Below are 519,383 nucleotides of genomic sequence, written 5' to 3' on the forward strand. Positions count from 1 at the left end.
CACTCAGCCTCCCCGTGTCCCCTGGGCTACAGCCCCTCCAACACAGCTACACTCAGCCTCCACGTGTCCCCTGGGCTACAGCTCCTCCACACAGCTACACTCAGCCTCCCCGTGTCCCGACAGCTACAGCTACCCCACACAGCTACACTCAGCCTCCCCGTGTCCCCTGGGCTACAGCCCCTCCACACAGCTACACTCAGCCTCCCCGTGTCCCCTGGGCTACAGCCCCTCCACACAGCTACACTCAGCCTCCACGTGTCCTGTCAGCTACAGCTACCCTACACAGCTACACTCAGCCTCCCCGTGTCACCAGGGCTACAGCTCCTCCACACAGCTACACTCAACCTCCCCGTGTCCACTGTAGCTACAGCCCCTCCACACAGCTACACTCAGCCTCCACGTGTCCTGTCAGCTACAGCTACCCTACACAGCTACACTCAGCCTCCCCGTGTCACCTGGGCTACAGCTCCTCCACACAGCTACACTCAGCCTCCCCGTGTCACCAGGGCTACAGCTCCTCCACACAGCTACACTCAGCCTCCCCGTGTCACCTGGGCTACAGCCCCTCCACACAGCTACAGTGTAAATAAAATCCGGAACTCCCAGAAAATAATCCACGCGACCACGGGGGGAGAGAGAGAGAGAGACACCGCAAACTCCAAATATACAGCAGCAGGCGTCAGGGTCGGGATCGAACCCACGACTTCCTGTAGACCAGGCGAGGCAGTTAACATCTCCTAGCCACCGTGTATGTCAAATGTAACAGGCAAAGTCGCGAGTGGTTTTCTTCACCGAGGAATCGGTGCTCACCTCTCGTTTACATCCCCGCAGAGCAAGTGGTGGAAATTCCACATTCACGTGGCCGGAGCAAAAGTTTTTTTTTCCAAAGTACAACAACCATCGTTGAGTCCCCCCACCCCCGCCCCCCGCAAGGCGGTAGCAATTTTACCGACCCCCTAAGGGAGGGACGATGTGATGAATCCATCCACCACCCCCTCCGTCCCTTCTAGATCGCGAGCCGCTGAGTCACCTGACCGGATCAGGTGACTCGAGCGAGAGACACGAAGCCACCAACTCCTGTACACCAGGCGAGGTAGTTAACATCTCACCAAAAAAAACCCGATCTGTTTTAAAATGGCTTTGTCTCTCTTTACTTATTTTCAAATGTGTTTATCCGTTTCGTCTTTCCTAGTATTAACGTTAAACTAATTTCACCGCCTCTCCGCGCATTGGGCCACTGAGAACGATCGCTTAAGATCGCCGCTTTAAACTTTTAAAATTGTTGTTGTTGTTACTATCACGTGACCCCCGTGACATTTTGAGTGGCAATGTTAAAAAAAAAATACCGGGGGGGGGAGGTGGGTGCGGATGGGTGGCCCAAAAGTCAGGACACATAAGGGTTGTTTCACTCATGTTGACGCTGGCATTGAAAGTTTTTTATGCATTTATTGTTGTTTCTTTAAGTTACTGTTGTGGGTCGTCTACCTGCGCGGGTTCAACCTCTAACGCGCCGTTGACTAAACGTCGGCCGACGAACCCGGTGAGCGAATTGAGTCGGCAAAAAAAACAAAAAACGCCGATGATAACCGATGAACGTCTCACCTGATGATGATGATTGCTTGTGTTGCAGTCGAAACGTCGTGAGAATGTTATTGTTTTATATTTTTATTATTTTATTGTTTCCCTTCCACGTGGTGACTTTACCGAAAGAACCAAGAATATGTCTCCGAGGTTACACGCCCCAGTGATTGCGCGATCTCAAATACACCGCGGACAGACGATCATCTTCACAACAACGACGACAACGACGACACATCCTGCGTTCGTTTCAAAAGAGCATTCATGCATCGTGCATTAATGTTCGCGGAAGTACGTTCTGAACATTCGTTGAAACGCATTAAGTAACCTCACGTCGTTGGTTAAAATAGCTCTGACCTACCCTGCGTGTCCCTGACTTTGTGTGATGTGTTTAGTTGGTTTCCACCGCCCCCCCCCCTCCACCAACGCACCTCCTATAATCACGGTTGGCGACGTACGGTGCGAAAGAAGTTCAACGCAACTGCAAATACAAGCGACTGTCAGTTCTAGATTTAAAGCTTTCGTGACTGCAAGAATCCATACTCTTTGGTTCTATTCGGTAAAGTCACGTAGGTAAAAAAATTAAACAACAAAAATCACGACGTTTTGTGTTGTGGCCGAAACGTCGTTATTTTTGTTATTTTATTTTTTTACCTACGTGACTTTACCGAATAGAACCAAAGAGTACGACTGTCAGTTCCCCAGAATCGGTTTGGGCAGACTGACGAACGCCGCTGATGAGCTGTCGAATGATGTTGACACGGGCCCGGGGGATCATTTGCTTTTGAACGAAAAATGCCGCTGAAACAGATGGTGCTTAGATTGAAAACTCATCTGTTTAGAACTTATTTTTCATCCTTTTAAATTTTTTTTGGCGTCCTCTGGTCTAACACCGTTTGAGACGAGGCTCAAAAGAAAGCTGTCTCTGGTGTGGACCAATCAGTTTCAAGGACAATGCATAAATTATCAGAGCGCGTTTTTGATTTGCATTCTGACCGCAAGCGTTGCGGTTAATGCAGACATGGTTCCTTGTAAAAGGTTTCAGTTTGGTGTTTTAACACCTTAACACAGCTGTTTTGTTGCGGGAAAAAAGGGGGGAAAACCCCCAATTATCGTATTTATTTTTGTTATCTTTAGTTTGCTGTCCTTCCCCGCCCGCCTGCCCGCCCGCACCTCCCGATAAGCGCGATTGGATACGTTCGTTACAAAAAAATATATGATGGCTTCTAGACTGAGACTGAAATGCACGCCATGTCAAGCGCATGAAATCAATCGATCGATCATTCAATCAATCAATCGATCAATCAATATATATTGATCAATCTATCGATCAATCGATCAATCAATCGACCGATCCACCTCTACGGCGTGACGAAGGAGACACCTCTATACAACAGAGGAAATATTTTTGCTGCCCACCCAACCCCCAGGCCCCCCCCCAGCCCCACCCCATAGCCCCCCCGGATGACAACACGAATTCACTTCTCTCTCGATCTAAATGCGACTCAGACAAAATGATTCATATTCCCGGAACATACACACACTTATTGTTAGTTCTTTCGGTAAAGTCACGTTGAAGGGAAACAACAAAATAATAAAATATATATAAAACAATAAAAATTCTCACGACGTTTCGACCATAACACAAACCAACACACCTGAAGACGACCGTTTGTGTTATGGTCGAAACGTCGTCAGAATTTTTATTGTTTATATATATTATTATTTTGTTGTTTCCCTTCAACGTGACTTTACCGAAAGAACTAAGAATATGAATTACTGCAGTCACGAAAGCTTTAAATCAAAAAATACACACACTTGTTTAAAAACGCAGCTATGCGGTTTCGATTCAGTTATTTAGAGACTCGGGGAGGTGGTGAGAGGGGCTTTCAGATCTTAAGGTTCGGGTAGATTAATCAGGAGGTAGATTATGGAGGTAGATATTATCAGAGCACGTGTGTTTGCATGTTCACCACAAGTATCCGTGCGTGGTTAATGCGGCAATTTGATCCCTTGCAAAAGGTGGCTTGCTTGGAGTCTGAACATCACGAACGCAAACCTCCCGTTTCGATGCCAGCAAACGGGGGGGGGGGGGGTGAAACGGACTCTTTATTTTTCACAATCACGGATAGTTTCAAGCAACAACTTAATTTTAAACGTTTTTTTCTAAATTTAATTACAACGAGTTAAACATTTCATGAATGTCCGAAACAAAGAGGTATAATAATAATAACTAATAACAACAAAATAATAATACTCTTTGTTTTTTTCGGTAAAGTCACGTAAAAAAAACACAAAGAGTATGAATCCTTGCAGTCACGAAAGCTTCAAATCGAGAACAAAAATAATATTAATAAAATCGTCGACATTATTTGTGGGGTCGACCTACACTCGGACCACACACTGACCACCGCTGCCCCTACACTCGCACCACACCACGTCTATTTATTTTTTTATTTAATTTTAATATTCCACGCTTTTCTCTATAATCAATGTGTTGTTTGTAAAATACGGTTCCAGCCGATGATATATGTCAATAAATTACAAATTTACTCCACGGTCGGGTCACCGTGGTTGTTGTTGTTGGTCGATGTTGTTCGTCTTTTACCCCCTCCCCCCCCACCTTACCCACCACCCCCTCATCTCACCCCCCCTCCCACCTTACCCACCCACCACCCCCTCATCTTACCCCCCCTACCTTACCCCCCCACCTTACCCCCCCCACCACCAGCCTCCCCCCCCCACCTTACCCCCCACAACCACCCTACCCCCCCCCACCTTACCCCCCACAACCACCCTACCCCCCCCCACCTTACCCCCACCACCACCTTACCCCCCACCACCACGCTACCCCCCCACCTTACCCCCCCACCACTCCCCCCCCACCCCTCCACCCGAACCTCACTGCCGGAGCCGCACCGTTGGGGACCGCAGGGCACGCGGACGGCCAAAGTGGGGGGCAGCGCAGGGCACGCGGACGGCCAAAGTGGGGGGCAGCGCAGGGCAAAGCGGCAGCCCCGAGACTGCCAGCACGCCGCCTCCTGCGAGCGGCAGCGCGAGGGAGTTCCCCTCGATTTGTCATCGCCGTCACGAGTCGCGGTCCCCCCCACCCCCCCCCCCCCACGTGTCGTGATTTCTTTCCACTTTCCCCTCCGCCTTGCTCAAGTAGTAGCACGTGATAGTTGTGTAGTGTATAGCGTAGTGTACAGCGGTGTACAGCGGTGTAGTGCGATTCTAAATGTGGAGGGGGGAAACCCCGGGAGGACCCGGAAAAAAATCCACACGAGCACGTGGCGAGAGACACCGCAAATTACAAATACACAGCAGCAGCAGGCGTCGGGGTCGTAATCAATCCTACGACCTCCTGCATACCAGGCGAGGTAGTTAACATCTCCTAGCTACCGTGATGATGAGAGAGAGAGACACCGCAAATTCCAAATATACAGCAGCAGCAGGCATCGAGGTCGTAATCAAATCTACGACCTCCTGCATACCAGGCGAGGTAGTTAACATCCCCTAGCCACCGTGATGATGATTATGGGAGACAGACACCGCAAACTCCAAATATACAGCAGCAGGCATGGTCAGGGTTGGGATTGAATCCACGACCTCTGACATACCGGGCGAGGAAGTTCAGTTTCCATGTAGGCTAGAATCTACACAATTGTAGTGACGTAAATGGTGTCACTAGGGTGTCCGCGCCAGCAGCTGTTACAGGAGTGCAACCATGCGTCTGGAGCCTCTCTCTAGCACCAGAGTAAGTACGGTATGTTGGCCAGCCAGCCCTAGGAGGCATAGTCCTGGTGATGGCCTCAGAGAGAGGGCAAGTGAGGACGTGGTAGCCCGAGTGGGACACGTGATGCTCGGTCAGGATCCTTCGGGAAAGGTCTCGAAGGGGGCGTGGCCGAAGGCAGAGCGAGGCCACGCCCAGGAGCATCAAGGGGCAGTCCCGTGAGTGTCCTTGGCTCGTCTGTGGAATCGTGTCCGGGTCTTCGTCTCGAGTTAACTCGCTACTCACGTAGTGAGCCACATCACCTACTAGAGAACCCGAGTTACGTTCAGTGTTATCCGCTGGGGAAGTTGTTAAATAAAAGTGTTGCCTCCCGGTCCAGAGTGTGTGCCTCCGTGTTGGTAAACAACACTACACAATTATCGGAGGTGTTCAACATCACCTCTATTTATGTGTGTCTGTATGTGTGGTGGTGGTATTGACACGCGCGCACACCAACGCAGGCTAACTCCCATTACTTTCCTGTGCGGGGCGGTTGTGACACACCCCTAGCCGGGGCCTCTCTCGAGGGGAGGGGGATGTGATGCTGGGATCCCACAGAACCCCCGCCCCTCGGTGGGAAATCGTATAAAAGACGGGAGCTCGAGAGCGAGAGGCAGTTGGGAACGAGTCAAGAAGAAGAACCAGTTGAAGACTGAAGACCAGCTAGCCAGACCCTGGGACTCCTCTGGATCGCTGCCTTTCTAAGAGCTGGACAGAGCAAGCCAGTGGTACGACCCCAGAGCCGCTAAGGCCGATGTCCTCCTGAGGGCCCAATTCGTGTGGCTGGTGGTCGGGACCTGTGCCTTGGCTGGGCCAGGTCAGGTAGTCTCCTTGAGAGGAAGGGTGTGAAGCTAGGTGGGAGCTAGCTTGGGAATACTTCCCTTGAGAGAACGGATGAAAGGGCCGCTTACCTCTTCGAGTATAAGCTGTATATCATTAAGTGTAAATATACGTGTGTTGCCTCAAGTCCGACCGTCCCTGTCGTCACTACATATGTATTTACGTTTGACTGGCTGGCTGCGATGTTCATTGCATAAATGTACGAGTTATAGATTTTGAATGTTGGTGTACTCGTCATTGAAGTACAAAGTCCACGTGAATGCCATGTTCCATCGCAGGGGATTTATTTTATTCTCCAGGTGGAATTCTTCAATTCTGCAAAAAAATCCCCCCCCCCCCCCCCCCAGTAATATAACGTCACGATAAAGTTCGGCGACACGCGATGCACTGCTGCTACCCACACCACACAGTGAGATGGTGGGACAAAGTGAGGTTACCGTACCATTCCGCGTACCGTATCATTGTACCGCTGGGCCGCGCAGCTCAGGAAAGTAGTCTCGCCCCCGACGAGACTCAGAATTCCACGTCATAACGGCGTGCACGTCCCACGTCATAACGGCGAGCGTCCCGCATCTTAACGGCGTGCGTTCCACGTCATAACGGTGTGCACGTCCCACGTCATAACGGCGTGCGTTCCACGTCATAACGGCGTGCGTTCCACGTCATAACGGTGTGCACGTCCCACGTCATAACGGCGTGCGTTCCACGTCATAACGGCGTGCGTTCCACGTCATAACGGTGAGCGTCCCGCATCATGACGTGCACGTCCCGCATCATAACGGCGAGCGTCCCGCGTCATAACGGCGTGCACATCCCGCGTCATAACGGCGTGCACGTCCCACGTCATAACGGCGAGCGTCCCACGTCATAACGGCGAGCGTCCTGTGTCATAACGGCGAGCATGTCCCACATCATAACGGCGTGCACATCCCGCGTCATAACGGCGTGCACGTCCTGCATCATAACGGCGCTCGTCCCACGTCATAACGGCGTGCGTCCCGCATTGCGCGAAAAGCGTTCCCCCCCGCGGAACAAGCCGCGTTGCAGCGAAGACGAGTCATAGCGTGAAAGGGCGTTAAGCGAGGACATTCTGCTGCCTTTTTGTTGTTGTTGTTGTGTGCCCAGCGGTGCCTCGACTCAAAACGGTTTCATTCCATCCACGCGGCACATCGAGCCCACGACCGCTGTGGTCATTTATTGCTGCTGCTATAAATTTCTTACACGACGGCCGTAAGCCCACTTCGTTGAGATGCCATCGTTTGAGGTCACCAGGTCATTTCCGAATGAGAGCTCCACAGCTTAGTGGGATTTACCTGGAAAAATAAAAAATAAAACATGTTAAGAGTGGGCCCCGGTGCATGTGTGCTTGTTTCAATATAAGCAACACAAATAACTTTAACAGTAAAGACACGTAGATAGGTTCAAAGAAAATAACAAAAAAAACTACGACGTTTCGATCGCAACACAAGCGGTTGTCATCAGGGAAAGGCGGTTTTCCTGAAAAGTCTCTGCTGCTAGACCACCCAGATTGTATGGCTTAACCAAAAATCCATAAAGAAGGGACACCCCTTCGTCCTATCGTCTCCACCATTGACTCACCCACCCACAAACTGGCCCGATTTCTGTCTGTGACCTGACAACCATTCACTGGTAAGACCACCTCAGCTGTACTTAACTCAGCTCACTTGATATCGTTAATGAAGGACATCTCACTATCTCCAGGTGATTTGCTCGTTAGTTTCGATGTGGTCTCTTTGTTTACCAAAGTTCCTGTGCCTGACACCATTGCAATAATTGAAGATTTGGTCCAACAAGGACTGAATGCTGATGTACCGGCCCTGGTGAGACACTGCCTCACCAACACTTACTTCACCTGGAATGTAACATTCTACAAACAAGTTGAAGGTACCCCAATGGGTTCTCCCTTATCTCCAGTTGTAGCCAATGTTTTCATGGAAAAATTTGAGACATGCCATCCAGGCATCCACTCTACGTCCGTCCTTGTGGAAGAGGTACGTTGATGACACGTTCGTCATCTGGCCATATGGCTGACCAGCTCTGAAGCAATTCCTCAACCACATCAATTCCATACACCCAGCCATCAAATTCACCATGGAGGTGGAAAAGGATGGCAAGTTACCATTCTTAGATGTTTTAATTGAAAAGAGACCAGATGGGTCAATGGGACACTGTCTACAGCAGCAGCAGCAGCAGGCGTCGGGGTCGTAATCAAACCTACGACCTCCTGCACACCAGGCGAGGTAGTTAACATCCCCTAGCCACCGTGATGATGAGAGAGAGACACCGCAAATTACAAATATACAGCAGCAGCAGGCGTCGGGGTCGTAATCAAACCTACGACCTCCTGCACACCAGGCGAGGTAGTTAACATCTCCTAGCCACTATGATGATGATGGGAGAGACACCGCAAACTCCAATTATACAGCAGCAGCAGGCGTCAGGGTCGTAATCAAACCTACGACCTCCTGCATACCAGGCGAGGTAGTTAACATCCCCTAGCCACCGTGATGATGATTATGGGAGACAGACGTTATTAACCAGTTTAAGTCGTAACTGGCTGTGATGTTCCCATCCTACCACCTTCCGATGACAGTTATTTTCGGCTCTGATTTTTTTACATTAACAGATTACATTTCTCACTAACACAGCTACCTCGCGCGCCATCCTCGAGGTTGCTGCTTCACGATCTCACATTAACATGCTCATCTCTCACATTAACATCGCCACCTTGGCACACTCACCGTGGAGGCCGCTCAACGATGTTACATTAACATGCTGATATTGACCTGGCAGCCCTCTGATTGGTGGAAAGCCCAACACCGCCGCAGTCGCTGCCCACCACTCACATTAACATTGGCTGGCTCACATTTGGGCTACGCCCACTTCAACCCTTGATAAGCAGTTGCCTTTAGAAGGTAACCCCCCTTTTCCTGATGACGACCGCTTGTGTTGCGATAGAAACGTCGTAGTTTTTTTTTTATTTTCTTTGAACCTATCTACGTGGCTTTACAATATTAATTCCTGCAGTCACGAAAGCTTTAAGTCAAGACTGTTGAGGCATAGGTGCTGCTAGCGAATGGCAACACCTACGAAGGCCGGCATGGCACACAAGGGGGTGGGTGGCCAGAACCACGCCCGGCCGCCTTTGTCTCCCCAGTGGCGATGTATACACACTGCACCGGGAACTCATTTGAGTCAGCCTGGGGGATACCCAGGACCGGTTCAGATAATCTTCACTCGTGTTGATGGCCGTGAGCAGGAATCGAACTCGGGTTGCCGGGTTCGTAGCGCAGTGCGCTAACTGCTACACTACCGCTCTCACACACAAATGTACACTGACACACACTGACACACAACCGCATTTGTATTCACGTTTGTCGATTCGATTTTTATTCAATCACGTTTCAAGTGGGCACTGCAGGTGTTCGCACACAAGGGTGCGTCGGTCGCCGACAAAACAGAATGTGTTTTTTGGCTTCGCGGCAAGAGGAAACATTCGAAGGAATCGCGTGCATTTTGGTTCTCGTTACTTTTAAAACTCCCCGACTAACTAACAAAAATGTATCAACAGATTCCCGGCTGACATCGACGGGGCCCCGATTGGCGTGTTGTGGGGCCCTCGGCGGTGGCGTGTTGTGGCCCGCGGAGGTGGCGTATTGGGGCCCACAGTGGTGGCGTGTTGGGGCCCGCGGAGGTGACGTGTTGTGGCCCGCGGCGGTGGCGTGTTGTGGCCCACAGTGGTGGCGTGTTGTGGCCCGCGGAGGTGACGTGTTGTGGCCCGCGGAGGTGAGGTGTTGTGGCCCGCGGCAGTGGCGAGTTGTGGCCCACAGTGGTGGCGTGTTGTGGCCCGCGGAGGTGGCATTTTGCGGCACCAGGGGGCGGCGTGTTGTGGCCCGCGGCGGTGGCGTGTTGTGGCCCACAGTGGTGGCGTATTGGGGCCCGCGGCGGTGGCGTATTTGGGGCCCGCGGCGGTGGCGTGTTGTGGCCCACGGCGGTGGCGTATTTGGGGCCCGCGGCTGCGGCGTGTTGGTTCAAGCCACTGCTGCTGCTACATTGTCTGCTGCATACAGGTTTCCCTCCCTCTCGCCCCATGCGGTCGTAGATGCGTTCTCAACAACAAAAACCAAGAGGGCGTCACGGACCGCAACGCCACCCAACCCACAATGCACCGCACGAGGAGGCAGCTGCGCACCTGCCGAGTAGCGCACATAGCACGAACACAGTAAACACAATGCTGTATCTATGTGTATCGCTGTGGTTGTACTTCTAGGCTCATATCTCTATATGTATCTCAGTGTGAGTAGCACACAGTACGTACACACACAGTAACACACACAACGTTGTCCCACGCCCGACCGCAGAGCCGCATGTGGAGTGAATTCAAATCGCATAGTAGAGCGAATTTTGGGTTCCTGATTTTCAGGCTTTCACACCACAAGTCTGCAATGCCTTCAGCCAACACACGAATGAGCTCCCCGCATACACACTGACCAGGAGTTGTGACGTATTGGCGAACAATCCCTACGATTTCGACACGGCACGGGAAGGCCATGGATCATCTCGGCAGTGGATTATTACTCCGCGCGTGAAATTTCGGCTCTTCAAAAAGTAAAAACAGCAGAAATACACACACACACACACATTGCTGTTTTACACGCAGTAGGTTTTCGCGAGCAATATTATCTATAATACAGGTTTTTTTATTTTCTCGGTTAGAGCACATAAATGTGTCGTTAAACCCGCCACCATCCGACATAGCCAATTAGTACATTTTTTCACGTTAACAGAACGTGCCAATTCGTTACCAGTACAATCCAGAACATTTACAACCTGAGTACGACATTTTGCCAACGATGGATGAAGCTGGTTGTCATTACCGGTGAAACGCCGTACTCCGATTGAAAATGTTGTGGATTCGCTCTCCAACACACAACCGGTGGTGCTGCGCTGGTAACGAATTGGCCACGTCCCGTTTACGTGACAAACCTTTGCTCAATTGGCTGTGCCGGGTGGTGGCGGATGTAACGACGCACGTTTATATTTACGCGATCTAACCCCCACCCCCCCCCCCCCCCAAATATAAAAAACAACAACCTGCGTTATGGACCACATTGCTCTATGGCGGGGCGTCTCTCAACGCTGTCGCCGAACGATCGACGCGCGTTTCTTTCGTCGCGGCACCCAGACGAGCGTGCGCAACGACGTGGCCAGCTCGGTCAGCTCGGCGGCGACGTCACGGTCGGCAACTCGCCAAGGACGCGCTCCCCCCCCATCCCCCCACCCCGACCGTAGCCCCGAGGCCCCGGCCCGGAGGGGATAGCTGCCGAAACACGTCGCGGGCCGAACGACGGCGCGCCCGCCACAAAACCGAACCAACGTTGCAGCAACGGGAGAAGTAACAAACAACGTCACCGGGGGCCCTTTTTTGTGTATCAAAGTGTGAAAAACAAAAGGTTTTCTGATCCTTTCTGGCAATAAGATGTTCGAACACCAGAGAGACAGCTCTTTGCGAGGCATCAAGTTCTGCATTAGCCACACACACACACACAGAGTGCCTGTGATGAACATGCAAACACAAGTTTAAGTGGTTTTTACACTACTCGAGTCCTTGCAAAAGGCATCAATTTGGCGTTCCAACATCTCAACACCTCCCGTTTTATTGCCGGAAAGGGTAAAAACTATTCTCAATTTTTGACGATGCGTTCGGCTTCTCGCTCTCGTAGAGAGCGAGAGAGAGATGGCGGCGTCGACTCAAGAGAGGCGCGAGCAGGACGAGGAGACGCCGCAGGCGAGCCGGGGAGGCAGCGATTGCCCAAGCTCTGCGGTCCTCGATGCACGAAGGCGTTACCGGCCAACTGTTCGTTACTTGCGGCGGGAAACTGGCGCGCTCGGGAGAAAACCCACGCGGGCGAGGGGGAAACGCTCTATCCCATGCAGTCGGAGCAGGTGGGAGGCCACATTTCCGTTGTCACCGCCTTTCTCCTGGCGAGCCAGGGGTGCACACACACACACGGCTCCTCCTCGACACCCACGGGAACGGAGTGCGGTGGATCCACCGACGTCGGTGCCGCGACGCACCGACGTCCGTCAAATTGGTGAACGAAGAAAATACATCTTAAACATGGGCTCGCTAAAAAAAAACTGCTTCAAGTCGCCAACATTTTTTTTTCTACATACCGAGACGAACTTTTTGGGGATTTAAAATTAAGGGGGGGGGGGGGAAAAAAAAAAACTCAACTCTACGAACACGAATGTGTGGCAATGCGATTCTCTATTCCTGGGGCGTGCTCTTAAAACAGGTTAGACCTTAGGCGGACCGCAAAGCTGTCGCGGTTTTTACGTTTGTTCATTGCCACGAACGATGGGTGGGATTAGACATTCATAAAAACGCACGCCCCAAAGGGGAAAACGACACATTTGAGGATTCACTCGGCAATTGCTCGACCGGACATACGCTGTACAAAAAAAGGCATTTGTGATCATTGATACCTACGTGAAGATGAGACTCGCGATGTCATTTTTTTTTTTTTAAACATTGTCCCGGTGCTTGTATTTTATTACTTAGATGGGAATGTTTTTTTTTTATTATCAAAGGATGCTCTTCGTCGTGTGCTTGTGATTTCAGCGGTTTGTTTACAAGGGTCGCTCGCAAACAAGAACAACAACAGCAAACCATTCGACAAGTGCAGCCACGAAATCCAGCCGAGCACTTTTCTCCCCAGCCCTCCCCCCTTAAAAAAAAATTAATTCTCAAGCGGCTGCCCTCTCGGGACGATTCCAAATTAATCCCAAACCAAAGCGAATTTCTCCAGTCGGCACCGACGGGAGCGTGAACACGTCCCACGCCGGGCGTTGTCTTTCTTCCCAAACGCGACTGAAGCGCGTGGATCCGGATCGTTTTTCCCCATCGGGAGACTTAAAAGGGTAATTGTAAAGCAAAAAACGTGCTCGCGATCGGACTTCGGAGGAGAGCGTAACGACGAGCCTCGTGCCGATAACCCGATGCCAGCCTAACTGCTCTCGCCGCGCGATCATCGGTAGCTGTGCGTGCACGTGTGTGCGCGTGTGTGCGTGCGTGCGTGCGTGCGCGTGTGTCGAGACGTTGAACTTCTTTCGCGCCGTACGTAGCCAACCGTGCTAATCGGAAGATGCGGTCTGTGTGTGTTGAACTTCTTTCGCGACCGTACGTAGCCAACCGTGCTTATCGGGGGGAAACCAAACAAAACGATTTCACACACACCCCCACCCCCCCCCTGTCCCCCCCCCCCTCCCCTCCCCAAAAAATAAATAACTTTACATCCTTCACCTCTATTGCACTGGCGGCAACGTTCACCGCCAGTAAACAAGACACAAGCACCCCGGCAGGCCTCCCCCCCCCCTGCCCATCCCCAACCCTTCAGCATCGACATCCTCCAGCGGTAAAAATTCCACTCGGCCTCATCATCACGTAAGCAACGGGAACCCCCCCCCCCACGACCACCCGCCCGCCCCCAAGCCATTCCGCCGGTACAATCGAGGGTCAGAGGAGGGGGCTTCCATATAAACGAAGACATTATCCCTGCACTTTAACTCAACTCCGCACGCACGCGCGCGCGAACGCGCAACCGACAAGCGACTCTTGTTGCGGCTTCATTATTTTCAAAGGCGTAAACCTCCCCGCGGCGTTCGTGAGAACGACCGGCGGCGGACGTTGCGCGTCGGGTAAAAAGTGCGAGCCCCGTTAACAGACCAAAAAAATTAAAAATAAATGGTTGTAAAAAGCGTTTCTCGAGGGGTCCGGACGCGTGACGACGTGGGTTCCCGCACCTTAAAAAAAAAAAAAATTCTCACGACGAGGGCGTCGGACTTGTGAGCGAACGCGGACGCCGCGAATCGGGACGCAAAGCGGAAGCGGTTCAAAGGAACCCGGATTCGCCTTTGAACGGCGCGACTGTAACAGAGCCCGACAACGCCACGCTAGAACACGTCCCCCCCCCCCCCACCCCACCTTCGCGATTCCACTGTTGCCCACATCGTTACGATTACACTCCCCCGTCCACATCGTCATGATTCCACTCGTCCACGTCGCCACGATTCCACTCTCGTCCACACCGACACGCGAGTTGGGACAACGCATCCGCCAACAACGTTCCATCCACGCCCAATGAAGAATCGCTTTGCATTCGCACCTTGCCATAAACGCTCGGCAGGGGCAACGCTTCGAAGGAACGCCCGCGGCCGACGTAACATCCACTTGGGGGTGCAGAGGGCCCGCTGGAGCCCAGCGAGACACCGACTCTTGCGCGCGAGCGATCGGCCGACGCGTGTGACGCGAGACTGAGAGTCAACGGGACTTGAATCGCAGCATCGCAAGCGCCCGAAATAAACATGGCACGCGACACAAAGTCCATCGCCAAGCGCCGCCGCCAAAAAACGTGAATGGCGAATCAAGTATCGCGGCCTTCACACGTTTGTCCCTCCGCATACAAAATAACAAAAATGTACACGACCCATCAGCTGCACAGGATACCTGGGAATGCACCGCATCAGCACAGAATTGGTACAACGCGAGCAACACCTCTGGATCGGTTGGGACATTCAGTGTCTCGTCAGCGGTCAGGCTTACTTTGAACCAATGCTGGTGAACTGCCAGATGGGTCCAATGTCTATTCATCCAGAGCCATACAAATCATTTTTATTAACACACACGCACACCAATACATTGCACACATGCACATTACTACATACACACACACATTACTACATCCATACACTCACACTACTACATACACACATTACAAAATGCACACACATTACTACATCGACACATACTACTACATCCACAAACGTTAATACATCCACACACACTACTTCATACACACACTACTAAATACACACACACATTACTACATCCACACACGTTAATACATCCACACACACTACTTCATACACACACTACTAAATACACACACACATTACTACATTCACACACATTACTACATCCACACATATTACTACATCCACACACACTACTTCATACACATACAATACTAAATACACTAACACATTACTACATCCACATGCACCAACATTACTTCACACACACACACATTACTACATACATACACACACATTACTACATCCATACACATACTGCACGCACACACACACATTCGTACATCCATACACAAACATTACTACATCCATACACAAACATTACTACAACCATACACAAACATTACTACATCCATACACAAACATTACTACATCCATACACACACACATTACTACACACATACATTACTACATACACACATACATTACTACATAAACAAAAACAAAGATTCCCCCCATAGTCTTAACAAACTGTTGTGGCAATGGCTATGAGTGAGCACCTATGAAGGCCAGCAAAGCACACGAGGGGGTGGATGGTCAGCACCACACCCTACCCACCTTTATCTCCCCGGTGACGATGTTTACACACCGCACCAGGGACTCATTTGAGGCCGAGTTCGCCTAGGGGAGGCCCTGGACCGGTTCAGATAATCTTCACTGGTGTTAGTCGTGAGCGGGAATCAAACCCGGGTCTCTGCCGGGTTCTTAGCGCATCGTAGCGCTAACCGCCGCACTAAAAAACTCCCCACTACAACCACACGCGTTACTGCAACCACAACGGGCGCACACGCACAAGTCGAGCGAGTGGTGAATGTAACCCGAGCTGTGGCACCTCACCGCTGCCTGTGGAGTGGCAGACGCTGCAGCGAGCGCAAGAGCAATTTTGTCTCTCGTGTACGCCCAAACGCCATGAAAAAATTCACCTGCCATTGCCGCATTTAAAATCGTCCGATAGGTGAGCGTTAGTTAACGCTGCCAACGTGTGGCCTGTTAAGTCGTCACCTTCAGCCAAACGTTTCGACACACGGCCTAACCGATGTGGAGCCGTGCCTTCGCGAGAGCGCAGGGGGGGCAACGGTGTGGGTAGCAAAGAGGTCATCTGAACCCCCTTAGCCTGTCTAGCGCCTCTCCCGGGGTCAACCCAGCCTCTAAAAACCTGCTACCAACGCAGCCTCTGTGGACATCAGCAGCGGGGAGACAAAGGCAGGCGAGGCGCGGCGGCGACAGGACCTGCCCCGCATGTGCGCCAGCCGTAATAATGGGTGCCCTCTGTGGGCTATGGAGGAGGTCACGTTCCTCTGTAGTCGACAAGGCCCAAGCGGGGGGGGAGAATCTGTGTCCGTGTGAACGTCGTTCCCTTAATGACAAAACACGAGCGGGACAGTGTCAACGCAATCGCGCTCCGTTTCCGACGCCGTCCCGCTCGCGACGCAAACAACGCGACATTGTCGGGTCGGATGTCCTATCGTAAAAGCAGCTATCGTGATCACGTGACGCGAGGTGGGGACGACGAGGGGCCCACGAGGCTGCGGGCCTGACGGGATGAACGGACGGATGAGGTCGGATTCTCATGCTCTCTCGCTCAAGCGCCGTCACTCTGCCACGACGTTTCACGTACTCGTCACCCTGTATCTGTCACGCGCTCTCGCGTTACACGCCCAGCTCTGGCACTTCTCCTCTCTCTCTCTCTCTCAATCTCCCACGCCCACCTCTTAACCTTCCCTCTGCAAAAAAACCCCTTCCCATCGCTGCCCTCCCACTCTCGCCGTTGCCCCTCGCTCGGCCCGTCAACACACTCTCTCTCTCTCTCTCCCTGTCTCGCACGCTCGCACTCCCGTCAGCCCAATCAACGTTCCACTCGCTCAGAAAATTGCTCTCTCCCTTGGCAAGACTCCTCGCTCTACATCCCCACCACCTCTCGCCGCCGCCACCGCTTTGCTCATCCCTTGAGAGGGGCCCACTTGAGGCAGGACGAGTCGATGGCCTTGTCGTTTGCCGGCTTGCGGGCTTCCTTGTCGAGCCAGTCGTCGATGATGTCCTAGCCGCGCGCGTGAGAGAGAGAGGAACGTCAAACGCGCAAGACTCACGTTGGGAAAATCTGCGACGCGCGTCCAATCGTCTCATTAAACCCTTTCCCGTTCCGATGACGTACGTGTATGGAACCGCAAAAAAACTCAAATAACTTCATCGGTACCGAGGCTCCCACAAGGCCATGGCGGGAGGGAGGGCGTGTGGCACAGTTTTGCGCCAGCTATAGTAGAGCGCGGTGGTGTCGCTCCGGTTCTCTGCAGTAACGTCTTTAAAAACAAGGACGCTACACCTCTATAAATAAAATTAACGCTGAACCACTCACGCGTTTCCGAGATTCAGCGGTGAACGGGACACCCAGCCCGTGACTTGCAGACATCTCGGAATGGGAAAGGGTTAATTAAATAGTTTGCATATTTCACACGTAAATTGGATCAAAATGTAGCTGCAGCAGAGTGTTTGGAACCACCGAGTTTCCTGCCTTGTCAATGTAACTTTACGAATTTCAATTTTTTTTCCATTTGTAATTGTGGACCGCTTTAGATGTTTCCTGCCAGCCAAGCCACCCCCCCCATTGAAAAAGAGCCTCTTAGCAAACTCGGCTTTACTCCATGCCCCAGGGGGGCGGGGACCACGTTGATAGTCCCCATATACCACAGGGGGAACCATGGGGACGGTCCATATCTCATCTCATGGGGGGGACTACGGCTACGGGGACGGTCCATGTCTCACAAGGGGGACCAAGGGGACAGTCCATGTACCAAGGGCGGGGGGGGCACAGGGATGGTCCATGTAACCACGGAGGCAACCACAAGGACAGTCCATGTACAACGAGGGGGGGACCACGGGGACATTAACAGGGATGGTGCGCCATTCATTTCTGGAGTTATTGTTTCATGAACTAAACCTAAACTTTGATTTAAAGCTTTCGTGACTGCAGGGATTCATATTCTTGGTTCTTTCGGTAAAGTCACGTAGAAGGGAAACAATAAAATAATACAAATATAAAACAATAAAATTCTCACGACGTTTCGACTGCAACACAAGCAGTCATCATCAGGTGTGAAAACCACAACAAGAAAATTTGTGGTTTTCACACCTGTGGTTTTCACACCTGATGATGACTGCTTGTGTTGCAGTCGAAACGTCGTGAGAATTGTTTTATATTTTTATTGTTTCCCTTCTACGTGACTTTAGCGAAAGAACCAAGAATATAAACCTAAACTATTTACATTTTATGAGGTATGGCCCACTGAGCCATTACGGCTCTTTTTAGGAACGACCTGGCCACAAATGATAGCTCAACAAAGTGGCTTATCACGTGGAAATGTATAGCAGCCAAATACTCTCAACGCGTGTTTCTAAATGTGGAGGGAAACACCGGAGAAACATCCAAAGCGAACACAGGGAGAACGGCAAAACTACAAATATACAGCAGGCGTCAGGGTCGGTATCAAACCCACGACCTCCTGCATACCAGGCGAGGGAGTTAACATCTCCTAGCCATCAGGGCGCATCAAGACGACGGGCAACGCGTCCGCGAACGTGACGGCCGTCTCTTTCGAATAAAAGCTCTCAACTGCGAATGGAGATCAGCTGTTCATCGTCAGCTAAGGGTCACCTCGTTGCCACTCGCGTCGGAGGGGGGGGGGGGGTGGGGGGCTTGTCTCAATTTGTGGAAAGTGCAACAGCGGGTGTCACGAGGCTAGACTTGATCCCTGCCAGAGGAACATGGAATTTCAGGCGCACTTCCCTTTCACAACGCGGGTAAAAGCCACCGAGGGCCAAGGCTTGTCGTGTCTCGCCAGCTGAGCCGGCTGAGCACACACACCTCACAGAGGTCAAGAGGTTAACAGTGAAATCCCTCGAGGGGTGGCGTAAAGAACGCTGCGTTATTCACAGCGGTCACTTTCTTCATCGCCGGCACATTCGTCCCGAGAACATGTTTTGCTGGGCTTTTTCCCCGCTTGTAATTACGTTGGTAATTTACCCAAACAACCAATTTACGAGCAGAAAAGGGCTGGCTCTCGCCAGACGCGGGGCCCAGTTTTAATTACTCCAGAAAGCCACTTAAGCTCACTGTCGCATTTCATTAGGGCGGCTGTAAAACATCGTTACGTGTCCCCTCCCAAAATGTTCTGCCCACCGTTTAGTTTAACTTGTCTTTGACCGCCTTGGCAGCACTGGTACGTTCGAGCTCAAAGACGTCAGTCCATACCGTGTCAACCCATCACGGTTTAACCCCGTATTCCTGTACAGGGAAATTGAGTTTTCAGGTCCATACGGCGAAACCAGCAGTTTCAATATGGGCAAAAAAAAATGTTTTCGTGATGGGATGAACGATGAGGTTTATAAGGACGCGAGGTGACCAATAAGGTCTGAAATTGTCTGTAATAAGGTAGGGACTGATAAGGGGTTGACAGGTAAGTCAATCTATGGGAGGTTATAATGTTTTACCATCATACTTCACCACGCTGATTTAAAAGGATTTTTGAAGAGGTGGAGTTGGGGGGGGAAGGCAGAAACGGTGCGGATTTCACTCACCACTCACGTTAGCCGTGGCCGGAAATCGAACTCTGGACAGCCGGGTTCATAGGGCAGTGGGCTAACCACTGTAACCATAACGCTCCCACCACCGGCCAGCCTTCATCGGGCTCACTAACAGCACTGGCCCCTACCCCCACCACTACTACTGTGTATCAGGATGGATAAGGATAGTTGCCGTAGCAGGCAAGATGTTAACTCCCTCGCCTGGTATACAAGGAGGTCGTGGGTTCGATTCGGACCCCGACACCTGTTGTATATTTGGAGTTTGCGGTGTCTCTCTCCCTCTCTGATCATCATCATCACGGTGGCTAGGAGATGTTAACTACCTCGCCTGGTGTACAGGAGGTCGTGGGTTCAATCCCGACCCTGACGCCTGCTATATATTTAGAGGTTTGCACGTTCTCCCCGTGGTCGAGTGGGTTATTCCGCCGGGTCCTCCAGTTTTTCCCTCCACATTTAGAATTAACGTATTCGGCTGCTATGAATTTCCACGTGACGATAAGCCACTTTGTTGAGCTATCATTTGTGACAGCCAGGTGGCCTCAGAAAAAAAAAAAAAAAGAGCTCTATAGCTTAGACGGCCTTACCTGATAAAATAAAAATAGTTACGTATATACGTTGAACTTCTTTCGCGCCGTACATAGCGAACCGTGCTAATCGGTGATGCTGAGTGATAGCGAGGTCTCCGTTTGTCTCCCCCCCCCCCCCCCCCACCCGCCTTCACCTGTCGCTTGAGTACCAGGTGCTTGCCCTTCCAGTACTTGAGCATCTGCAGGTACTGCAGCGTGCTCACGATGTCCGCGGGGTTGATGGCCGTCTCCTGGCTGATCTCTGTGCACAGCGAGAGAGCGAGCCACAACGGGTCACGAGTTTGACGGCGCAGAGGTCCACCTGCGCCGCATTTCGTTTGGATACAAACCCAGGGATGGCTTTCAAACGTTTTGGATTTTTGCAAGGGCAATTCAGATTTTCAACAAAAAAAAAAATTGAGATCGATGCAGAATAATTCAACGTGTCTTCATTCCTCACAAAAGGTGAAGTTGACTTCAGTAAGTGATGTAATACAAGCGGTGTCATATCCGCGAGCTCATACTTTCACGTCAATTGAAAACGGACACGCATGCCATCACCGTGCGCACGCTTCACGTGAAGCGCAGCCAAACGCAGCCCACAAATGTCCACGCGCGAACGACGAACACGCAAGCGCCGAGGGCATTCCACTGCACCTGGCTCCCCCTGACAACGCGACCACGGCGTTTCCAAGCCCTCGCTCGGCAGACACGGGGGCGAGCCTGCGGCACGATCGTCCGAGGAAGCTGCCCCGGGGGGGGGGGCGTGGTTATCACCGCGCGGTAACAAGCGCTCGGTGCGGGGCGACGCGGTGCGGCGGGCAGGGCGGAGCGACCTACGACCTTTGATGGAGATCTCCTTGCCGTGGAAGCCGTGCAGGTACCGCAGCACCACGCCCTTCCAGTAGCTGCGGTAGCTGATGAGGCCCAGGTCGGAGAGCGGTCGCTCGGGGGACCCGATCTTGTCCTCCATCTTCGACAGCAGGTAGCCTTCGGGAAGGAAGCGCGGCAAAAGGGGTCGCAGCGGGGGGCCAGGGCACGGGGGTGGGGTGGATGGGAGCGGAGGAGGAGGAGGGCGATGGGGTTCGTTAAATCGGTCGGGAAGGCGAGGGCTGGACGACGCGCTTACCGATTAGGTCGCACGGAACCTCGTTTGCAAAGCAGTGCCAGAGGGAAAGGCAATCGCGTGCGCGGAAGAGCTATCCGTTTACGCGAAACGAGACGTTGCGACGTGCAACGAGACGCCGTTAGGCAAACAACTCCCAACGCAACGATCCCGAAGCAAGCGGGACACCGGGTGGCTTTGATGTGCAGGGCTGGCAGCAAACGCTCGCATGCCGAGACGCAGCGGCGACGGCTGCGAGACGCGGAGCGCAAGACAAGCGGCGCGTGACCCTTCGGCAGGCCGAGCGGAGGATGGGCTCTCACAAGGACCGTTCGTCCCGAACGCTGTGAAGGCAGCACAGCAGTCTCCCCATGGTGCTCCCCCCCCCCGCCCCCGCCCCCCCCCCCACAGTGTGGATCTCCCTTCCCCCAGACGTCTGTGCTGTTGATTCCCTGCCACTGTTCAAGGTTCAAGTTGCACGGTCAAGACCTTCCAGTTACTATTTTTATTCATTTTATTTTCAGAATCAGAATCATTATGTATAACCGCAGGAAAAATCCGATGAGCTATGAAGATCTTTTTTTCACAGATGTACAGTGGGGGCGGATAAGAATGTTACAACAACATTCAAAGCTGGGGGGGGGGCAACGCTCTATCCCAGGGGTCAGCAAACTGCGGCCGCATGCAGGGCTCTTCACCGACTGCTTTGTGACGCTCTATCCCCTGCAGATGGAACAGGCGGAGTTCACCGCTCGCTGCGCCGCCTTCTCGGCTAAGCGACCTGGCCACACAAATGACAGCTCAACGGAGTCGGCTCACCATGTGTGGAAATTCACAGCGACCACTAAATCGGAGGACCCGGAGAAAAATCCACGCGACCATAAGGGGAACTGGCAAAACTCCCAAATATACAGGGGTCAGGGTTGGGATCGAACCCACAACCACATGCATACCAGGCGAGGAAGATAACGTCTTGCCACCGCAGCGCTTCAACACTTCCCAACACCGCTGACCATTAAATAAATATGCCTGCTATTCCTTGCACGACGTCGTGAGATGCGTTCCCATCTAGACGCTGTGAAAATCCACGTTGTTACCTGCTGCAATTAAACCTCAGCTCGTCTTTACATCCCCCTGTTTGTATCCACACGCGACAAAGACAAAGATCCCCCATGTAGCCTTTAACAGACTGTAGGGGCAAGTGCTGTTAGCGAGCACCTATGAAGGCCGGTACGGTACACGAAGGGGGTGGGTGGACAGCACCACGCCCGACCGCCTTTGTCTCCAGGTACTCATTCGAGGCTGAGTCGACCTAGGGGAGGCCCGGGACCGGTTCAAATAATCGCCACGAGTGCCGGCCCCCCGAGCGGGAATCGAACTCGGGTCGCCAGGTTCCGTAGACCGCTCACGGCTGGACTACCGCTCCCCACACGCACGCAAGCGCACCCACGTGCAACAAACACCGCAAGACACCTTTTATAGACGCGCGTGACTCATTGCTCGACGGCGGCGTAAATGTGTCGGTGCGCACGTCGCAAATGGACGGTTCAAGAAGACATGCGCGTCTCTCCCCGGGGCAGGTGGAGAGGCGGGGGGGGGGGGGGGCCTGAGCCTGTGATATTCGGTGACGTGGCCGGACGACGGAGGAGCGTCTTACCGCCGGCTTGTTGCAGAGGTCGGCGCTCCAAGCACCCCGACCCGACCCGGTTAACAACGGGAGCGTATCAACCGTAAAAACGAAAAGATGTTACGCACCCGGCGGCTTCGCCGTGGCCGTTCAAAAAATCCTGTGACATTGTACGTACGTATTTTGAACTTCCTTCATTGCGTATGCATGTACGTTGAGGATTATTCGAGCAAAGAAAACGGACGACATGTGCGTGCCGGCCCTCACGGTACACATTTGAAAAGTAGAAAACTAAAATCGCTGCCGCACGTCACTGCCACGGAATAAGCGAGAGGAGCATCGCTGCCCTCATTCCCCACCGATGCCACACACTTGAAGGCCGGTGCTGTGATCAGCTTGCGCCGCACAGGGACAAGCCGCCCTTATATGGGGGGGGGGGGGTCCCCCTAGGCTGACAAGCCGCGGCCACGACACACGTTTCATCACGTCACGAGCGCAAACGTAAGTGCGAGTCAGTCGGATTTATAAAATTCAGGATGGTTTTGTTATTCCTCGCGCAGGGCTGAGGTTTAAAAAAAAAAAAAACCTTCAACTTTGATTGCGGCCAAGGAAGGCCACGCGTTCCAAGCGACGCCCCGGGAGCTCGTAGCGCGGCGTGGATTTGAGGGCTGCGAGTCTGTCTCGCTTTCCCTCGGAGCTTTATTAGAGGGATATCTTTCGGTGCCAAGGAGAAGCTCGTGAAAACCCTAAGGGGCCAGCTGCAGGCTTCCCGGCTCACTGGGGTCACGTTGCGTGACCTGGCCCCCCCCCCCAAAACGCTCCATCAGCCGAGGCGCCTCAATTTGTCAAAGAGTCTTTTACTTCCGCTCGACGGCAAAAATATCAAGAAAGGTAATTCCGGCGAAATAAATTTACCGCCGTTGGAACTGCGCGCTAATGATTTCACCGAACGACGGAAGAGCAACGGGAAAAATATGATCGGCACGTTTTTATTTCTCCATAATGAAGCTTTTTGGTTTAGATCGCATAAGTATAAATATCAAATCGTAATTACCAGCGAAACGTTGTACTCAGATAGTAAATGTTGTGGATTCACTCTTCGACACACCCGTGGGCTGAAGTAGTGAACTATTTGGCGTTTACGTGACAAATCCCTTACTGATTGGCCGTGTCGGGTGGTGGAGGGCTTCGACACATTTATAAATAACGCGATCTAACCCAAAAAACCTTCAATATGAATAATACTGGTTGCGAAAGCCTACGTGTTTGTATTTTTATACGCAATTTCTTCGGCCGAACAACTCAAGCCGTCATTAGACAAACGTACGGCCGGCTCGCGCTGGGGACTGGTACCAGCAATGTCAAGATCGGCCTCTGTGGACGTGTCTGTGTGTGTCACGTGTGTGTGCGTTGTGCACGTCTGCGTGTATTTGTATGTCTGTGCGTGTTTGTGTACATGCCCTTGTATGCATGGAGGAGGTTCGTGCAGGACGCAGTTTGAGGCAATCGCCCTCCAGCAACAACGAAGGGCAGAGGAGTGACGCTCACAAACAACGAGCGGAGTGCCGGGCGGCTAAAATGCAGTGAGTTGACGCAGTGGGGAGCGCAGTTGGTGCATCTGCCAGTCATCTCAGTCAGTCAATCCACGACACCTGTATCTGTTCCGTGACCTCCTCCTGCCAGCGGGCCTTCGACACGTCACGTGGCCTCAAATTGCACCTAGCCTGGCACAACCACCGCGGTGACGTCACCGGCACTCCGTGGTGAACGGCGGTCGTTGTTGTGGCAATTAGCTTCAAATTACGGCGACAATTAACGACGTTCCGTGCTCACTCGGGAAAAGCTTCACGCCGGGCCTCAAGACCACGCCGAGCCTCAAGAGCGTCAGAGACGTCGCAAGTGGACGCGAGAGCAACTCCGTCACCAGCAGGGATGACGGCCGGTGGACGAGACGGAGAACAGAGCGGCGGGTCCAAAGCGGCAACACGCCCGGTGGGAGCAAGTCGCATGCTGTGGTGAAGCGAGCGCGGCCAGGTTGCGCGCGGGAGCCGGACGGGTCATCGCGCGATCGCGAGGGACGGCGGGACACCTCCGGGGAGGCCTTCGACCAGCGGTGGATGGGTCGTGGCCGTCGATGGCGATGGCGGGTGCGTGCGCGGGGGAGTTCGCGCGTAGGTGCGTTGTTGCGTGGGTACATGCGCCGGTGGGTTCGTGGGCGTGCGCGCGTGGGACTCACTGAATTCGATGAGCATCTTGCCGTAGCCCTGCCTCATGAACTGCGGCATGGTTAGGATGCACGACACGTTGTAGTTGAGGAACGAGTTCTTCTCCTGCGAAGGGGAAATACATCGGGGGGAGGGGGGGGGGGTAGAGAGGCTGCAGCGGCGCAGGCGAAACGGAGCGGCGTAGGCGAAACGGAGCGGCGGTCCTTAAGAAACAATGGGGGCGAGTGGCTGCGCCACCGCGAGCCAATTACGAGCCCTGGCATCGCTCGAGCACCACGGGACGCAGCCCAGGGAGGGCAACGCGGCCGGCGCATCACCGTCACCGTCACCGCCACAAAGGGAAGGCAATGAAACGTACGGTGGTCGCGAAAACAACAGCGTCCATCAAACCCTCATGCAGCAGCTCTTTGTTCGCTTTGTCGAGGCATCGATCGACGTGGATCAGCCATCCGCCGTTTCATTTTGCGCGCGGCTGTCGCTCAGGAACGCTCGCAGCGCCGCGAGTTTCAATTCGGCCGCGGTCTATTCACTGCCGGATGAAAGCCGCCGCAAGCCCTCGCCAACTTTCTCGTGGCTACGCTACGCGATGCCAATCGCATCGCTACCATCATCATCCCTCTGTGGTCGAGAGAGCAAATAGCGGTTGTCCCATGAATAGAACGATTCGTGCAATTGGAACGTGGAATTTACACCGCTCCGGGGTCGTGACATCCAACTGCAATGAGGCAATGAGCCATGCTGTTTGAGCAGGGAGACAATGAGCGGGAGCGAGGTCAGCAGGGGCGGCTAATCCCACGGCGGTCGGAGACACACAGAGTCAGCGACGCCGAGATGCTGGATTCGAATCGGCGTTTCAGTCGCCCACGGTTATACCGGGGTTTTCGAGTCGATTGGTCTTGGCCCAGTCACCATTGACCACACGGTAGCAGCTAAATAAAGCAACAAAAAAATTCCGAAAAAATACATTGGGGTTTGCACACTTTTGACGTGAAGCTTTCGTGACTGCAGGAATCCATGCTCTTTGGTTCTTTCGGTAAAGTCACGTGGGTAGAAATAAAATCGAATAAAACAAATCACCACGTTTCGATCGCAACACAAAGCGGTCGTCGCCTAACTACGTGACATTACCGAAAGAACCAAAGAGTATGGTTTTCATATTCTTGGTTCTTTCGGTAAAATCACCACGTAGAAGAGAAACAATAAAATGACAAAACAATAAAATTCTCACGACGTTTCGACTGCAACACGAGCGATCATCATCAGGTGTGAATACCACAGCAAGAACATTTGAAAAAAGTGGCGTTTTTTTCTTCAAATTTCCTTGCTGTGGTTTTCACACCTGATGATGACTGCTCGTGTTGCAGTCGAAACGTCGTGAGAATTTTATTGTTTTTATATTTTTATTATTTTATTGTTTCCGTTCTTCGTGGTGACTTTACCGAAAGAACCAAGAATATGAATCCCTGCAGTCACGAAAGCTTTAAATCAAAAGTATGGTTTTCACTTTGTTCGGTTCGCTCCAGCTTCTGGGACTCAAAGTGTACAATGTAATTGACATCGGCAGAACATCACTGATAAAAAAAAAGCCACGTAAATTCTGTTCCAAGAGTGTGGGAAGAGGAACTGCACCATGGGATGCAAAGCAGTGCCATCATATTGTTCGTGGAGGTGCAGCACTGCTCGCTGAAAATATCCAAAATTAAATTTGTCTTACACCTTGTGACGTGGTGCCCGCAGGCACTGCCGGAATATATTCTTGAATAAAATAAGTAAAAGGTTTTGAAGGATCTAATTGGGCGTCACGGTGGCTATGAGATGTTAACTACCTATCCTGGTATACAGGAGGTCGTGGGTTCAAATCCGACCCCGATGCCGATATATTACGCACCATCAAACCATCGTCATCCATTCCATGATGATGATACAATAAAAATACAAATTTCAGTTTTGTAGAGCGTCATAAACGCTAATTGCATCTCGCAACGCTGTACAATAATTACATTCATAATCACATTCAGGGCTAAATCCTAATTAAATCAATTATTAGTTTGCAAATGAAACCCTCACAAAATAAAAACGACAATAAATAAATCAAGAAATGGTATAAACAACCAGAAGTATGAACAATAAAAATGCTTATCAAAACGGGAGATTTCAGTTGAGATTACGGGTACAACCATGATTCGTCTTTTGTCTTCACAGCAGTGGACTGATTGTGGCTGCCGCTGCTGAAGATGGTGCTGCTGCTGCTCCTGCGCTCCTGCTGATGCTGCTGCTGCTCCTGCTGATGCTGCTGCTGCTCCTGCTGATGATGCTGCTGCTGCTGCTGCTCCTGCTGCTGCTGTTCCCGTTGATGATGATGCTGCTGCTGATGCTGCTACTGCTCCACCTGATGCTGCCACTGCTGATGCTAATGTTAATGCTACCACTGCGGCTACTGATGACGATAACGAATATGAGCAGCACCTCGCAGATGCGACACTGCACGGGAAGGTGGGGGGAGGGGGGTAACCTCACCTTGGAAAAGTAACCGACGAGGTGGCAGCCGGCATTGTCTCCCTCCGTCATGACGTAGAAGAGGAAGGGCTCCACGTCGTAATACAGCGTCTTGTGGTCCAGGAACAGTTTGGCCAGGAGGCACAGGTTCTGGCAGTACGTCTGCAGACAGACCGAGCGACGAATGTTAAACTGTTTAAACTAAACCATTTTTATTTTACCATTATTATTTTACCACTAAGCTTTACAGGAGAACCCCTCTGAACGACCACGTTAACGATTAATCGCTGAACGACGGGCCTCCATAGAGCCCAATGTGTAGTGTATAGTAGTGTAGTATACACTAGTGTAGTGTATAGTGTAGTCTATAGTAGTGTAGTCATAGTAGTGTAGTGCCTCCATAGAGCCCAATGTGTTCGCTTGCAGACCTGTTAACGATGGGCTGATGCAGATACAGTAAATATTACTTATTGCATTGAATAACCATGTTTCTTTTAATATTGTGTTTATAATGTTGTTAGTATCCTGATGTATTAATATCCATTGTCTAAATATTATAAAGTACGTTTTTTGGGTGAAAATGTTTATCTTTCGATGCTATCGGAATGAATTAAACATGTCTTTCCTTGACTCGCTTAACGACCAAATCACTTAAGGACCGGTTTCGTGGAACCGATTACCGTCGTTAAGAGGGGTTTCTACTGTATCGCTCGTTTTCAGAAGCGACCTGACTATCGCAAATTATCGCTCAAGTGGCTGACCATCGTGTGGAAATTTATAAGCAAGCCAAATACTCTCAGCGCGTGATGTTGATTCTAAATGTGGAGGGGAAAACCGGAGGACCCGGAGAAAAATCCACGCGAACCACGGGGAGAGAGAGTGAGACACGCAAACTCCAAATATACAGCAGGCGTCAGGGTCGGAATTGAATTGACGACCGCCTGCATACCAGGCGAGGTAGTTAACATCTCCTAGCCACCGTGATGATGATGAGAGATACGCAAACTCCAAATATACAGCAGGCGTCATGGTCGGAATTGAACCGACGACCACCTGCATACCAGGCGAGGTAGTCAACATCTCGCTCCTCCGACCAAACGTTTTCAAAGAGGTGGAAGCAACCGTCACTTTACCCCACCACACGCAACCTGCCTGTCAAGCTGAGAACCGCCACCACCAATTTACTCTGCTCGGTGGACCGGAGGGCCAGAGGGATTGAATAAACTCTTGTACGTTGAACTTCTTTCACACCGCACGTAGCCAACCGTGCTAATCGGAGGCGCAAACGCAAACGCACGCACGCGCGCGCGTGCGTGCGGCACGCCATTCACCGCGCAGCGTGTCACGTTTTTCGTTCGCACGCCGTCTCTCCAGAACTCACAAGTGGGGCAGATTTTTTTTTTGTTGAAAAATTGTATTGTGAACGATGTGGAGGAGTCGTATCGATTCACTCTCCGTCGCCGGCAGGGGTAATATTGCTCTGGGGGGGTGGGGGGGGTTCACACACAACAGACTGGTGGGGTCGTTCGACAAGAGACCAGTCTCTGATTGGGTCTCGGAGAAGATAAACAGACTCGATCCGATGGGGCCCTTTGGACATTATTCGGACCGATCTCTGACGGTGTTTTGATGAGGATGACGGAGCAGTTCCCATCAGGTTGGGGAAGGCAAAAGCTCGGAGTTCCAGCCCTTGAGGGTAGAAAGTGGAGAGGGCGGTGACCTCCCCCATCGAGTGGAGGGTTGACACGGTTGATTTAAGTTGTTGATTTTGGATTTTGCAATATTAGCAAGGGATTTGCCATTGCCTGCCTCTGTGAAATATATCTTAAATATCAGCCTGGTCAGACACTGACTTCTAAGGAGCAGATCCTGTTTGAGATTCCCAGCTTCAAGGTGCCTCTGGGGTATCCAGCAGACTGCAGAACCCACACTGTGATTGAGCTGAAATCAATGCGAAACCCCGAGACATTTAAAGGCGCTATTTAAAGCGCACTTACTCAGAGACGCTCCGATCCACTTCTCCAACAACGTACGCAGAGTTAAGACTCGCACAACTACAACTATACCTCCTAACGTATGTGCATACGTGCGATGAACTTCTTTCGCACCTTACGTAGCCAACCGTGCTAATGGGAGGTGCGGTGTGTGTACGCGTGTTCAACTTCTTTCGCACCGTACGAGTATTTGGCTTCATGAAATTTCCACACTATAAGCCACTTCTCATTGAGATATCATTTGTGATAGCCAGGCCGCTTCTGAAAAAGTGCCAAGTGGCTCGGTAGGCCTAACCTGGTAAAATAAAAATAGTTTCAACAGATTAAATCCGTTACCCGAGGGGATCAGGCGAGTTCGGGGCAATGTGGGCGCGTAAGGCAATTCGCTTAATGGCACCATCGCCACGGTGACCCCCAGCAACCTCCGTGGGTGGTTGGCCGCTACATCAAACGAAGCACCGCTCCCCACTCTTACCCATTCATCGCAACAGCCCATCCATGCACGTGGGGTGGGGGGGTGGGGGGTCGCTTTGAAGCTCTTGATGGCTCAGCAGTCACTAAGTGACCTAAATGCTGTTCAAGACTTGTGCCGCTGTGACTCATCGTCGCCCACGGACGGCTGCGGTATAAGACGCGGGGTCTCCTTAAATCGTACCCACGATAAGGGCATCGTCGGGGTCAGAAATTAAACAACAGTTCGAATAGACACCCGCTGATTCGCGCACATAGCCCACCGTTACCGTGCAGCATCTTGAGATGAGCTCGCACTTAGAACCCCTGTACGTGCGTTGAACTCATTTTGCACCGTATGCAGCCAACCGCGCCGATCGGAGGTGCGGTGCATGTATGGCTGAACTTCTTTTGCACCACATATTATCAGAGCATGTTTTTTTGTTGTTGTTGCATGTTCGCCACAAGTACTGTGTGTGGTTATTGCAGTACTTGATTCCTTGCAAAAGGTTTCTATTTGGTGTTTGAACACCTTAACACACCTGTCTCTCATTGCCAGAAAGGGTGAATGAAACCTATTCACATGTTTTTCATATGCCGAGTTAAAAAGTTCGCGACACTCATCCCCGTCCGTGCAAACCATGCACTATGGGAGGAAGGGGATGAAGGTCAATGCGCACGTGCAAAACATTTGTCGATACACTGCTGGATGAGGGCCTCCCCACGCCATGCGAATCTCGGGGGTTTATATGACCATACTTCACCACGCTGGTCAATGCGGGCTGGTGAAGGCATGGGGCATATACGTGGAAGCACAGCATTTCGTTGCAAATAAACGGATTTTGCTGGACTGCCCTCTTGCTACCCACAACAAAGGTCAACCCCTGAAGCCACCTCTGGCAACCTGGCACGCTGCGTGGTGGCGGCGGCGGCGGTCGCCCATCCAAGCACTATCCAGGCTCGATGCCGCTTAGCTTTCTAGATCTGATGAGATTTGGTGTGGCCCGGGTGGCACAGACATTAAAAAAAGCTGCAGCGTGTACAAAACTCTCTGGCACGTGTTGTGACGGGTACTGCAGGATCCGAACGTGTCCGTCCAAGTGCTCGCTGAGCTGCATTGGCTTCTGGTTGCCAAACGAAAACATTGTCAGGTCGGGCTCATAACACACAAAGTGCTTGCCACAAATGAACCACAATACCTTGGTGATCTCGTCAAGGAGCATAAAACATCGTCACGTGAACTCTGGTCATCATCGCAGCAGCGGCTTTTGGCTCGGCCATCGAACGAAGATGCGCTTCTGCGGCGGTCTGGAATGCTCTTCATTAAAATATTTGGAAGCCACTGGAGCTATGCACTTTTAAATCATCCAGATTGAAAACTTGTTGTGTTTAGTTTGTTGTCCTTCCCCCACACCTCCGATTAGCACGATTGGCTACGTACGGTGCGAAAGAAGTTCAACATACAATGCATTTGGTTATAGGTGTAGAGCTTACACTAAAATCGCTGACGCGCTGAGAATCAACAGGCTGATGAACTCTATCTGACACGGGCGGTGCGACAGGGGAGAAAAACAAAGAGGTCCCCGTGTGAGCTCTTGAAAATACTGCTGACGTCGGACCGATCCTCCAGGATTCTGACAAAAAAAAGCGAGACTCCGGGGACATGTTCTAATTTTTTTAAAACACAGATGTGCATTAAAAATTAAAGCAGCTCACGGAGTGGCTGAGTGACTCAGAGGTCAGAGCACTCATGGCCACCGTTGAGACCATGGGTTCGAATCCTGACAGCAGCCAGTGATGAAACTGGGACGAGAAAACGGGCCGGGAGTGGATGGTCTCAGCCCAGACACCACGGACTGCACAAAGAACTCCCCACCCCCCGCCCCCCCCCCATCAAGTTTGATTCTGCACTGGATGTGACCGTTTAACAGCAGTTCAGAATTACATCTTTAGAATCATGAAGGAGAGAAAAGGCCACCTGAAAATAGTTTTTTCAGAAGTCTCGTAAAATGTATGCATGTACGTACGTTGAACTTCTTTCGCACACCGTAGGTAGCCAACCGTGCTAATCGGAGGTGCGGGGGAAGGATCATTCACGTCCACTCCCCGACAAACACACAAACGCACAGCGCAACGCTCTTAATGGATCGCTGAATGGAATCTTCGTCACGGGCCACGACGCCAAAGAAAAGCACAACCGGAATAAATTGGGGGAGGCAAAATAAAAAAAAACTATTAAGATAAACGTTATCCACGCTTAACCTGCACCTCCGATTAGCACGGTCGGCCTCGTCCAGTGCGAAGGAAGTTCAACGCACGTACAACCCGCCCGTACAAACTACGCACTTGGGAGAAGGGGGGAGGAAGCCCAGTGCACGTGTTCAGCCCTTTTAGTCACTCCACTGCTGGATGAGGCTCATGGAGGAGTGGGGGGGGGGGGGTCCTGGGGGGTTATTTGACCGTACTGAGAGCCTTGAGACTCCGTTCCGCTTTGCTGGGTAAACGAGCGTAGCAGCGGTAGTAATCATGTATAAATAATCCACCACCTCCTCCAGGCGGTGGGTGCTGTGTGCCACCGACATCTGGGTGGTTGCTCTTCGAGCTGTTCCCCATACGCGGGTGTTTGGTTCGTGCGTAAACAATTTGGCGGGTGAAGAACAGCCAAGTGGGAAATGCCCCTAACTCGGTGTTCTTTATTGCAAAGCCCGCACGCCGCTGGCGGCCCCCTGGTGCCCTTTAATGCAGCCGCTGACGTGCGGCCCCCAACAATACATAAATGTGAAAACGCCCCATCATCATCATCATCGTGCTGCTGCTGTCGAACCGCTAATGGTTTCAAATGGTGTGACGACGGCCCTGACGCTGACGGTGTCTTATCGGCGAAAGTGGCCGGGCCCCTCTGAAAATGAGTGAAGGACACTGCCCTAACGGCTCCGAAATCTCCGCGCGTGCTCGCCTACGCCACCTTGTTCTTTTTGCCGTCCACTTCGAAGACGGACACGGTGCCGTTCCGGTAGATCTCATCCCCCGGCGGGTGCTTCCAAACGCACTTGGCCTGGCCAGAGACAAAGCGGAGAAAGAAAATAACATTTTACATTTAGAATGATAAACAGACCGATGCGCACGCCTACTTCGTACAGTGGGAAAATTAAAAGACAAAAGCCAAGGTGGTGCGATAGAGGCCATGCAACCCAAACTGTGGACCATAGAGTAAACACAGAGACCCATAGAGATTCATGAAAACCCATAAACAGCAAAACCTTGGATTGCGAGCATAATTCGTTCCGGAAACGTGTTTGTAATCCAAGGGCACTCGTATATCAAAGCACTCGTATATCAGTTGTGATCACGTGACGCTCGGCAGGCAAAGCGTCTATACGTACTGCTCGTATTGCAAGACCTCGCTCGTTTATCAAATTAATATTTACTTAAAATTCATGCTCGTCCTGCAAAACACTCGCAGACCAAGTTACTCGCAATCCAAGGGTTTTACTGTAGATGCATTTTACACAATGCACAGCCGCGCAATTGTGGCCATGCAACCAAAACTGTGGTCCAAAGAGTAAACAACTGTAGTTTGTGCGCAAATGTTGAAATTGGTCAAGTAATTAAAGAGATTCAATTATCGTACATCGCGGGAATAACTGATAAACTTGCCAGATTTTTTTTTTAAAACATCCGAGTGAGATTTGGCACGGCACATAAAAAAACAAAAACTAATATCTGGTACTATTGATGAATTACCGAAGCAAACAAACAGGTGTGTACCGGATTAATTGCTCCTGTGGCAAATGCTATGTTGGTCAGAGACTAAAAGAACACCAAACACAACTATCGGCAGTTGCAGAACACGCGTGCCAACAAGGACATCACATTTATTTTGATATTGTTGAAGTTTTGTGTAAAACTACTTACCACTGGCTAAGACTAATTAGATAATCTATTGTAATTGAGAGAAATAAAAAAAATACTGTGAACCCTTCTGATAGCTACAGGCTTAGCGCTGCTTGGAAGCATATTATCAAGTAATAGACTGTTTAAATTGCATGCCTTTACGTCGATTAACTACGACTTAACGTGCACATAGCTGCTGCCAAACTAAAAAAAATAAGCATTCCATTATACGTTGATGAACTGTGAGCAGCCAATAATGGGAACCGCATAGTCTCTGCATACTCTCAGATCAACATAATACACAAACATTATGTACGTTGACCAACTGTGAATGACCCAACCAATATGAGGCACGGCATATTCTCAGACTAGCTTCGCTACCCGGCTTCGCCCGGGACTTGGATTCTTGTCTTGGATTAACACACGGCCTACGCGGAAGGTGGGATGCGTGACGTCAGCAGGCACACTGCGTGACGCTGCCGCGTGCGGGTGACATGACAAAGATGTGACGTCACAGCTCACTTGCCGTGCAAAATATATGCAGCATTATTGCTCCCCCACCCCCCCCCAAAAAAAATATACAAAAGTCTATTTTTAGAATTTTTGCATGGTGTACAGTCTGGAAAGTACCCACATGGCAAATTTCATGTAGGGAAGTACGTTAAACATTTTGAACAGACACACACATTCACAGATTTCCCTTTTATATATACAGATGAACATGATCCACTGTAACTTACATGACTACATGTCCCCCTCTCTGGTCTTCGCACCCAACCGGCCCACAGTGATGACATCACCTTTACTCCCTCTATTTAAGACCGAAACAGGAGGAATTCTCCACAATTATGGATATCGCCTGATGATGCTGGTTGTTGTTGTAATCACCAGCGGAACGCCACGGTACTCGAATTGTAAATGTTCTATTGGGTTTACTCTCCAACACACCGGTGTGCTGAACGAATAACTAATTGGCACGTTTGTTTACGTGACAATCCTTGCTAATTGGCTGTGTTAGGTGGTGGCGGGTTTAGCGACACATTTATATTTATGCGATCTAACCAAAAAAAACAAGATTATGGATATTATTGGTCGCGAAAGCCTACGTGTTAAACTGCTCTTCCTTCTGATATTAGAATGCAACTGCAGCGATGCAATTTTAAATAATCTAGATTGAAAATTAATGGCTTGTGAATAGCTTTTCTGTGTTTAGTTTGTTGTCTAGACCCCCACACCTCCGAATATCACGGTTGGCTACTTATGGTACGATAGAAAGTTCAATATACAAGTAGTTCCTATAAATCAGTGGTTATTAACCTTTTTTGGCTCCTGTACCGCCCTTGTTAAAATGTGTTTCAACCGAGTAACCCCCTCGCCTGACCCAACATGGTTCTGAGAAATAAATGTATGAATAATGAACGTCAACATTTTAATCCAATTGTCCATTTTGCGAGGTATCCTACTAACGAGCTAAGTAACTGCAAGCGAATAAAAACATTTCAACGGACACTCGGCATGCATGACGTAAATTGCTCGTGCTTGCCGGTTACCCTTGGTAACCGCGCTGTTAACGATCAGCGAGTTCAGAAAGGCCTCTTATATATCGTTCAAGGTTACCACGTGGATTTACATTCAACCGTAGTCATTTCATATTGGCAGATTCATACAGTACGTAATCATTCACCAATGACTCTCACGCCTCCGATATGATTTCACACGTATAAATAAACTCGCGCAACCCCCCCTTGGACATTGCCACGGGACCGCCCCCCCCCCCCCCCCTCCCAGGGGTCCCGCCTGTCGAGCACCACTGCTGGGACTGGCTACGCCAACGACGCCGCCCGCTCACCATGTGCCTGCGCAGGATGGTGGGGCTCTTCATGTACTTGAGGCAGAACTCGCAGACGTAGAGCTTGCCCAGGCGCGTGTACTCCTCGGGGTAGGGCGAGTGGTACCACGTGTCGAGCTCGTAGCGCCCAAACACGATGGTGCGGATGCCGGCCTCGAGGCACGCCCCCACCACGGCCGCCCCCGGCAGCGCGCCGTCGCCGTCGCACGCGGCCCCGCGCAGGTGCATCTGCTCCTGCCGCGGGGTGGTAGCGGGGGGGGGGGGGGGGGGTGTGTGGGGGGTGTGAGAGGTAGCGGGGGGTTTGATGGCGGGGGGGGGAGGCAGAGGTTTAAACACGGCATCTTGAGATGCGCTCGCGTTTAAACGCGACAAAAATCCACGCTGTACCATAATGCAATAAAACCTCAGCTCGTCTTTACATCTCCCTGCTTGTATCCACACACACACACACACAAATAAAAAGATCCCCCGTAAAGCCTTCAGACTGTTGGGCCAAGTGCTGTTAGCGAGCAGAACCTATGAAGAACGGCACGGTACTCGAGGCGGTGGGTGGCCCAGCACCACGCCCGACCGCCTTTGTCTCCCGAGTGGCGATGTTCAAACACCCCTACACCAGGTACTCGATTGAGGCCGAGTCGACCTAGGGAAGGCCCAGAACTGGTTTAGATAATCGTCACCGCTGTTGGCCATGCGCGGGATTCGAACTCGGGCCGCCGGGTTCGTAGTGCGGCGCGCTAACCGTGACGCTGCCGCTCCCAGGCTGAGCTTCGCACACGCCGTAACACGACCGGGTGGTAGCGTGTTTGCCGCTTGTTGCAGTGCAGGTCTGCGGTTCAACTACAAGGGCTGCCCCGGTTAATGCCGCACAAACACACACACACACACACACGCACGTGAATACGTGCCATCTGCGTTGCAGTACAGGTTGAAGACCTCGCGCTTTTGCTCGAAAAAGAGTGCCAGCGTGATTGTCCACACATTTGAAAACTGTACTGAAATCTGCACAAAAGATCAAATCCCAACATAGCTCTGCTGGCTGGCAGACTATTGCCCACTTGTGGACCGGATGATGTATTGATTTTCTGCCGCACAGAGACAGGTACCATAACAATCCCGTTGGCTTAAAAAAATAAACTGCGCTCTGCGATGTTCCATGCTGCTATGGGTGTAAAACAAATACAATTATGCGTATATATAAATTTAAAGCAGTAGCGAACTAATATAAACCAGTGGTTCTTAACCTTTACTGAAGCCATGCACCTCTTTGGTTCTCAATCGTAAAATTTATTTATTAATTAATACATAGGGTTTGATGTAACAAAGTAGTTGTGCTTACGTGCACGTGCTTCATGCGTTTCGACGATTTAACCTTCTAAAAGAATCTGGCACGTCTCGTACCCCCGGTGAAGAACCACTGGTTTAAACGCACGTCGATTTCAAACATGGTGGAGAAAACCGGAGAACCCAGAGAAGAACACGTAAACTCCAAATATGCAGGTGTCCGTCGGGATTGAACCCACGACCTCCTGTATACCTGGCGAGGGATATAACATCTCACCACCATTGTGCTCCCGTGGTGGTTATTCACATACTGCAAAGCACACACAAGCAGTTGCAGACGCACGCACACTGCACACACACACAAGCAGGCATTACGTGTGTGCGTGCGTGCGTGCCCAACCATGTCCAGGCAGGCGCGTGTCTGCGCTCGCCGGAACAGCTCCAGGTCGTACGGCGACGTCAGCCCGTCGAGGAGCGGCTCTCGGCTCATGGCGTGCGTCTGCCGGTGCTCCTGGGACGCGGCACAGCGGGCACAGCGGGCACAGCGGGCACAGCGGGCACACGAACACAGTGGGCAGAGCGGGCAGAGCGGGCACAGCGGGCACAGCGGGCACAAAGGGCACACGGACACAGTGGGCACAGCGGACACAGTGGGCACAGCGGGCACACGGACACAGCGGGCACAGCGGGCACAGCGGGCACAGCGGACACACGGACACAGCGGGCACAGCGGGCACAGCGGACACAGCGGGCACAGCGGACACAGCGGGCACAGCGGGCACAGCGGGCACAGCGGACACACGGACACAGTGGGCACAGCGGGCACAGCGGACACAGCGGGCACAGCGGGCACAGCGGGCACAGCGGACACAGCGGGCACAGCGGGCAGAGCGGGCAGAGCGGGCAGAGCGGGCACAGCGGACACACGGGCACAGCGGACACAGCGGGCACAGCGGACACACGGACACAGTGGGCAGAGCGGGCACAGCGGGCACAGCAGGCACAGCAGACACACGGACAGAGCCACCCAGCAGCAGCAAAAACAATGACAAAGTTGATTTAGAAAGCGCCATACAAAAGACAAAGATACCCACGATAGCCTTAACAGACTCTTGGGGCAAGTGCCGTTAGCGAGCACCTATGAACGCCAAAACGGCACACGAGTAAACTAAAAAAAACGAAATAATGTTTTAACCAGGCAAGGCCCACTGAGCTATGTCGATGTTTTGCAGAAGTGACCTGCCCACAAATGAAGGAAGGGTGGTCATTACCACGCCCGGCCGCCTTTGTCTCCCCAGTACTGATGTTTATGCACTGCACCAGGTACTAATTTGAGGCCGAGTCGACCTCGGGAAGGCCCGGGACCGGTTCAGATAATCATCACTGGTGCTGGCCCTCAGCGGGAATCGAACTCGGGTCGCCGGCCTCGTAGCGTAGCACGCTGTTACGCTACCGCTCCCCACACAAAACACCGTTTGACATGCGCATCATGTACATAATAATAATAAGAGTACCTATATATACTGTACTAGAGAACTGATATTTAGTTACAAGTGGAGGACAAGAGGAAGATGTTGAGCCTGAGATTGAACACGCGCAGGGGAGGGAGTTCGCTATTGCAAGGGTAGCAGGGAAGAAGCCACACGCAGACAAACTGTTGCACGGAGAGAGAGAGCGAGAGAGTAACAATTGTGGAGACATACAGCCGCACACACAGAGAGACGCACAGAGGAGCCGGTCGTACAGACAAGAGACGAACAATCGCTACAGACAGGCGGGCGTTCAGACGGACGGTCACAGACACAGATAAAAACAGTTGCACACGCAGTAAGACAGTCACGCGGAGAGAAAGCCCGACAAGCCAATTGACAGACAGAGACACATTGCGACAGATGCCAGACATGCAGGCAGACAGACGGACAGACAGTCGTAGTGATAAGAAAGATGGTCAGAGACATCCATAGACAAATGACAGCAAAGTTGAACGGGGAGACAAAGGCGTCGACGGGCTGACGATATGCCTGCTGTGCGATAGCGCACGACTGCGCTGTAAGGGAGCCTCCTCTCCTAGGAACCCGGAACAAACAGGAGGGAAAAATGGATCCACTCACAATGTACTTCTGCTTCTGCTCCTCCGTTGGCCCCGCGTTCCGATTCTTGCGTAGCTCGGTGACTTTTTCTCGATAGCGCAGCTGTTTCTCCGTTGGGCCCTGCACATCAAAGAAGACAAAAGATTCCCCCCCCCCCGCCCCCCATAGCCTCAAAGAGATTTTCGCGGCAAGTGCTGTTGGCAAGTAGCGGCACATATAAAGTGCGGGGCGTGGCACACCAGGCGGGCGGTGGTGAGGGGGTGGCCAGCACAACGCCCGGCTGCCTTCGTCTCACCCAGTGGCGATGTTTTGGATACTGCACCGCGTACTCGTTTGAAGCCGAGCCGACCTAGGAAAGGCTCAGAAAGGGCTCAAATAATCGTCGCTGGTGTTGGGCGTGAGTTCGCCGGGTTTGTAGAGCAGCGTGCAAACCGCAGTGCCTCCCATATTACATGTGCGGACCCACATCACACACTGCACGCTGGCACAAGCACACACACACATACACAGGCAGGCAGGCGCATGCATGCACAGAAACACATACAAGCATACACACACACACACACAGATAATCACACAATGCACAAAGACACACACACAGAAACCCACACACACAAAGACAAGCACATAACAAAGATAAAGATCCCCCGTATAGCCTTAACTGTAGGGGCAAGTACTGCAAGCGAGCACTTATGAAGGCCAGAATGGTCAACGAGGGGGTGGGTGGCCAGCACCACGCCCGACCGCCTTTGTCTCCCCAGTGCAATGTTTACACACCGCACCAGGTATTCATTTGAGACTGAGTCGACCTAGGGGAGGCCCAGGACCGGTTCAGATAATCGTCACTGGGTGTTGGCCGTGAGCGTGAATCAAACCCGTGTAGCTGGGTTCATAGCGCAGCACGCTAACCGCTACACTACCGCTCCCCACTAGCACACAACACGCCCACAGTCACAAGACAAAGATCCCCCATATAGTCTAACATACTTTTGGGGAAAGTGCTGTTAGCGAGTAGCACCTATGAAGGCCGGCACTTTGGAACACGAGGAGGTGGGTGGATAGCACCACACCCGGCCATGCACACACACACACACACGCATATTCACAAACTCACACAAAAACATTGACCTCAGCTTCGTTTTAAAAGACTTGCTGGGACACGTGCTGTCAGCGAGCAACTATTATAGCCAGTTTAAGTCGAGCAGCTTCGTTACAGTGATGTGGGGCTGTTAGCGCAATGCCAAATAAGTCGCGCATGTTACACCGAAGCAACTATCAGATATTCTTGGTTCTTTCGGTAAAGTCACGTAGAAGTGAAACAATAAAACAATAAAAAAACATTTCGTGTCTTAATTGATTGTTCACGCTTACGGTGGCTTTCAGACCGCGCCCATTATTTTCATCTCCCCCCTCCTCTTTTCTGTCTGAATAACTGCCAAATCGCTCTCCGTGGTGCTAACGTTAAAAAAAACCGCCACTTTTTTCAAATTTTCTTGCTGTGGTTTTCACACCTGATGATTGCTTGTGTTGCAGTCGAAACGTCGTGAGAATTTTATTGTTTTATATTTTTATTATTTTGTTTCCCTTCTACGTGACTTTACCGAAAGAACCAAGAATATGAATCCCTGCAGTCACGAAAGCTTTAAATCAAAATTCAACTATCAGATGTTCAAGGCATTCCAAGCAGCATATATAAATATTAACTCCTAACCTCAAGAAAGTGTCACTTGACTCTTGATAAAACACTTTGTTGAGCTATCATTTGTGGCCAGGTCACTTCTGGAAAATAAATTAATGCCTCAGTGGGCTTTACCTGGAAGGATGGGGATGGTTTAGTTGTTGTTGTTTGTGTTTGGGTGATTTGTTGACCTTTCTTGTACTACAATCGTGTCGTTGTACTGTTTGTTGTTGTGACGTTCTTACCCCGTGCCCCTACTGAACATCTGTTAAAAAGAGCTTTATAGCTCATCAGATTCCTCCTGCATTATAAATAAATCATCTGAACTGACTTGAGAGCGGGGGATTTTTCAACCATATTTATCAGCGGTTCAAACACTGGCGCATGCTGGCCGGCCACGGCATGCCAGCCACGTGTTGTCACGTGGTGTGTGTGTGTGCAGACGTGGGGACCCCTCGCGTGGCATCGTGACGTAACAGGGCTTTAAACTGTTCCAGGTTGCCTCTGTTCGGGCTTCCTGTTGGATGACTGCTGCCATCTGCTGGCTCCAAGACGCTGCACAGCAACAAGAGGGCTCCGTTGATTTATTCGACGGAAAAAAAGCAGAAAAGCCGGCCCAGCCATAGGCAGAGAAAAAAGGTCCTGAGCCAAGACTTGAACCAGCTGCGAAGGGTTAGAAGCACGGACGGCTGGGGGTAAGGAGTTCCAGACTGTGGGGGGCAGCAGGGGAGAATGAGCGACTTCCCACCGAGCAAAGGATGACTGGAGGCTTCCATGGAAAAACTTCGTTGCCGGAGCGGAAAGAGCGCATGGAGGGGGGGGCAGTGCAATGATAGAGAGGTAGGAGAGTGCACGGAGTGGAGTGGTGATGAGAAGGGAGAGGTAGGAGAGTGCGTGGAGGGGGGTTAAAGTGCGATGATTTAGGAGAGCCCGCCACCACCCCACACAGCCAATTAGTAAGGTTTGTCACGTAAACAGAACGTGGCCAATTCGTCACGAGTACAGCACCACCAGTTGTGTGTTGGAGAGCAAAGCCACAACATGTACAATCTGAGTACGACGTTTTGCCAGTAATTAAAGCTAGCTTCATCAGGCGACAGACAGATTTGTTGAGAAATCCTCCTGTTTCGTTCCTTAAAAAGAGGGGTGGATGTGATGACATCACTTGTGTGCTCTTCTATTGAAGCAATCTAACCCGAAAAAACCTGTATTATGGATATTGGTCGCGAAAGCCTACGTGTTAAACTGATATAAGAGAGGTAGGAGCGTGCACGGAGTGGAGTAGTGATGAGAGGTAGGAGCGTGCACGGAGTGGAGTAGTGATGAGAGGTAGGAGCGTGCGCGGAGTGGAGTAGTGATGAGAGGTAGGAGCGTGCGCGGAGTGGAGTAGAGATGAGAGGTAGGAGCGTGCACGGAGTGGAGTAGTGATGAGAGGGGAGAGGTAGGAGAGTGCGCGGAGTGGAGTAGTGATGAGAGGTAGGAGAGTGCGCGGAGTGGAGTAGTGATGAGAGGTAGGAGCGTGCGCGGAGTGGAGTAGAGATGAGAGGTAGGAGCGTGCATGGAGTGGAGTAGTGATGAGAGGGGAGAGGTAGGAGAGTGCGCGGAGTGGAGTAGTGATGAGAGGTAGGAGAGTGCGCGGAGTGGAGTAGTGATGAGAGGTAGGAGAGTGCGCGGAGTGGAGTAGTGATGAGAGGTAGGAGAGTGCGCGGAGTGGAGTAGTGGTGAGAGGTAGGAGAGTGCGCGGAGTGGAGTAGTGATGAGAGGTAGGAGAGTGCGCGGAGTGGAGTAGTGATGAGAGGTAGGAGCGTGCGCGGAGTGGAGTAGTGATGAGAGGTAGGAGAGTGCGCGGAGGGGGGTCTGAGTGCGATGATAGAGGGCAGAGTGAGACAAGGGCCGAGCCCATGGAGGATCCTGAGGATGCCGAGCGCCGTCTTGAATTTGCTCCGGGATGGAATCGCGAGCCGGCGAACGGGATCAAGAGTACGGGGGACGTGGTCCCGTTTACGGGTGAGCAGCCTGACAGCGGCGGGTTTAAATCTGGAGAGGAGTGTTTGTGGGGAGGTCGCAAAGGGCAGAGTTGCGATCGTCAAGTCGGGTCGCCGCAAAACAGCTGGAGAAGCAAGGGAAACAATGGCAGATACGGGAAACGTGGCCATACAAAATATCTGAAGCATGCCACAATCTCCTTGGCATCGTCGCTGGCGTTGGCCATGAGCGTTGTCTTTTGTTTTTGTCACCTGCCACGACACTTCATCCACAGCAATGCTCCGTCTACACGGTGGACGTCTTGTCAGCCCAGTGTTGTCGGTTGGCTGCCGCTGTCATCGGGCGCCACGGTGGCGAGATGTTAACTACCTTTCCTGGTATGCAGGAGGTCGTGGGTTTGATCTCGAACCTGACGCTTGTAAGTTTGGAGTTTTGCTTGTCTCTCTCGTAGTGGTCGCGTTAATTTTCTCTCAGAGCCCTCCGGTTTTTCCCTCCACATTGAGAATCAACGTGTGTTTAAGAGTACTTGGCTACTGTTATAAATTTCCACGTAAACGATAAGCCACTTCGTTGAGCTATCACTTGCGGCCAGGTCGCGTCTGAAAAGGGGGTACACAGCTCGGTTGGAACTTTACCTCGTAAAATAAAATGTTTAGCTTTAGTTCATCATCCCCAACGCCTGTTTGTTCTGCTGCTGCCTCGACCGCCACTGCACGGGAGGTGGCGGGGGTACGAAAGAGTAAAAGATGACGGTGACGATGAGGATGGAGCAACGAACGCCCGCGAGCCCGCGGGGGGGTGGGGTGGGGGGGGGAGGCCGTGAACTCACTCCGTGCCGGGTCGTGTGTCGATTTTCGTCCTGCTGATCGGCCAGCTCCTGCTCCGCCAGCTCCTTCTCGTACCGCCCTGCTCGCAACTGACGGCACGAGTCACACGGCCACCAACCCCCCCCCCCAACGGTCAAAGGCGCGCAAACGTGGGTGGGAACCGACAATGTAGAGAGAGAGGCGACGTTCGTTCCGTCGCCGTCGAGAAGTAACATTTAGTCTCCATCCGCCCGCGGTAAGGGGAGGGCGGTCGGCAAACCTGCGGCTCTGGTGCTGAGCACGCCTCTTCAAGGAACCGTCTTCGGGACGTTATTTATTTAAGGCCCACCGTCTCGTACTCGCGCGCACTGCGGCTCTTGAAATATCAATTCTTTTTGTCACGCAATACCAAACAAAAAACGGCTCCCATGGTTCTTTGATTGCCGAGCCCTGGCCCGTGGGACTTCCTCCACATTTAGTGTTTATCGGGAAGCATTTGCCGAGTTAACGAGGCAACCCTGGGCTGCTTTTGACTTCACCGAGGAACACCGGCATGAGGCAAGTCGGCTGCGGGAACATACGCCGAGACAACGCGTGGCAGCACCCTCCCTCTGGCGCCAACCCTCTATCAAAGCTCCCTAGCGAAGCCCCCCTTCCGATGGGGTCCCTGCCGGCAGAGCCCCCCGAGCGAGCCCCCCTTCCTAGGCGTCCCTCGGAGCCCCACGCCCCCTGGCAACCACAATCCCTGTGACCGACCCCTCGGCCTCCTCCTGGGAGCCAGAAATCTTTCCGATTGAGAGGGGGTCAAATACTTATTTCCCTCATTAAAATGCAAATCAATTTATAACATTTTTGACATGCGTTTTTCTGGATTTTCTTGTTGTTATTCTGTCTCTCACTGTTCAAAAAAACCTACCATGAAAATTATAGACTGATCATTTCTTTGTCAGTGGGCAAACGGTACAAAATCAGCAGGGGATCAAATACTTTTTTTCCCTCACTGTAGCAGGCGTCAAGGGTCGGGATGGAACCCACAACCTCCTGTATACCAGGCGGGGTAGTAACATCTCCTAGCCACCATGGCAAGCAAAACAAACGGAATAAAAAAATAAACAGTGGTGGAGGGAGCCGTTGTCGAGATGACGGGTCGCTTACCCTGCACTCCTCGGCAGTCATGTTGTGGTAGAGGGGGCAGGCAACGGTTGAGAAATGCCGCTCGGACTTCCCCGCGAGGTGACCTGCCAAGGCGCGGCACCACCGAGTAAAACGTTCACACAAATCGCGAAGATTTTTTTTCGAAGGGTGCGTGTTGCAGTCAAAAACGCCGCACTTCGCCGTGATGACCAGGCGGCATCACCCGAGTGCAGGGTTCACGAGCGAGTTTGTTTTCACTTGCGCATCGGTTATTTGGAGCGGGTTCTCCCTTTTTCGAGAGCATTCTGCAATTGCTTTGTTTTTATTGAAGCATTCCATCACGACCGCTGCCACAGCTGTGGTCGGCATGACCTAGGAAAGCCAAACTACGTTGGAAAAAAGTGGAACTATGCAACACATCTGAGCCAAGAACAACACAACCCAGAAAACCACCCCTCACCACTCACACAAACAAGGGACTCCCAAAACCATCGCCCGCTCCCTCCCTAACCCTTACCTTGTCACGCCCTGAACACCTCACACCACTCATCCTCTCAGCCCTCACCACTCACGCCCCCACACCGTCACCGCTCACCCTCTAACCCCCTCGCCCTCCTGCCACTCACCAAGGGAGTCGCATCCCGGCGTTGGACAGCTGGCACGGGGAACGCGGGTCGCGCCCACGGCTGCATCCCCGCCACCGCCGCCGCCGTCGGGCTTAGCGGTCCCGTCCGCCATCCCGTCCTCTGCGCTCTGCCGCTGGTGGCCCTGCCGGCGCGCCCGCTTGCGGGGCGGCGGTCGCGCCGGCGTCGTCTTGACGGCGGGGGCGGCGTTGGCGGCGGCGGCGGCGGCCGAGGAGGAGGAAGACGAGGAGGAACCGGCGGCCTTTCCCGCGCCGCCCGCGGCAGAGCCGGAGCCGGCGCCGGCCCCGGCGTCGCCGCCGCCGCCGCCGCGCTCGCTGCCCGAGTCGGCGTCGCGGTCTCCGCTGGCGGCGCGCGACGCCGGGCCGCTCGACACGTCCAGCTCCGAGTCGGAGGACGGGGCGTTCCCCGTGGGGGTGCGCGGGGGAGACTCGTCTACGGCGGGGGGGGGAGACACGGGGAGGAGAGACGCGGGGGGAGAAACACGGGGGGAGACACGGGGAGCACGGCTCTTAGAGCACGCGAGTACGGTACGCCGCACTGCCCTCCGCTGCCTTCTAAACGCGACTGCATCACAAGACACAAAATGAGGGGACTTGCGAAAGGGGAAGTGGCAAAGCGACGGGGGATCAGGTGCGGGGAGGGACAATAATGAATTAACTCTTTGCGCAAGCTGTATAACGCGTTTGGGTGACTTAGCGAGTGCTTTTGCCCTGTGTGGACGTTTGTGTGTCACGAGCGTGGCTGTTAGGCGCGCGCCGTTTGCCCGATGTGCGCTCGTGCAAGTGGTTGCCCGAGAGCACGAGCTCGCGTGTTTGTGTGTTTATGTGTCGGTAAGCGCGCGTGTTTTTGCTGGTTTGTCCAGGCGAGCGCCTGCGTTTGTGCGCGATTGGGCACAAGTTTCTTGAGCGTGGTTTGTGTGTGGCCGTGTTTTTGTGTGTCGCACGTGTGTGTGTGTGTGTGTTGTGCACGTCCGCGTGTGTATGTGTGCGTTGCATGCTTGCGCTTGCACAGTAGGGGGCACAGGTGGTGCATCTGCCAGTCGTCTCAATCAGTCAACCCAAGGCATCCGGGTCTGTCCCGTGACCTTCTGTCGGCAATCCGTCGACACCTCACGTGGCCTCAAAGTGCTCCTAGCCAAGCAACAGGTGCCGCGGTGACATCGCTGTTGTTCTATTTGTATGTATGGAGGAGGATCATGAAGGACGCTACTACCGGGCGGTTGGAGGCAGTCACCCTCCAACAACAGCGGAGGGTGGAGGAGGAGCAACGCCTTCACAACAATCTGCTGGTCATCTCAATCAAAATCGGAACATTTATTTCTACCGGAGGAATCCTATCTAATAAATACAAGTCAATGTTTGTCTGTCTGTCTCTCTGTGTCTGTGTGTGTCTGCCTACTTGCAAGCTACAAAGCTATTTTTCACAGATCAACCTTGTGGTGGTACCCAGGGCTTCCATAAGCACCCGGCTCTCGCACAAACTGCGTTGCCAAGTCATTTTATGTCTGTTTAAGGCGAACGATGCGGCAATCTATTCCTCCCGACGAGCTCTACGCGATGCGCTAATCAAAGTTTTAAGAGAGTTTCTGTGTTTATGACCGCGGCAATTTTGGCAACGACGGGCGCTTGGTGAAGAACGAGAGGATCGGTTTCTGGTGGGTCGCGGCGTTGACGTGCGTGGTGAGACGGAATCGCCAAAAATAAATTAATTATCTTCTTTGGTTCTTTCTGGAGGACAGCGCTGTCCTCCAGACAGTCTCGTCCCTTCACCTGATGAAGGCCGCTTGGGTTGTGGCCGAAACGTCGTGAGAATTTTATTGCGTTATTTTATTTTATCAATTTATTTTATTCTCATTCTACGTGACTGTACCGAAAGAATCAAAGAAGATGAATCCTTGCAGTCACGAAAGCTTTAAACCGAAAAATAAATTAATCAATTGCAATTTTTGCTTCCGTTTATTCGGGCCCCGGGGGGGTCCCGCCATAAGGTTCAGACGTCCAGTCAGTCAACCCATGGCACCTGGGGTCTGTCCCGTGAACTCCCGTCAACAACGAGCCTTCAACACTTCACGTGGCCTCAAAGTGCACCTAGCCTGGTGACACCACCGCCACTTTGTGGGGAGCGGCGGCTGTTGTCGCCGTCATCGCCGCCGTCGTCCGTGCGTCCGTGCGTGCACGTGTGCACGAGTTCGCACCGCGGTCGGCGTGCTCCGTGGCCGTGTGCTCCGACTCGGAGCCAGAGGAGCGCGCGCGCCGCAGGCCGCCCGTCGCACGAGCGCCGTCGGTGAGGCCCGCGGTGCCGGCGGCAATGGCGAGCCGGCGCAGGGGGACGCCGTGGCCCCCCCTGCTCCTCGTGGGGTACGGCGCCGGTTCCCGCCCCGCTGCTCGCCACAGCCGCCACGCGCACACACACACACACACGCACGCACGCATGAGACGGCAGAGACAGGCAAGCGAGAGTCAATGTCAAGAAACACAACTTACCCCACTTTACCCCCCCCCCCCCGCTCTCCCTTAGTGTGCTGGTTATTGTTCTCCTCCCACTCCCAGTCTCTTCTCCCCCCCTCCCCCATTTTAATTGTCACCTTCGCCGCCCCCCACCCCCCCCCCCACGCGCCTTTTACGCGGTTCCGCCACGCCGTGATGAATGCTTGCGGATGTTTTTACGTATCTTGCTGTTGGAACTTCTCGGTCTGGCTTACGGCGCCCGCATGTTGTTGCAACAAACATTTATAAAAATCCGCTTTTATAGAAACGCAACCGAGGGTTACCCTGTCCGATCGTATCATCAACCACGGGCTCACATGCCCGTCACCTGTTCATGATATTACTAACGACGTTTTTTTTACGAATATATTTCCAACTCTTTCCTTCAACTTCATCCTGCTGTGCTGTCGGCATCGCGTAATGAGGCAGACTCCCCATTAAGGTCACCCACCGAGGATTCCACACCTTGCACGTGAAGACACATCGCGCGGAAGCGGACACCGCAGAACCATCTCTGAAATCCTTTCAGGTGACCTCTGGCTCACAGAGCTGGGGGCAGCCCTTTCCCACTTGCTGTGCAACTAATACTGCTCAACCCGAACGATAAATGCTCTGATACTTGCATTGCCTTTGTACTGTCCGCCTTTTGGCGTTCTCTGGTCTGACACTGGTGGTGAGACAAGGCCATAAAGAAGGCCGTCTCTGGTGGAGGCCAATCAGTTTCAAAGACAACGCAGAAATTATCGGAGCATGTTTGTTTGCACGCTTTACCACAAGTACGTGTGGTTAATGCGGACTTGCTTCCTTGCAAATGGTTTCGATTTGGTGCGTCAACATCTTAACACCATTTTTTTTATTGCCAGAAAGAGTAAAAAACTATTCCTATTTTTCATAATGTTCCTCACACGGAACCAACTTGACCACCGAGATCCCCGGCGAATCCTGCGGCTTCCCACGCGCTGCTGTCCTGTCCAAAGGCACCAGTGGACAAGCTGACCAAACAACGAGCTGGTCCGGAAACAAAACTACCCCCCCCGTCACATTGAGTCACCGACCGCGAACAACGGATCTAGCAACGCCCCACATGCTGCCGCTCAAGTTTGGGGGCAGCCCTCGGGAGCCACAAAGCCCAACATGGCACCGGAATTCGGTGGCCTGTGTCCTGGATTCCTAAAGAACCTGGAAAGGTAAAAATCCAAAAGAACGGGAAGCAAGCCAAAGTTATCGCCAATCCGAAACACGGATAGCCACAAGACTCGCCCGCCAGCTACCGGGCAATATCCCTTCTCCTCCAGGTTGAAGGAACGAGCCACACTTGCAGAGACTTTCACCCATCATCGATCCCCAACTGCCTCCCAAACGACCCGGATTCCGAACCGGTCATAGCTGCTGCGGACAGACTGTTGTTGCCTTCACCATCCTCATTGGCGCCGCGGTGGTGTAGATGTTAACTACCTCGCCTGGTATGCAAGAGGTCGTGGGTTCGATCCCAACCCTGACGCCTGCTGCTGTATATTTGAAGTTTGCAAGTTCTCCCCGTGGTCGCGTGCATTTTTCTCCGGGTCCTCTGGTTTTTCTCTCCACATTTAGAATGGACATGCGTTTAGAGTATTTGCCTACTATAAATTTCCACGTGATAAACCACTTCGTTGTCATTTGTGGCCAGGTCGCTTCTGAAAAAGAGCTACATAACTCAGTGGGCCCTACCTGGTAAAATAAAAAATATATAGTTTCCTTGAGTATGCGGTGGCTATCGATGTCACCCACTTACATAGCCGGACGAGTGGCTGCTGCCAGAGGTGGTGACGGCCATTCCATACTCGGGGGACGTGTTTCCAAAATGCGGCCACTCAGAAAATGAGGAAGCAGGACATAAACTCGAGGAATGGTCGTCGGCACGAGACACGTTCCCCTTCCGATACAATCCCCAACAGCCCTGCACATTCCACTCACCCTCGATGCGTTGTAACCAAAAAGTGCGCTATGGTCCCACTTCAGGATACCATAGAGCAGTGGTTCTTAACCTTTACGGCAGCCCTGCGCCCCTTCGGTTCTCAATCGTAAAAAAAAAAGTACAATGTTACTAAACACACAGGGTTTGATGAGACAAAGTAAGTTGTACTTTACGTGCCCGTGCCTAATTTGTGTTTCGATGATTTCCCTTCTAAAAAACATCTGGCCATGTTTCGCACCTCCAGAAAGGGCATCTCGCCGCTCCCCCCAAGGGGCGCGTGCACCCCGGGTTAAAAACCACTGCCCTCGGGGGTTATCACATGGGGAGAAGCCTGACCTTCAAGCCCCGCGTGAAACAGATCGGTGAAACTACCAAATCGAGAATCACCCTGCTGCAGAAACTTGCAGGTTAACGCCCTGGCGGGCGCCTCGGCCGATGCGCTGCCACCTGCCGCCCCTCTCACTGATCTACTCAGTGGCAGAGTCACCTGGTCCGGGGGAGCTCGTACACAGAACTGCCGGATGCACAATTAAATAACGCGACTAGCATCGTAACCGGAGCACTGAAACCGACGCCAATCCCCTGGGGATCCCTGTTCTGGTGAACATTATGCCACCAGATATCCGCAGAGACATTTGCGCAAAACTGCAGGGGAGTGGACACGTTTTCTTGCCAACGACCAGCACCTACTCATCAGACAAGACCTCAACAACGGTACTCGCCGCCAACTCAAGTTCCGATCCCCTTTCTGGGATCGCGCTGCTGCTGTCACCGCCCTAGATCGGGAAGAGAACGCCGCCGGCGAATAGAGGCGAATAGAATGGAACGCAGGAGCCCAGAATAATCCACCTCGTCCCAAGAGCCAAACATCACACCTCCTGGCTTACACATCCCAGAAAAGACTGGTTTAACCGTCGCCTGGAATCTCGAACATCGACGGGCTTAACGGAGGTGAAATATCAAAAACTACACAAACTCTCTCCTGAAGCCCTCTCGCGGCGAGTAGACTTCAACTTTGGCATCTAGCTCCTGATCGTGCAGCAGAACCCCTGCTCTTAACGACGGTAACTGGTTTCCACGAAACTGGTCATGAAGTGATTTGGTCACTAAGCTAATACACGTTAAAGGGTTACCCTTTTTCACCCAAAAAAATTACTTTATAATATTTAAACAATGTATATCAATGCATAAAGATACAAACAACGTTATAAACACATGATATTAAAAGAAATATGGTTAATAAATGCACTAATAAATATTTACTGTACCTACAATAGCCCGTCGTGAACAGGGGAATGGTCGGTAAGCGAACACACTGGGCTCTATGGAGGCACCACACTATTATACACTACAATAAACACTACACTATACACTACACACTACTATACACCACTATACACTACACTATACACTACTATACACGACACTATACACTCTACACTACTATACACTACACTATACACTACACTATACACTACTATACACTACACTATACACTACCATACACGACACTATACACTACTATACACTACACTATACACTACTATACACGACACTATACACTCTACACTACCATACACGACACTATACACTACTATACACTACACTATACACTACCATACACGACACTATACACTACTATACACTACACTATACACTACTATACACTACACTATACACTACACTATACACTCTACACTACTATACACTACACTATACACTACTATACACGACACTATATACTACTATAGACGACACTATACACTCTACACTACTATACACTACACACTGGGCTCTATGGAGGCACCACACTACTATACACTACACTATACACTCCACTACAATACACTACACACTGAGCTCTATGGAGGCCTGCCGTTAAGCGATTAGTTGTTAACAGTGGTGGTCGTGAAGACAGTTTCTACTCTACACTACTATACACAACACTATACACTGCCATACACTGCAATACATACTATACACGACTATACACCACACTACTATACGCTACACTATACACTACACACTGAGCTGTATGGAGGCCCGTCGTTAAGAGATTCAGTCGCTAACAGCGGTGGTCGTGAAGAGAGGTTCTACTTTACACTACTATACACAACACTACTATACACTGCCATACACTGCAATACAATACTATACACGACTATACACTCTACTACTATACACTACAGATTGGGCTCTATGGAGGTCCATCGCTAAGCGATTCAGTCGCTAACAGCGGTGGCCGTTCAGAGGGGTTCTTACGTATTGCCACACGCAAGAAAAGAATAGAATAATAAACACATCACGAATTAACTCCCTCAATGGTCTCCGTGACCCAAGCACAATTCCGGTTTTCTCCAAAGGCTATCCCGAATTAAACCGCTCCTCCTACGTGGCAAATGGGCTCCGTCCTATCTTCCGCTGCTCTCGCCACCGCAGACCACACCACCCTCCTTGAGTGCCTCCGTAACTCTGCGGGCACAGTTCGTCGGTGGAATGGAGACACCAGTCGTAACAATTCCGACTCTGTGACGCACCACAGCCTTTGCTCGCTCTCGTAGGCGAGGGAACGACTGGAGAGGCGCGAGAGAACGACGAGCCAGCGCCAACAATTTTCCCGAGCTCTGCGGTCCCCTATTAATTAAGGCGTTACCGGACAATTAACGAGCGTTTGCGCAGAGGAGGAAACGGCAGCATCTGCCAAAAGCGCGCTACGGGGAAACACTCTCTCATTGTCACAGAACATGTCGAGCCTACATTTTGGCTGTACTGCCGTTCTCCTGGCTAAAATAATAAACCTCACGGGTAAAATTGGCTTTGCTTTCCTGGCTTTTACATTATCACCCGCTCCCTATTTGGTTATATTATAATTGTACACGACTTCCTACCCTTGTTATCTCTCGCATTAAAAAAATTAACATAACAGACGTGGTAAATCAAATCAAATTGGGATGTTACATTTTTTTTTTTAAAAAGTGAAACTGCAACATTTTCTTTTGCTCACGATGAACGGTGATGCCGATGACGAAGGTGAACATGTACGCGTATGTTCAACCCCTCGCACCGTACGTAACCAAACGTGCTAATCGGAGGTTGGTGTGGGGGGGGTGTTGAGTTGAGGGACCCTCTCCATGGTCATCAGGGTCAGCTGGAGAGACCTCTGGGAGCATTTCAGCAGAGTGCTGAGACGGCAGACGAAAGAGCGAGCCGGCTGGAGAGCTGAAAGGTGTACGCGAGGCAGACTATGCGCACGGGATGTGTGTACGTACGTTGACAATTTTTTAATGCGCATCGGTGTTTTTCTTGATTAGAACATGTCCCCCGGAGTCTCACTTGTGTTTTTTTTTGTCGAAATCCTTGAGGATCGTTCCGACGTCAGCAGCATTTTTTCAAAAGCTCACAAAGGGACCTCTTTGTGTGAGAAAGAGTTCATCAGCCTGTTGATTCTCAGCGCATGAGCGATTTTAGTGTAAGCTCTACGCCTATGGCCAAAATGCATGTATGTTGAACTTCTTTCGCACCGTACGTAGCCAACCGTGCTAATCGGAGGTGCGGGGGAACGACAACAAACCAAACACAAAGAGCAGTTCGAAAAAAAAATGGAATTTGTCAATCTAGATAATATAATAGTGCATAGCTCCGGCAGCTTCCCAATTACGGTAGGAAGAACGTTCCAGACAGCCGCAGAAGCGCATCTGAACGCGCGCGATGCGGCTGTTCGATGGAGTTCGCGTGACGATGGTTCATGCTCCTTGACGAGATCAGCAAGGTATTGTGGTTCATTTGTGGCAAGCACTTGGTGCGTAATGAGTGCGACCTTATGCATTCGTTGAGGAACCCTGGTGCGAGGTTTGGCTCGATACCCGACATTAGCAGCGGTATGACGGGATGCTGGTGACGTGTGGAGTCTCGCACCGCATGAGAGTGACGGGGAGAAAATATGGCAACAACATATTGATCCGCAGAATCTACAAGCGGACCGCGCACTACTCGTCAACGCAGAGATGAGAATCTTAGCGGCGTCAAACCGCGTAGAACCAAAACATCACCCCCGTGTTCCGGAAGACAAAGCTCTTAATAAGCAAGCCGTGCACAGTTCGATAAAACAGCATTGGGCGAGGTGCGACTGCAGTTACTCAGAAAAATGAACAACGGACAAAAGCCGTTGATGCCACCGCCCCTCGCCAACGCTTTCTACCCTCCGCCAGATCCCGCAGCTGCTGCACAGCAGACACGGGACCTCCCCCCTACATCACTCCGTAACAGTTCCTCCAAGCGGCGGACATTCAGAATGGTACTGCCGGTGTCGGTGCTGCTGCTGCTGCTGCTGCTGCTTCGCACCTTCTCCCGGTGCGGCGCTGGTGGCGTTGCCGGTTGTGTTGGCGCTGTTGTTGGCGCTGGTGGCAGCGGCGGCGGCAGCGGCGGCTAGGGCCCGCGTGGAGCCGCGGGTTGAGCGTGCGAGCCTCCCCGAGCGACGTGGGCCTTGCCCGCCAGAGCTGCTATCGTCGCTCCCCTCCCCGGCCGAGTCCGTGGGCTCGGAGCCCTGCACCTCCATCTCCACCTCGTCGTCTTCCTCGTCCTCCTCCTCATCCTCCGCTTCGTCCTCCTCTTCCTCCTCGTCCTCCTCCTCTTCGTCCTCCTCGTCCCCCTCCGAGCTGCTGACGTGGCTCAGCTGACGTGAGCAGAGGGGGAGGAATTGAGAGTAAACATCTCCACGTGAGATTACTCTATATCAGTCATTCCAGGAGTCGCTCGGTTTTAACAGTGACATCGGTTAAGTGTCCAAAGAGCATCTCAAGACACTGTACAAGACAACCATATGAACATCAAAACTATAAACAAAAGTTCAAGTAACAAAAAAAATCATCATTCTGTTCTCCTGCTATCCCATTGTTGTTTATTGCAACCCAATTTGGTACTGCTTTGTCAGTGCTATTATCATCCTCTACTTTTTACTAAATATGACATATATTCCGACACAATTACCGTAGTTTCCTTCTTGATTTTATTTTATACCTACGTGACTTTACCGAAAGAACCAAAGAGTAGAATTAGTTTCCTGTTCTATGAATGTGAATTCCCTTGGTGCACTTCATTTCACAGAATGTATTTTGCAAACCTTAATGCATCTGATATTCATAGCAAATATATGCGAGCTTCTAATATATTACAGCAGAACTCGTCTTAACGACCAGCCCTGTTAACGACTAATCCGCTTAACGACAGGCCTCCATAGAGCCAAATGTGTAGTGTATAGTGTAGTGTATAGTAGTGTAGTGTATAGTGTAGTGGATAGTAGTGTATAGTAGTGTATAGTACTGTAGTGTACAGTAGTGTATAGTAGTGTAGTGTATAGTAGTGTAGTGTATAGTGGTGTATAGTGTAGTGTATAGTAGTGTAGTGTATAGTGTCGTGTATAGTAGCGTAGTGTGTAGTGTATACTACTGTGGTGTATAGTAGTGTATAGTGTAGTGTATAGGTGTGTAGTCCCTCCATAAACCTCAATGTGTTCGCTTACCGACCATTCCCCTGTTAACGACCGGCTGTTGTAGGTACAGTAAATATTAATTAACGCATTGAGTAACTACGTTTCTTTTAATATCATGTGTTTATAATGTTGTTAGTATCTTAATGTATTAATATCCATTGTTTAAATATTATAAAATACGTTTTTTGGGTGAAAAAGGATAATGTTCGATGCTATCGGAACGAATTAAACCCTTTAACGTGTATTTCCTATATTAGCTTAACGACCAAATCACTTCATGACCGTTTTCATGGAACCAATCACCGTCGTTAAGAGGGGTTCTACTATATTCATTTCATTAATCGTATATATTCAACAAATATTCATTCCCTGGAAGTCTTAAATCAAACACTGCTATCTCTGTACTGTTGGACATTCTGAGAGCACTGAGCTAACGCTTCAAACTTAAATGGTTCGTCAAATTGCTGGTAACATTGCGACATTGCAAAACGAACCCTGTGAGGATCCATCCTTGGGCATGCCAAACGAAAGCGTCGCACGCACGCACGCACAATTTCGAAACTGTTCGTAATGCTGAACGAATAAACCGACTTGTTGATGGCGCTGAACAGCCGCATTAGGGTCCGTCCATAAATGACGTCACGCGATTTTGGACTATTTTTGACCCCAAAAGGCGTCATCTGGTCGAGCACTATCTGGTCGAGCACCAATTGGGTCGAGGCTCAAAAGAAAGCCGTCCCTTGGTGTGGACCAATCAGTTTCAAGGACAATGCATATATTATCATAGTATGTTTTTTGTTTGCATTTTGACTGCAGGTATTGTGGTTAATGCAGACATGAATCCTTGTAAAAAGGTTTCAGTTTTGTTGCCAGAAAAAAGGGGGAAAACCCTATTATTACATTCTGGTACTGGCAAAGGAGGTCTAATAAGTAGAACGTGTTGTCTATATTTAAAGTTGCGCATTTTGATGTGATGTCACATTTCTCACACCCCCCCCTCGTCACACATCGTCACAAATGTCTGACCCCCGCCCCCCCTAGGTGCGTGACGTCATTTATGGACGGCCCCTTAGCGAGCGAGGAGACTCCATTTATCTGCGAATCGATTGCAAATAACTCGACGTCGATTGCTTATGAAACGCTGCGAGAGAGTCCAATTAGGTTGGTAATTTAAGGCAGAACAAGTACGTTGTTTATTAGCCGTTGAACCATTAATGTGAAAGTGCTCCGCTTAATTACTAAACTATTTACTATTTTTTTACTTTACCAGCTAAGGCCGAATATGAGCTATCTATATAGATTTTTTTTCAGAAGCGACCTGGCCACAAATGGTAGCTCAAGCAAGCGGCTCATCATGTTGTGGAAATTTATCAGCTGCAAAATACTCCCAACGGGTGATGTTGATTCTACACGTGGAGGGAAAACCCGGGGGGGGGGGGGGCGCCCGGAAAAAAATCCACGCGACCACGGGGAGAGAGAGACACCGCAAACTCCAAATATAAAGCAGCAGGCGTCAGGGTCGGGATCGAACCCACGACCTCCTGTATTCCACGCGAGGTAGTTAACATCTCCTAGCCACCGTGATGATGATGAGAGAGAGACACGCAAACTCCAAATATACAGCAGCAGGCGTCAGGGTCGGGATCGAACCCACGACCTCCTGTATACCACGCGAGGTAGTTAACATCTCATAGCCACTGTGATGATGAGAGACACCGCAAACTCCAAATATACAGCAGCAGCAGCAGACGTCAGGGTCGACATTGAACCCACGACCTCCTGTATACCACGCGAGGTAGTTAACATCTCATAGCCACTGTGATGATGAGAGAGAGACACGCAAACTCCAAATATACAGCACCAGGCGTCAGGGTCGAAATTGAACCCACGACCTCCTGTAGACCTGACGAGGTAGTTAACATCTCTGTGAATGATGACTGCATCTATGAATGTGAATGACCACTATGAGTACAAATGACTCTCTACGACTGTGACTCTCTACGACTGAGTGACTCTCTACGACTGTGACTCTCTACGACTGTGAGTGACTCTCTACGACTGTGACTCTACGACTGTGACTCTCTACGACTGTGAGCGACTCTCTACGACTGTGAGCGACTCTCTACGTCTGTGAATGACTCTCTACGACTGTGACTCTCTACGACTGTGACTCTCTACGACTGTGAGTGACTCTCTACGACTGCGACTCTCTACGACTGTGACTCTCTACGACTGTGACTCTCTACGACTGTGACTCTCTACGACTGTGAGTGACTCTCTACGACTGTGACTCTCTACAACTGTGACTCTCTACAACCGTGACTCTCTACGACTGTGACTCTCTACGACTGTGAGTGACCCTCTACGACTGTGACTCTCTACAACTGTGACTCTCTACGACTGTGACTCTCTACGACTGTGACTCTCTACGACTGTGAGTGACTATCTACGACTGTGAGTGACTATCTACGACTGTGAGTGACTATCTACGACTGTGACTCTCTACGACTGCGAATGACTGTCTACGACTGTGACTCTCTACGACTGTGACTCTCTACGACTGCGAGTGACTCTCTACGACTGTGACTCTCTACGACTGTGACTCTCTACGACTGTGACTCTCTACGACTGTGACTCTCTACGACTGTGAGTGACCCTCTACGACTGTGACTCTCTACAACTGTGACTCTCTACGACTGTGACTCTCTACGACTGTGACTCTCTACGACTGTGACTCTCTACGACTGTGACTCTCTACGACTGTAACGCTCTACGACTGTAACGCTCTACGACTGTGACTCTAACGACTGTGAGTGACTCTCTACGACTGTGACTCTCTACGACTGTGACTCTCTACGACTGCGAGTGACTCTCTACGACTGTGAGTGACTCTCTACGACTGAGTGACTCTCTACGACTGTGAGTGACTCTCTACGACTGTGACTCTCTACGACTGTGAGTGACTCTCTACGACTGTGACTCTCTACGACTGAGTGACTCTCTACGACTGTGACTCTCTACGACTGCGACTCTCTACGACTGTGACTCTCCACGGCTGTGACTCTCTACGACTGTGAGTGACTCTCTACGACTGAGTGACTCTCTACGACTGAGTGACTCTCTACGACTGTGAGTGACTCTCTACGACTGTGACTCTCTACGACTGTGAGTGACTCTCTACGACTGTGACTCTCTACGACTGCGACTCTCTACGACTGCGAGCGACTCTCTACGACTGCGAGCGACTCTCTACGACTGCGAGCGACTCTCTACGACTGCGAGCGACTCTCTACGACTGCGAGCGACTCTCTACGACTGCGAGCGACTCTCTACGACTGCGAGCGACTCTCTACGACTGCGAGCGACTCTCTACGACTGCGAGCGACTCTCTACGACTGCGAGCGACTCTCTACGACTGCGAGCGACTCTCTACGACTGCGAGCGACTCTCTACGACTGCGAGCGACTCTCTACGACTGAGTGACTCTCTACGACTGCGACTCTCTACGACTGTGAGTGACTCTCTACGACTGTGACTCTCTACGACTGTGACTCTCTACGGCTGTGACTCTCTACGACTGCGACTCTCTACGACTCCGAGCGACTCTCTACGACTGTGACTCTCTACGACTGCGACTGCCGTCAACACAAAGTGCACGGCGGAGGGAACCGAGGCCTCAAGGGCCTCCGTCAGCCGCTCCCGGGGCCCCACAACTTCACCGTCAAGACGCAGCGTTCCACCTTCCTGCGAGGCATTCCTCGTCAGCTCCGCGACGCCGTCGGTGGCGCGCCTTCGATCGGCAAGCGACAACAATCTCCAAAATCTATGAACTCCGATAAACTAATTAATCGAGTGCGAGCGTATAAAGATTAAAGGCCCGATTAACGTCAACGTTGTTTATTGGCGGCAACGCCACGGGAATACAAAAAATGAACTCCCACGGCCACCGTCCGTTACGTCGCCGCTGCCGCCCCCCCCCCACCACCATCATCCCACCGAGGGGGGGGGGGTCCTAACGGGGCACGCGATTGGTCAGTTGGAGGTCCCGTGAGCCGTTTTAAACCAATGGCGGCACGCGTCGCGAACGGCCACCGCACGCGTCGCGAACGGCCACCGTACACGCCGCTGATGGCGCGCGACGTCGACGGGAAAAACGCGATTCGTAATAACTCGCGAGCTAACGTATTATTTTTTTCGAAGCGCGTAATGGCTTTTAAAAGAAAAATAGGGGTTTTTTTGGTTTTTATTCGACTTGCAATGTTTAGCAAATATATATGGAAAAAAATAAGCTTTCGTACAACTTTGTGATCGCAATAATAAAAAAAAGATGTTACATAATCTCGTTGAGTTGCCATATGGGCCCAATAATCATTTGGCTGCGATCAGTGTCCACGTGATAAGCCGCTTTGTTGAGCTATCGTTTGTAATGGTCAGGGCGCTTCTGAAAAAAATAACGAATAGCTCAGTCGACTTTACCTGGTAAAATATATATAGTTTAGTTTTATCTTAATTTTTTTTTACTAATATGCTTACCTTACCTATACTTTGCATTCCTCTCGGGTTTTTAAAAAAATATATTATTTGTCGTAACTTTCTGATCCGACCCCGCTGGACGTCTGTGCAAAAGAGCTTTATAGCTCATCGTATTTCTCGAGGATAAATAAAAAATTCTAATTTTAAAACGCGTCCTGAGTGCATTATGCAAATGTGTGGCTCCCGTTGGTCTCAACGATCACGGGTTCTACCCATAATGCAATGTGCCCATCAGCATGATATAATTCACCCTTAAAACACAAAATAGTTTACTTCGTATTTGTCTGTCACTGAATAATAGCTACGAATAATGTAACTATTCATACGCCAATTGAAATAGACATGCTCGTCGGTAAACATTTCTTAGAAATGTCATTCTTATCCGGCTCCCATAGTGTAAATGTTCAGTCTCCAACTCTTATTATCCCCATGATGTCTCCAGCGGCATTGCGTTTTTGGTGAAACGTCGCTTAAATGGGTTTCCTCTGAAGGGCACAGCAGTGATATTGACGGCTGTAGCTCGATGCGCTATCCCTTTTACAGTAGGGTAACCACGGCCACCACAGAAGATAATTTTCAGTGTGGGATTTTTTTTGGCTTTTGTTATTTTCCATTCATTAATTTGTATTTTTATTATTTTGGTTTAATTTTTTCCATGACTTTACCGGAAGAACCAAGAATATGAATGTCTGCAGTCACGAACGTTTTAAGTCAGGAGATAATCCCTTTCATTTTATTTGTGTCGACCGCTTGAACATTTAAACCTCGCTGCTACTGCTGCTACTGTTGCACAATCACAACAGCGATGTTTGCTGATGCACATTCACATCGGCGATGCTGCTGCTGCTACGGTGACAGCGGTGCCTGCGCACCGCTGTAACCGTAACAAGCAATGCCAACAAAAAACGTGGACACGTTCATCTTATGAATGCGAACTTTAAATGAAATATGGAGAACAGGCGACGTTTCGGGCAATGACCCGTCTCACTCCACTCACTCACTCCACTCACTCCACTCACTCACTCCACTCACTCCACTCCACTCACTCCACTCACTCACTTCACTCACTCCACTCACTCACTCCACTCCCCCCCCTGCTGCTGGTCCGTTATGGTCCCCACCCGCTCCTGGTCCATCATGGCCCATGCACCTCCTACGTATATCGTGCTCATTTCTATGCTAATTCCTTTGTCAAGCGCTTTGCTTCCTCCCACACAGCTTAAAGGACACGATCTGGGCTTTGCTGTTTTCACTCCAACGCTGTCCTCATGACAGCACGGTCCCTTCACCTGATGAAGGCCACTTGTGTTGTGGCCGAATCGTCGTGAATTTTTTGTTGTTGTTTGTTACGTGACTTTACCGAATAGAACCAAAGAGTATGTGTGTGTTTGTGTTTTTTGGGGTGTGTAATGTCGCCCGCATGCCCAGTTACACATTTATAAATCATCTCACCGTGCCCCCAGGGGTCTGTGATGAGACCCACTGGTTTAATTACAGCATTGTCAACCTACCTACCCAACGACACAGTAGGGGGCACAGGTGGTGCATCGGAGATTCATCAGGGTCAGTCGACCCGTGGCACTTCGATCTGCCCTGTGACCTCCTGCCAGAGGGCCTTCGACACATTCACGTGGCCTCAACAGAGATAGAGTGAGCATCTAGCTGTGTGTGTGAGTGAGTGTGTGTGTGCTGTTGGTCAGTCAACCCATGGGCACCTGGGTCTGCCCCGTGACCTCCTGCCAGCGGGCCTTCGACACTTTCACGTGGCCTTAACGTGCACCTAGCCTGGCACAAGCGCCGTGGTGACGCCACTGACACTTAGTGGTTTAATGGCGGTTGTCGTTGGGTAGGTAGGTTGACAATGCAGTAATTAAACCGGTGGGTCTCAACCCAGACCCCTGGGGGTACGGTGAGACGATTTATAAACGCGAGAAATTATAACACGCGTGAGAGAGTCATTGGTGAACAATCACGTACGGTGTGAATCTGCCAATATAAAATAACTACGATAACATTAAATCCATATGGTAACCTAAAATGGTATTTAAAAAAAACATTCTAAACGCGTTGCTTGTTAACAATGGTGTTTCCAAGGGTAACCAGCGAGCGCGAACAATCTATTTCGCTTGCAGTTAGCTGTGTGCCTATGTGTGTGAGTCTCTCTCTCTCTCTCTGCTTGTGTGTCGGTCTGTGTGTCTCCGTGTCTGTGTTTTGTCTCTCTCTCAAATTTGAGCAATCTTTGGAAGAACGTAATCAACCAGGTGGGGTGTTGACTGTCGTGTTGGCCAACTCTCTGTGTTGTATTGCATTATATTTCCAAGTTTCCTATGTTTGTTTTCTCATTCATTTTGTACCTGATGATGGTTGCTTGTGTTGCAATCGAAACGTCGTATTTTATTATTTCATTTTATTTCTTTCCACGTGACTTTACCGAAAGAACCAAAGAGTAATTCCTGCAGTCACGAAAGCTTCAAAATCGAGTTTAGTTCGCAGTTATACTTTAACAAATTGTCCTCACAAAATGGACAATTTGTTAGAATGTTTAAGTTCATTATTCATACATCTATTGCTCAGAACCAAGTTGGGTCAGGCTAGGGGAGGGGGGTTACTCGGTTAACACAACAGTCAACAAGGGGGGTAAAGTAGCAGCTTGACAAGGTTGAGAACCACCGCCTTATTAGGTAGAGAGATGGAGATGATCTAAGTTAAGACACTATATGTTTGGAGAGATATATTTGTGTTATCGGATTTTGAAGGATTTTTTTCGGATCATTTATATTATTTAATGATTTAGCAATTTCAAAATTCGGATCGTCCAAACTGATTTTCAGATATTCTTGGTTCTTTCGGTAAAATCACTTAGAAGGGAAACAATAAAATAATACAAATATAAAACAATAAAATTTTCTTGCTGTGGTTTTCACACCTGATGATGATTGCTTGTGTTGCAGTCGAAACGTCGTGGAATTTTATTTTTTATATTTTTATTATTTTATTGTTTCCCTTCTACGTGACTTTACCGAAAGAACCGAGAATATGAATCCCTGCAGTCACGAAAGCTTTAAATCAAAATTAGATTTTCAGATATATATATATATTTTCACTTTAATTTTAACATTTGCAGAACATTCCCAGAAGACATGTTAGGTACGGATGGCGAGATGCGAACTCCCTCGCCTTGTCTACAGGATGTCGGGGGTTCGATCCCGACCCTGTGACGTCTGCTGTATATCTGGAGTCTGCAGACGCAAACTCCAAATATACAGAAGGCGTCATAGGGTCGGGATCGAACCCCAGTACTCCTGCATACCAGGCGAGAGAGTTAACATCTCACCACCGTTATGATGATGATAGAGAGACGCAAACTCCAAATATACAGCAGACGTCAGGGTCGGGATCGAACCCACGACCTCCTGCATACCAGGCGAGGTAGTTAACATCTCACCACCGTGATGATGATGAGAGAGACGCAAACTCCAAATATACAGCAGGCATCGTCAGGGTCAGGATCGAACCCACGACCTCCTGCATACCAGGCGAGGTAGTTAACATCTCCTAGCCACCGTGATGATAATGATGAGAGAGAGAGAGAGAGACGCAAACTCCAAATATACAGCAGGCGTCAGGATCGGGATCGAACCCACGACCTCCTGCATACCAGGTGAGGTAGTTAACATCTCCTAGCCACCATGATGTTGATGATGAGAGAGACGCAAACTCCAAATATACAGCAAGCGTCGTCAGGGTCAGGATCGAACCTACGACCTCCTGCATACCGGGCGAGGTAGTTAACATCTATCCACCGTTATGATGATGATAGAGAGACGCAAACTCCAAATATACAGCAGGCGTCATGGTCGGGATCGAACCCACGACCTCCTGCATATCAGGCGAGGTCGTTAACATCTCCTAGCCATCGAGGCACCACGCTCATACTTACATAAGCGTGTACCACCCTGAATGACGGCCTCTTCATTTCGTGTATGCCATGAAGGTTTGTTTGACCATACTTCACCAAACTGGTCAGTGTGAGTTGGTTCAACAGTGCAGTTCCATGACTGGGGCGGATGTCGTTCAGAGTGGCCGGGTTCAAAACTCAGCGCCCCAACCGCTGCGCCACCGCTCCACCTTGCTCTACCGCTTATGATTCGAGAAAAGTGAAATCAACATTTTGATCAACTGCACAGTTTTTTTATATATTGACACTCACTGCACGTGTGAAGGTCATACTTCGTGCGTACGCGCTCGGCAGCAACATCTCGACGCTGTGAACACTTGACAGAACCCTCCGAAAAGGGATTTGTTGGCCCAAAAAGCGTAAAAATATATTTTTTAAATAGTAACACATGCATTGCGTGCATGTGTGGCAAACGTGTCAGGGCTGTTCCATCCGCCTTGGCCCCGTGGGTGGGGGGGGGGGTTGTGGTTGTGCCCCCCCTGCCCCCCCCTTGCAATGGACTCGCCCGCTCCAAGAGAAGCGATGTGGAGACGTGGCACCACGAGGAGAGAGCAGGGGAACAGGGACACGCAGGAGGTCGAGGGGGGATGGAGCAAGAGAGAGAGGAACAATGGAGGTGGACCGTCGGGAGGCTGAGAAGAGAGGAACAACATTCGGAGCGGGAAGGGGGAGAACGGGAGGGGGAACAGAGGAAAAGGATCGGAGTCAGAATGTTAATTTAGACTGGAAGAATCCGATGAGCTGTGAAGCTCTTCTATCGCAGATGTTGAGTATGGACGGGTCAGCAATTTGGGACAGCAATCAATACACACAAAAAGCGTTTGGAGCGCAAAATAGAGAGAGAGAGAAAAAACGATTAGCAAGACACTCAATATCAATGCGTAATTCATGAATAACAGGAGGGAGGCATCAGCAGGAGTAACACAGAGCAATGGAATATGAACGAGAAAGAGAGGAACAGGGGGGAACAATCGGAACGGCGGAGGGTGGGGCAACGGAGGAGAACAGAGAGGGACAAGAGACACGGACCGTGGTATGAAATAACAGAGGTGGAAGAGGGACAGGGGAGACAGCGCAAGGGATGGAGAGAGGAGTAACGGGAGGAGGAACGTCACAGAGATAACGACAGCAAACAGCGGCGGTAGAGCAACAGGAGGGGGGACTGGCGGAACGATATTCGGGAACCAGCAGGATGATGAGACACAGCTGGATGAAGAGTTGCAGGAACTTTAGTGGGGGGAGGGGGCAGGATCAGCAGTTGTAGGAATAGGAGGAAGAAAGGAAGAATAGCAGAGGAACGGGAAATAGCGCTCCAGTGTGCGCGAGGAGGAACAGTCGGAGGAACAGGGAGACGGAGCACTTAGGACATTATTTTTTTGTTTAAACACAGTTGCTGAGCGTAGGGGGTCCAAAACGTCACGGGGCCAGTAACAAAGAGCACGATTTAAAATCTCTTCACAAATAAGGGGGTGCTGTAACACGTCGCTTTGAATGAAAGTTATTGTATAGGAGGGGCTTGGCAGTTCCGGACGATGGGAGGGGCTTCCAGGAGACGGAATTTAAGGGGCAACAGGAGAGAGCGAGAGGAACAGTTGGAACGATAGGAGGGGGAACGGACGGACGGCGGAACGTCTGGAGGAACGGGAGATTAGACGTCTGGAACAAGTCGAGAGGCTGGCAACAGTGGCGGGTATGATATAACCAATCGCAGTTCCGACACACGTGTCACTTTCCTCGCGAGCAAATGTACCAAATCGCAAAAGGGATCTCGTGAACGTCACCGCTGCTCTCGTTTCGCTTCTCGACTCGTCCGCGTTGGAACAAAAAAAAATCAAAATTTGCGAGCGCGCTCCGTCTGAATTCGGTTTTCACACGCGGGCGTTCCGTCGCACGCGACTTTATGGTTGCATGCAACCGCATGACTTATTGAACTCGGTCGCATGCAACTGGATGTAGTGCATCATAAGGCGATTGTGTTGCGGGCGATGTGCGCAACTAAGTCGCTCGGGACTTGGATCGAATTTGAAAGGCGCTGTACTGGTCGGGTTATCGCGATATGGAGATGCTGCTACGATATATATCGCACGATATTACACCCGCGATAATTGCATCGCCTTTGCCTTTTTTAAAATACCGTAATCGTCACATCTGCATACATCTGTGTGTGTGTGTGTGTGCATCTGTGTGTGTGTGTGTGCGCGTGTATCTGGGTGTGTATCTTTGAACGTGAAATTCAGTGTCTGTGTATGCACGTGTCTGTGTGCGTAGTGGGAGCGGCAGCCCGTAGTGGATAAACCCCAGTTCGATTCCCGCTCACGGTCACCAACAACCGGTGGCGATGATCTGATCCGGTCCCGGGCCACCCGCTAGGTCGACTCAGCCTTACACGAGTGCCTGGTGCGGTGTGCAGTGAACATCGCCACTTAGGGGGACAAAGGCGGTCCGGGCGGGGTGTTGGCCACCCACGGCCTCGTGTTGCCGTGCCGGCCTTCATAGTTTACTACTCGCGAGCAGCACTTGCCCTAACAAGTCTGTTCAGGGCTATATATGGAGGAGCTTTATCTTTTGTGTGTGTGTGACGCATGACCCTGTTGGGCGACTTTGTATGAAGTCTGGGCGCGGTTTTTCCCCGCGGGTAGCTCCGCGAGGTTGTGTTTGTGCGTGTGTCTGTATGTATCTGTGAGTGTGTACGTATCGATACGTGTACACGTGTCCACGTGTCTGTGTGGGGAGCGGTGGTGTAGCGGTTAGCGCGCTGCGCTATGAACCCGGCGACCCGGGTTCGGATTCCCGCTCACGGCCAACATCCAGTGACGATTATCTGAACCGGTCCTGGGCCTCCCCTAGGTCGACTCAGCCTCGAATGAGTACCTGGTGCGGTGTGTAAACATCGCCACTAGGGAGGCAAAGGCGGTCGGGCGTGGTGCTGGCCACCCACCTCCTCGTGTACCGTTGCGGCCTTTATAGGTGCTCGCTAACAGCACTTGCCCCTACAGTCTGCTAAGGCTATATAGGGGATATTTGTCTTTGTATGTTTCTGTGTACGTATCGATACGTGTACACGTGTCCGTATGTTTATTCCCTGTAATGAGGCGGTGGCGCACTGCGCTACGAACCCTTCGACCCGAGTTCGATTCTTGCTCCAGTGGCGAGTGATTGTCCGAAACGGTTCCTGGCCCGCCTCTGGGTCCACTCGGCCTTAAATTATTACGACCTGGATGCGGTGTCTAAACGTCTGCGCTGGGGAGACAAAGGCGGACGGGCGTGGTTACACCCCACCCCACCCCACCTCGTGTGTGTGACAGCCTGCGGACGCTATACGGGGGACCTTTTGCATGCGGTCCCGCGCGAGTTTGTTGCGGGGTAGCTGCGCGCGCGCGCGCGCGCGTCTTGCCCGGAATAAGTGCGGAGAGGAACGATGGTGGAGACGTCACGGCCCAGGATGAGAATGATTGCCTGATTAACCATGCTGTCATCAGCCATCCATTGTCTGAGGCCCAGACCAACCCCCCCCCCACCTCTCTGATGCACGTGTCATCATCATCAGCGTTATCAGCAGCAGCAATATCATCAGATATCAGCAGCATCGGCATTGCACGGCAGCATCGCCAGCAGAAGCGTGAGCCATGTACACGTGCTGTACGTGGAACTTCTTTCGCGCCGTACGCAGCCAACCTTTTCGCTTAGCAGTTGGAAAGAAATGCCACGGTCTATCCACTGCTGGATGAAGACCCCCCCACCCACCCCCCGCGTAGTCTCGCGATGCCGCGATGCCGCAATCCTTGTCGATCCTACCCAAGCGCTAGACTCGGTCGTCACATCGTCTGCACGTGCTGCACGTGCTGCACGTGCTCTCGGTCCACGCTGTCGCCTGCAACTATCATTCCATCACCAGGGCTTGCCCGGTAGCCACGGGGTCCCTTCGAGCCAGAGCGTGCCCCGACTAAGCCAAACTCACTTTTATTATTAACAGTCAATGCGATGTCTCCCCCCTCCCTCTCTCACCCACCCCCCTCCCTCCGTCACACCCCCCCCCCCTTCTCCTCTCTCCCTCCATCTCTCTCTGCTCCTCCTCGCAACCCTCCCCAGCTGCATCCCTCTTGGCCCTCATTTCTCGCTCCCTCCCATCACCCCATCTCCCTCCACCTCCTTCTCCCCTCTCCCCCACTCTCCTTTCCCCTCTCTCGCTCCCCATTCCCCCTCGCTCCATCCCTCCCCCCCACCCCATTTTCTCTCTCCCTCCTCTCTATTCCCCCCCCCGCCCCCCCCCCCCCCCAGAACGTCGTCAGCACAAGCCGCGCGCCGTGAGCTCAACAAAAAGTCCTCAATGCTTCATCGTCAGCCACGGTCTATCCACTGCTGGATGAACACCTCTCCCCAGCCCACCCTCCCCACCGACGCCCCCCCCCTCCCCAAAGCTCACGCGATGCGACAATTTGAGTGCGCGTGAGGAGCCGATCCCATCGCTCCATCTCCGCGGTGATCGTCGTCTGCGCCGTTAAGTTATTTTTCTACAACTCCCTCCTCCTCCTTTGACCGTCGCTCCGCCGTTAGTCTCGACCATGCATCGAGTCGCGTGCACGTCCTGCGGCCGAGCCGTGTTACATCCCCGCACCCGTGTGGGAATGCCGGCGGATTAGGGGAAGGCCTTCATCCAGCAGTTGATATATCACGGGTGGTGGTGCGTGATGATGATGATGAAATAAAGGATGCGTGTGCTTGTGTGTGATGCCCGACGTTTCACTCCACGTGCCGGGAACTTCTTCAGGAACTGATTTGAACAGATGCAATCTCTGTTACAAGGCATCGCCCTGAAATTAAAATGAATGTTCTGCGGAGGGCGAAGTACTCGGTTCACCGACGGTGATGACGACGACGATGTGGATCTCGCACACCTGCCAGAGTTTATCGTGAGCAGTGTGGAACTCTAGACCAAGTCCTGCCCTATATGAGAGACATTTACCAACACGTATGTATGTTGAACTCTTCTTTGGTTCTTTCGGTAAAGTCACGTGACTTTACCGAAAGAACCAAAGAAGATGAATCATTGCAGTCACGAAAGCTTTAAATCGAAATTTATGTTGAACTCATTGTGCGATGTACTGACGTCGCGGGCACCACGTGTATGTGGGTGCAGTACTGGCCATAGAGGGTCTCGGTGAGCGCTGACTGGCAGTCCTGGGTGGCACCACGCTCTGCGTGCAGTGCCGACCCCTACAGGACAGGGTGTGAGAATGCCGGCCATGTGGTTACAAAGGGCCATGGCACTCCGGTTGACCCCGAAGGACACGTGACCGTTAAAGTCTACACAGGGCCATCCCAGGTGGGTGCTAGGGGTGGTCACGTGTCAGGGTCGAGATCCTGCTGGAGGCTTCTAGAAGGTGGTCGTGGCTAAGGGCGCAGCCAGCCACGCCACGGAGGATATAAGCCGAGTCCCCGAGAGGGACCGGCTGCTGTTGTTTCATCCTGAAGAAACCATCGTCTACGTTCTACGTCCTACAGACTCTCCAACACGTGGAGCCGGACCCGAGCTGTGGTCCGGTCCGTATAGTAGCTGGTGGTCACCACCCGGTTAACTATACCAGTCACGTTGTAAGTAGCGCAGTTAGCCTGGTGGTCAGCACCATCGGTTGTTATCTGGTTAAGGGGCAGTTACCCCGTTGTGTTGGTATGAATAAATGTGCTGCCTCTAAAGAGTACGTCTGCGACTCAGTTGAATTCACTACATTATTTCGCACCGTACGTAGCCAACTAATCGGAGATGCGGGGGGACAACAAATTCAACGCAAAAAGCAGTTCGAAAGAAATGAGTTTGTCAGTCGGGATGATTTAACAGTGCATAGCTCCAGTGGCTTCCTAATATCGGAAGGAAGAGCGTTCCAGACGGCCGCATGCATACGCGCACCGCACCTCCGATTAGCACGGTTGGCTACGTACGGTGCGAAAGAAATTAAACACACGTACATATACCGCACCTCCGATTAGCACGTGTGGCTACGTACGGTGCGAAAGAAGTTCAACGCACGTACGCACTCCGCACCTCCGATGGGCACGGTTGACTACGTACGGTGTGAAAGAAGTTCAAAACACGTACATACACCGCACCTCCGATTGCCACGGTTGACTACGTACGGTGCGAAAGAAGTTCAACGCACGTACGCACACTGCACCTCCGATTGCCACGGTTGACTACGTACGGTGCGAAGGAAGTTCAACGCACGTACGTGCGCACGTTTAAAAATGTAGAATATCCGAGCACCTGGAGAAAGATCCGAGCAGTCTATATTCCCGTACATGCGGAGGTGACAGATGTTTCTCAATTTAGTGTACTGCCTTCTCCTGGCAAGCCAGGAGTGCGGCTCCTCTCGAACGCCGACAGAACCCAGAAGGAAAGATAAAAAACCGGGAGAAGACGCCACCCAACGCATACGCAGGTGAGTGACGCTAAACATTAAACTCCCCACAGACGGATTCAGGAATCCACAGCCGCATTTCCATCTCCTGGTCATCGCCAGCGTCTTTGTTTTTTTGGAGGTAACTGGGGAAAAAACGTGATGAAATATTTAATCATCTCGGGCCACAGGACTAGGACCAGCGGTATCGAACGGAGCAAGAGGGCCCTCGCCTCGAAACGTCTGGCACTTGGTTCAAGCAAAGCCTGACTGTGCTGCTGATGAGACGCTGAATGTGGAAACCGGTCACTGCCTTTAAACATCTGCAGGCAGCTCACCAGCACTGACTGGTTCAAGCAGAGCCTGACTGTGCTGCTGATGAGACGTTGAATGTCGAAGGCGTTCCAGAGTTTTGCTCGTGTTGAACCGATGCTGCTGATGCACCTGCCAGAAGATTGTGCGGCTCATGTGATGTGTTTTTTTTTTAAATGTTACATATTTATTTAACGTACGTTTTATGCAGACGGACAGATACGGGAAGGAGGGGCGGTGAAGTATGGTCGAACAACCACGCATGCCCGACACGGGCGTGGGGAGGCCTTCATCCAGCAGTAGATTGCCCAAGGGCTGTGATTTATCACTGCCGTCGCATTTCCCGGATTATAAGACGCACTTATAGGACGCGCTCCCCTGTGTTCGAAAGCAAAAGCTGGGAGTGCCTCCTGTCATCCGATAGGCGCGTGTGTGTGTTTGTGACGAGGGTTGTGTTGCTGCCACAACGTTATGGGTAGAGGTAGTGTAGTAGATTTTGATTTAAAGCTTTCGTGACTGCAGGGATTCATATTCTTGGTTCTGTCGGTAAAGTCACGCAGAAGGGAAACAATAAAATAATAAAAATATAAAACAATAAAATTATCACGACGTTCCGACTGCAACACGAGCAATCATCATCAGGTGTGAAAACCACAACACATTTTCTTGTTGTGGTTTGCACACAACAACTTTTCTTGCTGTGGTTTTCACACCTGATGATGATTGCTTGTGTTGCAGTCAAAACGTCGTGAGAATTTTATTGTTTTATATTTTTATTATTTTATTGTTTCCCTTCTATGTGGTGACTTTACCGAAAGAACCAAGGTAGTGTAGTCGTTGTAGCGGTCAGCGCGCTGCGCTACGAACCCGACCACCTGAGTTCGATTCGCCGCTCACGGCCAACACCAGCGACGATTATATGAATCGGTCCTGGGCCTCGCCTAGGTCGACTCAGTCTTAAACGAGTACCTGGTCCGGTGTGTAAATATCGCCACGAGATTAAACGAATGCGGCCGGGCGTGGAACCTTGCCACCCACGACCTCGTGTGCCGTGCCGGCCTTCACAGGTGCTACTCGCGAGCAGCACTTGCCCCAACAGTCTGTTACAGGCTATACGTGGGGGTCTTTGTCGATAACTTTTAAACTAAACTACATTGGTGGCTGATTTCCGATGGTGCGGTTGATTCTGCAAGTGGTGATGCCAGCTGCCAAGCAGCTTGAAGCTGCTGGTGAATGCTGCTGTTGCTGATGCTGCAGCCACTATTGCTGCTGCTACCACTGCTGAAGTTGCTGCTTCTCACTGTAACCTGGGGGTGCTGCAGATCTTGTCACCCATCTAAACTAAACACATCTTTCTATGTTACCAGGTAAGGCCCCACACTGAGCCATGTAGCTCTTTTTCAAAAGCGACCTGGCTATCACAAATGAAAGCTCAACGAAGTGGCTTCTCGTCACGTGGACATTTATAGCAGCCAAATGCTCTTAATTGCGTGATGTCGAATCTAATTGTGGAGGGAAAAACCGGAGGGCCCGGAGAGAAAATCCACGCGACCACAGGGAGAGGGAGAGAGAGACACCGCAAACTCCAAATATACAGCAGGCGTCGGGATCGAACCCACGATCTCCTGTAGACCAGGCGAGGCGGTTAACATCTCGCCAACCGGACACACACTAGCGATGCGTCTTATTATCCGGAGCGTCCTATACTCCTTCGAAGCTGTGATGAGTTTATACTAGTAGGAACCTCCTGGTTACACCAGCCCACACGGGATTATTGTGTCCGTCCGTCCGTCGTGCATCCAAAAATTGTGAGGGTGGGGCTGGGTGGAGAGGGGAGGGTGGGGAGGGGCTGGGTGGGGAGGGTGGGGAGGGGTGGGGCTGGGTGGAGAGGGGCTGGGTGGGGAGGGAGGGTGGGGAGGGGCTGGGTGAGGAGGGGCTGGGTGGGGAGGGTGGGGAGGGGTGGGGCTGGGTGGAGAGGGGAGGGTGGAGAGGGGCTGGGTGGAGAGGGAGGGGCTGGGTGGGGAGGGTGAGGAGGGGCTGGGTGGGGAGGATGGGGAGGGGCTGGGTGGGGGGTGGGAGGGGTGGGGCTGGGTGGGGAGAGGCAGGTCACCCCGTGGTGCCCTTATAAAACTCAACGTTTAACCTACTCACGCCGGCTTGTGCCCGCCCTCACAGTCGGGCATATTTGCGGAATACACCACGTGGTGCCGCCGTTGACCCTGGCCATTGACCGAGCAACCCGACGTTCCTACCAGCTCCCTCCGCAGGAGAATGTGTTTTTCATACCGACTCATTCGCAACAGACTCCGCTCCCCTCTGTCGGCAAGATACAGCAACTGCAGGTGTACGCATTGACATCTCCACAAATATCCCGAGACGCCTGGACCAGCGTGTGGAAGAGTAGGCCGAATACACTCTCAATATACTCCCGAGAGCCCCCGTCTAAGCGAAGGCCCAGGACATTGCAGGGCCGCGCCTTTACCTGCCACTCGAACGCACCCAGCCGCGGCATTGTGCGACCCCCCGATTAGCACGTGTGGCTACGTACGGTGCGAAAGAAGTTCAACGTACAGTGCATATATTGGGATAACATTTTTCAAAGTTACACGGATCGACCGTGGTGGAGCTTTGCCTGGTGTTGTGAGTCGACGGGGATGGCCTTGGGTCCATGTTGGCGTTGTTTTTTTTTTGTGCCAAGGTTAACTTGGTCTCTCCCCTATTCTATTTAGAATGTATATCCAGCGCCCTGCCCAGGGGGGGGGGGGGTACACAACGGGGCAAAAAAGGGGTGGGGGGGGAGCGGTTGGGGTGGAGCGGGAGAGGTGACGCAAGAGATGGAGTTGACAGGGGCCTGGGAATGGAGCTGCTGATGTCACAAGGGGTTAGCGAAGGAGGAAATCGGTGGAGCGTGACGGTGAATGGGGGGGGGGGTGACTGATGGGTGCAACGTGAGTGAGAGGCAGGGGGGGGGCGCATATTTCACCTAACCCCGACTCTAAAGCCAGTAGATAAAGCAAACTATGTTATCGAAAATAGAGAGGGGGGGAGGGGGGGTTTGGGTTAGATCTATTATGGATGATATTGGTCGCGAAAGCCTACACGTGTTAAACAAACGATTTTATTTTAGCCGGTAAGGCCACTCGGCTTTCACAAACGACAGCTGGGATGAGTGGTTGATCATCGCACGGAAATTTATAGCAGCATAAGCAGACCCTATAATACGGGGTGTTTCAAAAGATGGACCCAATTTCAAAGCAGTATATTTCACGATGGCAACATGTTACAACTACACAAAAAGTTACGAACGGTTTAATGAGTCATCAAGTTTTACTAACCATTTTATAAATGCTCTATGTGCCCTCCACCTGCTGTACGGAAAACATCGAGACGCTAGTTGAATTCGTCCCAAACACCTCTCAAAATGTCTTCTTCCACTGAAGTCACCGCTGCCGTGATTTTATTTTGAGGTCATTCAGCTTAGTCGCTAATGGTGGCACAAAAACACCACGGTCTTTTGTGCCACCGTGCTCTTTGAGATTGGCGGATCAATGCCAAAACGCCGTTGAAACGCACGCTGCACCAGCAATAACGGGTTCAGTCTTGCTGAACTGCAGAACGCAAAAGGCCCCTTGTGTTTGCGGGGTCACCGTCTTGCGCATGACTGAGGCTAGAGGCTGTTTGTGTGCTGGGAGAGGCATCGAGCGGTCATCATTTTAAACTCTGTGCTCCGCCCTCTCTATGCCCCGCCCTCTCTATGCTCCACCCTCAGAACCTCCACCTCTCTGTGCCCCTCTCTGTGCCCCACCCTCTCTATGCCCCGCCCTTTCAAGTGGTAAGAGTTACATTCATGGGCGGTTCGTGATTGCAAAGACATAGCGATTTCAAATCGGGTCCATCTCTTTGAAACACCCTGTTTTAGCCTTCATATATTGGTGCCTGCACGTAAACAGAATTCACCGTTACGTCTTACACGACCCATAATTTGAACAGCAGTTTAACACCTAGCGGGCTTTCGCGACTAATATTATTCATAATAAAGGTTTTTGGTTCAGGTCGCGTTGGTATGAATGTGTACTTAGGCGATCTAACCCAAAAACCTTTATTATGAATTTGAACAGCATTCATTCAAATACTTCTGGACCGGTTTCGACACAGGGCGTCTCATCAGCGGAGTCAGCCGCATGAAATCAACGCTGGCGAATATTCAGAATCAGAATGTTTGTTTCACACTGGGGGAATCCGATGAGCTACAAAGCTCTTTCGTCACAGATGTGCGGTAGGGGCGGGTCGTAAAGTTACAACAACAACTAGTAGAAAGAGACGATAGGAGTGCGGAGTATTTGAAAGGTAAAACAAAACACTTAAAAACAAAGAAAATAAAGAAAATAAAAAATATATTCGTGCAAATTGCAAAAGTGCAACAAATCCTGCCCATTGTTCAACACTAAATGCAAGCTTGGGCAAGGTCAGAAAAACAACAACAACAACAACAGTCACGAACCACACCAAGACAACAACAACAACAACGCACAGTCCCTGAATAACATTGCACATTCAAATTTTACGATCAGGATCAACGTTACAACTCAACTCTTGCCAATGTGCTTTAGTTGTGTTGTATGTGGAGAGACGGATACGTGAAGGAAATAGATTCTCAACTTCCCTGTTATGTCAAGATAGTTCATGCGATTCGCCCTAGCAGCTGTAGAACACCAGAGTCTGAAACCGAAGATTTCGGGGAGTCGACCCAGACCTGGGGACCCCCTCGTGAACGCCACTGCAGAGACCCCGACTTCACTGGAGCGAACTTCAAATGAGACTCGACCCCCGCCCCTCTTTCCCACTTCCTTCCCCGAAGAAAAGGGATCCGACGCACCACGTGCCGCATAAGGGGCCGTCCATAAATGACGTCACGCACCTAGGGGTGGGGGGGGGGGGTCAGACATTTGTGACGATGTGTGACGAGAGGGGGGGGGGGGTGTTGAGAAATGTGACGTCACGTAAACTTCAAATAAATATAGACAACACGTTCTACTTAATTAAGTAGACTTTTTAATAAATGTTTTCTCCTACAACATCAGAGTGCAGCGCCACATTAAATACGCACTACAATGACAATAGTTTGAAGCGATTTGAAGCATTTTTTGGGGGGGGGGCAGAGCTTTGTGACGTCATGTTTGAGGGGGGGGGTCTGACTTTTTGTGACGCCGTGTGACGAGGTGGGGGGGGGGGGTAAAAATCGTCCAAAATCGCGTGACGTCATTTATGGACGGACCCTAAGGCCAGAGTCCTACGCGTCCGCGTTTGGTGTCTGTCCGAGCCGCCTATCCCGCTATGCGCCACTCACATGTCGCGGACGTTGTACACCCCCCCCCCTCCCCCCCGTGGTTGGATCAGTAAAAACTCCCCAGGACTTAATTCAGGTATTCACGATTAAAGATCTTCACGTATAATTAGGCCTCGGCAAAGGTAAGGTAAAAGGTAAAAACAACGAGCCGACCTTTACCCTACCTTTTACCCTTACCACAATACAATCACTCTACCCTTACCTTTTACCCTCTAGCAAGGTAGGGTAAAAGGTCAAAAGCAACGAGCCGACCTTTACCCTACCTCTTACCTTTACCCCATACAAATTACCCTATTACAGGGTAATTACTGGGGTACTACACGTGAAAAAGGTTTGTAATAGGTAAATGCTAGGTAGAGCGCTTTATTCATATAGAACACTCTCAATGATTCCAATTTTAAATGGAGGCCACAGGCTATGCCACGGAGCTTTTAGCGAGCGGTAAACAGGTTATTTACCGGGTAATACTTCGCGCTACCTTTACCCTACCCTTTACCTTACCCCTTGGCATGTTGACAACTTTACCGTTTAACCTTTTACCCGGTACAAATGGTGAATAACTTTACCTTGCCGAGGCCTACGTATAATATATTCAAACTAAAAGATGGAACCATTTTTATGTTACCAGGTAAGGCCCACCGAGCTCTGTAGCGTTGTTTTTTTTCTTTCAGAAGCGACCTGGCCACAAGCGATAGCTCAACGAAGTTGGCTCATCACGTGGGAATTCATAGCAGCCAAATACTCTCAACGCGTGATGTCGAATCTAAGTGCGGAGGGAAAAACCCGGAGATCCTGCAGAAAAATCCACGCAACCACGGGGAGAACTTGCAAAACTCCAAATATACAGCAGGCGTCAGGGCCGGAATAATACCCACAACGTCCTGTAAACCCGGCGAGGCAGTTAACATCTCATAGCCACCGTGGGAAGCAGATAACCTACTTCACCAGATTAATTTGATTCGTGAAGAGTTTGTTTTACCAGTAGCCATTAAGAGTGGCATCATTCACATGCCGATTTTAAAACCGGTAATCAGTCAGCAAGTTTTAAAAATAAATTCGCATCATCAGGCCCCCATGTTGTCAGTCTATAAATCGTATTATCCACTCTGTATCTCTACTGGTCTCTCTATCCCTGCACTCTGAAGAAGGGCCATTGCCTAAAACGTCACCTATAATATATTTATTTTATTTGAATGCCGCAGCATTATTGATGAACGCGTTTGTTAATTGTGGCTGCGCATCACTCTTCTTTGTATGCGTATGGCAGTCATATGTGCCACGAGTCTCTGTGTAGTTCTATAAGTCTGTGTGCATCTCTATGTATCTGGACCTCCTTGCGTCTGGCAGTCTGCGTCAGGAGCTCGACGGCCCCAACGTGGCGGTCTGCTGCTGCTGCTGGCCACGACGAGAGGGCTTCAGCAGAGAGTTCGTGTCGTTTTGCTGTTGAAGGAGCCCAGACCACAGTGGGGTTACTGTGCGCTCCATAGTTTTGGTTTGCATGGCCACAGTCGCACTCCATTGGCTTGTCTTTCATGCATCTCTGTGAGTCTCTGTGTATCTCTCTGCATGTCTCTATGTATTTCTGTGTGTCTCTATGTGTTAACGCTACCGGAATTTGACCGGTAGCCAATGGAGAGATAGTGGGACATGTGTAATGTGCTCATGAAATTGTGTACGTGGTGTAAGCGCTCTAGCAACTGCATTCTAAACAAGTTGGAGTCCAAATTTTGATTGAAAGCTTTCGTGACTGCAGTGACTCATATTCTTGGTTCTTTCGGTAAAGTCACGTTGAAGGGAAACAATAAAATAATAAAATACATATAAAACAATACAATTCTCACGACGTTTCGACTGCAACACAAGCAGTCATCATCAGGTGTGAAAACCAACGCCACTTCTTTCAAATGTTCTTGCCGTTGGTTTTCACACCTGATGATGACTGCTTGTGTTGCAGTCAAAACGTCGTATAGAATTTTATTGTTTTATATATATTTTATTATTTTATTGTTTCCCTTCAACGTGACTTTACCGAAAGAACCAAGAATATGAATTGAAACATATTCTTGGTTCTTTCGGTAAAGTATCGGTAAACTGTTATTGTTTTATTTTTTTATTATTTCCCCTTCAACGTGACTTTACCGAAATAACCATTGGAGTCCGCCCAACACTTTTCTCGGTATCCCAACCGGTAAGGCTTTGCAGTAGTCGAAGTCGAGAAGACACAAAAGGCATGGACCAGTCTCTCCAAGTCAGCAGGTGACAGGAAGCGTTGCATTTTGGCAATATATCTTAGGTGAAATGAGGGACATTTTAACCACCTGAAATAAATGTGCCTGAAAAGATAATCACTGCTCAAACTGAATAGCAAGGTTTCTGACCTCCCGTGCGGGACTGACAATCGTGACCATCAATCAACAAACGAGGTGAACCAATTTGATCAAGATGCAAAGGGGAGCCGATGAATATGGCTTCGGTCTTGTCGGCATTTAGGAGCAGTCGGAGGTGCGGTGTACAGTGAGGGAAAAAAAGTATTTGATCCCCTGCTGATTTTGTACGTTTGCCCACTGACAAAGAAATGATCAGTCTATATTTTTAAAGGTAGGTTCATTTGAACAGTGAGAGACAGAATAACAACAAAACAATCCAGAAAAACGCATGTCAAAAATGTTAGAAATTGATTTGCATTTTAATGAGGGAAATAAGTATTTGACCCCCTCTCAATCAGAAAGATTTCTGGCTCCCAGGTGTCTTTTAAAATGCAAATCAATTTATAACATTTTTGACATGCGTTTTTCTGGATTTTTTTGTTGTTATTCTGTCTCTCACTGTTCAAATAAACATACCATTAAAATTATAGACTGATCATTTCTTTGTCAATGGGCAAACGTACAAAATCAGCAGGGGATCAAATACTTTTTTCCCTCACTGTATGCATGTACTGTTGAACTTCTTTCGCACTGTACGTAGCCAAACGTGCTAATCGGAGGTGCCTCTGTACCAAGCGTGTGTGTGTCAGTGTGTGTTCACCATGGTGTGGGGAGCGGGAGTGTAGCGGTTAGCGCGTTGCGCTACGAACCTTCCTACCCGAGTTCGATTCTCGCTCACGGCCCAAATCAGTGACGATTATCTGAACCGGTCCTGGGCCTCCCTTAGGTCGGCTCAGCCTCAAATGAGTACCTGGTGTGGTGTGTACAAACATCGCCTCTGGGGAGACAGAGGCGGCAGGGCGTGGTGCTGGCCACCCACCCCCTCGTGTGCCATTCTGGCCTTCATAGGTGCTCGCTAACAGCACTTGCCCCAACAGTCTGTTACAGGCTACAGGAGGGCGGGGGAGATTTTTATTGTCACCTGCCACGATACTTCATCCACAGCAATGCTCCGCATCCACGCTGGACGTCACGTCAGCCACGTGCTGTCCTTTGGCTGCCACTGTCACTGCTATTGACCACAGGCCACGATCCCTCCTATAACGGCGTGGTCCGCTCAAGTTTACACTTCAAGATCTATTTAAAGCTTTCGTGACTGCAGGGATTCATCTTCTGGGTTTTTTCGGTAAAGTCACGTAGAATGGAGATAAAATAATACAAATAATAACAGAATAAAATTCTCACGACGTTTCGGCCACAACACAAGTAGCCTTCCTCAGGTGAAGAAACAGGACTGTCCGGAAGACAGCGCTTGAGTGAACCCTGGCAAGCTTGGTAGCGTCTTTTAAGCTGTGTGGGAGGAACAGAGCGCCTTGACAAAGGAGTTTAAACTATACGACGGTCAATAGTATAGTTTATAGCATTTTGTATAATAATAAATAGTATAAAAGTGTAATGTTTAACATAATTCATAAGGCAATATATAGTACCGTAATTGTATAGTGAATATACAGCAGTGTGGTATACAGTAGGGTTGGTAGAATAATACACAGTGTAATACTACAAGTCTAATATTTTATAGTCTAAAGTATAGGGTAGTGTATAGTAACGCATTGTATAATTCAAGGGTGGGGTTTGTCTATGGATACGATATTATACAATGTAGTTTAGATTGGAAGGTATAATATTGTAATGTATAGTAGTCCAGTTTATAGCATAGTTATAACGCAACACAGGACAGAACAGTGCACCGTGGCTGTTTCCTCCCCCCCCCCCCCCCCTCCGTTCCGAACATAGATGGACTCGTCCGTCTGAACAAAGCTCGTCGCTCTCTGTGGTGCTTATCCCTCACACCAACATCATGTTAATCCCCCAGTTACATGCTAATTTATATGTAAACTCCTCTCCCCCCTCCTCCATTCCGAACATAGATGGACTCGTCCGTCTGAACAAAGCTCGTCGCTCTCCGTGGTGCTTATCCCTCACACCAACATCATGCTAATCCCCCAGTTGCATGCTAATTCATATGTAAACTCCTTTGTCAAGGCGCTCTGTTCCTCCCACACAGCTTAAAAGACGCTACTCAAGCGCTGTCTTCCGGACAGTCCTGTTTCTTCACCTGAGGAAGGCTACTTGTGTTGTGGCCAAAACGTCATGAGAATTGTATTCTGTTATTATTATTTTTATTATTTTATCTCCATTCTACGTGACTTTACCGAAAGAACCCAGAATACTTCAATTTCTCTTTTCGTATCTTCTCAGATCCGTGTGTTCCTCTTTTAAGTCTCAGTGTATTTCCAGCCACGTGTCTCTCCCCATGCTTCTCCCTGCACATGTTCAGCATTTATTCAATTTTCTTTGTCAATGCCCTAACCTTTCTTTCTTCTGATCACCGTCAAAGCACTTAATATAGCTCGTCGGTTCGCAACTCAGTCATGTATGTATGTGTGTGATTAACTTCTTTCGGAGGTGCGGGGGGGGGGACAACAAACTAAACACAATTGCTGTCGTGGCTCGGTTGGCCATTGCTGACTTCACTCTCTCTCTCGACACTTTTGTCCCACACTCTTAAGGCGCCGCGGCATCTAGGAGATGTTAATGCCCTCGCCTGGTGTGCAGGAGGTTCGTGGGTTCGATCCCGACCCTGACGTCTCGATATATTTGAAGTTTGCGCGTCTCTCTCTCCCCGTGGTTGCGTGAACATTTTCTTCTGATCCTCCGGGTTTTCCCCTCCGCATTTAAAGTCCACTTCATGCGTTTTAAAGTATTTGGCTACTATACATTGCCACGCGATGTATTTGTGATGGCCCGGTCGCTTCTGAGAACGAGCTAATGTAGCTCAGTGGGCCCTTATCTGGTAAGTCCAAACATGTTGTACGGCATGTACACTAAACACGGGGAATGACTTTACAAGTTGTATAATCTCCTGTAGATGTAGATGCCATTGATTTTTCACGTTCTGCAGATGTAGATGCCACTGGATTCTTCACGTTTTGTAGATGTAGATGCCACTGGTTCTTCACGTTCTACAGATCAAGATGCCACTGGTTCTTCACGTTCTGCAGATGTAGATGCCACTGGTTCTTCGCGTTCTGTAGATGTAGATGCCACTGGTTCTTCATGTTCTGCAGTTGTAGATGCTACTGGTTCTTCATGTTCTGCAGATGTAGATGCCACTGGTTCTTCACGTTCTGCAGATTTAGATGCCACTGGTTCTTCACGTTCTGCAGATGTAGATGCCACTGGTTCTTCACGTTCTACAGATGTAGATGCCACTGCTTCTTCACGTTGTGCAGATGTAAATGCCACTGGTTCTTCACGTTCTGCAGATGTAGATGCCACTGGATTCTTCACGTTTTGTAGATGTAGATGCCACTGGTTCTTCACGTTCTACAGATCAAGATGCCACTGGTTCTTCACGTTCTGCAGATGTAGATGCCACTGGTTCTTCACGTTCTGTAGATGTAGATGCCACTGGTTCTTCATGTTCTGCATTTGTAGATGCTACTGGTTCTTCATGTTCTGCAGATGTAGATGCCACTGGTTCTTCACGTTCTGCAGATTTAGATGCCACTGGTTCTTCACGTTCTGCAGATGTAGATGCCACTGGTTCTTCACGTTCTACAGATGTAGATGCCACTGGTTCTTTACGTTCTGCAGATGTAGATGCCACTGGTTCTTCACGTTCTGCAGATGTAGATGCCACTGGTTCTTCACGTTCTACAGATGTAGATGCCACTAGTTATTCACGTTCTGCAGATGTAGATGCCACTGCTTCTTCACGTTGTGCAGATGTAAATGCCACTGGTTCTTCACGTTCTACAGATGTAGATGCCACTGGTTCTTCACGTTCTGCAGATGTAGATGCCACTGGTTCTTCACGTTCTGCAGATGTAGATGCCACTGGTTCTTCGCGTTCTACAGATGTAGATGCCACTGGTTCTTCACGTTCTGTAGATCTAGATGCTACTGGTTCTTCACGTTCTGCAGATGTAGATGCCACTGGTTCTTCACGTTCTGCAGATGTAGATGCCACTGGTTCTTCACGTTCTGCAGATGTAGATGCTGCCACCGACATCTGTTGTGATGCAGTTGAACTTAGGACTCTCGATCCGAACAGGCGACTGGACATACGGACCAGGTTTTTTTTTCGTATCTCTGAAAGTTCGTAAGTCGAATATTCGTAAGTGGAGGAGTCCCTGTAAATTGTCGCCGTTGAAGATAGGAGAAAGTACTCTCCATAAGAGGGAGCCTCTCTCTCCCTGGACCGTGGTGGAGACCTCCAGCAGTGACGTGAGCAGGCAAAATTGCAGAAATGTCCCCATACCTGTGTCCAGGTTGTGCGAGATACTTTTCACCACTCTTAACTTTGCAACCTCACTTGAAGAAACCAAATATATAAATGGCTTGGAGCGTAGTTACAGATTTAAGACTCATCCTGTACAAGGGTATTGATCACTCCTTCGAACACATTTATATTTACAACAACAACAAAAGCACTGCGGTTGTCATACTTTCTTGAAATATTAAATTAAAACGTCTGGGCCAGCACGATAAGAGTAGGCCAAAAAAACATTCTCTAGAGGAGGCCGTTTCGCCAGCGGGTGTCTGAGCAAGCAAAATTGCAGGGCTGCGCCTTTAACCTACACCTTGCCTGGTGGTGCCCGGGTCGCAAGCGATAACCCACACCACCACCACCCCTAAACGTGTGCTGATAAACCCACCGTCAAAACAACAACAACCGCCATTCACCACTAAATGGCGGAGACGTGCCAGACTAGGTGCACGTTTTAGGCCACGTGTAAGTGTCGAAGGCTCGCCGCTGGCAGGAGGTCACGGAACAGACCCAGGAGCCATGGGTTGGCTGACCGAGATGACTGGCAAGGTTCGCCAACTGAGCTCGCCACTGTGCCAACTTTGCTGCATTTTATCCGCCCGGCGCTCTGCTCCGTCGTTGCTGTTGTTGCTGTTGTTGTGAGAGCGTCGCCGCTCTGACACTTGTTGCCGGAGGGCGACTGCCTCCAACTCCCCCGCTAGCGCCCCTTAACGAACCTCCCTCTCGCACAAACGCACCAACACCCAGCCATGAGCCACTAAGTGACGGTGACGTCACCGCGGTGCCTGTGCCAGGCCAGATGCACTTTGAGGCCACCACGTGAAGTGTCGAAGGCTCGATGGGTTGCCTGACAAACAGTGACAAAGATCCTCCTTCAGTGCCGGATTAAGCTAGTGCGGGGCCTGTAGCATACGTTATAAAGGGGTCCTAACTACAAAAAAACACGTAGATATTAAAACACGTAAAAGCTTTACTCGCATAATAAAGTTATTGTATTTTTTCATTTGCTATACAGTCAGATAATACGACAAATCGCTAACCTTAAAACACCCGGTCGTTCATAAAAGCCGAAGGCGGTATAGTACTATAGTCATAGACCAAGTGCAGAATCACTGAACCAGAATTGATCGCTTGAAAGCATTTAGCGCGGGGCCCTTGAAAGTGCGGGGCCCGTAGCATATGTAGCTACTTTTGCTACAACGATAATTATCTGGCTGTATAGCACTGTCCCCCGTATAGCCTTAACAGACTGTTAGGGCAAGTGCTGTTAGCGAGCAGCACCTATTAAGGCCAGAACGGCACACGAGGGGGCGGGTGGCCAGCACCACGCCCGGCCGCCTTTGTCTCCCCAGTGGCGATGTTTACGCACCGCACCAGGTACTTATTTGAGGCCGAGTCGACCTAGGGGAGACCCAGGCCCGGTTTAGATAATCGCCGCTGATGTTTGCCGTGAGCGGGAATCGAACTCGGGCCGCCAGGTTCGTAGCGCAGCGCGCTAAGCGCTACACCACCGCTCCCCAAACGCACGCACGGACACACCGGGGGTTAGCGTTGCCCCTACACAGTACACGCAGTGCAATGTATCCCAGGGTCCATCTGAACCGCACTCAGAGCCCCCCGAGGTATGTACAAGTCGCCGGGGGCTCTACAGTCCTCGCCCCCAGGCTAACCGTTAAAGGGGGGAGGAAGGTTGGTGGACTTCATCGTTTTACTGCCTGCAATTGACTTCAGGAGCCGCACCTGCCGTGTACGCCTTTAAACACCAAGGGGGGTGGGGGGGGGATCCATCTGCCGTAGAAGAGGTAGTCTACAGTGACGTCTGGTTTCTGTTATCCCCATCTATTATGTATGCCAGAGCTGTAAACTATATTAGCTGCAAACACAACAGCGTCTATATAACACACACAGTGTGATGCGAATGTGAAGCGCTGAACGCTGTGTTCCATAGATCGTAATGTCGTTATTATGTTAACCTTGAATGTGAAATAAATTTGTGCAGTTTTATGGTAACAAGCCGAGGACTTCAATGGGGTTTTTTTTATCCATGCGAAATGTCATTACCCGTACAATTGTAAGAGTACAGGGGATCATTGCCCCTTGTTTTTGGTTGCCGCGGTGACGAGATGTTAACTACATCGCCTGGTATGGAGGAGGTTGTGGGGTTCGACCCTGACTTCTGCTGTATATTTGGAGTTTGCACGTTCTCCCCGTGGTCGCGTGGATTTTTTCTCCGGATCCACGGTTTTCCCCTACACATTTAGAAACATCCATGAGTCTAAAGTATTTGGCTGCTACAAATGTTCAACAAAAGCCACTTCGTTGAGCTATCATCTGCGATTGCCAGTTCGCTTCTGAACAAGAGCTATTTAGCTCAGCGGGCCTTACCTGGTAAGGGGCCGTCCATAAATGATGTCACGCACCTAGAGGGGGGGGGGGGGTCAGACATTTGTGACGATGTGTGACGAGGGGGGGGGTTGAGAAATGTGACGTCACATTAAAATGCGCAACTTTTAATAAATATAGAATTGTTATAACAACACTAATTGTTATAACAACACTCCTACAACATTAGAGTGCAGCGCCACATTAAATACGCACTACGATGGCAATAGTTTAAAGCGATTTGAAGCATGTTTTATTTTCAAAATGGAAATATTTGGGGGGGGGGGGCAGAGCTTTGTGACGTCATACTTGAGAGGGGGGTCTGACTTTTCGTGACACCGTGTGACGAGGAGGGGGGGGGGGTCAAAATCGCGTGACGTCATTTATGGACGGCCCCTCAACAATCAACGTAAATACTGAATAATAAACATGATTGAACTTCAGTGGGTTCATAACCATCATACTGGTAGGAACCTCCTGGTTACACCAGCCCACAGGGGATTATTGTGTCCGTCCGTCCGTCGTACATCCAAAAATGGGAGGGGCGGGGCTGGGTGGAGAGGGGAGGGTGGGGAGGGCTGGGTGGGGAGGGTGGGCAGGGGCTAGGTGGGGAGGGTGGGGAGGGGCTGGGTTTGGGAGGGTGGGGCTGGGTGGGGAGGGGCTGGTCACCCCGTGGTGCCCTTATAAAACTCAACGTTTCACCTACTCACGCCGGCTTGTGCCCGCCCTCACAGTCGGGCATATTTGCGGAATACACCACGTGGTGCAGCCGTTGACCCTGGCCATTGACCGAGCAACCCAACGTTCCTACCAGCTCCCTCCGCAGGAATGTGTTTAAAATGGTCACCGCACCTCTCATAAATGCAACTCTACCACTTTCACCCTCACCGCTACAATTACTACCGTTCAATTACCATCATCATTGCACTACACTGCCAGCCAACCACTATGACCAACACTTGGACCAGTATCATCACCGCCATTGCTAGTCCCATCACAACCACGACCAACCACCACGATAATCACTCATCACCATCACCACGATCACCATCACCAAGTAGAATTCCTCGTATCATCACCATCATCGTCAGTACCATCACGAAGCATCATCACCACCACCACCACCCCTCGGCAATGAATACATTTCACGTGGATATTGACGCCAGGTCTTCCACACCACCACCAACCACGTGCTGTTTATCCACGTGACAGCGCGCTCTCAACCCCACCCCATCTCTCTCTTCTCAACGTACCAATCAACACGCGTCGCCGTACAGTCACGTGCAACACCGCCGCCCAATGAGTGCTAGCGGCAGCCCGAGTATAAGAGGCGCGGTCAGTGAGCCGCTCAGGCTTCATTCGGGCGCAGCGAGGCGCCCGGTAGGAAGTGGATCCTACGTTCGTCCTGATCCGGACCACCACCACCGCAGCAGCAGCAGCACGAGTCGCCCGTGCTGAGCAAATGCGCGATCACCCGACGCCACGGCGAACAAAGGACTCGCGCACACGGCAACCGACAAGATACGCGAACGTATCGAAGCGCACGGCGCATCGCGGTTCATAAAACGCCGAGCCTAACCCCGGTTAACGCCCGCAAAGTAGTAGGGAACTTTTTGTTTGTTTGCTTGTTTTGTCGAGGTCGCGTCCCACCACCCCCCCCGGTCGGCGTTTGCTCCCTCGAGGGGCACGCGCCGATGTCTTCCTCGCAAGTGTCCCGGGTCCGACGCAACGGCTCCCCCCCGCAGCCGGGCCGCAAGCACCAACCCCTGCGCGCGACCGTTCCCTTCCAGCTGCTCGGCGCGGCCGCCTCGACCGCTACCCGCGGCCCTGCCCCGGCCTCCAGCCCTGCTGCCCAGACGCAGCAGGGCTGCCCGCACAACAATGCGGGGGGGACAGCAGCAGCTGCTGCTGCTTCCTCCTCCGCGGCGGCGGCAGCGGCTACTACGCCGGCCACCATCGCCCCGGCTGTGGTGATGGTGGCGGCGGCGACGACGGGCAGCCCGGCGTCTTCCCCCGCAGCTCAGGCGGCCGCGCCTGGGTTCGGCCCCGGGCACGGCGGCGCGGCCCAGCCGGGCGACGCGGGCTCGGGGCCGGCTGCTGCTGCTGCTGCGAGCCCCGCGAGGCAGGCGGCCTCGCCTGAGCCGCGCAGCCCCGGGTCGCCCGGGTGCAAAGGTAATGAGGAGCTGGTGGGGGTGGTGGTGGTGGTTGATGGTGGTGGTGTTGGTGGTTGATGGTGGTGGTGTTGGTGTTGTTGCTTCGCTGCCCCACCTATAAACCCCCCTCGTGTACCGTGCGGGCCCTTCGGAGGCGTCAGCTGCCAACTCGCTCAGGGCACTACTCTCTCCCAACAAGCTGTACAGGATACACGGGTGATCTCTCTACGTGCACTGTGCGCTCAACTTCTTTCGCACCGTACGTAGCCAACCGTGCTGTAATAAGAGGTGTTGATGATGGTGGTGGTGGAAGAGGAGGGGTGGAGTTATTGCTGGTGGATGATGGTTATGGTGGTGGTGGAAGAGGAGGGGTGAAATTGTTGCTGGTGGATGATGGTGATTTTGATGGTGATTCTGGTGCTAGTGGTGATGCCAGCTGTAAAGCAGCTTTTAAAGCTGCTGGTTATTAATGTTGCTGATGCCGCAACCACTATTGCTGCTGCTGCCAATGTTGAAGTTGGTGGTGCTTGCGGATCTTGTCACAACATCTAAAACTAAAAACTAAACACAATTTTTTTAGTTTTTTGTTATTATTTCAACCAGGCAAACGGCCCAGTGAGCTTGTACTGTAACATAGAGATCCTTGTTCACAAGCGGGACCTGCCTGTCGCAAATGATAAAATCGCTCAACGAGAAGTCCTGTATCATCAACGCGTGGGAAATTACAGCAGCGGTCAAATAAAAGTTCCTCGAATTCGTCCGTCCGTGTGCTGCACAACGCGGTGTGCGGAACTCGCTACAAGAGTTGCGTGTCACAACTCCACTGCTGGATAGGAGCCAGGTCCCCGCCACATGGGGGTGGTTATTGGGCCAACCTTTAACCACGCAAGCCTGTGGTATAACGCGATGTTGTGTGCCGCGCTGCACATGTCCACGTGTGTCTCGCACGTTGCTTTAGCGCTGCACTTAAACAACACGCGCGCGTTCCAGCACTGCTAATGCAGCAACAACGCAGGACACGGTGCAGCCTTACAAGTACGGAAACCACCCACCCTCGGGTTTGCGATCTTGTACACGAGGTGGTGTGTGATTTGCGTGCTCAATACATGGCACGTGTGCTGATAACGCGAATGCTGGCGTGAGCAGTACGCAACCCACACATCGCCATCGGGTTTGCAATCTTGCAAGAGACGTTTGTGTGTGTGTGTGATTGTGTGAACTGCAGGACACGTGCGTGCACTATGCAACTAGGGCTGAACGATTAATCGATTTCGAATCGAAATCGCAATTTGAAACCATGCGATTAGCAAATCGCAAAGGCTGCGATTTTTTTTGCCATTTGAATAGACCGATTACTCTCTTATTGGGATTGTTTTATTTTTTTATTATTATAACTTTATTTAACTTAAGTGTTATATATTTGTTCTATTTTAATTAAAACATTTTAATAAATACATATTGGATGCAATTCATCTTTTACGTTCTCATCCTTGCATTAGTATATATAGAGCAGTTAATATGTTGATGGTATCACGTGGTAATGATCCATCACGCGTTTTAAATATTATACACTGAATATTGAACTGAAGCTTGACTTTAAAAAAATGTAATCGCAAATCAAATCGTAATATATCTGTCAGAAAAATCGCAATTAGATATTTTCCCGGCATCTTTCAGCCCCTATATACAAATCACCATCGGGTTTGCAATCTTGTAAGAGGCGTTGTGTGTGATTGTGTGCTCTAACAGCACTTGCCCCAACAGTCTGTTCAGGCTATACGGGGGATCTTTGTCTACAGGACACGTGCTGATAACGCGAATGTGTAGAGGCGGCAGTTCCGGGACTACGTTAACAGCGACAAATGTCGTGGCCCGTGTCACTGTAGTGGAGCATACCTGTGTCTAACGCCCTTATCAGTGCCCTACCTTATTACAGAACAATTCAAAACCTGACTGGTCACACCGTGCCCCTTTATAAATCTCAAAGTTCATCCTACAAAGTCCCAAACGCAAGGGCGAAACACAAAAAATAATGAGGCAATATTTATTTTTGCCCGTATTGAAACGACTGTATGCCATATGGATCTGAAAACTCTATTTCCCTGTACAAGAATACTGGGTAAACCGTATGGGTTGACCGGTGTGTAGTAGCGGTGTGTATAGTCGTGTAGTGTACGGTATTATATAATAGTGTGTATAGTAGTGTAGTGTATAGTAGCAAACCTATCAAACCCTTATGAGTGCCCTACCTTATTACAGACCAATTCAGACCTTATTGGTCACCCCCGTGCCCCTTATAAATCTCAACGTTCACCCTACAAAGTCCCATAACAAGGGGCGAAACACAAACAAATAGACAAAAAAATGTAAATATTTTGCCCGTATGGAAACGGCTGGCCTCCGTGTGGACCCTGAACTCAATTCCCCTGTACAGGAATACGGGGTTAATCGTATGGGTTGACAGGGTGTGTGGTGAAGGTTACAGTGTGAATGTTGCGGCAACGTGCAGCGGAAAAATCCCGCAATGTGACTTTAGTTTTTAACAAGCAATCCCGTGCCCGCGCATCCATTGCAGGTTGCGTGGTTGGTAACGTGCTCATTATTAGCGATGCGAATTAGTAATTTCTCGCGCTCTATGCTGTTGTAAACAGAATAACGAGCAGTGTCACAACAACAACCTGAGTCTCTGTCCAGAACACGAGCAAACGGTACGTGAGCACTGCACGTGTGGTATGTGTGTGTGTGTTAAACACTGAACAGTATAGTTTGGTGCACGTTAGAGGAAGTTTTTTTGGCTGTTGCGTAGCGGACTTCGGGGATTATTCACCGACGAGAGGAAACGTGGCATGGATGTCCGGAGAACTTCTGCCTAAGACGATAGGCCGCCAACAACCTTGTTAACGCCATGTGGCAAAAAAAAATAAGAATGGTGTTAATAAAGAATTAAAGCTTTCGTGACTGCATAAGAGAATAGTGTTTTCACCCTTTCTGGCAAATAAAGCAGAAGTTGTGTTGAGACGTTCCACACCAAAGAGAAATCTCTTGCAAGCAATCAAGTTCTGCACTGACTACACCACTGGTACTTGTGGTGAACATGCAAACAAACGTGGCTGTGATAATTTATGGCATTAGCTTTGAAACGGATTGGCATACACCAGAGACGGCGGCCTTCTTTCATGGCCTAGTCTCGCCACCAGTGTCAGACCAGAGACTTAACGCCAAAAGGCGGACGGTACAATGACAATGCCACACGTGGCAGAGCATTTCTAGCTCGGGATGAGGCGCTGTGTTCTATATCCACTGACCCCGCGCCCATACAGGGCATCCGTGAAAAAGAGCTTCACAGCTCAGTGGATTTCTCCAGTATAAAATTATATTCTCAGTCTTACTTGCCCCAATCGTCTTGTTGTAGGCTAGGCGGAGGGGGGGACCTTTTGTCTTTGGACTTTTAGGCACACGCGAAACTAAAACAAAAACTATATTTGTCCAAGGTCCAAAAATACAAACTCCCATTGCAGGAACCACGTGGATGACCGAAATCCCCTCCATCTGCAATATTGTGATTTAAATAGAGCGCACCGGACCACACTTTGCGGGATTTAAAACGCCACACATCACACTCGCCTGCAAGAGTTTAAACAAGGTACGACACTGCTGGTAAGGACCAAATAAGTCAAAACTAGTGTTGCCAGAGTGCTTGGGGATAGGGTGGGGGGCGGGGTAGTTGTGCGTGGGAGTAGTACAGTTAAAGACTTGAATGTTATTATTACGTCAAACAAAAATCCAGACCCTTGCTCGTAGATTATCGTTGCAGTGGGGAGGCCTGCGTATTGTGGTGGGTAGATCGTGGCTGATTGAGGATGATGAAGTGGCAGGTACAGAAAGTAGGAGGCATTAACTCCCTCGCCTGGCATGCAGGAGGATCATGGGTTCGATCCCGACCCTGACGATGCCTGCTGTATATTTGGAGTTTGCGTGTCTCTCATCATCATCACGGTGGTGAGATGTTAACTACCTCGCCTGGTGTATCCAGGTCATGAGTTCGTTCCCGACCCTGACGATGCCTGCTGTATATTTGGAGTTTGCGTGTCTCTCATCATCATCATCACAGGAGTTGTGTTAAAGATGTTCAAATACCAAATATAAACTTTTGCAAGGAATCAAGTACTGCATTAACCACCACACGGTAAATGTGGTGAACATGGCTCTCATAATTAGAAATGCATTACTTTGAAACTGATTGGCCTATACCAGAGACATCTTTGCATGTTCACCGCAAGGACGTGTGGTTAATGCGAACTTGATATTTCCTTGCAAAAAGGTCCTCTTATTTGGTGTTTGAACATCTTAACACAACTGTTGTATTGCCAGAAAGGGGTAAAACCCATTTTTATTTTTTACACTTTGAAACTGGCAAAAAGGGTCCCCATCATACAGCTGCTCACCCCGAGCTCTCAATTCTCTGCTACGTGTGGCATTGTCTTTGTACTGTCCGCCTTTAGGCGTTGTCTTCTGGTCTGACACTGGTGGTGAGACTGGGCCACTAAAGAAGGCCGCTGTCTCTGGTGTAGGCCAATGAGTTTCAAAGATAATGCCATCAATAATTATCAGGGCGTGTTTGTTTGCATGTTCGCCACAAGTGCCGCGTGCGGTTAATGCAGTCGCTCGATATTCCTTCTTGATTTGAAGCTTTCGTGACTGCAGGAATCCATAGTCTCTGGTTCTTTCGGTAAAGTCACGTAGATAGAAAAATAATGAAAGAAAACGCTAAAAAAAATTCTATCCTACGTGACTTTACCGAAAGAACCCCCATAGAGTATTGATATTCCTTGCAAAATGTATCTATCTGGTGTTTGAACATCTTAACGCAACTCCTATTTTATTGCCATAGTGCTGTGAATGAACACCTGTGAAAGCCGGTATGGCATACAAAGGAGGGGTGGGGTGAGGAGCCAACACCACCCCCGGCCGCCTTTGTCTCCCCGGTGCTGATGCTGACAAACGCCGCACCGGGGGGGGGGGGTAGGTTCCAGGACAGGTTCCAATTCGTCACCGTTGTTTATTCGCCTGCGAGTGGGTTGTGAATCGAACTTGGGTTAGTCGGGATTCATTGCCCCAGTGCGCTAACCGCTGCGCCACCGCTCCCCCCGTGTGTCTTGTCCAGTTGAACCAACGTAGGCTTTCGCGACCACTATTGTTACGGCTTCACTCCCCCAACACACAACCGGTGTGCTGACGTAGTAACGAATTGGCACGTTTTGTTTGTGACAAACCTTTACGACGTGTCTCGTCCACTCGCTCGCTCACATAATGGGCGATGATGGTGGTTGCGGAGGTTGGCTCGTGAAGGACGCTGCTTACTGGGCAGTCGGAGGCCAGTTGCCCTCTGGCAGAGGAGCGATGCTCTCTCAACAACGAGCGGAGTGCCGGGTGGCTTAAACGCAGCAAGTTGGCACAGTAGGGGGGGGGGGCACAGGTGGTGCATCGGTCAATCATCTCGGTAAGTAGTCGACTCGTGGCACCTGGGTCTGCCCAGTGACTCCTGCCAGCGGGCGTTCGACACTTCAGGTGGCCTTAATGTGCACCGAGCCTGGCACAAGCGCCTTGGTGACGTCACCGTCACTTAGTAGCGAATGGTGTGTCGTTGTTGGTGATGGCTGTGTGGTGTAGCGGTATTGTCGCGGTTATCGTGCCGCTCTACGAACCCGGCCACCTGAGTTCTATTCTCGCTCACGGCCAACACTGGTGACGATTATCTGAACCTGTCCTGAGCCTCCTCCCCTAGGTCGACTCGGCCTCAAATGAGCACCTGGTGCGGTGTGTAAAAACATCGCCACTGGGGAGACGGAGGCGGCCAGGCGTGGTGCTGGCCACCCCCACCCCCTCGTGTGCGGTGCCGGCCTTCACCGTTGGCTACTCGCTAACAGCACTTGCCCCCAACAAGTCTGTTCGGGCTACACGGGGGAACTTTTCCTTTGTTCGGTGGCGGCTGTCGTCGTGTAAGCCCCAGTGTTCATGCATGCATGCATGCACACACACAGGACTCTTCATCATCGATATCATCGTAGCCACGGCCTTTCCACTGCTGGATGAAGGGGCCTTCCCATTATCATCATCCTAATCATGAGCCATGGACTATCCGGTGTTGGATGAAAGTCAACATAATGCACCATGGTCGAGCCACTGCTGGGTGAAAGTCTACATCGTGATACATGTGTTGAGGAGACGGCTTGGGAGGTAAGGGCTTTCGCCAAGGGTTTATTCAAGATATTACGATACACAAAGGGTGACAACTCCCAGGGTTTAGGTGGTCCTACACTAAGTCCTGGTCCAGCCCGGCTAGCTCCGGTCTCTCTCTCTCGAGTCGGATGGGGGAATTTTCCAACCCCACCGACCGGGAAGAGCAGCACCTCCTACGGCTACCACCGGGCTTCACTCCAGACTCTCCACTCGATCCCTCTCTACCCCTGGTTCCCTCTCCACCCTTCTCACTCTACCCGTTCCCACAGTGACCCCGCTTTTGTCACGGGGGTCCCCCTTAAATACGAGAGGAGACATGATGTCATCGAGCCGCCCAGCGCGCATGACGTCACGTTTCGTGACGTCATCGATCCGCCCGGCACACATGACGCCACGTCCCCATTTTACTCCTCCACGTGGTTTATCCACTGCTGGATGAAAGCCTCTACATCATCCTGAGCCATGGTGTTAACCACTGTTGCACGAATGCCCTCCCCATCATTATCGCCATCATGATCCCTGCTCTCTCCACTGTTGGAGCGAAAGCCTCCCCGCCGTCATCACTGTCATCACAACATCGTTGCGAGCCGTGGTCTATCTACTGCTGGAGGAAGGATTCTCCCCCCCCCCCCCCATCATAATTTTCGTCAGTCGCGAGTAGCGTTCGAGTCATTGCCCCCTGTTGCAAGGCATCCACAATCGTGAACGTTTCACACCCCCCCCCACCTATCATGTTCATTATCATGATATAGTTTTACCACGTGCCATTGACTATCCACTGCTGGATGCAGACCTGCCCATCATCGCCGCCGTGTCTCACCATCGTCGCCCTCCTCCAACATCACGCCGTGGTCTATCCACTGCTGGATGCAGGCCTCTGCCCATCATCGCCACGGTCTCTCATCATCGTCACCATCCATCATTCTTCCGTTTGGAACTTGAACGGCTGTTCGGAACAGACGCTGGAATGCGATCGTGGCTCGTGGCGCTTTGTGCCGTCATCAACCCCGGTGGTGGAGTAGGAGGGCGGCCGCTCCTCTTGCGTGGCGTTGTTATTGTCTATCAAAACCTCGTGTACGTACGCGCGTTTGCGTGCGTGTTGGGGTTCATGGTGGTGTAGCGGTTGGCGCGCTGCACTACCACGAACCCCGGCGATTCCGAGTTCGATTCCCGCTCATGGTCAACACCGGTGGTGGTTATTTGAGCCGGTCCTGGGCCTCCCCTAGCTCTGCTCTGCCTCAAATGAGTACCTGGTGGGGGTGTGTAAAAACGTCGCCCCGAGGGAGACAAAGGCGGCCGGGCGTAGTGTTGGCCACCCATCCCCTCGTGTGCTGTGCCGGCCTTCAGAGGTGCTTTCCTAACAGCCCTTGCCCCAACATTCTGTGAAAGCTGTATGGGGGATCTTTGCCTTTGCGACCTCACTCTACTCCCCTCCACTCACTCTCCTGCCTCTCCCTTCTCACTCTAACCCGTCAGCCAAGACTTTACGTGAGGCAGGGAAGGAAGATGGAGTGCTGCAGGGAAGGAGGGGAGTGAGGCAGGGAGGTTCCCACAAATTCTTTTCACTTTCACGGACTGGCCCACGTGGCTCTGCGACAGCGAGTTAAAATCCTGGTCAGGGGTCGTCTAAGCCTACACCGTGCCTCCCCAGGGTCCGACTAAACTAGTTCCGTTTTTGTGGGAAGCGGGGGGAGCGGAAGTCAACAGCAGTTGTCTTATGGGACATTCCCGTCCCTCGCCATATCAATGTGGAATCTCTGCCACTGGCGGAATGTGGATTGGTAGGCCACTCCTGGTTAATGCGCCGTGGTGGACGTCACATAAGGACCCCCCCCTCTGCCCCCACCCTTAGCCCCCCCCCCCTTAGCCCCCCCCCCCCTGCTTCTCTCTCGTGGGTAGTGTCGGTCCGGGGGAAGAGCCGAGCTGCTCTGTTGCGTGCCGGCGTCGCGGTCCGCATTGTTTCTGCCAAAACGACTCGCAAAACGGCGCTTTCGGGGACAAACGGCGGTGGAGTTGGCAAGGTGCCGCCGCTTGTCGGTGATGTTGTCAATGACGTTGGCCGTGGCCGGCAGTGGTTTTCAGGTTCGCCGGATTCGGCGCGTGGTGCCGCTAATCGCTGCGTCCACCGCTCTCCCCACCTCCCCACCCTGACTGATTGACTGACTGACTAACTTCATTGAACCAGGTTTGAACGCTGAGTAGTGATGCAGTGCAATGCAGGGGACTGACTTACACAGGAGGCAAACCCAGTAAACGGAGGAGGAAAAAAAAGTGTGAAAAATAAGAATCTGTGTTTCATATTCTTGGTTCTTTCGGTAAAGTCATGTAGAAGGGAAATAATAAAATAATAAAAATAAACCGATACAATTTATAAAAAAGTGACTTTTAAAAAAAATATTCCTGTGGTTTTCACACCTGATGATGATTGCTTGTGTTGCAGTCGAAACGTCGTGAGAATTTTATTGTTTTATATTTTTATTATTTTGTTTCCCTTCTACGTGACTTTACCGAAAGAACCAAGAATATGAATCCCTGCAGTCACGAAAGCTTTAAATCGAAAAAAATCAAACTGTAAATGTTGTGGATTCACTCTTCAACACACCGGTGGGCTAAAGTGGTGAATTTTTTGTCTTTTGTCAACGTGACACTTTTTTTGCTGATTGGCCGTGTCGGGTGGTGGAGGGTTTACGACACATTTATAAATAACGCGATCTAACCCAAAAACCTTTATTATGAACGAAAAAAATCAAACATACATGCTCTGATTATAATAATACATGCAATGTCTTTAAAACCGATTGGCCTACACCAGAGACGGCAGCCTACCTTATGGCCTAGTCTCACCACCAGTGTCAGACCAGAGAATAACGCCAAAATGTGAACAGCACAAGGACAATGCATCTTACACGCAACAAAGGTAATGCTGAAACGAGCGAGGGAGCAAATCCGAGCTGTTGCCGTCGATACGAATAATAATAATACCCCCTCGAGTGGAGTCATGGTCAAGCACGCTGTACTTGTACTCCAGAGGTCAAAGGGTGCCCATTTCTCAATCCTCCGCCACCACCACCACCACGCGGCACCTCTTTTATCCACACGGCGTTGTAAACGGCCGACTATCGGCAGGTCACGTGCGGTGGGGGTAGTATCGATACCACCACCCCCCCCCCCCTTCACATCTTCCAAGATGTCTGGTCAACGTGGAAGAGTAGACCAAATACCCTCGTGGTGTGGGGGGGGGTGTAGTGAGGTGGGACCCCAGGGCCCATGCGGACCCCCTCCTAGGGGGAGGGGGGGGGGGTGTGCTCTCCTACAGAGGGCCCTTCCACCAGCAGTGGGACAGGGAGAGGAATTGCAGGGCTGCGCCTTTTTTTACTTTGTACGTGCGTGCTACGTTTGGCCGATTTGAGTCCTCGTTGAGAATGTATTTTTGTTTAACTTGGGAGGAAACCCGCAGTGCCCAGAGATAACCCTCGCTCGGAAGAGATAAGGAGATGGGGGCACGACTGTGCGCACACACGTGGTCGGCAACCGTCTTGCTCTACCGCCTCGTGCGTGCTTCTCGTTTTGCGTCTCGTGCACGCCCGAGGCTCTGTCTCCCAACCTTGTCTGGAGAACCCATCGGAGACCTGTCAGTCTATTGTCTGGAGACCCCATCAGAGACCGGTCTATCAGTCTATTGTCTAGAGAACCCATCAGAGACCTGTCAGTCTATTGTCTCGAGACCCCATCAGAGACCGGTCTATCAGTCTATTGTCTAGAGACCGGTCTATCAGTCTATTGTCTAGAGACCCCATCAGAGACCGGCCTGCCAGTCTATTGTCTAGGGACACCATCAGAGACCGGTCTATCAGTCTATTGTCTAGAGACCCCATCAGAGACCGGCCTGCCAGTCTATTGTCTAGGGACGCCATCAGAGACCGGTCTATCAGTCTATTGTCTAGAGACCCCATCAGAGACCGGCCTGCCAGTCTATTGTCTAGAGACCCCATCAGAGACCGGCCTGCCAGTCTATTGTCTGGAGACCCCATCAGAGACCGGTCTGTCAGTCTATTGTCTAGAGACCCCATCAGAGACTGGTCTGTCAGTCTATTGTCTGGAGACCCCATCAGAGACCTGACAGTCTATTGTCTGGAGACCCCATCAGAGACCGGTCTATCAGTCTATTGTCTAGAGACCCCATCAGAGACCGGCCTGCCAGTCTATTGTCTAGAGACACCATCAGAGACCGGCCTGCCAGTCTATTGTCTAGGGACGCCATCAGAGACCGGCCTGCCAGTCTATTGTCTGGAGACCCCATCAGAGACCGGTCTATCAGTCTATTGTCTAGAGACCCCATCAGAGACCGGCCTGCCAGTCTATTGTCTAGGGACGCCATCAGAGACCGGGCTGTCAGTCTATTGTCTAGAGACCCCATCAGAGACCGGCCTGTCAGTCTTATCTGGAGACACCATCAGAGACCGGCCTGCCAGTCTATTGTCTAGGGACGCCATCAGAGACCGGTCTGCCAGTCTATTGTCTAGAGACCCCATTAGAGACCGGCCTGCCAGTCTATTGTCTGGAGACCCCATCAGAGACCGGCCTGCCAGTCTATTGTCTGGAGACCCCATCAGAGACCGGCCTGCCAGTCTATTGTCTGGAGACCCCATCAGAGACCGGCCTGCCAGTCTATTGTCTGGAGACCCCATCAGAGACCGGTCTGCCAGTCTATTGTCTAGAGACCCCATTAGAGACCGGCCTGCCAGTCTATTGTCTGGAGACCCCATCAGAGACCGGTCTGCCAGTCTATTGTCTAGGGACGCCATCAGAGACCGGTCTGCCAGTCTATTGTCTGGAGACCCCATCACTCTGCCAGTCTATTGTCTGGAGACCCCATCACTCTGCCAGTCTCATACCCGAGCTGCCCGACAGTTAAAGTCCAGACGATGACGCCTCCGCGTGAAATGTTTACGAAAGACCGCTGCCGGTAAGCGATGCTCACGGACACAGCCCCCTTGAGGCCGAGTCCATGAGACTCTGGCCTCAGTGCTTTGGTGCGAGCCCTCTGTTGAACTTGCATAGCGCTGTGTCCTCTTCCCCACAGTGCCGCGTGTGGCGAATACTTCTCGTCCCGGTGTTTATTATCTCGCGCTGCGCTCTCGCTTTTGCCGTTGGCTTTGGCATTCCGCGTGGACTGCGAGCAGACATTCCTCGCGACTCGGTGAGGTGCATTTCGTTTGCCCGTGTGCCGCTCTGAAATAAATCGTGGAACCTTGTCCCCTCTGCGCGTGCGCGCGCTTGTGCCGTCTCGGCCTCAAGTGATCAGTGTGTGCAAACTTTGCCACTGGGGACGACGAAGGCAGTCGTGCGTGGCGCCGGCCACCCACCCTCTCGCGTGCTGGCCACCCACCCCCTCGTGTTGCTGCGCCGGCCTTCATAGGTGCTGCCCGCTGACAGGACTTGCCCCAACAGTCTACGAAGGTCATGCGGCGGATCTTTGGCTTTGTTGCACCGCGCCGTGAACCCCGGCGACCCGAGTTCGGTCCCGCCCTCGACCAATCTCCGTATGGCTGCCCGATGGCGGTGTCGAGCGGCAGCTGTACTTGAACATCGAGGTGGCCGATGAGCCGGGTGGTTGCGGAGTCGGGAGTGGCGGGAGTGGGTTTCTGTCTCGGGCACAGAGTTTGCGTTTTCGTGGCCCCCCCCCCGTGGTTTCTGCTCTGGGCGGTGACCGCAGTCGCCGCACACTGCCCGGGGAGAGGTTTTTAATATCCTGTGTGTGAATCGAGTATCCACGTGGCCCATTAACTGTGGTAAATATTTGAACTGGTCCTAGGCCTCCCCTAGGTCATTGGGCGGCTGAAGTGCCACGTGGAGGTGGGAGGGTGGCGGCAGCGGTGGTGGTGGTAGCGGTAGTGGCGGCGGCGGCCAACACCGGTGACGATTATCTGAACCGGTCATGGGCCTCCCTTAGGTCAACTCGGCCTCAAATGAGTACCTGGTGCGGTGTGTAAACATCGCCACAGGGGAGACAAATGCGGCCGGGCGTGGTGCTGGCCACCCCACCCCCCTCGTGTGCCGTTCCGGTCTTCATCGGTGCTCGCTTAACAGCACTTGCTCCCTACAGTCTGTTGAGGCTACACGGGGGTTCTTTGTCTTGTCTATGTGAGTGATGTGCGGCCTGTGTGTGAGAAACCTGTGTCAGTGTTGCGTACCTTTGTGTGCGTACCTTTGTGTGCGTACCTTTGTGTGCGTACCTTTGTGTGCGTACCTTTGTGTGCGTACCTTTGTGTGCGTACCTTTGTGTGCGTACCTTTGTGTGCGTACCTTTGTGTGCGTACCTTTGTGTGCGTACCTTTGTCTGTGTGCATACCTGTGTTTTGAGACCCGCATGTGTGGGATGCGTCTGTGTTTGCGCGCCTGGTGCTGGCCACCTCACCCCGTCGTGTGCCGTGACGGCCTTCGTAGGTGCTCGCCTTAACAGCACTTGCCCCAACAGTCTGTTCAGGCTATACGGGGGGATCTTTGGCGTTGGCGGCGGCTGTGGTGGCGATGGTTTGGTTGGCGGGGAGGCTGTGGGTGGTGGTTGTCCTGGCTTGGGGTTGCCGGCTCGGCAGCGGGAAAGGAATTTGGACGGGCGGTTGGTTCCAGCAAGAAGGGGGCAGCGCCTCCCAATCTGGGGTGGGTGGGGTGAGGGGGCGGAGTGCCGAGGAAGGGAGAGATGGCGCGGGGGATTTTGGGGGGAGATGCGATGGGGGCGAGGGGGGCGAAGGGGGCGATGGGGAGATGGGGTGGGGGGGGAATGATGGGGTGCGGGGGGCGGGGCAGCTGGCAGAGGAGGTCTCGGGGCAGACCCAGGTGCCATGGGTTGCCTGACTGAGATGACTGGCTGATGCACCAATTGTGCCAACTTTCACAGTCTCATCATCCCCATCAAAGGCAAAGATCTACCATATAGCCTTAACAGACTGTTGGGACAAGTGCTGTTAGCGAGTAGCACCTATGAAGGCCGGCACGGCACACGGGGGAGGCTGGCCAACACCGCGCCCGGCCGCCTTTGTCTCCCTCGCGGCGATATTTACTACACACCGCACCGAGTGCTCATTTGAGGCTGAGTTGACCTCGGGGAGGCCCAGCACCGCTGCAGCAGATGATCGTGAACCGGCGTTGGCCGTGAGTGGGAATCGAACTCTGGCCGCCGTGTTCATAGCGCAGTGCGCCAAACGCTCGCTACCCTTCCGCTCCCCACATCATCACCGGCAAACCTCGGTGGGCCTTGCGTGGTCAAATGTCACGAACGATAGCGCAACGAAGCGGCTCATCACTTGGACATTTATAGCGGCCAAATACTGTAAAAGCATGACGTCGATTCTAAATGTGGGGGGGGGGGGGAAACGGATGACCCAGAAAAATCCACGCGGCCATGGGGAGAGATGCAGGCAAGCTCCAAATATACGACGGGCGTGTGAGGGTCAGGATCGAACCCACGACCTCCTGTAGACCAGGCGAGGTAGTTGAGATCTCCTAGCCACCGTGATGATGATGAGAGAGAGACATGCAAACTCCAAATATGCAGCAGCAGGCATGGTTAGGGTCGGGAACGAACCTACGTCCTCCTGTATACCAGGCGATGTAATTAACATCTCACCACGGGAAGACGGACACCGCAAACTCCAAATGTATACAGCAGGTGACAGGGTCGGGATCGAACCCACGAACTCCTGCATACCAGGCGCGGTAGTTAACATCGCCTAGCCACCGTGATGCCAATGAGAGAGAGAGAAATGCAAACTCCAAATACATAATGTATGCGAGGGTCAGAATCGAACCCCCGACCTCCTGCATACCAGGCGAGGTTGTTAACATCTCGGTTTTTGCCGAGCCTGCGGCGACCTCTTGGGGAAGCGAGACGATGGCTGCCAAGAGGGCCGCGCCGCGCTCGCTCGGACGCCACTCCTGCCGCTGGAGAGCGAGAGTGCGAGAGTCGCCACCAAAACCTGGCTGTTACGGCAAACCCGAAATCAACTTGGGCTTGAAGTTTGGAAGCCCCTTGTGTTTTGAGAGCTTCGCGATGGAAATCGCCGTTGTGATCTACACATCGTCCGTGCCTTTCCTTTTAAACGCTTATGTGTGCGTGTTGAAAATATAAACATTTCTAAGTGTGTGTGTGTGGCTTGGTGCGGGGAGCGGTGGGGAGCGGGTTCGCGCACAGTGCTATGAACGCAGCAACCCCAGCACCGATTATCATCGGAACCGGTCTAGAGGCCCCCCCTCCCCTAGATCGACCCGGCCTCAAATGAGTACCCGGGTGTGGTGTGTTAACATCGCCACGAGGGAGACAAAGGCGGCCGGGTTTGGTGTTGGCCACCCCGCACCCGCTCGTGTGCCACAGTGCCGGCCTTCATAGGTGCTACTCGCCAAACAGCACTTGCCCCCGACTGTGTTTGTGGCTACACTGTTGATCTTTGTCTGTTTCTTTATCGGCTGTGGTGTCGTGGTTATGGCACTTAGAAGCCGGTGGCTTGCATCATTGCCAAGTGGAATATAAACCTGGCTCTGAGCTGTTACCAAGGTCGGCCGTGTCTTAAATGCGTACCTGGTGCAATGTATTAAAAAAAAAGCATCGCCACTCGGGACGCAAGGCCCCGTGGCGCTGACAGAAAGTCTACACGATCCGGAGAAAAGTGCGCCGTGTCACGCGGCGTTTGCCGGAGGGGGGGACCGGCTTAAAGGCTGCAATCGGTCCGGCGATTTGCCAAATAAAGACGTTGAAACAAGAGCGGCGTGGTGCTACGTAACGCCACCGCACCACGCAGAGTCTTCGACATTTGTAGTGGCAAGGACGGTACGGTAAAACACGGTGGCTTTTTACAGCGGGACATTAATTTTTTTGCCTCCTTTGTACGTTTCTTTATGGCAATTTCACATCGTAAACACATTAAAAACACACGAAAGAAAACCGCGCACACACACACACGCACAATACCCACAAACATTATGCTATACTAAAATGTGCAACAACAAAAAAAAGCCAATTTTTAAACGACGATGATTATCTTGCGTTTTGAAAATTCCGGCACCCCCCTTCCTTTCCCTCTACCCCCTAAGTCACCACGCACCCCCTTCGTATAACACCTTAACAGCCGATTTACCACCAGCACTTTCCACGAGCGGTGCATCTCGGCTACACGCGGAGGGGGGATCTTCGTGTCTCTGCGCCGTGTGTATGGTCAGCGAAGGCTCCGGTGGGTCACGGCGTGCGCTATAAACCTACACGACCTTGAGTTCAATTCCCCGGCCGCAACCACCCCCCCACCCCCCCCCCACAGTTGATCGAAGATGAATCCGGTGGCTTAGGGGGAGAGGGAAGGAAAGGGGAGTGCCGGAATTTTCAAAACGCAAGATAATTATCGTTTTTTTTTTAAAATAGGCTTTTTTGTTGTTGCAAATGTTTTAGTATAGCATAATGTTTGTGGGTATTGTGCGCGTGTGTGTGTGTGCGGTTTTCTTTTGTGTGTGTGTTTTTAATGCGTTTACGATGTGAAATTGCCATAAATAAACGTACAAAGGAGGCAAAAAAATTAATGTCCCGCTGTAAAAAGTCACCGTGTTTTACCGTACCGTACTTGCCACTACAAATGTCGAAGACTCTGCGTGGTGCGGTGGCGTTACGTAGCACCACGACGCTCTTGTTTCAACGTCTTTATTTGGCAAATCGCCGGACCGATTGCAGCCTTTAAGCCGGTCCCTCCGGCAAACGCCGCGTGACACGGCGCACTTTTCTCCGGATCGTGTATACTTTCTGTCTTTATTGCTGCAGCTATTAGTCATGACAAATGTATACACGCGTGCAGTATTTTCATTGTTTAAGTTGCATGTAGTGTATAATGTACCGTATGTAATATTTGACACTGAATTCCCCAGTTCGGTCCCGGGACCGCTGGATAAGCGATGATCAACTGTATCATCATTGTCAAGTTGTGTGTGTATATGAAGTAGGCTCGTGAAGGACGCTGCTACTGGGTTAGTTGGAGGCAGTCGCCCTCCATGCAACAACGGGAGGCAGAGGAGCGACGCTCACAACAACGAGTGGAGCGTCGGGCGGATAAAATACAGCAAGTTGGCACAGTAGGGGGGGGGGTTACAGCTGGTGGTGCATCTACCGGTCATCTCAGTCAGCCAACCCATGGCACCTGCAGGGTCTGTCTCGAGACCTCCTCCTGCACCTAGCCTGGCACAGTCGGGGGGTACAGCTGGTAGTGCATCTACCGGTCATCTCAGTCAGCCAACCCATGGCACCTGCAGGGTCTGTCCCGAGACCTCCTCATGCACCTAGCCTGGCACAGTAGGGGGTACAGCTGGTGGTGCATCTACCGGTCATCTCACTCAGGCAACCCATGGCACCTGCGGGGTCTGTCCCGTGACCTCCTGTCAGTGAGCCTTTAAAATTCACTTGCTAGTCTCAAAGTGCACCTAGCCTGGCACAGGCACCGTGGTGATGACGCCCACCGCAATTTGGCGGCTGACTGGCGGGCGTTGTTGTTGTTATTGGTCCAGTACATGCCTGTCCTCCGGGGCTTTCCCCCAAGTCGACTCGGCCGAAAACAAGTACAGTCCGTGAACATCAGGTCACGTGGGGTGGGGCAGGGACACGTGGTCTGGTGGGATATTTGTCGGCCACTCCACCTAGCCCCCCTTTCGTGCACCACGCCGGCCTTAATAGGAGAGCGTGGGTGGACCGGGTGGAGGGGGGGGGGTAGTGGTGGTGCACGGCCGTGTGCAGCAGAGGTGGCGTAACGGAGAGCGGTGGCCGCGTGCCGTGCCTCTGCGATGGCCCTGCCTGATAGCGCGCCACGTGTCTGCGCCTGGGCCGTCTGCGTGCCTGCGTGTCGTCTGTCTGCGCGGTTGAAGCTTTCCAGGAAAGTTCGCTGCATTTGCCAGCCACAGCGTCGCTCTGCCGGCCCGCTCGATGTGGGTCATGGGCTGAGTAGCTCTTTCTCCCCACCTCGCTCTCCCCACCTCCCTCCCCTCAATCCCCACCCCCCCTCCCTCCCCTCAATCCCTCCCCCCCTCCCTCAATCCCTCCCCCCCTCCCCTCAATCCCTCCCTCCCCTCAATCCCCCCTCCCTCCCCTCAATCCCTCCCCCCCCTCCCTCCCCTCAATCCCTCCCCCCTCCCCTCACGCAACCCTCGTGGCCCACTGCCAAACGGGGGGTTGGTGGTGGTGGAGGTGTCTGTCTGTGTACGCGTGGTGGTGCTGGTCGTGGCGATGGTGAATCGGTTTGTATATGCGGTGTGGAGGGGGGGTGGTGGTGGTGGTGTGGAGTCAATTTGTGTAGGCGTGGTGGTGGTGGTGGTGTGGTGTTGGTATGCGTTCGCGTGGTGGTGGTTATGGTGGTGATGCGGTGCCGGTTTGCAAATGCGTGGTGGTGGTTGTGGTGGTGGTGGTTGTGGTGTTGGTGCGAGTCTGCATCGCTTTTCTCGCTCCTGCAATGTGAACCGAATGGAGCGGAAACTTGCGTTACATTTTACTATTGGTATAATCTCCATATGTATAAAAGGCAAAGTTGGGGATGTGTGTCTGTTCAAAATGTTTAGCGTACTTCCCGACATGCAACAAACTTGAAATTTGCCATGTGGGTACTTTCCAGACTGTACACCATGCACAAATTATAAAAATACACTTTTTTTTTGGGGGGGGGGGGCTCAATGTCACGTGACCGCCGCATGTGGAAGCGTAACGCATTGTAGTGTAGTGGTTAGCGTGCTGTGTATGTGTCTGTCTGTGTGTGTGTATCTGTGTGTGTCTGTGTGTGAAAGCGTAACGCATTGTAGTGTAGCGGTTAGCGCTACGCTGCGCTACGAACCCGGCGACCCGAGTTCGATTCCCGCTCACGGCCACCACCGGTGACGATTATTTTTACCGGTCCTGGGCCTGCCCTAGGTCGACTCAGCCTCAAACGAGCAACTGGTGTGGTGTGTGAACATCGCGTGGTGGATCCGAGTCCCGGGCGAAGCCGGGTAGTACAGCTAGTAATATATAAATATGAATTCATAACCGTGGAGTGCGTACGCGTGCACACAACCCCCCCCTCCCCCCCTTGCCTTTCCGGCGTGTCGAACAGCGGCGATCGCAACCATACGGCGGTAATCGCTCGCACACTCCGCCCGCCCGGCGCTATAGCGTCAAGAGGATCTTTCGCCGTTACCAAAAAAATAATTCCACAATCCCCGTCACCCGCTGGCCCCTCCCCCCCTCCTCCTCCTCATCCGCCCCCACTCCCCGACGCACGCAACTCGAGTTGCTATGTCCTCTAGCGGTCTTCGAGTGATCGGACTCGCCAGGGAGACTGAGAATTCTGATCCCAGCAAAGCGCGCGCAGAGAGAGGGCCCGGTGTTAGCGCAGTGAGGCTTTGTCGAGAGGATGAGTCTGGCATTGCGGGGAAGTCGGCACGGCAGGCAGTGTACGGCCAAGTGTGGTGTGAAAGAAGTTCTAACATGCGAATGTAGACAAACTGGCAGGCCGGTCCGTGACTGGGTGTTTACACAGTGTACACACAGACCGATCTCTGACTGGGTCTCTAGGCCGGTCTGTGACTGGGTGTTTACACAGTGTGCACACAGACCGATCTCTGACTGGGTCTCTAGGCCGGTATGTGACTGGGTGTTTACACAGTGTACACACAGACCGATCTCTGACTGGGTCTCTAGGCCGGTCTGTGACTGGGTGTTTACACAGTGTACACACAGACCGATCTCTGACTGAGTCTCTAGGCCGGTCTCTGACTGGGTGTTTACACAGTGTACACACAGACCGATCTCTGACTGGGTCTCTAGGCCGGTCTGTGACTGGGTGTTTACACAGTGTACACACAGACCGATCTCTGACTGAGTCTCTAGGCCGGTCTGTGACTGGGTGTTTACACAGTGTACACACAGACCGATCTCTGACTGGGTCTCTATGCCGGTCTGTGACTGGGTGTTTACACAGTGTACACACAGACCGATCTCTGACTGGGTCTCTAGGCCGGTCTGTGACTGGGTGTTTACACAGTGTACACACAGACCGATCTCTGACTGAGTCTCTAGGCCGGTCTGTGACTGGGTGTTTACACAGTGTACACACAGACCGATATATGAATTGGTCTCTAGGCCGGTCTGTGACTGGGCTTTTACAGTGTACACACGGACCGATCTCTGACTGGGTCTCTAGGCCGGCCTGTGACTGGGTGTTTACACAGTGTACACACAGACCGATCTCTGACTGGGTCTCTAGGCCGGTCTGTGACTGGGTGTTTACAGAGTGTACACACAGACCGATCTCTGACTTGGTCTCTAGGCCGGTCTGTGACTAGGTGTTTACACAGTGTACATACAGACCGATCTCTGACTGGGTCTCTAGGCCGGTCTGTGACTGGGTGTTTACACAGTGTACACACAGACCGATCTCTGACTGGGTCTCTAGGCCGGTCTGTGACTGGGTGTTTACACAGTGTACACACAGACCGATCTCTGACTGGGTCTCTAGGCCGGTCTGTGACTGGGTGTTTACACAGTGTACACACAGACCGATCTCTGACTGGGTCTCTAGGCCGGTCTGTGACTGGGTGTTTACACAGTGTACACACAGACCGATCTCTGACTGGCTCTCTAGGCCGGCCTGTGACTGGGTGTTTACACAGTGTACACACAGACCGATCTCTGAATGGGTCTCTAGGCCGGTCTGTGACTGGGTGTTTACACAGTGTACACACAGACCGATCTCTGACTTGGTCTCTAGGCCGGTCCGTGACTGGGTGTTTACACAGTGTACACACAGACCGATCTCTGACTGGGTCTCTAGGCCGGTCTGTGACTGGGTGTTTACACAGTGTACACACAGACCGATCTCTGACTGGGTCTCTAGGCCGGTCTGTGACTGGGTGTTTACACAGTGTACACACAGACCGATCTCTGACTGGGTCTTTAGGCCGGCCTGTGACTGGCTGTTTACACAGTGTGCACACAGACCGATCTCTGACTGGGTCTCTAGGCCGGTCTGTGACTGGGTGTTTACACAGTGTACACACAGACCGATCTCTGACTGGCTCTCTAGGCCGGCCTGTGACTGGGTGTTTACACAGTGTACTCACAGACCGATCTCTGAATGGGTCTCTAGGCCGGTCTGTGACTGGGTGTTTACACAGTGTACACACAGACCGATCTCTGACTTGGTCTCTAGGCCGGTCCGTGACTGGGTGTTTACACAGTGCACACACAGACCGATCTCTGACTTGGTCTCTAGGCCGGTCTGTGACTGGGTGTTTACACAGTGTACACACAGACCGATCTCTGACTGGGTCTCTAGGCCGGTCTGTGACTGGGTGTTTACACAGTGTACACACAGACCGATCTCTGACTGGGTCTCTAGGCCGGTCTGTGACTGGGTGTTTACACAGTGTACACACAGACCGATCTCTGACTGGCTCTCTAGGCCGGTCCGTGACTGGGTGTTTACACAGTGTACACACAGACCGATCTCTGACTGGGTCTCTAGGCCGGTCTGTGACTGGGTGTTTACACAGTGTACACACAGACCGATCTCTGACTGGGTCTCTAAGCCGGCCTGTGACTGGGTGTTTACACAGTGTACACACAGACCGATCTCTGACTGGGTCTCTAGGCCGGTCTGTGACTGGGTGTTTACACAGTGTACATACAGACCGATCTCTGACTGGGTCTCTAAGCCGGCCTGTGACTGGGTTTCTAAACAGGGACTGGTCCACACGTGGGGCTTGGTTTGCGTGCCAGGGAGAATTCGTTTGATTGTTGTGTCCGACCTGAAGTGCGCGCGAAAGAATGCCGACAGAGGTTAACCTGTCGTGTTGGCGCGTCTCCCCTCCACAACACCCTGCCCACGTGCCTCCCCCCGCACCACCCTGCCCACGTGCCTCTCCCTGCAACACCCTTCCCACGTGCCTCTCCCCGCAACACCCTGCCCACGTGCCTCCCCCCGCAACACCGTGCCCACGTGCCTCCCCCCGCACCACCCTGCCCACGTGCCTCTCCCCGCACCACCCTGCCCACGTGCCTCCCCCCGCACCACCCTGCCCACGTGCCTCTCCCCGCACCACCCTGCCCACGTGCCCGCCCCCGCACAAACCGTGCTCTCGCCGAGTATTTCCATAACGCGTTCCCCCGCTGTTGCCGTATCTCCGCGCACCCCGACAGCAGCAGCAGCAGCAGCAGCAGGAGGAGAGCGCCAGCGCGTGGCGCGCACGAGCTCCTCCCCCTCCGTGGGGGGCCCCGCCCGCCGGGCCGGGGCTGGCGGCGGGGGCGGCTGCCCGGCGCCGCTGGACGCCATCGCGGGGGCTTACCTGACGGGCCAGTGGCCGCGCGACCACCACCACCACCACCACCCTCCTCACTCCGCCGCTCCGGCCGTGCGGGACAAGGCCACCCAGGTGAGGGCGGCGCAGCGGCGCTGGTCTCCTCCCGGGACGCCGCGGGCGCGGGGGAGTGCCGCTGGTTTCAAAAAGCTCTGACCCTCCGTGATGCTGGCAGTGGGCCCGGGGGCTGCCGGGACAGTGGGCGGGGCTAGTTGTACAGTGGGCGTGGCTATGTGCAAGTGGGCGGGGTTTGCAATGGCGGCAGTCGGGCGGGTGGGGGTGGGGTGGTCCCTCTCAGAGCTGCGGTCACGTTGTGGCGCAGCGGTGGAACCAGCAGCGGTGCAGCGGTGGGTCAGATGCACAATTTCGAACACATTTCAGACTCTTAAACGATTTCTCCTCCTCCCTTATCTTGCGCCAGTGAGACCGTCGCGTCTCGAGGGCTCTTTACCTTGTCCACGTGAATTTCTGTTGCTGTTTGGGGAGGCGGGGGAGAGAGGTGGGGGCGGGGACGCGGTCAGTGGGGGGGGTGCCGTTGTGGCTAGGAGATGTTGACTACCTCGCCTGGTGTACAGGAGGTCGTGGGTTCGATCCCGACCCTGACCCCTGCTGTATATGTAGAGTGTGTGTGTCTCTCTCATCATCATCATCATCACGGTGGCTAGGAGATGTTAACTACCTCGCCTGGTGTACAGGAGGTCGTGGGTTCGATCCCAACCCTGACCCCTGCTGTATATGTAGAGTGTGTGTGTGTCTCTCTCTCATCATCATCACTGTGGCTATGAGATGTTGACTACCTCGCCTGGTGTACAGGAGGTCGTGGGTTCGATCCCGACCCTGACCCCTGCTGTATATGTAGAGTGTGTGTGTGTCTCTCTCTCATCATCATCACGGTGGCTAGGAGATGTTAACTACCTCGCCTGGTGTACAGGAGGTCGTGGGTTCGATCCCAACCCTGACCCCTGCTGTATATGTAGAGTGTGTGTGTGTCTCTCTCTCATCATCATCACGGTGGCTAGGAGATGTTAACTACCTCGCCTGGTATACAGGAGGTCGTGGGTTCGATCCCGATCCTGACCCCTGCTGTATATTTGGAGTTTGTGTGTCTCTCTCTCATCATCATCACGGTGGCTAGGAGATGTTAACTACCTCGCCTGGTATACAGGAGGTCGTGGGTTCGATCCCGACCCTGACCCCTGCTGTATATGTAGAGTGTGTGTGTGTGTCTCTCTCTCATCATCATCACGGTGGCTAGGAGATGTTAACTACCTCGCCTGGTACACAGGAGGTCGTGGGTTCGATCCCGACCCTGACGACGCCTGCTGCTGTATATTTGGCTTCCGCGTGTTCACTCTCTCCCCGTGGTTGCGAAGATTTTTCTGCGGTGTCCTCCGGTTATTTTCCCCTCCCATATTTAGTGTCAACGTCAACGCGTTCAAAGTCATTTGCCTGCTATAAAGGTTTCCGCAGGGGGCACGCAAGGGGAGGACAGGACGGGGGGGGGGGGGTGAAGGCTGCGTGCGAAGGGATGGCTTGGGGGGCGGGGGGGGGTGACTTGGAGTGCAAGTGAGATGAGTCAAAGTCCCTCTCTCACAGCTGTGACTGCAAAGGAGCGAGCGGGGCAGATGGAGTTATCAAACTTTTTTTTTGCGGGATGAATTTGCGGAGAGGGGGCCCCTCAAGAGTGCCGCCCCCCCCCCGTCTTGGATCCGCGGGGGCACAACGGCGCGCGGAAGTGACCCCCTCGGTGATGGAGCGCGACGAACACAAAGCGCAGCAGAAATTCCCTGCCGCCTCCGTTTTTCTGTTTCTGTGCCACGCTCTCTCCCTCTGTCTGTGCCACGCTCTCTCTCTCTCTCTCGCTATCTCCCTCTGTCTCTGTACCACGCTCTCTCTCTCTCGCTATCTCCCTCTGCCACGCTCTCTCTCTCTCGCTATCTCCCTCTGTGTCTGTGCCACACTCTCTCTCTCTCGCTATCTCCCTCTGTCTCTGTGCCACGCTCTCTTTCTCTCTCGCTATCTCTCTCTGTCCCCGTGCCACGCTCTCTCTCGCTATCTCCCTCTGTCTGTGCCACGCTCTCTCTCGCTATCTCTCCTTGCTGTGCGCGGGCGGTGGCGCAGTGGTTAGCTCGCTGGGTGATGATCGGGGCGAGGTTGTTTGTGCTTTCCACCGCAGTCCTGCTGCTGCTTTCCCACACGGCCGTCCAGAATGGGGGGGGGAGGGGGATTGAGGGACCTCCATCCCTGGGCCCCCCAGGAGGAAACTGCTTCCCACATTTCACCTCAATAAGCGAAAACTAGTTACAATTTTTTTTCATTTTACCAGGTAAGGCCCAACTGAGCTGTATGGCAATTTTTCAGAAGTGACCTGGCCGTCACAAATGAAAGCTCAACGAAGTGGTTTATCGTCGTAATCGTGTGGAAGTTGACTGCAGCCAAATACTATTTTAAAAAAAGCGTGACGTCGATTCTAAATCTAGAGGGGAAAAACCGGAGGACCCAGAGTAAAATCCACGCGACCACTGGGAGAGAGAGAGAGAGGCACACAAACTCCAAATATACAGCAGCAGGCGTCAGGGTCGGGATCAAACCCATGACCTCCTGCATACCAGGCGAGGTAGTTAACATCTCCTAGCGAACCGTGATGATGATGAGAGACACCGCAAACTCCAAATATGCAGCAGCAGGCGTCAGGGTCGGGATCGAACCCACGACCTCCTGCATACCAGGCGAGGGAGATGACATCTCCTAGCCACCGTGATGATGATGAGAGACACCGCAAACTCCAAATATGCAGCAGCAGGCGTCAGGGTCGGGATCGAACCCACGACCTCCTGCATACCAGGCGAGGGAGATGACATCTCCTAGCCACCGTGATGATGATGAGAGACACCGCAAACTCCAAATATGCAGCAGCAGGCGTCAGGGTCGGGATCGAACCCACGACCTCCTGCATACCAGGCGAGGGAGATGACATCTCCTAGCCACCGCGGTGTGCCCCAAGACGGAGGCACAGAACGACTTGGCGTGGCCTCGTGCCTCTCGCCGCGGCGTTTCCCCTCCCTCCGCGGTCCGTGTCTGCGTGTGGGATTATTACGTAAGCACTTGACCCTCCACCCCCCCCCCCCCACTCCACCACCACCAGCCCCCCCTTACAGGGCGTTGCTCGCTGTGGAAAGACAAAGCGCCCTTTGAGCACGGCCGCTTAATTCTCTCCAAAAATCCGGCAGCTGGGAGGCACGGGGGGTGTTGTGTCGTGGTGTAAACGCAACTGCCGCTACCGCGCTGATCGGAGGTGCGGGCGGGCCGTGCGGAGGGGGCGGGGGGCGGGGGGGGGGAAGGACAACCAACTTGACGCGCACGAAGCAGTTCAAGAAATGAGAGTTGGGTCGAGATGATGTGAAAGGTGCGTGACTCTGGCGACTTGCTTGCCGCTTGCGTGGGCGTCCGGCTCGAAAGCCAAAGAGCCACGAGTTCGGATCCCGATCGGGGGGCGGGGGTAGGGGCTGGGGGGAGGTAGGGGCTGGGGGGGGGCATTGCATAAGAACGAGCAGAAGAAGGCATCGCCACGTGTCCAACCGTCACATTGCCGCCCTGATAGATTAACCACCCTCACCGCACCCAGTGCAGCGTGTGTGTGGCACGCCTGTCCGTGTGTGTGTGTGTGTGTGGCACGCCTGTCCGTGTGTGTGTGTGTGGCACGCCTGTCCGTGTGTGTGTGTGGCACGCCTGTCCGTGTGTGTGTGTGTGTGTGGTACGCCTGTCCGTGTGTGTGTGGTACGCCTGTCCGTGTGTGTGTGGTACGCCTGTCCGTGTGTGTGGCACGCCTGTCCGTGTGTGTGTGTGTGGCACGCCTGTCCGTGTGTGTATGTGTGTGGCACGCCTGTCCGTGTGTGTGTGTGTGTGGCACGCCTGTCCGTGTGTGTGTGTGTGTGTGGCACGCCTGTCCGTGTGTGTGTGTGTGTGGCACGCCTGTCCGTGTGTGTGTGTGTGTGGCACGCCTGTCCGTGTGTGTGTGTGTGTGGCACGCCTGTCCGTGTGTGTGTGTGTGGCACGCCTGTCCGTGTGTGTGTGTGTGTGGCACGCCTGTCCGTGTGTGTGTGTGTGTGGCACGCCTGTCCGTGTGTGTGTGTGTGTGGCACGCCTGTCCGTGTGTGTGTGTGTGTGGCACGCCTGTCCGTGTGTGTGTGTGTGGCACGCCTGTCCGTGTGTGTGTGTGTGTGTGGCACGCCTGTCCGTGTGTGTGTGTGTGGCACGCCTGTCCGTGTGTGTGTGTGTGTGGCACGCCTGTCCGTGTGTGTGTGTGTGTGGCACGCCTGTCCGTGTGTGTGTGGCACGCCTGTCCGTGTGTGTGTGTGTGTGGCACGCCTGTCCGTGTGTGTGTGTGGCACGCCTGTCCATGTGTGTGTGTGTGGCACGCCTGTCCGTGTGTGTGTGTGTGGCACGCCTGTCCGTGTGTGTGTGTGTGGCACGCCTGTCCGTGTGTGTGTGTGTGGCACGCCTGTCCGTGTGTGTGTGTGGCACGCCTGTCCGTGTGCGTGTGTGTGTGTGTGGCACGCCTGTCCGTGTGCGTGTGTGTGTGTGTGGCACGCCTGTCCGTGTGTGTGTGTGTGGCACGCCTGTCCGTGTGTGTGTGTGTGGCACGCCTGTCCCGTGTGTGTGTGTGTGGCACGCCTGTCCCGTGTGTGTGTGTGTGGCACGCCTGTCCGTGTGTGTGTGTGTGTGTGGCACGCCTGTCCGTGTGTGTGTGTGTGGCACGCCTGTCCATGTGTGTGTGTGTGTGGCACGCCTGTCCGTGTGTGTGTGTGTGGCACGCCTGTCCCGTGTGTGTGTGTGTGTGGCACGCCTGTCCGTGTGTGTGTGTGTGTGGCACGCCTGTCCGTGTGTGTGTGTGTGTGGCACGCCTGTCCGTGTGTGTGTGTGTGTGTGGCACGCCTGTCCCGTGTGTGTGTGTGGCACGCCTGTCCCGTGTGTGTGTGTGTGGCACGCCTGTCCGTGTGTGTGTGTGTGGCACGCCTGTCCGTGTGTGTGTGTGTGGCACGCCTGTCCGTGTGTGTGTGTGTGGCACGCCTGTCCGTGTGTGTGTGTGTGGCACGCCTGTCCGTGTGTGTGTGTGTGTGGCACGCCTGTCCGTGTGTGTGTGTGTGGCACGCCTGTCCGTGTGTGTGTGTGTGTGGCACGCCTGTCCGTGTGTGTGTGTGTGTGGCACGCCTGTCCGTGTGTGTGTGTGTGTGGCACGCCTGTCCATGTGTGTGTGTGTGTGTGGCACGCCTGTCCGTGTGTGTGTGTGTGTGGCACGCCTGTCCGTGTGTGTGTGTGGCACGCCTGTCCATGTGTGTGTGTGGTATAGCGGTGGCGTACCGGTTAGCGCGCTGCGTTAAGGACCCGCGACCCGAGTTCGGTTCCCGCTCACTTCCAACACCGGTGACGATTATCGGTAGCTGTCCTGGGACTCTCCTAGGTCTACTCGGCCTCAAATGACTCTCTGGTGCAGTATGTAAACATCGCCCCTGGGGAGACAAAGGCGGTCGGGCGTGGTGCTGGCCACACCCACCCCCTCGTGTGCCGTGCCGGCCTTCATAGGTGCTGCTCGCTAACAGCACTTGCCCCAACAGTCTGTTACGGGCTACACGGGGGATCTGTGTGTTTGGTTTTGCTGTATTTTCCTGTAGATGTTTAGAGATCGGATCTCTCTGCATATCTCCTGCGTCTTATTTATACGTTCGACTTGCTAGGGGCGCGACGGTGGTGATGTTAACTTCCTTGACTGGTATGCAGGAGGTCATGAGTTCGACCCCGATCCTGATGCCAGCTGTATATTTGGAGTATGCGTGTGTCGCTCTCCCTCTCTCTCCCCGTTGTCGCGTGGATTTTTCTCCCGGGTCCTGCGGTTTTTCCCTCCACATTTTAAAATCGGCGTCACGCGTTTCAGAGTATTTGGCTGCTGCTATAAATGTCCACGGGACGACAAGCCGCTTCATTGAGCCGTCGTTTGTGATGGCCAGGTCGCTTACCTGGTGAAATTAAGCAAATGCAGAAACCTTGGATTGCGAGCATAATTCGTTCCGGAAACGTGTTTGTAATCCAAAGCGCTCGTATATCAAAGCGCTCGTGTATCAGTTGTGATCACGTGACGCTCGGCAGTACAAAGCGTCTACGTGCACTACTCGTATTGCAAGAAGACCCTCGCTCGTTTATCAAATTAATATTTATTTACGAATGTTTGCTCGTCTTGCAAAACACTCGCAGACCAAGTGACCCGCAATCCAAGGTCTTACTGTGGTATGAAATTGAAATAAATGGTTTATATATCCGACAATGGAACTCTACCACCGAGTCGGAAGTCGGTGACCGCTGGAGCGGAGCTACTAAGTGAGACGATTGTTTCGGATTGACGTCGCACGCGCGCCGGGTGGGCACCTGGCGCCATCGGTCGTCCTTCATCGTCGCCATCGTCACGGTCATCGTCATCGTCGTCGTGACGGCCGTCCACGTCACACCGACACGCCGTGGAAACGCTCTGAAAATTCCCCCCCACCCACCCCCCCCTCCCCCCAAAAAAAATATATTGATCTGAAATCATCCGTAAAACTCCATAAAATTTGCAATCGGAAACTCGCCCGCTTCGGTTTTTAACGTCGCTGAAATGTGAAGATGATTGTGCGGAGCGAGAGAGAGGGGGGGAGAGTAATTAGCCGGCGTGGGGGGGTGGTCACGGGGTCACGGGGTCACGTTGTCACGGCGGCTTTGCCGTCGCTCTGCTCGTCCGGTGGCGGAGTGCCGGCCCACCGTCGCGCCGTTCAATCGGCGGCTCGTCGGTCTCGGTCGCTCCGGCAACGGTGCCGGCGGCGGGCCCCGCCGGTTTCGCCGCGGTGCTAACGAGCACCGGGGGGGGCGGAGGGGCGGGGTTCACAATGGCCGTGTCACCAGAGACGTAGGTGCTTAACAATCCTGGTCTCGGCCTCCGCTCTCTCTCTCTCGAGAGAGATGTCTCTAAAAATAAGGATCAAGGCACAGCCCCACACTCGTCTGCTCGCGCTGCGTGCTGCCTGCAATGTCCCGGGGGGGTGGGTATGCGAGGTGATTTATAAATGTTGTGAAATTCTAGATCGTGTGCGTGTGAGTCGTTTGTGAAGATTCACGTACTGTATGAATGCGCCAATACAAAATAACTATTCACAATAAAGGTTTTTGGGTTGGATCGCGGAAGTATAAATGTGTCGTAACCCCTCCACCACCCGACACAGCCAATTAGTAAGGGATTTGTCATGTAAACAAAACGCCCAGTAGTTACTAGTATAGTGTAATGTAGTGTGTAGTGTACTAAAGCCCACCGGTGTGTTGGAGAGTAAATCCACAAACTTTATAATTTGGGTATCGTGATGTTTCGCTGGTAATTACATCCAGCATCATCGGCCGATTTGCCTTGCTGATTGGCCGTGTCGGGTGGTGGAGGGTTACGACACAACATTTACACTCTCGTGATCTCACCCAAAAACCTTGACTACGAATAATATTGGTCGCGAAAGCCTGCGCTACGTTGTTACACATAAAATAACTACGATACAATTTAAATCTATTTGATAACTTTGCACGCTATATGAGACATTTTCTAAACTCGCTCGTCGTTAGCATTGTGGTGGCTGACCAAGAGTTGCCGGCAAGTGCGAGAAAATTACGTCACGTGCGCAGAGCGTCCGTTGACTTTATTTTGTTTTGCTTTTAAATTGGCTTGCAGTTTGCTAGCAGGCGGGTAGGGGGATACCTCACAATGGACAATTGGCTTGAAAATGTCCACGTTCATTATTATCCGTCAATTTCTTTCTCAGAACCATGTTGGGGTCAGGCAACGGGGTTGGTGGTGGTGGTGGAGGAGGGGTAGGGGTGGTGGTGGAGGAGGGGTGGGGGTGGTGGTGGAGGAGGGGTGGTGGTGGGGGTGGTGGAGGAGAGGTGGTGGGGGTTGTGGTGGAGGAGATGGGGTGGGGGTGGTGGTGGAGGAGGGGTGGGGGTGGTGATGGTGGTGGAGGAGGGAGTGGTGGTGGTGGCGTTGGAGGGGTTGAGAGAACCGCTGGGGTAGAGAGCTGCTTCCCTCCATCCCTGGAGTGGTGCGGTGGTCGGCAAGTCTCAACACGCCCGGGGAAGGAGGGAGGGCGTCTCTCTCGAGAGAGAGAGGGGGGTGGGTGTGGACCATACCCACGCTTTACCCCACCGCGTGAGTGGTCGGGTCGCGGTTTTAATGCCCCGTGAATCGTGTAGGGCGTGGAGGTCACGTGACCTCGGCAGCCACTGGAGGCGCTGTGATGAGTGCCTCCGATTAATAAAATAAATAAATGTGACACGCATGAAACGCCACGCTAAATGTCCGGCGTTACGTAACGCGCGCACGTGCACCACCTGCCGTTGACGCGACATGCAAATAAGGCTCGCCGCCCGGAACGTCGGCCTTTGTACGATTTGCCATCTTGGGGAACGCGCGCTGTGTGTGAGATTGGTGGCCGAAAGCAAGCCCCCCCCCCCCCTGTGATGAGTGCCTCCTGTGCACAGGGGGGGGGGGGGGGGGGCTTGCGGTTGGTTCCTGACGTCGGGAGAGCGTCCGGATCGTTTGTGGTCGTACTTCCCCGCCGGGGTCGCGAGGCTTGACGGGCTGAAATTTAGAAATTTAACCTCGGGCGACCCGAGGTTAAATTGCACTTCGCCCTTCTCCCCCCCCCCCCACCACCAACGCTACGTCTCACAAGGTCGTGCATCAACAAGCGCCGTGGGGCGAGCAGCTTCCCGCACCGACCGGCTGCACATTTGGCAGCAGACCCCGGACTCCTGTCTCTGTCTCCATCTCATCTCGCTCTCGTATCTCTCTCTCTCTCTCTCTGTGTTCCTCGTCACCCGTGTCGTGAGACGACTCGGGCTGAACGATTTGGGGGGAAATGTCTAATTGCGATTTTTCTGACAGATGTTGCGATTTCATTTGCGATTGACTTTTTAAAAAAAAATTGAAGCTTCAGTTAAAATATTCCCTGTGTAATTGAACTGCTCAATATATTCTAATGCAAGGATGAGAACTTAAAAGACATGAATTGCTTCCAACATGGATTTATTAAAATGTGTTCTATTTCAATAAAAAAATCAACCATAGAACAATTGTTAAGTTAAATAAAGAAAGTTATAATAATTAAAAAAAAATAACAATTCCAATAAGACAATAATAGGACTCTTCGAATCGCGAAAAAAATCGCAGCCTTTGCGATTTGCTGCTAATCGCATTGTTTCAAATTGCGATTTTTTTTTTTCGTTTTGAAATCGATGAATCGTTCGGACCTGGAGCCTACACGCGACCGACTCCATCCGCCGGAGCGGCCGCGCCGTGCGTGCAACGCCACGTGCATCGATAGCGTGACGGAGGGCGGCGGCCGATGAGCGTCTTGAAATCGCTGGCTCCCGCGAGTCTCTCTCTCGCTCTCTTTTGTTCCGGTGCTACCGCTCGCTTCTGCAGGTCGCGTGGAAGTGGCCGCAGCCCCGCGCTGTCTACCCCCACACACATACACACACACACAGAATCGGAATAAACGAAACTCGTTATTTATTTATCCTGGAGAAATCCTCGTGAGCTCTCCAAGCTCGTTTTCGCAGATGGCCAGTTAACGGTGGGGTGGGGGGGGGAGGAGGGCGTGGTGGGGTCAGAAAGTGGTGGCGGTGGCGTAACCCCTCCCCCCGCCCGCCCCCACGCCGTGCGTCTGCCTGCGTCCGCGTGCAGACCCCGAGGGCCTGGGCGGACGAGAGCTGGGACCCACACCGCAAAGCTCCCCTGTGGGAGAGCAATGAGCAGCGCAAGGAGGTGAGGCCGGGCGGGCGGGCAGGGGTGTGGGCACGCACCTACCTACTCACCTGCCCACCTACCTACCTACTCACCTGCCCACCTACCTACTCACCTGCCCACCTACCTACTCACCTGCCCACCTACCTACTCACCTGTCCACCTACCTACTCACCTGCCCACCTACCTACTCACCAGCCCGCCTACCTACTCACCTGCCCACCTACCTACTCGCCTGCCCACCTAGCTACTCACCAGCCCACCTACCTACTCACCTGCCCACCTACCTACTCACCTGCCCACCTACCTACTCACCTGTCCACCTACCTACTCACCTGCCCACCTACCTACTCACCTGCCCGCCTACCTACTCACCTGTCCACCTACCTACTCACCTGCCCACCTACCTACTCACCTGTCCACCTACCTACTCACCTGCCCACCTACCTACTCACCTGTCCACCTACCTACTCACCTGCCCACCTACCTACTCACCTGCCCACCTACCTACTCACCTGCCCGCCTACCTACTCACCTGTCCACCTACCTACTCACCTGTCCACCTACCTTCTCACCTGCCCACCTACCAACTCACCTGCCCACCTACCTACTCACCAGCCCACCTACCAACTCACCTGCCCACCTACCTACTCACCTGTCCACCTACCTACTCACCTGCCCACCTACCTACTCACCTGCCCACCTACCTACTCACCTGTCCACCTACCTACTCACCTGCCCACCTACCTACTCACCTGCCCACCTACCTACTCACCTGCCCACCTACCTACTCACCTGCCCACCTACCTACTCACCTGCCCACCTACCTACTCACCTGCCCACCTACCCACTCACCTGCCCACCTACCTACTCACCTGCCCACCTACCTACTCACCTGCCCACCTACCTACTCACCTGCCCACCTACCTACTCACCTGCCCACCTACCTACTCACCTACCTACTCACCTGCCCACCTACCCACTCACCTGCCCACCTACCCACTCACCTGCCCACCTACCTACTCACCTGCCCACCTACCTACTCACCTGCCCACCTACCTACTCACCTGTCCACCTACCTACTCACCTGTATACACACACCTAGCTGTCACATGCGATTCTGCAGCCGTCTGGAACGCTCTTCCTTCCGATTATTATGAAGCCACTGGAGCTATGCACTATTAAATCATCGTCTAGATCAGGGGTGGGGAACGTCCGTGTAAGGCACCGTGAAATAATTTTGGTCTCTGGCCCTGCCAAGGCAACCGCAGGCGGGACTCGAAATTCAATAACAGGCACATTTTTAAGTTGCTAATTTTGTATGGCCCGCGAATGATGTTATACATATCCAAATTGGCCCTTGGCAGAAAAAAGGTTCCCCACCCCTGGTCTAGATTGAAAGCTCATTTCTTTAGAACTGTCTTTGCGCTTTAGTTTGTCCTTCCCCCGCACCTCCGATTTAGCACGGCTCGCTAAGTACGGTGCGAAAGAAGTAATACATACATAACACCTATGTACTTACCTGCCCACATTGCTACCTGCCCACACACACATATATAACCCTTGAGCTGTCTTCTCACCCAGTACTTGCGTTTGTGCCGGCTACACACCTATCAAAGCTAACTACCCACCTACCTACCTTCACACCAGCCCACATACCAACTTGCCCACATACGCATTCACCTGCCTACCGAGTCACCAACTCACGTACCCACCAGCCTGCTTACAGTAACAACCTACCCAGCTTCCAACCGACCCTACCCACTCGCCTACGTGCACACCTACCTACCCACTCGCTCACCTACATACACACCTTCCTACCCACTCGCCTACAACACACCTTCCTACTCACTCGCTCACCTACATACGCACCTTCCTACCCACTCGCTTACAACACACCTACCCACTCGCTCACCTACATACGCACCTTCCTACCCACTCGCTCACCTACATACGCACCTTCCTACCCACTCGCCTAAAACACACCTACCTACCCACTCGCTCACCTACATACGCACCTTCCTACCCACTCGCCTACAACACACCTACCCACTCCCTCACCTACATACTCACCTTCCTACCCACTCGCTCACCTACATACGCGCCTTCCTACCCACTCGCCTACAACACACCTTCTTACCCACTCGCTCACCTACAACACGACGACCTACGCACTCGCTCATATAAAGCAGAGGTGGATCTTTGCCGTAGGTGGTGAGTGTAGGGTGGGGAGTGTGGTGCGTGTGGATGCTGAATGTAGTCGTTGTGCATGGTGAGTTGCGTCTAGACGGTGAGCATCGTGGTTTTTCCCGATGGTTAGTGGCATGTGTATATACGTGGGTAGTATGGTGTGCGTATGGGGTGAGTGGGGAGCGGTGGTGTAGCGGTCTACGCTGCGCTACGAACCTGGCGACCCGGGTTCGATTCCCGCTCACGGCCAACACCAGTGACGATTATCTGAACCGGTCCTAGGCCTGACTTAGGTCGACTGTGTAAACATCGCCACTCGGGAGACAAAGGCGGTCGGGCGTGTTGCTGGCCACCCCACCCCCGTGCCGGCCTTCATAGGTCCTGCTCGCTAACAGCACTTGCCCCAAACAGTCTGTTAAGGCTATACCGGGGATCTTTGAACTTTGTGTATGGGGTGAGTGGTGCATGAAGGTGCCGAATGTGGTTGCTGGGGTTTGTGTCATCATGACTTTGTTGCGGTTCACAATGCCCCCCACGCACAGCCACGCACGTTCGTAGCGCAGGCTGACAGGTGGAGAGTGGACAAACCGGCAGGCGTACAGGTCGACAAGCTTACAGGTAGACGTACAGGTAGCCAGGTGTACATGCAGACAGGCCAATGCATGCTCACCTTGCAGAGAAGTTCCCGTTTCACATGGAATCAGCCTGCGCTGGTCTAATTCAGCCTTTGGGGAGTCCTAACCTTTCACTCTGGCTGGCTGGGTACGTGTGTGGGTGTGTACGTGAGAGCGGTGGTGTAGTGGTTAGCGCTACGCTGCGCTATGAACCTGGCGACCCGGGTTCAATTCCCGCTCACGGCCAACACCGGTGACGATTGTCTGAACCGGTCCCGGGCCTCCCCGAGGGCGACTCAGCCTAAAAATGAGTACCTGGTGCGGTGTGTAGTAAACATCGCCACTAGGGAGACAAAGGTGACCGGGCGTGGTGCTGGCCACCCACCCCCTCGTGTGCCGTGCCGGCCTTCATAGGCGCTCGCTAGCAGCACTCGCCCCCAACAGTCTGTTTAGGCTGTACGGGGGGGGATCTTTATCACAGTCTTTGTGGTATGTGAGTGTATACGTCTGCGTTTGTGTGGGTGTGTAGGGGTGTCTCTGTGCATTGGCATGCGTGTGTACGTGTGTACGTGTGTGTGTGTATACAGATACGACGTTGAGTATCGTCGTACACGCATGGATAAGTCGGCACAGTGGGGAGCACGGGCGGTGCATTTGCCAGTTATCTCGGTCAGTTAATAAACAGCACCTGGGTCTGTCCCGTGACATTCCAGAGTTTGACACGTGGTAGGGGCTTTCGCAACCAATATTATCCGTCGTGGAGGTTTTTGGGGTTAGATCGCGTCAAGTATAAATGTTTAAGACCGAAACAGGAAGAGTTCTCCACAAACTCTGCCCGTCGCGTGATGATGCTGGTTGTAATTGCCGGCAAAACGTCACCTTGGTCAAACCCACGGCACCCGGGTCTGTCCCGTGACCTCCCGTCAGCGGCGAGCCCGTCGACTCTTCACGTGGCCGCGAGGTGCACGCACCTAGCCTGGCACAAGCGGCGCGGTGCCGTCACCGCCCCGCTTGGCGGAAGTGTCTGCGAACTCGTGACGCGCGTGGGAGACCGGTGCTGACTGCCCCCCCCCCCACTTCTCTCCCCCTGCTGCCCCCCACGTCTCCCCCCGCCCCCACTTCCCCCCCCCCCCACCTCGCTCTGTCACCCGCAGATCGCCAAGCTGCGACAGCAGCTGCAGCGGAGCAAGCAGAGCGGCCTGGAGCGGGAGGCGGTCTCTCCGCTGCTCGCCGGGCTCACCGCGCCGCCACCGCCGCCGCCAATCGTCGGTGCCCAGCCGCTGGTGCGTCCGTCCGGTGGAGGGCCGGAGCGCCCCAGACGGCCCGCGATGGCCGTGCCGGAGAGCGTGAATGCTTAGGCTGGCCTGCCTACGATCCATCCTGGGTTTAACCAGGCTGGATTGTGTGAGGAGCTCACAAATCATTGAAAGATCTGGGCAAGGTCCCATCGGTGAGCTCCTCCGGCAGGCAAGGCTGCGATGGCTGGGTCACGTAGCCCGCATGCCCAGCCACCGCATGCCGAAACAGCTTTTGTTCGGCCGGATCGAGGGGGCTAAACGGGCGCGGCACGGGCTAGAGAAGAGATGGAGTGATGTGGTACAGGAGGACGTGGAGCTGAGTGGACTTGCCGATGACTGGTACCAGCGGTGTCAAGATCAACCTCTGTGGAGGAGGCTCGTGAAGGATGCTACTGGGCAGTTGTAGGCAGTCGCCCTCCAACAACAACGGAGGGCAGAGGAGCGATACTCACAACAACGAGCGGAGCGCCGGGTGGCTAAAGCACAGCAGGTTGGCACAGTAGGGGGTACAGGTGGTGCATCAGCCAGTCATCTCAGTCAGTCGACCCGTGGCACTTGGGTCTGCCCCGTGACCTCCTGCCAGCGAGCTTTCGACACTTCACGTGGCCCTCACAAGTGCACCTGGCCTGGCACGAGCGCCGTGGTGACGTCACCGTCACTTGGTGCTGGCGAATGGCCGTTGTAGTCGTGTGGAGCGGTGGCGGAGTTGTTTTAAGCATCGCTGCTGTGCTACAAAACCCCCTGGCGACACGGGTTCGATTCCCGCTCGTGGCCAACACCGGTGACGATTGTCTGAACCTGTCCTGGGCCTCCGCTAGGTCGACTCGGCCTCAAATGAGGACCTGGTGCGGTGTTGTAAACATCGTCACTGGGGGAGACGAAGGCGCCCGGGCGTGGTGCTGGCCACCCACGCCCACGTGTTTTGCCGTTCCGGCCTTCATAAGTTGCTGCTCGCTAACAGCACTTGCCCCACAACAGTCTGTTACAGGCTACACGGGGGATCTTCACATTTGTCTTTGCGTGCCGTTTACCGTTCTCGCCCTGACCTCTGCTGGGCCGGGGGTGGGGATGCATTTGCCGTGCCTCACAACTGGCGGGGTGCGCAACTTGCGGCGGAGCGTTTTGACGAGCCCAACGTTCGCGGCGTCCCAGACCTGGAGGAAACGGCGGCGTTGAGCTCCCACGGACGATGCCGCGTCCGCACACCGCAGGTGGCGATGCCGAAGCCGGGGGCCACCGCGCTGGCGGGGTTTCCCAGCACGCCCGGCGGCGGCGGCGGCGGCGGCGGCGGCGGGGCCTCGGCCCCCTCCCTGGGCAAGGGGGTGCTGCCGCGTCTGCGCGCCAGCGTGGAGGCGCTGAACCAGGAGATTGAGCGAGTGTTCGTGCAGGAGGTGTGGTGCCACGATGCCCCGCGGGTGAGTGGCGCACCGCTAGGGGCCCTCCCTCTCTCCCCCCCCCCCCCCTTTCCCCCTCTCTCTCTCTACCCCTTCTCTCTCTCCCCCCTCTCTCTCTACCCCCTCTCTCTCTACCCCCTCTCTACCCCCCTCTCTCTCTCTCCCCCTCTCTCTCTCCCCCTCTCTCTCTACCCCCCTCTCTACCCCCCTCTCTCTCTCCCCCTCTCTCTCTCCCCCTCTCTACCCCCCTCTCTTACTCCCCCTCTCTCTCTACCCCCTCTCTACCCCCCTCTTTACCCCCCTCTCTCTCTACCCCCTCTCTACCCCCTTCTCTCTCTACCCCCTCTCTACCCCCCTCTCTTCACTTGTCTTTCCCCTCTCTCTCCCCCTTCTGTCTCCCACCCTCTCTCTACCCCCCTCTCTCTCTCTCCCCCTCTCTCTCTACCCCCCCTCTCTCTCCCCCTCTCTCTTCACTTGTCTTTCCCCCCCTCTCTCTCTCCCCCCCTTCTGTCTCCCCACCCTCTCTCTCTCTACCCCTCTCTCTCCCCCTCTCTCTGTCTCTCTCCCCCTTCTGTCTCTTTTTTTTCTCCTTTTTTTATTTACGCTTCAACATTGACAAACTGCGTTGACCATCAAACACAATTCAAGTCGCACATTCTTATTATGACGATGAAACTGTCAGCGAATTGGCATGCAAAATTATCCTCGTCAAAATAACAGTACATTATTATTATTATTTGTATCGGTGGCAGTTGGTGGGACAAACCCACTGTTTCTGTTGTGGCTGTTATTTGACAGAGCACGTTGACGCACACAATGGAAAAATAACAAACGTGATCAAACGTTCGCTCCCGCTCCGACCCGAACTGAGCGGGCTGCAACCCCCACCCTCTCTCTCTCCCCCTCTCTCTCTCTCTCTCCCCTTCTCTCGCTCTTGTCGCCTCTCTCTCACCGGGCATGGTGGGCGGCAGCGTGGCGGCTACGTACGTACGTTAAACCTCTTTCGCACCGTACGTAGCCAACCCTGCTAATCATAATTGGAGATGCGGGGTGGGGGGGGGCAGGGGACCACAACAAACTAAACGCAAAATTGCAGCGAGCATGCAGTTTGACTGCCCTCGCTCTGTTCTATGCGGAACAACAAGCGGCCGTTGCTTTGAGCGTCTCCGTTTTTCAAAGTGGGGGTGGGGTGGGGGGGAGGAATGGCTCGGGAGGCCGGGAGAGATGAGTTTCGTCGCGTCCACGAGGATCGTCACGGTTTGTTGTTGTTGTTGTTGTCAGCGTTGTTGTTGTTGTTGTCAGCGTTGTTGTTGTTGTTGTCAGCGTTGTTGTTGTTGTTGTTGTCAGCGTTGTTGTTGTTGTCAGCGTTGTTGTTGTTGTCAGCGTTGTTGTTGTTGTCAGTGTTGTTGTTGTTGTCAGCGTTGTTGTTGTTGTTGTCAGCGTTGTTGTTGTTGTTGTCAGCGTTGTTGTTGTTGTCAGCGTTGTTGTTGTTGTTGTTGTCAGTGTTGTTGTTGTTGTCAGCGTTGTTGTTGTTGTTGTTGTCAGCGTTGTTGTTGTTGTTGTCAGCGTTGTTGTTGTTGTTGTTGTTGTTGTCAGCGTTGTTGTTGTTGTTGTTGTCAGCGTTGTTGTTGTTGTTGTTGTCAGCGTTGTTGTTGTTGTTGTTGTTGTCAGCGTTGTTGTTGTTGTTGTTGTTGTCAGCGTTGTTGTTGTTGTTGTCAGCGTTGTTGTTGTTGTTGTTGTCAGCGTTGTTGTTGTTGTTGTTTCACGCCGAGCCCTCCCAGCGTGGCCAGGGAACCGTCTTCTCGCCCCTCCAGCGCCAATCGTGTCGAGCTCCCACGCCCACCGGCTCGTGTCCCCCACGGGCCGTACCCCCACCACCCAACCGTGTAACGTGAAAAACAAACACGATTTTGATTTTACCAGGTCGAGGCGCACTGAGCTACGCAGCTCTTTTTTTCAGAAGCGACCTGGCCGCAAAGCGATGAGCCCGACGAAGTGGCTTGTCGTCACGTGGACATTTATAGTAGCGGCCAAATAGTCCGGAGTCGATTCTAAATGTGGAGCGGGAAAAACGGAGGACCCGGAAAAAAGTCCATGAGACCACGGAGAGAGAGAGAGGGAGAGAGAGACCGCAGACTCCAAATCTACAGCAGCAGCAGGTGTCAGGGTCGGGATCGAACCCACGACCTCCTGCGTAACGGGCGGCGGAGATAACATCTCGCCAACCTGGCCTCGAGTGGAGAAATGTAATTCTAAGAGGGGCGACGTTTTGGGCGACGGCCCTCCCTTCATGCGCCCACGGCGTTGACGGTCGTCGTTATCTGCCCGCGTCCCCACGCATCTCCCGCCCCCCCGTCCGCGCGTTGGCAGCAGGACGCTCCGGACGGACGCCGGGCCCCTCTCCCGACGCGACCGTGCAGCTCCAACTCCGGCATCGGCAGCGGCGGCAGCGGCGGCAGCGGCGGCAGCGGCGGGACCAGCGGCGGCACCAGCGGCGGCAGCAACGCGGCGACGCGCAGCGTGGACACGCAGACGCCGTCGGCCCTCGACGGCGAACGCTGCCGCTCGCTCCCCGCGTCGCCCGCGCTGCTCCCCCCGCTCCCTCCCACCGCGACTGCTGTCGCTCTCCACCATCACAACCACCACCACCACCAGCAGCAGCAGCAGCAGCATCATCACAGCAACCACCTCGCCGGGCGCTCCCCTCCCTCTCCTCCGCCTCCGCTCGTCCACGGTGCCGCGGCGCTGCCTGCGCCGGTCACGGTGAAGCAGCAGCAGCAGCAGCGGCTGCTGGCGCCCGGTGCTCCCCCCTCCGTTGTGATGTCATCGACGGCGTCATCGACATTGACGGCCCTCGCCACAGTCGATGATGTGAACAGAGGTGCGTGCTTTGTGCGTGTTGTTGTGTCATGGGTGTGTTAAGCAGCAGCGCGTAGCGGTTAGCGCTACGCTGTGCTGCAAATACGACAACCCCGAGGTTCGAGCCACGCTCGCGGCCAACACCGGCGGTGATTATCTGAACCGGTCCTGGGCCTCCCTTAGGCTTCCCCTAGGTCGGCGTACCAAGCGCGGTGTGTAGTAAACACCGTCACTGGGGAGACAAAAACGGCCGGGGCCGTGGTGCCGGCCATCCCAACCCATCGAGTGCCGTGCCGACGTTCAAAGGCCCTCGCGAACAACACTTAGCCCCAACAGTCTGTCTCGGGCTACACGGGGCGGGGAATCTCTGTCTGGGCGTGGCGTGCGTTCATCGGCTGCGGAGTGGGTCCGTGCAAACCCATCCATGTGGCCCTTCTGAGTGTTGACCTCACGGCGACCTCCGGTAGCAGTGCAGCGGCAACGCTTGTGTCCTCGCAAGCGAAACGAGGGGCCTGGGTTCGACGCCTGACTCGGATGCCTCTCTGCGTGGGGGGTCCGTATGATCTCACGCCATCCATATCCTGTTCTGCAGAGTGCGGTGAGGTGTGAGTGTACGTGTGCGAGTGTGCGTGCGAGTGTGAGGTGGGCCAGCGGTAGTGCCATCGAGGTAGGGAAAATGTCGGGACGGTAGCCGAGGTTGGAGTGGCACTGTGTGCATCACGTGATGTCGTGGCGTCTACAGTGACAGGTGATGGGGCAGCTGCAGTGTAGCGAGCGCTGCTGGTGACGGTGCTGATGATCATCATGATGGCGATGATGACAGTGGGGATGGGGGATGGTGATGATTGTGATGGTGACTGTGGTAATGGCGATGATTGTGACAGTGGTGATGGCGATGGTGGTGGTTATCACTGCGATGGTGACCGTGGAAATGATCATGATGTTTATGATTGTGTGTGTGTGATGGTGGCGACGGCGATGATGACGATTGTGATGATGAAGATGATTGTGATGTTGACAGTAGCAATCGTGTTGATTGAGATGGTGACGGTGCTAACGAGATCACGATGTTTGAAATGGCGATGGTGCGATGGTGATGCCAACTGGGGTTTGTGGCGGTGATAGTGGTAATGACGGCAATGATGGTGATGACGAATTGTGGTGATTAATATGATTGTTCTGTTGACGGTAGCAATGGTGTTGATTGTGATGGTGACGGTGCTAACGAGTTCGTTGTTGTGATCGTGATAATGACGCTCCCCCCCCCCCCCCCCACCAGAAGGAAGGGGCGGTGGCGGCGGGGGGCCAGAGGGGAGGGGCGGCTCGCCGCTGCCCAAGTACGTCTCGTCGCCCAAGCCCAACCACAGCTACACGTTCATGCGCGAGCCTCCAGAGGGTTGCGAGCGCGTCACGGCGTTCGAGGAGACTCAGTGAGAGACACACGCAGCCACGCACGTCGCCACGCACGTCGCCACGCACGTCGCCAGCAATAGTGGTGCACTAGCCCCCCTCGTGCCTGCCCCCCCCCCCCCCCCCCCGGGTCTGCTAGCCCAATTCTACTTGCGAATTCAATCCTCGGTTTAACACGTGGCAGTAGGAGGCTTTCGCGACCAAATATCATCCATAATGCAGGTCTTTTTTTTTGTTTTGGGTCGCATCGCGTAAAATATTTAAATGCGTCGTTACACCCGCCGCCACCCGACACAAAGCTGGTTGCTGTCTGCCTGATGAAGCTGGTTGTAATTGCCGGCGAGACGTCCGTGCTCAGATTGTAAACGTTGTGGCTTGGCTCTCCAACACACAACCGGCGGTGCTGTACTAGTATGCTACACTATACACTACTATACACTACACTATACACTACACACTAGTGCTGTACTAGTATGCTACACTATACACTACACTATACACTACACTATACACTACACTATACACTACACTATACACTACACTATACACTACACACTAGTGCTGTACTAGTATACTACACTACTATACACTACACTATACACTGGACTGTACACTACACACTAGTGCTGTACTAGTGACTAGTATGCTACACTATACACTACACTATACACTACACTATACACTATACTATACACTACACTATACACTACTATACACTACACTATACACTACACACTAGTGCTGTACTAGTATACTACACTACTATACACTACACTATACACTGGACTGTACACTACACACTAGTGCTGTACTAGTGACTAGTATGCTACACTATACACTACTATACACTACACTATACACTACTATACACTACACTATACACTACACACTAGTGCTGTACTAGTATACTACACTACTATACACTACACTATACACTGGACTGTACACTACACACTAGTGCTGTGCTAGTGACGAATTGGCCACGTTCTGTTTACGTGACAACTCCTTACTAGTTGGCCGTGTCGGGTGGTGGCGGGTTTTGACGACACATTTATATATTTACGCGGCCTAACCCAAAATAACCTCTATCATGAATTGAGTCCTGTTTGCGAGGGTTTGACTCATCATTCTCCTGGGGTCAATAGACTAGGTACCACATTGGCCCCCCGCTATAGGAATAGTGCATTTTACACCCCCGGCTCGGTGTTTTGTCTCCGACTCGAGCGGGCCCTCCACCGGCGCGGGAGAGTGACCGCCGGAAACTCCACATTCCCATGGCCAGAGGGCAATCCCCTCTCTCACCGCGCTTAATGCGAGCAGGAACTCGTGCAAGGAGCCGCAAACCGTCGTCGCGCATACTCCGGTCATCCCCGCGGCCAGCGGCTCTTGGCCCGCTTGCCGTCGAAACAAAGACGCTGGTCACCGCATCGCGGCGCTGCCTTGGTGCGCCCCTTCTGCCGCTCTAGAAATGCTCTTCCTTGCAGTAATCAGGGGGAAGCCACTGGGAGCGGGAAGCGCTTCGAGGTTGACCGACTCATTTCTTTACGGAACTGCTTCTTGTCTTCAGTTTGCCGTCTCTCTCCCACCCCGCACCTCCGATATTAGCACGGTTGGCGACACTGTACGGTGCGAAAGGAGTTCAGCATGCGTACGTACATGACCGCTCGCCCTGAACCCTCCCCCACCCCCACCCCCCCACCGCTCTTCCGGGCAGAGGAAGAGCGGCCCTGATTGCTGGGCGGACCCCAGAGCCAGAAAAAAATAACAAAACTAACAAAACCGGGTAATTTATTTAAATCTCAAGCACGCGGGTACAATGCGTTCCGCATCGATCGTTTGTCACCATCGCCTCCCCCCCCCCCCCCCCCCCCCGGTGTTTTTCACCGCGCTCCACGCTGTAACGGCGGACGCGCGGCAACCGCCGGGCATGGCGCGGTGACGGTGACGGTGACGGTGGCGGCGGCGGCGGCGTTTCTCCCTCGGTCGTGCCAAGAGTTGCCCCCCTGCCCCCCACCGCCACCCCCCGCCCGTGGTGCCGGATGAGCCAGGGGATTGGCGCCACCGCCGCGGTGGAGATGGGTCGTGGTGGTGCTCGCCGCGACGGCGATGTCGACTTTCATCGAGCGCCTTTTGTCATCTTCGGAAATCTAAAAACTGAACTCGTAAAACAATCTTTTTTTTTTATTTTATTTTTTATTTCACCAGGTGTAAAGAGCTGTGTTGTGGTGTAGCTCTTTTTCAGCAGCGACCTGGCCATCACAAATGCGAGCTCGTCGAAGTGGGCTCGCGCCTCGATCTAGTGCGGCCAAATTGCTCCGAACGCGTGACGTCGATTCTATAAATGTGGAGAGAAAAACCAGATGTGCCGGCGGAAAAAATCCACGTGACCCACATGGGAGAGAACATGCAAACTCCAAATATATGCATGCAAAACTGCAAACCCACGACCTCCTGTATATCAGGCGAGGTAGTTAACATCTCACCGTACGTATAACAAAATCAATTGTAAGCCACGCTCACAAAGTACAAATTCAATCCAATAGAAATGCAGTGAATACGATACGCGTAATAATAATAATGACGCTCACGCTGTAGATACAATGCAGACACAACCATCCGGTGATAATGATCGCAAGTCGCGGCGTAGGTAACGTCCAGGTGATCCGGAGGTCGTCGTGAGGTCAACACTCAAAAGGGCCACATGGATGGGTTCGCACGGACCCACTCCGCAGGTCGCCATTGCGCTGTGTGCTCGTTAACCGCTGCGCCACCACTCCCCCCCCGTCGCCGTGTTATTACGACGATGACGACGATCGGTAGACAGAGAGGGGGGTCTGGCTGGATGGATGTCTGGCATTGGGGAAGCGTGAGCCGTGACACTGGGCCGGGTTGCGGTGCGGAACGACGGGAGATAAAATGTCCTTGCGGAAGGGAAGTGTGCACTTTGCAGGGGCGGGGGGAGGGGGGAGGGGGGCGGGTTTGGGGGGGGAGGGGTCGGGGGAGGGGTCACGTGGAGGTCAATGGCGGTTGCGGGCCGCCCCTGACGTTCCGTGCCCGTGGCCGCGGCGTTTGCAGGGCGCGGCCCTCGCGCTCGCCCAGCCACACACTTAGACGGGCGTCCGTCGGTCGGCGCGGCCCTGCTCCCGCCCCGAACCGTCGGTCGGCGCTGCCCTGCTCCCGCCCCGAACCGTCGGTCGGCGCTGCCCTGCTCCCGCCCCGAACCGTCGGTCGGCGCTGCCCTGCTCCCGCCCCGAACCGTCGGTCGGCGCGGCCCTGCTCCCGCCCCGAACCGTCAGTCGGCGCTGCCCTGCTCCCGCCCCGAACCGTTGGTCGGCGCGGCCCTGCTCCCGCCCCGAACCGTCGGTCGGCGCGGCCCTGCTCCCGCCCCGAACCGTCGGTCGGCGTGGCCCTGCTCCCGCCCCGAACCGTCGGTCGGCGCGGCCCTGCTCCCGCCCCGAACCGTCGGTCGGCGCGGCCCTGCTCCCGCCCCGAACCGTCGGTCGGCGCGGCCCTGCTCCCGCCCCGAACCGTCGGTCGGCGCTGCCCTGCTCCGCCGTGACCCCAGGGGGTCGGCGGCACTGCGGCTCCGGAGCCGCGTGCGGTGCCTCTTTAAGGGGACTGCAGTGGCGGCTGTGGAAATTCGAAAATAATAAAAAAAATGTCTCCTCTTGTTGTCTTGCCTGCCCGCGACCCCCTGACCGTGGGAGTCCAGTTTACAGAGAGAGTACACAAACACAGTACACACATACAGTACACACATACAGTACACAAACACAGTACACACATACAGTACACACATACAGTACACACACACAGTACACACACAGTACACACACAGTACACACACCGTACGTACTCGCACCTTCATCTAGCAGTGGATTTGATAATGGCTGCCGATGTGGCCGATTCGCGAAAATGACTCGTTGCGTACGATGGTAACGAGGTGTGACCTCGTCCGCGGTGATGATGACCGTTACGCTGACATCATCTCCTCCGTGTGTGCTGCCTCCCCCCCCTCCCCCCACCACTACTCCCCTCCCCCACCCCTCGCCGTGTTCAGGCAGCACAAGGAGATTCCCTCGATCTTCTGCCCGGACAAAAACAAAGTGAACTTCGTCATCAAGAGCGACACGGCCTTCTGTCCCATCAGCCTCCTGCGCCCGCCGCGGACTGTCCACCTCGCGCCCGAGCCGGCCCAAGGCTCGGCGCGGGACGCTGGGCAGGGCTCGGCGGGGGACGCACCGGAGGAGATGGAGCCTCCCGGCTGCATGCTGCGCCAGCACTCCGCCGATCGCTAGCACGGGAACCCCCGGGAGCAGGGGGGGGGGGGGGGGCGGCGGCCGGCCAACCGGCCGGCCTTGGAGGGGGAGGGGGGTGCACGAACATTTCTACGTTCTGAAAACAACAACAACAACAACACGTTCGATGATGATTCGTAATCAATGATGAGAATTATTAATCGACAACACTCAGGGAATGGAGCAACGCGAACCAGGAAGGAGCACACGAGGTGGAGGACGAGGAAGATGCGGTGGAGGAGGATGCGGTCTGGCACGGAGGACGATGACGAAGCGATTGCGACGTCGACGCCGTGACCGGTCGCGCGCTCGGAAGTCCGTTTGGCAGTCCCGGGCGAGCGCCGTCAATGCCACGTTCCTCCGGGGGAAAAAAATCTCTCCCGTAGGAGGTTTTATTTTTTTTCGCGTAAATATTTACGCGATCGAACCCAGAAAAAAACCTGTTACGGATGATATTGGTCGCGAAAAGCCTACGTGTTGAACGGAAAAAAATCTCCGTTTGTCGAACTTGCAGGTTCCGCGCGCACCCCAACGCCCCTCCACCTCCGCCAACACCTGCAAGGCCTGCGTTGGGAGCTCTGGTCGGATGACCCCCCACCCCCCCCCCCCCCCACGGTTCGTCTACAGCAGTGGCGTGGGCGAGGCCGTCGTCCAGCAGTGGAGGGGGTGGGTGGTGGTGTTTGTGTTTTACGTGCGGTCTTGGCGGAATAGATTTGCGGATGAATTTTATTTTGGCATCCGGGGGGGGCGGGGTCCCTTAACCAACTGCCCCTGCAACACGGTGTGTCACTGCTGTGGTGTTGAACCAAATCGGACTGCCCTGGCACGCGCGGGCGCAAGGTGTGTGTGTGTGTGTGCAAGGTGTGTGTGTGTGTGTGTGCGCAAGGTGTGTGTGTGTGTGTGCAAGGTGTGTGTGTGTGTGTGCGCAAGGTGTGTGTGTGTGTGTGCGCAAGGTGTGTGTGTGTGTGTGCGCAAGGTGTGTGTGTGTGTGTGTGTGCGCAAGGTGTGTGTGTGTGCGCAAGGTGTGTGTGTGTGTGTGCGCAAGGTGTGTGTGTGTGTGTGCAAGGTGTGTGTGTGTGTGTGCAAGGTGTGTGTGTGTGTGTCGCAAGGTGTGTGTGTGTGTGTGCGCAAGGTGTGTGTGTGTGTGTGCACAAGGTGTGTGTGTGTGTGTGCGCAAGGTGTGTGTGTGTGCGCAAGGTGTGTGTGTGCGCGCAAGGTGTGTGTGTGTGTGCACGCAAGGTGTGTGTGTGTGTGCGCGCAAGGTGTGTGTGTGTGTGCGCGCAAGGTGTGTGTGTGTGTGTGCGCGCAAGGTGTGTGTGTGTGTGTGCGCGCAAGGTGTGTGTGTGTGTGCGCGCAAGGTGTGTGTGTGTGTGCGCGCAAGTGTGTGTGTGTGTGCAAGGTGTGTGTGTGCGTGTATGCGCAATGTGTGTGTGCGTGCGTGCACCGGCCATCTCGGTCGTGTCAACCCATGGGGTCTGTTCGGCTAACCTCCTGTCAAGCGAGCCTTCCACGCCTTCACGTAGCCTTGGAGTGCACCTAGCCTGGCGCGGGCGCCGTGGTGACGTCCGCGTTTACCGACCCCGTTCGCCCAACAGCTGTACGGTTTTTTTTATATATCCCCCCCCCCTCCCCCCGCAGTGGAAATAACGATTGGCGATCAACTTTTGGTGTGGGGAGAGGGGGGGGGGTGGTGTGGGGTGAGGGCCACGTAACGATCTGGCCGAATCGCCTCGTGCCGTTAGACCCTCCGCCAAAGGACGCAGGAACGCACCGCACCGCCACGCACCGCACCGCACCGCCACGCACTGCACCGCACCGCCAATCCGTGCCCTGACTAAACCGAGACGACGGAGGGGATCGATTCTGGGAGCGCACCACGATCCCGCGTCGTGACGATTCATCCGAGGGGCCGTTGGAGTTTCAAAGATTCCGATCCCACGCGCCTCCATGCTTGGCACGTCATTGGTGATGACGATGATGATGATGAGTGTGGTGACGGTAGTGGTGGTGATGATGACGGTGACGGCTACGATGGTGACGGCTGACAAGGAAGAGCTATCGCAGGAGGTTGCGCGCCGATTTGTGGAGGGGGGGGGGGCCGGGGGGGAGTGCCGGATTCCGACCGGCGACGTGGAGTTGCGAAGGCTTTCCAAACTGCCGGGATGCCGCGATTGGTCAGCTGCTGTGGCCTACCGTGTGGGTGCTGAGCGGAGGAGCCACGCACGCTGTGTGTACTTCTGGCTGTGCGGCCTGTGTGTGTGTGTGTACATGCTCTTGCGCGCGCGTGCATTCGTACATTCCACGTGTGCGGGCGGTAGTGCAGCGGGCCCGGCACGCTGCGAACCGGGCGACTCGAGTTCGAGTGCCCGCTCGCGGCCAACGCCGGCGTGACGGATATCTGAACCGGTCCTGGACGCTTTGCCTAGGTCGACTCGGCCTCAAATGAGTACCTGGTGCGGTGTGCAGTGAACATAGCCACCGGGGAGACGGAGGCGGCAGGTGGTGGCGCTGTCCACCAAAACCCCCCTCGTGTGCCGTGCCGGCCTTTATAGGTGCTGCTCGCTAACAGCACTTGCCCCAAACAGTCTTGAGGCTATACAGGGGGGCGGCGGCGGGGGGGGGGGGGCCTTTGTCTTTGTAATGTCACCGTGCACCTAGCCTGGCGCAAGCGCCGTGGTGGCGAACGACGGCGCTCGTCGATGCAGCGTCTGCTCGTGAACGTCAACAACGAAAACAAACAAATTCCTCCGCGGGCTGGAATACTTTGCGCAAGTTTCACTTTGTAACACAGTTTTTGTTCCTGGGTGCCAAGCGTTATGTTTTTTTTTTAATTGCTCATGCCTAAAAAGTCTAGAAAATGGCTATTATTATTATTCCCCGCAAACTTTGCTTTTGTGACCACGTGAACGAAAAGACGCTAATTCGCACCACGTTTTCTCATTGGTACATTTCAAAATATCGTTGTCCTGGTCACAAAAGCAAAGATGGTCGGGGAATAAAAGCCATTTTCTGTACGTTTGAGGCATAAACAAATTGGAAAATAACACTTACTACCCAGGAAAAAATATGTTTTTGTTACATTGCGTTATCCCCCCCCACCCACACCGCTTGCAAACCCCCTAGGTGCCTTCTCTCAGCGGCCCTGGCATCCTTGGGCAAACCCGCACCGACCAGCGAAGTATGGTCGAGGCTAAGGGGGGAGGCCTTCATCCAGCAGTGGATTTGACGACGAGAAAAAAGGGCTGTAAATTATAACTGTTTTTTTTATACGTTACACATCTTGGGCCAGTGAGAGTCCGTGTCCGCCCGGTTCTCTCTTTTGTCACGTGTAAAATTTCCCCACTGTCTCCTATATATGCACGTGTGCTGTGTGGGGAGCGGTGGTGGCGCGGTTAGCGCTACGAACCCCGGCTATGATCCGAGTTCGATTCCCGCTCACGGCCACCAACGCTGGTGACGATTGTCTGAACCGGTACGGGGCCTCCCCCTAGGTCGACTCGGCCTCAAATGAGTACCTGGGTGCGGTGTGCAGTAAAAACATCGCCGCTAAGGAGACAAAGGCGGCCGGCGGTGGTGCTGCTGCTGGCCACCCAAACCCCCCTCGTGTGCAAGTGCCGGTAGCCTTCATAGGCGCAGCTACTCGCTAACAGCACTTGCCCCTAAAGTCTGTTGAGGCTATACGCGCGGTTGGGGGAGGGGGGGGAATCTGTCTTATTTTATTGTACACAAGACAGATCTCCCGTATAGCCTGTAACAGACTGTAGGGGCAAGTGCTGTTAGCGAGTAGCTGCGCCTATGAAGGCCGACACTGGCACCACACGAGGGGGGTTTGGGTGGCCAGCAGCACCACGCCCGGCCGCCTTTGTCTCCTTAGCGGCGATGTTTTTACACCACCGCACCCGGGTACTCATTTGAGGCCGAGTCGACCTAGGGGGGGGAGGCCCAAGACCCGTTCAGATAATCGTCACCGGCGTTGGTGGCCGTGAGCGGGAATCGAACTCGACAGGTTCGTAGCGCAGCGCGCTAACCGCTATACCGCCGCTCCCCACGTACACGCACACAGACACACATATATACAAACACAAACGATGTAATCTCAGGAGGACTGGAGTGCAAACAGAAGTCACCCGTGGACCCCCCAGGCTGTGGCTCTCCGCGACTTGTGCGGAGTCGCCCGGTGTTGCTGGGAAGGAATTTGCTCTCTGAGCGGCCGCTTGTGGATTTATTTTTGTAAAGAAAAAAACAAGGAAATATACACACACGCGGTTTGTTGTCGCTGTTGTTTCCATGACACGATGGAGAAATGAACGTTGTGGGGGTTTTTTATATTTTAGACCCGGAAGAGGTATGGTGGGGGGGGCTCACAGTGGGGGGGGGGGGGCCCTCGTGTCTCAACGCCGGTGGGAGTTGTCATCCCCTTCCCAGGATGGATTCCGGACGCCTGCGATTTAAAATCCACGTCCTCGAGTGCCTCGTGAGAGTCCCCCACTCGGCACACTCTCCGTACCGACGGTGGTGGGATGTTAACTGCCTCGCCTGATATACGGGTGGTCGTGGGTTCAATCTCGACCCTGACGCCTGCTGCATATTTTGAGTTTTCGCGTCTCTCCGTGGTCCCGTGGATTTTTGTCCAGGATGTCCCGGTTTCCCCCCTCCCCCCACCTCCAAATTTAGAATCATACATTACGCGTTAATTCTCGAGTGTGTGTCTGCTGTTATAAATGTCCACGTGATAATAAGCAACTTCCGTTGAGCTATCATTTGTGTTAGGCAAGGTCGCTTCTGAAAAAAGAGCTGCGTCGCTCAGGTGTGTGGGGCCTTACCTGGCGATATTTAAAAAAACAAGTTTTAGTTAAGCGGTTCCGTCTTGGAAGGCTTTAAACACGAACAGCTCTCCGTTCCATTGGGGTGCCACCGTGGCCAGGAGATGTTGACTACCTCGCCCGGCATACAGGAGGTCGTGGGTTCGATTCTGACCCTGACGCCTGCTGTATATTTGGAGTTGGCGTGTCTCTCTCTCCGTGGCTAGATGTTAACAACCTCGCTTGGCATACAGGAGGTCGTGGGTTCGATTCCGACACTGACGCCTGCTGTATATTTGGAGTTGGCGGTGTCTTTTGTGGTCGCCTGGATATCTCTCCGAGTCCTCCGGTTGTTACCCCCCCCCCCCCACCTTTCTCCACATTTAGAATCAACATCACGCGTTTGGAATATTTGGCTGCTTATGCATTTCCACACGATGATGATGATGAGCCGTCATTTGTGATGGCACATGTCGCTTCTGAAAAAAAAGAGCTGCGGTAACTCTGTAAAATAAAATTATAAAAAAACATTGCCCGTGCGTGTGTGTGTGGTGATTGACATACTGCCAACCCCGTGTGTTGCCCGGTGCCGGTCACGTGTGTAATGTACGCGTGTTGAACTTCTTTCGCACCGTACGTAGCCGACCGTGCTAATCGGAGGTGCGGTGTACGGTACGTGTGTCGAACGTCTTTCTTACCGGAGGTGGGTTAGGGGGAAGGGCAGTAAACTAAACACAAACACTAATTCTGCTGTTCTCATAGCAGCGGGTTTTATTTTTTCCCGTGCGGTGACCACTTTTATGACCCCTCCGAGCGCGTCGCCGTTACCGGACATCTGTGGGAGGGAGGGGGGAGCGAGGGGAGGGGGGAGCGAGGGGAGGGGGGAGCGGGGAGAGGGGGGGAGCGGAGATGGAGACTCCACCGCCGGCTGCCCTCTTCTCGTGTCTATGAAATAAATACTCGCCACCCCCCACCCCCCCCCCCCCTGTTTCTGTACAGCATCTTCATAATCTTGGGGGGGAGGTGGTCGTGAGTCGTGGGTAGGGGGGCCAAGTTTTTAGTGAAGTTTGGGGGGGGGGTGCAGTAAGAGTCACGTGGCACATCGCTCGCTGCGGGTTCGCGTTGAATTTGACCCAAGACCAAACGTGCAACTCTACAATGTTTTTATATTTTTTCTTGCCACTTAAGGCCCCCCGCTGAGCTGCTATGTAGCGGGGTTTTTTTTTTCAGAAGCGACCTGGCCATCACAAATGATAGCTCAACGGAAGTAGGCTTATTATCACGCGGAAATCTACAGCGCCAGCAGCAGCAGCAGCAGCCCAAACACTTTGAGACTGTACGCCCGATGTTGTTTCTAAATGTAGAGGTGGGGGGGGGACCCCGGAGCATCCCGGAGAGAGAGACACGCAACCTCGAAACATACAACAGGCGTCATGGTTGAGATCGAACCCACGACCTCCTGTATACCTGGCGAGGTAGTTAACATTTACTAGCCACCGTGATGATGATGAAAGACACCGCAAACTCCAAATATACAGCAGGCGTCAGGGTTGATATCGAACCCACGACCTCCTGTATACCAAGCGAGGTAGTTAACATCCACTAGCCACCGTGATGATGATGAAAGACACCGCAAACTCCAAATATACAGCAGGCGTCAGGGTTGAGATCGAACCCACGACCTCCGGTATACCAGGCGAGGTAGTTAACATCTCCTAGCCACCGTAATGAAGATGAGAGACACGCAAACTACAAATATACAGCAGGCGTCAGGGTTGATTTCGAACCCACGACCTCCTGTATACCGGGCAATGGAGTTAACATCTCCTAGCCACCGTGATGATGATGATGAGAGACACGCAAACTCCAAATATACAGCAGGCGTCAGGGTCGGGATCGAACCCACGACCTCCTGTAGACCTGGCGAGGGAGTTAACATCTCCTAGCCATCGTGATGATGATGAGAGACACCGTAAACTCCAAATATACAGCAGCAGCAGGCATCAGGGTCGGGATCGAACCCACGACCTCCTGTATACCAGGCGATGGAGTTAACATCTCCTAGCCACCGTGGCGCTAATCTCCGTAGCCACGTCCTTTGTTTGATTATTCAGCTTTCTTAGAGACCCATAGACTCACACATAGACCCATAGACTCACATAGAGACCCATAGACTCACACAGAGACTCAATCTCACACAGAGACTCATAGACTCACACAGAGACCCATAGACTCACATAGACCCATAGACTCACACATAGAGACCCACAGACTCACATAGACTCACACATAGAGAACCCACATACACACACATAGAGACCCATAGACTCACACAGAGACTCACACAGAGACCCATAGACTCACACAGAGACCCATAGACTCACACAGAGACCCATAGACTCACACAGAGACCCATAGACTCACACATAAAGACCCATAGACTCACACAGAGACCCATAGACTCACACATAGAGACCCACAGACTCACACATAGAGACCCACAGACTCACATAGACCCATAGACTCACACATGGAGACCCATAGACTCACACATAGAGACCCATAGACTCACACATTGAGACCCACAGACTCACACATAGAGACCCATAGACTCACATAGAGACCAACAGACTCACACATAGAGACTCACAGACTCACATAGACCCATAGACTCACACATTGAGACCCATAGACTCACACATAGAGACCCACAGACTCACACATAGAGACCCATAGACTCACATAGAGACCCACAGACTCACACATAGAGACCCACAGACTCACATAGACCCATAGACTCACACATAGAGACCCATAGACTCACACATAGAGACCCACAGACTCACACATAGAGACCCATAGACTCACATAGACCCATAGACTCACACATAGAGACCCATAGACTCACACATAGAGACCCATAGACTCACACATAGAGACCGACAGACTCACACATAGAGACCCACAGACTCACATAGACCCATAGACTCACACATAGAGACCCATAGACTCACACATAGAGACCCATAGACTCACACATAGAGACCCACAGACTCACACATAGAGACCCATAGACTCACATAGACCCATAGACTCACACATAGAGAACCATAGACTCACACATAGAGACCCACAGACTCACACATAGAGACCCATAGACTCACATAGACCCATAGAATCACACATAGAGACCCACAGACTCACACATAGAGACCCATAGACTCACATAGAGACCCATAGACTCACACTTAGAGACCCATAGACTCACACAGACCCATAGACTCACACATAGAGACCCATAGACTCACATAGAGACCCATAGACTCACACATAGAGACCCATAGACTCACACAGACCCATAGACTCACACATAGAGACCCATAGACTCACATAGACCCATAGACTCACACAGAGACCCATAGACTCACACAGACCCAACGACTCACACACAGAGACCCATAGACTCACATAGACCCATAGACTCACACATAGAGACCCATAGACTCACATAGACCCATAGACTCACACATAGAGACCCACAGACTCACAGAGAGATATATAGACTCACACATAGAGACCCATAGACTCACACATAGAGACCCACAGACACACAGATATATAGATTCACACATAGAAACCCATATACTCACATAGACCCATAGACTCACACATAGAGACCCACAGACTCACATAGACCCATAGACACAGAGATATATAGATTCACACATAGAGGCCCATAGACTCACATAGACCCATAGACTCACATAGAGACCCACAGACTCACATAGACCCATAGACTCACACATAGAAACCCACAGACACACATAGATATATAGACTCACACATAGAGGCCCATATACTCACATAGACCCATAGACTCACACAGAGATCCACAGACTCACATAGACCCATAGACTCACACAGAGATCCACAGACTCACATAGACACATAGACTCGCACAGAGATCCACAGACTCACATAGACCCATAGACACAGAGATGTATAGATTCACACATAAAGACCCATAGACTCACATAGACCCATAGGCTCACATAGACCCATAGACTCACATAGACGCATAGACTCACACAGAGATCCACAGACTCACATAGACCCATAGACACAGAGATATATAGATTCACACATAGAGACCCATAGACTCACATAGACCCATAGACTCACATAGACCGATAGACTCACACAGTGACCCATAGACTCACATAGACTCACACATAGAGACACACACACAGATATATAGATTCACACATAGAGACCCATAGACTCACATAGACCCATAGACTCACATAGACCCATAGACTCACACAGAGATCCACAGACTCACATAGACCCATAGACTCACACATAGAGACCCACAGACACACATAGATATATAGACTCACACATAGAGACCCATAGACTCACATAGACCCATAGACTCACATAGACCCATAGACTCACATAGACCCATAAACTCACACAGAGATCCACAGACTCACATAGACCCATAGACTCACACATAGAGGCCCACAGACACACATAGATATATAGACTCACACATAGAGACCCATAGACTCACATAGACCCATATGCTCACATAAAGATCCACAGTCTCACAGACACACGGATACCCATAGACTCACACAGAGATCCACAGACTCCCATAGAGACCCACAGACTCACATAGAGACCCACAGACACATATAGAGATCGATAGACTCACATAGAGATCTATAGACTCACAGAGAGACCCCACATACTCACATTTTTCACGTGTGTTATATTCATAGGTGCTTGCTAACAACATTTGCCCCAACAGTCTGTTCACGCTATTCGGGGGATCTTTGTCTTTGTTGTATTTAGAGAAAATGTCCGTTTAAAGAGAGAGGAGACAATGCAATTCCGGCCACGGTCATGATGAGGATTATGAATTTGGTGATATTGTTGATGATGTTGTTGTTGTTGTGACGGCCTTCACTTAAACCTGACTGTGAATCCGTGGGCCGAGACATTAATGAGCCGTGAGTAATCCGTATACCCGTGCGTGTGTGTCACCCGGCGTCCCGGGTTCGATTCCCGCTCACGGCCAACACCCAGTGACGAATATCTGAACCGGTCCCGGGCCTCGCCTAGGGTCGACTCAGCCTCAAATGAGTACCTGGCGCGGTGTGTAATAAACATCGCCACTAGGGGAGACAAAGGCGGTCGGGCGCGGTGCTGGCCACCCACCCCCTCTCTTGCCGTGTCGGCCTTCATAGGTGCTCGCTAATAGCACTTGCCCCAACAGTCTTTTGAAGGTTATACGGGGGATCTTTGCCTTTTGGTGATGGTGGTGGTCGCGACCCCCCACCCCATCGAGTGTTGTGCCAGCTTTGATAGGTTGTTTTGCTCGCTGCTAGCAGCACTTGCCCCAACACACGGGTGATCTTTGTCTGTGTGTCTGTGCGAGTGTGTGTCTGTGTGTGTGTCTGTCTGGGTGTGTCTCCCCTCGTCGCCTCCACTTCCCTCCCCGCCAGCTCCTTCCCGCAGGGACGGCGCACACAGATCGTTGTATCGCCACTCAAAAACAGCTCCGTCTCGACATCTCGCGGGGATACCGCGAGGATATTTAGACGTCTTTTTTTTTAGTGATTAAGGATCACGGGGTCAGGGTTTCTTCCCCCCCACCCACCCACCCCCCGTCAACCAAGAAAGTAAAAGTAAATTTAAGTAAATTTCGTAGCTGTCAACCCATGGGGGGTTTACCCCGGATTCTTGTACTGGGGAATTGAGTTTTCAGGCCCGTACGGCGAACAGCCGTTTCAATGCGGGCAGCCAAAAAAAAAACCACGTGTCTGTTTTTTCGTGTTTCTCCCTTGTGATGGGGCTTTGTAGGGTGAACGTTGAGATTCATAAGGGGCACTCGGGGTGACCAACAGGGTCTGAATTGGGCCGTAATAAGGGAGGGCACTGGTAAGGGGTTGACAGGTATGGACTAGTGAAGGAATCGAACTCTGATTGCCGATTCGTAGCGGAGCACTCCCACAATCAACAGACAAAGATCCACCGTATAGCCTTAACAGACCGTTGGGGCAAGTGCTGTTAGCGAGCAGCAGCAGCTGTGAAGGCCGGCACGGCACTCTAAGGAGGTGGTGGGTGGCCCAGCACCACGCCCGGCCGCCTTTGTCTCCCCAGTGGCGATGTTGACGCACCGCGCCAGCTGAACTCGTACGCTTTGGGGCCGTCCATAAATGACGTCACGCACCTCGGGGGGGGGGGGGTGGGGGGTTCAGATTTTTGTGACGAAGGGGGGGGGGTTGAGAAATGTGACGTCACATCAAAATGCGCAACTTTAAATAAATAAAGAATTGTTATAACAACACTCCTACAACATCAGAGTGCAGCGCCATATTAAATACGCACTACAATGACAATAGCTTAAAGCGATTTGAAGTTTGTTTTATGTTCAAAATGTGAATATGCTTTTGGGGGGGGGGCAGAACTTTGTGACGTCATATTTGAGGAGGGGGGGAGGAGGGGGGGAGAAGGAGGGGGGGGAGAGGGAGGGGGGGAGAAGGAGGGGGGAGGAGGGGGGGAGAAGGAGGGGGGGAGGAGGGGGGGAGGAGGAGGGGGGAGAAGGAGGGGGCGAGAAGGAGGGGGCGAGAAGGAGGGGGCGAGAAGGAGGGGGGGAGGAGGGGGGAGAAGGGGGGAGAAGGAGGGGGGGGAGAAGGAGGGGGGGGAGAAGGAGGGGGGGGAGAAGGAGGGGGGGGAGAAGGAGGGGGGGAGAAGGAGGGGGGGAGAAGGAGGGGGGAGGAGGGGGGGAGAAGGAGGGGGGGAGAAGGAGGGGGGGGGGAGAAGGATGGGGGAGAAGGAGGGGGGGAGGAGGGGGGGAGAAGGAGGGGGGTTAGAAGGAGGCGGGGGGGGAGAAGTGGGGGGGTAAAAGAGGGCACAGGAGGAGTCGCCTCCTCTCCACACAGCAGCTGCTTCCCGTGCTGTCCTTGCGCGATTGTTCTCTAGGAAGTGAGGCGGCTGTCTGCTGCAGCCGCTCGTGTCGCCTTGGCCGTGTGTGTAGAACCTCTTAACGCACCGTCCGTAGCCAGCCGTCCTAATCGCCTCTGTCGCGGCGGCCAGGAGATGTTAACAACCTCGCCTGGTGTACAGGAGGTCGTGTGTTCGATCCCGACCCTGACGCCTTGGAGTTTGCGGTGTCTCTCTCCCCGTGGTCGCGTGGATTTTTTTCTACGATTTCCCCCCCTCTCCACACTTAGACTCGACGTCGCGCGTTAAAGGCATTTGGCCGCTGCATATTTCCACGTGATGATGATGAGCCACTTCGTGGCACTATCTTTTGTGAGCCACAGGGCTCAACGGGCCTTAGCTGGTACAATAAAGTAAGAGTTTAGTTTCTGCGCGTCCAGCCTTTGCTGGCCAGCCACCCCCTCGTGTGCCGTGCCGGCCCCAACAATAGGTGTCACAATAGGTGTTAACCTATAACAGCACTCGCCCCAACAATAGGTGTCACAATAGGTGTTACTCGTTAACAGCACTCGCCCCAACAATAGGTGTCACAATAGGTGTTAACCTCTAACAGCACTCGCCCCAACAATAGGTGTCACAATAGGTGTTAACCTCTAACAGCACTCGCCCCAACAATAGGTGTCACAATAGGTGTTAACCTCTAACAGCACTCGCCCCAACAATAGGTGTCACAATAGGTGTTACTCGTTAACAGCACTCGCCCCAACAATAGGTGTCACAATAAGTGTTACTCTCTAACAGCACTCGCCCCAACAATAGGTGTCACAATAGGTGCGACTCGCTAACAGCACTCGCCCCAACAATAGATGTCACAATAGGTGCTACTCGCTAACAGCACTCGCCACAACAATCTGTTAAAGGCTATTACTGGGTAATCCCTCTGGTTATGCATTAACCCAGGGGTCGCCAAACCAAACGTAACAAGATTACTTTTTTTCTTCTGAATTCGGAAACGTCACAAAGCAGCGGTCCCTTTAAGATCCGCATGCAGCTCCCTGTATGCACGTTGAACTTCTTTCGCACCGTACGTAGCCGACCGCGCTAATCGGAGGTGCAGTGTATGTATGTAGAACTTCTTTCGCACCGTACGTAGCCAACCGCGCTAATCGGAGGTGCAGTGTATGTATGTAGAACTTATTTCGCACCGTACGTAGCCAACCGTGCTGAATCGGAGGTGCCGGGGGGGAGGGGGGAGGGGGGAGGGTGATGACAACAAAGTCAGCACAACACCAACAAACAACGCCCTGGCTGAATGTGTGAAGATTGTGGAGCAGCATCATCATCGTCATCATTATTATGATGACTTTTGCAAGCTGAACATGAGAGTGGGAATCAGCAGGTTGCCCAGTGTAGGCGAGAGAAGAGAGCTGGATTGTAAAATTATCTGTTAAGACGCAACGATTCAGAAACACGGCGGTCGTCAACAACAACAACATCATCAACAACAACAAAGTCAACAACGACAACATCGACAAAACACTGGGTACGGAACACTCAAGAAGAGAGTGCGCAAAGGAAGCACGGAGAGAGAAATTGAGAGACGCGGAGGGACAGAGAGACAGAGAGACAGAGGAACGCGTGGATCGTACACGTGCTGATAACTGTATATACCCCTGTTCTTGGTTCTTTCAGATAGAAATAACAATACAAAATAATACAATTAAATTAAAATTGAAAATTGAAAATAATAAAAGCTAAAAAAAAACCCACGACGTTTCGATCGCAACACAAGCGGTCTTCATCATATATCCCTTCAGGGTCCTGAAGATCCTCTGATCTCCAACTGCTCAGCACTCCCGGGTCTCCAGGTTGCGCCCTTTTGGTTGATCGGGCTTTTGTTTGCGTGGCACCCACGCTACGGAACGCCTCGCCACTTGAAATCAGGCGGATCGGAGTCGGTAGATAAATGTAAGTCTGTTTAACGCGTCGGCTTTCGCGACCAATATCATCCGTAATAGAGAGTGTGTGGGGGGGGGGGGGGGTGTTTGGGTTAGATCGCGTAAATATATAAATGTGTCGTCAAAAACCCAACACCACCCGACACGGCCAACTAGTAAATGGGTTGTCACGTAAACAGAACGTGGCCAATTCGTCACAAGTACAGCACCGCCGGTTGTGTGTTGGGGAGCCAAGCCACAACGGCGCAGAAGCGTGGTCACCACATCTACTACGCCTCTATATCAGGAACGAAACAAGGTACAGGACTTCTCTACAAATCTGGCCGTCGCCTGATGAAGCTAGTTGTAATTACTGGCGAAACGTCGTACGTGACTTGGCTCTCCAACGACACATTGATATATTTACGCTATAACCAATTTTAAAAAACCTATATTATGGATATTTAAGTCTGCTTTGATAAACCCCGTCTCGTTAAACTGAACCTTGACTCTCTCGTCTGGTCGGTTGCCCCTGGTTCTCTTTTTGTTCCACTGCTTTTCACGCGTCGCGCAATGGGATCCTAGGTTGGAATGCAGCATTGTGGGTTCGAATTATAATTTTATTTTGCATTATTAAAATGAGAGCGAGTGAGCGAGCGGCCATGTTTGGGCGGCTTGCGTCACAGCCAGAATCTGCGGTGGCCGACGACGATCACGACGACGGTGGTGGTGGTGGTGGTGGAGACTTCATAACGGAGCGATGTAACAGAGCGCTGACATCGTACGAGCGACAAAAATTCACCGACCTGAGTTTTGCTCCCAATCATCCCCGCCGCCCATCCCCAGCCTCCCTCTTGGGGTCGTGACTCGAGATGAATTGCGATCGATTCCGCTTCGGCCGATCCCGAATAACCGAACATCGAAGCCAACGGGGGCGTTCATCGTTATTTGCCCCGGTGAATCCGCTGCCGTCCATTCATTGCCAAATCGATCGGGAGGGTGTCGAAAAATGACGTGACGCGCCCTCCCTCCTCTTAACTTTTGGTCGGCTTTAATGTAAGCGACATCGGCGATATCCCGTCGCGAATCCGCGGCTTTGGTTGTCACCCCGCAGCGCCATCCGTGCCAAGTGAACGGAGCGGTCACCGATACGGAGTGGTCACCGCCGGCGAGGGAGACGGAGCGACGGGATCGGCTCGCGGCGCAAGGAACCGCGCTGGATCATTGACATCGCGGGATCTTGGGAGGCAGGCGGGCTTTGGAAGGAATTCACCCAGCAGTGGATCGACCATGGCTGACGATGAATGAATGTATGCACGGCACGAGATGGGTAAGTCGCGTGTGAGCGTTGGCGTGGACGTGGGCAGCGGTGGTGTAGCGGGTCAGCGCGCCGCGCCACGAACCCGGCGACACGAGTCCGATTCCCGCTCACGGTCAACACCAAGCGACGATTAAATCTGAACGGGTCCTGGGCCTCTCCTAGGTCGACTCGGCCTCAAATGAGTACCTGGTGCGATGTGTAAACATCGCCACTGGAAAGTCAAAGGCGGTTGTTGGTCACCCATCCCCCTTGTGTGCCGTTGCCGGCCTTCACAGGTGCTACTCGCTAACAACACTTGCCCCAACAGTCTGCGACAGCCCATGCGGGGGGGTCTTTGTCTTTGTGCGTGACCGTGAGTTGCGGCAAGTGGAACATTCCAGCCCCTCAATTGTCCACGAGTGACGGGGAAGGATGGTTGTGGAGAGGAGTGGAGAAGCTCCAATACCTCGCAATCGGCATCCCTTATTTATCCTGGAGAAATCGCATGAGCTATGAAGCTCTTTTTTCACGGCCTCAGCATTGTTGTGCAATAACAACCGTGGCAGTGTCGTGGCCAGGGGGTTCCGTCAACCAGAGAGAAAGCAAAAATATTCGAATTCGGAACCACAAAAAAACACCCCCATCTCAATATCTCAAGAGGCGCGCAATGCCACGTGGCTCCTGAAATAAATAACGCGTCACGCGAAGCAGTTCCTTGGACAGCCGCATGCGGCTCTGAAGCCTCGGGGGTTTGCCGACCCCTGCTCGTGACCAACTCAGGTTTGGCAGCGGAGGTCTCAACTCTGAATCATTCGGGCCGCGTCGTCTTTTCGTCGGCTGGAAGCTGCCTGGGTCTGTCACTGCGCGCGAAGCTCCGTGTCTTCTCTGTGCTTGCAAGACGTGGAACCACCACCCCCCGCCTCTGACGGAACATCTGCGCCGGTTTGACACACGCAGGCTGGCCTGCCTACGATCTCTGCTGGATTGTGTAAGGAGCTCACGTATCTTAAGATCTGGACGCAGTCCCATCATCAGTGAATTCCAGCGCGTGCCCAAACAACTTATTTTTGTATGGTTACATTACCCACCCCCCCCTCTTCTCTCTCTGATCTTCGCACCCTGAGAGGCCCACCACAGTGGTGACATCACCTTTCCTCCTCTATTTAAGACCGAAAGCAGGAAGACTTCCTCACACTTCTGGCAAACCGCCTGATGAAGCTGCTGCTGCTGCTTGTAGTTGTTGTTGTGACTACGAGCGAAACGACCGAACGGCGACACGGGGTCGGGGTGGGAGTGTGGAGGGTGATGGTGATGCAGTGGCCGCCAGCTTCCCGGGGTGGGAGTCGAGGCGTAGGAACAGTGGAAGTGGTTCTTCACCTTCACTGCAGTCTTAGTAGTGCATCGTCGTGGTCACCACACACCGCCTCGTTCACCAGGGCCGCCCGCCGGATCCGAACCGCAGAGAACGCGCTACCGCTTAGGGGCAGTGGTTCTTCACCTCCACTGCAGCCTTGCAACCACTTTGATTCTCACTCGTAAAACAAAATGTGCAATGTTAATAACTACACAGGGTTTGATGAAACAAAGTAAGTTGTAACTTAAGTGCCCCGTGCTTTATTTGTGTTTTTGATTATTGACCTTCAGTCAAAGATCTGGCCACGTCTCGCCAGCCCCCAGAAAGGGCATCTCGCACCCCCAGGGGGTGCAGAGTGCAGCCCCAGGTGAAGAAGAACCAAGGCCGTAGCCATGGAGTCCACATTGGGGGGGGGGGGGATCAAATCTGCCAGGGGTCCCCCCCCCCCAGAAAATAAATAAATTTGAAAACGAATTTCCTGCCTAAAATATTAAAAAAATTCACTAACACACAGGATGGACTTTTTATTTATTTTTTACAATAATGTCTAATAGTGTTATTGTATTACATTGCTCTGTATTTTCCTTTTTACCTTTTCTTGTTTCATTGTATGTAATGGCAGAGATTAGGGATTAATAAAGTACAACCATAACCACAATCATATAAACAGAAATCTAATTTATAGCAATATATTGCGGGGGACATTTTGAGCATATTTGAATATTGGTGGTGGGGGGGGGATGTCCCCCCCCCCCACCACCAATATATATTATAATTACGGCCTTGAGAAGAACCACTGGAATTGAGGGAGTTCAGGTGAGTTAAGAAAGTGATCCTTTACTCACTCGACCACACTGTCACTTCCACTACCCTGAACACACAGAGCACTCGCAACAACCGCACCATCGCCACTCTGAACTTCAAGACGGACAAATAAAAAGATAATAAATTCGACGTTTCGCGCTCTGATGTCATCGCACTGGCGCGCATAAAGAGGAAATATAAACGCTGCAAAAATAAAACCCAACAGTGTCTCTCCTTGAACATCAGCAGCTGTTGATTGGTTCCTCGTTAAACGTAAATCATTATTATATTGCCTTGCCGCGCGTGTGCGTGTGTGAGAGTGTGTGTGAGAGTGTGTGTGAGAGTGTGTGTGAGTGCGTGTGTGTGCGTATGTGTGTGTATGTGTGAGGGTGGGGAGCGGTAGTGTAGCGGTTAGCGCGCTGCGCTATGAACCCAGCGACACGAGTTTGATTCCCGCTCAAGGCCACCACCAGTGACGAGTATCTGAACCGGTGCTGGGCCTCCCCTAGGTCGACTTAGCCTCAAATGAATACCTGGTGCGGTGTGTGGTAAACATCGCCACTAGGGAGACAAAGGCGGTCGGGCGTGGTGCTGGCCACCCACCACCTCGTGTACTGTTCCGGCCTTCATAGGTGCTCGCTATCAGCACTTGTCCCTACAGTCTGTTAAATCTAAATGGGAGATCTTTGTCTTTTGTGTGATTCGGTGCCCGTATGTGTGTGCGCGTGAGTGTGTGCGCTGGGGCTGTTGAAATATTGAGGGTTTGTGGGGGGGGGGTTAACCCAATTCGAAAAAAAGTCTCCGCTTGTTGTTTCATTATCCGACCCCTGGGTTAGTCGATAGCGTGCGGGGGGGGGGGGGGGTGTCCAGCGTGGGTAATTCCCATCTATTCCCAGAAATATAACCCCAGCAGGGAAGAGTAGGAGGAGGTCAAATACCCTTTGAGAGGGGTACGGCCCGGTAGCTCCATCCAGCGGAGAGTGGCATTCTGCCCCGCAGTTGCCGTCAGCGGGCAATTTCAGGGCTGCGCCTTTGCCTTCTGCCCAGCAGTTGGCGTGAGCGGGCAATTGCAGGGCTGCGCCTTTGCCTTCTGCCCAGCAGTTGGCGTGAGCGGGCAATTGCAGGGCTGCGCCTTTGCCTTCTGCCCAGCAGTTGGCGTGAGCGGGCAATTGCAGGGCTGCGCCTTTGCCTTCTGCCCAGCAGTTGGCGTGAGCGGGCAATTGCAGGGCTGCGCCTTTGCCTACTGCCCAGCAGTTGGCGTTAGCGGGAAATTGCAAGGCTGCGCCTTTAACATGAGAGCGGTGCGTGGTTTTGAGTCATGTTAGGAACACCGTGTAAGAAAGAGTTAATCTCTCCCTCTCAAATTGATTTCGCCAGCAATCCCTACAGAATTAACAAAGATATAAAAAAAATATATGAAAGCAAAAAAAAACGGAATGTTCCAGAAGTTTCACCATGTTCACATTACATCACAGGCGCACAGAGGGGGAAGACGCGGGCACACAGACACACCCACGCACATACACACCCACGCACATACACACCCACGCACATACACACCCACGCACAGACACACTCACGCACATACACACCCACGCTCAGACACACCCACGAACAGACACACCCACGCACATACACACTCACGCACAGACACACCCAGACACAGACACGCACAGACACACCTACGCACAGACACACGCACGCACAGACACACCCACGCACAGACACCCACGAACAGACACACCCACGCACAGACACCCCCACACACAGACACACAACAACCGCCATTCGCCACTAAGTGGCGGTGACGTCACCGCGACGCTTGTGCCAGGCCATGTGCACCTTGAGGCCACGTGAAGTGTCGAACGCCCGCTGGCAGGAGGTCACGGGGCAGACCCAGGTGCCACGGGTCGACTGACTGAGATGACTGGCTAATGCACCACCTGTGCCCCCTACTGTGCCAACCTACTGTGCCCTAGCCACCCGGCGCTCCGCTCGTTGTTGTGAGCGTCGCTCCTCCGCCCTCCGTTGTTGTTTGAGGGCGCCTACCTCCAACTGCCCAGTAGCGTCCTTCACGAGCCTCCTCCACAGAGGCCGATCCTGACACCGCTGGTACCAGTCATCGGCAAGTCCACTCAGCTCCACGTCCTCCTGTACCACGGCACTCCATCTCTTCTCTAGCCCGTGCTGCGCCCGTTTAGCCCCTCGATCCGGCCGAACAAAAGCTGTTTCGGCATGCTGTGGCTGGGAATGCGGGCTATATGACCCAGCAAACGCAGCCTTGCCTGCCGGAGGAGCTCACCGATGGGACCTTGCCCAGATCTTTCAAGGATTTGTGAGCTCCTAGCCTAAATGTTTCTAACCGGCGAAGATGTTCCATTAGGGGGGGTCCACGTTTCGCAAGCGTAGAGAAGGGAGGGAATGACTGTGGCCGAGAAGACCTGAAGCTTAGGGCGGAGCGACAGACTAGGTAGCTTCCACACAGCGTTACGCAACTGATGAAAATGAATTGCCGCTCGACTGATTCGGAGTGAGGCCTCTGCTGTTAAACTGGAGACGGTCATAAGCACACTGCCCAGGTATGGGAAACTCTCCACTCTCTCCACAACTGCCCCATCACCGATTGGGAGTTGTGGGGGTGGAGTGTCCGATGGTACAAAATACCCAGGCAGGTGCTTAGTTTTTTGTGGGGCTGTTGGTAAGGCCCCATCTCTTAGTGGCACGCTCCAGTCTCAGCAGCAGCGTCTCCAACTCCTCCTCTGCATGAGCAGCTATAACCAAATCATCAGCATACATAACGTGGTTGAGCAATAGGGAGCCATCCCTTGACCGCACCCGGGCATCGATCAGCCTCCCATTATATCTGTACCGAATGGAGATTCCCCCGGTACAGCTATTGAAGGCTTCACGAACTACGTGGTCAAAATAGATGTTAAATAATGTGGGAGCCAGAGGACATCCCTGTCGCACCCAAGGTGTACAGGGAATGGCTCTGACTCCCGGCCACGTCGTTTTACCCGGGCTCGCTCACCATCATGAAGGTCCTTAGTGATCGTGAGCAGAGGGTCAGGGACTCCAAAAGCATGAAGAACAACCCAGAGCCCAGGCCTACTGATGGTATCATAGGCCTTGACCAGGTCAATAAAGCAGAGATGTAGGTCTTGTTGGAATTACCTACACCTCTGCTGTAGCAGACGGACAGAAAATATGGCATCTGTGCAGGACCACCATTTCCTGAAACCGCATTGGGGCTCCACAAGCCTCTCCTCAGCGTGCCTGGCAAGGCGATGTTGAATAATCCTTGCCAGGACCTTTCCCGGCACACTGAGGAGTGAGATGCCCCTGTAGTTGTTACAGTCTGTGCGGTCCCCCTTCTTAAAGAGGGGGACCACCAGGGCATCCTTCCAATCCTGCAGAATCCGTCCAGTGGTCCAGACTGTTGTTATGATGTCATATAGGGCAGTCTGTGCACAAACGCCATCCTCCCTCAGCATTTCGCTTGGGAGATCATCTCTGCCCGGTGCCTTTCCTGGTCTCAGACTCCGGATCACCTTCAGTACTTCCTCAACAGATGGCACCTCAGCCAGACACTCACAGGGGGTGACTTCTTCCAATATTTGAGGCACCGCAGCCTAAGCAGGGTAATCCCCACTTTGTGCCACGATGTTTTCCTGGCTGAGGGATTTCCCCTCCCCCAGGACATCACAGAAATGCTCAGCAAATCTGCAAACCTGTTCCTGGGAGTCGGAGATTGGAACACCGTTTTTTCCCCTAATTATGGTAATAGGTGTGGCGCTGCAGGTAACTTTTTGATGGAGTTAAATATAGATTTGTGATGGCAGGCCACTGAGGCAGACTCCATCTCCTCAGCAACCCGCGACCACCACCCATCCTTGCAGCGCCTCACGGCTCTCCGAACCTCCGAGCGAAGGTTGCGGTAAGCCTCCTCATTATCTGACGTGGGATTCTGCAGCCGATGACAGTGGGCCTGTCGCTTTTTCTCAACCATCCTTAACACCTCCTCTGTCAGCCAGGGTCTCTGGGGAGGTCTGGACCGCGTACCCAAAGCGGCCATTGCAGCTGCATGAGTCACAGTCCTAAACCTCGCCCATTTACCCTCGACATCAGGAGGAGTGGGGAAACACTTTATCCCCCCTACAGACGGAAACACTCTATCTCCCTACAGACGGAAACACTCTATCGCCCATACAGACAGAAACACTCTATCCCCCATACAGACAGAAACACTCTATCCCCCTACAGACAGAAACACTATATCCCCCCTACAGACGGAAACACTCTATCCCCCGTACATACAGAAACACTCTACCCCCCTACAGACGGAAACACTCTATCGCCCATACAGACAGAAACACTCTATCCCCATACAGACGGAAACACTCTATCCCCCTACAGACAAAAACACTCTATCCCCCTACAGATGGAAACATTCTATCGCCCATACAGACAGAAACACACTATCCCCCATACAGACAGAAACACTCTATCCCCCATACAGACAGAAACACTCCATCCCCCCTACAGACAGAAACACTCTATCCCCCATACAGACGGAAACACTCTATCCACCATACAGACGGAAACACTCTCCCCCCTACAGACAGAAACACTCTATCCCCCTACAGACGGAAACACTATATCCCCCATACAGACAGAAACACTCTATCCCCATACAGACAGAAACACTCTATCCCCCATACAGACAGAAACACTCTATCCCCCATACAGACAGAAACACTCTATCCCCCATATAGACAGAAACACTCTATCCCCCATACAGACCGAAACACTCTATCCTCCTACAGACGGAACCACTCTATCCCCCTACAGACGGAAACACTCTATCCCCCTACAGACGGAAACACTCTATCGCCGTACAGACGGAAACACTCTACGTGAGAAGTCACGTGCAAATATCAGCTCAGTGGGCCTTAGCTGGTAAAATAAAAAAAAATGCGCGTATAGTTTAGTTCATGAGAAAACCTTTATTATGAACACTGGATTGTTTGAGATGGCTACTGATTGGGAAGGCCTTCATCCAGCAGTGGATTGAACATGGCTCATTACGACAATGAGAACCGCATCTGTGGCCCGTCCCTACGAACCCGGCGACCCGAGTTCGATTCCCGCTCGCGGCCAACACCGGTGACGATTATTCTGAATCGGTGCCGGGATCTCACCTAGGTCGACTCGGCCTCAAATGAATACCCGGTGCGGTGTCGTAAACGTCACCACTGGGGAGACAAAGGCGGCCGGGCGTGGTGCTCGCCACCCACCTCCGTGTGTCCGTGCCGGCCTTCGTAGGTGCCGCTCTCTAACAGCGCTTGTCCCAACAGTCTGTTACAGGCTACACGGGGGATCTTTATCTTTGCTTGTTTAACGCGCTTCTATTCATATAATGCGATCAGGATTATCAAAGTATATGCATCGTGAGTGCTGGATAAGGTTCAGATGGATGCTGCTGGATGCCAAAAATAATTCCGGCTGAAACTAAAGCCCCGCTTGTGCCATGTGTGGGTGCGCGCGCGTCCCAACATCGCCACCACACATGCGCATGCGAATGGAAAGCTTGCTATTTTATTTGGTGAGACATTTATGTCGGCTGTGTGAATGTGTGCGTATATCTGGGGAGCGGTGGCGCAACGGTCAGGGGAGCGGTGGCACAGTGGTCAGCGCAACGCCCCGCACTCCGAACCCATCGATTACCGCTCACGACCGATAACGGTGGCGGTTATTTGGAACGGGCGCAGGGCCTCGACTCAGTCTAAAAAAAAAAATGAGTACCTTCTTGTGCGGTGAGTAAACATTAACACTGGGGGGGAGACAAAGGCGGCCGGGCGTGGTTGGTGCTGGCCCACACCACCCCGTCGTGTCCTGTGTCGGCCTTCATCGGTGCTCGCTCACAGCACTTGCCACCCCCCCCCCCCCTCCAACAGCCTGTGCCGAGGCTATGTGGGGCATCTTTGTCTTTGTGTGTTGCGTCCGAGACCAGAGACATTTTTTTGGTGACCGTTGAATTATTTGGCAAGAAATAAACACAGTTCAGTCACGGACATTTGGGGAGGATGTTGCCAATACGGCCGCGCTTCAACTGCTGCGGCAACTCGTCAACGTGTGGTCGGTTTGCATTTAAAATAAAATAAACTTGAGTGGAAATGGCTCAGTAATGTCAGGGTGGCCCAGAAGTCAGGACACATGGGGGGGGGGGAGGAGGGGGAGTTATTTAGTTGATTTTAACACTGGTATTGAACAATTGTAATAGTTTATAATTGAAGTTTATATTGTATCTATTGTTATTATTCATATTTATTTTTCTTCTCCTTCATCCTGTGAGGGGGTCACCTCACACACCGTCGCTGACCAAACCCAGGCCAAGATCCACCGTGAATGAATTTAGACGAAGCGTGGTGAATGTTCATAGATAATTTGTGCACGCATTATTAGCGTTGAGGAAAATCAGCTTGAACATTTGTTACATTAAATGAAGTAACCCTTTGTGATTTTAAAACATTTATAAAAGCCCTGTGTCCTGACTTTTAGGCCGCTGTGTTACCAGTAAGATGCATAAATCAAAGCAGTATATTTCACGATGGCAACATGTTACATTTACACAAAAAGTTACAAACGGTTTAATGAGTCATCAAATTTTACTAACCATTTTATAAATGCTCGATGTGCCCTCCACCTGCTGTACGGACAACATCGAGACGCTAGTTGAATTCGTCCCAAACACCTCTCAAAATGTCTTCTTCCACTGAAGTCACCGCTGCCGTGATTTTGTTTTTGAGGTCATCCAGCTTAGTCGCTAATGGTGGCACAAAAACACCACGGTCTTTTGTGCCACCGTGCTCTTTGACATTGGCGGATCAATGCCAAAACGCCGTTGAAACGCACGCTGCACCAGCAATAACGGGTTCAGTCTTGCTGAACTGCAGAACGCAAAACGCCCCTTGTGTTTGCGGGGTCACCATCTAGAGAGTGACTAAGGCTAGGGGCTGTTTGTGTACTGGGGTCACCATCTAGAGAATGACTGAGGCTAGGGGCTGTTTGTGTGCTGGGGTCACCATCTAGAGAATGACTGAGGCTAGGGGCTGTTTGTGTATTGGGGTCACCATCTAGAGAATGACTGAGGCTAGGGGCTGTTTGTTCACTGGGGTCACCATCTAGAGAGTGACTGAGGCTAGGGGCTGTTTGTGTGCTGGGGTCACCATCTAGAGAATGACTGAGGCTAGGGGCTGTTTGTTCACTGGGGTCACCATCTAGAGAGTGACTGAGGCTAGGGGCTGTTTGTGAGCTGGGGTCACCATCTAGAGAATGACTGAGGCTAGGGGCTGTTTGTTCACTGGGGTCACCATCTAGAGAATGACTGAGGCTAGGGGCTGTTTGTGTACTGGGGTCACCATCTAGAGAATGACTGAGGCTAGGGGCTGTTTGTGTGCTGGGGTCACCATCTAGAGAATGACTGAGGCTAGGGGCTGTTTGTGTATTGGGGTCACCATCTAGAGAATGACTGAGGCTAGGGGCTGTTTGTTCACTGGGGTCACCATCTAGAGAGTGACTGAGGCTAGGGGCTGTTTGTGTGCTGGGGTCACCATCTAGAGAATGACTGAGGCTAGGGGCTGTTTGTGAGCTGGGGTCACCATCTAGAGAGTGACTGAGGCTAGGGGCTGTTTGTGTGCTGGGGTCACCATCTAGAGAATGACTGAGGCTAGGGGCTGTTTGTTCACTGGGGTCACCATCTAGAGAGTGACTGAGGCTAGGGGCTGTTTGTGAGCTGGGGTCACCATCTAGAGAATGACTGAGGCTAGGGGCTGTTTGTGTGCTGGGGTCACCATCTAGAGAATGACTGAGGCTAGGGGCTGTTTGCGCGCTGGGAGAGGCATCGAGCGGTCATCATTTAAAATTCTCTATGCCCCTCCCTCTCTATGCCCCGCCCTCTCTATGCCCCGCCCTTTCAAGTGGTAAGAGTTACATTCATGGGCGGTTCGTGGTTGCAGAGATATGAATCATTTTGCGGAACCCCGGGGTCCCGCAAAAATCAAGTCAATAATTATTATTATTTTTCAGTCCGCCCACTCGTGACCCCGACAGCAACGCGCCGCCCGCCCAGACTCGTGCCAACAAGCGCCAGCAGCAGCAGGCGGCGATCACCACGATGGGCGCCACCCCACCGGCCAAACGCGAGCCCCCGGGGGGCGTCCGCCGCAGTCGCGCGCGACGACGACGCCCTCCGGTCGGCTGTCGACCCTCAGCTTTTTTTCCAAGGCGACCCCCTACCGCCGCCCCCCCCCCCCCCCCCCAGGCAGTGAATTTAACGTGTTTGTGTAATTTTTCAACTTTTTACGAAACTTAGTGTCCCTGAGTAGCTCTCGACGAGGCCAATCGATTGACCGCTAGTTTTGTTGTTGTCGGTAAGGCAACAAGACTCGTGTCGCTACACGGGTTTTCCCACCCCGGAGAAAGTGATGGTGCCCCGGGGTCCCGCCAATTGCTTCATATAGCGATTTCAAATCGGGTCCATATTTTTTTAAACACTCTGTATCATGTTGAACAGGCACTGGGCCACCAACGCGAATGACGATTATCTAAACCGGCGCTGGGATCTCCCCCCTAGGTCGGCTCAGCCATAAAAAAATTAGTACCTGGTGCGGTGTGTAGTAACCATCGTCGCTGTGGGAGACAAAGGCGGCCGGGGCGTGGTGTCGGCCAACCAACCCCCTCGTGTCTTTGTGCACGAGACAGAAGCATCAAAGATAAAGATCCCCCCGTATAGCCTTAACAGACTGTGGGGGGGAGGGGGGGGGCAAGCGCTGTTAGCGAGTAGAAATCTATGAAGGCCTGCACTTTGGCACACGAGGCAGTGGGTGGGTGGGTGGTTGTGGTCTTCACCACGCCCGACAAAAGCGCCACACGTGCGCGCACTCTGCAAGCTTCGGGTCGCGTGTTGCCTGCTGACCGCATTTTTTCGCTCGCCCGACCACAGCTCGCTGAAGGGGAGGACGGTAGGGGAGGAGGAGGAGGAGGGCATCAAGGCCCCAGTGCAGATGGCAGAAGCAGATAGAGTCGACACCTCATGGGAAACACGTGCCTCCCCGCTCTTTTGCTTCCTCCTGAACGAGACTCGCCCGCACTTGGGGAGGGGGGGGGGGTCGGGCAGCTGCCAGAAGTCACGCGGTGTTCGCGATCACAATCTCTATGTGTTCCTGCAGGAGGAGGAGGAATCCGATGGGCTGTGAAGCTCTTGATTTTTTCACAGATGTCCACTACGGCCGCGGGGTCAGAACGTTACAACCGCACGCAACACAAAAAACACGACAGGAGTTTAAAGTATATGAAAGGTAAACCAATTTACTACAAACATATATATACACAAATAAAAGTATATGAAAGGTAAAGAAATCACTTAAAACATATATGCAATATAAATATAAACTATTCTATTACCAGGTAAAGCCCAACTGAGCTATTAACTTATTTTTTTTTAGAAGCGACCCGGTCACAAATGATGGCTCAACGAAGTGGCCCGTCGTGCGGAAATTTGGAGGAGCGAAATAATCAAAATAATGTGGTCCGGACTGGCAGAGGAGTTCAAGATGCCATCGTGGTGGTTAAAGATATCGGTGTCACCACCACCATCACCACCAACCACCACCACCAACACCACCAACCACCAACCACCACCACCAACCACCATCACCACCACCATCACCAACCACCACCAACCACCACCACCATCATTGCAAACAATCTTGATTTGAAGTTTTCGTGACTGCAGGAATCCATTCTCTTTGGTTCTTTCGGTAAAGTCACGTAGGTAGAAAATAAAATAAATCACGACGTTTCGGGCGCAACACAAGCGTCCGTCATCAGGTGGGAAAATTTTATACCTACGTGAACCAAACAATATTACAAACAATATCTAAACACATTTTGTTCTTGACGGTTGCTGAGTGAGCACACAGGCCCCGAAGACTCCGAGCGGCCAGTAACGAACGGCACTATTTATACGAGTCGCTACGTTTCTTGAATTGGGTTATTTACTGTAACTCAAAAGCGGATCTGTGCGAATACAGACGCAGCAAGAGAAGTATCGTGACCTGCAAGTGTGGCGAATGAGTGAGTTGTTGTGACCGGCAGTGTGGTGAGTGGACGGGTGTGGTCAGTGGATGGGTGTGTGAGTGGGAGAGTGGGTGGGTGAGTGGGGAGTGGGTGAATGAGTGGGTATTGTTGTGACTGGCAGAGTGGTGAGTGGATGGGTGTATGAGTGGGAGAGTGGGTGGGTGAGTGAGTGGGTGAGTGAATGTATTGTTGTGACTGGCAGTGTGGTGAGTGGGAGAGTGGGGAGTGAGTGGGAGAGTGGGGAGTGAGTGGGTGGGTGAATGAGTCAGTGTAGTGCTGTGACTGGCAGTGTGGTAAGTGGGAGAGTGGGTGGGTGAGTGGGAGAGCGGGTGTATTGTTGTGACTGACAGTGTGGTGAGCGGATGGGTGTGTGAGAGTGGGTGGGTGAATGAGTGAGCGAGCGGGTGAATGAGTATTGTTGTGACCGGCAGTGTGATGAGTGGATGGGTGTGTGAGTGGGAGAGTGGGTGGGTGAGTGAGAGTAATGTTGTGACTGGCAGTGTGGTGAGTGGATGGGTGAGTGTTGAGTGGGTGAGTGAGCGGGTGAATGAGTGAGTATTGTTGTGATCGGCAGTGTGGTGAGTGGGAGAGTGGGTGGGTGAGTGGGAGAGTCGGTGAATGAGTGTATTGTTGTGACCGGCAGTGTGGTGAGTAGATGGGTGAGTGGGAGAGTGGGTGGGTGAGTGGGGAATGGGTGAATGAGTGAGTATTGTTGTCACCAGCAGTGTGGTGAGTGGATGGGTGAGTGGGGAGTGGGTGAGTGAGTGAGTGAGCGGGTGAATGAGTATTGTTGTGAGCGGCAGTGTGGTGAGTGGATGGGTGTGTGAGTGGGAGAGTGGGTGGGTGAATAAGTGAGCGGGTGAGTGTGTTGTGATATGCAGTGCGGTGAATGAGTGAGTGTATTGTTATGGGGAGCGGTGGCGCAGTGGTTAGCGCGCTGCGCTCCGAAACTGGCGATCCGAGTTCGATTCCCGTTCACGACCAACTCCAGTGACGGTTCCTGGGCCTCCCCCTAAGTCAACTCAGCCTCAAATGAGTACCTGGTGCGACGTGTAAAACATCGCCACTGGGGAGACAAAGGCGGCCCGGCGTGGTGCTAGGATGGATGCGTTCAACTTCCCACCACTGTAAATCGTCCCCCCACCCCCACCGTGCACCCCTCTAGACGGGGTATTTGGCCTACTCTTCCACGCCGCAATAGGGGCGTTGGGAGGTGCCCACACTTTACCCCACCACCACCACCACCAGCACACGTGGCCTGCCGATTTACTAACAAGCGGTGCCCCCCCCCCCCCCCCCCGTGGATGGGACACGGTGTGGTGGGGTGGTTGTGTGACACTGTGCACGCACAGCGTCGTTGGGTAAGTAGTGGGTGCCGCTACGGGAGATCGAATCGCGCGCGTTAAGGGGACGTCCATAAATGACGTCACGCACCTAGGGCGGGGCGGGTGGTCAGACTATTTGTGACGATGTGTGACGAGAGGGGTGGGGGGTGGGATTGAGAAATGTGACGTCACGTAAAAATGCGCAACTTTAAATAAATATAGACAACACGTTCTACTTAATTAAGTAGACTTTTTAATAAATGTTTAAATGTTTTCTCCTACAACATCAGAGTTCAGCGCCACATTAAATACGCACTACAATGACGATAATTTAAAGCGATTTGAAGCAAGTTTTATTTTTTTGTGGGGGGGGGGGGGCGGGCGGCAGAGCTTTGTGACGTCATATTAGAGGGGGGGTCTGACTTTTTGTGACGTCGTGTGACAAAGGGGGGGAGGGGGGATAAAAAAAATCGTCCTAAATCGCGTGACGTCATTTATGGACGGCCCCAAAGCAATGTCGGCATTCTTCACCGCCACTACAAGTTGTCAAAAACAAACAAACAAACCATGCAAAGTGCACGCCGTAGAGTGAGCGTATGTTAGCAAAGCAAACAAACTAAAACAATAAACGTGTCTTCTTTGGTTCTTTCGGTAAAGTCACCACGTAGAATGAGAATAAAATAATAAATTGATAAAATAAAATAACACAATAACATTCTCACGACGTTTCGGCCACAACACAAGCGGCCTTCATCAGGTGAAGGGACGAGACTGTCTGGAGGACAGCGCTATTCTTGGTTCTTTCGGTAAAGTCACGTTGAAGGGACAGTCTCGTCCCTTCACCTGATGAAGGCCGCTTGTGTTGTGGCCGAAACGTCGTGAGAATATTATTGTTATTTTATTTTAACAATTTATTATTTTATTCTCATTCTACGTGACTTTACCGAAAGAACCAAAGACGATGAATCATTGCAGTCACGAAAGATTTAAATCGAAAAATAAACGTGTCGTTTAGTAAATCCCGAGGCAATGTTGTGAGGCTTTTGTTTTAATGTCCCCTTAGCGGTGCCCGTGAGGAAGCGATGTTGGAATCCGCCCGCATTCACCGCAATGCGATATACAGTACAGTCTTTATAAATCATCCCATTTGCTAAAACGCAAAACTGCCCGCATTATAAGGAGAAGGGCCGTTTCCCGAAACGTCGACTATTACATTGAGTTTCTAACCATTTGAATTAACATGCGTCTGGAGGTTAAACCTCTGATATGGCAACATAGCTAGAGGGTTATTTTTTTTAAGGCAGAATCATTATACGTTCTCCATATACTAACAATAACATTACTTTTAAACGTCGGCTTATTCCCTTTACCAGACTAATTTTAGTCAACAATATTTATCGAGTATAATGTTACTTTATATATAGCCGAAACGTCACGTCCTGCTTCCTGTGCAGCGGGGAATTCTGGGTGGTGTGGGTTGGCGACTTTCCCGCCAAAAATCTCTCCCCGTCGTCCCGGCCGCATCCTCCCTGCGGGACTTTTGTGTTGTTGAGTTTGTGAGGAGAAGTCGGGAACATTTTATAAAGTTGTTGATTCCTTGGCGAGTGACTAGCCATGGACGCGACCAGCGGGATGCGAGCGCGCGTGAACGCCGGCACGCTGTCCCAGCACGTGGGCAAGGTGGTGTACTTCCTCGGGAAAGTGGAGCAGGTGAGTGGACACGGGGCCTCGCTCGCTCGCTCACCCTCCCGCTCACCCAACTCACCCAACTCACCCACTCACCCAACTCACCCACTCACCCAACTCACCCAACTCACCCACTCTCACCCAACTCACCCACTCACCCAACTCACCCACTCACCCAACTCACCCACTCACCCAACTCACCCACTCACCCAACTCACCCACTCGCCACCCACAACTCACCCACTCACCCAACTCATCCACTACTCACCCGACCCACCCACTCGCCACTCCACATTCACACGCCACATTCAAACTCCACACCTCACACTTACACCTCACACTCCACACACGCTTTCGTACTCACACCTCGCTCGCTCTGCACACTCACACTCCACGCTCACACCCCGCATTCACCCTGGCACATGAACACTGCACGCACACCTCCTCACTCACACTCCACACCCGCATTTGCCATTTGTATCGCGAGATAAAATGTCACGTTAAGAAGACAAGATGGGTGAACGTGAAGCGACAGTGGTGACTGCCTGTCCTGTGACTGACCCTCCCTTCGCCTCTCTTTCCCCAAGGTTCACCAGTCCGGTTCGAGCTTCACCATCAGCGACGGAGATGGGCAGAGCATCACCGTGGAGATGCAGGCACCGGTGCGGAGAGGGGCGCCACGGGTTATAGGAGATGTTAACTACCTCGCCTGGTATACAGGAGGTCGTGGGCTCGATCCCGATCCTGATGCCTGCTGGATATTTGGAGTTTGCAGTGTTTCATCATCATCACGGTGGCTAGGAGATGTTAACTACCTCGCCTGGTATACAGGAGGTCGTGGGCTCGATCCCGATCCTGATGCCTGCTGGATATTTGGGGTTTGCAGTGTCTCATCATCATCATCCCGGTGGCTAGGAGATGTTAACAACCTCGCCTGGTATACAGGAGGTCGTGGGCTCGGTCCTAATGCCTGCTGGATATTTGTGGTTTGCAGTGTATCATCATCATCACGGTGGCTAGGAGATGTTAACTACCTCGCCTGGTATACAGGAGGTCGTGGGCTTGATCCCGATGCCTGCTGGATATTTGGGGTTTGCGATGTATCTCTCATCACCGTGGCTAGGAGATGTTAACTACCTCGCCTGGTATGCAGGAGGTCGTGGGCTCGATCCCGATCCTGATGCCTGCTGGATATTTGGAGTTTGCAGTGTTTCATCATCATCATCACGGTGGATAGGAGATGTTAACTACCTCGCCTGGTCTACAGGAGGTCGTGGGCTCGATCCCGATCCTGATGCCTGCTGGATATTTGGAGTTTGAGGTGTCTCTCATCATCATCACGGTGGCTAGGAGATGTTAATTACCTCGCCTGGTATGCAGGAGGTCGTGGGCTCGATCCCGATCCTGATGCCTGCTGGATATTTGTGGTTTGCGATGTATCTCTCATCATCATCACGGTGGCTAGGAGATGTTAACTACCTCGCCTGGTCTACAGGAGGTCGTCGGCTCGATCCCGATCCTGATGCCTGCTGGATATTTGGAGTTTGAGGTGTCTCTCATCATCACGGTGGCTAGGAGATGTTAACTACCTCGCCTGGTATGCAGGAGGTCGTGGGCTCGATCCCGACCATGACGCCTGCTGTATATTTGGAGTTTGCGTGTCTCTCTCTCTCATCATCATCACGGTGGCTAGGAGATGTTAACTAGCTCGCCTGGTATACAGGAGGTCGTGGGTTCGATCCCAACCATGACGCCTGCTGTATATTTGGAGTTCGCATGTCTCTCTCTGTCCGTGGTCGCGTGGATTTTTTCTCCGGGTCCTCCGGTTTTTCCCGACCACATTGAGAAACGTGCGTTTCAGAGTATTTGGCTGCTGTACATTTCCACGCGATAAGCCACTTAAGTTGCGCTAACGTTTGTGGCCAGGTCGCTTCTGAAAAGTAACTGTATAACTCAGTGGGCCTTACCTGGTAAAATATAAATAGTAGTACTTTGTTACGGTGGGGTAGGGGGGATTCAGTGAGAGGATGACAGGTGGACATCTGTGAAAAAGAGCTATATAGCTCATCGGATTCCTCCAGTATAAATGCATATTCTGATTCTGTCCATCAACCGATAGCACCTGGGTCTGTCCCGTGACCTGCCAGCGGTCGTTCAACACTTCGCGTGTCCTTAAAGTGCACCTAGCCTGGCACAAGCGGCGTGGTAATGTCACCACCACTTTGTACGTAGCCAACCACACTAATCGGAGGAGCAGGGGAAAGACAACAAACGAAACGTAAAAAGCAGTTCTAAAGGGATGAGTTTTAAATTTAGATGATTTAAAATTGCAGCGGCTTCCTAATATCGGATGGAAGAGCCGGAAAAACGCATCTGAACGCGCGCGTGCGATGGTGTGCGGGGGGGGGGGCAATTGGCCCTGTGAACCGGTAGCGCCATTCGCCGCTTGTTGCAGGTGCTCGCGGTCCGAACGCGGCAGGCCGTCCCGGTTAATGCTGCGGGCGTGTACGCACCACGGACGTTAAAGATCACGTGACACTTCATTCGAAATGACCAGGCCGCCAATTGTGTTGCGGCGTGGTCCGTGAGAAGGATTACCCTCCGAATGTTTTAATTGGGATTTCACACGGCAAACATTGCTCATTGCGTGCGTGCGTGCATGCGCGTGTTCGTCCCGCAGCTGGACGAGTTGCTGAGTGGGGTGGTGGACGTGGCGGCTCGGGTCACCCACAAGGGCTCGCTGCAGTGCCTGAGCTACGAGCGCATCCGGGAGGACAAGGTGCCCTTCGGTGAGACCCCCACCGCACTGCCACCACTCCGCATACGCACAGCTCCACCAACCGCACCCCCACTCCATCCCCCACCCACCGCCACCGCACCCCCCACTGCATCACCCACTGCGCTGCTACCACGTTGCCACCACGTTGCCACCACACCTCCACTGCTCTGCCACTGCACCCCCATTGCACCCCCGCCACACCCCCACTGGATCCCCCACCACACCCCCTCCTCACCTCCACTGCACCTTCACCACACCCCCCACCGCACACCGTGCAGTTGCCAGTACGTACTCGCAGTGCGGAGACTTGGGAGGCAGGGTTGGTGGTGAGATGCCACGGTGCAGTCCTGCACAGCAGCTTGGAGAGATCCGTGTGTGGGTTAGACCCGAGAGACGGAAAGAGAAACGCATGCATTCGAGAGAATACAACGGTGATTGACACCATTCTAACTACTCAGAAGAGTTAGCGAGCAGGCATGGGCAGAACACGTCACGGCCAGAAGGTATGAAGGCCGATGGTCAAATGTAATAACGGGCGTGACAGCCAAGGAATGGAATGCGTCCGGACGTCAACCGAGGAGATGGAGCGATGAATCGACGTAGGTGCATCATCACTGCATCGCGTGGTTTCAGATGCGCTTCTGTGGCCGTCTGGAACGCTCTTCCGATATTAGGAAGCCACTGGACCTGTGCACTTTTAAGTCATCTAGATTGAAAACTAATTTCTTTAGAAATACTTTTTTTTTTTTAGTTTGGCCTTCCCCCACACTTTGAATTAGCATGGTTGGCTACGTACGGTGTGAAAAAAGTTCAACATACATACGTGTGGGATTGTTACATCGCAGAATAGTGGGAGGTGGCTTGGAGTGGCCTTCATACAGCAGTGGATCGACCATGCTCGATTGCAACGTGTAGGTTTCTCAAAGACTGTTTGGTTTATTTATCACTTCATTTTGCCTATTTTTTTAATGTCATAGTCTGAGGTATGTAGGGACTGAACATGTAATGTATTGTTTGAAGGCCCTGATGTTTCATCCATTTTATGCGCAAACCTAAATGATCTAAAAACGTTGGATTTATTTTAACAACCATCTCGAGTCTAGACACCAGAAAAATAGTCGACCATCCCACAATTTACCTAAACACTCGTTTTGAAGTCCACGCCACACGTTGGCGAGACACTAAAACACGACAATTTGAGAGCAGCTCCACGCGCTCGTGCTTAATCACAACTAGGATGATCACAAAGACGTTTAATTCGCGTGAGCATTGCGGAAAGAGAAAAGCCTGCTGCCCGTTTACCCGTGCCGGGGGGGGGGGCGGGAGGGGGTGCTGGCTCACCACGGGGGCGCCCCCCTCCCGTCGCGGCTCGGCTGTGCAATGGAAACGAGCCGCCATCATTGGGTCGTACCTCCGCTGGCCGCTGACCCCCGCCCCCACACCGGATGCCTTGCGCCGTGACGACCGTGGATTCCTCTTCCCCCCCCCTTTCGCGTTTCTCCCCCGTCTCTCATCGCAGACCTCCACCTGTACAACGAGGCCATCAAGATCAGCCAGGACTTCTCCCAGTTCTACCTGCCGGAGCAACTTAACATGTGATGACCTCCGTCGTTCGAGCCCCCGTCGACCGGTCAACCCCAAACCAGCACACGGTGGAGTGGCGGGGGTTGGGGGGGGGTGGTGGTGGTGGTGGGTCTTAACTCACCGCGGACGGAACGGGTTCACCCATCTCGGCAGTTCCGCGAATTGTCGCGATCCCATTCCAGAGTCGCGATGAGCACGGTTGGCTACGTACGGTGGCGAAAGGAGGTTCACCGTGCGTTCGTGCGTGGTTCGATTCCAGGGTTGACGCTTCGATGTTGCCGTGGTGGAATGGCGCCTCTAGTGGCTGCAAGGGTCTTCTTCTCATCGTACGGCTGTTGTGGGTGCAGCAGGGCAACGACGCCTGCGACAATCTCACATTCAGGTGGTCAAGCCAGGTTGGCCACAAGGGCGATGCGAACCCAAGAACATGCAACGCATACGGGTCGAAAAGCATCGGTTTTCACACGTACACGCTTCTTCCCGCGTATCGGTGAGCTTACGGACATATCGACGTTAATTGTTACTTCGTACCACCACCCAATTAAGTACCCGCAGCGGTGGGATTTACGTGTTGAGACTTGTACCCCTTCCTCCACTGGCCCAGTGCCAGCACGGCACGGGTAGTTTTCCCTTTTGCCGAGCCGGAACCGAAGCCGCGCTTAACGCTGGCTTCACAGGACACATCCACGCTAGGAGCGCGGGGCCTAGTGACGTGCGCACGATGCGTGTTTTCACGTCACTGCGTCGTTTGCAACCCGTGCGGCTTGCGGTCATGAGTCACGTGACGTCAGCGGCACGGCTCTACTTGTGCAGTGGAAAATAAACCCGGATTTCCTGACCTGTGCAGTGCTAACCCGGCATGGCCCCAGCACAGCTCAGATGTGCAAATGGAAAAGAGGTATTGGCTTGGTTCAAAATTTAAACTAAAACTATTTTTATGTTACCAGGTAAGGGCCACTGAGCTATATATCTCTTTTTCTAAAGCGACCTGGCTATCTGAAATAATAGCTCAACGGAGTGGCGTATCATCCACGCGACCACGGAGAGAGAGATGTGCAAACTCCACATATACAGCAAGCGTCAGGGTCAGGATCGAACCTACGACCGCCTGCATACCAGGCGATGGAGTTAACATCTAGCCGGGCGGCATCCGATAAGAGTCATCACGGAGAGGTGACTCGCCTGTCTCGTATTCTAGATTGGTGGTTCAAATCCTGATCTGCTCTGTGATATATTTGCACATCACAAACAGCGTAATCCATTGCTGCTTATTGTGCTCACTTAAATTATACTTATGTGACGCTGACCTTCTTTAACACCGTACGTAGCCAACCGTGCTAATTTAATTTGTGTCTTTCTAAATGTGGCCGCGCTCACGACTGCACCACCCCTGCATTTGTAATTTTGTAGCATAGTAAATTACCACCAACGGAAGTTGGGTGCAAATGCACACAGAAGCAGAACAGGTCCACACCCTGTTGGCTTTCCACAACACCTTTACCCAGCAGCATTTGCCTAAGCAAGCAAACTCTGGACCGGTTTCAACTTCTTGGGTCTCGTCAGCAGAGCGAGGCTTGTGAACACAAATGCTGCCGGGTTGCCCGTCGTCATTGGCACGAGCAGCCAAGCCACAGCGTGCATCGTTTGTACATAACGGATGGGGAATGCGTTTGTGAATTAAAGTCAATTTGTGGAAGGACGTGTTTTAACATTAAGGCCATCACTGCGGCCCAAATATGTTGGGGTTTGTCTTGGCCATGGGTCAGCAACCCACAGCTCATTGAGGGAACGGCTTTGTTGGCGTTATCCAAATGCATTTTGAAATTTAAAAAATTTGTTTCCGAAATGTCTTGGCCAGGAGTCGGCAAACCTGCAGGCTGTTGTACCGTAGCCGCATGCGGATCTTAGAGGACCGCTACGTGACATTAGAAAAAAAGCAGCCGCTCTTATTATTTTTGTTTCCGACCCCACCCGCCACCCCTGGGCTTGGGTGCATGAATTGAAAAAGTAAGCGCTCTTGACATTGAATTTGAAACGAAAGCGTTGTCACCACGTAACTTTTCTCCGCGGTTGTTCGGGCTCAATTTTGTTTTCGCGTTGCCGCTCGGCCGATGGCGTCGAGGTTCGGTGTAAACCCACAGCTTGTGTTGCGGAGGTTATAAGCTAAACTATTTTAAAACTACATTTTATTTCACCAGGTAAAGCCCACTGAGCTTTTAGCGGTTATTCAGAAGCGACCTGGCCACAAATGACAGCTCGACAAAGTGGCTTATCACGTGGACACTTGCAGCAGCCACTTAATCTAAACGCACGTTTCTAAATGTGGAGGGAAAACACGGAGGACCCGGAGAAAAATTAATGCAACCACAAGGATAACATGCCAACTTCAAATATACAGTAGGCGTCAGGGTCAGGATCGAACCCACAACCTCCCGCATACCAGGCGAGGGAGATAACATCCCACCATCTCGGCATTTCCCCACTGAGCCATCGCAGTCAAATAGCCGCTTTAAGTGTACGCTTTGTGTTGATTCCATTGTTGTTTTCCTTCTTGAAGTATAAAGTGTCCGTGTTGTCGTTTCCTTGAACCCTGCAAGTGAATTAAAACGGAATTTGCCTTCGAGTGAGCCGTCGTGGTCGTCTGATGCTTGTTGCGCAACGTGGTGGAGGATCGTGGGCCCCCGGTGGGTGTGACCTGGACAAGCGGCCAGCACGGCTTTTTTCTGCCGCGTTGCCGAGGATGGGCGAGCGGGCGAGCGAGTTGGAGAGCGAGTCAGCGGGCGAGTTGATGAGCAGAGCCGAGCGAGTTGCAGAGCGAGTCGCAGAGTGGGCGAGTTGCAGAGCGAGTCGCAGCGGAGCGAGTCAGAGCGGGCGAGTTGAGCAGAGCCGAGCGAGTTGTAGAGCCGAGCGAGTCGCAGAACGGGCGAGCAAGTAAGGTGCAGAGCGATCCTCGCGGCCAAATTAGACGCGACGACGTTCCCGCTTGAAGCGACGTCGCGCATCATCGGGGCAAGGTGCAGAAATTCTGTTACGATACTACCGCAGAAATAATCGCAACTCGCGATGCGCGCAGACTCAACTGTTGAGAGATTGTTCCTCCCCACAGAGAACTCTGTCCGCTGTGGCCAGTCCCGTTTGTGTTGCGCCTTGGTGTCTAAATCTTTTGTAATAATTTTTGTGTATTACTTTAGTATAGTATACTTTAGTATCAATACATGTCAATTGTTATTCGTGGTTTTTTTTACTTTATGTGAACGAAAAGACACAAAATCGTCCGTTTTCTCATTTAAAATTGGTCAATTTCAAAATATCACACGGGATTAACAAGACTTTACCGAAAGAACCAAAGAATATGGATTCCTGCAATCACGAAAACTTCAAATCAAGATCACTGTCCTGGTCACAAAAACAAAGTTTGTGGAGAATAATAGCCATTGTACTTTTGAGGCATAAGCAATTAGGAAATAACACTTACTACCCAGGAACAAAATGTGTTCCACAGTGCAATCACACAGACACGGGGTTAACAGTCACGGTTAACACAGCGTTAAAAATCACACACATACAGGGTGAACAGTCACACACACAGGGTTCACACACAGGGTTAACAGTCACACAGGGTTCACAGTCACACACAGGGTTCACACACAGAGTTAACAGTCACACACGGTTAACACACAGGGTTCACACACACAGGGTTAACACATACAGGTTCACACACACAGGGTTAACAGGCACACACAGGGTTCACACACACAGGGTTAACACACACAGGGTTAACAGTCACACACAGAGTTAACAGTCGCACACACAGGGTTAACAGTCACACAGGGTTAACACACACACAGGGTTAACAGTCACACACAGGGTTAACAGTCACACATGGTTAACAGTCACACACACAGGGTTCACACACACACAGGGTTAACACACACAGGGTTCACACACACAGGGTTAACACACAGGGTTCACACACACAGGGTTCACACACACAGGGTTAACAAACAGGGTTCACACACAGGGTTTACACACACACACAGGGTTAACACACACACACAGGGTTAACACACACACAGGGTTCACACACACACAGGGTTAACACACACGGTTCACACACACACAGTTAACACACACACAGGGTTAACAGTCACAGGGTTAACACACACAGGGTTAACAGTCACACACACAGGGTTAACACACACACAGGGTTAACACACACACAGGGTTCACACACACAGGGTTAACACACACACAGGGTTAACACACATACACAGGGATAACACACACACAGGGTTAACACACACACACAGGGTTAACACACACACAGGGTTAACACACACATACAGGGTTAACACACACACACAGGGTTAATACACGCACAGGGTTAACACACGCACAGGGTTAACACACACACAGGGTTAACACACACACAGGGTTAACACACACACAGGGTTAACACACACACACAGGGTTAACACACACAGGGTTAACACACACAGGGTTAACACACACACACACACAGGGTTCACACACACACACACAGGGTTCACACACACAGGGTTAACACACACACAGGGTTAACACACAAACACAGGGTTAACACACACACAGGGTTAACATACACAGGGTTAACACACACAGGGTTAACACACACAAACAGGGTTAACACAGGGTTAACACACACACAGGGTTAACACACACACACACACAGGGTTCACACACACAGGGTTAACACACACAGGGTTAACACACAGGGTTAACACACACACAAGGTTAACACACACACAGGGTTCACACACACACAGGGTTAACACACACAGGGTTAACACAGGGTTAACACACACAGGGTTAACACACACAGGGTTAACACACACAGGGTTAACACACACAGGGTTAACACACACAGGGTCCACACACACACAGGGTTAACACACACACACAGGGTTAACACACACACAGGTTTAACACACACAGGGTTAACACACACACACAGGGTTAACACACACACATGGTTAACACACACACAGGGTTAACACACACAGGGTTAACACACACAGTGTTAACACACACACAGGGTTAACACACACATACAGGGTTAACACACACAGGGTTAACATACACACACAGGGTTAACACACACACACAGGGTTAACACACACACAGGGTTAACACACACACACAGGGTTAACACACACACAGGGTTAACACACACACAGGGTTAACAGTCACACACAGGGTTAACACACACACACAGGGTTAACACACACAAACAGGGTTAACGCACACACACACAGGGTTAACGCACACACACATACAGGGTTAACACACACACAGTTAACACACACACAGGGTTAAGACACACACAGGGTTCACACACACACACAGGGTTCACACACACACACACAGGGTTCACACACACACAGGGTTAACACACACACACACAGGGCTAACACACACAGAGTTAACACACACACAGGGTTAACACACACACACAGGGTTCACACACACAGGGTTAACACACACACACACATACAGGGTTCACACACACAGGGTTCACACACACACAGGGTTAACACACACACAGGGTTAACACACACAGGGTTAACACACACAGGGTTAACAATCACACACACAGTTAACACACACAGGGTTAACACACACACAGGGTTAACACACACACAGGGTTAACACACACACAGTTAACACACACAAACAGGGTTAACACACAAACAGTTAACACACACACAGGGTTAACGCACACACACAGTTAACACACACACAGGGTTAACACACACACACAGGGTTCACACACACACAGGGTTAACACACACACACAGGGTTCACACACACACCGGGTTAACACACACACAGGGTTAACACACACACACACACAGGGTTAACACACACACAGGGTTAACACACACACAGGGTTCACACACACAGGGTTAACAATCACACACAGTTAACACACACACAGGGTTAACACACACAGGGTTCACACACACACAGGGTTAACACACACAGGGTTCACACACACAGGGTTAACACACACACAGGGTTAACACACACACAGGGTTAACACACACACACAGGGTTCACACACACACGTGGTTAACACACACACAGGGTTAACACACACACAGGGTTAACACACACACAGGGTTAACACACACACAGGGTTAACACACACAGTTAACACACACAGGGTTAACACACACACAGTTAACACACACACACAGGGTTAACACACACACACAGGGTTCACACACACAGGGTTAACACACACAAACACACAGGGTTCACACACACACAGGGTTAACACACACACAGGGTTAACACACACACACAGGGTTAACACACACACAGGGTTAACACACACAGGGTTAACACACACAGTTAACACACACAGGGTTAACACACACACAGTTAACACACACACAGGGTTAACACACACACACAGGGTTCACACACACAGGGTTAACACACACAAACACACAGGGTTAACACACACACAGGGTTAACACACACAGGGTTAACACACACACACACAGGGTTCACACACACAGGGTTAACACACACACACACATACAGGGTTCACACACACAGGGTTCACACACACACAGGGTTAACACACACACAGGGTTAACACACACACAGGGTTAACACACACAGGGTTAACAATCACACACACAGTTAACACACACAGGGTTAACACACACACAGGGTTAACACACACACAGGGTTAACACACACACAGTTAACACACACAAACAGGGTTAACACACAAACAGTTAACACACACACAGGGTTAACGCACACACACAGTTAACACACACACAGGGTTAACACACACACAGGGTTCACACACACACAGGGTTAACACACACACACAGGGTTCACACACACCGGGTTAACACACACACAGGGTTAACACACACACATACAGGGTTAACACACACACACACAGGGTTAACACACACACAGGGTTAACACACACACAGGGTTCACACACACAGGGTTAACAATCACACACAGTTAACACACACACAGGGTTAACACACACAGGGTTCACACACACACAGGGTTAACACACACAGGGTTCACACACACAGGGTTAACACACACACAGGGTTAACACACACACAGGGTTAACACACACACAGGGTTCACACACACACGTGGTTAACACACACACAGGGTTAACACACACACAGGGTTAACACACACACAGGGTTAACACACACAGTTAACACACACAGGGTTAACACACACACAGTTAACACACACACACAGGGTTAACACACACACACAGGGTTCACACACACAGGGTTAACACACACAAACACACAGGGTTCACACACACACAGGGTTAACACACACACAGGGTTAACACACACACACAGGGTTAACACACACACAGGGTTAACACACACAGGGTTAACACACACAGTTAACACACACAGGGTTAACACACACACAGTTAACACACACACACAGGGTTAACACACACACACAGGGTTCACACACAGGGTTAACACACACAAACACACAGGGTTAACACACACAGGGTTAACACACACAGGGTTAACACACACACACACAGGGTTAACTCACACACACACAGGGTTAACACACACACAGGGTTAACACACACAGTTAACACACACACAGGGTTAACACACACACAGTTAACACACACACACAGGGTTAACACACACACACAGGGTTCACACACACAGGGTTAACACACACACAGGGTTCACACACACACAGGGTTAACACACACACAGGGTTAACACACACAGGGTTAACACACACACACAGGGTTAACACACACAGGGTTAACACACACAGGGTTAACACACACACAGGGTTAACACACACAGTTAACACACACACAGGGTTAACACACACAGAGTTAACACACACACACGCAGGGTTAACACACACACAGGGTTCACACACACAGGGTTAACACACACACACAGGGTTAACACACACACACGGTTAACACACACAGGGTTAACACACACACACAGGGTTAACACACACAGTTAACACACACACAGGGTTAACACACACAGAGTTAACACACACACACGCAGGGTTAACACACACACAGCGTTAACACACACACAGGGTTAACACACACACACACAGGGTTAACACACACACAGGGTTAACACACACAGGGTTAACACCCACACAGTTAACACACACAGAGTTAACACACACACAGGGTTAACACACACACACACAGAGTAAACACACACACACACACACGGTTCACACACACAGGGTTAACACACACAGGGTTAACACACACACAGGGTTAACACACACACAGGGTTAACACACACACACACAGGGTTAACACACACACACAGGGTTAACACACACACACAGGGTTAACACACACACAGGGTTAACACACGCACAGGGTTAACACACACACAGGGTTAACACACACAGGGTTAACACACACACAGGGTTAACACACACACACAGGGTCCACACACACAGGGTTAACACACACACAGGGTTAACACACATACACACACAGGGTTAACACACACACAGGGTTAACACACACAGGGTTAACACACACACAGGGTTAACACACACACAGGGTTAACACACATACACACACAGGGTTAACACACACACAGGGTTAACACACACACAGGGTTAACACACACACAGGGTTAACACACACTCACAGGGTTAACATACACACACAGGGTTAACACACACACAGGGTTAACACACACTCACAGGGTTAACACACACACACACAGGGTTAACACACACACAGGGTTCGCAATCGCGCTCATTGCTTCTAGCCACGCACACGGCACGCACGCGTTTGGTCTGCCGGAGCTGCCTTGTGGAAGAAAGACGAGGTGGAGGGGAGGGTTCTGGTGCAATGCCTGGCTGATGAGGCTCTCGCTGACGAGGTGCGGCTGACTCCCCGTGTCGATTGAAGAGGGTGCTGACTGCGGCTGGCTGGCTGGCTGGCTGAAGAGGTACTGGCTGAATGAGGAGGTGCTGTCTGGATGAGGAGGTGCTGTCTAGATGATGAGGTGCTGTCTGGATGAGCTGAAGAGGTGCCATCTGACCGTCTCGTTGACTGAAGAGGTGCCAGCTTGACCGTGGAGGAGGAGGTGGAGGTGGATAGGCCGGGCTGAAGAGGTGTGGCCGCCTGACCGTCGTGCATTTTTGTATGGAGGTTCGAGAATCCATTTGCTGCGCCCCGCTGTTACTTTTCACACGTGGATGGAGCGACGTCAGGGCTGGGTTTACGCCGTCCCGCTCTGTGGTGCACGCGTACGTTGGACTTCTTTCGCGCCGTACGCAGCCAAACGCGCTAATCGGAGATGCGGCGGACTGACTGGCTGACTGTCTGACTGTGTGACTGGCTGTCTGGCTGGCTGTCTGGCTGTCTGACTGACTAACTGTCTGACTGTCTGTCTGACTGTCTGTCTGACTAACTGTCTGACTGTCTGACTGTGTGACTGGCTGTCTGACTGTCTGACTGGCTGTCTGACTGGCTGTCTGACTGGCTGTCTGACTGTCTGTCTGACTGTGTGACTGACTGTCTGACTGGCTGTCTGACTGGCTGTCTGACTGTCTGTCTGTCTGACTGTGTGACTGACTGTCTGACTGGCTGTCTGACTGGCTGTCTGACTGATTGTCTGTCTGACTGTCTGACTGGCTGTCTGACTGTCTGACTGTCTGACTGGCTGACTGACTGGCTGTCTGACTGTCTTACTGACTGTCTGACTGGCTGTCTGACTGTCTGACTGTCTGGCTGACTGTCTGACTGTCCGACTGGCTGTCTGACTGACTGTCTGACTGGCTGTCTGACTGACTGGCTGTCTAGCTGTCTGACTGACTGTCTGAGTAGCTGTCTGACTGACTGTCTGACTCTCTGAGTGGCTGTCTGACTGACTGACTAACTGGCTGTCTGACTGTCTGAGTGACTGTCTGACTGACTGTCTGACTGGCTGTCTAACTGGCTGTCTGACTGCCTGTCTGACTGACTGGCTGTCTAACTGACTTTCTGTCTGACTGTCTGGCTGTCTGACTGGCTGCCTGACTGACTGATTGGCTGTCAGACTGACTAACTGTCTGGCTGTCTAACTGTCTGGCATCAGTCTGACGTCAGTCTGACTGGCTGTCTAACTGACTGTCTGACTGACTGTCTGAGTGGCTGTCTGACTGACTGGCTGTCTGACTGTATGAGTGGCTGTCTGACTGGCTGTCTGACTGACTGATTGGCTGTCTGACTGACTAACTGTCTGGCTGTCTAACTGTCTGGCATCAGTCTGACGTCAGTCTGACTGGCTGTCTAACTGACTGTCTGACTGACTGTCTGAGTGGCTGTCTGGCTGACCGTCTGACTGACTGTCTGAGTGGCTCTCTGACTGACTGACTGGCTGTCTGACTGTCTGAGTGGCTGTCTGACTGACTGGACGTCTGGCTGACTGTCTGACTGGTTGCCTGGCTGTCTAACTGGCTATCTGCCTGGCTATCTGCCTGGCTGTCTGACTGTCTGAACCGGTCCTGGGCTGTCTGACTGTCGGGCGAGCTAACCTCAAAGAGGTTCTGGCCGGCTGAAGAAAGGGGGTTGGTCTGGCGTTGTCTCAAGAAGCCTGCAGAGGAAGAACGAGGTGGTTGGTGATTGGTGGTAGTTGTTGGTGGTTGTTGCTAGTTGTTGGTTGTCGGTGGTGGTTGTTGGTTGTTGCTGCTGTTGCTGGTGGTTGCGTCTCGCCGGCTGGACCTGTGGCTGTTGAGGCCGCCCCACAGCATGTGCAGCACGCGCCACGTGCTGGCCTGCATGCTGGCCTGCGCCCTGCTCGAGGTGGGGTGTGGCCTCGCCAGCCTCGCCCTGGGGGCCGCCTCCGTGACCTGGGCGCTGCGGGGGGCCCAGCCGGTCCGCCTGGGGCACGGGGCCCCCCTGTGGAGCGGAGCTTGCGTGAGTTCGGGGGGGGGGGGGGGTGCGCGGGCTGATGTGTTTGAGAGGAGCGGTGGTGCAGTGGTTTAGGTGTGTGCGTTTGTTTGTGTGTGTCGGTGTGTATGTGTCTGTGTGTGTCTTTGTGTCGGCGATTGTGTGTCGGTGTGGGTGTCTCTGTGTGTCTGTATGTGTGTCTATATCTGTGTGTCTGTGTGTGTCTATATGTGTGTGTCTGTGTGTCTATGTGTCTGTCAAAACAACCCCCTACCTCATCGCGGTGCCAGACGGGAAACTCTGTCGTGGACAGTGCTGTGGGGGGAGGAACAATTCCGATTGGCCCCTCCTTTAATGGCGTCTGTGACCACCACAGTGGCTAAATGGGGGCTCTGGACGGGTGATAGGTGCTGGTAACCCCTCCACCTTCAACATTTTTACCACGAAACCACGAATAAAATGTTTTACTAATAAGCTTGTGCTGGAGGCCCCGGGGGGATAGGCGTCTATGACGTCTCCTGGCCAAACCCCAATTGGTGGAGCCAAGAGATTGAATCTCTACCCTCGGGGCTCCTCCAGAAACAACGAAAAGCCACTTCGTGTGGCCACGTAGAATGTTCGAACGCTCACTGCAGAGGAGAGGCTGCCACTCCTCTGTCGGGAGCTGGACCAGTACCGCCTGGATCTCTGTGGCATTCAGGAGCTCCGGTGGACCGGTTCTGGCTCCTACCACCATGAGGGGTGGACAGTCCTCTACTTGGGGCAGCAGACTGCCAAACAACAGGGTGTGGCTCTTCTTTTGAACAAAAGAATGAAGGGGGCGTGCGAGCGTGGCGGTGAGGTGTGGGAAGCTGTAAGCCCCAGGCTACTTTGGGCTCACCTTCCCATCAACCGGAGGCGAGGAGTGGTGGTCGTGGTTACTTATGACCCCACCGAAGACGAACATCCGTGGAGGGATGCAGGCAAAGCCGATGAGTCAGATGCCTCCTGTCACAGGTGCTGGCTAAAGTGGCCCCTCGGGATAGAGTCATCTTGTTGGGTGACTTCAATGCCTGAGTTGGCCATGATGCTGGCACCTGGTCTAGAGTGATTGGAGGTCATGGGCCAGATCAGCTCAATAACAACGGTAGGAGGCTGCTAGATTTCTGTGCAGCCCATGGGCTTGTAATTACCAACAGGTTGTTCCGCATTCACACAACATCATGGATGCATGCCGGGTCCAAGCAAGAACATCTGCTGGAATACATAGTGACGGACCAGTAGATGCGAGCCCATGTCCTTGACATCAGGACCTACCGTGGAGCTGATCTGCCCTCTGACCATCGACTAGTCATCTGTTTGATGCGCCTGCCATTCTTCCACTCCGGTGGTGGGTGTACACCCAGGACCCCATTCCAACCTAAAGTGGCCTGGTCTCAATTATCATCGCTTGCGGCTGGGGTTGGCATCGTCCCCCACTCCTCCTGATGTCGAGGGTAAATGGGCGAGGTTTAGGACTGTGACTCATGCAGCTGCAATGGCCGCTTTGGGTACGTGGTCCAGATCTCCCCAGAGACTCTGGCTGATAGAGGAGGTGTTCAGGGTAGTTGAGAAAAAGCGACAGGCCCACTGTCAGCGGCTACAGAATCCCACATTAGAGAATGAGGAGGCTTACCGCAGCCTTCGCTCGGAGGTTCGGAGAGCCGTGAGGCGCTGCAAGGATGGGTGGTGGTCGCAGGTTTGCCCGCGATCACAAATCTCTATTTAACTCCATCAAAAAAGTAACCTGCAGCGCCACACCTATTACAATCATTAGGGGAAAAAACGGTGATCCAATTTCTGACCCCCCGGAACAGGTTTGCAGATTTGCTGAACATTTCTGAGGTCCTGGGGGAGGGGAAATCCCTCAGCCAGGAAAACATCCTGGTACAAAGTGGGAATGACCCTGCTGAGGCTACGGTGCCTCAAATATTGAAGGAAGTCACCCCCTATGAGAGGCTGGCTGAGGTGCCATCTGTTGAGGAAGTACTGAAGGCGATCCGGAGTCTGAGACCAGGAAAGGCACCGGGCAGAGATGATCTCCCAAGCGAAATGCTGAGGGAGGGTGGCGTTTGTGCACAGACTGCCCTATATGACATCATAACAACAGTCTGGACCACTGGACGGGTTCCGCAGGATTGGAAGGATGCCCTGGTGGTCCCCCTCTTTAAGAAGGGAGACCGCACAGACTGTAACAACTACAGGGTCATCTCACTCCTCAGTGTGCCGGGAAAGGTCCTGGCAAGGATTATTCAACATCGCCTTGCCAGGCATGCTGAGGAGAGGCTTGCGGAGCCCCAATGCGGTTTCAGGAAAAGGCGGTTCTGCACAGATGCCATATTTTCTGTCCGTCTATTACTGCAGAGGTGTAGGGAATTCCAACAAGACCTACATCTCTGCTTTATTGACCTGGTCAAGGCCTATGATACCATCAGTAGGTTTGGGCTCTGGGTCGTTCTTCGTGCTTTTGGAGTACCTGACCCTCTGCTCACAATCATTAAGGACCTTCATGATGGTGAGCGGGCCCGGGTAAAACTACGTGGCCGGGAGTCAGAGCCATTCCCTGTACACCTTGGGGTGCGACAGGGATGTCCTCTGGCACCCACATTATTTAACATCTATTTTGACCACGTAGTTCGTGAAGCCTTCAATAGCTGTACCGGGGGAATCTCCATATGGTACAGATATAATGGGAGGCTGATCGATGCCCGGGTGCAGTCAAGGGATGGCTCCCTATTGCTCAACCACGTTATGTATGCTGATGATTTGGTAATAGCTGCTCAGTCAGAGGAGGAGTTGGAGACGCTGCTGCTCAGACTGGAGCGTGCCACTAAGAGGTGGGGCCTTACCATCAGCCCCACCAAATCTAAGCACCTGCCTGGGTATTTTGTACCATCGGACACTCCACCCCCACAACTCCCGATCGGTGATGGGGCAGTTGTGGAGAGAGTGGAGAGTTTCCCATACCTGGGCAGTGTGCTTATGACTGGCTCCAGTTTAACAGCAGAGGTCTCACTCCGAATCAGTCGAGCGGCAATATCTTTTCATCGGTTGCGTAACGCTGTGTGGAAGCTACCTGGTCTGTCGCTCCGCACTAAGCTTCAGGTCTTCTCGGCCACGGTCATTCCCTCCCTTCTCTACGCTTGCGAAACGTGGACCCCCCTAATGGAACATCTTCGCCGGTTAGAAACATTTAGGCTGGCCTGCCTACGATCCATCCTGGGTTTAACCAGACTGGATTGTGTGAGGAGCTCACAAATCCTTGAAAGATCTGGGCAAGGTCCCATTGGTGAGCTCCTCCGGCGGGCAAGGCTGCGATGGCTGGGTCATGTAGCCCGCATGCCCAGCCACCGCATGCCGAAACAGCTTTTGTTCGGCCGGATTGAGGGGGCAAAGCGGGCGCGGCACGGGCTAGAGAAGAGATGGAGTGATGTGGTACAGGAGGACGTGGAGCTGAGTGGACTTGCCGATGACTGGTACCAGCGGTGTCAAGATCGGCCTCTGTGGAGGAGGCTCGTGAAGGATGCTACTGGGCAGTTGGAGGTAGTCGCCCTCCAACAACAACGGAGGGCGGAGGAGCGACGCTCACAACAACGAGCGGAGCGCCGGGTGGCTAAAGCCAGCAGGTTGGCACATTAGGGGGCACAGGTGGTGCATCAGCCAGTCATCTCAGTCAGTCGACCCGTGGCACCTGGGTCTGCCCCGTGACCTCCTGGCAGCGGGCGTTCGACACTTCACGTGGCCTCAGGGTGCACATAGCCTGGCACAAGCGTCGTGGTGACGTCACCGCCACTTAGTGGCGAATGGCGGTTGTTGTTGTGTGTGTGTGTACAGATGGGTGTGTGTACAGGTGTGTGTGTACAGGTGTGTGTACAGGTGTGTGTGTGTGTACAGGTGTTTGTGTGTACAGGTGTTTGTGTGTACAGGTGTGTGTGTGTACAGGTGTGTGTGTGTGTGGCATGTAGTGTAGCGCAACCCTACGGGCCACTCGAGTTCGATTTCCGCTCTGCGCCAACACCGTTGCCGATTATTCTGAACCGGTCCTGAGCCTCCCCTAGGTCGACGCAGCCTCACATGAGTACCTGGTGCGGTGTGTAAAGATCGCCACTGGGGAGACAAAGACGGCCGGGCGTGGTGTTTGCCACCCACCCCCTGGTGTGCCGGCCTTCATAAGTGCTGCTACTCGCGAACAGCACTTGCCCCAACATTCTGCTACAGGCTATCCGGGGGATCTTTGTGTGTGAATTACATAATTCACACACATACCACACACTCACACCTGATCCACAACCACAGGGTGTGTTTGGAACACCTAATTGCCCACAACACACAAAGACAAAGATCCCCCGTATAAACTAAACAGACTGTCGGGGCAAGTGCTGTTAGCGAGCACCTATGAAGGCCGGAACGGTACACGAGGCGGTGGGTGGCCAGCACCACGCCCGACCGCTTGTGTCTCCCCAGTGCCGACGTTTACACACCGGAACCAGGTACTCATTTGAGGCTGAGTCGACCTAGAGGAGGCCCAGGGACCGGTTCAGACAATCGTCACTGGGTGTTGGCCGTGAGCCGGGTAATCGAACCCGGGTCGCCGGGGTTCATAGCGCAGTGAGCTAACCGCTGCACCACCGCTCCCCGTACACACCACACACACTCGCCACACTCACCGCACACTCACTACACTCAACCTTATTGCCACCACAGGCAACAGTCGGAGGGAGGGTGGGCGAGAAAATTGTTGTCTCTTCACATCGCCACATCACTCACTCCCAGTGCGCTTGATCACTGCAATGCGACAACGGGGTTTTTTTTTAAACATTTAACTCTTGTGTGTATGTGTGGTTTTTTTCGCGTGTGTTTTTATACGTGTGTGTGTGTATATATTGTTTTAAGCTCAGGGCTATGACCGATGTACAATCAGCGCTTGTGGGGGGGGGGGGGGGGTTAACAACATCGAGTGAATTGGGAAGCTTTTTGGACCGCGCGTGTCGATTCGAATCCGTCAAGTGTGACGTGAGTTCCGAGCGAATAATCAACGAGATGATCCAAGACGCGGATCACCAGCCAGCAGACTGCGGTGTCATGACCGCTCACCCACCCACTCGCCCACCTGCTGACTCACCCACCCACTCACCCACTCACTATTTCACCCACTCACTCATCCACCCACCCACTCACTCGCCCACCCACTCAGCCGCTGACTCACCCACCCACTCACTCGCCCACCCACTCAGCCGCTGACTCACCCACCCACTCACTCATCCACCCACTCACTCATCCACCCACTCACTCGCTCGCCCACCCACTCACCCGCTGACTCACCCACCCACTCACCCACCCACTCACTCACCCACCTACCCACCCACCCACTCACTCGTCCACCCACTCACCCACCCACTCACCCACCCACTCGCTCGCCCACCCACTCACCCGCTGACTCACCCACCCACTCACTCACCCACCCACCCACTCACCCACTCGCCCACCCACTCACTCACCCACCCACTCACTCACCCACCCACTCACTCACCCACCCACTCACCCACCCACTCACCCACCCACTCACCCACTCACCCACTCACTCGCCCACCCACTCACCCGATTACTCGCTCACCCACTCACTCGCCCACTCACTCACTCGCCCACCCACTCATCCGCTGACTCACTCACCCACCCACCCAACCACTCACTCACCCACTCAATTAGGAAGCTTTTTGGACCGCGCGTGTCGATTCGAATCCGTCAACTGTGACGCGAGATCTGAGCGAATAATCAACGAGATGATCCAAGACGCGGATCACCAGCCAGCAGACTGCGGTGTCATGACCGCTCACCCACCCACTCGCCCACCTGCTGACTCACCCACCCACTCACCCACCCACCCACTCACGCGTCCACCCACTCACTCATCCACCCACTCACTCGCTCGCCCACCCACTCACCCGCTGACTCACCCACCCACTCACTCGCCCACCCACTCAGCTGCTGACTCACCCACCCACTCACCCACCCACTCACGCATTCATCCACTCACTCATCCACCCACTCACTCATCCACCCACTCACTCATCCACCCACTCACTCACTCGCCCACCCACTCACCCACCCACTCACCCACCCACTCACTCGCCCACCCACTCACTCGCCCACCCACTCACCCGCTGACTCGCTCACCCACTCACTCACCCACCCACTCACTCGTCCACCCACCACTCACCCATCCACTCACCCACTCACCCACCCACCACTCACCCCGCTTCTCTCCCCGCTCGTCCCTCGCGCTGCCCCACTTAGGAGCCGCCTCCCTCCCCCCGCTCAGCCTCTCACAGTATAATAATAATAATAACCTTTGCCTCTCACAGTATAATAATAATAACCTTTGCCTCTCACAGTATAATAATAATAATAACCTTTGCCTCTCACAGTATAATAATAATAATAACCTTTGCCTCTCACAGTATAATAATAATAACCTTTGCCTCTCAGAGTATAATAATAATAACCTTTGCCTCTCACAGTATAATAATAATAACCTTTGCCTCTCACAGTATAATAATAATAACCTTTGCCTCTCACAGTATAATAATAATAATAACCTTTGCCTCTCACAGTATAATAATAATAATAACCTTTGCCTCTCACAGTATAATAATAATAATAACCTTTGCCTCTCACAGTATAATAATAACCTTTGCCTCTCACAGTATAATAATAATAACCTTTGCGCAAATTTCAAGACACCGCATTAACCCTCATTAGTATTATTATTATTTAATCCTTTGGGGGGGGGGGTGGAGTTTGAGGGAGGGGGGCAGTGTTTAGCGATACCTCGATGTCCGTCTCGCTCCCCCCCCCCCCCTTTAACGTCGTTTCGCAGATACGTCGTCACTTGCGAATACGTCAGTTTAACACGTACGTCAGTTTAACATGTAGCAGGCTTTCGCGACCAATATTATTCATAATAAAGGTTTTTGGGTTAGATCGCGTTATTTATAAATGTGTCGTAACCCTCCACCACCCGACACGGCCAATCAGCGAAAAAGTGTCACGTGGACAAAAGGCAAAATAGTTCACTACTTTAGCCCCATACCGGTGTGTTGAAGAGTGAATCCACAACATTTGCAGTTTGAGTACGACGTTTCGCTGGTAATTACATCCAGCATCATCGGGCAATTCGCCAGAATGGTAAAACACTCACTTGCTCCCGGTCTTCAATAGAGCAGCAGGGTGACGTCATCATTTAACTCATTCAGGTGCAGTGATTTGAGGCGGAGGGGGGGGTATTATAATTATATAATCGATTGGTAATCAGTCAATGGTTATAATTAGTAATGAGTTGTAGATTAGTAATTAGTTGTAATGTGTGTTATTGTGATTATATGCTACGTTAGTAATCAGTTAATTAGTATGTGTTTCCCCTATAAGGAACTGTAATATGTATTTAATAATACGCTTCCACTTATTAATGCAGATACGTCATCATACGTCATCACTTATTAATACAGCTACGTCAACACTTATTAATACAGCTACGTCGTCACTTGTTAATACAGCTACGTCATCACCAATTAATATAGCTACGTCATCACGTATTAATACATAGATACATCGTCACTTATTAATACATAGATACGTCATCACTTTATTATTAACACCGCTACCCGATTTGCGTCGCTTCAACCCCCTCACACTTACGTTGCTGTGTGTGTACGCGTGTTCTACATGTGTGTACGAGTCTTCTACGTGTGTGTTTTATGTGTGCACGTGTTCTACGTGTGTGTACGCGTGTTCTACGTGTGTGTGCGCGTGTTCTACGTGTGTGTACGCGTGTTCTACGTGTGTGTGTGTACACGTGTTCTCCGTGACGCCGACAGTGTGAAGGTGAATACAATGAGGTTGACCTGAGTGAGTAGGGGTGAGTAGGGGGTGAGTGTGGTGAGGCTGACCCTCCCCGTGACTCTCCTCCCGAGACACTCCTCCTGTGACTCTCCTCCCGTGACTCTCCTCCCGTGACTCTCCTCCCGTGACTCTCCTCCCGTGACTCTCCTCCCGTGACTCTCCTCCCGTGACTCTCCTCCCCGTGACTCTCCTCCCCGTGATTATCTCCGTGACTCTCTCCATGACTCTCCTCCCCGTGACTCTCCTCCCCGTGACTCTCCTCCCCGTGACTCTCCTCCCCGTGACTCTCCTCCAGGGAATCTCCTCCCGAGACTCTCCTTGTGACTTTCCTTCCCGTGACTCTCCTCCCCGTGACTCTCCTCCCCGTGACTCTCCTCCCCGTGACTCTCCTCCAGGGAATCTCCTCCCGAGACTCTCCTTGTGACTCTCCTCCCCGTGACTCTCCCCCCCCCCTCCCCCCCCCCGTGACCGCTCTCTCCCCCCGCAGTTCCTGCTCTGTGGCGTGTGCGGCGTCTTCTGCGCGAAGAGAAAGTCGGGGAGGCTGGTGAGTGGGGCCGCCGCGATTTCATTTCAAAAACCCGCGCTCGCCACCTTCACCGCACAACACGAGGTGTGCGGCAATTCCTAAAACCAAACTTTTTTTGTTTTTCGTTTCATTTCACCAGGCTAAGGCCCACTGAGCTGTGTGAAGCGACGTCGGCTATCGCAAACGATAGCCCGAGGAAAGTGGCTTGTCATCGTCGCGTGGAAATTATATAGCGCGTGACGTTGATTCTGAATGTGGAGAGGAGAGAGAGACACGCAAACTCCAAATATACAGCAGCAGGCGTCAGGGTCAGGATCGAACCCACGACCTCCTGTATACCAGGCGAGGTTGTTAACATCTCCTAGCCACCGTGATGATGATGATGAGAGAGAGACACGCAAACTCCAAATATACAGCAGGCGTCACGGTCAGGATCGAACCCACGACCTCCTGTATACCAGGCGAGGTTTTTAACATCTCCTAGCCACCGTGATGATGATGATGAGAGAGAGTCACGCAAACTCCAAATATACAGCAGGCGTCAGGGTCGGGATCGAACCCACGACCTCCTGTATACCAGGCGAGGTTGTTAACATCTCCGAGCCACCGTGATGATGATGATGAGAGAGAGACACGCAAACTCCAAACATACAGCAGGCGTAAGGGTCGGGATCGAACTCACGACCACCTGTATGTCAGGCAAGGTAGTGGACATCTCCTAGCCACCGTGGCGCCAAAATAACTATACATATAGCAGCCAAATACTCTAAACGCGTGATGTCGTTTCTAAATGTGGAGGGGAAAAACCGGAGGACCCGGAGAAAAATCCACGCGACCACAGAGAGAGAGAGGGGGGTCGGACAAGGCGGCGGGGGGGAAGGAACTTTCATTTTTATTACAGAGTTAGGTTCCAAAGGTACTGTATTCATAAGTCCAACTTTACTCCTGTCGATCCCAAACATGTTGTACGGCGTGTACACTTTACACGGGGAATGACTTTACAAGTTGTATAATCTCCTGTAGATGTAGATGTCACCGGTTCTTCATGTTCTGCAGGTGTAGATGCCACTGGTTCTTCACGTTCTGCAGATGAAGATGCCACTGGTTCTTCACGTTCTGTAGATGTAGATGCCACTGGTTCTTCACGTTCTGCAGATGTAGATGCCACTGGTTCTTCACGTTCTGTAGATGTAGATGCCACCGGTTCTTCACGTTCTTCAGATGAAAATGCCACTGGTTGTTCACGTTCTGTAGATATAGATGCCACTGGTTCTTCACGTTCTGTAGATGTAGATGCCACTGGTTCTTCACGTTCTGCAGATGTAGATGCCACTGGTTCTTCACGTTCTGTAGATGTAGATGCCACCGGTTCTTCACGTTCTGCAGATGAAAATGCCACTGGCTCTTCACGTTCTGTAGATGTCACTGCTTCTTCACGTTCTGTAGATGCCACTGGTTCTTCATGTGCTGTAGATGTAGATGCCACTGGTTCTTCACGTTTTGTAGATGTAGATGCCACTGGTTCTTCACGTTCTGCAGATGTAGATGCCACTGGTTCTTCACGTTCTGTAGATGTAGATGCCACTGGTTCTTCACGTTCTGCAGATGTAGATGCCACTGGTTCTTCACGTCCTGCAGATGTAGATGCCACTGGTTCTTCACGTTCTGCAGATGTAGATGCCACCGTTCTTCACGTTCTGCATATGTAGATGCCACTGGTTCTTCACGTCCTGCAGATGTAGATGCCACCACCACCATCAATTGCACGGCGGTTGAACTGAGGCCTCTCGGTCCGTACAGGTGACTGGATATACGGACAAAAGTTTATTTCGTCCCTCCAAAAGTTTGGACGTCGAATGTTCGAAAATAGAGGAGTCCCTGTATTCATTATGCGATTGGTAAATTTAATATGGCGGGTGGGGGTGGGGGGGGGTGCTTTAAAATCGACGCCACGAATGCAAAAACCGCCGCGCGGAATCCCGGCAAGGCATGAATTATTGAAACTCCGCTTCAGTCTGCCGCGTGCGACGTGGACGCGGCGCCCGAGTGGCTGAAGCAACTTATAAGAGCCCCGCTCGCCGGACGATGGCACCGCAAGTGGCTACCGGGAGCCATGCATTATTGATGCCCCCCGCCGCATGAGATGTCCATCGATTTTTTTTTTCTCGTAGTTGTGTGGCGGGCAAGAGGAAGAGGAGGGAGGGGTGGAGGTGGTGGTGGTGGTTTGGTTGAAACGCTCAGTCAGTTCAAACTGAGCTGACGACGAGGAGGAGGAGGATGATGAGGAGGAGGAGGCGGTGTGGCGGCAGTGGACGCTGCGTGGGTCACCTCGCACGCCACCCACGGTGGTGGAGGGGCAGGGCGGTGTGCATTTGCTGGTTTGGAGTTCACCATCACGGATTGTAGTAGTAGACTTAGCGAGATTCGTAGTGGTAGAGTTAGTGAGGTTCACAGTGGTAGAGTTAGTGAGGTTCATAGTGGTAGCGTTAGTGAGGTTCATAGTGGTAGCGTTAGTGAGGTTCATAGTGGTAGAGTTAGTGAGGTTCATAGTGGTAGAGTTAGTGAGGTTCATAGTGGTAGAGTTAGCGAGATTCGTAGTGGTAGAGTTAGTGAGGTTCACAGTGGTAGAGTTAGTGAGGTTCATAGTGGTAGAGTTAGTGAGGTTCACAGTGGTAGAGTTAGTAAGGTTCATAGTGGTAGTGTTAGTGAGGTTCATAGTGGTAGAGTTAGTGAGGTTCATAGTGGTAGAGTTAGTGAGGTTCATAGTGGTAGAGTTAGCGAGATTCGTAGTGGTAGAGTTAGTGAGGTTCACAGTGGTAGAGTTAGTGAGGTTCATAGTGGTAGAGTTAGTGAGGTTCACAGTGGTAGAGTTAGTAAGGTTCATAGTGGTAGTGTTAGTGAGGTTCATAGTGGTAGAGTTAGTGAGGTTCATAGTGGTAGTGTTAGTGAGGTTCACAGTGGTAGAGTTAGCGAGGTTCATAGTGGTAGAGTTAGTGAGGTTCATAGTGGTAGAGTAAGCGAGGTTCATAGTGGTAGAGTTAGTGAGGTTCACAGTGGTAGAGTTAGTGAGGTTCATAGTGGTAGAGTTAGTGAGATTCATAGTGGTAGAGTTAGTGAGGTTCATAGTGGTAGAGTTAGTGAGTTTCGTAGTGGTAGAGTTAGTGAGATTCATAGTGGTAGAGTTAGTGAGGTTCGTAGTGGTAGAGTTAGCGAGATTCGTAGTGGTAGAGTTAGTGAGGTTCACAGTGGTAGCGTTAGTGAGGTTCATAGTGGTAGAGTTAGTGAGGTTCATAGTTTTAGAGTTAGCGAGGTTAGTAGTGGTAGAGTTAGTGAGATTCATAGTGGTAGCGTTAGTGAGGTTCATAGTGGTAGAGTTAGTGAGATTCATAGTGGTAGAGTTAGTGAAGTTCATAGTGGTAGAATTAGTGAGTTTCATAGTGGTAGAGTTAGTGAGATTCATAGTGGTAGAGTTAGCGAGGTTCATAGTGGTAGAGTTAGTGAGGTTCATAGTGGTAGAGTTAGTGAGGTTCACAGTGGTAGAGTTAGTGAGGTTCATAGTGGTAGAGTTAGTGAGGTTCACAGTGGTAGAGTTAGTGAGGTTCATAGTGGTAGAGTTAGTGAGGTTCATAGTGGTAGAGTTAGTGAGGTTCACAGTGGTAGAGTTAGTGAGGTTCATAGTGGTAGAGTTAGTGAGGTTCACAGTGGTAGAGTTAGTGAGGTTCATAGTGGTAGAGTTAGTGAGGTTCATAGTGGTAGCGTTAGTGAGGTTCATAGTGGTAGAGTTAGTGAGATTCATAGTGGTAGAGTTAGTGAGGTTCATAGTGGTAGAGTTAGTGAGGTTCATAGTGGTAGCGTTAGTGAGGTTCATAGTGGTAGAGTTAGTGAGGTTCATAGTTTTAGAGTTAGTGAGGTTCATAGTGGTAGCGTTAGTGAGGTTCATAGTGGTAGAGTTAGTGAGGTTCATAGTGGTAGCGTTAGTGAGGTTCATAGTGGTAGAGTTAGTGAGGTTCACAGTGGTAGAGTTAGTGAGGTTCATAGTGGTAGAGTTAGTGAGGTTCATAGTGGTAGAGTTAGTGAGATTCATAGTGGTAGAGTTAGTATGGTTCATAGTGGTAGAGTTAGTGAGTTTCATAGTGGTAGAGTTAGTGAGGTTCATAGTGGTAGAGTTAGTGAGTTTCATAGTGGTAGAGTTAGTGAGGTTCGTAGTGGTAGAGTTAGTGAGGTTCATAGTGGTAGAGTTAGTGAGGTTCGTAGTGGTAGAGTTAGTGAGGTTCATAGTGGTAGAGTTAGTGAGATTCATAGTGGTAGAGTTAACGAGGTTCATAGTGGTAGAGTTAGTGAGTTTCATAGTGGTAGAGTTAGTGAGGTTCGTAGTGGTAGAGTTAGTGAGGTTCATAATGGTAGAGTTAGCGAGGTTCGTAGTGGTAGAGTTAGTGAAGTTCACAGTGGTAGAGTTAGTGAGGTTCATAGTGGTAGAGTTAGCGAGGTTCATAGTGGTAGAGTTAGTGAGTTTCATAGTGGTAGAGTTAGTGAGGTTCGTAGTGGTAGAGTTAGTGAGGTTCATAATGGTAGAGTTAGCGAGGTTCGTAGTGGTAGAGTTAGTGAAGTTCACAGTGGTAGAGTTAGTGAGGTTCATAGTGGTAGAGTTAGTGAGGTTCATAGTGGTAGCGTTAGTGAGGTTCATAGTGGTAGAGTTAGTGAGATTCATAGTGGTAAAGTTAGTGAGATTCATAGTGGTAGAGTTAGTGAGGTTCATAGTTTTAGAGTTAGCGAGGTTAGTAGTGGTAGAGTTAGTGAGGTTCATAGTGGTAGAGTTAGTGAGATTCATAGTGGTAGAGTTAGCGAGGTTCATAGTGGTAGAGTTAGTGAGTTTCATAGTGGTAGAGTTAGTGAGGTTCGTAGTGGTAGAGTTAGTGAGGTTCATAGTGGTAGAGTTAGTTAGGTTCGTAGTGGTAGAGTTAGTGAAGTTCATAGTGGTAGAATTAGTGAGGTTCGTAGTGGTAGAGTTAGTGAGGTTCATAGTGGTAGAGTTAGTGAGGTTCATAGTTTTAGAGTTAGTGAGGTTCATAGTGGTAGAGTTAGTGAGGTTCATAGTGGTAGAGTTAGTGAGATTCATAGTGGTAGAGTTAGTGAGGTTCATAGTTTTAGAGTTAGTGAGGTTCATAGTGGTAGAGTTAGTGAGGTTCATAGTGGTAGAGTTAGTGAGGTTCATAGTGGTAGAGTTAGTGAGGTTCGTAGTGGTAGAGTTAGTGAGGTTCGTAGTGGTAGAGTTAGTGAGGTTCATAGTGGTAGAGTTAGTGAGATTCATAGTGGTAGAGTTATTGAGGTTCGTAGTGGTAGAGTTAGTGAGGGTCATAGCGGTAGAGTTAGTGAGGTTCATAGTGGTAGAGTTAGCGATTTTCATAGTGGTAGTGTTAGTGAGGTTCATAGTGGTAGAGTTAGCGAGATTCATAGTGGTAGAGTTAGTGAGGTTCATAGTGGTAGAGTTAGTGAGGTTAGTAGTGGTAGAGTTAGTGAGATTCATAGTGGTAGAGTTAGCGAGGTTCATAGTGGTAGAGTTAGTGAGGTCACGGCCAGCAAGGGGCCATACATTGAGTAGATACGCAAAAATCTGTCAAAACTTGACCCCTACACCCCTCCCTGTACGCACGCGGACTTTTTACATCACCCCCCCCCCCCTACCTAAGCACGCTTGACTCACCCCATCCCCCCGAATCCTATAGAACGGCCGATATTTAATCCACGCAGAAACGATCAAGGATTAACAATATGAACGTGTTTAAGTAAACAGATAGTCCACCGCCGGCTGCCTTAAAGAATTAAGTTGCGTGCCTTGGTCACTTTTGTTGCTGAGCTGCGTGATAGCTTGCAGCCAGGGGCACGGTGGCACACGAGTGACACCTCTACCACAGGTCCCACTTCTGCCGGTAGTGCTTGAGACGGCTGCCTTCTTGCTGCTGAGCTGGGGCTCGTGCGTGGTGCCTCTTGTGCGAGGGAGACAAAACAAAAGAGAGGGAGACACCACGCACACAAATTGCCACTGGCATCAGAGTCATCGTTTCGTGCCTCGTGTTTACGATGGTAACAGTCGCAGCGTCAACCTGTCCACGAGCCTCCGATGTCAGCCAGTGTCCCGCTCGCTCTCGATAGAAGAGAGAGGACGGCTCGGAGAGAGGGAGAGGACGACTCGGAGAGAGAGAGAGAGAGAGGGGACGACTCGAGAGAGACAGAGGGGACGACTCGGAGAGGGAGAGGACGACTCGGAGAGAGGACGACTCGAGAGAGGGAGAGGACAACTCGGAGAGGGAGAGGACGACTCGAGAGAGGGGACGACTCTGAGAGGGAGAGAGGACTCGGAGAGACAGAGAGGATGACTCGGAGAGAGAGAGAGGACGACTCGAGAGAGAGAGGATGACTCGGAGAGAGAGAGGGGACGACTCGAGAGAGAGAGGACGACTCGGAGAGGGAGAGGACGACTCAGAGAGAGGACGACTCGAGAGAGAGAGGACGACTCGGAGAAAGAGAGGAGGACTCGGAGAGAGAGAGGACGACTCGGAGAGAGAGAGGACGGGGGGTGGTCTCGTCGGGGGGGGGGGGGGTGGGGGCATTGCCCCTTCCACCCTTCCAAACTGGACACCTTTATTAATTGGTCTTCAGTAAGTTTACAATTAAGATTAAAAATATGTATTAATTATATGCACCCGCGATAATGAATGTGAGGAGTTACCCCCGCCCCCCAGCCGCCCCCTCACCATCACCCTTGCCTGACCCCACCACGGTTTCCGAGGTAAATAAATGTACGAGACAAAAAAGAAGGTATATGATTTATATGCACCCCCATTGTCCGTTTTGAGAGCTCTCTTTTAGCTAGTTGTAATTGTCTTCTTTGGTTCTTTCGGTAAAGTCACGTAGAATGATAATAAAATAATAATATAAAACAATTAAATTCTCACGACGTTTCGGCCACAACACAAGTAGCCGTCCGAAACGTCGTGTGAATTTTATTTTATTGTTTTATTCTCATTCTACGTGACTTTACCAAAAGAACCAAAGAAGATGAATCCTTGCAGTCACGAAAGCTTTAAATCGAAATTTAGTTGTAATTGCTGGCGAACGTCGTACTCAGATTGTAAATGGCGCTCCCTACACACAACCGGGGGTGCTGTGCTAGTGACGAATTGGCCACGTTCTGTTTAAGTGACACAACCCCTCACTAGTTGGCTGTGTCGGGTGATGGCGGGTTTAACGACACATTTATATATTTGCGCGATCTCACCCAAAACCCCTCTTATGGATGATATTGGTCGCGAAAAGCCTACGTGTTAACATGTACAGCCCGTAGTAAAGGTTTTAATGAATTGTAAATGTCGTGGGTTTTACTCTCCAACACACCGCTTTGTTGCTGAGCTGGTAACTAAATGTCACTTTTTGTTTACGTGACACAACCTTAATGATTGGCTGTGTCGGGTGGTGGTAGTGGTGGGTTTAAGGACACATTTACGCGATATTCCCCAACAACAAAACACTTTGACATTGGTCGCGAAATATCTACTAAGTGTTAAACTAACGAACTAATCGGTAGAGTAACTCGCAAGCGAACTTGAACACGTTCAGCGGAAGCCCCCTTCTGCACGCGCGCCACGTAATATGCTCTTAGTAACCACACTGCTAGCGATCAGCGAGTTCACAAAGGTCTCTCTTACGTATCGCTCCAGGTTACCGCGTGGATTCACATCGCGGCGTAGTTTTATTTTGGCGGATTCATGCGGTGCGTGGTTAGTCACCGATGACTCTCCCACGCATGATATTATTTCACCGCATGTAGAAATCAGCTCACCGTTACCCCCCTGGGACATTGCCACGTACCCCCGGTTGAGAACGACTGCAGTCGAGAGGGGGGCTGTCAAGAGTTAGTGGTGGGGGGAGGGGCCTTCTGCCAGCAGTGGTATGAATAAGCAATTGCAGGGCTGCGCCTTTACCACCTTCACTCGTTGTTGCTACAGGCATACCCCCGAATGCACCGTACGTAGCCAACCGTGCCAATCGGAGGTGCGGTGTGTGTACGTGCGTTGAACTTCTTTCGCACCGTACGTACAGTGAGGGGAAAAAGTATTTGATCCCCTGCTGATTTTGTACTTTTGCCCACTGACAAAGAAATGATCAGCCTATAATTTTAATGGTAGGATTATTTGAACAGTGAGAGACAGAATAACAACAAGAAAATACAGAAAAACGCATGTCAATAATGTTATAAATTGATTTGCATTCTAATGAGGGAAATAAGTATTTGACCCCCTCTCAATCAGAAAGATTTCTGGCTACCAGGTGTCTTTTATACAGGTAATGAGCTGAGATTAGGAGCACACTCTTAAAGGGAGTGCTCCTAATCTCAGCTTGTTACCTGTATAAAAGACACCTGTCCACAGAAGCAATCAATCAATCAGATTCCAAACTCTCTACCATGGCTAAGACCAAAGAGCTCTCCAAGGATGTCAGGGACAGGATTGTAGACCTACACAAGGCTGGAATGGGCTACAAGACCATTGCCAAGCAGCTTGGTGAGAAGGTGACAACAGTTGGTGCGATTATTCGCAAATGGAAGAAACACAAAATAACTGTCAATCTCCCTCGGCCTGGGGCTCCATGCAAGATCTCACCTCGTGGAGTTGCAATGATCATGAGAACAGTGAGGAATCAGCCCAGCACTACACGGGAGGATCTTGTCAATGATCTCAAGGCAGCTGTGACCATAGTCACCAAGAAAACAATTGGTAACACACAATTGGTAACATACTACTCCGTGAAAGGACTGAAATCCTGCAGCGCCCGCAAAGTCCCCCTGCTCAAGAAAGCACATATACATGCCCGTCTGAAATTTGGCAATGAACATCTGAATGATTCAGAGGACAACTGGGTGAAAGTGTTGTGGTCAGATGAGACCAAAATAGAGCTCTTTGGCATCAACTCAACTCGCCGTGTTTGGAGGAGGAGGAATGCTGCCTGACCCCAAGAACACCATCCCCACCGTCAAACATGGAGGTGGAAACATTATGCTTTGGGGGTGTTTTTCTGCTAAGGGGACAGGACAACTTCATCAAAGGGACGATGGACGGGGCCATATACCGTCAAATCCTGGGTGAGAACCTCCTTCCCTCAGCCAGGGCATTGAAAATGGGTCGTGGATGGGTATTCCAGCATGACAATGACCCAAAACACACGGCCAAGGCAACAAAGGAGTGGCTCAAGAAGAAGCACATTAAGGTCCTGGAGTGGCCTAGCCAGTCTCCAGACTTTCATCCCATAGAAAATCTGGGGAGGGACCTGAAGGTTCGAGTTGCCAAACGTCAGCCTCGAAACCTTGCAAAGAGGAGTGGGACAAAATTCCTCCTGAGATGTGTGCAAACCTGGTGGCCAACTACAAGAAACGTCTGACCTCTGTGATTGCCAACAAGGGTTTTGCCACCAAGTATTAAGTCATATTTTGCAGAGGGGTCAAATACTTATCTCACTCATTAAAATGCAAATCAATTTATAAAATTTTTGACATGCGTTTTTCTGGATTTTGTTGTTGTTATTCTGTCTCTCAATGTTCAAATAAACCTACCATTAAAATTATAGACTGATCAGTTCTTTGTCAGTGGGCAAACGTACAAAATCAGCAGGGAATCAAATACTTTTTTCCCTCACTGTAGCCAACCGCGCTAATCGGAGGTCCTTTCTCGTTATCCATCGCCTCTCAGCCTTCGCCTCCACCACCACCACCACCTACCCTTCGATTAGCACGGTTGGCTACGTACGGAGCGAAATAGGTTCCCGTGCTCACCCCGTGAATAGCTTTGATTCACCTCGTTTCAATATGCGTCACACCTTTCAGGAACGCACCCCGGGTAATACTGTATTATTATTTAAAGCTGCCCCCCCCCGCTCCTCCCCCTCCTCCGCCCCCCTCCTCCTCCCCCGCTCCTCCTCCCCCTCCTCCCCCCCTCTGCTCCACCCCCTCTCCTCCTCCCCCCTTGCCCAGATGATTCTCTTCTCTGCTCTCTGCATCTGCGGACTGATCGCCGGCATCCTGAGTTTCCGCTTCGTGTGGGTGCACGACCGCTCCGGGGGCACCTCCCCAAACCTCACCGCCACCGCTGTCGCCGCGACGGCCCCGGCTGGGGCCGTCGCGGCGACGGCTGGCGAGGCAGCTGGTGCAACAGCTGGTGAGACAGCTGGCGCAACAGCTGGTGCAACAGCTGGATGGATAGCTGGGACAACAGCTGGTGAGGCAGCTGGCGCAACAGCTGAGACAACAGCTGGGGCAACAGCTGGCGCGACAGCTGGGGCAACAGCTGGGACAACAGCTGGCGCGACACTCGGAGCGTCGGCGACAGCCGCCGAAGCAGCCGCCTCCGGCCCGGTTGCGCAACCGCCGCGGCGGCCGAGACCGGAGGGGCGCGTGGCGGTGGCGTCGCTGAGCGTGGCGGGCGTCGGGGTGGCGGGCTGCGCCGCGTCCGCGTGGCTCACGTGCCGCCTGGCGCGCAACGAGCAGCGCCGCATGTTCGTGGAGATGGAGCACTCGCTGCACCACACGCACGAGCTCACCGAGAAGGTGCCGCTCGCATTCGCCGGCCGGCCGGGGCGCGCCCGCTTGGTGCGGGCGCGCCCCGCTTGGTGCGGGCGCGCCCCGGCCGGCAGGCAGGCAGGCAGGCGGGCGCGTCCGCACCCCCCGGCTGGCGCGGTTGGCCACGCACGGAGTGAAAGATGCTTCGACGCACATGCGCGCTAGCACGCACTCGCGCACACGCAAGGTCGCGCTCATTACACGCGAAGTGCTCGCCAACAAATGAACCACGGGTACCTCGCCGATCTCGTCAAGGAGCATGAACCACCGTCACGCGAGACTCCGGTCGTCCTCGCAGCAGCAACGGCTTTTGGCTCAGCACATCGAACAAAGACGGTGGTCACCGCATCGTCGCGCGCATTCAGATGCGCTTGTGCGGCCATCTGGAACGCTCTTCCTCCTTCCGAGATTAGGAATCGTCTAGATGATGGCAAACTCGTTTCTTTATAGCTGAGTTTATTCCTTCCCACCTCCCCTGTAACCCTGACGCCTGTTGCTGCATATTTGGAGTTTGCGATGTCTCTCCCTCCCCGTGGTCGCGTGGATCTTTCTTCCGCTCCATATTTATAATCAACGTCGCGCGTTTCCAGTATTTGGCTGCTATAAATTTCCACGATGAGCCACCTCGTGGAGCTATCGTCCGTGAGAGCCAGGTCGCTTCTGAAAAATAAATCTACGTAACTCAGAGGGGCCCTTCTTACCTGGTCCAGTAAAAAAAACGAAGTCTTTTGTTTTGTTTTAATACACGCATGAGTTTATATTTTTTCCCGTTTCTCAAATCACAATCGCAATAATTTTTTGGCACTGCGATTATGATTTGCTGAGATTTTTTGTATTTTAATTTCTCTTATTTGTTATTGATTTAGGCGGTGATTGTTTGTTGTTGTTGTTGATGAAAACCCGGCTGAAAAAGAGAGCTTCTTGGCTCAGAGTATTTGGCGGCTACTTGCTAGACATGTCCACGTGATGATGATAAGCCAACTTCGTTGAGCTATCATTCGTGATGGCCAGGTCGCTTCTGAAAAAGAGCTACACGGCTTAGTGGCGCCTTACCTGGTAAAATTAAATAAAAAAAAAGTAAAATTAGACTCAGTGGGGTACTCAGTGTGACCCTGATGAACACCGGTACCGGGCAACTCCGTCTTCACCAAGCCACGCTGACCAGCGCGGTGAAGTATGGTCAAACAAACCTCCACGTGGGGAGGCCCTCGTCCAGCAGTTGATCGGCAGATGGCTGTAACGTGTACACGTTGTGCGCGCACGATGTACACGTGACGCACTCATTATGTACACATCACCCACACATGGATGCACGCGTCATGTACACATGACGCACGCACGATGCACGCATGGTGAACACATGCGTGCGACCTCCATGATCCGCCACTCGCGGCTCTCTCGTTGTGCCCCCCCCGCCCCCGCTCGTGCGCAGGAGCTGGCCGAGGTGCTGAACAACGGCATCTCGCCGGTGTCCCAGGGCAGCAAATCCTTCTGAGACTTCTGAGACGCCCGAGGCGCCGCCCTCGGCCCCACCCATCCGGCACCACCTCCGGCACCACCTCCGGGCACCACCTCCGGCACCACCTCCGGGCACCGCCTCCGGCACCGCCTCCGGGCACCACCTCCGGCACCGCCTCCGGCACCATCTCCGGCACCACCTCCGGCACCGCCTCCGGCACCACCTCTGGCACCACCTCCGGGCACCACCTCCGGCTCCACCTCCGGGCCCCACCTCCGGCCCCACCTCCAGGCACCACCTCAGGCCCCACCTCAGGCCCCACCTCCGGCCCCACCTCCGGGCACCACCTCCGGCCCCACCTCAGGCACCACCTCCGGCACCACCTCCGGGCACCACCTCCGGCTCCACCTCCGGGCCCCACCTCCGGCCCCACCTCCAGGCACCACCTCAGGCCCCACCTCCGGCTCCACCTCCGGGCACCGCCTCCTGGCCCACCTCCGGGCACAACCTCCGGGCACCGCCTCTGGGCGCCACCTCCATCAAAAACGATGATGACGATTGCTTCTCTTGTGGATGGCTGTGGACGTCGATGCGAGAGCCGCACGCTCTGCCCCAGATGGAACACGCGGTGTGCGTCGTGGGTGTCGGATGGCGTTATGCCAGCTGCGCCTTGGTGTCTCTGGGTGCGTCTCTCACATCTCCTCTGTGAGACGGCGTCTTCCAGCTGCTGCTGAACCCTCTGGCGCAGGTGGACCGCCATGTGGACCGCCGGGTGGACCTGTCCAGCGCCAGGGGGTTCCAGGCTTGAGGGATCGATGTTACAGCGCTTCAGCAGGTCCTTGCTGTGGTCCTTGAAGCGTTTTTTCTGTCCTCCAGCGCAGCGTTTGGCTGCGCTGAGTTGCCCCCCCCCGCCCCCACCGTAGAGAACTCGACGGGGGGGGGGGAGGCGGTAATCGGGCACGCGGGTGACGTGGCCGAGCCAGCGGCGGTGTCGTTTAGCCACGCTCGCCTCAATGCAGGATGACTCGATGTTGGTGAGGATCTCAGTGCGCGTGGAACTCCGTACGTCCAGGTTGTATTCTCTGAGTTCGTGGGCCGCGAGGGCTGTGCTTCTGTGCGGCCTGTCGGCTTTGTCGCTGGAGTCCAGGAGGGTGCGAACGCTCCGTGGAGCAGCTTGAAGGAGTTAACGAGTCTTGGGTTCCCCTTGAGTTTCGGCCGCTGAATGGGATGCTCCGGTGGTAGCGGCTCAACCGCCCCGAGCGAGTGGAACGGACAGTTTTTCGAGCACATTTTCTAGGCCCTTCCCCGTCAGGGGTGAGCAGTGTTGGGGGTTATCCACACTGCGCCAACCACGATCGTTGGACTGGATGAGGAACCTTTGCATTAATTTACGACGATCATTAAGAAGAAATAAAAAAACCGTTGCTTTTCACAATGCCATACGTAAGAAGAAGAAGTGCAGGGTGGGGGTGGGTTGCTCTGACACGGTCGAAGCTGCCGAGGAGACACGACGCTGCCCCTATCGCGTGTCTCGGCGACCTGCAACTCCATCGCCTCCTACGGTGCAGAGTGTGGCTGGATGCTCCCAGTCGCGTCCTTTGGCCTGCCGGAGCAAGGAGTGGATTAAGGTGAGGGTCGGGGTGCGCAGTCCCTACGCCCACCATCTTCACGAGGAACTCACCACGACCTTCTTCCGGCCAGAGCTGCAGGAGGACTGCCGGAGATGCGATTTGTTGAACACCGCCGTCGCGGGTCCCCACCACGGATTCGGAGTCGTGGGTTTTCTCCCCGAGCCACAGTTTACCCACAAGGCAGTGGGGCAGTGGTTGGCGGTTGTCGATGCCTCTGGGGACCACTGCAGCTCCGAGATCCCCAGGCGGTTTTAGCACCGGTGTCGCGATTCGCCGGTTGCCGTGGGCTGCCAACGGAGAGGCACAGTGGGAGTCCTGGTGATGGAGAGGCTCTGGACTGGCAAGGAAGACTTTACGCACTCGGTTGCCTGTTTCACCATGACGGCTAGCCAGCGGCAGCGTTTGACAGCATGGGTAGCAGAACGTAGCAAGCAAGCGAGCCATGCAAGCAGAGCAGCAGGCAAGCAAGCAAGCGGGCATGCACCTAAGCTAATCATGATTACTGCAGTAGGCGCATCACATCACCCTGGGGTTTGAGACAACCATCAACCTGACTTGGATTATTGGCATAAGGCACTACCACTAAAATAGAACGTACGCCTATCCATAATACTATATTATTGTGCCCTATATTCCTATAATCATGTGAACAGGTTTATAAATATATGAAGGACGAAATTAGCTGAAATGCTTGTGGCGTGCCGAAACAATTCCAGGTACGGTGTTCCGGACCATTCCAGCTGAAAGTAAATCCTGGGTTCGGCGCGATGTCCGACGTTTCGCTCCATGTGCCGTTCAAGCGCAGACGGGAGGGCCGCGCTGTATACCCGTGAAACTCTAAAGCAGTGCTTCTTCTTAACCTGGTGCTGCACGCTGCACCCCCTGGGGATGCGAGATGCCCTTTCTGGGGGCTGGCGAAACGTGGCCAGATTTTCGAAAACACAAATTAAGCACGGGCCACGTACGTTACAACTTACTTTGTTTCATCAAACCCTACGTAGTTATTAACATTGTAAAAATGTTTTTTTTATAACGATTGAGATTCAAATGTGTGCAAGGCTGCAGTTAAGGTTAAGCACCGCCGCTCCACGCAGAACTTGATATTTTTACAATAAACAAAAACAATGTGAACTTATCAAACTGGGTGGTCGGTAGCTGCGCACGTGGCCTACAACCCGACATTGTGATGCGGCGAGGGTTGGTCGATCGCCGCAGCCATGCCTCGCGGGCGTCAAAAGTGCCCTAACCAGGCTAGGCGGGGAATGGTAGTGCAGCAAATGTGGACTCTCACATGTTCCGTCTGTACGGGGATCGAGTGTTTCTCCCTTCGCACGCTTGGGGTTCTCTCCGGGCGCTCCTGTTTCCTCCGACGTGTATAAGCGCTTATCGATTGGCCGATACCACCCTCATACATGCAGGAGCGCAGAGCTTGAGGCGATCGTTGAAAGTGCCGGCTCATTGCCGCATGGCTGCTACTGCTGCTACTGCCTTTCTGCTCCTCGTCTGTGGTTCTTCCTCGCGCCTCTGGCCGATAACACCTTGATGAATAGAGGACCGCAGAGCCTGGGGCAATCGTGTGGCTGCTGCTGCTGCTTCCTGCCCGCTCCTCGTCTGTGGTTCCTCGCAGCCAGGGAGAGGTGGGGACTCTCGTCTGGATTTAGAGATGGGAATTCCGGACCCCGAGGGGAGCAGCAGAACAGAGGGAGCGACCTCCCACGGTCAGGCGGTTGGTGTTGTGCGTTTCGCGCCACGTGTAAACGAGCGCACATCGTTCGACACACGTGCGAAAACGATGTCACCGTGACGTGAACTCTGGGTGAGATGTCGACAGGCCCACGTGACGTCAAGGATGGTTTGTTAGAGTTAGCGTCGTTAGGATTAGGGTTCTGGCTCTTAGGGTTATATCGTGTACGGGGTAAGGGTTAGGCCTGGCAAAGAGGCGTCGAGAAGCGATGGTAACTCTCTCACACCCAGTGGGACACCTTAGCCGTCTGTGATGCTGTTTTGAACAACAACAGCAACAACAGCAGAGATCGCGACAGCGAAGTTCCGGTTGTGATCTCTAATCATAAACCACCGTCACGCGAACGCCGCTCATCCTCGCAGCAGCAGCAGCAGCAGCGATGTTTGGCTAGCCATCGAACAAAGACGGTGGTCAATGCATCGCGCGGCGCTTTCAGAAGCGCTTCCGCGGCCGTCTGGAACGCTCTTCTTCCCGATAATAGGAAGCCACTGGGAGCCATGCACTGTTAAATAATCTAGGTCGAAAACTAATTTCTTTAGAACTGCTTTTTGTGTTTGGTTTGTTGTCCTTCCCCCGCACGTCCGATTAGCGCGGTTGGCTACGTACGGTGCGAAAGAAGTTCAACGTACGTACAATAAATACAACCGAACGCTCGCGTTGGCTCGCCGATGTCAGCTTGCTGAAACTGGCCACGTGACTCGCCACCGGCTCCCGCGGGGAAAAATCCTCTTTGATGTTTCTGCTCTGTGAGTGTCTGTGCACCAGCAACACCCCGGTTTACACCGGGGATGTGTTCCTTAAAGGTGCGACGATGAATATTGGAACGTCAATGGAAGCGATGTACAGGGGTAGCAGTGCGGTGGTGGTGGTGATGGTGGTGGTAATAGAGGCGACGTGTAACGAGAAACGACGGGGGCTACGATGCTGTCAGCGACGTGAGAGTGGGTGGGCGACGCTAATTTGGGTAGTGGTGTTAATAAAGCGACGACGTATTTGAGAAACGACGTTAAAGGAGACTACATCGGTGTATTACTCTATCTCTACGTGTCTCTATGAGTCTCTGTATCTCTACGTGTCTCTATGAGTCTCCGTATCACTACGTGTCTCTATGGATATATGCGTATCTCTATGACCCTCTATGTATATATGTGTGTGTGTCTATGGGTATAAGGCGTATCTCTATGAGCTTCTATGTATTTCTGTGTCTCTATGGGTATAAGGCGTATCTCTATGAGCCTCTATGTAACTCTGTCTCTATGGATGCCTGTGTATCTCTGTGTGTCTCTATGGGTGTCTGCGTATCTCTATGTATATCTGGGTGTCTCTATGGGTATATGCGTATCTCTATGAGTCTCTATGTAACTCTGTCTCTATGGATGCCTGTGTATCTCTGTGTGTCTCTATGGGTGTCTGCGTACCTCTATGTATATCCGTGTGTCTCTATGGGTATCTGCGTATCTCTATGTATCTCCGTGTGTCTCTATGGGTATATACGTATCTCTATGAGTCTCTATGTAACTCTGTCTCTATGGATGCCTGTGTATCTCTGTATGTCTCTATGGGTGTCTGCGTATCTCTATGCATCTCTGTGTGTCTCTATGGGTATATACCTATCTCTATGAGTCTCTATGTAACTCTGTCTCTATGGATGCCTGTGTATCTCTGTGTGTCTCTATGGGTGTCTGCGTATCTCTATGTATATCCGTGTGTCTCTATGGGTATCTGCGTATCTCTATGTATCGCTGTGTGTCTCTATGGGTATCTGCGCATCTCTATGTATCTCTGTGTGTCTCTATGGGTGTCTGCGTATCTCTATTTATCTCTGTGTCTCTATGGGTATATACGTATCTCTATGAGTATCTATGTAACTCTGTCTCTATGGATGCCTGTGTATCTCTGCGTGTCTCTATGGGTGTCTGCGTATCTCTATGTATCTCTGTGTGTCTCTATGGGTGTCTGCGTATCTTTATGTATCTCTTTGTGTCTCTATGGGTATCTCTGAGTTCACTCGGTATGGCCCATAGTTTGGGTTGTGCAGCCACGTCCCCACTCTTGTGGCTCGCGTCTTTAATAATAGCACTTCCATTAATCAAGGCGATCTGTGCGTCGGTGATGTTCTGATGCGTTAGAGCAGTGGTTCTTAACCTTTCCTGCAGCCTTGTACCCCCTTGGGTTCTCAATCTCTTAACAACAAAAAATGTGGCAATGTTCATAAACGCACAGGGGTTTGACGAAACAAAGTCAGGTGTTAACTTGTGCTTAATTTGTTCTTTCGATGATTTTTTTTTACCTTCTAAAAAGATCTGGCCACGTCTCGCCACCCCCCCCCCCCCCAAGAAAGGGCATCTCGCATCCCCACTGCGTTTCACGGTCCCACCACCGGTGTCTTCGAGGAGGAGGAGGATGAGGAATGTCTAAGCCAGGAGATGCGATGGTGGCGTTTTGGACTCGAATGACGTTCATTCGGGGTGCGTCTTACTTGCCGGAGCATCTTGTTATACCAGGGAATACGGCAAAAACCCGCAGATTTAACCTCACGCATTGGATTTCTCGGGCTCATGCGATGCGCAATCGATTGTTGCGTTCAAGCCAGGCTATCTGACCCAGGTTTGTGCCTTCAATGCCCTCCTCCACCCGACAAAGCCAAGCAAGATTATTATTGGTCACGTGTGCGAGCGTTTTAACCGCGCGAGCCGTCATTGGTTTTGGCCGGGGAGAAATCCTTCGCGGACCGAATTAAGGGTTCGGATTCCGCGACGTTCCGATTGCAGCTGCGTCAAGCAACATAAGGTCAGCAAACAGAAAATAATTCTGGCTTCCTGGTTCCTCTATTATTAACAATAATTATTGTTGTTAATTATTATATTTATTTCGCTTGTTTACCCAGAGAAGCCTCACAATGAGTCTCAAGATGTTTGCAGGAGGGCCCTGTGGACAGGTGATTTGCAGTTGGGGGATAGGGGTGTGATGATGCTGCTTCTGTGTTGTGTTGTGTGATCACAGTTGAGTCGCTTGCAGGCACGTGTAGAGCGTTATGATGTTGCTGGCCGATACGTTTGGTTTGGCTTTAACGTGGGGGCCGAAACCCGGAGACCCCGGAGGAAACCCACCCAGAACCGGGGGGGGGGGGGGTAGGAGCGTACACACTCCACACACATGCACACACACACACGCTGCGTAACATGGGGAGAGCGTACAAACTCCACACACATGCACACACACACGCTGCGTAACATGGGGAGAGCATACAAACGCCACACACATGCACACACACGCTGCGTAACATGGGGAGAGCGTACAAACTCCACACACATGCACACACACGCTGCGTAACATGGGGAGAGCATACAAACGCCACACACATGCACACACACGCTGCGTAACATGGGGAGAGCGTACAAACTCCACACACATGCACACACACGCTGCGTAACATGGGGAGAGCGTACAAACTCCACACACATGCACACACACACACGCTGCGTAACATGGGGAGAGCGTACAAACTCCACACACATGTGCACACACACGCTTCGTAACATGGGGAGAGCTTACAAACCACACACATGCACACACACGCTGCGTAACATGGGGAGAGCGTACAAACTCCACACACATGTGCACACATTCACGCACGCAAGGCCGAACAGGGGGGGGGGGGGGGGGGCGCAAACTACACGCGGGGAGATGGCACCCGAGTGGGGAATCCAACCCAGGCGCCTGCCTTGCTGCGAGACGCGTGCGGTTAAACCACTGTCGCCGCCTTTGCCGTCCACATCTGGAGTCATTGTGTGCCCCTCCTCCCGACACAATAATGAACGGTGGTTCAACTTCAGTCGCGTTGACGTGCCCGCGCTGCTGCAGCTACTGGTGGTGATGGTGGTGGTGATGGTGGTGATGATGGTGGTGACGGTGGTGGTAATGGTGGTGGTGATGGTGGTGATGATGGTGATGGTGGTGATGATGGTGATGGTGGTGATGGTGGTGGTGATGGTGGTGATGATGATGGTGGTGATGATGGTGGTGGTGATGGTGGTGATGATGATGGTGGTGATGGTGGTGGTGATGATGGTGGTGATGGTGGTGGTGATGGTGATGATGATGGTGGTGATGATGATGGTGGTGATGGTGGTGATGATGGTGGTGATGATGGTGGTGATGGTGATGATGGTGGTGGTAATGGTGATGATGGTGGTGATGGTGGTGATGATTATGGTGATGGTGGTGATGATGATGGTGGTGATGGTGGTGGTGGTGATGGTGGTGGTGGTGATGGTGGTGGCGCAAGCTACGCGCTGAGATGTGGGTGGGTGCTGCTGCTGCCCGTGCCGATGTGAGGCCCACACACCCTGTGCACACATTACGCATGAACACCGACGCCAGCCCTAAGAATTTTCTGTTTTGTAAGGCTTTATTTCCCCCTTCTAAATGTGCAATTAAAACAAACTGAAGTCATAATATTCGGTGTGTGTGTGTGTATGGGGAGCGGAGGTATAGCGGTTAGCGCGCTGCGCTACGAACCCGGCGACTCGGGTTCGATTCCCGCTCACGGCCACCAACACCCAGTGACTACTATCTGAACCGGTGACGGGCCTCCCCTAGGTCCACTCAGCCTCAAATTTGTACCGGGCGCGGTGTGTAAAAACATCGCCACTGGGGAGACAAAGGCGGTCGGGCGTGTTTGCTGGCCACCAACCCCCCTCGTGTACCGTGCCGGCCTTCATGGGTGCTGCTCCCCAACAGCTTTGGCTATCAGAGTAGGGGCGGGAGCAAGGCAGCCCCTGCCTGCCCGGCACGCTCGTTACGCTACTGGTTGGCTGGGGGGGGGGGGCACCTCTTCCGAGACACCTGCTCAGTGTGGTACACCAAGCAGAGACCACCTCCTTAGCCTCCTTCCGTTCCTCCCCTAAAGCCTCGTCTCGCCCCTCCACTCCGTCCCTCCGCTACCATCCCTACTCACCCCTCTACCACCTCGCCTACCCCCTACTCACCCCTCTACCACCTCGCCTACCCCCTACTCACCCCTCTACCACCACGCCTACCACTACTCACCCCTCTACCCCCTCGCCTACCTCCTACTCACCCCTCTACCACCTCGCCTACCCCCTACTCACCCCTCTACCACCACGCCTACCACTACTCACCCCTCTACCCCCTCGCCTACCCCCTACTCACCCCTCTACCACCTCGCCTACCCCCTACTCACCCCTCTACCACCTCGCCTACCCCCTACTCACCCCTCTACCACCTCGCCTACCCCTACTCACCCCTCTATCACCTAGCTCACCCCTCTACCACCTCGCCTACCCCTACTCACCCCTCTATCACCTAGCTCACCCCTCTACCACCTCGCCTACCCCCTACTCACCCCTCCTCTACCACCTAGCTCACCCCTCTACCACCTCGCCTACCACTACTCACCCCTCTACCCCCTCGCCTACCCCCTACTCACCCCTCTACCACCTCGCCTACCCCCTACTCACCCCTCTACCACCTCGCCTACCCCCTACTCACCCCTCTACCACCTCGCCTACCCCTACTCACCCCTCTATCACCTAGCTCACCCCTCTACCACCTCGCCTACCCCTACTCACCCCTCTATCACCTAGCTCAACCCTCTACCACCTCGCCTACCCCCTACTCACCCCTCCTCTACCACCTAGCTCACCCCTCTACCACCTCGCCTACCACTACTCACCCCTCTACCCCCTCGCCTACCCCCTACTCACCCCTCTACCACCTCGCCTACCCCCTACTCACCCCTCTACCACCTAGCTCACCCCTCTACCACCTCGTCTACCCTTACTCACCCCTCTTCTACCACCTCGCTCACCCCTCTACCACCTCGCCTACACCCCACTCACCCCTCTACCCCCTCGCCTACCCCCTACTCACCCCTCTACCACCACGCCTACCACTACTCACCCCTCTACCCCCTCGCCTACCTCCTACTCACCCCTCTACCACCTCGCCTACCCCTACTCACCCCTCTACCACCTCGCCTACCACTACTCACCCCTCTACCCCCTCGCCTACCCCCTACTCACCCCTCTACCCCCTCGCCTACCCCCTACTCACCCCTCTACCACCTCACCTACCCCCTACTCACCCCTCTACCACCTCGCCTACCCCCTACTCACCCCTCTACCACCTCGCCTACCACTACTCACCCCTCTACCCCCTCGCCTACCCCCTACTCACCCCTCTACCACCACGCCTACCACTACTCACCCCTCTACCACCTCGCTTACCCCCTACTTACCCCTCTACCACCTCGCCTACCCCCTCCTCACCCCTCTACCACCTCGCCTACCCCCTCCTCACCCCTCTACCACCTCGCCTACCCCCTACTCACCCCTCTACCACCTCGTCTACCCTTACTCACCCCTCTACCACCTAGCTCACCCCTCTACCACCTCGCCTACCCCCTACTCACCCCTCTACCACCTCGCTCACCCCTTTCCCCCTCGTCTACCCCCTACTCACCCCTCTACCACCTCGCCTACCCCCTCCTCACCCCTCTACCACCTCGCCTACCCCCTACTCACCCCTCTACCACCTCGTCTACCCTTACTCACCCCTCTACCACCTAGCTCACCCCTCTACCACCTCGTCTACCCCCTACTCACCCCTCTACCACCTCGCCTACCCCTACTCACCCCTCTACCCCCTCGCCTACCCCCTACTCACCCCTCTACCACCTCGCCTACCCCTACTCACCCCTCTACCCCCTCGCCTACCCCCTACTCACCCCTCTACCACCACGCCTACCACTACTCACCCCTCTACCCCCTCGCCTACCTCCTACTCACCCCTCTACCCCCTCGCCTACCTCCTACTCACCCCTCTACCACCTCGCCTACCCCCTACTCACCCCTCTACCACCTCGCCTACCACTACTCACCCCTCTACCCCCTCGCCTACCCCCTACTCACCCCTCTACCACCTCGCCTACCACTACTCACCCCTCTACCGTGACCCCCTACCCCTCCTTACCCCCTTCCCCCCCTATCATGACCACCCATTCCTCATCCCTTGCACTCCCTTGTCATCTAAATAATATATTTGTTTACGCCGGTTTAAAAAATATATATTATTGTTAAGCGCCTTGATCAAAGGCGCTCTTTAAACAAATTAATAAAAGCAAGGGAAAACATCATCTTGGAAAGGAATCCATGTGTGGAGTCTTCCCTCGAGTGGAGACCCTTCCGCCAGTAGCAGCGTGAGCAGGCAATTGCAGGGCTGCGCCTTTGTGGAAATCCAGCGGCCAATCACGTGTGGAGTTGCGCGCACGTGGTGGTGGCTACTGCGCTGCACGTGACTGCCTGTAGTCCAGCACTGTGGAGGCAGCAGCAGCAACAGCAGCAGCGAGGGGTTGTTGGATCATCGCGTACACCAACTTTGCGAAACTCCCTTCCCGTGGACGTCGAGGAGGTGTCGTATCCTGCCTCTGCCAGGAGAAGGGATAGAGTGTTTCCCCCTCGCACGCGTGGGTTTTTTTTTCGGCCGCTCCGATTTCATCTCACGCGCAAACACATTAATTGGCCGATAGCACCTCGATATATAGAGGACCGCAGAGCTTGGGCAATCGTTGGTAGCGCCAGCTATTCATCGCGTGGCTGCTGCTGCTGCTGCATTCCCCCTTCGTCTGCGAGCCGTTATCCCAGTTTTCCGCTAGAGGGCGCAATCTCACCAGAGATTTATCTCGAGGTCGTCGCTCTCAGCTCCGCGCCTCCGATGAGCACGGTTGGCTTGCGTACGGCGCGAAAGAAGTTGAACATACGAAGCACCCCCTGGGGGTACGAGATGCCCTTTCTGGAGGTGCGAGACACGGCCAAAATTTTGTTTTGAGAAGGGAAATAATCGAAAACACAAATTAAGCACGGAAACGTAAGTACAGCCTACTTTAATTCTAGATTTGAAGTTTTCGTGACTGCGAGGATCCATACTCTTTGGTTCTTTCGGTAAAGTCACGTAGATGATGCAGTCTGAATCAGCAGCAGACCACGCTTTCCCACCTGATGACGGACGCTTGTGTTGCGCCCGAAACGTCGTGATTTAATTTAGTTATTTTCATTTTATTATTTTCATTATTTTTATTTTTCATCTACGTGACTTTACCGAAAGAACCAAAGAGTACAGCCTACTTTATTTAATCAAATCCTGCGTAGTTATGCGCATAAAAACTAAATACGATTGAGAAACAAAGGGGGTTTCAGCAAGACTGCAAGTACACGTGAGGAACCACTGCTCAAAACGCATGATTCTAAATGTGGAGGGACCCGGAGAAAAAATCCCCGTAACCACAGAGAGAGACACGCAAACTCCAAATATACAGCAGGCGTCAGGGTCGGGATCGCACCCACGTCCTCCTGCATTCCAGGCGAGGTAGTTAACATCTCACCACAGAGAGAGAGACACGCAAACTCCAAATATACAGCAGGTGTCAGGGTCGGGATCGAACCCACGTCCTCCTGCATACCAGGCGAGGTAGTTAACATCTCACCACAGAGAGAGAGAGACACCGCAAACTCCAAATATACAGCAGGCATCAGGGTCTGGATCGCACCCACGACCTCCTGCATACCAGGCGAGGTAGTTAACATCTCACCACAGAGAGAGAGACACGCAAACTCCAAATATACAGCAGGTGTCAGGGTCGGGATCGAACCCACGTCCTCCTGCATACCAGGCGAGGTAGTTAACATCTCACCACAGAGAGAGAGACACCGCAAACTCCAAATATACAGCAGGTGTCAGGGTCGGGATCGAACCCACGTCCTCCTGCATACCAGGCGAGGTAGTTAACATCTCACCACAGAGAGAGAGAGACACCGCAAACTCCAAATATACAGCAGGCATCAGGGTCTGGATCGCACCCACGACCTCCTGCATACCAGGCGAGGTAGTTAACATCTCACCACAGAGAGAGAGACACGCAAACTCCAAATATACAGCAGGTGTCAGGGTCGGGATCGAACCCACGTCCTCCTGCATACCAGGCGAGGTAGTTAACATCTCACCACAGAGAGAGAGACACCGCAAACTCCAAATATACAGCAGGTGTCAGGGTCGGGATCGAACCCACGTCCTCCTGCATACCAGGCGAGGTAGTTAACATCTCACCACAGAGAGAGACACGCAAACTCCAAATATACAGCAGGTGTCAGGGTCGGGATCGAACCCACGTCCTCCTGCATACCAGGCGAGGTAGTTAACATCTCACCACAGGGAGAGAGACACGCAAACTACAAATATACAGCAGGTGTCAGGGTCGGGATCGAACCCACGTCCTCCTGCATACCAGGCGAGGTAGTTAACATTTCACCACAGGGAGAGAGACACGCAAACTACAAATATACAGCAGGTGTCAGGGTCGGGATCGAACCCACGTCCTCCTGCATACCAGGCGAGGTAGTTAACATCTCACCACAGGGAGAAAGACACGCAAACTACAAATATACAGCAGGTGTCAGGGTCGGGATCGAACCCACGTCCTCCTGCATACCAGGCGAGGTAGTTAACATTTCACCACAGAGAGAGAGACACGCAAACTCCAAATATACAGCAGGTGTCAGGGTCGGGATCGAACCCACGTCCTCCTGCATACCAGGCGAGGTAGCTAACATCTCACCACAGAGAGAGAGACACCGCAAACTCCAAATATACAGCAGGTGTCAGGGTCGGGATCGAACCCACGTCCTCCTGCATACCAGGCGAGGTAGTTAACATCTCACCACAGGGAGAGAGACACGCAAACTACAAATATACAGCAGGTGTCAGGGTCGGGATCGAACCCACGTCCTCCTGCATACCAGGCGAGGTAGTTAACATTTCACCACAGGGAGAGAGACACGCACACTCCAAATATAAGCAGGTGTCAGGGTCGTGATCGAACCCACGATCTCCTGCATACCAGGCGAGGTAGTTAACATCTCGCCACAGGGAGAGAGACACGCACACTCCAAATATAAGCAGGTGTCAGGGTCGTGATCGAACCCACGATCTCCTGCATACCAGGCGAGGTAGTTAACATCTCGCCACATACAGGTCCGCATACTCCACTGATACATGAAGGACCGCACCCATATCGTGTCTGCCATGGAGATTTCTTGACTATACTTCACCACGCTGGTCACTGCAGGTTGGTGAAGGGAGGGGGTGGGGGATGGGGAGAAGTGGGGGCACCCGGGACCAGTTCAGATATCACTCGTCACTGATGTTAGCCGCGGCTGGTAATCGAACTCAAGTTATTCTGGTTGGTTGGTAAGAGGGGACAATGGTGGAGGGATGCTGCCTTGTTGCCTCTTTGCAAGGGGAGCATGTGTGAACTGCTGCGCTGTGAGTGCGAATCGATTAATTAATCGATTCATTAATGTATCTTCATCAATGTCAATTGTTGAATCTCGCGCGTGCGTGAATCTACGTATTACGTTGTAATGGACGAATTAACATCTTGCAACCGCTAGAGGCCGCTATATTCACCGAAATATAAAAATACACTTTAAAAAAAAACTCGTGAGTTTGTGAATTGAAACGTTCCAACCTAACCCAAAGTGTATCTCTTCAGCAAAATGTCACATGGTTGTCAACCCAGACGGTTTACCCCCATATTCTTGTACATGGAAATTGAGTTTTCAGGTTCATACGGCGTACAGCGGTTTAAATACTGGCTTTGTAGGATGAACGTTGAGATTTATAAGGGGCACGGGGTGACCAATAAGGTCTGAATTGGTCTGTAATAAGGTAGGGCACTGATAAGGGGTTGATAGGTATGTAGTAGTGTAGTGTATAGTGTAGTATATTTGTAAGGACAGTACTGGGCCTCGTGGCCGTAAATAATGATTGCAGCGATGAGGACAGGCCGGGTCAAGTGAGGTAACTGGGTGAGGGGTCAACGCGGGGGTGGAGATGGAACCCCCGAGATGTTAAAGCGAGGCAAGGGAACTCTCCGTCAGGAGAGAGTTCGGGAAAAGGGGCGTGGCAGAGCCGAGAGGAAATAAAAGGCAGCGCGGAGCGGGGCTCGTAGCTGCCGTGGTGTGAGTCGGAGTCCGGATCGTCGCCGCTGACATCTCTGTGGATCGCCCTCATCGTCTGGGAGGGCTAGCGAAGGAAGTTAGATAACTTCGCCGTGGCTGCTACATCGACGGCTCTTGTTTAGTCAGTCAGCTATATCGTGAACATATTCTTGGTTCTTTCGGTAAAGTCACGTAAATTGAAAACAAAATAAATTAAATATATTTCGATTTAAAGCTGTCCTACCAGACAGTCTCGCCCCCTTCACTTGATGAAGGCCGCTTGTGTTGTGACCGAAACGTCGTGAGAATATTATTGTGTTATTTTATTTTATCAATTTATTATTTTATTATCATTCTACGTGACTTTACCGAAAGAACCAAAGAAGAAAATTAAATATAAATAATAAAATTAAAAGAATACAAATAAAATAAAAGAATTGAAAATAATAATAAAAGCAAACAAAACGCATTATTTATTTATGTAAGTATTTTTTGAAATATTATTTAAAAAATTATTTATGTGACTTTACCGAAAGAACCAAGAATATGAATTCCTGCAGTCACGAAAGTTTTAAGTCAAAATATATAGTGAACGTCGTGTAGCAGCTATACAGAGTCACCCAGTTGTATATAGTCAACCTGCATCCACCTGATACCATGTCATCGAGTCGGGTGGACTGTAATCTATATATAAAAGGCAAAGTTGTGATTATGTGTCTGTTCAAAATGTTTAGCGTACTTCCCGACATGCAACAAACTTGAAATTTGCCATGTGGGTACTTTCCAGACTGTACACCATGCAAAAATTATAAAAATTGACTTTTGTATATATTTTTTTTTGGGGGGGGGGGGACGCAATAATGCAAATACTTTGCACGGCAAGTGAGCTGTGACATCATATCTGTCATGTCACCCGCGCATGCGGAAGCGTCACGCAGTGTGCCTGCTCACGCCCCCCCCCCAACCCTCCGCGAGTAAAGTGCCATACAAATGTGTTGCAGGTCTCCGGCGTTCTTCGCGCAGCATTGCTTTACTATTTGAGTCGTTTACTGCCGCACGCGCCCTAAAAGTTGTGTCTGCAGGAAGCGCGTGTTTGTGTACCTATGGACGCGCGCTCGCGCACGTGTGTGTGTGTGTGTGGGGGGAGCGGTAGTGCGCTACGAACCCGGCGACCCGGGTTCGATTCCCGCTCATGACCACCACCGGTGACGATTATTTTAACCGGTCCCGGTCCTGGGCCTCTCCTAGGTCGACTCAACCTCAAACGAGTAACTGCTGTGGTGTGGGGACAAAGGCGGCGGTGAATCCAAGTCCTGGGCGAAGCCGGCTAATATATAATGTAACTTTAGCAAGACAGCGTCTCTGAGTGCTACATTACATATTGTATAGTATAGTGTATTGTATAGGATGAACGTCGAGATTTATACGGACACGGGTGACCAATAAGGTCTGAATTGGTCTGTAATAAGGTAGGGCACTGATAAGGGGTTGACAGGTATGAAATTAGCATGGATTTGGTGGCAATCCCACGTTCTTATGGCAGGGACCAGTTCGTCCACGAATGGAGGCACTGTCAGCGAGTCAGTAATACAGTCGAGCGCAGGGGGGGAGGGGGAAACACGCGTGGTCATAAAATAATAATTTAATCAAGTTAACAATGCAAAACAAGCCCAGGCGTAACGCTGAATTATTCACCACGTGCAAGGATAGCGTCCCGTTCCACTCGGTGGAGCTATTTATAGCATCAGCCCCTCCCCCCACTTCGCCCCCCCCAACTCCCCACCTCGATCCTCATCTCTCATTGGCATTCCGGCACCGCGTGGTCAGCCAGGGCGGGGCGTCAGGGGGGGGGGGTAAAGGAGCGGGGCTTATTATGCAAATTTATCTAATGCCCCGCCTCTCCAGAAATCACGTGCAAAAGTGGGGGGGGGGGGGGTGCGTCTTATAATCCGGTGTGTTCGCGCACGCGTGTGTGTATGTGCTACATACGCGTCTTATAATCCGATGTAAAGATCGGCCTCTATGGAGGAGGCTCGTGAAGTACGCTGCTTGCTACTGGGCTGTAGCTGGAGGCAGTCGCCGCCCTCCAGCAACAACGGAGGGCAAGAGGAGCGACGCTCTCACAACAACGAGCGGAGCGCCGGGCGGCTAAAACGCAGCGAGTTGCCACAGTAGGGGGGGGGGGCGCAGCTGGTGCATCTGCCGATCCATCTCAGTCGGCCGACCCATGGCACCTGCAGGGTCCGTTCCGTGACCTCCTCCTGCCAGCGAGCCTTCGACACTTGACGTGGCCTCAAAGTGCACCTAGCCTGGCACAGGCGTCGTGGTGAGGTCACCGTTAGTGGCGATTGGCGGTTGTTGTTGTGTACTGTTGATCAGTCAACCCATGGCACCTGGGTCTGTCCTGTGACCTCTTGCCAGCGGGCGGTCAACACTTCACGTGGCCTAAAAGGTGCCACCTGGTCTGGCACAAGCGTCGTGGTGACGGCACCGCCACTTAGTGGTGAACGGTGGTATGTTCAGAATCTGAATATTTATAATTGAAGGAATCCGAGAAGCTACAAAGCTCTTTTTTATATAGACGTCCAGTAGTACCAGGTCAGAAAGTTACAACAAATATTACAAAAACACAACAGGAGTGCAAATTATATGCAAGGTAAACAAATCACTTTAACAATATAGAAATACATTTTGATTTAAATCTAACGTTAAGAAAAAACCGCCACTTTTTTCAAATTTTCTTGCTGTGGTTTTCACACCTGATGATGATTGCTTGTGTTGCAGTCGAAACGTCGTGATAATTTTTATTGTTTTATATTTTTTAGATTATTTTATTGTTTCCATTCTACGTGACTTTACGAAAGAACCAAGAATACAAATATAGAAATACTCGTTGGTTCTTTCGGTAAAGTCACATAGGTATAAAATCAAATAAATTACGACGTTTCGGGCGCAACACAAGCGTCTATCATCAGGTGGGAAAGCATGGTCTGCTGCTGAGGCAGCCTGTTTTTAAAAGGTTTGAAATGGGCATAGCCCAAGGGTCATAAAGAAGTGGCCGGGGTTATTGATGTTAATGTAAAAAAATTAGCATGATGTGAATGTGAGAAATTAACATTATGTTAATGTGAGAAATTAGCATGTCAATGTGAGAAATTAGCACGATGTTAATGTGAGAAATTAACATGATATTCACGTGAGAAATTATCATGTTAATGTGAAAAATTTGCATGATGTTAATGTGTGAAATTAGCATGATGTTAATGTGAGAATTTAGTACGATGTTAATGTGAGAAATTAGCATGTAACTGTAAGATAGGAGAGCGGCCTCCTAAAATGTTTTTTGGTTTGGCAATGTTTGTTGTAGTACGGAGTTAGACTGATGTCCTTAATCTAAGTTGTCTTGTGGTTGTTGTTGTTGTTTGACTTGCATCCCACTGGGATTTTTGCACACAGCGTTGGTGTACGGTGCTTTTTCTGGAATATTTTGCTGTTTTTTACCTGGATTTTCTGTTTTGCACAAAGTCACATAAAGTCACTTTAAGATGTTTTCTTGTTCATGTTTTTGGTTTGTTGCGGTTGCACCCGATTCAAGAGCCGAATGGCTCACAGGGCTATACCAAATAAATGAAACTGAAACGGAAGTGGCTATGTCAATGTGTGAAATGAGCATGTGGAAATGAAACTAAACTTTTTTTTATCTAACTAGGTAAGGCCCACTGCTGAGCCGTGAGCTTTTTCAGGAGCGACCTGGCCACATGGGGAGAGCTCAAGTGGCGAATCGCTTGGAAATTCGCAGAAGCCAAAATAATCCTGAACGCACCTTTCTAAATGTGAAAGGGGAGGGGGGGGAACCGGAGGACCCGGACGAAAACAAATCCACGCAACTATATTTGTGTAACCTCATTAACAGCGGGCAAATACGCTTTGGAGCGTGTGTTACTTTTGTTGTTGTCGTTGCGAAACGTCTAATAATGCGGAGGAGTTTGTGGTTTTATGTTTGCTTGGTTTAACGAGCAAAATGTTTATCGGTGATATTGGTCTGCAAGCTCCAATACATAGAAGGGGCTGATGGACGAGAGCTATTTTTAACTCTCAACGCTTCACAGCGACCCCCATTATAAGAGTTCTATAATCTAGAGAATACGGTAACCCTGGCGACACGTTGGGGGGAGGGGCTTATGCACCCACTCGCCCCACCCCTCCAGACTCGACCCCGCCCCTTTTCGTCCGGACCTCGCCCCTCCGCCCCTGCCCAACTCCGGACCCCGCCCCTTTCCCCCGGACCCCGCCCATCTCCCTCCGGATCCCGCTCCTCTTCGCCCCGCCCCTCTCCCCCCGGACCCCGCCCCTCTTCTTCGCCCCGCCTCCCTTCTCACCGGACCCCACCCCACACACCAAAAAAAAACAATTGAAGCGGAGTTTGCCCGTCACCGGATTTGATAGCGCGGATAAGCAGCTATAGCAACCAATGGGCGCCTAATGCCTATGCGCGCTGCGTTATGTAAAGCGAGACGCAGGCATGGCCAGTGAGAGCATGGAGGCGGCTGCGTGTTAAAGAGAGGAGAGAGCGAGCAAGCGAGGTAGCGAGCGAGCTAGCGAAGAGGAACACGGACGAGAGGCAGGAGAGACACAACAAGAGCGGGACTACGCAAGCAGCCCCGTTGTTGGTGTCCGTGCGGGGCGGCACTCGAGGTAAGGAGGAGTGGTTGGGACGCCTCACGCAACGTCGATAATGTTTTTCTTGGGACCCTTCATTGCCACTATCAAAGTATAATCATAATAATAGGGTTTTTTTTACCCTTGCTGGCAATACAACGGGTGTTAAGACGTTAATAAACACCAAACGGAGGATGTTTTTTTTGTTTGTTTGCATGTTCACAAGTACGCGCGTGGTTAATGCAGACTTGTATCCTTGCAAAAGGTGTTAGAACATCTTAACACCTGTTTTAGTGCCAGAAAGGGTACAAATGTACTCTTATAGTGTCATTTCTTGTATATTCTCCGGTCACTCGGCGAGCCTACACACAACTTTACCTCAGAAACGCACCGTTAACGACGCTGCTGCTGTTGGCGCCTTGTACGGTACTTCTATGGTGCCCTGCTGCTGCTGTTGGCGCCTTGTACGGTACTTCTATGGTGCCCTGCTGTTGGCGCCTTGTACGGTACTTCTATGGTGCCCTGCTGCTGCTGTTGGCGCCTTGTACGGTACTTCTATGGTGCCCTGCTGTTGGCGCCTTGTACGGTACTTCTATGGTGCCCTGCTGCTGCTGTTGGCGCCTTGTACGGTACTTCTATGGTGCCCTGCTGCTGCTGTTGGCGCCTTGTACGGTACTTCTATGATTCCCCTGTTGCTGCTGTTGGCGCCTTGTACGGTACTTCTATGATTCCCCTGCTGTTGCTGCTGCTGCATGTTAATTAATGCACGGGGTGACAACGGCGGATGTGTTGTTCAATGTTATATAGCACCGTATTCTCCGGATTATAAGACGCAATCCCAAACAATAACAACACAAACTTGTGCCCAGGTGTCGGTAAAGTTTGCACAACGACAACCGCCATTCGCCACTAAGTGGCGGGGACGTCACCACGGCGCTTGTGCCAGGCTAGGTGCACGTTAAGGCCACGTGAAAGTGCGCCGAACGCCGGCTGGCAGGAGGAGGTCACGGGACAGACCCAGGTGCCCATGGGTTGACTAACCAACAACAACGACAACCGCCATTCGCCACTAAGTGGCGGGGACGTCACCACGACGCTTGTGCCAGGCCATGTGCACCTTGAGGCCACGTGGAGTGTCGAACGCCCGCTGGCAGGAGGTCACGGGGCAGGCCCAGGTGCCACGGGTCGACTGACTGAGATGCCTGGCTGATGGACCGACTGTGCCCCCCTACTGTGCCCCCTACTGTGCCCCCTACTGTGCCAATCACTATACCACGACTGAAATATCTGACTGACCAACAGCACACACACACACACACAGCTAGATGCTCACTCTATCTCTGTTGAGGCCACGTGAAACTGTCGAGCGCCCGCTGGCAAGAGGTCACAGGGCAGATCGAGGTGCCATGGATCGACTGACTTGAGATGACTTGCTGTGTTTTAGCGACCCGGCGCTCCGCTCGTTGTTGTGAGAGCGTCGCTCCTCTGCCCTCCGTTGTTGCTGGAGGGCGGCGACTGCCTCCAACCGCTCAGTAGCAAGCAGCGTCCTCTTACAAAGCACGGACACACCGGATTATACGACGCACCCTCAACTTTTGCTTGAAAATACGGGGATTGAGTGTGGAGTGACGTGCATCTTATAATTCGATATCGCTGCTGCAACACCCTTTTGAACTGGGCCGGGTCCTTCGGTTTTACCCCTCCACATTTAGAAACGTGCATCGAGATTACAGTATTTAGATTACTTTTGGTGCAAAAAATGTCCAAATAGATGGGAACTACTTTGTTGAGCTATCGTTTGCGGCGAGGATGCTTCTGAAAAGTAAGTTAATACCTCGGTAAGCTTTGCCTTGTAGGATGGGGGTGGTTTAGTTTTATTTGTTTGCGTTTGAGTGATTTGGTTACCTTTCTTGTACTTTGCACTAGCATCGTGGTTTTTGTACTGTTTATTGTTGTAACGTTCTTAGTCAAGCCCTGCCGGACATCTGTGATAAATAATTTTATAGCTCATCGGATTCCTTACAGTATATATGAGTATCCTGACTGTGGAACACGCGTTATGTCAACGTTATGGCATCTTAACTCGTCTACTGAATGTGTGGGTTCCTCCTCTAGACCCTGACTGACACAGGCTCGCGAGTGATGATATTGATTGGAGTCTAACCTGGCTAAATCAGGGATTCTATAATGAGATTGAAAGGCACGCACACCTGGTTAAATATTGTGGCTATATGATGCATTTTATAATTAATATTAATTTGCATCTAACTTCGTCAAATAAAGCACTCGACAATGAGATTGAATGGGGTCTTCCCCGTGGTTAGATTATAAGCGACGTTACAATGAATGTTAATTGGGGTGTTACCTGGTTAATTGAAAGATGTTATGGTGAATTCGAATTGCATAATGACCTGGTCATACAGGGGAATTACGTAAGGAGGTCGATTGGTGCGAGTCGATGACTTATGGAACGAATACCATTAGGGGTCGTATCCGGTTATATAATATGGCTGAACGATTCATCGAATTAAAATCGAAATCGCAATTTTAAACAATGCCAATAGCAGATGGCAATTGCTGCGATTTTTGGCGTTTTGAAAAGTCCTATTACTTTCTTATTGGAATTGTTTTACTTTTTATTATTTTTATAACTTTATTTAACTTAACCATTGTTCTATGTTTGTTCTATTTCAATATATTTTTTAAAATAGATACATATTGGAAGCAATTAATATATTTTAAGTTCTCATCCTTGCATTAGAATACTGTATATAGAGCAGTTCATATGTTGATGGTATAATGTGGTAATGCTCCATCACATGTTTTAAATCTATTACACAGTGAATATTGAAGTGAAGCTTGACTTTAAAAAGTTTTTTTTTCTATCACAAATCAAATCGCAATATCTATCAGAAAAATCACAATTAGATATTTTCCCCAAATCGTTCAGCCCTATTATATAAGGACTTTTAATGGGATTTAAACGGGTAGCTTAATTAGTTAAAACGGATTTCCTGTATTGAAATTTCAACGGAGACTTCTCATCATTCTCATTGCATGAAGGCCGTTATAATTACTGCAATCTCAGTGGCGCAATATCTTGCACGAGTTGGAACGTTTGCCATCGCGAATCCGAGAGCGGGATCTCACGCCACGCTGTGCCGAAGCACTTTCACTTGCAACCCTCAGTGGAATTGCAAGCGTGCGCGTATGGAGCACGTGTTTGTCATGAATCTCATTGAGATTATTTTTTTTCCTCGTCCAAAGCACATCTTTTCTTTGTGAAGGGCCATCGTCCGAAACGTCGCCTGTTTAATATGTGCTTCCTCTTCGGGGCAGTGTTATTGACGGATGTTGAGTTCGTGTTTTTTTTATACTTGTGCATCACTGCAGGCGCAGCATCCATGCCGTGTCAACCCATACGGTTTACCCGCATTCTTGCACGGGGAAATTTAGTTTTCCGGTCCATACGGCGTACAGCCGTTTCAATACGGGCAAAAAATGTCTATATTTTTGTGTTTCTCCCTTGTGATGGGACTTTGTAGGATGAACGTTGACATTTATAAGGGCACAGGGTGACCAATAAGGTCTGAATTGGTCTGTAATTAGGTAGGCGCTGATAAGGGAGTTGACAGGTATGAGCATCGCACGTTTTTTTTCGTTCCATAAAAATTACATTGTGCCAGTTACAATCAATGACTTTGCTATCGTGAATCTCAATGGGCTCCCCAACTTGTTAAATAAATAAGGACGTGTTATAATCCGCTCTCTGTCGGCTCTCACCTTGCTCAAAATAATAGGGCATTCATAGCTCGGTGATGAATTCAGGTTTACGACCGCGGTGGTGGTGATGCGGTGGTGGCGATACGGGGTTTTGGGCGGTGAGAAGAAATCGTGGATCTTAAATGTTTATGAAGTTCCTGAGTTCTTTTGAGATGTGTAGGAGATAACAGCGCAGCAAGGTGGGTGTCAAACTGCGGACCGTATCGTAAACCCACTGTGCTCAGCGCTGCTTCAACGGAGGAGGAATGGCAAAACGAGACGAACTCTCTCTGCTGAAGCCCTCTCGTCCTGGCCAGTAGCAGACCCGTCAAGCTCCTGAACCACTGCCATACGCAAGAAGAAGACTGAGATACATGCAATGTGACTCGTAGATATACAGAGACTCGTAGAGACCCACAGAGATACATTATAGACAATTCAGAGATACAGTTGTCGCCATGCAACCCAAACTATGGACCGCACAGTAAACTCACTGTGGTCGCACTCCTTCAACGGAGGATGAGGAACACAACACAAACTCTCTCTGCTGAAGGCCTCTTGTCGTGGGCAGCAGCGTCACATCTCAAAATTGGCATCTAGCTCCCGAACAGATTGCCCTGCAGCACAAGATTAGAATAGCATTTTGTTGTATCTTGTACGAGAGTGGGTTGTCTCTGGATACTCCAGTTTACTTCCCACATGCTAAGCGCCCCTTAACTATAAAATGGCCAAACGTCTCAACTATCTTGAGACTCAAGTTGACGAATCGCCATCTGTTTCCTGATGGTGATTATTATTTTTCAAGAGCCACTCAGGCGCTTGAATCACATTATTATTAGTGTCACCGAGGTCTCACTAGGGTAAATAATGGTGTTGGAATCCAAATGGAATGTTGCCGAGTAAAATTCGATTTCGGTAGACATCTCTATGGGCTTATTGGCTTAAACAAAAACGTGTTAAGGGTATATTATTACAACAGTATCACAACAAGCCCTGTTTTCTAAATACTGTACGTTTTTTTATAAATCTATATATAATGTCCATCAACAGATATGCGTAACCACATGCTTCTAGCCACAACAGTGCCACTTATGTAAGTGGTCTTGGTTTCCAGAGCTAATAACATGTGTGGCGGAGTGTCATCAAGGAAGTTTGCCACACTGCACTCTTGAGCCCCCTGATCTGAGTTCGATTCCCTGCCACAGCTAACGTCAGTGGCGAATTATATCTGAACCTGTCCTTGGCAACCTATCTCCTAATCCCCCCTGCTGCCACCATCACCACCACCTTTCATCAACCCACACTGCCCAATATGGCGAAGTATGGTAAAACAACCCCCATGAGCGATAACAGCATGGGGGAGCCTTGAACCAGCAGCACAATGATAAGGGCTGTAAACAATGAATACACGGTTGCAATGTGTATGTGGGTTTATATGGCGTCTTAAGTGCCATCACATCTCAAGACTGGGTAAAAATGGTAACTTTTTTTACACATTTAATGGGGGGACAAATCTGTCTCTGTTATTTCCCACAAAGCCAAGGTTAGTTGTATGAGGGTTCTCGTGCGGGATTGTAAGTGGTTCCCACGGACGGACGGAGCGGTGACGCGGCCCAGCGGCAGCGCGTTGGCCCGCTTGTTGCGGACGCTTACGCTGCTTGTTACCGCCGTGCGTGCATTGACCATGATCGCCAGGGCGCTGTCTGCTTCACGGTGCCTTCGAAAGATCCCGTGACTTGAGTCTGTCATTCGAAAAGAGTGCCGTTGTGTGCCGGCGTCGTGGACTAAAGTTGTCAAATTTTATTAATTACACGTCACAACACCACCTGCTGCTGTTAATTTTCTGCACACCGTTTCTGTGATTAAAAAAAAGCGCGAATACTAAATGTGCTAAATTATTATTAATTATACTCACGCAGACAAATGCGTGTGCCTTGTGCATGGTGTGCAAGAAGTCCGTGTTTCAAGGGCTGCATTGACTTAACGTGGTGAGAACCGCAGGCTGCATGAAACATCGACAAATAACTATAGATACATCGAAGACAACTCTTCAGGAGAGAGACGTGAGAAATAGGAGGTTCATCTCTCTCTAGAGTAAGTCAATAGAGAACCACTTTGCGGAGATTTAACCTGCTTGTATAATGATAATAAAACGACTGGGTTTCTGTCGTAGGAATGTGGAATATCCACGGCTGGTTCAGAGGTTGGCGAAGATGAGTGGTGCTCGGTGCTTGTTGGCGCATTGAGACACGCGTTGACCTCTGGGCTGTTTGATAATGCAATGGAAGCCACGCACCGCTAAGTTTTCCCATGGTGACGTTTGCACACCGTGGCAGAGTCACACACAGGGCTTTTTACAGTGTTTAGATGCGCGTAGTGCGGCGGCGGCGGCAGCGAAGGGGTAACAACGCTCGTAGCCTCACAGCAAAGAAGCGCCTCGGTTGGATTTCCGACTCAGGTGCCTTTTCTGTGTGGAGTTTGTATATTCTGTCCCCCCCCTCTTCTGCGTGGGTTTCCTCCGGGTTCTATGGTTTCCTGCCGCAGCCAATGCAAAAAAAAAACGTACAATGTAAGTAAGTGGTGTTGGCCAAACATGCCCAATGCTGAAAAAAATACTGCAAATTACTTAATCGGGATTGAACACAGTAACGTATCCCCCTGCTGCAAAAAAAAATCTTGGCAGGATCCTCCTAAAAAAGAGCTTTGAGACTCAGCGAGGCTTCTCAGGGTAAACACGTAGCATAATAAAAATGCGGTTAAACAAAGAAATCTTTCCAGTGACAGCTCCTACTTATTTAGCTGTTGCTGCATGAGACAACTTTTTTTGTGTGCGATAATTTCTGTTGTCCCAACAATTAAACTCAGAGCCGCGTGGTTAACCACAACGCAGTAATGCAATAATTACCGTGTACAATTAATTGCAAATCCAACATTGGATACTGCCAGCAGCTAATCTTTTTCAAAAAAAGCTCCCCGGATTGAAGAGCAGCCTCTGTGTACAATGTGCATTGGTTGCCACACAACGGCTCGTTGGGCTTTGGCTCGGCCTCTAACACTCTCAGGCTCAGCTAAGGCGCGAGTCGCCTCGGTTGCTCTCGCACACGCACAAGAGTGAGCGGCTCGGCCGTGGCTCGGCTCAGGATCGCGTTTCACGTAAATCCTGAGCGTGGCCGAGACCGTTTCTCAGAGCCGGCTCTAGTTTAGCGCGTGGCTTCGAGTCTCCTCATTTGAGCCAGAGCCAAGTCTCAGCCGAGATGTGGCTAAGGGCGCCATGGTGGTGAGAATCTTTCCTACCTCGCCTGGTATACAGGAGATCGTGGTGTTTGATCCCCGACCCTGACGCCTTTATTTCTGGAGTTTGCATGTCTCTCTCTTCGGGATCATGTAGATTGTTCTCCGAGTCCTCCGGTTTTTCCCTCCACATTTATAATCAACGTGTTTTGAGTGTTTGGCTGCTATAAGTTTGCACGTGGTAATCCACTTCGTTGAGCTATCATGGTGGCTGACGTTTGAGGGTGGTGACACGGCTTGACAATGTACAGTCACGCTCTTTTGTATGCGTCCCCGCTGGAATCTTTTAATTTTTTTATGCTGCGCGAGCAAACGCAGCCACTCCACCGCTGCATAGAGTGAAGCACGCATGGGCGCGCGTACACTAGTTTGCAAACTGTAGCCATGCATCGTCACGGTGGAGGTATGAGGGCTTGCACTGACGACTCTTTTTTTTTTCCCCAATTGCACATCGGAACCATACGGAGATCTCCTTTCCGGAGCCAGGTCAGGAAGCACGGGTTGCTTTTCCACTGCACAGGCCAGAGCCGTGCCACTAACATCGCATGTAATGAATGAGTAAAAATGCGTGTAGATGACGTAGAGATATGCTTCTGGGGCCATCTGGAACGTGCTCTTCCTACCAATATAAGGAAGTCACTGGGTTCTTTGCACTTTTAAATCTTTAGAACTGCTTTTTGTGTTTAGTTTGTCCTTATCCCCCACCTCCCATTAGCACGGTTGGCTACGTACGGTGCGAAAGAAGTTAAAAAGTTAAACATACATACGTGTTCTCGTAATCATTGACATAATGGTGCTGTGTTTTAGTTGTACCACCTGACGTCGCACGCAATGAACACGTCACTAACCCTTGGCCCCGAGCAAGATTCTGACTTTTATGAGGCCGGCATAGTATGATGGCTCGGTAAAATGTTATCAGAAAACCACCCGTGCCGCGGTGGCCCTGCGCTGGCGCAGCACGGATGTGCAAGTGGAACAGGGGTAACAGGCTGAAGCGTTGGGAAATGTGCAGAAAATGAGTCTGTGAGCCCAGAGCAGATGTTTCATTTGAGCAGTTTAGTCAGAAGCGGAACAACTTACGTGGTGTTTTGTGTAATAAGATACAAATATATATCGTAAGCAATATCATGTGATTCTCTTTTAATCCTTATTCGGGAACTGACACCGCTGAAGTTGTGTTACTGTAGGTGATGCTAATATACACTGTGGTCTGTGGAATGGCATGGTTATTGCATTCACCGCTGGTGGTTTACGAGATCGCCAGCACTGCCCCGTGTATTTGCATGGGATATAACTTAAGCGATCTTTCGCCCGCGACCGGAAGGGATTCGACGTTAAATGTGACGGAGTCACCGTGGCATCATTCTGCCCCATAGGTGTTGTTTAAGGGACAGTGACGTCATGCAGAAAAGGTTGAAAGATTCTGTAGATCGATGGGGAACCAAACTTCCGGACGATTCTACCAATGAGCCGCGAGTCATCCTTCCGGAATATTTTAGAACCCCATCGGTTTCTATTGGACGTTACTTTTAGTCATTTTGGCTGGGGGAGACGGGGAAATTCGCAGAGGGAACAATCTTGTGGTAACGTCAACAGGATAAGCATTTTTTTGTTTTAAAATTTTTTTCTCATGCGACGTGCGGTGTTCAGGACCACAGAGTGTGACCGGGCTGCACGCTTGCAAATTATATATATTTGGGTGTTTGTCCGTCCATCATTTCACTTGTAACTTTTGAACCAAAAATAGTACAAAGATGAGTAATACACCAAAACATTCGCAAAACATTTCCCCTTTTCAACATGCACGCTGGCTTTTTGAGCTGGCCTCGGCTAACGTTTCGGGGAAGGCAACAATGTTTGACTGAGCGATTGGTTGGTTGGGGTTGCTCACGAGCGGTGTCTGCTGATGGATGGCTTTACTTGCAACATTTGAAACATCGTAATCATTGCATTGATGACATTGCACTGAACGTATATTTTGTCATCGTTACGCTGATTGTTTATCGTAAGATGTTGACATACTGCGATTGATATGTCGGAAGATGTTTGTTTTCATTTACCGTACTTATTTATTTATCCACCCATTAATTGACTTATTCATTTATTTACCTATTCGTCTACCCAATAATTTATTCATTTACTTATTTATCTACCCAGTAATTAACTTTTCTATTCAATAATTCATCTGCTTGTTTATTTATCTATCTATCGAGGAGAGTCTCACTTGAGTCACACGATTCTTTCAGGAAGGGTCCTGCATTGAGTTTTTTTTTTCTGAAATTTTTGATTGTCATTGAAAAGAACCCAGAATACGATGTGGAGGGTTTTTTGATGTTTTCAGCCAATTAATGATGAGTGTTGATTATACAAGTGTGAGGAAACTGAAGCACCCGGAGAAAACCCCCGTGCGCAAGGGGGCAACGCTCTATCCCCGTACAGATGGTGTTCAGTCCACTTGCTTTCCTGCCTTCTAGCGAGCCAGGGTATTTTGCCACCTCGACGCCCACGGGAAGAGAGTTAAGCAACATTGGAGTGATCCACCAACCCTGGATTGCACGTCACGTGCATATAGCCACCACTGCCCATCATCATTATCATCATACGAACAATGTACAGACCGTTGTGGATAAGGGCCCCCTGACGCCATGTTGCATATATGGGTGTTGTTTGACCACACTTCACCACCACGCTGGTCGTTGTGGGTTGGTGACGCATCATCTGTTGATTTTTTTTCTCGGCACGTGTGGTCGTTTTCACACTGCGATTGAAGTTGTGAAAGGATGTTTAATCCCGAGTCTGCTTGTAACTCGAGAGTCAGACCGGTTTACGAGGATGAGCCGCTGTGATTCCCCCACCCCTGGTCTCTTTCCTGTACGCACGGTCGTGGTGGCGAGGGACTGCAGTAGGCGCCGCTAGAGCTAGCGGAGGCCTTCATCCAGCAGTGGAGCGGGTACGTACACAGCGCATAGGATTCCCTCGTGCAGCACGTTGGAATTCCCAAACTCTGGCCTCTCGTGGTCCAGATATTTTCCAGGATTTGTATTTGTAAATGCTTTTGTTTTGAGTTATCAATTGCCTCCAAGGTGTGATACAGATTGTGTGAAGGTTTTTTGGTGTTTCATTTTAGTTGTGTTTTGAGTGGTGACACGGCTGTGCCGTGGCATGTTTGCCATTCGTTGCAGAGGTTCGCGGGGTGAGACCAGTGGCCACCCCGGTTAATACTGTGGTTGTCTTTATTAACCATAAACACGCAGCAAAAATCCCTTGACATTAATTCTTATCTTATCTAGATCCACATAGCGCCTCATTCCAAGGTGTTTTACATCAGTTTTTAAATTGTACATGAGATGATAGTGGTTGCGATTAAAGAGTGGGGTTATTCAACGTGGTAACGTAGTTATGATGACAGAAGAGGCAGGATAGGTTAAGGAGGGGTTGGGGTAGTGATAGGGGTTGGGGTAGCAGTAGCTGTAGTGATAGGGGTAGTGATAGGGGTAGGCCTGATCGTAGCTGGTGGGGCAAGGAGTAGCAGTCGGGGTAGTGATCGGGGTTGGGGTTGGCCTGCTCGTAGCTGGTGGGGCAGGAAGTAGCAGTCGGGGTAGTGATAGGGGTTGGGGTTGGCCTACTTGTAGCAGGGGGGGCAGAGAGTAGCAGTCGGGGTAGTGATCGGGGTTGGGGTTGGCCTACTCGTAGCTGGTGGGGCAGGAAGTAGCAGTCGGGGTAGTGATCGGGGTTGGGGTTGGCCTGCTCGTAGCTGGGGGGGGCAGGGAGTAGCAGTCGGGGTGGTGATAGGGGTTGGGGTTGGCCTGCTCGTAGCTGGTGGGGCAGGAAGTAGCAGTAGGGGTAGTGATAGGGGTTGGCCTGCTCGTAGCAGGGGGGGCAGGGAGTAGCAGTAGGGGTTGGGGTTGACCTGCTCGTAGCTGGAGGGCAGAGAGTAGCCGTAGGATGAGTGACGGAGAAGAGGGGTGAGTGGTTTTAAGGGAAGTGGAGTAGGCCGCCTGTGTGCCGTAATCGCGATCCGAATTTGACGGATTTGAAAAATGATTTCCACAAACGACCTAATCGAGTGAAGACACACAGCAACATCGCCCCTCCCCAACAACTGAAACTGCCGCAGACTACGACCGTCTGTGAAGCCACGGTGCCTTTCATGATCACCTTGCCTTCGTAACAATGTGTGCGAATGCCCAATTGTGTTCATGGCCTGATACATTTTTATCTTGAGACATTATCTGATGCTGCTGCTGTTGTTCCTGCTGCGTTGGCAGTGATGGACAAGTAAAATTGACACAAACAACTCGACACTTTCGTCAATAACACCGTGACATTAAGAAAAAAAACACAACATAAAAAAGCCCTCTGTGTTCTACGAAGAAGGGACATTACCTTGAATGTTGGCGATTGTATTTTTCTTTTAAGGGCCACAGTTTTTTTTGACAAATCTGAGTTTTTAATTATTATTATTCTGCCTTCCCGCACCCGTGAAGTCATTTGCACCATACTTCTCTGTGTTCACGCCTTAGGGCTCTGTTGCAAAACACACGCGTTCTCAGTGGGCTGTCACCCCGTTGTAAATAAAGTTACGAATAAAGTCGACGTCTCCACTTTATTTGTGGATTAATTTCCACGCGAATGTCCAAAAAAAAAATTCCAGCGTTTTTATATGTTGGTTTTGCTGCAGTTGGCACACTCGATTCTCGCAATCGAAAGGTCTCGAGTTCAAATCCCACGCCTATATGCGCTGCACATACAAGACTAACATCCCCCTTCTAGAGTTAAGACGTTGAATGAAGGCCGGCACCGCACACGAGGAGGTGGCCAGCACCGCACCCTACCGTCTTTGTATCCTCAGTGGCGATGTTTGCACTCCGCACCAGGTACTCATTTGAGGCTTAGTCGACCTAGGGGATGCCCAGGACCTGTTCAGATGATCGCCACTGTTATTGACTGTGAGCGGGAATCGAACTCGGGTCGCCAGGTTCGTAGCGCAGCGCGCAAACCGCTGCGCGACCGCTCCCCCCCCCCACACACACTCGCACGCATGTACACACGAAGCGCACACACAAGCACACACGTTAAATCTCAGTGCAATAAGCCTCCTGCTATCCTGTTGAGTGCATTCTCTGCATAGCCCGCAGCCGGTGCAATACCTGGGGGCAGTGAGGGAATTCGACCAGGTTCCACCGGATTCTAGAAACAAGCGGAGCCTTCTAAAAATAACAAGCATTGCGCCAAATATAGACTCAGGTGCAGAGATGTCCAGCGAGATACGGGGCCTCTCCGCCAGCGGTGCAGACAGACGCAATGCACTGTACGCACTGCACAGATAGTGTTGCTGCATGGCCATTCGCCACGAAGTGAGGGTGACGTCATCACGGCGCCTGTGCCAGGCCAGGTACACTTTGCGGTCACGTGAAGTGTTGAAGGCTCGCTAACAAAAGGTCTTGAGACAGACCCAGGTGTCATGAGTTTGCTGACTGAGATGACCGGTAGATGCACCAGCTGTACCCCCTACTGTGCCTATTTGCTGTATTTTAGCCGCCCGGCGCTCCGCTCGTTTTGAGAGTTGCTCCTCTGCCCTCTGTTTTTCTTCTGTCCTCTTTTGTCCAACTGCCCAGTGGCAGCGTCTTTCACGAGGCTGCTCCATAGAAGCCGATCTTGACACTGCTGTTACCAGTCGTCGTCAAGTCCACTCGGCTCCACATCCTCCCGTACCGCATCAGCATGACCAGACACACACACACGGGGCGTTTGTTTGGATTCCAGTTGAGAGATCAACGATATGTGGGTTACACTCCAGGTGCATGGCGTGAGAGTAGATTAAATTTTTAGATGTAAAATTATTATTATTTGCAGACCTGTGTGTATGTGTGTTGAACGTCTTTCGCACCGTATGTAGCCAACTGCTAATCGGAGATTGACATAGGTGTGACCTATGGTGATACATAGGTGAGACCTAGGGTGAGACATAAGTGAGACCTATAGTGAGCCCTATGGTGAGACCTATGGTGAGGCATAGGTGTGACCTATGTCAATTAGCTGCTAGGATTAAGGACCTCCCCATGCTGCGCAGTTCACGGCGGGGGGGGGGGGGGTTATGTGATGATACGTCATAATTGCTGGTAAGCGCCGCGCGTTGGTGAAGGGTGGTGGGGGGTTGATCAGCACCGATTGAGATATCTCTTTCGCCCACTGATGTTAGCAGGTGATTCGGAATCGAGCTCAGGTCACCCACCGACTTCGTGGCGCAGAACGCTCACCGCCGTGCCACCGCTCCACCCTCCCGTACGGCTGAACTGGTTGCCTCTCCACAAAGGCTCCCCGAGTCGTTAATTTATTTATTTGCTTTCCGGACATCTTGTACTCGTGTGATAATTGCGAATACCGTGCCGCATCATTCAATACGGCTTGAGCAATTGCCCGCAGTTATTAAACACACCCGGTCATGAAGCGATCTCATCTATTTTTTTTTTATTTAAATTTTTACTAACCACGATCGTCTTCAGCGCCAGCGTTGCAGCGCTCACGGTTGCATGCACTCTGCGGCCGTGGCTACTCTGTAACGGGCCTTGACGCAAGGGGGCATGCGGTGGTGAAGAAGCAAACCGTGGAGCATCTGTCCCGGTCCCTTGGCTCCCGGAGGAGCCGTGCACCTCGGAGGGGCCTCGCCAGGTGCTAGAGACCAGGCCACATGAACGTGAGCCATGGTCTATCCACTGCTGGTCACGTCATCATCACGTACCTGGCACTGGATAAACATCCACGTGACAGCGAGTTCGGTGCGATCTGGCTCGTTCCTCACCGCCGGCTTGTTTTCCCAACTTATTTTGTCGTAAAATACCTGAAGTGGAAAATTCTGAACGGGGTATTTCTTAAAAGTAATTGGCCCCGGGAGATTTTATATTCTAGGCTTAGGTCTTCTCAGTAGGCATGAATTAACATTACTCTAATACCTCGATTTACGTCTTCTCCCCACCTGCCCCCCCCCCCTTTCCGTCGTTTTTCAATTACATCGTCGCTTTATTAACCCTTTCTCATTACAATGACGTACGTGTACATAATCAGTTTTTCTTCTGATTCCAGTCCGATGACGTACGTGAACGGCGTCAGAACGGAACCGGGAAGAAAAAATAAAATAAAATAACTTTATCGGTACCAAGGCTCCCACAAGGCCATGCGGGAGGGCATTTGGCACAGTGTTGGCACTAGCCATCACAGAGTGCGGTCGTGTCCGCGGTGAGTTCAATGTCTTTAAAAACAACGGCGCTACGTCCCCCTAAGTAAAATTAACGCCGAGCCGTGTATGCGTTCCAAGATTGAGCGGTGAACGGGACACCCACCCTGCAACTTGCAGGTGTCTCGGAATGTGAATGGTGAAAGGGTTAATACCGCGACCTGATTTGCATCGCCTCGACCCACATGTACGTCGCTAACAGCACGTCGCTGACAGCCTTTGCCTCCACCACCGTACCCTGTTAAATCTCTTTGCTTGACGTCGTTTCCATATTCGTCGTCACACCTTTTAAGGAACGCATCGCCGACGTAAACCGGGATGCTGCTGTACTGGCTTGCGTTTGGGGCATCATAAGCGCCATTGGTGGCGCTTATGGCTATAGAATAAAGGGGGCCTTTTGAGAGGCAGCTATTTTGCTCTCCAAACGACAATAGTCGCAGTGTCCTCTGCCTGCGGTGGGTGGAGACATGGAGGCACCAATGACAGATGGCCGTTAAGCTAATTACAGAGCCGCTTGAGTCAAGTCAAAACGTCTCCCTGCTCCAACCTGCGTGGGGCGGCACTCATCTCCATTTGCGACCTGTCCCCCCCCCCCCCGCCGAGCCAGCGGTGGAAATTCTACATTCCTGTGCCGGAGCTCAGCCTTTCCCTGGGACAACCGCTTTCCACTAAGTGGTACGTTTTATTGCCACCGGAGAGGAGACGATTGGCTCGGTCTGCCGAGCCTCCCGCTAGGATTTGAACTCCAGGCCGTCGAGCTTCACCATGGCGCTGTCTGGCCACGTGTGCCGTTTGAGTAGAGGACTTGTTGTTCACACTTTGAGGAAATGTTATTTCGCTGACGCCAACCACCGAGATGGGAGTCTACAGTTTATCTGGCTTCACCTCCTCGTGCAGGTGGTTGCGCAGAGCGATCGAGGAGGAGGTGGCCGGCACCGCTGAGACGCTGGGTTCACATCCGTGTTTCGGCCACCAACTGTAATTGAACCGCACCTCCGATCCCCGCACATCCCGATTAGGTCGGTTGGCTACATATGGTGTGAAAGAAGTTCTACGTACATACATACACTGCACCTCCCGATTACCACGGTTGGCTACGTACGGTGCAAAAGAAGTTCAACATACAAACCGGGGTCTTCAAATGCAGTGAGTTAATGGTCTCGTCCCACGCACCAATGATTGCACACACACAACAATCATTGCATTACATTTGGTTATGGTAATACACTTTGTGATGTTTGCTTCCAGATACGAATGGTCGTACTGCTCTGGTAGACATCTGAATGTGTTTTTTTTAATTTCGTTTATTGATACCCAGAGCATAATCGGAATAAAATCGTGGGAAATTGACAGCAAATATTAATTAATTAACTTTCTTTTTTTGAGTGGCCGTTATGACGGCAGGATCTAGTTGATAATCGCCGTTTGATCGTGATCCTTAGGAGGGACCTGTGTGATGGCGATGAGATATGTTTGTAGAGAGTCATGGTGCTGCTGGTACAAGTCAGTTTTCCCAGCACCTCTACACAGCTTGAAGGACACAAAGCCGTGCATCCTTTGTTGACATTGTACTTGCCGCAGAGAAACGTAGCGACACGTCACCACCGCACTCGATGATAACTGGTGCCAAACTGTGCCACACCCCCCCCCCCCTCTCGCATGGCTTTGTGGGTGCTTCGGTATGTCTTCCGACCTGAAGACGTACTGATAAAGTTATTTTATTTTAGTTCACGTATACCATCGGAACGGAATCGGAAGAAAAACGTATGACATGCACGTATGTCATCACCACGTACACGTACGTCATGACCACGCACATGTAGTCATCAACACATACACTTGGTCATCAAACACGTACACTTGGTCATCATCACGTACACGTACGTCATCATCACGTGAACGTACGTCATCACCACGTACACGTACGTCATCACCACGTACATGTCATCAACACGTACATTAACGCCACACACACTAGGTCATTACCACGCACACTAGGTCATTACCACGCACACTTACGTCATCAACACGAGCACATACGTCATCATGCACACGTATGTCATCGCAATGGGAAAGGGTGAGGTTCGTATTTGTTTAAATGAGCCGTTAAATCAGTGGACTGCGTGGCAGCTTCACTTCCAGTGACTTGCGCAACATTTTACTGCTGTCCGCCTCCCCCCACAGTCGTTTGTAAATTTATAAAAATCACTAACCAGGCTCTGGCTAATTTCTGCTGATTTAATACCACCCACCTCTTGGTTTATGGCCGTGTGCTGTCTGCCACCCTGAAGGATAATGTACTGTATCTATGGGGAACTTCTATTACACCGTACATAGCCAACCATGCTAATCGGAGGAGTGGTCTATGCACGTGTGGTGAACTTCTTTCTCACCGTACGTAGCCAGCCGTGCTAATGTTATTTTATCAGGTAAAACCCTCTGAGCTATATAGTTCTTTTTCAGAAGCGACCTGGCCACAAATGATAGCTCAATGAAGTGGCTTATCATTACGTGGAAATGTATAGCCGCCATATGCTCTAAACGCACTTTGTTTCTAAATGTGGAAGAGAAAAAGCTGAGGACCAGGAAAAATTCCACGTGACCACGGGGAGAGAGACATGAAAACTCCAAATATACAGGTGTCAGGGTCTGGATTGAGCCCACAACCTCCCATACCTGGCAAGGTAGTTAAGGTATCGACACAATGGTGCCCCAATGGCAGGTGCAACTCTTTTCTTGTGCTTCATGTGCAAGTTGCTATGGTTCTGCGTGTTTACGCAGGGAAGAGTCTCAAGACTTTTTCACCGGGATGACCTTGTCATTTTTTCACAGTAGGGAGCAATGTTGCTGTGTGCGATCCCAATTGAGTAATTTACAGGTCATTTTTTTGTATCATTGGGGTGTTTGCCCAATACCGGCCATATTGTAAGTGTATAGAGGGAAGTTGGGAAAACCCGGAAAATACCCACGCAGATCGGAGGGAGATAATATACAAACTCCACACAGGTACGGTGCCCAAGTCGGGAGTCGAGCCCAGTCCCTTCACGCAAATGTGGAGGAGGCCTGGTCAGAAGCATGGTTTCTTAAGGCACACGTTCGTTGTGTCTATCGTGAGCGCTACAGATGGATGTTACTTGATGAATCGTTGCATCATTGCCCCACTCTTATTTAACCTGTGTGCACTGAATGGTGCCGCATCTACGCTGTCATGGGTCAATTCACTGATTTAATTTAGAAAGCAAACTCAACACAATTTTCAATAACGCCGTGGTCTTAATATATATTTTTTTATATTACGTGACATTTTGGCCAATGGCTGTTGTTCATAGCAAGTAAATAGAGAGGCCAGTGGATAGACAGAGTATGGTACGAGTTGAGACGACATTTGTAAACACGCTGGGGCCTTTATGAGAATGACATTGTTAAAACATGTTTTCTAATGACCACTTCTTAAAGAAGCGTATCGGAATCTTTATTTAGACTGGAGGATCGAGATTAGCCTATGAGGCTCTTTTTCACAGATGTCCAGCAGCTATTGAGTCACAGGCAAACCCGTGAATAATCAAAGAGCATTTCTAAATAAACTCGTTGAAATTGAAAGTTAAATTATAAAATGTTGCTAGCACCATTGCATCGTGGAAAGATTTGTTCTTTGAATTTATGAAAGTTCCATTTACAGTTCACCATACCGTATTGACGTGTAGAATTATAAACATTCTCCGTGTGTATTGTAAAATGATCGCCGCCACTCGTAATCCTTGAGGCATACTTTAGAGTCCCTTTTGTCAACTCGTGATGCCGTGTCGGCCACGGTGGTTTGTTTGACCGTACTTCACTGCGTTGGCTCGGTGTGGGTCTTTGGTGAAGCAAGGCCCCCCCTGCTTGAGTTCTAACAACTCGCCGCTGACATTAGGCGCGGGGCCGGAAACTGAAAATTGGCTCGCCGGGTACGCGGCTGCGACTCGGTAACAACCCGCAATCGCCAAAGTTCGGGGAGAGATTTATTTACTCAAACAATTGCTGATTTGCTTCATGGCGGGGCAAAGTGCGGGTAATGCTCGGGAATATTCCCATGACGTCTTTCGGTGATGAGTTGGCTGCGCTCGTGGCCGACTTCACAACTCCCAATTTAGGTAATTTCTGATTATGTAAACAGGAAATTACTTGCTTGGTTAAAACCACGTAGCAACATTGTCGCCACCCGCCCGCCCCTGCCATCCCCTACTGGCAGACTATATCCAGGTGTGAAACATGGCCAGTTGGAGCGTAAGGAGGGTCAGCCTCTTCGCAATTGAGTGAATGGACGCAATTCAGGGTCACGGTTCGATTCCAGATTTCCACACACATATATTGTTGTTATTATTGTGGTGAGTGTAGTGGCCTCTAGTTGCTGGAGGGGCCACATTCAAAATCCGTAGCATTCAACACGTACGAGTCTAAATTATATCGATTCCTTTTCGTTGCGCGAAACTCGGTATCCCAAAGCGTCGTCGCCATTCACCATGATCAGTTCACTGTTGGATGAAGACCTCCCCAATGCATCGCCATCTCTTAAAGTCCTGCGATGCAACGATCCATCACATCCTATCAATAACAACAAAACTACATTCGTCAATGAGAAAAATGCACAACAGGCGACGTTTCGGGCAATGGTCCTTCCCCATGAGCACGTAAATCTATATAGATTAGGGAAGTCAAAATATACTATTTCGACTTCCCTAATCGAACCAACTAAACGTCCCTCCCTAAAACCCACGGCTGCAAGACCTCCCAGATTCTATGGTCTTCCCAAGATCCATAAAGAAGGTACCCCACTACAACCCATCGTGTCCACGATCAACTCCCCTACCTACAAACTAGCCCGCTTTTTAGCGGATACTCTGCTTCCCTTTACTGGCAAGACTACCGCAGCGGTACTTAACTCAACCCAATTGGTTTCTATGGTCAAGGACACTACTAGCTCCTGACGATATCCTCGTCAGTTTTGCTGTGGTCTCGCTGTTCACCAAGGTCCCAGTGCCTGACACCATAACAATAATTGAAGATTTGGTCCAACATGGACTGAACCCTGATGTACCTACGCTGGTTAGGCACTGCCTCACCAACACTAACTTTCCCTGGAATGGTACCTTCTACAAACAAAATGAGGGTACCCCAAGGGGTTCTCCCTTGTCACCAGTGATAGCCAATGTTTTCATGGAGAAATTTGAATCAGACACCAACCAGACATCCACCCTTCGTCCTTCCCTGTGGAAGAGATATGTGGATGACACTTTCGTCATTTGGCCACATGGCCTCCCAGCTTTGAACCATTTCCTAGACCACATAAATTCCAGACACTCATCCATCAAATTCACCATGGAAGTGGAGAAAGATGGCAAGCTGCCATTCTTGGATGTTCTGTTTGAGAGGAGGACGGGTGGCTCTTTGGGACATTCTGTTTACAGAAAGTCCACCCACACAGTTTCATACATGAAGCCTGATTCCCACCACCACTCGGCTCAAAAGAACTCTCTCATCAAAACATTATACCATAGGGCTCATTGTATTTCTGACCAACACCACCTGGCCAGTGAATTAAAACATGTACATCTGGCCGTCAAGAGGAACGGATACTCTGACCGTACCATCCGCCAAGCTGTTTCTCTCACCATACAGAAACAAACACCTGATACTCCGATCAAAACCATCACACTGCCATACATAGCAGGTGTTACCAAAAAGATTTCCAAAATTCTAAACAAACACAAGATCCAGGTCCGGTTTAATACAGTACACAAAATCCGGGATCTGATCCCATCCATAAAGGATGTCATTCCTGACTTACAGTACCCCGGTGTTTACAAATTGAATTGTACCTGTGGTGACTGCTATATCGGGGAGACGAAACGACATATTTCTGACTGAATTCGCGAGCACAAATCAGACTTGAAACATGGTAGAACGAATTCTTCGGTCGTGGCTGATCATTGATTCAACACAGCGGGTTCTCATGACATTTTCTCCGATACCAAAGTACTATGCAAACCTCTCAGTTATTGCCAAAGATTTGTCCATGAAGCCATCCAGATATACAAACATAGACACAACTTCAACCGAGAGGATGGTTTCAAATTGAGCAACTTTTGGAAAGATGTCATCAACCAAGTCAAACGTTAGCTGGCTGATAATTGTACAGCCGTTTCCATTTCTACCAGGATGGTGCTTGCTCTCGTGCAACACGCCATCGCTCCCCCCGAACCCCCTGCAGCATAACAAAAAGGGGGTTTTACCCGCTTTCGTGCAGTGCACCACCGCTCCCCCTGAACCCCCTGCAGCATAACAAAAGGCGGCTTAACTTAGCCCTCCCCACCCACGTCCCTTCCTGGCTCCCCCCCCCGCCCCCTTAACCTGTATATAAGCTCGGGTGTCCCAGAGCTGTTCACTTGATACAACGAACTTTGTTATGTCTGTTCCACCTCAAGACGGAAGCTTGTGTTGCCTCCGAAACGTCGTGATTTAATTTAGTTTATTTTATTTTACCTACGTGACTTTAACGAAAAAACCAAAGAGTATAGCTCTCGGCTCTGTTCACAAGATCCAACAAATAATTGTTATTTGACCAGGTGAGGCCCACTGAGCTATATAGCTCTTTTTCAGGAGCGTCCTTTATTGCTCAATAAAGTGGGTTATCATCACGTGGAAAGTTATAGCAGTTGCCAAATGTTCTATATGAACGTTGATTTTAAATGTGGATGGAAAAACCGGGGAGAGTAAAAAGAGACGTGCAAACTCCAAATAAACAGCGGTTGTCAAGGTCGGGATCGAACTCACGACCTCCTGTACACTGGGCGAGGTAGTTAACATCTAACCACTCAGAGTCCCGTTCAGCAGCCTAGTGACAAAACTCCTGAAAAGAGTGTGGAGACTCGGTGACTCTCTCCGCGATGAATGCGTTCGAGTTGTTGTTTGCTGTTGTTGCAACTGGAGACGCGGAGGAGCTGTATTAATGGAGAGCGCATGTCTGGGCGCTTGTCCCTAGGAGGAATGTACCGCCACGGCATTCTCGGCGTGACGCAGCGTGGCCCGTGGAAACAAAAGCTCAGAGCCCTGCTGCGTGAGGTCAAGGGTTATCGAAGCTGGCGAACTCTGTTTCTGTAACGTGTGCGTGTGTGTGTGCACCGTGTGTGTATGCCGTGCATGTGTGCACCGTGCGTGCCGTGAATGTGTGGCATGTGTGGACATGGTGCACACTGTGTAGTGTGCGCGCAGAGTGTAGCGGTTAGCGCTCTGCGCTACGAACCCGGCGGCCCCAGTTCGATTCCCGCTCACAGCCAACACCATTGGCTATTATCTGAACCGGTCCTGGGCCATCCCCTAGGTCGACTCCGCCTCAAATGACTACGTGGTGCACTGTATAAGCATCGCCAATGGGGAAACAAAGGCGCCCGGTCGTGGTATTGGCTACCCACCCCTCCATGTGTCGCACCGGCCTTCATTGGTGCACGCTAACAGCACTTGCCCCAAAAGTCTGTTAAGGCTATACTGGGGATCTTTGTCTTTGTTGTCGTGTGTGTGTGTGCGCGTGTGTCGTTCATCTACAGTACGTTATGCATGCCAGAATTGGTTAAACATTACTGCTTTCTGAGTGTCAAAAATATGCAACCTCTCCTTTTTATTGGTTGAGGATTTACCTTTCTTCACTCTGTCTCTTACCCAATCATCATCATACCAGCCATGTTCAATCCACAGCTGGATGAACGCCCTCCCCAAGTTGTCACCATCTCACACCGTCCAGTTGTGTAACAATCCACCCCAGCGCCTCCCTTAGCTGCCACTCCATAATTAATCTCGACTAGCGGTCATTGTCCCCGTTAGCATGGCGAATTTGTAGCGGTGGCTCGCTGATGAGAGCCGAGAACTTGAAACCGACGCAGAGCTCTCGTGATCCGCACGTGTCGATGGAGAGGAGACCTCTATGTTTGTGGGTTAAATCTGAATCGTTGTTGCTTGGCCTCTGTGTAATCCCATACCAAGGCCGTAGTTATAATATATTGGGGGGGGGGGGGACATATCCCCCCCCCCCCCCCCAATAATCAAATATGCTCAAAATGTCCCCCCCAATATATTGCTATAAAAATATTTTTCAGAATAAGAATTGCGATGCTATGTAAATAAAAACACACTATTTGCTAAACCTCGGCCACAATATCTGGACTTGTCTTCATATAAATAAATGCATAGATTTATGTTTATATGATTGTGGTTATGGTTGTACTTTATTAATCCCTAATCTCTGCCATTACATACAATCAAACAAGAAAAGGTAAAAAAAGAAAAAAACAGCAATGTAATACAATACACTATTACACATTATTGTAAAAAATAAATAAAGAGTCCATTCCATGTGTTAATTTTTTTTATATTTTAGGCAGGAAATGGCAGGAAGATTTGGTCCCCTCCAATGTTGACTCCATGGCTACGGCCTTGTCCCATACAATAAACAATTTAAAATGAAAATCTAAACTAAGCTGTAAACTAGTTCTAAACTATTTTTTTTATTTTACCAGGTAAGGCCCACTGATCAATATAGCTCGTGTTTCAGAAGCGACCTGGCCACAAATTGTAGCGCAATGACGTGGCTTATCACGCGGACATTTAGAGCAGCCAAATACTTTTAAACGCACGTTGATTCTAAATCTGCAGGGTAAAACCGGAGAAAAATCCACGCGAACACGGGGAGAGAGACACGCAAACTCTAAATGTACAAACAAACAAGCAAGCCAGGATGCTTTAAAAAAAAATGCACGGCAGTTATTGCCCCCCTTATTAATAAAACTTGGCAGGGGACCCTCCTGAAAAAGACTCTTGAGACTCGGTGACAACTTTCCTGGGTGGACAAAGCGTAGGCATAGTCGTAATAATAACCAGGAAGGACAACTCTGCACACACGTAGTGCCATGCTGCGCACTAATGTCCCTAGCACAGTGACAGCTGCCCCCCCTGTATTTACTCGTCATTAGATCGATGCACAGCCCGGGTGCAATCGCTCCGGTGAGCTTAATGAACGTGCGTAATTCACCAGGAGGCCAATGATCTGGACACTTCACAGCAGTAACACGCGCGGCTGTGCAGCTCGAGTTGTGTGCGCGTGTGAAATAATTTCTGGCCGTCCCCCCCCCCCCCCCCCAAGTAAGTAAATATACAGTGCGTACGAAAAATATCGAGAAATATATAATATTGGTCAAACATCACCACCTGCATATAGGTTTTGAGAGTCGGTGGGCCTCTCCTGTGTAAATAAAGACATTTATTTATACAAAGACAAAGATCCCCCGTATAGACTTAACATATTTTGGGGCAAGTGCTGTTAGCGAGCAACTATGAAGGCCGGCACGGCACACGAGGGGGTGGGCAGGCCAGCACGACGCCCGGTCCCCCCCTTTGTCTCCCTGACGCATCAGGCACTCATTGGAGGCCGAGTCGACCTCGGAGGCCCAGGACCAGTTCAGATATTAGTCACTGGTGTTGGTTTTTAGTGACTAAGCACGAAACAAGGCAGGGAGTCTTGTGACCAAATTCACCGAGTTGCAAGAGCAGGGGACCCAAGCTGCCCAACGACTGAATCGCCCAGAGTGCACCCGATCCCAATAAGAACTCTCAAGCTAAGCAGGCTTGAGCCTGGACAGTGCTTTGGTTGGGCCACCGCCACACACAACACAGGTGTTATAGGGTGTTGCTGCTGCTGCTGGGCTACGTGGACAGAAAGGCGGTACAGCAAAGTCCATTACTGTGCTCCAAAGTCTACGCACGTCCTGCCTTCAGTGACCTTCATCCAGCAGTGGATTGACAAGACAGCTGTAAATTCGTTTACTGGTGAATATCTTTGATGTGCGTCTTGCTGCGTGGCTGTGGTGAGAGAGGGTGCCACGGTGGCGAGACGTTAACTACCTTGTCTGGCATACAGACGCCTGTATAATTTGAGTTTTTCTCTTCTTTGGTTCTTTCGGTAAAGTCACGTAGAATGAAAATAAAATAATAAATTGATAAAATAAAATAACACAATAATATTCTCACGACGTTTCGGCCACAACGTGATCTGAGCGTGGCTTTTTCACTCCAGCGCTGTCCTACCAGACAGTCTCGTCCCTTCACCTGATGAAGGCCGCTTGTGTTGTGGCCGAAACGTCGTGAGAATATTATTGTGTTATTTTATTTTATCAATTTATTATTTTATTCTCATTCTACGTGACTTTACCGAAAGAACCAAAGAAGATGAATCATTGCAGTCACGAAAGCTTTAAATCGAAATTTGAGTTTTTCTCTTCCCATGGTCGCGTGGATTTTTCTGCGGGTCCCCTCGGTTTTTCCCTCCACATTTAGAATCCACATCACCCGTTTGGAGTATTTGGCTGCGATAAATTTCCACGTGATAAGCCACTTTGTTGGACTATCGTTTGTGGCCAGGTTGCTTCTGAAAAAGAGCTGTATAGCTCAGTGGGCCTTACCTGGTATGATAAAAAATAGTTTAGTTTAGTGTGTTACTGTTAAGTGGTAGAGGCCTTGATGCGAACTCATCGCGACAAAGTAATGCGCAGCCTTTTGCTTTGGCCCTCATACTGGGTATCTCTTAAAAAGTAAGTTTTATTATTATTACTACGCTAGTTTATCCAGGACATCATCACCGAGTTAAGTGATCACTTTAGGGGATAATGTTGCCATTTGCACTTCCAATTGAGCAATTATGCAGGTACATTTTCAGCATTGGGACGCTTTTTCCAAGTTTGCTATTGTTTTCGTTGAACCGGGGGAGAACTCAAGAGACCCAGGATAGAGTCTCATTTGCAAGAGTGACCTGGGGGCGTTAATCTGCCAGTCGGGGGCGCTTGTTGCTATGGGTACAGTAAAACCTTGGATTGCAAGTAACTTGGTCTGCGAGTGTTTTGTAAGACGAGCAACATTTTAAAATAAATATTAATTTGATAAACGAGCGAGGTCTTGCAATACGAGTAGTACGTATACGTTTTCTCTGCCGACCGTCACGTGATCACAACTGATATACGAGTTCTTTGATATACGAGTTCTTTAGATTACAAACACGTTTTGGGAACAATTTGTGCTCGCAATCCAAGGTTTTACTGTACATACCAATTGAGCCATCCGAGTTTAATTTACAAGTGTGAGTGAATGAGTGATTACGTGGGTGGGTGATTGAGTGGGTGAGCGACTGAGTGAGTTGGTGGGTGAGTGGGTGAGGTGAGTTTAAATTTATTTCGTGTAACCAGATGAGAAAACGACGAGGGATAGCATTTTTTTCCTCATTTGCAAGAGTGACCTTAGGTTATTAATCCGGAAATCGGGGAGGGCGCTGTTGCTACGATGTAATCCCCATTGAGTCACATCCGATACCAAGTTGCATTGCACGGTTTTAACCAGGATCCTTCTAAAGGAAGAATCTCGCCTGAGGCTCTTTCCCTCTCCAAGCGAACCCCATTTCCCCTCGCCATCGCGACACCGGTGGGGGGGAGGGGGGAGGTTTCCTGTGTGTGTCCTTCTCGGCGTGAGCTTTTGTTTTTCGCTTTGCAGGTTTTTTTTTGTTGTTTTTGCCGTCTATATTACCAGCGTGGCGTCGGGCGTATGCAGTTTTCACAGACGTCCCAAGTGTGTAGAATGTGTGCTCCACAAATCTGGCTGTCCGCCTAATTAAGCTAGTTGTAATTACTGGCGGAACGTCATACTCATATTTTTAATGTTGTGGATTTGCTCTCCAACACACCGGTGTGCTGTACTAGTGTAGTGGGTTCACTTGACAAACACAAATTCAGGAGGCAACACGTTTATTCTAAAACCACAACGGGATAACTACATAACCGGTAAGCACCATGGGGTAACTATATAAACGGGTTAGGTCAGTCGGCACACTGCCTGACCCACGATGCCGAGCACGAAGACCGGAGACCGAGGAGAAGCCGTAGCACGGCGGGTTCCATTCCAGCATACAGCCCCGATGGGACCCCGGGACCTCTTATGCCCTCCAGCGTGGCCTGGCTCCACCCTTTGCCACGCCCTCTTCTGGAACCTACAATAAGGTTATGGGTCACCTTGCACGTGTCCCCTGGCTGGCTCCGCCCTCGGCAACGCCCCTTCTGGAACTCACTAGAAGGTTCTGGGCCCTACAACACGTGTCCCCTCTGTCACCTTTGGCTTACATCCTCACCTTGTCCTATCACATGCCCTTGTCAGTCAATCGGGCTACTACATCCTCTGCCAGTCCCCAGAACCATGCTCCCCTAGGGAGCTCTTCAATGACATCGTGTACTTTGCTGGCAGAGGGGGCGACTACACACGCAATTCCTCTCTCTGTTGGTAGATGGCATTAGGCGCCATCGTGAACCATTATATGTCACTACACAAGTAATTGGCATGTTCTGTTTATGTGACAAACCTTTCTAATTGGCTGTCGGGTGGTGGCGGGTTTACGGATACTTAAAATAAAGTCAAGCCATTATTTTTTTTTTAATATTGCGTGTCGTGCTCGTTACCACTTTTTTTCCTTCCGGTGTTGGAAATACAAAGCAGATACATTTGCGGTGCGTCAAGCGATTTGCGGCAGAATGTTGTAACCCTCGTTTGTAAATGCCATGGCTCCGCTCGGCTTGTATTTAATTTCGTATCAATTAAGGCCAAGGCAAAGAAAGGCAAAGTGTTTTTCATGGTCAAACAGGCATTGGGCGGTCCCGAACCAGCGGTGGAATATCCACATTCCTATGGCAGGGAGCTAATCGAACAATCAATGAGTGGTGGCAGCTTCAATCAGCATGGTTGGCTACGTACGGTGCGAAATAAGTTCTACATACGTCCATTGAGGGATGATGGGGATGAGTTCACAATGTCCTCGATGGAAACGTTTGTTTTGTAATGTGGGCAGAGAATTTCATTCCAGCAATGGGTTTCTGAATCTATCTGTACGGAGTTTTGAGTGTTAGCCCACTTTTTGCGTTTGTGGATTTGTATCTGGGTTCTCTGGTCTCCTCCCTCACAAAACCAAACTCCTCGTTTGTGGAATTTCTGCAAACATCCTAAGGTAGCGGCAGCCTCCTGGAAACGAGCCCCTCGAGGCTTCATCCAAGGCCTTCCTGGGTAATAAATTGCATTCCAGTACTGTTGTAATTATTATGCCGCCGTTGAATAAATGTGCTCGTCGTAAACATTTTTACGCCGCACATTGGTCTGAAGTCTCAAAGCAAATTGGAGACTTGTTTTCTTTTCCGTCTGCAAACTCCCAACAATAAGGAAGCCAGCTCTTAACGGCTCAACCCCTCATGTTGGCTTTCCCCTCGCAAAGGGGATCACGCACCTCACTATTCTACTCTTGCACGTTTGTAATATGTTCAGGTGCTAGATGCCAATGTGCGGGGCCTGCTAGCCACGAGGGCGCTTCAAGACACAGTTGGTGTCGTTTTGCTGTTCCTCCATCGAAGGAGCGCAGACTGCAGTGGTTTACTTTACGGTCCATAGTTTGTGTTGCATGGCCACAATCGCAGCACTGTGGCGTGTCTTTAATGTGTGTCTGTGTACACTTGAGTCTCTACGTATATCTATATATCTCTGTGGGTGTCTATGGGTATCTGTGTATCGCTTTGGGTCCCTATGGGTCTATTATACGGTCCATAGTTTGGGTTGCATGGCCACAGTCGCAGCTCTGTGGCTTGTGTCTTTAACTTTCCATTTATGAAGGAGGTGTGCGTATTAGCCTGCTGATGATGTTCTGATGGGGTTGATGGTTCTACCAGTATTTTTTGAGGAGGAATGTCAAAGTCGGGAGGTGCGATTATGTTTGGGTGTTGAATGAGGCGTTCATTCTGGACGTCCGCGTCGTTCCAATCCTTTCGCCGGCGTTCTTCTGGATCTGAGCGAGGTTCTCGGATGGTGACAGCAGCGCGATCCCATAAGGGGGATCTGGAATTTCACGTTACGTGGTTGCCAATAAATTAAATAAGAGAGGCCCACTACGTGCTCTGAAGAGGGCCATTGCCTGAAACGTCACCCATTCTGTACCTTTCCATTTAATGCCACAGCGCTACGACATATCGTCGTAGCGCAGGACCTCTGTGAAAAAGAGCTTTACAGCTCATCGGATTCCTCGTATAAACAAAGATGGTGATTCTGATTACGTGTTCCTCTTTGACAGCCGCCGCTGGCATCATTGCCGGTGTTTAGCTGTGGCACCCTGCTTGGAGCCGGCTGTGACCGGATAGACTCGGCCACGAGTGGATTCACTCGCAATAGCTTGTGGCTTGTCTCGGATTACAACATATTTACTCGCCACAGTGGGACACCACGGTGGCTCGGAGATGTTAACTACCTCGCCTGGTATGCAGGCGGTCGTGGGTTCGATCCTGACCCTGACGTCTGTATATGTAAAGTTTGCGTGTCTCTCTTCCTGTGGTTGCGTGGATTTTTTTCCAGGTCCTCCAAATTTAGAAACAACATCATACGTTTGGAGTATTTGGCTGCTATTATAACCTTCACCGTGGTAAGCCACTTGGCTGAACTATTGTTTGTGGCCAGGTCGCTTCTGAAAAAGAGCTACATGACTCAGTGGGCATGACCTGACAGGATACAAAATAGTTTTAGTTTCTTTAGTCTAGTTAACTTTTTTTATTGACCGTGTCTCGAACACATTTGTCCGACCATATTCAAAGGACATTTTTCATCCAGTTTCAACCGGCCAGATGGCTGGGCGGTCGAGTGAGCGGCTCGCAATTGGAATGTCGCAAGTTCAAATCCTGGTGCAGGGTTGTTGACTCGGCCGATCATCCCTGACACCGGGAGGTGGGAGGGGTCAATAAAATAGATATAACTTTGTGGGAAAGTCTAAAGTAGTTGTCTAATAGACTCCCTGCCATCACAGGAATGTGGTATTTCCACCACTTGGCTCAAGGCCGTGAACGGGAGATGAGCAGCGGTCTTAATGCTCATTTGAAGAAAAAAAACCACTGCCCTTTTTTTTTGGTACAACTCGGATACATATTTTCGACTTATGAATACGTTTCTTTTTTTTACAATTCCTATCATTCTTCGCGTCATTTGTGCAAATAAACGGCACCTTTTTGAATAAGAAAGTCAATTGGAAACCCGATCACTGGAATGTCCTCACGGCCTCAAATCTTACACATTCACAACAAGATTATTAAATGAGAAAAAATATATTTTACCAGCTAAGCCCACAGAGCTATAAAATCTATTTCAGAAGCGACCTGGCCTCAAATGATAGCGCAACAAAGTGGCTTATCATCATGTGGAAATTTACAGCAGCTCCAAAGACGCACCTTGAGTCTAAACGTGGTTGTAAAAAACCGGAGGACCCTACGAAAAATACACGTGACCACGGGGAGAGAGAACACGCAAACTCCAAATATACAGCAGGCGTTCGGGTCGGGATCGATCCCATGACTTCCTGCGTACCAGGCGAGGTAGTTAACATCTCCTATCCACCGCGGCTCCCCTGCGTGCCCCACACGCGCTCGCCCGCTTTCGAGCGGCAAGCGCGACGCGGGATCTCTCGGCGATTGGAACGGAATCTGACGGTCCGTCGCCGAAGGCTTCGCGTCTTCCTTTCTCTGTAAATCTTGCGAAGGGAATTATGAGGACTTAGCTCCCAGACAGCTATAGAATCGCCGGTGCGGTGGCAGGTGCACCCCTCCCTCCGCACGCAAATTTCTACCGTTAAATTTAGAAAGCGGGCGCACGAACCGAGACGTTTTATCGTCTTGAGATCGCTATCTTGCCGAAGGTGCCTTTAGCGCAACATTCCTTGCCGTCTGCAGGGGGGTCCGTCCCACAGCAAAGACTGCACCGGTGCGCGCATTCACGCGTGCAAAGGGAGCCGATAAATAACTAAAAATGGACGAAGTAAACGTCGCGTACATTTTTTTTTACAATTTTTTTCACAATGCCATGCTGGCGGTGGCTCACAAACACGAATGAAAAACAATTCAACACGCTCATCGATAACACCGCGGCCTTAAAGGTAGCACAAGGGCCATTGCCCGAAACGTTTCATACATAATATATTTCTATTAGTTATTTATATGATATTATATAAATATTAGTTTAGCCCCTTTTTATGGAAGCGTTATTGACGAACGCATTTATTAAATGTTTTCCCGTAGTTATTCGCAACTCACTGGTGACTTTTTCTTAAAATAAAACTGCAACTTGGCAAGGGAGAGTTGGAGAGGAATGTAGATTACTGCGACGGTTTCCCACACTCGACGCGAGAGACGTGGGAATAGGCGCGGTGGGTCAGGTGAGGTGGGGGGGGAGGCCCCGCTTGCTTGGGGTCGCGCCCAGACGTCTCCAAAAAGAGACGTGGCCCCCAGATTCATGGCTTTCTTAGAATTACTCCGTGGCACCACAAAACCGGGCCGTCCACCTCGCTCGCGTTTTCTTGTTGTGACGAGGAGTCCTAATCGCGCACGATGAGTGCGCGGGTAGGTGAAGGAACGTACGTGTGTACGTACATACATCGCAAGTTGCTTATTGTAGATGTAATAATGAATTAAAACTAAACTAAACCTTTTTTTTATTTTACAGCTTAGGCTCTCTGAGCTGTATAGCTCTTTTTCAGAAGCGGCCCGGCCACAATTGATAGTTCAACGAAGTGGCTTATTACGTGGAAATGTATAGCAGCAAAATACTCTAAATGCACATTGATTCTAAATGTGGAGGGAAAAATCCACGCGACCACGGGGAGAGAGACACCGCAAACTGGAAATATGCAGCAGGTTTCAGGGTCGGGATCGAGCCCACGACCTCGTGCATACCTGGCGAGGTAGTTAACATCTCACCATTGCAACACAATAGGTAGAATAGGTTTCAAGTGTCGAATTTTGTTGTTCTTAAATAATTAATTTAATAAAGCTTTCAGCTGGCTGGCCGGCCTGCCAGGATTGAGCAAAGACGTTGCCCATTTTTCACCCAGGCAAACAAGAGCACAGACTTGGGTATTTCCTAACTTATCACTCGGTGAGAACCAGGCGAGAACTCAAGAGACCAGGATGAGTCTCATTTTCAAGAGTGGCCTGGGGCATTAATCTGACAGTCGGGGGCGATGATTGCTGCTATGTGTGTGTGTGATCTCAGTTGCGGGGAGCGCTAGTGCAGCATTTAGTGCGCTGCGCTATGAAACCAGAGACCCGAGTTCGCTTCCCACTCACCCCCAACACCAGTGACAATTATTTGAAATGGTCCTGGGCCTTCCCTATGGCGACTCGGCCTCAAATGAGTACCTGGTGCAGTGTAAACATTGCCACTTGGGAGACAAAGGCGGTCGGGCGTGGTGTTGACCACCCACCCCCTAGTGCGCCGTTCCGTCCTTTATAGGTGCTCGCTGACAGCACTTGCCCCAACAGTCTGTTAAGGCTATACGGGGGGATCTTTGTTTGTCTTTGATCCTAGTTGAATAATTTTCGGTGTCAAAATTTGGACACCGTGACACCGGTGCGCGACGGCCTACTCTAGCGAGTGACGTCAGGGTATCTTTAACATCCACCGTGAAGCGGATGGCGCGTGGTAGTAGTGGTGGTATTCCGGTTATTACACTCGCAAGGATGACCAGGTCGGCCACGGGATTCGAACCGTGAAACCTCTGCGGCAAGCGGCAAACGCCCTAGGCCGTATCAGCGATCCGGGGGGAGATGATGTAATGGGGTTGGAGTGGGTGGTGCAGTGATTCGGCACACTGTGCCATGCACCCGGTGACGGCTGGCATCGGTGGCGAGCGATATCTTGGACTAGTAATGGGCCTTTTCCTCCCCCCCCCCTTTAACCAATGCGCATTGACCAATGTGGTGAAGTATGGTTGAACAATCCCCATCATTGACATGGTCGGGGGGGGGGGTGAGGGGGAAGTCCTTTATTTAACACTTGATTGATGAAAGTCTGTATACGTTGTTTGAGATTAATGATCAAGGTGACTAATACTTTAACCTTGAATTTGAAGCTTTGGTGACTGCAAGGAATCCATACTCTGGTTGGTTCTTTCGGTAAAGTCGCGTAGGTATAAAATAAAATAAATCACGACGTTTCGGGCGCAACACAAGCGTCCCCACCTGACGACAGACGCTTGTGTTGCGCCCGAAACGTCGTGATTTATTTTATACCTACGTGACTTTACCTGTTAGAACCAAGGAGTAATACTTTAACGGCGGGGTTTGAACCCCCAGACCTGCTTGTTGTACTGCCTCTCGCAGCCATCAAAGTGTCGGCAGAAGGAAGTTTGCCAAGCGGGGCGGCTGAGCTATTTGTACAGGTCGCTACTGCGGCCACGCGGACCCCATTACAAAAAAACAAACATCTCAGGTGGTCATTGCTGCACGGTAAGGCCACTGCGTTGAGCTGTCATTTGTGATGGCCAGGTCGCTTCTGAAAAAGAGCTACACAGCTCAGTGGGTCCTTACCTGGTAATCCAAAGCACTCGTATATCAGTTGTGATCACGCGACGCTCGGCAGACAAAGCGTGTACGTACTACTGCTCGTATTGCAAGAAGACCTCGCTCGTTTATCAAATTAATATTTATTTAAAAATGTCGCTCGTCTTACAAAGCACTCGCAGACCAAGTTACTCGCAATCCAAGGTTTTACTGTATTTCAGTTTAGGTGGCGTTGATACCCAATGCTTGTATGCTGAGCGTAAAAATCGGTGTTAAGCGATGAATCGATGCATCGTAACAGCACTAATTCGTGCACAGCGCACAGGATATCTGAAATACTTCTAGGTTAGCCTGTGGCCTCATGTGCAGCACTAAAGGTATGCTGCTGCCTCCTGCACGTATTCGATTCAATTATTTTATTACTTTATATCAGCGGGGGGGCGGAGGTAGAGGAGTTTAACCTCTGCAGACCCCGCCCCTTTCTCCTTAGAGGCCCCGCCTCCATCCTCTATGCCCCGCCTCCTTCCACTTTAGGACCCAGCCCTTCCTGGTTAGGCCTGAGCCTCGTTCAGCTCTGCGTCTTTACTATTGAGGACACTTCTTCTTTAGGGTCCTCACCTCTTTCTGTTTAGGTGCCCCCCCCCCGTCCTCCCCTCCCCCTGCCCCCCAGTTTGAGTAGTGGTGGTGGGGGATGTGGAAGGGGGGCGAGGGTTGGGGGGGGGGCGACTTCACACCGACGGACAAAATCCCCTCTGTGAGAGCAGTATAACAGAAGGCTCTCGAGGTCACGCCAACAACGCTGCAGTGTCGCGTCGCGCGCCCTTCGAATGCAATGCGGGTGACCGCTCGGTTGGAACTTGGTAGCGCGTCTCTCGCCTTAAACCGACATCTCCTGCGGTGACACCCCCCCCCTCCCGCTGGTGCAACACTCTGCAGGTGCTCGCGCGTGCGCTTGCCCAAGTTGAACGCGATCCCAAGGAAGAAAGGAAGGAAAAAGAACGAACGACTATTGTTATTTTTCACCATTGCTATTTTTCCTTGTTGCCCGAGCGCGGAAAGCTGGACACACGCAGGAATGCACATTTGGCGGCGGCGTGCGTGCGTGCGTTGCTGCAAAAATCTTCTCCGGAGCCAGAACAATTCCTCCCTTTGACGCTTTCGAAAAGTGAAATCAAATAACGCGTCGGAGAATGTGGAAAAAATGAAAAGCAATGCCGCGGAGTGGCCCGGCAAGCGCGGAGTGAAACGGAAGAGAGAGAGAGGGGGGGGCGGAGCAGTGCAAGAGATATGATAAGCAAAAAAAGTCCGTGTTGGCATTGTTGCTCGCGAACTAACTTGAATCGTTACGTTTTTTTCACATCTTTGAAAACAAAATTGTACATACTGGAGATTTGACGATGCACCACCCCCCACCCTTCCCCCCATTCTCAGCAAATTGATTAATTGAACTTTTTTTTTTGCCCAGTGTTGAATTTGGTTCCACGGTTTCCCAATGGACGTTCAAGATTTCGTGATATTTTACCGTCTTGGATAAAAGAAGGCTGCGTGTGCCGGCGACAGTCATATAGTCACTTTAAGATGTTTTCTTGTTCATGTTTTTGTTTGTTGCGGTTGCACCCGATTCAAGAGCCGAATGGCTCACAGGGCTTTACCTAATAAATGGAACTATGAACTATGACTTGGTCCAAAGTTTGACAATGTTGATAAATAAACCGCGAATTGCTGAATTTGAGAAATACGTAGCAACATCACTCCTACCCATGAACGCTTAGCAGGACCCTCCAGAGACAAAAAAGAGCCTTGAGGCTATTGTGAGACTTTCCTTGGTAAATGTCATCGATCAATTACCAATCAATAGTGGCTGGCCTTTATAATGGTCTAGACATAAAGACGATCACTGCATTGCACAGATGCGCTTCTGCGGTCGTTCGAAACGCACACCCTTCCAATATTAGGAAGCCATATTAGAATTGATTTTTGTGTGTTAGTCTGTTGTCCTTTCCCCCCCGGCACCTCCGATTAGCACGGTTGGCTACGTACGGTGCGAAAGAAGTTCAACGTACATACAATAAGCGTGTGCCGTGGGGAGCAGGGCAGGGGGAGCAGTTGAATCTTAATGGGCCTCCCGCTATATTATGTCAACTGGTGAGGCTCGGATGAGGTGGTGACTGTCCGACGTGGGTCAGGGCGTCACGCAGTGTTGAGCTCCATTAATGATCCCGGTGACGTAAATAACCGGCAACATTGTTTTTCTCATGAGCCAACGGATGAGCGTGGGTGGACGCCGATCGCCGATCACAACGGTGACTCCGACTGCCCCGCCAGAGACCCAGACGATGACGAGCTCATGTTAACGAGTCCGAATGAAGACGCAGGCTGAGATAAATCGGCAGCGTTACGAGGAAGACCAGGCACGGTTATTGGCTTGTATGCGTTTTGTAAAACATTTACTGAATTCGCTGATTGGCTGACTTGATTATTCCTGGGGTGGTAATTACGGCGATCCTCAACGCCAGCGTTTAATGACTACGAGTGGTTTCCTAACGTTTTTGGCTGCTTTAGTCGACCCGGAGCTGAGAGAATGATGAAATCCGTACAGCTTTCCGTCGACTAGACTCTGTGGATAAAATAAACCAACAATATACAGAAAGTAACAATGGTGTAACGTCACCCTGTCCGTAGGAGGGGCAGCACTCTGGAATACATTAATATCACAACCTTTATTTCATATCGGGCGAGAACCCTTGACACTCAAAACGTGCCTTATTCCACAGAAGACCCGAGCAACATGGATATATAAATTGTATCGTGCACGCGATCGATCCTCATTCGGGGAGGCAGGGTGCCTCACAGCAAAGAATGGCTTTTGTCAATCCGGTGGTCCGGGTCACTCTTCCAATCGAGACTCTTATTGTGGGTCCATTGAGTTCACCCTGGTTAAACAAAATAAACTTGGATCTTCGGTTCGCCGGTTTTCTCCCATAGCTAAAAAAAAACACACAATGTATCTGGTATCGGCCTAAACATCCCAATGACAATAATTGACAGGACCTGCAAGTTTATCAATTGGGATCGCACACAGCAGCAACATCGCCCCCTTCTGTGCAAACCTAACTGGACCCTCCGAAAAATGAAGAATTGAGGCTCGATGAGGCTTTCATGGGTAAACAAGCTTAGTCATAAGGGGCCGTCCATAAATGACGTCACACACCTGGGTGGGGGGGGAGGGTCAGACATTTGTGACGATGTGTGACGAGGGGGGGGGGGTTGAGAAACGTTCTACTTAATTAAATATACTTTTTAATAAAGGTTTTATCCTACAACATCAGAGTGTAGTGCCACATTAAATTCGCACTACAATGACAATAGTTTAAAGCGATTTGAAGCAGGTTTTATATATTTTTTGGGGAGGGGGGGGGCAGAGCTTTGTGACGTCATATTTGAGGGGGGTCTGACTTTTTGTGACGCCGTATGACGATGGGGGGGGGGGTCAAAAATCGTCCGAAATCGCTTGACGTCATTTATGGACGGCCCCTAATTTTCATAATGATGAATGTGTAATGTGGTGCTCAGGACACAGAGGCTGCCGTTGGCACACGGCTCTCAGGGCCACGTGCGGCCGTGTGTGTGTGATCGCATGTGTGAACGGCGAGCGGTAGCGTAGCGTTTAATGCACTGCGCTACGAACCCACCGACCTGGGTTTGATTCCCACTTACAGCCAACACCAGTTACGATTATCTGAATCGGTAACCTGGGCCTCCCCTAGGTCGACTGAGCCTCAAATGAATACCTAGCACGATGTGTGCAAGCATTGCTACTAGGGAGACAAAGGCGGCCGGGCGTGGTGTTGGCCACCCATCCCTGCGTGTGTCCTGCCGGCTTTCATAGGTGCTTGCTAAAAGTCTGTTACAGACTATACGGGGGATCTTTGTCTTTGTGACTGCATGTGTGACTGCATGTGTGACCGCGTGTATGACCACGTGTGTGACCGACCGCGTGTGGAAACTCCGGGGTGGAAACCTTCGCCACCAGAGGCACAGAGGCCAAACTACAACAGCCACAGAAAACACTGCTCATTTCCAGCGAGATCCCATCGAGACGACGGGAGGACCCATATGTTTCCTTTCTCAATCCATTTTTAATTGAACCATCAAACGTTACAATGCTCGATACATTTTGTTCTCCTATAACGTGGCAGTAGTTGCGTTCCTGAAGGACACCGCGTTATTGAGAAATTGCGTTATAATAAATCATAATATAGAGGTGAAGCACAGTCCGCGATAATACGTGAGATATATACGCAGACTGAACAAAGTCTGAGGCACGTTGGTAGCATCAAGAAGCATCCAGCAGCATCCCGCCTTGTGCAATGCTATGCTGAGGCAGCCGTACAAGTGCTTATTCTTCTCACGCTGCGACGTTATATCCAATTCGCATCCACGTTGTAAAAAAATGTGCTCCACAATACATTCATCATCGCGTTACATCGAATTCGCGTTATGAAAGCAACACGCGGCGTTATAGGAGTGCAGACTGTACATCATCAGCCACGGTCAATCTACTGCTGGATGAAGGCCTCCATAAGTTTCTTGCATGTCTCACGATCCTGTGATGCAACAATCCCACCCAGCGCCTTGACACACGAGCCGTACGGCATCGCTCCGTCTCCCGAGTGGACGTCCTCCCGGACACGTTTCGTTCCTTGGCCACCACCCCGCTACTATTCTTGACCACCGGTCATCTTCCCTGTTAGCCATGTTGTGTCCTGCCCGAGCCCCCGCTTGCTTCATTCGCAGTTTGGATCGTTCTGTCAGCTTGTGTGTGTCCTCTAATCTGCGTGATCCTCTTGCCGTCTCTCTCAACGTAACTTAGTCCTACACGCACGTAAACAGTCACCCCCCCCCCCCCCCCCGTTATATTGCAACTCAACGCTTCCCCCAGTTCTAAACCGAGGGTTCCCCCGCGTTGTGTTCAAAGCCCTCGCGATCCTTGCGCGATGCACGGTGGGCGCGTGTAGATTGTCCCCCCCCCCGCCACTGCGCGTGCTCCGGAGTGTGGTCTGCGTGCCGCGCTGTTGACACTGTGGTGCCGGGTTTCCCGCGCTCTCTTCTCCGCGCTGCCGTCGCCCCCCTCCCAAAAGCGCGGCGCTCGTTTCGCTTCGGCTCCCCCTTTGGGGGCCAACCCGCGCCTGGCACGGACGGCACTGCGCAGGGTTCCCGACGTTCTGACAACAGTGGGAAAGTGAGTCGGGATATCTGAAAAGGGGCCCAATTAAGTGCAAAGTGACGTCAGAAATGCTCAAATTTACCCGTAAAGCCAACTACCGTACGGTATTTTATTTTCGCGACTCGTTTCGAGTATTATTTGAATCTTGTCATAAAATTATCAATTTTCTATTAGATAAGTGAGTAAAAAAAGATTTGCTCCATTCTTAAGCGTGATGTTATTATTACATATGTGGGGGAAAAATGTTTTCCGCAGGAACGCATCTCAAGTTGCACAATGGAAGTGAATGTTAAAATAGGGCTCGATATACAGCCCTGCAATTGCCTGCCCCCCGCACGACTGCTGGCAGTAGGGCCTGGACGAGAGGGAACTCAATCGAAGCCCCTCTTGGGGGGGGGTATGTTTTCGCCTATTCTTCCATGCTGGCCATCTTATTAACTGTGTTGAGAGTACTGTACCCACACTTTGCCCCACCACACTCGATCTGCCGGTCGACAAACTTTGGTGTAGCCTATGATGCTACTGGGATGGATGGAGACGTTGTTGCTGTGGGGGATTTAAGACGCCCGCGTTGCGCACCATTGCTTCGACTGTGTCGCCGGCGGGGTTGCACCGGCCACCTTCTTGGTTAAAAGCGTGCTGCCTATCGTTGCACCACAATAGCATCCGTTTTGATACAAAGCGGATATAAAATGTTACAATGCAAAGACCTAGGCTTTAACCTATCTGGCAATAACATAGGAGGTGTTAAAATGTTCAAACACCAAATAGACACCCCTCTTCCAATGCATCAAGTCTGCATTAACCAACTCATACTTGTGGCAAAACATGCAAACAAACATGCTCTGATATTATCTGCATTGTCTTTGAAACTGATTGGCCTACACCAGAGACAGCCTTCTTTATGGCCTTGTCTCACCACCAGTGTCAGACCAGATAATTCCAAAAGGCGAACTGTACAAAGGCAATGCAAACATCAAAGCGTTAATAGCACGGTGTTACACCTATTCTTATGCTTTCATCATTTTGATACTGGTAAAAAGGCTCTCATAAATATGTTACGATATGACAGTTATTGCGATATCAGTTTCCCATTACCTTGTAATTTTACATGGTTTATATAATCTGGTATTTTTCTCGGATGTGAGTCAAGGATGAATAGAGGGTGGCTTCAAAGTTATTCTGATCGATGTAACGTTACCGTCTGTGGCGCTTGTAACGCACACACTGTCACAAAATTATGATGGCATCATCGCTATATGTTGTGATTTGTGCCGCGAAATGTTTTGCAAAGCATTTTTCGCAATAGATTTTTGGGTTAGGCCATGGAGTGATCCCGCCAAACCTATTTGTGAATTTACACTAATACTTATATGGGTTATTGGCGTTTAATTTCTTTTTTACTTTAATCATTATGGTTGTTTTTTCGTAGGCAAAGACGGGAAGTCTAAATCTTGGAGACAGAAAGGCGGCCACGATAAATCACGACTTGAAATTACTTCGCAAAACGGACGATGCAATGGTCATGCGTGGTTGGCTATGTACGGTGCGACAAAAAGTTCAAAGTACATGCAGCATGCACGTGTAGTATATTTAACGGAGACACACACTTTAACGTGGAGGCAACACGTTCATTCCACAACCCGAACAGGGTAACTACGTAACGCACAACGATGGTTAACTAGACCGCAACAGGGTAACTACATAACTGGGTCAGGCCAGGAACGTCCTGCCTGACCCACGATGCCGAACGTGACGACTAAGGAACGAAGATCGACGAGACGTAGCCCGGCGGGTTGATTCCAGAAGACACCCGCGATCGCTCTTGGGACATCCCTTTTATGCTCCCGAGCGTGTCCTCGCTCCGCCTTCGGCCACGCCCCCTTCTGGCTCTTTCCAGAAGGTTCTCGACCAAGCATCACGTGTCCCTCGAGCCCCCTTTTGGGCCCCACGCTACCCTGTCCCGGTCACATGCCCTCTCGGGTTCACTCAGACTGTCACGTCCTTACTTGCCCTCTCTCAGACCGCCACTAGAACCCTGCCCCCTAGGGTCCGCTTGCATGCCATACCTACTCTGGTGCCAGAGAGAGGCTCAAGACGCACAGTTCCACTCTTGTGACAGTAGCTGGCGCTAAACACCAAAGTGACTCCATTTATGTCACTACACACATATGTACGTTGGACTTGTTTAGCACCGTACGTAGCCATGATCGTGTATATAAAATGCGTGTCGCACACACACCCTTCTCTACCCGACACAGCCATTTCACAAAGTTGTCACGTGATGAACAAACGTGTGCGATCTGACCCACACAACGCCATTGTGAGCCATAATATTTGTCGCAAAAGCCTTGGTGTTAAAGATATACGACCGTACATATTGCGGCACGTCCTTGTGTTACCAGATCATGGCAACCCCGGTAGGTTTATATTTAGAGCAGTAGATCAATTTAACATGTCGGCTTTCGCGGCCAATATTATTCATCCGAAAGTTTATTGGCTTAGATCGCGTAAATGTAAACTGTGTCGTTAACCCACCGCCACCCGACACAGTGATGACATCACCTGACTCTATTTAAGACCGGAAGCAGGAAGACTTCTTCGCAATTTTGGCAAATCGCCTGCTCAAGACCGGTTGTTGTAATCGCCAGCGCAATGTCACAGTACTCCAATTGTAAATCTTGTGGGTTTACTGTCCAACACAGAGCCAGTGTGCTGAGGTAGTAACAAAGTGGCACGTTTTGTTCACGTGACAAACCTTCGTCATTGGCTGTGTCGGGTGGTGGTGCTGGATTTACGACACATTCATATTTACGCCATCTAACCCCAAAATACCGATTCAAGAAACGTGTCGCCACGCTTCTAAATCTATTCCAACTTTGATACCAGTGCTGTTTCTTGCTGGCCCGCTTTACGAAAATTGTGGTGGGGCCTTTTGGGACCCGGTGTTCGGAGACCTGCGTTCAGAATCTTGAAGGCGATCGTGTACCTGGTGCTGGCAGTGCTTGTAGTCACATGGCCGGCCATCACCACGCGGCCAATTCTCTCTCTATCTCTCTCTCTGTTGTGCGTCCTCGGTTGAATTTCCGCTCGGTCATTTACCGCAAGACGTTTACCCGAAGCTCCCTACGCAGGGGCCTTCCGGAACGCCCCTTTATAACCGCCCTGCGTTCATCCGCAGCGTCGTTAAACGCTGCTCAACCCCCCCCCCCCTCCTCGCCCGGTCAATGTCTTGCCGGTCGCGACTCGCAATCCCAAATTGTGTTAAACGCCTCGAAAACTGGATTGTAGCACAAAAATGATCGGGGGGTGGAGGGGCGGTTTGGTTGTTTTGTTTGAACGGTTATAATGACCCAGATGTCGCGCTCACGGATTAGAGGTAACGAATCTCACGGGATCCTTAACCCGGTTGAGTAAAACGATGCAGACTTAATTTCTGTTAGCTGTAACGTTTTAGCAAGGGAAGGTGTGTGACGTTGATCCCGAAAGCGCAAAAAAATGCACCAATCCTAATTGCACGTGTGCGTGTCACAAAATTTGACAATTGACATTCAATCTTGTTAATTAGATGTTGTAAATTGGCACGCCATAACTTGGATAATGAATAATAATGAAGTTAGTTGACCTTCGTTTAAGCTACGTCAGGGGCCGTATTGTAAAAAAAAAAGTTGTGTTCCTCTAACCCCTCGGTAATACGGTTGAAGTCGCCATCGCTCAGTCTGCAGGCGATGACACATGGGGTGGCGTGTCTGAGTTGAGCTGTGCCAATTTTATTATTCCCGCTCATTTGTCCAGGAAAGCGTCACCGAGTCTCGCGTCTAGACTACTTTCACGAAGGTTCTGTGTTTTTTTTTTTTCGCGGGAGTGAGCGGTGATCTCTGCGTATCATTCCAATTGAGCAATCTGCCGGTACTTTTGTTTTTATTTGGCAATATTTGGATCGCGGTGCCGTCATACGCATTGGCCTGCTCTTGAGAATGACGTCACGGGATCTTTAATCTCCACTGTGAAACAGACGGCACGTAGTAGTCGCAGTAGTGTTACAGTTATTACAACCCACAATATTAACCAGGGTGGCCAATGGAATCGAACCGTGAACCTCTGCAGCAAGAGGCAAACACACTACCGCTCGGCCATGTCACTGCCGTGCTTATGTATGTATATACGTTGGAAATCTTTCGCACGCTACTTAGCCCACCTTGCTAATCAGAGGTGCGGGGGAATGATAACAAACTAAACGCAAAAAGCAGGTCTACATAGTGAGTTTTTTAATCTAGATTATTTATAAGTGCATAGCTCCAATGGTTTCCTAATATTGGAAAGAAGAGCGTTCCAGATGGGGGGGGGGGGTAGCGGTGGTGCACGATGAACCCGGCGAAGTGAGTTTGGTTTGCTGGTCACTAATGACGTTGTTAGAGAGCGATATCTGAACCGGTCCAGAGCCCCCCTTCATCAACCTGCATTGACCAGCGTGGTGAAGTATGGTGTAAGGGACGCCTTCATCCAGGACTGGATTGACAAAGGGGTGTAGCACTTGTTTGTAATCTGCGGCTTTTGGTGAACGGGTGATCTCTCCCGCGCAGCGAGTACTCTGTTAAGAGCGCGAGGCGTGTGCCGTTACAGGAATACCCCCCCCGGTGCTGAGAGGATCAGGAAGGGCCGTGGAGGACTGAAAGATTGTGACGAATCGCAGAACATTGTGGAGGATCAAGAAGGTTCGTGGTGGATCGTGGAGAAGGTTCGTGGTGGATCGTGGAGGATAGTGGAGGCTCGTGAAGGATTGTGAAGGTTTGTCGAGGATTGTGAAGAACTGTGAAGGTTCGCGAAAAAGATCGAGGCATCCCAAAGAACCGCGGAGGATCGTGAGGACTTGGCAGTTGTGGTTTGCCGGGGCGTCGCGCGCCCCGGGGCAAGAGACTCACCGCACGCGCGCCGACTCGCCCCGACTCCGGCCCGATTCGCCGGGCACACTCGGACCATGAGCTCCTACAACGCGCCAGGTCAGGCTCGGCATGGAGAGCAGCGCTCGCTCGCGCGTGTACGCACACACGCACACACACACGCACACACGCACACACGCATGCACACGCGCGTATACGTACACCGAGAAGACAAATTATCCCCCCTATAGCCTTGACAGACTGTATGAGAAGGTGCTGGTAGCAAGCACCTATGAAGGCTTGTACGGTACATGAGGGGGTGGGTGGTGAGTGCCACGCCCGGCCGCCTTTGTCTCCCCAGTGGCGATGTTTACTCACCACACCAGGTGCTCATTTGAGGCTGAGTCGACCTAGGGGAGGCCCAGAACCTGTTCAGATAATCCTCACCGGTATTTTGTGCATGTTGAATTTCTTTCGCACCGTACGTAGCCAACCGTGCTAATTGGAGGTGCGCGACCGGGGATCGAACTCAGGTCGCCGGGTTCGTAGCGCGGCGCGCCAATCACTGCGCCGCTGCTTCCCGCAGTGTACGCGCACATGTGCAGACACGTACGTGGGTACACGTACAGACACGTATGTGGGTACACGTGCAGACGCACGCACACGCCACACAGTGCGGTTCAATTAGAGGGGTGGAGCACGGGGAAAAATGTCTGTCTGGGTTATTGTGGGTCAAGGCGGGATGGCAGTTGGAGAAAGAAGGCACTTTGGAGAGAGGGAGAGACTTGGTCAGAGGCTGCAGAGAGGAAGAAGGTCTTGGGCCTGAACTTAGGGGAAGAGTTGTGACCAGTGCAGAAGAGAAGAAATGCACACGCACAGAACAACTGCCGCCGTTCGCCATTAAGTGGCAGTGATGTCACCAAAGCGCTTGTGCCAGGCTATGTGCGCTTTGAGGCCACACGAAGTGTCTAAGGCTTTCAGGAAGGTCACGGAAGAGACCCAGGTGTTATGGGGTGATCGACTGAGATGACGGACAGATGCTTCACCTGTACTCCCTACTGTAACACCTCGATATGTTTTAGCTGCCCGTCGCTCCGCTTGCGTTATTGCGAGCATCGCGACTGCCTCCAGTAGTATCCTCCAACGAGCCTCCTCCCCCCACAGAGGCCGATCTTGACAACGCTCGTGCCAGTCATCGGCGATGTTACTCACCTCCACACCCTTTTGTACCACATCAATTCCATCTCTTCTCTAGCCCGTGCCGCACCCGTTTAGCCACCCTCTATCCAGCCGAACAGAAGCTGCTTACACACACATGCGTTTTCATGCGCAGGCATGGATGTGCAGACAACGACACAGATCTCCCCCTTCAGCCTTAACAGACTTTTCGGGAAAGTGCATGTTAACGAGCACCTATGAAGTCCGAACACCGAACACGAGGAGGTGAGTGGCCAGCATCATGCCCAGCCACCTTTGTCACCCTAGTGGCGATGTTTACAAATCACACCAGGTACTTATTTGTGGCTGAGTCGACCTCGAGGATGCCCATGACCGGTTCGTATAATCGTTCGTGAGTGGGAATTGAACTTGGGTCTGCAGGTGTGTATCACGGTGTGCTCCAACTGCACCAAACACACACACTCCTGCACCTCACAGCCACCTGCATTTTGCGCTGACCGGTGGTGAAGTCACGGCAGCTTGTGCCAGGCTGGGGGCAGCCTGAGGCTGTTGCCAGAGTGTAAAACCGCTCGTCGGTGCGACCGCGTGTGGACTGTGGGCTTGCCGCGTGTGTCAGTGCTGCGGGATCTGCTCCGTTGTGCCGATTGTTACATTTCTAGACGTTTTCGTGACGTTTTCGTGACGTTTTTGCCACGTTTTTGTGACGTTTTCGTGACGTTTCTGCCACGTTTCCGCGACGTTTTCCACGACGTGTCTTGACTGCTGCATCGCGATGATGACGACGACTCCGCCGGTACACGGGGGTGACAAGTGAGGCCCACCACAGTCCCTGAGAGAGAGCCATAGTCACCGAATAGGGAATGGGCCTGTGTTCAGAAAGATAGCACGCCGCCACGTGGCTACACAGGATGGCACTTAGCAGCAACTTTTGATAGTTTTGCTGTTAACTGAGGCGGTTAACAAAATGGGACATTTTTTGCCCATATGAAAAATTAAGAATAGGGTTTACCCTTTCTGGCAATAATACAGGTGTGTTAAGATGTTCAAACACCAAATAGAAAGCTTTTGCAAGGAATCAAGTACTGCATTAACCACACACAGTACTTGTGGTGAACATGCAAACAAACATGCTCTGATGGGGTGGTTAATTTGTACATTTTTAGCCTTTTCGGTAACCGCACATTTCAAACTCTGATAAATAAAGTGCTTACCGGCTTGCCGCATGTATCAGGGCCCCGCTTTGGCGAGATGTTATAACTACCTTGCCTGGTATGAAGGAGGCCGTGGGTTCGATCCCGACCATGATGCCTGCTGTATATTTGCAGTTTGCGGTGTCTCTCTCTCTCTCTCCCCGTGGTCGCGTGGATTTTTCTCCGGGTCCTCCGGTTTTTCCCCTCCACATCTACAATCAATGTCACGCGTTTAGAGTGTTTGGCTGCTATACATTTCCACGCAATAAGCGACTTCCTTAAGCTATCATTTGTGATAGCCAGGTCGCTTCTGAAAAAGAGGGACATAGCTCAGTGGGCCTTACCTGGTAAAAAAAATACATATATATCATTTTGACGTCGAAAAAAAATTAAACCAAGATGTACTGGGCAGGCTTTTAAATACATAAAAACCACCACACACACACGCAACAGGAACAAAGCATAACACGTAAAAAAAAAAGCCCTGGACTCTTTTTTTCCCCCCTCTCTCGCTGGGCAGAACAACGTGCAGCTCCTTCGCTTGCGTCACGGCGGTTAGGATTTCGGATTCCGCGTCGCCGCGCGCGTCACTCACTTGCACCACTCCCCCCCATCCCCCCCCCCCTCAGTGAGTAAAAGTTTCCGAGGTTCTGCCAAGGCTGCGTGGTGCCAACCGGGACGGTTACCCGTAATGACGATTTCTCGGCATGGCCCCATCGAGTGAGCGGGTTTTTTTTAAAGGCTCTCTTCCCTATCGACTTCCTACCGACACGGCCGCATCAGCCCAGCCGCCTCTGCTTCTCCTCCCCTGCCTCCTACGTTGAATTTCCTCTATACGTGCGCCCCCTGCCCACCACCACTGCCGCCCCCCCCACCACCGCCCCGGTCCTGGTCTATAGAACGTGGTTGAGCAATAGAGCGAGCTCCCGATCAAGAGACGTGACAATTTAAAGCCTCCTGCGTATAGTCAACGCAGACCCATTGTTCCTGTGTTTTTTTAATATTGTTTTTATCGAACCCGAAACCGCGAACATGAGGGCACACAAGCGTACACGCGTGGTTTAAAAATATTGGAATTGCGCCTTCTGGGTATTTATTTCCCCTAAACGGGGGCTTTTTAGAATGATCGGGTTCCTTTTATAACCATGGCAGGGTTGAGGATAGGGAAGAGGTTGGGGCGGGTGGGGGTATAACCGAAAGAACGAGTGGAATCGCAGACCCATTGTTGTCATCATCATCATCCATCGTCGTCATCATCCATCGTCATCATCGTCATCACAGAAGGAGCACAGCCTGCCAAGGCTTCCCCGCACGGTGCGAAGTCGGCAGTCGCTGTCGTTCTAAGGGCACACGTGTTCCCTATCATGTGAATGTGGAATGTTCAGAGCTTGGCTTGCACCACCGCCCTGGAGACAGGCGCCACGCTCCACCCCCTGTTCCACAGCCCCACCTCCCTCGCTAGTAACTCTGCTCGCCGCCGAGTTCCCTTTTGAAAACGTCGCCACCGCTGACATCTCGCGTGCGTCACGAGCGGCCCGGAATCCAAGCGAATACGTTTCCTTCTCGGAAACCCCCCCCTCCCCAGCCCCCCCCTCACCACCCCGCACCAGCTCCGCCGCCTCCCCCCGGGGCAAGTCTCCAGCATGGGCTATTAGACTGACGCAATTATTTTTTTATTTGACCAGGTAAGGCTCCACTGAGCTTACACAGCTCGTTTTTAGAAGCGACCTGGCCTCACGTTATAGCCAAACGAAGTGGCTTATTGTCGTGTGGAAACTTATAGCAGCAACCAAATACTCTTAAGCACGTGATGTTGATTCCAAATATATGAAGGGAAAAACCGGAGGACCCGGAGAAAAATCCACGCTGCAATGGGGGGAGAGAGAACATGCACACTCCACATATCCAGTCATCAGGATTGAACCCACGACCTGTATAAGAGGCGTGATAGTTAACACCTCGCCACCCCAGCGTCCCTGCTAGATGGTGCCCCTCGCATGCTTCTTCTGATGATGCTGCTTCTGATGATAATGATGCTGATGATGTTGCTGGTGCTCCCAAATCAAAGTGAGTTTCTGCTCAAGTGAGCATTGAGGTGGTGCTCCTCTGCTGTTTACAGCTCTTGGACAGTGGCGAGTCTATCCATGAAGTCATATGTTTTTTTTTTATCAACTCCTGATGATGGGCTGTGTCCGCCCCCCAACCAGGAACTGAACTTCCTTCCGATTACGAACTGCTCGCTCTACCATTGAGCCACCTGGCATTGCCCGCTTTCAGATGCACTTCTGCGGCCGTCTGGTACGCTCTTCCTTCCTATATTAGAAAGCCACCGAAGCTGTGCACTTTTAAATAATCTAGATTGAAAACTCATTTCTTTGCAACCGATATTTTTATGTTTAGTTTGTGGTCCTTCCCCCGCACCTCCGATTAACACGGTTGGCTACGTGAAGTGCGAAAGAACTTCAGCATACATAGTTCCATGGGATATGTAAAAATAAATATTGTGGTTAGTTACGTGGAGAGACGGGTCGGTGACAAAGGCGAATTATCTTCTCGTTTATTTTGAAAACCCAAGGTCAGTAGGTCACTCCCCGAGCTAATCGCACTCACCTTGGGATTCGTGTCATATTGTTTTACTGGCACAGTCCGTTGATTTGGACAAGGTTTTTTGTGGATCAAACGGGGGATGGAGCCTTCATATATATCAGATGCCCATGTGCATGGCAAGCATATTTTTTCGTGATTGGCAGTACAGCAAGTAGACTTCTGGCAGGGTGTCTGTTGGGGACTTTGCGTGTGTTTGTGTATCGGTTTGCAGCGTCTGCATAGTTTGTGGGGAACGGAGGTGCGCTGGTTGGCGCACTGAGTGACGAACCTGGCGACCCGAGTTCAATTCCCGCACGCACCCAACATCGGTGACGAATATCTAAACCGGTCCTGGGCTGCCTCTAGGTCGACCCAGCCTTAGATGAGTGCCTGGTGCACTGGAGAAGATTCAATTGGCCAGGTGTGGTGCTGGCCAGCGACCCCCCCCCCCACCCCCGCCCAAACCTCGTGCGCCGTGCCGGCCTCAATAAGCACTCGTTAATAGCACTTGCCCCAAACAGCCTGTGGGCTACATGGACGGTATCTTTGTCTTTGTTTTTTTTTCGTATAGTTGCCTCCAGAAAATGAACCTTCGAGCCCGACGGGGCTTCCTAATCCCCCCGTCCGTCGAGATTGTTCTCGTCTGCACACATAATTTCCTTCACCTTAACCCGAACGGCTCTGGACGCAACAGTTACATTCTGGAACAATATTTGGCTTGACCGCCGCAGGCCCCACCTAGTGACGTCACCGAACCAGATTTTCAAAAAGGGACCCCTTGTGTTTTCTCGCAACATTCGGGTTCACTTAAAACGCGGCCCGAAACCCGAGCCCGCTCGCGCGCACGCGTGCGCTCTCTCCGGAATGGAGTCTCCAGCCATTGAAAGAATCCTGAGCCAAGAGGACCGGGGGCGAGGGGTGGGCGTTGGGGCTCTGCGTCGGCTTCCCTTAACGTTTTGGAAAGGTGGTTGCGAGGCCATCAATAATACACACGTGCTTCTTAGCCACCGCACATTTGCCAAACGCAAGATTGGGGGGGGGGGGGTTACATAAGCCGGTGAAACTGGGCCCCCACAATGCCCCGTGCGGGGGAGCATGAAAGGGTTGCCATTTCGCACTCGTTCAGTCGCTTGCTCGTGGGAAGGAGAGAACGACTATCGGGGCGCCCTGTGAAGTCACACGGGGCGGGGGGGGGGGGGGCGACCTGGGGGGCGTGGGGGGGAGCTGCCTGGCGCTCGGTCTTCGTGCCCATGAGCCGATCCATCGACTGCGCCATTCTATCACCCGCGGTCGTAGCAGTGACGTGCCCTGGGCCGCTGGACCCTGGCCGGCCGTGTCCGGTGGGTGGATGTGGACTCTGAAGTGTCGCCACTTGCGGGATGTGGAGGCCGCTCTTGGGCCTCACTGTGGGCCGGCATCGTATCATCGCTTAAGAGTTTGAAATAGTTCCACGCATTGCACGGCGGCTGTAAGACATGTAACTGCATAAACTTGTACATGCATACGTATTACGGCACTAATCCCCTGTATGTGTCACAGTCCATGCTTCTGTGGTTTAAATAAAGGCCACCTGGCTACCACCTGCCTACCACCTGCCTACCACCTGCCTATCTACCCAAGCACTTACCTTCCCGACTTTCTACCCACCAGCTCACATTTCTTACCTACTAACCTACCTGCCTACCAACCTACATACAGTGAGGGAAAAAAGTATTTGATCCCCTGCTGATTTTGTACGTTTGGCCACTGACAAAGAAATGATCAGTCTATAATTTTAATGGTATGTTTATTTGAACAGTGAGAGACAGAATAACAACAAAAAAATCCAGAAAAACGCATGTCAAAAATGTTAGAAATTGATTTGCATTTTAATGAGGGAAATAAGTATTTGACCCCTCTGCAAAACATGACTTAGTACTTGGTGGCAAAACCCTTGTTGGCAATCACAGAGGTCAGACGTTTCTTGTAGTTGGCCACCAGGTTTGCACACATCTCAGGATGGATTTTGTCCCACTCCTCTTTGCAGATCTTCTCGAAGTCATGAAGGTTTCGAGGCTGATGTTTGGCAACTCGAACCTTCAGCTCCCTCCACAGATTTTCAATGGGATTAAGGTCTGGAGACTGGCTAGGCCACTCCAGGACCTTAATGTGCTTCTTTTGAGCCACTCCTTTGTTGCCTTGGCCGTGTGTTTTGGGTCATTGTCATTCTGGAATACCCATCCACGACCCATTTTCAATGCCCTGGCTGAGGGAAGGAGGTTCTCACCCAAGATTTGACGGTACATGGCCCCGTCCATCGTCCCTTTGATGCGGTGAAGTTGTCCTGTCCCCTTAGCAGAAAAAAATCCCCAAAGCATAATGTTTCCACCTCCATGTTTGACGGTGGGGATGGTGTTCTTGGGGTCATAGGCAGCATTCCTCCTCCTCCAAACACGGCGAGTTGAGTTGATGCCAAAGAGCTCCATTTTGGTCTCATCTGACCACAACACTTTCACCCAGTTGTCCTCTGAATCATTCAGATGTTCATTGGCAAACTTCAGACGGGCATGTATATGTGCTTTCTTGAGCAGGGGGACCTTGTGGGCGCTCCAGGATTTCAGTCCTTCACGGCGTAGTGTGTTACCAATTGTTTTCTTGGTGACTATGGTCCCAGCTGCCTTGAGATCATTGACAAGATCCTCCCGTGTAGTTCTGGGCTGATTCCTCACCGTTCTCATGATCATTGCAACTCCACGAGGTGAGATCTTGCATGGAGCCCCAGGCCGAGGGAGATTGACAGTTCTTTTGTGTTTCTTCCATTTGCGAATAATCGCACCAACTGTTGTCACCTTCTCATCAAGCTGCTTGGCAATGGTCTTGTAGCCCATTCCAGCCTTGTGTAGATCTACAATCTTGTCCCTGACATCCTTGGAGAGCTCTTTGGTCTTGGCTATGGTGGATAGTTTGGAATCTGATTGATTGCTTCTGTGGACAGGTGTCTTTTATACAGGTAACAAGCTGAGATTAGGAGCACTCCCTTTAAGAGTGTGCTCCTAATCTCAGCTCGTTACCTGTATAGAAGATACCTGGGAGCCAGAAATCTTTATGATTGAGAGAGGGTCAAATACTTATTTCCCTCATTAAAATGCAAATCAATTTATAACATTTTTGACATGCGTTTTTCTGGACTTTTTGTTGTTGTTATTCTGTCTCTCACTGTTCAAATAAACCTACTAGTAAAATTATAGACTGATCATTTCTTTGTCAGTGGGCAAACGTACAAAATCAGTAGGGGATCAAATATTTTTTCCCTCACTGTAGCTACCAATCCACCTACTCAGCTATATGTTTACCTAACCATTTTCTTACCTACCTACCTACCCACCTGTGCATGTACCTACTTGCCTAACTACCCACCTACTCACTCACCTGTCTACTTACCTCATCACTTACCTATCTAACTAGCGACCCATGCACTCACTTGCCTACATACCTACCCACCCACTCGTTCACCACTCCACCTGCCTACCTAATGACTCACTTGCCTACCCACCCGCTCACTTGCCTACATACATGCCTCTATCAACTTACCCAGTGAAGTGCTTGTCTTAGCTGTCTGCCTATTGGCCTATTTATCGACCTAATGGCCTACCTGCCCGCCCACCTCGCCACCGCCGCCTGCAGCGATTATGGATCGTTTCCGTGAAACTCTTGTGAGTGCCGCAGTGCTTGCGTGCGCGCGGGTTTGACCCGCAACGGCTGGCGATACTCCGCGCCTGCCGTGGTGTACATGGGCGGGCGGGGGTGGCGGCAGCGCTCTGGCGACACCCGTGGCTCCACAGCAAGAAGGCCCTGGGTTCGCTTCCCGGCTCGGACGCCTTTGCACTGTTTCCCCACCCCCACCACCCACCCTCCCGAGCTAAAAACCCACATGATGCAACTGGTATCGGCAACACCATCCCCAAGGCTGAAAAATTACACACGGCAGCAGCATCGAAATCGCCCGAGCTGGGCTCCGGCCGCGCTCGGGAGAGCCGGGCTCCGTCCGTGAGAGCGAGGGCCGGGCTCCGTCCGTGAGAGCGAGAGTCGGGCGCCGGCCGCCCTCGCGAGAGCCGGGCTCCGGCCGTGAGAGCGAGAGCCGGGCTCCGGCCGCGAGAGCGAGAGCCAGGCTCGGCCCTCGGGGCCTGCATTAATAATAATAATATCCCCGCTCTGCATTTCGTGTTTTTTTTTCCTTCAAATTATTCTAATGTTTTTTCTGCTTGGCATAACAAAGTTTGTACTTGCCGTGCGTTGAAAACATCGTTTCGACAGTTAATAAGTCACCGGGGGTTTTTTTTTCACTCTTTAAAATAGCCATGATTGATGGCGCCGTTTTACAAGCTTTATTAAGTGTGTTGGTTTAACTTTTTACTTTTTTCTGCTTCGCCACAATTTTATTTTCTACCAAGTTAAACTTTTTATAATTTTACTACTTTTTTCGCCCTCTCTGAAATTGCGCCACGTGTTAAATTGGCTGCTTTTAGACGAAATTTAAACAAATGTTCGTCACAATAAATGGTTAGTAACGTTGTTATGGTTGGTTTTATTAGAAACTCCACGTTCCGTTATTTGTGAAAAGCAACGCAATAGCGTGAATTGAAGTCTGTCGCTCGGCTTTTGGAAATTGCCCTGGCTGCTTGAGAGCTTATACTCTTTGGTTCTATTCGGTAAAGTCACGTAGGTAAAAAATAAAACAACAAAAATCATGACGTTTCGGCCACAACACAAGTGGCCTTCATCAGGTGAAGGGGACCGTACTGTCACGAGGACAGCGTTGGAGTGAAGACAGTCCAGCCCAGGTTCCGTCCTTTTAAGCTGTGTGGGAGGAAACAAAACGCTTTGACAAAGGAATTAGCATACAATGACCGTAAAGCACAAGAGGACCGGCACGGGGGGGGGGGGGGGCGGGGGGGGAGTTTACAAATGTAGGTGTGAAGTGAAATAAGCTTCTATGAAAGTTTGGTATATCACTATTTGGATAAATACCATTGAAAATTAATTTAATGTTTGGTATGATTTAGAACATCTTTCCAATGGTTGCTTAATTTGAAACCATATGCTCGGTTGAAATTGTGTCTGTGTTTGTAAATCTGAATTGCCTCTTGGATATAAATCTCTGATGAAAACCCGTGGGTTTTACAAAGGACCTGGGTATCGGAGAAAACTATATCGTGATCAGCAACAGCGTTGTAACAGTGGTCAGCTACGGCAGAAGAATTCGTTCTGCCGTGTTTCAAATCTGATTTGTGCTCGCGAATTCGGTCGTCTCCCCGCTCTCGGAGCTGGCGGAAACTTGTCTGCCCTGGCTTTCCATTAAGAATACACTATTATTATTATTACTACTGCTACGATGATGACTCTTACATTGCAACTGTTGCGGTTACTGTTCCTGTGAACGTCTCGCATTGATTCCTCCTCCACCCGGTCTGTATGTATGCACGTGTGTTGAACTTCTTTTGTCCCGTACATAGCCAACCATGCTAATCGGAGGTGCGGTGTGTGTACGTGTGATGCAGACTTTTGTCTCATCGTGCACTTGCAGGTCGCAATAACTCAATCACCTACACACTCACACTCACACATCCACTCACTCATTCACCCATGCACTCACTCACGTACTCATTCACTCAGGCACTCGCTCACTCGCCCACGCACCTACTCGTGCATGCACTTAATACCAATACCCGCCATTTGCCACTAAGTAATGCTGACTTCATCACGACACCTGTGCCAGGCCAGGTGCGCTTTGAGGCCACGTGAAGTGTCGAAGGCTTGCTGACAGGAGGTCTCGGGACAGACCCAGGTGCCATGGATTAGCTGACTGAGATGACTGGTAGCTGCACTGGTAGATGCACCAGCTGTACCCCCTACTTTGCCAACTTGCTGCGTTTTAGTCGCCCGGCGCTCCGTTCGTTGTTGTGAGCGTCACTCCTCTGCCCTCCGTTGTTGCTGGAGGGCGACTGCCTCCAACTGCCCAGTAGAAGCAGTGTCCTTCACGAGCCTGCTCCTCCAAAGAGGCCGATTTTGACACTGCTGCTTACCAGTCGTCGGGAAGTCCACTCACCTCCACATCCTCCCTTACCGCATCAGTCCATCTGTTCTCCAGCCCATGTCGTGCCCTTTTAGTCCCCTCTCTGCAGCCAAACAGAAGCTGCTTGGGTATGTGGTGGCTGGACATGTGGGCAACATGACCCAGTCAATGCAGCCTTGCCTGCCGGAGGAGCTCAATGATGGGAATGTGTCCAGATCTTTCAAGGATTTGTGAGCTCCTCACACAATGCAGCCTGGTTAAACCCAGGTTAAACTCATGCACCCAGTCACTCTCTCGCCCACACACAATCTCAATCATGCACGCACTCACTCATCCAACAACCCACCCACTTACGCACTCACCCACTCATACACTCACTCACTCACCCACTCACACACGCATGCACCCATTCACCCACTCACACAAGCACGCACCTACTCATTCACCCACCCGCCCACTCACTCGCCCATACACTCACTCTCACACTCCTAAACTCACCCACTCACTCACTCACCCACTCGCCCATCCATCAACTCACGCACTCAGCCACCAACATTGTAGGTCACAACACTTCTCTTTCTGCTTCTTCACCTCGCACTGCTCCATTTTGGAATTCATGGTCTCAGTAAAATGATAGAAAAATTTCCTAATGTTGTTTCACACTCAACTGTGCGATGCCCAATTTTAACAAAACACAGTTACTTGGCAGATACAACGGGGTGAACCCTGCGACCCCAACTTCACAACTACAGATATATACGAGATCCGTCATCGAAGGATAGTTATTAGTGATCGGTAAAGCTTTGCCAGAGACTTCTGAAATGGGTAAAAAAACGACTCGTTTCCCTGCATGGATTCTCGTGGCACAAGTGAGGTATGGATTCCCGAAAATTGAAAACACAACTGGTGGCTCCAATCCAACAAACGAGCCTCGTTTTGTTGCCACTTCCCGAGGTTCTATCCCAATTGTACTATCGGCGTCGCGTTGTGAGACCAAGGAATTAATTCCAGCCGCTCGCAGAGCAGTGTTAAAGTACGGCCCGCAGAAGCGGATATCATAGAGCTGCTTCTGAGAACCCCTACAAGTGAGCTGGATCCCACACAGAAGCGGGGGGGGGGTGAGTGGAAGGGGGGGCAGCACTTGTGTCATTGTTCGGCACGATGTCCGACGTTTCGCCCCACGTTTGCTTGGGGTCTTTCGTGAGGACCTACATTGGGAACATGCTCCGGTCCGCTCGCTGTTCGACACGATGTGCGTTTGCTGGGGAGCTTTGCAGGGAACCAAACTGGGGATAACGAATTCTCGGCGGCCGAAATGTTGGACACCGTGCCGAGCAACGACACGTGGTACATCCGTGAAACCACCGCGAAAACGTGCGCGGTGGAGTAACACTGACCCCGACGCCTAGCCGCTCCCCCCCCCCCCCCCCCCATTGACCTCCCTCTCCCCCTCGCCGCCCCTTTCATCCTCAGAGGAAACCCGTGGGGTGGCGAGATGTTAACTACCTCGCCTCGTATGCAAGAGGTTGTGAGGGTCAATCTCGACCTTGTCGTCTGTATATTTGGAATTTGCATGATCTCTCCGTGGTCATGTGCATTTTTCTCCGGGTCCTCCGGTTTTTCCCTCCACGTTTAGAATCGGCATCACGCGCTGATAGTATTTGGCTACTGTCATTTTCAACAAGAGCCACTTCGTTGAGCTATCATTTGTGATAGCCAGGTCGCTTATGAAAAGAGCTACATAATCCGGTGGGCTTTACCCGGTGAAATAAAACGTAGTTCAGTTTATAGTTTTAGTTTAGTATTCCCGTGGCGACGTTGCATAAGCGCGTGTGACGGGGAGGTCGGCGCCGCGTTAATGGAACACCGAGTGCCTTCGCCGATCACAGCCGCGAGCGTCGGGGGTGGGGGGGGGCCATCAGCACGGAATCTCCAGCGGGTCAAGGAAAGTAAGATAATGGGTGACTCGTTAAGAAGCGAAGTCCCACCTCGTCCCACCTTGTTCCCACCTCGCCGCGCCATGCCCCACCCGCATTACACCTCGCCCCGTCTCGTCCCGCCTCGTCCCACCTAATCCCACCGCATCCCGCCTTGTCCCACCTCGTCCCACCTCGTCCCTCCGTGTCTCATCAAATTACACCGCGTCTCACCTAATCGCACGTACCACCTCGTCCCACCTCGTCCCTCCGTGTCTCATCAAATCCCACTGCGTCTCACCTAATCCCACCTCGTCCCACCTCGTCCCACCGCATCCCGTCTCGCCACGTCACGTCGTCACTCGGTCAGGTGTCGAGGTCGCCGCTGCCAACGCAGCAGAGCGTTGTTGTGGGTGTGTGTGTGTGCCCTCGTGTGTTTGAATAAAATCACGAGAACTAACACGTGCGCATACACACGAGTTGGAACCCTGCTGCTGCTGTCACATCTGGGCTGGAGCACCCAGTCCCCTCGACCGCTTGCTGCACCTGGTAGAGTTTCGGGTGAGGCAGCAGTCTGATCCAGCACTCACCGATTTACCGACAGCCACTCGGACGTCGGTGGTGGTCAGCCTTCTCCTGATCGCTCTTTATTGCTACTAACAACCTGCGGCCGTCTGGAACGCTCTTCCTTCTGATATTAGGAATCCACTGGAGCTGCGTACTTGTAAATCATCTAGCTTGACAAACGAATTTCTTTATAACTGCTTTTTGCGTTCAGTTTTGTTGTCCTTCCCCCCGCACCACCGATTAGCACGGTTTGCTACGTACGTGTGCGAAATAAGTTCAACATACATACACAAAGTTTTCCCATTGAGCCTTGGCCCATGTCCACGCCAGCTCTATCGGCGAGCACCCGTTTAGATCAGCCCACAAAAGGGGGTGAGGCTAGTACCATGCATGCCTTGGCCACCTTCACCTTCCCAGTGCTGATGTTCACCCACTGCAACGGGTACTCATTTAAAGGCTGAGTAGACCTAGCGGAGGCCCTGGAACGGTTCCGATAGAAATTGTTCAGGTGGTGTCCATCGCAGACAGCTTCGTGAAGCTGCAGTGACGATACGCAGCGCTTACGCAGCACAAAGCCTTCTTCTCGACGAGTGACGTTGGTGAGCTCCTATTAAGGCCGGCGTTTTTGCACGAGGTTGGTGTGGATGGAACCGCGCCCAGCGAACTTTGTCTCCCCAGTGTTGATGATTGATTACACCAGGTACTTATTTAAGGATGAGGCAACATAGGGGAGGCCCAGGATCTTTACAGATATCGTTCACGACTGATCTTTGACCAGAATCGAACTCTGATTGCCAGATTCGTGGAGCAGTGTGCTAACTACTTGGCCATTGATTGCACTGTACACATACACACATGCAGAGACTGTGCCACGCAAAGACAAATATCCCCTGTATAACAGACTTTCGTGGCAAGTGCTTTTAGCGAGCACCTAATGAAGGCTGGCACGGCGCACGAGAGGGGGTGGGTGGCCAGCACCACGCCCCGCCGCCTTTGTCTCCCGAGTGAACTATGTTGACACACACCGCACCCGGTACTCATTTGAGGCCCAGTCGACCTAGATGAGGCCCGGACCGGTTCAGATAATCGCCGCTGGTGTTGGTGGCCATGTGCGGGAATCGAACTCAGGTCGCAGGGTTCATAGCGCAGCACCACAACTGCTACTACGCTACCGCTCCCCCCCCACACACACACAAACCCAGCGAGATTTCGTAGTGCAGCATGCTCCGCCACACGCTAGTACACACGTGCACACACACACACAACACGTAGGCATGTTTACATGGGTGCATGCTCGCAGCTGGGCGCCTACACCTGCTCGTGGCTGCGAGGATTTTTAATAACGTCGGCTTCCCAATTGCAGCGGGAGTCGCTTGCAAAACATCTCCAGATGAGGGCCGCTCGGCTGCAAAAGTTGGCCCCGGGACATCTGTCGGCCGCGTTTGAGATGCCATGGATGCTTGCGGGGAGGACTGCTTGCGGCGAGTGTTATTAGCTTTGGCCCGACGAGCGCCGCTGCCAACGCTCGCGCTGCCCGAATGCCGGCATATTTGATCGTGCTAAATAAATACCGGGCGAAAGGAAACGAGCTGGGGTTATTGTTGTAATGATAACAATAAAAAAAACTGTTCGCTGGATTCGCATGTTTTCCTCTGCAGAAAAACTAGGCGGCGGTGGGGGGGGGGGCGGGGGGCTCGGTTGTACTCCGGCACCGGACTGACCCTGTGAGGGGTCCCGTGTCGCGATAGCGGCGCATCTGAGCCGACACGGCGGGTTATTGCTTTTTTTGAGCCATGTCGCTCTTTTTCAGAAGTGACCTGGCAAACTAATGATAGCTCAACGAAGTGGCTTGTCATCACCTGGACATTTACAGCAGCCAAACACTTGAAACGCATGTTGATTCTAAATGCGGAGTGTAAAACCAGAGGACCCGGAGAAAAATCCACGCGACCATGGTGAGAGAGAGATACATGCAAACTCCAAAAATATACAGGCGTCAAGGTTGGGATCGAACCCACGACCCTTTTGAATATACTAAGCGAGCTAGTTAACATCGACGCCACTGTGGCGGCCAACATCCGAACCATCACAAGCAAGGAACGATCTCGCCAACAAGGAGACGCTTCTCCAGCCCCGTTGGAAGGTTTGATCGCGAGATGTTTCGAAAGCCAACGATGGTCCGGAGATGAAAGTTCCGATGTGCGGAGATGCATTTTTTTCAGCAATACCTTGCCGATCTCGTCAAGGAGCATAAGCCATCACGTGAGCTCTGTTCATTCTCGCAGCAGCAGCAGCAGGTTTTGGCTATCCGTCGTACAAAGGCGATCACCACATCGCACACTTTCAGATGCACTTCGGCGGCCGTCTGGAACGCTCTTCCTTCCGACATTAGGAAGCCACTAGAGCTATGCACTGTTGTGTTTAGTTTGTTGTCCTTCCGTGGCACCTCCGATTAGCGCGGTTTGCTGCGTACAGTGCGAAAGAAGTTCAACATGCATATGTGCGTACAAAGAGGCCATAGTTAAGGATGAGTTATGCAACGACGCGGTCACCACGGCAACGTAGGCGCGGGGCGCGGCGCTGCTAAATCACTCGCAGCGGACGTTCCCGCGAAGCTGCAGCGATGAGGAGTGATTTTTTTTAAATATTTTTTTTTTTGCCAAGTCTGGACCAGGTTCTGAGCAAAACAGCGGAACTCCCGCACAGTGATGTTATCTCGGTGTAATTGCCAAGTGTGCAGCGCTGGCTCCGACGTCTTGTCGCTCCTTTGATGAGCTTATCGGGATGCTGCGTTGAGGCTTAATGACACTCAGGGTCCACCCATGCAGAGATCCGGGCCACGATTTAACTCCACATTGGGTGATTTTTTTTAAATTATTATTTTCACTGTCGTATTTGTATTTGCATGTAAGGATATTTAATGCATATTTCCAATCTTTTTTTGTGAGAAATGCGATATTTCTCGGGCTAACTTATTAGATTTTTTTTGCGCTTATTTTGTGACGACGTACGTTTACGCCTTTGGGTTCTTAAAAGTGGGTGTCACACTTTATTTTTCTACCTCGCAATAAAGCCCGGCCCTTCGCCACGCACTATCGCGGGCGACTTCGGGGAGCCGAGGTGATGGCCCCCTCACCCACAGGAGGCAGCGCATGGGGCAGAGCTCGGGAGGAGAGCAGGGTGGACCCCGCAAAAACGCGGCCTCGCCCGGGAATGTCACGCTGGGATTACGAGTGGCCGCGAAAGCCTCTCGTGTTCGTCAACGTGCTCGGACGAGTTGCAGGTTTAACTTTCGCGCGTGCTTTTCAATGAATGGACGTGGTGCCGTCCCCCGGTCCCGTGATCTCCCCCATCCCATGACCCCCCCCCGTCCTGTGACCCCCCCCCCCCCATTCCGTGTATATACGTATGTTGAACTTCTTTCGCACCGTACCTAGCCAATCACGCTAATCAGAGGTCGCGATGACTCCCCCGTCCCGTTTCTGCTTTGACCCCTGGACTCGCAGTCTTGTGTGGACTCACGCCGTTGATCGCCCAGTGTCACCTGTGGACAACGTTCCTCACACCTGAGCTCCATCCCGCAGTCTGCCGTGCCAATGGAGGTTGGCGTGTAAGGGACGTGTGAGCGATCGGTTGCACACAACCTGATTGCGCGCAACTTAGCTTGCATGCAACCAGTGGTTTACAATGTCCACAGATTGTGCTGCCGTGTGATCCGCTCGGCGATCTGCAGCGACGTGTGTGTGTGTGTATATATATAATCACCCGCCCCCACGAGCTAGGGTAATCGTGACGATTCTGAACGCGGCCTTTGCCGGTCGCGCAACGTCTCGTTTGCACGCGGACCAAGCAAGTTGCGGGCGACGATGCACGTTGCGCAACTGATGGTGTCAGCCGTGTGGACCCGGGTTCAGGGTACGTAAGCACCGGAGCCTTGTTCCCAGTTGCGGCTGCGTTAACATTCGCGAGCGGTAACCCTGGCGGGGCAGGTCCTGCGCGCTGGTTGCTTTTTTAGCGCAAGCACGTGCGTGCGTGCCCCATCGCTGCCGCAAGTGGACTCGAGAGATCTTCGGATATCATTAACCGGGAGTGGGCCAATGCCGCGCTTGCATGCCCCTGCCAAAAATCTCCCCGCATCTAAATTAAGTTCAATTAATGCATTAGCGGCCCTTGCCTTAAATGGGCATCCATGATTCCCTTCTACAAGTAGGCGACCGATTGGCTGCCTCCTGCGAGAGTGAATTGTGTGTTCGGCTGGCTGTCCCGAAATGGCCTGTATCCAGATAATCTCCACAGGCTGCCCACCCCTACCCCCCACCACCCCGTCATGGGAATGTGGAATTTCAAGCGCCGGCTCGGAGCCAACAACGCGCACACGGCCACTGTCCTGACCCAACCCGCTGCGATTTTGACATCAAAGGGTAGAAAATGGCGTTCGAGTTCTCGGCCCTCTCCACCCACGAGATCGCATCGCTGGTGGGCAATTATCATTTTTAATAAATACGCATTTACAACGTCTCCTTATAAAGCAGCGTACAAAACGGTGAGACGTAAGCGCGGCCGGTTTCGGTTCGGGGGGGGGGGGGGGGGGGGGCGGTGGGTGCCGCGCGATTCTCTCCCCTATCCATGCTGCTGCCCCCCCCCCCCCCACCTTCAACCGTGCGCCGAGAGGTTATCGCAAAAATAATGCGCGCAGGCGAAGTGAAACGAGTTGAACCTTTTAAATGTCGGGGGGGGGGGGGGGGGGGGAACGTTCGTTTTGACGTTTGCGGCAGATGTTGGCGTAAAACTTTTAACGAGGGTTGGTGGAAAAATAAGCCGCCGAAAGAGAAGGGAGTGGCCACTTTTCAGCGGGGGCCCAACGCCGCCGTCGGACTATTCACACGTGTAATATATATTTTTATTTTGTAATGGCAGTCGCGCCTGAAATACGCAGAGTTTACAGCTCCTTTCCAAGCGTTGGAATTTTCATGGCTTCGGCCAAAAAACTGGCGAAGACTATTACTTTTATACATATAAACAGTATTCACGTACACGCGCGTGTGTGTGTGTGTGTACGTGTATACTGTTTATATAGGGTGGCCCAAAAGGAAGGACACACAAGGTTATTCAATTTTTTTGTAACAAACAACACGGGGTTATTTGATTGATTTTAACAAATGTTTAGGCTGGCATCCATCAACATGAATGCACGCATGAATTCTCTTTTTGGAATAAATTTTAAGATCACAGGTGCGATCTACGGACATTGATCAATTTATGTTTAGTCTCAATTAATTCACAGGTTTCTTCGTCGGGTTTTGTAAACAACGCGTTTGAGGTGACTTCTACAGGAAGAAGAAGAAAAATATATTCGTCATGATAAGAAAGGAAATATTAATTTAAAAGAATTAACAATTAAAATATTGGAATGCCAGTGTTCTGACCTTTGGGCCACCATGTGTGTTTATATACAGTCTGACCCCATGCCCCTACTGGACATCTGTGCAAAAGAGTTTTATAGCTCATCGGATTTCTCCAGTATCAATAAATATTCAGTTTCTGATATATAGATGCCTTATTTTGCTCCCCTTGATTCGACATTGATGTGGAGTTATGGGCAGCAGTGCGTTGGACTTCGAATCCAGAGGTCACCGGTTGGATTCTATCTCCTGGCGCGGCAGTCGAAATAACTGGAGGAAGTTTATTAAATTACTCACCGCCTTAACCCCCCCCCCCCCCCCAACTGCCTCCATCCACTCAGCAGTCATGTAAATTGGTTAACCGCTGTTAAGTCTGTGCTTAGTTTGTTAAGTTATAGAGCCAGGTGGCCAGGATTCGGCAAAAAAACTGAGGTCACTTTTCACCCAGACAACGGGAGAGCAGCACAGGCTAAGTGTGTCTAGCCTAACATTAATACTACACTGGCATATTCAAGAATCTTAGTTAAGAGACAAGCAACATATATATACTATTCGAAAAAAAGACGAGTTAAAGATAAAACTTTAGTTTTTTTTTAACGTAAAATCTCATCGGTAGTCCTCACACTATCGCCCAACCAGGCCGTTATTTATTATTATCTCATTTAAAACACCGCGATCTACCCAACGAATGACGCGAGGACAAACAAATGTTTTCCTAAAGCGGGGGGGGGGGGTGGGGGGGGAGGGGGCGTGCCCCCACCCCCTTTCCAACAGACGTCCGTCCGGCGTGCAAACTGTTTGGCCATGCGTCCTCGAGAGGGAGCGGTAGGGGCCCCCTCTGAAGCTCCCCTTAGTGGGGAGACCCCCCCCCCCCTTTTACACCGGCAGTGCCGTGAGCGAGCACTTTCAGGGCCGTGCCTACACATACGTATTTTTATACCCTTCCCGTGATGCGCTCGTCTCTCCTCGCACCGTTGCGCGCCCCGCATCTGGAGACGTGGCCGCGTTGGTTCCGCCGCGTAATCCCACGTTGTGCCGTATTTAACTGTAGACCGCGAACACAAATGCAAGCTGAACAAAACGCGGCAAAAAGAAATTGCCACGGTAACACGGACCGAGAGAGAGAGAGAGAGATAATATATCCCGCATTTGGCTAAGTTGGTTGCGTGGTAAAGTTCTCGTTTACATAGTTTCTGATCGGGGTCCCGGTTCGTGTCCGCTCGTTTTAATTTAGTTTTCCCACGCGTGCTCTTAAGTGTGTAAGAGTTGTTTTTGATTCTGACACTGGAGGCGGGGGGGGGGGAGGGGATATTTCGTGCAGTATTATTTCCTCCCCCTTCTAAATGCAAACAGATGCCGGGGCGAGTTTGTTGCTCGCTCGAATTCAGGCTTTTTGACCTCAAGTTACGCGCTCAAAAAATATATATATCGGCGAAATCGCAAAACGTGCGCCGCATTCTGCTTCCTGAATGATACTGCGCAGGGTATTCAACTGAGGTTTTACTCTGGATAGACTCATCTCTGCCGCAGGAACATGGAGTGTCTACCGCCACTGACTCAGGACGGTCGGCAAAGACTAACACCCTGTTTGAGCTCACCCAAGCAGTCTCCTGGTTCCGGCGAAGGGACGAGCGGCTCGCAATCAAAGTCGGGAGTTCCACTCCTGGTTGGGGGGTTGACTCGGCCCATCATCCCTCCGGGGTCAATTGCACGAGTACCACTTTCTGGAGAACTCTCAACGGTGTTTTAGTCGATGGATTGACTAGTCCTTGCCGTGGGAGTGTGGAATTTCCGCTACTTGGCTCAGGGCCGTAAACGAGACAAACGGGATGTCGCTGGAGGACACGGTGAGTTTTAAGTTGATATAATTTACGTGCGATAGAGTCCATCTGCTCACGGGCGGTTAAAGTCGCGTGCGCCGATGACGATGCAAAAATGGCAGGGCATGACACCGATCATGGCTATTGCAGAGGGACACTTCAGTTTGTGAAATGGTTAAATTCAAACCAAAAAGAGGGGTAATTTTGATTCAATTATAACAACCCTTTATCAGTCTGGATGAAGACCTCCCCACGACGTATCGGTTCTGGAGGCTTCTTTAACCATACTTCACCATGCTCGTCAGCGTGGGTTGACAAGGATGAAGGGGGGTAAGGGTGGGCGCCCTGGAGCGTTTGAGGATTCCACTTGCCACCGATGTCACCCGCGGCCAGGAGCGGAACGGCGATTATTTCCAACCACCGCCACTCTTCCACGTGGGCGGCAGGGTTGTGGTGGCGGGGCGACTGGTAACGCTTGTGGCCTTGCAGCCAGATGATACCTGGGTTCGATTCCTGACTCGTGCTCCCTTTCTGTGTGGAGTTTGCACGTTTCTCCCCCTGTTCTGCATTGGGTTTTCTCCGGGCTCTCCAGTTTACTCCCAATTGTGAGAAGAAAAATCACCCCGTACAATGGCAATGGCATTGACCAAAACATTGCCAAGATGCTGGAAAAACATCACCCGCTAATGAATGAATTTTGATCACAAGGCAGCAGCAGAAGCAGCAGCAGGAAACGTCGTCCCCCTTCTGTAAAATAAAAAACTTTGCCAGGAGCCTTCTTAGGCCGAGGAGGAGTCTTTGGACTCGTCGTTGGCCTCCCCGAGTCTACCAAGTAAATTAAAAGTGAATTCACCATTATGTTCGTCCAGTGCTCGCCGAGCTGCATTGGGCTTCCGGTTGCCGAACCGATAGATTGTAAGTAAGGTTGCGCTCATTACACACGAAGTGCTTGCCAAAAAAATTAACCGCAATACCTTGCTGAGCTCGTTAAGGAGCGGTAAAGCATTACGTGCACTCCGGTCATCCTCGCAGCGGCGGCTTTTGGCTCACCCATCGAACAAAGACGGTGGGCACCGCATAGCACGCTTTCGGATGCCCTTCTGTGGCCGTCTGGAACGCTCTTCCTTCCGATATTAGGAAGTGACCAGAGCTGTGCACTTTGAAATGATCTAGATTGAAATCTAATTTTATTTTGAACATCTTTTTGAATTTAGTTTGTGGTCCTTCCCCCTTGCACCTGCGATTAGCACGGTTGGCTACATACGGTGCGAAATAACTTCAACGTGCACACATACAAAGTATGTCAAGGAGGGTCTCCGTCCAATAAACAAGCAACTCTTGTCTTTTTAGATGTGCACTTAGGCTGTGTCCCAGGCAGTCTCCAATATATGTCTAAAGCTTCAATGATGGAGAATTACACTTTAAATAGGCTTTAAAATTATATTATGGCTCATTGAGGTGGCTCAGAGGTTTGAACGCTGAAGTAGCACCGCCAAGAACCTAGGTTCGAATCCAGGCAGCCACCCGTCATGAAACCGGGTTTCTCAAGCATTAGTGAGTTGGTGGTCTCAGCCGGGTCAACAATGACCGCGCAAAGAATTGCCGTATATACTTCCAAACGAAAATCCCGTCGTGTGGCAAGGCGGCACATTCCTGCGCGGGGAGTATTCACCGCCATCGCTAACGAGCAGGGACATTAGTTTTCGGCGGAGACGGTGCCTGCCGTGATCCCGTTTGGGCGTCGCGGTGGCTAGGAAGATGTTAACCACCTCGCCTGGAATGCAGGAGGTACGTGGGTTCGATCCCAACTCTGCGCCTGTTGTATATTTGGAGTCTGCGTGTCTCTCTCCTTCATCATTACCACGGTGGCTAGGAAGATGTTAACTACCTCGCCTGGAATGCAGGAGGTACGTGGGTTCAATCCCAACCCTTGATGCCTGTTGAATATTTAGAGTTTGCGTGTCTCTCCTTGCTCGCGTGGATTTTACTCCGGGTCCTCCGTTTTTTCCCTCCACATTTAGAATCAGCATGCCTTAAGAGTGTTTGGCCGCGATACATTTCCACACGACGATAAGCCACTTGGTTGAGCTGTCATTCTTGGCCCAGGTCGCTTCTGAAAAAGAGCTACTCATATAAGTGGGCCTTACCTAGTCAAATAAAAAAAATAGTTTAGCGTGCACTCCCAGCGCTGGAAATAGCCTGTGGAGTCGTTCGTGGACATCACCCGTCACGTTCGTTAATGGACTTAAATCCTCCCTCTCTCCCTCTCCACGCCCATCGCCTCTGTCGACCCAGCAGCATATGCGGGTTAGACGCAATTAGCCTGCGATCGGTAGGTCACTGTGCCGTGGTAGGGTAAACTGTGGGTTCTCACACCTCTTCCAGCACGGAAGAGTAGGCCAAATGTCATCTTTGAGGGCCTGCCTGGAGCTCCCACCAGTCGGGTTGAGCAAGCAGTTGCAGGGCTGCACTTTTACCTTCGCCTTGTTCTTCAGTTGGAATCTTTCAGAATCCGAGTCGGAATCTTTATTCATCCTGGAGAAATCCGATAAGCTATGAGGCTCTTTTTTTACAGATGTCCATAAAGTTCATGAAGAAACGCAAGAGAGGCGCCGTTGTGTAGCGGTTCGCTTGCTATGCTGCGAACCCGGCGCAGCAGTTAGCGTGTTGCACTATGAACCTGGTAATCCGAGTTCGATTCCCGCTCACGGCCAACACTAAGTGATATATATCTGAACCGGTCCTGGGCCTCCTCCCCTTGGTCGACTCGCCCTCAAATGAGTACCTGGCACGGCCTTCATAGGTGCTCGCTAACAGCACTTGCCCCAACAGTCTGCTAAGACTATACGGGGGATCTTTGTGTTTTTTTGTAGTAGTGTGAGTGTATATTCTTGGTTCTTTTGGTGAAGTCACGTAGAAGGGAAACAATAAAATAATAAAAATATAAAACAATAAAATTCTCACGACGTTTCGACTGCAACACAAGCAATCATCATCAGGTGTGAAAACCAGTCAGGAAAGCTTTAAATCAAAATTTTGTGTGAATGTGTGTATAAGTGTGAGTGTGTTGGCGTTTAGCGTGAAGGACGCTACTGGGCAGTTGGAGGCAGTCGCCCTCCAACAATAACGGAGGGCGGAGGAGCGACGCTCACAACAACGAGCGGAGCGCCGGGTGGCTAAAGCACAGCAGGTTGGCACAGTAGGGGGCACAGGTGGTGCATCAGCCAGTCATCTCAGTCAGTCGACCCGTGGCACCTGGGTCTGCCCCATGACCTCCTGCCAGCGGGCGTTCGACACTTCACGTGGCCTCAGGGTGCACATAGCCTGGCACAAGCGTCGTGGTGACGTCACCGCCACTTAGTGGCGAATGGCGGTTGTTGTTGTTGTGTTGACGTGTGTGTATTAGTGTGAGTGTGTTGACGTGTGTGAGTGTGTGTGTATTAGTGTGAGTGTGTTGACGTGTGTGAGTGTGTGTGTGTATTAGTGTGAGTGTGTTGACGTGTGTGTGTATTCGTGTGAGTGAGTGTGTTGGCGTATGTGAGAGTGCGAGTGTGTTGATGTGTGCGTGTATTAGTGTGAGTGTATTGACATGTGTGAGTGTGTATTAGTGTGAGTGTGTATTAGTGTGAGTGTGTTGATGTGTGTGTGTATTAGTGTGAGTGTGTTGATGTGTGTGTGTGTATTAGTGTGAGTGTGTTGACGTGTGTGTAATAGTGTGAGTGTGTTGACGTGTGTGTGTGTATTAGTGTGAGCATGTTGACGTGTGTGTTACTGTAAGTGAGTGTGTTGACGTGTGTGTATTAGTGTGAGCATGTTGACGTGTGTGTATTAGTGTGAGTGTGTTGACGTGTGTATATTAGTGTGAGTGTGTTGACGTGTGTGTATATTAGTGTGAGCATGTTGACGTGTGTGTTTGTGTGAGTGAGTGTGTTGACGTGTGTGTGTTAGTGTGAGCATGTTGACGTGTGTGTGTGTATTAGTGCGAGCGAGTGTGTTGACGGGCTCGAGGAGTCTATCTCTGTCTGGTGTTGCTGCGTGTGAGTCACCCGGCGGTCGAATTCGCCGCACATTCCGCAGATCCGCGTTGACCGCACTCGGCAAATCTCTCGAAGGGCCTCTGGGTGGGTGGGTGAGTGGTGCTGCTGCTGCTTCTCTGCTGCTACTCCGCGTGTCTGAACGTTAGCAGCAGTTGCGCACTCGGGCTAAATTTAGCCTCCTCCGCTATGGAGAGACCAGACGGAACTCCCCCCCCCCCCCCGCCGTGGTATTTTGTACCGTTTCCCACCCCCACCAAAAATAAGAAGCACTGTAAGTTGACGGAGCGTGCTTTTGCGAAATAAAAGCGCGGCCTCGGCTTGGTTCCGCGTGACCGTGAGGTTTAGTGCCGCCGTCGCCCGGGGAGAAGTGTGTCCTCCTTGTTGTACTGCCACTCGACTGATCCGATTGCCATGCAGATGAGGGGGGGGGGGATCTGATACAAATGAAGGCTCCATCCCCGCTTGATTAACCAACCCCCCTTGTCCAAATCAACGGACTGTGCCAGTAAAACAATATGCCACGTGGGGGGTGAACGCATACCACGGAAATTCAAGCTGCAGAGCCCTGGGTTAGAATCCCAAGGTGAGTGCAATGAACTCCGAGCGAACTGCTGACCTTGGGTTTGCAAAATAAACGAGATGAGTCGCCTTTGTCACCGACCTGTCTCTCCACGTAACTAACCACAATCTTTATTTTCTATTTTTACACATCCCGTGTATCTATGTATGCTGAACCTCTTTCGCACCGCACGTAGCCAACCGTACTAATCGGAGGTGCGGGGGAAGAACCACAAGCAAAAAAGCAGTTCTGAAGAAATGAGTTTGTCAATGTAGATGATTTAAAAGTGCACAGGTCTCAGTGACTTACTGAATATCGGAAGGAAGAGCGTTCCAGACGGCCGCCAAAGTGCATCTGAAAGCGCCGCGCGATGCGGTGACCCGCATCTGGGAAGAGGTGCGGGTACCCACACTTTACCCCACCACGCACATCTGTGTCACGCTGGTGAGTGGACAGGCATTGGGGCGAGAGGGGGTGGGATGGGGGGGGGCAGGGTGGTGAGAGGAGCGAGTTAAGAAACCCGCACACCGTCGTTTCAACTGCAGCGCCGGGAGATGGGGAATCGAACCGGCGACCTCTGGGTCGCAACCCCAGCACGGCAGCGTCCCCCGTAATGGATGTGGAAGCGGGGGGGGGGGGGGGGCGGCCCTCGTCTCTCCTCTCCTCTTTATTTAATCGTGGGAGTTGGTCAGCGCTCGAGTTCCACTGCGAGGGAGACGTGGGGGGTCAATGCGGAAATGTCGGCGATGCGCGCTGCGGAAAACTCTGCCACGTCGGATGTTGAGCACCGGCTTTCAGTGGTTTCCCCCAAAACTATTTCGTCGTCGGCAGCATCAGCAGCCATTGGAGAAAAGTTCTGCCCGATGTTAACTACCTCGCCTGGTATGCAGGAAGTGGTGGGTTCGATTCTGAGCCTGACGCCTGCTGCTGTATATTTGGAGTTTGCATGTCTAATCTCCCTGTGGTCGCTTGGATTTTTCTCCAGGCCGTCCGGTTTTCCCCTCCACAATTAGAATCAACGTGCGTGTACAGTATACGGCTGCTATAAATGTATACGTCATATGCCACTTTGTTAAGCCATCCTTTCGCACCTCCAATTATCACGGTTGGCTATGTACGGTGCAAAAGGAATTCAACATCCTTACATTTGTGGCCAGGTTGCTCCTGAAAAAGAGCTATTTAGCTCAATGGACCTTACCTGGGAGTCTTGCTGATTATTTTTTTCCCACAGGAGGGGGGCGATGTTGCTACGTGCAATGCCCCGTTGAGTAATTTGGAGTTAAATTTTCAGCATTGAGGATGATGTTTAGCCAGTTCCAAGTTACATTGCGTTTTGTGTTTTAGCCATGGGAGGAAAGCGGAGAAATGAGAGGGAAACTATGCAGAGCAGGGAGAGAACATACACATTCCACACCCTCAAACTTATGCGTGTATATGTATATTGAACTTATTTTGCACCGTGCGAAGCCAACCGTGCCAGTCGGAGGTGCGGGGGGAAGGGCAACAAGCTAAACACAAAAAGCAGTTTTAAAGAAATTAGTTTTCAATCTAGATGATTTAAAAGTGTGCATAGCCTCCTATTGGCTTTCTTATATCAGAAGGAAGAGCGTTCCAGATGGCCGTCGATGGCTAGCGAAAAAAAAACTCCCACACTCCCACAAACAACTCGCACTCTGCAGAATGAGGGGGAAAATTTACTAACTTCAAAAACGGAGATCCCCCATATAGCCTTTAACAGACTGGGCAAGTGCTGTTCGTGGACATCTATGAAAGCCAGCATGGCACACGAGGAGGTGGGTGGCCAGCACCATGCACGGCCACCTTTATCTCCCTTGTGGTGATGTTTACACACTGGATCAGGAACTAATTTGAGACTGAGTCGACCTCGTGAAAGCCCAGGACTGGTTGAGATTATTATCACTGGAGCTGGCCTCGAGCGGGAATCGAACTCAGGTCACCAGGTTCATTGCGCAGCACGCTAACCGCAACACTGCCGCTCACACGCACAATCACATGCACACAGTCACGCACGAACTCGCACTCTGCACAACAGTGGCGGGGAACACACAAACTCGCTACAGAAAGGCTACAGAAAGGCGTCCGCGTCAGGAATCGAACCTCGGGCCCTTCTTGCTGCGAGGCACGAGTGGCGAGAGCTGCGGCGCTCACGCCGCACCAAAGTTCGTGAGTCCGTCTGCACATTGCTCCGACTCAATATATTGCTCCTCTAGATTTAAACCCAGTCTGACCTTGGCTGTATAGTTGCCGCGTGGCCATAAAGGAGCATCTTTCATTTCACTAATGCTTAACGTCCGAAGGGTGGGTGGCGGTGGTTGGATCGTGTCTGTAAACGTAAAAAAAAAGACCCTTTCATGTGCTTCGTTTGTCGAGGACGGCGTTGCCGTGGGAGACCTGCGTTGTTCATTCGTAATTTCTTTAGAACTGATTTTCGTGTTTTAGTTTGTGCTCCTTCCCCCGCACCTCCGATTAGCACAGTTGGCTACGCACGGTGCGAAAGAAGTTCAACATGCATACAAACGTACACACGTCCAAGTTGCAGTCAGCAGGACCAGCGAGGGACCACAGTCGCCGAGCCTGGGTTTTAATCCCGCCGCCGGTGGGTGACGTTTGCTCGCGTTGGCTTTTACGTCCACCCTAAGACGAGAGTGACCATTAGATGTAGTTTCTCAGGAGACGCCGATGGATTTTTCTCTGTAAAGCACAAACGGCGTTCGACTCTACACACGCTCGCTCCCGTGCAGCGGTGGCAGCGGCGGCAGCAATGCGGTTCAGGCGCTAGATACCAATGTCGAAGCCCGCTCGCCACGACAAGAGGGCTTCAGGAGAGAGAGAGAGAGGGAGTTCATGTAATTTTGCTGCTATTCCTCCTCCGTTGAAGGAGCGCAGACCACAGTGGATTGCCTATGTGGTTCCATTGTTTGGGTGCAGTGCCCGATCCACAAATACGAAGGACACATAACACCACAAATACGAAGGAGACATCACAGCGATACACTCCGCTACTCCTGACGCGGTTATCTGCCTTGACCACTTCAATGTGCAATTGTAGTTGTTGTTCTGCGTCGACATCAGCCGTGCGAAAGAAGAAGAATATATTTTGGGTTGCATGGCCACAATCGAACTATTGTGACTTGTCTTTAATGTATCTATGCATTTACGTATCTATGAGTCTCTATGTTTCTCTATATGGCTCCATGGATGCTTCTGTATCTATATGGTTCTCTATATATCTCTTTCGGTTCCTGTAGGTCTCCTATAAGGACAACAGTTTCTGCGTATATTTATGTCTCTGGGTGTCTGTGTGTATATATGGGTCTCCATGTATCTCTTTGGGTCCCCTATGGGTCTTCTATACAGCCCATAGTTTGGGTTCGTTGGCCACAATCGCAGCACTGTGGCTTGTCTTTAATGTATCTCTGAATCTGTTTACCGATGAGTCTATACGTATATCTATATGGGTGTCTGTGTATCTATATGGCTCTCTCTACGTATCTCGTTGGGTCTCGACGGGCCTACTATACAGTCCATAGTTTGGCTTGTATGGCCGCAATTGCACTGTTGTGGCTCGTATATTTATCATTTCCATTCATGAAGGAGGATGTACGCATTGGCCTGTTGTTGGTGATGTTCTCATGCGGTTGATGGTTCCACCACCAGTGTCTTAAAGGAGGAGGGGGAGGAATGTCTAAGCCAGAAGGTGCGATGTTTAGGTCTCAGATGAGGTGTTTGTATAAAGGTTGTGTGCTCTGTACACGTTTCTGTGTTGTTGTTGTTGTTGTTGTTTGAAACTTGCGTGTTTTTTTCCCCCCCCCGGCCTGCACTGTTATTCTGTTATGACGCCGGGGTGTTCTCATCGTTTACACTTCCTTCCCTTTGTGTGTGTGTGCCGCGGCAATCCTACCAGTGTTTGTCAGCCGGGGGGGCCTCGTGAGCAGCATTTAGGAGATGTAACCTGATTTTATCTTAAACTAGGGCGGCCCCAAAAATAACCCTGAGCCAAGTAGATTGAGCACGGATTGTGTAGGAAACCTTAAATCGGTCATTTAGCGAAGTGCGTTTCCAAAACTCACAATTTGAACGTCCGCGTCTCTTTGCTGCGCTCGTTGGGCCAGGGCTGCGATTTTTTTAGCGTCAAGTGCCCAGTCGTAGCGATACAATAGAAAGGCTTCCACCAACCCGCCGCTGACCAGCGTGGTGAAGTTTGATCCATTATAAACTGGACTTCCATGGTAAGGAGTCTGCAACCAAAATAACAAGAAGAGCCATTTTTTCTCGAATTTCGTAAATAAAAATAACTTTCAAGAGCCCCAATGCAGTCCTTAAACAGCCGCATGCTTCCCTGGAGCCGCAGGTTGCTGGACCTCTGCCCCCTCATGTGTTCTTAATGCACTTTGAAATAATAATAATAATAATCATAATCCTGCTTCACCGAGTCTCAAGACTCTTTCTCAAGAGGGTCCTGCCACATTTGGATATTTGACAAAATCCAATCATTAAAAGTTTGGCTTCTTGTGGCAGGAAACCGGCGAACTCAGAGAAAGCCCACCGCGCACAAATGCACGGGGATGACACGCAAAGCTCCGCACAGACAGATTCAATAATTCGTTGCTGAACTTCAGCTTTACGTCCTTTCACCAGCATCACAACTCATTTTCTCACAACTGGCCTTGCTCTGCTAATGAGTCCCCAGAAGGTTGAAAGCATTCCAGTGTTTGCTTGCTTAAACACACGCTGCTTGATAATATTGGCGGAAAGCCAATGTATATACACTGATGGCCTAAAAATGATTTCATTTTAAATGTGGAAACGCGGAATGGAATTTCTGCTTATATTTGGCTATATATACACACACACGATCATTTTGTACCCACTGGAGGATTCCTCCATTTTATTGAAAGTGCGGCAGAAGATGACCCGTAGCCAATCCAGGGCGCCCCAACATCGACCGGCGAACGGCAACGCAGCTCGGCACAAACGCGCTCCGCGTTGTTTGTACGCGATTGGGAAACCAAATCTTGTTTCCGTTGATGACATTTCATTGCGAAGGCGTGTTTATTTGTCGGCGGTACGCGACGAACGGGTGAATATTCACCGCGCCGTGACCACGCGTTGGTCGTGGCGGTTTCCGACGGGGCCACATCAAGTCACCGTTGAGGTGGGGTTTGTATCGGGGTATTGGAGCCGTTTATCAGACTCGGAATATTAATTGACGCTGGAGGAATCCGATGGGCTATGAAGCTCTTTTTCACAGGCGGTTCAAGTCTTTGGGCACAGAGGTCAGAACGTTAGAGCAACAAGCAATACAAAAAACACGATAGGAGTGCAAAGTATCGGAAAGGTAAACACATCACTGAAAAATATGCAAATGAAATTAAAGAATGTTTTATCTTACCAGGTAAAGCCCATTGAGGCATTGACTTATTTTTCAGAAGCGACCCGGCCACAAATGATAGCTCAATAAAAGTGGCTTATAGCGGCAAAATAATCGAAATAGTCTCAATGCATGTTTATAAGGATATGACACGCAGCGCGTGTGCCCTTCTGCTGGAACGTGCGTATCAGGGTATGAAATACAGAGAAGGCTCCGTTGCACCGTGCGAAAATCAATTCAAAGTTTTAAATGTTTTTACTAGTTTTGCCGCAACCATTCTCCGGGCCACGTTCGCGGGTTGGTGAATTGTTGCGAAACTCGGTCGCGATTTGGTGACCGCACGGATCACGTTAACTCGTTACAGCGTATACGAATACAAAACGTTTATCCTTGCGCACGCGATTCTATGCAAGTTATCTTACTCTTAATGCTCACAATTAATCGGTGAAATTGTGAATCGTCGACGCCCAAAATTATTAGGTCGGGTGACTAATTGATGAACTGAAATGTTACTTTATTTTTAACGATATGACACAGGCCTTAAGCTGGTTATTATTAAACTATTATTATCTCTTTCAAAATCCATCTACGCATTTCGCTAACGCGTCAGCTCGGCCGGCTTCCTCGGTTTATTTGCAGGAGAAAAATAAAAACAAATGAAAATCCGCCGCTGACTCTTGCGTCGATGCAGCGGGAATCGCCCCGGCCGCTCTGAGCGCCGGGGAAAGCCACCGCCGACGCTGTCCGCCGGAGCGGCATTACGCAAGGACTTCGTTGGTGCCGAGTGGGCAGATGTCGCTAATTACTTTTGGCAAGCCGCTGGAATGTTCCTTTCAGGACATCGTCGCCATTTGTAAAAAAGAAAAAAGATCCGTTAAGAAGATTAAAGTAAAAGTGGTTTGAGTGTTGGTTATAAAACCGTGCGCCTACTTTCAAGTTGAAGCAGATGGTTAAGGTGGTAGGAGTCTGATTGATTTATAAATATATTTTCCTTGACACGTGATGTTGTTTAATAATTAATAAACTGCCCTGATTGTGCTCAGGTCATGCCGTACATTCTTAGGTCAAGGCGTGTGTGCTCCTGAGTCATGGTGTGTGCTGTTGAGTCATGGTGTGTGCTGTTGGGTCATGGTGTGTGCTGTTGGGTCATGGTGTGTGCTGTTGGGTCATGGTGTGTGCTGTTGGGTCATGGTGTGTGCTGTTGGGTCATGGTTTGTCCTGTTGGGTCATGGTGTGTCCTGTTGGGTCATGGTGTGTCCTGTTGGGTCATGGTGTGTGCTGTTGGGTCATGGTGTGTGCTGTTGGGTCATGGTGTGTCCTGTTGGGTCATGGTGTGTCCTGTTGGGTCATGGTGTGTGCTGTTGGGTCATGGTTTGTGCTGTTGGGTCATGGTGTGTCCTGTTGGGTCATGGTGTGTCCTGTTGGGTCATGGTGTATGTTGTTGGGTCATGTCATGCACTCCTGGGTCATGGTGTGTTCTCCTGGGTTATGTCATGCACTCCTGGGTCATGTGTGTGCTCCTGGGTCATGTGTGTGCTCCTGGGTTATGGTGTGTGCTGTTGGGTCATGTCTTGGGTCAATGCACCGGCTGACCAGTGCGGTGAGGTAATATTAGACAACTCCCATTGGTGATGTTTACAGTTACTCACTTAAGGCTGAGCCCACCTAGGGGAGCACACTGGTGTTTTATCCATGGCCACGAAATCCACAGAGGTCACTGGGGGATCAGAGTGCGGTCCAATTACCACTGTTCCCACCATACAAAAATATCCCCATTTCGGATACACAGACTTGGTGCAAGTGCTGTTAGCAAGTAGCACCTATGAATGCCAGCACGGCACATGAGGGGTTGGGTGGCCAGCACCACGCCCGGCCGCCTTTGTCTCCCCAGTGGCGATGTTTTCACACACTGCACCGGGTACTCATTTGAGGCTGAGTCGACCTAGGGGGAGGCCCAGGACTGCTTCAGATACTCTTGACTGGTGTTGGCCGTGAAGGGAATCGAACTCGGGCGATTAGGTTCGTTGTTGCGCAGCATGCTAACTGCTGCACTACAACTCCCCACGCGTACACACACGCACACACACGCACACCTACAAACAAAGATCCCCCATATAGCCTGTAACAGACTGTAGGGGCAAGTGCTGTTAGCGAGCACCTATGAAGGCCGGAACGGTACACGAGGGGGTGTGTGGCCAGCACCACGCCCGACCGCCTTTGTCTCCCTAGTGGCGATATTTACACACCGCACCAGGTACTCATTTGAGGCTGAGTCGACCTAGGGGAGGCCCGTGACCGGTTCAGATAATAGTCACTGGTGTTGGCCGTGAGCGGGAATCGAACCCGGGTCGCCAGGTTCATAGCGCAGCGCGCTAACCGCTACACCACCGCTCCCCACACCTACACACACCTACACACACACACGCACCCGCGCCTCCCTCTGCTCCCCATCCCTCCTCCTTTGTCGATTTTGACAGCGCGGTGTAGAATGTCGTGGCTTCGCGTGTAATCCCGGCCGCGGATTTCCGCCCCATCGAGCGATCGGGAGATAGCCGGGGCTGTCAAGCAGAGTGCGTCAACCGTCGCGCCCGCCCACCGTCCACAGCTGTCACCCTAGAGCGGATCCCCAGTCCCCCCCCCCCCCCCCCCCGGTTCCGTGCCAGAGCCGTCACCACTGCCGTGCAATTACTGCTGCTGCTGCACACGGCACACATTCGACCAACACTTTCTCTTCTTCTTCTTCTTTCATACGGCTGCTGATGAAGTTGCAGAGCAACAACCACAATTTCACATTCAGGTGGTCAAGGCCAGATAACCGCATCATGAGCAGCGGAGCGGTGTATCATCATCATCATCATCGCCGTGATATCGCCGTGTTTGCGAATCGGGGCGTTGCGTCGTACGTTGTACGGTCTGTTCTGAATGACCACAGTCACACTTGTACATCATCAGGTGTCCGCAGTCTGCCATGGTTTCGTGCAACTAGATGCGGTTTAGGATAGACCAAACCCAGGAATCTTCTACGTCGGGTCTTTCACAACGCTGGAATCCTGCTGCTGTTGCTGTAACATCTGGGCTGGAGCTCCCAGTCTCCTCTACCTCACCGCGCCTCCAAATTAGCACGGTTGGGCTATGTGCGGTACACCGCAGCACCTGGTAGAGTGAAGCAGCAGCCTGGGTGATTGATGATCCAGCACTCCACTGATTGACACCAGGAGTCACTTGCTTGTTCAACGGCGGTCTGTCCTCTTCCATATCACTCTTCAATCGCTACTACGATGGTTACGTTTCCCATGATTCCTCCACCAGTGTCGCAGACTCGGTCTCTACCTGGAGACTAACCTGTTCATCTCATCCGCCACACTGTGTTCAATTGCCACCGCCGCCACCACACTGCAGGGCACAACAACAACACTCATTCACTCAATCACACACTCGCCCACCCAACCAACGCACTCGAGACCACATTGCTTCTCTTGCTGCTTCTTTCTCACACACTGGTCCGCTTTTTCATTCTCTCCCATCGCCTCTCTCCCCCCCCCCCACACACGCTCCTACATTAATAACAACCTTGCTCTCCAAAATGCCGGTTTTTGGGTTATATCGCGTAAATATAAATGTGTCGTTGAACCTGCCACCACCCGACGCAGCCAATTAGTGAGGTTTGTCATGAAACAGAACTTGACAATTAGTTACAACTTCAGCACACGCGTTGTGTGTTGGAGCGTAAACCCACGACGGCATTTACAGTTCGAGTTACTGTGACGTTTCGCCAGTGATTACAACAACCAGCATCATCAGGCGATAGCCAGAGTTGTGGAGAACCTTGCTCCGTTCGACAAACGTTTCGCGTTGTCATCTATTACAACCTTAACGGTGATGTTTGTTACTGGCCGTTTGGCGTTCGGGTGGGGGGGGGGGGGTTGATGGGGTGGGGCGTTTGGACCGGTGGTCAACAAGCGTCATCTACAAAGTTCCCTCCCATTCGGCCTTGAGGCCCTGTCCCCTGTCAGCTCATTACCACTCGGTGCCGTTTGTTGCCGGCGGTTTGACGTTTTGGGCCTTTGCGCCGCTTTGTGCTCAGCCGCTGTGGTAAAAAAAAAAAAAATCTTCTGGAACCCCCCCCCCCATTCCTGAACCCGTGACCCACCCCCCTTGTTGTCTGGCCCCCCCCCACCCTCCCGTGTTGTCGTTTTTCGTCCTGGCTCACCTCCCACCCCCGTCTGGGCTCACCCCCCCCCCAACCCCCCTACCACCACCCCCCCCCCTCGTGTTGTCGTGTCACCCCCCCCCCCCCCACTTCTCCCAGGGGTATCGTTTCCCTCCTCCCAGAGCGCCGTGCGGAAGGATGTCCCTCGCCGGTGACGGGAGATTTCCCACTTCTTTGACCGTCGTGGAAAGTGTCTTAAAAAGTTAAAACGCTGCTTTGGCAGATTTAAAAAAAAATATATATGGACACAGAATTTTACCGTTGGGAAGAACCCAGTTATCCTCTCTCGGATCGTGACGTTACCATGACGAGTCTATAAACACACGTGGTGGGGAGGGGATCATTCGAACAATACACGTTTTCTTTACCCGTTCTTAGCGTCGTTGGTGCAAATTGCAGATGGAATTGTTTTAAACACGTGCAGACGTTTTTTTTTTGCAGAACCAGCATCATCAGGCGGATAGCCAGAATTGTGTGTTGGGTGGTGGAGGGTTTAACGACACATTTATATTTACGCGATCTAACCGAAAAACGCATGGGTAATATTGGTCGCGAAAGCCTACGTATTAAACTGAAACTGGAGTTTCATGTGTGCAGCCGACCGGAGTAGGGGGGGGGGGGAGGGGGGCAAGCAGCATGCGAGCGGAAAGTTGCGGGTTCACATCCTTATTGGGGGGTTGACTCGGCCCATGTACGCACGTACGTATGTGTCACTTTTTTCGCGCCGTGCGTAGCCACTAATCGGAGGTGGGGGGTGTATGGACGTATGTTTAACTTATTTCGCACCGTACCTAGCCCAACCATGCTAATCGGAGGTGCGGGGGGAAGGACAGTTCTAGAGAAATGAGTTTTCGATCAAGATCTAAAAGTGCACGACTCCTAGTGGCTTCCTAAATCTCACGGTTTCTATTCGGGGGTCGATAAAATGGGTGCCGCTTCACCGAGCGGGTTCATGAAGGAGGGTGGGACCAAGCTCAGTTGAGAAGTCGCTCGCCAATGATGTTAGCCGCAGACGGGAATTTAAATTAGGTCGCCGGGTTCATGCCGCAGTGTCCCAACCACTGTCCCACTGTTCCCATCTCGTTATTTATACGCAGTTATCTATATATAGAATTAATTTATTTCTTATCAGCATTTTTCTCTCTCTCTCAATTGTGCTCTGGGAGCCGTGCCACAGGGTGACGAGGCATGTCAGTCATGTAATATATTCACGGCATATGAACCGTACGCCTCCGAGCCCAGTGGGCCTGCTCGGATGGCAGCGCGCGTGCGGACGCTCCAGCCGGGTTCGTCGATGCAGTCATTGGTTACCACATTGAGCCCCTCAAACTGCGAGTGAGTCTGGTTTTATCACTGATCCCTGGTTTTGTTTTTCCACCGTGAACCGCACCCACCGCACAAACCGTGGCAGATGCAGATACCTGATGCACAAACGGAGAATTCAAAACTCTCCGGTCGTGTGCGACTGTCATCATCCAGAACAGACGGTACAACGTATAACGACGCAGTGCCCCAATCCACGGATACGAGGGAGACACCACAGGGATGATGACGTGGTTGTCTGGCTCGACCACCTGAATGTGAGGTCGTAGTCGCTGCTCTGCGTCTACATCAGCCGTGCGGAAGAAGAAGACGGGCGGCTGACAAAAGAAAATGGAACGGTGCCCAAAAAAGCGTGGACGACTTGCTGTGATAGACGGGAAGGTGAATTTGTCAAGGAGCAGAAACCATCATCAAGCGAACTCCGGTCATCCTCACAGCAGCAGCGGCTTTTGGCTGTCCATCGAACAAAGACGGTCACCGCATCGTGCGCTTTCAGATGTGCTTCTGCGGCCGTCTGCAACGCTCTTCCTTCCGATATTAGGAAGCCACTGGAGTGATGCACTTTTAAATCCTCTAGGTTGAAAACATTTCTTTAGATCTGCTTTTGGTGTTTAGTTTGTTGTCCTTCCTTTGCACCTCCGATTAGCACGGTTGACTTCGTACGGTGCGAAAGAAGTTCAACATACGTACGTACGCGGACTAGGGGACATGCACACATCAGAGACGTCGCATCGTCCGTTAATAATCGAGGGTGGGGCGTGGGCAAAACGTCGCTGGGTGGAAACACGGGGAGCGGTCGAGACTAATGACCAAGCGTCGGCCGAAGGGGAGGGAAACTCGGCCCCAGAAGGACGTCCACCGCAGAGACGGAGCGATGAAATTGGCTTGTGTGGCGGCTGCTGGGTCGGTTGTCGCAAGGGAATACCATGAGAGATGAATGCACACGGCAATTTTTTTTAATATTGTATTTTTCACGCCATTGGGATTGCGCTTCAGCGGGCCGACCGAAGGCGCCCGACGCGGTCCGTTTTAATTTTGTGAGGATTAATTCGTTTGAGGTTTTTGAGTGACGCGCCAGCCATTGTTTGGCTGCCGCGGGAGCGTTTTGTGTTGGTTGTTGTTGTTGTTTGCCTGCGATATTTAAACGTCTCTTAACTTTGCGTGGTGCTGGCCACACCCATCCCCTTGTGTGCCGTTGCCATCCTTCATGGGTGCTCGCTAATGGCACTTGCCCCAAAAAGTATGTGTTGAGGCTTTACGGGGGATCTTTGTCTCGCGAAGTGCTGGGACGGTGGTACGTGCACTGCGCTGTGATCCAGGCTGCCTGGGTTCTATTCCTGGCTGTGATGCACAGCACCATTGGCAAAGTTGATTCTGAATCTGGCCTGGGTATTCCTTAGGTTGATGTGGCCAACATTTTTTATCCCTCCGTTGATATTAGCATCGTGGAGTCGAAGGGGTGGGGCCAGGCAGGGCACCGCCGACACCACCCGTGCGCATCTGTTGCCATTAATAGGCGCTCGCCGACGACATTTGTTCTGGTTGTCTTCAAGGCGAACGGAGGAACACGCTCCCGTTTTAAGCGTGTGTTTGTGTTATCAATGGTGCCCGTTGTAGAGTTGTATTAGTCTTAACGTTGCCGCTAATTTACTGACGTTAACATTAGCCCAAATGGCCTTGCTACAAATTATTATTCGATGCTCAAAGCGACGCAGTGGTTTGAAATAGTTCCAAGAAATAATTTTAAAACATGGAATTGACCGAAATAAATTACCCCCCCCCCCTTCCTTTTTCCGTTTCTTTCTCTTTCCACGTGGCTACGGTTTGGCTAATGATGTACGGGATATATTAGACACAATACTTTATTCTGCGCTGCGCGTGATTACGAGCATGACGAAATGAATTTAAAAATATCCGAACGCAAACATCTTTGGCCGTGCATTGAGTAACATTCCAAACACGAGGCCTTGCGCAAAAAACGCACGGTTTATTCACTCCCTTCGCCCATTATTCAGGGGTCACGAATTAAAGTGTTCATCTAAACTTTACAATTGTTTTACTTGCCAGATAAAGCCCCACCGAGCTGTGTAGCTCGTTTTCATAAGCTACCTTGCCATCACAATGTATAGCTCGATGAAGTGGCTTATCATTTTGTGGCTATTTATAGCAACCGAATACTCTAAATGCGTGATGTTGATTCTAAATGTGGAGGGAAATCCCGGAGGAATCTGATAAAAAAAATCCACGCGACCACGGGGAGAGAGACAAGTAAACTCCAAATGTATAGTGGGCGTCAGGGTCGAGGATCAAACCCATGGCCTCCTGTATACCAGGCGAGGTAGTTAACATCTCCTAGCTACCGTGGCTGCCCCATTGAATATTGACACGCTTCTTTACCGAGGGAAAGTCTCACCGAGTCTATCCAAGGGGGTTATGGTTCTGCTAAGTGTTCACAGTAGTGGATGATGATTGACCACCTTTTTCCCATATCAGTGATTCTTGAGGAATCTTTCAAATTTTTGACATTCTGAGCAACACAACGCAGTTGTGTTGAACGTCAGCATGTTACGGTTAGCACGTGAACTACCGTATCCTCTGGGTCACGTGAACTACCGTATCCTCCGGGTCACGTGAACTAACCATATCCTCTGGGTCTCCTGCACTACCGTATTCTCTGGGTACGTGAACTACTGTATCCTCTGGGTCACGTGAACTACCGTATCCTCTGGGTCACGAACTACCGTATCCTCTGGGCCACGTGAACTACCGTATCCTCTGGGCCACGTGAACTACCGTATCCTCTGGGTCACCTGAACTACCGTATCCTCTGGGTCACCTGAACTACCGTGTCCTCTGGGTCACCTGAACTACCGTGTCCTCTGGGTCACCTGAACTACCGTGTCCTCTGGGTCACGTGAACTGCCGTATCCTCTGGGTCTCCTGCACTACCGTATTCTCTGGGTCACCTGAACTACCGTATCCTCTGGGTCACGAACTACCGTATCCTCTGGGTCACCTGAACTACCGTGTCCTCTGGGTCACGTGAACTACCGTATCCTCTGGGTCACCTGTACTACCGTATCCTCTGGGCCACGTGAACTACCGTATCCTCTGGGTCACCTGAACTACTGTATCCTCTGGGTCACGTGAACTACCGTATCCTCTGGGTCACCTGAACTACCGTATCCTCTGGGTCACGTGAACTACCGTATCCTCTGGGTCACGTGAACTACCGTATCCTCTGGGTCACGTGAACTACCGTATCCTCTGGGTCACGTGAACTACCGTATCCTCTGGGTCACGTGAACTACCGTATCCTCTGGGTCACCTGAACTACCGTATCCTCTGGGTCATGTGAACTACCGTATCCTCTGGGTCACCTGAGCTACCGTATCCTCTGGGTCACGTGAACTACCGTATCCTCTGGGTCACGTGAACTACCTTATCATGTGAGCCAGGTGAGCTAGCATATCTTCCGGGTCACGTGAACTACCGTATCTCTCCGTATTATTCGGCGCACTTTTTCTCCTACCTGCACCTTACAAGCAAATGTTGAAGGTGCTGCCTCTGCTGGCGCCACCGACGTGGGAAAAGGGCCCGCAGGGGCAGGGTTCTCGGTTGCCTCTCTTTGGCGTGCCGCAGCGCCACCGTCCGGAGGCGTGGCGGCGGAACGGAAACCACCGCAGGTCGGCCGCGTGCAGAGGTGCGGTGTGAGATGGCCCCCAACAACCCCCCGCCATCTCCCTACTGCCTCCACCACCCCCCCCCCACAGTTTTTTTTTTCACAATCACCCCCCGGGGGGAAGGAAAACCTCAATTTTAGAAGGCGAAGAGAATATCCAATAGCTTTTTTTTTTATTCCCGCCGCGGTGAGAGAGCCGATGTCGCCGCCCACCGCTCTGATAAATGGAATCGTCCCCTTCTGCCGTTGCGCTGCAGTTCCTTGTGGAATGTTCATTGTCGTTGTTGTTATTCGCTGTATTTATAGGAAAGTCACAGGGCCAGATTGACATCTTGGGAAAGCGCTTGATAACGTGGCCTAACGGAGGCATCGCCCCCCCCCCGCCCCCCTCCACCCACCCTCTGCCAAAAACTCGAACGAAACAAATAATAAACGTGACTGCCTGCCTCTCCGCTCAAATGTGCAACAGGGCGCTTGCTTGACGCCGTCGGTGATCTGAGCCAACGGTGGACATTTCACATTCCCACGGCGGGAACAGTCGTTCCATAAGACATTCCGAAGTGTTGTCCTCATTTTACAAACACCAGATGAATTATAATAACGGCGGTAATGGCCTACATTGACCCCCCCCCCCCCAATCGGGATTTTAACTCGCAGCCTTCTGACCGTGGCGTCCGGCACTTGGCCAGCGGTGCTACCCAGGTCGGCTATCAACGTCGATGCTTAACGAGCAATCGGTGCGATAACAAATACGAACAACTAACGACACCAGGTGGCACGTGCCCATCAGGTTCACGGTGGTGGGTCACCGAGGCCATCGCCACAGTGTGGACACGTTCACCCTGCGGCCACTGGGAAGCAGAGCGGCGGGGCACGGTTTTAAGATATGCGGGCAGGTGGACTGAGCCTTAGTAACCTGGGTCAGCGCGGCAGCGGCTGAGCACCCCCGTGTAGGCTCCGTGTGTGTAGTGGACTCCGTAAGGCTCCTCCTTTTCTGTAAGGGAAGCCGGGGGGGGGGGGGGGGGTGGGTGCGCCCTTGTGAAAAAAGAAACATCTTCAATAAAAAACATGGAAAATTGCCAAAAAAATCACGAATTTTTGCTCGGGATAGTGTAACCCAACCCAAGAAAATGTTAAAGACAGCTTTACTCCCCAAAACAACCGGTGTGCTGAACTAGTAACGAATTGGCACGTTTTGTTTGCGCGTCAAACCTTACTAATTGGCTGTGTCGGGTGGTGGTGGCGGCGGGTTCAACGACACATTTATATTTACACAGTCTAACTCAAAAACAACCTCTATTGTGGAACAAAAACATCGTATTGCCCACCTCTGGCTCGGTGGATTTTGAGATCCTAAGAGACGGTGATGACTTGTGGGGGGGGGGGAGGAGGCCTTCGTCCAGCAATGGATAGCTCATGGCCGGTGGTGACGATGATTACTACTAACTACGACATCACAGTGAGTGAGGGCGGTATTCCCAGGCAATCGCCCAATTCCAGATATTACTTTGAAATCGCTCCGCCTCGGAGCTGACGGTGCCAAGTGAGCACAAGGGTCCGCGTGCCCGGGGGCACGCCTGCAATGCAGCAACCGCGAAGTGGGGTCGGTGGGTCACGCAGAAATTGAGACGCCCTCCCGCTGCGGGCCCCAGCGCGGTGGGACGGCCGACGGTCTGAACCGCCGCTCCCGGGCTCCTCGCGCTCCTCAACACGCTCGCCACGCTTGCCCACCCGCACCACGTCAGCCCCGACACCCCCCCGGTCCCTCCATCAGCTCGCGATCCAATCCCGGATCGATTTCAAGATCCTCCGTTGACTTGCCCCCTACCTCCCTCTCTCCTCTTGCCTCACTCTATTCTACTCTCTACTATGTTCTCTCCTACCTCTCATTTTACTCTCTTCCCCTCCACTCACTCTCCTACCTCTCATCTCACTCTACTCCCCTCCATGCACTCAGCTACCTCTCCCCTCTCACCTCACTCTGTTTCCTTCCACTTTGCTCTCGTCCGAAAACCAAGGTTTTCTGAGGAAGCTCCCACTCAAAACCTTTTCCAGTGGGAAGTTGCTCGTTCTTCTCTGCTACCCCACCGACGGTCTGGAACTCTTTCTTCCCACAGCTGTCTGTGCCGTCGACTCTCATGCCCCTTATCAAGTCCAGACTCAAAGACCTCCCTCTTTCCCTGCGGTCGACCGCCTCCGGAAAACTTTCTTTCGTACAGCGGCGTCTCGAGGTGCGCGCGGTCCCTTTTTGGCCGCTCTGCAAATCCACGTCGTGTCGCGCTTGTATGGCGTGGGGGGGGGGCAGTACAGCGAGTTGGTTGTCGATCTCTGTGTGTGGAACGTGGATTCTACTCCACCCCCCCTCCCACCGTGGGTATTCTCCAGATACCGCCGTTTCATCTCCACGTGTAGGAATGCTCGTTGAAGGGATTTGGCCTACCCTCGTCCCTTGTGGTCGCCCCCCCCCTCCACCCGTAAGAGTTTTGAAACTCTGCGAGGCTTTGCCGGGTAAACAAATAAAATATCGTGACTACTTGACAGCGGCGGGGGGGGCACACATGGGACTCGCCACAACCCCCCCCCTCCCCTTCTCCGTCGTCCGACGCACAAGTGAACGAATATGCAATAGCGCAAGAGTTATGGATTACACTTGGCGGAATTGCGTTGGGGTCATTTTGATCTGGCAAGAATGCACGATTATTCAATGGAGTTATCATTCAGCCCGATTTGTGTATTATTGTTATTTTTAAACATTGCAGTCAGTTTTTTTTTTGCGTTTTGCGAAGATTTCCTGTTTAACGTTCGGTGAAAGCGCTGGCGGGTCTCGGACTCTCCCCGGGCCTGTCCTCTGCGTGGATAAACTCCTGCGATGAGTGGCTCTGCCGTTTCCTTTCCGCCGGTGCGTATGCATCACAATGTGGAACGTGCAGGCACGCGCGCACGTGCGAGAGAGAGAGAGAGGGAGGGAGCTCACGGCAATTTGCAAAGAGCTCCGTTGACAAAACACTCGTCCCACTTTCTCAAGCGCGTGGAGCAAGTTTGGGGGGGGGGGGTGGGTCTCGGCCCAGCCCGCCGAAAATAACCCCAACGGTGACTTTTTCTCCATCAGTGCCGCCGTTACCGTCTGTAGCGATATTCGCCGCAGGGTGACGGAACGCGTGCGGGAGTCGGCTTTTGGAGGAACCGGCGGGATGGCACCGCCGGGTCGGAAAAGAACGTGGTTGTGTTTCGCTAAATTCTCCTGTTTGATGAGTACTAGGTGCCTCGGTGAATGTATATGCTCTGACTTTAACATAGCTATTTCTGTGACCAGTTACAAGCTAATCACTCAGCTATTTCAATGCTAAATTCGATGCTAATTCCTTTGTCAAGGGGTACCTCTGCGGATGTGTATACTTTAACTTAGCTATTTCAATGAGCCATTTCAATGCTAAATTATATGCTAATTCCTTTGTCAAGGCACGTGGTCTTTTTCTTCTCACACAGCTTAAAGGTCGTGATCTAAGCGTGGCTTCTTCCACTCCAGCGCTGTCCTCCAGACAGTCTCGTCCCTTCACCTGATGAAGGCCGCTTGTGTTGTGGCCGAAACGTCGTGATTTTTTGTTATTTTATTTTCACCTACGTGACTTTACCCAATAGAACCAAAGAGTAGGGTTCGGCATCGTTGGGACATGCGGTCGAGCGCCGATTGCACCGAGCGCTTTTGTAGCTGTGGGCGAAACTCAACTGGAGAACCCAGAAGGAGAAACCCATTGCGGAACGGGGGAGAGAACGTACGCAAACTCCGTGTGGAGAGTGCACCCCGTGGCAGGAATCCAACCAGTGTCCTTCTTGCTGTTGGCCGCCGGTGTTACCACTGTGCCACCCCCTCCTGCTGCCCAATGTCAAATTGTCATGTTTTCTTTTATCACCGAATCCGGGCGGTGTAGCGATGCATCGCTTTGCTAATTAAAATAAAATGTTCGTGCCTTGCATCGCGAGCTTACGGGGCAGTGTTTTCGATCCTATTATGATTTACTATGTTTTTAATTTTTCAGGTAAGACGCACAGAGCTATGTAGCTCTTTTTCAGACGCGACCTAGCTACCACAAATGATCGCTCGACAAAGCGGATTATCTTCATGTGGAAATTCATAGCAGCCAAATACTCTAAAACGCCCGATGTTGATTCTAAATGTGGAGGGAAAAACCGGAGGACCCCGGAGAAAAATCCACGCGACCACGCTGAGAGAGACACGCAAACTCCAAATATACAGCAGGCATCGGGGTCAGGATCGAACCCGAGACCTCCTGTATACCAGGCGAGGTAGTCAACATCTCTCCACTGTGGCATCCTCACACGCCTCGTGTGCCGTGGGTCAGCGCCACCCCTGCGGTCACCGCAGGACGGCGCCAGTCGCCACGACGCTCACGTGCAGCATCGATCCTTGGATCCGATAGTGGGCCCCCCCCAAATCGTGACGGTGAGTGTCACGGGCACGTGAACGTCTCCATCTCCGCATGATCCACCTACATCCAGCTGCAAGTCGTTATATTACCGGAGCTGTGCGCCAGCACTCTACTGAGTTGGATAATTAATACCACGCTAACGGATACCGCACTCATTAATACCATAATAAACAAAGCAATTTGGAATCGTAAAGAGTCCAAATGCAACCGTAAGTCAAGTTGCTGTACGAATGTGGTGGGGTGTGGGGCTCCAGGGCAGAGTGCGTCGAGAAACGACGGTGACGGTGGGAATTTTGACGCGCGGGGAGAAGAGACTGGCCGGCGGAGGAAAAAAAAGGGAGAAAGAGAAATGAGTCCCTGAGCTTCTTGGTGCCGCACACAGAGAGAGAGAGAAAGAAAAAAAACGGACGTCGCAATGAAACACGACCACGGAGAGAGAGAGAAGAGCGAGAGCGAGCGAGAGGAGGGAACGCTACACCCCGGTGGGCACCAGCCGCGGAGAAGGAGCGACCACCCTCCATTGGACAAGCGTAACCGCATCGCGAGTGGCCATACCACGTCAGCAGCGCCCACCACCACCACCACCGCTTTCTCCGTTCACGGAGCACGTTGGCGAGAGTCGGGGCTCTTTGGCAAAGTTTTTTTTTAACGCTCAAAAGTTTTCGTCTCGTGAAGAACAAAAAAAATCCTCGCGATAACAGACGAACGCGCTCCCCCCAACCCCCCCCGCCGCCATCCGGGGATAATCGCCAGGCTGGCTCGCTTTCTCTCTCACTCGCTTCCTTCTTTTTTTGTAACTTCTTTAACTTGAGCCGAATGGGTTTTTTTTTTGCACGTTGAGCAGCGGAAAATAAAACGGGGGAATTTTTTTTAGTTTTTCGTGCACGCCCGCGCCCGGCTTTGAATCGCACGAGCGAGAGTCAAAAACGAATTTCCTAAACACGCGCACTTTAAAGGCGCTCTCCTCCAGACTGTCCTTTCCAGCCGCGCTCGCTCTGTAAACATCCCCCCCCCCCGTGCTCACTTTCCCGCTATTGTCAAGAAACTCTGGTCAGATTTCCTGCGAGCGATGCATCGGAGCAGCCGCCGCGGTTTTGACGGCGCCGCGCGGCTACCCAATCCCCGTCCGCGTCGTCGCAAACACGCGCAGATCCAAAGAGAGAGAGACGGACGGACGGACAGAGAGAGAGAGAGCGCGAGAGAAAAGTGTGTGCGTGTGCCTTAGTTTATTTTGTTTATCCACGTGAGAGACCTCGACAGAGAGAGAGACCAGCAGGATGAGACTCAATTTGCAAGGCTGACCTCCTGGGTCAAGGAAAGGACAAGAACGGGAGAAAGGAAGAAGAAAAAACGATGCACAAAAATAACAATTTCGGAGCTAAACAACTATGTTACAGGGGTAATTGAAACCATTGCACAAAAACATATATATACAACAATAACTTTACATTTAGACTGTTGGAGTGAACATGCGTGAACGGAACTGCAATGGAGGGAATTCTTTTCTAAAATGTACGTATGTTTAATTTACTTCGCACCGCACGTAAGCCAACCGTGCTAATTGGAGTTGCGGGGGAATGGCAACAAACGAACACGCAAAAAGCAGTTGTAAAGACATTTATTTTCAATCGAGACGATGATTTACAAGTGCATAGCTCCCAGTGGCTTCCAAATATCGGAAGGAAGAGCGTTGCGGACGGCCGCAGAAGCGCGTCTGTGAAAGCGCGCGATGCGGCGCGCGTCTTTGTTGGATGACCGGAGTTCGCTTGGTGATTTGAGCTCCATGACGAGATCAGTAGGGCATTCGGGTTCATTTGTGGCGATAACTTTGTGTGTAATGAGTTTCATCTGTAACTAAACTATTTATATTTTACCAGGTAAGGTCACACTGAGCTAAACAGCTCTTTTTCAGAAGCGACCTGACCTGGCTATCACGAATGATAGCTCAACGAAGTGGCTTATCACGTGGAAATTTATAGCAGCCAAATACTCTCAACTCGTGATGTTGATTCTGAATGCGGAGGGAAACACCGGAGGACCCAGATAAAAATCCACGCGACCACGGAGAACATGCAAACTCCAAATATTCAGTCGTCATGGTCGGGATTGAACCCACGCCCTCCCGTATACTAGGCGAAGCAGCGGACATCTCACCACCACCGAGGCGTGCCGGTTAGAACACTGGACTTGCGATCCAGAGGTCGCCGGTTCAACTCATTGATCTCTCCGCAGTTGAAACAACGGGGGGGGGCGGGGGAGTTTCTTAAATACTCCCCCACCCCCCCTCCTCCGCCTGCCTTTGTCCACCCAGCGGTGTAAATGAGCACACTACGGTTATTCCATTGGTGGGTCGCGTGGAAGAGTAAATGAGAGGTCTGGCCAGCGTGGAAGAGTAGGCCAAAAAAACCTTTTACAGGTGCTCTCTGAAGTGCCCTCGAATGGACAGCTGTGAACAAAACAATTGCCGCCAGAACGTGAGCGTGCAAGTGAAGGGGTGAGTGTGTGAGTGAGTGACGGTGAGGGGGTGAGTGTGTGACAGTGAGAGAGTGAGTGTGTGAGTGACAGTGAGGGCGTGAGTGTGAGTGACGGTGAGGGGGTGTGTGTGTGAGGGGGTGAGTGTGCGAGTGACGGTGAGGGTGCGAGGGGTTGAGTGACTGTGAGTGTGCGAGTGACAGTGAGGGGGTAAGTGTGTGAGTGACAGTGAGAGGGGGAGTGTGTGAGTGACAGTGAGGGGGTGAGTGTGTGAGTGACAGTGAGGGGGTGAGTGTTTGAGTGACAGTGACGGGGTGGGTTTGTGAGTGACGGTGAGTGGGTGAGGTGGTGAGCGTGCAAGTGATGGTGAGGAGGCGAGTGTGCGAGTGACGGTATGTGAGTGATAGTGAAGGTGTGAGTTTCTGAGCGATGGTGAGTGTGCGAGGGACGGTGAGTGTGCGGGTGACGGTGAGCGTGCGAGCGTGCGAGCGTGCGAGCGTGCGACTGACGCCGAGTGACGGTGAGCAGTGAAGCCTCATCCCGGCTCTCGCCCTGCCAGTCGTACCCGTTGCCGCGCGCGTCAGGGCTGGCTGGCACGCGCCGAGTCTCGCCGCCGCGCCACGTCCGTCCCGCGGTGACCCGTGGCCCCGCGCTGTCACCGAGAGCTCGCCGCAAATGAGAGCCGCGTCTCAGTTTCGCGCCCAAGTCAAATATTTTACGTAGCTCGCACGTGCGCACGTGCGCGCGGACGCGTGCGCAAACACGCGGATACGGACGTGCAAACGGAAAACACACAACCGACAACAGCTGCCGCTTGCCACGAAGTTGCGGTGATATCGCCATGGTGCTTGTGCCAGGCTAGGTGCACCTTGAGGCCAGGCTCGGTGCACCTTGAGGCCACGTGAAGTGTCGAAGGTTCGTTGATAGGAGATCACGGGACAGATGCAGGTGCCGTGGGTTGATTGATGGGGATGACCGGCAGATGCACCACCTGTGCTGTGTTAACTTGCCGCGTTTTATCCGCCCGGCGCTCCGCTCGTTGTTGTGAGCGTCGCTCATCCACCCCTCCGTCGTTGCTGGAGAGCGCCCGCCTCCAACTGCCCAGTAGCAGCGTCCTTCACGAGAAGTCCTCAACTCACCGATCTCGCGCACGCGCGCACATGCACGTGGCCAAACTCCGTCGTCACACTTGAGGCCGCTTGTAATGGCGCGCACGTTTGCCTCGGGCATCGGCTCTAAATATCGAAATACTAGCGGAGCGGTGTTCCTGTGTTCCCTCGCCACCTTGGACACATTGCACGCCCACTGAGGGTCCCATTGAGGGGGTGTTGTGGGGGTGGGGGGCAGGGGGTAGTGTGTGTGGGGAGGGGGTACTCTCTGTGGGAACCGCGCTCACCCACCCCCCACCCCCCCCCCCACCCCCCCCCCACCCCCCCCGGAGCCCCCACCTCGCCCGCGCGTGTTCCCACTTGTCATTGGGGAATTGTTTGGGAGGCTCCGGCTTACCGGAGGATCCGCGGACGTCGCGGCGCTCGCCCCGCCACGGGGGTTTGTTGATTGTTCTCCGCGGGATTGAAACGTCTGAGCGGGAAAAAAAGTGCCCGGAGTTTGTTTGCGCCGCACGCCGTCGCCGCTTGAGCCAGGGTCTCGCCGCGGCCCGATTCTCGATTGACGTTGAAAGTCGGGAGGTGCTGCCATCACCGCCGCCACTGCCGCCATCACCACCAACACCACCGCTACACTGCCACCGTCACCACCACGGCCGCCGCCACCACCACCACCACCACTGCTGCCACCGCCGCCACCACCGCCACCACCGCCACCAAAGACAAAGATCCTCCATATAGCCTTAATAGACTGTTGGAAGCAAGTGCTGTTAGCGAGCACTTTGCGAAGGCCACCTTTGGGTGGCCAGCACCGGTGCCCGGCTGCCTTTTGCCTCCCTACCCAGGCCCCAGGACCGGTTCAGATAATAGTCACCGGTGTCTGTGGCCGTTTAGCGGGAATCGAACTCGGTCGGCGGGTTCGTAGCGCGACACGCTATCCCGCTAAGCTACCGTCAGCGTCGTCACCGCCACCGCTAGCGACGCCACCGCCCGCCGGGGAGGAGATTGGGAACGCCGGGCCGCCTGGTTGTGCCCCGTACCGTTGATCGCGTCAGCACGTGGCACCATGCGGATGTCGAAGCCTTGCGCCTCGCAGCGCCAGGGCCCTGGGTTCGATTCCCGACCCAGGCGCCGCTCTCCGTGCCGGAGCTTGTACGTTCTTCCGCACCCCCACCCCCTCCACCCCCCCACCCCCCCCCGTTCTGCATGGGTTTCCTCCGGGTTCTCCAGTTTCCTCCCACAGCTAAAAGAACCGCGCGCTGGAACTGTGTTGTGTTAACTGGTGCCCAGTTAACACCTGGTATACAGGAGGTCGTCTGGTATTCAGGAGGTCGTGGGTTCAATGCTGACCCTTGATGACGCCTGCTGTATATTTGGAGTTTGCGCGCCTCTCTCCCCGTGATTGTGTGGATTTTTCTCCGGGTCGTCCGGTTTTTCCCTTCCACATTTTGGAATCGGCGTCACGCGTTTGGAGTATTTGGCTGCTATACATATTCGCGCGATAAGCCACTTGGTTGAGCTATGATCTGTTTTAACATGGTGGTCTCAATGGTCGTTTTGGTTAGCGCGCGGACCGTTGGGACACCTTTATTCATACCGTCGTTATAATCAACAACAACAGCAGCAAACAAACAAACAGCTGCAAGCCAACTCGTGTGGCGGTCGTGTCTCTACCGTGTTCGTGCCAGCCTAGGTGCACTTTGTGTATGTGTGGAATGACAGGAGGTCATGGGACACGCCCTGACGGTACGTGGTTATCAGTTGGTAAACCGATAGACCATCCTCGCCATGGGAATGCAGAATTTCCACCACTCGGCACAGGGCCGGCAATGGAAATTGGACAATCCCAGACTTTGCTGAGCACGGTGAGGTTGGAATTAATGGGTCGCAGAGTCCCGTGGTGTGCTGCGGAGTGCTGCGGAGTGCTGCGGTGTGCTGCACAGCGCTTAGGAGCGCTGCAAAGCGCTGAGGAGCGCTGTGGTGTGTTGCCGGCACTGCGGGGTGCTGTGAAGTGCTGCGGAATGCTGTGGTGCACTGTGGTGTGCTGCGGGCACTGTGGGCACTGCGGGGTGCTGTGAAGTCCTGTGAAGTGCTGTGGTGCATTGCGGTGTGCTGCTGCGCTGTTGTGCTGCGGGGCGTTGAGGAGCACTGCAGTGTGCTGCGGTCACTGCGGGGTGCTGTGAAGTGCTGCGATGTCCTGCGGAGTGCTGCGGAGTGCTGCGGTGCGCTATGGAGCGCTGTGGAGCTCTGTGGTGTGCTGTGGTGCACTGTGGTGCGCCGCGGAGTGCTGTGGAGCGCTGTGGTGTGCTGTTGTGCTGCGGAGCACTGCCAAGTGCTGCGGTGCACTGTGGAGCGCTGGAGAGTGCTGCGGAGTGCTGTGGAGCGCTGTGGAGCGCTGCGAAATGCTGTGGTGAGCTGGGGAGAGCTGGGGAGAGCTGTGAAGTGCGGCGGAGTGCAGCGAAGCGCTACAGAGTGCCGCGGTGCGCTGCGGAACACTAGAGCAGCAAACGTAGGACACTGGTGGACGCTGCCCGCTGGTTGCAGGGAAGTGCTAGGGTCTCGCCCCGTAGACTGTGACCGTGCATTCGGGCTGCGTGATCTGGCACCGGAGTTAACACCGGGCAGGGCACCGTGACCTCTCCGATCATCGCCGCTGCCTCCTCCTGCTCGCTTCCCCTCCCCTCCTGCTGTGGCCACCCGCCCATAGTTTTGGAAGGGAACTCGAGCGTTAAAAAAAAAAAATCTCGTTATTTTTCTGGCATTGTGCGCAAGTAGTTGGGCCATGAGACCGGGAGCAGAGAGTACCCACGTGCTGAAAACCGAGCTTTAACTTGGCACATGTAGTGCCAGTGAAGATGAGGGTGTTGCTGAGTGCGTGAGGGTGTGGCTGGGTGAGTAAGAGTGTGGGTGGGTGAGTAAGAGTGTGGGTAGGTGCATGAGGGTGGGTGTAGGTGGGTGAGTGAGGGTGTGGGTGGGTGGGTGGGTGAGGGTGTGGATGGGTGAGTGAGTGAGTGAGGGTGTGGGTGGGTGAGTGGGTGGCTATGTGAGTGAGTGAGTTCGTGATTGAATTAATTAATTCGGTGTGTAGGTTGGCGAGTGGGTGAAAAACCAGGTGTGATGGGTGAGCGGATGAGTGCTTGGATGAGTAGCCAGGTATGTTGGGTGAGTGAGTGGATCCCATTTAATAGAACGCTTCGAGATGGCACGATGACCCCGTCTGAAAGAGTGTGCGCTACCTGTGGGAGCCAGTACAGCAAGTAGGCAAGTACATTTCTCACCAACACGAGCGAGTACTTTGAACCACTCGCTCAGAGTAGGAAACGTGCCTCGCGATGTCCTCAGCTGATGTTGGACCTCGTGTTTAGGTCAAAATACTCTTGAGGCCGAATGGCCACTGTCGAGGGGCCCTCCTGAGCTACCCCCCCCCCTCCGCGTTTTAAGGGGCCTCTCCTCTCCCGCCAGTGCCAGCGGGCGGTGTGAGCCAAGCAGTCGGGAGGGCTGCACTTTTTCTTATTTCTCCCAGCCGTAAAGCAAACATCCCTTATCTTGTCGAGTCACACCTATGCCGCTGTGTTTCCCAGGCTGTCTCTGATGCTTTCATGAGAGCTGAAACTAAAAATAACGCCCACTTTTCATTGACTGTTCGCCTTTGACTGTTAATTGTTCCTTTGTGAAACCGCAGAAGTTACATTCATAGTCCTACGCGTGTGTGTGTGGCATGGTGAGCGGGAGTGTGGCGGTCAGCGCGCTGTGCTACGAACCTGGCAACTCGAGTTCGATTCCCGCTCACGGCCACCTACAACACCGGTGACGATTATCTGAACCGGTCTTGGGCCTTCCCTAAGTCGACTCAGCCTTAAATGAGTATCTATTGTCATGTGTACACATCGCCACTCACAAGACGAAGGCGTGTTATGTTGGCCACGCTTACCCCCCTTATGGTGCCCTGCCAGCCTTCTTAGGTAACCACTCACAACACTTGCCCCAACAGTCTGTTCAAGGCTTATACGGGCGATCTTCGTCTGTGTGCTTGCGTGGGAGTGTGTGTGAGAGTATGCATGCGTGTGTGTGCCTGTGAAAACCAATAGATTATTGCACTGAATCATGACCTCAGATCGTGGTGATTCATTGTCACGCCTATTGTGCTGGTGACACAGCAGCAACCCTCGTGCCTCGCAGCAAGGAGGACCTGGGTTCGATTCCCTGACATAGGCGCCTTTCTGCGTGGAGTTTCTATGTCCTCTGCCTATGCCGCGTAGGCTTCCTCCGGATTCTCCGGCTTCCTCCCGTAGCACAAAGCATACACAGTACGTTTTGCACAATGTATGTTTCAGCTATGGCTATCGCAAACATCCCAATGCAAGCAAGTTGCATGCTAGCAAATGACTCCATTGGGATCACACACAGAGCAACATCGCTCCCCCCCCCCCCCCTTTGAGATTCAGCCAGGCTTTCCTGGGTAAATAAGTGAGATAAGAATAGCCAGACCTGGATGGTGTTTGCCAAACCACCGCCTCGTCAGTCTTAATAGGTGCTCGCGAACAAAACTTGCCCGCGTGCTCTGCAACGGCTGTCCGCGTGTTTTCCGATAAGCTCGTGTCGAAGGTGCGGTGTATGTATGCGTGTTGAACTTTTTTCACACTGCGCGTATCCAACGGTGCTAATCGGAGGTGCGGGTGTCGTCAGCCTGTGTGTGAACAAAGCTAAAGGCCCCGCGTTTGAGAGCAAAGGCGCACACACCGAAAACACGCCCCGATGACCCAAATCTGCACGTTTGGTTCCGTCGCGACGGCGGCTCCCAGCTTCGTTACCGTACGACGCGGTCGAACTTTGCTGTCGTGCCGCACCGCGCGCGTTTACGAGTCCAAGGTTCGTGATTTACGGCCGCCGTATCCCTCCACGCTCCTTGCACCTACGACCGCGGAGGCTCGGCACTGTTCTTTCAGGGGGGCGCGCGTGCATCTCAAAAGACGATCGTGGCCAGAACCGGGACCATCTCGGCTGAGCGCCGTTTTGTCCGTAGCCGCTGCCATCATCCCCAAGTCTCTGCCACTCCAGATTCAAAGAGTTGAAATCCCTCTGGGTTGCAAGAGTCAGCTGAATTCACCCACTCACCCACCCACTCACCCACCCACTCATCCACCCACCCACCCACTCATCCACCCACCCACTCATCCACCCACCCACTCACTCATTCACCCACCCACTCACTCATCCACCCACCCACCCACTCACTCACCCACCACTTACTCATCCGTTCACCCATTCGCTCATCTACCCAGAACATTGTTGCAAAAAGTAACAACGTCATTAAAAACAACGGCACTGCTACTACGCTTCTCTAATAAAATTAACGCTGAGCCGCTTGCGTGTGAACGGGATACCCACACTCTGCCAACTTGCAGAAGACGTCTCGGAACGGGAAAGGGTTATTAAATAACGTCACGAAGCAGTCGTTGAAGAAGCGCACGCGGCTCCGGAGAGCCCACCCACGGACAGGGGGCGGGCGCTCTCGCTGCAGCTAGGAGGCGGGCGGGCGTTTCTCATTTTCAGGATTCTCCTTTTTTTTTCTACTTCGCCGACTTGAATTATTTTGGCTCTAAACAAACACAAAAAATAGAGAGAGAACACAGAACAGCACGTTGTGTGTTTCCAATTATGCTCGCCCGGACCCCACGGCTCGCGATCTTTCGCCAAACAACCGAATCGTGTTAGGCCCAAAGTTGTTTGGCTAAATGTAAAATGTTTGGTTCATATTTCAATTCAGCGGCTTACACCGCCATCGTTGTTAGTGGACGTTGGTGGGACGTTTGGCGGCGATAAGTTAGCGGGACGTGAGCGGGACGTGAGCGGGACGTTAGCGGGACATTAGCGGGGCGTGAGCGGGACGTGAGTGGGACGTGTGAGCGGGATGTTGGCGGGACGTTGGCGGAACATGAATGGGACGTTGGCAGGACGTTGGCAGGACGTTCGCGAGACGTTAGTGGGACATTAGCGGGACATTAGCGGGACCAGAGCAGGACGTTGGCAAGACGTGAGCGGTACGTGAGCGGGACGTTGGCGGGACGTTTGGCGGCGATAAGTTCGCGGGACGTGAGCGGTACGTGAGCGGTACGTGAACGGTACGTTGGCGGAACATTAGCGGGACCAGTGCGGGACCAGAGCGGGACCAGTGCGGGACCAGAGCGGGACCAGAGCGGGACGTTGGCGGGGCGTTGGCGGGGCGTTGGCGGGGCGTTGGCGGAACGGGTCCTCTCTGATGCCGCTCTCACATTTTGCTTCGATGTTGTGCGATGATCGCTGTGATTCTTACCCGTGGTCCCAGTGGCTGGTACGTGCGGGGTTGGTTGATCACGTAGCGAATGATAATTGCAGAGCATTCAAACAGACGAAAAAGTTACAGCGAAAGCCTGCAGTACAAATAGGTGAGTTTTAAGACGGCGATTTCAATTTTTTAATGGATTTAGAATCCCTAATGGACCGAAGGAGGAGATTCGACAGTCACGGAGCTTGGCTGGAGAAGGCCCCATCTCCCCTATAACATCATCATCAACAACAACACCACCACATACTTGTCTTTGGAACGACGGGTAGACCAGAATCGACTGATGCAAGATTTCGCAGTGGTGTATAAAAAGACTTGTAAGCACGTTGAACTTCTTTCGCACCGTGCGGGGATGAGATGCTCGCTCTCTCCAGGGCAGTTCGGAAGGTGCCTGTGGTAAAGGCCAAGCACAGCAAGTGGTTTTGCGGCAGGTTATGGTCATAGTGAGTTTGAGTCTTCTTGCTGTGTATGAATAGCTTATCTCTGGGCGATCCTGTTTACGTCCCAATTAGTGAGTTTGAGTCTTCTTGCCGTGTAGGAATAGCTTATCTCTGGGCGATAGCGTTTACCTCCCAATTAGTGAGTTTGAGTCTTCTTGCTGTGTAGGAATAGCTTATCTCTGAGCGATCCTGTTTACCTCCCAATTAGGACCCTCCTGAAAGACTGTTGAGGCTCCCATTGGGTCAAGTTCACAAACTTTGATCAAACGCTGGCTACGTGTTGAGCTATCATTTGTGGTAGCCAGATCGCTTCTGAAAAAAAAGTGAATCGCTCAGTGGGCTTTGCTTGGTAGGATGGGGGGGATGGTTTCGTGTTGTATTTGTTTGGGTGATTTGTTTACCTTTCTTGCACTTTGGACTTCCTATCGTATTTTTTGTTACTGTTTGTTGTGACGTTGTTACCCCGTGCCCCTACTGCACATCCGTGATAAAGAGCTTTGCAGCTCATGGGATTCCTCCTCCAGTTAGAATAAATATTCTGATTCTCATTCTGAATCTCGAGCGTCGTCAACACCAGCAGAGGGGTTGATTCGGCGATGCTGCCGCCACCGCTGCACAAGAAGAGTTAACAGCAACAAACACTGAACACAATGGTCAATAACCACACTGTGGCCTTCAAACGACAAAAAACACGTGTTATATAATAGGCGACGTTTCAGGCAATGCCCCTTCAAACCACACAGGGAGGCTCCCAATGATCTGTTGTCTCCCAACTCGCATTGTCCACTATATCTCTCTCTGGCCCCTCTAGTTATGTGCAACGAAGGAGGACCATTGCCCCGACAATGTCACCTCTTAAAATTGTTGCCCTTCCTCTTAAATCCATGGTGTCATTGATGGATGTGGGAGGTGGCGGGGGGGGGAGGTATTATCTTGAGATGGGCCAGTGATTAAGCGCGCCCTGTACACCTCTGAACCTGGCACGCCGCAGTCCCGGCACCCAACGTCAGTGGCGAGTGGTGTCTGAATTGGCTCTGGTACCCCCCCATACCCGAAGACAAAGATCCCCCGTGTAGCCTCAGAGAGACTGTTAGGGCAAGTGCTGTTAGTGAGCACCTATGAAGGCCAGCACGGTGCACGAGGGGGTGGGTGGACAGCACCACGCTCGACCGCCTTTGTCTCCCCAGTGGCGATGTTTACACACCGGACCAGGTACTCATTTGAGTCTTGAGTCGACCTAGGGGAGGCCCAAGACCGGTTCAGATAACGGTCACTAGTGTTGTTGGTAGCCGTGAGCCGGGTTCGCGGTAACGGCGCGCTAACCCCTGCACCACCGCTCCCCCGTACAGCCTGCCATCACCACCACACCCTGCCTGCGACCCGGCATGGCGATGCTGGGTCAAACAACTCCCACCCACGAGGGCGGCCGACACAGCGATGGAGAGGGGAGGCCTTCATGCGGCGGGGGAGGAGGGGTGGTAGGGGGGGGGGTACGGGGGAGGGGGGCTGTGAATTAATTTGCTCGTAAAGTGGTGCCACAGCGCAACGGGAGTTTAGTTTGCAAGTAGATTTCGGGCGCGCTTCGGAGTAACGTGGAGGAGCCTGGTGGGAGAGAGAGGAGCTGGTGGATGAATGAGAGTAGCTGGTGGGAGAGAGAGCAGCTGGTGGGAGAGAGTGGAGCTGGTGGGAGAGAGAGAGGAGCTGGTGGGTGCAAGAGAGGAGCTAGAGGAAGAGATGAGGAGCTGGAGGAAGAGATGAGGAGCTGGAGGAAGAGATGAGGAGCTGGTGGGATATATGAAGATCAGTTGGTGGGAGAGAGAGGAGCTGATGGGAGAGAGAGAGGAGCTGGTGGGAGAGAGAGAGAGGAGCTGGTGGGAGAGAGAGAAGAGCTCGTGGGAGAGAGAGAGAGAAGAGCTGGTGGGGGAGAGAGAGAGGAGCTGGTGGGGGAGAGAGAGAGGAGCTGGTGGGAGATATGAAGATCAGCTGGTGGGTGAGAGAGAGAGAGGAGCTCTGGCTGGCGCAGGGGAGTGGCGTGTGGGGAGACATTCCAGAGCACACACGCATCGGCATGGGCGTGCTCGCGTGTCCGTGCCAGCGCGCCTGAACCCATTGTGTGTCTGTCTGGTGGGGGGAGTGGTGGCGCAGTGGTTAGCGCACTACCCCTACTTACCCGCCGACACCGCGAGATTTCAATTCTCGCTCAAGAACGTCCGGCATGACGTGGACTTGTTGCGGCATTATGCTCCACACGGAGCAAAGAGGAGTAGAATAAATAAATATAAAATCTTGATTTGAAGCTTTCGTAACTGCAGGAATCCATAAATATCAAATGTTTGAACCGGCCATGGGGTCTCCCTCAAGGTCGGCTCAGTCCTAATTGAGTACCTGCGGTGTAGTGCGCATTGAGTATCGGCAAAGGGAAGCTCCGGTTGATCGCTAATATTGGAAGTAAGAGCGTTCCAGACGGCCGTGGAAGCGCATCTGAAAGCGCGCGATGATGCGGTGGCCACTGTCTTTGTTCGATGGCTGAGCCAAAAGCCACCGCTGCTGCGATGATGATGACCGGAGCTCGCGTGACGATGGTTTATAGCTCCTTGACGAGGTCAGCAGCAAGGATGTTGTGGTTCATTTGTGTCGAGCACTTTGGATGCGTCTTATAATCCGGAGAATACGGTCATTGAAATGTTCACATGCCCCCAACTCCCCCCTCCAACCCCCACACACCCCCCCCCCCAACTGCGAGAATTCGGAACTATTTACCAAGAACAGTCGTGGCCTCTGGCCTCTCTGCCAGACGTCTGCCTGCGAGCTTAGTGTCCCGCGTACGACAGTGGTTTAGCATCGCTGTAGTAGCAACACTTTCACGCGGCAGTGTTTACACGCGTGCGCTTTTACGGGCGAGACTGTGGCCTGCCAACCCCCCCCCCCCCCCCTTTGATAAAGGGACCGATTTAGCAATCACAGGAAACACAACGATTCACAGCTCCTGGGCCTTGCTCTTTCACAGATGGGACCGGATTGTTTGCCTGTCCCCACATGGTTCGCACGTCTCTCTTTTTCTTTTTTACGATCAGAGGAAACAAGAAGATGCTTGGTGTAGTCGGCACTTTGCTTCGTTCATCATTTCGTTTTTTTTTCAATGCTGTGCTTTATGTGTCCCCCCCCCGCCTTTTTAAATGAAAGATTTCACAAAAGATGTCACGCTCTGCTCTCCTCTTGAGTTGAGGTCAAATCCCTGGCCAGGGTCATCTCAGTGATGATAGCATCACCTTCAGAATCATATCACCATCATCATATTATTATTGCCATTATGTCGCTGTCACCATCATAGTATCATCATATCTCTTCCATCGCCCCCTCCACTCCTTCCCGTTCCTTCCCATCACCTATAGACATTTCGTGTTGCTTAAGTAACCCTCTATCGCTGCCACTCAATTCTTCAGTGCCTTTGAGCACGCACCCCTTGTCAACTGCATCGTTCTCATTCCTTGTCACCCTTTTTGTAAGCTTACGTCGTCTATCAGCATAAATAAGATGATATAGTCACCATTATATCAACATCATTGTCGCAAACATCATCATTTACCATCATCAATCCATTCTCGCCATCGTTTTCAGACAAACCACCCACTAATAGTTGTACTGTACCACCCTGCCATCGTGCACAACTCATTCCACCACGCACTCCACAACTCACTCCACCACGCACTCCACCACGCACTCCACCACGCACTCCATCACTCACTCCACCACGCACTCCACCACGCACTCCACAACTCACTCCACCACTCACTCCACCACGCACTCCACCACGCACTCCACCACGCACTCCACCACTAACTCCACCACGCACTCCACCACGCCACACACATCAGGGGTGGGGGATGGGGGGGTCACAATCCCAGAGCCAGACCCCCTAACCCCCTCCCCCAAGCCGCGGGGCGACGTGGAGTCGCACTTGCTGGTGGTGGTAGTGGTGGTGGTTAGTGGTGGTAGTGGTGGGGGTTAGTGATGGTGGTGGTGATAGTGGTGGTGGTAGTGATAGTGGTGGTGGTAGGGGTGAGTGATGGTGGTGGTGATAGTGGTGGGGGTTAGTGATGGTGGTGGTGTGGAGCCTTCGACACTTCACGTGGCCTCAAAGTGCACCTGGCCTGGCACAAGCGCTGTGATGACGTCACTATCACTTAGTGGCAATTGGCTGGTATTGATAGTTATTGATGGTGGTGATAGTGGTGAAAGTGATCGGGGTGTTTATTGTGGTGGTGGTGATAATGATGGTGGTGGTGATAGTTGTCACAGATGGTGCCATCTTCCTGCCATCTTAGTCAATCCCTGGCACCTGGGTCTGTTCCGTGACCTCCTTTCTGCCAGCAAGCGTTCGACACTTTCACGTTGCCTTAACGTGCACCTAGCCCTGGCACAAGCGCCGTGGTGACGTCCCTGCCGCTTAGTGGCGAATGGCGGCTGTTGTTGTTGGCGAGTGGTGGTGGTGACTATGGGGAGCGGTGGCGCAGCGGTTAGCGCGCTGCGTTCCAAACCCGGCGCCCCGGGTTCGATTCCCGCTCACGGCCAACACCGGTGACGAAGATCTTAAGCGGTCCTGGGCCTTCTTTAGGTCGACTCAGCCTCAAGTGAGTACCTGGTGCTGTGTGTAAACATCGCCACTGGCGAGACACCCCACCTTCGTGTGCCGTGCCGGCCTTCATCGGTGCTCATAGCTTTGTTTGTGTATATTATTTATCTTTGGTGATTATGGTTCTCGCCACATCGTGTACCCCACTCAAGCCGGCAGACACAAACCCGCGGGGGGAGGTTGTGGGGGGGCTGACGGAGCAACGTCGCCGTGACGTGAGGTTGAACCAACCCCAACTTCCTACGGCCGCCACCGCGTTTAAATCTCCCTCCTGTCCCACCACCACCACCGCACCCCACTCCCTTCCACACTCCCACCCACCGCTCGCTCGGTCCCTCCCCCTAAGCCACCCAACCCTCACCCCCTCCTCTCCCCGACACTGGCCTCCCGAAATCCCGCGTCTTCACTCGCCAATCCCCACAACCCCCCACAACCCACCCCACCCACAACCCACCCCACCCACAACCCACCCCACCCACAACCCACCCCACCCACAACCCACCCCCCCCACAACTCACCCCACAACCCACCACGCCACAACCCACCCCCCAAGTGTGTCAGTGTGTGTTCACGAACGGCACTTGCCTCCACAGTCTCTTAAGGCTATACGGGGGATCTGTTTCTTTGTCCCGTGTGTGTGATGATGTGTGTGCGCGAGTGCGTGGGGAGCGGTGGTGTCGCGGCGCTCTGCGCTCTGCCCTGTCCGATTCCCGCTCCCCTAGGTCGACTCGGCCTCAACAATGGGTAGCTGGTGTGATGCGTGCAGTAAACATCACCACCGGGGAGACAAAGGCGGCCGGGCTTGGTGTGTTGCTCCACCCACGACCCTCCTCGTGTGCCGTTCCGACCCTCAGAAGTTGCTTACTCGCGAGCAGCACTTGCCCCGGACAGGCTGTGTGGTGCGAGGCTAACACGGGGGATCTTTGTCTTTGCGCGTTGGGCTTCACTCTCCGCCCCCTTACGATGCGAGAGGAAATAAAATAAATAAATATTTGCCTCGCTCTCACGGTCTTCCCGTGCGCTCGCTCCCTGCCACTCCACACGCCCCTCTAGCCTCGGCAGCGCCCCGCTCCCGGCACTCCCAACACCACCACCATCACGACTCGCTCCCCACACTCCTACCAACACCATCACGAATCGCTCCCCACACTCCCATCACCACCATCACGACTCCTTCCCCACACTCCCACCCCTACCCGCTCGACACCACCACTACCAGTTCCTGACACTCCCATTATCACCGCTACTCGTTCCCCACACTCCCAACGACGACGACTCGTCGTTCCTGCGTTCCCCCCCACTCCTCCTTCTCTACACCCTCCTCGTCGCTCTCATCGTCATCATCGTGTTTACTTTGCGGGATGACTCTCGCGTCCGCAGCATGAAGCACACTGCAGGTGAGGGACACCGCGCGCCCGTCTGTGTCCGTGTGTCCGTCTGTGTCCGTGTGTCCGTCTGTGTGTGTGTAAAGTTGCGTGTCGGTGGTGTCTCTGCGACACGAGTTGCGTGTTTCCCCACCCCCCCCTCTCCTCCGCCTCCTCCGCCGTGTTTCGCCACTGCCATGGTTGGGGGCGCGCACGCGCGCACGCGCGCCCCCCCTTGACTCGTGCATTGGGAAGTAAGTTAGGTGGGGTGGGTGGTGGTGATGTTGTTGATGATGATCGTGGTGGTGATATTGATGATGATAGGTGCTACTCGCTAAAAGCACTTGCCCCTACGGTCCGTTAAAGGCTATACGGGGGGGGATCTTTGTCTTTGTTTTGTGGTTGAGTAGTTGTGTGTGCGTATGAGCTCTGAGCTTCTCGTGTACCGCTGTGAGCGCTGTTGGGTGTTGGCTGGTGAGTACTGTAGTGTGCGTGTGTGTGCGTTTGGTGCAGTGTTGTGTCGTGTACGTATGCGCACGCTCGGTGCGAGTTTTGTTGGGGTTGTGTGTGTGTGTGCACATACCTGTCAACCCCTTGTCAGTGCTCTACCTTATTACGGACCAATTAAAACCATATTTTTCGATGTAAAGCTTATATTTTGGTTTTTTTTTATTGGTTTACTATATGGTATTCATTATATAGTGTAGTGTATACCCAGTTGCTTTGTGATTAATAGCTCAGCTTATTGAAGAATAAATTAAGTACATTTATTATATTGATGTAATATAGATTTAGCTTTTTCACATCGGTTTACTTTATGATAGTTGGTAGCTGGAGGCCTTTAGCGTCCATATACTAAATGCCTCTGTTGATAGGTAAACTTGGACTTTAACACAGCTATTTCTGTCACAAGCTAATCCCTCAGCTATTTCAATGCTAAATTATCCTGCTTTGATAGGTAAACTCCTTTGTCAAAGCTCTCCACGCCTCTCACCGAGCTTAAAAGACACTACTAATCTTAACAGCGTTCGTTCAAGCTCTGTCGTCCCGACAGTTCTGTTCTTTCACCTGAAGAAGGCTACTTGTGTTGTGGCCGAAACGTCGTGAGCATTTTATTGTCTTATTTTATTTTATTATTTTATTCTCATTCTACGTGACTTTTACCGAGAGAACCAAAGAAGATAAAACCATATTAGTCACCCCGTGCCCTTATAAATCGCAACGTTCAACCTACAAAGGTCCCATCGCGAAAACGAAACACAAACAAATAAGACAAAAAAATTATTTGTTGTTGCCCGTATTGAAACGGTTGTACGCCGTATGGACGTGAGAACTCTGTTTCCCTGTACAAGAATACGGGGTGAAACCGTGATAGGTTGACACGGTGTGGTGTGTGTGTCTGTGTGTCTGGCTTGTCACTCGATTTGTGCAGGGCTCTTTAAGGCGCCGCTCGCGGTTTGTGACCCCCGCTATTCACACGGGCATCGCGGCTCATTTACAATTTTTATTGGGTTTCTTCTTCTTAATAAAGGTGTTGGGTGTTAGATCGCCTAAGTATAAATGTGTCAATCTTGATTTGAAGCCTTCGTGACTGCAGGAAGCCATACTCTTTTGTTTTTTTCGGTAAAGTCACGTAGGTAGAAATCAAATAAAACAAATCACCACGTTTCGATCGCAACACAAGCCTGATGTAACGACCGCTCGTGTTGCGATCGAAACGTCGTAATCTACTGTAGTTTATTTCTAACTACGTGACTTTACCGAAAGAACCAAAGAGTATAAATGTGTCGTAAAACCTCCACCATCCGACACGGCCACGTGAGGTTTGTCACGTAAACAACGCGCCGATTAGTGACGACTTCAGCCCACCGGTGTGTTGGAGAGTAAATCCGTAACGTTTACAATGCGGGGTACTGTGACGTTTCGCCGGCGATTACACCAACCAACATTATCGGGCGCGATTTGCCGGAATAGTGAAGCGATTCACCTGCTTCAGGTCTGAAATAGAGCAAGATGATGTCATCACCGAACCCATCAGGTGCGGAGATCAGAGGTCGAGGAGGAGGGGGTTAATTGCAATTATGCAATAATTATTAATGAGTTAATCAGCATGTGTTTCCTTAATATTATACGGTTGTAAGGGTTATTATTTTTGTTAAATGTACCGAATTGGGAAGAAAAAAACACTCCCACCAAATGTCTCCTCTTGTAAAAAGAAAATTCCCTTGCCTGACCCCTTTTCCCTGCAAGTGTAGATGCCACTGGTTCTTGACGTTCTGCAGGTGTAGATGCCACTGGTTCTTGACGTTCTGCAGACGTAGATGCCACTGGTTCTTCACGTTCTGCAGGTGTAGATGCCACTGGTTCTTCACGTTCTGCAGATGTAGATGCCACTGGTTCTTCACGTTCTGCAGATGTAGATGCCACTGGTTCTTCACGTTCTGTAGATGTAGATGCCACTGGTTCTTCATGTTTTGCAGATGTAGATGCCACTAGTTCTTCACGTTCTGTAGATGTAGATGCCACTGGTTCTTCACGTTCTGCAAGTGTAGATGCCACTGGTTCTTGACGTTCTGCAGATGTAGATGCCACTGGTTCTTCACGTTCTGTCGATGTAGATTCCACTGGTTCTTCACGTTCTGTAGATGCCACTGGTTCTTCACGTTCTGCAGGTGTAGATGCCACTGGTTCTTGACGTTCTGCAGATGTAGATGCCACTGGTTCTTCACGTTATGTAGATGTAGATGCCACTGGTTCTTCTTCATGTTCTGCTCTAGAGGAGTTCTACACCCCGAGCTGCCACTGCTATTCAGTGGCCTAAAATATGGCTCTAGGGTTTGGTGTTATAATTTATTTATGTAGTTTATTGTTAAAAATTCGGTCAGTCCGTATGATCACTGTTACATTGCATTTATGGCTTTTATTTTCGTGATTTCGAAAACGTTTTTTTGGTTTGGCCATGTTTTTGTTTATTGTAGTACGGAGTTAGACTGATGGCCTAAATCTTAGTTGTCTTGTGGTTGTTGTTGTTATTGTTGTTTGACTTGCATCCCACTGGGATTTTTGCACAGTGTTGGTGTACGGTGCTATTTCAGGAATATTTTGATGTTTTTTTCCTGGATTTTCTGTTTGCACAGTCACATAATCACTTTAAGATGTTTTCTTGTTCATGTTTTTGTTTTTTGTTTGTTGCAGTTGCACCCGATTTCAAGAGCCGAATGGCTTACAGGGCTATACCAAATAAATGGAACTTTGAACTATGGAACTATGAACTATGTAGATGCCACTGGTTATTTTCGTTCTGTAGATGTAGATACCACTGGTTCTTCACGTTCTGCAGATGTAGATGCCACCACCATCTATTGTGCGGCCGTTGAACTTACGACCCTCGGTCCGAACAGGCAACTGGATATACGGACCAGGTTTGTGTCGTATCTCTGAAAGTTCGTAAGTCAAATGTTCGTAAGTAGAGGAGTCCCTGTACATCTCAATGAACAGTTTCTAAACGCTTCCATTGTGTAAACAAATGACACCTTCGCTTTTTGCGCCAAGAGGAAAACCCGCCGCTGCTATTTACAGCGACGAAGACTTTGACGCGTTCGAACAAAACAGCGCTTGCTGTAATGGGGGGTGGGGTAAAGTGTGGGTACCCGGATCTCTCCTCCGTCCCACGTGATCACCCGGGGGGGGAACGGGTTCGGCCGAGTCGTGCCTCTTACGGCACAAGGCCACGTGAAGTGCCGCGTCTGCGGGTGGCATTTGTGCCAGTGTGCCCGGCCGTGACATTTTGCCCTCACCGGCGTGACATTTTGTTGGCTCGGCAAAAAAAAAACGCCACCACCACCACCACTCTGTGTCAGTGAACGCAGCGTGTGCGCGTGTGTAGTAATAATTGTAATGATGATAATAACGACGACGACGACGTCGTTTCCGCCGTGCTCGCTGGGCAGCTTCTCGACAATGGCGGGGGCGAAATCGGCACGCGGGCACAGTGTGCCGTGTTGATGATCCCGAAGCAAAGGTGTTGAACCCACCAACAAACATGGCCGTGCCCCCCCGCCCCCCCCCCCGCTGCGTCGGTATTGGTGCCATGCCACCCGCGCTGTTTAAAAGCGATCGCTGTTTAAAATCCTCGCGAGTGGTTTTGGTCACTTGGGAGCGTTGAAACAGTTATTCCCATTCGTTTTGAGATTGTTTAGATTATTTTGCTGGTATAAATTTCCACGTGATAAGCCATTCTTGTTGACCTTTCATTTGTGGCCAGGTCGCTTCTGAAAAATAATTTAATACCTCGGTGGGCTATACTTTTCCACTCCTATCGTGTTTTTGTATTGTTTGTTGCTGTAACGATCTGACCCGCCCGTACTGGACATCTGTGAAAAAGAGCTTCACGGCTCATCGGATTCCACCAGTATAAATACGTATTCTGATTGCAGAGCGCGGTAGTATCATTGCTACAGAACTTTGGTTCAGCTGCTTCGCACTTGGTAGGGGAGGGCAATCTTATCATGGTCTGCGCACGCGGCCTGAGCAGACGCGTTACGAACAATACGCTCACCATCGTGGTAATGATGATGATGACTATGCTGTCCGCTACAAAGCACGACTATTCACACAAAGGGCCCCGCTGTGGCTTGCGCGCTCACACTGGCCACACGTGATGTTGGTGACGGTGATGGTGGATAACCATATTTGCGAAGCGTTCGCCAGAAAACAACGGCCGTTCATAGCCGTGAAACGAAAATAGATTCGGGATTATGCGACGTAGACCACGGGATAAGTCTTTGCAATACGGACAGTCTCCCCGGGTTGCGTAAGGACCCGAACTGCGGAAATCCAACCTTACGGAAAATGCTCCCATAAATCGTGTAAAAAAAAAGTCAATCCGCGGAAATGTGTTACGGTAGGTTGCAGATGAATACCATGGAGCGAGGCGTGAGGCAGGGCAGTCTTACGCCTCACTGGAGCGCCACTATGATTAAGGCAAATGGAATTTATGTTGATTTTGGGAGGAAATTGTTCGGTTTCCGACATACAGAAAATTCGGGTTGCGGATCGCTCTCGGGAACCTAACCCTCCCGTAACCCGGGGACTGTCTGTAATTGAACAGTGGTCCGGTGATTTATGATTCGTGTTTTCTTTTTCAAACGTTGGCAGCTGGGAGGGAAGGCCGAGGCCAGGCACACAATGGCTTTCGTGATTGACAGTGTTCGTGCCCGACTGGCTGCATTGTTTCTGCGGTTTTAAACCTCTACTGCAATGGGGAAGCACTGGGACGTGTGAAACTGCCAAGTGGCCCAAACATTTACAATTGTTAGGGGGCCCTTTTTACCGTGCTGTGGCGTGGTGTTTCAGAATGCCAACTCGGCACCGCACGCTTACGCACACGGAGTACACGCAGTGGACACCACGTACACGGCTGAGCAATCGGTACGCGCACATGCGCTATGTGCGCTCGCTGCATGCACGCTGTGCGTGCACACACTGCACACGTTAAGGTTGTAATACATTACTTGCATTATATGCCAACGCAATTTTTGAGCAACACACTGCTTACACACGCGTGCGCTGCAAATACAAACAAACACACGCACACACAAAAAGACGAAGATCCCCGTATAGCCTGTAATAGACTATTGGAGCAAGTGCTATTAGCGAGCACCTATGAAAGTGGGCACGGTACACGAGGGGGTGGGTGGCCAACACCATGCCCGGCCGCCTTTGTCTCCCCAGTGGTGATGTTTACACACCACACCAAGTACTCATTTGAGGCTGAGTCGACCTAGGGGAGGCCCAGGACTGGTTCAGATTATTGTCACCGGTGTTGGCTGTGAGCAGAATTGAACTCCGGGTCGTCAGGTTTAGTAGCACAGTGCGCTAATTGCTATGCTACCTCTCCCCACGCACTCGCACAAAGACAAAGATCCCCAGTGTAGCCTGAACAGACTGTTGGGGCAAGTGCTGTTAGCGAACACACACTCGCACAGACACCGCACACTATAAACACGCCAGCACGTGCACACACAAGCGCTGTGAGTTGCGTTTGAGACACGGCTTGCCGCGTCGCTTCCGACCAGGGTGGACACACTCGAGCCGCTAAGGGGCACGGTTGGGGCGCCGTGGGACTGCGCGAGCGGAACAAGCCGCACTCATCATGGTGGTGCCACGGTGGCTAGGAGATGTTAACTACCTTGCCTGGTATGCAGGAGGTTGTGGGTCCGATCCCAACTCTGACGCCTGTTGTATATTTGGAGTCTGCGTGTCTCTCTCTCTCTCCCCGTGCTCGTGTGGAATTTTCTCGGGGTCCTCCGGTTTTTGCCTCCACATTTAGAATCAACATCGCGCGTTTAGAGTATTTGGCGGCCCATAGATTTCCACGTGATGATAAGCCACTTCGTTGAGCTGTCATTTGTGATAGCCAGGTCGCTTCTGAAAAGGAGCTACAAAGAAGCTCAGTGTGGGGCCTTACTTGGTAAAATAAAAAAAATGTTTTAGTTTTTATCGCGCAGAGTTTTGCATCAACTTACCTCTCTTATTGTCTCATCTGGACCCCGTTGAGCGATATTGATTGCTCAGAGCAGTTGTGACCCCCTTAGAGTCGGCGTGCCTCCCAGCGGCATCCCTCATCGACCCATCTTTGGGCAGTCCTCTACGACCGCCAGACACTCCACGTTCCTGTGACGGGGCACAAGATGTGCTGTTATTTTTTTATCATCGTCATTATTTCTGCTACTACACTCGTTTACCCGGGAAAGCGTCGCCGAGTGTTTTTATTCAGAGAGGGTCCTGCCAAATTTTCGAAGCGGTGGTGGTGGGTGGGGGGGGGGGTGATGTTGCTGCTGTGTGTGTGAATCGCATTGGAGTAATTGGCAGGTAACCTTTCAGCTTTGGGATGTCCGGCCAATATCGGTTACATTGTGTGTGTTTTTTTTTGTTTTGCGATGCAAGGAAACTGGAAACCCATGCAGAGCGGGGGCAGGGGGGCACACAAACTTCACACAGAAAGGGGAAGCCAATTCGGGAGTCTAAACCAGGACTTTCTTGCTGCGGGCCACGAGTGTTGTCACTGCGTTGCCACCACCCTGCCAACCACTGCTCTCTGAACTTCTTTCGCACCGTACGTAGCCAACTGTACTAATTGGAGGTGGGGTGTATGTACGTGTGTTGAACTTCCTTCGCACCGTACGTAGCCAACCGTGCTAATCGGAGGTGCGGTGTATGGCCAGGTCACTTCTGAAAAAGGAGCTACATAGCTCAGTGGGGCCTTACCCTGGTAACAATAACAATAAGAGTGAGATGGACTTTCGCCAAACTACGCGCAGAAGCAGATTTTTTTTGCGAAGGTGTTTCCTGTGCAGTTATTCGGTGACCTGGGCTGAAACCAATCGACTATCCATACTTTGAGGGCCCGGTTTACTCACGGGCGGCTGCTTGGGTTCGAGCCCAGGACATGGGTGGTGCCTGACCTCTTGAGCCACCCGGCCGCATCCCAAATGAATGACTCCTAAATGATAACAATCAGAATAATCTACACTTCTTAAAGCGCCTTTCACCCGGAGATCATAAGGCGCAGTACAAAATAGACACACACATCTTCTGATGTATGGCTGATTGAGATGCAGAGCAACAAGTACAATTTCACATTCAAGTGGTACACACACACACACGGCCCACGCCGTTAAGTGAGATATCAAAACGAATGCTATCAACGCGGCGAGCGAACATCAGTTGTTGATCTCCCGGTCTCCGAATCAACAACAAAGACAAAGATCCCCCACATAGCATTAACAGAATGTTGGGGCAAGTTCCGTTAGCGAGTTGCACCTAAGAAGGCGATGTTTACACACCGCACCAGGTATTCATTTGAAGCTGAGTCGACCTAGGGGAGGCCCAGGACCTGTTCAGATAATCGTTGCCGTTATTGGCCGTGAGCGGGAATCGACCTGGGGCCGCTGGGTGCATAGCGCAGCGAGCTAACCGTTGCAACTACCGCTCCCCACTCAGGAGGTACGCACACGCTGCCCATGCTGTAAAGTGAGAAATCACGACGATTGCTACCAACGCGGCGACCGAACATCGATCGTGGATCTCGCAGTCTCCAGATGGACAACAGAGACAAAAATCCCCCGAAAAGCCTTAACAGACTGTTGGGGAAAGTGCTGTTAGCGAGCACCAGCAACAACAACAATTGCCACTAAGTGGCGGTGACGTCACCACGGCGCTTGTGCCAGGCTCTGCACGTTAAGGCCACGAGCACCAACATGCACACACACACACGTGCAGGCTCACATCACTAAAATACGAACCCCCCCCCCCCCAAAAAAAAACGGATTCAAGAAACGGAGAACGCCCTAAAAAAACAAGTTGCATCTCAAGGTGCGATTTGAATAAAACGAGGGGGAGAGAGAAAACGAGTGGTGAAAGTGGATCCCAGAGCCCTTGGGGCCCGTACGTAGCAGCGGCATGGCTCGCTCGCACAGCTTGCACCGTCAAAGCCAGGCCGGATCAATCTCACCGGCATACGCCCCACGCACATTCCCTGTGCCGGCTTGACGCTTTTGTGTCTGTGTTTTTTTATTTCATTCGATGCATTTTTTTATCGCCCCCCAAAAATATATATATACACGTGGGATTTAAAAAGAAAAAAGTCAAAAAAGTTAAAACCCGCGCATGTTTCCAGTGTAAGGACATTGAGCGAGATCAAGATGAGTTAGAGCCTTGAGAGTCGGGGGGGGGGGGGGGGGGCCATGACTCCACGCTCGGAAGAGAAAGTGAAAATGTGTTCAGGCTCGTCCGCCCACGGAGCCCGCATTCTCCTTGAGCACTTGTCATTCGCCTGCTCGCTCCCAGTGCCTTCCGCGCGCTTATGGCAAGCCCATTGCCACGCGGGGCGACACGCCTTGGTTGGCGTCCACGCACCCCGTTGCGGACCCTCGGCCAGCTTGCGGCTTTTACAAACAGAAAGATGAGCCACACGCACACGTGGATTAGCGAACATCACGCTGGTCCAAAAACCCCCTCGGAGACGTCACGTCGATTGCCGCTTAAAACAAAGGAAACAAAGGCGCCGTGCTTTGGTTTCCGGGATTCGTTGCTTCGAGGTGGTAGGCCAAGGATGGGACAAGCAGAGCGGGGGGTGGGGGGGGGGTGGTGGTACGCGCACCACGGAGATGGAGCTGTGAAAGCAGCTCTCGTGTGCGGCTCTTTAAGAGCCGCTTCGTGACGGCATTTATTAAGTACCCACCGTCTCGTATATTCACGTGCATTGCGTGCGGCTCTTGAAAATAGTATCGAGGGGTTTTTTTTTGTTTAATTTGGTTGCCGACCCCTGCTCTAGATGGATTGCCGCAGGACCTTGAGTAGATGACTCGGCAAGATAATGCTGATCACCTCGGCGATAATCGATCCAGCAATGGATGATCAATGCAGCATTGGATTTATAAATCCAGCATTCGATTCATAAATCCAGATTAATCATCCAATACCGGACTGATCAATACAGCATGGTATGATCAATATAGATTGCTAATTCAATGCAGGATTGATCACCGAATTGATCAGCACTACCTGGTGGAAGATGAAGATGGTATGAGGAGCATAATGCAGATGCCTACTTAATGGTCCCGTGGGGTAATAGTTACCACGATGGGTAATAGTTACCACGATGGTTAATTGTTACCACGATGGGTAATAGTTACCGCGATGGGTAATAGTTACCACGATGGGTAATAGTTACCACGATGGGTAATAGTTACCGCGATGGGTAATAGTTACCGCGATGGGTAATAGTTACCGCGATGGGTAATAGTTACCGCGATGGGTAATAGTTGCCGAGCGGGATTTGCGATCCAAAACGTCACCGGTTTAATCTGACCTCTGGGCACGGCGCCCCGTATCTGTCCACTCGGAAGTACGCAAATGTGTTGACCGCAGTTAGTCGATGGGGCAGGTCACGTGTGGTGTGTGGGGGGTAAAGTGTGGGTACTCCCACCTCAACCAAGACGTCTGACTGGTGTAGAAGAGTGCGCCAAATAACCTCTAAAGGCGGATTTGCAGAGCTTCTCCTAGTTGAGCTCCCTTCCACCTGCAGTTCCATGAGCAAGCTATTTCAGGGCTGCACCTTTGGTGTCCCACCCTTCACAGCCTCATCACCTCCCTGTGACCCACCGAGGCCGCCCTCACCCGTCCCACCTGCCAAGTATTGCCAGAGTACAGGCGTACATGCCTGTACTGATTTTTGTGTTTAGTTTGTTATCCATCCCCCGCACCATGGTTGGCTACGTGCGGTGCGAAAGAAGTTCAACGCACCCACATACACCTGCGCGCTCCAGTTCAAGGCGCCAAAGCGTTTCTTCCATCCGTCGACGTTGGCGGACGGCGTGCATCTTGGTTTGTTGGGACCGACATGCCGATGGGCGAGTGACGGGACGCCGTTGTAGAGGGAGAGAGACGGGAACTATGCGGCTTCGGAGAGAGACCGAGGCAGTCGCTCCGACGTCGCTCACCGCAATGCTGTAAGCGCATACCAAACCTCCCACACACCCTCGCCAAAAGCATGCCAATTTGCCAGCAGGAGGAGTGCGGTGGGGTGGGTGGGGGTTCAGGGGGTGGAAATAGCACACTCGACGGATGTTCTGGCTGTCCAAAAATAAATAACTTATTTTTCATTGTTGACGTCCGAGCGGCGTGCCTCTCGATCACAGACGCTGGCTGTGTTTCGCGAGCGGCGGCGTGTAACTGTGCCGCCTGCGGGAGACACGGCCGTTGGGACCTTTTGCGGGAGAGACAGCCGGCTACTTTGCGGGAGAGACAGCCGGCTCCTTTGTGGGTAGAGAGCTGGGTCCTTTGCGGGAGAGACAGCCGGCTACTTTGTGGGCGACGCATCCGTGCCCTTGTGACACTGTGAGGCTCTGTGTCCCATAGCCGAGTCCACGAGCCCAGGCCAGATATCTCGCGTGGCCTTGCCACACGAGTCGGCATCTCTTTCGCGGTTTCCAATTTGTTTGCGTGGCCAATGACGGTGAATTATTTGATGACCGCTTGAAATTGTCGAGTGCTGCTTCGCTCGCGTTGGGAGTGTGCAATGAATCGATGCGACTAAAGTCGTGCTGCCTGAGGTGGCGCACGGACTTGCGCTCCGGCCCGTTGACTCGCAGCGCTGTCGTATTCGTATCGCTGACGATGTACGGATGGCGCGAGACGGTAGAAGAATCTCGGATGATGTGGACGTTTGAGTGTCCTGTCCTCGCATGCCCGTGATGGCTTTTCTCCTGGCACCCCATTGTCCTCTCTATTGGAAAAAAAAAAGACTCATTGAAGGGATTGCCTAAATATCCCAAGCAAAGAGAGGGACACTCTGTAAGAAAAAAACTCACTCGGGGGACTTTGTGGATTATAAATTTTGCCTCCCCTTCCCTGCCTTCTTCCAATTTATGACTCACAGTGTTGAATTGCAGAGTGTTGGGGCATCGTGGTTAGGGCACTGCTCAGTGAAGCCGGAGACCTGAGTTGTATTCCCCGGCCATGGCTAACGTCAGCGGCTGAGCGATATCTGAACCGGTCCTTGGGCCCCCCCTCCCCTCGATCGTTAACCGGCGCTGACAGCGTGACGAGGTATAGTCAAACGACTCCCGTGACTGACGTGGCATGGGGGAGGCATTTATCCAGCTGTGGATTGACAAAAGGCTGTAAATGTTCGTGTAATATTCAGTGGGAAAGATGAAGTATTGTGAAACCCCGCTGGTTTTCTGCGCCTCAGGAGAGACCCGCGTGCCTCGCGTTTCTGCTCTTCCCGTTATCCGCACCTACACACGGATAAGAGGATTAACCCCAGAATTCTCGGCAAATTCCCCGACGTGTCACTCTCATCTATAAACCGCTTCTAACGCCTCGATCAACAGACCGCTTAACTTGAGCATGGAATTTCAGTTAGGTTTGTCTGTTCTTGCACCAAGGTGACTGGCTGATAGATTAAATCCTGATATCTAATTGGTTGAATGAATGTTTTAATGCAGAACCCTGATTAGCCGAATTAATGTGTGAATGATGAATTCTCATTGGCTGAATGTTTTAATGCTCGATCTGATTGGCCGAATGTATTTTTGCTGAACCCCGATTGGCTGAATTAGTTTAACCGAACCCTGATCAGCTTCATGTTTTGAATCCTGAAGCCAGATTTGGTTGAGTGTATTAATGCTGAATCCTATTGGCTGAACATTTTAACAGTGAACCTCCCGATTGGCTGAATTTGTCCCCGGCCGCCCCCCTCTCTCCCACCGCCGTCACGTGTCAGAGCTGTCAAGTGCTTTTTTGTGTCCTTTGGAGCTGCAGGCGGGGAGTGGGGCGGGGTTTGGGCCTGACTCTTTAATTAAAAAGTGCCGTTGACCTTTTAAAAGTTTTCCGCCGCGTTTTCGTCGCCGATCTAATGTGACACTTACACGGGAGCTCCCGGACGACTTCAAAGCGTCGGAAAATGTAAGAGGCAGAACAATCTTAAGAGTAGGAGTTGAAAAAAAATCCTCGACGGAGATGAAAGAGATGGTGGTGGGGGGGGGGGATTGTATCGTGCCTATCGTGCGAGGGCGGTGCCACGTTAAGCCGTAATTACAGCGCGCAGGGATTTGAAAAATTATATTTGATATTATTTATTTTTAAAACTGGGGGGGGGGGGGGGTGGTGCGGATATTTTTCTCGCTTCTTTGAACGTGCCAGAAAGGTGTAGGGTCAAGTGTTTAGGGCGAACGAGGCGTGTTCAATCCTTTCCTGCTCTCAAGGGGCTTTGAATGGCGCTCGGCTCCGGGGTTTCTGGACGTAGTTTTGCCAAGGGAGGTGTTGAAACGGTGCGGGCGTGATCATTTCGTCTGCACAGTCTCGCCGCGAACGGACCGTGATACCTCGCCGATCTCGTCAAGGAGCAATAAAACCATCGTCACGTCAACTCCGGGCGTCATCGCGGCGGCAGCGGCGGCGGCGGCGGCTATTGGCTGGCTATCGAACAAAGACGGTGGTGACCGCATCGCGCGGCGCTTTCGGAAGCGCTTCCGCGGCCGTCCGGAACGCTCTTCCTACCGATATTAGGAAGCGACTGGGAGAGCTCTGCACTTTTAAATCGTCATCATTGACAAACTCGACTTGAAGCTTTCGTGACTGCAGGAATTCATGTCCTTGGGTCTTTTGGTAAAGTCACGTAGATAGGTTCACAGAAAATAACAGGATAATGTTATGTTATTTTTGTTATTTTCTTTGAATCTATCTACGTGGCTTTACCGAAAACCCAACAATATTGACAAACTCATTTCTTGATAACTACTTTTTGCATGTTCAATTTGTTGTCCTTCCCCCCGCACCTCCGATTAGCACGGTTGGCTACGTACGGTGCGATCAAAGTTCAGCATACATATACATACATCTCGCAACCGCGATCATTTGTTGAACGTTCATTGTTTTTCCCGTCGAATACAAAATCAGCACGGCCAGCTTGGGGCGGGGGGTGGGGGGCACAATGGGGGGGGGGGCAGTGCCACGTACCCCCAGCCACCTTTGCCTCCGCAGTGCTGTCTAGGCTTAGCGTGCCGTGATTCTCTCCGCATCATCTCCCAGTGATTCGATTAATTTTCGCGATTCTGCAGCGCGTATTGGATTGAGCGATTTATTTATCTACGTATTTCGCTCTGAATTTTTCACGATTTCCGTTCCCGTGCGCTTGGTACAGGAGGGTTTCTCCACAACTCTGTGCCTTCCGCCTGATGATGCTGGTTGTTGTAATCACTGGCGAAACATCACGGTAACTCGAATTGTAAATGTTTCAGCGGGTTTACTCTCCAACACACAGCTGGTTATTGCCGTACGAGTAACAAATTGGCGCACGTGTTGTTGACGTGACGAGCCTTACTAATTGGCTGTACCGAGTGGTGGCAGGTTTAAACGTCACATTTATATTTACGCCATCTGACCCAAAATAAAACTACCTATTACGGATAATATTCGTCGCGAAAGCCTACTGCGTGTTAGACGTCGTGCAGTTTTGTGCACTGAATTGACCTCGGTGTGTCATGTTAACGTCTAATTTGCGTGCGATTTGCATACGTTTATTTTCAGACTGGCTATGTCCCGAGTGTAAGAATCCATTTGTAGTCCATGCATCATCACACGCCTTCTTCTTCGCCACTGCGCTTTTGATTAATTTAAAGCCGAGTCAGCCTGGAAGACACCCAGACTTGCTCCAAAGCTAATTGTACGTGTAATATTATACTGTTCTTGGTGGGGAATGGAAATAGTCGGGTTTTCTGGGATTATAGCTCGTTAATTTTTGTTTATCTGATTATGTACCGTTTAGGTGATGTTAAGGTTTTCATTGGTCGCAAGCTCAGGGTTTTTATTGCCCATTTTAACACGCAGTTGCCTTTCGTGACCAATATTATTGATAATACAGATCTTTTGGGTTCCATCGCGTTTAATGTAAATGTGTCGTTAACCCACGGCCACCCGTTACAACCAATTAAGAAGGTTTGTCACGTGAACAAAATGGGCCAATCTTGTTCTATTTTAAGCCGGAAGCAGGAAGACTTCTTCATAATTCTGGCAAATCACCTGATGAAGCTGGTTGTAATCACCAGTGAAACGTTCCACTCAAGTGTTAATGTTGTGGGTTTACTCTCCAACGCACCGGTGTGCAAAAGTAGTAATCGCTGATTGGTACGTTTTGTTGAAGTGACAAACCTTGATATATGTAGGGTGGTGGTGGGTTAACGACACATTCACATTTACGCGATCTAACCCTAAAACCTTTATTAATTATTATTGCCCGCCTCCCCCACTGCTCTGAATAAGCGCCAAGCAGTGGGTAGGATGCGCCAATCCCATGCGATGGAAAGGCATCGATACGCGTGCGTCACAATTGGCGGATTTAAAAAAATACAAATTATATTCACATTTGTTGGGTGCAATGGAATCGGGATTGTGCGCGAGAGGTGGCGACAGCGCGGTGAAGACTTCATCCGGCAGTGGATTGAGCGTGGCCGACGACCACGCGGACGGTGATGCTCAATGGGCCTCGCGCCTACGCGTGCATCACGAGACGCGCTGCCGGAGTCGATTCTCGAGTCGATTCGTGGCCCCGAATCGCGACAATTCATCTCGTCGCTAATAAAACAAAATAGAAACCCCCCCCAAAAAAGCGTCGTTTTTTTCTCCAACTAAGCGGGGGGGGGGGAGGGGTTAACCATGACGTTGGTGGCAAAGTATTTTTGGACCTCGTTATTTTGCATCGCGCGCGTACGCAGACACGTGCGGGCGCATGTACGTAGACACGTGTTGGACAGATCGGTCACGGTTCCACAGCCGGGTCCCAAGAGCCGTAATCGTAAAGGCAACGACGCTGTAAACTCCTCGCTATCGCCACGCTCGCTCGCTCTCTCGCTCGCCCGCTCGCACGCCAGCAGCAAAAAAAACGCACGCACGCACACGCAGCCTTGACGCAGGCGCTGACCTTGCGTGACACCGTTTGAACGGCGATACATTTCGCTGTCCAAATCCAGCCCTGAAATATGCACAGCTGTGCGCAGCGCCACTCTCCGAGCCGCTTGCTCCACAATGCTCCGCCTGTGTGAGTGTGCGTACCGTGCGAGTGTTTGGTGTGTGTACTGTATGAGTGTGTGTTCTGTGTTTTGTGTACGGATGGTGGCGGTGAGGCGGCCCGAGTTCGATTCCCGCTCGCGGCCAACACCGGTGACGATTATCAGAACCGGTCCTGGGCCTTCACTAGGTGGACACGGCCTCCAATGAGTACCTGGTGCGGTGTGTAAGCATCGCCACTCGGGAGACAAAGGCGGCCAAGCGTGGTGCTGGCCACCGGACCCCTCTTGTGTGCCGTGCCGTGCCTTCAGATTTGGCACGATACGTAAAATACAGAATTTAATATCTGGTACAAAAGATCTATTACCGAAGCTATCAACAGAAGGTGTGTACAGGATTAACTGCACGTGTGGTAAATGTTATGTTAGGCAAATAGGACGAATGATCAGCACGAGAGTAAAAGAACATCAGATAAATATTAAATTCTCCCAAATGCAGCTGTCAGCTGTAGCAGAACACGCGTGCCAACAAGGACACTCAATTGATTTTGATAATGTTGAAGTTTTGTGCAAAACTAGCTACTACTGGCTAAGACTAATTAGAGAATCTATCGAAATTGAAAGAAATCAAAATAACTTTAACCGTTCGGATAGCTACCGCCTTAGTGCTGCGTGGAAGCGAATAATCAAATAATACATTATTTAAATGCATGCCTACAAAGGGCAGCATACTTCAATAGGGATTACCGTTGGTGGGGCTATTTTAATAACGAAAATAGACAGGAGAGGACAAGTTCAAAGGGCTCGCATAATGCACATGCATAATGTACGTTGCCTCAGTAATCCCTCCTGGCCCCCCACATTGTGCAAGAGTGCTGAAGGGTGGTCAACACATCTATGCCTCTATAGCAGGAACAAAACCGTTAGACTTTTTCACAAGTCTGGCTGTCGCCTGATGAAGCTAGTTGTAATTACTGGCGAAACGTCGTACTCAGATGGTACATGTTGTGGCTTGGCTCTCCAACACACAACCGGTGGTGCTGTACTCGTGACGAATTGGCCACGTTCTGTTTATGTGACGACCCTTACTAGTTGGCTGTGTCGGGTGGTGGCGGGTTTAACGACACATTTTATACTTATGTGATCTAACCCAAAAACCTCTTATGGATGATATTGGTCGCGAAAGCCTACGTGTTAAACTTCATAGGTGCTACTCGCTAACAGCACTTGCCCTTAAAAAGTCTGTTAAGGCCGTACCGGGGGATCTGCGTGCGTGTACAGCACTGTGCGCATCGGCCAGTCATCTCAGTCAGTCAACCCATGGCACCTCGGTCTCTCCCGTGACCTGCCAGCGGCCGTTCGACACTTCACGTGGCCTTAAAGTGCATATAGCCTGGTACAAGTCCCGTGGTCACGTCACCGCCACTTCTTGGCGAACGGCGGTCGTTGTTGTTACAGTCCTGTGTGTATAAAACCCCGTGCAGAATTGTGGGGGGGGGGGCAGGGGGGGAAGCAGGCATTGTCGCGGGTTGCAAGCCACGAGCACCGAGCTGGCGGCAGAGCGTTAAGCGTTGAATTCCTTTCGCCGTGGCGGAGGAACGAATGCAGTGCCGGGATTGTGCCTCGGCGTTTGCACGTTCATCCTCGCCGCTGGTGGCTGCCGTCGTGACCGCTGCGTGCCGCGCCCACCCTCGCTCCTCCACAACTCCGGAACAACTCCCTCCCCAGGCAACTCCGCCCGGTCGCCTCTCTCGCCCCGTCTGCTCTCAAGTCTCTCCTAAGAACCCTTCCTCTTCAGCCACCACTTCCCCCCCTCCTCCTCATTCATGGCTTCTGTCCCGTTCCTTCGCCCATCCCATTCTCTAAACGTCGCCGCAGATTGCTCTCAAGCAGCAGCAATAATTTTGGCGAGTTTGTTCATCGCGTGGCGATTTTATCAGTCAGGTGAAGGGGAGGGTGCACGACGCACACACATTTTGCTCACGCGGAGATTCTGACCGAAACACCGATTCAGAATCAAATGCGCGTGTCGCCGGTGTTGCAGCCTGGGGCCCGTGGTGCGAGTCGTACACTCTTCTTGCAACGGCGCGAGTCTGTCTGGAGGACAACCGCGGTCGGATTCCCCCGCCACGCCGGTTTTCCGTGTGAACCGGGAGCCGCCCTGTCAGCTGCCCAGCCACCTACCCAGCCACCCTCCCAGCCACCTTGTCAGCTACCCAGCCACCTGTCGGCTACCCAGCTACCTACCCAGCCACCCTCCCAGCCACCTTCCCAGCCACCTTGTCGGCTACCCAGCCACCCTCCCAGCCACCTGACAGCTACCCAGCCACCCTCCCAGCCACCCTGTCTGCTACCCAGTCACCTTCCCAGCCACCCTGTCAGCCACCCAGCCACCCTGTCAGCTACCCAGCCACCTACCCAGCCACCCTCCCAGCCACCCTCCCAGCCACCTTGTCAGCTACCCAGCCACCTACCCAGCCACCCTCCCAGCCACCCTCCCAGCCACCTTGTCGGCTACCCAGCCACCTGTCGGCTACCCAGCCACCCTCCCAGCCACCTGACAGCTACCCAGCCACCCTCCCAGCCACCCTGTCTGCTACCCAGTCACCTTCCCAGCCACCCTGTCAGCCACCCTGTCAGCCACCCTGTCAGCTATCCAGCCACCCACTATCACTTCCCATTTTGAGCCTGGCCAGCACAAGCGCCTAGTAAAGCAGCACTTGACCCGACAGTCCACACCGCACCGAGGGAGACGCCTCTTATCTCATCTCCAGCGCGTCACGGCTAAGTGAGCGAACAAGTCATGCGCGTGCGTGTCTGCGTGCACCTGGCGCAGCGCTTCCGCGCCCGCGCCCCACGAATCCCATCCAGCTGAGTTGGATTCCCAGCCACGGCTCGCATCATTGGCGAGCGATGTCTGATCCAGTCCCAGAGGCGGGGGGGGCGGGGGGGTTAGGCATCCGCTGGGTCAAATCGGCCGTAGATTGGTGACTGTAACTAGCCAGCGTTAGCGGGAGGCAAAGCGGGCCAGGTGTGCTGCTGGCCACATCGCCCCTCCCTCTTGCTCGGCCAGTCTTAAACCATACTCTTTGGTTCTTTCGGTAAGTCACACGTACGTGACTTACCGAAAGAACCAAAGAGTATGATTTCCTGCAGTCACGAAAGCTTCAAATCAAGATCAGTCTTAAACCCTTTCCCGTTTCCGAGACGTCTGCAAGTCGCAGGGTGTGGTGGTCCCGTTCACCGCCAGACCTCGGAACGCGCGAGCGGCTTCGGCGTAAATTTAATTTCGGGAGGCGTAAGTAGCGCCGCTGTTTTTAAAGACGTTGGTGCGACCGCCGCACTCTCCGATAGCCGGCGCCAAACTGTCCCACACGCCCGCCCGCCCGCCCTCTCGCATGACCCTGCGCGAGCCTCGGTGCCGATGAAGTTATTTTATTTTAGTTTAGTTTTTTCCCCGGTTCCGTTCCGATTCCATCCCGATGGCTCGCACGTACGTCATCGGAACGGAATCGGAAGAAAAATCGACGACGTACGTCATCGGAATGGCACAGTGGGTTAGTAGGTACTCGTTAACAGCACTTTCCCCAACAGTCCATAATGGTTTGTGTCTACGCATGTAGGTATGTATGTATATGTTCTTTAAATACGTGACAGCAGGTAGTTTGCATTTGTTTGCACATGCAAAGGCCACGCTGGATTTTAATATTCAAAACTTGCATGCGTGATGCCTTTCCATCGACATGCATATTACATAATGGATACTGAACATGCAGACGACACATGTACGTGGTATATGTTGTTTGTGCATGTATATATTACGTGTCTATATTAAAGGTGTATGTGCGTGTTGTATGTGTGTGCGGGTTTGTATGTTATGTGCGTGCAACTGTGTTGCACGTGTGTTGTTTGTGCATGTGTGCTTGCACGTCATATTTATGCGTTGTATGTGTACGTCTTACATAGGCGCTCGCTAACAGCACTTGCCCCAACAGTCTGCTAAGTCTATCGCGGGGATCGTTTTGTCTGTGTGCGAATACGTCGCGTGTGTTATCTATGTATGTTACGTGTGATGTATATACATTATGCGTGTGTGTGTGCGCGCGCGTGTTTATAGTTGTGGTAATGAATGGCTGAGGAAGGAAACGCCCCAAGTGTGTGCCCCAGTCCTTCCTTCCTACCTGATTAACCCGTTCCCTCCCCCTCTGCCTGTACACCCCCCCCCCTGCCCGGACCCCCCCCCCCGCCCTACCGGCACAGCTGCCCCCTTCCCAGGCTGCCCCCCACTCCCCACCCTCATCCCGTAGAGCAAAATAAGCCGGGGCCATTGTGAGCCGCGCCGGACACGTTTCCGACTTGCTTAGCACTTAGCGGCGCAGAATGTTTGCGATGCGATACGCTGGCTTGATGGATTTTTCGCGGGCCGGAGGCTTTTCGGTGTTTACCGAGCGAGCGAGTCGGCGAGCGCGCCACTCGCTCAGCCGCGTGCACGTTGGTTTCGACATTTAAAAAAAAACTATGAAACTTACTAAAATTTTTTATTTTACCGTGTAAATGCCCACTGGAGCTGTGTAGTTCTTTTGCAGAAGTGGCCTGGCCACAAATGATAGCTCAACGAAGTGGCTCATCATCATCATCGTGTGTACATTTGTTGCAGCAGCCAAATACTCCAAACGCGTGTTTCTAAATATGGAGGGGAAAAAACCAAAGCAACCCGGAGAAGAATCCACGCAACCCCGGGGGGAGAAACACATGCAAACTACAAATATACAGCAGGCGTCGGGGTTCGGAATCGAACCCACGACCTCCTGTACACCGGGCGAGGTCGTTAACATCTCGCCACCGTGGCACCCTCGAACTGTGGACGTTTGTGGAAAAAGAGCTTCATAGCTCATCGGATTTCTCCAGGACAAATAAACATTCTGACATTCCCGTTTTAACCTCTGGGTGGTGCCTCTTGCGTTGCTCCATGTCACGGTTGCCATGGAGTTTGGGGGAGTTGACACCGTGGCGGTTTTAGCGCGCTGCGCTACGAAACCCGACGAGCCGAGTTCGATTCCCGCACGAGGCCAACGTCAACACCAGTGACGATTCTCCGACCAAGAGTTCAGTGCCCGGTGCGATGTGGAAATATTGAAAAAATGCGGGGGCGTCAAAGGCGGTCGGGCCGCGGTGCTGGCCGCACGCTCGTGCGGCGTGCCGTTGCTGGCTTTCGTAGGCGCTCGCTAACAGCACTTGCCCCAAAAAGTCTGCGAAAGCTATGAGTGGGGGTGATCTTTGTCTTTGTGATGTCTCGACCGTCTCGATAGTTAGGCGAGTAGCGATCGCTCCTCCGTGTGGGGGTGGGGGTGGGGTCGGTGAAGCGGGTTGAGTACCGCTTGGTGGGAATTCGGAGAAGACTTGCTTTTGGCCGCCGCGGGAACGTGGAATTTCCCACCGCTGGCTCCAGGACCCGTGAGCTGCGGATGAGCGCTGGCGCTCGGGTTAGGGGGCGAGCCACACTGGCGCTGTTTCCATTGTCCCTGCGTAGCCACGGTTGGGGGGGGGGGGGGGGGGGTGGGCAGGCGGAGCTGTATCTCGCCCTCCTCTCCAGGCTCTTGAGCCCCCCCACTGCAGTAAAGTTAGACGCTGACTTTGTGGTACAAGTGCCGGGATGTACACACCGGAGGTTGTGGCAAGCCCCGTCCAATGTGTGCGGGGTGTCGTGCCAAATCACGTGCCGCTCACCTGCCCTTCATCGCCTGACGCTCTCGCCTCAACCAGCACTCATCACTCGCTAGTCATCACCTCACCTGACACCGCTCACCAGTCCGTCGCCTCAACCAGCCCTCACCACTCGCTTAATCATCACCTCACCAGTCCATCACTTCAACTGGCACTCGCATGTAATCATCACCTCACCTGACACCAGTCATCTCCTCACCTGATGCGACTCACCAGCCATCGCTGACCGCGGCACTATTACAGGGGCGCATCTCTGCCGTGTTGAGCGATTAATTATCGTTTGCCTCGCCCGCTGCCAAAAATGCCCCTTGAGCTGTAAATTCACAGTTCTGCCGCTGCGCGGTGCCCCGTGCCAGACGCCGTCGTGACAGCTGTGGCGCTGTCAGCGCCGGACAGCCAAACTGCCCGGCTAGGCCGCATCCTCCGATTGGCACAGTTGGCTACGTATGGTGGGAAAGAAGTTCAATATACATACACCGCACCTCCGATTAGCTCGGTTGGCTACGTACGGTGCAAAAGAAGTTCATTATACATACAACATACATAGCTCGTCTCCATTATCTACTTCTTTCGCACCGTACGTAGCCAACCGTGCTAATCGGACGTGTTGATTCTAAATGTGGAGGGGAAAACTGGAGGACCCGGAGAAAAATTCACGTGACCTACGGCGAGAGAGAGAGAGAGAGAACGCGCAGACTTCAAACATGCAGCAGCAGGCGTCAGGCTCGGGATGGAACCCACGACCTCCTGCATACCAGGCGAGGGAGTTAACATCTCGCCACCACGGTGCAAGAGGGCAAGAGGCCGTCTACGCAGCGTCCGGCTCGGTGTCGCGTGACGAGAAGTAACATTTTTGTTCTCCCGCCGTCCCTCGGAGGGAGCTCGCGATTGCCCCGCGTTCAACTCGGCCGCCACCGCCGCGTAATTGCGTGGAAAACACGCGCGGGGTAAAAATAGAGCACAACGATGGCACCAAGCGCTTACCGGGCAGCGCAGATCGGGGCTCCGAGGCAATTTAACTCGTCCAGACATCGCCCGTGAAAGCTCACGGTCCAGCCTCCCTCCCTCCCTCTTGTTGTTTTGGATCAGAAGAAGCAAAAAAAAAATGCTCGGTAATTCGCCACTTTGCTTCGGTTTTTTGAATACAAAAAAAGCTCCCCTCCCTCCCCTCCCCTCTACCACTGCGTGCCCCCCCCCCGGCAGCCCCTCTCAGACGTGACCCCATGTCCACGTGTAGGCCATCGAGCGAACCAAGTAGTGTAGCGTGGTGATCGCGGTCCCTGGTGCGAGGGATTGAAATTACAACTAAACTAAAAAAAACTTTTTTTTATTTTACCAGGTAAGACCTACTGAGCTGTAGCTCAGCGGGCCCTTACCTGGTATCGAGACCAATTTATAAAATGACACATTCCTATTGTGAGAAACGAGTTTTCTTCAAAAAGATGGCAATCCTTGACGATTCCGCACCAAGTGGTGCCGCCTGACCTCACGGTTGTTCCGTCACGAAACGTTGAACGCTGATGATGGAACGGTCGATACAAAAAGATGGGCAGGAACTGAGCTGATATGATTTCACGATAAGGACCAATCCCACTTTACCAACAGAAGTTGTCGGGTCGATTATAATGTTTATCTTGTGCTCGTTTCACTATCGTAACCACTGCGCTGCATTAATCTGGGACAAAAATGCATTATAATTAATCATAATTACTCCGTTAAACAGCAGCAGATTGTATGAAAAAAAAACTCTTCTGGTCGAAATGGGGGAAAAAAAATATTGACTGCGCAGTACCGATTGTTGCAGCGGCAGTTTAATTTTAGTCGTGCTCTTTGTGGTTTAAACCACACGGCAGCATGGTAAACAACACGAGCATGCGCACATATGCGTTTGCTCACGCACGTACACACACCTGACGATCTGAAACGAGCGCCGTTTGGCAAGAAAGCGCGCCCCCCCCCCCCCGCGCCGTGCGCCCTCTGCGTTTTGAAACGCGTGTATTTTTGTTGTGTGTGTGTGTGTGCGCGCGTGTGTGTGCGTGTGCGCGCGTGTCGACGATCGAGAATGGGAGCGGCGGAGCTTCTCGCCTCAAAAGATTAAGGAGCTTTGTGCGCACGTTGTGCGAACGTGTGCTCGCTCGCTCGTTCCCTCGAGCATGCATGCGTGCGTGCTCGTTTACCTCTGGACCGCGCGTGCACTCGCGTTGTACGTATGTACGTTGAACTTCTTTCGCACCGTACGTAGCCAACCGTGTTCATCAGAGGTGCGGTATTGTCGCCCAACCGCTGGACGGTGTTGATTGCCCAGTGGGTGGCGACACCGACCGTCAAACACAAAGTTCGCCGAAGCCGCACGAGGGTCCTGCGCTGGGACGTTTGATCGACAACAATTCGGTCGTCAGTTGTTGTTTCATCGACGGGAGGAGACTGGAGAGCACGCAGGAAAACCCACGCCGAACAGGGGAAGGCGTCCGAGGTCGGGAATCGAACTGAAGTCAGAATCAGAATACAGGGCCTCCTCTACTTATGAACATTCTACTCACGAACTTTCAGAGATACGAACAAACTTGGTCCCTATATCCAGTTGGCTTTTTCCAAACCGAGAGTTGAGTTCAACTGCCGTGCAATAGATGGCGGTGGTATCTACATCTAAAGAACATGAAGAATCAGTGGCATCTACATCTGCAGAACATGAAGAAACAGTGGCATCTACATCTACAGAACGTGAAGAACCAGTGGCATCTACATCTGCAGTACATGATGAACCAGTGGCATCTACATCTACATAACATGAAGAACCAGTGGCATCTACGTCTGCAGAACGTGAAGAACCAGTGGCATCTACGTCTGCAGAACGTGAAGCACCAGTGGTATCTACATCTGCAGAACATGAAGAACCAGTGGCATCTACATCTACAGAACGTGAAGAACCAGTGGCATCTACATCTGCAGGATGATTATACAACGTTTAAAGCCACTCCCCTTGTTTAGTGTACACGCCGTAGAACGTGTTTGGAATCGACAGGTGTAAAGTTTGACTTGCGCACAAATCGACTTACGAACACAGACATCTGGAACCCGACTCATTTGTAAGTAGAGGAGTCCCTGTAATTATTTATACTGGAGGAATCCGACGAGCTACAAAGCTCTTCTTCACAGATGTCCAGTCGGGGCGGGATGTCCAGTAGAGGCGGGTGATTCTTGGTGCGAGGCTCGGGCCGGGTGCATCACCCGCCGTGCGTTGCCAACCCTGCGCCCAAGCCCAGTTGGGCGGGGATGGGGCGACTGCCGTGGCTTGCCGGGTGTCGGAGGTATCGGGCGGCAGAGTGACCAAGGGAATTTTCAACGTTCAAGGGCTTTTGCCGCTTGACATCGGCGCGGGGTGTTCTCCGGCCCCCCGAGCAGGAAAACGCATCGACGAGCGCCATTTCTACCCGACGCCCCAACGCGTGAGGCCCTCCTGGAGAAAACGAAGGGGTCTCGAGCTCCGGTGTGATGCTCTGCCGGGTAAATTATCCCCTTGGAGTCGTCGCCGCGATGCGCTGCGCTCTCCATTGGCAAATGCGACTTCGAACCCCCCCGACCCTGCGGTCGACTCGCCCTTAGGTAGGCTTGGCCCAAACAGAGTGCCCCGGCGTGGCCAACATCAGTGGTGGGATGGAGGGTAACAGTTGGCCGCACTTTTGGCACGTGACGTTGCGTACCCACGATTACTGGGGGTTTTTTTTACGTGCGTATAGCGTCTCCAGAGACTGCAGAGTTTGTCAAGTAAGTACTCAACGTTCACGCGCATGTTCGGTCGCTGAACAGTTCACTACCTATCTTGATTTGAAGCTTTCGTGACTGCAGGAAAGCCACACTCTTTGGTTCTTTCGGCGAAGTCACGTAGATATAAAAATTAATAGATTGCGACGTTTCGATCGCAACTCAAGCGACCGTCTTCGGGTGGGAGAGAGAAAGCTACTGAAACAAGGTCTTATGTAGGCCTGAATAAATAAGCGGACAATAATAGCACACACACACAGACCTGTCCCTCTATCATCATCATCATCACCGCGATCCATGGGAAGATAGTCCGTAGGTGTCCACCACACATTTCGTCATTTGTTTCCACTGCCCCACCACATGAACAAATTCGAAGTGTTTCTTTCACAACCCTTCAGCCACGCGACCTTCTGGGAGTAGCGTAAATTTTAAAGCGGCGTTGATTCGACACGAGCATTTGACCGATTCGGCGCGGGTGCGCTCGTCGGCAGAGACTCGCTCGAACCAATGTCGGTGAACTGCCCCGAAAGTTTGCAGGCAGGAACCCCCCACTCGCTGTAATATATGCATCCTAGTCGAGCACAAAAAAATATAATAAATAAACCAAAATGTTTTAATATTTTATATCTCGCATGCACGGCGCGTACAGGGGGCGCCGCGTGGGTGTAAATATGCGCGTGCGCTCACTGTGTGTGTGTGTGGAATTGCTGACAACGGGCTTTTGCGTGGCGTGTAACGCACACCTGCCCGGTTCACCTGAACAATCGGGGCATAAATAAATAAGCGGCGCTTCGTAGGAAATGGCAACTCGAACCGTGTCACCTGGCCCCCCGACCCCCCACCTTTTAATTTAATTTTTACCGCTGCTATTCTAATCGCACGTTTAGAATATTTGGCTGCTATAAATTTCGACACGATGATGATAAGCCACTTCGTTGAACTATAATTTGTGATAGCCAGGTCGCTTCTGAAAAAAGAGATGCATAGCAGTTCAGTGGGTCCTTACCTGGTGAAAGAAAAAAAATGTAGATATCGGTAAATAGTTTTAACACGTAGGCTTTCATGACCAATATCATCCATAATACAGGTTTTTTTTGTATTATGGGACTCACCTCTGGTCTTCCGCATATAATACCAGAGGTGAGTCCCATCATCCTGATGACTCTCCAAAATATTGGAAACTCACCCCCACCCCCCTTGCGCCCCCACAACCTTCCCGGCGTCGAGGAGACGATTTGCATAATTTTAGGCATAAAACTTGCTTGGGGGGGGGGGAGATGGGGAAAGTCCCCTCCGGTGGTGGCTCGGCCTGCGTGCGGTTTCCTCGCGCCGTGTTTCCGACAGGTGCCGCGGTGCGCGCGCCCGCGTGTGTGTGCGCGCACGTGTGCACGCACGTGTGTACGCACGTGCGTGCACACGTGCGTGCACACATACGCGCGTTACCTGCCGTGCGGTGCGCCCGTTTGTTTCCCCCTCCACCGCGCGTGCGTGGCGCTCTTGCAGTCGAGTCCGAGGCCGTGGGACCGATGGGCTAAAGAACGAAGGAAGATCCCGTGCTTTATTCCTTTTCATAAACCTTTTTGTTGAGGGGTAACAGGTGCAGCCCTGCAATTACTCGCGAACCCCGCCGCTGGTAGAAGGGCCTCCGCTCGAGGGAGCTCTGGAGAAATTTCTCCAGAGGGTTTCTTGGCCTACTCTTCCACGTTGTTGAGAGCATCCACACTTTAGCCCACCACACGCCACCTGCTGATTGTTATGTGTGAGTTGACAGGCGGGGAGGGGGTGGATTTAAGAAACTTGCCCATGTTTGCAACTGCCGCGCCGGGAGATAGAACCCCGGCGACCTCTGGATGCCCGGTGTGATATCCGTTGGACCATGGCAGCATCTAAATTCATTGTGTGACATGTAATCTGTTGTATTGTGAGCAACATAAGATGAGTAATTATGAATGTGGGAGTTTGTACCTTAATCCATGAAGGTTCTGCACAAAGAAACCACTCTCTAACTACGAAATGGGGCCCCCGCACTGAGCCTACAAACTGGGGCCTCCACACTGGGCCCTCCACACTGGGCCCTCCACACTGGGCCCTCCACACTGGGGCCTCCACACTGGGCCCTCCACACTGGGCCCTCCACACTGGGCCCTCCACACCGGGCCTTCCACACTGGGGCCTCCACACTGGGGCCTCCACACTGGGGCCTCCACACTGGGGCCTCCACACTGGGGCCTCCACACCGGGCCTTCCACACTGGGGCCTCCACACTGGGGCCTCCACACTTGGCCCACAAACTGGGGCTCCACACTCGGGCACCACACTGGGCATTCACACTGGGGCTCCACACTGGGCACTCATACAACACTGGGCCTCCACAATGGGCCTATACACGGGGCCTCCACAATGGGCCTATACACAGGACTTCCACACTCGGGCACCACACTGGGGCTCCACACTCGGCATTCATACAACACTGGGCCTCCACACTGGGCCTATACACGGGGCCTCCACACTGGGGCTCCACACTGGCCTTTCACACCACACTGGGCCTCCACACTGGGCCTCCACACGTCGAGACTTCCCCCTAAGGCAAAACAGACTTCTGCGTGTTCAGCCTCAAGTGGTGGCGCGCGTCTCTGAGAACGACGCGTTACAAAACGTAACAAGTGAGAGAGGAAAAAAACGACGCAAACCCTGCGTTGTGTAACGGATTCCAATGTTCGCTCATTCTCGGAAGTGTTTTATCGGCAGAGTGTGAAAGCTCCCAGGGCTAAAACTCAATAGGCACGTTTGGAAATAGTCTTTTTGAATGTTGTTGTTGCCGCTCTGGTTTGTGTTTCCAGTTTTTTGCCCGACGCTTTGATGAATGTGGTCGCTCGTCAACGGAGAGGGGGGGGGGGGTTAAGTCTCTTTAACAGCGGCGCAACTCTGCTCTAAAATTACGCTCACATTAATTCATCTTTGCGAGAGTTTTAGTGCACAGCTTTCCTCCCGCTCGCCCGCCCGCCTCCCGCTCGCCCGCCCGCCTCCCTCCCTCCCTTACAGATGCCCTACACACGCCTGACTTGCAAAGAATTACAAGGCGCATCACGTGACCTGGGTGCGTGCCACTTGACGGACAGACGGAGTTTATAACTTGAGGATTGGCTGGGTGCGGCGAGGAATGCGGCGAGTCGTCGCGCCCCCCGGCTCCCAGCAACCGGGGGATGTATCGTCGCGGTTGGAGGTTGCGAGATCGATTCGGCAATCGATTGCGTCTTGTGCCGCTCGTTTTTTTGTCGTTGCCAATCTCATTTGTATTTCATTGTGGCTCGCTTGAGCGTCCCTTGGCGCAGGGTGCGGCAACGCCCCGCCCGCAGTGGCGACGGGGGGGGGGGATCCGGTGCCTTCTCGAGAGGCGGTAGCAGCGAGGAGGTCGCTGGGCCTGTCTGTGCGGATTGAGTTTATGTCTGTCCCCTAGACAGACGGGATGAGGAACGAATTAATGGTCAATGAGCCTGCCCGAGCTGAAGACCCTGTTGTTAAGAAAAGTTGGTGGGCAGCACATACCTGTCAACCCCTGATCAGTGCCCTAACTTATTACAGACAAATTCAGACCTTATTGGTGACACCGTGCCCCTTATTAACCTCAACGTTCACCCAACAAAGTCCCATCACAAGGAAGAAATACAAATAGACAAGAAAAATGTGCCCGTATTGAAACGGCTGTACGCCGTATGGACCTGAAAACCAACTCAATTTCCCTGCACAAGAGTGCAAGGGTAAACCGTCTGGGTTGACAGCTATGGCAGTGGGTGAGGGCCGATGGTTAAGACTAGCGATGAAGTGGCAGCGAAAGGAGAGAACACGGCCAAGGGGGTGACCACTTTTTGGAGTTTAAGCGATGCACGATCGACATCTTGAGACTATGGTTTACGGCTTAGGGGAAAGCCTTTATCCAGCAGTTGATGGGTCATGGTTGATGACGAAATCCCTTCCAGGAGTTTCTCCGAGCCACCCCACTGCCGTTCTCATACACAAACAAAATAAACACCAAAGACGAGCCTCAACTGCCCAGCCTCCCGCAAAAAGGGGGCTGTCGTACCGTGCAGGTTCGGGGTGAGGCTTTAAACTGGTTAAATAAAGGCTCGTTATTCCGACACGTGAATTGGCAACAACTGCGCCGGCACTGTTAATGCTGCTTGTTATCGCCGCGTTAAGGCTTTTAAACGGCACTCGTTTTTGTTTGTTGAACCTGATGATGATGCTGCTGCTGCTGCTGTATTTCCCCCTCCCCCCGCCCCCGGTTTGCCGGGCCGCCAATACCTAACGCTCACGTGGTACCGCGCGGGGCTTCACTCTCCGGCACCGCGAGTCGGCACCCCCACCAGACCCCCATCGGACCCTAGAGCGGCGGTCGCCGTCGATGTCTCGCGTCTTATCGGACGAGCAGAGAGGCGGCGGCGGCGCCGTTTGCGGCGCTCGTCAACCCTGCTGGCTGTCGGAGTTAAAATGTCGCTGCGGTGGCGAGACGTTAACTACCTCGCCTGGTGTACAGGAGACCGTGGGTTCAATCTCGACCCTGACGCCTGCTGCTGTATATTTGGAGTTTGCGGTGTCGCTCTCTTTCCTCGTGGTTGCGTGGATTTTTCTCGCGGCTCCTCCCGGTTTTCCCTCCACGTTTTAAAATCAACATCACGCATCCGGGGCATTTGGCCGCTTATAAATGTTCACGTGTAGATAAGCCACTTTGTTGCGCAATCATTTGTGATAGCCAGGCCGCGTCTGAAACAGAGCGACATAGCTCAGTGTGCCATACCTGGTCAAATAAAATGTTTGTTTATTAGTAGCGGCCGGCGCCTGTGCCACACGCCGTGCCGCCGTGTGGGCAAAGCCGTCGTTCATCTGGAGCGCGAGTGCCAGCGAGTGGCTGCCCGCAGAACCTCGGATGGCGGGTCCCCACCAACCACCTGCGCAGGTGCAAGGGATAACGGCGGTGGCGGCTGTGGAAGGCGTGACTGTGTTGGCCCATTGAGCTGTGTTTACTCTGCCCTGTTGAGCAATGTCAGAATATTTCACCGGGGGTGCATCTATCGCATTTCACGGTGCCTGCTGTCCTGGAAAATCTCAGTAACCCGTTTACCGTATTCTCCAGATGATAACGCCCCTCCTCACCCGCCGCCTCGTGTTTCAAAGCAAGAGTTGTGGGTGTGGCTCATAATCCCCCCCGGTGGCCGTGATTGCGATTCGTATCGAGTAGCGGTGAACACAGGGCGCTACGATCCCAACAGGCCAAATATGTCAACCGGGTCCTGGGCCTGCCCGAGGTCGACTCGGCCTTAGACGAGTACCTTGTGCTTTGTGGGAATATCAGCATTGGGGAGACAAAGGCGGTCGGGAGTGGTGTTGGCCCCCCACCCGCTCCCTCGTGTGCTGTGCAGGCCTTCATAGGTACTACTCGCTAAGAGCACTTGCCCCGACAGTCTTTTATTAAGGCTACACAGAAGAGGGGATCTTTGTCTTACTATAACTTTATTGACACCAGGCACAAGTTTGGGGAGGGTGCTTCTCACCTTCCGGAGAGCCTTATAATTCAGAGAATACGGTAATTTTTAGATGAACCTACGCTGGCTTTATGGAAACACTTGACTGCCAACGATTAATGTTACAGGTGGGGCCACACGGTGAATGCAATGGTTCACTCACTAAACCATGATTTTCTTCGACTTTCCGCGTGAAAGTTAAATGTTTTTCAGCCCATCGCGCCCCACAAAGAAGCGAATAACCAGACGGTTACTGAGCAATCTGCCGACTCTTCATCCGCTCGACGTGAACGGAAATTTGCTTTCCGAGCGACACGCGTTTGCGCGTTTTTCGAGCTCTTCCAGGACACTTGGCGAGTGTCCGGTGAGCGGTTTGCCGAGCGGGCCATGCGAGTGCCCCACCGCACCTCGTCTGTAAGCACGGGCTGCCCACACTCGCCTGTGGTGATTGGTATCCTCCGTCCTGGGAAGGAAGATAAACCGAACACAAAAACCAGTTCGAGAGGAATGAGTTTTCAATCCACATTTAAAAGTGCATCGCTCCAGTGCGCCTAAGACATACACACACACGAGCGGTACGGACACCACCGATTCATAACCGCGGCCTGAAATTGAACTCGGATTTGCCGAGTCCGAAGCGTGCGTTCGCCACCGCTCCACCACGCGGCCGCACCGCGACGATAGCTCGCCGACGACGAGGTGGGGAAGCCGTTCCCTTCACGGTCCTTCTCACACCACGCTCGCTCGCGGAGGAGGTTATTTTTGGGCCGTGGCACGGTGCCACCGCGCGTCCTGGCTAAACTCGCTCCGTGTGCCGCGTGGCCGGCTAACACGGATTCTTACTTAACCCCCCCCCTCCCCCCCGCTGTGGAGCGCCGCGCTACGTTGCACATCTGGCCCCGAACGTACGTAGCAAGAATCAAAATAAACCCAACCCCCTCGTAGTAGACACGGTCGTCGAGTGTGCCTGTGTGCGGGTGTGACGGCTCAGCCTCAAATGAATACCTGGTGCGGTGTGTAAACGTCGCCACTGGGGAGACAAAGGCGGCCGGGCGGGGTTCTGGCCACCCCACCCCCTCGTGCGCCGTGCCGGCCTTCATAGGTGCTCGCTGACAGCGCTTGCCCCTACAATCTGTTACAGGCTACACGGTGGATCTTTGTGGCACCAGACTGTCGCCCAGGCTGGCGGTCACAAACGTACTCGGTGGTACTGCCCCCCATGCTGGCGCGCACCGCTGTGAGCGGTCTCGACCGACCGTGCCACCAAGGTGGTGTTGTTGGTGCTGCTCCCCCCGCTCCCGCTGCGCTCTCCTGAGTTTCTCCCCCCCCCCCTCAGCCCCCGCCCCCCCCCCCCCCCCACCAATCCCTGATTGTCAATAACACTGCCTTATAAAGTATATAATGGGCGACGTTTTGGGCGATGGCCCTTCTTCAGGGCGCAGAGAGAGGCCAGAGAGTGGATTGACGCTACCTCCTCTCGCCCCTCTGTGCGCTGTGAAAAGGGGGCATTGCCCTTTGTTATTGATACGGAACGTGTTGTGTGTGAGTGTTTGTGTGTGGGGGGCGGTCGTGTAGCGGTTAGCGCGCTGCGCTATGAACCCTAGCCACCAGGTTCGATTCCCGCTCACGGCCAATACCAGTGACGATTATTCGAACCAGTCCTGGGCCTCCCCTAAGTCGACTCAGCCTCAAATGAGTACTTGGTGCGATGTGTAAACATCGTCACTCGGGAGGCAAAGTTGGCCGGGCGTGGTGTTGGCCACCCATCCCCTCGTGTGCCGTTCCAACCTTCATAGGTGCTACTCGCTAACAGCACTTGCCCCTACAGTCTGTCAAGGCTATACGGGGGACCTTTGTCTTGTCTTTGGGTGTTAGTGTGAGTTTGTGTGTGTGACTGTGCTTTTGCACCACTGCCAACGCAGCGACAGCAGCATCACCACCACCAGACAATTTCTTTAGCTTTTAACCTCATGTTGTTCTTCGCTTTGGAAAGTTGTCCCGGTATGGCAGTGGCTCTTGAACTCCCGCATGAACGTTAATTGTTGTTGTTGTCGTCGACAGTTTTGAGCCCTTTAAATAGGCGTGTGCGTGTGTGCGCGCGTGCACGGGTGCCCCGTACAGTCTGTACAGAGTGGATATTTTTTGTCGCTTCTCAGCGTGGGGGCAACAACTCCCCCTCCTCCGCTTCGAACTATTTTTGACTTTGGGACGCGTTCGCAGCCCTCGTCAATGGAGCGTACATTTGAAGGAAAACATCCTGAGCAATTAGGGGGAAAGCGCTTGTTTTGGAAATGCTGGAACTCGTCCATAAACACACGCCTTGGGACGAAGTGGCGATTCCTCCTCCTCCTCCCCCTGGATCAGCTTCTCCCTCTTTCCCCTGTGCCTGTGCAATGCGTGCGTGGTGAGTGTGCGTGGTGAGTGTACGTGGTGAGTGTGCGTGGTGAGTGTACGTGGTGAGTGTGCGTGTGTCAGTGGGGAGCTGTGGCGCAGCAGTTAGCGCGCGGGTACGACTCCCGCTCGCGGTCAATATCAGCGACGATTGCTTGAACCTGTCGCGGGGCCTCCCCTAGGTCAACTCGGCCTCAAATGAGTACCTGGTGCAGTGTGAAAACATCGCCACTCGGCGAGACAAAGGTCGTCGGGCGTGGCGCTGGTCGCCCACCCCCCTCGTGCGCCGTGCCGACCTTCATAGCCACTCGTGAACAGCACTTGCCCCAACAGTCTATTAAAGGCTACACAGGGGATCTTTGTCTTTTGTGAAAACAAAAGCCCCCTTCACCGAGCAGCACTGGCGCCGGGTCTGGTGAGTGCACTGCGCTGCGATGGGGTGCTATTTGAGCCTCCAGCCAGATTCCTACCCCTAGGTTTACTTGGCCTAAAGTGTTTACATGCGGCGCCACGTGCTTATAAGTGCTTCCGCATGGGTGTGCGTGCGTGCACACGTGTGCACCTTTGTGTTCGTGTGTGCGTGTCAGTGGTTGTACATGACGTATGTGTGTGTGTGCGTGCGTGCGTCTGCGCGTGTGTCACAGTGGTTTGGGCCGAGCGGGAGGTCGGGTTTCAAAACGCATTCATTTTGCAACTAAAACCCCGTGAGAGCCAATCGCGCGTTCGACCCAGCCTCGCCGACAGAGATCACAAAGCCTCACTCTGCGTGTGAAACGCTCCGGCGCATGGGCCGTGATGGCACCCGGGGCGGTGCGTGGCATCCGGGACGTCGTTCGTGCAAATTGCATCTTTCGCAATCGCCGAGGAACCACAGACACGAGCTGGAAGGCAGCAGCGGGCATGTGATGACGAGCCGCCACTGCTCAACAGTTGCCCAAGTCCTGCAGACCTCCATATATTAAAGATGTTTTCAGCCAATTAATGAGCGATCTTATTCACGCGCTTTAGAGTTTTAAGTGTGTGTGTGTGTGATGCCCGACCCATCACGCGAAAAGTGACAAGTCCATTCTAAACGGTCTCTCCCGTGTTTCCATCATCGTCGCCGTTATGACAACCTTCGCTCGAATTGTCATCGCTTGTTTACGTGCCCGGTTACGTTGTTTTGGCACACGGGGCCGTCATGCGAGACTCGAACGTGGGGTCAGCGGACCACGAAAGGATGAGCGCGTGCGCGCTGAGACGCCCTGCCTCCATCTTCGCAATGAGTTGATGCCTCTACCATGCAGTAGAGCAAGTAGGTTTTTTTAAAATCCTATTTCTGGATAACTTGACTGTTGTTGTGTCCCCCTTACGTCTGCAAGTTTGTATTCTCTTTCCAGTCGCAGCCGTATCTTGCTTCCACGCGCAATAAAATACAATGGATATCCATATAAGTTACAATGGATATCCATTGTCATTTATATTCCATACATTAAACCTCCCCCCCCCCCCTCTCGCCTCTGGCCTTCACACCTGATTGGCTCACAAAGTGACGACGTCACATCTATCCCCTCCGTCTATTTAAGACCGAAACAGGAGGAGGATTTATCTTCAAACTCTGCGGCTGTCGCCTTATGATGCTGCTTGTTGTTTTAATTATCGGCGAAACATCACGGTACTCGGAATTGCAAATGTTGTGGGTTTACTCTCCAACACAACCGGTTTGCTGAACTAGTTACGAATTGGCACGTTTTGTTTTACGTGACAAACCTTACTAATTGGCTGTCTCGGGTGGTGGCGGATTTATCGACGCATTTATATGTAAGCGATGTAACCCACAAACAAACCTCTATTATGGATAATATAGGTCGCGAAAGCCTACCACTCCGTGTTAAACTGAGAAAGTAGGGACGAGGTCATTTGTCCACGCGTACGCGATGACGCAGATCTGAATCCTAAATATTGAAACCTTCGACGAGACAAGCTGGGGTCCTCGCTGGGTAAAAGATCTCTCAAATCAACAAAATAACGCGAATCGCAATCTCCATTGGGACTTGCACGTACGCCCGCTGGCAAGGCTGCCCTCTGACCTCTACTGGCCACAAGTAGCAGCTGCAACTGATTTGTACCGATGCCAGAGTTGTTTAGGCCCGGGTGACTTCCTCTCTCTGGTCTTTGGGAACGGCCCATCGTTTATTTTGCTCGAGTTGGTGGTGAGGATTGTTCGCCAGACCGCCACCGGTGAGCTAATGCGTTATTGGCCGGCGCACCGTTAGACGCACGTGTCCGGGCCAACGTCTTTAATTGATGGCTCCGGTGCATTGTTCTTCGGAGGGACGGTCGCTGATTCGCGCTCTTTCAGATAGACGTGCACCTGCGGCCGTGTGGAACGCTCTTCCTTCTGATATTAGGATGCCCACTGGGAGCTATGCACTTAAGTTTTCACTATATATTATTTTAATTTCTTTAGAATTGCTTTTCGTGTGCTTGTTTGTCCTTCCGCCGCATCTCCGATAAGTACGATTGGATGAGAACGGTGCGAAAGAAGTTCAACGTGCATACGCACATACACGGCAAACCGCCAAAGTAACGGTTCGTGATATTTTTTACGTGCATGGAACCCAAGAGATGACTATAATAATAGGTTTTACCCTTTCTGACCATAATAAAACAGTTGTGTTAATATATTAAAACACCAAACTGAAACCTTTTGCAAGCAATCATGTCAGCATTAACCACATATACTTGTGGTGAACATGCAAACAAAAACATGCTCTGGTAGTATATGATGCATTGCCTTTGAAACTGATTGTTCCACACCATGCAGACATGATTCCTTTGCAAAAGCTTTCAGTTTGGTGTTTTAACATCTTAACACAACTGTTTTATTATGGGCCAGAATGGGTAAAACCTATATCTTATATTTTGATACTGGCAAAGGAGGTCCCGTGATGACGGCGAGATAAACTCTGCCGCTGTTCAAACAACAAATTAATGCAGCAGAATCACCACGCCTGAACGTCATCGGCGTCCTGCTCGATGAAGGCTTCTGACGTCAGACCTGCAACACAGAAGTGCTTCCAGCAACGGAACAGTGGACCCGCCCGCACAGCGTGCCCTACACGCACGCTACAAACAAAGACGACAAAGACCCCCCCCCACTCCCCCACCCGTATAGCCTGAACAGGCTGTTGGAAAAAGCGCTGTTAGCGAGCGCCTTTAAAGGTCGGCACGGCGCACGATGGGGTGGGTGGACAACACCACACGCACGTGGCCGCCTTTGTCTCCCCGAGTGGCGATGTTTTACACACCGCACCAGGCACTCATATGAGACTGAGCAGGCCCAGGACCGGTTCAGGTAATCACCACTGGTGTTTTGGTCGTGAGCGGGAATCAAACTCGGGTGGCCGGGTTCGTAGCGCAGCACGCTAACCGCTGCACTACCGCTCCCCAATAACTCTGCGTGCACGCAGAAAACCGGGGCGCGGAGTGCAGGATGGGGGGGGGGGGGGTTGACCAATAACGGGTGCGTGCGTGCTGGATTGTGCCGAGGGCCCCCCCCCCCCCGCCCTGTGTCCCCCGTGCGCCAGCTCGAGATGGACAATGCTCAATATTTTACCATTCATTTGAGAAAGGTCGGCCTGCAAGTCATACAATGGTGTCATTTCATTGAAAAAAGCACCCCCACGACGCTGAACGACGGCGACGACGACGATGACAAAAAAAAAGTGAATTATTTTTTTTTGTGAATTCTTTTTTTTTCCGGGGCAAAATGGGAAAAAAAGCGCTTGGCACGCGTTCCGTCGCCGTCGTCGTCGTGGTGAAAGCGCGAATTAACATTTTCGTTGTCGTTAGTTGCCAAAAAATGTATCCGTTAGACAAAAAAAAAACCTAGAATTTCTCCCCCCATTCTGATATTTTTCGAACAATGATCGTTTTGTCGTTCGGCGAGCGGTGGGGCGGCGGGTGGGTGGGTGGGTTGGCTGCTCGTGCGTTTGTATGTGTGGTGAACCGTACGTAGCCCGTCCGTGCTGATCGGAGTTGCGGTGTACGTACGTACGTACGTTGAACTTCTTTGCGCACCCTCCGTAGCCGGCCGTGCTAATCGGAGTTGGCGGGGTACCGCGTGCAGTACCGCGCGCTCACCCCATGTGGCGGGGGCGTGAGCCGCGCCGCTGATGCTGATGGGCGCGTCGTCGTTGTCGTCGCTGGAAGTCCACCGCGGGGCCCCACTGGCTCGCGCAGGTTTGGACTCGCTTTTGTAAACGAGAAGAGAGAAAAAAATCCCACTGAAATTTACCCGGGGCGGGCGGCCGGTCGGGTGAACACGTCTGTCCGGAACCCCCCCTTTCAAACGAACGGCCATATGCGTACAGCCGCTGTGCACGCACGCACGCGCGCACGTGCGTGCATGTGTGCATGCGTGCATGCGTGCATGTATGTGTGCGTGTATGCATGCGTGTGTGCGTGCGTGTGTGCAGCGGTTAGCTCGCTGCGCAAAAGGAACCCAGCAACCCCAGTTCGATTCCCGCTCACGGCCAACATCGGTGACGATTATCTGAACCGGTTCTGGGCCTCCCTTAGGTCGACTCAGCCTTAAATGAGTACCTGGTGCGGTGTGTAAAAGAATGGCGACTGGGGAGACAAAGGCGGTCGGGCGTGGTGCTGGCCACCCAATCGCCTCGTGTGCCGTGCCGGCCTTCATCGGAGCTTGCTAACAGCACTTGCCCCAACAGTCTGTAAATGCTCTACGTGGGATCTTTGTCTATGTGTGTCTTTATGGGGAGTGCTGGCGCAGTGGTTAACATGTTGTGCTACGAACCCGGTGACCTGAGTTCAATTCCCGCTCATTCCCAACAACAGTGGCGATTTTACCTGAACCGGTCCTGGGCCTCCCCTAGGCTATACAGGGATCTTTGTTTTTTTTTTGTTCGTTTACATAGATTGTATTTACCCAAAGACAAAGATCCCTCGTTTGTCACAGAGACTGTGGGTCGGAGTAAGTGATGCTTGCTGCCGTGGTGTGCACAGAACCACGCGTTTCCAACCACCGCCACCACTCTCTCCCGAGCATCCGAGTGTCGATGTGGAAGACCTCACCGCACCAGGTTACTCATTTTGGGCTGAGTCCACGTAGGGGAGACTAGCTCTATGTAGAAGCCACTTATAACCGCTGGTGGCATGCAAGGTGGTAGTCCTCTACACACACCGCTACAAAGACAAAGATCCCCCATTTCGCCTGTAACAGGCTGTTGGGGCAAGCGCTGTTAGCGAGCACCTATGAAGGCCGGCACGGCGCGCGAGGGGGTGGGTGGCCAGCACCACGCCCGGCCGCCTTTGTCTCCCCAGTGGCGATGTTTACACCACCGCACCAGGTACTCATTTGAGGCTGAGTCGACCTAGGGGAGGCCCAGGACCGGTTCAGATAATCGTCACCGGTGTTGGTGGACGTCAGCGGGAATCGAACTTGGGTCGCTGGATTTGTAGCGTGGCGCGCTAACCACTACACCAGCGCTCCCACCTTCACCCGCACTGACACACATCCACACGGTGCGGTCACGTGGCTGCACTGGTGATCCGGTGCTTTTGTGGACCCACGTGGTGCTTGTGACGCTCCAAGCCCACCGGGATGCGTGGTGGCTCCTTCAAGGTCCCTAAGATCCGGGGATGCAGATCTTCTCTGAATTCCCAGGTCGAGGTTTCGGTCTATGGGTGATCGAGAGTGTTTCCTCGTGTATCCCCCAAGCTATGGAATGATCTTTCACGAGGTATCAGGGATCTCTGCAAGTCTGTGGACATTTAAAAAAATGCATCTTAAAACCTATTTATACGCTTCCGCCTGTTACACTTTCAGCTCATTTAAGTAAACGAATTTTTAAAAATTTAATTATATAATATAATTATTTTAATGCTGAGTGGCTGCTGCCACTACATACATGGAATTATTATTAGGCGAATAAGACATGCGTACGGAACGTTGAATGTCTTTCCCCCTATGCACGGGTTCCCTCCGGGCACTTCCGGCTTCCTCCTGCAAGCCGACCACGCGATGATGAAATTGGCCAAATGCCCCCAGTGGCGATGGAGGACTGACAAATAGTTGGGGTGAGACGCTTGCATGCAGGTGCTCCTCTCGATAACCAGGTCCCTTTACGTATGGTGCACATGAAGCGGTGCAAAATAGCGAGAGCTTGGTTTGCAATCACCATCATCATCATCATCCCACGGGGCGGATACATTCGGTACTGCTTCGGTCAGACTGCAACACCTTGGCGGGAAGTCCACCGGCGGTTCTTTTCACGTTCAGGAGATTCTGGTCCTCGGCCTAAGCACGTGGAGTTTTGTCCACTGGCCTGTAAACCTCACTGGCGAACCTCCGTGGAGAGAAATCACCTCCCATGCCTGGTCCACAGGAGGTCGTGGGTTCGATCCCGACCCTGACACCTGTATATTTTTCTCTCCTCGTGGTCGCGTGTCTCGCTCTCCCCGTGATCGTGTGGATTTTTCTCCGGTTCCTCCAGTTTTTCCCTCCCACATTTGAAATCGGCGTGCGTCTCCAGAGTATTTGGCTGTTGATATCAATTTAAACACGATGATAAGACACTTCGTTGAGCTGTCATTTGTGATAGCCACGCCGCTTCTGAAAAATAGCTACATAGCTCAGCGGGGCCTTACCTGGTAAAATAAAAAAAACTCATTTTTTTTTAAAACAACGGTTTTATTAACGACTTAGTTTAGCTCGCGGTCGAGAAGTACGTCAATGATGCCACGCCTGCTCCCACATCAACGCTTACTTGAATTAATAGATTACTTGCGTAACTCGTTCACACGGTTGGGCGAGGCGATTCGAGAGTTTAGGGACCGCGGCGTTTTTTACCTACACAAATATATATATGAATAATAAGGCGTCCATAGAAAATGTAAATTGCTTGAAAGTAGCGAATTAATTGATGCCGATTTTGATACAGGGATGCATTGTTTACCGGATCTGAGTACGTGTGCAAAATTTGTAATTGACAGGAAGTAGACAAAATTTTGATTACAAGATTTGACCACGACACAGGAATCAAGTTAAGGAAAACCACTGAAAAAATTGTTAACTTTTAAATAGTTTTATTAGTTTCCACTTGAGATGAGTACTTGACCCCCCCTCCCCGCCCCCGATCGGTGCGTGTTTTAAGCGTGCGGAGTCGCCGCTGTGCTGTTTTCCCGTCTGGGTTAGCTCCGTTGGGGCTGCTGCTCTGCTCTTCACCACGGCGTTCTTGTGCCCTCCCTGCTGGCCACGTAGGGGTAGTTGCCGGTCGCTCTCTCTCTCTCTCCTTCGCACACGTTCGGCCGCCGTGGCCGTGACAAAAGAGCGACGGCCGGGCCCGGGCCCGGGCCATCGTGAAAGTTTCACAGGAACTTACGCGGGGGTGGGGGTGGGGGCGGGGGCGGTGAAGTGGGGGGGGGGAGGAACCCTCCACGGCCACTCCAGGGCCACTCCACGGCCACTCCGGCATCGCACGACGCAAAACACTCGAGAGCCAAACGCCTTCCCGCAGCTTCCGATTAGCACGGTTGGCTTACGTGCTGCGCGAAAGAAGTTCAACATGCGTGCACACCAACAGCACTTTCTCCAGCAGGAAAGCGTCAATATTTAGCGGGCCTGCTCTACTTTTAAGACATGGGCTGCTGCCGTTACTGTTTCCTCTCAGACGTGCGTGGACCTCTCTACGCGCGTCGAAATGTTTGAGGTGGCCGCTCTTGAACCGCCCGTCGTGATGCACGAAGACGAGCATCGGAGCGAGCGGGCGGGCGAGCGGGCGGGCGAGCGAGTGAGCGGGCGGTTGCGCGGTGGGCCCCGGCTCCTCTGGGTTTTCCCCCCCGACATTTCAAAAAGCGCATTAAGATTATTGACATTGTTTTGCTGCTATAAAATTCCACGCGATAAGCCGCTTTGTTGAGCCGTCGTTAGTGGTAGCCATGTCGCTTCCGAAAATTAAGTTCATACCTCGGTGGGCTTTGCCTGGTAGGTTGGGGATGGTTTAGTTGTATTGCATGTTTTTGGGTGATTTGTTTACATTTCCTGTACTTTTTTTATAGTTGTAACGCGCTGACCCCGTGCTCCCTACTGGCCATCTGTGAAACAAAAAGAGCTTCATCGCTCATCGGATTCCTCCTCCAGTATAAATAAAGGTTCTCGATTCTGAGGCGGCAGTGCGCGGGCGCTGTCCCCCAACGTTGGGGAGGAATCCGCGGAAAATTGGGCAGGGACATTCGCGCCGAATTACAACGGTGCGGCGGGAATACGAGCGAGCTTCCGCGACCTCCGTTGAACCGGATTTTTTTTTTACTAAATCGTGCGCAGCAGCGGTAGCTGCTGCCTCTTAATTCCTACCAGGTGTCCCCGCGCGCAAGAGTAGCAACGGGCGCAGGCCGCGCGTCGCATGACAAAGCGCATCTGCGCGGCAGTTTGGGTAACTCGCGGAGGAATTTCAGAAAATATCCACCGCTTGGATTTAATCGCACCCTCCATGATTTGTGCCGTTATCCGAGTTGTGTCTCAAGCCTGGGCGGCGTACGTAGCCAATTGGAGGTAGCGGGGGAAGGTCAAGTAAAACTCGCACGCAAAACGCTAACGAAATGAGTTTTCAATCTAGATTATTTAAAAGTGCATCGCCTGACCAGTGGCTTTTTTTAAAATCGCGAGGAAGAGCGTTCCAGACGGCCGCCGAAGCGCATCTGAACCTGGCTAGGCGCCAAAAAGCCGCTGCTGCTGCAGCGAAGATGACCGGAGTTTGCGTGGCGATGATTTACGCTCCTTGACGAGATGGGCGAGCTATCGTGGTTCCTTTGTGGCGAGCGCGATGTGCGCTGCCACCCCCTTCCGTCGCATGGAACGGCTCCCCGGGAACACGCCGCCATCGCAGAGGTCCTCAACGCGCGCCTCTCTTACCGAACAACAAGTGTCAGCCTCCTCTATTCCCACCGCGAGTTTCCGACCTGGGCTTGGAACGACTTTACGGGTCACGACAGAGTCACCGTTGCCCGGCCTCGAGAAATGTTTATTCAATAAAGTGTAAAAAAACCGAGAAAAAAACATTAAATATTTCGCTTTAATTTGGCCAAGCCTCATCTCCCGTAGACAAAACACGTGAAAGTTCCCGCTGCCAAATAACGTCAACAAATATATCGCCGAATACATCACCACCCTTGACAAAGCAAATACGTCACCACTATGGGGGGCCTTACCAGGTAAGGCCTACTGAGCTATAGAGCTCTTTGTCAAAAACGACCTGACCACAAATGTTAGCTCAACGAAGTGGATTATCATCGCGTGGAAATTTACAGCAGCCACATATTCTGAACGCATGATGTCGATTCTAAATGTGGAGCGAAAAAACGGAGGACCCGTAGAAAGATCCACGCGACAGAAACACGCAAACTCCAAATATCCAGCAGGCATCAGGGTCGGGATCGAACCCACGAACTCCTGTATACCAGGCGAGGTAGTTAACATCTCCTAGCCACCGTGATGATGATGAGAGAGAGACACGCAAACCCAAATATACAGCAGGCGTCCCAAGGTCGAGATCGAACCCACGACCTCCTGTATACGAGGCGAGGTAGTTAACATCTCCTAGCCACCGTGATGATGATGAGAGAGAGAGACACGCAAACCCAAATATACAGCAGGCGTCAAGGTCGAGATCGAACCCACGACCTCCTGTATACCTGGCGAGGTAGTTAACATCTCGTAGCTACCGTTTCGAGCGGCATCGCGCCTTGGGAGGGCGGCGGAGCGTGTACATGGGGACCGTCATTTTGGCCACGCGGGAGATACGACGTCAGTTGCCGTGCGGGGTGACGCCATCCGTCGCTGTCGTGATCCCCGTCTGCAAATTCCGCCGCCAGCGAAGCGGTTTCCTTGGTTTTGTATCTCGTTCTTTAGTGTCGGGAACCATTTCATCCATTGACGGCGTTTGGATTATTTTTTTTCGATGAACAAGGCACCGGCGAGTGTAGCACACAAAGTAACGTGAAAAAAAATTAAACATTCTGTTGAGTTCAATGTGTGACCCCCGAGTCGCGACGGTTCATCAAATTTCTCGGGTGAGGAGTGGCTGGATCGTCGCCTTGTGAGGAGCGTCGCACGGCCTCCTCACGCCGTTGTGAGCGGCGGCGTTTGCCCGATCGCCGCCACGGCCCAGGCCACAGTTCTGCCCCCCCCCCCCCCCGCTTACCTCCACCATCGTCATCGTCGTTGAGCCGCTCGCGATTGGACCGCAGCCGACACCCCTCGCGCGCTCCGCGATGAGCCACCGTTTTGCGTGCGTGTGTCCGTCGCGTAGGGCGTTACTTCTTTTTTTTTATTGATGGCGGTCGATCCAAAAGTAGCTTCTCCGGCCGCACGAACGACAAACGCCGCTTTGCTTGAGTAATGCCGCCGCCGTTGCCGCTGCTCGCCGCTGATAAGCAAACTGACGATTTCGGGAAGTGCCGCTGTTGTCGTCGGGTTCAGCGCTTGCGGTGCTGTCTTGCGGAGACGTCTCTCTGCGTGCGGCTACACACGGGGTCCACACGCGGTCCACGCGCGAGCCAGACTTGAGCCAGACGCGGTTCACACGCGGGCCACGCTTGGGCCACGCGGTCCACGCGCACGATCCACACGCGATTCCCAGCCATGGCCGACATCGGTGGCGAGCGACAACCCAACCGGCCCCTGTGGCCTCTCCCCACTTTGTCACCGACCCACACCGATCGGCGTGGTGAAGTATGGTTAAACGAGACCCGTAACCGACGCGGGTTTAGAGAGACGGGGTTCATCCTTCTCCCTCGCATTGCTGTTCTTTCTCCGCACCTCCGATGAGCACGGTTGGCTACGTACGGTGCTAAAGAAGTTCAGCATACAAACGCACGTTCAGCAGTCGATTCACACAGGGCCGTAAATTACTACTTGTTTGTTATTTAGCACCACCCTCTCTTGAAAAGCACGTGCCCAGCACACACAAAGACAAAGAAACACACCTTTCAGCTTGAAAGCCTCGGCAAAGTGATGTGGGCGAGCACCTTATTCGGCTTGCAAGTCACACGAGTGGGCGGAGTGTGCAGTTAGAGTAGGTTAATTATTAGGATTGTATTAGTTATTAATATTACAATGCTTGTTTACCCATGAAAGCATGACAGGAGTCTCAATTGTATTTTTCAAACGGGTCATGCCATGTTTCACAGTAGTAGGGGGCGCTGTTGATGCTGCTGTTGTGTGTAATCCCAAATGGACGCTGTTGGGCAGTTGGAGGCAGTCGCCCTCCAGCAACAACGGAGGGCAGAGGAGCGACGCTCACAACAACTAGCGGAGCGCCGGACGGATAAAACGCAAAAAGTTGGCACAGTAGGGGGTACAGCTGGTGGTGCATCTACCGGTTATCTTAGCCGACCCATGGCACCTGGGTCTGTCCCGAAACCTCCTGTCAGCGAGCCTTCGACGTTTCACGTGGTAGCCTCTAAGTGCACCTGGCCTGGCACAGGCGCCGTGGTGATGTCACCGTCACTTAGTGGCGAATGGTGGGTACTGGAGCCCAAATGAGTAGAGTGATTTGAAGGTAATTTTTCATTCATTGGGGATGTTTGGCCAACAGGTGTTTTTTTAAGCAATTTTTTATGAATGTGGAAGAAGAAAAAAACCCATTTGATCCATCAGCCTTGATCATTTCTCACTATCAGCACTTGATGTCCCCCCCCCTTTCCTATCGCGGAAAGGTCTACTCAGCGAGCGAGCGCCCACGTGTCACACACAAATAAACAAAGATCCCCCGTATAGCCTTGACAGGCTGTTGGGGCACGTGCTGTCAGCGAGCCCCGGTGAAGGCCGGCATGGCGCACGAAGGGGGTGGTGTGGCTAACGCCACGCCCGGCCGCCTTTGTTCCCCCGGTGGCGGTGTTTATACACCGCAGCAGGTACTCACTTGAGGCTGAGTTGACTTAGGGGGAGGCCCAGGACTGATTCAAATGATCGTCAACGCGAGTGTGAATCGAACTCTGGTGGCCGGGTTCGTAGCGCGGTGCACTCACCGCTGCTGCACTGCTGCTCACGTACACAATGACGAAAGACAAAGATCCCCCCATGTAGCCTTAACTGACTATTGGGACAAGTGCTATTAGCCAGAACCTATGAGGGCCAGCATGGCACACGAGGGGGTGGATGTCTAGCACCACGCCCGACCGCCTTTGTCTCCCGAGTGGCGATGTTTACACACCGCACCAGGTAACTCATTTCACACTGAATAATCTTAGGGGGGGGGGGGCGGGGGAGACCCAGGACCGGTTCAGATAATCGTCGCTGGTGTTGGCCGTGAGCGGCAATCGTAGCGTGGAACGTTCACCGCTGCACAACTGCTCCCCAAAGATGTACAAACACACGCGAACGCACGCACACAAACACGCGCGCGCATGTTCCATTTTCCCCTGCTCGTTACCCTAATTACCGGGATGTCGAACAGCGTACAGCCACGGCTGGCGAATTAAATTGGAATTAGTGAGTCATACACTTTTTTTGTTTTGTTTATTTTTAAGCAAGCAATTTATGATTTCCAATTATGAACTTTAAAATAGCTGCGGCGCTTAGGATTTGGTGGTGCTGGGTGGTGGGGAGGGGGCTCAGAACGATAGAGAGTAACGGATGCGTTGACACGGCGCTGTGATGCTCAGATGTTAACTATCTCGCCTGGTATACAGCAGGTTTGTGGGTTCCATCCCCGACCCCCGATGCCTGTATATTTTGAGTTTGCATGTTCTCCCCGTGGTCTTGTGGATTTTTTTCCAGGTCCTTCGTTTTTTCAGCTCCACATTTCGAATCAACGTGCGTTTAGAGTATTTGGCTGCTATACATTTCCACGTGAAGATAAGCTACTTAGTTAAGCTATCATTTGTGGCCAGGTCGCTTCTGAAAAAGAGCTACAAAGCTCAGTAGGCCTTGCCTGTTAAAATATATTTTTAATAGCTTTTTTTTTAGAAACCGCGTGGATTAATCACCATTAATGACTGCATTCTGCACTGATGGGGGCCGGCGCAGACAACGCTTTGTAGTCGCTGCTTGCTTCTCAGATGTTTAGTTTGTGAAGGGGCCTAAACCACCATCACAAAACTCCGGTCATCCACTCGTGGCAGCGGCTTTTGGCTCTCACCATCGAAACAAAGACGGTGGTCAATGCATCACGCGCCCTTTCGGATGCGCTTCTGCAGCCTGTCTGGAACGCTCTTCAGTTTCATTTATGAGGTACTAGCTGTACTACCCGGCTTCGCCCGGGACTTGGATTCACCACGGGCGGCCGCCTTTGTCTCCCCAGTGGCGATGTTCACACACCACACCAGTTACTCGTTTGAGGCTGATTCGACCTAGGGGAGGCCCAGGACCGGTTCAAATAATCATCACTAGGTGGTGGCCGTGAGTGGGAATCGAACTCGGGTCGCCGGGGTTCGTAGCGCGGCGCGCTAACCACTACAATGCGTTACGCTTCCACATGCGCGGGTCACATGACAGATTTGACGTCACAGCTCACTTGCCGTACAAAAAAATATATACATTATTGAGCCCCCCCCCCCCCAAAAAGGGTCTTTTTATAATTTTTGCATGGTGTACAGTCTGGAAAGTACCCACATGGCAAATTTCCAGTTTGTTGCATGTCGGGAAGTACACTAAACATTTTGAACAGACAGACATATTCACAACTTTGCTTTTTATATATATGGAGAGGTATAACCCTGTGAGCCATGCGGCTCTTGACTCGGGTGCAACCGCAACAAAACAAAAACATGAACAAGAAACATCTTCCTTCTGATATTAGGATGCCACTGGAGCTATGCACTTTTACATTTAAATTGAAAACTCATTTCTTTAGAGCTGCTTTTTGTGTTTAGTTGCCCTCCCGATCAGCACGGTTGGCTATGTACGGTGTAAAAGAAGTTCAAGTGTACGTACGTGGTGACGATGACGGTGGAGAGTGATGGGAGAGGGGCAGACGAAGGAGGGAATGTTGCCTTAGAGGATGACGACTGTGGAAACGGAGCGTACAGGGCTTTTACGTATGTCGGAGTTCATGGTGACGACTTGGGGGGGGGTGGGGTGGGGGCTACATCCAACACTGAATAGTGATGATGATTTGTGCGATTCGTTCATGTGAGCCCCTGTAAGCACTTGTGGCCGCTACAAACACGACAATGTGAAGAATCAAGTCTTGACTTGAATCGTCATCATAATTCATTGAATCGCGAAGGCATGAGGTCGTGGTGGGGGGGAACTTTGTTGAGGATAACTTTCTACCAGTGGCGTAAGCGTGGTTGGTATGACTCCAGGTGCAAGACATCAAACGGAGGGGGTGGTGAGTGGGGTCAGGGGTCGTGGTAGTGAGTGGTAGTGAGTGGGGTCAGGGGTGGTGAGTGGTGGTGGGTGGTGGTGAGTGGTGGTAGTGGTGGTGAGTGGTGGTAGTGGTGGTGGTAAGTGATGGTGCAATGTCCTCTTTTTAAAACAATCCTCCCTCTCCTGCCCGGCAGTGCAGCACAACGGCTTACACACCGCACATCACAACGCTGCTGCTACAGAGCTTGCGGGCAGTAGCTACGTGCCTAGCATGCTTGCCTGCGCGTGCGGAGAGATCTCTGCACCAGTTCCCTTTATGAGCGATTGACCCACGCCGGTCTGTCGGTCTGTCTGTGCAATACAACAACTCTCCGTCTCGACCGTCTGTTTTAACCCTCCCTCTCTCCCTCCACCCTCCATCCACCCTTTCCTCCTACTCCCCTCTTTTGTACGAAGCAGCTTCCCGGCCTGTTTTGATTTCACCCGCAGGGGCTGTCTGTATTGCCTCTCCTGCTGACGCACGGGCCAAAAATAGCGGCAGCCTCCCTCCCTCCCTTAGTCCCCCCCACCACCACGGCCCCACCCACCACCACCACCACGGCTCCACCCGCCCCGTGCAGCCCCACGGCCAAATCCCTCCCGAACGCGAACCACCCCCTCACCCTCACCCAGCTCTCTTACCCCCCCCCACCCTCACCACCACCCTCACCACCGCCCCCACCACACTCCTCCTCACCTAGCCCCGAGAGGTCTCCTCCTACGCCCCCCCGCCTCCGTGCTGCGTCAATACCGCTTGGCCTGCACTGTCAAGCGCTGAGTAGACTTTGTCCTCCGTGACTAACGCTGCCTCTTATTTAATTAAATGCCCGCCTGTTTTCGTCTATTTTTGGTCTTCGGTTGCCGTGTGTTTTTTTTTGTTTAGCCCTCCCCCGTTCCTGTTGTTTTCTTTTCAAACCCCGTGGTGGTTGTGGTGGTTGGTTGTGGTTGGTTGGTTGTGGTGTTTGGTTGGTGGTTGTGGCAGAGGCTGACATCATCGCAGTTTTTCTCCTGTACCACCCCCCCTCCTCTCACTCTTCGTGGCACACGGGCGATCAAAGGTGCAGACATTGTTCCCCAGGGTTTACAAGTGCGCGTGTGAGGAGTGTGCGAGCGAGCGGTGGTGTTGGCCCGTGTGGAGAGCGGTCGTGCTTTGTTAGCAGTGCTGCCGTACGACCCAGGCAATCGGCTTCGATTCCCACTCACGGCCACCAACACCAGTGACGATTATCTGAACCGGTCCTGGGCCCCCCCTAGCTCAAATGAGTACCTGGTGCGGTGTGTAAAAACATCGCCACCTAGAGAGACAAAGGCGGCCGGGCGTGGTGCTGGCCACCCACCCCCTTGTGTGCCGTGCCGGCCTTCATAGATGCTCGCTAACATCACTTGCCCCAACAGTCTGTGAAATGCTATTCGGGAATCTTTTTCCTTATGTCTGTGAGCACACTCTACTAGTCATCTCGGTCAGTCAACCCCATGGCAACCAGGGTCTATCCCGTGAACTCGCTGCCAGCGAGCATTCGACACTTTACGTGGCCTTGAAGCGCACTTAGCCTGGCACAAGCCGCCGTGGTGACTTCACCGACGCTTCGTGGCAAACTGCGGCTGCTGTTGTCGTCGTTGGACACACACACTGCCCTTCGCGTCACAGGCGCCACGCGTGTGCACGCACGCCTGTCTGTGCGTTCCGGCGACTCTGAGGTTGGTGGGTTGGTGTGGGTGGCCGTGCGATTGTTACTGAACGGTCGAGAAACTCGCCCGCGCGGGGCAGACCAGCGAGTCGGTTTCACGTGCAGCTATCTGCGCGTGGTTGAAATGGGTCGATCTCGTCTGTGCACTGGTGGGGATTTTCCCCAGACGTTCCATTCTCCTCCTGCATAGGAAATTACCCAGCATCAGGGCTGTTGCAAAGGAAGCCCCCCCACCCCCCCTTTAAAATGGAAACGTAAGTCATCGGTTTTTGTGGTCACACGATAATCGTTTATTATAATTATCATCATTACTGTATTATTAGTACCGACTAGTGACTTATTCTGCTTGGTCTCTCCGGATTATGTCACACTGCACAGGAGGCAAATTAAACTATGAACTAAACTAATTTTATTTTATCGGATAGTAATAATAATTAACATTTATTTGTAAGGCTTTCACTGATCTCTGTAGATATTTTTCAGAAGCGACCTGGCCATCACACATGATAGCTCAACGAAGTGGCTTATCGCGCACAAATTTTTAGAAGCCAAATATTCTAAACGCACGTTAATCCCAAATGTGGAGGGAACAACCAGAGGCCCCGGAGAAAAATCCACGCGACCACAGCGACAGACACGCAAACTCAAAATATACAGCAGGCGTCATGGTCGAGGATCGAACCCACGATCTCCTCCTGCACACCAGTCCCTTCTTGCTGTGAGAAAGAAGGGCCCTTACCACAATGGGAACCGCTGGATAGGGTTTTGCCCTTTCCGGCTATAAAACAGGAGGGGTGAAGGTGTTCAAAGACCTTTTGCAAGGAATCGAGTCTGAAATTCTGGTGCGAAAGAAAATTAAATAAAAATACATGTATTAACCACAGGTACTTTGATGCAAACATTCGCACATTTCTGGCACTAAAACAGGAGGGGTGAAGGTATTCAAGGACCAAATAGATGCCTTTCATAAGGAATGAAGTCTTTATTATCCACAGATAATTTTGTTGAACGTGCAAACAAATATGTCCATCACAAGTACGTGTGGTTATTGCAGACTTGGTTCCTTGCGAAAGGTAATCTATTAGGTGTTTGAACATCTTAACACAACTCCTGTTTTCTTGCCGGAAAGGGTAAAACCCTATTATTACTTTTCATACTTTGATACTGGCAAAAAAATTTCCTACGTAGGCGCGCCCTTCCCAGCAACGCCGGGCAACACACACCTCGGTGCGAATCGCGTTTGGTGTTACGTATAAACGCAGGGAGAGCGACTCCCCCCCCCCCCTCACTAACCCCCGCCCCCCACTCGATCGGTAAGCCAGGCCGACCCTGCTAGGAAGTCGTCAGCGGTCATCATAGGCACCCTTGCCGTGGAAATGTGAGATTTCCACCGCCGGTTCAGGCCCCGCTGAACAGGAGCAAAGGCGCCTGCCTGTCCCCGTAGCGTTGAGACGGCAACAAGTTGTTTCCGCGGGACCCTTTTGTGCCGGTGTCAAAAAATGACGGAGAATCAGAATGTGCGTTTACCCTGCCTGGCGATAGAACAGGAGTCGCGAAGATGTTCGAGCACCAAATGCAGACGCCCCCGTTGCAAGGCGCACCGGGTTCCGCGTTGACCACGCACGTTGTACTCGTGGCTCCAAGAAATAATAAAACGCAAAGAGAGGGGCGCACGAGCGTCTTGGTCGCGGCGGCTCGACCGAGCGAGTTGAGGTTGTCACGATTGTGGAGTCTCACATTGGAGTACTGGTGGAGGCGGCGATGGTGGGGGGTGCTGGACGAGTGGGGGGGGGGTGGTGGTGCTGAGATCCGGCCAAAGAATCTCACACGGCGAGTATTTTATTTGAAAAATGTTTGTGTGTGTGTGTGTATATATACAGTAAAACCTTGGACTGAAAAACCGAGTGTTTTGCAAGACGAGCAAAAATGTTAAATAAATATTAATTTGATAAACGAGCGATGTCTTGCAATACGAGTAGTACGTTTACGCTTTGTCTGCCGAGCATCACGTGATCACAACTGATATACGAGCGCTTTGATATACGAGTGCTTTGGATTACAAACACGTTTCCGGAACGAATTATGCTCGCAATCCAAGGTTTTACTGTATATATACAGTGAGGGGAAAAAAGTATTTGATCCCCTGCTGATTTTGTACGTTTGCCCACTGACAAAGAAATTATCAGTCTATAATTTTAATAGTAGGTTTATTTGAACAGTGAGAGACAGAATAACAACAAAAAAATCCAGAAAAACGCATGTCAAAAATTTTATAAATTGATTTGCATTTTAATGAGGGAAATAAGTATATGACCCCTCTGCAAAACATGACTTAGTACTTGGTGGCAACACCCTTCTTGGCAATCACAGAGGTCAGACGTTTCGTGTAGTTGACCACCAGGTTTGCACACATCTCAGGAGGGATTTTGTCCCACTTCTCTTTGCAGATCTTCTCCAAGTCATTAAGGTTTTCGACGCTGATGTTTGGCAACTCGAACCTTCAGCTCCCTCCACAGATTTTCTATGGGATTAAGGTCTGGAGACTGGCTAGGCCACTCCACGACCTTAATGTGCTTCTTCTTGAGCCACTCCTTTGTTGCCTTGGCCGTGTGTTTTGGGTCATTGTCATGCTGGAATACCCATCCACGACCCATTTTCAATGCCCTGGCTGAGGGAAGGAGGTTCTCACCCAAAATTTGATGGTACATGGCCCCGTCCATCGTCCCTTTGATGCGGTGAAGTTGTCCTGTCCCCTTAGCAGAAAAACACCCCCAAAGCATAATGTTTCCACCTCCATGTTTGTCGGTGGGAATGGTGTTCTTGGGGTCATAGGCAGCATTCCTCCTCCTCCAAGTACGGCGAGTTGAGTTGATGCCAAAGAGCTCCATTTTGGTCTCATCTGACCACAACACTTTCACCCAGTTGTCCTCTGAATCATTCAGATGTTCATTGGCAAACTTCAGATGGGCATGTATATGTGCTTTCTTGAGCAGGGGGACCTTGCGGGTGCTACAGGATTTCAGTCCTTCACGGCGTAGTGTGTTACCAATTGTTTTCTTGGTGACTATGGTCCCAGCTGCCTTGAGATCATTGACAAGTTCCTCCCGTGTAGTTCTGGGCTGATTCCTCACCGTTTTCATGATCATTGCAACTCCACGACGTGAGATCTTGCATGGAGCCCCAGGCCGGGGGAGATTTGACAGTTCTTTTGTTTTTCTTCCATTTGCGAATAATCGCACCAACTGTTGTCACCTTCTCACCAAGCTGCTTGGCAATGGTCTTGTAGCCCATTCCAGCCTTGTGTAGCTCTACAATCTTGTCCCTGACATCCTTGGAGAGCTCTTTGGTCTTGGCCATGGTGGAGAGTTTGGAATCTGATTGATTGTTTGATTGCTTCTGTGGACAGGTGCCTTTTATACAGGTAACGAGCTGAGATTAGGAGCACTCCCTTTAAAAGTGTGCTCCTAATCTCAGCTCGTTACCTGTATAAAAGACACCTGGGAGCCAGAAATCTTTCTGATTGAGAAGGGGTCAAATACTTATTTCCCTCATTAAAATGCAAATCAATTTATAACATTTTTGACATGTGTTTTTCTGGATTTTGTTGTTGTTATTCTGTCTCTCACTGTTCAAATAAACCTACCATTAAAATTATAGACTGATCATTTCTTTGTCAGTGGGCAAACGTACAAAATCAGCAGGGGATCAAATACTTTTTTCCCTCACTGTAGTTGGACCGTTGAATATTGTTATGCAGGAAATGTCACAGAATGCACGCTGTGTTCGGATTCGTCGCAGCTAAACGGGCGCCAGGCACTCTTCGGAATTGCATACAGCCACGCTGCCATTGGTTGAGACGAGGCCCACGTGGGCTTTGTGACAGCAATGTTGACGGAAAGTATCCTGTGCAGTAATGCGGTGGTTGTGTTTTCTGCTGGTGTATTAACGTGCGCAGAGATTTAATGAAGCGCACGCGGTCGCAATTGCTATTCGTTGTGGTAGATGGGAGGTGCAACGATCATATAACGTCTCTATCTTTTAAATTTCGATTGAAAGCTTTCGTGACTGCAGGGATTCATATTCTTGGTTCTTTCGGTAAAGTCACGTAGAAGGGAAACAATAAAATAATAAAATATAAAACAATAAAATTCTCACGACGTTTCGACTGCAACACGAGCAATCATCATCAGGTGTGAAAACCACACCCAAGAACATTTATTGTTTCCCCTCTACGTGACTACCGAAAGAACCAAGAATATGTCCCTATCTTTATTCGTGTTGGATTCTTTTTTTTTCCCCCTTCGTTCATTATCTGCGATGCGTGGAATTTGTGCGAAACTCCCCTATTTGTGGAGATAAATTAGGGTACATTCTGTTCCGTGTTTACATTTTTCCGGGCGGTGCGGTGCCTTAAAAAAAGAGGATCACTGGAAGCATTTGCAAAGACGAGGATTGAGTGTCGTAGGGACGTTGCCACCGACGCACTTTGTGGGCATGGCTGTTTGTGCCGTCACCTGCTGCTGCGCTGGATCTCAAATCGTGAACATCACGACGAATTCTCATTTCTTATCGGACAACGACGCAGCTGTTTTAACGCCGGTGCTCGGGCAACATGAATCCTGTGGCCGAATTTTTTTGCCACGGAGTCATCTCGCCATTCTGAATGACACTTGCTTGACGGTGTGCTTCCTGGTCTTCGTGCCTTTTGCGAATGCATCAATTATAAATTCCTGCTTCGGGCCTGTTACCTGCAATTTCAATAATGCACGAACGAAAACATTAATTCTTTGAATATTTATGTATTTCATCCCCTTGCAAGACCGAAAGCGGAATGCGTGGAACACGTAGATCGGAGACACCGCTCGAGTTAGGAGACGCCCGATAGACCGTGAAGAAAAGTACGTGTGGTTTGGGCAGCACCTGCCACGGTCAGAAGGGACGATGGCAGCCGGTGGTCGATACGAATGGCATGGGGTGGCAGCCGCAGTAGAGAACGTGCCCGTGAGGACGTCGGCCACGGAGACGGAGCGACGAGATTGGCTGGCGTCTGCGCGCGGGAGCTAATCGGATTTGCTGCGTCGCAGAACCGTGATGGGTATGCTGGTTGTGCATGTTGAACTTTTTTTCGCACCGTCCGTGGCCAACCATGCCAATCGGAAGTGCAGGGGAAGGACAACAAACGAAACACAAAAAGCAGTTCTGAAGAAATCAGTTTGTCAATTTAGAAGATGTAAAAGTCCGTCGCTCACAGTGGCTTCCGAACATCGGAAGGAAGAGCGTCGCAGATTCATAGACGGTGAAGACTCGCGGAGGAGGGGGGAGAGGAGGCCTCTATTCAGCAGCGGACAGATCATGGCTGACGACGACTACGACCCTTGCCGAGAGTGAGCCGGGCGGTCGGCGCTGTCCGCGCGTGGCCACGGCGGTGCGGCCGCGAGTCGGAGCGCGCCGGCGACCGTGCCAACGAGAAGCCCGGACCGAGCACGGTCAGCCCGGAGCCTCGTGACGCCGTAGTGAATAGCGTCAAGGACTTTTTGAAAGTCACCTCCTCCCCCGGGGAGGGGTCACGTGCTGGGTGACGACGGATGGGGGGGGGGGGTCATTCGTTACTCCCTCAACGTTTGACCTCGTTCTGGACGTTAACTCCCACAGGTTCCTGATGTTGCCGACTGCCAAGGGTATACATTCATACCGAAACATTTATTCGCTTTGCGATCAAACCAGCCAGTTGGCCCAAGGAGTTTGCGATTTTTCCCGCCGCGGCTTGCACACAGTGGCCCTTTGCCGTCGATTTACGAGGCATAGCGCGCCCGCGAGCCGTTAACCCCGTGCACTTTTATTTACTGACCTTCCCCCCCCCCTCTTATCTCTTGCTTTCTGCTTTCAAGTTTAATTTTTATGATCGGTTGTAAAAAAAAAACCCCAAGAACACAACGGTCAGAAAATTGACGTGCTAGTGTTTTTTCTTCTTCAAACTTGAGCCCACCAGCCACCCCCCCCCCCCCCACCGTGGAGTCTCGTGACACTGAATAAATAAAGTCCACCAAACATCCCCCCCCCCGTGTGTAGTCCATTAAATATCAACGAGCGGCCGAGTTTGTCTGTTGCGCCGTTGCTCTGCTTGGTTCGTCCCCTCTGCTGATCGGTTCGCTCTGTGGTGCATCTGCGCGTGCACGTCGCCTTTCGCGACCAACAATATCGCGCGAATATCAACGTGTCTTTAAACCCGCCGCCCGCCCGGCACGGCCGATAAGGTGAGGTTTGTCACCGAAGCAAAACGTGCCAATTAGTTACTTACTTCAGCACACTGGCGTGTTGGAGGGTAAAGCCACTTACAAGATTTTGCAATTTGAGTACTGCGACGTTTCGCCGGTGATTAAAAACCAGCTTGATGAAGCTAATTGGCCGTCGGGTGGCGGTGGGCTAGCGACGCGTTTATGTTTACGCGATCTAAACCCCCCCAAAAAAAATCTTTATTACAAGACGCTAATTTTTGCGACCGAGGCCGCGCGCTTCCCAGCAGCGCCGAGCAAACGCACACCTCCGTGCCAATCTCGTTTGGTGTTGTGTATGAATGCAAGGAGAGCGACCAACCCCCCCCCCCCTCACCTCCAGTCCCGACTCTGCAAAGACGTCCACAGCGCTCATCATAGGCACAGACCCGTGGGCCCCCTTGCCACGGAAATGTGAGATTTCCACCGCCCGTTCAGGCCTCGCTTAACAGAAGCAAGCCATAATATCGGTTTTTTTGGGTTAGATTACGTAAATATAAATGTGTCGTTAAACCCGCCACCACCCGATGCAGCCAATTAGTAAAAGTTTGTCACGTAAACAGAACGTGCCAATTCGTTACTAGTACAGCACACCGGTTGTGTGTTGGAGAGCAAATCCACAACATTTAAATCTGAGAACCAGCAAGCCGCCTGTCCGTAGCGTGAAATCAACACAAAAAGCATACGGTGCAATTGTTATCGGCCAAACGTCCCATTGGTGAAAGATGAGACCGCAAATGGCTTACACAGCAGCAACATCGCCCCTCCTCCGTCCCCACCACCACTCCTACGAAAAGCTTGGCAGGACCCTCTTGAAAAAAGAGTCTTGAGACTCGGTGAGGCTTTTCTGGGGAGGCCAACGTGGGGGCCATTCTGTATGTTTAGATGTACATGTGTTGAACTTCTTTCGCACCGTACATAACCAACCGTGCTAATCGGAGGTGCGCGGTGTATGTACGCGTGTTGAACTTCTTTCGTACTACGTAGCCAACCGTGCTGATCGGAGGCGCGGTGTATGTACGCGTGTTGAATTTCTTTCGCACTGTACGTAGCCAACCGTGCTGATTGGAGGGCCGGTGTATCTACCTGTGTTGAACTTCTTTCGCACCGTACATAGCAAACCGCGCTCATCAGTGGTGCGGAGTAAGACGAGCGTGTGGGGCCCAACGCCGCTCGTGACGGCGGATTGAAGCCGTTCAACGAAACTCTCCCGGGCGAGGCTGCCGATGTTCCTTCTCGTAATTGCAGCCACGCAAGTTTTTTTTTTTTACCGACGCGCGACCTAAACTGAGCGCGTGTAATTTTAGCTGCCACCAGGCCGTCTGTCCCGTGGCGAAAATAAAAAAAATGCCAGCGCTTTATTTATACCGAAAAAACGTGCCGTATTTAACCAGGGCAGGTGTTGCGAAGCTACACGGGGCCTATTGATATGCTGCTGGACTTGCCTAACGGGTGTGCGATCTAAAAATAGGCAGAATGTCTCTCTCTCTCTCTCTCAAATGTTTCGCAACTATAAAACAGCCAGACAATGTTACTGGCGTTGGCCACGCATCCCCGGTGCTGAAAAACGACCTGCACATTCACCCGATTTGGAAGTTAGACCCAGCGACGTCACCCCCCCTACTGCGATAAACCTGGCAGGATCCTCGTTCAAAAGAGTCTTGAGGCTCGGTGCGGTTGTCCTGGACAAACAAGTGTAATAATAATAATAATGGTATTATTAACCCCTTTCCAAGACATCTGTAAGTTGCAGGGTGGGTGTCCCGTTCACCCCGAAATCTCGGAACGCGCAAGCGGTTCGGCGTTAATTTTATTTGGAGAGGCGTAAGTGACGCCGTCGTTTTTAAAGACGTTGGTGCTCACCGCGGAGAACCGTAGCGACACGACCGCCGCACTCTCCGATAGCCGGTGCCAAACTGTGCCAACCGCCCACCCGCCGCATGGCCTTGTGGGAGCCTCGGGTATATCTTGCGACCAGAAGACGTGCCGATGAAGTTATTTTTTTTTCCTTCCGACTCCGTTCCCGATGACGTCCCACATATACGTCGTCGGAAACTTGGAAAGGGTTAAGAAAGCTGTTGAGTTACCGTCATCTTTATTGGCATCATCGCCAACCCCATGAAAGTCGCGGAGAGGGGTTCAGCATCCACCGAACCCGCCGCACACAGTGAACGTCAACCTTTGTTTGATGCATCAATTAAAAATGCCCATTCCTGCCATAGAAATGTGGAATTTCCACTGAGTGCCTCGGAAACCCGCAGTGGGGCACTAAGCCCCACCCCCGACACTGCTCGTAAAGCGGGCGGGGTTTTTGAGTTTGCGGCACGCGTACTGTACGCGAACATTTATATTTTTTGTTGAAATGAAAAAAATGTTTTTTGATAATTCGTTACCGTTTGAGAAGGGCACGCGGCATATCGGAGCGCGCCGGGGTGTGGCGCGCACACCTTTCGTGTCGGTCGCTGCCAGGGCTGAGGTTGGCGGATCGCCGCAGGCTGGGAGCAGTAGGAGTTACCGCCACCGCGGGCCACGCGTGCACAGGCAGGCCCGTGGCGGCCCCTGGCCTCGCTCTTGCCGCCCCATCTGGGCGACCCAAGATGAGGTTTGCGCTGGGGCCCTCGCTAGAATACGACGGGGGCGTCGGCGCACGGCCCGAAACGGCGGCACACAGCACCGAGACTCCGCGTATCGCTCGCTACGCCGCGTACCGCTGCCGACGCCGCGTACCGCTCGCTCCAAACGCGTGCTGTTGATTCTAAATGCGGAGGGGAAAACCGGATGACCCGGAGAAGAATCCACACGACCACGGGGAGAACATTCAAACTGCAACTATACAGGCGCCAGGGTCAGGATCGAACCCACAACCTCCTGCTTTACAAGGCGAGGGAGTTAACATCTCATAGCGACCGTGGTGCCGATATGTGGTGGTCACTGACACACTCCGCATATGTGGCCTACCCGGAGCGTGTCCGTGACCACCTCCGAAAGTCAGATTTGACGTTGAGTGTTAAAATCTTTTCTACATTTCGATTTAAAGCTTTCGTGACTGCAAGGATTCATCTTCTTTGGTTCTTTCGGTAAAGTCGCGTAGAATGAGAATAAAATAATAAAATAAAATAAGACAAAATTCTCATGACGTTTCGGCCAAAACACAAGTAGCCTTCATCAGGTGAAAGAACAGAACTGTCGGGACGACAGTGCTTCAATGAGCGTTGCTAAGATTCGTAGCGTCTTTTAAGCTCGGTGAGAGGCGTGAAACGTCTTGACAAATGAGTGTACGTATCAAAGCAGGAGAATTTAGCATTGAAATAGCTGAGGGATTAGCTTGTGACAGAAATAGCTATGTTAAAGTCAAAGTTTACCTATCAACAGAGGCATTTAGTATATGGACGCTAAAAGCCTCCAACTACCCAACTATCATACAGTAAACCGATGTGAAAAAACCAAGTCTATATTACATCACTATAATAAATGTATTTAATATATTCTTCAATAATCTGGGCTATTAATCACAAAGCAACTGGGTATACAATACACTATATGAGTGTCTTTTAAGCTCGGTGAGAGGCATGAAACGTCTTGGGGTGAAGAAAACCGCCATTTTTCGCCATATGGCATTGTGATATATAACGACTTGTTGTGTTGCTCAGCTGATTGGAGAGTATATAGAGTTTATTGATAACATTGTGGTAGTATATATTTTAGTTTTTTTATTGGTTTACTATGTGGTTTTCATTATATTGTGGAGTGTATACCCAGTTGCTTTGTGATTAATAGCTCAGCTTATTGAAGAATATATTAAGTACATTTATTATATTGATGTAATATAGACTTGGTTTTTTCACATCGGTTTACTGTATGATAGTTGGGTAGTTGGAGGCCTTTAGCGTCCATATACTAAATGCCTCTGTTGATAGGTAAACTTTGACTTTAACATAGCTATTTCTGTCACAAGCTGATCCCTCAGCTTTTCAATGCTGAATTCTCCTGCTTTGATACGGAATCTCCTTTGTCAAGACGTTTCACGCCTCTCACCGAGCTTAAAAGACGCTACGAATCTTAGCAACGCTCATTGAAGCACTGTCGTCCCGACAGTTCTGTTCTTTCACCTGATGAAGGCTACTTGTGTTGTGACCGAAACGTCGTGAGAATTTTATTGCCTTATTTTATTTTATTATTTTATTCTCATTCTACGTGACTTTACCGAAAGAACCAAAGAAGATCTCTTCTACATATTGTTTTATTCGTACAAATCAACCCTGCAGATATTTGCGGTGAATATCTTCAAATGCCTGTTTGACGAATTGAAACCTCACCAGTTTTGATGGCTTTTAATGTTTGGAACAACCAACCCAGCCGGAGGGGGGGGGGGGTGGCGCGTGGTGCATCTTGTTAACAACTTTTTAGAACGTTGTTTTATATATAGATATACTTTTGTTCTTGAGCGTTGTGCGTCTCGTAAAATTGCAGCAGCAGCGCAGGCTGCGTGTTGTTGTCGTTATATGGCCATGGGATTTGGTGGCAACAAAGCCATAAAGCGCGCGCGCACACACGCACAACGAATACAGCAATCGCCGCGCTGAAATGAGTTAACGACCGAGAACCTTCGCTCGGCACCGTCGGCAGCTCTCGTTGCATCGCCGGTGCGTGCATTACCGTGCCAAGAGAAGTGTGTGTGTCTGTGTGAGTGTGTGTGAGGCTGGGTTGTGTGAGGAGCTCACAAATCCTTGAAAGATTTGGACAAAGTCCCATCGGTGAGCTCCTCCGGCAGGCAAGGCTGCGTTGGCTGGGTCATGTCGCCCGCAAGCCCAGCCACCGCATGACCAAACAGCTTTTGTTCGGCCGGATCGAGGGGGCTAAACGGGCACGGCACGGGATAGAGAAGAGATGGAGTGTTGTGGTTCAGGAAGACGTGGAGCTGAGTGGACTTGCCGATGGCTGGTACCAGCGGTGTCAAGATCGGCCTCTGTGGAGGAGGCTCGTGAAGGACGCTACTGGGCAGTTGGAGGCAGTCGCCCTCCAACTGCCCACGGGGGGCGGAGGAGCGACGCTCACAACAACGAGCGGAGCGCCGGGTGGTTAAAGCACAGCAGGTTGGCACAGTAGGGGGCACAGGTGGTGCACCAGCCAGTCATCTCAAAGTCAGTCGACCTGTGGCATCTGGGTCTACCCCGTGACCTGCCAGCGGGCGTTCGACACTTCACGTGGCCTCAAGGTGCACATAGCCTGGCACAAGCGTCGTGGTGACGTCACCGCCACTTAGTGGCGAATTGCGGTTGTTGTGTGTGTGTGTGGGGAGCGGTGGTGTAGCGGTTAGTTGGCTGCTCTACGAATCTGGCGACCCGGGTTCGATTCCCGTGCACGGCCAACACCAGTGACGATTATCTGAGCCGGTCCTGGGCCTCCCCCAGGTCGACTCAGCCTCAAATGAGTACCTGGCGCGGTGTGTAAACATCGCTATTTAGGGAGACAAAGGCGGCCGGGCGTGGTGCTGGCCACCCACCACCTCGTGTACCATTCCGGCCTTCATAGGTGCTCGCTAACAGCACTTGCCCCAACAGTCTGATGAGGCTATACGGGTGATCTTTGTCTTTGTGTGTGTGTGTGCGCGCGCGAGAGTGTATGCGTGTGTGAGCCAGAGGGGGTGGCGGGTGTGGGGGAAGTATGCTTGCCCACCAACTCCCACACTGCGCGTGTGTGTGTGTGACCGCCACGCCGAGGAGAGAGCTAATTTTATCTGCCACTCCCACCCACCCCCCCCTGTGCTATTTCAGTCTGGACGCTGGTGGTGGTATACAGTGCACAACACGCAGGCACGGCGGCTGCCTCTCTCTCTCTCTCTGCGTGAGCCGTCGTTTTTTTTTACTTACACGGATGACTTGCACCCCTCTGCCATCGCACTTTGCCTGCGTGTTTCTCTCCAGCGTCTCTCTCCCGTGTCTCTCTCCTGCGTCTCCTCCGTCTCGTCCGCGCAGCGCTGTCCACCTCGTTCAGAGCGCGCGCGCGCGCTCGTCCGGCGATTAGCCCCGACACCGAGAGACAAAACTGAGTGGGGAGGGTGGTAGTGGTGGTGGTTGTGGTTCTCCCTCTCTATCGATCTCGTCCTCCTCGGGCGACGTTCGTAAAGTCGTCGTCGTCCTTGAAGCAAGGCGGGCAAAGTTTCGTTGCTGCTGCTGCTGCGTTACGACAAGAGCGCTGGGCATGTTCTAACGCGCGCGCGCGGCTGCCCTGGATTTTTCTTCGCGGCCGTGGGAGGCCCCTTTGAAATGACAACTAAATGACAGCGACGACGACAGGGAGAATATCGGCGACAACGTCAACAATCGAGGAACTTATTATTACTCTCATCATAATCGGTGGCGGATGCTCAGGTGGTGTCGCGGCCCCCTCCCCTCCCCGTCTCTTCGCGGCCGCACAGACGGACGAATGCTCGGCGGCACCGCAGAGAGTAGGAGAGCGCTGTCGAGAGGAAGAAGAAGACTCGTGTAGCGCAGCGGTCGTCTTCTCCACGTTGACTTCGTTTGTTTGCAGTCACCGGCTCGCGAGCAACCACCCCACCACCACCAACCTCATTTAGCCTGGAGATTAACGTGGTCCGAGACCAAAACGATCCTCCGCCACTGCCGCGTGATTTTCCGCCTTCTTCGGAGACTTTTTCTATCATTCTGCGGCGTGGTTCTGCTGCTTCTACTTCTTCGCTCGCCTGCTGACCCGGACGAAGAAATCGTTTCAACCTTTTTTTTTGTTGCTTATTTTTGTTTGTTTATTTTCGTTGTTTCTTTTTTTTGTGGACGTTGACGGGTGGTGGTGGTGGTCGCGGTGGTGGCGGTGCGTGTTTGCTGGACCGCTCTTCAAGACGCAAAGGGGACACGCGTAGAATTAAAGGCTCCGGGCTGAGCGAAGGAGCTGGGGCGGTAGGGAGGGAGGGAGGGAGGAGGAGGACTTGAGAGCGTTGCCGACGAAGACGGCCCCCCACCCCCCACCGGGACCCCACCGATGTTGTCTCTGCTGGGGCCAGGCTCCATGATGCTGCAGACGATTTACGAGTCCGAATCGCATTTCCCTCCAGACGGAGCGTCGGGACGGGAGCAGCCGCTGGACCTCGTGTCGCCGCGCAGGCCCGGGGTCCTCACGTCCACAGGTGAGGCGCCAGCGTGACACGCAACGCACGTGCACACGCGCACACAACAACAACAACAACCACCACCACCACGACGGCTCGCCATTTAGCCACTAAGTGGCGGGGATATCAACACGGCGCTCGTGCCAGGCTAGGTGCACTTTTAAGGCCACGTGAAAGTGTCGAACGCCGGCTGGCAGGAGGAGGTCACGGGGCAGACCCAGGTGCCCATGGGTTGGCTGAATGAGATGACTGGCCGATGCACCACGTGTACATACACACACGCACTTGTACACGCACGCACGCACGCGCGTGTGTATAAAACAAAGACAAAGATTCCCCACCCCCCCCTCTGGATAGCCTTAACACACTGTTGGGGCAAGTGCTGTTAGCGAGGAGCACCTATGAAGGCCGGGCAGGACACACGAGGGGGTTGGGTGGCCAGCACCACGCCCCCCGGGCCGCCTTTGTCTCCCCAGTGACGACGTTTACACACCGCACCAGGCACTCAATTGAGGATGAGTCGATCTAGAGGGGGGCCCCATGACCGGTTCAGATCAATCGTCACCGGTGTTGGGCGTGAGCGGTCGTTTCAGACTGTGCCTGTGGCGGTGTCGTCTCGACGGCTGTTTAACCAACAAATGCACCCACACGGTCTTGCTCTGGACAATGTTTCCCCTCGCCCCCCCCCTCCCGAGGCACGCTGAGAATGATTGGTAAGCAGCCTTACATTTTGGGATCTTGGGTATTTCCACCGAGAGCTGAGAGTTATTATAATAATTCACCGCTGCTCCTGCCTTGCCCCCGTGGCTCGCGGAGCCGGCAGTCGGTCGTTAGTGTGCACGCACGGGCTTGTGGCTGCAGCGCCGTCGTGATATAAGAATAGCTTTTACCCTTTCTGGCAATAAAACAGGTGTGTTAAGATGTTAGCACACCAAACTCAAATCTCTTGCAAGGAATCATGTCCGCATTAACCACATATGCTTGTGGTGAACACGCGATTAAAAACATGCTCTGGTAGTATATGATGCATTGCCTTTGAACCTGATTGGTCCACACCAGAGACGGCTTGTTTTCAACCCCTTTATAGTTTTTGTCCCCCCCCCCCCCACAAAGCACCGCGCGTGAAAGAAGTTCAGCATACACACACACGCGAAGAAGAATCGTTTCGTGGTTAGCATGTTATCGAAGTGCATTAGTCCGTGGCGTTTACGTTTTTTTTCGAAAAGGACAAACCGAACACAAGTGTGTACGCACGTTGAACTTGTATCCAACCGCGCTGAGGTGCGGTGTATGTATGTTGTACTTTTTTCGCACCGTACGTAGCCAACCGTGCCCATCGGAGGGGCGGTGTATGTACGTATGTTAAACTTCTTTTGCACCGTACGTAGCCAACCGCGCTGATCGGAGGTCCCGTCCATCAGGTGAGACGTACGTCGGGTGAAATCCGCGAGCCGAGTTCGATTCCTAGCTGCGGCGCGCGTCGCTGGCGAGTGATACCTGAACCAGTTCTGGGTCTACGCCCCCCGCCCCTCCTTAACCAACCCGCACCAATCGGTGCGGCGAAGTATGGTCAAACAATCCCCATTACTGACACGGCATGGGGAAGCCTTCATCCACGGCTGTAAATCGCTGTCGATGTCATCATTATTATCATGAGCGGCGGCACTTGAACATAGAATTGAATCTCCAGTTTGGACCACTATCCTCGCGCCCCCCGACTGACAATTACTTGCGTCACGTTTCCGTTCTTGGAGTCGCACTGTAAGTTAACGGGAAGTGTGCATTTCCAAGGTGTGCGTGCGTCCGCGCTCACGTTTGGTTACATGTAAATATTCTTCTGCGTTGTACGCGCTGCGTGCCGAACGCGTGAGCGCGCGCGCGAGGTCTGTCGAGCGATCCGATTTGCGATGCGGTAGACGGGCCGCGTTGCCACGGAGACGATCGCTCCACCACCTCGGCCGCCCCATGCGTGTTTTGGGGGGGGGGGCGGGGAACGTGAGATCCCGCGGTTGCCGGGATGCTCGTCGCAGGGGGGCCACGGAGACAACTGCGGAGCGCGGCGCTTTCACTCGTGCCGACGTGCCGACAGCCGGCGTTTTAAATTGAGGGCTCGGGCACGTCCCGATACTCGCCGACGGCGAGCCTGCGCCTCTTTACACTAAACCAAACAATTTTTTATTCTACCACAATTTTTTCAGAAGTGAGCTGGCCATGACAAATCATAGCCCAACGTAGATATTTATAGCACCAGCCAAATACTCTAAACGCGTGATGGTGATTCTGCATGTGGAGGGAGAAACCGAAGGGACCCCGAGAAATATCCATGCGACCGCGGGGAGAGAGACGCGCAAACTCCAAATATACAGCAGGCGTCAGGGTCGAACCCACGACCTCCTGTAGACCAGGCGAGGTAATTAACATCTCCTAGCCACCGTGGTGATGATGATGATGATGAGAGAGACACCGCAAACTCCAAATGTACAGCAGGCGTCAGGGTCGGGATCGAACCCACGACCTCCTTTATAACAGGCGAGGTAGTTAACATCTCCTAGCCACCGTGGTGATGATGATGATGAGAGAGACACCGCAAACTCCAAATGTACAGCAGGCGTCAGGGTCGGGATCGAACCCACAACCTCCTGTAGACCAGGCGAGGGAGTCAACAACTCGCCACCGTGGCGCCACGACACGGGCCTGCTGCGTGCCGCTGCCGTGTGCCGACGGTTAAAGAGCGGCGAGGTAGTGACTCTGGGGAGGCAGTGCGGAAGGCAGGTTTCTCACAGGCAATTTCAAACGTTCTCTGCTGTGACGCGTGGCCATTCTCCCTGGGCATTCCGCTCTCCCATTAGCGGTCCATGCCATGCGTCCATGCCATGCGTCCATGCCATACATGTACCATACTTAGCAAGCACCCCGGAACAGAACTTTCCAAACAGTTCCATTGCAGCTGAGGGCGGCGGGGGGGGGGCGGGCCGTCCTGAACGCGTAGAGTTTCGAGACCTTTCCTTTTGCGAACAAAGACACTTAAAACATTTTGCCGTGCGCGCATCATGGCAGTAAAGTTTACGAGGGTAGCGTTTGGGCCCCTGGTATTTTCAAAGCCGCCGTAGAGTGGCGAGCAGCAACAGCACTGGACTGTAACCTCGGTAAAGGCGGACTCGGCCCAAAAGTCAAACAGTCGTTATCTTGTTGATACGCCCCTAGTTTGCATGTGTGTCTGTGTGTGCTGAACTTCTTTCGCCCCGTACGTAGCCAGCCGTGCTCATCGGAGGTGCGGTGTGTTTACGTTTGGTGAACTTCTTTCACACCGTACGTTGCCAACCATGCTAATCGGAGGTCCAGTTTACGTACGTATGTTGAACTTCTTTCGCACCGTACGTAGCCAACCGTGCTCATTGGATGTGCTCTCTCACACGACTTCCGATCATCGCGGATGAGCATCGCAGACGCCGACGTTACCTGCGGGGGCTACGCCGCCGTTAGGGCGCTTGAGCGACGTCGCTGCCCCACGATCTTGACTGCGGTGTCAGAGTTGGCGATGCCTCTCATGGAGTCGTGCTCCGGTGGCGGTGGTGGTGGTGTTGGCGGTGGCGGCGTGGCCGAGCGTGGCCCCTCCGGGTTCTGTTTCCTACGCGAAGTGTCACGCTTGGTCCGGGTGCGTATCTAGCAGATAGCAGTGGCTATTTGCTTTTTGGGTTTGCGCCGGACTTGTAAGATATCGCTCGCAAAAAAAAACCTTGACATGTGGACGGACTAAAATGATAAAACTATAAAACTCTATTTTTATTTCACCAGGTGTAAGGCCCACTGAGCCGTGTTGCTGTTTTTCAGAAGCGGCACGGCTATAACAAATGACAGCTCAACGAAGTGGCTTATCGTCACGTGGACATTTATAGCAGCCAAAGGCTTTAAACGCGTGATGTTGATTCTAAATGTAGAGAGGAGAAACTGGAGGACCCGGAGGAAAATCCACATGACCACGGGGAGAGAGACACGCAAACTCCAAATTTTCAGGTTGTCAAGAGTGGCGATCGAACCCACGACTCTGTGTATACCAGGCAAGGTAGTTAACATCTCCTAGCCACCGTGACAGCACCGTGCTACAGATTCTCGACAAGGAGGATAAACCACGACACGAACTCCGACATCCTCACAGTTGCTTTTGGCTGGCCATCGAACAAAGACGGTCACCGCGTCGCGCGATTTCAGATGCGCTTCTGCGGCCGTCTGGAACGCTCTTCTTACGATATAGATTAAAAACGCATTACATTATAGAACTACATTTTGACTTTAGTTTGTTGTCCTTCCCCCCCCACACCTCCAATTAGTAGGGCGGCGACGTATGGTGCCATATAAGTTCAACATACACGTACATCGTGTTGCAAATTACCCGGCACCAATCCGTGGAAAAATCGCGTTTCAGGCCCTCTCGTGAGTGTGCTTCAGATTCCTCCTCCCGACATTCAAATTCCTCACCCCCCCCCCCCGCCGCGCGATTGTCATTACCGTACTTGTTTTTGTGCTTGCACCCGTTTATCGTTACGCGTCTGCGAAAACGTTTTATTTTCTTTGCGGAAGAGGTTTTTTTTTTCAGCCGAGAAAAGCACTGCGGCTAAATATAAATCTGCACCAGGAAGTCTGGCGGAAGCGAAAAAACATCGCGCAGCGCTTTGCATACGCGGTCTCGGAGGTTCTTTATATAGACGTTCGGCGGCGGCGGGGTTGCAACACTTCGAGGAATGCGCGCACAGCCAAGGTTTGTACAATGCACGCACACACGCATGTATGTTTGTTGAACTTCTTTCGCACCGTACGCAGCCAACCGTGCCAATCTGAGGTGCGGGGGAAGGCCACCAAACTAGATGCAAAAAGGAAGTGATGAAGAGGTTAGTTTTCACTGTCGATTATTTAAAAGTGCACGGCTCCCAGTGGCTTCCAAATATCGGAAGCAAGCGCGTTCCAGACGGCCGCAGAAGCGCGTGTGAAAGCGCGTGATGAGGTGACCGTCTTTTTTCGACGGCCAGCCAAGAGCTGCTGCTGCTGCTGCTGCGAAGATGAACCGGAGTTTGGCTGATGCTCCTTGACGAATGTTAAAAACGCCTAGAGTACATTTTTCTGCACACCCCCCCCCCCCCCCCCACGAATCCTCTTACGTTCTCATAAACGCCAGAGCTGCGTTTTTATTTGTGCACGCAATGCGTTCCCCGTCCGCTCACCTTCACGGCGGTTCAATTTTAACGCTGACCCCCACCGACAGTCGTTTGACCGTGGCCCGCGGGTGGGTGCGCACCGATCGTGGCGCGGTCACGCTTCAGTGGTGCTCGGGTGGCCCTTGTGTGGTGTTGCCGTGCCAGGGTTCAGTGGTCGTGGTGTTCACCTGCTGGCCCCCCCCCCCGTCTCCGACGGTAAAATTTCGACGCGAGTAAGCCGCTTCGTTGAGCTATCATTCGTGATAGCCAGGTCCCTTCTGAAAAAGAGCTACATCGGCTCAGTGGGCGTTACCTGGTAGCATAAAAATAGTTTGGTAAAAAAAATAGTTGAGTTTAAATGGGGTGCTCTAGCCGATAACGGCCGAGTAGTCCAACAGCATTTCTTTAACGAGCTTGACTCTGCCGACGCGTCCCCCGAAGGTCGAACCCAGTCCAGAGTTTGCTCGCTTCAACAAATACCGCTTGCAAAGTCCACTAGTCTTGATCGATTATTATGATTATTATTTATTTCGCGAGGGTTTATTTATACGCAGAGACGCAGAGTGGAGTTCCGCTTCTGCTCGCTGGACAGATTGATTGGCGGCGGTGACGCAGCTCGGCGATGGAGCGGCCAAAAAACCCCGGGTGAGGCCGGCACGCTAGGAGAGATACAAGAACCACGAACGCAGTGTCGTGGATTCAATTACATCCATTGCGCCATTCTCACCCCCCCCCATTTAAAACCTGGCAAGAAGCCACTGGAATACAGTAGCTATATAATGTTTTACACTGGAGCTCTTGACTAACCTTATCAGGGATGGCTGTGGCGTCACTGATTTTTTTTTAATTAATGAAAATGCTGTTATTTGGGTGGTGGCGGCTGATTTTTAGATGTAAGTCTTTGGTTTGTTCGGGCAGTTGATGACACGGCCACTCGCCGGTCCTTGGAGCGGTCACTTGGCAGTCACTTTCGCACAATGAGCTGCCCCCCCCCCCCCACTTCCACGTCTCTCCACGGGACCCCCTGCAGCCAAGCGGCAGCTTTGGCTTGGAGCAGCCGGTGGAACGGGCCCCGAAGGTGACGCTGCAAAACTACTTTGGGAGCCGTTTCACCACCCGCTCGTGCTCTGTAATAAATCGGGAGCCGATGTTGCCGTGTGCCGCCCGTCTTTACGGGGTCGCGAGTCCAGTCATCGTCGTGGCGATTGTTGCACCTCCGGTGGCTGCGGTGCTCCCTGCAATTGATAACAGCAAAAGCTCTAACGCGTAGCCTTTCACGACCAATCATATCCATAATACAGGTTTTTTTTTGGGTTAGATCGCGTAAATTAAAAAAAATGTGTCGTTAAACCCGCCACCACCCGACATAGCCAATTAGCTAGTTGATGAAGCTGGTTGTAATTACTGGCGAAACGTCGTACTCGGATTGTAAACGTTGTGGCTTTGCTCTTCAACACGCCGGTGTGCTGTACTCGTGACGAATTGGCATTTTCTGTTTGTGACAAACCTTACAAATTGGCTGTGTCGGGTGGTGGCAAGTTTAACGACACATTTATATGCTTATGCAATCCAACCCAAAAAACCTGGATTATGAGCAAAAGTTCTTATCAGTTATCCATGAGGTTAATTGAATATGCTGGTTTTCCGAGCATCATACTTACGGAAAGAAACCCAAGCGTAGATTTTAACTATGATATAGGAAATAATAAACTCCTTTATAGAGTTTATCTTGATTTGGAGCTTTCGTTACTGCAGGAATTACTTTTTGGTTCTTTCAGTAAAGTCACGTAGAAAGAAAATAAATTAAATAATTCTTTATAGAGGTACTCGCCAGTCAGTTGTTAGAGCATTCCAAATTGATTGTAGTGAATCAGCGGGGCTGTTTTGAGTACAGTATACGGTAGTGCAGAACTGTACGTACAGTCTTTGGCTAGCGCCACCACTCGGCTGCACCCTGAAGCTCCCGTAAACAACAACAGGTCTACGATGAGTGCACGGAAAGGTGCCGGATGGCTGTCGGGAATTTTGTCCGGATACGTCAAGGAAGATTTGTATTTCCGTCTATGAGAGACGCCGGCGAATTGAGCATTCTGGATGGTAGAGTGCCGGACAGCAGAGCTTTTGCTCTATCGACGCGCCGTGTGAATTGGGGAAAGAGAAAAAGTGGGGTGTTGCACGCGCAACTCCGATGTCCGCGCCCGGAAATTAGGAATCGGCGTTGAAACGACGCTATCGGCACGTCGCTACGTTAACTCGGGCTGGCGCAAGTTAACGTAACGATGCTATCGGCGCATCACTACGTTAACTGCGTCCTGGCCCGAGTTAACGTAACAAAAATGGTTTAGTGAAGTTGTCCTGTTTGATGTGGAGTTGGAGTTTATTCCAATGAAGGGGGAGCCAGGAGGGAAAAGGAGCCGAGACGTGACCGAGCACAGGGGAGCGAGGTGGGGCATAGTGAGGGGCAATAGAGATTATGAACGCAGGGGCTGAGATGGCACATACTGTAGTAAGTTGAGGTGCGGCAAATGATTCGAGCTGCTAGTGACTGCCGGGGTATATGTGAAAGCATTGAGCAGATCAAACAGAACTTGCCACTATGACTATAAACACAGCAATATCCCTCCCACCCCCCCCCCCCCCCCGTTGACGCCGGCGATGCGTTCTTAAAAGGTGCGATGACGAATATCGAAACGAGGTGGTAAATCGAAGTGATTTACAGGGCTCATCGGTGGTGGAGGCGAGGCTTGGGAGGCGACCGATAACGAGTAAGGACGGACGGACAGACGATGCTCCCAGCGACGTGAGCGCGTGTATGCGCGTGGGGGTTCATGACAAAGCGACGACGTGATTTGCTCAACGACGTAAAAGGGGGGTAGAGACATACATCGGGGTATTATCGCTGTACAGGGACTCCTCTACATACGAACGAGTTAGGTTCCAGAGGTACTGTTCGTAAGTCCAACTTTACTCCTGTCGATTCCAAACCCGTTGTACGGCGTGTACACTAAACACGGGGGCATGGCTTTAAACGTCGTATAATCTCCTGTAGACGTAGATGCCACTGGTTCTTCACCTTTTGCAGATGTAGATACCACCACCGCCATATATTGGTGGCGGTTGAGCTTACGACTCGCGGTCCGAACAGGCGACTGGACATACGGGGACAGGTTTGTTCTTATCTCTGAATGTTCGTGAGGAGAGGAGTCCCTGTACGTTGTATTGTACACACACACACATTGCACGCGAATTTGGTGAGCGTATCGCGTGAGCTTCAGCACCGATGGGCGTTGAGGATTTCCCCAACTTGCCTTGGTTTTTTTTTGTAGCTATTTTCGACGACGTTGGAACAAAACGCCAATTGGCCGTAGTCCCGGTCAAAGGCTTTTCGCGATTAGGTGGATTATACACGTGGCAGTAGTTAAACAAAAATAGGTCTGTGGGCAATAATTGCGATAAACCCTTAATAGCGGACGGACCTTCACCAAACGCAATAACACCTCCAGATTAACAGCTCCTACTGGGAATGTGTTGTCTACAGTGTTACGGTTTGTTATTTTTGGCCTTTAATTAAGAGACGAGAAATTTCGAAAGTACGATTTATTATTCAAGCTGTCTATAATATTTTCTCACGTGAAATTATATTCCGGTTTATAGTTCTTTCACGCTGATCTGTTAAACTAAAACTATTTGAACTAGTTTTATTTTTACCAGGTAAGGCCCACTGAGCTGTGTAGCTCTTTTTTCATAAGCGACCTGGCTGCAAGTGATGAGCCCAACGAGATGGCTTATCGCGTTGACATTTAATGCAGCCAAATACTACAAACGCTAGATGCACGTTTCTAAACGTGGAGGGAACTACCGGAAGGACCCGAAAAAAAAAAACGCGACCACTGGAAGAGAGACGCGCAAACTCCAAATATACAGCAGGCGTCATGGTTGGGATCGAACCCACGACCTCCTGCGTACCAGGCAAGGTAGTCAACATCTCCTAACCAACACAGTGGCTTCCCGCTTCGTGGAGTTTTGTGTCGGGATTTCTTGGGTTTTCGGATTTGATACCAGGCCATCCGATCGCGGCGTGGGCTTTGCGTATGATTGCGTGCAAAGTATTTGGCAGAGAAGTTCAAGTTGCGTCTCCGGAGGGGAGGGGGTGGCAAAGGTCGCGCAAAGATCGCGCTTGTCGGTTGTGACGCTAAAGTTGCCGCACACTGAAAAATTATTCGTGATCTTTTCGGAGGATTACCCATTGTGTTCGTGTCTGTGTGTTTTGTTGTGGTGTGGGGGTGCGGAGGGGGGGGGAGCGGTGGAGCAGTGGTTAGCGCACTGCACTAGGAAACCAGTAACCGGAGTTTCATTCTGGCTCGTGCCCAATACCAGTGACGGTTGTCTGAACAGGCCATGGGCCTCCCCTAGGTCGGCTCAGCCTCAAATGAGTACCTGGTGCAGTGGTGTGTAAACATCGTCACTGGGGAGACAAAGGCGGCCGGGCATGGTGCTGGTCACCCACCCCCTGCGTGCGCCGTGCCGGCCTTCATAGGTGCTCGCTTAACAGCACTTGCCCCAACAGTCTATCAAGACTATATGGGGGCGGGCGGGCGGGGGTCCTTTGTCTTTGTGGGGGAGTGGGTGGCTCACCGCGCTGCAAACTGTGCGACTTTTGAGTTCGATTCCCGACCTCCGGCTTAACGTCCCATTGCAAGTGGAAACGGAACTTGTGCAGGGCGTGGTCCCCCCTGTAGGTCGACGCAGCCCTTGGATGAGTACCTGTCTGTGGTGGTGCAATCACACCGGCACTTTAGAGACGAAGTTGGGCCAGGCGTACATTTTTTTCCGGCCACCTCTTCGCACGCCGTGTGCCAGCCCGTTAGCAGGTCCTGTTGTCAACCCTCGGCCACGCGGCGTGGGGCGGGGGGGGATCTTTGTGTCTAATGCGCGTCTGTATTTTGTTGTTGCTAAAGATCTTTTAAAAAGTGCCGAATGATAGATCCGCGCACGCGACTCGATGCGCACCTGTCCGCCTGGTGGTGCCCCGTCCGTCCACGAGGCGCTCCCCCCTGCGCGAGGGTGAAGTCCACCGGCGTACAGTAGCGGCCGGCCCACGTTGCGGCCGCTCTCGTGCGCGCCCGCCCGACGGCTCGTCGTGCATCCTGTTGCGTTGTGCGTAAGAGAGGATGTGGGTTTCGTCCGAGCGACCGCCGATGTCCATTCCAGTTCGTCAAAAGCTAAGGCGGGGGGGGGGAGGGGAGGGCGTGGGGGCTGTCACGGAGTCACGTCACGGGCTGATAGTCTGTCAGCAGGGAGCGATGTTGCTACGAGCAATCCCGATCGAGTGAACGCGGCGACGTTCACTCGTGTGCGTACAAATCCGCGCACGCGAAGATCTTTTGTTTGTTTGCTTCGCTGTAGAATGTGCACCATCTCCGGCGACTATTTGTTCCACCGAATGGTGGCGGGGGGGGGAAGGGGGACCTTTTACCGTTCCGCGCAACGCATCGCCGCTGTGAAGTGACGGCGTCACGAACGCCATGGGCCCTCTCGTGGCCTGTCGTCTCTCTGCTCCAAATGAAGGGGAGGCGTATGAGCGGAGCGACACCCTCCCCCCCCCCCTTCCCCGATCGTTAGAAGTCGCAGCATCTAACGTCCGCGCGCCTCGCAGCAGGGATACCCGGGTTCGACTCCAGAATAGGGCATCTCTGTATGCCGAGTCCGCGCAGGCTTCCTCTGTTATTCCTCACACGGCTCAGCACTTGATGCAACGTAACCGGTGTTGGCCAAACATCGCAATGCCGATGATAAAAAAAAATTCTTCAGATTACTCGATCGGGATCAAAAACAGCAACGGCAGAGGCAACATCGCCACCCTCTGCTGTGAAAACTTGACAGGACCCTCCTGAAAAAGATTCTTGAGACTCGGTGAGGCTTTCCTTGGTAAACAAGCGTCATAATAATAATTACACATGACAGTGGGCGGCTGGGTAGAGTGTTGCAGCTGCGAGATCTCGCGAACGACGGAGAGCGTTGGCGAGGCGTGTCGTGGGCAGCAACGGTGGTTTTGGTCACGCTGAGCGGTTGGCCCCCCGATCTTTGATCCGGTAGCTCCCCGCGTGCGGTTGGTTGGTTCGGCGGTGGGCTGAGCACCCAAGGGGTGACCGGGCACGGCGCTGGCAGCGCCCACCCTCGCGAGCGCCGTGCCAGCCTTCGTAGGCGCTCGCTATAGCGGCACTTTCCCCAAGAGCCCCCGGCGGCTAAATGCGGCCGCTTTTTGGTCTTTTTTTATCGCCGATCTGCACTCGGGACGGCTGTGCAGCCGCTGCGCGTCCCCCCCCCCCCCCCCCCCTTGGGAAGTCTGGACCTCCCACCGCAAGGCGAGCCTGGCCTGGTCGCGTCGCTCTCCACGACTTTGAAGTCTCCGTTCAAAGACCTTCTTCTCTTGAGTCCGTGAGCGCAGACCTCCCTTGTGTCGGTGTCCCCCAAAGAGGCCTCGCTTGATCCGTTCCGATATTTTTAAGTCCGCGAGCTCATAGCTGCTATTTCTCCGCTCTGTTGGTACCACCCGACGTCACCTTGTTTGAGCTGTTCCGATCTCTCTCCGCGTGGCCGATAACGGTGAATTCCGTGACCTACATACGCATGCACGTACTTTGAACGTCTTTCGCCACCGTACGTTGCCAACTGTGCTAATCGGAGGTGCGGTGTATGTGCATATGTTGAACTTCTTTTGCACCGTACGTAGCCAACCGCGCTAATCGGAGGTGCAGGGGAATGTCGAAAAACTAAACACAAAACATCGGAGGTGCGCTGATATCCGCTTGGCACGAGCGGGGTTAACCAGGTAATCTGGTGGCACCGGCCGTGTAAATTAATCGGTGACAACAGTTCTGCTGCCTTGGGTGGTGTCCGCTCTGGCCCCCCCATGGACTGCTGTCCTACCCCCGTGCCCTCAACTCTGATGTAAAACACGCGTTCTCGATTATTTAGATGTTCTTGCTGCTCTAAGTGTCCACGCGACGAGCCGCTTCGTCGAGCTATCATCGGTGATAGGCAGGTTGCTTCTGAAAAAGAAGCTAATGGCTCAGTGTGCCTTACCTGGTACAATTTTAAATAGTTTAATCTTATTTGTATATACGTTTTTTAAGTGGCCTGTTTATCTTTGCTATATTTTGCACTCCTGTCGTGTGTTTGTGTTGGCTTGTTCTTGTAACATTCTGACCCGCCCCGACTGGACATCCGTGAAAAAAAGAGCTTAATAGCTCATGGGATTCCTCCAGCGTAAACAAATATTCCAACTTTGATTCTGCTTTCTCTAACGCCCTTGCTCTGGTTTCCCATGCCCGGTCCGTCCCGTTCGCTCGCGTTTCCTCCTGCGTAGTCCTCCACGCCGCTGGGACCAAATGGAAGATGAATTCTCTTTGAACTGGCCGCAGTTCCACTGCCGGATTATATTTTTTCCGCCTGAAGACGACCGCTTGTGTTGCGATCGAAACGTCGTGATTTATTTTATACCTACGTGACTTTACCGAAAGAGCCAAAGAGTATGGCCACCGTCGCTAAACTCCGGTGGGTTTGCATAGCCGGCAGCCCATACGGTTTACCCGTCTTCTTGTACAGGAAAATTGAGTTTTTCGGGTCCATACGCAGTACAGCCGTTTCAATACGGGCAGCAAACAAAAAAAGTGTCTGTTTTTGTTTCTCCCTTGTTATGGGACTCTGTAGGATGAACGTAGAGATTTGTAAGGGGAACGGGGTGATCAATAAGGTCTGAATTGGTCTGTAATAAGGTAGGGCACTCATAATGGGTTGACAGGTATGTAGTGGTAAGTGTACTAGTGGTGAGTGTAGTAGTGCTGATTGTCTATTTGTTTGTGTTTCTCCCTTGTGATGGGACTTTGTAGGATGAACGTTGAGATTTGTAAGGGGCACGGGGTGACCAACAAGTTCTGAATTGGTCTGTAATAAGGTAGGGCACTGATAAGGAGTTGACAGATATGTCGGTGGGTTTGGGATGCGAGACTGTTGCTTTACTCGCCCCGTACAGTGTATAGAGATGCCAGATTAAAGAAAACACATGGGGAAAAAATAAGAAACTGTGGTTTAAATCGTAATTTTAAAAAAATATCAATCTAAATTTGAAGTTTGTTTTTGAACAAACCAAAAAAAAATCTGTTTTTGAAAGGGCAGCCCCCCCGCTCAACCCGCATCTAAAAACAGAGCTGGCAGCAGCCACATGCACGCAGAACCAGAAATAGCCGAGCCTTAAAAATAACCGTGCAGAACACATGGACAGGGGCGGGGGGGGAGCGTGTTGGGGGGGGGTGCGAGCCGGATCCTCCCATAACATTTCTGTTTACAACCTCTTACACAGGAGGAACCCTGTCTCAAGTTTCATCGCGCTGCTGCTCGTAAATATAGCCGCCCCCCACCCCCCCTCCCCCCAACGGCCGCGGCCGCCGTCGGACGGCCTGGGCTAATCTGAGCCCCGTCGGTCGGTGAACTTTCTAAATTCGTGTGCGCCCGCACGCCCGATTGGGGTGAGAGCGAGCGGCTGTCCCGCCGCGGACGTTTTTAGATGGGGGGTGGGGGGAGCGGGTGTCCAGAGACCTCCACACGTGTCGTGGTCTTGCCTGTTGTGCCTACAGGATAGGGGTTGCCACCTGTGCATCACTGGAAGAATGATAACGATAGAGGAGAAGATGAATGTCTCGCGATAGCGGAGGAGGGATGAGAGATACCGGGGAATGGATCTTCCTGAGTGGTGCTTTAAACTCGCAACTGACAAAAACTGTGACTTTTATTGAACTGCAAACTAAGCTTTTTACTATTTTACCAGGTAAGGCCCGCTGAGCTATATATACATCTCTTTTTTAGAAGCCACCCGGCCACAGATGATAGCTCAACCAAGTGGCTTATCGCGTGGAAATGTATTGCAGCCATATCATCTAAATGCACGTTGGTTCTAAATGTGGAGGGAAAGACTGGAAGACCCGGAGAAAAATCCACGCAACCACGGGGAGAGAGAGCCACGCAAACTCTAAATATACAACCGTCAGGGTCGGGATCGAACCCACGACCTCTTGTATACCAGGCGAGGTAGTTAATGTCACCGTGGTGCCCATGGGAAGGCCTACAGGTTTTGTTCTCCTGGGAAGACGCTGCAGGTCTCCCAAGACAGCTATCACAGAGAGAGAGAGAGAGGATGATCCTAGGATCATTTAAAAAAATGGACAGGTGGCAGCCGTACTCCTGGCACTTGGCTGGAAATGGTTCTGGTTCATATCCTCTTGTGCCCTAACTGAATATTAATAACGTACGTACCCGTGTTGAAATTATTACGCACCATACGTAGCCAACCGTGATACTTGTCGGTGCGGGCGATGGATAGCAAACTATACACAAAAATCGGTTCTTATAATAACGACATTATTACTGATTCCCTTTATTTATCCGGTAAAACGTCACCTCACAAACTTTTTCCATGAGAGGCGTGCTAAGTTCGGGATTATTGGGCAGGTTCACCCAAATGAGTATTCGGCTCGTCATATGAAATCGGAGTACCTGGAGAAAACGTGTGCACTCGAGGGGATCTCACTCACGCTCGTTGGGTCGCACAGAAAGATTCACGAATCCCATCGCTGTACTGCCATCGCCTGGCGACCTCGCAGCCTAAACGTGCAGTGGCCCCGTATCTTCATTCTCTCTCCCATCCAGCTACTAAGCCGGCTTAAGTTCCTGCTTGGCTTGCAAGGTCTGACGAGTTCGGGTCGTGTTCACGGTGATGTGGTCCTGAGCTGTGTGAGACCAGAGAACGGCGAAAGGCAAACAGTACAAAGACAATGCACGTATCGGAGAATTTATAGCTCGGTGTGAGCAGCTGAAATTGGTGAGACGAGGCCAATAAGTTTCAAAGACAATGCAAATATTATCGGAGCATGTTTGTTTGCATGTTCACCACAAGTAGTGTGGTTCATGCAAACTTGATGCCATGCAAAAGGCGTCTGTTTGGTGTTTGAACATCTTAACGCCTGTTTTATTGCCCGAAAGGGTAAAACCTATTCTTATTTTTCATACTTTGATACTGGCAAAAAGGTCCCATGTTATTGGGATTTTCCTGTTCGCAGGACGATGCCCGGATTCCAATTTTATATTGGCCCCCGATTCGTGCCGTGGAAATTGCTTTCCGGTAGAGAAATAATTCCGTCCGCTGAAAACAGTGGCCAGATTTTTGACTTTGGAAAACTGAGCTTGATCCAGAGAAGTGACACAGACCAAGGTGCCAAAGGAAGAGGAATACATATTTAATCGCTCTCCGTGTATGTATGTTGAGCTTCTTTCGCACCGTACGTAGCCAACCATGCTAATCGGAGGTACGGGGGGGAAGGGCAACACACTAAATACAAAATCACTCCTAAAGAAATGACTTTTCATCCAGATTTAAAGTGCATAGTTCCATTGGCTTCCTATTATTTGAAGTAAGAGGGTTCCAGAGGGCCCCAGAAGTGCATCTGAAAGTGCGCGATGCGGCGACCGTCTTTGTTCGATGGCTAGCGATGTGACATGCTCTGACATGTGGATTGGCACGTTGGACACTGACCGATTCAATGGAACAAAAGCTGAAGAGTGCACAAAGAAGCATTGAGATTAAACCGGGTCCTCTGGTTTTTTTTCCCTCTGCATTTCGAAACACCAGTCTAGGGTATTTGGCTGCTATAAATTTCCACGTGATGAGCCACTTCGTCGAGCTATCATTGTGTGGCCAGGTCGCTTCTGAAAAAAATGTCTATAATTCAGTGGGCATTACCAGGTGAAATGGAAAAAAAAATTGTTCGTAGATTTTAGTTTGTGGCAGAACAAGGAGAACATGCGTAGGTTAGAGGCAGCGTCGCTTCGACCGCTGAGAAAAAAGTGAGCTGGCCTGGGCAGGACGAGTCGGGATGGCGGAGCGGGCAGCCGAAGGAGGGAACGTATCTGAGAGGTCCGGCCACCGTGGAGATGGAGTGACGATTGATATCTGTGTTTAGTTTGTTGTCCTTCCCCCGCGCCTCCCGTTTAGCACGGTTGTCTACGTACGGTGTGACAGAAGATCAACGTACGTGCGTACATTGGCCGTGCGCAGGAGCCGATCGTATTGTTGCATCACAAGATCATGAGAGATTTCTAACCTCTTGGGGGAAGGCCTTCATCTAGCAGTGGATAGGTCGGAACTTAACGGTGGTGGTGACATTTGTCACCGACAAAATACACGCGACTCTTTGAATAGCCGAACACAGCAGAGCGTGTGTTGCTATGACTTTGTGGCCTGGTGATCTTTGATATTCCGGTAACGTTCGGAATTGAGTTTTTTCTTCTTTTACTTCTCATTAAAAGATCTTCACGCGTCTCGAGAAGCGAGATGAAGCATCGCTCTCATAGCAGAATGCGTTCCGTCGTCCATATTTTCCCGCGCGGCAATGAGAAATGTTTTTTTTTTATCGCGGATAGCGCAGTGCACCCTTTCGCGCTGCGTACCAAGCATCGATCGGCGAAGCCATCGTACGTGCCACTCCAGCCATGCCCATTGTGATGGAGCGCGCGAGAGAGCGTTGCTCTGTTGGCGGGTTTAGCTCATGGGAGGAACCCGGAGGGATCCCATACAGAACGGGAGGAGAAACGCACAAACGCCGTGCATGAAAGGGGGGCACCTGACTCGGCAGTCTGAACTCGGCTATTGAAAACTAAACCATCTTTTTTTATTTTACCAAGTAAAGGCCCCCCCCCCCCCCCCCCCGAGCTATTATATAGCTCTCTTTTATAAGCGACCTGGTTATCACAAATGATCGCTCAACGAAGTGGCTTGTCATTTATAGCAGCCAAATATTCTCAACGCATGTTTATAAAATGCGGAGGGGAAAAAAACGGAGGACCCGTTGAAAAATCCACGCGGCCAAGGAGAGAGAGAGAGAGGCAGAGAGACACGCAAACTCCAAATATACAGCAGCGGGCGTCCGGGTCGGCATCGAACCCACGACCTCCTGCATACCGGGCGAGGTAGTTAACATTTCTTAGTCACCGTAGCGTGGCTATCTTACTGGGAATCTCAAGCGTTGCTGCTACGCCACCACCGTGCTGCGCCATGGGGGGCTGCCCCCCTGCCTGCGGAGGGCAATGCACCGCGATGACGGCGCCGCACGGCAATGGCGGTGCCGCACGCCGATAAGCATCATCGCCGAGATGCAGGACGTGGCAATGTGTGGAAGCATCGCACCCGATATCGCGTGTCGTTTATCTGGCAGCGTGCTGGCACCTTCACATTCCAAACCAATTGCCCCAACAAGCACCAAGTGCAAGTCTCGGGCAGCACCTAATCTTGGGTAATATTCATGTTACAGAGCATCTAGCAAGCAAATCGTGAATTGATAGTCATCTGGAAAGCACGTTGGTCGAACGATTAAATATTCTTGTACGTGAGATTGGCTCTTAAGAGAAATTGCCGTTCGATTTTATTACCCTCCGGGCTCCGGCTATTTTGAGCAGTGCCACCGCGGGGGAGTTTACGGAGCAACACTTCCCCTCCTATCGGCAATCATCTGAAGCTCTCGCGATCCCTGAAATAGCAGGGCAATGCCAGGCCACTGCCTGGCACCGCCTGGCGTTTGCCCTGCCGCTAATTTGCACGACTGGGGTCTATCTCTGCGCGCGTCGTCGACCCTCCGAGCGCGCTGTCAGACCTGCAGGTGTCTCCGCCGTAGCTGCCGCCGCCCCGCCCCACCCACAGGGGCATTGTGATGGTGGTGGGGGGGGTGGATGCGCAGGGGGTTAACCGTACAAGTTGTTGCGCGCGCGCGTCTGCATAGTAATGGGGCGGATTTTGCCGCACTCTGCCAAGTGCGTACCGACTGTGCATGCCGATTGCGTGCGTCCGCGCGCGCGTCTGGTGTGTACGTGCGTGTCTCGCGAGTCTCGTTTGAGACGCAACGAATGAATAACTCGCAGCAAGCTGTAGGTGTTCGCTCAGCCTGCGCCGACTACCGGCCGGGGTGGTTGGTGATCAGCGGTGGCGATGGTACAGGGGTCGTCTGCGTCTGGTCCGAGCGCTGGTCGTTGCGAGCGTCTCGTTTTCGACGGGTTCTACTCTGCAGAGAAGCGAGGTCCCCTCTTGTTCTCCCACTGCAGGCGAGTCTCTTCCTCTGCCCCAATGAGTGCCGTCGGCAGCCACATTGAGGGCGTCTTCTCAATCCCGTGGTCTGTGCCAAGACACGCAACTAATTCAGACTGGCCTTCCCAAAAAAAAAAAGGCGATTTAATTGTTTTATTAACAACTGAATCTTTGTTAATCTATGTGTTTATCTGGTGCGTGATTTTTAAATGTGGCTCTCGGTGGCTCTCATCATTTACCGGGCTATTGTAGATTAGAGCAGATAAACAGGACGATGAGAATTGTTGGATACCAGCTTACAATTTTTTTCCATTATTTTTTATCTCGTTTGCATAAGCTGCACACGGTGTGGGCTTTCAAATGACGTCAATTCATTCGATCGATGCTTATTTGTTACGCACAACGCCCCAATTAGCCAGTTACCCAGCGAGTTTGCAAGGAAGTTCCGTGGTGCATCAGCGTAAAACAAGAGCATTGTAAATCGGTGGAGTGGTCCAGGGAGGAGTTGTAGGGACAAACGTGCGCGCTTACAAACAAACGTCAACACGTGATCAGCCCATCGTGACGCCGATTGCATTTCAGTTGTCGAGTGGCACAGGTGGCAGGGGTCTTACTCGGTTGGGATCTCCTTGTCAGGGGGGGGTGTGAGCCCACTTTCAGATCGGTTGCGGTGCGATGTGGCCCCGTAAAAAAAATAATGAAAACGCACGATTCCACAGGTGCCCGCCACAAAAACTCCGTGCGCGTGTGCAGCCCCCCTTCGGCACAAACCAGACCGTGGCTCTCACCGGCTCTCAACCTTATCTCGTAGCTGCAAAGCCTCTCTCTTCCTGTGGCCACCGGGGGGGGTCCGCCAGCGCTCACCGCTGGTGCCAAACCACACCCACGACCTGGTGCGTGGGCTTCGCCTCAACCTTACCACAGCGCCAGCTGCTGCCCCGTGCGTCCGCCGCCGCCACCCCCCCCCCTCACCCGCCCAGCCCCTCGATTGGTGAGCAGAATCAGAATCGGAATGTTTATTTGTACGGGGAGGAATCCAATTAGCTCTAAAGCTCTTTTTCACAGATATCCAGTATTTCCACAGACGTCCAGAGCGGTGTCCGTGCCTCGCAAACTCTCACAAACAGGAACATTTGCGCAGATAATCATGGCTAATAGGATCGCCCCCCCCCCCCCCCCAACCGTCAAATCCCATGAGAGGATTTTCAACTGCCCCAACGTCGTTCTTTTGCCCTGAGGTTCCACGACCCCGCGGTGGCTCTGGGGCGGCCTACATGGCAAGCGACGACTCCTCCATAGTGGGAAAACAGAGGAGCTTGGGTTTTCGGTGATACCAGCTATCGCTCCGTGGTGTACGTGCTATGCCCGTGAAAACCGTAAGAGCGTCCCGGTTAAGCATCGCGATCCGATATTGCGATCCCTCGGCGCTCGGGGACAGCGTGGCGTGTACACGCGGGACGCGCGGAAACCTAAATGCGGAGAGAAAAAATAGTGGCGAAGTCTTTTTATTTTTTTATTGTCGTCGTTGTTGTTGTTGCGAGAGTTTACCAGGAAGGTCCTGGCCAGTGTTTCTCAGCAGGGGCTGTGTTTTTACCCGTGCCATCGCAACCGTAGTCATTCGCGGGTTAACCTGTACAGCTCGGCTGTTCGAGATGTTTGGCCCGATTGCGGTGAAAATTGCGCGTATTTTTAAGTGTTTTTATTTTTAGAATCATCGCTCAACAAAGTCCCGCGCTCTCCACCGCCGACTTGGCAACAACGGTAGAGCAACCCCATCCCCAGACGGTGCCATTGACGTAATTGGCCGACATCATGCGGCCTTCAAGCAAAAGAGCGCGCCGCCCGCGTCCAAGATAGTGGCAGGTGCTGCGCCTAAGGTCATTCTTGGCGACATAATTGCATTCTCCGCGGAGAGGGGTTCAGCGCCGCTGACGTCAGAGCCGTCGCCTTCTGACGCCCGCTGAGCCGCTCGCCGAGCGCGGCGCGAGTGGCGAGGAATACTAAGGATGCCGCCCGCTCGCCCGCTCACAGCAGAGACACCCACCTCCGCAATTGACTGATTGGTATTGACAACGACGATAAGAATAAGTCATTGCGGTCCTGCGCCAATCCACCGCTGGATGACGGCGTACCCGCCCACCCCCCCCCAACCCCCGCACGTCGTGTGCCGGTTGACTGTGGGGTGGGCGAGGGGTGGGGGTGAAGGACCGGCTCGGATGTCGCTCGCTGCTAGCGCTGGCGGCCGTGGCTGGGGGCTGGGCGTCAAACGCGGGGGTGGGGGGGGGTCAAGGACCGGCTCGGATGTCGCTCGTCTCAAATGCTGGCGGCCGTGGCTGGGCATCAAACTCGTGGGGGTGGGGGGGAGTGATTGGGGGTCGCTGGGTGCGGAGCGCGGAGCAGCAATCGCCGCTCGGCGCCACCGCTCCCAACCACCGCTTGCCGCCCCCCCCGGCTGCAAAATATAATTTCGGGGAAACAAAGGGTAAGCAGTCGTAAACTGTAGTCCCGGCATCATCGTTGCCTCGCCAGCCTTGGCAGGGTGAGGAAGAACAGGTTCTATTTGGCAATTGAATCCCTGGGGGTGAGGGACGTTGAATTATCGCGCCCTCCGGTTTTGAGTCCGTGCCTCCCTGCTCTCGGAAGGGGGGGGGGTTGGGTGATGGGGGAGTCACGCACATTTACAGGAATTCACATTCGCGCTGCATCACGAAGGAGACGTCACGGCGATGCACTCCCTCGCTGCTCCTGACGCGCGTCGTCTCCGCCGCATCCACATCGGCCGTACGAAAGGAGGAGGAGGAGGAGAAGATGATGATGATGATGATGAGTGCGCTTGGTTAATCGAGAGCGGTTGCAGGGAGAGGCGACTTCACAGGCGCGCGCGGTCGGTTAACAACGCCTGACGGGTCGGTTGCGGTTCGCTCCTGCTGCCGCTTTCGTAAATTGACGAATTTACAATCGGCGCCGGGAAAACGATGAGCAATTCCACGCTTGACGCAGTAAGTGTTCTCGGCAAGCAGCTATTAAGGCGAACGATCCGCTTGTGAGGGTGGCGTGGCCCCACACCGCGCACGCTTCGGCCGTCTGGGCCTCCCCATTGCCGACGTTTATCACCTCGCCACAACCAAGTATGCATTTTTCGCCTCGACGGAGGGGGCCCATCTTGTTCGCGAGCACGTTCCGCGGAATGATACGGCGCGCGGAGACGGTACGGCGCGCGGAACGGCGCGCGGTACGGTACGCGGAATTGTACGGAAAGCGGCGGCGGCGGCGGCGTTTCCCTCGTCTCAGCTCTTGTGTCCCTGCCGTCAGGCGACCGCAGGCCGATCTTGACGCGATTTCAGTAACTGGGCCCGAGTTGACCTCGTGGACGACCCAGGCCTGTGTCGGGACGCGTGCGCCTGGTTTTCGGCGCTGGGCGCGGTGGGCGGGACCGCGCCGCTCTCCATCGCGCGGCGCTCGCGACGAAGGGGGGTGGCGATTGTCTTGTTGGCGCAGAATTCTAATTATTTCCCCAATTACCGCAAATGAAAGCCCGAGTGCACTTTAATGTCATCGTCAAATATTTCGGAAATCAAAACGTTACGCCTGGCGTATAATTACCAGTGGTCGTGTTTTTTTTTTTCATCGTAGGCACCCGGAAATGTGTTTTTTGTTCTCACACAGGCGTTGGGAAATTGGATTTTTGTTGAAGGACGATTTTTCGTGTGTTCTTTAACAAATACACTGCATGTGTGCGCGCGTGAATGTGCGTGTAAATATGTGTATATGCGTGTATAAGTGCTCGCTAACAGCACTTGCCCCAACAGTCTCTTCAGGCTACATGGGGAATCTTTGTCTTTGTACATGTGAATGTGCGTGCGAGCGTGCGTGTGTTCTTGCGTGCGCGCGAATGTGCGGCTGCGTGCGTCAATGTGTGCATGCGTGTACGTGCGACTGTGTGCGTGCGTGTGTGCCCGGCGCTGGTGCGGTGGATATTTTGGGATGAATGGAGCCTTCAGGAACAATGACACGCAGCGAAGGACGGAGGAAATTGGATTGCCGGCTATCGGCGACCGTAACGCCGCCGAGAGGCTTAACCCAGTTCCCTGCTCCTTCCAACGCCCCCCCCCCCTCCTTCTCTCGGCGCTTTTGTCGCTTTATATAGAAGCCCCACCACACTTCCGGCCACTTGTTTTTCCTAAGATTCCTAAGATTGTACTTTGGCGTTGGACCATCTAAAACAATTCGAGGTGGCCGCGTGGCTCCAGAGGTCAGAGCAAGGAGAGCCGATGCCCCTCTGTGACGCTGAATGTGGAACCTGGGTTTCAGCCGCCCCTGATGAAGTCGAATTCTCAGCTGTAGCAAGCCGGATGGACCTCAGCCCAGCCACCAGTGACTTGCGCGCAGCAAAAAAGTACCTAGCTAAATTGAGTTTTCCACTTAAATGTTTGCCAAATTATAGCTCTGAAAAAAAAAAGTTGCTTCGTCATCACGCGATGAAATCGACCTCGTCCGTCGATAAGGTCTTACGAATAAGTAAGACGTCTCCAACCTGTGCGGGTTCTCCAAATCCAAGTGTCCCTATTTCCGTGTAATTCCGACCTTTTTCGCCTCTGTGACCAAAATGACCCCAGGCAGTCTTCTTGTAATTTTTGGTTGTTGTCTTCCCCATCGAGCCCCAGCGGAAATTTTCACCACGTTGGAACTCCCCTTCCTTGGGTCGCCCCCCGTCGCGTTCACATGAATCGGCTGCGAAATACAAAACAGACTTTGGGGGGGCGGGGGGGGGGAAAGCCAGCCACCGTATTATCGCGAACACTCTGGGATTATTATTGATGCGTGTGGGGGGGGGGGGGGGATGGTCGAGAGATAACACAAAGTCACACGGCGGAGCGGCTCCTCCTCGTCGTCGTTGTTGTCGTTGTCTCCGCGCGAAGCCTTCGCCTTTAAATTAATCGATCCAGGCAGAGCGCCCTCGGAGTTGGAGCCGCTCAACGAGCGCTCGTCCGATCACTGCCGACATTGGGGTGCCACGGTACCGAGATGTTAACCACCTTGCCTGATATGCAGGTGGTCGTGGGTTCGATCCCGATCCTGACGCCTGCTGTATATTTTAAGTTTTTGTGTGTTCCCTCTGTCTCCCCGTAGTCACGTGGAATTTTTCTCCGGCTCTTCCGGATTTTTTCCCTCCACTTTAGGAGTATTTGGCTGCAATCGATTTCCATGCGATAAGCCGCTTCGTTGAGACATTATTTGCAATAGCCAGATCTCTTCTGAAAAAAGACCTATACAGTTCAGTGGGCCTTACCTGTTAAAATAAAAAAAATAGTTCAGTTCATAGATCTATCCCGCTGGCTGCGCCAGGCACCGGGCTGGAAGCACCAGGGTGACCGGCTCTGTCTGTCTGTGACGGAACCCTGCTAGATTGAATATTTGCGAGTGGAAATAACTCTCACGCAAATCGATGCTTTCTCATGAGTTAGTAGTCGCGGCATCTTTGAAATTCTATCGCCAACTTTGTCGCTCAATTTTTTGCGGTAAGCACCGGTGGTGCAGTTCGCAGAAGTGTCCTCCCAGGCTCCCGGGCAAATCCTCATGCGGTCGTGTCACGGAACGCCCCCCCCCCCCCCCCCGGGAGTTGACATCGCAGAACTACTACCAAAGTGACATTTGTAAATCTCTTAAACTCAACACTTAGCTGGTGCACCGTCATGCTGCCTTAAGGGTGGTTCGCTGTGCGTCGGTCATCTGTTGTTGGTAAATTTAAGCCATCAAGGCCGGGTCTTGGCCAGAATAAGTGAAAAACCCAAATGGATTTGCTCATATCAGATTTTCCTCGCTTTTTGCGCATTCGATTTTATGAGTTTCCGTGTAAATGCAGCTAACCTATTTCTATCCACAAATGTACCGTATTATGTGGTGTGAATTCACTGTACATGTGGCTATCCGGTGGGATGTGGGACAAGACTATGTACACTGTGTGTACACTGCTTGTGTACTGTGTGTACTATGTGTGCAGTGTGTGTGTACAGTGTATTTTGTGTGTACCATGTGTGTTGTGGGTGTGTACTGCGTGACTGCGTGTGTGCTGTGTGCGCTACTCAGCAGGCAGCTGTTTCCTCGTGCGGCTTCGCTTTGTGCGCCCTTTTTTTGTTGTTTTTAAAGCTTCCACTGCCGCCGCACAAAGCAAGGTGTGAAGCCTGCATATGTGAGCACTCCCACCTCTTCCGTGACGATGCAGCTAGCATGAAAGAGTAGGCCGAGCACCCTCTAAAAGGGGCTCTCTAGAGCTTCTCCCTAGCGGAGAAGGGGGGACCCCTTCTGCCAGCAATGGCGTGAGCACAAGAAATTGCAGGGCTGCGCATTTTTACCTTTGTTACATTTGTAAACAGTCGTAGAGGATTCCCAAAGCTCACCGCGGACGAGCGCCCGGTTTCACCCGTCGGTGGCTCACCAATTGTCGTGATGAGCAGTTTGGCGTCCCGAAATCTAAGAACGCGTTCGTATTTTTCCCTCCAAGGTGACCGCACGCTCCGAGGCCTGTTATTATTTCCGCGGGTTGGACTTTTTGTTGTTATATTTCTGTATTTACATTTCCCCACTGCCCCCCCCGCGTGTTGACTGTTCATGTACCAATTATTTTGCAACTTGGAACTATACCCCCCCCCCTCTCTAAACTACTCGGTTAAGAAAAACATGACTGTTCATTATTACGTGGCACCGTGTAAAAAAAAAAAGTGTCTCACCTTTATGGAAGAAGAAGAAAAACATTTTTCCAAAACGGGAAGTTTTCTTCGAGGCCGACTTCTCTGCGTCCAATTAGTAGTTAAAATAAAACTAAAATTTTTTTTTTAACAAAAATTTCATGTAAGGCCCCACTGAGCTATATTTAGCTGTTTTTCAGAAGCGACCTGGCTGTCACAAGCGGTAGCTCAACGAATTGGCTTGTCACGTGGAAATGTATGGCAGCCAAATATTCAAAACACACGTTGATTCTAAATGTGGAGGGAAAACCCAGATGACCCGGAAAAAAATCCACGCGGCCACAGGGGGAGAGAGATGCAAACTCCAAATATACAACAGGCATCAGGTTCAGGATTGAACCCACGACCTCCTGTATACCAGGCGAGGTAGTTGACATCTAGCCGCCACGGCGTGCGATCAGGGTTCTGGAACTTGGTGTTCTCCTGGCAAGGAAACTTTCTTGCTTCTCGAAGGAAAATCTCTCCAGGGGAAAAGCCCGGGAGGGCACCCCGGGTCCTTCCCCCCAGCCCAGCACACACACACCAAACAGCAGCAGTGACTGCAGCTCCGTACGCCGCAAAGTGGTGGTGGTGACGTCACCACGGCGCGCTTGCGCCAGGCTAGGTGCACTTTAAGGCTGTCGTGTGAAGTGTCGAAGGCTCCGTTTTTTGCGGGAGGTCACGGGACAGTCCCTGCTGGACGTCTGTGAAAAAGAGCTTCACAGCTCATTGGATTCCTCCAGGATAAACGAAGCTTCTCATTCTGATTCCAGATTTGACGTTTTCGTGACTGCAATGATCCATACTCTTTGGTTCTTTCGGTAAAGTCACGTAGGTAAAAATAAAACATTAAGTTAATCAAATCACAACGTTTCGGAGGCAACACAAGCTTCCGTCATCAGGTGTAACTAGCACAGCAAAATTACTCTAAAGAGAGCTATTTGTAATAGAGATTATTACATAGGGTGAGAGGAGGGGTGGGGGGAGGAGCCAGGGAGGACGGATGCAGGGTGGGGGGGGGTTGTTGAGATGACCGGTAGATGCACTACTTGTGCTCCCAGCTGTGCCAGCTCGCCGCGTTTTAGCCACCCGGCGCTCCACTCGTGAGCATAGCTGCCTCCAAACGGCCCAGGAGCATCCCTCATGAGCCTCCTCTTACAGAGGCCGATCTTGACACAACTAGTAACTGGTCATCGGTAAGTCCACAATCAGCTGCACATCCTCCTTTACCACGTCAGCTTCATCTCTTCTCTAGCCCGTGCAGCACCCATGTAGCCCCCTCTATCCAGCCAAATGGAAGTTGTTTGAGCACCTATGAAGGCCAGCACGGCACACGAGGAGGTGGGTGGCCAACAGCACGCCCGACCGCCTTTGTCTCCCTAGCTGTGATGGGTACTCATTTTAGCCTGGGTCGACCTGGGGAGGCCCCGGACCGATTGGGATAATAGTCACTGGTGTTGGCCACAAGCGGGAATTAAACTCGGGTTGCTGTATCTGTAGGGCAGCGCGCTAACCGCTACACTACCACTCTCCACATCCACACAGAAAGACAAAGATCCCCCGTATAACCTTAACAGACTGTTGGGGCAAGTGCCGGCACTGTGGCACACGAGGGGGTGGGTGGGCCAGCATCGCCACCAGGTATTCATTTGAGGCTGAGTCGACCTAGTTGAGGCCCAGGACCGGTTCAGATTATCATCACCCTTGTCGGCGGTGAGCAGGAATCAAACTCGGGACCGCCAGGTTCGTAGCGCAGCGCGCTAACCGCTACACTACCGCTCCCGACACAACACACACACACATGTGCGCACTTGCAGTCACTTGTGCGATGTCTATTTTCCCACGAGTGAGTGAGCGCGCGGTGGTTTCTCTCGCACGTGCTCACGTGTGCACGTGCGTGCGCAAAAGTGTGGGTGTGCACCCAACAGCTCTGTGAAACTACCGCCCGTGGTTCCAAACCTCGGTTTTGCGTGACGTTTGTTCATGGTGATCTCGCCAGTGGTCCATATGACTCTTGAACTCCGATAAGCCGGCAATGGCACAACTCAAGATAAACATTTACGCAATCTTATTACATATTTCCCTAAAGCTCCCCCCCCCCCCCCCCCCGCAACAACCTACACTTTATTTTTAAGCCGATAATTACATCTATTTCACGAAAAAACCCAACGGACTGCATAGCAGCGGGTCTTATAAACACAGGGCCCCAAAGAGGAATCGCTCGCCCACCGCACAGTGGTGGTCAACGAACGTCCCCCTCCACTTACACCGGGGAGCAACAACGGATGTCCCTCTGACTTCGTACCCCTCTTCGTAGCACGGAAGATGATGAGCCGCCGTCCAGAAGTTGAGCCACTGTCCAGATTATGCGCCACTATCCAATCGGAGGTGCGATGGGAACAAACTAAACACAAAAAGCAGTTCTAAAGCAATCTAGATGATTTAAAAGTGCGTAGCTTCAGTGCCTTACTAATATCGGAAGGAAGAGCGCGTTCCAGACGGCCGCAGAAGCGCATCTGACCGCCGTCTTTTTTTCGACGGCGGTTGAAGAAGCAATCGGGGCGGCAGGGTGGTGGCGCGGTGGTATCCGCTCGTGGCCTCGCAGCAAGAAGCTCCTCCTGGGTTCGATTCCCGACTCGCGCATCTCGTTCTGTGTGCAGCTTTTATATTTTCTCTCCACCTGTTCTGCATGGGTTTTCCTCCAGTGTTCCAATGCTGAAAAATCTACCTGCAAATGACTCAATTCGGGAACGCACGCAACAGAGACATCGCCACCAACCTACTGCAAAAACTTGGCAGCACCCTCCTGAAGCAGTCTTGAAAGTCGATGAGGTCTTCCCTTGGCAAAGGAGCTTAGTGATAATGTTATTCGTGATAATAAATATCACGGATGCTGTCTAGACGTGCCATTTGCGGTTGAAAGTGGCGTAATGATCTGGCTGTGATATTGGCAGTGATATAATTAAAAGTTTGAAAAGGCCCCTTAATTGCGTAAAAGCGGCACTCTTTTTGCCCGTTTGCTGACCGAGTGGTAAAACGCGACCACCACAACGAAACGCTCACCTCATTCAAATCGTACCGATGCCCCCCAAAATGAACGATTGCGAAAATATAATCATGATTTTTTTCTTTTCCTCCGAATTAATAATCGCTAAAACACACCACCACCCGAACGCTGCAAAGTGAAAGCCAGACAACCTTTAGCGGATTATGTTGCGGTGCGGGAATTCTCGCCGTCGATTCCTCTATCCGCCCATCTCCCTTTGTTCATCGAAAACGACGAGCAGTTCCCGTCAAGGTCATGCAGGGAGAGTTCAGGGCGCCGCCCCTGCCACCTCACTTCCTACCCGTGAGCCCCAGTGTTGTCTCTGCATCTCAGAGTGTGTACGTGTGTTGAACTTCTTTCCATACGTAGCCAACCGTGCTAATCAGGGGTGCGGTGTAGGTACGTGTGTTGAACGTCTTTCGCACTGTATGTAGCCAACTGTGCTCATTGGAGGTGCAGGGGGAAGGACAACAAACTAAACACAAAGCAGTTAAAAAGAAATGAGTTTGTCATTCTATATGATTTAATAGCTGGATAGCTCCAGTGGCTTCCTAATATCGGAAGGAAGTGCGTTCCAAATGGCCACAGAAGCGCATCTGAAAGCGCGCGATGTGACCTTCTTTACAGATGGTGTTTTAACCACAGCAAGAGTAAAAACATATTTATTTTACGCACTTAGAGCCTCCATACAAGGTGGCGAGATGTTAACTACCTTGTTTGGTATTCAGGGGGTCGTGGGTTCGATCCCGACCCTGACGCCTGCTGTATATTTAGAGTTTGCATGTTCTCCCCATGGTCACGTGGATTTTTCTGCAGGTCCTCTGGTTTTTCCCTCCACATTTAGAAAAATGCGTTTGGAGTATTTGGCCTGCTGTAAATTTCCACGTGATAAGGCGGTTGGTTGAGCTTATCATCTTTGTGTAGCTCAGTGGGCCTTACCTGGTAAAATAAGAATAGCAAATCGTAACAAGCCGTACGTAGCATTAACTTCCTTGCGCGTTGTTTCCCTCTGTCGCAGCGTTTTTTTATCTTAGTTTTATTCCCTTTCACGCGCGCGCTAGAAACAATTGAATACAACGCAGCTCGTGGTAACTGCATAACTAATTCTATGCTCCCACACGGCATGCCGCTAATTGAATGGCAGACTCTCTAATGGGTTGCGGTGCAGGTTTGTGCTCGGCCCGTTTAAAAACCCGCACGGGACGGCTCCAGACTCCCTGCAGCTGCTCCTGGACCCCCCCCCACTCCAACTTAGCGCACACCATCCACTCGCTCACCCGCTCATTCGCTCACCCGCTCATTCGCTCACCCGCTCACCCGCTCACTCACCCGCTCACTCACCCGCACACCACACTGGAGGTGACCTCGCAGTTCTTTCTGCTTCTTCCTTCGTGCTGCTCCACTGTGGAATTCCCTACGAGTACCTCGCTCAATGCACGTGACGTACCAACCCTTTATCCATCACAACTTTTACTCATACTGTTTGTTGCTGGCCGTTTGGCATTATGAGCCCTGTGTGGGCCTGTGTTCCCCAACCGTGATAGTTTTTTTTATCCCGAGGCTGCTGGGCAGTGACACCACACCACCATCGCTAGGAGATGTTAACGACCTCGCTTGGTATGCAGGAGGTCGTGGGTTAGATCCTGACCCTGACGCCTGTTTATTTGGAGTTTGCGTGTCTCTCTCTCTCCCCATGGTCACGTTGATTTCTCTCCGGGTCCTCCGGTTCTTCCCTCCACATTTAGAATCGACATCACGCGTTTTAGAGTATTTGGCTGCTATAAATGTCCACATGATAAGCCACTAGGCTGTGCTATATAATTCCATGCTTGATCACATCTTTAAAGTATTTTTTCTCTCATATTGAATATTGCACTGCAGATTTTTCCTTCAGCAGTGGACAGATCTTGGCGTGGCTAGAATCAATACCTATTGAATTCTCCGTTGAGCCATCTTTTGTGGCAACCAGGTCGCTTCTGAAAAAGAGCGACATAGCAGCTCGTTTGGGGCTTCCCTTTTAAAATAAAATAAAAAAAATCTTTATTTTTAGTTTAAAACAGGGCCCTCGTGTGAAGGTGTCTCTCCTATTCTTGACTCCTAAATGCCGTGATCGTGTTATTTGTGTGCTTAGCGCCGGTGCGAATGTCACATGCGCCGGCTAATCGCCAGCTCAGCACACGGATCACATGTTGTTCTCTCTAACCACCAAGCGGTTTCCCTGCTCTACGGTGAAACGCTCCCCTGACGATATATAAAAATCATCGTTTCCCAAAAAAAACGTTGCGGCTGCAGATGTTTAATTTTAGGGACGTGGCTGGCTGTCGTATACTGTCAAGTGCTTTACCACGGCAAACTAAACTCATTTTAAACTAAACTATATTAATTTTATTTTACCAGGTAAGGCCCCACACTTTTTCAGAAACGACCTGGCCATCACTAATGATAGCTCAACGAAGTGGCTTATCTTCATGTGGTCAAATAATATAGAAAATAGTTTATAGTTTAGTTTTTACCCCCAGGGTCCTGTCCGTGGCACGACGATGGTTGTTGTTGTTGTTGTTGTTTTGCTAACCTTGCCCAAGCTTGCATTTAGCGTTGAAAAACCGGCAGGAATTTACGAGCTTTGCGCGATTTATAGTTATTATACTGATTTATTTTGGTTTATTTATTTAGTTATCTATTTTAGTAACTTTATCTTTCCTATACTTTGCACTCCTATCGATTTATTTTTTATTTTGTTTCGTTGTAACTTTCTAACACTCCAATCCCCACCTGTCCCCCTACTGGACGTCTGCGAAAAAGAGCTTCATAGCTCATCGGATTCCTCCGGTATCAATAAACAAATAAAGGGTTTCCGATTCTGATGGTGGCCGAATTCCCCAAGGACGTCTCGTTGCCTCGTGAGAGATGGGCCCCCCCTGAGTGCACGTTTGCGATCTTCATCTTCTTCTCTTCCTGTCGTACGGCTGATGTAGACACAGAGCACACTTCAAGCCGGACATTTGCGTCGGGAGTAGCGCGGGGACTGTATCGCCGCGATGTCTCTGTTTTTTGTTGATCGGGCATTGTGTCGTGATATGCGTCTGTTATTATAATTGGCGAGGAGTGAAAGGGGGAGATAAAAACACCGCGGAATATTCCCGCGGTGTCTTGGTTACTTTTTCCCCCGCGGTTTGACGTCGTTGCGGGCGGGGGGCCATCAGTCGGGCGGCCCTTTGCCGCAAACTCTCCCGGCGCAGCCGAGAGAGGGCGGGCGGTATCATAATATCTGTGCCTCGTGTAACAGGTGATGCAGTATTCAGCGCGCGGATCGCGTTGTTTCCCTTTGTGTTCGTCACCTCGTGTTACCGTGCAGCCTGCTTTAAGTACCACCGCACCATTAACATTTAACGCTTGCAAACGTGGTTACAGCCAACGGCGCTCGACAAATAGTATTCTCGAGGATAAGTTAAAAACACACACACAACTGATATAAAACCCAGCAATGTCCATCCGCACAAAGCATTGGCGATGGCCGATTGTGGTTGTGTGCTGGAATGGTTAAGACGGTTGCTACGTCCGCACCTCCGACAAGCGCGGTTGGCTACGTACGGTGCGAAAGAACTTCAACATGCGCGCATACGTGGTGGCTGTGCTGCCGTAGCAGGGCTGCTGATAAAATTAGATCGTTGTGTGGTCGTTTCGGAAACTTCCCAATCCGTGGTAAACCCTTCCCTGACATCTGTCGCTCGGCACGGCCCTGCGCTCGTCAGGAATAGTTAGAATGTTTATATTTGTATGCATACGTGCAGCGTCGTCGTTCATGCAAATTTCCATCCCACGGTCGCCGATGAGCCACGGAATGCGCGAACGGCTCGACGTTCATTTTATTCAGAGAGGCGTAGTAGCAGCGCCTTTGTTTTTAAAGACGTTGCGCTCACCGCAGAGAACCGTAGCGACACGACCGCCACTCTATGATAGCTGGCACCAAACTGTGCCACGCGCCCTCCTGCATGGCCTTGTGGGAGCAAGGCCATGCCGGAGGTCGTCCCGATGACGCACGTAGCGCGTACGGCATTGGGACGGAATCGGAAGAAAAACTGATGACGTACATGTACATCATTGGAATGGGAAAGGGTTAATAAGTATTTATACAAGTGGGAGGAAGCCGGAGCACCCGGAGAAAAACCACGCGTGCGAGGGGGCAACGCTCTTATCGCCCGTCCGGATGGAACAGGTGGGAGGCCACATTTTCCGTTACCGCCATCTCCCGGTGAACCACGGTTACGGCTCCTCCTCGGTCCCCATGGAAAAGGGAGAGTTTCACAACATCTGTGCGACGATCCACCAACCCTTGCTGCTGCTTCCACAGCGCTGGGTTACAGGCACCAGCCACGTGCAGCTCGCGTGTAGCCACCAGCGTCACCACGCGGCTAAGTTATGCGTTTTATTGTTACACTCTCCAGAAGCCTAACCCAGAGCAGATCCGACAACGAAAACTTGGCGTCAATGCAGCGTTAGCGCGCGCGGTCTTTGGTGAAGGAGACATTTTACTCGGCCAATTGCGAAGCGAGTGAACATTTCATGGAACGCATAGGTACGTAGCCATTGGAACGTCGTTAGTTTTTTTTTGCGCAGTGTAATTTTCGTAAATCTTAAAAACGCCGCTTGCCATACGCCCTCCATTCACTGCGCACGCGCCGCCAGTCCCAGGATCCAGATTTAATCGACGTGGGCCGGTGTCATTTTCCCCGCCCCCCCCCAATCATCACACCCAAAGCGCTTAAAGAATGATTAATTAGACAAACAAAGATCAATTATGAGAATGAGAGAGATAATGCAGAGCGATAAAGAGAGAGAGAGAGAAATCCCTGGCTAGCAAACGACAATCGTTTCGTAATCGCGAGCTCTCAATGCGCCGGGATTACGATGATGCCGAAAACGCTCAGCACATCACACGCCGGCGCGGTAATTGCCACGAGTGTTTTTTTTTTATCTTTTTGCCGTGGTTGTTATTATATGTTGTTTTTGTTCTCTTTATTTCTCGCTGGAGGAGGCAGGGCTAAAAATAACCGCGCTCGACCGCCCGGTGTTTGTGCCACGCTGAGGCTAGGCCGGAGTTTATCTCGCAGCGGCTGTAACGCCGCCATCACACTCGTGTCAGTGACACAAGCAAGGCACACACGTGTCAGTGGCACGGGCAGGTGTGTAACAGACATACCCTTCAATAACATTACCAAATGAACTCGTTTATGTTAAAAGTAAAATGATAAAATGCTGCTGGCACTTTGCATTGTGGGAAGACGCACGCCACTAGGCTCGCCACGACGATACTTGGCGACAAATCAGAGCCACGCCAATACCCCCATCGTGCTTTTACCTGGGTGTCGTCACGCTGAGATCGTCGCTGCTCGGTTAATTTTATCTCCTGAAAAAAAATATATAAACGGTATATTTGAATGAACAAAACGGAATAGTGTAAAAGTTTAAATAAAACCCTGGAACTGATGCGTGTTGACTTGCCAACGAGGTCCCTGAGATTTTCAGATCGCCTTCTTCTAAGGAGCCTGAGGTCAAGAATCTCCGTTCCTGGGCTAATCGCGATTTTGCCGCTGCACAGCTCCCAAGCTTTGGAACGACCCTTTGCTAAGAATACAATCGGAGTCATTCGAGCTAATTAAGTCCTATCTCGAAAACTCACCTCCTTGAATTGACCTTTACCCTCCCGCTAGTTCTGGCCGTGTATCCAGCAGGTTCTGCTCATTTCCTGCTTCCCATACACGGTGGCGCATTGAGATGTAAGAAGAGAAATGCGCGTGACAAATGTAATTTATTATTAAGACATATACGTGACGCCAGCGCGGAAGAGGAGGCTAAAATACCCTCTCAGTGGGGCTCTCTCTCGAGCACCGCGGTGGCTAGCGGTGTTAACTACCTCGCCTGGTCTACAGGAGGTTCGTGGGTCCGATCCTGACCCTGACGCCTGCTGTATATTTTTAGTTTGCGTATCTCTCTCCCTGTGGCCGCGTGGATTTTTTTCCGGGTCCTCTGGTTTTTCCCTCCACATTTTAGATAAAGTCACGCGTTTAGAGTAATTTGGCTGCTATAAATTTGCACGTGATGAGGGTAAGCCACTTCGTTGAGCTATCATTTGTGGTAGCCAGGTCGCTTCTGAAAAAAGACCTATATAGTTCAGTGGGGCCTTACCTGGTAAAATAAAAAATAGTTTAGAATGGAGGTTTATGCACCGGTAGCGGCATGGGCAAGACATTCAGGCACGCTCTATCTTTAACCAATTAAATCATTGCTTCTCAAACAGTTTAATTGGCGGCATGGTGGTTATATACTAGGTCATGACTTTCATAATTTCTTCTAACATAATGATCTCCTGTGCAACTTGACGCCACGTGCGTTTTAAGCGTTACTCATTGTGAAGTGGCAATGATTATTATAGACTTTTGGAATGCGTACTGTATGTATGGTTGAACTTCTTTCGCACCGTGCGTAGACGACCGTGGCTCATCGGAGGTGCGGGGGAAAGGCAACAGACTAAACACAATTCTAGATTTGAAGCTTTCGTGACTGCAAGGATCCATACTCTTTGGTTCTATTCGGTAAAGTCACGTAGGTAAAAAAAATAAAATAACAAAACTAAACACAACAAAAATCAATTATAAATCTAGATGATTAGACCGTGCATAGCTCCCAGTGGCTTCCTAACATCGGAAGGGAGGGCATTCCAGACGGCCGCAGAAGCGCATCTGAGAGCCCGCGATGCGGTGACCCTCTTTACGGTGACGCGAACTGCAGTTGAACTAACAAGAGCGGAGAAGCACACAAACGATGGCAATACAATACGGAAACGCGATTGTAAAGCTTTGGAGGAAAAAAAAAATCTATATCGCCATGATCGTCTCGTCGTGAATATTAACGCCGTATCACCGTATCGTGAGAAGTTTACAACACAGTAACCGTACCCACCGCATGTGCCACTCCCTTGAGTACTATAATGGTAACAACAACAGCAGCAGATGTAAACAAGGCAGGATGTTTCTCCCGCTGCTCGTCACAACAACAACAACAAAAACCCTTGGAAGGTTTCTATCTTCGTTTGGTTCTTATTTTTAAGCATTTCAGGATCATCACAATCTCGATTTAGACCGGAGGAATCCGTTCACTCTGAAGGGCACAGAATCTTCAGACTTTGCTAGTTTGGCGCGCAACGAATTGTCATGAACCGCAGTCGTGATTCAATTCAAACAATTAAATAAATTACTCGACGTTGCGGCGAATGCAGCATCGCCTCCGGAGGCTACAGTCTTGACGCAAGCCAGTTATATAATAAGTAATATTTTTTAAAACTTTTTTTTAAAACACGCTTTTATGAAATGTAGCGTACTAGTAATGGAAGAACTCCACGACTCCAGGAAGTGGCCCCGAAGCTTGCCACAACGTAAGGGGACCGTGGGCAATTAGACCCAAGCCGAAACATAACATATAAAAAATAATGTAAAAAAATATATTTTTTATGATAGAATATAGTATTGTCATCAGTATGACATAAGTATACCAAGTTTGCAGTCGATACCCCATTGGGAAGTGGGTTACAATTGCGTTACAAGATTTGAGGATACAACAACGACAGCAACAGACAGCGAGTTAAATTAAAGCCTGTAAAATAGCGTCGTCGTAAGCCATGATCTACTTGAATCAAATATAATCGCTTAATTGGTCCTGACGCACGCGCGTCTCTGCGCGTGTCGCAAGTTGCGAGAGGCTGTAATCGATTATTCCCATGCCCGTGTGATTTTGCCAAGTTTCCACCGAATCCTTGGGAAACGCCTGGAAGCATGTTTTCGCGTTATTGACGTCCGCCTTGTGTTGCTGCGCGTTCCCATCGCCGGCGCGCTCCGCGTAAGATTCCTTTGCGCAGTAATCGCCGCTGTGAATCCCATTAGTGGCAGCGACGTAGGATTTTTTTTTGTTGTTGTAAATTCAGGCCAGCTGTTTACTAGCTGCCGTTTCATAACGCGCGCACGCCGGGGAGCCGTGCGCTCTAAGAGAGGGCCCTCGGGGCCCAGATGTGTACGAAGCACACGACCAAAATTAGCGTTTCCCTCCGCGCCGAAGGGGGCAACAATGCCCGCGGCTCGCTTGCATTGTTTGTGGTTTTGCATCCGGGTGGAGTGGTGGCGGGGGTGGGAAGGTTTTTTTTTTTGTAAAAATTCAAACGAGTAAATAAACGACCGAACGTGCACTTCCAGAACTTCCCGTGCATCATTTTTTTCTTTTTCTCAAAATTGCGATGGCTTTTTCTTCTCTCTCCCATCGGGTCGCTTTTTTCGGAAACACTTTACGATTTGTTTGGACTTTGGGGGCGCACAGCTGATGGACCCAGTTTGTGAAAGCCCCCTGTGGCCAAGGGTCGTTTGCTTTTGAAGCTCTGTTGATTCCCTTACATGGAGTGGGTGGGGGATGCGCGCGCGGTGGGGGGTGAGATTTACGTTGAGATTGTGGCGAGCGATGGGGGGTGGGGGGTAGGAGGGGCGGGGGGTGTGGTAGTGGGGGTCAGGTGCTGTCAGTGGTAGTGCCCCGGTTGGCGCGTTGCACTGGGAATCCGGTGACCCGAGATCGATTCCCGCTCATAGCCAACCAACGCCAGTGACGATTATCTGAACCGGTCCTGAGCCTCCCCTAGGTCGACTCAGCTTCAAATGAGTACCTGGTGCAGTGTGTAAAACATCGCCACGAGCCAGACAAAGGCGGCCGGGCGTGGTGCTGGCCACCCACCCTCTCGTGTGCCGTGCTGTCCTTCATAGGTGCTCGCTAACAGCACTTGCCCCTAACAGTCTGTTAAGGCTATATGGGGGATCTTTGTCTTTTGACCTCTGAAAATCGTTGCTCCCGTTGCACAGGTAGCGTCCAGTTTGGGCCACACTCTCACCGTCGTGTCTCTGCGAGTGAATAATTATAGCCGCAAAGTTCAGGTCGGTGGGCTCTTGGAGAGATTGAAGATCTTATTTCTGTGGCCGTAATTTTGAGAGAGAAAAAAAACGAAGCTTGATAAATAACTGATTCAAAATGGTTTGTTATTCTTTAGATGCATGGGTATGTTGCTTATCAGTAGTATTAAGTTGAGTAAACCACACGCCGCCCTTCTCCCGTCCACCTTGTTAACTTCAAACTTTTGATCCCCGTCTGCCTTCAGTTACTGTCCCCCAGCTGTTGCGTACTCCGATGTGTTTTGTGCCGCTGCGTGGCCCCGGCGGGACGTCTCCCAACGTTCAGCGACAAACTTTGTCCCTGGTTTGTACGCAATTTTGCCCAATAGCGCGCTCCAACTTTGCTCTCCCTCCGATCGGGAAAGTGAGTGGCCTGGTTTAGATTTTAAATAAATAAAAAATGCCTGTAGCTCTCTCAAGGAGAAATGAGGCACGTGGTTCAGAGAGTTCGGGCCGTGACGTCCCCCCCCCCACCCCCCCGGCTGGCTGGCAAGGTTCGATCCCAGGTCTCCCAACGGCTCTGAAATCCGTCGTGGCCACCTGGACGTGGAGATGCGGCTGCAAAGTCCCAAGACGCATCTTGCAGGAGGGGCCGCGTTCAACATTTTCTCGGGCAAAGTCCCCTTCGAGTATTTGCTCTTCGCGCGTGGGAATGAAACGAAAGTTTTCCGCTTCTCTGGCGATTTCGTCTCGCTCGACGCAAACCTCGCTCTCCCCCGCCCCCCCCCTCGGTGCTTCCCTGGTACATCTGGCGGTCTGGGCAACGTGTTTTGCTTTGATTCGGTCGGCCGTTTAAAGCCGAGTTCTGTTATTTGACGATGCTACCTTTCAGTTTGACACTCGCCCACGGCTCCCGATCGCAATCCCGAGCCCAAGCCGCAATGAGAGAGAGCGAGAGTTTTTAAGAACCGTTTAAGTCCCGGGTGTGTGTTTTGCGCATTGTGCAATCGCGTTTCGATTCCACCCCCACCCCCCTTGATTTATGTGAATCGGTCACTCTGAGTGACTTCACGACGAGACGGGGAGAAGGTTGACCACGCGCGCTCTTCTCCCGCCCGGGAGACGTCGCTCGGTCATGTCTCGTCTCTGGAGGCCGCAGAGCCTCTCAGTGGGGGGTTTCCCGAGAGGCTGAGCCACCGATCTTGAGAGCTGGCTTCAAATCCCAGTTTTACCAGGGTAAAGCCAGGGTAAGGCCCACTGAGCCACACAGCACTTTTTCAGAAGCGACCTGGCTACCGCAAGCGGGAGCTCTACGAAGTGGCTGTTCATCGTGTGCAAATTTACAGCAGATAAATACTCTAAAAGGCGCGATGTTGATTCTAGATTTATGGAGAAAAACCTGGAGGACCCAGAGAAAAATCCACGCGACCACGGGGAGAACATGCAAGCTCCAAATATACACGTGTCAGGGTCCAGATCGAACCCACGATCTCCTGTATACCAAGCGAGGTAGTTAATAGCTCGCCACCGTGGTGCCCTCGAGTGCGGCGAGTTTACGGTCTCAATCAAGTCGCCAATGACTGCACATTTGTGGCAAGCACAGAGTGTCAAGAAACATAAATCATCATCACGCGAACTCCGGTCATCCTTCGAGCAGCGCGGCTTTTGGCTAGGCATCGAACAAAGACGGTCACCGCATCACGCGCTTTTAGCTGCGCTTCTGCAGCCGTCTGGAACGCCCTCCCTTACGATGTTAGGAAGCCACCGGAGCTGTGCACTTTTAAATCATCTAGTTTGAAAAGTAATTTATTTTGAACCGCCTTTTTGTATTAAGTTTTGTTGTCCTTCCCCCACACATCCGATTAGCACGGTTGCTACGTACAATGCAAAAAAAGTTTAATATACGTACAAAAAAAACGTGAAGTGAAAATCCGATTTCTCACTCGCCTGGTCGACCGCTTGACTCCCACGCAGCCATTCGTGTGTCCATTATAAACCAAAAACGGTCACTATAGTTCTCAGAATTAGTTCTGCGATATCTGTTGTGAGGGGCACCATTCTCGCTGGGGCACGGGGGTGACGCCCAGCCCGCTCAGAGTTCCCGATGACACGACGCTAATAGCTCAGCGGTGACAACATCGGGTAAAGGACAAACTCGACAAACTGTTTGGCTGCCGCTATAAATTCCCACGTTGTAAGCCGCCACCTCTTTTGGGCTATACATTGTTATGGCCAGGTCGCTTGTGAAATAGAGCTGTATCGCTCGGTGAGCTTTACCTGGTAAAATAAAAAGTGAATAGTTCATCTGGTCCCCTTTCTGCTGGGAGGCTTTCCGTTGGATTTCTGCTGGAGGTGCGTCTCCACTAAGTAATGGACGGGCTTGTTCTGTGTTGTGGGTTAGCTTTTTTCCGCCCCTTCCAGCTTGTCCCCCCTTCTCCATTCAACGATCTGGAGGCAACACCGGCCACACAATGGGCGAGGAGGGGGATGGGGCCGCTGGTTTAGGAACAAAAAAGAAATGTCTCGTCGCCACCGTCCGTCCACTCTGAATTTCGGGAATCCGCCCGCGGGCGTTTGTGAGGACGGCGTGAGCCGGGGCGGCCCAAGCGCAGGCCTCGTCTTGCCCCCGCTGCAACACCTCGGCCCCAACCTTCCGCCACCGCCCGCGCCGCCACCACCGTCTGGCGTTTATCCGTTGGCGCTCGCTCCTTGCTCCCGGTGCATGCGGTGGTAGGCGCGCGTGGCTATGCAATTTACCCCCCCCCCGGTTGGTTGTTGGAGCGCGCAGAGATGAGGCTCGTAATGGTAATAGTGATAATAAATTAGCACTTTCTGTGCCCGCTGATGTTCTCGTAGCGCAAGGTCGATGGTCATGAAGGAAGGGCGCCGCCGCTGTGTTTCACGGGCACAGTCGTTTGCTGCGGTGGTTTTGAATTCCGCGGTATTCCCTCGTTCTTCACGAACTTCCTATATCCGTGGGTCACGTCTGGAATTCTACACGACTGCATCGAGAGTGAAAGAGGGAAAGAAAGTTATGCGAGAAAGTGACGAGATAAAGTGATGTCGAGTGCTCCCGAGGCTGATTGGCCGTGCCCTTTCACACTTGAGCTCACTCCGCACAAATACCCGTTTGCTCATGCGTTGTCGTAATGGAAGGTTGGGAGGTGGCAGTGAGGAGGATGGAGATTTGGGGGGGGGAGGCGAGCAGGCGAGCGAACGGGGGCGGTCATAAAGCAAAAAGAAACTAAGCGGAAATCTGCAGGATTAATTTAAACGCCGAGTGACGGATGCGGGGACATTTTTGCTTCTTGAGTCAGAAGGCAGGGCTTAGCTTCCCTCTCTGTCGTCAGCAGCAACGTCAGGGCCTCGGCGGCGAGGGGGCTGGTTGTGTGGGGCACGGCGGCCCGTGCTATGATGCTGCGGGGTGAGTAGGTGTGGGGACGTTGCGACGTGCCCAAGTCTCCGGGAGCCAGGAGAGCTGCAGGTGTTGCAGAGCTGGGGGGGGGGGGCGGGGGGGGTGGGGTTGTGCGGAGAAGGAGGTGGAGGCAGAGCCTTAAGAAGCAAGTGGAGATTGAGAAGCGGCCGCCGAGAGCAAGCGTGTTTTTTTTTTCAGCGAGTGTGTTGGAAAATGGTGAGCGGGGACATGCAGGGACGTGTGAGCATGGAGCCGGCACGGGAGAGAGAGAGAGGGGGTCGAGGGGGTGGAGGGAGGGGAGGCAGGGATTGAGGAAACGACGCATTTTCGTGACCCGCCATGACCCCCCGGCTTTTGTGTCGGGGGGTGCGCTCCGTGCATTTATGTGCGAGCGCCGTAGTGCGCTTGCGTGAAGAGGAGCGTAGCGCACGAGAGGGAAACGACAAAAAAATCCGGAGCGGGGCCACGAGGTGGGGCGTGCGGCTGTAGTGGGAGGAGGGGGTTAGCGCAGCGCGGCAGTGCAGCGAGCTCCGAGCGGTAGAGCTGCCCCGGCGAGCGCCGGCGACGGGGCAGAGAAATCGCGAGGGCTCCCAACCTCCCTTACCCCCCCCCCACCGATTCTCGGGGAAAACTCCTTCCTCACGCCACGCGGAGTTTTTGCCTGTAATGGTGACCACAAGTAAGGACATCTCCATCTCTCTCTCTCTCCATCTCTCGTGCTTTGCTCTTCTCTCCGCGTTTCCGCGGCTCGCTCGTCCCTGGGACTCCCGGTGCCGCTCTGTTGGCTCCCGGTCCGTCGCCGTGCGGCCACGGGTTACGGTCAAGGGAGCGCGTCGGAGCCGAGCTGGGTGGCTGCGCTGTGCCGTGTTCGGGCGGGTGGCCGGCCGGTGGCCGATTTGGAGGCCGCCTAAGAGAGGCCGTCGGGTGCGACGGGTTCAACGTCGCCGTCTCTGTGAGGTCCCACAGATAACGTGGAGCCTCTGATTTAAATGCTTTCGTGACTGCAGTAATTCATATTCTTAGCTCTTTCGGTGAAGTCACGTTGAAGGGAAACAATAAAATAATAAAATATATATATAAAACAATACAATTCTCACTTTGTTTTATATATATATTTATATATTTCGTTATTTTATTGCTTCCCTTCAACGTGACTTTACCGAAAGAGCTAAGAATATGTGGAGCCTCTGCTCACCCCGATAGCAGACGGACGGACGTAAGAAACGCGATAGCGGACGCGAGTACGTTGGTACAACCGAGGATGTTACGTACGTCCGCTGTCGCGTTTCTGAGTTTGCGCCTATTTACGTACGCTTTCGCGTTTCTTTAGTTTGCGCGTACGTTTCGTAGGTCGCAACTTTCGGGGGAACGAAAAATGTGTAACGCATTGTGTGTCAGCACTTTGTATTTTTTTTACGGCGCCTCCGTTGATTTCGTCTCGTGATAATTTCTCGCGCCTGTGACCAAATCACCCGGGATATTGTACGATCTCGGAAGCTAAGCGTAGCTTGATCCTGCACGGTGCTTGGATGGTAGACCACCATGCACAAACGGGTTGTGATAGGCTGATGCTGCTGATGATGATGCTCATAATAAAGGTTTCTTGGGTTAGATCGCCTAAGTGTAGATATGTCGTTAATGTTCCATCACCCGTCACAGCCAATTAATAAGGTTTGTGACGTCAACTAAACATGCCAATTAGTTACTACTTCAGCACACCGGTGTGTTGGAGAGTAAACACACAACATGATACCGCTGCTGCTGATGATGATGCAGCTTCTGCGGGGCTCTGTGGTCAGCAGCAGAGAGTTGTGCAGCAACATCGATTGTTGTCCTGTACTTGGAGAAAGGGGGGTTGGGGGGGGGGGTCCTAGACCGGTTCAGATATCGCTCGCCACTGGTGTTAGCCGTGGGCCAGGAATCGAACTCGGGTTCACAGCGGTACCGTGCCAAAGCTCCTCTGTTGCCTTACGGTACTGATTTAAATTAAGTGCCTTAAATATGACTGAATTAATGCAGTGGCCGGAATTGTGCGTTCACGTCTGCACGTCTAAACACAAGTCTCATGCACACACACACACACGTGCTCATACGCACGTGTGCTGGCGCGTGCACTCGTGCCCGCTTTTTGCCTGGCCTCGTTTACAACGCTTGCTCACACTTGCTCTGTTTAGATTTAGTCCCAGCAGATGTGCGACACCTCGTGCTTCTGTGGAGGAATGCCACCGATTATGCGTGTATGTTGTACATACGTACGTTGAACTTCTATCGCACCGTACGTAGCCAACCGTGCTGATCGGAGGTGCGGTGTGTGTACATGTGGTTGAACTTCTTTGGCACCGTACGTCGCCATCCATGCTAATCGGAGGTGCAGTGTATGTACGTGCGTTGAACTTGTTTTGCACCGTACGTCGCCATCCATGCTAATCGGAGGTGCAGTGTATGTACGTGCGTTTAACTTATTTCGCACCGTACGTCGCCATCCATGCTAATCGGAGGTGCGGTGTATGTACGTGTGTTGAACTTCTTTCGCACCGTACGTCGCCATCCATGCTAATCGGAGGTGCGGTGTATGTACGTGTGTTGAACTTCTTTCACACCGTACGTCGCCATCCATGCTAATCGGAGGCGCGATAATTTCATACGCAGGCCCACTCTTGGCCGATTCTGCTGTCCGCACATAACCGCAAATTTAGCTCCTGATATCCGCACACGGTTTCCCACGGGTAAACACAGATTATAGAACGAATCATCAACCCGCACACCCCTTTCCCCCCTGCCCCCAGCTTAAAAAAGCGCATATTCTAGGAAGACTCGCAGATAAATTCGACCAATTTCCGTGCATTGATTTGGGGTCGCCACGGAATATGAGAAGTCGCGGGCAGATGATAGGGCCTCGGATAAGCAAGGGGGAGCTCTGCTCTCGAGCTGTGGATTTCATTGCCGAGGCGTTTTTGTTTGCTCTCGCTGCCGCTCAACGTTGGACGGGAATGTTTTTTGGACGTCGGTTTTTGCGGCCCGATTTGGGTCGGCTCTGTTCTCTGCATCTGGGGGCGTGCGACCGCCGTCGCTTCATTGTCAAGCCAATGTCCCCTGAACGCCACCGTCTTTTGGGCCATTCCCGAATCTTTATAAATTTGCCCCCTTTGGTTTGTGATGATTCGTCGCCGTTTGCTTTCTTATTATTTTCTGGAACCCGGTATATAACGGCAACGTGGTTGTTTCAGTTTTTTTTTATATATAAACGAGCTCTCGATCTTCGGGTATATAAGCCCGCGCGTGAATGTAATTCCGTCTGAACGCCGGCGAAACGTAAACCGACGCGATTAATGCCGTGTGATTAAATTGCTGCATGCGCAACCAGGCCCGGAGCCCATTGCGATGAAATTGGTCCTTTGCGATTCTAACAAACGTGCTTTGCTGAGCGGGAGTTGACACCATAATCTCTCCGCTCACTCTTTGTGTGTGCTTTGATGAAGGGCCGTTTGGCGGGAATGCCATCTGTTGTGTACGTTTCCTATTAAGGCCACACCGGTCTTATATTGACGAATGCGTTTGAGGTTTTTGTTTTATTTACTTTGTGCTCGTGGCCACCGCTGCCAACGCAGCGTCGCCAGATACGTTGTTTAACTGTAACGGGTATGACTGTTGCGATATCGATGGCTGTGATGGTGGTGATGACGATGTGGGGGGGGGGGGGCGGTAATTGTTACGGCTAGCGCTCTGCGCTATGAATCTGGCGACCCGAGTTCGATTCCTGCTCATGGTCAATACCGGTGACGATTATCTGAATCGGTCCTGGGCCTCGCCTAGGTCGACTCATGAGTACCTTGTGCGGTGTGTAAATATTACCACTGGGGAGACAAAGGCGGCTGAGCGTGGTGCTGGCCACCCACCCCCTCGTGTGCCGTGCCGGCCTGCATAGGTGCTTGCCAACAGCACTTGCCCCTACAATCTGTTCATACTGTCTTTTTTTCGGTAAAGTCACGTAGGTAAAAAACAAAATAAATTAAATTCGTTGTTTTCATTTTAATTTATTTTATTTAGTTTTTTACCTACGTGACTTGACCGAAAAAAACAGAGTATGGATCCTTGCAGTCACCAAAACTTCAAATCTATATGGGGGATCTTTGTCTTTGGTGATGATGATTATGCTCATGTCATTATGAGTGGGTGAATGTGTTAACTTGCACGTTTTAGGCACTCGAACGTGCAATTCCGAATGTGAAAATAACCCAGTGTTGGTCGCGAGAGGGAATGGAATTTTATTGCACAGGTGTTCATAGAGTGCACAGCATGCTGGGTAAATCCAAGGTGTCCACGTACTGTTACTATTATCTTCAGGGACAGTATTGTTATTTTTAGTCAAGGCAAATCTGCCACTCAAAAGTGCCATCATCATACTCATGAACATAAAAATATGCAATGCTCTTCAATGATAAAAAAATATATATACTATTAATACCATTGTATATATTGGGTAATCTTGTACAGTTACCGTACATTTTGTTATTCGTAACAGATTTTTGGGTCATATCGCGTGAGTAAATTACCACCGTGTGTTGTACACCCTCCTCCACCTGACTCACGCCACCTGACCCAACAAACATCAATTGTGAATCATGATGTAGTGTGGCGAAAACTTGCGTGTACATTTTGTACCAATGCTTCACCAATGAACATGTCCAACCGGCTGAAAATTGTACGAGGCAATTATCTCTGATGATCCTGAGATGCAGCAAATCCATCTGGCAGCTTCACGCAAGCTGATACGATCGCTTCGTTTCCACAGCGGGCGTCCTCTAGGGCGCGTGATCTCCTTGGGGTGCCACGATCTTAACTACCTCGCCTGGTATGCAGCAGGTCGTGGGTTCGATCCCAGGAGTGTGCGTGTTCTCCCTGTGGTTGCGTGGATTTTTATCCAAGTCCTTTGGGTTTTCCCTCCACATTTAGAAACATGCACAGAGAATAGTTGGCTGCTTTAAATTTCCACTCGATAAGCCACTTCGTTGAGCTGTCATTTGTGATAGCCAGGTGGCTTCTGGAAAATGACTGCAGAGCTCATTGGGCCTTACCTGGTAAAATAAAAAGGTTAGTTTTCTATCCTGCTTCTTTGTCCGCTAGTCCATCATTAGTCTCGACCCACCGGCCATCGCCCCTTCCCATGACACGCCCCGCCCAAGCCCACTTAACTTTATAAAAGTCGCTCTGAGTCTTAACATCGTTCATTGAAGCTCTGTCGTCCCGACAGGTCTGTACCTTTCACCTGAAGACGGCCGCTTGCGTTGTGGCCGAAACGTCGTGAGAATTTTATTGTGTTATTTTATTATTTTATTCTCATTCTACGTGACTTTACCGAAAGAACCAAAGAAGATGAATCCTTGCAGTCACGACAGCTTTAAATCGAAATTTATTCACGTATGTATGGTTGAACTTCTATTGCACCGTACGTAGCCAACCATGCTAATCGGCGGTGCGGCGGAAGGACAACAAACTGCGCGCAGTCTCTTGTGACCGCTCAAAACTTGCATTTGTTCTCTCATCAAAAGATAGGGCCCCGTATTATAATCCAAGCTCGGCCTCCGTACGGGATGCCGTCATGGCGCAATGGAGAACGCTCTGGAATTTGAATCCTGTGGTCCCATCTCCCGGCGTGGTAGTTGATACAAACAGGCAGGTTTCTTAAATCCCACCATCCCTCTCTCCCCCGCACCACCTCTGTCCACCCAGCAATGTAGTTAGTCGATGGACAAGGGCACGTGTGGTGGGGTAAAGTGTGCATGCTCCAAACCTCCTCCGAGACCATCTGTCCAGCACGGAAAGAGTAGGCCAAAATCCACCCTCCAAGAGGGCCTTCTGCCAGCAAGTCGTGTGAGCGAGCAATCGCTGCTGCCACTGCTGCGCCTTCAACCATCCCGTCGTGGTGTTCGTCAGCACGGGCCAAACGCTCGGCGTTGAACAACGCGTCGTTACGAATTGATCGCCGTAACGGCGAAACCCCTTCCCCCAGCCTCCCCCCCCCTCCTTCTCCGCCCGGCTGCCTAAATAAAGCGGCGTTAATCACGTCGCTGGCGGCGCGCTCAATATGGCCGTGGCGGCGGAGATGCGGCGGCAGGACGCGCTCCGTAGATGGCGTTGTGTAAAAACGTGTGACCCTAATCCCGAGTAATTGGCGTCCGTTTACGGTGCGCCGGGTCACCCGCCCCCCCCTGGGCGAGTGTTGAAACAAACGGCAGCTCAGCGGGAACGACGAGGGGAACGCCGGGTAGAGACATTTACACCGAGCGGGGAGGGGGGGTGCCGACGCTGTTTTAAAAACAACAACAATAACCGTGTCGAGCGGAGGCTCGGGGGAGCTGAGCCGACACCGGGTGACATGCTGGGGCTCGAATCCGGGTTTCAGCGGCCCCGTGATTTAGATCGGGGTTCTCAAGCTTAGCGAGTTTGCCAAGTCTTTGCCTGGTCACCGATTCCACGGCCCCATGAATCTTCCCCAACATGGCACAACAGGGGTGCCACGGTGGCTCGGAGATGTTATCTCCCTCGCCTGGTACGCAGGAGATCGTGGGGTTAAATCCTTAACCTGACGCCTGTTGTATATTTGGAGTTTGCATCTTTCTCTCCCCTTGTGTGCGCGTGGATTTTTTTCCCGGGTCATCTGTTTTTTTCCCCTCCACATTTAGAATCGACGTGTGTTTTGACTATTTGGCTGCTATACATTTCCACGTGATAAGCCACTTCGTTTAAGCTGTCATTTGTGACGGCCAGGTTCGCTTCTGACAAAGAACGATAGAGCTCAGTGGGCCTTACCTGGTAAAATAAATAAAAGTTTGATCGTTGTTCATAGTTTAGTACGTGCGTCATCCTTTTATAGTCAGAGATGAAGATAAAAGTGCAGCGCTGTGAACGCTCCACTTGCGCCACTACCGTTATATTATTATAATTAAAATAAATTATACTTATCATTTATTTCGCAGAAGATGTTCGTGATTTTAATTGTTAAGTTTTTATTTTAATCGATGTAATGATGCATGAGCACATACCCAGCATACAGCTAAAAATATTTGTGTTGCTGTGTGTCTGGCTTATCGTTGTGTGTGTGTGTTTGGCTGTTCGTTGTGTTGCTGTGTGTGTGGCTTCTTGTTGTGTTGCTGTGTGTGTGTCTGGCTGTTCGTTGTGTTGCTGTGTGTGTCTGGCTGTTCGTTGTTTTGCTGTGTGTGTGGCTTCTCGTTGTGTTGCTGTGTGTGTCTGTCTTTTCATTGTGTTGCTGTGTGTGTGTGTTGCTGTGTGTGTGGCTTCTCGTTGTGTTGCTGTGTGTGTGTGGCTTCTCGTTGTGTTGCTGTGTGTGTAGCTTTTCGTTGTGTTGCTGTGTGTGTGTGTGGCTTCTCGTTGTGTTGCTGTGTGTGTGGCTTCTCGTTGTGTTGCTGTGTGTGTAGCTTTTCGTTGTGTTGCTGTGTGTGTGTGTGGCTTCTCGTTGTGTTGATGTGTGTGTGTGGCTTCTCGTTGTGTTGCTGTGTGTGTGTGGCTTCTCGTTGTGTTGCTGTGTGTGTAGCTTTTCGTTGTGTTGCTGTGTGTGTAGCTTTTCGTTGTGTTGCTGTGTGTGACTTATCGTTGTGTTGCTGTGTGTGTGTCTGGCTCCTCGTGTTGCTGTGTGTGTCTGGCTCCTCGTTGTGTTGCTGTGTGTGTGTAGCTTCTCGTTGTGTTGCTGTGTGTGTCTTTTCGTTGTATTGCTGTGTGTGTGTGTAGCTTCTCGTTGTGTTGCTGTGTGTGTGTAGCTTCTCGTTGTGTTGCTGTGTGTGTGTAGCTTCTCGTTGTGTTGCTGTTTGTGCGTGTCCGGCTTCTTGTCGTGTTGCTGTGTGCGCGCCTGTGCGTAGTGATAGACACAGCGACATTAGCCTTGTGAACACGTGGCCCTGTGTGCCCTACCGCTTGCGTCTCACTGGGCTACAGGGCTGCGTTATTCCGTGGCAAACTTTCCGTTTGTTTTGTTTCATGTAGACGTCGGTGTGGCTGGATTTTTCATGGTTAGCCGGGAGAGAGAAAAACCCCCGACCGTACTGGAAAATGTGGCGGAATCCGCGTTGCCCTGCGGTAATCGGCGTGCCGCAATCCGTGTAGTAAGCAGGGGACTTGTTAGTTGTTCGTTATATTTTTTGCCCACTTTTTTTTTCCCCCGCGGTGGGGAAGGGTGGTGCGTTGATTCTTCTCACGATGTTTTTTTTTTCATCACTTTGTAAAAGGAGCGAACACGCAGCTCCACGAGCCACAAGGCCTCTCCTCCAGCTAACCCTGCGAGTCCCTGCACGTTGCTCAGTCGTTACTCTCATCCTGGGCAAGTCACGGAATCATAGGGATCTCAGATGTTACTCTAATCTTGGGTAAATCACTGAATCATAGGGATCTTAGATGTTACTCTAATCTTGGGCAAGTCACTGAATCATAGGGATCTTCAGTCGTTACTCTCATCCTGGGCAAGTCACTGAATCATAGGGATCTTCAGTGGTTACTCTCATCCTGGGCAAGTCACGGAATCATAGGGATCTCAGATGTTACTCTAATCTTGGGCAAGTCACGGAATCATATGGATCTTAGATGTTACTCTAATATTGGGCAAGTCACTGAATCATAGGGATCTTAGATGTTACTCTCATCCTGGGCAAGTCACTGAATCATAGGGATCTTAGATGTTACTCTCATCCTGGGCAAGTCACTGAATCATAGGGATCTTCAGTGGTTACTCTCATCCTGGGCAAGTCACGGAATCATAGGGATCTCAGATGTTACTCTAATCTTGGGCAAGTCACGGATTCATAGGGATCTTAGATGTTACTCTAATTTTGGGCAAGTCACTGAATCATAGGGATCTTAGATGTTACTCTCATCTTGGGCAAGTCACTGAATCATAGGGATCTTAGATGTTACTCTCATCCTGGGCAAGTCACTGAATCATAGGGATCTTAGATGTTACTCTCATCCTGGGCAAGTCACTGAATCATAGGGATCTTCAGTGGTTACTCTCATCCTGGGCAAGTCACGGAATCATAGGGATCTCAGATGTTACTCTAATCTTGGGCAAGTCACGGAATCATAGGGATCTTAGATGTTACTCTAATTTTGGGCAAGTCACTGAATCATAGGGATCTTAGATGTTACTCTCATCTTGGGCAAGTCACTGAATCATAGGGATCTTAGATGTTACTCTCATCCTGGGCAAGTCACTGAATCATAGGGATCTCATTGGTTACTCTCATCCTGGGCAAGTCACTGAATCATAGGGATCTTAGATGTTACTCGCATCCTGGGCAAGTCACTGAATCATAGGGATCTTAGATGTTACTCTCATCTTGGGCAAATCACGGAATCATAGGGATCTTAGATGTTACTCTCATCTTGGGCAAGTCACGGAATCATAGGGATCTTAGATGTTACTCGCATCCTGGGCAAGTCACTGAATCATAGGGATCTTAGATGTTACTCTCATCTAAGGCAAGTCACTGAATCATAGGGATCTTAGATGTTACTCGCATCCTGGGCAAGTCACTGAATCATAGGGATCTCATTGGTTACTCTCATCCTGGGCAAGTCACGTAATCATAGGGATCTAAAATTAGTCGTTTTGGTCTGGAGAAACCGTGGCAACGCAAGGCTTGCAAACACAAGCACAGCTGCAGCTAATTATTTTCGTGTAGTATTTATCTTTAAATTTTGTTTTTTTTTTACAAATAATACAATACTCCCACTACTCCCATAATCATAATCATAGTAACGTATTTATAATTTAACGATATGCAGATGGCACGATGAGATCAGCTCTCGTGCGCAGGAGCCAGACGGATTGTTGTTGGCGTCACGGTCTTGTGAGAGATGGCGACGGCTCGGAGGAGGACCTCATCCAGCAGTGGATATGACAATGGCTGGCGATGTCGATTTCTCTTCTCCTCCTCCTTATCTCGCGTCCCACCGGCCAACGCGTGCGCCGCTTGCGACTTCGCATTTTTTCGGAGCCGTGTAAACGGCGAGTAGGAGCGGTTTTTTTTTTCACCGCGCCGCGGAAGCCGTCGCAGCCGCCCCCGCCCGCCTGTTGTCGGATTATCAGCGACCCGGGGGAAGGAAGCAGCAGTCGCTCGACGTCCGGGCTGTCGCCCGCTCGGCGCGCACCTGACGACGTTGGGTGTTGACCGCCCGGCGATACGTCGTCCGTAGCTGTTGTCAAAACTCTTGCTCGCTTTTCAACGATGTGAAGTCCGGCGGGGCACATTTGTCCACGTTGCAGCCTGCTTTGTTTGACGGTGTGTCGTCGGGTGGTGGAGGGCTCGCAGCTCTAATTGACGTCATCGTACGCGCACGCTCTGACCCGAGAACAAATCGGTTACGAATCGTGACGTTGCCCCGTGAAAGCCGACACGTGCTGTGTTGAGTGAGGGCTCAACGAGACGTCGGCCGCTACTTCACAATGGGAGGGAAGACCTTGTAGCTACGCGGCCACTTACACGACCGGTCCACGTCTGCGTGAAACGAACGTCGGCGCTGGCTTCGGCACCGTCTCGCTGTACCAGCTGTCGTGCCCGCACCTTCGATGAGCATGGATGGCTACGTACGGCGCGAAAGAATATCAGAATATCCTTTTCTACTGCGTTGTATCCGATGAGCTATGAAGGCTCTTTTCAACACATGTCCAAGTAGGTGGGGCGGAGGGGGGTCAGAACGTCACAACAACAAACAATTAAAAGGAACGTGCGGTTGGTCTCCCGTGGGCCGCAGATTTCGGGTTACGAATGGCCTGCAATCCTCTCGTGCGCACCCGTTTCTCTTCGACCTTTTGTCCTGCCGCTGCCCGCTGCCCGCTGCCCGCTGCCCGTGCTCATGCTCGCTCTCAGCGACTCGCGGATGGCGGTGAGGTGGCGGCCGCCGGGCCGTTCTAGCTGTCACCGCCAAACTTTTATTTTCGCGTCGCTCTCCACGCCGCGTCGCTCGCTCTCTCAAGGGAAGCGGACGCGCGTGGAGGGACTGGCTGCGCGTGTGCAGTTTCGAGAAGGGGGGGGGGAACTTTTTGATGCTTGTATTGGGAGGAAGGGGGGGGGGAGGAGAGTCTCGGTCGTCCCTGGGACTGCCGGCATTGAGTTGAAAGTGTGACGGCTGGACGGACGGCTTTCAACAAATCGGCAGCCGTTGTTACCGGTGTCGCCAACAGTTTCGCAATTTTAACTATTGACTATATTTATTTTACCAAGGTGAGGCCCCACTGAGCTGCATAGCTCTTTTTCAGAAGCGACCTGACCATCACAAATTATGGCTCAACGACGTGGCTGATCGTGTGGACATTTATCACAGGCAAATATGCGCGCGTCGATTGTAAACGTGGAAGGAAAAACCGGAGGCCCTGGAAAAGAATTCACACTACCACGGGGAGAGAGACGCACAAACTCCAAATGTACCAGAGGCGTCAGGATCGGGGTCGAATCGACGACCCCCTGTATACCAGGCGAGGGAGTTAACATCTCGTGACCGTGGCGCTCCAACAGCAGTAGGTGGTCGCCTTCGTCGTCGTATCTTGCTGTGTAGGAGATGCCAACAAGAGGTGGGTCAACCAGCAAGGGGAAGGCCAAACTGTTGAGCTTGAGGATGGGATCCGAGGTTGCAAATCGCATTCCTGGCTCCCCTTCCTGCTGTTGCGAGGCGGACGCGGGCAACCAACAGTGTCCGCGCTGCGCGCGTCACCGCCGCACACGCCGCGATGATGAGTGCCTAACCTGGCCGTTGCCTCCGTGACGACCCCGTGACCCCGCCAGTGGAGGACGTCGCCGGAAGGGGTTTCGCTGGTGTCTCGCTTGTGTCTCTTGGTAAAAGAATCGAGACGAGCGAAAGAAATGAATGATTTAATGAACGGAGTGAGTGAGTGAGTGAATCGTGGCTCTCTGTACCGCTCGTAACACGTGCGAGTGATTAGCCGTGGGCTCTTCTACCATTTTGGTTAAAATGTCGTGTGTTTATGTTCCGTTAATGGTGCTGCGTGTACGTGGCTTGTCTCAAGATTGTAGAGTGTGCGGGCATGAGCGAGCGGATGAAAGGCCCATGAAGGCACAGTGTGTACCCGTGCATATTGTGTAGTGCGTGTGTAATATCTTAAGTTTTTGCTGCTGTCAAAGTTGGGCTTTTGATCGTTTATTTTCTACCTCCTTTATCATTAAAATGAGAATTGATGTTAATTTTAATTGAGCCGACCGTGATTCCTGTGCTCGCGATTAAGTCCTCGTGGCCAACTCTCATTCACACTCTCACTCGCATTCACACGCTCGCTCACACTCACACTCTCGCTTTATCACTCGCACGCTATCGCTCTCACGTTCTCGCTCTCACGCTCTCGCTCGCCCTATCTCTCACGCTCTCAAGCACTCAAGCTCTCGCTCATGCGCTCACTCACGCTCTCAAACTTGCTCATGCTCTCACGCTCTCACTCACAATCGCGCTCTTGCGTGTGCGCGAAGAAATAAATTAAACGTCTTTGAAAATCCGATCCAGGGCAAAGGAGGTCACACTGGGTGGATTGATGTCGCAAAGATTTTATCGCAGTCATTGGTTGGGGGGGGGGGGTACTTGATGCAAGGTTCCCTGATCCACCAAACACGACTGCATACAAACTTTAACGGGGCAAAGGAGTTGAAATAAATGTAATAATACTCTCGTGTGTGTGCGTGATGTGTGGGGAGCGGTGGTGTAGCAGTTATCACGCTGCGCTACGAACCCGGCGACCCGAGTTCAATTTGCACTCACAGGGACCGACACCAGTGACAATTATCTGAACCGGTCCTGGGCCTCCCCTAGATCGACTCGGCCTCAAACGGGTACCTGGTGCGATGTTTAAACATCGCCACTGGGGAGACAAAGGCGGCCGAGCGTGGTGCTGGCCACCCACCCCCTCGTGTGCCGTGCCGGCCTTCGTAGGTGCCCCAACAGTCCGTGAAGGCTATACAAGGGTGGAGCTTTGTCGTATGTTTTGGTGTGTGCACACACGGCGTATGGAATAAGTGCGCGAGGAATGTAATTGAGTCGGATGCAATGGGAGGCGAAATGTCCTGGCCCAAATAATTTGACGTCTTCGACGGGAGGGAGGAAGGGTAGGTGCCCAACTCTCCGTGTGTCTCGCATCGCGACGTCATTTGGCTCCTGTGTAGTAGAATGCTTAGACAAAAACAAGATTTCGTAAATGTTAGCAGATGGGGGTGGGGGGGGGGCGGCAGGTAGATGCCCGGGGAGTTGAGGCGCGGGGGGCCTGTGGTAGGGGGTGGGTGATAGCCGTGTGGTCTGGTTTAGACACGGGAGGCGATGGATCGGGCGGGTGGGGGCTTTTTTATTATTATTTTTAGTTTTGTTGTACACAAGGACAAAGGCCCCGCCGCTGCAGAACGTTGGGCGACAACAACAACAACAAAAAACAACCGCACGTGAATATCCGCCAGGCCCCCATTGTACCCGACGCGTCCTGGTTGACGGGGTGGGGGAGGGACAGATAACCCGGGGAAGTCGGTGGTGGGGGGGGAGAGAAACTATTTGTCTCATCATTTACATGGCAAAAATACGCCCATGGTGGGGGGGGGGGGGTCGCTGTGTATGATAAAGTAAAAGTGAAAGGGAGGGGAGATGTGTTTAACCTACGGGTAGGGAGTTGGGGGGCTGATTTTATCACTGTCTGCAGGTAACGGAGGAGGCAAGGCCGCGTCGCTAATGGGGGGGGGGGGGGGGGGGGTGGGCTCGCGACGGCCGTGTCGGAGCAGTTTGTCATCGCTGCTGAATTCCCGACTTCAAATACAGGCACCGAACGTCGTGATTTCCGCAGCTCGGCTCCGAGGGATGAACTTCACCGGCCGATTGACCGAGGGGTGAACCGCTCGTCGCAGCTAGGTTTCTCCTTTCTCGGGGCTCGTCGGCAAAGCCGGGTGTTGATTAAACCACGCAGGGATGTTTCGCGAGTCACGACCCTCCCTGCCCCCCCCACCTCCCCTGGCGTAGGACGGGCCTGGGGTCCGCACCCGGCCCGTGACTTTAATTCCGCGTGGCCCGTGGCCACCGCGAGGGCCTTCCACTCCGAAGCGGGCCGCACGCAATGTCTTATCCGTCGCTGCCAGCGTCGTAGCATCACCAATTGGGTACCGGAGGGGAGCGTTGAAGGACCTGGCAAAAGACCGTGTTCGTAAAATTTCACTCGGTCGTATCTGTCACCGCAATGGCCTCTTTGCGCTCGGTCAACGCGCGCCTTATAATTCTGCGTTGTCGTTGGATGACACTGAGGTGCGCGTGCGTGCGGTGGTAAGTGTGGTTGCCCGCCAAAGGCGTTTGAAAGTCCTGTTCTACCCTCGCGAGGAAAACGATTCCCCAAGCGTGGTGTAGAGAGAGAGGGCACCTGTCGATAACTGCGCGCGTTCATGAATTCTGAACGATTAATCATTATTTGTTTGCAAGTGAATCGACAAACCTCGATAAAAGCAATAATCCTGGCAGTTTGTTATATCACAACAACGACGACGATAATAACAATCGCAATAAGAACAATAAATCCCAATTCTTTTGCTCCCAGGAAAATCGCGCACCACCTTTCGATGGCCTCGGAGTGACAAAGCACACCACATTCGTAGTGTCGCGTGTCAGCGCTCCCACGGGCCACCAGCGTCACTGTCACGACCCCCACAGCCCCATCGACGCGGCGTGGCGCGGGGCTAATCAGCTGTGCGGTGCGCTTGCTCCCAGTTGGAGGAGGGCGTGAAGGGGGGAGTTTGGTTATTCAGAAAATTATGTTTATTTTCGGTATTTTTAGAAACTTGCTTCCTTTCAGGGTTTCAATTTGCACCTTGGGTTCATTTTGTGTTTGTGAGTTGAGAACTTGTCACTTCCTTTACGTGGGGAAATCTGGAGAGAATAAACATCGCGAGAGACGGCGTACACGCACACACACATACCAGGTTTAAAATGACAGTCTTTTTGGGAAGCACGTGTGTGTGTGGGTGTACGTGGGGAGAGCTGTTGTAGTGTAGCGGTTAGCACGCTGCGCTACAAACCCGGCGACGCGAGTTTGATTCCCGCCCAAGGCCACCAACACCAGTGAAAATTATCTGAACCGGTCCTGGGACTCCCCTAGGTTGACTCAGCCTCAAATGAGTACCTAAAGTGGTGTGTAAACATCAGCACAGGGGAGATAAAGGTGGCCGAGTGTGGTGCTGGCCACCCCCCACCCCCTTGTGTATTGTGCTGGCCTTCATAGGTGCTCACTTACAGCTCCTGCCTCAACAGCCTGTTAAGGCTATACGGGGGATCTGTGTCGTTTGTGGATGTCCGGAAGGTGTAGAGGATGAATGGCTTTTAACTCACTGTGAACCGGGTTCAATTCTTGGACATGGATGGCGCGATATTAAACCTAAAGCTATTGTTATCATCATCGTGGTCATCATCGCAATGTACAAGGCGATCGATATTTACATGCTTCACAGATTTGTAACGGCCCTCTTTGTATGCATGTATGTTAAACTTCTTTCGCACCGTGCATAGCCAACCGTGCTTATCGGAGCCAACCTATTTGCTGCGAAGGTGATGCCTTGCGGAGGAGGAAAGTGTTTCAGAGATTTCATACGAGCGTTCAGATTGGTGGGAGACCGTCTAGAGGAGTTCATGAATGTGTAGATGTCTCTGTAATTGGTCCAAATTATTTGAGTGGGTTATTATCGCCAACAAACGCCACATTCATGGACCAGAGGGGCAAGAGTACGTGGCTCATAGGCTGCAGCAGCGGTGCCGGTACATCGTGTGGGACATGGCCTCATGGCACAGGGGTCATAGTGCCCAGGCCAACACCGCTTAGAATCCTGGGTTCGAACACAGGTCTCAGCCACTGCCTGTGATGCGACTGGGTTCCCGAGTGTAGTGAGTTGACGGTCTTCCAGTAACCACTCTAGGCTATATTGCATCTCTGAGAATTAACATATCTGGAACGCTCTTCCTTCCGTTATTTTGAAGCTATTGGAGTTGTGCGCTTTCAAATGTAGATTGAAAACTCACGTTTTTTAGACCTGCTTTTGTTGTATTTAGTTTGTTGTCCTTCCCCCGCACCTCCGATTAGCACGGTTGGCTACGTACGGTGCGACAGAAGCTCTGCATGCATACATATTCATTTTGTGAATGTCACCAAGGCAATCATTACTCTCTGCGGTCAGGAGGGTAGGAAAAGTGCCGCCCCCCAGAGGCGACTTGAAGGGATGTCGGAGGTAGCTCTGCAGCATCCACTTCCGCAGGAAGAGTCCGCGCTGCTGTGCGAGTGATCCAAACGGATCCTGCCGTCCCGTGGCCACGTGACGCTACCAAACGAACGATCGGGTCAACGTCTGGGGTGGGGTTGGGGGGGGGGAAGAGACCAAAAACAAAATCAGCAAAAGCCCCAGTGCGTCGTGCACTGCAGCAAGGGGCGCGAAGCGTGCACAGACACGCACGCCGAGAGAATGCTGAGCGAGTGCCTCCCACCCCCTTCAACTGCGTGCAAGGCAGCGTGCAGGCAGCATGCAGGCTTTAACAAAAAAAAAAGCACCTGCAGAGGCGCCTGAACAGAATTTGTAAGCGGCACCCGGGCCTAGGAACTGCAACGGTCAAATGAACGAGGTAAACACTCGTCGTCCGCACCCATGACTCACGGCGGTGCGCGCCTTCCGCTTTAAAAGTAGGGCATGTCATCATCAGTCCTTCTGGCCAGGATGCAGCGCAGTGGGCGGATAGCAGCGGGGCCTGCCAGTTGCGAACGTGCGAGCTCGCATCCCAGCCGGGGTCAACTCTGCACTTTCATCGTCATGATCATCCCCAGGACATGACCATTGCCGTCGTTATCTTTGTCATCGTCATCATCATCATTATCCCTCCAATTTAACACGGAGGCTCCCCTGGGCAGTCAGTGAAATTGGCACTGTCCGGAAAAGCTGCCTTCTTTGTTGCGAGTTTAAAAGTGATCGTTGTGTTGAGAGACATAAGTGGTCTCTGCCATGGGAACGTGGACATTCCACGACAGAATCAGGACCGACATTGAGCATGACCCCACCACACAGTGCTCGTTTGAATGTGGGAGCACTATTTTCTTTTTTACACTGCCAGGGTACTTGGGGTTCTCATTATCCGCTGCTAGATGAAGACCCCGCTGGCCAGGGGTTCCGGCACGGTTCACGCTGCACCCCTCAGGCCGATGCCTCCCTCGGCTGTCGTAACTTCGCTCGTCTTGTCCGTCAGCGAACGAGTAAATTCTTTCACTCAATTTATCTTACCAGGTAAGGACCAAACTGAGCTATGCGGCTCTTTTTTCAGAAGCAACTGGGCCATCACAAATGATAGGCCAACTTTGTTGTTGCTGACCTATCGTTTGTGATAGCCCCATTAGGCCTATCGTGTAGAATTGTTTAGCAGCCAAATATTCTAAATGCGTGATGTCGATTCTAAATGTGGAGGGAAAAACCGGAGGACCCGGAGAAAAATCAATGCGACCAGGTGAATAGAGACATGCAAACTCCAAATATACAGCAGGTGTCGGAGTCAGGGTCAAACCCACTACCTCATGTATACCATGCGAGGTAGTTAACATCTCCTAGCCACCATGATGGTGATGATGAGAGAGAGAGAGAGATACCGCCAACTCCAAATATACAGCAGGAGTCATGGTCGGGATGGAACCCACGACCTCCTGTATACTCGGCGAGGTAGTTAACATCTCCTAGCCACCGTGGCGCCCCACCGGACGTATGTTCTCTGCTCGTGACCCCCCGTCGCAACAAATGCACGTGTTTTTCATCGTTGTGCAACGTCTCGGATTCCCACTCTGGAGGATGAACCTTCACACACTCCGCGTTCCCGCCCTTCCTTCCAGGGCTTTCATCGTTTTTGTCTTTTTAAAAGAATGCGGGCGGGCGTGCGTAAGCGCTTGCATGCGCGCGTACGGGCGCGCGGACGGGCGCGCGTGTGCGCCCCTGCCCTTCGGACTTGTTGCGTGCTCCGAATCGGCTTTCTCTCTTCGTCTGATGTGTATTTGTTTTAACGCGACGCCCGGGTGTGCGATGGGGCATGACCGCTGAAGAATTCGTTGTACAAAAATCTATTTTCGAGTGAATGAATGAGGCTTACAGTGGCGGGGGGGGGGGGATGCGTGTTGTTTTAAATGTGCGTTCGTCCTGTATGTTGATAGACAATTACCGCAACTGCGTGTGGGTTGGCGGTGGGGAAAAAACGGTATGCTGTACGCGTGCACGCGTGGGCACATACGTGCGTGTGTGTGTGTGTGTCGGGAGTGGTAGTGCAGTGATTTGCGCAGCGCATTACGAAACTGCACCCCTGAGTTCGATTCGCAGCCGTGGCAAACGTCCGTGGCTAATGGTATCCGAACTTTCCCTGGGGCCTCTCCTCAATTGACTAGGCTTCAAACTAGCACTTGACGCGGTGTATACATTTCAGCGCCTGGGGAGACGAAGGTGGTCGGGCTTGGCAGCTGGCCGGCACTACCACGTCATCTTAACGGGTGCTCGCAAACAGCTCTTCGCCCTGACGATTCACAAGTCTAAACGGGATGCGAAACCTTTCTTGTTTGCTGTCTCCGCGCACGCAGTGGAGGTGAGCCAGTCCCTGTCCACGCAACCCAACCTCGGTCTCCGCGCCCTCTCCTCCATGCCGGGCGTCGGGGGGGTCCTCGCCTCCGCGGGGGGCAGCAGCGGCGAAACCGGGATGGGCGGCGGCGGCGGTAGCGGTGCCATCGTCATCATCGGTGCCGAGCTGCCCTCCTCGGCGGCATCTTCGCCACCCCAGCAGCAGCAGCAGCAGGCGCAGCCCGCGACCCCGGGTGGCCTCCCGCACGAGCAGGACCTGCAGCACGAGCTGCAGGCGCTCAAGCAGCAGCAGCAGATCCAGAAGCAGCTGCTGCTCGCCGAGTTCCACAAGCAGCAGGAGCAACTCGCGCGGCAGCACGAGGCGCAGCTGCAGGAGCACATCAAGGTGGGCGCCAGGGTGAGAGTGCCTCTGCCCCCCCCTCCCCACCCGCCCGCTTGTCCGGCCCCCCTACCCCTCGCTCAGAATCTTGATTCATCCTGGAGAAATCCGATGAGCTACAAAGCTCTTTCCACCCCTCGCTCAGAATCTTGATTCATCCTGGAGAAATCCGATGAGCTACAAAGCTCGTTTTCACAGATGTCCAGTAGTGGCCCGTGCTGAACTTCCTCACACAGGCGTCCCCTTTTTTTTCAGCAGGTTTCACCCCGAAAATTATTTATCTTTTTATTTTACCGTAAGGTCCCACTAAAGCTCTGTAGATATTTTTCAGAAGCGACCTGGCCAGTACAAATGACAGCTCAACAAAGTGTGCAAATTTATAGCAGTAGGCCAAATACTCTGAACGTGCGATGTCGATTCTAAAAGTGGAGGGAAAAAGCAGAAGACCCGGAGAAAGATCCGAGTGACCACGGGGAGAGAGACGCGTAAACTTCAAATTTCCAGCAGGCGTCAGGGTCCGAATCTAACCCTTGACCTCCTGCTACATAGCAGGCGTGATGGTTAACATTTCGCCACCGTGGCATCCCTGCTTCATCCACCCATCCCTCTTAGCTGTGTCACTGCCCGCCACTCCCCGGCTAATGTCGCGTTGCCACGCGCTCTGGCAGGGGGTGCGGAGCCAGCCCACATTGACTCCTGGAACGGCCCAGGGCCCAGTGAACACGGACCGCCGGTCAGGTGTCAGTGTGTAAATACGCTTGGGTGAAGGTTGGAACGTGCGTGCCACACGCTAACAAGAGTGGAACCCTGAGCAGGCTTCTCCTGGAACACTCGGCCCAGCTGCTGCTGGTCTCACTGCCGTGGGAAAACTTAAGAGGGGAGACACGGCGCAGGCTCCGTGCATGCCCTGGTCCTAGCGCCCTTCCCGAGAGCACGGCACTCGAGAGATTTGCAGCTTTTGTTCGGTCCGTCTCCTTCGCTGACGCGTGCGTGCGTATGTGTGTGTGTGTTTGTGTGTGCGCTTGCGTGTGTACGCACGTACGTGCGCCCGTGTTCGTCCCCTCCCCTCTCCCACCTCATCCCCCCCGCTCCTCCCCCGGTCCCTCGCAGCAGCAGCAGCAGATGATGGCGCTGAAGCGGCAGAGGGAGATGCTGGAGGCTCAGCGGAAGATGGAGGCGGCGCGTGAGGCCGAGCTGCAGGAGAAGCAGCGGCGTGAGCAGCACCTGCAAGCGCTCAAGTACAAGGAGAAGGGCAAAGAGAGTGAGTGTGAGCGACGGGACGGCTCGCCACGGCCGCGTTGCCGTGGTAGCGGCAGTGCGGAGCTCCGAGTGAGCACCTTGAGATCCGGACTGCGCTGTGAACCTGGCAACCTGGGTTAGATTCCCGGTGACGGCTAACATTGGTGGCGAGTGATACCTGAATCGGTTCTGAGCCTTTCCATCGTTCAATTTGGCCTTAAATCAAGTACCTGTTGTTGTGGTGTGTAAACATCAGTGCTGTTTGTATGTATGTTGAACGTCTTTCGCGCCTTACGTAGCCAACTGCGATAATCGAAGGTACGGGGGAAGGATAACAAACTAACACACACACCAAGCATTTCTAAAGAAATGAGTTTTCAATCTAGATTTAAAAGTGCATAGCTCCAGTGGCTTACTAATAGTGGCTGCAAGTGGCTTCTGTGGAGACAAAGGCGATCGGGTGTGGTGCTGGCCACCCACCCCCTCGTGTGCCGTGCCAGCCTTCATAGGTGCTACTCTCTAACGGCACTTGCTTCTACAGTCTGTTAAGGTTACACGGGGGATCTCTATCTTTGTGTCGCATCTCAGGCGCCGTCGCGAGCTCGGAGGTGAAACAGCGCCTGCAGGAGTTTGTGCTCAACAAGCGGCAGCGCGGCCCCACCATCACCCCCAGCACGGGCGCCATCAACCACACGCTGCCGCACAACCAGCGCCTGTGGCTCGCGTGAGTTTGTGTGTGTGCGCGTGTGTCTGTATGTGTGGTGCGACAGTGCAGCGGTTAACGTGGCCACCACAACACCAGTGACGTTTATTTGAACTGGTCCTCGGCGACTCGGCCTCAAATTATTTACCTGGTGCGTTGCGTGAAGTTATCGCCACTGGGGAGACAAAGGGGGTCGGGCGCGATGCTGGCCACCCACCCCCTCATCTGCCGTTCCGGCCTTCAAAGGTGCTCACTAAGAGCACTTGCCCCAACAGTCTGTTCAAGCTGTACGGGGGATCTTTGTCATTGTTTGTTTGGGGGGGGGGGTCTGTGTGTGTGTACGTGGAGGTGTGTAATAATAATAATTTACAGCTCTTTGTCAAAACATTGTCAGATGGGACTCCCCAAACATTGGAGCTTGTTTGATCATACTTCACCGCGCACCGCCGCTGACTCGCCGCGTTGCTCTCGCGCCCCTGCCCCCCCCCCCGCATGTCTTTTGCCGACAGCGTGGCACAGCACGGCTCTTTTGAGAACAGCTCACGGCCGGGCGGCGTCACCCAGCTGTGCCAGCACCCCGACATCGGCAACTACGAGTCCAAGGACGACTTCCCACTGAGAAAAACCGGTGAGACCCGGCGGCCGGCCCACAGCGGCGGCAACACTTCGGAAGCCATGTCGGCCGTGGGCCGAAGCATTAAAATTGAGACCTTCCTTTGGTCAGTTTTTGGCTCAAGGACGACGCTGTTGGTTGTTAATACTTAGCAACTGCTGGACTTCCGATCGAGAGGTTGCACGATCGATCGTTCAGCAATGCGGTTGGAACAACGGCGGGGCAAGTTTTTTTAAAATCCCTCCGGCGCCCCCGCCTCTCTCTGCCCAACAGTATAAATGGGTACTCCACTACAGTCAGTTGATGGGTCAGGTGAGGTCAAGTGTGGATAACTCCCATTTCTCCACAAATGTAAGTCCTTCATCGAGAGAGTAGGCCAGTATCCTCGAGAAAGAGAGAGGGGGGCTGTCCAGAGTCCCTTCCGCCAGCAGTGGCTTAAGTAAATAACTTCTGGACTCCACTTTCATTGAAAGAGAAACACGTTTACGGGTGCACCGCACTCACGATTCTGTGTGGTCCACACTCGTGCCATCTCTTGGGTTTCATAATTTATTTTTATTTCGGTTCAAAACTTGCTGACGTCTTCCCCCCCCCCCACCCCGCTAACGACACAGCACGACGCCAAGGCGACGCCGTTTCGTCAATAAATACATCTGGAGCTGCGTGCTCCTTGCTCGCAAATAAACATTTATTTTTGTCTTATTTTTCTTCTACCCCCTACGCTGCTGTTCTCGCTCCCACGTGTGTGTCAGCGCTCGCTCTGCCGCCCGCCAGAGAGCCGCTTGTCTTCCCGGGCGCCCCACCTGTGCCCCACCCCCGGTCAGCTGTCCACGCCCACGTTTAGACAACGCGCCTGGGACAGGAAGTCAGACGTTTCAAAATAGTTACGTGTGCCGAATAGACGGCCCTGCCCCGGCCCTGCCCTGGCCCTGCGCCGGCCCTGCCCACACCTACACACGTAGCCATGTGGCCCACAGTGCTCGGGCATGTGTGGGTGGGTGGTTAGTCTGGCCCAGTGACCCAAGTTCGATATCTAGTCCTACACGTGGTGGATATACTTCTGCTGCTCGTAAATAATGATATGGCACCCATAACGCCATCGGGAGTCCAGGCAGAGCAGCAAATCTTTGGTTTCAACTAAATGAAACAGGCAGTCAGCGGAGATGTCCCCGGACTATCGGGACCTGGGTTCGCATCGAGCCTCACGCATCGCTCTCTCGTGTGTTGTTGGTGTGCCCCCCCCTGCCCCGCCCTGCCCCCCCTCCCACCCCCCCCCCCCCTCCGCGATGGTGCGCAGCGTCCGAGCCGAACCTCAAGCTGCGCTGCCGACTCAAGCAGAAGGTGGCGGAGAGGCGGAGTAGCCCCCTGCTGCGGCGCAAGGACGGCACCGTCGTCACCACACTCAAGAAGAGGCCCATGGACGTCACAGGTGCGCGCCAGTGTGTGTGTGTGTGTGCATGTGTTAAAGTCCACATCGCCTGGCACGTGCCGTGGTGATGTCACCGCCACCTAGTGGCGAATGGCGGGTGTTGTGTTTGCGCGTGTGTGCGCGTATGTGTCTGTGTGTGCGTTTGCGTGTGTGTATGTGCGAGTGTGCATGGGTGTCTCAGTGACGATTATCTGAACCGGTCCTGGGCCTCCCCTAGGTTGACTTAGCCTCAAATGAGTACCTGGTGCGGTGCGTAAAAACATCGGCACTAGGGAGACAAAGGCGGCCGGGCGTGATGCTGGCCACCCCCTCGTGTGCCGTTCTGGCCTTCATTGGTACTCGATAACAGCACTTGCCCCAACTGTCTGTTAAGGCTATACGGGAGATCTTTGTATTTTGTGTGTGCGGGTGGGTAAACGGTAGTGCGGTGGTTAGCACGTAGATTCCCGCTCACAGTCAACAGCAGTGACTGTTATATGGACCAGTCCTCGGCCTCCCCTAGGTCGACTCAGTCTCAAATGAGTATCGAGAGCGATGTGTAAACATCGCCACTAGGGAGACATAGGCGGCCTTCATAGGTGCTCGCAAACAGCACTTAAACATGTTGACTCAGCCTTAACACGAGTGTCTGGTGCAGTGTATCCAGTGCACATCAGCACTGGGGAAACAAAGGCCGGCTGGCCATGATTCTCGTCACACCACCCCATTGAGCGCCTTGCTGGCCTTAGCAGTTGCCAGAAAACAGCACTCGCCCCCAACAGTCTGCATGTCTATATGGGGGACCTTTGTCTTTGTGCGTGTGCGTGCAGGCCCCACGGTGTGCAACAGTGCGCCGGGCTCAGGGCCCAGCTCCCCCAACAACAGCTCCAACAACATCACGAACGAGAACGGCACCATGGGCTCCATCCCCAACATGCATGCCGAGGTAGCGGCCCTGCCCCAGCCCTGCCCCGGCCCTGCCCTGGCCCTTCCCTGGCCCTGCCCATACCTACACATGTAGCCATGTGGCCCACCATGTGCGGGCATGTGTGGGTGGTTAGTCCGGCCCAGTGACCCGAGTTCGATTCGCTGCTATAGCTAACGTCATTTGTGTGAGATATCTGAACCAGTCCTGGGCCTCTTCTAGGATGTTGTGGCTTGTAACCGTTGCCACTGGGGAGACAAAGGCGGCTGGGCATAGTGCTGGCCACAAACCACCCCGTTTTGTGTCGTTCCAGCCATCATGGCCGCTCGCTTTCCCCAACAGTCTTGAAAAGCTTTACAGGGGATCTGTGTGTGCTGTGCGCAGGGTATCCACAGTGGTGTGTTATCGTCACCTGATGAGTAACACACGAATTAATGTTAACGACACGTAACAAACTGAGACGGGATACACATTTCTAAATGTGTTGATATTTAAACGGAAGACGGTGACGCGTAACGCTCGCAAGGTTCGCCCTAACGCAGAACGCTCGCTTTTAGCCGCTGCTCGTGCACAGGGTCAGGGAGGGTGCGTGTCGCCACCACTCTCGCGGCAATGCGAAAATCCTGCGCAGCACCGTTTACCACCGCCATTTCTCTGCCAGTACAATTCCTGTCGAGACCTCGGTGATGGTGACAGCTTGGGGAGAGGCCTCTCGTTTTCCCGAGGGAGGATAACCACTGTTGCTACTTTAATGTATCAGTCCTTGAGGCCTGCAATTCCGAGTTGATCTCTGGCCAGGATTTGAACTCGGAACCATCTAACTTGCGAGACGAGTGCTCTCCTGACCTCATCGGACCACCAGATGGGATCCGAATTGTCACCGATGGTTTATTTGTCGTTACCTTCCTCTTGTCATTGACTCTCCCTCTCTCCTCGCCCTCTCTCTCAAGAGCCGAATGGCTCACAGGGCTATACCAAATAAATGAAACTATGAAACTAAACTCTCTCTCTCTCCGTCCCTCCCTCCCGTCTCCGTATCTCTGCGCCACCAGCACCCGATGCTGTCTCCTGAGCGGCTGCTGACGCGCGATGGCAGCACCCTCACTCAGATCAACCTCTACACGTCGCCCTCGCTGCCCAACATCTCGCTGGGGCTACCCGCGACGGGCGCCGCCACTCCGCACGTGGGTGCCGCACCCGCTTACGCACGCGCACGCACAAGAGAGGTACAGGTGCAGCCCTGCGTTTGCCTGCTCATGCCACCGCTGGTGGATGGGCCAGAGCTAGAGACCCCCCTCCCCCTTCTAAAGGATATTTGGTCGACTCGTGCACACTGGCCAGGCTGATGTTAGCCGTGGCGATGAATTGAACTCGGCTTTGCCGGGTTTGTAGCACAATGCGCAAACCTCTGCACCACCGCCACTGTCCGCATTAAAACACGCGCACATGCACGTGCGTAGACCCCCACTGCTCCCCACAAACACACGGTGCGAATGCTCTGCCCCCCCCCCCCCCCCCACTTCAGAGGAACTCAGATTTCCACCACAGTGTGGGAGGCTTGCAATCCCCTCCTTCCCTCCCTTTTACTCGGGTAACTGCCGCCTAATAGACGACCGTAACGTTGTGAAAGTTATTTTTGTGGAATAAATGTACGTGAGCAGCTTGAAGCTGCGCGGTGTGCGTGCCACGACGTGAATGCAGATCACTCGGAGCGGAGTGGGGCAGCGGTGGAGAGAGCGAATCGCAGTATGGGTACATGTGTGTGTGTGTGCCTTGTGTGTGTGCGCGATCGCATGTGTGTCTGTATTTGTGTACGTGTGTGTGTCTGGGTTGACTCATCCTCAAATGAGTTACATGGTGCCGTGTGTAAGCATGGGCAGACAAAGGCGGTGAGGTGTAGTGCTGACCACCCACCCCCTTGTGTACCGTCCAGACTTTTATAGGTGCTCGCTTATAGCACTCTGCTCCAATAGCATGTTAAGGCTATACGGTGGATTTGTGTCTTTGTTATCTGTGGGTGAATGGGGAGCGGTAGATTAGTGGTTAGTGCGTTACGCTACAAACCCGGCGACCCGAGTTCGATTCCTGCTCATGGCCAACACCAGTGACGATTATCCAAACCGGTTCTGGGTCTCTCCTAGGTCGACACAGTCTCAACTGAATAACTGGTGTGGGGCGTGGTGCTGTCCACATCACCACCTTGTGTGCCATGCCGACCTTCATAGGTGCTCAATGGCAGGACTCGCCCGTACTGCCTGCGTGTGTGTGTGGTTCTCCTTTTACAACGTCTCCTCCTCTCTCTCACCCCCATCTCTCCCCCCCGCCTCACTCCGCTGCTGCTGACGCGATTGTCTGGCTTGACCGCCTGAATGTCAAATTGTAGTCGTTGCTCAGCGTCTACAGCAGCCGTTCGAAAAGAAGAATTCGACTCTCCTGCATTCATCCGTCTTCCTCTCTCTTCACTCGCCTACCTACTCACCTCCCTACTCATCTACATACTTACCTACCCCCCCCCATCTCCCTCTTTCCTGCGCCTGCGATCGCTCGACCGCGAACCCCTTTAACCCCCTTAAGGGGGTGCTCCACCACAGTGGCGGGATGTTATCTCCCTCACCTGGTATGCAGGAGGGTCGTGGGTTCCATCGCGACCAACACGCCTGCTGTATGTTTGCAAATTGAATGTTCTCCCCGTGGTTGCGTGGATTTTTCCCCTGGTCTTCCGTTTTTTCCCTACACATTTAGAATCATGCCTTTAGGGTATTTGGCTGCTATAAATTTCCGCACGATGAAAAGCCACTCCGTTGAGCTATCATTTGTGATGGCCAGGTCACTTCTGAAAAAGAGCTACACATCTCAGTGGGGCCTTGCCTGGTAAGACTAAAATTAGTGTTTTTTTTAGCTTAATCCTCGACCCCAACTCTCTGACCCTGGCAGATGGCGGGGAGCCTGGCGGCGCAGCACGAGGCGGAGCGGCACGCCGTACTGGGCATGCGCGGTGGCGCCGCCGGCGCTCAGTTCGTGGGCAGCGTCCCCTTCCTGCCACGCCACGATGGCAACGCGGGCGCCGCCACCCTGCAGCAGCAGATCCTCCTGCTGGAGCAGGCGCGCCTCGCCGGTCCGTAGCGCGCACACGCACGCACGCGCACACACACAGGTCAAGTGCCACCACCTGTACCGCGCACACACACACCAAGCGCCACCACCTGTACCGTGCACAAACACATAAACCAAGCACCACCACCTGTACTGCACACACACACACCAAGCGCCACCACCTGTACCGCATACACACACACAAACCAAGCGCCACCACCTGTACTGCACACACACACACCAAGCGCCACCACATGTACCGCATACACACACACAAACCAAGCGCCACCACCTGTACTGCACACACACACACCAAGCGCCACCACCTGTACCGCATACACACACACAAACCAAGCGCCACCACCTGTACCGTGCATAAACACACAAACCAAGCGCCACCACCTGTACCGCACACACACACCATCTGTCAGTCTGGCTGTCGATCTGATTGTCCATTCGACTGCCTATCCGTCCATACATCTGTGTCTGTCCACTTGTGCAGTGAGGGAAAAAAAGTATTTGATCCCCTGCTGATTTTGTACATTTTCCCACTGACAAAGAAATTATCAGTCTATCATATTAATGGTAGGTTTATTTCAACAGAGACAGAATAAAAAAAAATCCAGAAAAACGCATGTCAAAAATGTTATAAATTTATTTGCATTTTAATGAAGGAAATAAGTATTTGACCCCCTCTCAATCAGAAAGATTTCTTGCTCCCAGGTGTCTTTTATACAGGTAACGAGCTAAGATTAGGAGCACTCTTAAAGGGAGTGCTCCTAATCTCAGCTTGTTACCTGTATAAAAGACACCTGTCCACAGAAGCAATCAATAAATCAGATTCCAAACTCTCCACCATGGCCAAGACCAAAGAGCTCTCCAAGGGTGTCAGGGACAAGATTGTAGACCTACACAAGGCTGGAATGGGCTACAAGACCATTGCCAAGCAGCTTGGTGAGAAGGTGACAACAGTTGGTGCGTTTATTCGCAAATGGAAGAAACACAAAAGAACTGTCAATCTCCCTCGGCCTGGGGCTCCATGCAAGATCTCACCTCGTGGAGTTGCAATAATCATGAGAACGGTGAGGAATCAGCCCAGAACTACACGGGAGGATCTTGTCAATGATCTCAAGGCAGCTGGGACCATAGTCACCAAGAAAACAATTGGTAACACACTACGCCATGAAGGACTGAAATCCTGCAGCGCCCGCGAGGTCCCCCTGCTCAAGAAAGCACATATACATGCCTGTCTGAAGTTTACCAATGAACATCTGAATGATTCAGAGGACAACTGGGTGAAAGTGCTGTGGTCAGATGAGACCAAAATGGAGCTCTTTGGCATCAACTCAACTCCCCGTGTTTGGAGGAGGAGGAATGCTGCCTATGACCCCAAGAACACCATCCCCACCGTCAAACATGGAGGTGGAAACATTATGCTTTGGGGGTGTTTTTCTGCTAAGGGGACAGGACAACTTCACCGCATCAAAGGGACGATGGACGGGGCCATGTACCGTCAAATCTTGGGTGAGAACCTCCTTCCCTCAGCCAGGGCATTTAAAATGGGTCGTGGATGGGTATTCCAGCATGACAATGACCCAAAACACACGGCCAAGGCAACAAAGGAGTGGCTCAAGAAGAAGCACATTAAGGTCCTGGAGTGGCCTAGCCAGTCTCCAGACCTTAATCCCATCGAAAATCTGTGGAGGGAGCTGAAGGTTCGAGTTGCCAAACGTCAGCCTCGAAACCTTAATGACTTGGAGAAGATCTGCAAAGAGGAGTGAGACAAAATCACTCCTGAGATGTGTGCAAACCTGGTGGCCAACTACAAGAAACGTCTGACCTCTGTGATTGCCAACAAGGGTTTTGCCACCAAGTACTAAGTCATGTTTTGCAGAGGGGTCAAATACTTATTTCCCTCATTAAAATGCAAATCAATTTATAACATTTTTGACATGCGTTTTTCTGCATTTTGTTGTTGTTATTCTGTCTCTCACTGTTCAAATAAACCTACCATTAAAATTATAGACTGATCATTTCTTTGTCAGTGGGCAAACGTACAAAATCAGCAGGGGATCAAATACTTTTTTCCCTCACTGTATGTCTTCCCATTCGACTCTTCATCCCGCCATTATCTTTACCCATCTGTCTCCCTCCCTGTCCGTCCACCTACCCGTTTGTCCGTTGGCCCATCTCTTCTCTCACGCCGCGTGCCGTCTATCCGTCGTCTCGCTCCGCCCGCCCGCCGTCTGTCCGCGCGCCCATCCGTGATCCCCGTCTCTTGTGCCCGCTCCACCGCAGGTCTCGGCGGCGTGACGCCCCACCCGCAGTCGCCGCTGGCGCTGGGCGGCTCGCCCACGCTGCGCCGCACGCCGGCCAAGATGGGGCGGCACCAGCCGCTGGGGCGCACGCAGTCGGCGCCGCTGCCGCAGAGCCCCCAGGCCCTGCAGCAGCTCGTGCTGCAGCAGCAGCACAAGCAGTTCCAGGAGAAGCAGAAGCAGCTGCACCTCAACCAGGTGGGCGGAGAGAGAGAGAGCCAGCCAGCGATGGCACTCGACCTGTGGCTCCCCCCCCCCCTCCCTGTGGCTCTCCCCATCGCCCAGCCCTATGGCCCCTCCCATGGCTCCCTCCCGTGGCTCCCCCCATAGTCCCACCCCCCATAGTGACCCCGTAGTCAAACCCACGTGACCCCGCAGTCAAACTCACGTGACCCCATTGTCAAAGCCATGTGACCCCGTCCCGGACAATGACAGCGCTGCTGCGCGTGTAGGCCTTGGTTTCCCAAGCGGCTGTCTGCCACTGTAGTGAGATGTTATCTCCTTCACCTGATATGCAGGAGGTCGTGGGTTCAATTCCGACCCTGACACCTGTTGTATATTTAGAATTTGCATGTCCCTCTGACCGTGGTCGCGTGGATTTTTCTCCGGGTTCTCCGGTTTTTCCCTCCACATTTAGAATCAACATCACGCGTTTAGAGTATTTGGCTGCTACAAATTTCTACGTGACGATAAGCCACTTTGTTGAGCTACCATTTGTAATGGCCAGGTCGCTTCTGAAAAAGAGCTACATAGCTCAGCGGGGCCCTACGCCTGGTAAAATATAAAAAAAATGTTGTTAGTTGAAATACTCTTTGATTCTTTCTGTAAAGTCACGTAGGTATAAAAAATAATGGATCACGACGTTTCGATCGCAACGCGAGCAATCGCCTGATGACGACGATTGCTTGCGTTGCGATCGAAACGTCGCGATCTATTATTATTTTTCTACCTACGTGACTTTACCGAAAGAACCAAAGAGTGTGGATTCCCGCAGTCACGAAAGCTTCAAATCAAGAACAGTTGAAATAGTTGAGGTCACGCGCCGCTGCATTCGATCTCACCGCGCCCACCGCCCGCGCGGCTCCACTGCCCCCGTCGCAGCTGCTGCTGTCGAAGGCGGGCGAGCCGGTGCGCCAGCACGAGGCGCACCCCGAGGAGACGGAGGAGGAGCTGCGCGAGCAGCAGGCCATGATGCAGGAGGAGGAGGGGGCGGCCGTCGCCGACGAGGTCCGCGTCAAGCGGGAGCCCGCGGACAGCGACGACGACGACGAGGACGAGGACGAGGACGACGAGGTGCGCGAGGGCTCGCCCCTCGGCGGGGGAGACGGCGCTACCGCCGCCGGGGGGTTCGGCGAGCAGCAGCAGCAGCAGCAGCAGCAGCGGCGGCAGGAGCAGCAGCGGCAGTTCCACGCGGCACTCTTGCAGCAGGTGTGTGCGAGTGCGTTTGAATGGCATCGGCGGTGTCAAGATTGGCCTCTGTGGAGGAGGCTCGTGAAGGACGTTGCTGCTGGGCAGTTGGAGGCAGTCGCCCTCACAACAACATCGGAGGGCAGAAGAGCGACGCTCGCATCAACGAGTTGAGCGTCGAGCGGCTAAAACGCAGCGAGGTGGCGCAGTGTTGGGTACAGGTGGTGCATCTTGCCAGTCATCTCATTCAGTCAACCCATGGCACCTGGGTCTATCCCGTGACCTCCTGCCAGCGGGCGTTCGACGCTTCATGTGGCCTTAGTGCACTTAGCCTGGCACAAGCGGTACCGTGCATCTTCATGGGCTTGATCTTGGAGGCGTTAAGATCACCTGGTCTCTTCTCACCCAGCTAAACCTCAGACACTTAGCTTCGGCCTATTTATCAAGCAGTGAAAAGATCATGACCTGGTGTGTGTGTGTATATGTTGAACTTCTTCCACGTGACCCCGCAGTCAAACCTACGTGACCCCGTCCCAACTAATGACAGCGGTGCTCCGCGTAGGCTTGGGTTTCCCCGAGCGGCGGTCCGTGGGCCCCCCGCCGGCTCCGCGTCGCCGCGCGCGATCTCACCCTGAAGCAGTGGTGATGACGTATGGGACGTGTGAGAGATATTACAGATGTGACTTTTATATCGGATCACGATGCAAAATCGTGACGAAGAAATCGCTGGCAGGACTGCGACTCCCGTGCCGTGCGGCCGCCGACACTTATTCCCACGTACTCTTCCCCCCGCCCACCCCCTCTCCCCGGGGCCACCCCGCAGCACGCCGCCCTCATCGGCCTGCCCCCCCCGCACCCGCAGCAGTCGCTGGTGCTGGAGCAGCAGCAGCTGCACCAGCTGCGCGTGTACCACGCGGCGGGGATGCCCGCGTGCGCCCACGCGCCAGGGCACCGGCCGCTGTCGCGAGCGCAGTCGTCCCCGGCCTCGGCCACCTTCCCCTTGCCGGCGCCGCCGCCCGAAGCGCCCGTCAAGCACCGCTTCACGACCGGTGTGTCCGTGCGTGCGTCCGTGCATATGGCCAGTCAGTCCAGGCGTACGTGTGCGTGTGTGCGCGCGTCGCACGGACCGTGTCGCTCCTTTCTCCCCCACGGTTGACGCCCTCTCCATGAGCTGCTGAATTGTTTCTCGACAACAAGGATCGGTCATATTTGGTAACTGAAGCTTTGAACTGTTTATAAACTAAACTACAAGTAAACTATTTTTTATTTTTACCAGTTAAGGCCCACTGAGCCATATAGCTATTTTTCAGAAGTGCCCTGGCCACAAATGATAGCTCAACAATGTGGCTTATCGCGTGGAAATATACAGCAGCCAAATACTGTAAGCGCACGTTGTTGATTCTTAATGTGGAGAGAAAGACCGGAGGACCCGGGGAAAAATCCACGCGGCCACGGAGGGAACATGCAGACTCCAAACGTACAGGCGTCGGGCTCAAAATCGAATGCACGACCTCCTGCACACCAGGCGACGGAGTTAACATCTCGCCACCGTGGTGCCCCCACCCCCGTCTCGGCCTAACTGAGCGAGTGCCTCCGTCCTCGCCGGCTCCAGCCGCCACGGCTCTCTAACCGGTGGCGGCGGCGGCGGTGGTGGTGCATTCCCCACCCCCCCCCCCCCCACCTTCTACCCCCCCCCCGTTGCTCGCGCCAGGCCTGGTGTACGACACGCTCATGCAGAAGCACCAGTGCACGTGCGGCAACAACACCAACCACCCCGAACACGCCGGGCGCATCCAGAGCATCTGGTCACGCCTGCAGGAGACCGGCCTCGCCAACAAGTGCGAGGTGAGCGCTCGCGCGTGCGCCTGTCGCTCGGCCGGTTTGCCGTGGTGCAGGCGTCGCTCGCAGGGGGTTTCTCGTGACCGGGTGTTGTTCCCAGTGGTTGCTTTGCGACGTCACGGCCGACGGAAATTGAGAGAGCGCATTGTGCTTAAAAAAAAAAAAACGAAGACCGGCATCTGGCATAAATTTATTCCGAACATTATTAGAAAACCGACTGGGCGCAATCGCCGCCCGCTGCTTGCCGCCAGTAGATCTAGCAAATCCAGCTGGCCCCATGCTACAAAGCACCATCGAGGGGGTCTGGCAGTATAAGGGCACTGACCGCCACGGGCGTTGACTGCCGCTGGCGCTGACTGCCGCTGGCGCCGACTGCTGCCGCTGCCGGCGTTGATCACCACTGGCATTGACCGGCGCCGCTGCTGACGTTGACGGCCGCTGCCGGCGCTGCCGGCCACTGCCGGCACTGCCCGCCGCTGGTGCTGACCGCCGCTGCCGGCGCCGACTGCTGCCACTGACCGCCGCGGGTGCCGTTTCAGCGCGTGAGGCCCCGCAAGGCGACGCCTGAAGAGATCCGCACAGTCCACTCGGAGCAGCACGCGCTCCTCTACGGCACCAGCCTCTTCAACCCCCCCAAGATCGAGCCCAAGAAGATGCACGGTACCCATAAACTAAAACTGTTAAAACATATATTTTACCATGGCCCACTAAGCTCTTTTTCAGAAGCGACCTGGCCATCACAAATGATAGCGCAACTAAGTTGCTTATCGTCACGTTGAAATTGATTGCAGCCATTGACTCTAAACGCACGTGTTGGTTCTAAACGCGGAGGCAGAATCCTGTGGAAAAAACCTACGCGGCCACGGCGAGGGAGACATGCAAACGCCAAATATACAGCAGCAGGCGTCAGGGTCGCGATCGAACCCACGACCTCCTGTAGACCGGGCGAGATAGTTAACATTTCCTAGCCACCGCAGCGCCCTGCCGTAGCTCCTCTCCCCGCGCACTCTCACCGCACGCACCGCGTCCGTCCATCGGCTAAGATCGATTCTTTCGCGCACGATGTTTTCCCACAACCGTGTGCACGGGAAGCGGTTATTCTCAATAACCCCCTTAACTGCCGCCAGGGGCCGCTACATTCACACGCGAGAGCATTGGGAAAAAGATTGAATCTCAATTGAAACGCAACCTCGATTTGTGGCAGTCGAATTGCGAGGGCTGCCAAGTATTTAGAGCCCTAGTTTGGATGTGTGGTTGAACCTATTTTGCATCGTACATCGCCAACCTTGCTAATCAGATATACGGGGGAAGGATAACAGAATAGCCAGAGGCAACCCCTGCAGAACAGGGGGGGAGAACTCCACACGGCAAGGGGCAACTGAGTCGGGAATCGAACTCGGGGCCTTCTCGCTGCAAGGCCACGGAGCCACCCTGCCGCCCGAATTAATTCCTCTTCCCCTTATAGTCTCCTGTTGTGTTTACAACAACAATGACAACAGCAAAGCCGCCATTCGCCACCAAGTGGTGGTGTCGTCACCACGGTGCTCATGCCAGGCCAGATGCACTTTGAGGCATATTGACGGGACAGTCCCGCCGTGTCACGGGTTGGACTGCCCGCTCTCCGATCTCTGCTCTTCGTCCGGCAGACCCCCACGCAGACTCGCTGACCGTATTTTCCGCTGCTTTATGCCGTGCAGGATCCCTGCCTCAGAAGGTCCTTGTGATGCTGCCGTGCGGCGGCCTGGGGGTGAGTACCGCTCATGGGCACCGCACACCACCGCTTGCCACACCACCGCGTGCCACACCACCGCGTGCCACACCACCGCGTGCCACACCACCGCGTGCCACACCACCGCGTACTTCGCCCCCTGGGGGGGGGGGTTCGCCTGGTTTCCAGGAGGTCGTGGGTTCCATCCCGAACCTGACACTGCCTGTTGTATATTTGGAGTTTGTGTGTTCTCTCTCTCTCTCTCATCTCGAGGTCGCGTGTCGATTTATCTCGGGGTCCTCCGGTTTTTCCCTCCACATTTAGAATCGACATCACGCGTTCAGAGTTTGATGGCTGCTGTAAATGTCCTCGTGAAGATGACAAGCCGCTTCGTTGAGCTCTCGTTTGCGGCCAGGTCGCTTCTGAAAAAGAGCTACATGGCTCAGTGGGCCCTACCTGGTCGAATAAAAAAAACGTTTTGTAAACGGTTTAGTACACGCTGCGTCCTTTTATATTCGGAGGCAAAGGTGAAAGCGCAGCCCTGAGAAACGCTCCACTCACGCCGCTATCTGTTGGCAGAAGAGGCTCCACTGGAGGGAGCTCCAGTCAAGCATGAGGCCAGCAATTTTTTTTCTGGCGGCCACGGAAATTCCACATTCCCATGGCGAAGGCTGTCTTCTCTCCACGGCGATTGTTGAAATAACCTCTCCTGAAATGGTACTCATTCTATATTCTTGGTTCTTTCGGTAAAGTCACGTAGAAGGGAAACAAAATAATAAAAATGTAAAACAATAAAATTCTCACGACGTTTCGACTGCAACACAAGCAATCGTCATCAGGTGTGAAAACCTGATGATGATTGCTTGTGTTGCAGGTGTGAAAACCTGATGATGATTGCTTGTGTTGCAGTTGAAACGTCGTGAGAATTTTATTGTTTTATATTTTTATTATTTTATTGTTTCCCTTCTACGTGACTTTACCGAGAGAACCACGAATATTAATCCCTGCAGTCACGAAAGCTTTAAATCAAAATTTAGGTACTCATTCTATCGATCCCAGAGGGGATGATGAGCGGATGGAGTGGAAGCTCGTGTGGAACCGGGCGGGGATCCCGTTAATGTGAACAGCTGTTTTGCAAGCGAGCTTTGAGATTTTTCGAACCCAAAAAAAAACAAACTAAAATGTCACCTGGGATCGGATTTCCCACGAGCGGCAAGATGGCCGTCTCTCGCTGCTCTCCGCTGGGGCCCGCCGTCGTTGTGAATCGTCAGCGCGGCCGGGACGGACGCACGGACGGACTCGCGCACGAACGGGCGGATGGACGCACAGACGGACACACGGACGGGCGTGGGGTTGACCTTGCGGGCGTGGCTGTGGCTGTGCCAGGTGGACAGCGACACCATCTGGAACGAGCTACACTCGTCGGGCGCGGCACGCATGGCGGCCGGCTGCGTCACCGAGCTGGCGTACAAGGTGGCGGCCAGGGAGCTCAAGGTGCCAGCGAGCATCGCCTGTGTCTCTTTGTGTGTGTGTGTGGCAGGGTGTGTGTTACACTGTCAGGGTGAGTCTCTTTGTGTGTGTGTGTGTGTGTTATACTGTCTGGGTGTGTGTGTTATACTGCCAGGGTGTGTGTTACACTGTCAGGGTAAGTCTCTTTGTGTGTGTGTGTGTCAGGGTGTGTGTTTTACACTGTCAGGGTGTGTGTTACACTGTCAGGGTGAGTCTCTTTGTGTGTGTGTTACACTGTCAGGGTGAGTCTCTTTGTGTGTGTGTGTTATACTGTCAGGGTGTGTGTTATACTGTCAGGGTGTGTGTTACACTGTCAGGGTGAGTCTCTTTGTGTGTGTGTTACACTGTCAGGGTGAGTCTCTTTGTGTGTGTGTGTTATACTGTCAGGGTGTGTGTTATACTGTCAGGGTGTGTGTTACACTGTCAGGGTGAGTCTCTTTGTGTGTGTGTTACACTGTCAGGGTGAGTCTCTTTGTGTGTGTGTGTTATACTGTCAGGGTGTGTGTTATACTGTCAGGGTGTGTGTTACACTGTCAGGGTGAGTATCTTTGTGTGTGTGTGTTATACTGTCAGGGTGTGTGTTACACTGTCAGGGTGAGTCTCTTTGTGTGTGTGTTACACTGTCAGGGTGAGTCTCTTTGTGTGTGTGTGTTATACTGTCAGGGTGTGTGTTATACTGTCAGGGTGTGTGTTACACTGTCAGGGTGAGTCTCTTTGTGTGTGTGTTACACTGTCAGGGTGAGTCTCTTTGTGTGTGTGTGTTATACTGTCAGGGTGTGTGTTATACTGTCAGGGTGTGTGTTACACTGTCAGGGTGAGTATCTTTGTGTGTGTGTGTTATACTGTCAGGGTGTGTGTTACACTGTCACGGTGAGTCTCTTTGTGTGTATGTGTTATACTGTCAGGGTATGTGTTACACTGTCAGAGTGAGTCTCTTTGTGTGTGTGTGTTATACTGTCAGGGTGAGTCTCTTTGTGTGTGTTATACTGTCAGGGTGTGTGTTACACTGTCAGGGTGAGTCTCTTTGTGTGTGTTATACTGTCAGGGTGAGTCTCTTTGTGTGTGTGTTATACTGTCAGGGTGTGTGTTACACTGTCAGGGTGAGTCTCTTTGTGTGTGTGTGTGTTATACTATCAGGGTGTGTGTGTTACACTGTCAGAGTGAGTCTTTGTGTGTGTGTGTGTTATACTGTCAGGGTGTGTGTGTTACACTGTCAGAGTGAGTCTTTGTGTGTGTGTGTTACACTGTGGGGAGCGGTAGTGTAGCGGTTAGCGCTACGCTGCGCTACAAACCAGGCGACCTAGGTTCGATTCCTGCTCACGGCCAACACCAGTGACGATTATCTGAACCGGTCCTGGGCCTCCCCTAGGTCGACTCAGCATCAAATGAGTACCTTGTGCGGTGTGTAAACATCGCCACTGGGGATACAAAGGCGGTCGGGCGTAGTGCTGGTCACCCACCCGCTCGTGTACCGTTCCATCCTTCATAGGTGCTCGCTTACAGCACTTGCCCCTCCAGTCTGTTAAGGCTATATGGGGGATCTTTGTCTTTGTTACACTGTCAGTTTGTGTGTCTGTGTGTGTTACGCTGTCTGGGTGTGCGTGTTACACTGTCAGGGGGTGTGTATGCGTGTGAGTGTTTTGCACTGTCAGAGTGTGTGTGTGTGTGTGCGTGTGTTACACTCTCAGGGTGTGTGTGCGTTACACTGTCAGAGTGTATGTGTTCCACTGTCAGGGTGTGTGTGTGTGCATGTGCGTGCGTGTGCGTGTATGTTACACTCTCAGGGTGTGTGTGCATTACACTGTCAGAGTGTGTGTGTGTGTTCCACTGTCACGGTGTGTGTGTGTGTGCGTGCGTGTGCGTGTGTGTTACACTCTCAGGGTGTGTGTGCGTTACACTGTCAGTGTGTGTGTTACACTATATCTGTGTGTGTGTGTGCCGTGCCGGCCTTCATAAGTGCTACTCGCTAACAGCATTTGCCCCAACAGTCTATCAAGGCTATACAGGGGATCTTTGTGTTTGTGTTACACTATCAGTGGCTGTGTGTTCACACTGCCAGTAGGTGTCTGTCGTTTCCTCCGACGTGCAAAACTACTGAGAAATTGGCCATAGAACCCAGAACCGAGCAGGCGTTGCGGCCTCACAAACCTCTTGCCCCCCATCTTTCACTCGCCCGCTCGCTAACTCTCTCTCTCTCTCTGTGCGTGCGAGTCCGCGTGGAGATCTGCACGTTTTGAGTGTGGCGACATTCAACGTTTCAAAGCGCAGTTTGTGCGTTTGTCGCCGCCCCCGTGCTCCGCGTAGTTCTAATCGGTTGCTGCTGCTGCTGCTGCGTTCGTTGTTGTCGTCATCATCGTCGTCATTTGTTGTTGTTCTTTTTTTTAGAATGGGTTCGCGGTGGTGAGGCCTCCCGGGCACCATGCCGAGGAGTCGATCGCCATGTAATTATCACGCCCCCTCGCCGACACTCGCGCCCGCGTTTTGCCCGCCCCACGTACCAGAGGGAAGGACAGCGGGGGGGGGGGGGGGGGTGGGGGGGGGGTTGCGCCCTCGTGTTGTGCGGCAAATAATACAAATAAGACCGACAGACCGGTTCTCTTGCGCATCACTTCGACGGCGAAGAATCCGTCGGACAAAGAGGGTTCGCCGCGTCGCGCGGCGCTTTCGGAAGCGCTTCCGCGGCCGTCTGGAACCGCTCTTCTTACCGCTGTTAGGAAGCCACTGGGGACTATGCACTTTTAAATCATCTCGATTGAAAACACATTTCCGGAGAACTGCTTTCGGTGTTTCGTTTGTTGTCCTTCCTCCGCACCTTCGATTAGCGTTGTATTGGCTACGTACGGTGCGAAAGAGATTCGAGCGTACGTACATCGGACGGTAGAATAGGTCTGGGCTGTCACGTGACCTGCAAGGGATGATGGGAGGCGGCGACCCTGTGTTCAGAGCCGTGCCTTTTGCCGTCTCGTTGGTCATCGTTTAGTTTTCGTTGTTGAACCAGGTGAGAACTCAAGAGACCAGGGGAGAGTCTCGTCTGCAAGGGTGAGCTGGGGCGTTAGTCTGCTGCCAGTAGGGGGCTATGATTGTTGCTGTGGGAGTAGTGTAACACGCAGTATAGGCTTTTGCGACCAATATTATGCACAATGACGGGGATTTTTTTGGGGTTAGATCGAGTGAAAATATAAATGTGTCGTTGAACCCGCCACTACGCGACACAGCCAATTAGCGAGGTTTGTCACGTAAACAGAACGTGAAGCCCTCCACCGCCCGACACAGCCAAGTAGTAATCGCAAATGTTGTGGGTTTACTCTCCAACACACCGGTGTGCTGAAGTCGTTTTGTTTACGTGACAAACTTTTACTAGTTGGCTGTCGGGTGGTGATGGTGACGGGTTTAACGACGTGTTCATATTCAAACGATCTCACCCGAAGAAAAAGTCATCTTTTCACGTGCGAGAAATTTTACGACATCGTGTTCGAATTTTGCAAAAAAAAATTCGACCCTGACACCGGCACACATCGGCCTGCTCTTGCGAGTGACGTCAGGGGGATCTTGAACAGCCACTGCTAGCGAGGCTGACGGCGCGCAGTCGTAGTAGCGGAACCAGTAAGATTATCATCACGGTCAATGCACACCGCCGCGTTATTAATCAGGGCGGCCGTTGGATTCGAACCACTAGCCCCCACAATAAGCCATGTCAACAGCCCAGAAATCACCTTCCGTGTGTACCATTATTAAAAGCCGGGTTATTACTTTACGTATTGAGAAAAGATGGCGATTATTATTATTGATAGTTGGAGGCCACGATTGCGGTGGTGGCGACGTTTAGATTGCTTAGATTATTTGGCGGCTGCTATAAATTTTCACGTGTTAAGCTACTTCGTTGAGCTGTCGTTTGTGATAGCCAGGTCGCGGCCGAAAAATAAGCTGATGGCTCTGTGGGCGTTACCTGGTGAAAATAAGATAACTAAATTTTCGTTATTTACTTACCTGTCCTATACTTTGCACTCCTTTCGTATTTTTCGTATTGTTCGTTGTCGTAACGTTCTCATCCCGTGGCCCCCGGCTGGACATCTGTGATAAAATATCCTTGACAGCCCATCGCGGATTCCCTCCTGCCGTCTGGACGGCCGTTTCCGATTCTGAGCGACGCGCGCTGCCTGTTTTGTCCTCCGCAGGGGATTCTGTTTCTTCAACTCGGTGGCGATCGCCGCCCGCGTGCTGCAGCAGAAGCTCAACGTGAAGAGGGTGCTCATCGTCGACTGGGTGAGTCCAGCAACCGGCCGCTGCAGCTCGCAAAGAGAATGGTTCCCCCCCATCCCCACCCCCGTGGGTAGCCTGCGACGGATTGTTGGGGCGAAGTGACCGTTAGCGAGCGGCGCCTATGAAGGCCGGCACGGCACACGCGAAGGGTGGAGGCGGGGTGGCCAGCACCACGCTCAGTTGCTGAGCCGACCTGAAGGATGCCCAGGGTTGGTTTAACTAATCATCGCTGGTGCTGTCCGTGAGCGGGAATCAAACTCACGGTGCGCTAACCACTGCGCCACCGCTCCAGCGCACAGATCCAGCATGGGCCATTCCGGCTCACTCACTCACTGACACGCACACAGCCATGCACGCTCACTGGCACACAGGCATGCATACTCACACATACACATAAAGATCCCCGCATAACCAGGCCTTAGTTTCAGCCGGTTTTGTCCGGTTCGGCATTCCCGGAAAAATATTTACACACCCCTCCACACCACATCCGGTTTAGCTGCAAGCTGCGAAGTCACGTGCCTGTTCAAGCCTACCAGCAACCTAGACGCTATTCGATGAGCATAAAAGCCGTGCTTTTTATAACCTCATCGACTGGTCGGTCCAAGTGCCGTCCGCGGGTCACCTTTCCCGCACTTCACCGATTGCCGGCAACCGACGTCGTCCCAAGTTCTCCCTGTCGCGGGCTGCCACCCGTGCACCCCGAACTCCCGAACTCTGCCGAGCGAGCACCTTGCGGGTCAAAACCCTGTGGCCCGCCCAGCGTAGGACACTCCCCCCTCCTCCAGGCAGACTCTTAACACGCAAAAATAAGCCGCGTCAACCCTCGTCTGCGGACGGACGCCGTCGGCGGTTCGCCGGGTCGGCCGCGAACGGGGCACCCGGAAAGCGGACGGGGCGGCCGAGGGGAGTGACGCTCACCGCCGTTTTGCGCCCGCAGGACGTCCATCACGGAAACGGAACGCAGCAAGCGTTTTACAGCGATCCCAGCGTCCTCTACGTCTCCCTGCATCGGCACGACGATGGCAACTTCTTCCCCGGCAGCGGAGCCGCTGACGAGGTGTGAAGGCTCTCCACCGCGCTTCGCTATCACTCGTCAACGCCCGCCCGCTTTGGCGTTCAAAACACTCGCCACTGATGTTCTCAAAACACTCGCCACTGACATTTAAAGCATTCACCACTGATGTTTAAAACAATCATTACTGACGATTAAACACTCACCACTGATGATTAAAACACTCACCACTGACGATTAAAACACTCATCACTGATGATTAAAACACTCACCACTGATGTTTAAAACACTCATTACTGACGATTAAAACACTCACCACTGACGTTCAAAACACTCACCACTGACGATTAAAACACTCACCACTGACGATTAAAACACTCATCACTGACGATTAAAACACTCACCACTGACGTTTATTAAAATACTCAGCCACTGACGATTAAAACACTCACCACTGGCGTTTATTAAAATACTCATCCACTGACGATTAAAACACTCACCGCTGACGTTTAACACACTCATCACTGATGATTAAAACACTAACTGCTGAAGTTTAAAACACTAATCACTGACGATTAAAAAACTCACCCACTGACGTTTAAAACACTCATCACTGACGTTTAGAACACTCACCCCACGAGGGAAGAGCACAGCATGTTGAGTAAAAACTATAAAAAAAAACTCAACACAGTCATCATAAACATAGCCCCAAGAGGCAATGGCCCTTCTCTATAGTACACAAATTGAGAGGTCAGAGGGTTACTGTGGATAATAAGAGTTGCTCTTTGTGCCCGTACACTCGTCACCAATGCAGTTATTCCCAAGTAATTAAGTATCATCGTCGTCGTTAAAATCATCACCACCACCGCCACCACCGTTACCGCCACCACCGCTCTCACCGCCGCCACCACCGTTACCGCTACCACCACCACTAGCACCACGAACCACTACCGCTTGCCGACGTCTCTGACCACCTCGCGGGCGTGCCCGTGCGCAGGTGGGCGTTGGCGCGGGCGAGGGCTTCAACGTGAACATCGCGTGGACGGGCGGCCTCAACCCTCCCATGGGGGACGCCGATTACCTAGCGGCGTTCAGGTAGCGCTCGCCCCGCAGCGGCCGTCTCGGGCACCGCCCCCTGCCCCCGCACCGCCCCCATACGGCAACGACGCACGGCGCTCGCGGCGGTCAGCACACCCGGTTTGATGATCGGACGGTGGTTAAACTAAAACTTTTATTTTACCAAGTAAGGCCTACTGAGCAATGTACTGTGTAGCTCGTTTTCAGAAGCGACCTGGGCACAAATGGTAGCCCAACGAAGTGGCTTAACGTCATGTGGAAATGTACAGCAGCCAAATATCCTTGGTTCTTTCGGTAAAGTCACGTAGAAGGGAAACAATAAAATAATAAAAATGTAAAACAATAGAATTATCACGACGTTTCGACTGCAACACAAGCAATCATCATCAGGTGATTTTATTCTTTTATCTTTTTTTATTATTTTATTGTTTCCCTTCTACGTGAATTTACCGAAAGAACCAAGAATATGAATCCCTGCAGTCACGAAAGCTTTAAAGCAGCCAAATACTCTAAACGCGTGACGTTGATTCTAAACGTGGAGGGAAAACCTGGAGGACCCGGGAAAAAATCCACGCGACCGCAGAGAGAGAGAGAGAGAGATAGACGCAAACTCCAAATGTACAGCAGCAGGCGTCAGGGTCGGGATCGAACCCACGACCTCCAGCACCACGATGTAAGTTGTTGTTGAACGGCTGAATCTGGCTGTGGCCCCCTAAGCGTGGCTCATTGTTTGCCTGCCGCGACGTGTGCTGCGGCCCCCCCCCCCCCCCGCCTCCCCCCCCAGGTTGCTCGTCATGCCCATCGCGAACGAGTTCTCCCCGGACGTGGTGCTCGTGTCCGCCGGCTTCGACGCCGTCGAGGGCCACCCAGCGCCGCTCGGCGGGTACAACGTCACCGCCAAATGTACGTGCCACGCCCGCATACGCGACGCCTGCCTTTAGCGCGGTCCGTCGCGTTACTTGTCGCGTCGCTTGGCGTGGTGATTGTTTTTTGTCGGTGATCGACAAGCAGCTGCAGCAGCAGCAACAGCAATATCATCATAATCATCAGTTGCAGCAGCCAATATCAGACGACGTAGAAGCAGCAGCAGCAGCAGGGACATCTTTGTAACTTGAAACAACAGTAGTGTCGTTATCGGGAACAGCAGCAGCAGCAGCAATATCAGCAGCAATTTAATCATCATCATCATCAGTTGTGGCAGCCAACATCAGACGACATAGAATCCTCAGCAACAGCAGCAGGGACATCGTTATCATTTAAAACAACAGTAGAATCGTCATCGACAGCAGCAGCAGCAGCAGCAGAAGCAATATCAGCAGTAGCAACGATGGCAACAGCCAGATCGCCTTCGTCGTAAACACCGGCTGGAGCAGCGATGGCACTCTCGTCTGGCGTCGTCATCACCCGCTGTGATCAATGCCGCCCCAATCGGTGCTCATCGACACCATTGCCGTAGTCGTCGCCAATGGCGTTGAGGTACGGCGTCGCCACCGCGTGGCGGCGATGTCACCACCACGGGCCGCCCATCTGAGCCAGCGGAGGGGGGGGGAGTCGACCCCGTAGAGCGGTGTTCTTCGTTGCCAGGCCCGCGGGCCACTGGCGGCCCCTGGTGGCCTTTCGTGCGGCCCTCTCACGTGCACCCCCCCACCCCTCCGACAATACCCAAAAACACCCCCCGTCATCGTCGGGCTGCTGTCAAATCCCCATTCGTGTCAAATGCGTGGCGACCCTTCTATCGGCGAAAGTGTCCCCGGCACCAACCCCCACCCCTCTGAAAATGAGTGAAGGACACTGCCGGAGACGCCCGGTAGATGCTGCAAGAGGGAACGTCTCCCTCCCGCCCATCTCACCACTCCGCCGCTCTCTCCGCGCCCACCCACCCACCCACTCCTCACCCCCCGCCGCCCACCCCCTCCTCCAGGCTTCGGCTATCTGACGCAGCAGCTGATGACGCTGGCGGGCGGCCGCGTGGTGCTGTCACTGGAGGGGGGGCACGACCTCACGGCGATCTGCGACGCGTCCGAGGCCTGCGTCTACAGCCTGCTGGGCAGCGAGGTGGGCAGGCGTCGTAACTTCCCCGCCACTTTGGGGGGGGGGGGTGCGGCTCACCCTCGCCCTTATTCATTCACATCCGACCACCGTTGGAACGGTGTTGATCACAGCGGGTGACTATGACCACGCTGCTGCACGGTGGTCTACGTACGGTGCGAAGGAAGTTTAACGTAGTGCCTGCTCGAGCTCACGCTGGCGCTAGTGGCCTCTCCGCTGTTTACTTTCGTTTATCCTAGTTCTCGGTCGTGTGTTTCTGATGTACGTATGTCGAACTTACAATTCGCACACACCGTACGTAGCCAGGCGTGCTAAGCGGAGGTGCGGATGTGAAGTAAGCGTCCGTGCCGGTGCGCGCGTGGAACAGATGGAGCCTCTGTCCCAGGAGGTCGTTCAGAAGAGACCGAACCCAAACGCCGTGGCGTCGCTCGAACGCGTCATCCAGATTCAGAGTGAGTGCACCCAGCCACACTCCCCCTGCACGCACAAAGACAAAGATCCCCCGTGTAGCCTTAACAGACTGTAGGGGCAAGTGCTGTTAGCGAGCAGCGCTTATGAATGCCGGCACGGCACACGAGGGGGTGGGTGGCCAGCACCACGCCCGGCCGCCTTTGTCTCCCCAGTGGCGATGTTTACACATCGCACCAGGTACTCACTTGAGGTTGAGTCGACCTAGAGGAGGCCCAGGACCGTTTCAGATAATCGTCACTGGTGTTGGCCGTGAGCGGGAATCGAACCCGGGTCGGCGGGTTCGTAGCGCAGTGCGCTCACCGCTACTCGGCTGCACTTCCGCTCCCCACCTGCGTCCATACACACGCACACACCAATACACACGCACACACCAACGCACGCACCAATACACACGCACACACCAGTACACACGCACGCACCAACGCACGCACCAATACACACGCACACACCAATACACACGCACACACCAATACACACACACCAATACACACGCACACACCCGCCCCCACACATTACCCCTAGACGCACCTAGACCAGGCCACCACCAGGAGTTGCTCCTCGGGACCCAGGTCGCCCACCACTGCTCTGCAGCCACCGCCTTATTATCGCCCTGGTGGCGGTGGCGAGCACCTCACGCACGTCCCAATGCCTCCGCGTCTTGACTGATCCACCAACCCCCCACCCCTAACCTCCCCGTGTGAATTTTGTAATGGACACAGCGCGCACACCTGGCTAACACCCCGGCTCGAGCCAGCGCTTCCTCCAAGGGCCCCTCTGGCCACGCTGACACAGTCTCCTCCGTGTTGTGTGTGCGCGTGCGTCTGTGTGTGTCTGTGTGTGTGTGTCTGTGTGTGTGTCTGTGTGTGTGTGTCTGTGCGTGCGTCTGTGTGTGTGTGTGTCTGTGCGTGCATGTGTCTGCGTGCATCTGTACATGCGTCTGGGCGTGCGTGCGTGCGTCTGTGCGCTGCGTGCACACAGGCAAGTACTGGCGCTGCCTGCAGAGGCTGGCGCCCACGGTGGGGTTGTCGTTGCTGGAGGCGCAGAAGCACGAGAAGGAGGAGACGGAGACGGTGACCGCCATGGCCTCTCTCTCCGTGGACGCCACGCAGGCGGCCGCCGACACCGCCGCCGCCGACGACAAGAGGTGAGCAGTCCTTCCGTTCGTGTTCCAGACGTGCGGTGATGGCGGCGGCGGCGCGCGCGGTGGGGTAAAAAACGTGGGTGACGCGAGAGCCTCTTTCAAGACGTCCGATCGGCGTGGAAGAGTAGACCAAATACCCTGTAGAGCCCCCTCTAGTGGGGCGGCCCTTACGCCAGCGCTGGGCAGATACCACGGTGATATTCTCAAAACGCCGGACGTTTTGGCCTGCGTGGTGGTCCCAATGTTTGTTTGCGGTTGGCAGTTGGACGCCTGGTCCAGAGGAAGCTTGACAGCCGTAGATCGGTGGCTCTCAAACCCATATTTTTGTCTCCTGTAACACCCCCGTTGTTGAATTTAGTTTCCACTGAGTTTACCCCCCCCCCCACCACACCGTGATCTGACCCATCGTGGTTCTGAGAAATACATGCATGAATAATGAATGTCAATATATTAACCTAGGTGCTAACTGCAAGCGAATAAAAAAAAAATTTCAACGGACGCTCTGCACTCGTGACGTCATTTGTTCGCGCTCGCTGCTTACTCTGGGAAACCCTGGGGTTACCATATGCATTCAAATTTTACCGTAGTTATTTAACATTGGCAGATTCATACAACGTGATCATTCACCAATGACTCTCGCGCATGATATAACGTCACGCATTTATAAATCGTCTGACGTGTACCCCCTTGGGGCATTGCCACGTAACCCCCCCCCTCATGGGGGTCCACGTAGCCCCCCCAGCTCCCCCACCCCCCGCTTAAGAACCACGGCCGCAGAAGGACGAGCGTCGGCGCCACAATCAACGACGCGCAACGTCGTCGTCGAGAATCGCTCTCCTCTCGCGATTCCCAACGCTCTCTCGCGCGATTCTCACCCCTTCTCTCGTGATTCCCACCCTCTCCTCTCGCGTGTGTCCTCCTCCTCTAGGCCGGTGGAGGAGCCCATGGAAGAGGAGTCGGCGGCGATGTAAGCGATGGACCCCGGTGCGTTTGGATTGTGGCCGGCACGGCTCGCTCCACAGAGCGTTTGGCAGCGCCATCCCAACCCTCCCCGCCACTCCTCCCCACCCCCTGCTGACGGGAGGGGTCAGGCGATCTTCGGAAACGATGGGCGGGGGGGGGGGGCTGGGGAGATGACCCGGAGACTCGAAACGGCGTGCGTGCGTGCGTGCGCCCGGCCACAGTCGCTCCGTGTGTGTCCGTACGATGGCGCGGCCGCGTGACGCTGGCGATTCGGCGAGTTTGAAAACTCCGCGGGCGCGACGTAATTATCCCCCCCCCCCGGTCGCTCGTGTCTTAGAACCAGTCCGTTGCTCTCTGTTCCTTTCCTCTTATTGAGAATTTTGTTGATTTTTTTTTACACGCCTTCATATTTTTCGTTGTATAGGGTTTCCTTAATAGGCCGCTTTCTTGAGCTTAAGGGAAGAGTATGAGTTGTGCGCGGCAAAACGACCGAGACACTTTTTTTTTTCCATACTGTATAAAATCGAGTTTGTTCCTTTTTTTAAAGTTGTTGTTGTTGTTTTTGTTGGGGGGGCGGGGGCGGGGCGGGTCGTGGGGGTCTCGGGGGGTACCGGGGGGGTCGGGCGCGGGGGGCGGTCTAAGAGCGACGGTAGGAAGCGGTCGTGCGCGGGAATTATCTCGGGGCGACATCGTCGTCCGGTCGATGCGCTCTCGCGGCGTGGGAGTGAAACTTCCGAGGAGTGCCTTTATTTGAGACGGGAATGTCTGCGTTTGTCACTGCCTCGCTGAACGCCGTTTTAAAATGCGTCGTCTTGGACAGAGGACACGCCGCATCCTCTCCGCTTTTCCCTTCCACGTCGTCGCCGTCGTTAACGTGTGTTACTTTTTGAATTCCTTTAACGCTCCAGAATCACCAGCAATTGTTCTTATTCTGTTCCAAAGTAGGCTTTTGTAAGAATTACACAATGCAAGGTATGTTTGTTTAAAGTAGATTGTGTTCTCTGTGTATTCCTCATCTTAGCAGGATTAAGCTTGGGTAACGGTGATCTTTTTTTTTAAGGAGTTATTTTTTTTATTACTTTCTTTTGCAGGTCCTACTTGCCTGGGTATTTGGTATTAACATTTAACAGTTTCACTCTTTTTGTATACTACTTATATTTGCTCTATTTATTCCTTTCGATTTTAAGAAATAAACACCGTACTTCAGAGTATTTGACCTTCCTTGCAAAAATGTTTATCTTGCTGAAAAAGGGAGAGACATAAAAAAACAATGACATTTTGTTTTAAACGTATATGCGTTGAATGACCAAGAAAATATCGCTGATAGCTGTATACCATGTTGATACCTTAGTGGGTAAGTTTTACAAAGAAACCGAGTTGTCTTTTCCCGCTGGTTTCTGGCTCGGAGCCCTCGTGTTCTCGCTGTTGTAAATTTCTTTCTTAAGTAGTTCACAACGTTTTAAATCCCGGCTCACGGACACGTGTATTGGTGTGTACGTACGTGTGTCGCTTCGCACCGTACGTAGCCAACCGTGCTCATCGGAGGTGTATATAACAGGGCAGCGGTGGCGTGGCGATTGATCGTCGCGTGGCAACCGAAGCATCGGTGAGGATCGGTATCTGAACTTCACCCGGTCGTGCCCCTAGGTCAGCTGGGCCTAAAACGACCACCGTTTGTGATGGTGGTGATGGTGGTTACGGTTATCGGCAGCAGCAATGGGGGGAACGAAAGTGGCCGGGGTTGTGTGTGGCCCTCTCCCTGGACACAACAACCCCTTCACGTGTGCCGTTCCGGCCTCAATGTGCTCACCGCGACCACCAACTCTTAGCCCTGGCGTCTGTAATAAGGATAACCAGGATTTTCTTTTTTACATATATATTTATGTATATACATGCATATTCATATAGAGCACACGTTATTGCTGGATGTGTCGGTGGTGTCGTGGGCTTTCATTAATACGCTTTGAGGTTTATCTACGTTACGTGTATGTACGTCACAGTGGCATCTGAATTCCAAATCCACAGTTTAGATTCAATTCTCACAACTTGTGTTCCTCCCGGCCATTCCTGAAGGCCGCGCACAAAAAGCCCCTCTCTCTTGTAAAATAAGGTCCTTTCGTTAAATTGTTTTTATTTTCACACGATAGTAGCAGGAATCTACGACACCCGATCCCGTTCATTTACCGGTGCCTCTGCGGAAGCGTGCGCCCCACGAGCCTCACGGGAAACGCACGCACACACGCGCACGTGCGCACACACGCGCACATTCACCCACACGCATGCACGCCGCTCAGCGCGTGTCGCTAGCATAGACCGCGAGTCGGGCCGAAAGCGCGGGTTCACAGTCGGAACCTTTATTTATACTGGAGAAATCTGATGAGCTGCAGAGCTCTTTGTCACAGATGTCCAGTACAGTTACGTAAACGCGCAGAACGGCAATCGACCACGCCCGTGGCGCCAAACCCTCTGCCGCGGTCGGCACGGCGACCGCCTCCGTCCTCCATCTACCTTCTGTCAAATCCTTTTTTGCAAACGGTGAACGTCGAAGTTTGTGGCATTAACCAAAATTAGCGAGTCCTACTGTATTTCGTTTTGTGTCATTCAACACCGCACGGTTTAACAATCAAAAGGTTTCCTCGGCAAGAGGTGCCTTCTTAATGGGTGTTACGCGTGGGGGGAATCTAGATTTGAGAAGCGGTCACTTAAGTTTTCTAGATCTGAAAAAAAAAAATGTACTGCCCCCGTCACGATAAAAATCTTAACGATGCCACAGAACTCTTATTTTTCTTTTGTGTGCGTGTCGTACGGCTTTTCCGCATCGAGCTGCGATCTCGCGGTGTCGGACGGAGTACAGCGATCGGACGTGAGAGGGGGAACGGGCGATCGTTGGGGAAACGTTGTGATTTGTGGAGGTGGTTAGAAAAAAACATTTCTCACCGGTGTTTCCGATTGGGCGGCAAAAAAAACAAACCTGTTGTGCGTTTTTGGCAGCAGATGAGAGCCGTGTGTGCCGTGCCCAGCAAGTGGGGCATTGGAAGTCCCCCAACGGGGGGGTTTTCTAACCTACCCATGGACACGTTACTTTACGCTGAGAATGGATAGCGAAAGCGGCACGTTTGTTTTTCCTGTGTTCACTGATGACAGACTTAATTCTATAGGAAGCGGTCGTGGATATGAAACATATTGTTTTAAGAGGTATTTTTGAAAGAATATATATTTTGAAAGTTGATGATGATGATAATTAAAAAGAGGTTCTAATGTGTTGTGTAAAAAAATAACAAAAACAAAAAAAAAAAATCCTCGTTTCACAAATCTTTAACGGTGTCCAAATTCGAGCGTTACGTCACTTGATTACACTGTACTTATTGCAAACCGTGCCCGCGTCCCGCCGGGAATCATCCTCTCAGTCACAACCAAAAGACTCTTACATTCTGTGTGCGCTGAGCTGATGCTACAGGCTTGGGGTAATTTTAACTTGTTTCGTCTGTCCGATTAAAATGTTGGTGTTTTACCGTGTTTTCAAACTGTATCTCTTTTTTTTCTATCCCACAAGTTTGCTCGTTTTGTAAACTGTAAAACGACCCGATTGTTAACGATTAAAAATTTATTTTCAATGTAATTGTTTTGTCGACGTTCGTGTGCAACCGCGTTGGTAGTTTTGCCCCATTGCCTTGCGTAGGTTCTGACGGTCGTGGTGTCTACTTAAAAGAACCCCAACCGCGACCGGGTACACTTGAGCTGCCATCGTCTTGTTCGGTTGGTGGGATCGCGCACACGGGGAACAGTAGGGGAGGTTGTTGCAGAGCTCTCTCTATCTCCTTCTCCCTCTCTCTGCGGAGTCGGACGTGCGCACGTTGGCTGCGCTGGAATGTGTGTCGGAGGTGGCGTCCTTTAAAATGGGAAGTGATCCGTTACGAGGGCGACTCGGAATTGCCAGGCCTGGCAGTCGTCTCAACTCGGTGACATAGGCGCGCAGCGCTCTAAACTTGCGTTGCCTCATTTGAACAACGTTCGGGGAAGCGCGGGGGCGGCGGGGGCCGGGGAGCCTTGTGTTTTTGAATAACACATTTGCATTCTGACTGGCTTCTTTAAGAAGAAGAAGAAGAAAAAATCTGCATCGTTGGCTCAAAGCTTCTCATTTAAAGGACGCTGAAAAATCCGTCGTCAAACGTCACAATGTGATCTGGTGTGGACAATTTCACGGCGGATTAAAAACAAACGAAACCGTCTTTTCTCAAAGGTATAATTAAAATAGTTGCGAGTGCTGGCGCCGTGAATCCCGGACATGGGATGCCGAGGCGGCCGTTGGGGCTTCGCCCGCCAGCGCTGGATTTTAACAGAGGCCTATCCGAGATGGGGGGGGGAGGATCGGCGTTCGAAATCGCCGCGTGTACATAATTCCGCTTGCGTGTAAAGCAAATAGATTGTATGTTGAGAATCACATGACACGTTTCTGGGACGCTGTTCTCTTGCGTCGGTCCGTGCCCCGCTGCAGTGCCGAGGGCTGGTCGTCTCAACGTAATTCCCAACCGGATCATTTTATGCAATAATGCGCCCTGTACATAATGCACACATTCTATTTTGCTACACTCCTATCAAAGCTACGTCGAGGAATATTTTCTTTCTCCTTAAAAGTCGCGGAGACAGCCTCTCGATGTCCGTCGCGTCCGAGTTAAAGGTTCGCGTCCGCGTTTGCGTCCGTTTTCTGTTGCGCTTTGAAAATAAAACGAAACAAAAACAGAAAATCCGTCGGCAGGTAAAGTTCAAACTCGCTACCCGTGGCGCTCCATCCGTAAAACGTCTCCGCACGGCCTTCGCGCAAACACTCAAAAAGCCTTCGCGAAGCCCGACGCTGAGCGAGCTCTGCCAGAGTGCTTGTCAACAAAACCGTAGGTCTTGACTTAAAGCTTTCGTGACTGCAGGAATTCACATTCTTTGGGTCTTTCGGTAAATCCACGTAGATGGAGGAAAAAAATAATATAAATATCACGACGTTTCGATCGCAACACACAAGCAATCGTCATCGGGTGATGATTGCTTGTGTTGCGATCGAAACGTGATATCTTTTTAAAATTATTTTTTGTATCTACGTGGCTTTCCCAAACGACCCAAATAATATAAAAACGGGCGGGGTTTTTTTTTTCTCTCCCGGTCGGTGGGGATTCAATCTCACGTTTTCTCGCCGTTAGCTGCGTGCGACAAAGCGAAAGTTTTTGTCTCGTCCGCGATGTTCAGTGTGGAGCCCGAGATTGACGTACCCGGCGCGAGATTGACGTACCCGGCGGAAGGGTTTCCACCCCACGGCGTCTCTCGTTGCGTTCCGTGCCAGCGAAAGGGGGGGGGGGGGCGTCGGGCCGATAAAGCTGCCGGCTCGTTTTGAGTCCATGTCCAGTTTTACAAATCCAGCCCAGCCTGTGTGGGGGTTGAGCTGCGGCGGCGTTCTGCTCGTTGTTAAACCCGTCGCGTTCGGACCGTTCTCTGCACTTCCAGGTCTGCCCTGTCCGTCCTTCTCTCTCCCAAGGAAGTGATGCGCGTCCCAACGTAATTTAAAGTTACGTGACCAGGCTATCGAACGTTTCTGGCCTGAAAATTCTGAAATCGGCATCTGCCGAGCGTTTGGGGTGTTTGCGTATGAAAAGAACTGTCCTGGCCGCCGATGCAGTAAAATTTTTTTTTTATCCTGCGATGAAAATTGTGTCACAGTCGCCGCCCCACGGAATTTCATTTTCCACGGCATTCCTTTGCAACGTGAGACTCGCGCTGTGCTCGTTAGCGTGGTGCCCTTCTTTGGCCGCTTAAATTTAATCTCAATATTAAATTTCATCTCTTGTGACTTGGATCCGTTTAAAATTTGTGAATGTTTTCCATCGTTTCCAATCGAACGAGCACTTGGACGTGCAGAGAATGAATTTTGGAGAGGGTCACTGATCCAACTGCTGCTAAACTGGAAATCAACTTCATTATGTTTACATCTAAATTCATTTTGATTTAAAGCTTTCGTGACTGCAGGGATTCATATTCTTGGTTCTTTATCGTTTCCCTTCTACGTGACTTTACCGAAAGAACCAAGAATATCTAAATTAATGTCCTACAAGACCCCCAATTGGCACCACGGACGAATTGTGTTCCTGCGGTTGAGTATGCCTCCCGCGCGCCACTCTCACCGTACGATGATTTGTTAAACTTTTAAAATGTCCACTTAGTGGTAATAATACTGGCAAATTTCAATTTATTTGGCCGCTACTTGCATTGGCAGTGCTGCACACACAAACACACACGAAAACTCAACGCATCCGTCAATAACGCCGTGGCCTTAAAATCCAAAATATATAACAGACGACGTTTCGGGCAGTGAGCCTTCTTCACATTAGAGGCCAGAGAGACACCTCCGGTCTCTCTACGGCTCATTTCGAAATTCCACCACCGGTGATCGCCGTCGTTCACCGTTACTCGACTACATCATCATGCAAGTGATCGGACGGCGCGTTTGACGGTGGCACACTTTCGTTCTTGGCCCTAATCAAGGCCCACGGCCCAGCGTTGGTACTGACGCCGCCGCGACGATCTTGTGTTCCCCGTTTAACTTTTAACTCGTCGACACTCCCTAACGCACGAGCCGCATGTCCGCGGTTGCTCTTGCAGAAGCTCCGCCAACTGCCCCCCCCCCCCCCCACTTAATAATGGACGCAGGCTGGCCCCTTCCCGCCAATCGGAACTTTTCGGCGGTCGGATCTGTTGGTCGTGCGGCTCGATGGACGCATCTTACTCCAGTTGCGAAAGTTAAACAAAAACTGGTTCAAAACCAACGGTGCGGGATTTTAATCGGACGGCAACGTTGCGCGCGACATTCCCGCTTGCGGCAAAGCTAAAAAAAAGTTTGGCCGGTCGCCTTGAAATGCGTCTCTCCTGAGCCATGTTTTGTTCCACACGGTGAGCGGTTTCGTCTCTTCAAGCGCGGCCTCGGTGTGGAAGAGGGTGGCTCCTCCAAACTGTGTTACGTTCGCGTAATCAAAAGGCGGAGAGCAATCGGACGTTCGTAAGTGCTTTTTGAATCGGCGGATGGATGTAAAAACAAAGAACGTTTTAAATGTAGAAAGCAGGTGATTGTGCGCAGTAAACAGAGGGTGGGAAACGGTATTAAGCACACCGAACAGCAATATGGATGCGTACCTTGTGCGTGAAAAAGCGCCTTGTTGCGGGCGTTGTGATGAGTGTGTGCTGGTGGGCCTTGCGTGGACCCTGGCGTCTCGTGGCTGCCTATCGATGTCTCGGGCGAGTGGCCTTTTTTTGCCGCGGCCGTCGCACGTTCAACGCAGGAGAGGTCTGCTGTCACGTGTGGGCGGCTGTGGGACACAACAGTACGGAGAGAGAACTCACCCCCCCTCCCCCACCCCCCACCACCCTCCCCACTCAGATTAGTCTCCCGTGATGTACAAAAGAAAATAAAAAAAGAAATATAATTTTTATCACGGTTTGGTGAATTTGTTCGTTGCTGCCACTTCATTCACCTCGCTGGTCTCGCCAAGGAGCACAAAGCATCATCACGCGAACTCCGCTCGCCCTCGCAGCGGCTTTTGGCTGCTGGCCATCGAACAAAGACGGTGGTGACCGCATCGCGTGGCACTTACAAATGCGCTGCTGAGGCCGTCTGGAACGCCTCTTCCTTCCGATATTAATCTCCATTGAAAACTCGTTTATTTAGAACTGCTTTTTGTGTTTAGTTTGCTGTCCTTCCCCCGCACTTCCGATTAGCACGGTTGGCTACGTACGGCGCGAAGGAAGATCAACATCTATACATTGGGCACAATCAGATTTGTATCGCTCAATTACTTTACTGCGGTCATGTTTTAAAGTGCACACTCTGGTCAGATTATTGACGGCGACTGTGTAGGTTTTCACAGGTCGCGTGCACCGTATTCGGGTTTGTCCCGGCTGTCGATCGGTATGTCCGACGTTCCGCTCCACGTGCTGGGCGCTGAAGAAAGATCGGATCTCTTGAAGAAGCTCCCAGCACGTGCAAGCGACACGTGGGGGGACATCGTGCCGAACGGCGTGTGGCACACAAGGACGACTTGAGGGAGACGTTAACCCAGCAGTGTATTGATCATGGCTGATGATGACTCAATCTTGATTTGAAGCTTTCGTGACTGCAGGGATCCATACTCTTTGGTTATTTCGGTAAAGTCACGTAGGTATAAAATAAAATAAATCACGACGTTTCTGGAGCAACACCAGCGTCCATTATCAGGTGGGAAAAACATGGTCTGCTGCTGAGGCAGACTGTTTTAAAAGGTTTGAAATTGGTGTAGCTCAAGGGTTATAAAGAAGTGGCCGGGGCTAGTAATGTTAATGTGAGAAATTAGCATGTAACTTTAAGATAGAAAGACCCAATGCAGAAGATTCTTGGGTTTGATTTTCCACGTAGCTCATGGTCCACCTTAAACCGCATCGACTGCACAAACCATGGCAGTAGTAGCTGATATCCGATGCACTCAATTCAATATTAAAAACTCTCCAGTCGTGTGCGACTGTGTTCATCCAGAACAACGTATAACGACGCAATGCCCCGATCCACAAATACAAAGGAGACGTCACAGCGATGATGACGACACTACTCCACTGCTCCTGACACGGTTGTCTGGGCTTGACGACCTGAATTTGAAATTGTAGTTGTTCCTCTGCATCTACATCAGCCATATGAAAGAAGAAGATTCAACTAAATTTAACTGTTTATTTTATCAGGTAAGGCCCACTGAGCTGTATAGCTATTTTTTTCAGAAGCGACCTGGCCACAAATTATAGCTTAAGTGGCTTATGTTGAAATGTATAGCAGTCAAATACTCTTAACAAATGTTTCTAAATGTGGAGGGAAACACCAGAGGACCCGGAGTAAAATCCACGCAACCACGGGGAGAGTGAGAGAGACGCGCAAACTCCACATATACAACAGGAGTCAGGGTCGGGATCGAGCCCCCGTGACCTGTCTACCAGGCGAGATAGTTAACATCTCCTCGCCACCGTGGCACTCCATACGGACGATGTTCACAACAAAAGTCATCACCCAACAAACGAGCAACGTTGGGCGCACGCTGGCACAGAGGTCCCAACGTTGGGCCAACGTCGATCAGCGTTGGCCCAACATTGGGCCAAGCCCGACCAACGTTGGCCCAACATTGGGCCAACGTTTTATTGCCATCGGCCACAACGTGAAAGAATGCCACGGCCTCCTCGCACTACCGAAAGACGACAACCACACCACGACTCTCGCGCATTAGACTGTGCCGCTCCAGACCGTACACAAAAATTCGAATCCAGCTGGTCATCGATTATCCGCCACCGGGCGATTATCCCGCCGCTGCATCCAACTTTATCCGGCGGTCGGTGGCCGATCCGGCGAAACCGGCGAAGCCGCTCCAAACGCTGCAACCAGTCGGGCGATCGTCGAATGTTGCCGTGTTGAAAACAAGAGCGTCGTGGTGCAACGTAACGTCACCCCATGCGGAGTCTTCCGGGTTAGAGCGGTAAGTACGGTACAGTAAATACGGTAAACTTTTGTTCAGGAGGATATTTCTTTTCGTCTATCTGTACGTTTGTTTATACCAATTTTACATCGTGAACACATTTAGAGCGCACAGAAAATATATACACAACACCTAAAGTGTTATTTTATGCAAGAATGTGCAAAAATAAGCTCTTTTCAATAATGGTTTAGTCATTATCCGGGGTTTTTGAAAATCCTGCGCCCCCGAAGTCGTTAAATAATTCGATGATCGACCGTATATTGGGGCTTCTATATTATAGTCGCGTCGTTTATGGAGCTGCATTTCACAACGCTGTGCAATCTGCACACGCGCAAGCGCATATACACACACATCGTGATGTTGTCACTGAGTTGTTTAAATCCGTGGGAGCAAACGGGAGCATCTGCAGTGAACCCCACATCTGCGAGAGAGGCAACACACTACTAACGTACAGATGGAACAGACGGAGATTTATTCCACACTTGCCGTCTGCTGGTGAGCCACGGCATGGCATCTCAACTCCCGCGATAAGGGAGTTTTGCAGCACGTGTTGTGATCCGTCAACCCCTTGTTGCTACCTCGGCAGTGCTGGACCACAGCCACGTGAATCGCGACTGCCCGGGAAATGTTTCACTCCCTGGGTCTTCTAACGTTGTCTTTTTTTTTGGTGTGTCCGTTTTTATAACTAGAAGCCTAATTTGGGCCAATCCTGGGCTTCCCCGTACCCTACCCCTCCTCCCCAACCTACGCTGACCAGCGTGGTGAAGTATGGTTAAACAACAACAACAACAAACCCCCATACGCGGGTAACAGCGAAGAGGCAGAGGAGCGAGCTCTCCAAGTTGACACAGCGTGGGGGTGGTGGGGGGGGAGCTAATGGGCCGTCCATAAATGACGTCACGCACTTAGGGGGAGGGGGGCGGTCAGACATTTGTGACGATGTGTGACGTCACATCAAAATGCGAAACTTTAAATAAATATACACAACACGTTCTACTTATATTCTTTACCGAAAGAACCAAGAATATGAATCCCTGCAGTCACAAAAGCTTTAAATCAACGTTCTACTTAGTTAAATATACTTTTTTATATATAAATGTGTTCTACAACATCAGAGTGCAGCGCCACATTAAATACGCACTACAACGACAATAGTTTAAAGCGATTTGTAGCATATAGGAATAGGTTTTACCCTTTTAACTGGCACAAAACTGACACCTTTATTCAAGGCATCATGTTTGCAATAACCACAACACAAGCAGTCAAAATGTAAACAAAAGAGACAACTCTGATAATAATGTGCATTGTCCTTGAATTTGATTGGTCCACACCCGAGACAGCTTTTCTTAGAGCCTAGTCTCCATTGGTGTTGGACCAGAAGACGCCAAAAGGCGTACAACTCAAAAAACAGCACACTACCAGAGTATTGAGGGCTCGGGGTGAGCATGTACATTATGAGACCTCCTTTGCCAGTAACAAGATATAGGAATAGGTTTTACCCTTTTAACTGGCACAAAAACTGACACCTTTATTCAAGGCATCATGTTTGCAATAACCACAACACAAGCAGTCAAAATGTAAACAAAAGAGACAACTCTGATAATAATGTGCATTGTCCTTGAATTTGATTGGTCCACACCCGAGACAGCTTTTCTTAGAGCCTAGTCTCCATTGGTGTTGGACCAGAAGACGCCAAAAGGCGTACAACTCAAAAAACAGCACACTACCAGAGTATTGAGGGCTCGGGGTGAGCATGTACATTATGAGACCTCCTTTGCCAGTAACAAGATATAGGAATAGGTTTTACCCTTTTAAACTGGCACAAAAACTGACACCTTTATTCAAGGCATCATGTTTGCAATAACCACAACACAAGCAGTCAAAATGTAAACAAAAGAGACAACTCTGATAATAATGTGCATTGTCCTTGAATTTGATTGGTCCACACCCGAGACAGCTTTTCTTAGAGCCTAGTCTCCATTGGTGTTGGACCAGAAGACGCCAAAAGGCGTACAACTCAAAAAACAGCACACTACCAGAGTATTGAGGGCTCGGGGTGAGCATGTACATTATGATACCTCCTTTGCCAGTAACAAGATATAGGAATAGGTTTTACCCTTGTTTACATTTTGACTGCTTGTGTTGTGGTTATTGCAAACATGATGCCTCGAATAAAGGTGTCAGTTTTTGTGCCAGTTAAAAGGGTAAAACCTATTCCTATATCTTGTTACTGGCAAAGGAGGTCTCATAACGATTTGTAGCATGTTTTATTTTTTGTGGAGGGGGGGGGGGCAGAGCTTTGTGACGTCATTTGAGGGGGGGGTCTGACTTTTTGTGACGCTGTGTGACGAGGTGGGGGGGGGGGTAAAAAAAATAGTCCAAAATCGCGTGACGTCATTTATGGATGGCCCCGAGGCACACGTGGTGCATCTGCCGGTCACCTCAAGTCGGTCAACCCACGGCACCTGGGACTATCGTCCCGTGACCTCCTCCTGCCAGCGAGCCTCCGACACTCCACGCGGGCCTCGAAGTGCACCCAGCCTGGCACCGGCGCAACTGGACCGCGATGACGAATGGCGGCGGCTGCTGCTGCTGCTGTTGTTGTTTTTTGGGCAACACGTGTTTGCGTGCATGTCTTTGTTGTTGTTGTTGTAGTTGTCATGAATCGCTTGACGCCTACTGATATGAACAATAACAAGAAGATGTTTAATAAATCGAATTCGCCACACTCATCGGCAACGCCCTCGCCGTGACACTGTTCTCGAGCACGCGCCACTCACTACACTCGAATCCCCAGGGCTTGGCGTGGGATATCAATGGATCGTCCGAACCAATAGCTGACACCCGCTTTGTCAGTCCCACTGTTGGGTGGAGGCACTCGCAACGCTGTTGTCATTCGTCGGGGTTTTTGTGTTTGTTTTTTTAACCATACTTCACCACGATGATCAGCGTGGGTTGTTGAGGAGGAGGAAGGTGGGGGGGGGGGATAGGGGGATGTCAGGATTGCCGTGGGGGGCCGGGGAGTCGCAAAGCCAAAATAACAAGAATATATATTTTTTTACCTTCGAATTCGCTGAAGAAAGCAAATTCAGTTTTCTTAAAAACAACAAAAAACGGATGCCCGCAAAGGGGCAGCCAAAGGGGCCGTCCATAAATGACGTCACGCACCTAGTGAGGGGGGGAGGGGTCAGACATTTGTGACGATGCGTGACGAGAGAGGGGGGGGGGGTTGAGAAATGTGACGTCACATCAAAATGCGCAACTTTAAATAAATATAGACAACACGTTCTACTTAATTAGACTTTATAATAAATGTTTTCTCCTACAACATCAGAGTGCAGCGCCACATTAAATACGCACTACAATGACAATAGTTTAAAGCGATTTGAAGCATGTTTTATATATTTTTTGGGGGGGGGGGGGCAGAGCATTGTGACGTCATGTTTAAGGGGGGGAGTCTAACTTTTTGTGACGCCGTGTGACGACGGGGGGGGGGGTCAAAATCGCGTGACGTCATTTATGGGCGGCCCCAAAGAGCCGCAAAGGAGCGGCCAAAGAGCAGCATGTTGCCGACTGCCCCTTCATCTCGGGCGTCGGTTAGGATCTGTGCCGGCAGAGGGCAGTCTCTAAGAGTCTGGGACTCTAGGGGTGAAGACATATCGAGTCCAATGTGTTTGTCATTGCAGAGAACATTTAGACCGTCCCCAAATTGATTAGGTGGCTCATAATGTGGCGGTGCTGAGGTCCTAAGCCAGAACTAGGTCTGTATCCAGACAGCGACCCGAGATTAAACCAGGAGAGTGGTCTATGCCCGGTCATCTTTAACTCGATTTTATAATTAGACAAGGTTCTGTTGCATTGCTTTAAACCAGCGGTGGGGAACGTCCGACCCGCGGGCCGTGAAACCCGCAGGCGGGACTCGAAATTCAATAAATCTAGAAGAAAATCTGGAAAAGCAGTTGCGAGTAGCAGCAACATCATCAATACCAGCTAACAAATATAATTAGTTAAATGTTTGACCAAATATAACAGGCTAATTTTTAAGTTGATAATTTTGTAAAGGCCCGCGAATGATGTTAAACATATCCAAATTGGCCCTTGGCAGAAAAAAGGTTCCCCACCCCTGCTTTAAACTAACAAATACGGTCCATGGGGATTCACGGCCAATGATTATCACCCAAAATCCACCGAGATCATGAATATTGACAACAAATGCGGCACAAGCTGAAAGTGTGGGGAGGAAAAAAATCGCGGAGAGTGGCTTGTACGTACGTTGAACTTCTTTCGCCACCGTACGAAGTCAACCGTGCCAATCGGAGGTGCGGTCTATGTACGTGTGTCGAACTTCTTTCGCACCGTACGTAGCCATCGGCTTGCTTGAAGCTACGGGGAGAGATACGGAATCACGTGGATCAGGATGCATGCAACCCAGCCATCATCGAGACTCAATAGAGGTGGAGTTTGCAGGACGTGCGTTGTTCAGAATGGCTCGCGATGGCCCACTGAACTATACATCTCGTTTTTTGCAGAAGCGAACCGGTTATCACAATCGATAGCAGCTTCGCGAAGGGGCTTATCGCGTGCAAATTTAAAGCAGTTGCCAAATACTCTGAACGCGTGGGACGGCGATAGCTTGCGGCGGCCTTCATCTAGCAGTGGATAGACCATGTCTCACGATGTTGATGATGATGGATGACACTTTAGGCATGTCGCATGGTCCGCTGTTACCGCTAAATTAAAAAAAAAACGATTTCAACGCCTCTGGAAGTATTTGATTCAATTCCCCAATGGCTGGGGGAAGTGTGACTCGTCCCCTAGTGGCGTGACGTGGGGTAAAGCCAGCAGAGGGCACCCTCGCGTGTCTGAGGCAGCGAAGGGCCGTGATTCGTGCTGCTCGATTCTGATGAAGCCCAGCAGATCGGTGGTGGGGGGATGGGTGTAGGGAGAGGAGAGACCACGGATGAGAGAGAGAGATGGGGGACATCATGCACCCAGATGCGATGAGAGAGAAAAGAGCCTTTGCGGTCACCACACATCCTGCCCGAATTCTGGCAGTGGCTTTCAAGCCTCTCCGTCCGACTCGCCGAGGCCCGGAGAGAATCTCTAACTGTGCGGGGATGAGAGAGAGAGAGAGGTCTGGTCGGCACATTTTCCCCTCTTTAATCGCTTCGTGGCGCAGCGGCAGAAAATGTTCAAACGGGCCACGATTTTTAACCTTCTAGCTAACAGCAGAGAGAGAGAATGTTAAAATGCCAGAGGGGGAATAGATATTTGTTCAACATGGGGGGGGGTTTAAGCGACCGTGTCAGAATGTTGCACTGGAGGAATCCGATGAGCTATGAAGCTCATTTTGTTCACGGGGCTCAGAAAGTTACAGCAACAAAGGCAACAAATAAACACGGCAGGAGTGCAAAGTGTAGGAAATGTAAGCAAATCACGCACACAAATTAAATGTAGCTATTTGTATTTGGCCAGGTAAAAGCCTACTGAGCTATTTGTTTATTTTTCAGAAGCGACCTGGCCACAAATGACAGCTCAACTAAGTGGCTCATCGTCGTAATCATCATCATCATCGCGTAGAAATGTATAAGCATCTTCTTTGGTTCTTTCGGTAAAGTCACGTAGAATGAGAATAAAATAATAAATTGATAAAATAAAATAACACAATAATAGTCTCACGACGTTTCGGCCACAACACAAGCGGCCTTCATCAGGTGAAGGGGACGAGACTGTCTTTAAGCTTAAAGGTCGTGATCTCAGCGTGGCTTTCTCACTCCAGCGCTGTCCTCCAGACAGTCTCGTCCCCTTCACCTGATGAAGGCCGCTTGTGTTGTGGCCGAAACGTCGTGAGAATATTATTGTGCTATTTTATTTTATCATTTTATTATTTATTCTCATTCTACGTGACTTTACCGAAAGAACCAAAGAAGATGAATCCTTGCAGTCACGAAAGCTTTAAATCGAAATGTATAAGCAGCCGAATAATATTCTTAGTTTTTTCGGTAAAGTCACGTTGAAGAGAAACAACAAAATAACAAAATATATATAAAACAATAAAAAATTCTCACGACGTTTCGACCATAACTCAAACGGTCATGAGTTATGGTCGAAACGTCGTGAGAATTTTTTATTGTTTTATATATATTTTGTTATTTTGTTGTTTCTCTTCAACGTGACTTTACCGAAAAAACTAAGAATATGAATTACTGCAGTCACGAAAGCTTTAAATCAAAATTCAGCCGAATAATGTTAAGAAGTGAGAATAGTGATGATCCATCTAGAGATACCCCGCTTAATTAATAATTATTTGATCCGTACAAGTCAATATCAATAGGCCGACTGCATCTGTTTACGTGACGCTCGCCTCGTGCACGCTGTGCTACGCAACCGGTGTGATTTGCTCAGCGTCTTCAACGATCGCGTCAGCTGAGGAGATCGGATATGAAGAGGCTCATTCGAAGCCAGATGGGTGTTCATAAATGGATCACCCTTGTACAGCGTGGTCCAGTTGTCTTGTGACCACCAATTAATTGACCCTTATTCCCCCCCCCCCCCTTTTCATATTCATTTCTGTTTTAAATAACCCTTACTTTAAACACATAAACATTGCGTTTTAGATAAATGAATGGGGGTCACAAGACATCTGGAGCACGCTGTACTGTATTCGTTTCACATGCACGACTGCTGATGAGTTCCAGACGGTCAGACCCGGACCAGAATTTGCTTGCTTTAAACAGATGCCGCCTGATTAATATCGGTCGGAAAAGCCATGAAATAAGTGGATGGACGAAAGCATTGCATTTATATTTTGGACGGTTTTATTCTGGAAAGACTGACACTTTCCATGGTAATGCGGAATTTCCACAGCTGGCTGGATCAGAGCCACCAACTCGTAAGGTGAGCGCCGTAGCAACCGGTGGTGCACATTTGACTTTGACCTTGAGAGCTGTAATTGATATCTAAACGTAGAATGACTCAATCATCACAATGGTCACGTTTATAATGAAAGCACTGGAACCGTGCTTCTGTTTGTGATGATCAGAAGATGCTGAGTGTAAGGCGCTGCATTCAGGCACGGTTAATTATACACGAGGGCTGTCACGAGCAATATCATTCATAATCTTTGGGTTAGGTCGCGCAAAGATGTGTAGTCGTAAACTCCTCCACTCCGCCACCCAACACAGCCAATTAATGAGGTTGTCAGCTGGAGATGTGACCTCGTGTTAGCTAATTTTGATGATGTGGGATGTAATCTCGAGAGAAACGTCATTTTTAAACCGTCGTTCGATTATTCTCCAGCAACAACAGCGGGTGGGGGGACGCTGCTGAAGCAGCAATAAATGTGGGCGCGCGTGAGTGTGAGGTGACACTCCGGTGTTAATTGACCCGCGTTGGGTGGAGGAGGGCTTTTACGACGCAATTTTTGACACAACGAGCGAGCCCAAAAAAGAAGCCAAATTATGAATCGGCCAGCCACGCATTTGGTCTCTTGCGAAGAGGGCGTTTGTGCCGGGAATCTCCTTCAGATCCAGAGGGCAGGCGGGCACTAAGTTTGTCATAAGGTGGCAACTTGCAGCCCTGACCTCCTGTCGTGTCTGTAGAATGCACAGACGACTGATTTCTATGGAAACCAACGAGTGTGTTCTTTTCCAGCTTGGCCACATAAAGGATTCACTTGCGCAGTGTCCTTCAGTGCTGGATAGATCATGGCTGCTTGCTGAGGATGATGATGATGATGTATGTACGTTGAACGTCTTTCAAAGCCGCACGTAGCCAACCGTCCCGAATTGGAGATACGGGGGAAGGACAACAAACTAAACACGAAAATCAGTTCAATTAATAAACAGCAATTCGACTATGAACGATTCAATCAATACTATATTCAGAATTCTCAGAGTAACGGACTCAGTGGCACGAACCCATGTGACCACGCAGCCTGCACCTGGAATCATTACCCACCCACCTGGTGTGTAACTATTGGTGTAGAGTAGAGCCGGTGTCTAATCGTGCTGGTGTACAGTAAAGCCGGTGTCTAATCGTGCTGGTGCCGTCGTCGGCCATCCCCCCGGGGTTCGAGGATTTGGTGGTGGCTCTTGAGGTGGCTGAGGAGTCCAATTCTGGATCCGCAGATCTTCGGGGCATTGGAGGCACCACGCGGTGGTCCCAGGTGGAAGTGGAATCCGCAGCGCCGGGTCGGCTTCCTTTTCCTTTCTCTTTTGAGGGCGGCGATCCGCTTCGGCGTCGAGACGTTGGGTCTCGAAGTGGGCCCCACGGGCCTGGTGGATGCAGCCATCGCCAACCCCTAGGCGGTCAGCAGCCTGCTTGCTCCTCCTAGTCCTGAAGGCCGATGCTTCCGTGCTTCAGGGAGGACTTGAGGGTGTCCTTGAACAGCCGCTTCCTTTGTCCTCCCCTCGTTCGCTGCCGCATTGGAGAACTGGGAGAAAAGGATCTGGCGGGGGTGAAGACGGTTCTCAGGCATGCGCGGATGCGGTGGCCGGTCCATCGGAGTTGTTTTTTTAAAATAAATATTGCTTCAATGCTTGGAGGATGACACTCCCAATTGGTGCAGCGATCTTCCCACTTGATCCCCTGGATTTGGCGTAGTAGGTGTCGTTGGAAGCGCTCGAGCGCAGTGACGTGGCGCTTCCAACGTCACGTTCTCTACGTTTTGCCGCAGTAGAGGAGCGTTGGAATAACAACGGTCTGATAGACTACGTGCTATGTTGTTCGGCGAAGATGCGCTGGCGCGGTTTGTAAAAGATGGCGCTGGCACGTTGTATCTCCTCGTCGACGATGGTCATTTGGGAGAGATGACTGCCGTGGCAAGGGAAGTACTCCACATATGCAAGGGCCTCTCCATCGACATAGATAATCGGGGGGGATAATTGGCTGATCCGATGGCAGTTGGTGGAGGGCTTTGGTTTGGGTGATGTTCCAGGTTAAGCCATGTCTCTTAAATGCAGATTTGAATACATCGAGGATCATCTGGACGTCCTGCGTGGAATGAGCCACCACGCAGCAGTCGTGTTCAAACTGCAGGTTGTGGATGTCCTTTGTGGTCATCTTCTTCTTTGCCCGGAAACATCCGAGGTTGAAGAGCTTCTCGGCCAGACGGCACTGGATGCTGACGCCAGATGGAAGGCGACCGTGCACGAGGAGGGTCACCATGACGGGGTCGATCACGCAGGCTCTGTTTGACACCCGCTCGGATCTGAAAGGCGTCTGTTTCAGATACCCCACGCGTCTTGCAGGAGCCGCAGGATGTTGGCATACTTCTATGGACAGCCAAGGCATTGCAAGATGCTCCAAAGCGCTTCTTGGTTGAGGGAATAAAATGCCTTAGGTCGATGGATGCCAAAAACGGTTCTTGATGTTGCTCCCAACACTTTTATTGAATCTGTCGGGCAGCCAACACCGTATCTGCAGTGCCCCGGAATGGTCGGAATCCACACTGCGTCTCTGGCAGGACCTCCTCAGCAACGGGACTCAGACGATTGAGCAGGAATTGTGCGGGCCAGGATCTTTCCTACTATGGACAAGAAGGAGATCCCCCCCCCTCTCCCCCTGTAGTTTCCACAGCAAAACTTGTCCCCCTTCTTGAAGATTGTTCCTGTGGTCGCATTCCTGAGGTCGCTGGGAAGGTCTTCTTCGTCCCAGATCCGGAGGGATCAGCATGTGGAGCCTTGAAGTGAGCAGGTGGCTACCAGCTCAGAAGTCTTCAGCTGGGATGCCATCCGGACCTCGGGCTCTGTTGGACTTCATCTGTTTGAGGGCCACGCTTCAGCTTGCCGATGGGTTTGGTGGCTCGCCGAGGTGGTGCTCTGCGGGTTGTTGCGGTATGGCTTTGGAGGATCTCATCCAGCACGGTGGATTTGTCGTCCAGGAGCTGTTTGAAATGCTCTCTCTGTAGTTGACGGATGGCATTGCCATTCGTCAGAAGCTGGGATCCATCACGTGAGCCGATGAGGTTTTGTCCTGTAGACCGAGGTCATAGATGGTCCTTGCTGCCTGGAAGAAGTTCCGCATGTCGTGCTGGTCGGCGTATCCCTCTACCTCGCATGCATTTTCCACCCACCAGTTGTTCATGATGGCGCGGATCAGTCGTTGAGTTTCGTCCTTCAGTTGGTGGTACGCTGCGGTGCTGTGGCGTGTCCTGGGGTGGTTTCCACAGGCGAAGAAGGCAGCACGTTTGCACTCCTGGTGGTCGTGGATCTGGGTGTCATTTGCGTCGAACCAGTCCTCGTGTCTTCGGGGCTTTTAGCCAATTGTGTGGGCACACGAATCGAATCCACAGCGGTTTTGAGCTAATCACATTGTGCGTGGATGGCGGTGGCCTGTGGTGCGTCAGAAGGGCTTTGCAACGCGGTGTAGAGTTGCACAGTAGCGCCGACATGACTAGTCGATTAATTGAATAAACATTAGAATTTACTACTTTTTTAATGGTATTACTCCGGCCCATTAAAAAAAAAATGACCAAATGGTTCACCCCTGGTTTCTTCAAACGGTTTAGCTGACGTCGATGGTTCGAACGCGCGATGCAACGTGCCGTTAAGGGCTCGTACATTGCCCCAATACAAACAATAATGTCCTCTTCTTCCCGAACGCGGGAAATCACCTACAAGCCACGTCCCCGTATGACACAGCTGATGGTGATACCAACAAGCCCTGCCCATCAACTCCCATCCAGCGCTCGCGCGAGGTGACACTTTCGCGACCTTTTGCGACCGTATCCGCGTTATGTAAATCGGTCGAGTGATCGAACTGGACTACGGCCCAGCGGTGGTGTGTATGTTTGGATGAGCAATCATCAGCACGTCGGTTTTGTAGTCAAGAGGTTCCCAGGACATGCAGTTACAGAAATGTGTTGAGTGTTTCCCTCTCATATGCCTGGTTGTGCCAGCATCAGCCCCACTGATTACTGTTAGCGGATATTATCAATATTTACATAGAGCTTTTATCCACACCTACGATTAGCACGGTTGGTACGTACGGTGCAAAATAAGTTCAACATACATACAATACCGAACAGCCACACTAGGATCACAAGACGACATCCAGTCGACATGCCAGCACTGAGCTAACGTGACCACGTGTTTGGAACCGTTGGACCAACGTTGGCCCGACGTTGCAACGTTAACTGAGCAGGTCCAAAACACCGTGCACGCTCAAAGGGGAGTGGGACAAGGGGATGCACTCTTTTCCCAAAGTTATTCAGAGTGGCAGAAGACAATTTAAGAAGTTTGGATTGAATTTTGATTTAAAGCTTTCGTGACTGCAGGGATTCATATTCTTGGTTCTTTCGGTAAAGTCACGTAGAAGGGAAACAATAAAATAATAAAAATATAAAACAATAAAATTCTCACGACGTTTCGACTGCAACACAAGCAATCATCATCAGGTGTGAAAACCACTTTTTTCAAATTTTCTTGCTTTGGTTTTCACACCTGATGATGATTGCTTGTGTTGCGGTCGAAACGTCGTGAGAATTGTATTTTTTCATATTTTTATTATTTTATTGTTTCCCTTCTACGTGACTTTACCGAAAGAACCAAGACTATAACATGAAACGCCTTGGCTTTGTTTGCCGGCACGGTGATCACAACGTCCAATGGGAATGAATTGCAGGGAAATGGTTATAAGAGCTTAGGGGTGAAGACGTTGGTCTCAGGAGCAAAGGTCACAATCAACCAGTTCACGTCACAATCGGGAGACGGCCGTCGTGAGGGTCCCCTCCGGAGAACACGGCCGAGCGTGTGAATTTGGGACTGATTTTGAAGGCGGCTCGGGATGAAAACGATTAAATCAACGGGGTGGACGAGAGCAAGTTGAAGTTCAGTCTGCGTTTAACCAAGGTGGGAACGCAGGAGACCTGGACGAGTGCCCTGGGACGCAGTATTCTGTCCGCAAGGTGCAATGATTGATCGGTGCAATAACCATTTGAGTAATTTCGTGAGTGGGTTTGAAATTTCCCAAATTTGGACCCTGTCCGCGGCACACAGTGGCCCTCTTTTGTGAATGGCTTCAGCGGATCATTAACATCCATTGTGAAGTGGGCGACACGTAGTCATATTTTGTATTATTATGGTTGATAACATACCGCAGTAATAACAAGGGCCGCTACTGGATTCGCACAGTAAAAACTAAACTAAAACTAAACTTTTTATTTTTATTTTACTAAGTAAGGCCCACTGAGCTATATAGCTCTTTTACAGAAGCTCAACGAAGTGGCTTGTGGAAATTATCATCATAGCATCCAAATACTCTAAACGCGTGACGTTGATTCTAAATGTGGAGGGAATAACCGGTGGGCCCGGAGGAAAATCAACATGAGCACGGGGAAAACACGAAAACTCCAAATGTACAGCAGGCTTCAGGGTCGGGTCGAACCCACGACCTCCTGTATACCAGTCGAGGTAGTTAACATCTTGACACCGTGGTGCCCTAACTAGCGGCGAACGCACCACAGCTGAGCCACGTCACCGCCACCACCACCATCTACACCACCACCATAACCATCTCCACCACCACCATCTCCACCACCATCACCACCATCTCCACCACCACCACCACCATCTCCACCACCATCACCACCATCTCCACCACCACCACCACCACCATCTCCACCACCATCACCACCATCTCCACCACCACCATCTCCACCACCATCATCTCCACCACCACCATCTCCACCACCATCTCCAACACCATCTCCACCACCATCTCCACCACCATCTCCACCATCACCATCTTCACCACCATCTCCACCACCACTACCACCACCATTTCCACCACCACCACCACCACCATCTCCACCACCACTATATCCACCACAACCACCATCTCCACCACCACCACCACCATCTCCACCACCATCTGCAACACCATCACCATCTCCACCACCATCTCCACCACCATCTTCTTTGGTTCTTTCGGTAAAGTCACATAGAATGAGAATAAAATAATAAATTGATAAAATAAAATAACACAATAATATTCTCACGACGTTTCGGCCACAACACAAGCGGCCTTCATCAGGTGAAGGGTGCGAGACTGTCTGGTAGGACAGCGCTGGAGTGAGAGAGCCACGTTCAGATCACGGCTTTTAAGCTGTGTGAGAGGAACAAAGAGCCTTGACGAAGGAATTAGCATAAAATTTAGCATTGAAAAGGCTGAATGATTAGCTTGTGACTGGTCACAGAAATAGCTATGTTAAAAGTTAAAGCATACACCTCCGCAGAGGCACCCATTGTTAAAAGGAATTAGCATAGAATTTAGCATTTAAATAGCTAAATTAAGGCATTCGCTTGTAACTGCTACAGAAATAGTTACGTTGAAGTCAGAGCATACACATTCACCGAGGCACTTAGTACAAATCAAAACAGGAGAATTTAGCATTTAAATAACTAGGCGAATTTAGCATTGAAATAACTGGGTGATTTGCTGGTGACTGGTCACAGAAATGACTACATATCTGAGCTATTCACAGTACTATATAGTGAACCAATAAAAACTAAAATATAAATTACCTTCATGTTATCAATAAACTCTATATTCTCCAATCAGCTAAGCTACCAACCATAAGTCGTTATATATCACAATGCTATATGGCGAAAAAATGGGTGGATTCTTACCCTCAAATTTCCGTACCACGGATAGCTACGGGCCCCGTTCAGACGGACGAGTTCGTCCATGGTCGGAACAGAGGAGGGGGAGAGAGACAGCTGCGAAGCCCTAGTATACTCCATGTTGTAAACCATACCATTAACCGTGGTGTGAGAGGTATTAAGAGGCAATGCTGGCGAAAGAGCTGCGGTCTGAAGGTCATCGTAAAATTACAATTAATTAAGAACAGAAATGATTTAACACATCTTTCCAGTGGTTACTAAGCCTGAATCCATCTTCTCGGTTGAAATTGTTTCTGTGCTTGTATATGTGAATGGCCTCATGAACGAATCTCTCATGGTAGCCAGTTGGTTTGCAAAGAACCTCCGTCTTGGAGAAGTCAATGTCATGTGAGCCCACTGAATTGTAACAGTGATCTGCCACGGCAGAGGAGTTCGTCTTACCGTGTTTCAAGTCTGCTTTATGTTCGCAGATGCGGTCCGAGATATGTCTTTTGGTTTCTCCAATGTAGCTACTACCACAGAGGCACTTTAGTTTGTAAACGCCCGGGTACTGTATGTCTGGAAGAGCATCTTTTACAGATGGAACTAAATCACGGATTTTGTGTACTGTGTTGAATCGGACCTGGATCTTGTGTTTATTCAGGATTTTGGAGATCTTTTTAGTGACCCCTGCAATGTAGGGTAAGGTGATGGTTTTGAGTGGCTCCACAAGAGGATCCTTCTTCATGACTGGAGTGATGGCTTTGCGGATTGTGTAGTCGGAGTAGCCATTAGCCCTGAGAGCCTGGTGTACGTGCTTGAGTTCACTGGTAATGTGTTCCTGGTCGGAAATGCATTGGGCTCTATGGTATAGAGTCTTGATGAGGCAGTTCTTCTGGGATGGATGGTGGTGGGAATCCGGTTTCAAGTAAGCATCTGTATGGGTAGCTTTCCTGTAGACAGAGTGGCTCATTGAACCATCATGTCTCCTTTTAATTAAGACATCCAGAAAGGGTAGTTTGCCATCTTTTTCGACCTCCATGGTAAATCTGATGGCTGGGTGTATGGAATTGATGTGGTCGCGGAATTGGTCTAGAGCAGGCTGGCCATGTGGCCAGATGACAAAGGTGTCATCAACGTACCTCTTCCATAAGGTCGGGCGTAGAGTGGCAGTCTGGATGGCGTCAGTTTCAAATTTTTCCATGAATACGTTGGCTACAACCGGAGATAGGGGGGAGCCCATTGGGGTGCCCTCAGTTTGTTTGTAGAAAGTTCCATTCCAGGTGAAGTATGTGTTGGTTAAGCAATGTCTCACCAGGGGGGGTACATCAGTATGCAGTCCTTGATGAACCAGGTCTTCAATGATAGCGATGGTGTCAGGTACCGGGACTTTGGTGAACAAGGACACCACATCAAAACTGACAAGCAGGTCGTTTGGGGACAGGGAAATGTCTTTGATTGTCGATACCAGGTGAGTAGAATTTAGTACCGCAGAGGTGGTTTTTCCAGTGAAAGGTCGCAGTATATCAGCCAGAAAACGTGCCAGTTTGTAGGTGGGGGAGCTGATAGTAGAGACGATGGGACGAAGGGGTGTATCTTCTTTGTGTATCTTTGGAAGGCCATATAATCTTGGTGGTCTGGCAGCAGAGGGTTTCAACAAGAACTGTTTGTTCTCATCAATTAATGCTGTTGAATCAGAGATAATTTTGTTCGTTTTGGTGACCAGGCTGTTGGTGGGATCTCTTTTTATTTTTGTATAGCTGCCATCGTTGAGTAGTTCTTGAATTTTGTTGTTATATTCTGTTTTGTCCATGATGACAGTGGCATTGCCTTTGTCGGCTGAGAGAACGACAATATCATCCCTCTTTTTTAATTGAGATAATTCAAAACGTTCGTCTTTGCTGATGTTGCTAGGTGGCAACTTAGCGTTTTTGAGGGTTGCAGCGATTTCAGATCTTGCTACGTCTGCAGAGATGTGACTCAAGCCCTTGAGTGCAACGTCGACATGGGCAATGATATCATTAACCGGTAAGTGTCTCGGTGTGACAGCAAAGTTTAGACCTTTAGCTAAAACGGATTTCAGACCATCAGAAATGGAACTGTTACTGCGATTAATTACGACTTTGTTGACGTCTATCTTTTCGGTGTGTGGATCCGATTTTTTGCTGGAGAGGTGATTGAATTTGGAAATCAAATTGTCCCCACCACCACCACCATCTCCACCACCACCATCTCCACCACCACCATCTCCACCACCACCATCTCCACCACCATCTTCACCACCACCACCACCACCACCATCTGCTCCACCACCACCACCATCTCCACCACCACCATCTCCACTACCACCATCTCCACCACCATCTCCACTACTACCATCTCCACCACCACCATCTCCACCACCACCATCTCCACCACCATCTCCACCACCACCATCTCCACCACCATCTCCACCACCATCTCCACCACCATCTCCACCACCACCATCTCCACCACCATCTCCACCACCACCACCACCATCTCCACCACCACCTCCACCACCACCATCATCATCGGTGATACTTTCCTGGGTGAAGGGCTTACCATTATTCTAGATTTAAAGCTTTCGTGACTGCAAGGATCCATACTCTTTGGTTCTGTTCGGTAAAGTAACGTAACAAACAACAAAAAATAAAAATAAAAAAATCACGACGTTTCGGCCACAACACAAGTGGCCTTCATCAGGTGAAGGGACCGTGCTGTCATGAGGACAGCGTTGGAGTGAAAACAGCCAAGCTCAGGTCGCGTCCTTTAAGCTGTGTGGGAGGAAGCAAAGTGCTTGACAAAGGAATTAGTATAGAAATGAGCACGATGTACGTAGGAGGTGTATGGGCCATGATGGACCAGGAGCGGGTGGGGACCATAACGGACCAGCAGCAGTTAGGGGGGGGGGGGCGGAGTAGAGTGAGTGAGTGAGTGGAGTGAGTGAGTGAGTGGAGTGAGTGAGTGGAGTGAGTGAGTGGAGTGAGTGAGTGAGTGGAGTGAGTGAGTGGAGTGAGTGAGTGGAGTGAGTGAGTGGAGTGAGTGGAGTGAGTGAGTGGAGTGAGTGGAGTGAGTGGAGTGAGTGGAGTGAGTGAGTGGAGTGAGTGAGTGGAGTGAGTGGAGTGAGTGAGTAGAGTGAGTGAGTGGAGTGAGCGAGTGAGTGGAGTGAGTGAGTGGAGTGAGTGCGTGAGTGGAGTGAGTGGAGTGGAGTGAGTGAGTAGAGTGAGTGAGTGGAGTGAGTGGAGTGAGTGCGTGAGTGCGTGAGTGGAGTGAGTGGAGTGGAGTGAGTGAGTGGAGTGAGTGAGTGGAGTGAGTGGGTGGAGTGAGTGGAGTGAGTGGAGTGAGTGAGTGGAGTGAGTCAGTGGAGTGAGTGGAGTGAGTGAGTGGAGTGAGTGAGTGGAGTGAGTGAGTGGAGTGAGTGAGTGGAGTGAGTGCGTGAGTGGAGTGAGTGCGTGAGTGGAGTGAGTGAGTGGAGTGAGTGGGTGGAGTGAGTGGAGTGAGTGGAGTGAGTGAGTGGAGTGAGTGGAGTGAGTGAGTGAGTGGAGTGAGTGAGTGAGTGGAGTGAGTGAGTGGAGTGAGTGGAGTGAGTGCGTGAGTGGAGTGAGAGGAGTGGAGTGAGTGGAGTGAGTGAGTGGAGTGAGTGGGTGGAGTGAGTGAGTGGGGTGAGTGAGTGGAGTGAGTAGAGTGAGTGAAGGGGACAAGACTTATTATCAAATAACCTTGCCCTTGCAAGCTTAAGTGAAAGAGTTCAAATGAAACCGTGTTTGATTGGACTCCAAAAGCCCAATTATCATTGCCACGAAATGAAACGCCTCTTGAGAGCTCAGCCCGAGGGAGACGGCTGCCGCCATGTGGACACGTCGCCCCGTCCTGCCGCATCGCACGAACTTCTGTTGCCGTTCGACGTTCCAAGCGAGAGACCGCGACCCTCAACGGAATGGCGCCGCTCGTGTGGTCGCTCCCCCTGCCCCCCCCCCTCCACCACCCCCCTGACCCCCCACCCTGATCCGTGGGTCAAACAAATCACTGGAGACGCGTCGGTGTATGTCAGCAAGAGAAGTCCACGAGCAGGCCGTCGCGAGAGGTCACGCGTTTTGGCGCGACGTTTAACCTTCGCCGACGACGCCCGATGAATGAACGGCATTCGAAGTAGATAACAAAACCATGCCTCCGTCGGTGCCTTTCACGGGCCGCGTCTGATTTGTTTCCGCACCCAAATCCGTGCTTACCAAGCCACCAGGCGCGCTCACGTCACAAAGCGAAGGAACGGCACCCCCCCCCTCTCCTCCTCCTCCTTGCACGACGCCTTCGGTCATCCGAGGGTCTTGCCGAGGCGGCAAGGGGCAAGCTACGGCGCTCGGGACCCGTGGGTCTCCACTCGGGGCCGAGGCCCGGATGTGTGGCTCCGTGTCTTGTGTATTGCACGACGTGCGTTGAACTTCTTTCGCACCGTACGTAGCCAACCGTAGCTAATCGGAGGTGTGGACGAAGGACATGGAACTAAACACAAAAAATAAGTTCTAAAGAAGTGAGATTTCATAGTGAACCACTCCGGGTTTTATTCCAGTTTCCCACGCCTGTCCGTCTTTCCCCCTAACTCCCTCGTGGTGTTGATATTTTTTTTATTAAAATCGGCAGGTTGATTGGTCGTTAGCTGTTCTTTTTGCACCACGGTGGTGAGATGTTAACTACCTCGCCTGGTATACAGGAGGTTGTGGGTTCAATCTTGACCCTGACACTTGTATATTTCTCTCGACCCGTGGTCGCGCGGATTTTTCTCCGGTTTCTCCCTCCACGTTTAGAAACACGCGTTCAGAGCATTTGGCTGTTATAAATGTCCACGCGATCACAAGCCACATCGTTGAACTTTCGTTTGTGATAGCCAGATAGCTTGTGAACAAGAGTGAAATAACTCAGTGGGCCTTACCTAGGAAAATTAAAATTTAATAGTTTAGCCTTAATAGTTTTAGTCTAGTAGTTTTAAAAATAATCAAAGGTCACTTGAGGAATGCCTCTCAGAGAGTACCTCTGTGATATCCACTTCCACGGCCCGCTCTCTAACACGCAGGGTCGCACTGCTCTGCGGCAGATCGAGATTCCTCGACTCGCGACGCCCTGTGGCACCGATTGGTGAGAAAAAAAAACTGGGGCGAAAAATTTGCCTCAATAAATAAAACAAAACAAAATATCTCTCATTGTGACAACCGGCGCCGTGATTACCGCACCGCGCTATTTAAAAAAAGAACCCGGCCACCCGAGTTCGACTCCCGTCCACGGCTTAGCGTTGGCGGCACGCGAAATCTCGAAACCTCCCTGACCTGGGGGCACTCTCTTCTTCACCGACAAACCGACAACGTGTGGGGTGAAGTATGGTCAAGCCAGCCGCACCCACCACGGCCGACCCAAACGCGGCTCGGGCGAGGCCTTCATCCAGCAGTGGAATTGGTTAAAAAATGGGGGGGGGGGGGGTGATGATTGATTCATTATGTGTATGGAGGGAGGGGGGGGAGGTTGAGTTGATTTCATTATCCCCAGATGTAGGCAAACAGTGTCTTTATTAAGGCATACGCTTCTCCTCTTTTCCTCTCATCTGGGCACCGAATTCCAGTGGTTTGGTGAGAGGCCAGCTTCAATGCTGCCTGGCCCCCACATGTGGCTGTCATATTTGCCTGGGCCCCCTGATCTGGTAAGGGTCCCTGCCGTCCTTAAGCTTGAGTAAAGGCCCCCCCCCAAAAAAAAAGCACTTTGGATAAATGAAAGTCCCCAAAAAACACTAAACCCATCCCCTCCTGTTCCCGCTGCTGCCACCACCACCACCATCACCGCCGCCGCGGGCCTTGGTCGACTTCAAGAAGGCCACACGAAGCAAGGAGGCCATCGTGCTCGACGTTTGCGAGCTCGCGAGGTTGATTCGGTTTTTTTTAAAGAGAGGTTCACTCCGTAAAGTTCCCCACCCCCCCCCCCCCCCCATCGGATCTCTCAAGACTCCGTCCTTTTTTCAGGACTCTCCTGCTTGGAAAATTTGGTCAACTCCCGTTACAAATGATGCTTCACGGTCAGAGTCATTTGGAGTGGCGAAATTTGTAATCTGTCTTCTTGATATCGTCACCAAAGCGATGGGTTACACATTGGTGGATGTGTGGGGGGGGGCAGCTCGCAGTGAGCCTTGCACACCCGAGGGGTCAGGTTCGCATCCTGGACAGGCGGCCGTTTGTGAGCCACGTGGTCAAGAGCAAGAAAGAAGGAGTTGTCGATTCATTTGCTTTAACTCATAGTCCTGGAGATGATTTTGTGAAATCATAGTCCGGGAGACTGGCACGTGGCACCCCCCCCTCCCCCCGCCTCTCTCTCTCTGCTGCGGTGGAGGGGGTGGGGTGGTGGAGCAGTGCCACGTGGTGATGGGTGAGCGAGGCGCCACTGAAATGCTTCCAACGGCAATTTGGTTGAGTCCACTCCCAGGGCCTTTCACCTCGCCGTGGCTATGAGATGTTAACTACCTCGCCTGGTATACAGTAGGTCCTGGGTTCGATCCCGACCCTGACGCCTGTTATATATTTAGAGTTTGCGTGTCTCTCTCTCTCTCCCCGTGGTCGCGTGGATTTTTCTCCGGGTCCTCCGGTTTTTCCCCTCCACATTTAGAATCAACGTCACGCGTTTAGAGTCTTTGACTGCTGCTATAAATGTCAACATGATGATTAAGCCACTTCGCTGAGCTATCATTTGTGATAGGCAAGCCGCTTCTGAAAAACTGCTACATAGCTTAGTGGGTCTTACTTGGTAAAATAAGTGAAAAATGTTAATAGTTCGTAAACTCACAGAGGGACGATGTTTTACTTCTTGTGCCATTACTCGACTCTGAAAGCTCAACTAGAACGCACAGCAATGGCCAATTACAGCAGGTTAAATAAATGCGTACTTGTCGGTGATTTCTAAATGGACACATTGTTAATTATTATATATATTTAACAAAAAATAATGCATATTTCGGTTCGTGCATCGCACGCGACGCTCCGGCTGAGATAAAAAACACACACGCAAAGCCTTCCACACGAGGTGCGTTTGTGCGTGCGCACGTGGACGTGAAGTTGGTTTCAAAGGTGCATTCTAAGCCGCGTCGAAATGTAACTGAAAACACCTTGACGGCGTTCGTGCGCTGAGACGCCGTTGCTGTACAATTATGAGTCTATATCCACGTCCCTGAAGACCTCTTTGCCTGACGCTCAGCAACATTTGGACAGCGGTGCCGTTACCAAAACGTCTTTGCGGTCACGGCGAGAGCCAGTTTGAACTGACACCAGCATTAACCCTGCCTGCCACACATGCTACTCTGGGTTCACATCCAAACTATTAAACTGTTGAATCTACTAAAACTATTTTTTTTATTTTTTTACCAGGTAAAGCCCACTAAGCTATATATACTGCAGCTGTGTGTTTTTTGTTTCATAAGCGACATGGCCATCACAATTGACAGCTCAACCAATTGGCTTATCTTCATGTGGAAATTCACAGCAGTCAAAGACTCTAAAGCAGTGGTTCTTCTTCTTCTTCTTAACCTGGGGGTGCGAGATGCCCTTTCTGGGGGGTGCGAGACATGGCCAGGTGGTTATCGAAGGTAAATCATCGAAGCACAAATAAAGCACTGTTTTGTTTAATCAAACTCTTTGTGTTTATTAACATTGTATATCTTTGTAACGACTGAGAACCAAGGAGTTGCAAGGCTGCAGTAATGGTGAAGAATCGCTGCTCTAAACGCACGTTTCGAAATGTGGAGGGAAAACCCGGAGGAGCGGGAGAAAAATCCACTCGACCACGGGGAGAGAGACACCGCAAACTCCAAATATAAGCAGGCGTCAGGGTTGGGATCGAATCCACGACCTCCTGTACAACAGGCGAGGTAGTTAACATCTCCTTGCCACCGTGATGATGATGAGAGAGACATTGCAAACTCCAAATATACAGCAGGCCTCAGGGTTGGGATCGAATCCACGACCTCCTGCATACCAGGCGAGGTAGTTAACATCTCACCAGGAGTCCCAAGCCTCCTGAATTCTGGGGGAAATTCGGAACATATTCTCTAATAACACACTGGGCCAGTGCTGATGAGATCCTGGATTCAGTGATGGTGGTGGTGTTTGTTGGTGGTGAGTGTGGTGGTGGTGATGGTGTGGGGAGCGGTGGTGCAGCGGTTAGCGCGCTGCGCCACGAACCCGGCAACCCGAGTTCGCCACTCACAGCCAACACTCAGTGTGACGATTATCTGAACCGGTCATGGACCTGCCCTAGGTCGACTCAGCCTCAAATTAGTACCTGGTACGGTGTGTAAGCATCGCCACTGGGGAGACAAAGGCGGCCGGGCGTGGTGGTGGCCACCCACCCCCTTGTGGGTCTTACCGGCCCTGATAGGTGCTCGCTAACAGCACTTGCCCCAATAATCTGATCAGGCTATACGGGGGATCTTTGTCTTTGGTTGATGGTGGTCGTTGTCATGGTGATGATAATGATGATGTCGACCTTGGACGGGATAACAAAAGTGGTGGCCGTGGTGGTGGTGGTGATGGTGATGGTGCATCGACCAGTCATCTCAGTCATCTCAGTCAGTCAACCCAAGGCACCTGCTGGGGTTGCCCCGTGACCTCCTGCCAGCGGGCGTTCGACACTTCACGTGGCCTCAAGGTGCACATGGCCTGGCACAAGCGTCGTGGTGACGTCACCGCCACTTAGTGGCGAATGGCGGTTGTTGTTGTTGTTGTTGTGTGTGGGTGTGTGTGTGGGTGTGTGTGTGTGGGTGTGTGTGGGTGTGGGAGGGCGACCAGGGAGAGAGCGAGCGAGAGAGGGAGTCGTTGCGAGGAGACTTCCACGTGGCATCCCCGGAGCGGCATGTGGGGAGCGTTACCGTGGCCACTGTTCACGTAGGGGCCGTGGGGGGGGGGGGGGGGGGGCGCCCACTCTGCCGGGAGTCCGAGGCGAGCTTCACAGCGATGGGTCCCCGAGACGTCCCCGGCAGAGGTCGCCGTGCGCTGACGCGGGTCGGGGGGAGGGGGGTCGAAGCCCCTCGTTGCAATCCCGTCGCTGGTTGTCGCGCGCGTTCCATCGTGTGTAGGACAGGTGTGGCTGTGTGTGTGTGTGGGTGTGTGTGGCTGTGTGTGTGTGGCTGTGTGTGGGTGGCTGTGTGTGGGTGGGTGTGGGTGGGTGTGTGTGGGTGGGTGTGTGTGGCTTTGTGTGGGTGGCTGCTACCAGCGGTGTCAAGATCGGCCTCTGTGGAGGCGGCTCGTGAAGGACGCTACTGGGCAGTTGGAGGCAGTCGCCCTCCAACAACAACAGAGGGCGGAGGAGCGACGCTCAGAACAACGAGCGGAGCGCCGGGTAGCTAAAGCACAGCAGGTTGGCACAGTAGGGGGCACAGGTGGCGCATCAGCCAGTCATCTCAGTCAGTCGACCCGTGGCACCTGGGTCTGCCCCGTGACCTCCTGCCAGCGGGCGTTCGACACTTCACGTGGCCTCAGGGTGCACATAGCCTGGCACAAGCGTCGTGGTGACGTCACCGTCACTTAGTGGCGAATGGCGGTTGTTGTTGTTGTGTGAGTGGGTGTGTGTGTGTGAGTGTGTAAGTGGGTGTGTGTGTGTGAGTGGGTGTGTGAGTGTGTGTGTGTGTGAGTGGGTGTGTGAGTGTGTAAGTGGGTGTGTGTGTGAGTGGGTGTGTGAGTGTGTGAGTGGGTGTGTGGGTGTGTGTGTGTGGGTGTGTGTGTGAGTGTGTGTGAGTGGGTGTGTGTGTGTGTGAATGGGTGTGTGTGGGTGTGTGTGAGTGGGTGTGTGTGTGAGTGGGTGTGTGTGTGAATGGGTGTGTGTGGGTGCGGAGCGGTGGTGGCACGTTTCGAATCCGGCGACCCGAGTTTGATTCCCGCTCATGGCCAACACCGGCGACGATTATCTTGAATCGTTCCTGGGCTTCCCCTAGGTCGAGTCGGCCTCAAATGAGCACCTGGTGCGGAGTACAAACATCGCCGCTGGGGAGACAAAGGCGGTCGGGCGTGGTGTTGGCCACCCATAGGTGCTACTCGCTAACATCACTTGCCCCAACAGTCTATGAAGGCTGTACGGGAAATCGTTGGCCAGTCATCTCAGTCAGTCAACCCATGGCACCTGCTGGGTCTGTCCCGTGACCTCTTGGCCAGCGGGCGTGGTCTTAAAGTGCACCTAGCCTGGCACAAGCGCCGTGGTGATGTCACCGCCACTCAGTGGCGAATGGCGGCTGCTGTTGTTGTTGCTGCTGCTGTTGTGTGTGGGACGGTAAGGCAAATGTGCCCACACGTGACGCATTGATTCGATTGGCTCTGTCGGGTGGTGGAGGGTTATAGTGGAACAGACACAAAAACGCCGTGCCATTTATATCTTCGTCTTTAAGGGACCGTCTCCGTGACGCGCTATTTGTTCACGGTTCGTCAAGGACCATCGCCGTCTCATGTTCACCACAGGGGCAATTGCCGATCTTGAAACATTGAGTTGGGTTTTGACTCAAAACTTTCGTGGCTGCAGGAAATTCATATTTTTAGCTCTTTCGGTAAAGTCACGTAGATAGAAAATACAAATAAATAAAAAACAATTAAAATTAAAAACCCACGACGTTTCGATCGCAGCACAGGCGATCGAAACGTCGTGGGTTCGGCCAACACCACACCCGATCGCCGTTTGTCTGAGCTCACACAGATGCTAAAATCTATAAAGTAAACGATTTCTATTTTACCAGGTAAGGCCCCACACTGAGCTTCTTTGGAGCTCTTTTTCAGAAAGCGACCTGGCTATCACAAATGACAGCTCAACGAAGTGGCGGCTTATCATCACGTGGAAATGTATCGCAGCCAAATACTCTCAACGCATATTTCTTAGCTCTTTCGGTAAAATCACGTTGAAGGGAAACAATAAAATAATAAAATATATAAAACAATAAAAATTCTCACGACGTTTCGACGTTTCGACCATAACACCTGATGACGACCGAGCTAAGAATATGAATTACTGCAGTCACGAAAGCTTTAAATCAAAATGTAACTCTCAACGCATGTTTCTAAACGTGGAAAGAAGACCCGGAGGGCCCAGAAAAAAATCTACACGACCACAGGGAGAGAGACACCGCAAACTCCAAATATACAGCGGGCGTCAAGGGTCGGGGTTGAACCCACGACCTCCTGTATACCATGCAAGGTAGTTAACATCTCCTAGCCACCGTGATGGTTATGATGAGAGAGAAAGAGACACCGCAAACTCCAAATATACAACAGGCGCCAGGGTCAGGATCGAAACTACGACCCCTCCCGTAGACCAGGCGAGGTAGTTAACATCTCCTAGCCACCGTGATGATGATGAGAGAGAGAGAGAGACACCGCAAACTCCAATTATACAACAGGCGTCACGGTCAGGATCGAAACTACGACCCCTCCCGTAGACCAGGCGAGGTAGTTAACATCTCCTAGCCACCGTGATGATTATGATGAGAGAGAGAGACACGCAAACTCCAAATATACAACAGGCGTCAGGGTCAGGATCGAAACTACGACCCCTCCCGTAGACCAGGCGAGGTAGTTAACATCTCCTAGCCACCGTGATGATTATGATGAGAGAGAGAGAGACACGCAAACTCCAAATATACAACAGGCGTCAGGGTCAGGATCGAAACTACGACCCCTCCTGTAGACCAGCGAGGTAGTTAACATCTCCTAGCCACCGTGATGATTATGATGAGAGAGAGAGAGACACCGCAAACTCCAAATATACAACAGGCGTCACGGCCAGGATCGAAACTACGACCCCTCCTGTAGACCAGGCGAGGTAGTTAACATCTCCTAGCCACCGTGATGATTATGATGAGAGAGAGAGACACCGCAAACTCCAAATATACAACAGGCGTCAGGGTCAGGATCGAAACTACGACCCCTCCTGTATACCAGGCGAGGTAGTTAACATCTCCTAGCCACCGTGATGATTATGATGAAAGAGAGAGAGAGAGACACGCAAACTCCAAATATACAACAGGCGTCACGGCCAGGATCGAAACTACGACCCCTCCTGTAGACCAGGCGAGGTAGTTAACATCTCCTAGCCACCGTGATGATTATGATGAGAGAGAGAGAGACACCGCAAACTCCAAATATACAACAGGAGTCAGGGTCAGGATCGAAACTACGACCCCTCCCGTAGACCAGGCGAGGTAGTTAACATCTCCTAGCCACCGTGATGATTATGATGAGAGAGAGATACACGCAAACTCCAAATATACAACAGGCGCCAGTGTCAGGATCGAAACTACGACCCCTCCTGTAGACCAGCGAGGTAGTTAACATCTCCTAGCCACCGTGATGATTATGATGAGAGAGAGAGAGAGAGACACCGCAAACTCCAAATATACAACAGGCGTCACGGCCAGGATCGAAACTACGACCCCTCCTGTATACTAGGCGAGGTAGTTAACATCTCCTAGCCACCGTGATGATTATGATGAGAGAGAGAGACACCGCAAACTCCAAATATACAACAGGCGTCAGGGTCAGGATCGAAACTACGACCCCTCCTGTATACCAGGCGAGGTAGTTAACATCTCCTAGCCACCGTGATGATTATGATGAGAGAGAGAGAGACACCGCAAACTCCAAATATACAACAGGCGTCAGGGTCAGGATCGAAACTACGACCCCTCCCGTAGACCAGGCGAGGTAGTTAACATCTCCTAGCCACCGTGATGATTATGATGAGAGAGAGAGAGACACCGCAAACTCCAAATATACAACAGGCGTCACGGCCAGGATCGAAACTACGACCCCTCCTGTAGACCAGGCGAGGTAGTTAACATCTCCTAGCCACCGTGATGATTATGATGAGAGAGAGAGACACCGCAAACTCCAAATATACAACAGGCGTCACGGCCAGGATCGAAACTACGACCCGTCCTGTAGACCAGGCGAGGTAGTTAACATCTCCTAGCCACCGTGATGATTATGATGAGAGAGAGAGAGACACCGCAAACTCCAAATATACAACAGGCGTCACGGCCAGGATCGAAACTACGACCCCTCCTGTAGACCAGGCGAGGTAGTTAACATCTCCTAGCCACCCAGGCCCCCCTTAGTGAACGGACGTGGCCGCTCGTGACTTTTGCGGTTGGGTTGGTCGCGCGCGACGCGATCCCTTCCGGGGGCGGTTCCCGCACGACCCCAGATCTCAGCTCTGCCAACGGGGTGCAACACGGTGCCTCGACCCTGCGTTCGCTTCCCGCCTCCACGCGTCCCTTCTTCTGCCTTCTCGGCGTCGCATTTCCTGTGGGGTTTTCCACACCTGATGATGATTGCTCGTGTTGCGATCGAAACGTCGTGAGAATTTTATTGTGTTATTTGCGTTATTTTATTTTTCCCTTCTACGTGGTGACTTTACCGAAAGAACCGAGAATACGAATCCCTGCAGTCACGACAGCTTTAGATCGAAATTTACTGGATTTGTTTATTTTGTTTGTGCGTTTTGTCATGACCCCCCCCCCCATCGGGGTCACCCTCCACCCCCCCCCCCCCCGTGGCCTCCTTGAGTTGCCTCCGGGCTCAGTGACGTCAGACGCGATGCTTTATTTTTCATCGCCTTGCACGCCGCCCCGTTTCTCACCTCTCCCCTTCGTACCCTTCGCTTGCTTTCTTTTTTCATTCAACCGAAAAAAACATTATCATCAATCTACATCGGCCCGCTTTAACCGAACTGAATCAGATTCGCGGGGGGCAGCGACTCCACCAATGCCCCCCCTCCCCCCCTCCCCCCCCGTCCTCCTGCCAGCGGCATCAAGCGTGGCTCCCGGATCGCCGTTCTCTCTCCTCGGACCCAGGGGCCACCGCTCCGGTCTTTCCAGAGCGATCGCGGGCAGCCTCTGGGTCTGATGCCCTGGACGGACGTCCTTTGAACGTCTCTCGCGGGGGAGGAATCTTTCTTTCCGCGTCCTTAAGCAGATGAGCCCATCCACCGGAGCTGGATTCGCTCCGCGCTCAATCGGTGACCCGACCGGACGTCGCGTCTCCGGCGTAAGCTTGTATGATTTAAACAATACATGTTATATATATATTTTTTAATCACGGTTGCCAAGCGGCCAGCAACAAACAGCGCTGTTGGGAGCTCTGTAGCCGATAGGAGAGATTCGTGGCGATGAGATGAAGTGTTACAGGTCGGCACAAGCCACGGCTGCCCTGAATGCCGTTCTGCTTCACGACAATCCTCCTCTCTCCGCCGCAGTGGTCTGTGTCACCAGGCTGGTCACTTCCCACTGGAAATCCTCCGGGTTATTTGCCCTTCACATTAAGCATTGAACATGGGTTCGATCCCGACCCTGACACCTGTACATTTGGGGTTTGCGGTGTCTCTCTCTCTCTCATCATCATCGCGGTAGCTAGGAGATGTTAACTACCTCGCCTGGTATATAGGAGATCGTGGGTTCTATCTTGATCCTGACGCCCGCTGCTGTATATTTGGAGTCTGCGTGTCTCTTTCTCCCCGTGGTCGCGTGGATTTTTCTCCGGGTCCTCCGGTTTTTCCCCTCCACATTTACGATCGACATCACGCTTTCAGAATATTCGTCTGCTGCTATTAATTTCCACGTGATAATCCACTTCGTTGAGCTATCATTATGATAGCCAGGTCGCTTCTGAAAAAAAAAAACATCTACATAGCTCAGTGGGCCTTACCTGGTAAAATAAAAAAAATAGTTGATAGTTTTTTTTTCATTTCAATTGTAACAGAGCTGCTCGGCTCAACGGGGCCTCACCAGCTGAGATGATGTACGCGCACGTATGTTGAACTTCTTTCCCACCGTACGTAGCCAACCGTGCTAATCGGAGGTGCGGTGTATGTACGTGCGTTGAACTTCTTTCGCACCGTACGTAGCCAACCATGCCAATCGGATGTGCGGTGTATGTACGCGCACGTATGTTGAATTTCTTTCCCACCGTACGTAGCCAACCATGCTAATCGGGGGTGCGGTGTATGTACATATGTCGAACTTATTTCACACCGTACGTAGCCAACCGCGCTAATCGTATGCGACGTGTATGTTCGTGTGTTGAACTTCTTTCACACCGTACGTAGCCGGAGCATCTTCTATCCCGATGCCGATTTCTGTGCCTTCGTGGCCGTGGCATCGCCTTCCGTGGGCCTGGACGGGGCCCAAACATATGGTGGCCAATCTGAGCCGCTAACCACAAAGCGCCTTCAGTGAAATTCCAATGGCCAGGGTAGGAACAAAAATTTTATAATAATAAATAAAAAAAATACGCGACCAAAACTGTTTGCAATTGTGGTTCCCTACGATTAGAATTTTAAAAAGAAAAGCGATGCCCTCTGACGTTAAAAGGTTGTGCTTTTTAAACCGCCGTGGCACCGGCAACTCTGTGGCGTCTGAGACAACTCGTATTTAAACGTCCAGCGTTAATTACGATTTTTTTGTGATAATTTAAAATGTTTGCGTAAATCGAAACCCGTCGTAGAGGTGGTAGCGTACGGCTTGCTCGGTGATGCGAATTCGCGAGACGTATTGGGGGGGGGGGGGGGGTAAGCGGTGTGCGAATATTCGCTGGAGGGGCGGGGGGTTGGGGTGGGGGGCAGGGAGGGGCAGGTGGGGGGCAGGGCGGGGCAGGGAGGGGCAGGTGGGGGCAGGGAGGAGACTAAACGCGCCACGCCACAAAGGGCCCCAGCAAAAAAAAACCTGGGCTCGATGATACTTGATTCCGTGCCACGGCTGTGAACGTCCACGTGTGTCGTGACACTGTATAACACATTGGTATTTATTTTTTTGTTCCTGGGCACGAAGTGTTATTTCCTAATTACTTATGCCTAAAAAGTATTTTAAAAAATGGCTATTATTCTCCACAAACTTTGCTTTTGTGACCAGGACAGTGATATTTTGAAATGTACCTATTTTCATAGAGAAAACGGGCGCATTTGTGTCTTTTCGTACACATAAAGTCAGAAAAAAAAACATATTACTCAAAATTAGCATGTATTTATACTAAAGTAATACAACAATGACGACAAAAGATTTAGACACCAAGGCGGGACTGGCCACAGCGGACCGAGTTCTGTGTGGGGAGGAACAACGTCAAGTGGGAGCCACTGGTGGACCCCCGGCAGGTGCTGATGCCACCACTGCACATCAACTTGGGCCTTATGAAACTATTTGTCAGAGCTGTGGCAAAGGTCAAAGCCGGTGTCTTCGTCGGACCACAGATAAAGAGGATCCTGGAGTGGAATGAATTCCCCAAGCAGCTCACTAGGAAGCAGAAAGCGGCTTGGGACAGCTTTGTCGTAGTGGTTCGTGGCTTCCTGGGCAATCGCAAGGTCTAAAACTATGTGGAGCTGGTGAAGAACTACGGCACAATGGGCTGTAGGATGCCCCTCAAAGTCCATGTCCTTGATGCTCATCTTGATAAATTAATGGAGAACATGGGAGCGTACTCGGAGGAGCGAGGCGAGCGCTTCCACCAGGATATACTGGACTTTGAACGCCGCTACCAAGGACAGCATAACGAGGACATGATGGGAGACTACATTTGGGGGCTGATTCGTGAAAGTGATTTACAGTATAATCGTAAATCTTGAAAAACTACTCACTTCTAAAATGTTGTATTACTTTAGTATAAATCCACGTTAATTTTGATTCGTATGTTGTTTTTCTCTGACTTTATGTGAACGAAAAGACACAAATGCGCCCGTTTTCTCATTTAAAATAGGTACATTTCAAAATATCACTGTCCTGGTCACAAAAGCAAAGTTTGTGGAGAATAATAGCCATTTTTTAAAATACTTTTTAGGCATAAGTAATTACGAAATAACACTTACTACCCAGGAACAAAAAATGTGTTACATCGTGGAATCGACGATGCTCTGCTGTTGAACGAGGAATTCGGTCCTGGGGAGTGGGGGGCACACCCTTACACAAGAAATGTATTGACCGGCGTGGTGAAGTATAGTCAAAGAACCCCATGCAAACTGATACGGTGTGTGTGTGTGTGGGGGGGGGGGGTGGTCTTCATCCAGCAGTGGATTCACCGAACGGAGCTGTACATTTTAACACGTCATCGGCTTTGGCGACCAATGTCATCCATAATAAAAAGTGTTTTGTTGTTGGGGAAGATTGCGTAAATGTGTCCTTAAACCCACCACTACTACCACTACCACCACTACCACCACCACTACCACCACTACCACCACTACCACCACCACCCGACACAGCCAATCAGCCAGGTTGTGTCACGTAAACAAAAAGTGACATTTAGTGACCAGTTCAGCAACGAACCGGTGTGTTGGAGAGTAAAACCCACAACATTTACAATTCATTAAAACCTTTATTACGGCCCCTACGTTGTTCGCCGACTGCCGCGACTTGCCACCGATGAGTGACCGAGGGCAGCCGTAAGTCAATGCCAGGGCTCCCCACTGACATCCGGTCGAGGATAAGTGCAGCGGGAACTCTGTGGCAGCCTTGAGCCACTCCGTGCCCGTGCAGCGGGAACAGTGTGGCAGCCTTGAGCCACTCCGCGTAGTGCAGCGGGAACAGTGTGGCAGTCTTGAGCCACTCCGCACTGTGCAGCGGGAACACTGTGGCAGCCTTGAGCCACTCCGTGCCCGTGCAGCGGGAACACTATGACAGCCTTGAGCCACTCCGCACAGTGCAGCGGGAACTCTGTGGCAGCCTTGAGCCACTCCGCGCTGTGCAGCGGGAACACTTTGACAGCCTTGAGCCACTCCGTGCCCGTGCAGCAGGAACAGTGTGGCAGCCTTGAGCCACTCCGCACTGTGTAGCGGGAACAGTGTGGCAGCCTTGAGCCACTCCGCACTGTGTAGCGGGAACAGTGTGGCAGCCTTGAGCCACTCCGCGCTGTGCAGCGGGAACTCTGTGGCAGCCTTGAGCCACTCCGTGCCCGTGCAGCAGGAACAGTGTGGCAGCCTTGAGCCACTCCGTGCCCGTGCAGCAGGAACAGTGTGGCAGCCTTGAGCCACTCCGTGCCCGTGCAGCAGGAACAGTGTGGCAGCCTTGAGCCACTCCGCACAGTGCAGCAGGAACACTGTGGCAGCCTTGAGCCACTCCGCACTGTGTAGCGGGAACACTGTGGCAGCCTTGAGCCACTCCGCACTGTGCAGCGGGAACTCTGTGGCAGCCTTGAGCCACTCCGCACTGTGTAGCGGGAACTCTGTGGCAGCCTTGAGCCACTCCGTGCCCGTGCAGTGGGAACTCTGTGGCAGCCTTGAGCCACTCCGTGCCCGTGCAGCAGGAACAGTGTGGCAGCCTTGAGCCACTCCGCGTAGTGCAGCGGGAACTCTGTGACAGCCTTGAGCCACTCCGTGCCCGTGCAGCGGGAACTCTGTGGCAGCCTTGAGCCACTCCGTGCCCGTGCAGCAGGAACAGTGTGGCAGTCTTGAGCCACTCCGCGCTGTGCAGCGGGAACACTTTGACAACCTTGAGCCACTCCGTGCCCGTGCAGCAGGAACAGTGTGGCAGCCTTGAGCCACTCCGCGCTGTGCAGCGGGAACACTTTGACAACCTTGAGCCACTCCGTGCCCGTGCAGCAGGAACAGTGTGACAGTCTTGAGCCACTCCGCGCTGTGCAGCAGGAACAGTGTGGCAGCCTTGAGCCACTCCGTGCCCGTGCAGCAGGAACAGTGTGACAGTCTTGAGCCACTCCGTGCCCGTGCAGCAGGAACACTGTGGCAGCCTTGAGCCACTCCGCGCTGTTCCCCCCGAATAGCAGACGCCCCTCACCCGGTTCCGTTGCGGCTGACTTTAAAAAATCGATTGTGATCACCACTCGTGATAACGACATTAATTTAGAGACCTTTTGCCGATCTACCGCCGGATGAAGACCTCGCCCCATCAGTGTGGTCTGGAACTGTTGTGGCCAGGAGATGTTAACTACCTCGCCTGGTATACAGGAGGTCGTGGGTTTGATCCCGACCCTGACGCCTGTTGTACATTTGGAGTTTGCGTGTCTCTCTCTCCCCGTGGTCGCGTGGATTTTTCTCCGGGTCCTCCTATTTTCCCCTCCGCTTATATAATCAACGTCACGCGTTTAGAGTATTTGGCTACTGCGATAGATTTCCACGTGATGGTCAGCCACTTTGATGAGCTATACAGCTCAGTGGTCCTTACCTGGTAAAATAAAAACATGTTTAGTTTAAAAAAAAAAGTGTTTCGCTGCCTTCCACCAATGTTGATAAGTCAGACATAAAATTAAAGTATTCATTTATTTGTATCACGTGTCCCCCCCCCCCCCCCTTCTGTACATTGTTTGCCTTTGTAACAACTCGATGACCTTGAGACCCCAGACTGGAACATCCGTGAACAAGGAGTGGACCCGCTCACCGGATTCTTCCTCCTGTCCTGCAGTCTGAATTGAAGATTCTTCCTCCTGTCCTGCAGTCTGAATTGAAGATTCTTCCTCCTGTCCTGCAGTCTGAATTGAAGATTCTTCTTCCTGTCCTGCAGTCTAAATTGAAGATTCTTCCGATTCTGATGCTTCAACATTCTGGTGGTTTTTGGGTGGAGGGTGTGTCCAGGACTGTTTTTATTTTACTTCATGAAACTCGTCACTGATGTTAACCGTGGCCGGGAATCAAACCGGGCGTGTTGCGTAAAGCAACCCCCACTCCCCAGCCCCCCGTTCCTCTGCTTTAATTAATTAAACTTTTTTTTTTGTATTTTACCAGGTAAGGCCCCACTGAGCTGTATATCTCTTTATCAGAAGCTACCTGGCCATCACAAATGATAGCTCAACGAGCTGGTTCATCAGCGTCATCGTGCAAACATTTACTGCAGCCAAATACTCTGAACGCCGTGACGTTGATTCTAAAAGCGGAGGGAAAAACCGGACGACCCGGAGAAAAATCCAGGCGACCACGGGGAGAGAGAGAGACACTCAAACTCCAAATATACAGCAGCAGCAGGCGTCAGAGTCGGGATCGAACCCACGACCTCCTGTATACGAGGCGAAGTAGTTAACATCTCCTAGCCACCGTGATGATGATGAGATAGAAACACTGCAGACTCCAAATATACAGCAGGCGTCAGGGTCGGGATCGAACCCACGGCCTCCTGTACACCAGGCGAGGTAGTTAACATCTCCTCGCCACCGTGATGATGATGAGAGAGAGAAAGACGCAAACTCCAAATATACAGCAGGCGTCAGGGTTGAGATCGAACCCACGACCTCCTGTATACCAGGCGAGGTAGTTAACATCTCCTAGGTACCGTTATGATGATGATGATGATGATAGAGAGAGAGACACCGCAAACTCCAAATATACAGCAGGCGTCAGAGTCAGGATTGAACCCACGACCTCCTGTATACCAGGCGAGGTAGTTAACATCTCCTAGGTACCGTTATGATGATGATAGAGAGAGAGACACCGCAAACTCCAAATATACAGCAGGCGTCAGAGTCGGGATTGAACCCACGACCTCCTGTATACCAGGCGAGGTAGTTAACATCTCGCCACCGCGGCAAGCCCACTCGTACCGACGAGACGACGCGCCGACGCGCCGACGAACGAGCGACGACCTCTTTGTCGTTGTCATACGAGGGACGTTGCTTCCTTGACGGACGGGCCAGTGAATTTACCTGCACGGCATTCTGGGCTCCCCACCCCCCACCCCCCACCACGCACGTTCGCCGGGCCACACTTCCCCATTCCTCCGCGGGAGACGTGAGAACCCAGAGACAGCCCAGGTGTATTTATCGCAGGTGCCTTGCCCCCAATTGCCGTGCTGTGAGTGAAACCGTGATGGCAACAATCGTTGACGCGGGAGGCTCGGTGCTACTGTTCAGGGCGGGGGGGGGTGGCGGGCGGTGGTGTAACCTGCATCCCCCGGCGTGTCTCGAGCAGGCCCCACGTGTTTTTATTCTCGTGCGCATGGGCAGCAGGGACATTTCCCATGCTCCACGCAAACGGCAACCTGCTTGCGTTGAGCCTTGGGATCCTAGGATGGGATGCGCGTGATACATTTGAATAATTGATTTGAAGCTTTCGCGTGACTGCAGGTATCCATACTCTTTTTTTTTGGTTCTTTCGGTAAAGTCGCGTAGGTAGAGAAATAATAGATCGAAACGTCGTGATCTATTTATTTTTCTACCTACGTGACTTTACCGAAAGAAACCAAACAGTATTTGAATAATTATTATTATAACACACGCAACCCCCCCCTCCCCCGCTGACCAACCCCGCCACTGCCCCTGTGACGCCGAGCTACGCGCGTGAACTCGCCACCAGCGTTCACCGATATTGGTGAACGCGATTCGTTCGGCGCTGGATGAGTGAAGCGGCGCTTGTCTCACACGCCAACACCCGGGTGCAAATGTTTGAAGCGAAATAAAACACCGCCGGCCAAATCCGCTCCCCAAAAATACCGGGTAGCGCCTCGTCACGCCTCCGATTAGCACCATTGGCTACTACGTATGGTACGAAAGAAGTCCAACATACACACGTGCATGCGTTACTCTTCCCGGATGTATCTGTTGTTAGCAGTTGAGGGTAGAGCCTGTGACTGCTAGGATCCATACTCTTTGGTTCTATTGGGTAAAGTCACGTAGGTGAAAATAAAATAACAAAAAATCACGACGTTTCGGCCACAACACAAGCGGCCTTCATCAGGTGAAGGGACGAGACTGTCTGGAGGACAGCGCTGGAGTGAGAGAAGCCACGCTTAGATCACGACCTTTAAGCTGTGTGAGAAAAACACAAAGCGCCTTGACAAAGGAATTAGCATATAATTTAGCATTGAAATGGCTCACTGAAATAGCTAAGTTAAAGTATACACATCCGCAGAGGTACCCCTTGACAAAGGAATTAGCATAGAATTTAGCATTGAAATAGCTGAGTGATTAGCTTGTAACTGGCCACAGAAATAGCTATGTTAAAGTCAGAGCATATACATTCACCGAGGCACCTAGTACTCATCACACAGGAGAATTTAGCGAAACACAACCACGCTCAGACAGCGGACCTTTAAACTGTGTGCGAGCAAACAAGGTGTTCTGACAAAGAAATTAGCATAAAAATCAAATGCTAATTTTTATGCTAATTTCTAAAATTTTAAAAATCAAATGCTAATTATTTTGTTTTCACCTACGTGACTTTACCCAATAGAACCAAAGAGTATGAACCCCTCTGATGCTGAGTGCACAGAGTCATTCACAGAGTCATTCACAGAGTCATTCACGGAGTCATTCACTGAGTCATTCACGGAGTCATTCACAGAGTCATTCACAAAGTCATTCACAGAGTCATTCACGGAGTCATTCACGGAGTCATTCACGGAGTCATTCACGGAGTCATTCACAGAGTCATTCACAGAGTCATTCACGGAGTCATTCACGGAGTCATTCACAGAGTCATTCACAGAGTCATTCACAGAGTCATTCACGGAGTCAATCACGGAGTCATTCACAGAGTCATTCACAGAGTCATTCACAGCTCCTTTGTCAATCCGGGGGGAAAGGTCTCCTCACACCATGTCAGTCGAGGGGGTGGTTTGACCATACTTCACCATGCTGGTCACTGTGTGGGGTGAGGTGGTGGCGGGGGGGCATGTTCAGGTATGACTCATCACTGATGTCCGCAGTGGGCGGGAATCGAACTTCTGCTACCGGGTTCCCAGCGGCAGTGCCACGACCACTGCACCACCGCTTTGCTTCTGCCCTGGTACTGAGCCGTGAGAGCCAACGGGAGGGACCGTGGTGTTCCATGGTCACGTGGTATTCCATGGTCACGTGGTGTTCCATGGTCACGTGGTATTCCATGGTCACGTGGTGTTCCATGGTACCGTGGTGTTCCATGGTCACGTGGTGTTCCATGGTCACGTGGTGTTCCATGGTACCGTGGAGTTCTATGGTACCGTGGTGTTCCATGGTCACGTGGTGTTCCATGGTCACGTGGTATTCCATGGTCACGTGGTGTTCCATGGTACTGTGGTGTTCCATGGTCACGTGGTGTTCCATGGTACCGTGGTGTTCCATGGTACCGTGGTGTTCCATGGTCACGTGGTGTTCCATGGTCACGTGGTGTTCCATGGCACCGTGGTGTCCCATGGTCACGTGGTGTTCTATGGTCACGTGGTGTTCCATGGTCACGTGGTGTTCCATGGTCACGTGGTGTTCCATGGCACCGTGGTGTTCCATGGTACCGTGGTGTTCCATGGTCACGTGGTGTTCCATGGTACCGTGGTGTTCCATGGTACCGTGGTGTTTCATGGTCACGTGGTGTTTCATGGTACCGTGGTGTTCCATGGTCACGTGGTGTTCCATGGCACCGTGGTGTTCCATGGTCACGTGGTGTTCCATGGCACCGTGGTATTCCATGGTCACGTGGTGTTCCATGGCACCGTGGTGTTCCATGGTCACGTGGTGTTCCATGGCACCGTGGTGTTCCATGGTCACGTGGTGTTCCATGGTCACGTGGTGTTCCATGGTACCGTGGTGTTTCATGGTCACGTGGTGTTTCATGGTACCGTGGTGTTTCATGGTAATGTGGTATTTCATGGTACCGTGGTATTTCATGGTACCGTGGTATTTCATGGGACCGTGGTGTTCCATGGTCACGTGTTGTTCCATGGTACCGTGGTGTTCCATGGTCACGTGGTGTTTCATGGTACCGTGGTATTTCATGGTACCGTGGTATTTCATGGTATCGTGGTATTTCATGGTACCGTGGTATTTCATGGGACCGTGGTGTTCCATGGTCACGTGGTGTTCCATGGTCACGTGGTGTTCCATGGTACCGTGGTGTTTCATGGTCACGTGGTGTTTCATGGTACCGTGGTGTTCCATGGTACCGTGGTGTTTCATGGTCACGTGGTGTTTCATGGTACCGTGGTGTTCTATGGTACCGTGGTGTTCCATGGTCACGTGGTGTTCCATGGTCACGTGGTGTTTCATGGTACCGTGGTATTTCATGGTACCGTGGTATTTCATGGGACCGTCGTGTTCCATGGCAGCGTGATGTTCCACGGTTTCGTTTGGTTACTAATTCTGGTTCCGTTACCTGTTCTGGTTTAGTGACTCGTTCTGGTTTTGTGATTCGATCTGATTTGGTTACCTGTTCTGGCTTGGTGACCTCTTCTGGTTTTGTGACTCGTTCCGGTTTGCAAGAGGCCGCTCCTCGCTGTGGCGTTGCCGGGTGCCGCGATCAGCGCCGCACCCGGCTGACCGCGGCCCTCTCGGTCAACAAAGTTCAAACTACTCCGAGGTCACACCGGGAGCGGCGAGCTGACCGAGTCTTGACAGCTCCACTCGAGGGGTGATCTTTGACAGAGGACATCGACATTTTTGTGGGTCTCGTCCCCGCCGGCTCTTATAACCTTCTCTGCACACAACCTCGTGGGTTCTCCATCGCTACAACAAAAATGTGCAATGGTAATAAACACACAGGGTTTGATTAAACAGAGTGATGTTGTAACTCAAGTAGCCCGTGCTTAATTTGCGTTGTCGATTATTTAGCTTCTAACAAAAAAAAGAGATCTGGCCACATCTCGCACGCCCAGGGGATACGGTGTGCACCCCTGGTTATAGAAGACGAACCACTGCTTTAAGCAAGGGGCTTACGTCCCTTGCTTTCGCCAAGCCACGAATGCCCTCGGCCGAGTTCTATCTCCAGCAGTTTAATATATATAGAGAGAGATAGAGAGCGAGAGCGGTGTTCGAATAACAAAAAAAATCGCCCGCAGTGTCTCTAGGGGTTGTTTCTAAATACTCGGTGGCGAGGTGGGGTGGGCATCGAGAACCACCCTCAACCCCACGTGGGTTTGCTTCGCTCCGGCCACGTGTCGATCCTCCCACCCACACCCACCAAACCACCCACCTACCCACCAACCCACCCACCAACCCACCCACCCACCAACCACCCACCCACTCACCCACCCACCCACCTACCCACCAAACCACCCACCCACCAAACCACCCACCTACCCACCAACCCACCCACCAACCAACCCACCCACCAACCATCCACCCACCCACCTACCCACCAAACCACCCACCTACCCACCAACCCACCCACCCACCCCATCGCCGCCTCTGCACCTGCGTGCATTGAGCAGCAGCGGTGGTGTGGGTGGTGGTGGTGGGGGGAGCGGTGGTGCAGCGGTTAGCGCGCTGCGCCACGAACCCGGCCACCCTAGTTCGATTCCCTGCTCACGGCCACCAGCACCAGCAGTGACGATTATCTGAACCGGCCCTGGGCCCACCTCCTAGGTGGACTCAGCCTCAAATGAGTACCTGGTGGCGTTGCTGGCCCACACACCCCCTCGTGTGCCACCGTGCCGGCCTTCA

General features: G+C 51.9%; 5 protein-coding genes and 2 long non-coding RNA genes across 22 annotated transcripts; 5 read left to right on the forward strand and 2 right to left on the reverse strand.

The window, feature by feature from the left end:
- Nucleotides 1–9,572: 9,572 nt before the first annotated feature.
- LOC116954679 (histone acetyltransferase KAT7-like) lies at nt 9,573–59,427 on the reverse strand. Of its 3 annotated transcripts, none has more exons than XM_076052502.1 (15): nt 59,157–59,427; nt 54,270–54,600; nt 47,683–47,868; nt 45,471–45,920; nt 44,866–44,948; nt 43,734–43,820; nt 39,262–39,360; nt 37,551–37,661; nt 35,870–36,103; nt 33,092–33,181; nt 27,704–27,844; nt 25,198–25,291; nt 21,073–21,219; nt 20,385–20,491; nt 9,573–17,123 (listed from the first exon to the last, which is right to left on the reverse strand). In XM_076052502.1, the coding sequence occupies exons 1-15, from the start codon at nt 59,169–59,171 to the stop codon at nt 17,025–17,027; spliced, it is 2,274 nt and encodes a 757-aa protein (XP_075908617.1). In that variant the 5' UTR covers nt 59,172–59,427; the 3' UTR covers nt 9,573–17,024. The 3 variants fall into 3 exon arrangements, with proteins under 3 accessions (XP_075908617.1, XP_075908616.1, XP_032831269.2); XM_076052501.1 differs by having other exon boundaries at nt 35,870–36,097; nt 59,136–59,427; XM_032975378.2 differs by having other exon boundaries at nt 59,136–59,426.
- Nucleotides 59,428–64,423: 4,996 nt separating this feature from the next.
- On the forward strand, nt 64,424–68,605 carry LOC116954754 (uncharacterized). Its single transcript, XR_004404747.2, has 2 exons — nt 64,424–65,597; nt 68,186–68,605. It is a non-coding gene; the product is annotated as an uncharacterized LOC116954754 (long non-coding RNA).
- A 17,771-nt stretch (nt 68,606–86,376) lies between these two features.
- On the forward strand, nt 86,377–137,992 carry LOC116954678 (uncharacterized). 7 transcript variants are annotated; one of them, XR_012929684.1, is made up of 9 exons: nt 86,377–87,214; nt 108,626–108,858; nt 118,535–118,615; nt 122,553–122,681; nt 123,908–124,111; nt 126,461–126,971; nt 128,229–128,379; nt 132,420–133,854; nt 134,057–137,992. XR_012929684.1 is itself a non-coding variant. In XM_076052503.1 (8 exons), the coding sequence occupies exons 1-8, from the start codon at nt 86,737–86,739 to the stop codon at nt 132,655–132,657; spliced, it is 2,025 nt and encodes a 674-aa protein (XP_075908618.1). In that variant the 5' UTR covers nt 86,377–86,736; the 3' UTR covers nt 132,658–137,992. The 7 variants fall into 7 exon arrangements, 6 of the variants coding, with proteins under 6 accessions (XP_075908618.1, XP_075908620.1, XP_075908621.1 ...); XM_076052503.1 differs by having other exon boundaries at nt 132,420–137,992; XM_076052505.1 differs by having other exon boundaries at nt 128,232–128,379; nt 132,420–137,992.
- Nucleotides 137,993–162,739: 24,747 nt separating this feature from the next.
- On the forward strand, nt 162,740–167,588 carry RPA3 (replication protein A3). The gene is made up of 4 exons (XM_032975524.2): nt 162,740–162,983; nt 163,547–163,621; nt 165,640–165,748; nt 167,258–167,588. Exons 1-4 carry the CDS (start codon nt 162,888–162,890, stop codon nt 167,335–167,337), a joined length of 360 nt encoding a protein of 119 aa, XP_032831415.1. The 5' UTR covers nt 162,740–162,887; the 3' UTR covers nt 167,338–167,588.
- An 8,561-nt stretch (nt 167,589–176,149) lies between these two features.
- TMEM196 (transmembrane protein 196) lies at nt 176,150–216,723 on the forward strand. Its single transcript, XM_032975501.2, has 4 exons — nt 176,150–178,300; nt 186,678–186,734; nt 196,738–197,310; nt 198,755–216,723. Exons 1-4 carry the CDS (start codon nt 178,133–178,135, stop codon nt 198,815–198,817), a joined length of 861 nt encoding a protein of 286 aa, XP_032831392.2. The 5' UTR covers nt 176,150–178,132; the 3' UTR covers nt 198,818–216,723.
- An 852-nt stretch (nt 216,724–217,575) lies between these two features.
- On the forward strand, nt 217,576–471,442 carry LOC116954711 (histone deacetylase 4-like). 8 transcript variants are annotated; one of them, XM_076052508.1, is made up of 27 exons: nt 217,576–217,869; nt 260,387–260,763; nt 383,700–383,771; nt 442,795–443,189; nt 444,282–444,432; nt 444,999–445,134; nt 445,623–445,741; nt 447,024–447,155; nt 447,965–448,080; nt 449,112–449,243; nt 450,994–451,174; nt 453,451–453,665; nt 454,569–454,895; nt 455,698–455,923; nt 456,586–456,719; nt 457,253–457,373; nt 458,411–458,460; nt 459,808–459,915; nt 462,316–462,371; nt 464,106–464,193; nt 465,128–465,247; nt 466,200–466,297; nt 467,064–467,182; nt 468,201–468,334; nt 468,696–468,780; nt 469,778–469,943; nt 470,869–471,442. In XM_076052508.1, exons 2-27 carry the CDS (start codon nt 260,742–260,744, stop codon nt 470,909–470,911), a joined length of 3,546 nt encoding a protein of 1,181 aa, XP_075908623.1. In that variant the 5' UTR covers nt 217,576–217,869; nt 260,387–260,741; the 3' UTR covers nt 470,912–471,442. The 8 variants fall into 8 exon arrangements, with proteins under 8 accessions (XP_075908623.1, XP_032831313.2, XP_032831309.2 ...); XM_032975422.2 differs by lacking the exons at nt 217,576–217,869; nt 260,387–260,763 and adding an exon at nt 320,571–321,379; XM_032975418.2 differs by lacking the exons at nt 217,576–217,869; nt 260,387–260,763 and having other exon boundaries at nt 382,401–383,771.
- LOC142905653 (uncharacterized) lies at nt 372,623–382,613 on the reverse strand. The gene is made up of 2 exons (XR_012929685.1): nt 382,501–382,613; nt 372,623–375,106 (listed from the first exon to the last, which is right to left on the reverse strand). It is a non-coding gene; the product is annotated as an uncharacterized LOC142905653 (long non-coding RNA).
- Nucleotides 471,443–519,383: the final 47,941 nt, after the last annotated feature.

Source organism: Petromyzon marinus, chromosome 56 (genome assembly GCF_048934315.1).
Source record: "Petromyzon marinus isolate PM22_M1 ecotype Great Lakes invasive population chromosome 56, UKy_Petmar_22M1.pri1.0, whole genome shotgun sequence".
In the NCBI taxonomy this organism is placed as follows: Eukaryota; Metazoa; Chordata; class Hyperoartia; order Petromyzontiformes; family Petromyzontidae; genus Petromyzon; species Petromyzon marinus.

Bases quoted from the DNA above. Each gene is read 5' to 3' on its own strand.
- LOC116954678 (XM_076052503.1), top strand. From the start codon at position 86,737: ATGTCTTCCTCGCAAGTGTCCCGGGTCCGACGCAACGGCTCCCCCCCG. The intron at 108,859-118,534 runs GTGAGGGCGGCG...GTCCGCGTGCAG, and splicing joins TGCGGGACAAGGCCACCCAG to ACCCCGAGGGCCTGGGCGGA. The intron at 128,380-132,419 runs GTGAGAGACACA...CGCCGTGTTCAG, and splicing joins ACGGCGTTCGAGGAGACTCA to GCAGCACAAGGAGATTCCCT.
- TMEM196 (XM_032975501.2), top strand. From the start codon at position 178,133: ATGTGCAGCACGCGCCACGTGCTGGCCTGCATGCTGGCCTGCGCCCTG. The intron at 178,301-186,677 runs GTGAGTTCGGGG...CTCCCCCCGCAG, and splicing joins CCCTGTGGAGCGGAGCTTGC to TTCCTGCTCTGTGGCGTGTG. The intron at 197,311-198,754 runs GTGCCGCTCGCA...GCTCGTGCGCAG, and splicing joins CGCACGAGCTCACCGAGAAG to GAGCTGGCCGAGGTGCTGAA.
- LOC116954711 (XM_032975418.2), top strand. From the start codon at position 383,627: ATGTTGTCTCTGCTGGGGCCAGGCTCCATGATGCTGCAGACGATTTAC. The intron at 449,244-450,993 runs GTGGGTGCCGCA...TGACCCTGGCAG, and splicing joins CGGGCGCCGCCACTCCGCAC to ATGGCGGGGAGCCTGGCGGC. The intron at 456,720-457,252 runs GTGAGCGCTCGC...GTGCCGTTTCAG, and splicing joins GCCTCGCCAACAAGTGCGAG to CGCGTGAGGCCCCGCAAGGC.
- RPA3 (XM_032975524.2), top strand. From the start codon at position 162,888: ATGGACGCGACCAGCGGGATGCGAGCGCGCGTGAACGCCGGCACGCTG. The intron at 162,984-163,546 runs GTGAGTGGACAC...TCTTTCCCCAAG, and splicing joins TCCTCGGGAAAGTGGAGCAG to GTTCACCAGTCCGGTTCGAG. The intron at 165,749-167,257 runs GTGAGACCCCCA...CTCTCATCGCAG, and splicing joins GGAGGACAAGGTGCCCTTCG to ACCTCCACCTGTACAACGAG.
- LOC116954679 (XM_032975378.2), bottom strand. From the start codon at position 59,171: ATGCCTCGCAGGAAGGTGGAACGCTGCGTCTTGACG. The intron at 47,869-54,269 runs GTGCGAAGCAGC...TGTGGCGAGCAG, and splicing joins CAGCGCCGCACCGGGAGAAG to CGGGGCGGGAACCGGCGCCG. The intron at 17,124-20,384 runs GTGAAGGCGGGT...GCGCGCGGCTAG, and splicing joins ACCTGGTACTCAAGCGACAG to GACATCATCGACGACTGGCT.